Source organism: Loxodonta africana, chromosome 9 (assembly GCF_030014295.1).
Source record: "Loxodonta africana isolate mLoxAfr1 chromosome 9, mLoxAfr1.hap2, whole genome shotgun sequence".
Taxonomy (NCBI): domain Eukaryota; kingdom Metazoa; phylum Chordata; class Mammalia; order Proboscidea; family Elephantidae; genus Loxodonta; species Loxodonta africana.
Window position 1 is genome coordinate 101104663 of NC_087350.1, and position 546886 is coordinate 101651548.

Here is a 546886-nt window from a genome sequence, read left to right on the forward strand (position 1 = left end):
CATTTAACTGACTTTGGGTCTTTGTCAAATATCAGCTGCTTATATGTGGATGGATTTATATCTGGATTCTCAAATCTGTTCCACTGGTCTACGTGTCTGTTGTTGTACCAGTACCAGACTGTTCTGACTCCTGTAGAGGTATAATAAATTCTAAAATCAGGTAGCGTGAGGCCTCCCAACTTGTTCTTCTTTTTTCAGTAATGCTTTGCTTATCCGGGCCTCTTTCCCTTCCATATGAAGTTGGTGATTTCTTTCTCCATCTCATTAAAAAAAGTCGTTGCATTTGGATCGGAATTGCATTGTATCTATAGGATGCTTTTGGTAGAATAGACATATCCTCAACGTTAAGTCTTCCTATCCATGAGCAAGGTATGCTTTTCCACTTATGTAGGTCTCTTTTAGTTTCTTGCAGCAGTGTCTTGTAATTTCTCTGTATAAGTCTTTTACATCTCTAGTAAGATTTATTCGTAAGTATTTTATCTTCTTGTGGGCTACTGTAAATGGTACTGATTTGGTGATTGCCTCTTCGATGTTCTTTTTGTTGGTGTAGAGGAATCCAACTGATTTTTGTATGTTTATCTTGTATCCTGATACTCTGCTGAATGCTTCTATTCGTTTCAGTAGTTTTCTTGTGGATTCCTTAGGGTTTTTTGTGTATAAGAGCACGTCATCTGCAAATAGAGATAATTTTACTTCTTCCTTACCGATCTGGATGCTCTTTATTTCTTTATCTAGCCTAATTGCTCTGGCTAGGACCTCCATCACAATGTTGAATAGGAGTGGTGATAAAGGGCATCCTTGTCTGGTTCCCGATTTCAAGGGGAATACTTTTAGACTCTCTCCATTTAGGATGATGTTGGCTGTTGGCTTTGTATAAATGCCATTTATTATGTTGAGGAATTTTCCTTCTATTCCTATTTTGCTGAGAGTTTTTTTTATCATGAATGAGTGTTGAATGTTGTCAAATGGCTTTTCTGAATCAGTTGATAAGATCATGTGGTTCTTGTTTTTGTTTTATTTATATGATGGATTACATTGTTTTTCTAATGTTGAACCATCCCTGCATATCTGGTATGAATCCCGCTTGGTCATGGTGAATCATTTTTTTGATTTGTTGTTGAATTCTCTTGACTAGAATTTTGTTGAGGATTTTTGCATCCAAGTTCATGAGGGATATAAGTCTGTAATTTTCTTTTTCTGTGTTGTGTCTACCTGGTTTTGGTGTCAGTGTTATGGTGGCTTCATAGAATAAGTTTGGGAGTATTTTCTATGCTCTGAAATACCTTTAGTAGTGGTCGTGTTAACTCGTCTATGAAAGTTTGGTAGAACTCTGCAGTGAAGCCATCCGGGCCAGGGCCTTTTTGGGGGAGAGTTTTTAAATTACCTTTTCAATCTCTTTTTTTTGTTGTGGGTTTATTTAGTTGTTCTACCTCTGTTTGTATTAGTTTAGGTAGGTAGTGTGTTTCTAGAAAGTCTTCCATTTCCTCTAGGTTTTCAAATTTGTTAGAGTACAATTTTTTGTAGTAATCCGATATGATTCTTTTAATTTCAGTTTGTTCTGTTGTGATATCGCTCATCTCATTTCCTATTCGGTTTATTTGCTTCCTCTCCTGTTTTTCTTTTGTCCGTTTGGCCAATGGTTTATCAATTTTGTTAATTTTTCAAAGGACCAGCTTTTCGTCTTGTTAACTCTCTCAATTGTTTTTCTGTTTTCTATTTCATTTAATTCTGCACTAATTTTTATTATTTGCTTTCTTCTGATGCCTGAGGGTTTCTTTTGTTGTTCTATTTGTTGAAGTTGTAGGGATAATTCTTTGATTTGGGCCCCTTTTTTGTATGTGGGCATTTATTGATATAAATTGACCTCTGAGCACTGCTTTTGCTGTGTCCCAAAAGTTCTGATAGGAAGTGTTTTCATTCTCATTGGATTCTATGAATTTCTTTGTTCCATCCTTAATATCTTCTATAACTCAGTCATTTTCGAGCAGGGTATTGTTCAGTTTCCAAGTGTTTGATTTCTTTTCCCTGCTTTTTCTGTTACTGATTTCCACTTTTATGGTCTTATGGTCAGAGAATATGCTTTGTAATATTTCAATGTGTTGGATTCTGCTAAGGCTTGCTTTATGACCTAATATGTGGTCTATTCTAGAGAATGTTCCATGTGGTCTGGAAAAGTATACTTGTCTGCTTTTGGGTAGAGTGTTCTGTATATGTCTATGAGGTCAACTTGGTTGTTTGTGGCATTTAGATCTTCCATGTCCTTATTGAGCTTCTTTCTGGATGTTCTTTCCTTCACCTAAAGTGGTGTATTGAAGTCCTACTGTAATTGTGGACCTATCTCACTTTTCAGTGCTGTTAGAGTTTGTTTTATGTATCTTGCATCCCTGTCATTGGGTGCGTAATTATTTAATATGGTTGTATACCCCTGGTATATTGTTCCTTTAATCATTAAATAATTTCCTTCTTTGTCCTTTGTGGTGGATTTAAATTTAAAGTCTATTTTGTCAGAAATTAATATTGCCACTCCTGCTCTTTTTTGTCATTTGCTTGACATATATATTTTTCATCCTTTTAGTTTTAGTTTGTTTGTGTCTCTAAGGTGTGCCTCTTTTAGGCAACATATAGATGGATCATGTTTTTTTGTCCATTCTGCCGCTCTCTGTCTCTATATTGGTGCATTTAGTCCATTTACTTTCAGCATAATTATGGATAGGTATGTGTCTAGTGCTGTCATTTTGGTGCCTCTTTTTTGTGTGTTGTTGACAGTTTCTTTTTCCCACTTAATTTTTGTGCTGAGTAGTTTATATATTGTCTTTTCCTCTTAGTTGTTGTTGTTGATTTTGTTTCTGCTGAGTCTCTATTTTTTTCTTGTATTTTATTTTGATGAGTAGGATTGTTAGTTTCCTTTGTGGTTACCTTAATATTTACCCCTATTTTTTAAAAAAAGTTTAAACCTAACATTTATTTCTTTATTTGCCTTCTCTTTCTCTGTATATGAAAGATCTATGACTACATTTCTTAATCCCCCTGTTTTAACATTGTTTTCTTTTACATAATAACATCGCTCTTTCCCTGTTTTGAGCATTTTTTTATCTGGATTCATTTTTGTGATTTTTCTATCTGAGTTGATATCTGGTTTCTCTGTTCTGTGTTTTAGTCTTGGGATGATATCTGATATTATTGATCTTCTAACCATAGAACTCCCTTTAATATTTCTTGTAGTTTTTGTTTGGTTTTTATGAATTCCCTAAACTTCTGTTTATCTGGAAATGTCCTAATTTCACCTTCATATTTGGGAGACAGTTTTGCTGGATATATGATTCTTGGCTGGCATTTTTTTTCCTTCAATGCTTTATAGACGTCATCCCATTGCCTTCTTGCCTGCATGGTTTCTGCCGAGTAGTCCAAGCTTATTCTTATTGACTCTCCTTTGTCGGTGACTTTTCATTTATCCCTAGCTGCTCTTAAAATTCTCTATCTTTGGTTTTAGCAAGTTAGATCATAACACGTCTTGATGACTTTTTTTTTTTAATAATTTTTACTGAGCTTTAAGTGAACGTTTACAAATCAAGTCAGTCAGTCACATATAAACTTATACACACCTTACTTCATACTCCCACTTAATCTCCCCCTAATGAGTCAGCCCTTCCAGTCTATCCTTTTGTGACAATTTTGCCAGTTTCTAACCCTCTCTACCCTCCTATCACCCCTCCAGACAGGAGATGCCAACACAGTCTCAAGTGTCCACCTGATACAAGTAGCTCACCCTTCAGCAGCAACTCTCTCCAACCCATTGTCCAGTCCCTTCCATGTCTGAAGAGTTGTCTTCGGGAATGGTTCCTGTCCTGGGCCAACAGAAGGTTTGGGGACCATGACCACCGGGATTCCTCTAGTCTCAGTCAGACCATTAAGTCTGGTCTCTTTATGAGAATTTGGGGTCTGCATCCCACTGATCTCCTGCTCCCTCAGAGGTTCTCTGTTGTGCTCCCTGTTAGGGCAGTCATCGGTTGTGGCTGGGCACCATCTAGTTCTTCTGGTCTCAGGATGATGTAAGACTCTGGTTCATGTGGCCCTTTCCGTCTCTTGGGCTCATAGTTGTCGTGTGACCTTGGTGTTCTTGTTCTTCATTCTCCTTTGATCCAGGTGGGTTGAGACCAATTGATGCATCTAGATGGCCGCTTGTTAGCATTTAAGACCCCAGATGCCACATTTCAAAGTAGGATGCAGAATGTTTTCATAATAGTATTGTTTTGCCAATTGACTTAGAAGTCCCCTTAAGCCATAGTCCCCAAACCCCCGCCCTTGCTCCGCTGACCTTTGAAGCATTCAGTTTATCTCGGAAACTTCTTTGCTTTTGGTCCAGTCCATTTGAGCTGACCTTCCAAGTATTGAGTATTGTCCTTCCCTTCACCTAAAATAGTTCTTTTCTACTAACTACTCAATAAATAACCCACTCCCACCCTCCCTCCCTCCCCCGCTCGTAACCACAAAAGTATGTGTTCTTCTCAGTTTATACTATTTCTCAACATCTTATAATAGTGGTCTTATACAATATTTGTCCTTTTGTCTCTAATTTCACTCAGCATAATGCCTTCCAGGTTCCTCAATGTTATGAAATGTTTCACAGATTAGTCACTGTTCCTTTATCAATGCGTAGTATTCCACTGTGTGAATATACCACAATTTATTTAACCATTCACCCGTTGATGGACACCTTGGTTGCTTCCAGCTTTTTGCTATTGTAAACAGAGCTACAATAAACATGGGTGTGCATATATCTGTTCGTGTGAAGGCTCTTATTTCTCTAGGGTATATTCCGAGGAGTGGGATTTCTGGGTTGTATGGTAGTTCTATTTCTAACTTTTTAAGAAAATGCCAGATAGATTTCCAAAGTGGTTGTACCATTTTACATTCCCACCAGCAGTGTATAAGAGTTCCAATCTCTCCACAGCCTCTCCAACATCTATTATTTTGTGCTTTTTAGATTAATGCCAGCCTTGTTGGAGTGAGATGGAATCTCATCATAGTTTTAATTGGCATTTCTCTAATGGCTAATGATCGAGAGCATTTTCTCATGTATCTGTTAGCTGCCTGAATACCTTCTTTAGTGAAATGCGTGTTCATATCCTTTGCCCACTTCTTGATTGGGTTGTTTGTCTTTTTGTGGTTGAGTTTTGACAGAATCATATAGATTTTAGAGATCAGGCGCTGGTTGGAGATGTCATAACTGAAAATTCTTTCCCAATCTGTAGGTGGTCTTTTTACTCTTTTGGTGAAGTCTTTAGATGAGAATAGGTGTTTGATTTTTAGGAGCTCCCAGTTATCGGGTTTCTCTTCGTCATTTTTGGTAATATTTTGTATTCTGTTTATGCCTTGAATTAGGGCTCCTAACATTGTCCCTATTTTTTCTTCCATGATCTTTATCGTTTTAGTCTTTATGTTTAGGTCTTTGATCCAAATGGAGTTAGTTTTTGTGCACGGTGTGAGGTATGGGTCCTGTTTCATTTTTTTGCAAATGGATATCCAGTTATGCCAGCACCATTTGTTAAAAAGACTATCTTTTCTTCAATTAACTGACACTGGGCCTTTGTCAAATATCAGCTGTTCATTTGTGGATGGATTTATATCTGGGTTCTCAATTCTATTCCATTGGTCTATGTGCCTGTTGTGGTACCAGTACCAGGCTGTTTTGACTACTGTGGTTGTATAATAGGTTCTAAAATCAGGTAGAGTGAGGCCTCCCACTTTCTTCTTCTTTTTCAGTAATGCTTTACTTATCCGAGGCTTCTTTCCCTTCCATATGAAGTTGGTGATTTGTTTCTCCGTCACATTAAAAAATGTCATTGGAATTTGGATTGGAAGTACATTGTATGTATAGATGGCTTTTGGTAGAATAGACATTTTTACTATGTTAAGTCTTCCTATCCATGAGCCAGGTATGTTTTTCCACTTAAATAGGTCCTTTTTACTTTCTTGCAGTAGTACTTTGTAGTTTTCTTTGTATGGGTCTTTTACATCTTTGGTAAGATTTATTCATAAGTATTTTATCTTCTTGGGGGCTACTGTGAATGGTATGGATTTGGTGATTTCCTCTTCGATGTTCTTTTTGTTGATGTAGAGGAATCCAAGTGATTTTTGTATGTTTATCTTATAACCTGAGACTCTGACAAACTCTTCTATTAGTTTCAGTAGTTTTCTGGAGGATTCCTTAGGGCTTTCTGTGTATATAGAGATAATTTTACTTCTTCCTTGCCAATCCGGATGCCATTTATTTCTTTGTCTAGCCTAATTGCTCTGGCTAGGACCTCTAGCAGAATGTTGAATAAGAGCGGTGATAAAGGGCATCCTTGTCTGGTTCCCATTCTCAAGGGAAATGCTTTCAGGCTCTCTCCATTCAGAGTGATGTTGGCTGTTGGCTTTGTATAGATGCCGTTTATTATGTTGAGGAATTTTCCTTCAGTTCTGACTTTGGTGAGAGTTTTTATCATGAATGGGTGTTGGACTTTGTCAAATGCCTTTTCTGCATCAATTGATAAGATCCTGTGGTTTTTGTCTTTTGTTTTATTTATATGGTGGATTACATTAATGGTTTTTCTAATATTAAACCAGCCTTGCATACCTGGTATAAATCCCACTTGGTTGTGGTGGATTATTTTTTTGATATGTTGTTGAATTCTATTGGCTAGAATTTTGTTGAGGATTTTTGTATCTATGTTTCTGAGGGATATAGGTCTGTAATTTTCTTTTTTTGTGATGTCTTTACCTGGTTTTGGTATCATGGATATGGTGGCTTCAAAGAATGAGTTAGGTAGTAGTCCGTCATTTTCTATGCTTTGAAATACCTTTAGTAGTAGTGGTGTTAACTCTTCTCTGAAAGTTTGGTAGAACTCTGCAGTAAAGCCGTCTGGGCCAGGGCTTTTTTTTTGTTGGGAGTTTTTTGATTACTGTTTCAATCTTTTTTTGTTATGGGTCTATTTAGTTGTTCTACTTCTGATTGTGTTAGTTTAGGTAGGTAGTGTTTTTCTAGGAATTCATCCATTTCTTCAAGGTTTGCAAATTTGTTAGAGTACAATTTTTCATAATAATCTGATATGATTCTTCTAATTTCAGTTGGGTCTGTTGTGATGTGGCCCATCTCGTTTCTTATTCGGGTTATTTGTTTCCTTTCCTGTATTTCTTTAGTCAGTCTGGCCAATGGTTTATCAATTTTGTTAATTTTTTCAAAGAACCAGCTTTTGGCTTTGTTAATTCTTTTAATTGTTTTTCTGTTCTCTAATTCATTTAGTTCAGCTCTAATTTTTATGATTTGTTTTCTTCTGGTGCCTGATGGATTGTTTTGTTGCTCACTTTCTATTTGTTCAAGTTGTAGGGACAGTTCTCTGATTTTGGCTCTTTCTTCTTCTTGTATGTGTGCATTTATCGAAATAAATTGACCTCTGGGCACTGCTTTTGCTGTGTCCCAGAGGTTTTGATAGGAAGTGTTTTCATTCTCGTTGCATTCTATGAATTTCTTTATTCCCTCCTTAATGTCTTCTATAACCCAGTCTTTTTTCAGCAGGGTATTGTTCAGTTTCCAAGTATTTGGCTTCTTTTCCCTAATTTTTCTGTTATTGATTTCCACTTTTATGACCTTATGGTCTGAGAAGATGCTTTGTAATATTTTGATGTTTTGGATTCTGCAAAGGCTTGCTTTATGACCTAATATGTGGTCTATTCTAGAGAATGTTCCATGTGCACTAGAAAAAAAAGTATATTTTGCAGCAGTTGGGTGGAGTGTTCTGTATAAGTCAGTGAGGTCAAGTCAGTTGATTGTAGCAATTAGGTCTTCCGTGTCTCTATTGAGCTTCTTACTGGATGTCCTGTCCTTCTCCAAAAGTGGTGTGTTGAAGTCTCCTACTATAATTGTGGAGGTGTCTATCTCACTTTTCAGTTCTGTTAAAGTTTGTTTTGTGTATCTTGCAACCCTGTCATTGGGTGCATAAATATTTAATATGGTTATATCTTCCTGGTCAATTGTCCCTTTAATCATTATGTGGTGTCCTTCTTTATCCTTTGTGGTGGATTTAACTTTAAATTCTATTTTGTCAGAAATTAATATTGCTACTCCTACTCTTTTTTGCTTATTGTTTGCTTGATATTTTTTTCCATCCTTTGAGTTTTAGTTTGTTTGTGTCTCTAAGTCTAAGGTGTGTCTCTTGTAGGCTGCATATAGACGGATTGTGTTTCTTTATCCAGTCTGAGACTCTCTATCTCTTTATTGGTGCGTTTAGTCCATTTACATTCAGCGTAATTATAGGTAAGTATGTGTTCAGTGCTGTCATTTTGATGCCTTTTTATGTGTGTTGTTGACAATTTCATTTTTCCACTTATTTTTTGTGCTGAGACTTTTTCTTTGTAAATTGTTTGTTCCTCATTTTCATAGTATTTGACTTTATGTTTGCTGAGTCGTTATGTTTTTCTTGGTTTTTATTTTGAGTTATGGAGTTGTTATACCTCTTTGTGGTTACCTTAATATTTACCCCTATTTTTCTAAGTAAAAACCTAAGTTGTATTGTCCTATATCGCCTTGTATCTCTCTCCATATGGCAGTTCTATGCCACCTGTATTTAGTCCCTCTTTTTGATTATTGTGATCTTTTACATATTGACTTCAATGATTCCCTGTTTTGAGCGTTTTTTTTCTTTTTAAAATTAATCTTAATTTGTTTTGTGGTTTCCCTATTTGAGTTGGTATCAGGATGTTCTGTTCTGTGACCTTGTGTTGTGCTGGTATCTGATATTATCGCTTTTCTGACCAAAAAATTTCCTTTAGTATTTCTTGTAGCTCTGGTTTGGTTTTTGCAAGTTCTCTAAGCTTGTGTTTATCTGTAAATATTTTAATTTCGCCTTTATATTTTAGAGAGAGTTTTGCTGAATATATGATCCTTGGCTGGCAATTTTTCTCCTTCAGTGCTCTACATATGTCATCCCATTGCCTTCTTGACTGCATGGTTTCTGCTGAGTAGTCTGAACTTATTCTTATTCATTCCCCTTTGTAGGAGACCTTTCTTTTATCCTCGGCTGCTTTTAAAATTTTCTCTTTATCTTTGGTTTTGGCAAGTTTGATGATAATATGTCTTGGTGATTTTCTTTTTGGATCAAACTTAAATGGGGTTCGATGAGCATCTTGGATAGATGTCCTTTCATCTTTCATGATGCCAGGGAAGTTTTCTGCCAACAGATCTTCAACTATTCTATGTTTTCTGTTATTCTTCCCTGTTCTGGGACTCCAATCACATGCAAGTTATTTTTCTTGATAGAGTCCCACATGATTCTCAGGGTTTCTTCATTTTTTAAAATTCTTTTATCTGATTTTTTGTCGATTCCCTGGTCCTCCAGATTTCCCACTCTGCACTCCAATTGCTCGAGTCTGCTCCTCTCACTTCCTATTGCGTTGTCTAATTCTGTAATTTTATTGTTAATCTTTTGGATTTCTGAATGCTGTCTCTCTATGGATTCTTGCAACTTATTAATTTTTCCACTATGTTCTTGAATAATCTTTTTGAGTTCTTCAACTGCTTTATCAGTGTGTTCCTTGGCTTTTTCTGTAGATTGCCTTATTTCATTTCTGAGGTCATCCCTGATGTCTTGAAGCATTCTGTAAATTAGTGTTTTATATTCTGCATCTGGCAATTCCAGGATTGTATCTTCATTTGGGAAAGATTTTGATTCTTTAGTTTGGGGAGTTGTAGAAGCAATCATGGTCTGCTTCTTTATGTGGTTTGATATCGACTGCTGTCTATGAGCCATCACTAAGATATTGTAGTGATTTATTCTATATTTGCTCACTGAGTCTTATCTTGTTTTGTTTTCTTTCAATATATGTAGATGGTCTACTAGATTGAGCTGTCTTGATTGTTGTAGCCCTTGACTCACTTATGTCCTATTACCCGCTGGTTTGAGCTGTTACCAGATATATCAGCCTAAGAGTCCATTCACTATTCTTGAGTAGAATCTGATTTTGGGTCATCAAGTGTGTGGTGCAGACTGTCACCTATCCACCTAGAGAAGTAGTGGTGATAGTTGTGTGCACCAGATTCTAGTAGCAGCAGGGGTTCACACTCTGGGGGGGGCGGGACAGGATGCTGACAGGCTTCCCCCAAGTGCCAGTGAGGTAGGTGTGTCTCTATTCCTAAAGGACTTTGGTGGGTGGGCTCTGCAGCTGTACCTTAGGCCCCCACTGCAAGTACCTCTACAGATTGGTAAGTGTCACCCTCCTTAGACCCCTAAGGCAGGAGGCTAGGTGGTCTGGGAGGATCTTCAGCCCTCAGTTCCCTGTTGTGGGTCAGTGAGGGCTCTGTTGAATACGCAGAGGTATCAGACCTGGGAAACTTGTCTTTCCAGTAATCCACTAAATCAATTACAGTCAGATTCCTATCAAAAATGCCTTTGCATTATAGTAGCCACCTTATTCCCTGTAGGAATGAAAGCCCAAGACTGTGGATCACATATGCTTGGCTGGAGCTGGTTCTGTGTTTTTAGTCCAATTAGGGAATGATTTTTGGTCCCTGGGTTTTTTGTAGCTGCTTCTCTCAGGCCGGGAGAATGGGTTAGGAAAAGACAAAAAAAAAAAAAAGGAAAGAAAGAAAGAAAAACCGCAGAGCAGTTTACTCTCTGGCTCAGGAAATTCCAATGTTAATGAAGTCGCCTGGGAAGGGGAGGGGAGGGGAGGGTTCAGATAAATAGGACAGAGTAGCACCCCAGAATATAGACAAAGTTACTTATCTTGCTTGGGATGGCTGTTTTATCTGAGATCCCCGAGGGGCACGTCAACTGTGTGCGCTGGCTGGGTACAGATTGCCCCCAAGGGTCAGGCCTGCGTCCCGTGCTTGCCCTGCCTCAGAAGCCACGGTTAGTTCCTGCGCTCCCAGTCCAAAGCCCAGCGTCAAAGTTCCCCAGCTGGGACGCCACACTCCCAGCTCCAAAACCAGTCGCTGCCTCCCGGTGACTTCTCCTGTCAGCCATGTCACTGCGCTGCCTGCGTGCACTGGCTGGGCTTCCCCCAAGGTCAGTTCAGGGGGCTAGGGCTGCGCCCCATATTTGTGCTGTCTCAGGATGCCGTGCTCAGCTCCCCGGCGCCCAGTCCAAAGCCCGGCGCCAAGGTTTCCTGACTGGGATGCTGGCTCCAGGCTCCAAAAACAGTCGCTGCTTCCCTGTGGTTGTTCGTTCTCAGTCTCTGTCACTCAGGTCAACTCTTTAGGTCTGTGTTTGATGGTCAGGGTTCATAGATTGTCATGTATGTGATCGATTCACTTGTTTTTCCGAGTCTTTGTTGCAAGAGGGATCCGAGGTACCTTCTACCTAGTCAGCCATCTTGGCCCCGCCTCCGATGACTTTCTTTTGAGATCTACCTTATGTGGAGTTCAATGAGCATCATGGATAGATACCTTCTCATCTTTCACTATATCAGGGAAGTTTTCTGCCAACAAATCTTCAACAATTTTCTCTGTATTTTCTGTTATCCTTCCCTGTTCTGGTACTCCAATTACTCTGGACTCTCTTGATAGAGTCCCACATGATTCTTAGGGTTTCTTCATTTTTTAAAATTCTTTTACATGATTTTTTCTTCAAATATATTAGTGCCAAATGTTTTATCTTCAATCTCACTAGTTCTGCCTTACGCTTCCTCAATTCTGCTCGTCTTTCTGTTGAGTTGTATAATTCGGTAATTTTATTGTTCATCTTCTGGATTTCTGATTGCTGTCTCACTATTGATTCTTGCAGCTCATTAAATTTTTCATTATATTTTTGAATAACCTTTTCATTTCTTCAACTGCTTTATCTGTGTGTTCCTTGGCCTGCTCTGCATATTGCCTATCTCCTTTCTGATCTCATTCCTGATGTGTTGAAGAGTTCTGTATATTAATCTCTTGTATCCTGCATCTCGTAATTTCAGGAGGCACCTTCATCCAGAAGGTCCCTTGATTCTTTGTTTTGAGAGTTTGTTGAAGCAATCATGGTCTGCCTCTTTATGTGATTTGATACTATTTTCTCTGAGCCATCTATAAGTTATTGTAATAGTTTGTTTGCTTACTCTATCCTAGCTTCTTGGTCTGTTTTGTTTTGATATGTCCAGATAGGTTGCTTGAGTGAGCTATCTTGATTATTTTCGCCTTTGAAGCTCTAACGTCCTGTCACCACATGGCTAGCGCTATTATCAGGTATATGAGCCTAGGAGTCCATTCACTTCTCTTGTACGGATTCAACTCAGGTGTCTAGGTAGTTGGTCATCAAGTGTGTGGTACAGGCTCTGTTCTACAGTCTTAGAGGGGCAGTGGTAATTGGTGTACATACAGGTATCTGGCTGCAGCAGGGGGTCTCGCTCTGAACAAGGCAGAGGGGGCTGACAACCATTCCTCAAGTGTCTGTGAGAAAAGTGCATCCCTGTTCCCTAGAGTGCACAGGTGGGTGGGCTCTGCAGATGGACCAAGGGCACCCAATGCTTTTGGTTGTAAGGACTGGGAGGTATCAGTTATCCTTGGACCCGTCATGGGTGGCTGGGTGACATGGGTGGAGCCACCAGTCCTTAGGCCCCTGACTGGGTAGGTGATGACCCTGTTTAATAGGCAAAGTGGTGTCAAATATCAAACACCTATCCACCACACAGCTCAAACAGCTGCACTCTGTCAACAAGGGCCTATTCTCCTGAAATAGGCCCATGCATTTCCATGAAGGGGGGAAAGGTGTTCAAAGTCCATGGACCACTTATGCCTGGACAGGAGCTGCTTCTGTCCTGAGCTCCCCAGGTTAGTGGAGCTAGCAGATTATCTTTTACCCCAATTGTGAATTTATTACTTCTCCAAGGCTGGGAGAATGGCTCAGAGTGCTCAGTGGACCCTATTTCAGCCCAGGGAAATTTACAGCCACTGAAGCCAGCTTGGGGGCTGGGGGCACAGTAAAATATATGCAAGTACTTAGCTTTTGCCAAGAGCGCCATTCTTCTCTGGTTCTGGAGGTGCAAGTAGGCTATGCAGCTCGATGTCTCTCCCAGAGGAAACTGTAGCCTGAACGCTACTGCCAGCCCACCACAGTTGCTCTGGGAATGGTCCCTGAGAGTTCCTGTGATTCAGATCTGGCAACTCCTCTCTGCTTCTGAACCATCTGTCCCTCCTTCTCCCACTCGGTTTGTTTTCTAACTTTGCCTTTGATGTTCAGAGCTCCTAGTTTGTCATAAATATAACTGTTTCACTTGTTTTTCAGGTCTTTGTTGTAAGAGGGGTCACTAGAAGCTTCTGACTACTCTGCCATCTTGGCCCCACCTCCAATTGTTCTATTATTTAAAAAGACATTTACTAATGTCATTAAATTATCATTGAGTTGGCAATTCTTGCAATTTCCTAAATTCCTTTCATGTGTTATGTCCCACCAAAACATTGATATTGAAAATGATGGCAAACTTCCCAATAAGTAAGTTGATTAGGTATAAGAATAATTAATTTAAGAATCCCTTTGGCCAGCTCACCTGGAGGAAGAAGAATGAAGAACACCAAAGACACAAAGAAAATAGCCCAAGAGACAGAAAGGGCCACATAAACCAGAGGCTCCATCAGCCAGAGACCAGAAGAACTAGACGGTGCCAGTTCCCACCAATGACTGCCTTATCAGGGAACATAACAGAGAGTTCCTGAGTCCCTGACGGCGTAGGAGAGAAGTGGGGTGCAGAACTCAAATTCTAGTAAAAAGACCAGACATAATGGTCTGACTGAGACCAGAGGGACCCCTGAAGACATGGCCCCCAGACTCTATGTTAGCCCAGAACTGAAACCATTCCCAAAGCCAACTCTTCAGACAAAGATTAGACAGGACAATAAGACATAAAATGATACTTGTGAAGGGAGTACTTCTTAGCTCAAGTAGATACATGAGACTTAATGGGCAGCTCCTGTCTGAGGCAAGATGAGAAGGCAAAAAAGGAACAGAAGCTGGTTAAACAGACATGGAAAATCTGCAGTGGAAAGGAGGAGTGTGCTGTCATATTACAGGGAGAGCAAATAGGGTCACATAACAATGTGTGTATAAATTTTTGTATGAAAACTAACGAACTGTAAACTTTCACTTAGAGCACAATAAAAAAGAAGGAAAAAGAAAAAAGAGAATCCCTTTGGTAGAGAGAGTATTTTTCCAGATCATAGAAGATTAGTAAAAAAAAATCCACATACTGGAGTATAAAGTAAAGCTTCCTTTTCCCTACAAAATCATGTGCAGTTATTCTCCTTAGAAATGCCTACTTTATACATCATTCTTAAAGAGGTAAAGAAGCAGATAGAGTAACTGCCCTTTCCAACACAACACACATTTCAAATATGCAGCAATTGGTCACTAAGGTGCTCAGAAGCAATCTAAAGTTTCTCAGATCTCCATAGGATATGTCATTAAATCTTCTCCTCCTGCTGGGGCTGACTTCTGGGAAAAAAGCATATGGTATAAATATTAGTATATTTGGTAGTGAATACTAATGATCACTCAGGAGGCTCATCGTTCAGTGTGGCCTTTGGCATCTAGTTGGCTATAAATGTGACATGCTTTGATTTGATTCAATCATATTTTTTAATTTATCGTTCGGAATTTATTGTATAAAATATAACTGTATAATTAGACATCCATATATGTGGAGAGACATAGCACACATTTACATGTGGTATTATCCCATTAACAGATTGCAAAATTATGGCAAGAAGACCAAAACCTGTCCAAGGCAAAGTTTAAGAGGTGCTTATTCCTTTTAAATTGATAGAATCTGGGAAAAGATTCAACACAAACGCACACCCACAAACAGGCACAGGCATCTAAGTTATATAGGATAACATGGTTTTTCTATAGTGCGAAGCTTAGAAGCTCAACAACAGCACATAAACTATATAAATTTCTCTATGGACAACATCCTAATCATCGCATGGAAAGGCAGAAGAAACTATTTTCAAATGCAATGAAATTATCCTATGATATGTGTAGTAACGATTAATAGCACTTTGTGTTATAATAAATTTTCAAGTTGAATTTCCTATACATGACATTATACAGGTATAGTCTATAATACTGAAAACCTAGAATGGTTAATAAAAAGACTTCCAATGAAAGAAGAGAAATTTGACTAAAGACGTAATTTTTTTCTGCATAAAAACTTTCTAAAGTTTTATATCATCTAGTTCTATTGACTCAGTATGATAAGAAAACAGTACTGTGTCACACAGTATGACGGTAACAGGGCTGTGTTACTTCAGAGGGCATAAATCACTCAGCTAAGTGGGCTAATAACATCGTTAGAATATCATTTTATTTATCAAGGCCAATAAAAAATTATCAGAAGTTGGGTATATTTGAATCAAATGCCACTGTAAAGATAATATGACTACAGATTCCACGACACATACTGTTATTTTCTAATGTATCACTACTCTATAATGAAAACAATATAAAACATGGGTTTTGTATCAAAATTATTTGTCAAAAACCATATAGTTCACATCAGAAGTTAATATCACTGGGGAGTTAAATGATTAATACAAAATCAAATAGATACTACAAATATTCCTTTGTTCTTCACTTTTCAAGATGCAAACTTCAAGGATTTAACCTTTAAGGGTTAAAGAGTTTAATCAATGTCAATGTCTGATCTTCTGAAGACGATAAAGAACAGTCTGTCTAGCGATACCCAACAGAACATCACTTTGTCAAGCCACAAAGCGCCCAAAAGCTTGTCAAGTAAGTTACCAGAAACCTCTTTGTGGTTAGAACTCGGCTCCTTCCTGCTTGACCTATTATTTGATATTTGACCACTTGGTTGCAAGACACTTGCTCTTTCTAGCTGAAATGTCACTGGGGCATCTTGTCAGATTCCCGACATCTCGGCCTGACATACAATTTTACTTTTGTGTGCTACAAGGCAGAAAATGCAGGGCAATGGCCTTGTTTTAAATTCTGTCAGCGTCAAAGATGGGCGTCACTCTTGCGTCCTACCAACAACAAAAACAAAAAAGGAGTCTATTTTGAAGGTCAAAACAGCCATTACCTTGAAGTTTTTCAGCTTACACTAAATATATTACCTGCTATACTGGCATGGGAACTGTCCTTAGGAAGGACCTAAGCATACCACAGAAATCTTCCCAGTGCAATTGCTCTACTTTCTTATCAAATGCAGCCTTGATAAAAGGATGAGTTTTCAATGCCTGCAGGGACTGGATGCAGCAGTTAACTTGTTCAAATGGGCAAGTGGTATCATGTAGCTTTACAAGGAGCAACCTGACCTTCTCACATTGACCAGGAGTGACATTATTGTGCAGGAGGAGAAGCAGTCACATCATTTCTGTTTTGCACAACCTGCTTAAAGTTTGCAACTAAATGCTTGTCTTCAGTTGAGCTGACAAGAGAGAAGAGGGGGCTCAGTGAACCATAGCAGGGCTGCCATGAAATGACAGGAATCATTGGCATACATTTCAAATAGCTCTCTCAATCCTATTAAAGTATTGCAGTCCTGCTTTAAAATAGACAAGTATGAAACAACTTTGATAGATAGAGACTAAAATGGCTTATTGATTTTTTTAAGTCTGAGGGAAATTACTCAAAATGTGTCATTCTTTAACATTTAAAAATATGCTACATAAAAATGAGCAACTGTGATAATAAATAAAACTTAGGGGGAGAAAAGCTTGGCTATTTAGTTATTCAAGGAGACATAGATACCCGTACACATCAAGATATCACACAATTTTGTTTTAAAAAAAGAAAAAACCCCACTGCCACTTGTGCTGAAACAAAATTCAACTAATAAGATTCCCCCTTCAAAGCAAATTTAATCGTACTGTTAACTCTTCCTCCATTTTTTATTGCATAAAGTCATAATCCAATTTGAGTTGGTCTTTTGGCATTAGCAGACATAGTCACTGGAGAGGAGTGAGATGATGTCAGAACATGGGGCACAGTATTCATAAATGTCTCCTTTAAGAAAGTGTAAGTTGTATCAAGTTCAGCTTTCAGTGGCAAAAAATCCCCAACAACAATTGTGTCAGCAGGAAGAGTAGCTCTTGAAGGAATGGAGAGATTTGAATGGTCTCGTGATCCTGCCTGTGACATAAAAAAGAAAAATATAATAAGCATAGGCTAAAACTCTATAAACAGAGCCTAAAACCATAAACGGAGAAGTGGACTAATAGTCATTATAGTATAAAATGAAGGTATTGCCATTTAAGTAAGGAGCCCTGGTGGCACAGTGGTCAGGAGCTTGGCTGCTAACCAAAAGGTTGGCAGTTTGAACCTCCAAGCCACTCCACAAGAGAAAGATGTGGCAGTCTGCTTCCATAAAGGTTACAGCCTTCAAACCCCATGGGGCAGTTCTACTCTGTCGTATAGGGTCACTACCAGTCGGAATCAACTCGACAGCAGTTGGTTTGGTTTTGGGTTTGATCTGACAATACGTAAATAATAAATAATTTTCCAGGTGTGACTGAATCATAAACGTTTCAGGACAACGGGAGTTGGCTTAAGCACTAAAACTTTTTATAAAATCTTTTATAAAGTTATTGCATCAGAGTCAATACTAATCAGGCCTTTTCACCCCTGCTTCAATCCACTGGCAATTTACAGAAGCCAGTGCTGATAGTATTTATTCTATTATGCTATACAACATATGCTATATAATATACACTATATAATATGGAAGATCAGACTGCTTAGAAAATGAACTACAAACATTTATGTTTTAAAACCTATCAGCCTGAGTTATTGAATTGACATAGAACAAAGAAAAATCAATCAATTCTAGTAACCTCTAGAAAATAGTACACTGAGATATAAAATGCTAGTGAGATGAACTTTCTGCCTGTAGCTTTAGCAGTATCGCCATCACCCAGTTCTGATAGAGACTGTTCTAAGAATTTGGATATCATGAATCAAAATATGTGACTGTAACATGAAAACAATTTGTCATATATTTTAAAAATTACTGGTACCCAGAAACTATTGGAAATCAAACTCAAATGCCACATACTCATAAAGTACTTGAGAACAGAATTAACGTTTTGATGAAGCTGTACAGTTAAGCCTTAAGTAACACATCCATAATTAGTAGTTAACATTTAACATGAACAAAATCTTAGCAATGAAGCAGCCAAGTATTATATTTATAAACAGCAGAAAAATAGTAACCAATTATATGTCAGAATTATCCAGATTCCCAGCAAATGAAAGTTACTGAGATAATATTAACACTAGTCTAGGGTTTTGGGTTAGTTATTAAGTACCTCCACTAAGTACCATATTCTATGGTACACTGTCTGTTTGTTTGTGTTTTAAATCTTTTTGGCAGATTATTTAACAGTTTGATGGCAAAATAGTGTGTAGTGTAGGGTCTGCTTGATTATGTCTTAAGTGTTAAACAAAACCATTTCTATAAGTGAAAACAATAGGGACACTATCGGCTTTAGGAAATTATTAGAAATTCAGCTGTCGTGTTACCGTTTTTGTGGATTTTATTAAACATACACCCAGAGAAAAATCAATGGCTGCGTCCAACACCTAGTTCAGCAATTTTCTTTGATCTTGGTTCTTTTGATTTCGTGATACTCCACTGCAAGCCTGTAGCTGACAGAAATCATCTCCTTTTATGCTGGAAGTTAAAAACCACCAAAAATGGCTAACTGAACGGCCCTGTGAAGGAGAGGGTTTTCATCCCCATGGAAGGAAAAGAACTCCTGAGCTCACACACTGAGTTACTTACCAGCACTGAGGAGGTTTTGCTCACAGAACCATAATACTGGGATAACGACACACCAAACCAAAAAACCAAACCCACTGCCGTCAAGTCGATTCTGACTCGTAGACACCCTCTAGGACACAGAAGAACTGCCCCATAGGGTTTCCGAGGGCCAGGCCTGAGCATATCAGTTCAGAACGCGAACAGAGGCATCTCATTACATCAGAGGCTGAAGGTGTGGCTCCTGCACTTTTACTGCTATGAGAACCTCCTTTTCTGATTCCTTGGGCGGTGTGTATGAACTCGTACAATCGTTAGCTGTTACTGATTTTGCTACTGTAAAGACCATACAGTGTCAGCTACTAACTTCTCTTTCTGTCAGACCCAGGGGCTAGGGGAATTCTGGAAAAGCAGGAGATGGTGGGGCCTTATTTACTTCTTAACAGAAAATAGGCAAGCCTTCAAAAGTTTGTTGTTATACCTTTATACTTCAAGTTCTGCTCTGACAAAATTGTATATGAAAAGAGGGGAGTGTATACAACCAGGCCAAGGAATGTCAGGTATTCTCAGAGGGTATTTTCTTCTTGATGGTTTAGAACAGTAAAAGGGAACTGAGCCAAACAGACCAATCACTCCTGTTTTGTCAGTACTGGAGATACACATAATTTACTTGAACTTTCCTTTTTTGTTATGATTCCATCAATCTAGCACATTACAAATTAGGAAGGCAGTCCTTTAGAGAAGGACTATTTGCTCATTTCTCCTTAACGTTCTGTGGATCTTGGCACTCTACAAAGGGGCCCATCTTTTACCCTTTCTAGTTTTACTTTATCACCATTCATCTGTTAGTTTGTCCTACTGTGATGGATTTCACGCTGCTATGATACTGGAAGCTATACCACCAGCATTTCAAATACCAGCAGGATAATCCATGGTGGACAGGTTTCAGCAGAGCTTCCAGACTCAGACTGAGAAGGAGGACCTGGTAATCTACTCCTGAAAAAAAATGGCCATTGAAAACCCTATGGATAGCAGTGGAACATTGTCTGATATAGTGCTGGAAGAAGAGCTCCTCTGATTGGAAGACACTCAAAATACAACTGAGGAAGAGCTGCCTCTGCCAAGCAAAATTGACCTTAATGACGTGGATGGAGTAAAGCTTTGCTGATGTGCCATGACTCAAAATGAGAAGAAACAGCTACAAACATCCATTAATCACAATGTGAAATATATGAATTATGAATCTGGGAAAACTGGAAGTTGTCAAAAATGAAATGGAATGCTTAAAGATCAGTACCTTAGGCATTAGTGAACTGAAATGGACTGGTATTGGCCATTTTGGATCAGACAATCATATGAACTACTATGCCAGGAATGACAAATTAAAGAGCAACAAGGTTAAATTCATTATCAAAAAGAACGTTTCAAGATCTATCCTGAAATACAACACTGTCAGTGATAGGATAATATCCACATGCCTACAAGGAAGGCCAGCTAATACGACTACTATTCAAATTTGCTGACCAATCACTAACGCCAAAGATAAGGAAACTGAAAATTTTTACCACCTTCTGCAGTCTGAAATTGTCAAACATGTAATCAAGATGCCTTGATAATTACTGGTGATTGGAAAACAAATGTTGGAAACAAATAAGGATAAGTAATTAGAAAATATGGCCTTGGTAACAGAAATGACACTGGAGCTTGCATGACAGAATTTTGCAAGACCAAAAACTTAGTCACTGTAAATACTTTTTTCAAAAACAAACAGTGACTATACACGTGGACCTTACCAGGTGGTATACACACGAATCATATAAACTGTATCTGTGTAAGGAGACAATAAAGAAGCTCAGTATCACCAGTCAGAACAAGACCAGGGGCCAATTGCAGAACAGACCATCAATTGCTCATATGCAAGTTCAACATGAAGCCGAAGTAAATTAGAACAAGTCCATGAGAGCCAAAGTACAGCCCTGAGTATATCCCACTGGAATTCAGAGACCATTTCAAGAACAGATTTTACGTAAAGAACATTAACAACCAAAGATCACATGAGTTGTGGGAAGACATAATGGTCATCATACATGCAGAAAGCAAAAGGTCATTAAAAAAGACAGGAAAAAAAGAAAAGACCAAAATGGATGTCAGAAGAAAAAACTCTGAAATTTGCTCTTGAACATCGACTAGCTAAAATGAATGGAAGAAATGATGAAGTAAAAGAACTGAACAGAAGATTTCAAAGGATGGCTCAAGAAGACAAAGAAAAGTATTAGAGTGAGTGTGCAAAGACCTGGAGTTGGGAAACCAAAAGGGAAGAACACACTTGACATTTCTCAAGCTGAAAGAACTGAAGAAAAAATTCAAGCCTCAAGTTGCAATATTGAAGGATTCTATGGCCAAAATACTGAATGACACAGGAAGCATGCAAAGAAAATGAAAGGAATACACAGGGGCACTGTACCAAAAAGAATTGGTGGGCATTCAACCATTTCAGGAGGTAGCATATGATCAAGAACCTATGGTACTGAAAGAAGTCTAAGCTGCACTAAAGGCATTGGCAAAAAACAAGGCTCCAGGAACTGACAGAATACTAATTGGGATGTTTTGAGAAACAGATGCAGCACTGGAGGTACTCACTCATCTATGCCAAGAAATTTGAAACACAGCTACCTGGCCAACCGACTGGAAGAGATCCAAAGAAAGGTGATCCAACGGAATGTGGAAATTATAATAAATATCACATGCAAGTAAAATTATGTGGAAAATAATTTAAAAATCGCTGCATCAGTATATCGACAAGGAACTGCCAAAGATTCAGGCCAGATTCAGAAGAGGACATGGAACAAGGGATATCATTGCTGATGTCAGATGGATCATGGCTAAAAGCAGAGAATACCAGAAAGATGTTTACCTGTGTTTTACTGACCATGCAAAGGCATTCAACTGCATAGATCATAACAAATTATGGATAACATTGTGAAGAACAGGAATTCCAGAACCCTTAATTCTGCTCATAAGGAATCTGTACATAGACCAAGAGGAAGTTATTTGAACAAAACAAGGGGATACTGCATGGTTTAAAATCAGGAAAGGTTTGCATCAGGGTTGTATCCTTTCATCATACTTATTCAATCTTACGCTGAGCAAATAATCTGAAAAACTAGACTGTATGAAGAACATGACATCAGAATTGGAGAACTAACAACCTGCAATATATAGATGACACAGCCTTACTTGCTGAAAGCAAAGAGGAGTTGAAGCACTTACTGATGAAGATCAAAGACTCCAGCCTTCAGTATGGATTACTCCTTAACATAAAGAAAACAAAAATCCTCACAACTGGACCAAAAAGCAACACCAGCATAAACAGAGAAAAGATTGAAGTTGTCAAGGATTTCATTTTACTTGGATTCACAGTCAATGCCCACGGAAGCAGCAGTCAAGAAATCAAAAGACGTATTGCCTTGGGCAAATCTGCTGCAAAAGACCTCTTTAAAGTGTTAAAAAAGCATATACATCACCTTGAGGACTAAGGTGCACCCATCTCAAGCCATGGTGCCTTTAATCACCTCATATGCATGTGAAAGCTGGACAATGAATAAGGAAGACCAAAGAAGAATTGATGCATTTGAATTATGGTGTTGGCAAAAAATATTGAATACAACACGGACTGCCAGAAGAATGAACAAATCTGTTTTGGAAGCAGTACAGCCAGAATGTTCCTTAGAAGCAAAGATGGCAAGACAGTCTCACATACTTTGGGCATGTTATCAGGGGGGACCAGTCCCTGGAGAAGTATATCATGCTCGGTAAAGGAGAGAGTCAGCGAAAAAGAAGAAGACCCTCAATAAGATGGATTGACACAGTGGCTGCAACAATGGGCTAAAATTTTGTAATGATTGTGAGGATGGTGAAGGACCAGGAAGTGTTTCATTCTGTTGTACAGAGGGTCTCTCTTGAGTCAGAACTGACTCGACGGTACGCAACAACAGTCTTACTTTTTCATATCTATTTTCCACCATGCTGTCTGAAAGCATCCTTTTAACTAATAAAACATTTTTTCACTAAATAACCTTGAAATAGGGAGTTGAGTATTTCTCTGGTATTTCAAATCAGAGTCTCACCTTTTGCCTACTATCTTTTGAACCTATGTCCTAAAAAAAACATGGAAAATAACCTCAAAACCTCAGGAGATGGAAAACAAAAAGATAGAGATTTCCCTAAAGACTTGCACCCCTACAATAGTTTTGACCTCCAGCAAGTAAACAATCTTTTGTGTAAATGAGAACAAATGACTGCTTTTGTTACTTGGGTCATTTGCTACACTCCATATACTGAGAGAAAATGGTTTTTATTTTTTATGAAATGGGGAAAAAATCTGATTTTAAGTCACTGTAATAGCTTAAACATAAGCCAGCAAAAATTCTGATATCTTGATTTGAGAATGTGATGTTAAAATAACAAATAAATATGAATTATTTTCCTTGTTACAAAAAATATCCAGAAATATATCACACCACTTTTAACATAACACAGAGGGTAACAGACTGTTAAATAATGTTTTATTAGAGACTTTTAAAAGTTAATATTCAGCACCTGATCTTACATTTTAAATCTGTAAAGTCCACGGTCATTTAAACTACTTTTTAAACTGCTGAGGTGTTCTGGTAGTCTCTCATGTAAATCTAAATTTAAGCGATTTTTCAAAAGGAAATTAGTTACCTGAAATAAAAGCTAGGTGTCATGTGAATCTTTATAGAAGCATTTTTATTTTCTCAATAAGCTGTAAATGATTCTATTTGAACTGTTACAGTCCATCAGCTAAATACATATTCACAATACAAAATGTGTCGACCCAAATTCTGCAATTTAAATATAGTAATTGGACATGTCCAACAGCCATTTTTCAAGGCTTTAATATCTTCATTTTCTAAGAGTGTTTTCCCAACCAAAAAATAAATAAATAAATAAAACATTAGTCTGATAATAAAATAATCACTCAATAAATTGTCTATAAATCAAAGCTATTTTGTAGGCCAAGGCTTCTGAAACAGTGACACTATGACATTTGTCTCTTGTGTAGCATTTATGACCAAGTTAAGTCTTCTAGAATTTAGTATTATGAAAAGTGAGAGGGAACAGGATTGAGTAAGCCTGAATAGTATTGCATAGAGATTATACTAGGCACATAGTATGGTAAAAAGAATACTAGACTGGATATCAGAAGACTACAGTTTCTTGTCCCAGTTCTGTGACACCTAGCTGGGTCATTTTGAGCAGGTGATTTAGTTCATCTAGGTCTCACTTCCCTTGGCTATAAAATGAGGAAGATGAAGTTCTCCAAGTCTGTCATAATTCTACATGTGATAGCAGATGATATAATGTTAACACTTAACTTTTGTGAATGGCATTAACTCAGAAATCAGAGTCGTCCAAACAGAATATTTAAGATTTTGAGAGGATACACATAGGCCATTCTTAAGGAGAAGGAATGCACATTGTACATGGTTCTAAAAAGGAGCCTTGGTGGCACAATGATTAAGTACTTGGCTGCTAACCAAAAGGTTGGTGGTTCTAACTCACCAGCCATTCTAAGGAAAAAAAGACCTGGCTATCTGCTTCTATAAAAATTGCAGCCTAGAACACCCTACAGGGGCAGTTCTACTCTGTCACACGTGGTCACTGTGAGTCGGAATCACCTTGACACCACCTAGCAACAACAACTTGGTTCTAAAAGTAAAAGAGACAACAAGATTAGCCATGGTTTGGCTAAAGTTAGATGATACGTCTTCATTCAATTAAATTCTGTAGTCCACTTTTCATTACTTCAACCTCCATAATAGTGTTTGAAGCCCTGTAAATTACTGATCTTTAAGTAGAGTGCACAGCTCTATATAAACTGATAGGAAGTCAAACACTCACAAAAGGGCCTTAAAAGGAGGCTCCTTCACCATTTCTAGTTTACTTCTAATGTGTACTTACAGTCTCAATACTCAGTATCACAAAGTTTTTTTCCTTCCAAATACTTCAAGTTAGTTAACCAAATACTTCCTGTCCATTTACAGTTCTGCCACACTAGTATCACAGGACACTGCAGTTCACACAGACAACTGGGACTGGCAATAAGTACTGTTCTCTTGCGGAAAGCTCAACTATATGTCTGAGATATATACATGCATGCACACACACATATACACACATCTCAAAGATACACACTTGTATACATATAATCAAGTCTTGTTTTTCACTGAATTAGTAAATACTGAACCACTGCTGCTAGGAGAAATACAGGGTTAGGTTCCTGCGAGCCTTGGGTCACAACATTTTCATCAACTAATCAATACACAACCTTGTCTTATGTGTGTTTCTGTTTAAAGACACGTCATTTAATATATATTGTTGATTAACACTGAACTCATGGCCAACAGCACTGTAACTCACTCCTTATCAAAGCTTACATAACACTTGTACTTTCTCGGTAAGATATACCACTGCCTTCCTGTGCTTTGGAACCACTAAGTGGTAGATAGCACTTCAGTCCTCTACTTGGAGGCCATTTTAAGCAGCAGAGTCACGAATAAAAAGCTTGAAAATGTAAAAAAGTGGCATTCAATAGATTGCAAATAAGGCACTTGTTTACAGTATGACAGCTGACACACTAAGGCAGAACATCGCCTTATTGGACCTCAGCTGAGTACCTGGATGTTGGATGACTCAAGTTTTTTGCCACTCTGTGCATATGTGCAAATGACCACAAAAGCACTGCAAGTATTGATTTTTGAGGTTCTAAATAAATTTTAGTGTATAAGCAAATTTTCAAATACAGAATCCACAAATAATGACTACATACACACACCTATCACACCACTAATTTTCTTTTTTTCCCTTTTAGTTGCCAATTCTAAGTTTTGGTTACAATACCTAACCTATAGAAATATTTTATGTATTAGTCCCTACAAGTCATTCAAACCCTAGTACAGACCACTCTGAGGCATGGGGGAATGTGAGTTAATTGAGCATTGTAAAGGTGTCCCTAGGTGGATAGGAAACACTCTAAGAGCCCTGGATAACTAGAGATTAAGGAAAAAAAGCAATTACAGAGAAACAAATCAGAAAAAACAGTGGAAGATACTAAAAACAAATCTTGATTCATACTACAATTTTGTTCTCAAGCAGACATTCAGCACTGGTCTATGAGCCCAAACTCTTAGATCAATCTGGTTCAAATTCAGTCTTTACTACTAGACTGACTGGATTAATGGCCTCAATTCTTCATGTTTCCCTACAACCATACCCTTTGCCATGTGACTTTGCAGCTCCTTGCAGTCTGGCTCAGAAGCTTTTTGCTTCCCTATCCAGCCTCACCTACCATTTCCTCACTTGTACTCTGCAATTCAGTCACATGGAACTTTCTGTGTTCCTAAACATGACCTGTTCATAATCCACACCCACATCCTGTCTGTATACTGTCTAAGATATCCTTCTTTCTTCTGTAGGTGAATACCTTTTCTGCCTTTCATACTCTGCTCGGCCAAGAATTTTTGATAAGCCTTCCCAGATCCTCTCCCCACCCTTTCGCAACTACAGCTGTCTGCAACACCCAATGGCACTTTGACACTCCTTCATGTGCATTATTTCACTATTTGTAATTATCTTATACCCATATATCTCCCCTATGAAACTATAAGCACCTAGTGTGATTAAATCATGACTTTGTATTCCTAGCACTTAGCAGAGTATCTGGGACTGAATAAGATTCATAATTGTTGAATGACTGATAACGAACAAACCACTCATGTTATTACTTCATGGTTTTGAGCTTATATTGCTATTTGATTATCTCACACATATACAGATTATGTCCCAGTTTAGAAGCAGCACAGTATAGTGGAAAGGAACTTCAGGTTTCAAACTTGATTCTGCCATTTATTAACTATGTGCTCTCTGACGAGCTACTTAACCTGTGTTAGCCTGTGTCCTTATCTGTAACGTAGGAAGAATAATCCCTCCCAGGGCTGTTAAAAGGATTAAATAGAATGATAAACATAAAAATGCGTAACATACAGGAGCTCCCCTTCTTCACTTCTTCTCCTACCCCCTTCTCAAGTGATAATAAAATCCAATTATAGTTATACCTAATAATATAATTATAGCTAACATGTATTAATCATATGTGTCAGGCACTGTGCTAGGTTTAGCTTTATAGGCATTATTTCAATTAATGTCACAACTCAGTGAGAAAGTATCACTAATTACTCTCATTTTACAGTTGAGGAAATTATGGCTCAGAAGAGCAGAAAAACTTGGCCAGGTTGCACACCTTCATGTGTGGTAGAAAAGAATGTGAATCTTGAGCCATCTGATTCTCATACCTATTCACTTGACCACTATCCTGACCTGTCGCTCAAAGAAGACAAAGCCTCGGGCTTATTTTATAACCAGAGCAGTTTTAAACATAGTAAGGGCTCAACAAATCTTTGTGGAGCTGGGAAATAAAAGACTAGGTTAGGTTTTAGATTATACTTCTACCCATTTACCCGTTGCCACCGAGTCAATTCCAATTCACAGTGACCATACAGGACAGAGTAGAACTGCCCCATAGGATCTCCAAAGAGTGGCTGGTGGATTTGAACTGCTAACCTTTTGGTCAGCAGCCAAGCTCTTAACCCTGTGCCACCAGGACTCCTAGATTGTACTAAAAAAACAACAAAAAAAACCCACTGTCGTCGAGTCGATTCCGACTCACAGCGACCCTATAGGACAAAGTAGAACTGCCCCATAGAGTTTACAAGTAGCACCTGGCGGATTTGAACTGCTGACCCTTTGGTTAGCAGCTGTAGCACTTAACCACTACACTACCAGGGTTTCCGTAGATTGTACTAGAGGCTAAAAATGCATGTTTATGTTTTTACAGCATATCTTATCATAGCCCAACATTTAAATACCCATGGTGGTGGAGTAATAAATTTGATGGCATTTACACAAAATAAAAGTTCTAGCCCTTTCACCAGTGGAGCTTATATGTTGTTATATTCCGAGATAAAATTCAGCACTGAAGTTTTAAATTACACTGGAAAATTTAAACTTTAATTTGAGATTACTTTAAAGGTGTCTTGTGCCTGACAAGATAACAATTCCCATTTTCTTTTCTTGGATGTTTAGATTCCCTGACACGGTTAAGGTTGGAAAAAGAGATGAAGGATTTTCCCAGATGGCCTTCGTTCTTTCTTTTCCTAGTTTTAGTCTCTTCCTTCACACCCCTGTGCTCTCAGTCTGCTCCTGCCCTGGCAACCCTGACATGCCTGATGGTAGAGAATGCTTGAAATGGTCAGAAAAGGCAAAGGAGGCACTTTCCCCGTCTTGGAAATATATATACCCAAACAACTCAGAGATAATTTGAGGTGTAGATATACCTATGCCTCAAATACATAAAAGGTACAAAAATTGAATAAATAAGATTTAGGTGTTTTGGATACAGAAAAATGTCATTAAAAAATTGAAATGATAAGCAGGTAAAAATATTTGCAGCACATGACAGCCATGGTGTGACTTTTTTAATTTACAAAAAGCTCATACAAATCATGAAAAAGAAAAACCTAATTAGAAAACAGGCCAAGAACACTGTGTTCATTGATTTTGGTTGTAACAAAAAAAAATCAAATTGTCAGTGACATGAATAAAACTTTATTTCTCTCTGATACGGCTGTATGAAGCCACCAGGAATCTAGGATGTTTCTACCTTACTGCTCCACATCCTCAGTGGGTGACTTTGGCCTCATGGTTCAAAATGGCTGCTCAGGATGTGTCAATATATGCTATAATGTCTGCATTCCAGCCAGAAGAAAGGAGGACGGAGCAAAGAAGGATGCAGCCCTTCCATTTAAAGGCACTTCCTAAAATTGCAACACTTTCACTTACATCCCTTTGGCTGGAAGTTAGGTCACACTGCTAACTTGAGGGAGTCTGGAAAATGCAGCAGTTTTTTGTCTGTTCATCTGTTTTCCTGAGTGATTACATGCCCAGGTGAAAATCAAAGGCTCTACTGCCCTAGTGGTGCAGTAGTTAGGAGCTTGGCTGCTAACCGAAAGGTTGGCAGTTCGAATCCACCAACTACTCCATAGAAACCCTCTGGAGCAGTTCTACTCTGTTCAATAAGGTCACTATGAGGCAATTTCCACTTGGCCGCCACGGGTTTGGTTTTTTTTGTTACTAAGAAAGAAAGAAAACAGACATCAGGAAACTACTAGCCTTTGCCCCATATACAAATGGCTACTTGGGGGTAGAGGGGAAGGGGTGTGTCTAAAACAGACAAACATATGAAAACTTGCTAAACTTATAAATAAAAAATGCAAAACAGAACATGTCAATGAAAGATTACTTTTCAGCTGAATACCTTTGGTTTTACTTATTTATTTATTGTGCTTTAGGTGAAAGTTTACAAGTCAGTCTCTCATACAAAAAGTTATACACACCTTGTTATGTACTCCTAACTGCTCTCCTCCTAATGAGACAGCATATTCCTCCTCTCCTCGTGTCCATTCAACCATCTCCTGTCCCCCTCTTCCTTCTCATCTCACCACCAGACAGGAGTCGACAACACAGTCTCACGTGTCTACTTGAGCCAAGAAGCTCACTCCTCACCAGTATCATTATCTTATAGTCCAGCCCAATCCCTGTCTGGAGAGCTGACTTCGGGAATGGTTCCAATCTTGGCCTAACAAAGGGTCTGGGGACCATGGCCGTCAGAGTCCCTCCAGTCTCAGTCAAATCATTAAGTCTGGTCTTTTTATAAGAATTTGAGATCTGCACCCCCACTGTTCTCCTGCTCCATCAGGGGTTCTCTGTTGTGTTCCCTGATAGGGCAGTTATTGGTGATAGCCGGGCACCAACTAGTTCTTCCAGTCTCAGGCTGATGGGGTCTCTGGCTTATGTGGCCCTTTCTGTCTCGTGGGCTCATCTTTACCATATGTCTTTGGTGGTCTTCATTCTCCTTTGCTCTGGGTAGGTTGAGACCAATTGATGCATCTTAGATGGCAGCTTGCTAGTGTTTAAGACCCCAGATACCTCTTGTCAAAGTGGGATGCAGAATGTTTTCTTAATACATTTTGTTATGCCAGTTGACCTGGATGTCCCCTGATACCATGGTTCCCAGGCCCCCGTGGGAGACAAATTTTAAATGCACATTCCTTTGATTCAGCAATTCCACTGCCAGGTATTTTTCCTATAGCTAGGCTCCGAAAAGCTCACCAAGCTATACATACAGATGTGTTCATTGAAGCATTTTTTTATAGAGAAAAATGTTAAGTGTTCATCAATACAGGGCTATTTAAGTGAAGTATGACACAACCATATCATACAATCATTCAAAAAAATAAGGAAAATATGTAAGCGATGATAGAGAAATATGTTTAAGTGAAAAAAGAAGGTTCAGGACAGTATACACAGTACTCGTATATTAAAAAAAGAGGAATCACAAGAAGCTGTCAATTATCTTTGGAAAGAAAGGACTAAATTTTTAAATTGGACTGTGGGTTAGGTGAAAAAGTTTAGAAAGTTTAAAATTTTCTTTCCATGAGTTTTCATAGTTTTTTTTTTTTTTTAATCTTAAAAACTATTTGAATCATGAACAAAGGCTATGAGTTAGCATTTTACAAAAGTAAAAATATAGCTGGTTAGCAAATGAATGGGAAAAAATGGTAACCTTCAGTAGTAACCATAAATTAAAAGTAAAATGAGATATTTATTCCCAGTCAAAACTGAATTTTAAAAAGTGTGACACTAAACGTTACTCAAGTGACATTGTCCCCAGTGAAACAGGCACTCATAAGTGCTAGTGATTATACAAATTGATAGAACCACTTAGAATAACTGAGCAGCTACCTTAAACAGACAACGCCATCTGATACAACAATTTCATTTACGATTTAAAAACATAAAAACAACCCATTGCCACTGAGTCAATTTCAACTCATAGCGACCCTAAAGGACAGAGTAGAACTGCCTCATGGGGTTTCTAGGGAGTAGCCGGTAGATTCGAACAGCTAACCTTTCAGTTAGCAGCTGAACACTTAACTACTGTGCCACCAGGGTTCCCTATTTATGATTAAAAAAAAAAGAAAAAAATTTCTTTTTTTTATGATTAGGTTACTTATATTAATAAGAGCTGACAAAAACTATAAATAATCCAATATTCAACAACCGAAGTATTGTTAAGTAAACTAGGTTATCATCACTTGATAGGATATTATATAGCTATAAAAGTTCCATTTGTAAACCTTTGGATAACACAGACAAATTCTTAGGCTAGACCAGGGTCAGTAAACTTTTTCTATAAAGGGCCAGATGGTAAATATTTTAGGTTTTGCAGGCCCTATGGCCTCAGCTGCAACTATACGACTCTGGTCTTGTAGCACAAAAGTAGCTATAGACTACTGAATGAGCAAAGCTATGTTCCAATAAAACTTTATTTATGGACACTGAAATTTGAATTTCATATAATTTTCACTGTCATGAAATATTATTCTTTTGTTTTTCCCCCAACCATTTAAAAATATAAAAGCCATTCTTAGCTCACAGGTCATACAAAATCAGGCACAGTTAGGTCTGGCCCAGAGGCTGCACTGTGCTGACCCTGCGTTAGACCATTAAGTGAAACAGCGATGCACAAAATTACATATAGTGCTTGTTTTGAGATATTAGAACTGTTAGGCTTTTTTCTTTTTTATGTTCATCTGTATTTTCCAAATTATCTACTATAAGCATGCTTTACTTTTATAACTAAAAACCCTTTATTAAAAAAGACTGATTTTATATACACCAAAACCTGTATTTTAGTGTAGTTATGACTCTGAAATATGTGGTCAAAAGAAAAATGTAACTGGTTAGTTAAAGGTCTCAGAAGGTGGGTCTTTAACCAAATGTTTTGCAAGTTTTGAAAAGGTTTTCATTTAGCAGAGAACACTCTCTTACTTCAACTTTTTCAGTTATCTAATTCATAGTCACAAGCTGACCTTGAGTAAACACACACACACACGGAGAATCACACAGAGTAACTTGTACCTTTACGCTGCACGAATGCAGCTTCTTATGTACAGAGCTACTTACAATTCGTATGCATTCATTTTACTCCAAATGGCACTTCCAGCTGCCAAATTACAACTTCTGTGGTCAAAATGTACACATGTCACACTCTCTCTGGGAACTATTAGGCAAGGGTGTTCTGACCACTTTTTCATTACTGAAGAATTTCCTCTTAAAGTTATAAAACTTTTTTTATGCAATGTCAAAAACTGAGTAATAATCTGGAAGCTATAAACTTCGACCTTTTAGCAGTACATTTTTCTCTGAGTGGGATAACTGACCATGTACTCAAGTAAAGAGGCGCAGGCGAGGGTGGAATCACCTAGAATTTAAAGTTACCTGAAAGAGATGACTTTCCTAAACCTTACCAACAATATATCAATCACACATCTCAACAAAATTGGAAAGAAATATACACTTCAAAATTTGACACCCATTTTTTCTTCCAGGTCTCCCTCCCACTGCTGTTTCGGGCCAAGTTCTCTCAATATCGCACTTTGTCACACCTAAAATCCCTAACAATTCTTTCTGGGATGCTACAAACAGTCTTTATCCCACCACAGCCCATCCAAGGCATAAGTCCTATATTCCCCAGGAGAGTGGACCCTTTGATCTGTTCCATAGCTGGACCTTTCCAGAGGAACTATCTTCAGTAGGAGACAGGCACTTCAGAGGTAAGGCAAGTCATGCGATCTGGGGTTCACATCTGTGAAATGCCCTCAAATCACAACATACACTGGGGCGTATGTTCCAAGACAAATCACTTAGCTGGCAATGACATTTCCTTTACAAGACAGGGAGGAATGCTATTTCTGATAGAATAGGGGCCATTTCCAGTGATCTCAAACCAAACCCCTCCCTAGGGAGAACATCCTACAAAACAGGGAGAATAATGTAGCAGCCACAAAATTCCAAAATAATGAACCTACAGGTTATGTTTCAGGAATCTGTTCCCTACATTATCAATTCCGTATGACAGATTTTCCCAACGTTTGAATAATGCATAAAGCACATCTAAACCCAAGTCCACTGTCAGTATCCTAAATTAGCCCTGTTCATTAATTGTTTCAATAAATCTCTATTGATTGAGTACCTACAATGTGCCAGATACTGTTTTAAGCACTGGGATACAGCAGTGAATAAAACACATAAAAAACCCCATCCTCAGGGAGTTCACACTGTCCTCAACTAATCTGCCAGTTCTTCTTAAATTATAATTTGCTGAAATACCACAGAACCGCAACATCTGCTGTTTTTGTAGTACTAGCTTTGACGTACAACGGCGCTGGGAGTTTCCTAGTCTCTTGTTCCATGGATACAGACAAGGTCCAGTAATGAGTCAAATTTTCCTGGTCCTTCCCTGACCAGCCCACACAGCGCCTCAAGTGCCCCATCCAGTGACCCTTCAAGAATTGCTGGAGGCCCCAGACGTCTCCACCAGGTCCTGCCTCCAGTGTAAGAGAGGGTTCACTATGCTCGACACAGAGTGCGCCTTATGCTTATCCTCCCTCTGTGTCACCTGAGAACCGTGGCAACTCTGACTGGAACCTGGTGTTTCAGAGTGTTTGTCATTTCTTTCAAGAATCTTCTAGCTGTAGGTCGTCTTCCGAAGAACCCAGATGCCAGTCCTTTCACCTGCACTTGGCAGTTCTCTCCACTTTCCATCTCCTACGCTGGGCACCTGCACACAGAACCACCACTCATCCTACTCACCAATCACCAAAGCCCCATTCAAACCAACTCCCTTAGAGCCTTCACACTGTACTTTACAAAAGGCCTAGACTTGTTTGAAATGCAGTTTAGGCTTAGAGTAGGGAACCCACTAGATGACGATGCTGACATAGGTTTCAAGGATCCTTAGTAAAAGATTTTCCATCAGTTATTTATTTGTCTCTTCACCTTCTCTGGCCTAAATTCACTTTTAATTTTTATAAACAAGTCATCCCTTTGGACTTATCTGTATTTCCTACTTTATCCCTTATTTGTTATATATTTGCTGCTTTTTTTTTTTTAGAATATTAAATTTTTCTATCAAAAATAAGAAAAACTAGAATAGATGAAACTCATAAGTGTTAAGCATGACAATGAATCAGCAAGTAGTTTGTGAGACACAGATTGTAAATTAGTACCCCAGATATGTCATAAGGTAGAGATACGCTGACAGTTATGTCATCCCTAAATTGCCCTAGAAATGCAGATAGAACCCAAGGCAGTTCTGCAGGCTAAGTAGTGAGCTCTAGCTATTGGCCAGGTATATTTGTCCCCTGCAACTCTCCTAGAAAGCTAAAGTGTGTAAGTGGTCCCAGGCACCTCTTGTGTGCCAAGCCTCCTTTCTCAAACCTCAACCCTGACACTCATAACCTCACAGAGTGCAGAAGGTGAATGCAATGGAGAAGAAAACAGGCCACGTGTGCACTACATAAGCAAGGAGTCAAAACGGCCCTTCCACCCACTTGCACCCAACCACATCTCTTTTGCTTCTCGCTGTGTGTTTTGAATGGAATCAATAAACTATGTGATTTGAGTATTTTAATTTGGTCTGTGAGACCATCTGTTTTGTGAGCGCTGGGTTAATGTGTACTTGGAGGTTACTATTATAGCAAGGTAATGTCCCATAGAACACCTTTGCTCCCTGGTCAAAACGCTGACCCTGATGTGTGCCCTCCTTGCTCCTATCTTGGAGCTTTTTTTGCACTCTGTTCTTTCAGTTTAGAAAGAGGCTTCTTCATCAGGTTGACTCCTACTGTTTCATAAGACTCACCTTAGGTATCATCTTTCCCCAAACCTGCCCTGCCATCCGTCGGCTTTCCCACACATTTGAGTTAGATGCCACTCCTCTGGACTCTCCTAACATCCCATGCATACATGCACAACAGCACAGTATCACATGCTCTGTTTGCTTAGACCTGCACTGCTCAATACAGTAAACACTAGCCACATGTAAACCCACCCAATGTGGCTATGCAATTTTAAATTAATTAAAATTAAAAATTAAAGTTCAGTTCCTCAGTGGCACCAGCCACATGCCAACTGCTTAACAGCCACATTTTCATCATTACATAAAGTTCAAATGCACAGTGCTGGCTTAGAGTGGTCATTCCTGAAGGCACAGGCTATTTGTTTGTTTCTGTATTACCAGTTACTGTCACACAGCAGATATTCTCTGTTTGCCTAATGCTGAATGAATGAGTAGACTTATTTTGATCCATCTCCTAAAGAAAGCCAACAAGTAAGGCATGTTTTGTTATTAAACTTCCCTCTTTCTGAAAGTGTTTCTATTTCACAAAGTTTAATTTTCATTTTCTTTAATTCCAGTTTTCTTCTATTCCTCTTTTCTAGAGTATCTGACACTTCAGAACATCACTGTTCCTTTCTGTGTTTATATTTCTTGACCTTCTGGTGGCTATCATTAAAGCATTTTACTTTAAGCCAGTGGGGAAAGAAGGAAAAAAGCCAGTGACAAGACAAAAGGAAAGTTTTCACGGCAAGTGTCCATTCTCAAGGCATCTGTGCAGGAATCCTGGCTCCCTAAAAGCTAGACTTTCTTTATTAAGAGAAAAATGCATGGCTTATTCCTCTGCTTTGTCAATTTTCATACTCTCTGGAGAAAAGGATTCTATTATAAGCTAAATTTAGAGGCAGTCTAATTGTTTGATGTAAACCTTCAAAGTTTCCTTTGAGTTGAATGTCTATCTGCTTGGGCAGAAAGGGGGAAAAGCGGGAATTTACATGCATTTTGCTAAACATTAGCATCTTTTGTTCAATCATTTGAATGCAGGACAGTTAGGGGGAAACAGCTTACAGAACAAGAGTTGACACATACAGTGTAAAATCTTTTAAGGTGCTTGGATTCAATGAGGGAGAAAGTGAGACGGAACCATATTTCAGCTTCCTAACTGTGCTCCAGTCTGGGGGAACTTTGTGACAGGTCTCTGTCTCTCAGCTACACTTGACTGGCTTTTGCTGACATTCAGCTGTCAGACAGCAACCCTTTACCAGGCCCTTACCATGCTCCACAGCTTCACCCAATTAACTCGCTTTCACTTGACATGGCAGCAAAAAGCTTCATAATAGGTGGTCAAGGTGCACGGTGTCTGCCTGCCCTCGAACTGCTCATACACGGCAAGATGTTTAACTACTTTTCTTCTTGCCCATGTGCTCAGAGCTAGTATGACTACAATTTAGTCATTCCATATATTGAACTGGACAGGAATCTAGGAAATATTACAGTGATGCATTAAGTTACTCAAAAACAGTCTTCTAGATGACTAAGTTAAATTTCCAATCAGTTCTTAAGCCCTACTGAGAGGCATATTTGATTTTTAGATTATCAAGATTTAATATAGACTAGCAATCAATTTAGAGTCTGTTTCGCCACTGTATCATTAATAAGAGTATTGTAGAAAGATGACCTGGAGTAGAAAAAGAGCATGTGACAAGTAAGGGAAGAACAACCTCGGCACAATGAAAGAGTATGGAATTTACCCTTTGATCTTAAAAATACACTTCTTAACAAGCTCAACAATAATTGTTCTGTAATTTTTGTCATGCTACTTAGCTTTTCAGGTGAAATGCACTATATTTAAAAATATGTTTGGCTAAGAAATATAATTTGTTACAATTATTTTGAAAAATGATCTGAGTCATCGGCACATTTTCTCTCACCTCCCAATATTTTCCGACCTAAATATATAATTAGTTTTATTTGTACTCTGAAAATCTGAAATACTGTGAAAAAAATCAATGTTACATAAAGTGAAAGAAAAGTAATGTAAACTGCATTCCCTTTGGAAACAGACACTTGTAAAGCTAAGTGCTGAACAGACCACAGAAAAAGTTACTTTATGGTAAAACCTGTTGCCATTGAGTCGGTTCCGACTCATAGCGACCTTGTAGGACAGAGTAGAACTGCCCCACAGAGTTCCCAAGAAGCGCCTGGTGGATTCGAACTGCTGACTTTTTGGTTAGCAGCTATAGCTCTTAACCACTATGCTACCAGGATTTCCTACTTTATGGTAGCGCTTGTTTGTTCCTGACATCCAAATGATGATCCTTACAGGTCATGACTAGATCCTTACAGAAATCCATATAGAGATTGTTAAGACAGAGTTATAATTTCGACTCCAAGTATCCTATCGGTAACCAAAGCTGCAAATCTAATTACAGAAATGGTGAATTCTAGCCTCCAAGCAGGGATTTACCACTACTTACTCTCTAGGAGTCTAAGAAGACTCTAAGCTTCCAGAATCAGGTCTTCAAGTAGCAGTGCTTTTGTGGTGTGCCTTCAAATTGAAGGAAATATTTCTCTACATAAGATGAAAATTTGTTGATTCAACCCTGTGCATTTTTTACCAGAAGCTCAAGGCAGGGGTAGATCTTGAGTGAATTGCTGGACAGTTGTAAAACCATCCTGTCTCCTACTCATATTCCTCTTTCCACACTATCAATGATTGAAATGACAACTGTTTATTTTAATTCATCCTAAAAGCAGCTGTATTACCTAAAATATCAGTAATGTGTGCATGAAAGCATTATCATTACTAAAAGCTCATATTTATTAATCATATGAAATATTTAATAAACATGTATCAAAGATGTATAATTTGGCTTTCTCTATTTTTTATGTCATGCCATTGAAGAACTGTCACAAAGGCCATAAATGATCTCCATTGTCAAGTCAATGGGCATTTCTCAGGTCTTATTTAATTTCCTTATAACACCGTTGGCATCAGTGTTGGATAATGGACCTCGACAGCCTGTATGACATAACTCACTTCTGATTTTCTTTCTACTCCTTAATCATTTCATCTCAGCTTCAGGCCTATTCTTTTGCCTGACCTCTAAACTTTGGTGCTCCCGTTCTATCTTCAACTGCTATATATATACTCTGTCTTCTACTCCAACCACTTGACTTACATCTTTTTTTCAAAATATTTTTTGTGCTTTAAGTGAAAGTTTACAAATCATCAGTCTCTCATACAAAAATTTATATACACCTTGCTATAAACTCCTAGTTGCTCTCCCCCTGACGAGACAGCACACTCCTTCTCTCCACTCTCTATTTTTATGTCCATTCAGCCAGCTTCTGACCCCCTCTGTCCTCTCATCTCCCCTCCAGACAGGAGCTGCCCACATAGTCTCATGTGTCTACCTGATCCAAGAAGCTCACTCTTCACCAGTATCATTTTCTATCCCATAGTCAGTCCAATCCCTGTCTGAAGAGTTGGCTTTGGAAATGGTTCCTGCACTTGACTTACATCTTAATGACACCTGCATCCTAATCACTCCCCAAGTTCTATTCTCACACCTTTTTCTCCTGAGCTCCTGATATTTACTTAACTGCCGTTTTCACTCTACCACTGAATTTTTACCAGCAATTAAATTCCATTAGTTCAAAACTGAACTCACTGTTCTTCTCTATCCTTTCCCAGCCCATGTGCCTTCTGTATTACCAGTATCCATGGACAGCACCACCATTTATCCAGATGATCATGACTACGAAACTAGGAGAGACTCTTCGTTCTCACCTCCCATATCCATTTATTGTTGTTGTTAGGTTACGTCGAGTCGGTTCCGACTCATAGCGACCCTATGCACAACAGAACGAAACACTGCCCAGTCCTGCGCCATCCTTACAATCGTTGTTATGCTTGAGCTCATTGTTGTAGCCACTGTGTCAATCCACCTCGTTGAGGGTCTTCCTCTTTTCTGCTGACCCTGTACTCTGCCAAGCATGATGTCCTTCTCCAGGGACTGATCCCTCCTGATAACAAGTCCAAAGTATGTAAGACCCAGTCTCGCCATCTTTGCTTCTAAGGAGCATTCTGGCCGCACTTCTTCTAAGACAGATTTGTTCGTTCTTTTGGCAATCCATGGTACATTCAATATTCTTCGCCAACACCACAATTCAAAGGCGGCAACTCTTCTTCGGTCTTCCTTATTCATTGTCCAGCTTTCACATGCATATGATGTGATTGAAAATACCATGACTTGGGTCAGGCGCACCTTAGTCTTCAGGGTGACATCTTTGCTCTTCAACACTTTGAAGAGGTCCTTTGCAGCAGATTTGCCCAATGCAATGTGTCTTTCGATTTCTTGAGTGCTGCTTCCATGGCTGTTGATTGTGGGTCCAAGTAAAATGAAATCCTTGACAACTTCAATCTTTTCTCCGTTTATGATGATGTTGCTCATTGGTCTACTTGTGAGATTTTTGTTTTCTTTATGTTGAGGTGTAATCCATACTGAAGGCTGTGGTCTTTGATCTTCATTAGCAAGTGCTTCAAGTCCTCTTCACTTTCAGCAAGCAAGGTTGTGTCATCTGCATAATGCAGGTTGTTAATGAGTCTTTCTCCAATCCTGATGCCCGGTTCTTCTTCATATAGTCCAGCTTCTCGAATTATTTGTTCAGCATACAGATTAAATAGGCATGGTGAAAGAATACAACCCTGATGCACACCTTTCCTGACTTTAAACCAATCAGTATCCCCTTGTTCTGTCTGAACAACTGCCTCTTGATCTATGTAAAGGTTCCTCATAAGCACAATTAAGTGTTCTGGAATTCCCACTCTTCGCAATGTGAATCATAGTTTGTTATGATCCACACAGTTGAATGCCTTTGCATAGTCAATAAAACACAGGTAAACATCCTTCTGGTATTCTCTGCTTTCAGCCAGGATCCATCTGACATCAGCAATGATATCCCTGGTTCCATGTCCTCTTCTGAAACCGGCCTGAGTTTCTGGCAGTTTCCTGTCGATATACTGCTGCAGCCATTTTTGAATGATCTTCAGCAAAATTTTGCTTGCGTGTGATATTAATGACATTGTTCTATAATTTCCACATTCGGTTGGATCACCTTTCTTGGGAATAGGCGTAAATATGGATCTCTTCCAGTCAGTTGGCCAGGAAGCTGTCTTCCAGATTTCTTGGCATAGACGAATGAGCACCTCCAGCACTGCATCTGTTTGTTGAAACATCTCAATCGATATTCCATCAATTCCTGGAGCCTTGTTTTTCGCCAATGCCTTCAGAGCAGCTTGGACTTCTTCCTTTGGTACCATTGGTTCCTGATCATATGCCACCTCTTGAAATGGTTGAATATCGATTAATTCTTTTTGATATAATGCCTCTGTGTATTCCTTCCATCTTCTTTTGATGCTTCCTGCGTCATTTAATATTTTCCCCATGGAATCCTTCACTATTGCAACTTGAGGCTTGAATTTTTTCTTCAGTTCTTTCAGCTTGAGAAACGCAGAGCGTGTTCTTCCCTTTTGGTTTTCTATCTCCAGCTCTTTGCACATGTCAATCTTACCATCTGTCTCGAATCTCATCCTCTTCCATCTCTACTCTTACTACCCTCACACAAATACTTATCACTCTCACTTGGACTTCTTTAATATTACTTACCACAATTTACTATAAGTATCCACATATATGTCTGACTCCTCACAAAAACAGGTAGATCCCCAAGAGAAAGCACCTTATCTCATCCTATTGGATATAACGTGATGTAGGGTTTTAGAGTGAGGACTCTGGGGACACTCACGTAAGTTCAAATCTGATTCTACATTTTATAGTTTCTTCACCTGAACCAAAAAAAAAAAAAAAAAACCTGTTGCTGTCAAGTTGATTCCAACTCATAGTGACCCTAAAGGACAGAGTAGAACTGCCCCATAGGGTTTCTCCAAAGAGTGCCTGGTGGATTCGAACTGCCAACCCTTTGGTTAGCAGCCATAGCTCTTAACCACTATGCCACCAGGTTTTCACTTCATCTGAAAGGAGCGAATAAGCTACCTTAAAAAAAAAAAATCTGTTGCTGTCAAGTCGATCCTGACTCATAGTGGCCCTAGGGGACAGAATAGAACTGCCCAAGGAGCGTCTTGTGGATTCTAACTGCTGACCTCTTGGTTAGCAGATGTAGCACTTAACTACTACGCCATCAGAGTTTCCATAACCTACCTTAGGTAGGATTAATGAGGATTAAATGAGATTAATATATGTAAAGTGCTCAGCATAGTGCCTGGTACAGATTAAGCACTCAATAAATATTACTTGTTGCTATTCTTATTCTTACTATTACATCCTTACCACTTGGCAAAGTACACAGCACATGTACATGCTCAATAAATATTTGATTAAGGAATAATTAGGGTTTGATTATTACTTAAGTTTAATATAATATAAAGAATAAAAATTGTCCATGAAGAATATGAGTGATGGATTGAAAACCCTGAGTTCTGGTGATACCTTTTTTCTCCTTTTAGATATAAATAAGATGAATTGAAAATGCTTAAATAAAAAAAGTAGTAAGATTTTGGGAGGTTTCTTAGGCATGTTTTTTCTGAACAGAAAATAGAGACAGCATAAAGCAAAAAGCAGTTTTTTATTGTTTCATAGTCATTTTCTATGTATCCTCCTAATATAAAGACTAGAGGCTTACTTAATTTAATTTGAGGAAGAACTCATATTTTAAGGAATGTGAATATATAATTGATTTGAAATGAAGATCTTATCTTTTTTTACTTTAAAAGTTTAAAAAAAAAAATTTCCCCTGAAAATAGCTTTAAAATTACTATCACAAAGCTACTCAATCAGACTACAAAACTGGATTGATAAAATATAGGAGTGCTTTCCAGAACTGAAACATACCCAAAATGGCAGGCCCCAGTAAGTTAATACATTTTATGTCCTTTAAAGAAATACAAACCAGAAAACATAAATTATCCTTTAGAACCAATAAAAATTACTAATGAATATTTGGAGTATAACATAAAAATCTGCCAAATTTTTAATTCCATTTTAGGTTATAGCTGCCCCAAATAGTGCCCCGCATTAAACTTATCAACTATTACCAACGTGAGAGGGTTATTATTCTTACAGTTTGGGGTCCAGGACATCCATATAATTCTAAAACTTCAGGCTGTATTCATAATAGCTTAACTATTAGTTCCTGAAAACCTTGTAGACTTCCTAAACCCAATCAACTTTTAAAGATTATTGTTGGTAAACATTATTTCCATTGAAGGTATACATTTAGTCTTCATATGTGACTAAGCAAATGAAACAAGTATTTTTTGAGGTCTAGTCACATCTTAAACAAGCTTTTTTTCCTTCATTTCCATTTGCTGAATATTTTACTTTGATTATAAACCAAATACGTTCAGAAAGCAGTAGGGTGTATTTCAAGTGTATAAAATGATATCATGACAAACATAAATTTTTATCCAAAAATTCCACAAATACCTTATAAAAGAAATTTTGAATTCTATGAACGTTAAGGTCTAGGAATTTCTATATGTACAACAATAATTTTCTAATAAAAATATGCACAAATGATTGATAGGTACAGTGATACACGTCATCTGTTGTTCCATTATCCCAATTCGTGTTATAACAATTTGTTCTCTCTCCCAAATCCCAAAAAGTATCTTGATTTGTTAGGATTATGTATTTTACTTTTTAAAGAAACATAATTTTATTATAATAGATTTTTATTTATATAACAAAACTGAGGCAGATTAAAACGTTATTTTTGCAACCTGAAAAACAAAACCCCTAAATTCAAACCAAAAGTATTAATGTATAAAGACACTATCTCTTTTGCCATCAGTAAGTCAAGCATTTAACAACAGATCTTGAACCTAACTAAGTAGCATGTACTTAGGCAAAGCTCCAAAAATGCCAACCAGAATGCCACTAATGCCAACCACAACGCTCTGCCTAGAATGGGTGGTTACTTTGAGGCCTTGGCAGTTCCTTCCAACTTTGAAAACGAATTTAAAATCATAATTCTATTAGAACTCTATTAGCATATAATGGAAGTGGCAATAATAATAATAGCAGGAACTATATATGTATTATTTCATTTTATCTTTACAGAAACTTAGAGATAGAAGCTATTATTATCCTTATTTTTACAAGGTAGCTAAAGCATTCCCAGGGCACAGTGGTGCTTCAGAGGCAGAATTCTTGCCTTCCGTGTGGGACTCCTGGGCTTGCGTCCCAGCCAATGTATCTCAAGTACAGCCACCACCCAACTGTCAGTGGGAGCTTGTGTGCTGCTTGATGCTGAACTAGTTTTATCAGAGTGTCCAGACTAGGAAGAAAGGACTGGCAATCTACTTCCAAAAAACCAGCTAATGAAAATCCTATGGATCACAACAGTCTGATCTTGTTGTGCATGGTGACCGGCTCCCTTGCAGCTAACAACAACAAAGCATTCTCAGTGAGATTGTTAATTGGACCAGGATCGCGCGGTTAGCAAAAGGTGAAGCCAGGATTTGAATAATCTCACTCTAGAGTCCACACACCTAACCACTAGGAATGGGCTCTTGAGCGCAAATGCCTGTGTTCAATGCCTGGCTTCACTACCTGTAAGCTATGTAATATGAAAACAATAATAGTACCTAAGAATAACAACTACGCATAGGAGTGTTGGAAATATTAAATAAGTTAACACATTTAAGACTCTGAGAATGTTGCCTTATACATGGAAAGAACTGGATAAATGTTAGTTATACATTCTTCTCCTCTTCTATACCAACTCTCTGGTTCAAAGAACATATATACCAGCAATCCCTGCTCCATTTCACGGTCACAGGCTGTGCCTTTACCTGGAAGATAGTTTCCCTTGGTCATAAGGAAGTTTCAGTATAAAAAGTATAGATGACTTAGGCAAAAAAAAAAAAAGTGGTAGCCATGATGGTTTGCAAAGAACCAGCAGTCTCAGCTGTCTGGCTTACTAGCTTGGTGATGCTGAGAAAATTACCCAACCTTTCAGAATCTCACAAATGACGCCCTTCTCACAAAAAGTTGTGAGGTTATATACGTGGACATATTTTGAAAGCTGTGAAGAATAACAAAAATTTTTTTTAAACTATCATCATTAGTGCAAAAAAAGACAACTCACGGCTTGACCTTGGTAGCTTGTAGGCCAGTAGCATCCTGCTCAGCTCACAGAGTTCTCCCTGCCTGGAATCCCTTGTTCAAAGCTTATCATTCTTTCCAAATCAAGCTCAAAGGCAACTTCTTGAAAATATTCCCTAACCACTCCAGTCCAAATAAGTCTATCTTTTCCAATCCCACAAGAATTTATCATCTTACTGTACTATGTGAGTCTGTCCTGACTCACCAAGTAACTATAAATTCCAACAAATCGACGACTCTTCATCACGCCTTTTTGTATTCAATTGATGCGAGGACACGACTATCTTTCATGCATAAAAGATGGGAAGATAAAGAGCTCTAAAAGATAACAGTATTTTTCAAAAGGCAACAGAATTCATTGAATGATTCCATAAATCTCTGTTGAGCACACAGTAATGAGTCAGATACAGTTTAGCTATAAGGATGAATAGACTCCAAGCTTAACAAAATCAAAATATACTTAGGCCTGCAGATCTTGATCTTGACCTTGACCTAGTTCTAGATGTACAGATCTGGTCTAAATGGGTAGCAATGATCTGGTACACCCACTGACAATAGTAAGGTGAATCTGGACACCTTGTTTTTTTTATCTCTTGTCCTAAGCCAATAGGAATCACTAAAGAAACAAACAAAAAACCCACTGCCATCAAGTCAGTTCTGACTCATAGGGACCCTACAGGACAGAGCAGAGCTGCCCCATAGGGCTTCCAAGGCTGTAAATCTTCATGGAAGCAAACTGTCACATGTTTCTCCTGTGATGCGGTTGGTGAGTTCGAACCACTGACCTTTTTATTAGCAGCTGAGTGCTTTAACCACTGTGCCACCAATGCTTCCAAGACCTCTTGAAAACCCAGAACAGTCCATGGACCAGGCTAGAACCTCTGAAGCAGTTGGAATAGAAGTAGTATAGATAGTCTGATAACTCAAAAATGAATTTATATCCCCAAGGGCATAATAAATCTGATCAGAATTAATTTTGGTAACAGATCTTAATTCTCTTATATGATCCCAAAATGAATAGATGATTTTTTTAAAGCTGGGATTCATTCATTCATTCAATAAATATTAACTCATTGCCATTATATGCTAAAGTATTTTATGATTTCATATCAACGAGCCTGGTCTTTTTAAACATACAGTGCTGTCACCATTGCAGAAATACAAGTAAGGACAATTTCTTATCATCTCTGTATGATATACCTCTTATGTATCTCAGAAATAGGTGTTTGTTCCTGGCACTGACCTAAAAGATCTTCCTACATTCCCTCTCAAAGATTTCTGCTCTTCTCTTTCTTAAACTGATGGAATTGCCCTACTGCCATCATGCCAGTTCTAGAGTCACTGAATTAAATGCATCAGTGACAACGGTGACAAAGCTGTTAACTGCTGAGAAACACACGTGTAGTATAGGATCATTACAATGCTACCGCTAACTTGATATGAAACAGGAAACCTTCAAAGCAGATAGAGCTGACACCACAGCCAGCAGTTTAACTAAGAATCCCCTTCCTTACACAGTTTGGGTAGGGTTCAGCAGCTGAAGTTCAGGGTTCAGGGCTGTACTCAGGTGGGCTGACATTCTTGCCACCACGCTCTTGAGCTGCTTTGTTTTTTTTTTAACTTGCCTTTGACATTGCTGTTAATGTTCTAGGGGCTCTTGTCACTTATTCCTGAATTTATTTTTATCAACTCAAAAACGGATCCTAAAGCACTCTTTTGGCCTGAACTTATAACTTAAAAGAATATTTCTTCTATTTTTTGAATTATTCTTAAGGGCTTTCTATGTTCTACTAATGTATTCCTCACTAGCACCATTATTACTTATTTATTGTGCTCCAATGGTATGCTAGGCAATAAATAAGATATAAACAAAGACACCATCCCTGATCTCAGGTAAACAATTCAAACACAACCACACACCAGACAGTTCTTTCCTGTTTCCTTTAGAAACAGGCTGGGGGAGATATGGAAACATGATATTTTCAATAATAATCTGACAAGACAGATGATCTTAATAATAAAGAAATTCTGTACCCACAGAGATCAATTTCAGCCACAAGTTTGGCTTTTTGATATCTGAACTCCCAAATATGAATTTTAACTTGGATCATATAATTTGGAATTTGTAAGGGGATTTTTAACAAACATTTCTCCTGTATCAGATATTCTGTTAACATCTAGAAATAGAACAATCCCATACTCACACGGCATTTATAGTCTAATGGGGTTAGTTAATTAACAACCAATTACAATGAGGTATGATAAATATTACGGCAATATATTATGGTGTTTTAGGAGAGACTTGGGATTTAAAACTCGGGGAAAAGTTAGCCTCAGATGTGAGAAAGAACCCGGTACATTTACGAACAGAAAGAATTCAATACGGCTGAACATGTTAAAAAGCAACTAGGTATGTGTGTATACTTTTTTAAGTAATAAAAACTAATAAAAATTTGGCTCTCTAGCCCAGTGTGCTTTCTGCTGCACTGAATTAGGAGTATATACCTTTATCTCCTCTCTGCCTCAGTAACAATGAGTATGTATGAGTTTTACTGAGAGAGGTAGAAAGCGAAAGCTAGTAAAATGTTTGATAGATTGGCATCTTTTTACATCCTTGTTGGTTCCCAAATTCAGCCTGCAAGGCTGTTTTTATGCAAAGGATCCCAACCTTTTACTGATAAGGAATTACTCTGAGCACTCCTATTGACGAGGAAGTTGAGGAGTCAAGACAGTTACCATTGTACTTCCTTCCCCTTGTAAATTCCCTGCAGTCACTGAAAAGAGAAATGACTATACATGACTTAACAATCAATTAGGTAAGACTTCAAAATCTACAGGCAGATCAAAGACTGTGAATAGGAAAGCCATGTTTCAGTGTATTACTCTGAAAAGTCTTCATTCATTAAGTTTATATAATTCACGTATAAGATCTAGACTGCAAAATGTAATGGGCTAATACAGGATTTAATTTTACTATAGGTTAACTTTAAGCTTTTATCAAAAATATGTATATTACTATTCTCCCCAAAACAAATAATACAAAGTTATATATTTAATGACAAAAATCAGAATTAGCAGTCAAAATCTTATACCAAATAGCGCACCCAAAAGCATATGCATAGAGTAAAGCAAAAATATTTGTTGGAAGAAATATTAAGTCTTAGTTTTAGGCTTTCAAGCAGCCACGAAGCCAGTAAGCATGGTTTATCTTAAAACCAGAAAAGCCAAACCCATTTCCATCGCGTCAATTCCTACTCACAGCTACCTTAAAGGACAGAATAGAACTGCCCCATAGGGTTTCCGAGGAGTGCCTGGTAGATTTGAACTTTTGGTTAGCAGCCCTAGCAATCAAACCACTATGCCACCAGGATTTCCAGTTTATCTTAAGACACGCTTAAATAACTAATTAACAAGGCACTGTTCCTAGGAACTTTCTTGATATGACAGGGGCTTTCAAACCTTCTAATAGCAGAATCCTTTTGTTAAATGAATCTTATTCAGAAATTTAACTTCTAAATGGGATGAAAGTAAAGGCACATTGTGGAGCAGAGGTGCGGAGTGAAAATCCATTCTCTAGGCTTCCCTTGCTTCCACCCTGAGGCATCCACATGAGATGGGGACAAGTAAGACTTCATGAGATTTACTAAATGGGTGTTTCTAGTAAATGATAAACCCCATTTACAAAGTTATATATTTAATGAAAATTCATCTTTTCTTAGTATTGAAAATGGTGACCAATTTGAATCATTGCTAAAAAGCCTTACTGCATACCTGATACCCTTTATTCATAGCGCCACTAAAAGAATAAACTATGTGATTATGGAAGTAGAATTATTTTAACAACTTACTTTGAACTTCCAGTTTTTTTTTTCCCCCTTGCTTAGGAAAAACACTTAGCATATTTTAAAGAATTAGAAGATTTTATATTCAAATAAATACGAATCAGAAAATTAAGTACGTGAACCAAGATATTAAAAAAAGATCACTCATAACCAAAATATTACAATACCCCCAAAATAATAAGAATAGAAATATATCTTCAAAACCCCTTGTTAGACTTTTTTTCTCCTCAAAAAAATGATTATATAATCAAGAAAAGGCAAAATCTATCAGGGTACACATAATTATAAGAATGTTATAATATCCAACATGTTAATTTTTTTAAAACGAAGTCATAAGCCATCAGAAAGGATTAACTAAATAATTTATCAAAACAATCAATTTATACTTAATATAATCTATAGGGCACTTTTTTTTCAATCATATTCATATTTTCAGTTAGAGCTCATCAGAAATAAGATAGCGGAGACTAGAAAAATAAAGCTCTGTAACCTTAGCTGGCCCCTTACATTCTGGGAGAGTATCTTTCCAATTGGTGTCAGGCAAACATTGAGAACAAAGGGACATCCAAAAGAATAACGCGAATTCAGATTCTATCAAAGTATGCCCTAAGCCAAAGTCTGGGCAACTAAGACAGCTATTTCTTCCCCCTTTCTCAGCTAACACAAAATCTGAAGAACAAAAGCAGTATATCTAAACTTCAAACCAGCATAACATGGAAGGACGTACACTTTCAATTTCTGTGCATAAAGTAACTTCAAAAGGAAAAAGGAAGGTCCTTTTGTTCTAGGCAAAAGGCCTTAACTATAGACCTTGTGAATTTGTCAGTCTTTGTACGCAGTCGTTTTTTACCAAAAGGAAAAAAAAAAGGTTTTCTTTGCACAGAAAACTGTAAAACTTTTATCCAAGTTTAAATGCTCTTGTCTTTTAACAGCATAAAGGCACACGGAATGTAAACTTGGCCACTTATAATAATACTTCCCTACTCTTTCATACCCCAGAATTCATTTTCCAAGAAAAATATCTGGCTGATTTCATCACCAGTTTAGAGCATGGGCTTTGGACACATAGACACAGGTTCTAAACTAAACCCCAAACAGTATGATCATGGACAAATTATTTATCCCTCTGGGAATGAACTGCCTCGTCTGCAATATGAGGAAATATTATTTTTATCTTAAGATTGATATGCGGACTATATTAAATGAGATAATAGATGGAGTAAAGAATAAAGTGTCTCTATTGTTTCTGACACTTAGAAGGTACTACTGGCATTATTTAGATAGTGGGATTACTAACAACTCAATTTTGAATCAGTTGCCCAGCTTTCTCTTTGAAGACCCACATACTGTATTATCCACTTACCCATTCACCCATCTATTCCTCACAATTAATTACGCATGCATTAGCTCTTAATTCAGCTTGGACGAAAACTTCCCTGGCCGTATGCAGTTCAATGAGTCTGACCAGCAGGAAAAGATGTGCCTTGGCCACCCACATTGTTGGATTTAATGTGTTGGGTGTGGGAGATTTCATTTTAAAGAAATCATTTAGCTTTCTCTTGGGTATTCGGTTTGGCATCAATCATGCATTTTCTAGCAAAAGTTTCTTCCAACATGACTCTGAGAACTGTGACCCTTTATGTTTGTTGTTGAGCTGCCCACCTTGCTTTCTTGGTCTTGCTTTCTATTTAATGTCCACTTTTAAAACGTATTGACAAATAAAGAAACTATTTATAGCATATACGGAGAATTTTAGAGGTCTAAAATAAAGTGGAACTGGGATTCTTCAAATACGTAGTTACACTATTTATGATGTCAGCAACTATTGAAAAGTACAAAGTCCTGGAACCATCTAATTATTAAGGTTTTTACTTCCCCTGCTGGTGTAAATACTTGAGGATAACAAGCTTTCTCACGATGAAAAAACTCACATTAAAATATTAAACATTATTTAATGAGGTTCTTTTCCTTCCAAAAGTAAACAGAGGTTGTACCTGAACCAGCATGAGGCAAGGGAAGTTTCAAACGGAACGTATTTAAAACTACCCATTATTTCCCATGCTGAAGAAAATTGCCATTTTATTTCCTAACAGCAAATGAAACTGTCAGGAAAATTTAGGTGTAATAAAATTGGGTGGTTAAAACAACATGCTGGATTTGAAATAAAACTGAATTAAAGGAATTAAAATTAATTCTTATGTCAGTCAACCTTTAAAAAATACTATTCAAAGCTCACTGTTTTTACAAACAGAACTTCCTTGTTCTTGATAAAGTGTAAAGTTAACTATCTCCTTAATGACCACTGATGGTGTTGCTGTTGAAATTGTGCATCGAACAACATTTTGCACAAAATGTGTTGCTTCTGGCAACTTTTCTGCCTAAATAAAAAGTTGTCAAGCAGGGTGACTTTAGTGGTACAGAGTCTTAAAATGGTGGATGCAGTCCAAGGTTAGCTAATAACGGCTGACATGCCCTGGAATCTTGAGGCCTAAATCAACATTGTTTTCACAGCTGTAATTAAGCCACCTAATCAGAAGCACATTTTGACGGGACGGTTTCTGGAAGCCAGACATTACAATTTCTTATGCCTGGAGCGCGGTGGCTCACGAGAGGTCCTCATTTAATTTCAGGTTAAAGGGAGAGGGAAGAGGCAGTAAAATAAAAGACTTTTTTTTTTTTTTAAGCAACACACAACTGTTGAAATGAAGCAGGCCTATGTGTTCATGCCTTGACCAGCCTTGTACCCCACCCTGCTCCAGCTCTCCGCTGAGTCCCCCAACTCTCAAGTGGCAGCTGCTCACAGTGAGATGAAGGGCCTCAGCCAAGATCAACAGATGAGCTGGTCTGAACTAGCTCTCTGTGTGTTCTGATTGTAAATTGTGCTGGTGATGATTAGAGAACTCTAACACAGGATGTCGACTCTTAAAACTGTCCAGAGAAAATAATTTTTTTTTTTTAAGTTCGGGGAAAAAATTTTTTTTAGCTTTTTTTGTGGCTTGGTGCATAGTGTTGTGTCTATAACTTTCATATGATTCAAATGAATTCACCCAAATTAAGCAACTCTGTTATTAAAAAAAAGAAAAAAAGAGGCCATGGCTTGGCTCGTGGCAGGAACCTTCATCTCAGGCTGTGTCTGTAACAGTGCCACAGAGGCCCTTCCACTGCCACGCCACTCATGCGCTTCCACCACCTGTCAACAGATGATATTCCTAAAGTGACATAAATCTACGATGTGATATTCACATCTTATCAAGTAATTGTGCTGATGTCTTTAAAACAGCTAAATTGCCAGCTTCAGTCGTTTTCTGTGGTGGTGTTGCATTCTGTAACATTTAAACTTTCAACCCCAGAGGCCGTAGTAAAACTATCAATATGAAGGCACTAGTCACTGGAGTCTGATTACATTTAGTTCTGCATTTTAATTGCATATGGATTCTATTAACTAAAACTTTTGCCTTATAGGCAACATTTTAATCAAATTACCGTAATTTTCAAATATGTTACAATACTCTGACGAGTTAAAAGTTCACATTCCTAGCTATTGAATAACAAAAAAAAAACTTTGCATAAAAAAGGAAATACTCCTTACAAATACACCAATACATTTTCAGATTACTTTGGGAACTTTCTGACTACTTAGTTACAAGTAATATTGTGAGACATATAATTGCTAAACATTTGTAGATGTGTTATTGGTGCTGAACATAGCCAAATTCAATATAAAATTATATCATAAATATAGAAGCACCTACTCATTTTATCATTGCAAACTGAATAAAGCTATGCCCTGACCATATCTGTGTTTTGGAACGATAACCTGGCAACAATGTGGCAGACAGGATAGAAAGTGAGAGACTAGATACAGGAGGAACTCATTTCAGGATCATCGGAAAAGCCTGAGGAAAAGGTATTATGATCACAAGGGTAGAAAGCAAAGAACGGATCTTAGAGATTTGTGCTGGTAGAAACAACATGACTTAGCGGTCGATCAAATTATTGGTAGTAGAAGGAAAGTGGGACAAAATGGTAAGGGTTCTACCTTGGGCTGCAAGGTAGACAGTTACGGCATTAGTCAGAGAATGTAGGCAGAGAAGAACTCAGAAAGACGGAGCATAGTAGAGTTGGCACTGCAGTGAGTTTGAGGTATTGGCAGAAAACGGAGGCACAGATATCTAGCAGGCAATTGAAGCCCTTACAGAATCCAATTTGGTCAGAAAGAGAAAATACCAGGAGAGATACTCAGAAGCATATTCAGTTGCCGCCACACTTTAAACAACTGCAAGGGATAACCAGAATATCAGATTGCCAAAATACCACCTATATTTTTCTACAACTTAATTACTGAGTACTCAGAATTGATTACATTTATCAGGAAATTTTCCACTCTTGCCACTCCTTGCTTCACCCTTTTAACACTTCATCACTGAAGAACAGAAGCATCCATCAATATAAAATTTTAATATCATGCCCCCAAAGTCATTATCCATATATCCTCCATCTTGAAGGTGGCTCCTCTTAAAGTGTACCTTACTAAAAGGCTCGAAAGAAGGTATGAGGCCATTGGAATATACGTTACCACCTCCAGACACCTGCTTACTAATACAACAAAAGCTTGAATTTCTGGAATCTGAGAAACTGTTAAAAGTTTAGAAATGTATGCCATGGATCAAGGAAGATGTTTGTTTACATGTTGACTGGGATATTCTACCTTTTGATATTTTATGTTTCCTTCATTCAGCTCTGTTAGTATGCAAAAGCTAGAGCTGGCACTCAGGATCAATATGTGGAGAATTTGAAGAGCTTCTAAGAAAGCAGCCAAGCCCTGGTGGTGTAATGGTTAAGCGCCCAGCTGCTAACCAAAAGGTCAGCAGTTTGAATCCACCAGCCACTCCTTGGAAACCCTATGGGGCAGTTCTCCTCTGTTCTATAGGGTCGCTATGAGTCGGAATTGACTTGATGGAAACCAGTTTGGTTTTAAGAAAGCAGTATGTAGCGAAAGGGTAAAATGAATGTTGTAGCAAAAAATGAGGATGAATTTTGAGACTAAATGTAAAAAATGAAATTTGGGGCTGGGGAAAGTAAATACATACAGCAAAAGGGAGTAGACCTGGAAGCAGATGTTTTACATGTGGCTGTGACGGCGACCTCAGTCAGGGAATTTCCTAGCTGGAAATCGCGGCTTACAGGCCACACTGATCTGGCCCCTGCTCTCCCAGCCTCCTCTCTCCCAGTTCTCCCTCCCATTTGCTCCACTCCCGTCAGACTGGGCACGTTTGGGTTTCCTGAGCATGCTGTGCTTCCTCGTGTCAACTCCTGCTTAATTTTCATTTTATTCGACAAAGATTTCAATTCCTCACACCAGCCTTTCCAAGCCCCAAGTCTAAATCAGTTCCCCCTGTTAGGTGCTCTCATGGCAGGCTGTGCCTCCCCTTTGGCAACACTCTGTACTTATTTATAGAAGGATGGGTTCTCCGCTCTACTGGAAGCCCCATGATGGTGAGATGTGTCTTATTCTCCACTGCAGTCTCAAGAGGAAAGCAAGAGACAGGGAATTGGAGGCCTTGGGTTGTACTCTAACTGGGTTCTAATTAAAACCCAGGGAGGGCTATAAACCTCAATAATAAATATCATGAATCAACTATGATAAAGTATTGGAAAGTGTACAAAAGCAACTTACTTGGAGTAAGTTAAATTCTGTGTCTCAGTTTCTTCATACGCTAATACCAACAAATGATCTTTACTCTCTCAAGAAAGTGTAATAAAAACAAAGGCAGCAAAATATTATTTGAGAAGTTAGAAGAAAGCGGATTCTCATATTTTTATTTTTACCTTAACTGAACGAAATATCTAAACATTTCACTGCCATTAACACTTGACAGTTACCAAATGAATTAATATCACTTGACAGCTATCAAATCTGACATTATCTGAACAATGATACAAAGATAGCACTCCTGCAAGGACAGTAAACGGAATGCTCCTCTGATTTGTAATTTATTACTTTCTCACAAATAAAGTACTACAGAATTAAAAATGTACTCCTTAAACATACAGTAGAAATGAGGCAAATCAATACTATACCTTACAGTATCATAACTCACAGCAAAGTATTTGGGTTTGGCATTCTGTGTTTCACAAATTGAAATATCGTGTATTTTTCCACAGCTATGGGTGTGCCGGCCTCCAAACACCCACAAGTAATTGGTTCTGACTGCTGTACTGTTCTCTGCTGGGCTGTATGGGACTCAAAAGCTCTTTACTCAAAGTCCTTTCTGATTACTATAACTCAAGATAAAAGCTCTAGAGCTGCACTAAGTTAATGGATCAAAGACCAACATACCGGAAATGTTAAAGTACTGGCAAGTGCACAATTGATGAGCGACATTAGATGAACTCTGGCATTATTATTGTATGCTGCTGAACAAGAGATGAAAATATCACCTAAAGAGGGATAAAGTTTTTAAAGATGACTTATTCATATCTACAATATGATCAATCTCTTTACAGGCATTACAACACCACAATACATAAAGTTTTTTATGAACGATTGTTTATTATTTATTTTTGTCCAGTGAAATGGCTGGCTAAGAGAATAATCAGATAGTAATAGGCACAGACTGCCTGTCCTCAGTTCATTAAATAAGTGCTAATAACAACAAGTAACATTAATGCTGTACTTACCATGTGCTAAAAGCACTGATTTAAGGGTTGTTTCAGTTCTCTTGGCTACACGTAAAAAGATTTCCTCATAATTACATATATTTCTTAAAACTGTATTTCCTACAGGTAAGCTATCTCTGTATAGTTTTAAGAAATATATGTAATTATGAGGAAATCTTTTTATGTGTAGGCAAGAGAGCTAATATTTATTGAAAGCAAGAAAATCAGTATTTATTGTACACCTGTTAGTATGCCAGACGCTGTACTAGATATGTATTTGTTTAGTCCTTACAACAACATTAAAATGAAGGCATTTACATCTATATATTACAAATATGTAAATTAATGCTTAGTGTCTTTGTATAACTAATGAATAAAAAATGAATACCAGCCAGAAATCACACCCAGGCCAGCCTGATTCAAAGGCTTTGTCTTAGTTACCTAGTGCTGCTGTAATAGCATGAGTATTTCTACATAAAGAAGAGAAAATTGATTTTTTCACAGTTCTGAAGATTAGAAGTCTAAATTCAGAGTGTGACTTGAACGAAGGGGCAGTTCTTCCTTGTCTATTTCAACCTCTACTAGCTGCTAGCAAACCTTGGTATTGCTGGGCCTATAGATAAACCTGTCTCCTTCCTCCTGTGTGTGTCTCTGTATCTATTCTGGTCTTTTTATAACTCAGAAGTGATTAGGTTTAGGACTGACCCTACCTGGGTATGGGCTAATTAACATAAAACCCTATTTCTGTAAAGGATCACATCCACAGGTTTTGGGGTTAGGATCTCAAGACATAGTTTTAGGGGACACAATTCCATCCATAACACTATAAAAGATGGTTTTTCTCTTCTTAAATTTTCACAATATGTATAGCTGTTAAAAGCAAGAAAAAGTAACATTGATTGATGGAGTCTTCAATGTATGTAGATGTAATACACATGACAATTATATATTACATAAACCTACGTGATTGTAAGGCCTTTACACTTTTCTTAACGTGATAAGTTACACACACATATGCACATACAAAATATATATATATATACATATATGTGTGTGTGTAGCTGTATATACACATTTACCCCTAGAGCAGCCACTAAAGCAATAATACTAAGAGATACATCCAAAAAGCAAATAGATAAATAAAAATAGAATGCTACAATAAGTTCAAATAATCAAAAGAAGGCAAGAGAGGGAACACAGAGGGGAAAAAACAAAAAATAGAAGGGACAAATATAAATGATGAACCAAAATCCTAACATATCAACAATTATGTTAATTTAAATGTTCTAAACACCTAATTAAAAAAGGCAGAGATTGTAATAATGGATAAATAAAGTAAAAGCAAACTGTGTCTTTCTACAGGTTCAAGCACCAGTGAAGGCACTGGCCAAAAACAAGTCTCCAGGAATTGACAGAATATCAATTGAGATGTTTCAACAAACAAATGCAGCACTGGACGTGCTCACCTGCCAACGCCAAGAAATTTGGAAGACAGTCACCAGGGCAACATACCGGAAGAGATCCATATCTGTACCCATTCCAAAGAAAGGTGATACAAGAGAATGTGGAAATTATTGAACAGTAGTCATTAATATCATATGCAAGTAAAATCTTGCTGAAGATAATTCAAAAGCGGTTGCAGCAGTACATCAACAGAGAACTGCCAGAAATCGAGCTGCATTCAGAAGAGGAACGTGAAACAAGGGATACCATTTCTGATATCAGATGGATCCTGGCTGAAAGCAGAGAATACCAGAAAGACGGTTACCTATGTTTATTGACTATGCAAAGGCATTTGACTGTGTGGACCATAGCAAATTATGGATAACACTGCGAAGAATGGGAATTCCAGAACACTTAATTGTGCTCATAAGGAACCTATACTTTGACCAAGGGGCAGTCATTCAAACCGAAGAAGGGGGTACTGCATGGTTTAAAGTCAAGAAAGGTATGCATTAGAGTTGTATCCTTTCACCATACTTATTCAATCTGTATGCTGAGCAAATAATACGAGAAGGTAGACTATATGAAGAAGAATGGCGCATCAGGATTGGAGGAAGACTCAACAGCCTGCATGATGCAGCTGACATAACCTTTCTTGCTGCAAGTGAAGAGGACTTAAAGCACTTACTGATGAAGATCAAGGAGTACAGCCTTCAGTATGGATTACACCCTAACATAAAGAAAACAAAAATCCTCACAACTGGACCAATAAGCAACATCATGACAAATGGAGAAAAGACTTAAGTTGTCAAGTAGTTCATTTTACTTGGATCCACAATTAACACCCACGAAAGCTGTAGTCAAGAAATCAAACAACCCATTGCATTGGGAAAATCTGCTGAAAAAGGCCTTTTCAAACTGTTAAAAAGCAAAGATGTCACCTTGAAGACTAAGGTGCACCTGACCCAAGCCATGGTGTTTTCAATCGCCTAACATGCATATGAAAGCTGGACAATGAATAAGGAAGACTGAAAAATAACTGATGCCTTTGAATTATGATGCTGGCAAAGAATATTGAATATACCATGGACCATGTGTGACCAGACGAACGAATAAACCTGTCTTAGAAGAAGTACAGCCAGAATGCTCCTTAGAAGCAAAGATGCTCACATACTCTCACATACTTTGGACACATTATCAGGAGGAACCAGTTCCTAGAGAAGGACATTATGCTTGGTAAAGTAGAGGGTCAGCAAAAAGAGGAAGACCCTCAACAAGATGGATTGACAGAATGGCTGCAACAATCAGCTCAAGCATAGTGATTATTAGGATGGAGCAGGAGCAGGCAGTGTTTTGTTCTTTTGTACATACGGTCTCTATGAGTCAGAATGGACTTGACGACACCTAACAACAACATGTCTTTCTATAAGAAACCCATTGCAAATATTAAAAAATAGGTAAGTTAAAAGAAAAGCATGGAAAAAGATATATCGTGCAAACACTAATCAAAAGAAAGATGAAGCAGCTATATTAATATTGAAGAAGATTTTAGAACAAAGAATATTACCAGGAATAAAGAGGGAATTTACATAATAATAAAAGGATCAATTCACCAAGAATACATAAAATCCTAAATGTATATACTTAACAATAGATCTTCAAATATATAAAACAAAAACTGATAGAAATGAAAGAAGAAACAAATTTACAATTATATTGGCAGACTTCAACACTGTTCTTTCAGTAATCAATAAACAAGGACATAGAAAAATCAATAAGAAGATATAACATCTGAACAAGACTATCATCTGACTTGACGTAACTGACACATGACAGCATCCCATCCATCAAAAAAAGAGTATGCACTGTTTCTGAGCACATGTGTAACATTCAAAATAAATCACATTCTGGGCCATAAAACAAAATTTAAAAATTTTTAAAGAATAGAAATCAAACAAAGCATTATTCAAATTATATGGAAATAAATCAGAAAATGTCAGCTACCTGAAAAATGCCCAAATACTTGGAAATGAAACAACACACTTCTCAATAACATAAGAATCAAAGAGGCAGTCACAAGGGAAATTATAAAATATTTAGAACTGAATGAAAATGAATATACAAAGTATTAAAATTCGTGAGGTACAGGTAAATCAACATTTAGAGGGAAATTTATAGCATTAAACGTTTATGTTGGACAAGAAAGGTCCCAAAGCTTCCACATTAAGAAATCAGAAAAAAGAAGAACAATTTAAACCCAAAATAAGCTGAAAAAATAAATAATAAAGATAACAGTAAATTCAATAAAATTGGAAACAGAAAACAACTAATCTTTGAAAAGATCGTTATAATTGATAAACCACTAGCTAGGCTGACCAAGAAAAAAGAGACAAGGCACAAATAAACAAATCGCTACCAATCTTACAGACATTAAAAAAATAATAAGGGAATATTTCAAACAATTTTATGCCTGTATATTCAGCAATTTATATTAAATGAACCAATTTTCTGAAAGACAAAAACTGACACATCTCACTCCAGAGAAAATAGGTAATCTGAACAACCTAATATTTATTAAAGAAATAAAATTTATAGTTCAAAACCTTCCCACAAAGAAAACACCAGGCCCAAATGGCTTCGCAGGCAAATTTTACCACACATTTATGAAAAAAATAATACCAATTCTACACAATCCTTTCCAGAAATAAAAGAGGAGGAAACACTTCCCAACTAATTTTATGAGGCCAGTATTACCCTGATATCAAAACCATCCAAAGATATTACGAGAAAACAAAACTACAGACCAATGCCCATTAGGAACACAGATGCAAAAATCTCAACAAAACATTAGGGAATCAAATGTAGCAATGTTTGAAAAGAATAATTAATCATGAACATGTGTGTTGGGTTTATCCCTGAAATGCAAAGTTGGTTCAACATTTGAAAATCATTATCATTCACCCTAAAACAGACTCAAGAAAAAAAATAATTATCTCAAGAGGAGCAAAAATAAATAAATAAATAAATTAGGAAAATTCAACATTCATCAATAACTTAAAACTCTCTGAACAAACTAAAAATAGAAAAGAACTTCTTAGATGATAAAGAACATCTACAACTAATGTACTTAATGATCAAAACTGAATTTTTTCCCCCTAAGACTGACAAAAAGACAAAGATGTCCACTCTCATCACTCCTGTAGTTCATACTGCAGTTCTAGGCAGTGCAATAAGGCAAAAAAACAAAAAGTATCAGTATTGGAAAGAAAGAAATAAAACTGTCTCTGTTTACAGATAGAGTATCTACATAGAAATGCCCAAGGAGTGTACAAAAAAAAAAAATCCTAGAAATAAAGTTTAGCAAGAGGTGGGACCTAAGGACGATATATAAAAAACAACTGTATTTCTACATGCTAGTAATGAACAATTGGAAACAACAAAAAAAATACCGCCAAAAAACAATGAAATATCAAAGTATATGTCTAAGAAAATACAGGTTCACTATGCTGGAAAGTACAAAACACTGATGAAAGAAATTAAAGAAGATCTAACTAAATAGAAACATGACATTATCAAGATCATGCACTGGAAGACTTAACTAACAACTTATATACTGTATAATTCTCACATGGATCTCAAATGCATTATTCTAAGTGAAAGAAGCTGGATTCAAAACAATACACGCTGTATGATCCTATTTATAAGACATCAGAAAAAGGGGAAATTATAAACAAAGCAGTGGTTGCCAAAGGTTGGAACTGGGGGTAGAAATGTGTTTTGGGAGGAAAGAAAAGGGAATTCTGAGGTGATGGAACTGTTCTGTATCTTAAGTGTGGTGGTAGTTACATAGCTATATGCATCTATCTAAAATGAATTTTACCATCAGTAAATTAAAAAATAAAATTTAAAAGCCTAAAAATGTAGACAGAATTATACTTTAAATTTGAGGTTAGTAATTATCTTTCATGAAGGTAATGAATGGGAAGAGCAGTGCAAGAGCTTCTCGGTGCCAGGTATGTTCTAATTTCTTGATCTGAGTATAGTTGGCTTGCTGTGCTCATTTTGTTAGCATTTATCATCTGTACACTTACTAATTATATACATTTCTATATGCATGTTATATTTCATTAAGAAAAATTTACATTAAAAATAAAGAAAATGAATGAACACAAGTTTTTAAATTTTTGCTGAAGATGAAAATGTCTTGTTTCAAAAACAAGAGTACAAACAATTGCTACTGGAATTCGTAAATGAGAAACACCACTTTGTGCTGGGATGATCAGGGAAGGGTTAACACAGAAAATTAAAGCTGAGCTGAGTCTTCCAAGAGCGTAGAATTTAAACAGGTGCAAAGGAGGGCACAGCAGCATGTTGCAAGCAAAAGCACAGAGGTAGGAATGCACATGGTGCATTCAGTCAGGCAGACTAGGAGCTTAAACTTAGAAATAATTTGCTCTGTGGCACATGAGTCCAAAAAGAAGATACCAAAATTGGGAAGATAACTTTTTGGTAGGCAGGACCAAGTAAGAAAAGAGACCCTAGGCATCAGTTTAGGTAGCAACGGAGAATGCAACAGGTACAGGTTCAGGCTTTGTTGTTAGGTGCTGTCGAGTCGGTTCTGACTCATAGCGACTCTATGCACAACAGAACGAAGCATTGCCCAGTCCTGCGCCATCCTCACAATCGTTGTTATGCTTGAGCTCATTGTCGCCACTGTGTCAATCCACCTTGTTGAGGTTCTTCCTCTTTTCCGCTGATCCTATACTTTGCCAAGCACAATGTCCTTCTCCAGGGACTGATCCCTCCTGACAACATGTCCAAAGTATGTGAGACAGAGTCTCGCCATCTTTGCTTCCAAGGAGCATTCTGGTTGTACTTCTTCTAAGACAGATTTGTTCATTCTTTTGGCAGTCCATGGTATATTCAATATTCTTCACCAACACCACAATTCAAAGGCATCAGTTCTTCTTTGGTCTTCCTTATTCATTGTCCAGCTTTCACATGCATATGATGTGATTGAAAATACCATGGATTGGGTCAGGCACACCTTAGTCTTCAAGGTGACATCCTTGCTCTTCAACACTTTAAAGAGGTCCTTTGCAGCAGATTTACCCAATGCAATGCTTCTTTTGATTTCTTGAGTGCTGCTTCTATGGCTCTTGATTGTGGATCCAAAATGAAATCCCGGACAACTTCAATCTTTTCTCTGTTTATCATGATGTTGCTCATTGGTCCACTTGTGAGGATTTTTGTTTTCTTTACGTTCAGGTGTAATCCATACTGAAGGCTGTGGTCTTTGATCTTCATTAGTAAGTGCTTCAGGTCCTCTTCACTTTCAGCAAGCAAGGTTGTGTCACCTGCATAATGCAAGTTGTTAATGAGTCTTCCTCCAATACTGATGCCCCGTTCTTCTTCATATAGTCCAGCTTCTCGGATTATTTGCTCAGCATACAGATCAAATAGGTATGGTGAAAGAATTCAACCCTGATGCACACCTTTCCTGACTTTAACCAGTCAGTATCCCCTTGTTCTGTCTGAACAACTGCTTCTTGATCTATATGAAGGTTCCTCATGAGCACAATTAAGTGTTATGGAATTTCCACTCTTTGCAATGTTATTTATAATTTATTATGATCCACATAGTCGAATGCCTCTGCAGAGTCAATAAAACACAGGTAAACATCCTTCTGGTATTCTCTGCTTTCAGCCAGGATCCATCTGACATTAGCAATGATGTCCCTGGTTCCACGTCCTCTTCTGAAACTGGCCCATGTGTCTATCAGTTTGTCATACTCTGGGGGCTTGTGTGTTGCTGTGATGCTGAAAGCTATGCCACTGGTATTCAGATACCAGCAGGGTCACCCATGGAGGACAGGTTTCAGCTGAGCTTCCAGACTAAGACAGACTAGGAAGAAGGACCCGGCAGTCTACTTCTGAAAAGCATTGGCCAGTGAAAACCTTATGAATAGCAACGGAACACTATCTGATATAGTGCTGGAAAATGAGCCCCCCAGGTTGGAAGGCACTCAAAAGATGACTGGGGAAGAGCTGCCTCCTCAAAGTAGAGTCGACCTTAATGACGTGGATGGAGTAAAGCTTTCGGGACCTTCATTTGCTGATTTGGCAAGACTCAAAATGAGAAGAAACAGCTGCAAACATCTGTTAATAATCAGAACCTGGAATGTACGAAGTATGAATCTAGGGAAATTGGAAATCGTCAAAAATGAAATGGAATGCATAAACATCAATACCCTAGGCATTAGTGAGCTGAAATGGACTGGTATTGGCCATTTTGATTCGGACAATCATACAGTCTACTATGCTGGGAATGACAACTTGAAGAGGAATGGTGTTGCATTCATTTTCAAAAAGAACATTGCAAGATTTATCTTGAAGCACAATGCCATCAGTGATAGGGTAATATCCATATGCCTACAAGGAAGACCAGTTAATACAACTATTATTCAAATTTACCCACCAACCACTAGGGCCAAAGATGAACAGAAGATTTTTATCAGCTGCTGCAGTCTGAAATGGATCAAACATGCAATCAAGATGCATTGATAATTACTGGGGATTGGAATGTGAAAGTTGGAAACAAAGAAGAAGGATCGGTAGTTGGAAAATGTGGCCTTGGTGACAGAAGCAATGCCAGAGATCAAATGACAGAATTTTGCAAGACCAACGACTTCTTCATTGCAAATACCTTCTTTCACCAACATAAACAGCGACTATACACATGGACCTCGCCAGATGGAACATGCAGAAATCAAACTGACTGTATCTGTGGAAAGAGACAATGGAAAAGTTCAATATCATCAGTCAGAACAAGGCCAGGGGCCGACTGTGGAACAGACCATCAATTGCTCATATACAAGTTCAAGCTGAAACTGAAGAAAATCAGATCAAGTCCACGAGAGCCAAAATATGGCCTTGAGTATATCCCACCTGAATTTAGAGACTATCTGAAGAATAGATTTGATGCATTGAACACTAGTGACCGAAGACTGGACAAGTTGTGGAATGACATCAAGGATATCATTCATGAAGAAAGCAAGAGGTCACTGAAAAGACAGCAAAGAAAGAAAAGACCAAGAGGGATTTCAGAGGAGACTCTGAAACTTGCTCTCGAACATCGAGCAGCTAAAGCAAAGGAAGAATTGATGAAGTAAAAGAACTGAACAGAAGATTTCGAAGGCCAACTTGAGAAGACAAAGTATTATAATGACATGTGCAAAGGGTTGAAGATGGAAAACCAAAAAGTTAAGAACACACTCGGCGTTACTCAAGCTGAAAGAACTGAAGAAAAAATTCAAGCCTCGAGTTGCAATTACAATAGTGAAGGATTCTATGGGGAAAAATTAAACGACACAGGAAGCATCAAAAGAAGATGGAAGGAATACACAGAGTCATTATACCAAAAAGAATTAGTTGATGTTCAACCATTTCAAGAGGTAGCATATAATCAGGAACTGATGGTAACGAAGGAAGAAGTCCAAGCTGCTCTGAAGGCACTGGCAAAAAACAAGGCTCCAAGAATTGACGGAATATCAACTGAGATGTTTCAACAAACAGATGCAGCGCTGGAGGTGCTCACTCGTCTATGCCAAGAAATATGGAAGACAGCTTCCTGGCCAACTGACTGGAAGAGATCCATTTTATGCCTATTCCCAAGAAAGGTGATCCAAACAAATGTGGAAATTATAGAACAATATCATTAATATCACACGTAAGCAAAATTTTGCTGAAGATCATTCAAAAACGGCTGCAGCAGTATATCAACAGGGAACTGCCAGAAATTCAGGCCGGTTTCAGAAGAGGAGGTTCAGATAGCCAGGATAAAGATTTGGCAGAAAATACCAAGGTTTCAAGGAGCCCTGGTGGTGCAGTAGTTAAAGCACTCAGCAGCTAATGAAAAAGTCAGTGGTCCAAACCCACTAGAACCCACCAGCTGCTCCTCGGGAGAAAGACGTGGCAGTCAGCTTCCATAATGATTTAGAGCCTTGGAAACCCTATAGGACAGAGTAGAACCCTATGAGCAGTTCTGCTCTGTCCTACAGCGTTGGTATGAGTCAGAATCGACTTGACAGCAATGGGTTTGGTTTGACCAAGGCTTCAGCTCCCGTGATATTACAATGTAAGGCTGGAAAATCCATCACTGAGAAAGGGGGCTACTCAGTTATTGAGCACTTGAGTGTACCAGAAGACCAACTTGGCAAGCTAGCAAATTATTTAACCAGAGTCTTCCTATTCCCCTCTGTCTAGAGCCAAAACTGTTTCTGGAATCTGGAATAAACCAGATTCTAGATATGAAGTTAAGGAAATCTAGAAGCCAGAGTCAGATGGTGGAGCAAGAGGAGTCAGTGTGGCCAATACAATGGCTACACCACTGGTGGCGGCATTAACAGAGGGAAGAAATCCAGTGGAAAAGACAGCTTCTCCAGAAAGCTAGAAAGGTTGGTCATCATCAGTTGAAGTACTGCTATTCCAAACACGTAGAAATAGGAAACATGGTAGGATTGAACCTTCCTTGGGAGATAAAGGAACTATTTGAAATTTAGTTGTAGAAGTAATCATTTTATACCAATTAGTTCGATTACATAAAAAATGATTACTTCCACTACTGGTTTCAAATCCATGAGAACAAGCTTTGTCTGTTTTGGTTCACACTATATCCCTAGAACATAGCACAATGCTTGCCATAGAGAGGTGCTCAATAAATACTGGATTAGAAGATGTTAAGTTAGTAAATAATCTTTTCCCAAGTGCAATTCAATTACTTTTTATCAAGATAATAAACCAAAAAACTGTTGTCATCAAGTCAATTCTGACTCACAGCAACCTGTAGAACAGAGTAGAACTTCCCCATATGGTTTCCAAGGAGTGGCTGGTGGATTCAAACTGCTGATCTTTTGGTTAGCAGCCAACCTCCTAACCACTCTGCCACCAGGGATCCATCAAGATAATAGTGATAGGAATAAGAGCAAACACTTTTTTGGGGGAGGGAGGGCTACTCACTAAGTGCAAATCAAAGTTCCAAGTAATTTAACACTCCTCATTAGACCTCCTAATATCTCTATTAGATAATAATATCATTATCCCCATTTTACAGATGAAAAACCTGAGCTCCAAGCCACACAGTTAACCACTGACAGAACAACCCAGATCTATCTCACATCTACGGCATACACCACTAGTTGGCTAATCCAATACCCATTATTCCTAACTCCCTTTTCCCTTGACTCATTATAGCTTAGGGGGGCCACATGACCCATTTCCAACAAATGGGATATAAGTGGAAGTTGTTTGGAACATCCTTGGAAGGCATTCCCTTTTTAAATACACACACACACGCACACACATCTCGATATCAGATATAGCTGGGGCCATTCCATTCCCTTGACTTAAAAGTGACTGCAAAACCTAGAGCTGAGCTTTATCTTATGACAATGAGAAGAGGCATGGAAATTACAGAGAAGTTGAGTCACTAAACTTGGCAATGGCTACCTACTTCTAACTTCTTGTTATGTGAGAGAGAGAGAAAAAGAAACTATTTTAAGCCATGCTTGTCAGGCTTTCTGTTATTTACACTTGGTAGCATTCCTGATGAATACAACTCCACAGCTCATACTCTTATCCACCAAACTATATTGCCTGTCATCTGTAAAATACAGAGACTAAGACCTGCTCTTCTACTTCCCCCACAGAAGATTTGTACACAAATTCATTGAAAAATAAAAATTATTATTCAAACTCATTACTGTTTTAAAAATAGTGATTCTTCACTAAGGGAAGAGATCAGAGCATGCACAACTCATAGGGACATGGGACTGGGTGGCATTCTCCTAGGAGGACATATCAGAATCACCTGGTGGAATTTTTCACGTTACATATGTCTCCTCTTAAGAATCACTGCCACGGTGAACCACCTCTTACAAATGAGATAATGAACATGCCCTGCAGATGTATCCAGAAAGGAAAAAAAGGATGAGAAGCAGAGTTTTAGTGTAGTAGTAGGGTAAATTAAGCACAACACCATTAAGATAGCAGTAGCATAATAATGTTGGCGCTTTGGTGGTGCAGTGGTTAAGAGCTTGGCTGCTAACCAAAAGGTCAGCAGTTCGAATCCATCTGCTCTTGGTAAACTCTATGGGGCAGTTCTACTCTGTCCTACAGGGTCACGGTAAGTTGGAATTGACTCGACAGCAATGGGCTTGGTTTGGTTTTTGGCATAATAATTGGTAAAAATTTTTTGAACCTATAGAGAAACAATCTAATATTATCAACTTTGATGTTTCTTAAAAGTAATTTTTATATTAATAACAAACAATAAACAAAAGTACAACCCAACAAAGCTGATACAACCTAAACCATATAATATTAACCAATAGGATTAGTGAGTTAGCAGGAAAAAACTTCAATATGTTTCAAAGAAAGACTAGAAAATTCTAAATATTTATTCAAATTTTTAAAAAATTTCCTCCTCAAAAAAATCAAATTCATCAAAAAAAAAAAAAAAAAAAAGACCAGATTTACTGGTCTGATAGAGACTGGAGGAACCTCCGAGACTATGGCCCTAAGATAACTCTCTGATGGAACGGCGGCCATTCCCAGAAACCACCTTCCAGCCAAGCGATAGGCCTGTAAAATAAATAGTAACACCCGAAAAGAACATGCTTCATAGAACAATTATACGAGACTAAAAGGGCAACATCTGTCCAAAAGCAAAATGAGAAAGCAGGAAGGGGTAGGAAAACCAGACAAAAGGAAACGGAGGACCCAGGGCAGAAATGGGGAGGAGTGTTGACAGCGTGGTGATTGCAATCAATGTCATGGGACACTTGTGTACAATTTGTTAAATGGAAAACTAATTTGGTCTGTAAGCTTTCACCTAAAACACAATAATTTTTTTTTTTTTTAATTAAGCATTGGACCTCTAATAACTTAATATGTTATTAGGCCTGATAGTCATAAGGGATCATGGATATGGGACAGATAGATAGATTGGGGAAGGGTCATACAGTGAATAAGCAGTGGGCTCCAGAGATCAGCTGTTTGGCCTTGGGCAAGTTACTTAACCTCTCTGTCTCAATTTTCTCATATGTGAAAATGAATAATAATAAATGTACCTACCTCACAGGAAAAAAAAACAAATTCCTCCTCATTTTAATCTCTCATAATGGAGGTCATTACTACTCTCTCGTTAAGAAATCAACAGTTCTTTAAACTGTTGAACTCAAATTAACTCACATCTCAGGTCCTAAATAATTGATTTTTTGCATTTATTGGATTTATTGCTAGCATTTTTCATTCAATAAATACTTGTTGAGGGCCTACAGCGTGCCAGGCATTATTTTAGGCACTGGTATACAGCACTGAAGAAAACACTCTTATTGCTTATCTTTATGGAGTCTATATTCTATTGAAGGTAGGGAGCAGATGGACAATAAGCAAATAAATATATGTCAGCTGATGATAAGTGCTGTAGTTAAAAAAAAAAAAAACACAGCGAGAAAGGTAGAGGCGGATAGGCAATATGGGGCAGGAGAGACAATTTGTGTGTGTGCGTGTGTGTGTGTGGTAGAGGGGTGTGCAGAATGCTGCATTTTAAATATCATGATCAGAAAAGGCTGCACTGAGATGCTGACGCTTATACTGTGATCCGAAAGAACTGAGGAACCAAACCACAGCCATGCACCTATTTGTTCTAATGCTAACTCCTTTTCTGTTGAATACATCATTTGAAATGGGTCAACACAGAAGGATAAAGTGGATGCTGTTTTCCCTTATGAGTTAATCTTTTCCAACGTTACCAAATCAAACAAGGAAAAAAGATTTTCCAATCACTGGTAGCCCTGTTAATCTATCTCACTGTTGCCATATCTGCCTTTTGACAAAAAAAGTTTATTTATTTCTTTATATTACAAATATGTCTTTTTAAAACTCCCCAAATACATATTTTTCAAACATAGAAATTTTTTTTAGTCTTAAATGAGCCCAAGTTTCATCACAGGCTAAAATTTTAAGATATAAAATGCCTGCTGAAACTGAATTTTAATCATATAGATGAATCACAACATGCATCTTTAGCTAGGCATGTATTATGGATAAGTCTAGTTTTCTACAGAGAATAATCACATGTTCTAATTACCATTTTGGTTATACACATAATTAATAATATTCTGTCTTAATGGGACACACTGACTCTTCAGACAGTTGCAAAGCTCTAACTATGCATACTGCCAAAGCCAACTGTCAGCTGCACTGCCAAACACAAAGGAATCTTGTTGCAGTGCTTTAGCACTGGTAACAATATGCATATCTTTATATGTGATCTTTATATGTGATACAATGCAAAAATTAATTGCTTTTCTTCCTTCAAAAATTTCTCCACACTAATAATTTTATGCCGCTTGATTAATCATTTACCCTAAATTATATATATTGGCCAACAATCTTGTGAGCAGTAAAAACATAAATATAAATGTGACCTAAGATTAAAAGAAGAGGAAAATACTGTAGGACAAGGACTTACTGATTGTAAACTTTCATTTTCCCGTAAACAAGCTGTATGAAGTTCTGATTTCAAGGTTGCGATGTGATTTCGATGAGATGTCATTTCCTTCTCTAATGTAGCAATTCTAGCGCTTGCAAGCTGGTAGACATCCATGAAACTTTTAATCATAGCCTTAAGAAATAAAAATAATGTCACATACAATTCAAGTAAAGCTGTCCCCAAAGGAGAATTTTCATAATTAGAAAGCAAAATCATTAAAATTTCAAAATAAACAACTTTTCATCTTTCTTTAAAATAATAAAGATAACCTCAAATTTTACATTGAGAACAGTAACTATTTTAGGAAAGTTTTGGGAAAAAATAATTGAGACTTCTTTTTCAGAGTATTTATTTAAATAAGATATACTTTGATCTATTGTGCTCAAAATTTAGAATGCAGTTTTTAAAGACAGCACACTTATTTTCTTTACTATAGTTAAATTCAAGTTACAATTTGACCTAAATTTCAATCTTAAGAGACACACAACAGATGGATAGGTAAACAGGCTATTCCAAAATGAGCTGACTTAGTAAAACCTTCAATCCACCTAAAAAACAAGTGTTTTAAAACAAAAGGAGCTGAAACAATCTTGTGAATTTTTAAGAGTAAATAACATAATTCTTACATTGTAAAAGCACAATTACGTTCATTCATATATCAGAGGAATACCCTCACATTATACTATTTATAATAAATGATGCAAATGTTGGTAACTTTTTATCTCTCCTAAAAATCATAATATTTTGGGGATTGTGAGACCTCCTTATTACTGTCTAATGACATTTTATAGACTTCCTTCTAAAGCACCTGTAGTAAACTTTAGTACGGCTTTTAAAAACAGTCTTTCAGAATACCTCAAACATAGCAAAATAAAATCAAACGTTATATTATTGACAAGAAAAAATGTTCCAACCACAGCTACAACTTAGTACTATGGTAGACAGTCTGAGAATTAAATCGCATACAATCTCACGGGTCTGATTAGGGAAAGCTTTGGGAAACAACACATTGGAGCATTTCTGAATGCATGTGAAGTAATAATCTGGTGAACAAAGAGTAAGAATAGTGTACACAATGCCTGGGAAACAGAAGTATATTAATTATTCATAGGTAAGAGTAAGAAAATCTACACTTTTGTACCTAATAAGTCACTATTTGCCCTCAAAAATCTAGTTCACACACCTCCTCCTTCAAGAAGCCTATTTTGAGCCTTAGCCGAAAGGCAGAGTAAACTTCTACCCTGGTTCGCTGTGGGTCCCTTATGCCTTTTTCTACTATTGCATTTATTCACATAGCAGAAATTTATTAGTTTACCTGCTTATCTTCTTTACTACACTGAGGAGCTCCTTACGGCCAGGACTGTACCTTACACATCTGTATCTTCAGGGATAACAATGCCCCACAGTGGGTATTTGTTTGAATGACTGATGACTAAATTAATGACTGGCTGAATGAATGAATGACTAAATGAATGAAAGAAAAATTGGAAAAGACAAAAAACCTCAAGCTGAATATTAACATATAATACCTTATAGGAAAGGATGAAGATAGTTGGGAAAATGCAATCACAACACTCAGTCTAATGAATTATCAATATACTTTGTTCAAGCTGAAAAAGAAGCAGAAGCACAGCTGCTAGCATAAAATAATGGTGTAAACAGAAGTACATTCTATTAAAAAACCCATTGCTGTCAAGTAGATTTTGACTTACAGCGACCTATAGGGCTGCCCCATAGGGTTTCCAAAGCTGTAATCTTTACAGAAGCAGACTGCAACATCTTTCTTCTGTGGAGCTGTTGGAGGATTCAAACCACCAATCCTTCAGTTAGCAGCCAAGCACTTAACCACTGCATCACCCGCCAACCAAAACCCATACCAAACCCATTGCCGTCAAGTTGATTCCAACTCATAGTGACCCTACAGGGCAGGGTAGAACTGCCCCATAGAGTTTCCAGGAAGCACCTGGTGAATCTGAACTGCCAACCTTTTGGTTAGCAGCTGTAGCACTTCACCACTACACCAGCAGGGTTTCCACCACTTGCCAAAGGGTTCCTAAATTCTATTATGCAACACTAAATACGCACAGTCCTAACCCACCTGATGTTCAGTCATTTCAAGGTAAGTTTATAGCTAATGTTTTTAGTTGCCATTGAGTCAATTTTGACTCATGGCGACTGCATTTGTTACAGAGTAGAACTGCTCCATAGGGTTTTCCTGGTTGTAATCTTAACAGAAGCAGATCGCCAGGCCTTTTTTTATGTCTCTGGGTTTGAAAAGTATGCAAAAATCTGAAACTAAACAGTATCTGTATGTTCCTATGCCAAGTCCCTCTCTACTCTTATAAATTTATTGTCTTCTCCACTGAGAGAGTGGACCAGGTATCACAAGTCCTGCTTTTCTCTGATCCTCATGCTGTCACTTACATAGCTTTATGTTGTTAAGCAATGCCACTCAATCTCTGAGCTACCATCTCCTCAACTATAAAATGGGAAGAAGAGTCATTTTTTTCTTGCCTACTTCTGAAAGTTGTAAGGTTCAGATAATTAAAATAGCTAACATTTATTAAGTGTATATTGCAGGCCAGGAAACTCTGTAAGCCTATTACATGCTTTATTTCATTTATCCTTACAATAGCCATCAGAATAAACAGTATTTTTAACCTAGTTTTCCAGAGTAAAAATCAGGGTCTTGGAGAAATTAAGTAACTTGCCCAGGATCACAATTAGTTATATGGCTGTCAGGATTCAAACTCAAGTGTATCCAGTGCCAAGCTATTTTCTTAACCATTCAACTATATTGTGTCTAAGGAAGTCCTCTAAAAACTACAAATTCCTGAATTTCATTGCAGTATTACTATAGCTCTATTTTTAAATTCTCTACTAAAACCTAACAAGACAATCGCCATTTCATAGAAAAGTCATTTCTGTGATAGGTGAGACATATGCTTGGTAAAGTAGACAGTCAACGAAAAAGAGGAAAACCCTTAACCAGATGGATTGACACAGTGGCTGCAACAATGGGCTTAAGCATAAAAACAATTGTAAGGATAGTGCAGGACCAGGCAATGTTTTGTTCTGTGATACATGAGTCAAAACAACTTGACAGCACCTAACAACAATAACCATATCTATATACATAATATTGAGATGTAATATAATGAAATGTACAAAGACTTGGAGTTATAAAATCAAAAGAAAGAAGCTTCTCAGCGCAGGGAACCTGGATCCAAAGGATGGGTTATTCTCCTGGCTCTTGTTTCTTGGTGATATGAGGTCTCCCTGTCTCTCTGCTTATTTCTCTCCTTTATATTGCAAAAGAGATTGACTTAAGACACAACCCAATCTTGTAGCCTGAGCCCTGCTTCATTAACATAAGTGCCGATAATCCCACCTCATTAACATCATAAAGGTAGGATTTACAACACATAGGAAAATCACACGATATGAGAAATGGTGGACAATCACACAATACTGGGAATCATGACCTAGCCAAGTTGACACATATTTTTGGGGGACACAATTCAACCCACGACAGGCTCAAGCATTGTAACAATTGTAAAGATGGTGCAGGACTGGATAATGTTTCTTTCTGTTGTACACAGGGTCTCTACGAGTCGGAACTGACTTGACAGCACCAAACAACAACACTCATATATGTAAATATATAGCCAAGAAAACCCAAACTCGTTGCCATTGAGTGGATTCTGACTCATAGTGACCCTATAGATATGTATATATATAAAACCAGAGGGCAAGGCCAAGGTGGCAGAATATACAGATGCTTCCAGTGAGCCCTCTCACAACAAAGACCTGAAAAAACAAGTGAAACCATTATATTTATGACAAGCTAGGAACCTTGAACATCAAAGGCAAAGTTAGAAAGTGAACTGAGCAGCAGAGGGAGGAAGAGACGGTTCAGAAGCAGAGAGGAGTTACTGGAACTAAATCGCCAGAAGCACTCAGGCAACATTTCCGGGAGCGGCCGTGGTGGGCTGGTACTAGCATTCAGCTGCAGTATCATCAGGGAGAAGCAGCCAGCCACACAGCCTACTCACACCTCCAGAACCAGAGAAGAACAGCGCTCTCGGCAAAAGCTAAGTACTTACATATATTTTACTTCACCCCCACCCCAAGCCAGTTTCAGTGGCCGTTGATTTCCCTGGACTTGAGACAGGCCCTGTTGTGCCTAGAGCCATCCTCCCGGCCTTGGAGAAGGAATAAACCTGCAATTAAGGGAAAAGATAATTTGCCAGCTCCACTAACCTCGGGAGCTCTGGACAGAAGCAGCTCCTATCCAGGCATAAAAGGTCCGTGGACTTTGAATACCTTTTCCCCTTGCATAGACCTGTGTGGGACTATTTCAGAATAGGCCCTTGTTGGCAGACTACAACTGTTTCAGCTGTGCAGTGGAAAGGTGAGTGTTTGATGTTTGACACCACTTTGTCTGTTAAACAGGGTACTCATCTACCCACATCAGGGGCCTAAGGACTGCTGGCTGCAATCAGGTCAACCAGCCACCCCTGACAGGGGTCCAAGGATAACCCGTACCTCCCAGTCCTTACAACCAAAAACTTTCTGTGCCCATAGTCCGTCTGCAGAACCCACCCACCTGTATGCTTTAGGGAACAGGGATGTGCTTTCCTCAGAGACACTTTGGGGACGATTCTAAGCCTCCTACCTTGTTCAGAGCATGACCCCCTGCTGCAACCAGATACCAGTACCTACACCAATCACCCCTGCCTCTCTAAGACTGTAGAACAGAGCCTGTACCACACACTTGATAAGCGGCTACCTGGACACCTGAGCTAAATTCATACAAGAAAAGTGAATGGACTCATAGACTGATATATCTGATAACAGCTCTAGCCATCTGGTGACAGGACTTCAGAGCTTCAAAGGTGAAAATAATCAAGCTGGCTTGCTCAAGCTACCCATTTGGGCATATCAAAACGAAACAGAGCAAGAAGCTAGGTTACAGTAAGCAAACACAAAATAAACTAATACAATAACTTACAGATGGCTTGGGGACAAGTCAATATCAAATCACATAAAGAAACAGACTACAATCACTTCAACAAGCTCTCAAAACAAAGAATCAAGTGATCTTCTAGACGAAAGTGCATTCCTGTAATTACCAGAGGCAGACTACAAAAGATTAATATACAGAACCCTTCAAGACATCAGGAAGGAGGTCAGGCAATATCCAGAACAAGCCAAGAAACACAAAGATAAAGCAATGGAAGAAATTAAAAAGGTTATTCAGGAACATAATGAAAAATTTAATAAGCTGGAAGAATCCATAGAGACAGCAATCAGAAATTCAGAAGATGAACAATAAAATTACAGAATTAGACAACTCAATAGAAAGTCAGAGGAGCAGAATTGAGCAAGTAGAAGGCAGAATTGGTCAGAGTGAAGATAAAGCAATTGGCACCAGTGAATTTGAAGAAAAATCAGATAAAAGAATAAAAAAATGAAGAATCCCTAAGAATCATGTGGGACTCTATCAAGAGAAATAATCTACAAGTGGTTGGAGTACCAGAACAGGGAGGGATAACAGAAAATACAGAGAAAATTGTTGAAGATTTGCTGGCACAAAAGTTCTCTGATATTGTGAAAGATGAGAGGGTATCTATCCAAGATGCTCATCGAACTCCACATAAGGTAGATATTAAAAGAAAGTCACCACGGCATATTATAATCAAACTTGCCAAAACCAAACACAGAGAATTTTAAGAGCAGCAGGGGATAAACGAAAAGTCACCTACAAAGAAGTATCAATAAGAACATGCTCAGACTACTCGGCAGAAACCATGCATTCAAGAAGGCAACGGGATGACTTATATAAAGCTTTGAAGGAAAAAAACTGCCAGCCAAGAATCATATATCCAGCAAAACTGTCTCTCATATAAGAAGGTGAAACTCAGACATTTCCAGATAAACAGAAGTTTAGGGAATTTGTAAAAACCAAACCAAAAGTACAAGAAATACTAAAGGGAGTTCTCTGGATAAAAAAAATCAATGACATCAGGTATCAACTCAAGACTAGAACACTGGACAGGGAGATCAGATGTCTACCCAGACAGACAAATCACAAAAATAAATCAAGATTTAAAAAAAGCTCAAAATAGGGAAACAGCAATGTTATTATGTAAAAGAAGACAACATTAAAACAATAAAGAGGGACTAAGAAAGGTAGTCATACATCTTTCATATGGAGAGGAAGACAAGGAGATATAAAAAATAAAAGTTAGGTTTAAATTCAGAAAAATAGGGGTAAATATTAAGGTAACCACAAAGGAGACAAAGTATCCTACACATCAAAATAAAATACAAGAAAAAAATAGAGACTCAGCAGAAACAAAATCAACTACAGTGAATAAGAGGAAAAGACAATACATAAACTGCTCAGCGCAAAAAATTAAGTGGGAAAAAGAAACTGTCAACAACACACAAAGACATCAAAATGACAGCACTAAATTCATACCTATCCATAATTACACTGCATGTAAACAGACTAAATGCACCAATAAAGACAGAGTGACAGGATGAATTAAAAAACACAATCCGTCTACACGCTGCCAACAAGAGACACATCTTAGACTTAGAGACACAAATAAACGAAAGCTAAAAGGATATATCAAGCAAACAACAATCAAAAAAGAGCAGGAATGGCAATATTAATTTCTGACAAAATAGACTTTAAAGTTAAATCCACCACAAAGGATAAGAAAGGACAGTATATGATGATTAAATGGACAACATACGAGGAGGATATAACCATACTAAATACTTATGCACCCAATGACAGGGCTCCAAGATACATAAAGCAAACTTTAACCGCACTGATAAGTGAGATAGACAGCTCCACAATTATCGTAGGAAACTCCAACACACAACTTTAGGTGAAGGACAGGACATTCAGAATGAAACTCAATAAAGACAATGAAGATCTAAATGCCACAATCAACCAACTTGACCTCAAAGACATATACAGGACACTCCACCCAAAAGCAGTCAAGTATACTTTTTTTTCTAGTGCACATGGGACATTCTCTAAAACAGGTCACATATTAGCTCATAAAGCAAGCCTTCACAGAATCCAAACATTGAAATGTTACAAAGCATCTTCTCTGACCATAAGGCCATAAAAACAGAAATCAATAACGGAAAAAGCAGGAAAAAGAAACCAAAAACTTGGAAACTGAAAGAAACCCTGCTCAAAAAAGACTGGGTTATAGAAGACATTAAGGATGGAATAAAGAAATTCAGAGAATCCAATAAGAATGAAAACACTTCCTAGCAGAACCGCTGGGACACAGTGAAAGCAGTGCTCAGAGGTCAAATTATACCAAATTTAATTGTACAAAAAGAAGAAAGGGACAAATTCAAAAAATTATCCCTACAACTGAACAAATAGAAAGAGAGGAACAAAAGAAACCCTCAGGCACCAAAAGAAAGCAAATAATAAAAATTAGAGGGGGGCGGAGCCAAGATGGCGGACTAGGCAGACGTTACCTCAGACCCTCTTACAACAAAGACACGGAAAAACAAGTGAATCGATCACATACATAACAATCTACGAACCCTGAACAACAAACACAGATTTAGAGACGGAGAACGAACTAATACGGGGAAGCAGCGATTATTTCCAGAGCCTGGAGCCAGAGTACCAGTCAGGTACGGCACAAGCACAGAGACCTGCTCCACCCCCCTGAACTAACCCCGGGAGGGGGACCAGCCGGTTCCACGGGCGGCGTGGGACGCAGCCGGTAGGAGAAGTCCCCGGGAGGCAGTGACTGATCTTGGAGCAGAAAGAGCAGCATCCGAGCCGGGGAACCGTCCCGCCGGGATTTGGACTGCACGCAGGTACGCCAAAAACACGGAGAGTTGCTCCACCCCCTGAACTAACCCCGGGAAGGGGACCAGCCGGGTCGCGCAGGCGGCGTGGGACGCAGCTGGTAGGAGAAGTCCCCGGGAGGCAGCGACTGGTATTGGAGTGGGGAGAACAGCGTTCCAGCCAGGACACTCGGTCGCGGCACAAGCACAGGGAGCTACTCCACCCACCTGAACTAACCCCGGGAGGGGACCCACCTAGTTCACGGGGGCGGCACGGCCACGCGGCTGGAGAGACGAGAAGTCCCCGGGAGGCAGCGACTGATTTTGGAGTTGAGAGTGCACCGTCCCAGTAGGGGAGCCTTGACGCTGGGCGTGGGGCTGGAAGCGGAGGATCTGACCGTGACTCCAGCGGGCCAGACCCCCTGGGGGCAATCTCCACACAGCCAGCACACATAGGCGACGCGCCCGCGGGAATCTCAGATATAACAGTCATTCCAAGCAAGACAAGCAACTCTGGCTATATTCTGAGGTGCTACTCTCCTATCTCTCTGTTCCCTCCCCCACCCTTCCCAGGCGGCTTCATTAACATCTGAATAGCCTGAGCCAAAGGGAGAACTCTGATAGGGATCTGACTGCAGTTTTTTTTTAGCGGATTTTCTGGAAAAACTAGTTTCCCAGTGATGGCTCGGAGACAACAATCCATATCAAACCACTTAAAGAAGCAGACCGGGACAGCTTCTCCAACCCCCCAAACAAAAGAATCAAAATCTTTCCCAAATGAAGATACAATTTTGGAATTATCAGATACAGAATATAAAAAACTAATTTACAGAATGCTTAATGATATCACAAATGAAATTAGGATATCTGCAGAAAAAGCCAAGGAACACACTGATAAAACTGTTGAAGAACTCAAAAAGATTATTCAAGAACATACTGGAAAAATTAATAAGTTGCAAGAATCCATAGAGAGACAACATGTAGAAATCCAAAAGATTAACAATAAAACAACAGAATTAGACAACGCACTAGGAAGTCAGAGGAGCAGACTCGAGCAATTAGAATGCAGACTGGGACATCTGGAGGACCAGGGAATCAACACCAACATAGCTGAAAAAAAATCAGATAAAAGAATTAAAAAAAATGAAGAAACCCTAAGAATTATGTGGGACTCTATCAAGAAGGATAACCTGCGGGTGATTGGAGTCCCAGAACAGGGAGGGGGGACAGAAAACACAGAGAAAATAGTTGAAGAACTTCTGACAGAAAACTTCCCTGACATCATGAAAGACGAAAGGATATCTATCCAAGATGCTCATCGAACCCCATTTAAGATTGATCCAAAAAGAAAAACACCAAGACATATTATCATCAAACTCACCAAAACCAAAGATAAACAGAAAATTTTAAAAGCAGCCAGGGAGAAAAGAAAGGTTTCCTTCAAGGGAGAATCAATAAGAATATGTTCTGACTACTCAGCAGAAACCATGCAGGCAAGAAGGGAATGGGACGACATATACAGAACACTGAAGGAGAAAAACTGCCAGCCAAGGATCATATATCCAGCAAAACTCTCTCTGAAATATGAAGGCGAAATTAAGATATTTACAGACAAACACAAGTTTAGAGAATTTGCAAAAACCAAACCAAAGCTACAAGAAATACTAAAGGATATTGTTTGGTCAGAGAACCAATAATATCAGATATCAGCACAACACAAGGTCACAAAACAGAACGTCCTGATATCAACTCAAATAGGGAAATCACAAAAACAAACAAATTAAGATTAATTAAAAAAAAAAAATACACATAACAGGGAATCATGGAAGTCAATAGGTAAAAGATCACAATAATCAAAAAGAGGGACTAAATACAGGAGGCATTGAACTGCCATATGGAGAGTGATACAAGGCGATATAGAACAATACAAGTTAGGTTTTTACTTAGAAAAATAGGGGTATATAATGAGGTAACCACAAAAAGGTATAACAACTCTATAACTCAAGACAAAAACCAAGAAAAACGTAACGACTCAACTAACATAAAGTCAAACACTATGAAAATGAGGATCTCACAATTTACTAAGAAAAACGCCTCAGCACAAAAAAGTATGTGGAAAAATGAAATTGTCAACAACACACATAAAAAGGCATCAAAATGACAGCACTAAAAACTTATTTATCTATAATTACCCTGAATGTAAATGGACTAAATGCACCAATAAAGAGACAGAGAGTCACAGACTGGATAAAGAAACACGATCCATCTATATGCTGCCTACAAGAGACACACCTTAGACTTAGAGACTCAAACAAACTAAAACTCAAAGGATGGAAAAAAGTATATCAAGCAAACAATAAGCAAAAAAGAAGAGGAGTAGCAATATTAATTTCTGACAAAATAGACTTTAGACTTAAATCCACCACAAAGGATAAAGAAGGACACTATATAATGATAAAAGGGACAATTGATCAGGAAGACATAACCATATTAAATATTTACGCACCCAATGACAGGGCTGCAAGATACATAAATCAAATTTTAACAGAACTGAAAAGCGAGATAGATACCTCCACAATTATAGTAGGAGACTTCAACACACCACTTTCGGAGAAGGACAGGACATCCAGTAAGAAGCTCAACAGAGACACGGAAGATCTAATTACAACAATCAACCAACTTGACCTCATTGACTTATACAGAACTCTCCACCCAACTGCTGCAAAATATACTTTTTTTTCCAGCGCACATGGAACATTCTCTAGAATAGACCACATATTAGGTCATAAAACAAACCTTTGCAGAGTCCAAAACATCGAAATATTACAAAGCATCTTCTCAGATCACAAGGCAATAAAACTAGAGATCAATAACAGAAAAACGAGGGAAAAGAAATCAAATACTTGGAAAATGAACAATACCCTCCTGAAAAAAGACTGGGTTATAAAAGACATCAAGGAGGGAATAAGGAAATTCATAGAAAGCAACGAGAATGAAAATACTTCCTATCAAAACCTCTGGGACACAGCAAAAGCAGTGCTCAGAGGCCAATTTATATCAATAAATGCACACATACAAAAAGAAGAAAGAGCCAAAATCAGAGAACTGTCCCTACAACTTGAACAAATAGAAAGTGAGCAACAAAAGAATCCATCAGGCACCAGAAGAAAACAAATAATAAAAATTAGAGCTGAACTAAATGAATTAGAGAACAGAAAAACAATTGAAAGAATTAACAAAGCCAAAAGCTGGTTCTTTGAAAAAATTAACAAAATTGATAAACCATTGGCTAGACTGACTAAAGAAATACAGGAAAGGAAACAAATAACCCGAATAAGAAATGAGAAGGACCACATCACAACAGAACCAAATGAAATTAAAAGAATCATTTCAGATTATTATGAAAAATTGTACTCTAACAAATTTGAAAACCTAGAAGAAATGGATGAATTCCTGGAAAAACACTACCTACCTAAACTAACACATTCAGAAGTAGAACAACTAAATAGACCCATAACAAAAAAAGAGATTGAAACGGTAATCAAAAAACTCCCAACAAAAAAAAGTCCTGGCCCGGACGGCTTCACTGCAGAGTTCTACCAAATTTTCAGAGAAGAGTTAACACCACTACTACTAAAGGTATTCCAAAGCATAGAAAATGACGGAATACTACCCAACTCATTCTATGAAGCCACCATCTCCCTGATACCAAAACCAGGTAAAGACATTACAAAAAAAGAAAATTATAGACCTATATCCCTCATGAACATTGATGCAAAAATCCTCAACAAAATTCTAGCCAATAGAATCCAACAACACATCAAAAAAATAATTCACCCTGATCAAGTGGGATTTATACCAGGTATGCAAGGCTGGTTTAATATCAGAAAAACCATTAATGTAATCCATCACATAAATAAAACAAAAGACAAAAACCACATGATCTTATCAATTGATGCAGAAAAGGCATTTGACAAAGTCCAACACCCATTCATGATAAAAACTCTTACCAAAATAGGAATTGAAGGAAAATTCCTCAACATAATAAAGGGCATCTATGCAAAGCCAACAGCCAATGTCACTCTAAATGGAGAGAACCTGAAAGCATTTCCCTTGAGAACGGGAACCAGACAAGGATGCCCTTTATCACCGCTCTTATTCAACATCGTGTTGGAAGTCTTAGCCAGGGCAATCAGGCTAGACAAAGAAATAAAAGGTATCCGGATTGGCAAGGAAGAAGTAAAGTTATCACTATTTGCAGATGACATGATTATATACACAGAAAACCCTAAGGAATCCTCCAGAAAACTACTGAAACTAATAGAAGAGTTTGGCAGAGTCTCAGGTTATAAAATAAACATACAAAAATCACTTGGATTCCTCTACATCAACAAAAAGAACACCGAAGAGGAAATAACCAAATCAATACCATTCACAATAGCCCCCAAGAAGATAAGATACTTAGGAATAAATCTTACCAAGGATGTAAAAGACCTATACAAAGAAAACTACAAAGCTCTACTACAAGAAATTCAAAAGGACATACTTAAGTGGAAAAACATACCTTGCTCATGGATAGGAAGACTTAACATAGTAAAAATGTCTATTCTACCAAAAGCCATCTATACATTTAACGCACTTCCGATCCAAATTCCAATGTCATATTTTAAGGGGATAGAGAAACAAATCACCAATTTCATATGGAACGGAAAGAAGCCCCGGATAAGCAAAGCACTACTGAAAAAGAAGAAGAAAGTGGGAGGCCTCACCTTACCTGACTTCAGAAACTATTATACAGCCACAGTAGTCAAAACAGCCTGGTATTGGTACAACAACAGACACATAGACCAATGGAACAGAATTGAGAACCCAGACATAGATCCATCCACGTATGAGCAGCTGATATTTGACAAAGGACCAGTGTCAATTAACTGGGGAAAAGATAGCCTTTTTAACAAATGGTGCTGGCATAACTGGATATCCATTTGCAAAAAAATGAAACAGGACCCATACCTCACACCATGCACAAAAACTAACTCCAAGTGGATCAAAGACCTAAACATAAAGACTAAAACGATAAAGATCATGGGAGAAAAAATTGGGACAACCCTAGGAGCCCTAATACAAGGTATAAACAGAATACAAAACATTACCAAAAATGATGAAGAGAAACCCGATAACTGGGAGCTCCTAAAAATCAAACACCTATGCTCATCTAAAGACTTCACCAAAAGAGTAAAAAGACCACCTACAGATTGGGAAAGAATTTTCAGCTATGACATCTCCGACCAGCGCCTGATCTCTAAAATCTACATGATTCTGTCAAAACTCAACCACAAAAAGACAAACAACCCAATCAAGAAGTGGGCAAAGGATATGAACACACATTTCTCTAAAGAAGATATTCAGGCAGCCAACAGATACATGAGAAAATGCTCTCGATCATTAGCCATTAGAGAAATGCAAATTAAAACTACGATGAGATTCCATCTCACACCAGCAAGGCTGGCATTAATCCAAAAAACACAAAATAATAAATGTTGGAGAGGCTGCGGAGAGATTGGAACTCTCATACACTGCTGGTGGGAATGTAAAATGGTACAACCACTTTGGAAATCTATCTGGCATTATCTTAAACAGTTAGAAATAGAACTACCATACAACCCAGAAATCCCACTCCTAGGAATATACCCTAGAGATACAAGAGCCTTCATACAAACAGATATATGCACACCCATGTTTATTGCAGCTCTGTTTACAATAGCAAAAAGTTGGAAGCAACCAAGGTGTCCATCAACGGATGAATGGGTAAATAAATTGTGGTATATTCACACAATGGAATACTACGCATCGATAAAGAACAGTGACGAATCTCTGAAACATTTCATAACATGGAGGAACCTGGAAGGCATTATGCTGAGCGAAATTAGTCAGAGGCAAAAGGACAAATATTGTGTAAGACCACTATTATAAGATCTTGAGAAATAGTAAACCTGAGAAGAACACATACTTTTGTGGTTACGAGGGGGGGAGGGAGGGAGGGTGGGAGAGGGTTTTTTATTGATTAATCAGTAGATAAGAACTGCTTTAGGTGAAGGGAAAGACAACACTCAATACATGGAAGGTCAGCTCAATTGGACTGGACCAAAAGCAAAGAAGTTTCCGGGATAAAATGAATGCTTCAAAGGTCAGCTGAGCAAGCGCGGGGGTCTGGGGAACATGGTTTGCGGGGACTTCTAAGTCAATTGGCAAAATAATTCTATTATGAAATCATTCTGCATCCCACTTTGAAATGTGGCGTCTGGGGTCTTAAATGCTAACAAGCAGCCATCTAAGATGCAGCAATTGGTCTCAACCCACCTGGAGCAAAGGAAAATGAAGAACACCAAGCCCACATGACAACTAAGAGCCCAAGAGACAGAAAGGGCCACATGAACCAGAGACCTACATCATCCTGAGACCAGAAGAACTAGTTGGTGCCCGGCCACAATCGATGACTGCCCTGACAGGGAGCTCAGCAGAGGACCCCTGAGGGAGCAGGAGATCAGTGGGATGCAGACCCCAAATTCTCATAACAAGACCAAACTTAATGGTCTGACTGAGACTGGAGGAATCCCGGCGGCCATGCTCCCCAGACCTTCAGTTGACACAGGACAGGAACCATCCCCGAAGACAACTCATCAGAAATGAAAGGGACTGGTCAGCGGGTGGGAGAGAGATGCTGATGAAGAGTGAGCTAATTATATCAGGTGGACACTTGAGATTGTGTTGGCAACTCTTGCCTGGAGGGGGGATGGGAGGATAGAGAGAGAGGGAAGCCGGCAAAATTGTCAAGAAAGGAGAGACTGAAAGGGCTGACTCAAGACGGGGAGAGTAAGTGGGAGTAGGGAGTGAGATGTATGTAAACTTATATGTGACAGACTGATTGGATTTGTAAACGTTCACTTGAAGCTTAATAAAAGTTATTATAAAAAAAAAAAAATTAGAGCAGAAAAAATGAACTAGAGAACAGAAAAACAATTGAAAGAGTTAACAAGACCAAAAGCTGGTTCTTTGAAAAAATTAACAAAATTGATAAACCATTGGTCAAACTGACAAAAGAAAAACAGGTGAGGATGCAAATAACCTGAATAAGAAATGAGATGGGCGATATTACAACAGAACCAACTGAAATTAAAAGAATCATATCAGGTTACCATGAAAAATTGTACTCTAACAAATTTGAAAACCTAGAAGAAATGGATGAATTCCTAGATACATACTATCTACCTAAACTAACACAAACAGAGGCAGAACAACTAAATAGACCCATAACAAAAGAAGAGATTAAAAAGGTAATCAAAAAACTCCCCCCAAAAAAAGTCCTGGCCTGGACGGCTTTACTGCACAGTTCTACCAAACTTTCAGAGAAGAGTTAACACCACTACTACTAGAAGTATTTCAGAGCATAGAAAAGAACGGAATACTATTGAATTCATTCTATGAAGCCAGCATATCCCTGATACCCAAACCAGCTAAAGACGCCACAAAAAAAGAAAATTACAGACCTATATCCTTCATGAACTTAGATGCAAAAATTCTCAATAAAATTCTAGCCAGTAGAATTCAACCACATATCAAAAAAATAATTCAACATGACCAAGTGGGATTCATACCAGGTATGCAAGGATGGCTCAACATTAAAAGACAAGAATCACATGATTTTATCAATTGATGCAGAAAAGGCATTTGACAAAGTTCAACACCCATTCATGATAAAAACTCTCAGGAAAATTGGAATAGAAGGAAAATTCTTCAGCATAATAAAGGGCATTTATACAAAGCCAACAGCCAACGTCATCCTAAATGGGGTGAATCTCAAAGCATTCCCACTGAGATCGGGAACCAGACAAGGATGCCCTTTATCACCATTCTTATTCAACACTGTGCTGGAAGTCCTAGCCAGAGCAATTAGGCTAGATAAAGAAATAAAGGGCATCCAGTTTGGTAAGGAAGAAGTAAAAGTATCTCTATTTGCAGATGACATGATCCTATACACAGAAAACCCAAAAGAATCCTCAAGAAAACTACTGAAACTAATAGAAGAGTTCAGCAGAGTATCGGGATACAAGATAAACATACAAAAATCAGTTGGATCCTCTACACCAACAAAAAGAACATGGAAGAGGAAATCACCAAATCAATACCATTTACAGTAGCCCCCAAGAAGATAAACTACTTACAAATAAATCTTACCAGAGATGTAAAAGGCTTATACAAAGAAAATTACAAGACACTACTACAAGAAACTTTTGTGGGAAAACATACCTTGCTCATGGATAGGAAGACTTAACATTGTAAAAATGTCTATTCTACCAAAAGTGAGCTATAGATGCAATGCAATTCCAATCTGAATTCCAATGACATTTTTTAACGAGATGGGGAAACAATCACCAACTTCATATGGAAGGGAAAGAGGCCCCGGATAAGTAAAGCATTACTGAAAAAGAACAACACAGTGGGAGGCCTCACTCTACCTGATTTTGGAACCTATTATACTGCCACAGTAGTCAAAACAGCCTGGTGCTGGTACAACAACAGATACAGAGAACAATGGAACACAATTGAGAATCCAGACACAAATCCAATCACATATGAGCAGCTGATGCTATTTGACAAAGGCCCAAAGTCAGTTAAATGGGGAAAAGACAGTCTTTTTAACTAACGGCGCTGGCATAACTGGATATCCATCTGTTAAAAAAATGAAACAAGACCCATATGTCACACCATGCACAGAAACTAACTCAAAATGGATCAAAGACCTAAATACAAAATCTAAAACAATAAAGATCATGGAAGAAAAAATAGGGACAACGTTAGGAGCCCTAAAATATGGCATAAACAGTATACAACACATTACTAACAATGCAGAATCAAAACTAGATAACTGGGAGCTCCTAAAAATCAAACACCTATGCTTATCCAAAGACTTCACCAAAAGAGTAAAAAGATTACCTACAGATTGGGAAAAAGTTTTTAGCTATGACATTTCCGATCAGCGCCTGATCTCTAAAATCTACATGATAGTGCAAAAACTCAATTACAAAAAGACAAATAACCCAATTTAAAAAATGGGCAAAAGATATGAACAGCCTCTTCACAAAAGAAGACATTCAGGTAGCTAACAGATACATGAGGAAATGCTCATGATCATTAGCCATTCTAAAAACCCACTGCCGTCCAGTCGATTCCAACTCATAGCGACCCTATAGAACTGAGTAGAGCTGCCCCATAGAATTTCCAAGGAGTGCCTGGCGGATTTGAACTGCCGACCTTTTGGTTAGCAGCCGTAGCACTTAACCAGTACACCACCAAGGCTATTAGCCATTAGAGAAATGCAAATCAAAACTACAATGAGATTCCTTCTAACTCCAACAAGGTTGGCATTAGTCCAAAAAACACAAAATAATCAATGTTGGAGAGGTTGTGGAGAGACTGGAACACTTACACACTGCTGGTGGGAATGTAAAATGATACAACCACTTTGGAAATCGATTTGGCGCTTCCTTAAAAAGCTAGAAATAGAACTACCATATGATCCAGCAATCCCATTCCTTGGAACATATCCTAGAGAAATAAGAACCTTTACACAAACAGATATATGCACACCCATGTTCACAGCAGCACTGTTTACAATAGCAAAAAGATGGAAACAACCAAGGTGCCCATCAGCAGATGAATGGATAAACAAATTATGGTATATTCACACAATGGAATACTATACATCGATAAAGAACAGTGAAGAATCTGTGAAACATTTCATAACATGGAGGAATCTGGAAGGCATTGTGCTGAGTGAAATTAGTCAATTGCAAAAGGGCAAATATTGTATAAGACCACTATTGTAAGAACCTGAGAAATCATTTAAACAGAGAATATTCTTTCACGGTTACAAGAGGGGGGAGGGAGGGACGGAGGGAGGGAGATGAGTATTCACTAATTAGATAGTAGGTAAGAACTATTTTAGGTGAAGGGAAAGAACACACAGTACAGGAGAGATCAGCACAACTGGACTAAACCAAAAGCAAAGAAGTTTCCTGAATAAACTGAATGCTTCAAATGCCAGCGTAATAGGGGCAGAGGTTTGAGGACCATGGTTTGGGGGGGGAACATCTAAGTCAATTGGCATAATAAAATCTATTAAGAAAACATTCTGCATCCCACTTTGGAGAGTGGCGTCTGGGGTCTTAAACGCTAGCAAGCAGCCATCTAAGACACATCAATTGGTCTCAACCCACCGGGAGCAAAGGAGAATGAAGAACACCAAAGACACAAGGTAATTATGAGCCCAAGAGACAGAAAGGGCCACATAAACCAGAGGCTACACCAGCCTCAGACCAGAAGAACTAGATGGTGCCCAGCTACAACGCATGACTGCCCTGACAGGGAACACAACCAGGAACCCCTGACGGAGCGGGAGAGCAGTGGGATGCAGACCCCAAATTCACGTAAAAAGACCAGACTTAATGATCTGACTAAGACTAGAAGGACCCTGGTGGTCATGGTCCCCAGACCTTCTGTTAGCCCAAGACAGGAACCATTCCCAAAGCCAACTCTTCAGACAGGGGTTGGACTGGAGTATGGGATAGAAAATGATATTGGTGAAGAATGAGCTTCTTGGATCAAGTAGACACATGAGGCTATGTTGGCATCTCCTGTCTGGAGGGGAGATGAGAGGGCAGAGGGGGTCAAAAGCTGGCCAAATGGACGAGAAAAGAGAGAGTGGAGGGAAGGAGCATGCTGTCTTATTAGGGGGAGAGCAATTAGGAGTATATAGCAAGGTGTATATAAATTTTTGCATGAGAGACTAACTTGGTTTGCAAACTTTTACTTATAGCACATTAAAAAAAAAAAAAAAAAACTCATCACTGTTAAGTTGAATCCAATTCATAGTGACCGTACAAGACAGAGCAGAACTGCCCCATAGCGTTTCCAAGGATCAGCTAGTGGATTTGAACTGTTGACATTTTGGTTAGCAGCCCGAGTCTTAACCACTGTGCCACCAAGGGTCCGTATATACATGTGTAACCTAAAAAGCAAACCCATTGCCGTCGAGTCAATTCTGACTCATAGCAACCCTATAGTCCAGAGTAGAACTGCCCCATAGGTTTTCCAAGGTGCGCCTGGTGGATCTGAACTGCCGACCTTTTGGCTAGCAACCGTAGCACTTAACCACTGCCTCACCAGGGTTTCCATATATATGTATACATACATACATATGTCTCTGTGTGGATAGAGAGAGATAGATAGATATGTTGTATAAGCACCTAAAATGTATAAAAGGAATGAAGAACTTGCTTACTGAATGAAAAATAAAAAAGAAAGTCCTTTCTATCAGTAATAGGTTCCTAGATTATTATTTCACTATAAATCACAATAGAATTGGTGTTTAATATTTTAGAACAAAAAAGTTAAAAATTATCCTATTTCTTAAATTTGGATAAATGCATTTCTTGAATTCTTACGTACCTAATATTCTAAAAGGAATTCCTTAATAATATAAATGATATTCCCTCAAACTTATTTTTAAAAACAGAATGTATTTTTGAGAAATACTGTCAGAATTTTATTGGTTGTACGGAACAAAAGTCATAATTATTTTGGCTCCTTCTTTGATCTACTTTTAATAGCTAAATTCCAATATTCAGTTAAATATTAGCAGAAAACACATATTACTTCTTTAAAACACTGAAAAACTATAAGAACAATTCACTTTTTGCTTGGGACTTAGAATCTTCAACATTTAAAATCTTTCAAAGCAGTGTTTCATCTGATAGACTCAAGCAATTTTGTCTAATACTGGATATAATATTTTCAGAGGAATGAGACACAGTGATCAATACAGTAAGCAGGATTCATGGTTTGAGAATGTGTAAAATACATTGCACTCCTCTAAAGGGAAAACCTCCTTCACAACTGGAAGGTACAGAGGAGCGCCAGTGAAGTAGCAAAGTCAGCCAAAGAGAAAGCAGATCTATTGAGGAGCAGAGAATGTTAACTCCTTGTATTAACAAATCATTCAAACTATGTGTTATGTATTGTATTGTGTCCCCAAAAATTGTGTGGTGTTGATTTTGGCCCCTACACCACCCCTACACCCCTGTGGCTGTAATCCCATTTGGAAATGGGTTTTCGTTGTTATGTTAATGTGGTAGTATCAGTGTAGGGTGTGTCTTAAATCAGTCACACCATTTTTGAGACATAAAAAGGGCAGATTGAGCAAGCAAGCATGCAGAGATGGGGGAAGATAGATGCCAAGCCACATGAAGATCACCATGCTCCCCAAGTGATAGAAGCTGAAGAGACAAGGACCTTCCCCCAGAGCCAACAAAGAGAGAACCCTCCCCTAGAGCCGGTGCCCTGAATTTGGACTTCTAGCCTCTCGAATTGTGAAAAAATTAATTTCTGTTTTGTTCAAGCCATCCACCTGTGTTATTTCTTTTATAGCGGCACTAGCTAACTAAGACACTATGTAATAATGAATTTCAGTAAAAAAAATCCAGGTCTTTAATATAAAAGAAAGGTGCCAAATTGGTAAAAGAAAAGGAAATAACAGTTCAAATCAACTGAGGGGGTGGAGGAAAGAGGTAGTAAGTATCTGATGACCTGTGCATCAGTCTCCTAAAGTCTAACCCTTCACAATATACTTTGTTCCCATATTAAAATATCACATCTCTTCTACATTAAGAAACAATGACAGCATGCCCAGCACTTGCGAACTCATCCCCTGCCATCTTTGGCCCTAGGGATTTGACTAGACCATGCAGCATAGTATGTATCTCGGTGGAACGAGCCTAGGTATGTGATTGTTAAGAAACAGAACAAAAGACAGTTTCTGGACAAGAACAGCCTTTTGTTTTAGAAATAATCTATAGTGTTCATAATCGGCAGTAAAAAGAGAATCCAAACATATATAAAATTCCACATCCTATCCATTTTAAGGAAAAGTGATGTTTTAGAATATAAAAAAAATTCTGAAATACAAATAGGTGGATATCACTTGAGGAGTAAAATATTGCTCATATAATTCGTTATGTACATATTGTTACATAGTTTGCACTGACTTCAAAATTGGACTTTAGAGAAAATGGAGGCCTGGGGGAGCTCATGACAGGAGAAGGGGAAATGAGTGGAAAACGGGATAAGGCCTAGATATCAAAATAGTATATACCTTTGATTTACATTTTTGAGTAATTGGGAAGCAAAAACTCCTGGCATTTCACTTTAAATTATAATAGTATAGATAATACTTCATTTCTATATGCTACACAAAATAAGTATAAAACCAAAAAACCAAACCTATTGCCATCAAGTCCATTCCAACTCATAGCAACCCTACAGGGCAGAGTAGAACTGCCCCATAGAGTTTCCAAGGAGTGCCTGGTGGATTCAAACTGCTGACCTTTTGGTTAGTAGTGGTAGCTCTTAACCACTGCCCCACCAGGGTTTCCAAAATAAGTATACCATGTAAAATAGATGTAGCAAATATACTAAATACGTGAAGGATAATAAACCCCCATCATATGAGAATAATAATAATTCTTTTATCAAGTTTTTGTGGGAATTAACTAAGTGTTAATACATGAAAAGACCTTAAACTATCTGGCTCATAGTAAATGCTCAGATAAGGGTTAGTTATATATAATGCTAATGACACAAAATTAGGAAAATTACCATTTTAACTCATAAAAGAAAGATTCCTTGTATTTCAGGGTATTATAAGACATAATATGAAATATTTTAAGTATAAGATATTCTATACATATTGAATACTGACTATATTAAAAACTCTTAAAATATAAAAAAATTTGGGAAGCTAATAAATAATTCAGTTCCTACAATAAAACTTCCCATTGATAATAAAACAGTTGCCATTTATGACATCATTCCTATAGAAGAAAGTCTCACAATGATTACATGCTAGTAGTTTTTAGTATTAAAATGCTATTTTGTTCCTTGGCACTAGTAATTAAAGGAAAATTCACTATTTTCTTCATTATCGAAAAGTTACTATGAGAAAGTTGCTTATTCAATAGACTTATTTCATTCCACTATTTTGTAAACATAGGGGTACAGCACTGGGGGAAACTGGGTAAAGGATATACAGGGACCTCTCTGTACTATTTTTGTAATGTCATATTAATCTATAATCATTTTGAAATAAAAAGGTAAAAAATAAAAGCATAACAAATTGTATACAGTATACTAACATTTACCTAGATACAAATTTATAAATATATCTACAGGTATTTTAGAGACAAGCAGAGGATAAAAAAGTTAAAGAAAAGATTTAATAGTACCTATTGAGCTGGTGAGGCCCTGGTGGCGCAGTGGTTAAGAGCTCGGCTGCTAACCAAAAGGTTGACAGTTCAAATCCACCAGCCATTCCTTGGAAACTCTACGAGGCAGTTTTACTCTGTCCTATTTTTTTTTTTTTAATAGGGTTGCGTAGTGGGTAAGTGCTATGGCTGCTGACCAAGAGTTTGGCAGTTCAAATCCACCAGGCGCTCCTTGGAAACTCTATGGGGCAGTTCTACTTTGTCCTATAGGGTCGCTATGAGTCAGCATTGACTCAACGGCAGTGGGTTTGGTTTGGTGGTTTATAGGGTTGCTATGAGTTAGAATCGACTCAACAGCAACAGGTTTTGGTTTTTTGGATTTAACTGGTAGCTCAACCCAACAGGATATCAGAAACCTGTCTATATTTTCTCACTGTTACAGCAATGCTGGCTCTTCTAGGGGCTCAGCACAGCTCAAAGCAGGGGATTCAACAGAGTCAATGCAATCCATGGGGCATATGTACTCAGCTCAATTCTCTACTCAAAGTCAAACCCTTATCTGCCCCAAGGTATGTGGAAAAAGGAGGTAAAACCCACAATCTATCCCCAGAAATTACCAAATGACTTGGCATACATGGGTGTGAATAAAACCTAGGCATGGCCAAAGATGTTCTGCTTCCTAAATAGTTCCCATGCTCCAGGGCTTGCCTAGATCCCAGTTCTAACAACACTTACTATGTGCCAAGGCTTTCCAAGTTTCATAAAATTGTACAGCTAGTCTATCATAACGTTCATATAATGTCAATTTAATCCATGTTCTCTCCTCTATTCACTGAAAAAAATACAAAAGCAAATCTATCTTGAAGTTTGCTACGAAACCAAGATTTCTCAAGCTCATTAATAACTATTACACTACATTGGCTTTGAGTCACCAATCTATCTAATGAAAATAAATACATATTTCAAATAAAAGAACTGCAGATGATACTTTTCTTGAAAACTTCATTCATTCTGTATAAAGTGCTCATTAATTGGATAGCCCACTTCCAGGCTCAGATGTACTAGAGTTTGTGTACATGTACTAGAATTATTATGTCTCCTTTATAGGAGTTTTTAGATTTGATTCCTTTATAGGTTGGTCTGGGCCACGGCTGTCCACTTAAGTTCGTGTATTTCTATTTAGCACAGGGCATGGTCAAAACCATGTATAACTAGATACTTAACGTAGCATGCACATAGATATTGAAATCCTTTTATGTGGTGATGATGACAATGAGAAGGACAATCAATGTTTCAAGTTACTAGAAAAATATTTGTTCCAAATGCACAAACTCCCCAGTCAAGCACAACTGAAGACAAAAAGCACGTATTGACTTGATGTGATGTTGCATATACTTCAGGCTATGTTTTTGTTGGTGTTACTTCCTATAAAAAAGGAGAATCAAAGTTCATTTTCCCCTTTTTTGGCATTTAAAATGGCCCTGGACTTGACTATCCCATCACTCAAAATTTACACTGGCACCATCTTTGAAGGATATAAATATAGTAGCTTTTCAGGTATGAGAAGGAGCCTCACTGGGAGCCATAGTCAGCACAGTTGCAGAATACTTTTGCAGCAGACTTCTAAAAAATGATATTTTCTTTGTATCTTGTTTAGACTCTAACTTTTTTCTGGCCTCCACTCAACCATGGCATAGTCAACTTAAACGTGCCAAAAATAAAACCAATCCTTTTTCAAATACATTATTTTCAACCAGAATTGAAACACAGTCGATCTTGGGAGTAAGTGCATCTTCTATATTGATGGGTGATTGCTGGTCTTATTATGTTAAAAGTTACTGTTAAGAAAGACCAAAAGGATAAATGCATACATAAAAGAAATAACACATTGGTTTCTTACAAGAATATGGAAAAGGGAGCATCAATATCATCATCAATTGGAAAAAAAAAGAAAGCTCCATTGCATATGAATATGAAAGCCATAAAAAGCAACAATGATCTTAGAAAAACTCTAAGAGAAATGAGTTTCTCAGAGGATATTTGTAGATTAATAATAAAAATAGTAGAATGCCTTGCTTTAGGGACTTAAATATTTAAGCGGTCCACAAAATGCTTATCATATAGGTACATTATAGAATTGCCACTCGGTTTATTAATATGCTGCTAACCAAGGCCTGGTAAGGTGAGAATAATTTAGTCCATGAGTAACAACACAATTAATTGCAGGTCATAGGAATTCATGAGGAAGCTAAATCTCATTACTTTAGTTCAGCATCAGAAAAAAAAATAGTTGCCATTTCTAGAACATCTACTATGCCTCAGCATTGTTGGGAATTTTGCAATGGTGAAGGTTATTAGAGCTGCTCTGGATTCTCAGGACATATACATAAAACTTGGTATGGTGGGAATGTTTAAGGAATTTTGAGATTCGATTGTGACAATGAGAGCTGGAATTCAGGCAGTCTAACTCTAACTCTGTCCAAAAGTCAAAATAATAACATTTGGCATTGATATATGGGCATGTTTGAATCAACTTTTGATACATAAGAGGACACTCCCTTGGATATCACAGTTGTCTGACTAGTCTCTAACTTCTTACAAGTAATAGATACACCTGTGCAGGGTGTTTTCACCTCCTCACCCAAAACAGGGTCATTTCCTTGCTATACTAAATAAAGCCAAAACAATACATATGTAAATCTGAACACAGTCTGTTTTCTGTGACAACACGCATAATCTGTAATCCTCGGACAGTCCTTACAAAGTCCGAATTATTTAGCATCACTACACATATAAAGGAGCCCAAGTGGCATAGTGGTTAGGAATTCAGCTGCTAAAAAAAGGTCAGTAGTTCAAATCCACCTGCTGCTCCTTGGAAACCCTATGGGGCAGTTCTACTCTGTCCTATAGGGTTGCTAAGAGTCAGAACCGACTCGACGGCACCTAACAACAACAACACACATATAAAGCTATTGAGGCTCAGCGTCCATTAACAACTTTCTTCAGGCCCAAAAAAGAGACACTGCTAATAAGTTGGCAGAGCTGGAAGTCAGGGGTCCATCTGATTCCAAACCCCTTGCACCTTTCCTTAACATGCAGGCAGTTCTGGCTCTCAAAGACCACAGTAGAGAAAACTTCTGTTCATTCACTAATGTATTCAACAAATATTACTGAGCAACTACTATGTTCTAGGTGCTGAAGATACAGTGGTAAAGAAGACAAAGCCTTGCCTTGATGGGTCTTACATTCTAAAAAAAACAAACCAAACCCACTGCCGTCGAGTTGATTCCGACACACAGTGACCCTACAGGACAGAGTAGAACTGCCCCACAGGGTTTCCAAGGAGCGGCTGATGGATTCAAACTACCAACCTTCTGGTTAGTAGCTGAACTCTGAAACAGTATGTCAGCAGGGCTCCTCTTACCTTCCAGTGAGAGATAATAGACAAATACGTGTACTAGGTCATGTGCTATGAAGGAAAATACAGCAGGGTTAGGGCTAGAAAGTGTGAAGGGGGAAGGGAGATGATTTTAGTTAAGGTGATCAGGGAAGGCTTCTCTGAGGTAAAACATTTAAGCAGGCATGAAGTGAAGGAGTAAGCCTCATGGAGATCTGGGGGAAAGGCATACCAGGTAAGAGACCAGCAAGCACTAGCCCTCTGAGATGAGAGTCGCTTGGCATATTCAAGTTACAGCACAAAGGTCAGTGTTGCTATAGATCAGTGAATGAGGCAAAGAGTATTAGGAGGTAAAGCTAAAGAGAGGCAAAGGCCAGATCATAAAGAGCCAAAGGTCTCAATGAAAAGTTTGGAGTTTATTTTAAATGTAGTAGGAAGCCATTTAGCTGTATGTGAAAAGAGGAATGGTAAGTTTTGATTTATATTTAAGTTGGGAAAATAATATTAAATTTCATGTTGAAACTTAGTAGATAGAACACTTCTAGGTTCATTATCTCCTCAAAAAAGCCAAAGGCCTCTTTTTGTTTTAAGGGGAAACAAAAAACAAAACTTTTTTGGAGGGGAATGTTAGTGATACATTCAGGACCTTTCTGATCTTTACATTTCTGGAAGGCCCACAGCATATAATGTTGACACTTGATGGTACCCATCTTAGTGCTTGTTTTGTTCCTCTTGTATCAGGAACTATAACAGTTGAGGTTCTTGTTTTTAGTTCCTCCTCCCCTCATGCTCATTCATCCTCGGTTATCTCACCCAATCATCTTCCAAGCACAGAGACGGACACAGAGCAGGAGCTCCATAGAAACTTGTTAAGCTTTGCTCAGCTTGATAAAGTTAGGAATCTAGAATATTGACACAGTTTTCCGTTTAAGAGTTAGTGAGACTTTCAATTTCAATAATAATGTGAACTATATTGAGAGTATCTATTTATGCCTGTCAAAAGCTATCTGGGGCTTAACAGAGGACTCTTTAACCAAAAAAACCAAACCCATTGCCATCGAGTCAACTCCAACTCATATCAACCCTGTAGGAGAGATTAGAGTGGCCCCGTAGGCTTCCAAGGCTGTAAATCTTTACAGAAGCAGACTGCCACATCCTTCTCCTGTGGAGCAGCTTGTGGGTTCAAACTGCCAGCCCTTCAGTTAGCAGTTGAGTGTTTTTACCACCGCACTGCCAGTGCTCCTTATACCCCAATAATCTGCTTCTGGTTTATACTTTATAGAGACTGAACAAAATGATACCCAGCACTTTCCAGCTGTCTGTTCCATAATCAACTACTAGATGGAATTCCTTCAATCAAATTTGATAGCGCACCAAAGACACATCCTAATTTTGATCTTTGAGGGGGTTTGGTATGCAAATTTTCTTACGGTGGTGTTAATGCAAAGAGAGAAACCACAGACTTAAATGGCTTGCAGGGCTGAGAGCCAGCTGTTCGCTACCAAAGAAAACTGCTCAACCCATTGTGGGAAAGCTTACAACTTCGCAAAAAGTGCACTTGATCCAAGCTACTGATGCACACACGCATACAGTATTGAATGTTTCATCACCTCTCTTCTCACATGAAACTGTTAGTTTTATTTATGAATCTCGGTAAAGAACATCCTTAATTGGTGTCTTTACATTAATTTGGCCTAAGGTGCTAAGGAGTCATTTAGTTGAAAATGATAAGAACTTGATGAACTTGCTGGTGGTTTAGTTAATCCAATATGAATAATTTTCAATATACCTGAATAAAAACAAATTGGCAAAGAGAGAGGGAACATTTTATGCCTTTAACAAGAGCCAATCTTCTCATTAGCATGATTCCATTCTGATTCTGACATAATATATCAAACTGGCTCAGGAATCTACATGTTTCAATCAGGGTCGTAATCTACATCTATAGCCCTTAAAATCGCTACTCCATAAAAAAATTCATTAAAATGTATTAAACAATATCACTCTGAAAAATATGTTGTTATCATTTTGTTTTAAGGACAAATTGGCTCTGATGTACTTTCTGATATTGAACAAAATCAAGGAATTTACTTTTTGTATAGTAGGAAGGAACTAATAATAAGATCACCATGAAATCCTACAGATATCATAACTCATTCACCGTATCACAGAGTTTCAATGGCTGAAAAGGACCTTACCAATCATTGAGTTCAAACCCCATTTTACAGATGAAATGGTCCCACATATTTTAGTGCTGCAGGGCTACCTAGCAGCTAAGGCAGACTCAAACTCTAGACACATCCAGAAATCTGTATTTCCTGACAATAACATTGTATAGTTATTGTACTAAATCTACAGTAAAAGGAGATTTTTAGCCACATAACCTTCATGGTCAACTCAGGTGCCACCTCCTCTATGAAGCCTCTGCTAGTCTTCCCCACTGAGCACTAATTTCATTTTCCTCTAAAGAGCAGGCAATGGTACTTTATCCATGCCTCTCCTAGAGCACCATGCTTTCCATCTTGTAACACTCTTCAATTTTATATCCTCAATCGGATTGTTTGAGTCACCTCTGCATCCCAGAGAACAGCACAATACCTTGTACTTGGTAAGTGCTCAGTACATCATTGAATGATGTTAGCCATATCCAAAAGTATAGAATCAAGAGAGCTGCCTATTTTATTTTTTTAAAGCCAACTTCCTGTTTCACACGGGTCTCTAAATATTCTCAAATATATATCCGTTTCCCCTCTAGAATAAGTACAGAATTTTGAAGCAAAGGTCATTCTGGCTTCTGATGAGTCTCATTTTAACAAAATGCCTTCCAAAATAGTATCTTCTTTAAATATAACTATTTAATAAAGGCTTTTTCACACATTATTTTTTCAGTACACATCTTTAAGCATGCTATTTTTTATTTCCCAGATCTATATGTAACAAGCAATGCATCCATACCTGAACCATATTCAAAGTACTTAAAATAAGGAACCATAGTGCAACAGCCCTCGACATGTACAGTTTTGGATGGAGCTCAAACAATTCAAAGACATGTACATAACATTCTGTACGAATTCCATTAGCTTCCATCCTGGCCATTCATTACCAATTATGCAATAACACATTGGAGTCTATTTCTTTTGGGTGCAGACGGTGGGGTGGTGAAATAGAACCAACTGGCCAAACAAAAGTCAGCTAAACCGTGAGTGAAACTTCAGGAAAGGTTTCAGGCTAAAGTTTGCTTAGAAAACAACTCATACCATTCCAGTGGCCCAAGCCACTGGACTCCCAAGTGACCTTGTTTGCCTTAACGGCAGCAACTTCTTGGGTACCAGAAAAATCTGGCTTCTCCAGATACTTTAAAAGTCTGTATTACCTTACCCAGTGGGAACAAATCAGAATGATGAGTTAAGAAAAGTTAAGCAGGTGATTTGACAAGTCACTTCATCGACTCTGCTTTCAGGATATAAAATGGGAATAGATTTCTACTCACGTGGAACAGAAATGTTCCGTTAATTTGCAAACAGATATGAGAAAAACAGTCTATTAAAGCTATATCTAATTTGCATATAAAACAATTGTTGAAGTTTCTTTGTATTTTCAAGTGGTACACACGATTACACAATTCCTTTATGATTCAAAACAAGGAGCAAGAGATACTAGATGCTAAATTTAAATCTCACTCAAGCATACCATCCCACAGGCTGAATGTGCTTAGCTATAAGAAAAACAAGAAGCTTGCACTGAAACAATAATGTGCACTATTTGTGTGGAACTTCTTTTGTAATGCCGGCACAAGCCCCACAAGCCCTTATCTGAAACTGTTGGAACCAGCTATGTTTTGAAGTTGAGGATTTTTCAGATTTTAAAATAATGTGCATATAAAAAAAAAAACTAAACTTGCTGCTGTCCAGTCGATTCCACTCAGAGTTGACCCCACAGTACACAGTAGAACTGCCTCATAGGGTTTCCAAGGAGCAGCTTAAGGATTTGACCTGTCAAGACCTTTTGGTTAGCAGCTGAGCACTACATATTAAGTATCACCTCCACTGGAGTCTGGGGCAGCACCCTCTAATACAAAAAATATTCTACAGCAAGACATTTGAGTAATTATACTGAGGAGGCTAAACTGAAACTATAAAGAACCTCATATCAGTTCTTTTCAGGTTTTGCCCCAAAACTAGATAAGGTCAGGTTTTGCCTCTAAGTTACCAGTTTTCAGAGTTTTTTGGTGTTTGGGATTTCAGATGTGGAAATGTAGCCCTGAATGACGAAAAATAACTCCTGTGTTATAAGAAAATCATATAATTTGGAATTCTTGCTATGTTGCTTAAATTTATGTTGTTGTTGTTGTTGGGTGCCCTCAAGTTGCTTACAACTTATAAGCAACCCTATGTACAACAGAACAAAACACTGTCTGGTTCTGCACCATCCTCATGATCTTGTTATGCTTAAGCCCATTGTTGCAGCCACTGTGTCAATCCATCTTGTCGAGGGTCTTCCTCTTTTTCGCTGACCTTCAGCTTTACTAAGCACAATGTCCTTCTCCAGGGACTGGTCCCTCCTTCTGGCTGTACTTCTTCCAAAAGGGATTTGTTTGTACTTTTGGCAATCCATGGCATATTCAATATTCTTCATCAACACTACAATTTAAAGAAATCAATTATTCTCAGTCTTCCTTATTCATTGCCCAGCATCCGCATGCATATGAGGTCACTGAAAACACCATGGCTTCGGTTAGGCACACCTTAGTCCTTAAAGTGACATCTTTGCTTTTTAACACTTTAAAGAAGTCTTTTGCAGCACGTTTGCCCAATGCAATGCGTTGTTTGATTTCTTGACTCCTGGTTCCATGGGTGTTGATTGTGGATCCAAGTAAAATGAAATCCTGGACAACTTCAATCTTTTCTCTGTTTATCATGATATTGCTCATTGGTCCAGCTGTAAGGATTTTTGTTTTATGTTGAGGTGTAATCCATACTGAAGGCTGGGGTCTTTGATCTTTATTAGTAAGTGCTTCAAGTCCTCTTCACTTTCAGCAAGCAAAGCTGTGTCATCTGCATACCGCAGGTTGTTAATAAATCTTTCTCCAATCCTGATGCCCCATTCTTCTTCATACAGTCCAGCTACTCAGATTATGTGCTCAGCATACAGATTGAAAAGGTATGGTGAAAGGATACAGCCCTGACATACACTTTCCTGACTTTAAACCACGCAGTATCCCTTGTTCTGTTCAAACGACTGCCTCTTGATCTCGGTACAGGCTCCTCAAAAGCACAATTAAGTGTCCTGGAATGCTATCCATAATTTGTTATGATCCACACAGTTGAATGCCTTTGCATAGTCAATAAAACACAGGTAAACATCTTTCTGGTATTCTCTGCTTTCAACCAGGATCCATCTAACATCAGCAATGATATCCCTGGTTCCACATCCTCTTCTGAATCCAGCTTAAATTTCTGGCAACTCCCTGTCAGTGTAACGCTGCAGCTACTTTTGAATGATCTTCAGCAAAATGTTACTTGCATATGATATCAATGACATTGTTCAATAATTTCCACATTCGGTTGAATCTCCTTTCTTTGGAATAGGCATAAATATGGATCTCTTCCAGTCAGTTGGCCAGGCAGCTGTCTTCCAAATTTCTTGGCATAGATGAATGAGCACTTTCAGCACTGCATCTGTTTGTTGAAACATCTCAATTTGTATTCCATCAATTCCTGGAGTCTTGTTTTTTGACAATGTCTTCAGTATAGCTTAGACTTCTTCCTTCAGTACCATCGATCCTTGATCATATGCTACCTCCTGAAATGGTTGAACGTTGATCAATTCTTTTTGGCATGGTGACTCTATGTATTTCTTCCATTTTCTTTTGATGCTTCCTGTGTTGTTCAGTTTTCTGCCCATAGAATTTTTCAATACTACAATTTCAAGGCTTGAATTTTTTCTTCAGTTCTTTCAGCTTGAGAAATGTCAACTGTGTTCTCTTTTGGTTTTCTAACTTCAAGTCTTTGCACATTTCTTTATAATACTTTACTATGTCTTCTCAAGCGACCCTTGGAAATCTTCTGTTCAGCTCTTTTACTTCACCATTTCTTCCATTTGCTTTAGTTACTTGATGTTCAAGAGCAAGTTTCAGAGTCTCTTCTGACATCCATTTTGGCCTTTTCTTTCTTTCCTATATTTTTAATGACCTTTTGCTTTCTTCATGTATTAATGTCTTTGATGTCTTCCACAACTCATCTTTGGTCATTAGTGTTCAATGCATCAAAACTATTCTTGAGATTGTCTCTAAATTCAGATGGAATATACTCAAGGTCATACTTTGGCTCTCATGGACTAGTTCTAACTTTCTTCAGCTTTAATTTGAACTTGCATACGAGCAACTGATGGTCTGTTCCACAGTTGGCCCCTGGCCTTGTTCTAACTGATGATATTGAGCTTTTCCATCATCTCTTTCCACAGATGTAGTTGATTTGATTCCTGTGTACGCATCTGGTCAGGTCAACGTGGACAGTCACCATTTATGTTGTTGAAAAAAGGTATTTGCAATGAAGAAATCATTGCTTTTGCGAAAATCTTATCATGCGCTCTCTGGCTTCATTTCTATCACCAATGCCATATTTTCCAACTACGAATCCCTCTTCCTTTCCAACTTTCACATTCCAATCACCAGTAATTATCAATGCATCCTGATTGTATTTTTGATCAATTCCAGACTGCAGAAGTTGGTAAAAATCTTCAATTTCTTCATCTTGGCCTTAGTGATTGGTGCATTAATTTGAATAATAGTTGTATTAACTGGTCTTCCTTGTAGACATATGGATATTATCCCATCACTGACAGCAATGTACTTCAAGATAGATTTTCAAATGGTCTTTTTGATGATGAATGCAATGCCATTCCTCTTCAATTTGTCATTCCTGGCATAGAAGACCATATGATTGTCCAATTTAAACGCCCAATAGCTCACTAATGCCTAAGCTAGTGATGATTATGTATTTCCAATTTTCCTAGATTCATACTTTGTACATTCACATTTCAATTATTAATGGATGATTGCAGCTGTTTATCCTCATTTTGGGTTGTACCACAACAGTAAGCAAAGGTCCTGAAAGCTTGACTCCATCCATGTCATTAAGGTTGACTCTACTTCGAGGAGGCAGCTCTTCCTCAGTCATCTTTTGAGTGCCTTTCAACCTGAGGGGCTTATCTTCCGGCACTATATCAGACAATGGTCTGCTGCTATTTATAAGGTTTTCACTGGCTAATTGTTTTCCAGAAGTAGACTGCCAGGTTCTTCTTCCTAGTCTGTCTCAGTCTAGAAGCTCAGCTGAAACCTGTCTACCATGGGTGACCCTGCTGGTATCTGAATATTGGTGGCATAGCTTCCAGCATCACAGCAACATGCAAGCCCCCACAGTACAACAAACTGACAGATGCTATGCTTAGTGTCATAATTTTACTAGAGTGTATAAAAATTCATATAATGAGCAAAAGAATTCTACTAAATTGTTAAACAACTCATTGCGTAAATTTCTCGTGTAGTATTCTGCTGACTTAGAAATCAGCACATTCACACACACGCGTGTGGTTTCCAATTAATCTGCTAATTATCACACACACACAAAAAAGCCAGGATGTTAAACTCAAAGTTTAAAAGCTAAGTAGTACTACAAGTAGTACTACAAGTAGTACTACTTTATCTTGTCTGATTTTTTAGTTATTTAAGTGATCAGCAAGAAAAGAATGAAATCTTTCAGAGTTAATGTCTCTACAGAAGTGAGTATTTCTACCTGGAAATGAGCTTGGCATAATGCTGGGAGGACAGCCATTCTCTTGCACAGTCTCCCAGTTCACCTCATCAGGCCTTTAGTCAGGATCTGAAGGGATATGCGACTAGTACCCCTCGAGAGGCCTCTCCCCTCTCCACTGGGGCTGAATGAACCAGAAAAGGAAGAGAGCAGAGGATGAGGGGATAGTGAACAGGTTCCCAAAAGTGCCCTACACTGGCTTAGACACTAACTGCTGTTTTCTAAAATTAAAAGGATTTATTGGCTAGGACTCGGAGCTTTAAAAAAAAATGGTGCTTTCTTAAGAGAAATAATATTCTTTCTAAAGAAAGTTATATGAGGAAACAATTTCTTATAATACTTTCTTTCTATGTTTCCTTTTCCTTTGAAAATAAATGGATTAAGCAAGAACCTTATATTCAGATAAGAGTTGACTTGGGCTTCGACTCAGTGCCTACAAGAGTACAAAAATTTGAGTGTGAGCAGTATAATGAAATGCTTATAATAAATGTCAGAGGATGTCCTATGCTTTTGATAATAACAGTGATGTGCATGTGTGTGTATATATATCTGATACATGCTGCAACACCGATGAACCTTAAAAACATTATGCTGAGTAAAATAAGACAATCACAAAAGGATAAATACTTTATAATCCCACTTACATGAAACAAGTAGTGGTTACCAGAGGTATTAGAAAGGAAAAGAGGGAGTTGTTGCCCAAGAGGCACGGAGTTTCTGTTGACAGTGGTGGAATAATTTGGAAAGGGACAGTGGTCGTGGTTGCAAACACAATGAACATAAATTAATGCCACTGAATTATATATTTTTACCACAATAAAAAAAATGAAAAAAAGAAATCATTTTACCTCTTATTATTTAGTAATAATTTTAATTACCAAATAATTTGAAACTTGGTAATAACATGGCATACTCAAGAGTATCAGAGAATCCCTTCTTACTTGATGAAGAACTGTAACCTCCCCCAACCTCTGCTCAGACACACTGTACCAGTAACAATCGTCATCACTGCTATCTGCTCAGAGCTTTGTGCAGTACCTAAGCTGTTTCAAAAAGATTCATTTTTTTTCTATTTTATCCTATGACATAATTTAGTAAGTGTAGAAGGTGAAACTGTATACATCCATTATTTTAGAAAGACGAAAAACACAATGCTGCTTTTTTTAGATTTTAAGTTTTGTGGGGAAATTATTCTACTAGCGTGTCATTCAACCAAAGATCTAAGGTCTGAGGATTTTTCTAAGTCTTATTTGCAAATATAGAACTCTTTTAAATAGATCACAGATATCACTTAGGCTTCTTCAACGTCGATTTGCTAAGCCACCCCCACATTCACAGAACCCAAGTGCTTTCTTTATCTTGGTGCTCTATGTTCTCCTTTTAATCCTAATGAAGTTAAACCAGACTGGATTCACACTGATTAATAAGCTTTATAAAATACACTCCAGACGAAATATTGCCCTGCAATACTAAGCAATGCCATACGTTCCACAGAGAAAAGCTACTTACTGGGTGTGAGTTAAAAAAGCTCTCACCCGGAAAAAAATTAGGATATTAATATTTCATGTTTTCTTCAGTGAGTTACTACATAAATTAGTCTTCCCAAAAAAGTTATGCCTCTTTTTAGTCGATACTACGAGACTTCTGGTCATTGAAAGGGGAAAAAACAAAAAAACAAAAAGCTATTACTGTTACTAGAAGATTCAGAAACTAAAATGCATTTTCTAAAAGCTTCGAAGCTACTCACCCTACATTTCATTGGTTACTTAACATGCAGCACCTCTGCAACCTCAAATAAAATATTTTTTAAACTGTGATTCTGACAACTCCAAGTTTAAATAAGTGGGGCGAGAAAGATTTACTCTAATTTGAAAAGATTTAGGGTCCTTTTAGCTCTCTTCTTCACTTCAACTAGATATATATGCTTAAGAGTAATAATTGTCTGTTTAATAAAACCTAAGGCATCTGTGGAATTATTATAAGAAATTGTCTTTATATCTACTGAATGATTTACTGCATTTCCCCTAATCCTTAAGTTGCATATTCATTGCTGTATTTTCCTCTAACTGCTGTCACTTAAATTGTCATGCAGAATAGGGCAAATCAGGGTCAGTTTATATAAGCGGCATCAATCTGAAGAACTTCATCAGTCTTTATTTCAAGGCATTAAGCAAAGGAAACTGACGTTAAAAGAGCCTTAACTGACAGCAAATGAAATCAATCAGCAAATCACTAAGCCATAATAAACTCACTCAATTTGTAGATAACCCTTCTTTTTCCAGGTCTTCACCTAGGCAGTCCATCAAACACCAGTTTTTGTCCAAGTAGCAAAATGCATAGTAATTCTGGTTGTAGCACTTGAAAGTTCAAGTGCTCACAGGCTTTAGTCTCTCAGTGATAAGCATTAAAAGGTAGTATCTAGTAGGGTTATACTTAAAAATAGGCTTCAAAATGAAAAAAAAGTAAAAAGGTCAAGTTTAGGATTTAGTTTTTGCCTCTTAACATTAATGACAAAGAAATTATGTTCATAGCAGTTTTTCTATTTATGGCTACCTAGAACTGAAAATTGCAACAACAATAATAACAAAATGCTCTGTACTTTCATAAATTTTGTTTTATTTAACTAAGTGTATCTCAAATATTTCACATATAGGCAAATCTTGTCACCATTTAGCAGAGTTGGAATTTGAAGTCCAAAAAGAATTAAATTGTGGAAATAAAAGTGACAAAATGAGTTAAAAGATGAAAACAGTAGTAATTCTTGAATTACTTTCTATAACAACATTTCAAATAGAAGTATAAGGTGGGCATTCACCACCTAAGCGTGTGCATGGCCTACATAGGATTGCTATGAGTCGGAATCGACTCAACTGCAAGGGGTTTGGTTTTGGTTTGGTTATAGTGAACTATAATGAAACACTAAAGTTGTCCAACATTTTATTCTTTTGACTATGTGTGTGCTACTACTAAGTAAAACCTGTATCAAGCAGGGCATCAGTCAAATACCTCCAAGAGTCCATACAACAAAAATTTCTCAACTTACATAGATCATACTTCCTGCACCCAGGCCTGTTTGCAGTTCAGTCCAACATAGCTTGTATTAATACAGCATTTTATAACATAAAAAGAACACTCACATGCACATTATCTCGTCTGATCTCCCCACAATCCTGTGAGTGAAAGCAAGACAGGCTTCACTGTCACCATTTAAAGATGAGGAAATGGGGCTCAGTGCTCCTGAGTGACTTGCCAAGGTGGTTAAATTACAGAGCCAGGACTTCACTCCAGGCATTCAGACTCTCCACATAGGCTTTCTCCAATACTGCATCGCTTGCTTCTTTCCCCAGCAAATAGAATTATTTTATCTCTTCCAAATAGTATGCAGTTAAGAAAGCAATTCCCATTTTGATCAACACGATGTTTCTAACAAACTCAATGACATAGAGAAGATTGCATAGATTCATGGTTGCCAATTTCCTATAATCTGATTTATTTGCTTGTCTTTTAGAAGGGTAAAAATCTCAACCTGAAATTGAAAACTAGGCAGTCTTACACCTGACCAAGGAACCTGTATATGCCAAATACAAGAGAAAACAATTCTATAAATATCTATTGTTGTTGTTGTTGTTGTATGCTGTCGAGTCGATTTCGACTCATAAGGACCTTATAGGACAGAGTAGAACTGCCCCATAGGGTTTGCAAGGCTGTAATCTTTGTGGAAGCAGACTGCCACATCTTTCTCCGTGGAGCAGCTGTGGGTTTGAACCACCAACCTTACAGCAAGCAGATGAGTACTTAGCCACTGCGCCATCGGGGCTCCTTCAGTATCCGTTGCAAAAAAAACAAAACCAAACCAGTATCTGTTACTGCCTTTTAATTTACAAAGCTTTTTCATACCTGTCATATGATCCTCACAATTGCCCCAAGATGCAGCAGGACAGATACTATCATCTCCATTTTATACAGGAGGAAACTGATGTGAAAAGTTAAAGGCCAAGAGCTCACAGAAAATAGCAACTCTAGAATAGAACTCCAGTGGCATTTTCAGCACCAGGAGGATGATTACCTGTACTTATCCTTCATAAGAAAGGACAATGCCATTTCCATGAGAAAAGACAACAACTGGATAAAATGATGAGAAGTCTTTCCGCCCTTCTAACCCATGTCTACAGGGCAAAAGATTTCATCTGGTCTACAGCCAGTCCTATTACTTTCTGGCAGTTGTATAACCGTATAACTTCTTCAACCTTCTGTGATACTGACTCTGTGATAATTTTATTTTCTTCCTAATTGTTCTTCCTTGTTGTAAACAAAGAAATAAATTATAAACAAAGACAAAACTGGAAAAAGGGCTTTATGAATCATGACTAGTTTCAAAATAATTCAGATCAGATCACTGATACCAGATCGTTCACAGAAAATAATTCATGGGTATTTTCAGCTGTATAAGGTGTAGGGAGTTATGAGAGTCTTCCCAACTGCAGCAGCAGCTTCACACAGATGCATCTCCTTGCCCTCATATGTCATACCATTCTCTTCAAAAGGAAAAGAGAGATAAAAGTTCCAACAAGCAAAAAAAAAAAAACAACAATAAAAAAAACTTACCCACCACTGATCTCAACCACACAGTCTATGATGCAAGATATAAAATGTCACATCTACTAAATATTACAAAGACTTTTCAGAACTCCTAGCTTTAGTACGTATGTCTTACAAATCTTAGCTCTCAGTTAATGGCCAAGACTATGTTTTAACAACAGATATGAAGAAAAACATTTTTCTATAATGAATCTTTCAAAGTAAAATATGGGGGCTAAGAAACGAATGAATGGTAACACGTACCATTTGGTAAAAGATCTGGACCAAAAAGGCATAATGTTTTCTGTGCCAATATTATGCCATAAAATACCATTTCTTCCTGGTATCAACACACACACAAAAAAAAACTCACTAATTCTTACATTCATCCTCAAGTTGGGCCTCAAACCTAGAACACTAAGATTTTTCATTGGCAAAATTTAGGCTACAGCTGTCAGATAGCCAGATGAGACAAAGGGTGGCATTACTTCCATCAAAATTCATTTATTCTCAGATGAACTACATGGCTTCATCAGCTGATTGTTTCCCCTGCATAACCCAAAAAACCCAATGCCGTCGAGTCAATTCCAACTCATAGCGACCCTATAGGACAGAGTAGAACTGCCCGGAGTATAATAAATAACTCTCTTCTTGGTAGTACTTTCGAAACTTTCAAGAAGATGACATTTTGATATTATGTTTGATTTCACAACCAATTCTAAAAAACATTTTGTATTTTTTCAAATTACAAGATATTTTCATTTTAGAATTTAAAGAGAATTACACAAGCTCTCATACATAACAATCTTCCGATAACCCCAAATCTTCTTGTACCTTATTACTGAAATGATTCTATTTACCAAAAAGGTCAGACTTTTAACAATCTCCAACATTCAAAGCACAGTCAGGAACCCAGAAAGAAGGTAAAAAGAAATTTTGTGAGACAAACAGCTGTCACAAGATATCTGCTCTTTACCACAGAGAATCTCTTATACCCGAACCCTGATGACTCTGTGTAAAATAAGAACACAGTGAGAATGGACATCTGAAAATTCAGAGGAGACAAAATTATAAAAAGAGAACTTTTATAATCTGAAAATAAAGAACCATATTTTTTAAAGGAAATTAAAGAGCTAACAGAGGCCATTTAAAAGTAAACTAGAACAGCCTTTCCAGGGGCAACTGGGAAATTCGTATCAAAAACCTTGGAAAGCGCATAACCTTTGATGCAGCAATTACACTAATTTATTCTAGAGAAAAAGTAAGAGAAGTATGCAAATGTTTATGTGAAAGGATATTCATTGCCACCTGTTATGGACTGAACTGTGTCCCCCCAAAAATGTGTGTCAACATGGCTAGGGCATAATTCCCAGTGACTATCCACCATTTTGTCATCTGATGTGATTTTCCTATGTGTTGTAAATCCCACCTCTATGATGTTAATGAGGTGGGGTTAGCGGCAGTTATGTTGCTGAGGCAGGACTCAATCTATAAGATTAGGTAGTGTCTTAAATCAATCTCTTTTGAGATATAAAAAACGAGCAGAGAGACAGGGGGACCTCATACTACCAAGAGACAAGAGCCAGGAGAATAGCATGTCTTTTGGACCTGGGGTCCCCGAGCTGAGAAGCTCCTGGACTGGCGAAGACTGCTGACAAAGACCTTCCCCTACAGGCAACAGAGAGAGAATGCCTTCCCATGGAGCTGCCACCCTGAATTCGGATTTCTAGCATCCTAGATAGACTATGAGAGAATAAATTTCTCTTTGTTAAAACCATTCACTTGTGGTATTTCTGTTTTAGCACCACTACATGACTAACATACCACCTTATTCATGGTAACCAAATAACTGGAAACAGCTCAAATATCCATCAGTAGAAAACTGATTATATTGTGATAGATGCATGGAGGTGAATACAACTCAGTCATGAAAAGTGATTACGTAAATTTATAGTTACTGACAAAAAAGGTATCTACGTTATTAGGTGAAAAAAGTGCTTACAAAACAGTATAACCCTATTTATGGGTAACATAAAAATATATGTTACACATAAATGATATGTTAATGAGTGCTTACATTTATGACTAAAAAATAGCTCTAAGTATATACACCAAAGTTGTGACATCACTTATCTCTTGACGGTAGAACTGCCATGATCTTTATTTTCCTTTATACTTTTCTCAGAGTCTGATTTTTTTTTACTGTCATGATCATGTACAACTTTTGTAACTTTTAAAGCTAAATTTTAATATTAGCAAAATTTCTACTATTATTTAGAGGTAAATAGTATTAAAGATTTGAATACATTATTCCATTGTTTTAATATTACAATTTGTACGTGTAATATTGAAGCAGAGTAATAAAAATTTTTAATCAGGTATATCATATTCTCTTTATAAAAAAATGTTTGACATATGTAGCAAAATTTTCATTCAATTTGACTGATTTTTATGTTTAAAGATAGAATTAGCTCTCTGAAAATTCACTTACATGGATAGGATAGCCTGAAAAAGAAAGAATCTAGGTGGTACAAACTTTCAAGTGAAAATTGCCTTTTTCCACATCTCTTTAGTCTCTAGACACGTCAAAATGCAAAAAGTTCTTGTGGAGCAAGTAGAAGGCTGCTTGCTGCATCATGTGGTGTAACAGAACACAGGTTAAAAAATGACCAACAGGGATTCTTGATATTTTTAGACTTTGACATTTTAGGCATAGATATAATTTACTTCATCTTTCTGCTCCTAAAAAAAATTCTCTTCAATATGCTTTCTAAGATTTAGCTATATAAATATAATAAAATAGCTCAAAGAAATTCCTACGCCTGGAAAATAAGTATAAATGTTAAAGAAAAAAAAAAAAAAAACCCAAGACCATGGTATCCACAAACCATGTGTATAACACATAACTAAAAACCATCCCAAGTAAGGGCCGTGTAATGACATGGTGGGTTAGAGGTGATTAAAGGATTACTGTATTTATGGTGAAGGCTCTGTTGTTTAAAATGTTCGTAAATAAGTGGTTTCACAATGAAGCCTCTCTAATTGCTTATAAACACATATTTACAAAATACGCCACATTTCCAGAGGTGTGTTATTATTCACTAAGCCTTACACAGTTTTATAAGGTGGCTGGGGTGGCGGGGGGTTCTTTTAAATTCAGTGGGCTTAGAAGCAAAAAATGGATAGCAAGCCCCTTTAGGTCATGCACAGGTTGGGCAAAAGCGGCTTCCTGAGCCACCTTGTCAAGTGTGAACTCGCGCGTTCATTCACCCCTGTATCCTGTGTGTCTCCTCCGCATGAGGCACACTCCTGAGCACTGAGGATGAAGCAGTGAACAAACCCAACTTCCTGGCTTCATGAAGCTTCCGTGCTAGAGGACAGCTAATGTTTACCAAGCGTTTACAATGTACCTGTCACTACTCCAGGCACTTCAGAAGTGTTAACTAATTTAATCATCACACTAACACTGCGAGTTAGGAACTTGCATTATCTTCATTTTACAGATGAAGAGGCTGAGACACAGACCAGTTAAGTAACTTGCCCAGTTAACACTCTTTTGGATCTCTATCCTCCCCATTATTTCCACACAAATGAAAGTGAATTCTATAGACTCAGCCTTTAACCTTTTTCCCTGTCAGCCTTCTTAAAAGAAACCGAAATCAGTAAGACACAGTTTACAGAAGGCAGAATGGCAGGACTCAAAACTTGAATGGAGCCCAATACTGGTTCTCCTACTCACAGTTCAAAAACACACTTCAAAATATAAGATTACGAGGAATAAGCATTATCTTTTTTTTTTTTTATAAAGATGGGCAGAATATTTTCTACTACAAAGTCCTCTGCATTCATGTTATACTGGCCTTTTCAGCTGCAGCTAACTGGTCTGATCTGGGTGTTTTTTTTTTTCCCCTCCAGTATTCTAGTGAAAGTCTGATATTCAATTACTTGGGAGATAAAATTAGGAGGGTAATAGTCCTAAACATGGCATAGGCACTTAGACTATAGCAAAGAAGCATCTGGAACCCTAGGGGGAAAAAAGAAAAGAAAACGTTTCACTGGAGCGATGGCCTCGTTGGAACATCAAGTGACATGCAAAAGCAAAGAAGCTAAAATAGGCTAATCTTGATTGAGATTATTAAAGCTTTTGAAGAAAGAAGGGAGAATGAAGGAACCAAATAGGAAGAAATGGAGAAAAAGACCCTAAAGAACCATTCCTCAAAGTAAAAATAAACACACAGACACACACCTTAAAAGTAATGAGAACAAGCTACCACTGCCTACCTCTCCTTTACGGTGGGTGGCGTCGTGGCCCCGATAATAACCGTCGTCAAGCATGGCCTGCTTTCTCTGCACTAGACATGGTGCTCTCTACTTTATGTGCATTGCCTCATTTCACCCCACTACAAGCCTGAGAAGGAGCCTTGGTGGTGCAGCATATAAGCACTTGGCTGCTAACCTAAAGGTCGGAGGTTGGAACTCACCAGCCTCTTGGCAGGAGAAAGACGTGGCAATCTGCTTCTGTAAAGATTTACAGCCTCAGAAACCCTGTGGAGCAGTTCTACTCTGTCCCATGGGTCACTATGAGTTGAAATCTACTTGACAGCAATGGGTTTAGTTGGGTTTTTTTGGATAAGCCTGAGAATTGGAGGTGTTACCTTTTTTTGCAGGTAAGGAAATTGTGGCTAAAAGCTAGCAGATCTCAGAGGCAAGCTGGACTGAATTTCCTCATGTAGGAAAGCATCAGCTGTGTGCTCTTTTGGGTGCAGACAGAATAAGTAATCCACTTATTCTCTTAGACTGTCAATAGTGCCCACTGGTCTCCTTTCTATCCAGGACAGACAGTGGTTGTCTAGGAGAACTTCAGCTTCCACTGCTCTGAATGATAGCTGGGCAGGTTTGCCAAATGGTTCATGTACTGCCGCACCCTGCACAGTGACCCTCTCCTCATAATCAAAAGTCATGCACTCTTTAAACAGTCTGCTTCATCGGCACAGAATCAGAGCACAAAGCTACACAGATACTGAACTCCACAGTATGTATCCATATTTTTATACTCCAAAAAGGGGAAAAGTAGAGTTCCATAACATTCTGTCATTAACCTGTCAAACGGTTACATGGGAACAAAGTTTCTTATCTACAGTAGAGCATAAATTATGACCTACATCATACATAGATGTATAATTAATATCTAGTAAATGGAAGAAAAACTCCATTACAGATTTCTAAGGTTTTATTCCTACCATTATAACACAGATGTTTAGATTTTTATTGCGTCCCATTTACCAGTTCAGGCTTTGCAGTCAAATACACTTAGAATTAAATCCAGGTTCTGGGCTCTGCCGTTTACTTGCCATTGATCTGAGGAGAGTAATTAACCTCTCTACCTGTTGCTATTGTTCGTGTTGTTTTTCAGTTGTAAAATGGAGATAATGTCATCTATTTGGCAGGTCCATTGTGAGAATTAAATGAGATCATGCATCCAAAGAGCTAAACATGGTGCCTGGTACATGGTGAGTGCTTACTCAAATGGTAGCTATTATTAGTTTAACTAATGTCCTCAATTTATATTAAAAAAAAAATTAACTAATGTCCTCAATTTATATAGTACCTTTCTTTTCAAAGTATATTACCAATTGTGTGTTGGTGTGTGTACACTAAGCCCTGTTAGATTCTGAATTAAGATAGTCAAGTAAAGGGTTATTTTATAACCATCAGAAAAGGCTCAAATCATATTGTACTAATGGTTACAATGAATTTATAAATACTGATAATTAAATTTAAAACATACATCTCAATCTTTTACTAAAAAGCAGTACAGTATGCTGGCCTGTAACCTAAAAATATTTTATGCCTAGTTTTACATATATATTTTAAATATACTGGTGGACAATCTAATGAAAGAAACAATGAGTACTTTTTCTTTGTAGGTTATTAATTTGGGTATTAAGTTAAATGAGGGTGTGGAGTATGTAGAAGAAATTAACACGGCCCTACTAGGACTGACATTAATTCTGTGCAAAAATTAAAATTTCATAAGACAGAAACTGCAAAAGTATATTTAAAAAAAAAAAAAAGCTTTATTTTAAACCTCAAAATGTGAAACAGTGAGTTTTAAGGAATGATTCTCTTTTAAGTACACTGAAAAATCTAAAGTCCTACTGAACAAGGGCAATCTCTTTCAGAATACCAGGCTCCTTAAAATTTACATAATGCTAATGCATTTTTCTAATGAAGACATGGGTATTAAAAGGAGAAAAAAGCATACAGTGAAATTTGTTTTGTCCAATTAAAAAATAATTCCACCCTAAGGAAAAAAAAAATTTTTTTTTTTTAAGGAAAAAAATGATCACAATGCTAAAACAGTGACATAGAATACAAAGATAACTATAAAAAAAATCTGAAAATAAATATGTTTCTCAAAGGAAGTTTCTTGATTAAGTTTACTTAAAAGTTATTTGGAGTATTATGATTTGGAGTTTTGAACTTTATAAATAGCCCAATCTGTACATATTACAATATTCATTTAAACTAAACAGTAAAGGGTAAAATATCCTTCAATGTTAAGTACAGTTAGGTTCCAGGTTTGCTGAAATTAAATGACCACATAAGAAATGTTGGCTATACAATGGAATTAACATTTTAAAATTCCAGGTATTTCTTCTGATAATTTTATCTGAAGTGATTTGTTTTAAAACAACAAGAACAACAAATTGAGACTAGATTAGAGAGATAACAGCCTAGTATCTTATTGTTCTCTGCTGATAGAAAACTATGTTCTTTTCACACTGACTTAGCTATTAAACATGTAATTTTTTTCCTAAGTAAAATACTCTTCTGGATTATTTAATAGGTTAGTTTTCGGTTTTAAAGGGAAAAAAAATTATCTGTGAAATACAGCATTATTTTATTTTTTTTATGTAGTAAAAGGAAAATGAAGAAAAATGTATTTGCATCTCCTTTAAGTTGTTATTCACAATTACTTTGAGGCTTTCATTCTCTCCAGTTAGTGCAATTTATTTTTCTACACGTCTCAGTAGCAAACAATGTTATTTAGGCTCTAACCTGGCACGCTACAACCTCTGGCCCGCCCTTGAGCCCCTCCATTGCAAAGGTCTCCAGGTGCAGTTTGGGTAGCTGCAGGGTGAAGTCATTCCTACTTGCTGCAGTCCGTGACAGTGAGATCTGATCTCTGACCTAAAGGGAAAAAAACAGCATCAATGGTAATTCCCCTTCAGACACATTAACTGGGATGAACTGGGTCCCCTTGAGCTCACTGAGTGGACTTGCATTGATCGCTGGACCTGAAATCCATGAATAAATTTAGGACTAATTGATTTTTCGTTGCAAATAAATCTCTAATTCAGAGTGCTGGGGGAGAATATTAAGAAGAAAAAGCATCCTCCTGCTTGCAATGAGGGAGGGGAAGAAGAGTCACTAGAGCTCTTCTGATCAAGAGGTTTCGAATCATTTTTTCACAGTTCCACCCTCAAAATAAAAAGGGAAGGAGGAAAAAATATTCACGAAATTAAAAGACAGCAGTCCCCAAATTATTATCATTTTCCTATTAACACTCTTAATTTAACTGATGTTAATTGATACATATTGGATAAGACTGTAATTAGGCATTAGTCTTTGAAAAGAACAATCAATAACCTGAACCCTGGAATAAAAACAAATATACACATCACAAAAGGATACTTTTGAAATATAAGAGGTTTGTTCACCTTTTTTACTCTTCTTAAATTACAATAGTTTTTTCAAACTCGAGTATTAACGATTATATACATATAAACCAACTCAGTCACATAACTTCTAAGTAAGACAACATTGAGATAAAATCAGTAGCATTTGTACTATATCGTAAGTATTGGGAAAGGTAACAATACAAACACATCACAGATGTAGACGAAATACCAATTCTCTAGCCACTAAAGGAATCACATGCGGTTGATATCACACTGCCACCTTCTGGACAAACGAGAAAATGCTCCCTAAAGAGTACAAACGGATATGAGGAAAGGTTCAGAAACAGGTAGTTTGGTTATTAATTTCCAAACTTAGTAAAAGCCTTAAAATTCCACAGTTTAGTTTGAATTTAAGATCAGTAGGCTCTCATTTATAATCACATAATTTAATCACAGGAGTTTTCATACACATATTTTCTAATTTTCTTTATTCTCAAATTTTTAATAATTTATCTCTTTGATAAAGAAAATGATAGCATATATTTATTTGATAAATATTATGCAACTAGTTCAAAGACACAGGATATAAAGAGTTTTTCCAAGGTAGAAAGGTCAAAAGTGGGAGAACAAAAAAATAACACCAATTGCCTAAATAAATGTGTTTATATCTCTAGTTTCATCCGAGCAATTTTCAAATGCAACTTGGCATTAAAACAAGAGAGAAAACCTCCCCTCCATTTTCCTATTCTACTTGGGCAAGCTTATAAAACTGTTTGGGTTCTTCCTTGGTATGTGAATGAACTGTATATGAAATTCACACACCCCACAAAAGTACCATGCTCCATGGGGCTTCCTTTAACTAGCAAACACACACAAACGTACAGTGACATCTTTAACTGTGCATGCCAATCTATGGGCGTATGAATCCTTGTATTTCCCAAGTCAATCTGAAGAATTTCTATCAATACCAACAGCTGCAAAAACATACATTATAATGCAATTTTTGTAACAGTGTAAGTACTATAAGCACGTAGTCATAATTTATAACATATATTTAGCCATAGCAAACACTCACTGAAGTCTTCAGTCAGCATGGGAATGCTATTAAACTTATTTAACATAACAGGATAAATCATATTTTACAAATATATTTGCTTTAGGTTTTATATTTTATATGTATGGTACCTTCTCTTGCTTTTTTTGCCACTGATGTGCACACAGATAAAAGAAAACATTAATGTGGGTTAAGGTACTGAGAATTTATCAACATCAAACCACTAGTGTTTTGCCTTCTACCCTTCTGAACCATAGTCAATAGATCTAAATATTTTACTGCACCCTGGCCAATTCATTGTTTGATGTTTAAAAACTCACCCAGAATCAAAGAAAATTTATTAAATTTGAGCCCCCAAATGAGATACTATTAGCTTTGAAAGTCAAGTTTAACTGCGATATTGATGATTCTCTTTTTTCTGTGACAAAATTCACTAGGGAAACCCTGGATGTCAAAGTACAAAAGCAGATTGCTAATACGGACAAAGGGGGAAAAAAAAAAACCTACAAGCAATGTAGGTATAAGGTACAACCCAGCTCGAGCACTGAAGGCCCTTTAACACAATTCCTACCAGGCCTCATACTTCATCTCTGAAGCTGGACATACAGCGAACAATGTTTTATATTCCCTAAATAAACTTTATGAACAATATTACCCTGGGACATTTGTCATTTAAAACTTGGATTTGTCAAATTAACCTTTTTACTACAGCATTATTTAACTTACTTTATTAAATAATTTTTTAGACAGACAAAAAAACTCAAAATGCAGCTGTCTTTGCTAAATCTAATAACGGACATCATAATTACAGCATTATTTGCAAAATATGCATGTGTTAATATTTTCATTTCATTATAAATTATCTGTTGAATGTAGACAATATCAGCAAGAGATAGTATCCCATGATATATAATAGAACCGATATCGCAAATATCTCTACTAAAATTTTAAATTTCCTCCATGTTTAAATTAAACTGAAACCTTGAGAGTAGGTAGTAAAATGTTCTCAAAATATTCAGAAGAAAAGTTGTTTTTTTTTTTTCAAGTCCTAAAAAAAGATTAGCTAGGAATTTTTTTCTTTTACTGGAAAAAGGGAGTAAAAGTATCATGTTGAGAGAACACAAAACAGTGAGAGAATGCAAAAAAGGAAAGCCATCACAAAGCCGCAAAAAACAGGAAGGAAAGATGGCAAGGAACAGGAAGAAATAAGAGGCGAGAGAGGAAGAAGGCTGGCCAGAAAGAATGGAGAAGGCAAGTATGAATTTCAGGGTGTGAACAAGGATAAACACGAAGAACAGTAAGAAAGATGACTCAACTTAGGGCATTAAATTTGTTCATAAGAAAAAGAGGACAGGCTGAGAACCAAGTAACCAAAATCATAAAAGACAGAACGCGTAATTTCTTTAGGAAATACTGGTTATTGCATTCAAGATGATTCTTTTCAAGATTTGGAACACTGAGCAAATTTCCTTACTGTCAAAAGATCTTTGAAGTTACAATGTTAGAATAGTAAAATTCTTTTTTTTTTTTTAAAAGTAGATTCATCTCCTACAGAACAAATTTTCAGGTGAATTAGGATTAAAACAACCATCAGAAACCTATTTATGGATTGAATTATAATTTCAAATTACAATTTCAAAAGTTGGTCTTTTATTCTGTTTATAAAAATAAAAAATTTTTTTATAGCACATCATTATTCATCATATAATTAAATTCTATTTTCCGAAAAACACAAAGTTTTTCTACTTGAAAGTGGCTAACACTTCATTATTAAATACAATTAATTTTTTGTAAAATTTCCCCATATAAATCTCAATTGTCAAACCATATATATATATTTTCAATAAACCTATACAATTATATATTTTGACAAAGAATAAAGAAAAATGACTATATTACTGCATTCTAAAATTTTTACTTTTAGAAATACCAATACACATTCTCCCTATCCTACTATGTATTTTCAGAGAGCAAGCCTTTCTAGTATATGTGCCATAAGAAACAAGAGAAATATAGAGAGAAAAAGAAGTTAAACTTTCTAAAAATTCAGGGTTACAAAGTATACATTTACTTTATTATGACAATCTAGTTCCAGATTTAAGTGAGTCTTAAGACTAGTGTTGTATTCTTCCTATCCCTCTAAATAGCCTTTCCTCACAAACCACCATTCTTTTATGAATTTTTTGTACTTCTACTGTACCACCGAAAAGCTATTTCTGCTAGATATATCAGCTATGAAACTTAAATACGTCATTTTTAAAGAAAACTCGTTCAACTCTCAAAACGAGGACCTATATGTTTTATCATAAAACATATATAAATTTATATATATATAAATATATATAAACAGCTATAAATCTCTCTGGGCCTAATGCTCCAATTGAAAAAAAAAAAAAGAATTCATGAAATGTGGTACCAGTCGTGATTTTATCAATAGGATACCAAAAACCAAACCAAACCCAGTGCCGTCGAGTCGATTCCGATTCATAGCGACCCTATAGGACAGGGTAGAACTGCCCCATAGAGTTTCCAAGGAGCGCCTGGAGGATTCGAACTGCTGACCCTTTGGTTAGCAGCCATAGCACTTAACCACTACGCCACCAGGGTTTCCAAAACAGAAGTAAAGGGTGTAGGTAAAAAAACTAGGATAAATTTAAGAACACATAAATGAAGATACATGGGGTATCTAATTCTAAATGCTTGGGAAAAGCAACTGATACTAGGTCATCACTTCATACTCTTAATCTGTCCAAAATTTTATTTACTCCAATCTACTATTTTATTTTATTTACTCCAACCTACTATGGCCATGTTACTTTGTACACGTTGTCAGGAGGGATCAGTCACTGGAGAAGGAAATAATGCTTGGTAAAGTAGAGGGTCAGCGAAAAAGAGGGAGACCCCCAAGGGGATGGATTGAGCAACAATGGGCACAAGCACAACAATGGCTGTGAGGATGGCACTGGACTGGGCAGTGCTTCGTTCTGTTGTACACAGAGTTGCTATGAATCAGAACTGACTCAACGGCACCTAAAAACGACAACAACTATGGCCTCCAATTCTTCAAAATGAACCTTCGTATCAGAGACATGACCAGAAAAATACGGGCCTCTACAATGTTTCCTATAAATTCCATTTTTACCCTATGTTCATATTTTACTTTGCCTCCATTCTCCTGCCTTCCTCTGCCCCACTTTTGCACACACTTCCACTTCCGTTCATTCCTCGTTGCTTTCCTTTCTCCCTTTTATCTTCTTTTTCATCCTATGCACTAGAGCAAGGGTCAGCGCACTACAGCCCAGGATCCAAATCCAGCCTACCATCTGTTATTATAAATAAAGTTTTACTGGAACATAGCCACACCCATTCATTTATTTATTGTCTATAGAGACAGAGATTTTATGGTTCACAAAGCCTAAAATATTTACGATCCGGGCCTTCACAGAGAAAGTATGCCAACTCCTGCCCTAGAGATACAGAAGGAAAGGCTATCAATGTTTCACAATCCATAAAGTTTTTTTAAAATGACCACCTGTCACCAGAAAACTGATAAATGATTTCTCATGAATCAATCTTTTATCCACCAACACAGAGTACCAACTCACAGACACTTTTTGACTCCTTTTTTCTAGCGTTTCATAAAATAAGTGCACTATTTTTTTATCTCCTGGTGTATTTTCGCATCTCACACAGTCTAGTGTACAACTTGACTGGGGCTAACCTAGAGCGAATTTCTTTCTGTTGTAACTACTGGCCACCCAGTGCCATACCTAATCAATGGAATATTTGGGTAAGGAAGTGGAATAGGCACACTGCACAGTGTTGTGAATGGATTGAGACGGGAGCCAGCCTGCGTTAAGTACATGCTCTGTAATAGCACTGGTAGCAAGAAAACCATTACGCACACAGAGGCTGCTAGTAAGTATGCAAGCAAATAAGAATGTCATTCCATATTCGCAAATTCTACAGGGTGGAAGAAAGAAAGGATAATTTTTAAAAGATACTTAGACAGTTCCTAGACTCTGATATGTACCCAGTCATTGAAGCAGGGATCAGAGTGTTTCAGTGCAGTGGGAATGACAAGCACGAGTCTGATCCAAATACCTGTTGCTGTCAAGTCAATTCCCATTCATACTGACCCTATAGGACAGAGTAGAACTGCCCCATAGGGTTTCCAAGGCTATAACCTATACAGAAGCAGACTGCCACATCTTTCTTCCACAGAGCAGCTGTGGGTTTGAACCACCAACCTTTCAGTTAGCAGCCAGGAGTTTTAACCACTGTGCCACCAGGGCTTCTTCCAAGAACCTGATAAACCAAACCCAAACCAAACTGTTGCCACAGAGTTAATTCTGACTCCTAGGAACCCTACAGGACAGCGTAGAACTGCCCCATAGGATTTCCAAGGAGCAGCTGGTGGATTCAAACTGTCAACCTTTTGGTTAGCGGCCAAGCCCTTTACTAAGAATCTGGTAGTCACATCTAAATGGATATTTGCCATCTTCTCTTACACTTCCTTTTCTATTAATGAAACAGATAGACGGATTACAGCACTACTGGTATCAGTAATAATGCTGGTAATACTTTCAAGAGTACTTTATACTTTGCAAAGAACTAGCCCCGCTGCCTCACTTGATTCGCCATCCACCTTGTGAAATAGCTATTGCCATAGCTAATACGAAGATACTGACTCCAGTGCTCTCAGCACCAAGCAATAACACCTCTTAACAGCTACCTACAGACGGTTAATAAGGGGGGAAATTGGTTAACGTTTTGGTAATTCTTCCATTTCCTGAACTTAAAAACAAAACAAAACATTTTTTCCCTTTCTTTGCCCTTGTCTGGCAATCACAGGAAAAATGTAAGTTCCATGAAGTAGTTTTAGGGATAAGCACTAAAAAAAAAAAAAAAAAAGCACTAGAGAATATTATTTAAACATCCTAATTTTCCTCACTAGTTTTACTGAACTTCTGGGTATTGTCATTCATATTCATTCATTCCCTGTCACTCTCTTCCTCCCTCCCTCCGTCCTCCCCCATCTCTCTCTCTCTCTCTCTCTCTCACACACACACACACACACACAATTATACTGAGAGGCTTGTTACCTGCATAGCAATCACCCTCATACAATGGCTACAATCTCTCATGGAAGATCCCCAAACTACAAGGTCCCAGGATATATGCTGTGTTCCACACCTGCTGGAATGAGCCCTTGGCCCTCTCTCAGCAGAAGCAGGTGCTATAGTAACACTGTAGCAAGCACCCAACCAAGTGAAACCCATTGCCATCCAGTCGATTCCAACTGGTAGTGATCCCATAGGACAGAGTAGAACTGCCCATAGGGTTTTCAAGGAGCAGCTGGTGGATCTGAACTGCCGACCTTTTGGTTAGCAGCTGAGCTCTTAACCACTGTGCCACAAGGGCTCCATAGCAAGCACAACCTACATTTCTGGAGCTGAGCCAGACCTTCCAATGACTACCAGCTGCTGTCACCAGAAAAGAGGGCAAAATCCACCACCATCATCCTACAAATCATAGTTACAACCCAATTATGGAACTGAAAAAAACTGATCTCCCGAATCGAATTATCAAGCTGGTTACACTCCAATTAAGGATCTGAAAAACTGACCCCTCGAATCAAATTATGGAGCTGGGAAATAGGGTAATTTAATCGTGGACATCTTATAAAGACACCAGCCAGCATGATAAATCTGTGGTATAGGCTATCTATCATAGAACGCACCCCACAAACAGATTACTGTGACCTTGAGCTATGTAAACAAACACAAAAACCCTCAGTTGAGAATACAGAAATAAATTTACTAATTTTTATAGTCCTCACAGAGATATTTTCTTTCCTAGGGTAAGTTATTTCAAAGGATAAAAACAGATGCACGCCAAAATCAGTTAGTTAGATGGGTTTAAGCTAAGAACAGTTAAGCCCACGGACATGACATTCTGCAGTGTCTCATCTTTACTTTGTCAAGGGTTTTCAATCCCTCTTGAGCGGGAGTACCATTTTTAGCTTGGCTAGGTCAGAGCGACACTGAACAGTATGAATGATGACACACAAGACAGCTATATGGACAGAGTTGTCATCAGCAAGCCAGCTGTGCTAACACCTGTATGTCCTGTGCAGCTGACCTTCAGGAGCCAGGACCAAGAAAGCAGGAATGGAGAGGAGTTCAAACCACAAAAAACACTGGAGAGGCATTAATGAACCACTAAAAATTGGGGCTTTAGGGGCAGAAGATCAGGTTTCAACTTTTAAAATACTATCAGTTTCATAAATTAAAATTTATTATATGGGCCTTCTACTCCTTATAATGCTCTGAAAAGTAAAAATCAAAGATGACTAAGATTATTATTCCAGTTAACCTTTTTTAAGGTAAAATTATAAAATCACATTTAAAGCCTTGACTGTCTTCACCTGTCATGTCCTGTTTATTCTATTCCACAAACCACTCTAGGAAGAGAAGTAATCACCTTTCCCTCTATTTCACAGGAATGGAACTGGCCATTCTCTGCAAATTCTCTGTTAGCACACTTCTCTTTCCTGGAGACATTTTTATAATTGAATTTAGGCTCTGGTTTAGCTCTTGATTGGGCAAAGTAAACACAGATGCTATTTTTAGCAATCAAATAATAAATGAAGCAGGCGACAATATCAGCAAGACTTCCATTGGAATCTAGACATAGCTTTAGTTATGTCCAGAGACTATGTCATGGTAAAAATATTGAAAGTATTGAAAACAAGTATTCATTAAGTGCCTACTGGGCACCAGGTACTGCGATGAATGCAGAGGACATAAAAATTAAGGAGACAGAATTCCATCCCTCAAGGGCCTCAAACTCTAGTGGCCTAATTAATCTTTCAAAATGTATTTTCTAGCCTCACATTTACCTATAATGCCTTGTTTCTCCCGTCAATTCACTATACCACCTTCTCTCTTTGCCAAAAATTATTACGTTAATCATTCTCAAACCTCACTTTCCCCATGAGGTTTAGACACACATCCTGCTAATTATCCCATATTGCCTTAAGCTTGGTAACTCCGAAACAAAACTCGTCATTGTCTTCCTTTTTTTCTCTACTAAACAAGTCCCTCCTTTTATTTTTTTTGTATTCCCAACATCAGTTAATGACATTTCCCCATCATGGCAATCATCCTCCCCTGGCCCTTTTCTCGACCATATGCAATTTTACTAAAAAAATGTTTCCTGTTCTTCCCTACTGACACCTCCTAGCATCACTATTCTGGTTCAAACTTTCACCAGCCCTCATCTAGCTTAATGCTATAGTCTCCTAATGTTGTTGTTAGCTGCCCTTTACTCAGCCCCACGCACAACCAGATCAGACTCTTGTGATCCACAGGGTTTTCACTGCTGATTTTTTGGAAGCAAATCACCAGGCTTTCTTCCTAGTCTGTCTTGGTCCAGAAGCACCACTGAAACCTGTTCACCATCATAGCAACATGCAAGCCTCCGCAGACAGGCAAGGGTGGCAGCTGGATCTGAGGTGCATTTTGCTCCCTGCTAGGATGCCTTTCCCATATCTCCTCCCTCTTCAAGATCCCCCTCAGGCATTATTTTCTTCTAAGGAACTTTCACCCAACAACCACCAAAACAAACTTTCACCCAGCCTCTGCATTTTCTAAGTATGCCTCACAGATGAATAGCTTTATCTAAATAATGTAGAACTTCATCTTATAGAAATATACTTACCATGGTATGCTGAAATTATGTTTCCCTCTCTTCCTGAAGGAAATGGACTATATTTTTTTATATATGTCTTTGTTTCCCCAGAGGCTAGTACAGTGCTTGGCACATAGTATGCACTCAAAAAGCATTTATTGAACTAAATTGTCTACAGTTAAATGTTGTGTTTTATGATGGATTAGCATTTTTAAGTAATTTTACTGAAGGAATAAATTCAAAACAGTGTCAACAAAGCTCTTGTGACTTTCTAGTTCTCTCTCTGGTGCCATTTCAGCCTGATATGTTTAAAGGATTTGTAGATGCAAGGTCTTCTAGAGTCTAGGCTTCTGGATTATGATTTCCTGTTTTAGCTTTTAAATGATTTACTTAACACTTGTCAATGAGGGTTTTCAGGTACTTTATAAGTTCATAAAACACTAAGATCACACATAGGAAGCACTTTAGTTAATCCTTCCAAACTTGTAGGGCCCAAGCAATCTCTAAATCCCTTAAGAACCCAGCCATCCGCCCAATTAAACAAAAAGTTACTACAGAAAATTCTCAGATTCTTCACTACATTCCAATTTTACTTAAATCTTCTCTCATTTTCACTTCCAGTTGCATAAGCCAAGACATCTCTCTCTTAGGCATTTGGTTAAACCCATTGCCACTGAGTCAATTCTGACTCATACCAACCCTACAGGGCAGAGTAAAACTGCACCATAGGGTTTCCAAGGAGCAGGTGGAGGATTCGAACAGCCAACCTTTAGATCAGCAGCCAAGCTCTTAACCACTGCATCATCCAATAAATAATTATTTCCATTTAATTTTCTCATATATAATCCTAAATAGCCCAAACACCAACAATTATCTTGGCCGAAAATCATTTTCATATAATTATTCTACCTTCTCTTTTTCATACATAATGTAAGAATTTAAGCACGTTTGAGGGAGCTCTTTATTTAAAGAAAGTCTTAATTTCTGAGAGTCTATACTATCAGTAATACTGGAGGTATGCTGAAAGGTGCAGGTCCACCAGTCTTTCATGTCAGAGTTTGCTGGTTTATTTTATATGTTTTTAGGAGCTTGTATCCAGAATACATAAAGAACTCTAACAACTCAATAATGAAAAAACAAATGACCCAATTAAAAAGGGCAAAGTATCTGAATAGACATTTCTCCAAGAAAGATACACAAATGACCAGTAAGCACATGAAAATATATCATTAGTCATCAGGGAAATGCAAAACAAAACCACAATGATACCACTTTACACCCACTAGGATTGGTTCTTTGAAAAGATCAACAAATCTTTAGCTAGACTGACAAAAAAAGAAAGGGAGAAGACTAAATCACTAAAACCAGGAATGAAAGTGGGGACGTTACTCTCAGCCATGCAGAAATATAAAAGGTTTATAAGAGAATATTATGAACAAATAAGAAAAGCTTGATGAAATAGAAAAATTCCTAGGAACATACAAATTACCAAAACTGATTCAAGAAGAAATAGATTTTAATAAACCTATAACAAGTAGAAATTGGATTAGTAATCCAAAAACTAGGGCCCAGGACCAGAAGTTTCCACTGATGAGTTCTACACATTTAAAGAATAACACCAATGTTCTCAAAATCTTCCAAAAACTAGAAAAAGTGGGAACATTTCTTAATTCACCCTGTGAGGCCAGTATTACCAATACCAAAGACATCACAAGAAAAGAAAACTACAGATAAATGTTTCTTATAAATATAGATGCAAAAATCCTAAGCAAAATACTAGTAAGCCAGATACAGCAGCATGTTAAAAGGATTATATATCATGACCAAGTGGGATTTATCCCAGGAAAGCAAGAGTGGTTTGATATATAAAAAGCAATCAATGTGACATATTAATAGAATAAAGGAAAAAAAAAAATACATGGTCATCTCAACTGATGCGGAAAAAACATTTGACAAAATCCAAAACATTTTCATGATAAAAACATTCAACATGCTAGGAATAGACTAGAATTCCTCAACCTGATAAAGGGTAACATCACAATGGTTAAAGATCAGGAACAAGATAAGGATGTCTACTCTCACCACTTCTATTCAACATTGTCCTAGAAGTTCTAGCAAGAGCAGTTAGACATGAAAAAGAAATAAAAGCCATCCAAATTAGAAAAGAGTAAAATTATCTCCATATGCAGATGACATGATCAATGGAATAGAACTGAGAGTCCAGAATTAAAGCCATCTCTCTATGGTCAACTGATTTTCAACCAGGGTGTCAAGACCATATTAAATGGGGAAAGAATGTTCTGTTCAACAAATAGTGCTGGGAAAACTGGTTAGCCAAAATGCACAAGAATGAAGTTAGATCCCCTATCATACATCATATATAAAAATTAACTCAAAGAGGATAAAGGACCTACATCTTAGAGCTAAAGCTATAAACACATAAAAGAAAATATAGGAGTTAGTCTTCCTGATCTTGGATTAGGAATTGTTTCTTAGCTATGACATCAAAAACACAAGCAACAACAACAAAAAGACAAATTGGACTTCACCGAAGGAAAAAAAAAAACAGAAAAACTTTTGTGCATCAAAGGACATTATGAAGGCAGTGAAAAGACAACCTACAGATGGTAGAAGATACTTGCAAAGCACATTATGTGTTAAAGGTTTAGTATCCAGAATAAAGAAGCCCTGGTGGGTGTGGTCAGGAGCATTGAGGATGCAGTGGTTAAAGAACTTGACTGCTAACCGAAAGGTCGGCTGTTGGAACCCATCAGCCACTCCACTGGAGAAAGATGTGGCAATCTGCTTCCACAGAGATTCACAGCCTCGGAAACCCTATGGGGGCAGTTCTACTCTGTCTTATAGAGTTACTACAAGTTGGAATCAATTTGACGACAGTGGGTTTGGTTTTTGGATTTGGTGGCACAGTGGTTAAGCCTTGGCTGTTAACTGAAAGGTCAGCAGTGCAAACTCAACAGTCACTCTGCGGAAGAAAGATGTGGCAGTTGGCTTCCATAAAGATTACAGCCTTGGAAACCTTATGGGGCAGTTATACCCTGTTCTACAGAGTTACTCTGAGTTAGAATCAACTTGATGGCATTAGGTTTTTCGATCCAAAGTATAAAGACTCTTAAACTCAACAATAAAAAGACAAACAACCCAATTTTAAAATGGGCAAAGATCTTAGATACACTTTTCTCTTAAAAAAGATATGCAATTTGCCAACAAGCAAATAATAAATGCTCAACATTATTAGTCATTAAAAAAATGCAAATCAAACCCACAATGAGATACCATGTCACTCTACCAGGATGGCCATAATCAAAACAACAGAAAATAAGTTTGGCAAGGGTGTGGAGAAACCAGAACACTCATATACTGCAGGTAGAAATATAAAATGGTACAACAGCTATGGAAAAGAGTTTGGTGGTTTCTCCAAAAGTTAAACTTAAAACTACCATAAAAAAAAAACTACCATATGACCCAGTAATTCCATTCCTAGGTATATATACCCGAGAGAACTGAAAAAAGTATCCAAATAAAAATTTGCACACAAGTGTTCATAGAAGCGATATTTATAATAATCACAAAGTAGAAACCACTCTAATGTCTATCAATGGATAAACAGATAAACAAAATATAGCATAGTCATACAATGGAATATATTATTCAGCTATAAAAAAGAATTAACTACAGATACATGCGACAACATGGATGAACCTTAAAAACATTATGCTTACGACAGAAGCCGGACACACAAGTACTAATATTGTATGAGTCCCTGTATATGAAATATTCAGAATAGGAAAATCCATAGAGACAGCGTATTAGCTGTGTTTGCCAGGGATGGGAGGGAGTGGAGAAAGATGGGAGTGACTGCTTAATGGAGATAGGGTTTCTTTTTAGGGTGACGAAATGTTCTGGAATTAGATAGTGGTGATGGCTGCACGACATTATGAATGTACTAAAAGCCACTGAATAGAACACTTTAAGATGGTTTATATACTTAAGTACAATTAAAATAAAAATTCCACTACTTCGAAAAAAGAATTTTATCCTTTTTAGAAATAATTTATTCTATTTTTGTTGTTGTTGAGAATATACACAGCACAACATATACCAATTTGACAATTTCTGTATGTACAGTTCAGGGACACTGATGACATTCTTTGAGTTGTACAAGCATTCTCACCCTCCTTTTCTGAGTTGTTCCTCCCCCTAAGTTGCCTACCTAATCTTTCAAGCTGCTGTTGTCAATTTGATCCCATGTAGACAGATCTTAAGAACCATGTGCTTTTAAATGAAAAAGTTGGGCTTTCCTTGTTAAATGCTATTATAAGTCCCAAATGAGATTTAAAAAATAATAATATCTAGTCAATCTCTTTGCATAATACAGTTTTAGGGTTCTAAGAGTTGAATTTAATGTGTCAAGTTTAGAAATTAATAAATCTCAACAAAACCTAATTGCTTTTCCTAAAAATATTTTTAATTTAAGATCTCTAAAATTCAAGAGAGGATATAATGTCTACATAAAAACAAGTCTATTTGATTATTTTGTCAAAAGTTAGTATTAACATACAGTTCAGCATATAAAGACAAGTTTTATTTTTGGACAACTAGTGCCTTGAAAATGCATGCGTTGAAGTAAGAAATATAAGTAGCTACGCTACTTAACTATTTACAGTTAGCTTTTTACTAAAGAGTTTAACCACAACCATCTTTACTGTACCATAAAGGGCCTGGACTCTCCATCGTACTACACTAACTTTTTCCAAGACGGTAAAATGCCACTAGAAAGTCCAAGGTGGTCAGAAAAATAAACCTGCAAACTCTGGCATGAAGACTTGTAGGCCCGCACGACCCAGACAGCTTGAGAGGGATTCTCTGGGCCACTTTCTTCTAAACCACTCGTCCTCACCCACTCTTGGTAGGAAAAAGAATTAGCCCCAATGGTCAATTAGCCTTTTCTGAATTCACTTCAAACCTGAAAAGCAATTGGTAATTTCAAACTACTACACAACAAAAATTTCTGAAGACATAAATGCAAATAAAGTAGCTATTAAATTCTTAAGGGAAAAAGTTATAAATCGAAAGTAAATCTACACTGGCTGTGGACCAGTTTCACAGACACCTTTCCATATAACGCTAAAATCAAAAGATAAACTGTAACTGAAAAACTGTACGATTATAACTGTCCAGTTGTAATCAGTCTTTATTATAGTTAAAACATACATTTTACTATTCTTTTTTTTTTTTATAAAGAAAGAAGTCACAACATTTACATCTCATATTGATGATGGTTCTTCCCTGACATGGGAAGTCCATTCCCCAAGACAGCTGCTATCCAACATTTTTCTTCCTACAGCTGGGAAGACGAACAAACAATTGGATGTTAAAGCCAACGCTATCTGTATAAAAGGGTAATGCCATATACAGGAGTGCCTGGGTGGCACAATGGTTAAGCCCTTGACTACTAGTTGAAACGCTGGCATTTCGAACCCACCCAGGGGTGCCTTGCAAGACAGGCCTAGCAATCTGCTTCCAAAAGGTCACAGCCTTGAAAGCCCTATGGAGCAGCTCTACTCTGCACACAGGGGGTGGCCATGAGTCAGAATCGACTCCATGGCAACTAACAACGATAACAATCCAAAGTCCCACCAAGCAGAATAATCTCCCCCCAAATCTCTTTCCCTACAAACCTAAATTTCAGATAGCATACATGGATTTGACGTGATTTTTTAAATACACTGACAGGGCAAACTTTTTTACAATGAGGGGAGGGAGAAATCATAGTTTCAAACAATTATTACTTAAAAATAAACAGCACCCAGAATATTAGATTTTTTTCCAAACGTTTTGGTGACATGAAATAATGCCAGACACTTTTAACATCTAAAAGAATACAGAGGCCCAGGGCTTTCCACTGCTCATATATTAAATGTTAGTTTGCTAATATTTATCTAATATCTCTTTAAAAGGGTTCATTTTGGGGGTATTTTTTAAGTAAAATACTAAATTACATAATAAATCTATATTATATAATATATAATAATATATATTATATACATAATAAACTATGTTATATAATAAATCTGATTCACAAAATTATTCTAAATATGATTAACTCATAAATTCCACATATCTAGAAACTGCTAGGTGTTTGCATTTCCAACAAAATTTCTATTAGATAATAACAGAAACATATACATAATATTTCCTACTTTTAAATAACGAAAAATTGAACATATCCTTGACGCTGGAGTGCTAACAAAATATACAGATAGTTAATGTACTGTTTTTATTAATACCGTAATATTCTTATTATGCTATTAATCATTACATTAAAAGTCCAAGTTTATCATACCAAAAACCAAAACCAACCCCACTGCCGCCAAGTCGATTCTGACTCATAGCGACCCTAGAGGACAGGGTAGAACTGCCCCACAGAGTTTCCAAGGAGCGCCTGGTGGATTTGAACTGCCGACCTTTTGGTTAGCAGCCATAGCAACTATGCCACCGGGGTTTCCAACAGAGGTAATTAAATCTGAAAAATAATAAAATATTCCAATATTACAAATTTCTACGTTAATACATCTGTTATGGGTTGAATTGCGCCCCCTAAATGTGTTTTAAATCCTAACTTCTATGCCTGTGGTAAGGAGCCCTGGTGGTGCAGTGGTTAAGAGCTTGACTGCTAACGGAAAGGTCCGTGATTCAAACTCACAAGCTGTTCTGGGGGAGAAAGATGTAGCAGTCTGCTTCTGTAAAGATTACACCCATGGAAACCCTATATGGCAGTTCTACCCCAACCTATAGAGTGGGAATCAACTGGATGGCACACAACAACAATGCCCATGGTTATAATCCCATTTGGGAATGGGTTGTCTTTGTTACGTTAATGAGGCAGGATTAGTGTAGGGTGTATCTTGAGTCAATCTCTTTCGAGCTATAAAAGAGATTAAAAAAAGCAAGCAGGGCAGAGATGGGGGAAGAGCAATGCCCAGCCACATGAAGGTCACCCAGGAAGAGAAACTCAAAGAGACCAGGACCTTCCTCCAGAGCCAGCAGAGAGAGAAGCCTTCCCCTAGAGTTGGCACCTTGAATTCGGACTTCTAGCCCCCTAAATCGTGAGAAAATAAATTTGTTTGTTAAAGTCACTCACTTCTGACATTTCTGTTACAGCAGCACTAGATAACTAAGACAGAATCTGGTACCAGGAGTGGGCTGATGCTCTAACAGATACCTAAAATGTGGAAGCGGTTTTGGAACTGGGTAATGGGTAGAGGATGGAAGAGTTTTAAAATACCTAATGGTAAAAGCCTAGATTGCCTTGAAGAGACTGCTGGTAGAATTATGGACATCAAAGGCAATTAGTGAGGGCTCAGAAGGAAGTGAGAAGAGCTGTAACACCAGAGATGGCACAGGTAGCAAGAAGCAGCAGCAGAGAAACAGTAGCAGCAGAACCAGGAAACCAGTATAAGATGGCGTGGGAGCTGACCTAAAGCAAGAGAGCTGAGTGCCTTGGACAGGAGACTTCCTGGTGGAGTGGGGTGCCTCCAGGCACTTGTTGGCAGACCTAGGCTTGCTGACCCAAGTGGCTTTGGGCCAAGAGGCCAAGGAACTTGGAAGCAGAACCTGAAGAGACAAGGAGCACAGGAAGCAGAGCTGCCTCGGTGTCAAAGGGTAGGGTCACAACCTCTGGGGCTTCATGGGGCCACGGCCTCTTGGGTTTCAAAGAGTGGGACGCAGCCTCCTAGGTTTCAAAGAGTCAGATCTTCACAACTGAGTTCCAGAATGTGGGGGCTGCCATTCACAAGTGCCAGGCGGACGGGGCCAGATCCATTGCCCAAAGATGAGGGGGGAGGACCGCCATGCCCAAGGGGCAGAAGAACAGGACCTGCCAGGGCCAAGGGGGTGGGGTTGCCACTCAGTTGGACTAGGAGAATGAGGCTACCCAAATTCAAGGGAACAGCGTTACCATCCCAGTGGGCTTGGAAGGCGGAGCTGAAGCCCAGGGCCGAGGGGCCTCCACCCAGCATCCAGAGGGCATGCCCAACACCTAGAGTTGGAGGGCAGAGCTATTGTCTAGATGGTCTCAGAGAAAAGAGGATTATTTTCAAGCCTTAAAAGCTAATGTAAATTGTTCTGCTGGATTTTTGACTTGATTCCCCTTTATTCCTTCTTTCCCTCCAATTTCTCCCATTTATAATGGAAATGTCTGCCTTGTGCCTGTTCCACCATTGTACTTTAAAGTAGATAACTTGTATTCCAGATTTCACAGGTTCACAGTTGAAAAGGAATTTTGCCCCAGGTTGGAATTTACACTTGGAGCTGATTTCAGACTTTTGGGATGATATGATGGGTGGAAGTGTTTTACATGTGGCAAGGATATGAATTTTTGGGGACCAAAGTGTTGAATGTCATGGATTGAACTGTGTCCCCCAAAAATACGAGTCAGCTTGGTTAGGCCGTGATTCCCATTATTGTGTGGTTGTCCTCCATTTTGTGATCTCATGTAATTATTCTATGTATTGTAAATCCTAATCTCTGTCTGTGGTTAATGAGACAAGATTAGGTTATTTAAGAAGGATTAAGGTGGGATACAACAATATTCAGGTCACAGCCCCAATCTGATGTAACGGGAGTTTCCCTGCGGTACGGCCTGCATCACCTTTTATCTTACAAGAGATAAAAGGAGAGAGAAGCATACAGAGAGAGAAAGAGAGAGAGACCTACTGCCACCAAGAAAGAAGAGCCAGGAGCAGAGTGCATCCTTTGGACTCAGAGTCCCTGCACTGAAAACTTCCTAGGCCCAGGAGAAGATTGCTAAGGACTTACCCCCACAGTGGACAGAGACAGAAAGCCTTCCCCTAGAGCTAGCACCCTGATTTTGGACTTTTAGCCTCCTAAACCATGAGAAAATAAATTTCTGTTTGTTAAAGCCATCCACTTGTGGTATTTCTGTTATAGTAGCATTAGATAACTAAGACGACATTCTTAAATGTTTTGTTCTATTTTACTTCATTTTTATAAAGGAGGAAAGTAAATTAAAATTTAAATAACATTACTGCTAGTTAAGGTATACAAGTACTGCCAAGACAACACATTAGCATGTGCGCATTGCATGCATGCGCACCCTCTTCTCTCTATATACACATGCACACACATACGCAAGACAGTGGGTTTAAGAGTGGTACGAGGTTAAACAGTGTGGTCAAATATTTTATGATTATGAGACATGTGAGAAGCTTAAATGACCTCTGGTTTATTCAGCAAAGACCACAAATAATTTAAGTGCAATTATACTGGTTTGGAGAAACTACTATTTTGGTAATTTTATCAAGTATATAAGTGAACTCTATGTAAAAGGTTTAAAATACAGCATTGTATTATGTAAATTTTCAGTCGAGAAAAGCAGTGTATTTTTGTTGATTTATTTTTACAGAAAGTTACAAAATAAAGTACTTTGCATAACTTGAATAAAAATAATGATTAAGTCAAGAGAACAGGTCATCATACAAGTTGATTAATATTAAAGAACAATTACACTACCTTATGAAGCATATTTTCTACTGTTCTCATGTGATGAGCAACACATTCTTTGTCTCTAGAAAAGATAAAGGAAAGATTAGGTGTTACTAAAACCCAAGCCTTACTAAGCCTTGTTAAAAAAAAAAAAAATTAAGGGTTGGTTATCATTGTTCTCCTCTTAAAAATGTAACACTTGATTGTATTAACCAGTATACTTCCCCATTTAATCCTATCCTGTTATGTTACTGTCCTAAACTGGAGGAGGAAAAATGTTGAAAGGTATCTTTTAAAGTTAAAAAAGAAAGAAAAAAGAAATCGCAATTTACATTACTGATAATGAAAAACATGCTGAGGAAAGTAAAACCTTTATTCTTTTGATTTCTAATGAAAAAAACTTTTAAAATCTCAGGAATGGGGATATATTATAAACAACCATACAAAATATGCACAAGGATATTTTCCTTTCTACATAGGCTACTTGTGCTATAAAAACTGCACAAAAAAAACCTCTAGAACTATGCAATATTTCTAGCTTTTTCTATCAGTCTGTACCTTTAATTTGGCTTTAATAATGAAACTAAAAGTTTAAATGAAAATGCTGGAGACAAAAATTTAATGGAAATTATAAATTGAAAGCCGCAAACAATGCATTAGCTCTCCAAGTTTCGAATTAGCTTTCTTTAGTTTTAAAAGAACCCGTGCCCACTGTTACAGTTTCCTGAATACCAAATAAGCAGCACAAAATACAAATCTAGAGGTTTTATAATCCTGTTTCATTGACGTCAGAATTTTTAGAGCTAGCTATAAGGTACGCTGGAAATTACGTAAGCTAAGCCCCTCATTTGACATGAGGAAACTGAGTCTCAACAATGACAGTAAAAAACAGATTTAGTCAAACATATTTTATAAGCTGACAATGACATATACTAGTACAATGCAATATTATATAGCTTCACAACCTTCCAAAAAACTATTGGTTTAAACACACCAATATTTTGGTCTTGGTCAATTTAGTCTTTCATTTTGTGTGAGCAATTTCCCAAGACCACTGATAAAGTTTATGGGTATCCTAAAGTTGCAGAGTTCCCATTCTGTGATCTAGTTTATGGGCTACATTCATATTTCACGAGATTTTATTCTTGACAAGGGAGTTTCTCTCAAAAAAAAAAAAAAAACTTTTAATTGATGTATAAATTTTTGCAAGTACAGGAATCCAGAATTCCAAATTCCGTTAACTTTGAGAATATTAAAATTAAGTGTTTCTATAATCTTTAGATTTTCTTCTAGCCGTGCTATCGTACTAAGGACTATCTTAATGTAGCCCATGAAATTTGATGTGGAGAACAAAAAGACACTGCCCAAGAGAGCCACTGAATTTGAACTTCATAGTGTATGTTGACTTGATCACCTGGTAAAAGGAAAAACACTCTCATCATATTTACATAGTAGTTCACACTGACGACTCGATAGCACTATTTATTTTTTCACACTGAAACTGTATATTTTTTCTATTTAATATATTCGTATATACGGCTATGAAATTAAAATGAATTTTCCATTTCCAATGTTTTTATTGCATTTAAAGAGATGCCGATACACATGCTGATTGTATACTGACATTTCTTTATTAAAATATTACTTGCAATATTAGAATATTATAATAAATGAAGAGCAAAATTTTGGAGGTGGTGAGGCGAGCGGGATGAGGAATATATGAGACAAGACACTATGCAAAATGTTTAAATAAAGAATCTTACATTACATATTAATAAAAACTGGGATTCAAAGATGTAACACTACCACAAAGCCCAAAACACATGTAATTGTCAGCTATATAGCAACTTAGACTTTTCTGTGGTTTCTCAATAAGATATACATTTAGTATGTTGAGTTAAGAGTTTTCTTTTTTGAGGATGTATCAGAGAATTTCAAAGAGAGACAGCTGTACTTTTGTTTTCTAACACTGTATTATCCAGGGCTAAAACCCGGAGCATGAAAGTAAGAATTGATCTTTTGTCTGTTTTAAGTGATCTCCCCAAGGTCCAAATGCTCACTTGGCTGCCATGCGGAGGGCACTCTCTGCATCGTGGATGTTCTCCTCCAGCCGACGCTTGTCCTGCTCCAGCTGGGTAAGATGTCTATTGAGCTGACGCAGAGATTGATCTTTTCTTCTCAGCTCCATCTTTGCCTCGGAGAGACTCTGCAAGCAGGCAGAAAACAGAGTTACTTGTCAGCCCTGATAATTAACTTCAATTTATGCCATAGGCTATTAAACAAAGCAGAATACAGACTGACTGAGAAATAGAGTTCGGTCATTACGCATCAAGGTTTAACAAATTCTGTGCAAAAATTTTACGTACTTACTAATTAGAGTGGTAGAACTGGTAAGATTTTGAAAGATGTTTGGCTATAGAATACAACTCTTTGATTTTTTAAAATACTGCAAGGGAAATAACTTTTCTTACTAAAAATATCTGATGATTAGAATCTCAAGTTGTGTTTGTTTTAAAGATGGACAAATAAAGATTTCAAGGGGAAAAAGGCACATGAAACTTAAGAGTCCATTTGAAATAACAGCTATTATGTTCCTAAAGTGTGTGTGTGTGTTTCTGTGTGTGTGTGCGTGACAGAGAGAGATTGGAAAGAAGGTGAATAAGAACAAGGGAGTAGGGAACACAAGATTTAAAAGTACCACTACTTTCTTTTAAATGCATGTATAATAGACTGTTAAAAACACCTCAGTGGACAAAGTGGCTCCAAAACAAAATTCCCGGGCTTCTAAAGAAATAGCTCATGTCAAGAACAGCAACAGAAACGCCATCAAAAAGTTTCAACTAATAGAAAGGTATGAGTAATACGTGCATTGAGAACTATTTATGTGCCATAAATATTTTCCCAGTCACAGAAGCATAAAATTTGTTGATCAATATTTGCTTTCCTCTGAAATAACCATTTAGTACTAAAATTTAAAGATGCAATTGTGCAACTTTCTCTTGAAAGGTCAGAGTTTAAGGTCTTAGAAACTCATAATTTAAAGGAGTATTTTCTAGACCTCGTTTAAATTCTAGGATCCAAAGTAGTATAGGGAACGGGATTTTCTCTCAGCACTAAAAATCTGCTCATTCCTTTGCCTATGAAATTTCTAGAAAAGGAGCTTACCAGTTTTTCAACTAAATTTGTTGGACAGTGAGCTAAAACAATTGATTGCATATACGTGTTTTTTTCTTCTTGCTCCGAGTTTAGTCACATATTAATGTCCACAGCTGTACTTCAAAACTAGTAAGGAATAACCAAAATGCTATGTTTTCATGCTTAAAACTCCTCTAACAGTATTCTTTTAATGCCTTCACAATGGCTAGTATAAAACACTCAAGCTGTCTTACAGGAAGCTAAAACTATTAATTCACTCTAAATGCTGGCGAACTGAAAGCAATCATCAGTCAAACCAGGTAGTTAAAAATGTTAAAAGTTTTTAAATTCTGTAGTTCACTTTTCAAACAGAAAAATACAAGTCAAAAAATTAAAAATAAGCAAACTGTCGTTGCTTATTGTATATCATATTTTATTTTAAATCTTTAGTATTAACAGGTCTTTAGGAACATCTCACCATGGGACTAGTCACTGATTCAAAGCAACTTTTAAAAAAGACAAAGAACAGAATTAAAAAAAAAAAAAGTCATGCTAAGCCCACTTATTTTTGCCAATGTTAAGATATTTAAAGGCACTGAAGTATCATGAGATTTCTTTATTTAAAAAAATAAAACCTACTTTAGTCTTTTTAAAGCCGGTATTTCTGACATCTTTCAGGCAATAAAAAATGCTATTTTTCAGACATGAAGATAAAACTAATGATCCACCACCAGTTATGTATAAAGCTTGAATTCTTTTTCCAACAGAAATAATAAATTTGTACCAATCTATTCAGATTCTCTTGCTCAGTAACTCTTATGACTAGAGGTATAAATTTGTGTGGGCTACACAGGGTTCAGGCTATTGTCTGCAGCCTTGTCCAGATTGAAGCTCGCTGGTCCAGTATGAGAGAACCCATGACCTTCGAGTCATTCTAAAGCCACATTTGGCTTTTCAGCAATTCTATGATACCTGTCACAGAATATACAACACAGCATTAAGATTTCTACTATATATCTAAATCTTCTTGTTTCCACTGTTTTTCATCTCTCAGGAGCAATGACAGGGAGGCATCAAACTCTACTACGCCAGTATGTCAGAGGTACAGCTGAAAAGCCTATCCTAGTGCTGTGGAATTACAGAAAAGGAACAAAAATGCTGTAAATGAACTGATATAAATCACACTTCTTTATGAATATCAAAGACAATATGGTTTTTGAATAAAGAATGATATAGTTGTATAACTTGTAAATGAAGAATTCTCATTTTAAAAGAGTTTAGAGATACCATGAAGGAATCTATATACATCAACAGGCCCTAATGGGTCTGTGTACAATATATCAAGACATAAAAAGTGATTCAAGGATATATCTTTTTCCTAATATTCATCTATTTTGTTTTTGACGACAAAAGTAGAATCTTTAAAGATCCTAACACCTAACTTTAAAGACAGAATATATTTATATTATGTGTATACATCATATATATTTATATATATACCTGTCATATATATGTATATAAAACGCACATATATACAGTTTTAAGTTCACCTTTTTTTTTCCTCCTGTTCAGATTGATCTAATTAAAACCCATGATAAACTTTATGGACTCTAATATTTCCAACCAAATGACTGAAACCAAGAGGGTGTGCCTCCAGGCAGCAAGGCAACAATGATAAGCAGCAGGTTAGCCACTAATTTCTCAACCAGGGTAGATTGTGAAAGTGTGATGTTCTGATATCCAAGAAACTGTTCAGGAGAGAATAGGATAAATCAAGTTTAATAACTCTGCTCCTAATTGTTCCCCCAATGCTCAACTCTAATTACTTGGAGAACTCTCCCGACTGTCACCTGATATTAAGTTGTTGGAGGCTGAGCCTGGAACAGCGAGATAATCAATAAACATTTAGTGGGGAGAAGAATGAAGATCCTGTTAAGCAGTGGGAACCTGCAGCACCCAAAGCCCTTCTGCTCATGAGAAAACCTGTGGGACAGCCCCAGTGATTGCAAAGCAATAATCCAAAGCACTGTTTTTAGGCCTTGAGGCCTTTAGGCAACAGTACATTTGAGGAAAAAAGGTTAACTCGGTCACCCTAATTACAGCCCACTTTCACATACTTCATATATAAGCGAAGACAAGCCAATTAGGTAGAAAGGAAGATAAGGGAAGTTTTATTTGTATACTAATTAAACCCCTGATGAAATTAAAGGAAAAACATACAGCTCTGTAATTGTGTCTGAGAAAGGTCACTTCAGGTTCAGTTATCAGAACAGCACAGCCTTGAGATATTTCACTTAATCCACAATACAGCCCTCATTTTGTACTCAGGTCTTAATATTTACCAGGAAAAAAAAAAAATCAAAGCCTGATAGTGCATTTATCTTTAAACATTGTTGTGAACAATTTTAACTGTTAGAAAGTTAATGCCAAATATGATAACAAGAGTCTTTAGAAAGCAGGATAACACCCTACCTATACAAGAACCAATACCACAATATTACTTATCAAAGATGCTGAGTTTTCACTTCAAATCTAAAATGTTTTTAAGGCAATTTTTACAACCAAATTCCAAAGTGACTGTATTTTAAAAAGCTATTATGCAGTATATTTACTGGTTTTTGTTTTTGGTTTTTAAGATAATGATATCATTGCTCACCTTCAGGTACACCTCTCATAGTCCAAGAAATTCCAGCCAATGCTTTCACTAAATCACTCATATAAGAAGATATTCACATCTGGTTGTTTTTCTAAGATGGTTATGAAAAGCTATTTACTACTAGTGAAAGCTGAGCAGAAAAGAAGTATGGATACAAAGGAAGTAGTTAAGCGTAGAAAAAGTTTAGGGGCAGAATATACGGAAGATGTGACTATTAAAAGATGCCCACATTTTTAAATGTCTCTTTTCTTAACTGTAGTTTCTGAAGTTCCTAGAAAAAACCATGTTCTTATATAATATTTCTATAAGAAATATTGAATGAATGCAATTTATTTTTTACAAAAAGAGTCATGTAGAATTTTATATTTGCAAAGCTTAAAATGTTTATTAAGGCTAATAATTTTAAAAAAACAAGCTGTGAATATAAATTGAAATCCTATCTACTGTCTTTCATTTGTGAAAATACTTTGTGTAATGGGATTTTTTTTTTAATAACAGTTTTACAATTTACCTTTTTAAAGCGTACAATTTCGTGGTTTTTAGAATATTCACAGAGCTGTGCAACCATCACCAGTGGAAGCCTTTTTGGAAGTTAACTTCTTTAAAAAAAAAAAATTTATCAAAATAACATGGCTATTTAATACAGAATGCCTTATTATTTCAGCAAACTCTAATTAAAAACTACACAAGATACACAAAGTTTATAATTCTGTTAGATAATAATTTTAAAATTATAAACAAATTCCCTGGAATGGAATATTTGATTAATAAATGTGCTACAGTACAAAAGTTATCTGAAAGGATGTGCACATCTTTCCAACTAATATTTCTGGATGTCAGGAGAATCCTCCAAACACAGTTCTTTCTCATGAGGGTGCAGTATAGCAGTGCTTCAGACCATTAGGCCAGGTAGGAAGACTGCGCCCCAGGGGACATCCCTTTCATAGATTTTCTTTCGTCTAATGGGAAATATCTATGGATCCACATTCCTGCAGACTAAAAGCTAATGGCTTATTCAATGTGGTATAAAAAGTTAGTCATACAAAATGGAAGGCAAGACAACACAAGTGTTACAGAGAACTAAGCAACATTTCCTAGATCAGGGAAAAAAAATCTATCATTTTTTAAAATAATGGCACAGAGTTTAAAGTTCTGCTAACCAAAAGGTCAGTGGTTCGAGCCCCGCCAGTGACTCTGTGGGAGAAAGATGTGGCAGTCTGCTTCCGTAAAGATTACAGCCTTGGACACTGTACAGGGTCACTGAGTCAGAAACAGCTTGATCACAGCGAGTTTTGGTTTGGTTTTTTGACTGCAACTTTTGAATAAAGTTTCCTAGGTTGAGATAAGTTAGAGAAAACATCTCAAAGCACTAAAATTAATATCGGAAAAGGAAATCGTTTTGTCTTCAGCCCTACTATTATAATGTGATAACTAGAAAATTGTATTTAATCCAGAATTAACTGAATGGCTGTTAGGTAGATCAGACTATGCAGGGTGCACAGACAGTATAAAGTTAAAAAGACATAACCACCAAGTTACAACAGAGTTGAATAAATAAGTTAGGGGTGAAACTCAGGAATAACATTTCTTAAAGAAAGCTTGAAAATTTGTGAGATAAGCAATTAGAGAATTTATTATAAATAGTAAGTTGCTAGTGGGTGGTACAATTAATGTGAATAAATTTTAATCTTGGCATTCTAGGTTTTAGATGGAGAATCTGAATAAAACATTTTGCAATTCTGTTATCTTCTTTAGGGGCACTATCTTTTTCTTGTTTTCTAATAATAGCCCTATGCAGAAGATAGGTGTCATATTTATAAACCCAAGTTGAAGATCAAATAACTTGCCCCCTTTTTCGGGGAATGAATAAATGACAGTCCAAGTTAGAACTCAAATGTCTAGTAAGACACGGATGTGAAAGTGTCCTATAAACCGTAAAAGGCCACACAAATTTACTGTGCATAATACAATAATTACACTCCTACATGTGGTGTCATTAGATATTCTTCTCTAAATCTCCACCTACACGTGGCAACTGAAGAGTTTCTATATTATTTCTGCCTCATCATTTTTATAATATATGACTTTTTTAAATAACCATTTCTATCACACTTGAAAAAGATAACAAAAGGAAGCTAACAAAGAAAGTGTAAAATAAGTTACTTTTATAAAGATGCCATATGGTAGATGATTAACAAGATGGAGCAAATGAGCAATGAAAATTCACCTTTAAAATTTCAAAGTATGCTATAAGATTCTGCTGTATAATGTCTCCTGATTACTGGTACCATATTCCTGACATATTTCTTTGAAAATGTTCTCCTAAATTTCATTAATATAAATGGAAAAGCTAATCCTTCCCAGTAAAATCACTGAGAGTGATCAATAATAAAATATAATAAAAGGAAAAAGATCCTCATAGACGTGTTCAAAATACAACTGAATGCCGGTTGTTCTAAGCCTTACATGTACATCACAAAACTTCTTCTGGTAGATAACAGAGTAAGATTGAGAGAGAAATACTTAAAATACATTTTAAATGACACTGAAGGAGGCTAGTAAAGAGAATGTGAGAGGCCTTTCAACTGGAAAATACACTCAGAAAAGTAGAGAATAGATAAATGGTAGCTAGATTTATTGTGACACATGGCATGTGAGCAGTAATGTGGCAGTAATGTTTTCTCAGAGTATAAAGCAAAACGCACTTGGCTGCACTACAGGCCTCACAAGACAGAAACACCCTGTGGGTGACAACCATCATGGTGCTGCTATAATAAAATTAGCTCGGATATGACCTCTGCATCCTATCAGCAAAACACCTAAGACAAACAAGGGATAGAAGACACATAGGCTCTTCCATTGGGCCTTAGCAGCTACAGACTAGTCAGCAGGTTCTAAAAACTTCACACAGTTGACAACCCCAGCTATGTGGCAGTCCAAAAAGATGTTAATTCTCTGGCAGCATTTGAAATGAGTCAATCTGTGAATGAAGTTGTAGAAAGCTATCATTTAGAACTTAAACGTTGTTTTGAAATCATCTGAGAATTACCTAAAACATGTGTCTAAGCAGAATTTGAAGAAATATGAATAACTTATGAAGGACTTCATACATTGGGTTCCCAACATTTAAATAAGAAGAAGTTATTGTTGGAAGAATCTTTCAAGAAATTTTGTGATATAATTGAATTATAGAGTAGGTAAGCCTTAAAACACCCTCACATTAGTATTTTTCATTATAATACGGAATTTAAATGATTATCTTAAATACGCTACATATTAATTAATATTACTAAAAATGAACCAAATACTAGCTGAGTAAATGTGTATTAAGAGAATCTGAAGGTCAAATTTAAATTAGAAAAATTAATTTAGGTCCTTTCAAACTTAAATGTAAATAAAGCAAATTTTGGTTTTTTTCTTAGAAGTTTATTCATTGAATGAATTTTGTACCTTAAGTATTTTACCAGTGATTTCTGTCTTGATTTTAGTGGTTTATTGGCCGGGGCCGCGGGGGGGAGGAGACCGGAACACCAAACTTTTACTAACTTTTACTATTCGGAGTGATCCACCTTTGTATGACGACTTGTCTTGCACAGCTCTTAGAACAATGCCCGGCGTACTGTAAGGGGCCCTGGTGGTGCAACGGTTAAGCGCTGGGCTGCTAACTGAAAGGCTGGCGGTTTAAACACATCGGCAGCTCCACGGGTGAAAAAAACCTGACCATCTGCTCCCATAAACATTACCGCCTAGGAAACCCCATGGAGCAGTTCTACGCTGGCCTATAGGGTCCCTAGGAGTCAGAATCAACTCGATGGCACACAACAACATTATTATTATTGTTATTTTTCCCACAATCCCTGGAAAAAAAATTACTTGAATGACAAATAGTACCATTATCATAACACCATCATACATGCACGTTACAGTTACATTAAGTCATTTGATTCTTCAATAATCCAGGGAAGTAGAGATTGTTATCATTCCTACTTTACACACGAGGAAACTAAGAACCAGAGAAGCAATTCGTCCAAAGTTATGTAGCTAGTAAATAGGTTTGTGCCAAAACATGAACCCAAAAAAGTCTTCTAAATCCAAGAGCCTATTCTTTACTCTAGAAGCCCTGGTTGCACAATGGTTAAGCACTCAGCTGCTAACTGAAAGGTCAGTGGTTTGAACCCACCAGCAGCTCCACAGGAGAAAAGACCTGGTGATCTGATCCCATAAAGATTACAGCCTAGGAAAGCCTACGGGGCAGTTCTACTCTATCATCTGGGGTCACTATGAGCCAGAACCTACTACTCAGCACACCACCACAACATTCTTTACCCTGTGAACCACAGTGGTAACCATCTCTCCAGATTTTCCATAAAATCCACTAACTGAAAAATCTCTACAAAAATGTAAAATCAATACTTCATTTATTTATCAAATTCTCGGTTAAGTCAGTAAGGTATTTTGATCTCTTTTAATGTCTGCTTTCTGTTTATATTGGAATGAAGTTCGATAAAATCTTTAGTACTATTTAATGATGTATTTTCAACATCAAAGTTGAAGCATGCACAATTCAAGATCCCGTGTGAAAGTAGGATCACTATGATCATTTATTAAATGTATAATTAAGTAAAAAATACATATTAGCCACATAAGGATGAACTCTACAGCACTCCATTATAGTACAGAACTTTATGGAGTTCAATGCCACACTGGGCTGCCACTTTTTCTAAAATTTCAAAAAAGCAATGGGCTTCTCTCTTTTTCAAGTTACTAACAATAGCAATGATGATTACCCACAGATCTGCCTAGTATAACCTCAACTTTTAAAATAATTATAACAGAAACTCCACATTACCACAACAGTATTTCAAGATATCAGACTCTATAATGTCAACACCTATAGTTTCCTCCACTTAAGATAAAGAGGTCCTTTGTGAGGTAACATATTTCCCTGATAAGATCTTATTTACCATGTAAAAAGGCATCTATGTACTAATTTAATCCAAAAATGCCATCCTTAAAGAACTGATACCATAAGACTACTTTATAATGTTACAGTAGCAGAAGAATTAGTTTCTAAATTTTTAATCAAAGATAAGCAAGTAGTGTTGCATTTGACTTAAGAGAATTCTACTCTGCTATCCTGAAGGGGATAAGGGTAGCGGAGAGAGAGATGGGAGAAAATGGAAAGAGAGAGCAGCAATTCAAATTTAGCAGCTCCTGGTGCCATTCCAAGTGTTATGGATTGAGCTGTGTCTCCCAAAAATCTGTTTTGTAAATCTTAACCTCTACGCCTATGGTTATAATTCCATTTGGGAATGGGTTGTCTTTGTTATGTTAATGAGACAGGATTAGTGTAGGATGTATCTTCAGTCAATCTTTTCTGAGATATAAAAGAGATTAAATAAGCAAGCAGAGCAGAGACCGGGGAAGAGAGAAGCCAAGCCACATGAAGATAACCCAGGAAGAGAAGCTCAAAGAGACAAGTATCTTCCTCCAGAGCCAACAGAAAGCCTTTCCCTAGAGCTAGTACCCTGAATTCAGACTTCTAGTTGAGAAAATTAATTTCTGTTTGTTAAAGTCACCCACTTGTGGTATTTCTGTGATACCAGCACTAGATAACTAAGACAAAGATAGCAAGTAGTGTTGCATTTGACTTAAGAGAATTTGGGTTTTTTTTTTTTTTTTTATCCTGAATAGGATGAAGGATAGGGGAGAAAGAGCTGGGAGAAAATGGAAAGAAAGGTCAACAATTCAAATATAGTAGCACTGGCGCCATTCCAGGTCATAAACACTTACTTACCTGCAGTAAGCCTGTGACAAAAGATGAAAAAAGCAAATAGTAACAACAATAAAACTTGCCTGATCAAAGATTCTATAGAAGAGTCCTGATTAAAAGGGAGAAGATACAGAACAGAATTTTGAATTCTCATGGAATCCAGGAATTTCTGGAGCCATGGAGGCTGGATAAACCCCGGAAACTATTATCCTGGGATAATCTTTCAATCTTAAACCTTAAACCAAAATATTCTCTGAAGTCTTAAAACCAAACAGTATTTAGCTTAACTAGTGAGCACTGCCTGCCTTAAGCATTGTGCTCTTTTAAAATCTATCTATATGGAATCAAATTGACAACAGCAACTAGAAAGATTGATAGGAAACTTAGAAGATAGTGAGTTTATGTTAATGGGGGAGGAACAACTCAGAAAATGAGGGAGAATGGTTGCACAACTTGAAAAATATAATCAATGTCACTGAATTGTACATGTAAAAATTGTTGTACTGATGTATGCTGTGCTGTGTATATTCTCAATAACTAAAACAAATCATTAAAAAAAAAAAACAAACCTTGCTGTTTTGTTCAGTTGCTCACACATATTTCTGATACTTCAAACATCCTAACGCAGAGGTGAAAATGTGAGTGATTCTCCTATACAGAAAATGTGTTTTCAACAGACTTGGCCCCTGAATGCAAACCAACCTCTTCATTTGATGCCCAACCAAAGAAATGGCAATATATTCCAATACACACACAAAAAAAACTGACTGTTTTGGATTTCTTGAGAATATATTATCTCGAATTTGATTCCTCCCAAAGGGACTTTTTAACAGAACAAAAATGTAAAGAGTTTATTGAAGTGGACAGGCTGAGGGATGTACAAAAAAATGAAATGGCTTAATCATTTTTCCACTAATAACTTCAAATAATTCTGTTAGATTTTTCTAAGGAATTCTTAAAGATTATTTTGACTATACAAGATTTTGGCTTATATGCTAATCCTAAAACCTAACCTCAACATAAGATGTGACTTCACTGTATTATTTATTCGTTCACCATATATATACTGTATATTCCAAAGCCATAAATAATAATAATATCTGGTACTTCCTGAGTACTTATTTTTTGCTGACAATTGACCCAATTAGTCCACATAACAAGACTATTAGAGAAGTACTACTGTTACTCCAGTTTTACAAATGAGGAAACTGAGGCGTTTCAAATAGGTTGCCAGAGTTGAAAACCAGGCAGTCTGACACGTAAATAAATAAATACATAAGTACAAAAAATATAATCCTTTTGGAGACTCTTATCTGGGATGTTTGGGTTTTTAAAGCAGCTGGTATTAAAGGTAAGTGTTCAGTGCTGTAAAGAGCATTCTTAGCAGAAAATATGGCATGTTTAGAGAAATACAAGAGGTAAGATACAGCTGGAGAAAAAGGTACTGTTGAGAACGGCAGAAGAGACTACAAAGAACATGTAGGCCAGACGTGGTCAGGAAACCAGACACTTAACCGCCAGATGACTTTTATATAGTGCTCTATTGCATCAGGATATCTCAGGGAGGGGAGTGATGGTTGGGGGGAAGCAGATAGTTGAATTAATGGACTCCCAACTCCCATCCTTCTTTCAATCAGAGTTCGCTTTAATGTTTTCTATGAGCTTTTGTATAAGGTTTTGTTCAAAGAAAGGGTTGCACAGGCTAAGATACTTGCCAACTATTATTAGGGAAGCCATGGGAAGCTGTTGAAGGATTCTGGGCCGTGGAGTCCCATTCTCTGACCTCTGTCTTAGTGATCATACATACAAACCGTGACTGCCAAATCAGAGCGATACAAGAGGTTCTTCTGCATCTAATGTAACAGCTCACTTAAATCTTAGTGAGGTTCTAACCAAGGTTTGTAAGATTTCACCTTAGAGCAAAAAGACTCAGTGATATACTAAATTAAAAAAAGATTTTAAAAAGAACTGGCTTGTAATAGATAATTTTCCTTAGTGTGATAAAGAGCATTACATCAAAGTTTACTTTTACATTACTTAGGCAGAGAGTATATATGAAATACTTTTCTAAATATGCAGCATCCTAGACTTCTATTTCTACAAATAACTACCTGAAATCATAAGTTATTTGAATCACATGACAGGCAGCCACAAACTCTTGAGTCACAGCATATATAATAATGTATATATTTGTTTTAGGAGCACCAAAAATGAGTTAACAATTGAACTTTGTTCTTACTTTCTAAGAGCTATAAAAAAAATTTTTTTTTTTATACTCTTTGGTCTCCAGTTTTAAAAATGTTTTTGGTTATTATGTTAAATAGAGTTACCACTCATAATAACCATCAAGCAAGGTTTCTAAATAACTAAAAGGGTTGGCACTAGCTTTCCCAGTATATGCTAAATTAGCCTTGAAAGTTATTTTTAACATATCTGAGTGAAATATACAATTTGTAATCCCTCTTCACTTCTATTAATTACAGACAGATCCTGCAACTGAGTAAGACAGAGGTTGTTAAAACATAGATGAAGGCTCACCCCTTAAACAACCACAGTTTCAGCAACAGCAAATTCAAACCAAAGTGCTGAGAAAAGGCAGAGGGATAGATCAAAGCCTCATTGCAACTTCTTAAGAAACCGGGCTTAGGAAAACTGTATTTGTTCAGGCAGCAGCAGTTGGGGAAGTGATATAATATAGCAAAACACATTCTTTTATAGCTTTGCTTCAAATGGAATGTCCCTGTGTGTGTGTGTGTACACATGCATACATACAAACTCAGTAAATAGCACCATTTTGGTTACAAAGAGCTTACCATAAAATTAGTTTGGTTTACATTTCTGATCCCTCTGTAACCAACCCATTCACCTGAAGAAAACACACAGCTGTTCTATCCTTCCAAATAAGCGAGATCACCATCTAGTGGTGACTCCTTGAAATGTCAGGCATATGGCTTCTGGACCCTAGAAAATGCTCTATGGGGTGTGGTTTACAGAGTCTACATACTTTAAAACATAAGTTTATTTAAAGAAAAAATATTAGCATAACACAGTGAAAGAAGAATCTTTTCTTTGTATAGTAAGAAAAACTCTAATAAGAGAGAAAAGTGTCAACTATCCATATATCAGTTATCCCTGAGATAAATGTTCTTAACCCTCCTAACAAATCAGGGAAGAGAGTAAAAAGAATAAAGCTACAGATATTAGTATGTAAAGTTATACCCAATTTAGTCAATATGGCTAGCTGGAAAACATATTCTTAATCCTTTCTGTATTTTATAGTTATTTAACCTCCTGGGGAAAAATTATAGTCCTCCGTCCCACTGATACCAGGTTTGACTATGTAATTGGTAGTGTCTCTCCTGGTGTCATGGATTGCATTGTGTCCCCCCAAAATATGTGTCAACTTGGCTAGGCCATGATTCCTAGTACTATGTGGCTGTCCTCCATTTTGTGTTCTCAGATAACTGTCCTATGTGCTATAAATCTTAATCTCTGCCTGTGGTTAATGAAGCAAGATTAGGTTATGTTAAAGAGGATTAGGGTGAGATACAACACCCTTACTCAGGTCACAGCTCTGATATGATGTAAGAGGAGTTTCCCTGGGATGTGGCCTGCATCACCCTTTATCTTACAAGGGATATAAGGAGAGGGAAGCGAACAGAGAGAGAGGGACCTACTACCACCAAGAAAGAAGAGCCGGGACCAGAGGGCATCCTTTGGACCTCAGGTCTCTGTGCTGAGAACCTCCTAGACTCAGTGGAAGACTGATGCTAAGGCACATGGAGATTTCCAAGGAACACTGGGCCCAGAGACCTTGAAAAGAGACAAGGACCTTCTCCCAGAGCCGGCAGAGAGAGAAAGCCTTGCCCTAGAGCTGGCACCCTGAATTCATACTTCTAGCCTCCTAAATTGTGAAAGAATAAATTTCTGCTCATTAAAGCCATCCACTTGCGGTATTTCTGTTATAGCAGCACTAGATAACTAAGATAACTACCTGGCAAGAGGATTATATATTACCTGTCCTATCGAAATGCTATAACTTGCTTTGGCCAATAAAATATGGACCAAAACCAAACCCCGTTCCAACTCACAGCAACCGTATAGGACAGAGTTGAACCGCGCCATAGGGTTTCCAAGGCTGAAATCTTTATGGAAACAGAATACCATATTTCTCCCGTGAAGCAGCTGGTGGGTTTACACCACCGACTTTTCGGTTAGCACCTGAGCACTTAACCACTGCACAACCAGGACTCCTTGAAATATAGACAGAAGCAAAATCTGTCACTTTCTAGAAGACATGAGATTGGCAATGGCCCATTATAGAGACCTTTACCAGGAGACCAGCAGTATCTCATATAGGGGCTCCTTTATCAGCCCTATTCCTGGAGTGAGGACCACATGGAACAGAACCACAGTGACCCATGCCAAATAAGTATAGCATGTGAGATACCACTTCTTGTTGTAATGGCACTAAAATTTCGGAGGATTTGTTACACAAGGTATCCTGCCTGATACAATTATATTCCCACAGATGGCAATTTTCTTTAGAATTCATATACCTATGAAATCATCAATGTAGACTTCAGAAAATCAGCTTCTATCCTGATTTAATGCTGGATCATCAAAAGAAGAAATGAATTTAATTAAATATTTAAAACTACAGCAAGTCATCTGAGACGCAGATCAGTATAAAGATACGATGAAAGTATATCACTATCTCACAGAAAAGCACTGAGTTTCCACTCTATGAATTAAAATAAATTAAAAAGGGTATGCTATTCCAAAGCCTTCCCTAACTTACATTTATTATATACATGTTTTAACTTAATTTTTCCATTTAAAAAGATCTAGTGAGGAGAAACATTATAAGCATTATAAGCAACCTTTATTCTCTTTATTGCCCTTCTTAGAAACAAATTGTATGGCCATGATACATTTCTAATCTGAAAAGGGAGTAACTTAAACACTGTAAAATATGATACCATATCTTAAATACATAAATGATATGTACATTACATGTAAATACATACATGTACACATTTAAAAGTCTGAAAGGTAAGTACCAAAATGACAACAGAAATACTCTTTTTTCTTATTTTTCATTATATTCTACAATGATATATATGATTCATGTAACGGAAAAATGTAATTGACAGTTTTCATAAGATCAACTTTGATCACAATATCTTAAATTAAATTTACATACAGGGTATCGCAGCAATAGCTACTGAAATTGATCCAAAAAAATGTGCTCTACTAAACAATGGTGAGGAATTACTCAGGTATGTATAAACTTTTATCGAATGGTGAATATATATATGTGATATTGTGCAGTTAAACTCGATGACTATCATTTATCCAACCCTTGGAGGAAAGAAGTTTCAGTGATTTGCTTCCCTTCCAGAGGATAAACAGCATGGGATTTAGTATTTCTATTTCTTAAGCTAGGAATCACATCACAATACGTACCTATCTGATTCAAGAGATTTTGTCCAACCCCCTTCCCAATTTAAAGTTACTTCCTTTTAAGACTTTCAGCCATGACACGACATAAAACCAAAAAACCAAACCCACTGCCATCGAGTCGATTCCAATAGGTATGTATTATGATGTGACTGTTCGCTTAAGAAACAGAAATACTAAATCCCTTACTGTTTATTCTAGGAAGGGAAACAGATCACTGACACAACATAGAAACTCAAAATCCACATTCTTTACAGAGAAATGATCTTCTGAATTCCACAAGGACTCCAAGCCTGTTCTGCGTCACAGGACTTAGATCAGGGAAACAGATGAATTCCCTCTCTCACAGAAGTGCTCTTGATGATTTTGGTCTGCTTTGATACTCTGAGTTTACTCCTGAAACAAGATAAAACCACTATAAGGTACTTCCTGTTCCATCGATCACAGAGATATTCCTTCTTGGTACTCTTAACAATAATCCTTGTAGAGAGCAGATACCTCCCTTATGGCATTTTGGCATTTAGCCAGGTTTTGCTATGAGAAGACGAAGCTGACAAATACATTTCACGCTTTACCGTTTCACGAATTCTAATTTTAAAGAAGTTAATACTACCCTATGCGTTTTTCCAGAATTAAAAAATAGGACATAATACTTGTCAGCCTTCCATAAGAAGATCAAAGCACTACAGGTCATATTCATTGAGTAATCCCCTTAATTGTGAAAACGCTAAAGTGCAATTCCTTAAGATTAGTAAATACTGGGGTTTCCTGAAATAGCTTGTCATATAGTGAGATAAGAGCACAATATTACTAAATTTTCAAATAAAACATGAACATGTTAATTAAATGTTTCCCATAAACAGAATAGGATAATGACTTAAAATATATAGCCCTACCAAAAAAAAAAAAAACCAAACCCATTGTTCTGGAGTCATTCCAACTCATAGCAACCCCATAGGACAGAGTAGAACTGCCCCATAGGGTTTCTAAGGCTGTAACCTTTACACTCCTGTGGAGCAGCTGGTGGGTTTAAGCCCCCAACCTTTTGGTTAGCAGCCGAGCACTTAACCAGTATGCCATCAGGGCTCCTTCATAGTCCCCACATGGGGTAAAATTCCTCTAAAATGAATTAAACATCACAACTAATCATGTTAGAAATATGAACATATAATTAATTACTTCCAAAGTCTCAGGCATTTAAATCTATGCTCATTCCATTACAAACATAATATTCTAAAGTTGTTCACTATAATTGACTACAAATTAAATATTTCTGAAATAAAACTATCACTGAGTCTCTGATTAATGAAAACTAAAACAAAGACATTCAGAGTTTCCACTACTGAAAGGGTATAAATAAGTTTTGCTTGGCCCTTTAAGTTATAATGCACTATTCACTGCTCTTAAAATGGACTCATTGAAATAACAAATGAAAGTATTTTCATAGTTAACTGTGGAATCTTTGTAATTAAACCATTCATTATACAATTTCGGTCATTACTGCAATGCATTCAAAGGAGGTAACTTTTCTAATAGAGAAAAGTCTTGCTATTATCACCATCATCTCTGGGTTCAGTTCCTGGCTCCACTAATTACTAGTTTTGTGACCCAGAACAAGTCAAAATCTCTGTGCCTCTGCTTCCTCATCTGCAAACTATGGATAATAATATTTACCTCAAAAATCATTTTAAAGATTAGATATTACCTACAAATTACCTAGCAGAGCACTGAGAAAATAAATTGTAGCTTTTTATCTAATGCAAGGACAGTCACTAGCAAAGTTTACACAGCCTCTGAAGCCTCCAAAATGGAGGCTGATGAAATTCAGAGCACTTCCTCTGAAAAGTTAATAATATAAAACAAACCCCTGAGCAAATACAAGTGATAGATTACAAAACTGAATATTCATATTACATAATGTATTTTAGCAAATTATCAATTCAAATAATCAAAAAAGAAAATCTTTAAAGAATATAAAAACTTATCTAACAGCCAAAATTAATTTCGATCATTACAGATTTATGTGACATCATACAAATGAATATCATTTACAAAGTTCTAAAATAGTTTCCACATACTTGAAAACTCAGACTGAAATGTAACTTCATTTAAGGATGGAGCCCCAAGTGAGCAAATGATGACTGCAGCTGAATAAGGTCAAATTAAAGGAGAAAGGAATTTGACTTACATATCACTTAGAAGTGGATTCAATATTTGAATACCCACTGTAGACTTTTGGCCTTTTCTAAGGCTGAAAGCACAGAATACAAGAAAGATAGTTTACCTGTGTTTTATTGACCATGCAAAGGCATTTGACTGTGTGGATCATAAAAATTACGGATAACATTTTGAAGAATGGAAATTCCGGAACACTTAATTACACTCGTGAGGAACCAGTACTTACTCCGAGAGGTAGTCATTCAAATAAAACAAGGGGATACTGCGTGGTTTAAAGTCAAGAAAGGTGTGCATCAGGGTTGTATTCTTTCACCATACTTACTCAATCTGTATGCTGAGCACATAATATAAGAAGCTGGACTATATAAAGAAGAAGGGAAAGACAGCACACAATACAGGGGAGGTCAGCACAACTGTACTAAACCAAAACCAAAGAAGTTTCCTGAATAAACCAAATGCTTCAAAGGCCAGCGTAGCAGGGGCAGGTGTCTGGGGACATCTAAGTCAATTGGCATAATAAAATCTATTAAGAAAACAACTGCATCCCACTTTGAAGAGTGGCGTCCGGTGTCTTAAACGCTGGCAAGCAGCCATCTAAGATGCATCAATTGGTCTCAACCCACCTGGGTCAAAGGAGAATGAAGAACACCAAGGACACAAGGCAATTATGAGCACAAGAGACAGAAAGGGCCACATGAACCAGAGACTACATCATCCTGAGACCAGAAGAACTAGATGGCGCCCAGCTACAACTGATGACTGCCCTGACAGTGAACACAACAGAGAACCCCTGAGGGAGCAGGAGACCAGTGGGATGCAGACCCCAAATTCTCATAAGACCAGACTTAATGGTCTAACTGAGACTTGAAGGACCCCAGTGGTAACGGCTCCCAGACCTTCTGTTGGCCCAGGACAGGAACCATTCCCAAAGCCAACAATTCAGACATGGATTGGACTGGACAATGGGTTGGAGAGGGATGCTGGTGAGGAGCGAGCTTCTTGACTATGTCGGCATCTCCTTCCTGGAGGGCAGATGAGAGGGTGGAGGGGGTTAGAAGGTGGCGAAATGGACACGAAAAGAGAGTGGAGGGAGAGAGCGGGCTGTCTCATTGGGGGGAGAATAATTGGGAGTGTGTAGCAAGGTGTCTATGGGTTTTTGTGTGAGAGACTGACTTGATTTGTGAACTTTCACTTAAAGCACAATAAAAATTATAAAAAGAAGAAGGTCGCACCAAGATTGGAGCAAGACTCATTAACAACCTGCGACATGCAGATGACACAACCTTGCTTGCTGAAAGTGAAGACGACTTGAAGCACTTATTGATGAAGATAAAGACTACAGCCTTCGGTATGGATTACGCCTCGACATAAAGAAAACAAAAATCCTCACAACTGGACCAATAAGCAACATCATCATAAATGGAGAAAACATCAAAGTTGTCAAGGATTTCATTTTACTTGGATCCACAATCAACACCCATGGAAGCAGCAGCCAAGAAAACAAACAACACATTGCATTGGGCAAATCTGCTGCAAAAGACCTCTTGAAAGTGTCCAAAAGCAAAGATGTCACTCTGAGGACAGAGGTGTGCCTGACCCAAGCCATGGTGTCTTCAATTGCCTTATATGCATGTGAAAGCTGGACAATGAATAAGGAAGATCAATGAAGAATTGATGCCTTTGAATTATGGTGTTAGTGAAGAATATTGACTATACCTTGGACTGCCAGAAGAACGAACAAATCTATCTTGGAAGAAGTTCAGCCAGAATGCTCATTAGAAACAAGGATGGCAAGGCTTCGTCTCATACACTTTGGGCATGTTATCGGGAGGGACCAGTCCTTGCAGAAGAACATCACACTTGGTAAAGTAGAGGGTCAGCAAAAAAGTGGAAGAACCTCAACGAGATGGGCTAACACAGTGGCTACAACAGGCTCAAGCATAACAACGATCATGAGGATGGTGCAGGACTGGGCAGTGTTTCGTTCTGTTGTACACAGGGTCTCTATGAATTGGGGGAACCAACTCAACGGCACCTAACAACAACAGCAAGGTGTTTCATAACCAAAAGTTTTGGGTTTTTAAAATCTTTTTAGATGTAAACTTTAGTGAAAAGGAAAAGGAGATCATGGGAAAAGTTGATTAAGGTAAAAAGACACCCTAAGGAAAATTTGGTCTAAGTACCAAAAAATAAAAACCACACCCATCGCCACCGAGTGGATTCCGACTCACAGCAACCCTATAGGGCAGAGGAGAACTGCCATATGGTTTCCAAGGGGCACCTGGTAGATTCGAACTGTGCACCTTTTGGTTAAGCAGCCGTAGCTCTTAACCACTACACCATCAGGGTTTCCAGTTTAAGTATAAAAAAAAAAATTTACAAAAAGCAAGGCAAACAACTGAGAGAGTGGGGCAGGGGACAAAAAGAGATGAAAACCAAAATATCCAAACACCCTATAACTATAAGAGATTTTAATATTGCAACAACAAAAAAAAAGAATAAAAGAAATCTAAAAAGCCATATACATTGATATTCAGTCTACCAGAAAAATATGATTTCAAATATTTTTTGAAAAGGCAGTTTTGTAGGCCTATTGATTCTTTTTGCATATTTCAAGGCAAAGTAGTTACTTTGTAGTTGACTCATAATATAACAAAGATCTCTCAGGAATCTGGACTTAGCAAGAACTCTATTTTTTAATGAAAACCTAAAGCCAAGTTAAAGCTCAAAACTAACTAGAATAAATGGTATGCAAGTATATTTGCTTAACATGCTATCTACTTATGCAATAATCCCATTTTTCTTCCAAAGTGTAAGTCAATAAATCTTTCCTCCTGCACTGTAAATTCCAAGGTCACGGACAAAGGTGTTTATTAGGATAATTACAATGTAGAAATAATACCATTAAGCCTCCAGTTCCAGGTTTCATGAGTTAATAGAAATGGAAGATTAAGAAAGTGTCAAGTATGGTTTTGATTCTTAGACACTAAAAAAAATTCCTAGTGTACCTCTCTTCTCTTACATGATCTATAGCTTCTAGTTTCATTTCCATTTGATCTTTGAAGTTGCTGACTTTTAAAAGTACTTGCAAAGTACAGTTTTGTGATCATAAAAATTAAGATATGGCCCTAAGACAAGAAAAGAGGGGAAAAAAGCAAAAATTGCTAAACGGCTGAAAGGAACTCATTTATAATAAATGGAATCACCCAACTTTAAAGAAATTCTTCAGTAAGGTTTCTATGTTCAATTTCTAAATACTTAAGACTACACAATTCTCCAAGAGTGTCCATGCAACTATAAATATACCCAATACCAATATACCAATAGGGTTTTTTATATTTTAAATATGTACAGTTTATTATATGTTAATTATACCTTAATACAGCTGTTACAAGTCATTAACACTACTATCAATGTAATATTTCAAACTGATAGACTCTTGATTTCCTTCTAATATCCAATAGATTCACTTTCCATTCCCAATAATGATATTCAGAGAATCATTATTTCAGAGAGAGTTTTCCTCCCTCCTTTTTTTGGGATAAAGGCTGAAGATGGGGTGAATTGCTCCACAAAAGGAAAAGAACTACATTTAAAGAGAATAACTAATAACCAGTGCTCAAACTCCCCGTTATTAGGGACTTGACTGTCATTAGAATTGACTGAAAAGGCCAGAGGGTTGTTTTGGGGTTTTGTTTGTTTTTTTGAGGGAAGGCTCTTTTTAAATATGCTTTACTTCTTTTTTACTTCTAATAAGCAGCAAACAGTAGTGAAGAACTTAGAAAATAAATACTCTTCCTACCTTCTATCCCTGGAAGAATCTATGAATTATAACATTACAAAGGTCATTTACAAACCTTCTGGTTATAGCATATCCAAAATGTTGAAAGCTGAAGTCTCAATAGGTCATCTTGATCCACTGGATTTTTCACATCCTACTTCTCAGAACTCCTTTTACCATTGTAGAAATAAACAAACACAACCACTCTTGTAGAGGTATTTAGTCTAAGTTAAATGTTCAGTTAATGCCTTAGTAACTTATGAAAATATAAAAACTGTCCCAAACAGCATTCCAACAGGTATTTTTCTAGATACTACTAGTTTTATTACTGCTTGGAAACTACTGGCCTACTCAAATCTAAAAGGCTTCTAGGAAAGCCAACTGCTCTATCAAGGAAGGCAGATAATTTTAAGTATTATCCTTAAAAGTGTTCACACATTTCCCCAATCTCACTCATTCGGTAGAGAGATTCTTTTGATATTTGCTACCAGTATGACACAGTTGGGTATGGGGATAGCTGGTCTTCTAGTTAATAGGTTGCCATACTATGAGAAGCTACATCTGGACCTGACAGAAAGGACTGAGTATGACTAGATGGATGCAATAACTGGATGGAAGTTTCAATTGTCCTTTTTGGGGAGAAAGTGTGCAAAGAAAGGTAGGAGAAACAGTAAAATGGATATCTGGAGACCAAAAGGGTAGACTGTGGCTGACACTGGCTAACTGTTCCTTAACCTGTTTCCTGTCCATAAGCCATATGCAAATGTGTGTGTGTGTGTATTTTAACACAGATGACCTATGTGTTATTGTTTCTTTTTTCACTCTAGAACATCTTTTTAATTGTCGCAAGAAATTTCATGTTATAAATAAGTAATCCTTTATTTAGCTATTCATCTGGTGAGAGGCATTAGGTTTGTGTCAATTTTTTTTTAATATTATAGATTGGAGTAAGGAGGCCAAGTTCCTGACAGGCCATGGTAGATCTGGTCATGGAACATACCCGAAACTGAATGATACGATCCAATGGCTTTCCTGAAAGGACAATGCTTATGTGAATATTTTTTTCATTTTGCTCTCTCTTTAGTAAATATGAGACTAAGAATGACTGAATCACTTAGGGTTAGAGGAAAAGTAGCGCTGTAGTTGTTCCTTAATTTTTCCCCCCCAAAGTTAGGTATCTATTAAATTTTTATAATTTTAAAATACATCTGAAACTCACTAGATGTGCTTCTTACTTATAGAAAAGTTTAAAAAGACATTTTTAAATTCATAGGATCGTTTAATAAAGGAACAAATTTTTTTGGTAATATTAAAAAAAAAACCCACCTCCTGATACATAAAATCTTAAAAAATAAATTCTGATCACCTAATTAATTAATACATATATTTGAGCTTTTACTTCAAGGAAAGTACCATACATGGCTCTGTAGAGAACAGATATTGAACAGAATTTAAAGGAACATCTACATCCTAATGGTTGATGGGATTTTGATATGACAATGGATGAGAGCTTCTGAAGAGCTTTTGTATTATAAAATCTTACATTCCCTGAATTGTCACAGTTTTGTAATTCTGTTTATGAAAAATTTTAGACATTGATTGAAAGACTAGCTTGGGGGAGAAACAAAGATTTATACACAGTAAGCTTCTCAAGGAGTTCCTTAGTCTAATCCTGGACCAACTCTTATTTACATGCCCTTTTTCATCATTGTTTTCTGTCCTCTGTGAACTCCTATTGTCTTGTACCCCATCAAGCTGTTAGCAGCCTCTTAAGGTCTTAGAGACTTGTTCCTCTGCCTATCTCCCCACATCATTCCTTGCCTTCCTGCAACTGCTTTGGTTCTTTCTTGCCATGTTTCAACTTTTTTTAGAAAGCAAACTCTTTTTTTTTTTTTTTCCTTCCATTCTCCAAACTTAATTACACTAAGTCTGAGGATAGAAAGAAAAAGTAATGTAATAAGAAAAAAGGATGTATTTTTCCAAATTTCAAATGGAATACCCTGCAATGATATTTTGGAGCCATTGCAGTAATTGTGCAAAGGGTCACATTTTAAAAATATTTACCTTCTTTTTACTTAAAAAATGTCTAACTTTTGCAACACACAATACAGGGGAGGTCAGCACAACTGGACTAAACCAAAAGCAAAGAAGTTTCCTGAATAAAATAAACTGAATGCTTTGAAGGCCAGCATACAGGGGCGGGGGTTTGGGGATCATGGTTTCAGGGGACGTCTAAGTCAACTGGCATAATAAAATCTATTAAGATAACATTCTGCATCCCACTTTGGAGAGTGGCGTCTGGGGTCCTAAACACTAGCGAGCAGCCATCTAAGTTGCATCAATTGGTCTCAACCCACCTGGAACAAAGGAGAATAAAGAACACCAAAGACACAAGGTAATTATGAACCCAACAGACAGAAACAGCCACATAAACCAGAGACTGCACCAGCCTGAGACCAGAAGAACTAGATGGTGTCCAGCTAAACCGATGACTGCTCTGACAGGGAAAACAACAGAGAACCCCTGAAGGAGCAGGAAAGCAGTGGGGCGCAGACCCCAGATTCATGTAAAATGACGAGACTTAATGGTCTGACTGAGACTAGAAGTACCCCGGTGGTCATGGTCCCCAGATCTTCTGTTAGCCCAATATAGGAACCATTCCCAAAGCCAACTCCTCAGACAGGGGTTGGACTGGACAATGGGATAGAAAATGATACTGGTGAAGAGTGAGCTTCTTGGATGAAGTAGACACATGAGACTATGTGGGTATCTCCTGTCTGGAGGGGCGATGGGAGGGCGGAGGGGGTCAGAAGCTGGCCGAATGGACTAGAAAAGAGAGAGTGGAGGGAAGGGGTGTACTGTCTCATTGGGGGAGAGCAATTAGGAGTATATAGCAAGATGTGTATAAATTTTTGTATGAGAGACTGACTTGATTTGTAACTTTCACTTAAAGCACAATAAAAATTTTTTTTAAAAAGCCACACTTTCCCTAGTAACCTTCAACAAAATTCATTTTCTTTTAAAAACTACACTTTTTTTAGTTAATAAGCCATGGTTATGATAACAATTAACATCTAGTGTATAACCCATTTTCATAAAGTAGGGTTGTTAATGTCATTACTTAATTTAAAAGTCTTATCATTTTTTAGTTTAATCTCATATATTTTTATCTTCCTAATGACTTATACTATTGAGGCGTAGAGGGCAGTCAATTATATTTCAAGGTCAGAGAAAAAGATTTAAGAAAACAACAGCTCTCAAATCACTCTCTAAAACTAATAATTTAAAAGACAAAGTTCAAGCTAGAAGCTAGGTGATTCATAAAAAGTTATGTTCATTTTTATTAGACTAAACAACAGAGAAAATATGTAGCAAAATACTTACCTTATTATGATGTGATAATTTCCATTTTTAAAAGTGTATGTTCCCATATATAGTTTTTAAATACTTTTTTCATGGTTAAACTTGTCTTCAATGGACAGTAATGTAGAATTAGCATTACCATGTTTCTTAATTGATACTAACTTTTGATTAGATCATATTTCATAAAAATTAGAAAATTTTTAATCACAGTTCAATTTACTTTGTATAAAAATGTTTACAGATAGTAAACATATTTTTCTGATTAAACATGCTCATTGTGAAAAAAAACACACACATGCACATATACAGAAAAAAAATTATTTGTATGTAATCCCATTATCATCCAGATATAGGCATTATTAATATTTTGGCAAATAAAACTGAAGTATGCTATAGCTTTTTTTCTAAATTCTATTTATTTTGTTGTTTTGAGAATATACACAGCAAAACATTCACCAATTCAACAGTTTCTATATGTACAATTTAGTAACACTGATTACATTCTTCAAGTTGTACAAACATTCTCACTTTCCTTCTCTGAGTTGTCCTTCTGTCATTAACATAAACTCGGTACCCCACTATATATACTTTTGTACCCTGTTTTGAGGCAGGACAGTGATATTATTTACATTTTCAAAATCATTCTGTTAGAATATAAATTACAGGTATGCAAAAGTTGAAGCAGAGAGACCAGTAGGAGGCTAACAGTGTAATCTGGACTAGAGTTGATAGTGGTTCAGGTAAGGGTAGCTGGAGTAAAAAGTGCTAAGATTCTGGATATATGTGCATTGTGAAATTAAAGTTTCGGATGTAGATCCCCGTAGTCCAGCAATCTATTAGCTAAAAGTGCAGTTATACCAATCCCCACCCCAATATACACAATAGAATGGGATAAGGTAATCATAAAAAATATTCCCACTCAGAAAGAGAAAGGATGGACAACATGCCACAGTTCCTGGTCCACAGCAATGACAGAATTTGAGATATTCTATCTTGGCACAAGTTTCTTAATTAGACACTGATTCTGAAAGAGATCTGTGGTTCACTCCCTTGCTCCAAACTCTGGGAGGTTCTTCTTTGTCCATTATCCTCCACGGCCACATATGAAATGGATATCGGGAAGGGTGCCCTTTTGTGGGTTATAAAACTCTTACAGTCCTTTTCTTGCTTTTAAAGGTTTAAGGGCCCAAACGTTGATTTAAGGCTAAAGAGTGTAAGGCTCTGAGGTTTATTTTGCTCTTCTTCTTCTAAGGAGCCTGAGTTAGTTGAAAGGCACAGTGCAAAGTTCTTGATGGCAAAAACTAAATAAATAGAAAAATAAATCCTGAATTTCAGCTTAGGTTCTCCTTGTGTCTTTGTTTGAACCCTAAGATGTGTACATGTAAAGTGAAAATCCACAAAGTAAGGAACAGAGCAACTAGGGAGTTCAGCAATGAGTGGCTCTCAGGGATAAACAAGGCTGGGAATCATTCAAGTTCTCTGCAGCCAAGTGGAGAGGCTACACTGATTATTCTGGTCTTTCAACAGAGACCCAAAAAGGGCCAAGCCATACTTCAGTAGTGGACTAAACTATCCCTAAAGTAAAGGTTATTCTGTATCTATCCTTATAAGTTTCGAAAGGATTAAACTAAGCCAAAAATAACTGCCTGTCTGAAAAAGGCCAGCACTCTATAAAGGAAGCAGCACAATGCCTAGAACTCAATAAAAAACTAGAAGACATGACAAGAATCAGGAAAATGTGATTCATAACCAGATAAAAAATTTGTTTATAGAAATAGACCAATAGATTATAGAAATGGTGAAATTAGAAGACAAGAACATTATAAGCAGATAACAACTATTATAATTATCTTCAAGTATTTAAAGGAAAACATGAACATTGTGAGGAGAAAACTTGAAAGATATAAGAAAGAATCAAATTGAAACTCCCAGAGATGAAAAGTATTCCTGAATTGAAAATTTTGCTAGATAGCTTGACACTGGATTAGATACTACAGTAAAAAGATTACTGGACTGGAAGACTTAGCACTCAAAACTGCAAAATGAAGTACAGAAAGAAAAAAAGCTGAAAAAATGAACAGAGTCTCAATAACTTGTGGCACAAAATCAGAGAGTCCAACATAGTTTATGTGTAGTAGGAAAGGGCAGATAAAAAAATTTTTGAAAAAATAATGGCTGAAATTTTCAAACTTGATGAAAACTATAAATCCACAGACTGAAGAAGCTTAATGAGCCCCAAGCAGGAAAAACATAAAGAAACCACACCAAGACCCATCATAATTAAATTCCTGAAAACCAATGATAAAAAGAAAATCCTGAAAGCAGCTCAGGGAGAAAAAAAACACATTACATTCAGAAAAACAAAGATAAGATCAACATACATTTCTCAACAGAAATTATGCAAGACAGAAGGAAAAGAAATATTTTTTTTATTATACTTTAGATGAAGGTTTACAGAACAAACTAGTTTCTCATTAAACACTTAGTACACATATTGTTTTCTGACATTGGTTAACAACGCCACGACATGTCAACACTTTCCCTTCTCAACCTTGGGTTCCCTATAACCAGCTTTCCTGCCCCCTCCTGCCTTCTAGTCCTTGACCCTGGGCTGGTGTGCCCCTTTAGTCTCGTTTTGTTTTATGGGCCTGTCCAATCTTTGGCTGAAGGGTGAACCTCAGAAATAATCTCATTACTGAGCTGAAAGGATGTCCAGGGGCCATACTCTCAGGGTTTCTCCAGTCTCTGTCAGGCCAGGAAGTCTGGTCTTTTCTTTTTGAGTTAGGATTTTGTTCTACATTTTTCTTCAGCTGTCCGGGACCCTCAATTGTGATCCCTGTCAGAACAGTCAGTGGTGGTAGCCGGGCACCATCTAGTTGTAATGGACTCAGTCTGGTGGAGGCTGTGGTAGATGTGGTCCATCAGTCCTTTGGACTCATCTTTCCCTTTTATGTTTTGTTTTCTTCATTATTCCTTGCTCCCGAAGGGGTGAGACCAGTGGTGTATCCTAGATGGCCACTCACAGGCTTTTAAGATCCCAGACACTATTCACCAAAGTAGAATGTAGAACATTTTCTTTATAAACTATGTTATGCCAGCTAAGCTAGATGTTTCCCGAGACCATGGTCCCCACACCTCTCAGCCCAGCAATTTGGTCCCTCAGGGAGCTTGGATGTGTCTATGGAGCTTCCATGACCTTGCCTTATACAAGTTCTGCTGGCTTCCCCAGTACTGTGTATTGCCTTACCCTTCACCAAATTTACCACTTATCTACTGTTTAATTAGTGAGAAACAACATTTTTAACGTGTTCAGAGAAACTGTCAACCTAGATATTTATACTGAATATCTTTCAAAAATAAAGACATGTACTACAAAAAATGTTAAAGTGCTTCAGGGAGAAGGAAATGATGCTAGATGGAAATCTGGGTCCAAATAAAGCAATAAAGGTCAAAAATGCTAAGTATGTAGACAATGATAAAAGCCCATGTTTTCCTTTGTTTTTAAATTTCTTTATAATTGAATTTACTGTATGAAACAAAAATAACAACAATGTATTGCAGACTTTATAACATATGTTAAAGCAAAATCTATTGCAACAACAACAAAGAGAACTGGAGGGAAGAAATCAAAGTATATCATTGTAAGATTCTTACTTTATGCCTCAAGTGCTGTACTATTATTTGAAAACAGACTGTGATGGGCTAAAGAAGCATATTGTAAAAAATAAAACAAAGAGAAATACCTAATAAGCCAATAGTGGAGATTTTAAAAACTTCTAAAAACCACTCAATACCTGATAAAGGGCTAGATAGTAAATATTTTAGGTGTTATAGGCCACACAGTCTCTGTTTAATTACTCTGCCATGGTAGTACAAAAGCAACCATAGATAATACATAAATAAATGAGCATAGCTATATTCCAGTGAAACTTTATATACACACACAGAGCAAGCTACAATTGACCCATGGGTCATAGTTTGTTGAACCCTGATCTAATAAGCTTACCCGTTAAGTAATTAAAAAAAGAAAAGCAAAATAAACCTAAAGTATATAGAAAATGGAAATAATAAAGATAACAAAAAAAGTCATAGAAAAGAATGAGAATAACTTAACAAGTGAAAACTTAATTTTTTAAACTGATAAAATAGAGAAGAGAAAAGAGAACACAAATTACCAGTATCATGAATCAAAGAAAGATTATCACAACAGATCCTACAAACATTACAAGGATAACAATGAAATATTATGAACAGACCAAATGGACAACACCTGCCCAAAAGCAAAGATGAGAAGGCAGGAAGGGGCAGGAAAACTGGATGAATTGGCAGGGAGAACCCAGCATGTAAAGGGAAAAGGGGAGAGTGCTGACACATTGCAGGGACTATAACCAATGTCACAAAGTAATTTGTGTGTAAATTTTTTAATGAGAAATTAATTTGTACTATAAACTTTCACCCAAAGCACAATAACGTTAAATTTAAAAATACATATTATGAACAACTTTATGGCAATAATTTTGATGGCTGAGTACTAAATGAAGTATTAACAAATTGTGTGTATCAGTGCATCGAAAAACAAATCATCACAGCTAACTTGGGTTTATTTCAGGAATGCAAGGCTGGTTCAATATTGAAATACTGAATAATGTAATTCAGGGATAAGAAAACTTTAGATGGTAAATATTTGGATTTTGTGGACCACATATGGTCTCTCTGTCACATATTCTTGTTTTTTTTTTTTCCCCCAAGCTTTTAAAAATGTAAAAACTATCCTTAGCTTACAGGCTGTACAAACACAGACTGTGAGCCACAGTTAGTTAAACCCTGAGGTAATTCAACATACTAAGAGTAAGGGAGAGAAAATTATATGATCCTCTCTATAGATGCATAAAAAAGTATTTGACAATATCCACCTTTCATTCATGATTGAACGAGCAAACAATACACACACCAGAAAAAAATTTTTTTACTAATCTAGGAGGATTATTCCCTTAACCTGATGAAGATTAGCAACCAAAATCCTATACCAAACTTCCCTATTTATAGAGAAACATTAGAAGGGTTATCTTTAAGATTGGGAACAAGACAAAAATGTCTACCATCTCTACTTCTACTCAACGTTGTATCCCAGCAAGGCAGAAAAAAAATTAAAGTCATAAGGTTTGGGAAGGAAAACAAAAAAAGGTATCATTATAGAACAAAAAATATTATTTATGTAGAAAATACTAGAATACACAGATAAAGTATTAGAATTGATAAGCAAGTTTAGCAAGGTAACTGAATTTAAGCTTAAAATATTTATCTATTCATGTGCCAGTGACTTGGTTGATCTTAATCTGGGAAGATCCTGAAGGACTAAATTAGGCAAGATTTCTTCCAGAGAGGAGTTTGCATTTGCTTCTGCCAGGACCTGGGATTATCCCATTCAGGTGATTAGGCAATTCCTTAATGTAGGCATCTCAGGTTCAACCCACTACCTGCTGGTGTGGCCCAGATCTTAGTCTCCTGCTCCCAGCAGTGATGTCCGCATTCACCTCCAGAGCAAACCCAGCACCTGATCACGGTACTAGCTTTGCTTTCAGCTCCCCGGGGTTTGTCTGTGTTATGTTTTTGTCCTTGGAGACTTCCGTTATTTATTAATGCACTGCTGGACTACAGGAAGTTTCTTATCCAAGATCTTGCTGTATTATAATGGGAAGGCCCTTCTGAGCATCTAGTCCAAGGCATGATTTATAAAAGTTATTAGGTATAGAAAACTAAAAACAAAACCCCCAAAATGTAAACAGTCATTGTTGTCAGGTGATAAACCATGGGTAACTTGTCCTTATTGTATTTTACATATTTTCTATCCACGATCTCATTTTGTTTTCATAACGAATAAAAAATGATAAACTTATTTTAAAGAAGTTATATGCAGGGTTCAATTTAAAAAAATAGCTATTTTTAAAGAAGTATTATTGGGAAACACAAAAGAATACTCATCAAGCATGTATTTGCTTTTCAAACAGTACCTTAATTAATTCTCATAAAAATCCCGTAACTTAATTATCATTATCTCTATTTTTTCAGAAGAGGAAACTGAGGCTCAGAGAGGTTAAGTAATTTGCCCAAGTGACAGAACTGGGATTTGAATTCAGGAAAATTTGTTTCAAGGCTAGTGTTTTTTCCACTGAACCATGCTGCCTCCCACAAGAGAGCGTTTTTGAATTACCACCTGCTAGTTCTAATTAAGAGATAGTAATTAAACAATTTTCCACTCCTGACAACAATATTTAAGCTACTGCCATTTTTAAGAAATTAATATGAACAGCTCTGCATCTTCTGGAAGATGCCATACCTAAACAAAGTACAAACCACTAGAGAAAAAGGCCAGAATGACACAGTCGTATGCTTTCTTAAAGCATAATTACATTATCCATTAATGAAACATGAAGCATAAAAAAGTCTCTTAATGACCAATATATTTTTTTTAATGTTCAGCTTGACTAGTAATCAAAGAAATAGAAATTAAAGTAACAATGACACATCCCTCAAATTGGCAAAAATTTTTAAAATAACAATAGCCAGGTTTGGGAAAAAAGTGCAATTCTCTCATATTTTGTAGGTCAAATGATAATACGTATACTTTTAAAATGCATGTGGCTTTTGGTCTAGTAATTCCTGGTCTAGGAATTTAACCTGAGGAAATAATTACGGATATTTACATAAAGATTTAGCTACAGGGTTATTTATCATAGAATTACTTATAAACCCATTGCTGCTGAGTCAATTCCAACTCATAGCAATCTTACAGGAAAAAAAAGAACTGCCTCATAGGGTTGCCAAGGCTGTCATCTTTACAGAAGTAGACTGCCACATCTTCCTCCAGCAGAAGAGCTGGTGAGTTTGAACTGCCAACATTTCAGTTAGCAGTCAAGTGCTTAACCACTGCACCACCAGGGCTCCTTAGAATTACTTATAATAGCAAAAAATAAAAGAATCAAATAAACACACACACAAACCTAGAATCAATCGAAATATACGATAAGAAGAAACTATGGTACGTTCAAAAGGAATTCCATCGGCTATTAACAACTATGACACCACCATATTTATTAACATCTTGACAAGATGTTTTTAAAAAGTAAGAAAACAATACGTATAGTATGATTGTATTTTCATTAACCTATATTTGAGGTTTTTTATATTTATTTATACCACTGTATTTTCAAAATATAAGGTCTGGAATATATACATCAAAATTTTAACAGTAGATATGTCTTGCAGATGTAATCTGAAATTATTCTAATTTTTTAGCTATATTTCTTATTTTTCCACAATGAATATTACTTATATTAAAGCTGAGAAAAAAGAAAAATTGATATTACAGTATCATAGCAGTTGATATACAAAAATTTTCATAATCTATAATTAAGTTGGAAACCCTGGTGGCATAGTGGTTAAGTGCTACCACTGCTAACCAAAGGGACAGCAGTTCAAATCTGCCAGGTGCTCCTTGGAAACTCTATGGGGCAGTTCTACTCTGTCCTATAGGGTTGCTATGAGTAGGAATCGACTCGGTGGCACTGGGTTTGGATTTTTTTTTTTTTTTTTGGTTTTATAATTAAGTTACACAAACAAGTTACAAAACAGTATATAATTATGTACTCATTTATGGAAGAAAAACTGTCTATATTAGGCTTAACTATATGAAATTGTTGACATTTGTCTGTTTTGACTTACAAAAACAGCAATTTCAAAAGGTTGAACTTAATACACTTATCTAAAAAAAATACCCAAAATGTTAATAGTGTTTATCTTGGTATGATGGGGGATTTTCTTCACCTTTAAAGTCATCTATATTTTCTTTAAATTCACCTGTATTTTCTTCTTTTAGTTTTCAATGTTTTCTAATCTTTCTAAAACTAAATCCTAGTTTCAACAGTTACAGGCCAGAAAACCCTGGGCAAGCCTATTGAACTATTTTTAAGCCTCAGTTTCCCCAAAAAACAATGAAAATAGTAACAGTCACCCATCTCACAGGGTTAGCTTAAGACTGAAATAAGATAATTTGTGTAGAGACTGTAGCATAGAGCCTGGCACACGTATGCTGCCAATAAATAGTATCTTTTTTATAATGTAATGTGGTCATTAGGAAAGGCAGATGTGAATCCGATAGTGAGTAACGGTTGTTCAAGTTGTTTAATCTCTCTGTATCTCCATTTTCTCACCTATAAAATGGGAATAATCCCACAGAGTTTTTGTGAAGACTATATGAGATAACTGTAAAGTATTTAGCACAATGGCAAACAGTAAGCTCTCAATAATTTAGGAATTTTATTTTTATTGTTGTTAGCTATTAGAATAAACATATTATTTGTATAATATATACCAACTCTGAGTTGCTTAACTGTATGAGGAATGATACTCAATACAGTGTTTATATTTAGTTGTTCCATCCAATGCATATAACCATACTAGTGGAAAATCCACAGTATCATAATCATAAACTAGAATTCTATTCTACCATACAGTCACCATTTCCCAAAGGTGTCATAGTCCTAAATTCATTAATCAAAGTTTCAAAATTACAACTACTATACTGTAACTTCTCTATTGCTTTCTAAATACCCACAAACATGTGGCAGGAAAAACATATTCTTCTTAACCAAACCTCCCTCCCTGTTATACACACATAAACTTCTATAAGAACCAAATAGACCCAGACCCAAACTCGTCCAATATCCAAAAGATACCTAGAGTTTCAATGTCCAGAGGGAATAAAACAAGAAAATGAAAAGAACTAAACGCTGGGAGAATCAAGGGAAAAAAAGGAATAAATATGAAAATTATCACTGGAAAATCACCACTTTGTTTTAAACCAACAAATAAAGCCAACTTTTATGTTTTCAATACATGTGAATGCATGCTTACAATTGATGACTCATAACTATCTTTCATTCCATCCTTATCAGCTCTTATAAAATAAAATGTCACGTCTTGGAATCTAGTCCCCATTCAGTAGATACACCATTTCCTCAAAGAATCACACAGAGAACAGACCCTTATGTAAGGAACACTCTCCTACCTTAACAGCTTCTCCAAGGGTCTGGTTTTTGTCAGCTTCCTCACTCGAGTGCAATTCAAGTCTATAATTCAACTCTTGTAGTTGTTGTGCCTGTTCATTCAGTAGCATCTGTGCCTGCTGCTCCCGAAGTAAGGCATTATTCAGTTCTTCACAGGCACTTTCAAACTTCTCATGGGTGATCAATTTCTGAAAAAAGGAAAAAGTAATTACTTGGTTCTAAGTAAATGCATTGCTGCACCATTTAATCTTCAGAATTATATTTGCTAACATAAAGAATATAACGCAAACATTCCTAAGGGTCTGACACATGACAAAAAAGATACAGTTTGTTTTTCTTAATTTCTTAAGTCAAGATCATATCTCCCCCCATTCCCAGGCTTCACACTATCGTATCAATCTGTTTTGTTTTCTTTACAGCCATTATTATTATCTATATTCATCTCATAGAGTTGTCCACTTTTTCATCGTCTATCCACACCCTCCTATCAACCACACAAATATAAGGATGTGAGCACCACTGAGCAGGGACCTCATTTAGCTTGTTCACCCAACACACAGAAGAAAGCCTGGAACTCAGCAAATTCTCAAAAGATATTAGCTGAATTAAAAAACTCATATATAAAATCTGCCAATAACACAATAACCATATTGTACCATAACATATGATATGGTTTTTACAATATCATGACTGCTTTGGAGAGGAGAGCACTCTCTTCTGCAATAACTAATGACAGTTCTAGACTGGGGACTATCCCTTACTGTGTGTGGAACCCAAAGCAAGACACACATGTTTTATCTCCTGTTCAAAACATTTAAACAAATGAAAATTACAACAAACCATGAGAGATGTCTTGATCTTGAAGAAGAAAGAACAAGGATGCTTCACAAAATGTAGGTAACGTGAAAAATGTAGGTGGAAAACTAATGGCGGACCATGCAGGCCACTTCATCATACTAAGCATATATATACCAATTTAGGATTTATAAGGTTCCCATTTCTAAGAATTTGAGGTGGATTAATGCAATTAACCACAAATATAAGGCAAGTTGATTTAAAATTTTTAAGGAATCTAGAGGGTAAAAGAGCAAAATAAAAATCCTGTTACTTCTAGGCATCTGGAATGCATAAATCACTGCAACTGAATGCAGACTTCATCTCTGAGTTTTCTGACAAATAAGAAAAAACAGGAAGGTGCTGAATTATAGTTTCCTCAAGGCCAATAACAGCAAGCATGCAAACTCATCTAGAGAAAAATTTTTGCTGGAATAGGTTGGAAGACAAATTTATCATATAGGTCTTTCTATAGTATGTATAATAAGGACTCCATTTTATTTTGGCATCAGATACCTTGCCTGCTACCTCCCTGAAGCAATTGTTATTTTTTACTATTACTTGCCTTTTCAAGGGTATTTATCATGTATTTCTCAACATGGATAAAATCTTAAAAGGCAACAGTACCATATAAAAATAGATGTCTAATTACTTCCTCAAGATAATAGAATGATCACAGGGCACACATGAAAGCTGCCTCATTTCCTGAGAATCACCGAGCAGAGATATCTAATAAATACATTACCAATACTTGTATAGTGTTTAGATTTTACAGAATACCCTCTTTGTCCTCCCTCTTAATAGCTGCCTCACTCTCTATATTGTCTATTAAAAAACCAAACCCCCACTTCTATAACGTCAGCTGTAACAGTCTCTTTTCCACACTCAAACTCCATTTCTACTTCTTGACATCCCTCTATTCCCTGACACCACAGAATATCATAGTATTCTTCTGAGTTTCAGGAACAAGATATTTTTGTACCTTTCCTATCTTTTGTTTGTTGTGTGTTTTTTTTTAAAACACCCATTGCCACCAGACCATTCTGCTCTTTGCAATTCACTTGACCTCTATAAATCATGATCCCCACCATTTTACAGAACTTCTTTTATTTTAACAGAATTTGTGTGCCCTTCCCACTCCTTCAAAATATCTCCTTTACATGAAAATGTAGCTGATTTTAGAAGAAGAGAGTAATACAGAATAAGAAAGAGATGGTATGTGAAAGCATTTATAAGGAGCTAATAAACCATTATGATATGGAAGTTAGCTGTTAAAGAACAGCTATCAATAGGTAAATATGGTATTCCAAAAAAATGGAAGAACTGAGTAGCTTTTGGCCAGCAGGATGTTCCCCTTTATGTTGTAATTTTAGATCAACTATAAAGAAGTTGTTTTATTTTCTACTACATACTTTACCTGAAATCACTGAAAGCTGATCAGTTGTAGGCAGACTCCCCAATTTTTTTAAGAGGAAAATAGTGTCTTTTTTATTCTATTGTTTTTTTAACAATCTTTTGTTAACACAGCCAGATATAGAAATTAACCACAAAATGAAGTGATTAAAAATATGAGTTCTGAAGCCAGACTACTTCAGTTCAAATCTTGTTATTTCCACTTGCTGTGTGACTATGGGCAAGTTACTTAGCTGCTCTGTACCTCAGATTCCTCATTTGTTAAATAAGGATAATAATAAGCCTGTAAAGTGCTTATGATCAGCACCTGATACATACTCAATATTGTCAATAAATGTTAGAAATCATCACTGTTATTATTATAACTTACAATCGTATGCCAAAATATAAAAAATTACATGTCTCATTCCCTCAATTATTAATTCAACTAGTCCTATTTTTATTTCTACACTTCTGAGAAGCTGGACTATATGAAAAAGAAGGTCGAAGCAGGATTGGAGGAAGATTCATTAACAACCTGTGTTATGTAGATGACACAACCTCGCTTGCTGAAAGTGAAGAGGACTTGAAGCAATTACCGATAAAGATAAAAGAGTACAGCCTTCAGAATGAATCACACCTCAACATAAAGGAAACAAAAATCCTCACAACTGGACCAATAAGCAACATTTTGATAAATGGAGAAAAGACTGAAGTTATCAAGGACTTCATTTTACTTGGATCTACAATCAACACTCTTTCAACACTCATGGAAGGAGCAGTCAAGAAATCAAATGACATTGCATTGGGTAAATGTGCTGCAAAAGACCTCTTAAAGTGTTAAAAAGCAAAGATGTCACCTTGAAACTAAGGTACACCTGACCCAAGCCATGGTGTTTTTCAGTTGCCTCATATGCATGCAAAAGGTGGACAATGAATAAGGAAGACTAAAGGAGAACTGACTGACGCCTTTGAATTATGGTATTAGTGAAGAATATTGAATATACCATGGGCTGCCAAAAGAACAAACAAATCTGTCTTGGAAGTACAGTCAGAATGCTCCTTAGAAGCAAGGATGGCGAGACTTCGTCTCACATACTTTGGACATGTTATCAGGAGAGATCAGTCCCTGGAGAAGGACATCACACGTGGTAAAGTAGAGGGTCAGTGAGAAAGAGGAGGACCCTCAATGAGATGGACTGGCACAGTGGCTGCTACAATAGGCTCATGCATAACAAGGATTGTGAGGATGGCGCAGGACCAAGCAGTGTTTGGTTCTATTGTACACGGGGTCACTATGAGTCAGAATCAACTCAGTGACACCTAACAACAACAGCGGAGGAAATTCATACTAAACATTTCCTGGACTGTATTCCTAGCTTTTACCGCAAGCTAGTTATTCAACCAAAGCCCTAAGAAGAATACTCTGTCACCTTTCAGCACTTTCTTTCAAATACTCCCTTATCTCTAGATTCTAGAAACTGAGTCATGACTACTTCTAACTACTCAAAGATAAGACGTTAACTTGTTTTCCTAATACTTAAACAATGTTCTCGGCAATCAAATTTTGTAGAATACTTGAATTCTTCATAGATATTCTGGGAAGCAACATATGTAAAGAATCTTCTAATTTTCAAGAAAGCTACTATTACCTAAACCTCTATTTCCAAGTTGACTAAATTCTAAATCTCAAAATTGGATCAATGGCTGTCTCTTTCCATCTTGGCAGATGATCTCAGATCCCATTTTTAACTTGTATACATGCTAGGATGCAGGTCAAAAGCAGGCAGAGACATACTCAAAGGAACTTACTGGTTTTTAAAAGTACAAACAGCTCTTTACAATTTACTTATAATGGCAAAAGAAAAAAAAAAACTGGAAACAAATTAAATGTCTGAATGAATAGAAGAGTCAGATAAATTTTTATACATCCATATGATAGAATATTATTTGTCTATCTAAAATATTTTTCATAATTAATGATACAGGAAAATGCTTACAGTACTTTCAATTAAAAAGTAGTAGAATGCAAACCTCACATACAAAATTATTCTAAACTACATCTGAAGAAAAATGTGGAGAATGAATGTATTCACATTTCAACAGTGATTGGTTCTGGGCTGTAAGATTACAGTGATCTAAACTTTCTTCTTCATAGTATTTGTATTTTTAATCCATGTCTATCATATATTACCTTTATAATCAGAAATAAAAATGTTAAAACAGCTTATAAATTTTCCAACTCTGGGCAAAAAAACTAAGAAAGCAGGGAAGAAACTGTGATGTCTTTAAACCTTTGCTAGGAAAACAAAAAAACTATTGTTTATCTCTAACCAGAAGGATAATGAGCAATTACTTGTCTAATTTACAGGAACTCTTTACCTTCTGAAGGTATAGCTATTTAATAATTAACATCAGCAGTTTGCATATCATAGGATTAAGAATTAAACCCGCTATTGCCATTATTACCACAAATGTTATGAATGCAAATTTCAAATTAACCAAAAGGTATATCTAAAAGTACATTTAAACTAAAGTTAAACTTGTAAAACTTGAGTACCGCCACAGCAGAGGGTACTTAAAAGTAGCTCACTGTTAGGTTTAAGAAACAAACTTTGTATTCATATTTATATTAGCTGTCATGTGTTATATACAGGTTTGAAGACAGTATAAACTTTTCACTCCCTGTTCCTACAACAGCATTAAGAACAGTAGTGTTAATAACTAATCCCAACACAAATGAAAAAAAAAAACCACAAATAGAATATGTATAAAAAACTTATTGCCATAGAGTCAATTCCAACTCATTGCGACCCTACAGGACAGAGCAGAACTGCCCCAAGTAGGTGGGTTACCATGGAGTGGCTGGTGGATTCGAATGGCCAGCCTTATGGTTAGCAGTTGAACTCTTAACCACTGTGCCACCAGTGCTCCAGAATACGTATATCTACATTTCATTGTGCTTTACATGTTCACACATTTTGATCTTGATCTAATGCTATTTGGCATATAGCCTTTTTTTTTTTTAAGTTATCCTCTGCCTTTTAAAATAATACACATAAATCCGTGATGAAAGTTAGACAAATTAAACATTTCTTTGGAAAAGCAACTTGATTTCATAAATAACCTCATTTATTCAAAATACTCAATACACCTACTCCTCATCTATGGACAGGTCTTGTTATCTCACATTTCACGTTTAGACAATGGTAAGAAATCTACTACCCAACTATTTCGCATATTAACAACCTCCTGGAGCACAGCTCTTCCAGCAGGTAGTGTCACCCCCTGGGTTGTTTGACTCCACTCTGGAACCTACAGGGCGCCTGATGCTCTAGCTCATACCTCCTCTCCCACCTCCCAGCTCTTTCCCAGTTAGCTGGCTAGCAGGTGCCAGGACTGGGGCACGGGAGGCCAGTGGTGATCACCTCAGCATACTGCCCACCCCGCGCCAACCCACTTCCTGCACCAAGTGCACAGTGAGCCCAAGCTGGGACACTGGGCGGCTGAGGACACCCAGCCAGCTGCCTGCAGCATGGATTCAGATGCCTGCGAGTAGAGCAAAGGCGAGCCTGCGCCCACCAGGACTGCTGCAAAGGTATAGAGGGGCTGTGTCCACCCAGCTGGGAGAATTGGGGCCAGGGAGGAGGGGAGGCCAGGCAGGAAATCACAAGTATTTTGCATAACACCCGTTTTTCACATAATGCCCTAGTCTTTGGAGCCTAAACATGTGGATAAGTGAGGAGTGCGTGTACAAGAAGAGAAGAAAGAAAATCTCACTCCCTACGCCAAACATCAGGCTCCTCGACTGGAAGCCTTTCACAAGGAAAGTATTCTGAAGAAAAAAGAAATCCTCTTAAAGAGACTTTGAATCATTTTTAAAAAAACAAGTATAATTAAAAGCTGAAGGAAAAAATATATATTATATGTAAGTATATATATATAACATATTTATATATACACACACACACAAGAGCTCAACAAAGCTATATTTTTATAAGTCAAATATACTTACGGACTGCTTAAATTCATTTAATTGCATTTGGAGACTCTGGGCTTTGTCAAGTTCCTTTTTCATTTCATTCACATTTCGTTTGAATTCTGTGACCTCTAAGCGCAGTGAGCGGCGCTCCACTTCGGCTGCATGCAGTCTTTGTGTAAATCCAAATATCTGCTTCTGTAATGACGCTGTGCTTTTCTGTCGGTAAGCAAAACCATACCGGTTAACTACAGATTTACCGAGAAATCAATAGCAATGATCATCTCTCCAAATTAAATGTAACTTAGGTTATACAGAAAACAAAATCAGCTATTACTGAAACTCAGAAATGAAAGTTTTATTTATTTATGAAACAATACTTTGACTTAACACAAAATGAACAACTAAAGAAATCACCTAAACGGCTAGAAAATGGACTTGCCGGTTGTTTATGCCTCATATAATTTCGCTGCAGTTCCCTTATTTAAAAAAAAAAAAAAAAAATCCCTTATAGAGAACAGTAAATTCAGATCTAATGCCAGAACTTTTATACTTTGATATTTTAGACATTTATTCGGAAGTGCTTTTATTTATTTCATTAAAAGTTTTCTGGAAATCTAAATACATTCATGTACAACTTACTTAAATTACAAATAAGTTTGATTCAAAATTTCCTTGATAATCCTGAGGTCACTATTACATCAAACTGCATACATACCATAATGGGCACGTGGCCACGCAGGCCATACTTCAGGGCCAGTGTGTTTACTTTATGAAGTCCTCGGGCCAGCCTCTGAACCAGGGAATCTTTTTCTACGTATGTAATGCTCCTACTATGCAGAGGTATACTCTCCATTGCCAGGCTAATTTTATCCATGAGTTTTGCAAAAGAATTCTTGGCTGCACCTATGAGTAAATGTCCACAAATTCTGGAATTTGGATCTTCAAAGAAAATTTTAAAAAAAGATGGACAAAAATGTGAATTGTTTCTTGTTCATTTCACAACAATGCCAATCACAATAAAAAATTTTAAATTTCCCATTCACCTGTGGTAATTCATTTAAAAATGTCCCCTACCATATTAATTTTCACTATGAATAAAGAAATGCAAAAAATGGCTCACCTACTAAACAATCAATGTAAAGAAATCTGCATGTATTAACAGTACATCACTCACCCTGAACACTAAAAAGTCATCACACTTTTCTTTGTTTTAGAGTCTAATACAAATTCATTTTCTGTTTACTACTACTGAAGCCTGTTACCTTAATGCCATACGATTTATATTCTCAGACAAGAAAATATAATTTGCCTTATTCCGAGGCAATTAAAATTTTACAACTACAATTACTTATTTCCCAACAGGATTTTGGTAATCATCCCTCTCATATAACGGACTTAAGATCCCAGCATATCCAACATGGCCTGCTTACTGCTAGATTCATCAGGTCTGTAATTAATAACTGTGTTTAATGTTGGTAAATAAAATTGTCAGTGCTCTTTCTACTAATTGGTATTCCAGATAACAGTTAATAGGTTTATTTATGCCTTAATAAAAGTTGTGTAATTTAGTTTTCCCTCTGCTAGACAGGTCTTGATCTGTCGTTACTTGTCTTATGATACTATTCGTGTAAAAGGACAAGTATGGAGAGATTATTTAAATTCAGTAACATACCATTTTACATTTCAAGAGCTTCTGCTGTTAATTTAAACCTTTCTTTACATCATATGCACAAAAAGCAAATTTGACCAGTGGAAAAATATTTTATAATTTTAAGAATATATATGGTTTAACACTAAACAGCAACATAGGCTGAGAACGTGATCAATCCGTGGTTTTCTATGTCGTAAAGAATCTTCTCACAGAGGCCTTCTGTTCTAAAATTTGAGCTTCATTCTATCTCCTTTATTCCTCAATGTATAAAAGAAAGGTAAATTTTAAAATTTATGCAGCAGTCAGAATTTGAAAACCACACTACTAGGAGTTATACATAAAACAGAAATTATTATTGGATAAAAGTATGATATCCTCTAAGAATTATTTCTATCAGCTATTGATGCACTGAGTTCTAAAAATAATACATAAGATAATAAAGTTTAATTTTTCTCACCACTCATCATAAACATACTCACTAAGAATCCCATGGCCAGAGGCATACAATAATAATAATAATTAAAATACACAGTCCTTTAGGAGTCCCTGGCTGGCACAAACAGTTAAGTGCCCTACTACTGGCCAAAAGACAGCCCTGACGACCTGTTTCCCAAAGGTAACAGCCTTGAAAACTCTGTGGAGTAGTTCTACTCTGCACACATGGGGTCGCCATGAGTCACAACTGACTCAATGGCAAGTGACAATAACACAGACCTTTTGTTAACAATCATATTCCTTAAATAAATCATAAAATTAAAAAACTTAGCAGTTTTAACATATTTAATGTAAATAACGCACACCTTCTATGTTCGTTTTCCAACTGCTCCTCCCTACCCCGTGAGGTATTTTCATAAGCATACTCTGCTAATTTTTTTACAGCAACATGTAAAAAAATTAGCATAGCAGCACTTACGAAAATACCTATGGGGGGAGGGAGTGGTTGGCAAATAAGCATGGGGGCAAGCGTTATCTGTATAAAGATAGGGGATATACCGATCAACATGTAGTGCAGAACACTGAGTTTAAAGAATTTCTAAACTATAGTATGCATTGAATAGGTTGCAGTTAAATGAATCAAGAAACAATAAAATTTATTTTGTCTATAACCTTTAACATCTCATTCCAATACCTAATTTAGGTATTCTGCGTTTTCCCAACTAGCTTTGGCAAATCCTTAACTATGTCTTTTTCATCTTAGTATACTTTTTTTTTACCTTCACTGTGCCAGCTTAGCATATATGGATATTTTGAAATGTTGTTGGATTAATTACGTTTCTTTACTCCCATAGCAGCTACAACAATCCTGAATACATGAATCTACTCAATAATACCAAGAGAAATTGATTAATAGTAACTATTAAAAAAAGTCAAGTTATTCTTTTTAAATAAACAACATAAAAAGCTCATTGTTTTAGGAAATTTGCAGGAATATGAAAGTAATAAAAATTTCACAGGTAAAAAGCCTTTAAAAGCAAATAATGACAATTAAATTTTAATGAAGAGTGTTTTTTTGGTTTTTTTTTAACTATACCACAGAAATGTGTTTGCATAGACAATGACCACTCTGCAAGGTGAAATGAAGGAACAATATAATTCCACAAGGCATTCTTCTGAATTCTTAAGAAGTAGGAAAGAGACATAGACTAAGTTCCTGAATGCTGACTATCAATGAGTTACACTAAATAATTTATGCTCTGATGAGTACGAAAAGTTTTTACAATATAGTCCACATTACACAGTACAGAATGCAATTTATTCTATATTAAATAAAAGAAGAAACAACAAAACCACCATTGACGTAGCTGTGGAATTATTTGAATAATGACACAGAAATGAGAGAAATGAATAAGGTATCCAAATTTCCTCATGTTTAAACACATCTAGGATGTTTTAAATGTTTAGTTTGCTAATTTAACAAATTCTTGGTTTTGTTAAATACATTTGTTCATCACTCTCCTATTTAATAGCATGTTTTCTTCCATGAAATAAACAGGCTCTATGTACTGAAATTACTTTCTCAATCAAGGGGCAAATTTCACATGCAGAATTAAAATCTTCAAAACGAGCTGACAGAGAATTACTTTGACCAGTAGTCCTAAATCTGTCAGCTACAGATGTGACGGAAGGGGAGGGGTTTTGAAAAGCTATTGCAAAGGTTTCATTTTTAACTGCAGTAACCTTTTCATTTTGATACTTATTTTGCCAAAAAAAAAAAAAAAGAGAGCATGAATAATGTTTGCTTACGGCACTGTTAATAATAAAATTAAAAGTCCTTTAATAATATTACAGAATTCAACTGCTACTAAAAATACAATTATCAGGTAGGGAGAGAGTAGTCTACAATATTTTTTCTTACTAAGGAGTAGTCCTCACACTCAGAAAGATGAGAAACACTCCCTTAACCAAAAAGGGAACACTAACTATACTCCTAAACGAGCAATGGCAGTCCCTGGGTGGCGCAATGGTTAAGTGCTGAGCTACTATATGAAAGGCCGGCAGCTCAAACCCACCCAGAGGCACCTCAAAAGCAAGGCCTGGTCATCTGCTTCCAAAAGGTCACAGCCTTGAAAACCCTATGGAGCAGTGCTACTCTGCACACATGAGGTCCCCATGAGTCACGATCAACTCCACGGCAACGAACAACAAATGAGTGACGTTAACTGCATTAAATCCTGACCCAGTTCTACAGACTTGGTAACGTTTTGTCGTCCTGGACATCTCCACGTCCTTTAAATTCTCCCCTGCCTCCTGTCCTTAGCATCTTTCCAGTCTTCTCTGCTACCACGGCCATATCTTACCTACATTATCACAACCATCTCCCTACTCTTCTCCAGTCCTGACCCTCTTCAATCCATCCTTCACATTGTACACAGAGTGACTTCCAAAACACAAATAGGATCTTGTCACACTGCCTGCTTTTCAGCTTCAATGTCTCCCTTCGAATCCAGGAATAGACTTCAAACGCCTTAAAACATGCTTCAGAAGGCCCCACATAATCTGGCGCCTGTATATGTTCCCGGGAACATCTGTCGCCATTATCCCCTTTATACTCCTCTTAAGTGATTCTAATACATCACAATTTCAAAGCATTCTTCTCAGTACAATTACACTTGTGTGTCCAAGCTGCTAATAATTCGGGAAACGTGAATGCAGACATCAATTTTCGAACTTGAGAGCAAACCACTATAATAAGATGTTTGCATCAAAGCAGTGCTCTATCTTAAAAAACAGTGAAAACAGCCCAGAAAACTATAAAAAAAAAAAAAAAGTAATGAGCTAGAACCTGCCTTACCATATTTTAAAACATACTTCAAAGATATACTCATGAAAAGAGCAGTATGATACAGGTACAAGCAGAGACAGGGAAACTAACGGAGTAGAGTGAAGAGACAGAAAATAGATCCAAGTACTTGTAGCAATTTAATATATGATAAATGCCATATTTTAACTCAATGATGAAAAAGGTGGATTTACTGAATAAAAAGTGCTGAGGCTAGCTGGTCATCTGGACACTAATAAAAATGAACCATTTCCATACTGCTCACATCAAAAAAAAAAAAAAAAAGCACAAGATATAATGTAAAAATTGAAAGTATAAGACTAATATATGAGCTATACAACCTTGAAGTATGGCTACACGTTCTAAGAAAATTATCAAAAGAAAAAATAAAGTAAATGAGTAACCATTTTAACTATATAAAAATAGTATGTACAAAATTAAAACACAAGCTAGAAAATTTATATATGACATCAATATCCATATCCATCAATAGTAAACTCACTGAGTAAATTACTGAAACATTCATATAATGAAATAGTATGTAACCAGATACAGTTAATGATACAGACCTATCTTGTTGACATGGAAGTATGTCCATTGTCCACTGAGTAGAAAAGCAAATTACAAGAAGCCATGATTATATGATTTTCTCATGTAAAACTATGTGCGTTTACATCTGTATATAGGTTTATATATATGTATACAATAATGGGTTTTATACAATATTTGTAGAAATCATCTAAATGTTAAGAATAGATGGAACCCTTTGGGTGATTTTTACTTTCTTTTCTGAAGGTTCCTGAACCATGTGAAGCTTTTACAGTGAGTGTGAGCATTTTTTACAAAAATAACAAAACTACTTTAAAAAGCACCATGTATCACCTTCTTCATTCATTACTTAAACAGCTGGCTATACAGGAGCTCATATGTATAAGGCACTGTGTTAGGCAATGGGAACAGGGGGCCCATAACAGTGATTAAGAATCAATAGCTCTTGTTTCTATCAGTATTATTTATAACAGTAAATAATACAATAGATAAAAAATTCCCAATAAAATAGGACTATACAAAAACATTAAAGTATTTATTTCCAAGCAATAAAAGAGGTAAGTGAACCTCTGTCTTAACTTAGATGAATGATATTTGGGGATGATTATCTAAAGTAAACCAAAAAACCAAACCTGTTGCCGTCGAGTTGATTCTGACTTATAGTAACCTTAAAGGACAGAGCAGAACTTCTCCATAGGGTTTCCAAGGAGCGCCTGGTGGATTCAAACTGCCAACCTTCTGGTTAGCAGCTGTAGCTCTTAACTACTGCGCCACTAGGGTCTCCCAAAACCTGTTGCTGTCAAGTCAATTCTGACTCATAGCAACCCTGTAGGACAGACCAGAGCTGTCCCCGTAGGGTTTCCAAGGCTGTAATCTTTGCAGACGCAGACTGCCATATTTGTCTCCCGTGGAGCCGCTTGTGGGTTTGAACCACCGACTTCTTAGTTAACATCCAAGCACTCAGACACCGCACCATCAGGGCTCATCTAAAATAGGTATTCCTAATTGTTTTGTTCTGTGGACAACCTTTGGCAGTGTGGTGATGCCTATGGACCCCCTTCTCAGAAAAATCACTTTAAATGCATAAATTAAAATATGAAGGATTACAAAGCAAACAAATTTTGTTGATTATACTTATAAAAATATTTTATGTTTGATTACTAATGCATCAAATATAAGACATTACATTTAAGACATAGAAAACTAAAAGTTAATTTTTTAAAGACATATCATGGTGAAAGTTATTGCTCAGCAGAATAAAAACATTGACTTATGGGGTGGTCCTTCAATAATGCAACAGACCTACTATGTCTAGCATCAAATTATTTTCTATTTTTATAAGTGAGGAAAACCCTGATTCACAAAAATATACTGCTGCAAATACAAGTAAGGCTTTCTAGTTCACTCTACAAGGAGAGGTAAATTTCTCTCACAAAATATCAGAATTCCAACAGCTCTAACAGGGATCACAGTAGACGGTCCCGGACAAAGTGAGAGAAAAATGTAGAAGAAAGCTCAAATTCACAAAAAAAAAAAAGACCAGATTACTGGTCTGACAGAGGCTGGAGGAACCCCCAAGACTATGGCCCCTGGACACCCTGCTAACTCCACCTTTCAGCCAAAGATCAGACAGACCTATGAAACAAACAATAACACATGTGAGGAACGTGCTTCTTAGTTCGATAAAGTATACAAGACCAAATGGACAACATCTGCCCAAAAGCAAGGAAAAGAAGGCAGGAAGGGACAGGAAAACTGGATGAATGGACGGGGGGAAACTGGGATGGAAAGGGAAAGGGGGAGACTGCTGACAAAATGTGGAGATTGCAACCAATGTCACAAAAAAAGTACATATAAATTTTTAAATGCGAAATTAATTAGCACTGTAAATCTTCACCTAAAGCACAATAAAATAAAACTTTAAAAAATCAGAATTCTCCAAGGCTTTTTTAATTAACCATCAACAGTAGTAAATTTTTTGTCCTAAAGTCAATGAATTTATCTTTGGCTAGGTCAATACATTCAATACAATTTACATCACAGAGGAAAGGATTGCAAATCTACGGTCCAAATTAAACACCATCTGGATAGAAGTAACTTTTACAGAGTTGTGACATGCTTCCAGGCAGAGTGCTCTTCTCAAACAAAGTCACAGAGAATTTTGTATTTAGGGAACACTGGAAAGCAAAATAGACAAGAACAACATAGAACCTCATTTTGATAAATAAGCAACTACTGGGAGCAGAGTTGTCCTAATAATTAGTCAGCTATATCATACTAGCTGCTATTTATAAGGTTTTCACTGGCTAATTCTTTTCAGAAGTAGACACCCGTGTCCTTCCTATTCTGTCTTAGACTGGAAGCTCATCTGAAACCTGTTCATTACGGATGACCCTGCTGGTATTAGAATACCGGTGGCATGGCTTCCAGCATCACAGCAATACGTAAACCCCCCACAGAATGACAAACGGACAGACACATGGGGGTGATGAAATGGAACTCATAAAGATCAATATCCTAGGCATTAGTGATCTGAAATGGACTGGTATTGGTCATTTTGAATTGGACAATCCTGTGGTCTACTATGTCTGAACAACAACTTGAGGAGAAATGGCATTGCATTCATCACCAAAAAGAACATTTCAAGACCTATCCTGAAGTACAACACTGGGGGCCAAGATGGCTGACTAGGTAGAAGCTACCTCGGATCCCTCTTGCAACAAAGACTCAGAAAAACAAGTGAATCGATCACATACACGACAATCTACGAACCCCGACCATCAGACACAGATCTAAAGAGTTGACCTGAGTGACAGAGACTGAGAATGAACAACCATGGGGAAGCAGCGACTGTTTTTGGAGCCTGGAGCCAGCATCCCAGTCAGGAAACCTTGGCGCCAAGCTTTGGACTGGGCGCAGGGGAGCAGAGCACAGCATCCTGAGATGGCGCAAACATGGGACGCAGCCCTAGCCCCCAGAAATGACCTCAGGGGAAGCCCAGCCAGTGCACGCAGGCAGCGCAGCGACACGGCTGACAGGAGGAGAGGTCACCGGGAGGCAGTGACTGGTTTTGGAGCCTGAAGTGCGGCGTCCCAGCCGGGGAACCTTGGCGCTGGGCTTTGGACTGGGAGTGGAGGAACTGACCACGGCTTCTGAGACAGTGCGAGCACGGGACGTGGGCCTGACCCTCAAGGGCAATCTCTACCCAGCCAGCGCACACAGTCCACGTGCCCCTCGGGACTCTCAGATAAAACAGCCATCCCAAGCAAGGTAAGTAACTCTGTCTATATTCCAGGGTGTTACTCTCTCCTATTTATCTGAACCCTCCCCTCCCCTTCCCAGGCAGCTTCATTAACATCGGAATTTCCTGAGCCAGAGAGTGAAGTACGCTGCAGTTTTTCTTTCTTCCTTTTTTTTTTTTTTTTTGGTCTTTTCCTAACTCATTCTCCTGACCTGAGAGAAGCAGCTACAAAAACCCCAGGGACCAAAAATCCTTCCCTAATTGGACTAAAAACACAGAACCAGCTCCAGCCAAACATATGTGATCCACGATCTTGGGCTTTTATCCCTACAGGGAACAAGGTGGCTATTATAATGCAAAGGCAATTCTGATAGGGATCTAACTGTAATTGTTTTAGCAGATTACTGCAAAGACAAGTTTCCCAGGTCTGAAACCTCTGCGTATTCAACAGAGCCCTCACTGACCCACAACAGGGAACTGAGGGATGAAGATCCTCCCAGACCACCTAGCCTCCTGCCTTAGGGGTCTAAGGAGGGTGACACTTACCAATCTGTAGAGGTACTTGCAGTGGGGGCCTAAGGTACAGCTGCAGAGCCCACCCACCAAAGTCCTTTAGGAATAGAGACACACCTACCTCACTGGCACTTGGGGGAAGCCTGTCAGCATCCTGCCCCCCGCCCCGGAGTGTGAAACCCTGCTGCTACTAGAATCTGGTACACACAACTATCACCACTACTTCTCTAGGTGGATAGGTGACAGTCTGCACCACACACTTGATGACCCAAAATCAGATTCTACTCAAGAATAGTGAATGGACTCTTAGGCTGATATATCTGGTAACAGCCCAAACCAGCTGGTAATAGGACACAAGTGATTCAAGGGCTACAACAATCAAGACAGTGCAATCTAGTAGCCCATCTATGTATATTGAAAGAAAACAAAACAAGACTCAGTGAGCAAATATAGAATAAATCACTACAATATCTAAGAGATGGCTCGGAGACAGCAGTCGATATCAAACCACATAAAGAAGCAGACCATGACTGCTTCTACAACTCCCCAAACTAAAGAATCAAAATCTTTCCCAAATGAAAATACAATCCTGGAATTGCCAGATGCAGAATATAAAAAACTAATTTACAGAATGCTTCAGGACATCAGGGATGACCTCAGAAATGAAATAAGCCAATCTACAGAAAAAGCCAAGGAACACACTGATAAAGCAGTTGAAGAACTCAAAAAGATTATTCAAGAACATAGTGGAAAAATTAATAAGCTGCAAGAATCCATAGAGAGACAGCATTCAGAAATCCAAAAGATTAACAATAAAATTACAGAATTAGACAACGCAATAGGAAGTCAGAGGAGCAGACTCAAGCATTGGAATGCAGGGTGGGGGATCTGGAGGACCAGGGAATTGACACCAATATAGCTGAAAAAAAATCAGATAAAAGAATTTAAAAAAATGAAGAAACCCTAAGAATCATGTGGGACTCTATCAAGAAAAATAACTTGCAGGTGATTGGAGTTCCAGAACAGGGAGGAATAACAGAAAATACAGAGAGAATAGTTGAAGATCTGTTGGCAGAAAACTTCCCTGACATCATGAAAGACAAAAGGATATCTATCCAAGATGCTCATCGAACCCCATTTAAGATTGATCCAAAAAGAAAATCACCAAGACATATTATCATTAAACTTGCCAAAACCAAAGATAAAGAGAAAATTTTAAAAGCAGCCGGGGATAAAAGAAAGGTCTCCTACAAAGGAGAATCAATAAGAATAAGTTCAGACTACTCAGCAGAAACCATGCAGTCAAGAAGGCAATGGGATGACATATATAGAGCACTGAAGGAGAAAAACTGCCAGCCAAGGATCATATATCCAGCAAAACTCTCTCTAAAATATGACGGTGAAATTAAAACATTTACAGATAAACACAAGCTTATAGAATTTGCAAAAACCAAACCAGAGCTACAAGAAATACTAAAGGAAATTTTTTGGTCAGAAAACTGATAATATCAGGTACCAGCACAACACAAGGTCACAGAACAGAACATCCTGATATCAACTCAAATAGGGAAATCACAAAAACAAATTAAGATTAATTTTAAAAAGAAAAAAACGCTCAAAACAGGGAATCATTGAAGTCAATATGTAAAAGATCACAATAATCAAAAAGAGGGACTAAATAACAGGTGGCATAGAACTGCCATATGGAGAGAGATACAAGGCGATATAGGACAATACAACTTAGGTTTTTACTTAGAAAAATAGGGGTAAATATTAAGGTAACCACAAAGAGGTATAACAACTCCATAACTCAAAATAAAAACCAAGAAAAACATAACGACTCAGCAAACATAAAGTCAAATACTATGAAAATGAGGAACACACAATTTACAAAGAAAAAGTCTCAGCACAAAAAAGTGGAAAAATGAAATTGTCAACAACACACATAAAAAGGCATCAAAATGACAGCACTAAACACATACTTATCCATAATTACGCTGAATGTAAATGAACTAAATGCACCAATAAAGAGACAGAGAGTCTCAGACTGAATAAAGAAACACGATCCGTCTATATGCTGCCCACAAGAGACACACCTTAGACTTAGAGACACAAACAAACTAAAACTGAAGTACAACACTGTCAGTGATAGGATAATATCCATATGCCTACAAGGAAGACCAGTTAATACGACTATTATTCAAATTTATCCACCAACCACTAAGGCCAAAGATGAAGAAATTGAAGATTTTTATTAGCTTCTGCAGTCTGAAATTGATCAAACATGCAATCAGGATGCACTAATAATTACTGGTGATTGGAATGCAAAAACTGGAAACAAAGAAGAAGAATTGGTAGTTGGAAAATATGGCCTTAGTGATAGAAACAATGCTGGAGAGCGCATGACTGAATTTTGCAAAACCAACTTCATTGCAAATACCTTTTTTCACCAACATAAATGGCGTCTATACACATGGACCTCACCAGATGGAAAACACAGGAATCCAATCAACTACATCTGTGGAAAGAGAAGATGGAAAAGCTCAGTATCATCAGACAGAACAAGGCCAGGGGCCTACTACAGATCAGACCATCAATTACTTATATGCAAGCTCAAGTTGAAACTGAAGAAAATTAGAACAAGTCCACAGGAGCCAAATAATGACCCTGATTGAGTATATCTCAACTGAATTTAGAGACCACCTCAAGAATAGATTTGATGCACTTAACACTAATGACCAAAGACCAGACAAGCTGTGGAATGACATCAAAGATATCATACATGAAGAAAGCAAGAGATCATTAAAAAGACATGGAGAGAAAGAAAAGACGTAAATGGATGTCAGAAGAGACTCTGAAACTTGCCTTGAAAGTCAAGTAGCTAAAGCAAAAGGAAAAAATGATGAAGCAAAAGAGCGGAACAGATAATTTCAAAGGGTGGCTTGTGAAGACAAAGTAAAGTGCTATGATGACATGTGCAAAGACCTGGAAATTGAAAACCAAAGGGGAACAATATGCTCAGCATCTCTCAAGCTGAAAAAACTGAAGAAAAATTCAAGGCTCAAATTGCAATACTGAAGGATTCTAAAGGGAAAATATTAAAAGATGCAGGAAGTATCAAAAGAAGATGTCAGGAATACATGGAGTCACCCTGCCGAAAAGAACTGGTTAACATTCAACCATTTCAGGAGGTAACATACGGTCAGGAACCAAAGGTATTGAGGAAGAAATCTAAGCTGCACTGAAGGCACTGAAAAAAAACAAGGCTCTGGGAGTTGACAGAATACCAACTGATACTTTTCAACAAATGAATCCTTGACAACCTCAGTGTTTTCTCCATTTATCATGATGTTACTTATTGGTCCAGTTGTATTTCTGTTTTCTTTATGTCTAGGTGTGTAATCCATACTGAAGGCTGTGGTCTTTGATCTTCATCAGTAAGTGCTTCAAGTCCTCTTCACTTTCAGCAATCAAGGCTGTGTCATCTGCATAACGCAGGTTGTTAATGAGTCTTCCTCCAATCCTGATGCCCAGTTCTTCTTCATACAGTCTAACTTCTCAGAGTATGTGCCCAGCATACAGACTGAATATGTACAGCGAATGGATACAGCCCTGACACACACCTTTTCTTATTTTAAACCATGCGGTATCCCCTTGTTCTGTTCGAACGATTGCCTCTTGATCTATGTACAGATTCCTCATGAGCACAATTAAGTGTTCCGAATTTCTATTCTCCGCAATGTTATCTATAATTTGTTGTGCTCCACACAGTCAAGTGCCTTAGCATAGTCAAAAAAACACATGTAAACTTCTTCCTGGTATTCTCTGCTTTCAGCCAGGAGCCATGTGACATCAGCCACGATATCCCTGGCTCCATGCCCTCTTCTACATCCAGCCTGAATTTCTGGCTGTTCCCTGTCAATATACTGCTGCAGCCGCTTTTGAATGATCTTCAGCAAAATTTTGCTTGCGTGTGATATTAATGATATTGTTCGATAATTTCTGCATTCGGTTGCATTACCTTTCTTGGGAACAGGCATTTTATTTGGATCACATTTCTTTGAAATGGGCACATATATGGATCTCTTCCAGTTGGCTGGCCACGTAGCTGTCTTCCAAATTTCTTTGCATAGACAAATGAGCACTTTCAACATTGCATCTGTTTGTTGAAACTTCTCAAGTGGTATTTCGTCAATTCCTGGGGCCCTTTTTTTTCACCAATGCCTTCAGTGCAGCTTCAACTTCTTCCTTCAGTACCATTGGTTCTTGATCATATGCTACCTTCTGAAATAGTTGAATGTCAACCAATTCGTTTTGGTACAATGACTCTGTGTATTCCTTCCACCTTCTTTTGATGCTTCCTGCATCAGTCAATATTTTGTCCATAGAATCTTTCAATACGGCAACTCGAGGATTGTAATTTTTCTTCGGTTCTTTCAGCTTGAGAAATGCCAAGCACAGTCTTCCCTTTTGGTTTTCTAACTCCAGGTATTTGTACATTTCATTATAATACTTTACTTTGTCTTCCTGAGCCACCCTTTAAATTCTTCTGTTCAGCTCCTTTACTTCATCATTTCCTCCATTTGCTTTAGCTGCTGTACGTTCAAGGGCAAGTTTCAGTGTCTCTTCTGACATCCATTTAGGGTTTTTCTCTCTTTCCTGTCTTTTTAATGAGCTTTCACTTTCTTCATGTAGGATGTCCTTGATATCATCCCACAACTGGTCTGGCATTCTGTCATTAGTGTTCAATGTGTTTAATCTGTTCTCAAGATGGTCTCTAAATTCAGGTGGCATATACTCAAGGTGGTACTTTGGCTCTTTTGGACTTTTTTTAATTCTCTTCAGCTTTAACTTCAACTTGCATATGAGGAATTGATGGTCTGTTCCACAGTTGGCCCCGGGCCTTTTTCTGACTGATGATTTTACTTGGATCTACAATCAACACCCATAGAAGCAGGAGTCAAGAAATCAAAAGATGCACTGCAGTGGGCAAATCAGCTCCAAGAGATCTCTTTCCACAGATGTAGGCAATTTGATTCCTGTGTATTCCATCTGGCCACATCCACATGTATAGTCACCAATTATGTTGTTGAAAAATGTATTTCCAATGAATAAGTCATTGATCTTGTAAAATTCTATCATTTGATCTCCAGCATTGTTTCTATCACCAAGGCCATATTTTCCAACTACTTTGTTTCCAACTTTCCCATTCCAATTACCAATAATTATCAATGCATCTTGATTACATGTTTGATCAATTTCCACTACGGAAGTTGGTACAAAAATCTTCAATTTCCTCATTTTTGGCCTTAATGGTTGGTGCATAAATTTGAATAATAGTCATATTAACTGGTCTTCCTTGTAGGCATATGGATATTATACTATCAAAGACAGTGTTGTACTTCAGGATAGATGTTGAAATGTTCTTTATGCAGATGAATGTGACACGATTCCACTTCAATTTGTGATTCCCGGCATAGCAGACCATATGATTGTCCAATTCAAAATGGCCAATACCAGTCCATTTCAGCTCACTAATGCCTAGGAAATCAATCTTGAAGCATTCCATTTCATTTCTGACAACTTCCAATTTTCCTAGATTCATACTTCATACAATTCACATTCTAATTATTAATGGATGTTTGCAGCTGTTTCTTCTCACTTTGAGTTGTGCCATATCAGCAAATGAAGGTCTCAAAAGCTTTACTCCATCTATGTCATTAAGGTTGACTCTACTTTGAGGAGGCAGCTCTTCTCCAGCCATATTTTGAGTGCCTGACAACCTGGAGGGGCTCTTCTTCTGGCTCTATATCAGACAATGTTCCACTGCTATTCATAAGGTTTTTACTGGCCAATTTTTTAGAAGTCGTTTGCCAGGTCCTTCTTCCTAATCTATTAGTGACAAGATTTCTATTAGTGACAAAGTCACTATACTGCTAATATTATTGTGGTCTGTCATCACCACTCATAATCGAAGGAATGTTAGTGATTAGTGAAACAAGATAAAATTTTTTTCTTTCAAATCCACAGAACTCCCCCCACTTCTTATTTCTATCTATGGACCTTTTTGGGTGATGAGCTCTCTGAACCCCAGATTAAGTGATCCCTTATCTAAGGCATGTACTAATAAATTAAAAACCTGTATTGTTGAGCCTTTGTCTCCAAGTCAACTTAGATAACAAGAAAGCTACATGCCTGAACTACTTCAGAGAAATACAATATTATGCTCTCACTTTCCAGTGACAAAAAAATTCTGCATCTTTTATGAAGTTGCTTTTAAAGATAGAAATTGTGATGTTATTCAATTTTTCCAACATAAGAATCCATCTAATAAATTCCTCTTAAAGTTTAGTCTCAGCAAGGCCATTATGAGCCCAAGAGACAGAAAGGGCCACATGAACCAGAGACTACATCATCCTGAGACCAGAAGAACTAGATGGTGCCCAGCTACAATCGATGACTGCCCTGACAGGGAGCACAATGGAGAATCCCTGAGGGAGCAGGAAAGCAGTGGGATGCAGACCCCAAATTCTCGTAAGAGCAGACTTAATGGTCTGACTGAGACTGGAGGGACCCCGGTGGTCATGGCCCCCAGACCTTCTGTTGGCCCAGGACAGGAACCATTCCTGAAGCCAACTCTTCAGACATGGATTGGACTGAACAATGGGTTGGAGAGGGATGCTGGTGAGGAGTGAGCTTCTTGGATCAGGTGGACACTTGAGACTATGCTGGCATCTCCTGCCTGGAAGGGAGATGAGAGGGTAGAGGGAGTTATAAGCTGGTGAAATGGACACAAAAAGAGAGAGTGGAGGGAGAGAGCAGGCTGCCTCATTAGGGGGAGAGTAATTGGGAGTGTGTAGCAAGGTGTATATGGGTTTTTGTGTGAGAGACTGACTTGATTTGTAAACTTGCACTTAAAGCACAATAAAAATTATTAAAAAAAAAAGTTTAGTGTCAGAAAAAAAGTTTGTTCCATATGCTTGGAGACACAAGACAGCATCTCACGTAGCTTTATTAGTCAGAGCATTGGGAAGTGAGATAGTACAGAGAGGTGAGAATCAGGTCAGGAAGGGTCTTGTATATGTAGCTAAAGAGCTTGAAATTCGTAAAAAATGGAGAACAATACTGCTGCTGATATTGAAGACAAAGACATATGACAGCCCAAGCATGGCTTACATAGATAAACTCATTTAACCCTCACAACAACCCAGTGAGATGGGTATTATTATTATAGTCATTTAAAATGATTTTAAGGAAAAAAGAACAATACAAAGCAGTGTCTACAGAATGACCAATTATATTGAAAAACCTACAAAGCAACTTGAAAGAAATACTCAAAAATATTAATCATATCCTTGGATAGGGAGATTATAAAATATAAAATTTACTTCCTTATACTCTTCAATACTTTGTAAATGTTCTACAATAAGTTGTTGTTACTTCTATAACCCTCCTCTGTATTGTTGCTTTGCTAAATGCACTGTATTCAGAGTGGCACAGTGTGCAGAACGTGCTGAAAGAATCCAGGAGTGGAAGTGGAGAGGCCCATTAGGAGACTAAGAAAGTAACATGTGCAAAAAATAATAAACTAAAAAAACAGCAATGGAGGAAAAATTAGACCAATAAGAAACAGAGAATAAAGAGTAAGAAAAAGCGCACATTACGGTGACTCACTCCCTGATTTCTGTTTGAGGTATTACTTGATGGATGGTCACGCCAATTACAGAGACCAACCCAAGCCAGGCCATTGCCATCAAGTCCATTCTGGCTCACAGCAACTGTACAGGACAGAGCAGAACTGCCCCATAAGGTTTCCAAGGAGTGGCTGGTGGATTCGAACTGCCGATATTTTGGTTTGATGTCGCAGTTCTTAACCACTGTGCCACCAAGGCTCCAATTATAAAGACAGAAAATTCAAAAGAAGGTTTTGGGACAAAGATGAGTAAAAATTTGAGCATGCTGAGTTTGACGTGTATTCAGGATACTCATAGAGGACTAGGTACCTATGCTTAAAGTTTAGGAATGAGGTCTGGGATAAAGATAAGATTTGGGAGTCATCAACATATAGGTGGGAAATAAAGCCCTGGCTATAAATGGGACTCCTTGGGAGTACAAGGAGTAAAAAGATGGCTAAAGAAAGAGCCATAGGACACACACACACTGAAGGGACAGATACAAAAACAGCCCATGAAGGACACTAAGTAAATGGAAGGAAAAGAAACAGGAGTGGTACCATCAGCATCAAAGGAGTCCAGAATAAGGACATGACCAATAATGTCAAACGCCACAGAGAGGACAAGCAGGACAGTGATCTTCAAACTCGTTCACTAATGTATCCCATAATTTAAAAAAAGAAACCATGTATGCTGTGGTAAGCAGAACAATGGACTAATCCCCGTAACCTGTGAAAATGTTATTTTACATGGTAAGTGGGCGACAAGGTTGCAGATGGAATTAAAGCTGCTAATGAACTGATCTTAAAATAGGGAGATTATTCTGGATTGTTTGGGTGGGCCCAATATAATCACAAGCAGGAAAGAGAGACAGATGATGAGATCAGAGTCAGAGACAGATCAGAAGATATTCTGCTGCTTGGCTTTGAAGATGGAAGAAGGGGTTACAAGCCAAGGAATGCAGATGGCTGCTAGAACCTGGGAATGGCAAGGAAAGAGATTCTCCCCCAGAGCCTCCAGAAGGAACACCTTGATATTAGCACAATGAGACCCATTTCAGACCTCTGACCTCCAGAAGTGACAGATAATAAATATGGGTTGTTTTAAGTCATTAAGATTGTGGTGAACTGTTACGGCAACATTAGGGAACTAACACATATGCTCTCACACATTTTTAAGTTGACATCTAAAATTTTTTATCATATGTTTAATCAATTGTAAATCACATCATTTCTGGAATATTGTAAATATTAACTCTGTTTTTAACTGTTACATTACTCCTTCAAATCTATTCAATAGAATCTAAATACCATGGATATTTGGCACCTACCACCGTCTATTTTAAAATTATATGAACAAGCTGTTCTTTAATAGTCATAAATTTTACCTTATTCGTTTTCTCCATGATCTCATAATTTGACCCCCTTCCTCTACATGGAGCCTTGGTGCACAGTGGTTAAGAGCTCGGCTGCTAACCAAAAAAGGTTGGCAGTTCGAATCCACCAGCCACTCCTTGGAAACCCTACAGGGCAGTTCTGCTCTGCCCTATAGGGTCACTATGAGTGGAAATCAACCTGATGGAATGGGCTTGGATTTTTTTTCCCTCTACATATTATACAACCTAGAGCTAATTACCCTATCACAATTTTCTGTAATAAAAATATACACATAAATGAAAATATTTTCATTCCTGTGACCATAAGGCTGTATATGTTAAACCTAAGTCATTATATTTGTTAGTTGTATACAACTGATCTAAACAGCATGGATGTATTAATTTTGATACATAATTATTAAACATAAATAAATCTTTATTTTCAATGAACCTCTTAATAAGATAGATATGGCTATATTTTTCCTAATTAATTCAAGTAACCATGGATTACTTATTGCAGGAATGAGATAGGTTTAGCCTCAATTCTCTACCTATTTTTGCATTTTATAAGTGTAAGCACAAAATACAATGTTTACACGAAAAAGCAGATAGAAATAGAAGGCGTATTTTTATACCAACATCACTTAATTTCTTGAACTCCATTAGAGTTATGTGCTAAAATTCACTGATGATCTAACATCAAAAATTATTTTTAATGCCCTCTCTGCTGAGACCTCAATTAGTTTCTTTTCAATTTTGCTGAAAGCAAAGAACTAAAACCACAAACTTCCAAAAGGACTTGTTACGCACTCATTAGAGTCATTCATTTCCTCAACTGGCATATAGCAGTCAGGGTTCCAGGAGGCAACAGATGGTACATTCACATTAGAACAATTTGAGGAAGGTTTAATAAATGAACCATTTGCAAAGATGTGGGTGGAGTACAGGAAAAACAATATGGATAGTAACATACCACTAGTACCTGTGGGGTTAACAATCCCTAGGCCTGAAGTAGAGAGGGAGGAAGCTGTTCTGGAAAAGAAAGGAGGAGTCCCGAGGAGAGGGCTGCCTTCAGAAGCAACCCTGCAGGGAGAGACCCTGTGAATGTGTATACTGGTCTCACTTGACTCCTTCCCTTTGGTGTCCTGGAAGTCAGAGGGCACGGGAGCCCATCAGAGTGATATATACAGGTTAGCTTCTCCCGGGCTGGAATATGATGGAAAACAGATCTGGAGAGACAGAGGAAAGACATGTGGCCCTGTTTGGTCCCCTGGGAATTTTTACACCCTAAAGAAGTTGCACAGTAAATGGATGTAGAGAATGGACTTGTAGCCAGGTTGCCTGGGTTCAAATTCTAGCTGTGCAACTCAAGGCAAGTTGCTTATATTCTTTGTGCCTCATTTTCCTCATTTATAAAATGGGGTTAAAAATAACACATTCAAAAGGTTATTGTGCAACTTAAATAAATGAGTTATTATCCATAAAATGCTTAGAACAATACTTAAGAGTCAATATCAACTCTACACGACAGAGTAGAACTGCCCCATAGGGTTTCTAAGGAGTGGCTAGTGGATTCACACTGCCAACATTTTGGTTAGCAGTTGAGCTCTTAACCACTATGCCACTAGAGCTCCAGAACAATACTTAGGACATAGTAAATGCTTGTTAAATAAAAATAAATAAATAATGTATCTAAGTAAGATCTACTATAAAGAGGTTTTGATAAACAGGAAGACTACTGAAAGACAGGAAGGAAGATAACTGAAAGGCAGGAAGGAAGACAACCAAAACGAGACCTAAGAACAGACATGGCAACTGTACTGCATCCTCAGGTAGATTAGTTTTAGGAGAAAATAATTATCAAATCTGAGGACTTAGAATTTTATTTCCTTAAAATTATCTGTAGCTTCAAGAGTCTTTGCATCCCCTAGTTCGAATATCACTGAAGTTGGACATGTACTAAAAGTCATAACAGATCTACTCTCATAATACTTTACATTCCTGATTATCTCAGTCATCAGAAGACAAAACTCATCCAATTTTACAGAAAAAATGTATATATTTTACTGCATGTAAATTATACCCAATATATTTTACTTAAAAAGAAAAAAAACTCCTAAGTCTGATATTATTAAGAATTTATTCATTCTATCACATAATGCCCCTTTTTATTGACAGCTGCAGAAGAAATGCTTATGTAATCTTAGTCCAAGGATGTCTGGATTTCTTCTAAGCTTTTGGGTTTTCTTTTATGGACATCATTGGCAATTGAATCCTGACCCCCAAATCTGAACACAAGTTGGCAGGCCATCATAGTTGGCTTTTTCAGCTTCATTTCTAGCTCAAACTTGCTCCCACCTCCAATTGCTTAAGTTTTAGTGGATATAGAACAGTTATATTTTACAAATACCTATAACCAAAGAAAAACCAAACTCGTTGCCGTCGAGTCAATTCCGACTCAAAGCAACCCTATAGGACAGAGTAGAACTGCCCCATAGAGTTTCCAAGGAGCACCTGGTGGGTGCGAACTGCCAACCCTTTGGTTAGCAGCTGTAGCACTTAACCACCATGCCACCAAGGTTTCTGAAATACCTATAAGTTTCCATAATTTTTTTTTCTGGAACAAAGTGGGGTAAAAGCAATATTTCTAAATACACATATAATGTTTTAATGAAGAGTTGAGAAAATTTTTTTCTTTTATTCTTTTACAAAAACCTGGAAAAGTGCAGAAACATGAAAGACTCATGGAGAACGTTCTCCCAATAATTATAACTATTCCCTTAATACACATTTAACTGCCTTGCCTATCTTTCCCCTCCATGGTATACCAGCCAGCTTTCTCAGATGATTTCCAGATATTCAATCTGTCTTACTAAGAAAAGGTTTCAGGCTCTTCGAAGGTTCCCAGAAACTACTCATAAATTGCAAAATGTGTTATAGCCCTATTTAAGGTTCCTACAAATTTTTTTTAATTTTGTACGTTATTTTAGATCTGCATTAACAAATTTATTCTATAAAAGCTGTGCACTAAAATTTTACAGTCATGAACAATCACTTCAAAAAGGCTAAATTATGCTTTCAAAATTTCAAAAATTGTTCTTAAAAACTATGTTTATAAATATTTATTTAAAAAAACAAAACACCTGTTCACTATAAAATTTTTTTACCTTTTCTATATATTTGAGTTTTTCACAATGTTCAAAAAAAAGGGAACAATATAAAAATAATAACAAAACCAGAAAATTTTAAAACATCAACAAGTTAAAATGTGGTTCCCTAAAACAGATACTAGTAGCTGAAGTACCAGAAATAACACATTGTCAGATTACACTTGTTAAATTCCAGATGTGAGTAAAGTTATGTAAATAACAAAATGCTCTAAATCACTGCTTCATAAACTTCACTGTGCATATGAATCACCTAAGGATCTCTAACGAAGGTGCGTATTCAGTAGGTCTGGGTGGTATGTGAGAGTCTGCATTTTAACAGATTTCCAGTTGATGCTGACGCTGCTGGTCCACAGACCACATTTAGAGCAGCAAGGCTCTTGGTGGTTTTCAATATTTTTTATATTTATTCAGTAAAGCATTAAATTTTTAAAATACATCCCAATAACTGCTTAGTAATACAAATATCTTTACTTTTTGCTTTGAAATTCCTACATATGAAACCTCAAATGATATGTTGAACACAACCTAGCCTTCTGAGTTTTGCCTCAAAGAGCTGCAATGACCTCTAGAAAGTTAACTCAAAGTATACGGTGAAATAAAGAGTTCTGAGTAGTACTAGGAGGGGCATATTTTGGTCATCTATCTTCTAGAAAATTAAGATTCAAATAGAGAGGGAATATGAAACAAAATGTATGTAAATTCTACTCATATGCATCTACTCCTGTATTTGTTTATAGCTATTTCAAAGCATATTGGCACATTTGTTTCTATCTTGAGAAATTCTGTCTGGACCAGTCATATCAAATGCTTCAGCTATGTAAAGGGTTCTTTAGTCCATACCCATAATGATTGATAACCCAGCCCTTCAGTGGAAGTAACAGTCTCCCCTGTTTGAGGTAAATGATCTCTTGCAGGCACACCATTTGGATACCTGGAAGAGGTAATTTATCTCAAGTGGGCAAACATTTTAATGAAAGCAAGAAGGTTGCCACCTGTCCAGTATTTCCAGAGGCAACATGGAAACTGGGGTCTTTGCCCACTGCCTATAAATTCCATCAATAAAGTTTAAAAAGGTAACAGGGGCAGCCACCTTCACCATTTTCTGAGCAGTGGATTCAAGGTACCATTATTGAACTTGCATTTAATGAAAAATTAAAAATTAGTGCATAAGAAATAAAATATTTATTGTATATTTATATATACATATATATATACACACACATACATATATATACATATAAAGGGACTTGGTTAAGCGGGCTACATTTATCCTTCATAATAAGCCCATGAACCAGAAACTTCTATTGGTCAAAATTTTACAGACAAGGATACTGAGGCTGAAGAGGGATTAAGCAAACCATACAAATTAATAAACAATGGAGCCCAGATTCAAATTTAGAGTCCAAGTTCTTGATCATATCCAACATATTTAAGAGTAAATTCTCTCTCCCAGAAAGTTGTTAGTGTGCATATAATTCAGAATTTAAATAGATACACACCTATTTTTTAAAAAGTAACTTACAATATTTATTTTTTAGCTTAGAACAAAGATAATACAAGAAGCAATCCAGTTACTATTTAATATATTAAAAGCTACTACCCAGTATTGGCATACATGCATCACAGTTTTCCTGAGGCTAAAAAGAAAATATGACAATGATGCAATAGACATGAAGTATTCATATCTAAAATTTAGGTTTAAATTTTCAACAAGTTCTTCAAAAAGAAAAGAAAAACTTCATTAAAAGTAACTCCTCACTTCAGAATTTTCAGATTATTTCCTAAAAAGACTTTGCCAAGATCTTGCTATTTTAGTTTCCCACTAACTAAAAGAATTAAGATACTGCCCACAATCCTAAATGATTCAAAAATAAACTAATCGATTTACAAATTAGAGCTGAGCTGATATTCCTGATGAAAGCAATCCATTATAAGATAGTGAAGCAAATTACGAAATACCTAAATGACAGAAAATTACCCAGACATTAAAAATCATGTTGTAAAAGAATATTAATAGAAATGGGACAAATCCTCAAAAACTAAGACTTTTATTAAAAATACGACTATCATAAAATGCCACAAGGAAAGTACAGCACCACTTCTGTGATGTTCTTGCCAAAGATGCATAGCCTGAAACTAATCATGAGGAAACACCCAATACACCAAAATTGACAGATATTCTATAAATAACTGCTCTGTAATCTTAAAAAGTGTCAAGATCATGATGGTCAAGAAAAGACTGAGGAACTATTCCACACTGAGAGAAACTAAAGAAACATGACAAAAAATACAATACATAATTCTGAATTGGATCTGTTTGCTATCAAGGACACAGCTGGGACAACTAGTGAGAGCTGAATGGGCTCTGGAGATAAGATGGTAGTAATGTATCGGTGTTGATTTCCTGATGTTGACGGTTGTATTGTGGCTATATAGGAGGAAGTCCTTGTATGAAATTCCACTAAAACACGACGGGGTGATGGGGCATTAAGTCAGCAACTTGTTCTCAAATGGTTTAGCTGAAAAGAGAACTCTACTCTGTTCTTGCAACATTTCTGTAAGTTTTAGGTTATTTCAAAATAATTTTTAAATGAGAAAATAAAACAGTATGTACACTATGATATCACTGGTTAGTCTATGAGTGGATGGATGGATGCATGCATAAACAGATTAAAGAGATGAAAGAACATATACAAATGTTAACAGTAATTATTCCCACATGATGAAAAAATACTTTTTGTTTTGGTTATTGTTGTTCTTTCCTGATCAATTTTGTTTTTGGATTTTCTGAACTGACCATTTTTCTTTTATAATGGTGATAAGGAGATGTGAAGGCAAAAAAATAATATATGTTTTATATAAAAATGAATCTTCCCTATTGGAGACATTGTGGATTAAAAAACTTACCCCAAACACCCATAATTCTGTCCTTCTCTCTTGCGAACATCCAGCTATCAAGCTAGGGATAATTACATGGCCCAGTTCAGGCCAAGGAAACAAGAGCAGAAGCCTGCTAGGGAGGGTTTTGGGAAAGCTTTTTCCTTCCATATAAACAGAGAGATTCAGCAACTACATGCCTTCACGTTTTTTAACAGCTTTTTTGAGGAAGAATTCATATATCTTATGTTCACCGATTAAAAGTATACAAATCAATGGTTTTTAGTCTAGTCACAGAGTTGTGCAACCATCACCACAGTTGATTTTTATATTTTCACCACCCCCAAAATAAATCCTTTACCAGTCACTTTCTATCACCTGCAACCCCTTCATGAGTCCTTGGTAACCACAAATAGATGTCCGTCTCTATAGATTTGTCTAGACATTTTAATGTAAGTGGAATTACATAACATGTGATCTTCTGTGACTGGCTTGTTTTCACTTAGCATAAACTATAACACCAAAATTCTTAAAATACACTGAATTTAGACTTTTATTTCAGATTCCAAACTAAGTCTGTTGAGGTCTTGATACATTAAATATGCATATTGTTTATCAACATCAATGGCTAGCTACAACCTAAATATAATCTTTAAATCATCAGTTTCCTACAAGAGCCTAGATCTAGATCTTATTATATTATTTGAAATCACAACAAATTATCAATATTTGCATATCAGAGTTCTCTAAATTATTGTGTCATTAATGCTTACAACATTTCACTAAGGAGGAAAGTTTAACAAGTTCATTATACCATTTTTACTATTAATGTATCTAGAGGGATGATAACTAGTCCAATGACACAGCTTTACCAGTAAGTAACTATGTCAACATTTCTTCCAGTATACAGAAAACCGTTTTCACTGAAACTTTCATACATAGTATGTAATCTAAGATAAGTCACTGGAAAAAAAAACTTAAATCTTGGGCCTTTGGAAGTCTCTGATTACAGGTGGCTGCACACCTGGTAGAAGGAGCAGGCTATTCAAATTAACTCTGTCTAAACGGAATTAGGATAAATAAAAAATACATCACCAGATGAAAGAAAAAAAAAATCCTACTGGCTCAGTTATTACTCAAACCTCTGAAATTTAGAGTCAGAAGAAGAAAGGAAGGAAGGGCAAAACATCTGAAAGAACACTGCCAGTAGTACTTAATAAAAAAGCTACCAATGAGCTTTCCATAAGGAAAACCAGATCACAAGTGACAAAAAAAATAAGGTGGATAGGATACATTCACCATGAAATGTAAGTTGATTTCCCCATAAACAAAGAGAAAATTACCCATCAAAATTTATATATTAATTCACTACATCATTAAATATACATTTTAACTATCTCTCTGCATCTGAATAAAAGAAAGATGAGAACAAATACATTTTCTTTTAGATGGTTTATTAGAATTTGCACTAAAAGCATTTCTGGACATTTGCTTTTAAGTATATTCTGCAAGGATAATAAAGAAGAAATTGTACCTGTTTTACTAATAACTTCCTGTAATTCAACCATAGAACTGATTATTGCAGCAAGAAGGTCAGAACTGGTGAGCCAGCTGAGCGCCTGTACACTACGTAACTGCTCCTTTTGATGTTCTGCAAAAAAGAGAAAAATTCATTATGAAATGCTACAAAATTTTATTAAAATTCATAGCAGTGTTTAGCTGTTTAAGAAACAGATCAAAACTTATACACAGAATTCTCACCTGGTGCAGAAAAGTCTATAAGAAATGTTAGATTTGATTGGCCTACTCCATATATATGCCTTAACTGTTAAATGACAACCAAAAAAGAGAAAGAGAGAGAAATTTGCTTTAATTCTGTCTTAGTTATCCAGTGCTGGCTGCTGTAACAGAAATACCACAAGGGTATGGCTTTAATAAACAGAAATGTATTCTCTCACAGGTTAGGAGACTAGAAGCCCAAATTCGGGGCGCCAGGCTTTCTCTCTGTGCTCACTCTGGGGAAAGGTCCTTGCTACCAATATTCCTTGGGTCTAGAGGCTTCTCAGCACAGGGACCCCAGGTCCAAATGATGCGCTCCACTCTTCGCTCTTCTCACTTGGTGGTAATGAACTCTCTATTTGTCTGCTCACCTCTCTCTCCTTTTATCTCTTGCAAGATAAAAGGTGATGCAGTCCACACCCCAAGGTTAGGGAGTTTCCCTTACATTTGATCAGGGCTATGAGCTAAGTAAGAGTGTTGCATCCTATCATAATCCTCTTTAACAAAAACTAATCTTGTCTCATTAACCACAGGCAGAGATTAGGATTTACAACGTATAGGAAAATCACATCAGATCACAAAATGGAGGACAACCACACAATACTGGGAATCATGGCCTAGTCAAGTTGACATATATTTTTGGGGGACACAATTCAATCCAAGTTCAATCCACATGACAAGTTCTAACTTATATTAATTAATAGCCTCCTTTCTAAAAGTTAAAAACTGAATTCATCGTTTACTCAGAAGAGTCAAATAGTCAAAAAAAAATGTTCGTAGGAAAATTTACATTTGCGTCATTTTAATCTAACTCTTTAATAGATTTTTAACTCACCATTGTATACTGATGCACAGAAAGTGAAAATAAATTGCAATGATAACAAATTTTAAATAGGGTAGAATCTCTGGATTAATTTAAATGAAAAATCACCTCTACTGTGAAAAGAGGATTCGAATATAATAAAGCTAGATGAAGTTTTACATATATATACATATATACATACATTTGCTACTTTCTTTATATTTTAATCTGTTTCTAGTTAAAAATCAAGGCCTAATTTCGATATAAATATACATTTATACATATATATTTATAGACATATGAGACTATGTTACATAATTTTTTAAAGCTTTTGCATTACAGCCAAGCATATTCAACATCGTATTTCACTTAAGTACAACTTAGATAAAATAAGGTACAAATTGTCTTACTTGGAAATTTATGCTTATCTTTCGGTTCTCCTGTACACACTAACATGCCTATGCCTTCTTTGAAATTCTCCATCCAGGTAAAAAGAGAGGCACATGATTGGCCCAAAATCTTCAGTCTGTTTGCAGCCAAAACTGCAATAACACCCTTCCGGAACACACCTATCAGTCCTTTAAAGGGTTTTCTCTTCACCTTGGCTTCCTCTTGCTTCTTTTCCTCTACGGTTGACAAAGCCTGGGCTATAGTCTTAATTTCCAATTTGAACAACTCAAAGGTGTTGACTTGGTCCTGGAGAAAATCTCTCTGTGTAGATAAGGCACATGATCGGCTATAGAGGGGATACAAGGCACCAGCCATCAGTGCACAGGCTGCCAGCAAGGACGCTTGTTCCCTACGAGTCCGTGATAACACGTTTTTGAAGTGTGAATTTTCAAGAACCAGCTGTTCACGTGACTTCTCAATAAGGTTTGATTTTTCCATATTTTTTTCAGCAATTTCTTGAAATTTCTATATGAAGAGAAGTCAAATAATATGACATTTGACCATTAAGCAAACATTTGATTAATTCCTCTTTATGCAAAAAACTTTTTTTTTTTTTGCTGACAGTTACTTCTTCCTCTTCCAAAGACCCATGTAGTAAAGTATCCAAAACATACAACAGGAGTAGACCAAACAGCTTAGATCTGAATGTGGGCATTGATTTTTAAATCTTCTTACATAGAAGCTTTACATAAATTAGAACACATAAATTTAAAAGTACTTCATGAATTTTCTGCATGTCCATGCATAAATATACATATTTAGAAAAAAAAAATATGCTTGCTCTACAGAATTTCTTGTCTTCCATTCCTCACGTTTACTTCCTGCTTTTTTTTTAAATGAAACTACACTGTCAAAGAGGCTTTCTTATACATAAAAAAGACTTTGCTTTTTGCCAAAATAAGCAAAGAGTTAAACCAATGATACAACAAATAGTATCTGACTGTCAACAATTCATTAGATAGGACGGGACTGCCTCTCAGAGCAGGCCTTCTTTCTTACACCCCCTTCCAGCTGCAGCTCCAGCAGTGGGGAGAAATGCTAATTGTGAACTAGGCCTCAGCAGCTGTCTGATCCTTCTTTCTCATCCAATGTGCATATAATCCAAAACTTAATTTAAGTTGAATAGAAATTTTAACTGCAAGTACATTTGAATCATGAGAAAATAATATGGCTGTCTATGAAATCATATGCCTAATAACTGAAGAACTGCTAAGGTAAAGAGTAAATTTTATGACACCAAAAGCATGAGCAACAAAAGAAAAAGTAGATAAAATGGATCAAAATTAAGGACTTTTGGCATCGATGTTCTTTAACAAGAAAGTAAACAGACAACAACAACATACATAATGGGAGAAAACATTGGGAACCATATATCTGAAAAGGCTTTAAATTCCAGAATACATAAAGAGCTCCTACACTTTAAATTCCAGAATACATAAAGAGCTCCTACAACTCAACAACAAAAAAAAATAAACCACCTAATTAAAACACGGCCAAGGAGGATGGAAGGGGAAGGAATACGGCCAAAGGACTTGAATAGACATTTCTCCAAAGAAGATGTACAAATGGCCAATAAGCAAGTGTTTACCAGAGGCTGGGAGTAGAGGAGGAAAAGGAGTTTTTTGCTCCAAGAGTACTGAGCTTCTGTTTGGGTTGATAAAAAAATCTTTTACTTAGATAACAATGACAGTTGTACAACACAGTGGCTGTAATTAATGTCACTGAATTGTATACTTAAAAATGATTAAAATGGCAAATTTTTCATTATATATATATATATTACCATAGTAATTTTAACTTTAGACATACTAGATCCCAATTTCCTCTATTAATGATTCAGTTATCATTCAATAAACATTGATTGATTATTCACCAAATGCTAGGTGCTAGGAAAACAAACAAGTCAATTACTGTGGTATAATGCTATGACAGAGACTGTCAAGTTGCCAGAGAGGCATGAAAGGGCATTTAAATTAAATGATGCTGACAGGCTTTTGGGAGCACGTGGCAATTAAAAAACAAGTGGGAGTGAAGTATGTAATAGAAAAATATATAAGCCCACTTCACCGATAAGGAGGACAGCAATAGCTATGCTACAGTAATTTAATCTAGCCCTTATTAAACAATAGTGATTTAACAGCTTCAGATGAATCTTTATTCAGCAGCTGAGCTGCCATGACTGCTATGGACTTGTTTCCTTTGAAAAGCAAGCCAAGAGTTTTCAACTTAATAGCAGGATCAGTGGGAGACAGAGGGATATCATGTTCTGTATCTGTGTGTTTATGTGAAGCACTGTCTTCATTACGACAGAATCTTCTGTGGGGGATTTAGGAAAATATTCCTGGTAGCACAGTGGTTAAGAGCTACGGCTGCTAACCAACAGGTTGGCAATTCGAATCCATCAGGTGCTCCTTGGAAACTCTATGGGGCAGTTCTACTCTGTCCTATAAGGTTGCTATGAGTCAGAATTGACTCCACAGCAGTGGGTTTGGTTTTGGTATGTCTAAAATTGGGTGTTTATCATTGGCAGATTCAACGATACTCAAGAGATACTCAGTGAACAACTAGAAGAATAAAAAAAAAAAGAAAAAAAAACCCTTGCCGTCAATTAGATTTCAACTCATAGTGACCCTATAGGACAAAGTAAAACTGCCCCACAGGGCTTCTAAGGAGTAACTGGTGGATTTAAATTGCTGACCTTTCAGTTAGCAGCCAAGCTCTTAACTACCGCACCACCAGGGCTCAAAAGGCATTTAGAAAATTCACATTGGCAGGAAGACCACAAAGGAGACCAGACGTGGAGCATATCATACAAACTCTTGACTACCCTGCAAGATTTGTGTGCCAAAGGCTACCCTACACAATGCTGGTGGGCAGCAGCCAAAAGACTTACTTGTAGAAATAAATGTACTGCTGAGGAAAAGAGATTCTGGGCAAAACCAACCAAGCGTAGGGACAAGGTTTCCCAAAGATGGACAGTTAGTAGAAGGAAGCACTCAGAAGCACGGAACTGAGGATAAAAAAAGTAAGGGAAGTATACAGGGGCCATTCACTGAAGGCTTCAACTTCACACATGTTTTCTTTTCCCCAAGGGAAAAGTTGTATTTTAGACATGGTTTTAAATGTTTCCATCCTATACTTCAATTCCCTCTATTTATTCTAACTCCTCCCTGAAGTCTGAGTCAGCCAGAACTGTGGTGGTGCTGTAAGAAATAAAAGAATGAGAAAATAAAGAATTGTGGCCCGCCCCCAATCACATCTCCACTGATGGCCAAGCTATGGCAGCAGTATTCTACCAACGGGACTACGTCCAAGAAGTCTAAACAAAGACCACTAGTAAAGTAAGTGATGTCCCACCAGGAGAAGTTAAAAGGAGCAGGAAACGATGAGAAGCTCCAGCCAGATGGGCTGTTTGGCAGTAGATGTGAGACAGCCCTCTTAAGGGAGGCAACCTTTAAGAAAAGAGGAAATTGTCACTTTGGTTATAGCTAGATCAGCAGGAAGACTAGCATGTGGAAAAGTAAGAGCCAGAAAACAGGATCAAGTGTCCCAAAGAAGTGCAAATAATTCAGAATGACTGAAGAGAAAAAATGATGGAAATTTGAGAAGTAGGTAGATAATAGATGATGTCTTATGTGCTAAGCTAAGGAATTTTAACTTTATCCAGAAAGTTATGGGAAGCTCTAAAATCCTAGAACAGTCACTATTCCTTAGTAAATGGATGTGAGAACCTGCAACATTAATAACAACTGCCAGGGTAGCAGTAGAGTTGCAGGGTTAGGGGTAAAATAAGGGGACCAAGTGGAAATCACAAAGGCTAATATCATGTTCTCTCCAAAATCAATTCTACTTGTTCAGTTAGAGAGAAAAAGGAAAATTATAGAAAAATACAAGAAGATAAAGGAGGCAGACTGACAACTGCTAGATAAGCAGAAATAATAGTGAACTTGCTGGTGTTCCAGGTGGCTGCCTATTTTACATATTCACAAATCTCAGTGTCTCAGGCAGAAGTGTGTTTTCAACAAAAACTACCTTTTTGTGAACAACCAAAAAAAAACTGTGAAAGGATGTGTTTTGTAATGATACTTTAAATATTTCAAGATAATATTCAAAGCCATTAGTTAAAACCCAATGGATTGTTGAAGTAAAATAATCCCACTGTGGAAAAGATTTGGTTAATTTTAACACGTGATTGAGTGCCAACTCCTCTACAATACACAGCTGGTCCACTTCCACACCACCTGGTTAAAGCTAAAAGCGTTAGCCAGAAACAGTCCTGGAAGGAGTTTCTGTTTGGGCTAGTGGAAAGGTTTTAGAGATGGATAGCAGTTATGGTAAGACAACATGGTGAATGTAATTAATGTCACTGAATTGTATACTTAGAAACCAACCAAATCCATTGCCATCAAGTCGATTCCAACTCAGAGCTACCCTATAGGAGAGAGTAGAATTGCCCCATAGGGTTTCCAAGCGGCAGCTGGTGGATTTGAACTGCCGACCTGTGGGTTAGCAGCCAAGCTCTTAACCATTGTGCCACTTAAAAATGGTTAAAATGGCAAACATTTTGTTACATATATTTTACCACAATAAATTAAAAGAATCACTTGAAAATGTGAGTTCAAGAAATACGAAACTTAAATGTCATTAGACCTACATGCAGATATTACTTTACATATATAAATAGCATATATTTCTAAGAGAAACAGTCTAGTAGTATAATGCAAAAATCACTGGAAGGTAAGGATGACGAGATAATGTATTAAAATAGTAGATAGCACTCACTCTGTAATTTCTAAATGCCAAGCCATGTGTTAAATATTTTGCCTCTGTTACGTCCACTCTAATCCTATCCCTAGAACATCTTTGCTGTACAAATAACTGGCATCAGGTCTCTGATCCTTAGTTTCCTCATATGTAAAATAGAAATGATGCCTAAATAACCCATCTCACAGAGTTGTCGTGGAGTTCAAGCAAGAAGAGCCATGCAAAGGCATGCAAAAGCAGTGAAAAATCTATCAAACGACGCAAATTCCATTGTAGCATTATTACTAAGAAAAATAATTTCTGTTCTCTTGGAATCCAGACTTTCTGGAGTTATGAAGCTGGATGAACCCCTGAAACTATTGCTCTGAGATAACCTTTAAACCTTAAACCAAAAATATCCCGTTAAGTCTGCTTAAAATGAAACAATAGTTTAGCTTAACTAGTAAAAAAGGTCTGCCTTGAGCATTATGCTCTTTTAAGATCTACATGGGATCAAACTAACAACAGCAAATCGAAAAGTTAGACAGGAACCTTAGGGGGCACTGAGTTTACGGGAATGGGGGAGGGACAACTCGGAAAAGGAGGGTGAGAATGGTTCCATAATTCAAGGAATGTAATCCATGTCACTGACTTATACATGTAGAAACTGTTTAACTGGTGTATGTTCTTCTGTGCATATTCTCAACAACAAACAAAAATAAATTATTTTTTTGAATAAAAACAAAAAACTATTTCTAAAGCATTTACTTGAAAAGTCATCAGAGGACTTTCCTTTCATGAGAAAGCCTGCCCACTCAGACAGACTCACAGTCCACCAGAACATGGATGCACAAGATTGTGTCTGGTTCCCCGTGAATCAATCATTACAGGCAGGCATGTACACCTTAAGGAGCTATCACTTCCAACAATATAAATGAGTTCCACTTTACCCTTGAACATTTTTGAAAGTTCAATTAAAAAAAAAAAGTTTCAACATCTAATAACACTTTTATGGCTAGCCCAGATTTCTTGCTAAATGTACTCTTAATACCAAGATATACAAACCCATTGCCATCGAGTTGATTCTGACTCATAGCGACTCTATGAGTAGACATAGTAGAACCACCCCATAGGGTTTCAAAGGCTGTGGTGAAGAACATTGAATATACCATGGACTGCCAAAAGAACGAACAAATCTGTCTTGGAAGAAGTACAACCAGAATGCTCTTTAGAAGCAAGGATGGAGAGATTACATCTCACATACTTTGGACATGTTGTCAGGAGGGATCAGTCCCTGGAGAAAGACATCATACTCGGTAAAGTAGAGGGTCACCAAAAAAGAGGAAGACTCTCAACGTGATGGACTGACACAGTGGCTGTAACAATGGGCTTAAGCATAACAATTGTGAGGATGGCGCAGGACCAGGCACTGTTTCATTCTGTTGTACATAGGATCCCTATGAGTGGGAACCGACTCGAGGGCACCTAACAACAATAACATAGGTAGTCAGAACTTTCACTAACTACTTCTTCACAATGAACAACCATTACACACAGAGTTCTGTAGATAAGTCACTTCTGTTTCCTAGCAGATGGGCCTACCGAACATCCTCCAGACATCAATACTATGCAGCAAACACGTTTCCTCCCCGTCATGTCCTTTCCTCATCAACATAATTTTTAAAAATGCATTATGTAATGTAAAATAAAAGTATCTTTCTTTTAATTGTAGCTTTGGAGGAAAAAAACTGAGTTATAAAATTAATCATAGGCCTCTAACGTGTGTTATCAAAAATAGGGTCAAGAAAATGTAAAATATTGAAAAATAAGAAAGTCACAAAGTAAAGTGCAACAGCAGCAACTGGCTTGGAGATTAATGGAGTGCTATGACGAGCCATGATCTTGAGAACGAAAAGTCAAGTTTAGGGCTTGGTCTTTCGAGATGTGTGTTGGGAATGGAAAGAAATGTTTTTATTTCCCAAAGAGTAGGCTGTAGAGGATCCTATGATTAAATCTAATCACGTTATTAGAAAGATTTGGAGAAAAAGAAAATGGTTTAGAAAACTCATTAGCAATACTCTGAAATAACTAGGTAAAATAGTTATTTTCAGCATCTATCTCCTTTTAATAGTGTTCTAGATATTGGTCCTTCTCCTCACAAAGTATATATAAAGAAAAATAAACAGTAAGATGCTAGCATCAACTATTATATGACAACTGAAATAGAATCACACTATTCTTCTTTTATGGAAAGCACAAAACTGGCAGTTGTCTCTAGATCTTACACAGATTGTTCCAGTCCAGACCAAATCTGTGCTGATGAACTTTGTGGTTTCTAAATGCCTTTCTAAGAATGCCTTCAAGGACCTAAACGTACATGGAGGTATATGAAGAGTATAATTTTTAACAAAGGCAGCCTACACAGATACAGCTCAAATCCCTATAAAACAGCTACAACAGTGCTATTAGGAGGCTCACACAATTCAAAGTCTCTAAACCCCCAACCAGGATCACAGTAAACAAAATACTGAGCCTCTCCAATCCCTGAAATCTAAGCTTCAGTATTGAGAACACGTTTTTACAAGCCCTTAACAGTAAGAGGAAAAATATAACTAAAGCAGTATTTTGAAGAAAAAAATTAAGGTAGCAGGTAGGTGAAAAACAATAAGTACAGTAAGTAATATTAGTAATAATAGTAGTCAGGATATGATACATAATTCTCAAGATATAAAATAAATCACACTATCCTAAAAAGATTAGAAAACAAGATTTGGCATAGAAAAACAAGCCAAAAAAAAATCTCAAAAACCACTCCCGAAGCCCACTTTTCAGACAAAGATTAGACAGGCTTATAAAACAAAAATAACACACATGAGGAACGCGCTTCTTAATTCAATCGAATATATGAGACTTAACGGGCAACTCCTGTCCAAAAGCAAGATGAGACAGCAGAAAGGGACAGGAACTGGATGAATGGCCATGGGGAACACGGGTTGGCAAGGGGGAGTGTTCTATCACACTGTGGGAATTTCAACCAATGTCACAAAACAATAGGTGTATAAATTTTTGAGTGATAAATTAACCTCAGCTGTAAACTTTCACCCAAAGCACAATAAATTAGAGAATAATAATAAATAAAACAAAAAAAAAAAAAAACCAAACCCGTTGCCATTGAGTCAAAACTGACTCATAGCAATCCTACAGGACAGAGTACAACTGCCTTGTAGGGTTTTCAAGGAGCAGCTGGTGGGTTTGAACTGCTGACCTTTTGATTAGCAGCCTAAGTTCTTAACCACTGTGCCATCAGGGCTCCTTCAAGCCTCTACAGTGGTTATTATGGAAAAAAGGAATGATTTAATTTTAAACCATTCCTTTTTTCCAAAATTAAGAGTTCCTATATATAGGGTCGCTATGTGTTGGAATCGACTGGGTGGCAGTGGGTTTGGTTTGGATTTTTATAGAGGCTTGGCAAATCTCCTGCAAAAGACCTCTTTAAAGTGTTAAAAAGCAAACATTTCACTTTGAGGACTAAGGTGTGCCTGACCTAAGCCATGGTATTTTCAACCACTTCATATGCATGTGAACATGACAATGAACATGGAAGACCAAAGAAGAATTGATGCCTCTGAATCATGGTGTTGGTGAAGAATACTGAATATACCATGGACTGCCAGAAGAATGATCAAATTTGTCTTGGAAGGAGTACAGCCAGGATGCTCCTGAGAAGCAAGGATAGCGAGACTTCGTCTCAGGTATTTTGAACATGTTATCAAGAGGAACCAATCCCTGGAGAAGAACATAATGACTGGTGAAACAGAGGGTCAGCAAAAGAGAGGAAGACCCTCAGTGAGATGGACTGACACAGTGGCTGCAATGATGGACTCAAGCATAGCAACAGTTATGAGGGTGGAGCAGGACTGGACACTGTTTCATTCTGTTATACATAGGGTCGCTAGGAGGCGGAACTGACTTGATGGCACCTAACAACAACAATGGAGGCTTGAATTTAAAAATTAAAATATTTTTTTAATCAGACTTGCCAATATAAGCATGAATGGACCAAATAAAGAGGTTAGATATTGAATCAATCAAATATTCAATCAACCACGGAAAGAATATGCAACCTTCTGATTCTTAACCTACTTTGGGAACAAAAGTGACCATTTATTAAATTCAACACAAAAAAATTATGCTACCATTACGTTATTATGAATTTGGCAAAAATGACGGTTAACAATATAAATAATGTTGACAATAATTTACAATAAAAAATATGTTTATATTAACTGGCCATAACTTCTGATTTCAATCAAATCCAAAAGAAGACATAGTTCACCTCATGGTCAATTATTTTGCTACAGGGCCTCCAACTGTAACTCTAGTTCTTATATAACGTTTAACAGATATGCCAAATTTCAACCCCAAATGAATTAAATAGTGGTTCATATAAAATGGAATAAACTGGATAAAAGGATACCTACACAAAAACTGACAATATTTTACTATATATCTGAAATTTTTATTTTAAAAATGAATAAAGGCAATACAATTTTACCATTTAATTGGGCAACGCAGTCTGAAATATTTTAACCAGAAACTCATCTACTTCAAAACTTAAGTGAAGACAATCCTTAATATACACACACACGTGCGTGCATGCACACACACATAAATCTATGTATATGTGTTTGTGTGTTCATGTGTGTATGTCTAAACAAGTTCTCAAGTAGTTTTAAACAGATTTGGTATTAGTGCTGAAAGAAAGCACCTGAAATATTTAGACTGAGTGGCCCTGTTTTATAAAGCTCTTCGTAGAAGTAACATACCTGCGCCCTCTTCTGCACCTCCAAGAGGAGTTCAGAATATTGCAGCTCCAGTTCCTTCTTTTGTTTATGCCAGCAGCTCTCCTGGGCTTTGATCTGCTCTGCCACTTTGTTAAAAGTGTCTTCCTGGGTCTGCTGAAGCTCTCTCATTGTGTCAGACTTGTTCTTACAAATATACTCTAGGTGACTTATCTATAGGAAGGAATGCAGCGAAGAGTGAGCTATGCTCATAAACCATTTCTCTGCATCACCTCCCGAAAAAAGAAACCAAAATTTTTATACTATATCTTAATCCTTGAGATCATATAAAAATTTCAAGTTATAATGTAAAAAAAGAAAATAAGGGAAAAAAATTAGCAGGGTAAATTATCATATTTTAGCAAGGAATGGTGTCATGTGTATACTCCAACAACAAATTTTTGTTTTTCTCTTTCTAATAAAGGTACTCATTTCACAATTGATTTTGCTGAGATGGTTAAAAAGAATATTCTTATTCCTGGAACCAAAGCTCAGGCTCAATGGGAAAGGAATTATTTAAGTCGAAAGTACAAATCTGCAAACATTTGGCATATAATAAAACATACTGTTCCAATCACCCTTCATCTTACATTCAAAACACTGGAAGCAATATCCTCACCTTCTAACATATGTGACAATTAATGATGTTCTGAGACTATGAAAAACTATTAAAAATGTAATACCATCTTAGAGGGCTAAACACACACGCTTTAATTATGAGTAATTTTCAAACCCATTACACACACATTCACAATTATGAACAGCATCTGTGCTTCTCACAAATCATGCTCTCATTTCCTCAATCCTGCTTCTCAGCATCCGTGGTGTGTTTACCAATAAGACCAAGGTAAGATGCTCAGTAATGAGAAACCTCCTCCTGAAATTGGACCAAGATGCTGTTTCACACTTTAACAAATGAAAAACTCTTAGGGAACAGTGTTCTCTTTTTATCCCTTAGGGGTAAATGCCAATGCAACCAAGACCTGGAAACTAGACCGCATAAACATAGTTCCAATCAGTTCAATAAATCCAGGATAAGAATCAATATCTTTAATGGTGGCATATGTTAGTCTGCTATGCCAGTTTAATTTTCTGTAAGCAAAAGAAGGCCTTTTTTTTTTTGGAAAGACTAAATTCCTAGGCTTGTGAAATGGCAGAGTAACCATAAAAGGCTACTGTTTTCTCCTGAAACATGTATTTCTTACATTCTAAAACATGGAGTGAGTTTTGTGATGTATAGTTTGTTACATCTCAAGAAACAAGTCATAAACATAATTTAAAATTTTTAAGTACTTTTTAAAATAACACCTCGTATTTCCCAAAGAATATTAAAATCATGTTTTTGAATAACTGTATCTTGTTTCTATTTTATGCTAAGATAAAGAGTTGGTTTATTAATGTAAATGACTAAGTTCTTTGAATTGCTTCATCAGTAAGATTAATTTATTTTCTTTTAATTAGGTCCCTGTGGCTAATACTGGCTAGTAGTATTAGCATGTCCTGCACAGAAAGTGGAGCTTAGAGACTTCATACAGACTTCAGTCACATTTACATGCCCACAGCAATGGCATCAAACTGAGTTGTAGACAAGCCATAATTAATGGTATTGAATTATTAACATCCAAATTCTTTTTGAAATAAGATGAATGTCAGCCCCTCTTAATGATACTGTGATGTGGACAAATGTCACTGAATTTAATAGAGGTATCTGGTGCCTGAGGACAGTTACCTTCTCATTAGCCCTGTTGAGGTCTGCAATCAGGGCATCAACATTCTCTTGCAAGACTGCACAAAGCTCAGACCAGGAGAATTTATCCAGCATGCCTTCTGGTTGTTTTATGAGCACACAGCCTGCTACCAAGTGCTGATACAAGGTATGAAGAAAGGTTAGCTTCTCCTGTGAGAAAATGAAGAGACATGAATTTCAGTATATAAATATTGTAAGAAGTACAACACACAATACACATAGTGAAGAATTTATGACCAAAATCTAGAAAGGAATTAAAATACTCAGGTCTGAATATTTTCATTTTGATGACTTTCTTTTTTTACAGTCAAAACTACACATCAGATAGACTACATGTAATCCCCCAACTTGCAACATACTCAAATTACAACAAACTGCACTTACGACCATCTGGGTTTTTTTTTATTCATCTTATCGTTAGTAAAGTGTACTACATATGATATTGCAGCACGTAATTTGCTGGTGTTATTGTTCTCAGATGTTCACTTGCAGATGTGATAATAATATAAAGATAGTGATAATAAAAGGCAGTAATAATGAAAACTAAAAAAAAAAGAGGTCTTCGAGTTATATCAGAACTGACTTACGACCAAGTTGTTGGAACAGAATTCCATCAAAAGTTGGGAACTATCTGTGCTTGGAATTGTTTACATATAATATTTAAAACAAAGTCTGAAGACTAGAAGGCAGAGCACTAGGGCTCTGACCTCAGATTCGCCCCTGATGATGTGTGATCTTTGGGGGCACCTGATCAGGCCTCAGCTTCCTCGTCTGTAACACAAGGTATCTGGACCAGTTGCTTCTAACCCCTTCTAACTGTCAGTCAGCATGGTGATTCTATAATTTCGCATTTACATGTGCCAAAACAAACATTATGTCCAAAAAGCCACACGGAGAAAGAGAGTTATTCAACTCTGTCAAAGAAAAAGTTAAACCAATCTCTGTACTTTACATGTACATAATTACTCAGCTTTCGTTCTCCTCCAGAGATTGCAGTCTGCTCACCACTTATAGAAAATCTATCCCCTGCCCCTTAGGCGAAGAAGACAGTGATATGAAAGATATGGAAGACGGGCTCATTTGTTTTTTCCACTTATAAGTTCATATAGTATTTGGCACACTGGGCATTTGTAGGTATTTAACCATTACAAAGTAACAGGAAAAATAAATAAATGCACATTACTGACATACTTTCAAAGCTGTCTAATTAGAAAAATATTTTTTATATCCTTTTAAATTATACTGTCATTGCAGTAGCTAAGCTATTCATTGCTGAATGAAATGATCTAGAAATACTATGCTGCAGAATTCAGTATAAAGCTGATCTGTCTTGAACACAAAAGAAGGGTTTATTTACTAAGATGCCAAATGGCTCTCTTTATCAGGTGTTTCATCTTTAATAAAGCTCCAAAGCATAGACCCCAAAGACAAGGTAAATGTAAAGCTGCAAAGTGAATATTTTGTGTAGATAAAATAAATTCCCTCAAAAATTTTAATAGATCATTAGGAAAGAAAGCTTTTGAAGGGAAAAATTTTAAGAAAAGCAAATAGAAATTATAATCTAGATTTAAAAAACTGAATAAAGTCTATGTAAAAGTTTAAGTAGAAATTCTGGGGAAAATTTTCATATATATATATATGTAAATGTGTACCTTTCATTCGACCTATATGCCACCTTACTTTTTTCCAAATACAATGATTTGAAAACCAAGGAATATCGACGTTCAGTTACAACCACAAACCTGAGTTAAGAAATCAGACAACTTCGTAAATATGCTAGGTCTTCGCCTTTTATAAGCAGTTAAAGATGGCTTTTGCATTTTCTCAACTGGTTTTAGATGTTTAAAAACCTTATTAACTCCAACTAACCAAATGTAATATTCGGGCACTAAAATATCTCCCTCCCACATTTCACCAAGTGATGGATTTCAACCTCAAGGATGATTCACTGAGTCGCCATTATGTTCCTTTTGCTCGGGCTGTGATAAGCCAAGCATGATTATCATCCATTTGGTGTGAAAAAGGAATCCCAAGACCCAAGATCACTTCACACATGTTGAACCCAACCACAATGCTGTAGACATGCTGACTTTACAATACAGTCAGGCTTCTAGTTTCCTTTATTTTAATCGTTATCTGATGTGTAGAACAATTCCAATCCCTTCATGTGGACACAATTCAAATCCCAGCCTGTAAGAAGGGTGGAAAGAATGTTTCCTTTTTACTCTCTTGGCATTCATGTTCGTATTCGTTGGAGTAATGAACTCAATATGCAGGATGACTCAGATAAACCAGTTCCACACTAGCTAGACTAGTTCTATACCCCAAGGGTAAAAGAAAATATAAGCTAACCATTCCATTCACATAGGATCATATGGATAATGAAAGGTTCATCCTAATATTTTAGGAGTCATTAATAAATAAAAATGGATAAGCAACCCTCCAAAGCATCCAAATTAATGTTTTACTTTTATGAGACTTCTATGTTTCTAAATTTTTATGAATACCCTATCATCATAAAGAGTAAGGAGACTGTCTATTAAAGTGGACACTATTCCTGTTTTATAATAAGGAAACTAAAACTTGAACAGACTGAAGCTCTGTGGCTTGGCCATGGTCACACAATTTGTAAAGAGAAGCACCAGAACTGAAGTCCAGGTCCTTCTGATCACAAAAACCATATTCTTTCCACCATACCAAGCTACTGAACTACTGAAATTTAAAAAAAAAATTTTTTGTCTTTGGAAAACTGACAAATCTTGAAAGGGCTGTTCAGAGCACAGCTGCTAAAATAGTCAAAGAAAATTAGTTGTACAAGTGATAGGAGGGTTAAGCTACCTTATTTCTCTCACAAAATAGGGTGACACAAGAGTAATGGAGTGACCAATTTTGCAGCTGTCACGAAAATTTCAAAATACCCAGCTTAGAACAATTTTTTCAATTAAATCAAACGAAAGTGAAAACAGTCACTTGATTTACGTAAATGTGTAAAACCAAGGTTAGTTGAAAGGCCTTTCGTGGCAGTTCTCTTGTCTCAGTTAATACCTCAGTATCCTTATGGAAAGCCTGGGAAAGCTTCTGGAGTTCACTTTCAGATTGGGCTGCCCGTGCCTTTTCTTTCTCCCAACAGTGCAGCACATTTTGGAGTTCCATTTTTAAAGTGCTAATTAAAGCATCTCTGTCTGCACATTTAGTGCGTAAATGACTTAACTCTTTGTTGACATCGGCCAGTTTCTCCTGAAGATCCTGTTGGAGATAAACCAACTAAAGACACTGTAGCAAGGATGGCCAATGGGGAGCGGGGGCACAAACACAAAATACATAATAAAGAGTTTCAGAGCTTAGGAATCTTAAGAAAAGTATTGGTTTATAATGCTAAACATTAAGGTATTTTATTGAATTGAATTTTCTGATATTTTAGCTCAAAAATTAGGAAATTTGGTATGTTTTAACATTTACATAAAACGTTAATAAGACGCCTTATTCCAAAAAGGTCTTTGAAAAGGAGTTTTCCTTTCCCAAACCATTAAAAAAAAAAAAAAAAAAACTTGGTAGTTCAGCATTTTTTAAACATTCATATAACACTTTTAAAATAAATGCCTTACATTTAACATAAGAACATTTACTTTCTAACTGCATTCCAAATACTAATAGAAATCTCAATTAAGTGGTATAAAATTCTGTTGAACTGTTTATTTCTTAGGCTTAACAAGTCCCACTGAAGTGTTCCCATGACAAACTCAACATGAACCAACACAATAAAATTCCAACAATACTGACCAACTCTGAGAGTTGCCACAGTATAATTATGCAAAGATGTAGTACATAGAACCATTACAGAAAATAAACTCTTGTCCTGGACCTTGGCCAGGTATAGTCTCAGCCCATTTATTACCAGGCATGATGTGCTAAAAACAATGGCTCCACCCTAAAATGATGAAAACTGACTCCAAATCCTGACGTGCTTATATAAGCTATTTTTAAGATGAGTTAGAACTGACTCAACGGCAACAGGTTTGGTTTTTGGGTATAATGCTGGCTATTAAATCTGAAATCATTTTTTGATTTTATGGTATTACAATTATCTGGAAAACAAATTTTTTCTTTAAACAAAACACTTCCAAGTTTTTTTTTAATGAAAAACATTATTGTTACTTTGATCTACAATTAAAAAAAAAAAAACAAAATTGTACCCAAATACATTGAATTTAAAAAAAGATTTATCTTCAGATATCTCCAGTTAAAAATATACCTTAAGTAATTAAATTTCTTAATACATAAAATTATTCTGCATCATAATACCTTTATATTTTTAGTGTGAGACTCTATCTTCTGTTTGGTAGAATCAAGTTCATTAGATATCTTTTCCTTAGCATCATTCACGTTGTTTAGCTGAAGAGGGAAAATGTAACTTTTTAGCATTTTTTAAAGATGGGTGTGACTCAAAAGCTAACCTTTAAATGTTTTCCACGCAATTACTTAAACACAATTTTTTCAATAATAATTAAAAAGTCTTAAACAATATTTCTTTAGTTTAAGCACTGTGTAGCTTCTGTCACAAGTTCACATGTAAAAAGAAAAGAAAGCATTCAAGCTTAAAATGTCCGTGATGTTACTGTACTGTTACTAGATGTCTGGATAAAGAATTTCATTCTTACTGTAAACAAATATAACTGTATTCTTTAAATCCTACTGGACCGAAATGCCAGAAGCAGTGGCCTCTATGAGGAAAGAAAAAAGGACAGAGCAGAAGACTGTTCTTCCTATACATCATGAGAGTATTCACTGGTCTCTCACTCCATATGACAGACAACTTCAGGGTCGGTCACATGCAGTCCTACTGGGAAGGCTTGTGGCAGGTCATCAGTTGGTCCTGCACCGCTTGTGATTTATTTTCTTTGACAGTTCATTCTTCTTTCTGTCAGACTGCTCTCTTTGCTTTCTTTGCAGCCGCCCCCTTGGTCTCCCCACTGCTGTCTCTGGCACTGGTTCACAACAAAGCACATTACTAAGCCAAAGCCTGCTGAGTCGACTTTTCAACTGTGCTGAGGATCATGTGACATTCATCCTCCCAAATAACAATTCGCTGTGGGTACTATGTTCCTAGTTACCCTGCAGCTTCCAGGCCCAGGCCTCAGAAGACTTTCCTAAACTACTAACAATCCAGATTGTCTTGGCTCACTGGGAAAGACTTAGAAATATTTGTTTTTTATAGGAATTGAGTTATTTCGATAGTCACTTTCTTTCATGACTTTTGAACAATTACAGAAGGTGTTAAGAAGACCCACTTTTCCTTCTTTGTTCACCCTAGTAAACTAAAGTAAAACAGCCCCGTTTTCAAATGTGAAATGTAATGGTTTCATGGCTTTTGTATTATACCAAAAAGATAATAAACAGAAGACTAAACATTAAATTCCATGCTATGTAGTTTGTCTTTGGTTCAAACAATCTGCTCATTATTTCACTAACAGTATTTAATGCCATTACTTTATATGCTCTAATTCGACAAAAAGTAACTAAACAAACTCTTCAATTTTTAAAGCATGAATTCATAAAACATTTTAATACCCAAGAAAATTATGAACCCACACATTAAACAATACAAATGAGATGATAAATAGAAGCATGAGATTTTTCAATCAGCAAACTAAAAGCTCCGAGGCTACATCAAATGAGTATTTGATTTTAAAAATGTCTAACAACACTATACTCCCTTTAGAGTAAAAACTAATTTCTTTTTTTAAGCTTTTTTTATTTTTTATTAAGACTTCCACAATTTATATAAATCTTAAACTTAAAACAGTAACAAAACCTAAATTTCCACTAGCTATTCCTAATGTCATAAAAACACATTAACATTTAAATTCAACTTAATATTAACTTACTCATTTAAATAGTTTGTGTAGCTTTTTTTACATAATTAAAATTGATTAATTATGAAGACCAAGAAATGACACAGTATTTTTAACTCTGAAAACAACATTGTGACTGAAGAGTTACAAAAACTTAAGGGAGACACGACTTTAGGCTACACTTAAAAAAAGAAAGAACAATGACAAAAAATTTATTATTTTTTATATCTGTGAAGCTGTCAATTCAATATTCCCAATCTTTTGACCTTTGTAACAAGCAAGGGATACGTACTGCTGCAGGCCGAAGGCTCTAAGTGTGGAGCCAAACAGTGCAAGCGTTACCTCATTAGATGCGTCTTCCAGCTTGTTCTGGTAATCTGTCAAGGTACGCCTCAAAGTCTCAAGGACAGCAGAGAAGCTGGGAGGTTTATCTTTGTCCTTGTGGATGCCTAGAGAAAAATAAAGGATGAAAATAAAGCCTTGAAGTCACAGAGACAAAAGCTAAGCAAACAGTAACAGAGACCTTACAATTAAAGGCAGAGCTAAAAAGATTATATGGAACACTGAGTAGAGTCTTATTTTCCAAAGCATGCTGCTGTCTAGCCTTTCTAAACAAGTGGTCAAATTCAAGTTACAATACATCAAGTTCAAATTTATGACTTTTTTCTATGTTAATGAAGCCCACATTGTAGCTAGTAGTTAGTTCTTCTCTCTTTTTTTCGTATTTACAAAATATCTGAAATGTTCACATACACCTGTTATCCCACAATTAACCAAACAATCTAACAAACTAACATTGTTTTGAGGAGTTACCTACACTTACTTTGGTCCTTGCGTTTCTAATCAGTCAGGCCTTTTATAAGGTACTATCTTACTTAATAATTTCTGAAACCAAGAGCACATAATTTTGTTATGTCTGGAACTATTATTCTTCAATCCTTAAAATTTTCAAGTTACAATTTGAAATAAATAATAAAAATGCTATTATCTACATAAGCCCACATCATGTTTCAATTAAAACCCTTAAAGTTGATACTTATTGTAAAAATATGTGTATTTCCATAGCATGCCCTCAAAGTATTTTAATTTAGTTGGGCCATAATTTAAGTGAGTTGAACTAATCAAGGTCACATGGTCAAATATAGTTAAGATATTAATCCAAAATTATCAAAACTTCAGTTTAAAAATCATTTTAAATTGACTTTATTGTACTACTCTTCAAGTATTAGAAAAGGAGCTAATTTAACTTTTAAACATTTTCCTTTTTCTATTATGTTTTCTCCTGACATATTTTACAACCTAAATATTTCAACAGACAAGAAAGGCATTCTCAAGAAACATATTTAGAAAAAGAAGCATTCACAGATGTTTTATTATTCATTCATTCAACAAATTCAGCTGAATTCCTACCAGGCACTCATCCTAGGCATTAAGCATAGGGAGGTAAACAAGACAGGTATAGTCTCCATCCTCATGGAACTTACAGTTTAATGGAAGAAAGGGAGGCACTAAACAAGTAAGTGGAGCCCTGGTGGCACAGTGGTTAACCAAAAGCTCAGCAGTTCAAATCCACCAGTCACTCCCTGGAAACCCTATGGGACGGTTCTACTCTATCCTATGGGGTCTCTGAGAGTCGGAATTAACTCAACAGCAATGGGTTTTTTGTTTGTTTGTTTAAACAAATAATTACATGGATCATTCACCTGTTCTTTAAGTATTCAACTACTAGAACTTTTGGGGCATCGGAGGAAGAAAGCACTAATAAAGGGAAAGAAAGGGACAGAAAAAAGCTACTCAGTTAATGATGGACCAGTTTTATTCATCTCAGAATACAGGTGATAGCATTTTATTCTCAGGCCAAGTGTCATTAATGCATTTATGACATTTATCAAGATATAATTTCAGCACAGTCATAAGTATGGGTACAACGTACACATTCTTACACAGAAAAAGAGTAACTTAAAAAACAAAAGTAATGTGGAAACGACATACACCCAAGGTAGGAAAAAAAGAAGGCAGTGCTCTGAGCCATGAGAATGGAGGAGACAGCATTCTTGTAAATGACTACGAGTTAGAAAGACAACTCATTAAAATTTTTATTAAGGGTCTTACCAAATATATGTTTAAAAAATTGCTTCCTTCCACAAGATAAAAAATGTAATGTATAATTCTTTTCTTTTGCTGCTACACAAGGAGGCTATGAATAAATCATTCAAGGACACTCGGGAAATACGCTGGCTTTTACAATAAGGGAGAAAACTTCCTCTTGGAAATTCAGAAGAATGAAATCACCTTAATGTGAGTGTTGAGGGGTGGGGGACAAAATGCCCTCTCCTTACTGACCGATGCACATTCTAATGTTCTATACAAAACAAGTTTTCTTGCCTGAAAGTACTTATACAACAAAGTTTAGCTGTAGTACAAAGTATGCCTTATGTCCCACGCACATCTATTATAGAAAGAAATATTTACTGGTCCTCTAACATGACAAAAGGTTTTAAAATAAAAATTAAAAAGTCACTCTAGACCCAGGACCTTACTGACTGATTTGATTTAACTTAATAATATTCTAATCACTGCTCTAAAAAAAAAGCACTATGGCCCCCAAAATAATGAACTATTAAAGCTATCCTTTCAGAGGAAGATTTAAAAGTTCCCAGATAAAGAGCAATAAAAGAGATTTGAACAGTAAGTCACAATTGGCTTCCCAAAGGTCAAAGTCCAAATGAAGAACAGACTATGCCAGGGCTCTCTTACACTCCAGTAACACAAACTCACAATCGTTGCAGCTTCTCTCTTCCTTTCCTTATACACGTGTTTCTATGCGTGATTATCAGCCTATACGGTCACGGTCCCACCACCACGGCCTGTTTCTACCTCGCCTTCTCGTTCTTCAGTAGGTGTCAACTCTGGGTATACCCTGGCAAATCTTTTCTTTGAGTTAGTAGCCTACAGGAAAAAGGAGGGTAAAAGAAAAGGTTCCAAGCCCTCTTTTGTATGTTTCCTTTTAGACAATCTCAAAACTATAGTGAAATCAGTGAGAGCAGGAACAAGATGGAACTGCTTTGTTTTTCCTGATCTCTAAGCCTTTCTGCCTTTGACAGGGTGCAGTCTTACCACTTTTCTATCACTTGTTTTAGTTGAAAATATTTGCATTTTCCTTCTCTGACAGGTTTCTGCCTTACACAGATTCCATCTTTTGCAGGTTTTACTGTAATAATTTTCACTTGGCTCATATACCACTATTGTTCGAGCTGCTGTTATAAACTCCATAACCTACAGTTCCACAGTAGAAAATGAGTTGCGATGAATGAGGGGAGTCTATCTCCTCCACCTTCTCAACCATCCACTTATCTACTTCAATCTCCGCAAAAGGGAGAATTGTTAACAAATACAGAAAGATAGTATAAGACAAAAGAGTAGGCTATTTTTTTTAAGTATCTGTTATTGAATATGAGGAGTCATTACGCCCCCTGAACAGAGAGAAACAACAAGTCATTGTTTAATGTCGATTTCTGATCACCTAGTAAAAAATGGAAGACAACACCCAAATGGGTTTTATTTTCACCTGATGAAATCCAAACATTTAATATACATTGCACTGATGACTAAGAAAATTCCTTTTTCTTTCTAAAAGCATTAAATATAAACATTTTTTGGCAGTTACACTTTTCAAGCTCAGACTACATTCTGTACGCTAAGGTCTCTTATTCACTGAGGTAACAAATAAACATCTTCATTACGGTTCAAACATGGGTGCCTGTTCTGGGGTTTTTAAGGAAGATGGCTTATAACTTTTCTAACATACGTAGAGGATTTATTATTAAGTCCTCCTCACTCATGCCCTAACGATGTACCCGGGAGGGTCCAAAAAAACACTCCTTTCACCAAGGCTTGAGAAACACATTGATGAAGGGAGCCCCAACATCCTTAACGAGCTCTTTGTGGTTTGATAAACTCTGTATGGCTAGAAGACCAAGAATAACAGTGGGAAATGGTGTCATCATCCTGGGTTGCCTGAATTCAAGGGGGATGATGGGATCTTGGGTGGCACAGGCCAAGTGACTGCACTTGAATTCCCAAGCCAAAGTAGAAGAAATGTAATTTAAAAGAAATTCAAACCTCTAGGCCAAGTTTTCATCAAGCCTCTGGTTCTGCACCATCAATACGGTAGCTACCAGTGACATGTGATTGTTTAAACCCACATTTAAATAATTTTAAAATTTCAGTTTCTCAGTCACTCTAGCCACATTTCAAGTACTTTAACAGCCACATGTGGTTATCAGCTACTGTATTAGACAGCACAGATCAAGAATATTTCCATCATTGCAGATCCAATTACTAATTTACAGAAAATCTACAGAACAAAGAAAGAAGCTAAGCTATCCCATGGTGATACCATCAGAAAAATCCAGACTATGAAACTCTTCAGACCAATGACATAGTTTTTAACAAATAAATTTCATGGGAAAAAAAAAAATGAACAAGATACAGTAGGAGGGAGGAACTAATAGATTTTTTAAATTAGTAGCATATTTTAAAACTTTAAGATAAATGAGAATCCATACCTTATTTCTTGGGAAGCCTATGAAATTGAAGTACAACTATAAAGTAAGAAAGGGAGAAATTTGGTGTCTTAGTGAACTAGTGCTGCTGTAACAGAAAGACCACAAGCAGATGGCTTTAACAAAGGCAGGTTAAGCTCCTCACAGGGAAGTACGATAGAAGTCCAAATTCAGGGCTTCAGCTCCAGGGGAAGGCTTTTTTTCTCTGTCATCCTTCTCATCAATCTTCCCCACCCCCCCCCGACCCCCACCGCCACCAGACTTCCAGGAGCTTCTCTGCACAGAGACCCTGGGTCCAAAGGACTTGCTCTGCTCCCAGCACTGCTTTCTCAGTGGTAGGAGGTCCCCTACTCTCTGTTTTCTTCCCTTTCTTTTTACTTCTTGTAACATAAAAGGTGATGCAGGTACAATATAAAGGGAAACTCCCTTTTCCTTGAATCAGGGATGTGACCTTAGTAACAGTGTTACAATCCCACCCTAATCCTCTTTAACATAAAATTACAATCACAAAATGGAGGACAACCACACAATACTGGGAATCATGGCCCAGCCAAATTGATACAAACATTACTGGGGGGACATAACTTGATCTATGACACTTGGTAAATAAAAATAAGACAAAAAATCCAAAGAAAAGAGGACAATAAGTGTAAAAGATAGTTAAAAATGACTAGCAATTAGCACAAAATAAAATAAAGCATGTTCTCACTTTATTCTCACTATCAGCTATCTTTAACATACTCTGAATAAGTGAAGCAAAATAGAAAAGAACTTGGATTTCGACCAAATTTGAACCAAAGTAGAAATACCTAAAACAACATATTCTGACGTTTATCAGCATTGCTTGTATTAAGAAAAGGCAGTAAATAGCATGTGTTGGCATATACTCATGATCCCATTACAGAATGTCGAGCACTCTCAGTGAAGCCACTCCCTTGGATTTCAAAAACTGAAGCTATGAGCACAATGAAGTAGGGCATGTTTGGTTTGCAAACCTCAGTGAAGTGGAAGGTAAAGGAAGGAAAAGAGGAGAAACAGGCAAATGACACCAGTAGAGGCATGTGTGCTGCTCCTATATCCATTCTCAGCTTCTCAGTAACCGCGGCTCCCTAGTTAGAAGATCCTAGCCATGAGGATCACAAGAGCAAATAAAATTCTCAGGAGGACACTAGGTCCAGGCAATAGTCATTTATGAATGAGGTACAGGTGGAGACAGAAGAGAATAAGTCCAATTAGTTGTCCTGATATTCCTGAAGATCGGTCCCTAAGGCAGTCTAATTCTTGGGTCACCTATACATGCCTAAAGGCAACAAATGACCTCACTCCCTCCTAAGGTCCTTCAGCCTCTCCAGATATATACATATATATATATATATATACACATACACACATATATACACACACATACATATATTCCCATTGCTGTCAAGTTGACTCCAACTCATAGCAACCCTACAGGACAGAGTGGAACTGTCCCATAGGGTTTCCAAGGCTATAATCTTTACTGGAGCAGATCACCAGATCTTTCTCCCTCAGAGCGGCTAGTGGGTTTGAACTACCAAACTTTTGGTTAGCAGCCGAGTGCTTAGCCACTGTGCCACCAGAGATACAGATGTAGATATACACACACACAACACAGACACAAATTATTTCCTCAAGGAAAGGCTAAAGGTTGGAGGACTCTATCAAAGACCCTGAGGAAGATCCAAGGATGAACCACAAGAAAAACTTTATTTCATGAACCTGTGAAGGAAAAGTCACGTTCTCGATATTTGCTAACACTCTCAGGCAGAGACGAAACTGTGTTAAAAGAAATGATTAAGGCAGAAAGGCTACATGGCTTCAAAGTGGAAAAGGTTTTACACACACATGCTCTACTATAAGAATTTCCACCAGAAAAAAAATTAGATATAAGCAGCTGAAGTGCTTCAATTCTGATGGAAAGTAGAGAGCAAAAAGAGCCTTGGGGGCCAGAAGGATGCTTGGCGTGTTCAAGAAACAGCAGGAGAGTCCTAAAAAAAGTTAAACACAGAATTACTATGTGACTTAGCAATTCTATTCCTAGGTATATGCCCAAAAAATGAAAGCAGGAACTCAAATTGATACTCGGACACCAACGTTCATTGAGCGTTATTCACAATAGCCAAAAGACAGTTACATCCTGAATGTCTTATCAACATACAAATGAATAAACGAAATGTGTCATATATGTACAATGGAATATTTTTTCACCATAAAAATAAATGAAGTTCTAATACATGCTATGACACGGATGAACCTTGAAAACATTATGCTAAGTGAAACCAAGCCAGCCACAAAGGGCAAATACTGTATGAGCCCATTTAGATGAAAAGTCTAAAATGGATAAAAGCATAGAGACAGAAAGTTGATTACTGGTTACCATGGGCTGAGGGGAGAGAGAAATGGGGATTTATTGTTTAAAGGGTACAGAGTTTCTGTGTGGAGTGATGAAAAAGTTTTGGAAACAAACACTGGTAATGGCTGCACAAAACTGTGAGTGTGATTCACACCACTGGGTTGTACACTTGAAAATAGTGAAAATGGTAAATTTATGTTGTGTATATATATATATATATATATATATATATATATATATATTTAACACAATAAAAAAGAAATGGCAGAGGCCAGAGACAGATGGAGGAAGAAGGACAGTAGGAGAAGGTGAGGTCAAAGGAGTAGTAAGGATAGAGGCAGACTACATAGGGTCTTGGAAACCCTTGTTCACTCTGACTTCTACTCTGAGTGAAATGCAGAGCACAGGCAAGGTTTAGAGCAAAGCAATGATGAGCGCTGACTTAGGTTTTTAAATGATCACTCTGTGGTTATAGAGAAAACAGATCAAAGGGAGCAAGGCTGGTAGCAGGAAGACCAGGTAGTAAGAGGCGAATGAGGTGTTGGGGGCAACAGAAAATAAGGTATAAAAGGTCACATGGATCACAGGTGAGGAGATCAAGTTAAATCCTCCAAATAAATAAATGTCTGAATGTCTTGGACTAACTGAAACTTCGTCTTACTTGTTATATGAAGATAAGCTGATGGGTTATACTTGTTTCAGAAAGGTTTCTTAATTTAGAAGACCAGAAAATTCAAAAAAGACAAGGAACAGAACACCTGTGAACTACTGCCAACTCAGAACTAAGATTAAGCCAAAGAAAATAATTTGTATTCATTCTGTCTTAGTTATCTAGTGCTGCTATAACAGAAATACCACAGCGGATGGCTTTAACGAAGAGAAATTTATTCTTTCACAGTCCAGGAGGCTAAAAGACCAAATTCAGGGTGCCAGCTCCAGAGATAGGTTTTCTTTCACTGTAGACTCTAGGGGAAGGTCCTTGTCATCAATCTACCCCATTCAAGGAGCTTCTCAGTGCAGGGTCCCTGGCTCTAAAGGACACGCTATTCTCCTAGCTCTTGTTTCTTGGTGGTATGAGGTTCCCGTGTCTCTCTGCTCACTTCTCTTTATATATTTCAAAAGAGACTGGCTTAAGGCACAACCTAATCTTGTAGATTGCATCCTGCCTCATTCATATAACTGCCTCTAATCCTGCCTCATTAACATGATAGAGGTAGGATTTACAACACACAGGAAAATCATATCACATGACAAAATGGTGGACAATCACACAATACCGGGAATCATTGCCTAGCCCAGGTGACAAATATTTTTGGGGGGATACAATTCATGACACATTCCAATTTAAAGAACAAGTCGAAAGAAGCAATTTTGGAATTGTCCCTCTAAATTTCTACATAGGCTAACTTCCCTGAAATAGGGGATAGGTACAGAGTATGTATTGGACCAAATGGTATATGTTATTGTTAGGTGCCGTTGAGTCAGTTCAAACTCATAGCAACCCTATGTATGACAGACTGAAACAATGCCCAGTCCTGCACCATCCTCACAATTGTTGCAGCCACTGTGTCAATCCATCTCATTGAGGATGTTCCTCTTTTTCACTGACCCTCTACTTTACCAAGCATGATGTCCTTCTCCAGGGACTGATCCCTCCTGATAACATGTTCAAAACACGTGAGTCGAAGTCTCCTTACCCTTGTTTCTAAGGAGCCCTCTGGCTGTACTTCTTCCAAGACAGATTCGTTCGTTCTTCTGGCAATCCATGGTATATTCAAAATTCTTCACCAACACCATAATTCAACAACATCAATTCTTCTTCAGTCTTCTTTATTCACTGTCCCTTTCATATGCATATATGGCGATTGAAAATACCGTGGCTTGGGTCAGGTGCAGTTTAGTCCTCAAAGTGACATCTTTTCATTTTAACACTTTAAAGAGGTCTTTGGCAACAGATTTGCCCAATGCAATGAAGGGTACATGAGTGAGTGACATAGAGGTAATAAAAGAGAGTAAAGCACAATTGCCTGCTTTCCATAACTGCAAAACAAAGGATTTCTCTGGAAAACCTTTCCCAAGAAAACTGAATTAATTTAACAAATTCTAAAGGTGTGCGATCATTATAGGGTAAGAATATGTCCCCATCTGAAATAGACTTTCTCTTGAAAATATATATTATATATATACACACACACACATACACTTTGAGATATATAAATGTTTATCTCATACACACACACACGTATATCCTTGCATTAGCCTAGGGTAAGTTTTTAAATTACTTCATTTAGAAGATATGAAATACTTGGTCACCTTTTTGGTGTAGCTGAAGCCAGGCCTGATGCAGGCAGCAATCTTAATTGGTCAGATTCTGCCATAAAATACTGAGTTTATTAGTTACATTCCTTTTGGTTAAGTAGGAAAAACCCAACCTGAGCTGGCAAAAGCAGAAAGGGAGTCCATTATAGCAATGCAGGGCTGTTTCATGGAAGCCAAAAGCAGGAATGAAGTCAGGTCCCAAACAGGTATGTGAATCAATCAGGGTGCCAACAAGAAAAGAGACGGCTGCCTTAGTCATCTAGTGCTGCTATAACAGAAATACCACAAGTGGATGGTTTTAACAAAGAGAAACTTATTCTCTCACAGTCTAGTAGGCTAGAAGTCCAAATTCAGGGTGCCAGCTCCGAGCGAAGGCTGTCTCTCTCTGTTGGCTCTGGAGAAAGGTCCCTGTCATCAAGCTTCCTGTGGTCTAGGAGCTTCTCCGAGCAGAAACCTGGGTCCAAAGGATGCACTCTGCTCCCTGCACCGCTTTCTTGGTGGTATGAGGCCCCTGTCTCTCTGTTCACTTCTCTTTTTTATATCTCAAAAGAGAATGGCTTAAGACACTATCTAATCTTGTAGATCTCATCAGTATAACTACCGCTAATCCATTTCATTAACATCACAGTGATAGGATTTACAACACACAGGGAAATCACATCAGATGACAAAATGGTAGACAATCATACAATACTGGGAATCATGACCTAGCTGACAGCTATCTTTGGAAGGCAAATTTAATCCATGGAAATGGCACACCCAGAAGAGTCCATCTGAAGAAATTTTAATGAAGGACTATTTACAGAAGTGTGGACAAGTTAAGAGAACAAAAAAGATAACAATGAGGTACCCAAAATAAGCAAGAGCAGAAAACCAAGCCTAAAGGGTCAAGCAGAGGGAACAGGGCCATCCTAGTCCAATAAAATCCACAGCTATAGAAGAGGACCCACCTGGCAAGAGCTTCAGCTACTGAGAAATGCAGCCACTGCCAAGAATGCACTGGGGCAGGAGAGGGCAGGAAAAATAAATAACTGGACTTCTTTCTCCTCTAATCTCTAATCTCCTAGTGTACTCACTATCCAAATCCAACCAGGAGCCAGAGGGCAAGGGAACCCAAATCATGCAGTCCATAGAGGTCAGCATCTCAAGGCACAGGGCAAAACAGAGACCAGAGGAGAATGGATGCAGGGGATGAAAGAGGGAATAACCACCCCAAGTGGAAACAAGAACCACGCTAGAAAAAAAAAAAAAAAACAGCCCCCAAAAAGCACTAATTCAGCACACAGTGCCTTTTCCAGGAATACAATCCTTGTAGTTTTTTTTTTTTTTTTTTTTTTTTTAGTACATAGGAAACTAGGACATTAAAAAAGGCTGGTTACTAAAGGGTAAGAATGAAAAGAAAAACTAATAGAAGACCATTCTTATTCTAGAGACTTAGTAATAACTTGTGAGTTGCTTTGTTTAAAAAAAAAAAAATTTTTTTTTTTTACTATTATATCTTAAAACTCAAAGGAGACATAACCTCATCATTTGTAGATTTCTAACCCAACTCTAAAATAAATAATATTGAGGCATAAGATATACTATGAAAATACTTAGTAGTTTTTAAAGATCCTGTCACCATTAAACAATGATACAGCTCAATAATAAAACAGTACTGTTACAGAATTAAAGTTATCCTCCAAAGTTTTATCAAATAAAATTGAAAATTGGCCATCTATATTTTTATGTCACTTTTATCCATCTTGATTTGTCCATAGTAACAAACCATGAAACAATAATGCTTTCTGGAAAAGTTTAAATGAAAATAAAGTCACACATTAATTTCATAAAATTACAGCAAAAAAAAAAAAGGATAAAAGCAGACTAAGAAATATAGGCAGTAGCAAAGCACACTAAATTTCCAACAGTTTACCAATTGAGAGATCTGCAGATCCTTAACGTAAAATATAGACTTTAATCATAGTCTCCTGCTTTTTGTGAACAACAAACTTTCCTGAGCTTCCATCCCAGTCATTCCAAAATGAGTTTCTTATGAAACGCATTTGTGAAATTATGGTTTGATTCCTTTAAAAAGTAACCAGTCCTGTGGCTAAAAGCTACAGCGTAAGAAATTTAATTTTACATGCCTTTTGAAGAATATAATTGAGTGAGAGGACAACTAAATAATTCAAAATGACAGTATGGCAAAAGAAAACTGAGGTAGAAGAGTAAAAGTCAGTCAAAGCCACTGTAACATACAAAATGACATAGATATGAAAAATTAAGAAAATACTAATCATGGATAGCATTCATTACCAACTAATGCTTTGCTGGTTCCCAAAATATGTCTCTCTAATGCACAACTTTTGTAATTATTTACTACATTAAGAGGGTTAATACTAAAATCAAAACATTTCACCTAAGCACTCTTATCTAGAGAGTATATGCATGTGGTAATGGGAAACGGACACGAAAGCAACAGTATAGACTACGCACTATGTTACAGCCTGTGTCCTACATAACCTTTTGAATGCATGACCTTTAAGTTGCTGAAGGTTGCCTCAGAATTTGGCTCAGTTTGATCGAAACATCTGTTCCCCTTGCAGGTATACTGTAAGGACTTTTTTCTCAGTTGGATTCAGAACACAGCAAGTGAGCCCTTGTCTGTCCAATCATACAGACCCCAACCCTTGTAAATCAAGTTCTGGGAGGACAACAGCAGGTCCACATTCCATCACCCTTTCTCAGCCAGCTAGGCCAACTGACTGCTGTGAGAACTGCTCTTATCATGTCATCAAATCAAACCATGTTGAGAAGAGGGACTGTAAGAGGCATCTGCAGAATTCCCCAAATGTAGTGACTTTGGAACATTGACAGATGCATCTGTCAATTTGTACCTTCAACTAACCTGATGTCCACTGGCCCGACACAGAAAAGCTGTCCAAGATCGACTCCAATTCTTTCACATTATTTTCACATGTCTCTACTAGGAAGGCCTGGTGCTTCTTAGCCTTTTTAATCAAGAAAAAAAAATTATACATAATAAGGTCAGGTATTATAAGAGCTACAGATTCTTTGTGTGGACATTATTCAAACCTAATATTAATAAACCCTCTTTCTGTCTTAATCACACCTTTTACTTAGCTTAACGTAACACTGTACAAAGTCTCATTAGCAATTTAATGAGGGCTTACCTAGTGCCTGTAATTATTTGAAGTATTTTATATATAGTAATTCTTTTTATCCTCACAACAACCCTATGGGGGGAGGGCTATTATTATCATCCTGATTTTATAGATAAGAAAACAGACACAAGATGAATTGAAGAACACATTAAAAGACAATGCTTTCAGTTGTGCAGCAAATTGTCAGATGGCAGTCAAAAGTGAAGGCAGCAGGACCAACTAGAAAGTACTGCAGCAGTCTACTCAAGAGGTGACTGTATTACTAGGGAAAAGGGAAGAAAAATGGATGTAGTGGAAAGACACCTAGAAAGCAGACTGGCCAGACCTTGGTAATTAATGTTGCATTGGGTTAGCCTACTTGGATTGGGTTGGGTTGGGTTGGGTTGGGTTGGGTTGGGTTGGGTTGGGTTGGGTTGGGTTGGGTTGGGTTGGGTTGGGTTGGTTTGGATTGGCTTGAATTGGGTTGGGGTGAGTTGGGTTGGGTTGGGTTGGATTGGGTTGGGTTGGGTTGGGTGGGATTGGAATGGAATAGGTTGGATTAGATTGAATTGTATCGCATGGTGTTAGGGAAAGTGGTCAGACAAAGGGAGGAGTCAAGACTGATTCAAAGGTTTTAGGCTAGAAGTACTAGGTGAGCTTCAGTAGTTGAATGAAAACAATGGAGGCAGAGGTCTTGTTTTAGCTGTTTTTATTTACTCGCTTGTTTGCTTTTGGCAGGGGCTATGAAATATGAATTCCACTTTGATCATATTCCATTAGAGATACTTATAAGGCATTCCCAGAACCAGCACAACGACGTAAAAAAAACAGGCCCTCAGAAGATATCTTCGTATGAACAAACAACAAATAAAGTAGATAAATATGGGATGCATACTCGGAACTAGCTTAATATAAAGGATTGACTAAATTCCTATTTCAGTAATAATTCTCTTTCAATATAGGACCCAATCCTGACTAAATTATTAGCTGGTATATGGGATTGGAGCTGTTCGTTACACTATGTGATCTATGGTTTTTCTAATTCACTCCTCCCATTAACTCATAGTCAGGGTTTATAAGTATATAAACATGGGCACACTGGTTCAGCCCTGAACCTAAATCATCTAGTCATTCCAAAAATCCCATTCTTTCAAATCCAAGCAAACAATGAAATATATGTATTTGGATTTGGGGCCAGAGACACAGCCAGTCACTATTGGCCAGAAGAATAAAATGGACTAATCAGTATCTATAATAAGATATCACATGTTTTCAATCATAACTTATAGCATCATATCTAAGCCAAACTGTTAGACAACATTTTGGTTCTAGAATTCCTGACGTCCAGTACAAATAATGCTAAATAGGTCTTTGAAAACTTGACCAACTAGACAGCATTAAAACTATCACTGGACTCCTTACTGAACCAACAGAGTGCCTAATTATTTGCTCTAATCCTGAATCAGTTACATAGGGGGGATGTATTTCTAGTTGTTTCCCAAGGTTTCCAAATATATAAGAGCATTCTGAAAGGAGTTGACTAAACAAACCCTTCACTCTCCCACCCTCTATTCTCAATTAAAAGAGACCTACTCACCTGTTCCTCCTAGAGAGCAGTTACTTGGGATGATAGGAGGCCTCATACTATGGCTGTAAACCAAGTGAATCATCAAAAGAAGCCAAGAATGTACTGCCAAATGAGCTGGCACCAACATTTAAATAGCAAGACATGCTTAATCTTACCTTTTAAAAAATCATTTGCCACTTATAACTGTGGTAAGGAGTGCAAAATGGGGTCAAGTTTTAATATAAAATGTCTGTACTATTATAGTTTAAAATCAAATTTAATGTCATAATAGCCAGAGAACATTGGCTAGTATAAAAATTTTTTAAAGAACAAGGAAGTAGTTTGATCATTCTCAAGGCTTAAAAAAAAAGGTTAATTATGCCTGAAAGGTACTCTTAAGTTTATAATTAGCAGTAGTATAATTTTCAGGTCATTCTATAGAGATAAAATCCATTCCAAACCCACTGTCGTCAAGTTGATTTCAACCCGATAGGACACAGTACAACTGCCCCAAAGTTAACTTGCTAATATTCTTGAAATACAGCCAAAAAATTTTTACTTATATTTAATAATTAGTTTTATAAGCAAGTCAATGGCCAGAAAAACTGTCCTTGTTTTAAAGTCAATAATTTTTCCTAATAAACTGGATTACTGTTATAAATGAAGCTGTCACTCTTCATTAGTAGCAAAATTGTTTTGAGTTTGTTTTTTAAGTGCTGCATTGTGCTTATATTTAAATTTTGTTTCTAAAGTTATTATTCTCCTAATAGCTTTTTCATGCATAAGGAATTCTCAAAGACAAAATCTATCTTTATTACTTTTGTTCTACTTCCTAGTTCCTTGTGTAGTGCCTGGGGTCTTAAAAGCTTGCAAACAGCCGTCCAAGGAACAACAATTGGTCTCTAATTGCCTTGAGCAACAGGGGAAGAAAGAGAGTCAGGACTAGGAGGAGAATACGCAATGTGTGGCTAACCGGCTCCATGAACAACTGCCATGAGACCAGAAGAACTGGATGGTGCCTGGTGACCATTACTGAGCATTTTGATCAAAGATGCTATACAAGGATCTGATCAAACGGGAGAAAATGCAAAACAAAATTTCAAATTCTCATGGTCTCCAGGCTTCCTGGAGCCATGAAGGCTAGATGAACCCCTGAAGCTACTGCCTTGGGATAATCTTTAAAGCTTAAACCAAAAATTAAAACCAAACAACAGTTTAGCTTAACTAGTAAAAAATGTCTGCCTTGAGCATTATGCTCTTTTATGAACTATCTGTATGGGATCAAATTGGTAACAGCCAACTTCAAAGACTAGATAGGAACCTTAGGGGTCAGTAAATTTATGTTAATGGGGAAGAAACAACTCAGAACAGGAGGATGAGAATGGTTGCACAGCTCTAAGAATGTAATCACCATCATGAATGATACACATAGAAACTGTTGGTCTGTTGTATGTTTTGCTGTGTATACTCTCAATAACAATGAAATAAATAAAATTTTTAAAAGACAATGTATCAGCTAAATAAACAAAACCTTGAATGTTAAATTGTTGATTCAAGAAATTCTGTAATTCTAAACATTTCTAGGAGTTGAAAAGGTAAAACTGAAGAATAAAAGGGTTTGTTTATTCACTGAGACATAATTCATATAAAGAGCTTGCTACTCTTGGAATAAAAGTCCCTCAGTGCTATGCTCATCCATGCATCTGTCAGTTTGTCATACTGTGGGGGCGTGCATGTTGCCATGATACTAGAAGCTATGCAGCCAGTATTTCAAATACCAGCAGGGTCATCCAAGGTGCACAGGTTTTACCCGAACTTCCGAACTAAAATAGACTTGGAAGAAGGACCTGGCAGTCTACTTCTGAAAAAACTGGCTGGTGAAAACCTTATGAATAGCAGCAGAACACTGCTTGGTGTAGTGCCAGAAGATGAGTTCCTCAGGTTGGAAGGCACTCAAAATATGACTAAGGAAGAGCAGCCTCCTCAAAGTAGAATCAACCTCAATGACATGGGTGGAGTCAAGCTTTCAGATCCTCCATTTGCTGAGGTGGTACAACTCAAAATAAGAAGGAACAGCTACAAATATCGATTAATAATCGGAACACAGAATGCACAAACTATGAATCTAGAAAAATTGGAAGTCATCAAAAACGGACTGCACAAAGATTGACATCCTAGACATTAGTAAGCTGAAATGCACGTTTAATTGCCATTCTGTATTGGACAATCGTATGGTCTTCTATGTTGGGAATGACAAATTGAAGAAGAATGGTGTCACATTCATTATTAAAACATAACATTTCAAGATCTATCCTGAAGTAAAATACTGTCAGTGATAATATCCACATGCCTAAAAAGACCAGTTGATATGACTATTATACAAAGACCAAACATGAAGAAACTGAAGATTTTTACCAATTTCTACAGTCTGAAATTGATCGAACATATAATCAAGATACATTGATAATTACTGATGATTGGAACGTGAAAGTTGGAAATGAATAAGGAACAGTACCTGGAAAACATGGCCATAGTAATAGAAACAACTCTGGATATCACTTCACAGAATGTTGCAAGACAATGACTTCTTCACTGCAACTATCTTTTTTCAACAACATAAACGGCAACTACTCACATGGACCTCGCTGGATGGAACACATAGTAATCAAATCAACTTCATTTGTTGAAAGAGATGATGGAGAAGCTCAATATCATCAGTCAGAACAAGGCCAGGGGCTGACTGTGAAATAGAGCATCAGTTGCTCATATGGAAGTTCAAGTTAAAGCTGAAGAAAATTAGAATAACTCCATAAGTTCCAAAATAGGACCTTGAGTATATCCCACCTGAACTTAGAAATTATCTCAAGAATAGATCTGCCACACTGAACACTAATGACCGAAGACCAGACAAGTTATGGAATGATATCAAGGATATCATACATGAAGAAAACAGAAGATAATTAAAAAAAACAGGAAAGATAGGCGGGTCCAAAGTGGCGGAGTACTCAGACACTGCAGGTGATCCCTCTTACAACAAAGACCCAAAAAAACAAGTGAAACAATTATATATATGCCAAGCTACGAGCCCTGAATAACAAAGGCAAAGTTAGAAAACACTGAGCGGCAGGAGGAGGGACAGACAGTTCAAAAGCGGCAAGCAGTTGCCGGACCCGAGTTGTAGGGAACCCTCAGGCACCATTCCCTGGAGTGACCAAGGCGGGGCTGGTGGTAGCAGCCCGGACACAGTTTCCTCAGGGACAGGCAACCAACTGCACAGCCTACTCACACCTCCAGAACCAGAGAAGAACAGTGCTTTCGACAAAAGCTAAGAACTTGTGTTTATTTTACTGTGCCCCCAGCGCCCAGGCTGGCTTCAGTGGCTGTCAATTTTCCTGGCCTGAGATAGGTCCTGCTGCACTCCCTGAGCCATTCTCCTGGCCTTGGAGAAGGAATAAATTAACAACTGGGGGAAAAGATAATATGGAACTCCACTACGCTGGGGAGCTCAGGACAGAAGTAGCTCCTGTCCAGGCACAAATGGCCCACAGACTCTGAATAGCTTTCACCCCTGCATGAACCTATGTGTGCCCATTTCAGGAGAATAGGCCCTTGTTGGCAGGCTACAACTGTTTTGGCTGTGCGGTGGAGAGGCGGGTGTTTGGTATTTCACACTGCTTTGCCTATTAAACAGGGTCCTCACCTACACACATCAGGGGCCTAAAGACTGGTGGCTCCACCCATGTTACAGGTCCAAGGATAAGTGGTACCTCCCAGTCCAGACAGCCAAAACCAATGGGTGCCCATGGTCTGGCTGCAGAACCCACCCACCTCTGTGCTCTAGGGAACAGGGACGCACTTTCCTACAGACACTTGGGGGACAGTTGTTAGCTCCCTGCCTTGTTCAGAGAGGGACCCTCTGCTGTAACCAGATACCTGTACCTACGCCAATCACCCCTGCCCCTCTAAGACTGTAGGAGAGAGCCTGTAACACACACTTGATGATGAACTACTTGGACACCTAAGCTGAATCCATACAAGAAAAGTGAATGGACACCTAGGCTCAGATACCTGGTAACAGCTCTAAGAATCTGGTGACAGAAGTTAGAGTTTTAAAGGTGAAAATAATCAGGCTAGCTCACTCAAGCAACCTATTTGGGCATATCAAAACAAAACAAAGCAAGAAGCTAGGATACAGTAAGTAAACATAAAATAAACTAATACAATAACATACATGGATCGGAGACAACAGTCAATATCAAATCACATAAAGAAGCAGACCATGATCACTTCAACAAGCTCTCAAAACAAAGAAACAAGGAATCTTCTGGATGAAGGTCTATTCCTGGAATTACCAGATGCAGAATACCAAAGATTAATATACAGAACTCTTCAAGACATCAGAAATGAGATCAGGCAAAAGACAGAACAAGCCAAGGAACACACAGATAAAGCAGGTGAAGAATTTAAAAAGTTTATTCAAGAACATACTGAAAAATTTAATAAACTGCAAGAATCCATAGAAAGACAACAATCAGAAATTCAGAAGATTAACAATGAAATTACAGAATTAGACAACTCAATAGAAAGTCAGAGGAGCAGAACTGAGCAAATAGAAGGCAAAATTAGTGAGACTGAAGATAAAACACTTGGCACCAATATATTCCAAGAAAAATCAGATAAAAGAATTTTAAAAAATGAAGGGAACTTAAGAATCATACAGGACTCTATCAAGGGAAATAATCTACAAGCGACTGGAACACAAGAACAGGGAGGGATAACAGAAAATACAGAGAGAATTGTTGAAGATTTCTTGACAGAAAATTTCCCTGATATTGTGAAAGATGAGAAGATATCTAGCCAAGATGCTCATCAAACTCCACATAAGGTAGATCTCAAAAGAAAGTCACCAAGACATATTATAATCAAACATGCCCAAAGCAAACATAAAGACAGAAGTTTAAGAGTGGCTAGGGATAAATGAAAAGTCACCTACAAAGAACAGTCAATAAGAATAAGCACGTACTACTCGGCAGAAACCATGGAGGCAAGAAGGCAATGGGATGACTTATATAAAACATTTAAGGAAAAAAATTGCCAGCCAAGAATCATATATCCAGCAAAACTGTCTCTCAAATATGAAGGTGAAATTAGGACATTTCCAGATAAGCAGAAGTTTAGGGAATTTGTAAAAACCAACCCAAAACTAGAAGAAGAAATACTAAAGGGAACCCTCTGACTAGAAAGTTAACAATATCAGATATCAACCCAAAACTAGAAAACAGGACAGAGTAATCATATATCAACCCAGACAGGGAAATAACTCAAGATAAAAAAAAAAAACACTCAAAACAGGGAAACAGCGATGTCATTACGTAAAAGAAGACAACATTAAAACAATAAAGAGGGGTTTTTAAGAAATATACTCATAGATCTTTCATACGGAGAGGAAGTCAAGGCGATATAAAAAAATAAAAGATAGGTTTAAACTTAGAAAAAGAGGTGTAAATATTAAGGTAACCACAAAGGAGACTAACTATCCTACTCATCAAAATAAAATACAGGAAAAAAATAGACTCAGCAAAAACAAAATAATCAACAATGAATAAGAGGAAAAGACAATATATAAAAATACACTACTCAACCCAAAAATTAAATGGGAAAAAGAAACCATCAACAACATACAAAAACAGACATGAAAACAGCAGCACTAAACTCATCACTATCCATAATTACACAGAATGTAAACTGAAAAATGCACCAATAAGGAGACAGAGAGTGGCAGAATGGACGAAAAAACACTATCTGTTTATATGCTTTCTACAAGAGACATACCTTAGACTTAGAGACCCAAACAAACTAAAACGTAAAGGATAGAAAAAAATACAACAAGCAAACAACAATCAAAAAAGACCAGGAGTGGCAATATTAATTTCCAACAAAATAGACGTTAAAGCTAAATCCACCATAAAGGATGAAGAAGAATACTATGTAATGATTAAAGGGACAATACACCAGGAGGATATAACCATATATTTATGCACCCGATGACAGGGCTGCAAGATACATAAAACAAACTCTAACGGCAATGAAAATTGAGAAAGACAGCTCTACAATAAAAGTAGGAGACTTCAACACACTACTTTCGGCAAAAGACTAAATATCTGAAACGAAGCTCAACGAAGACGCAGAAGATCTAAATGCCGCAATCAACAAACCTAACCCCATAGACACATCACATACAGAACACTCCACCAACAGCAGTCAAGTATACTTTCTTTTCCAGCCCACATGGAACATTCTCTAGAATAGACCATGTATTACGTGATAAAGCAAGCCTTAGCAGAACCCAAAACATCAAAACATTACAAAGTATCTTCTCTGACCATAAGGCCATAAAAGTAGAAATCAATAACAGAAAAAGCAGGGAAAAGAAATCAAACACTTGGAAACTGAACAATACCCTGCTCAAAAATGACTGGGTTATAGACAACATCAAGGATGGAAAAAAGAAATTCACATAATCCAATGAGAATGAAAACACTTCCTATCAGAACCTTTGGGACACAGCTAAAGCAGGGCTCGGAGGTCAATTTACATCAGCAAATGCACACATACAAAAAGAAGAAAGGGCCAAAATCAAAGAATTATCCTTACAACTTGAACAAATAGAGAGCAAAGAAAAAAGCCCTCAGACACCAAAAGAAAGTAAATAATAAAAATTAGAGCAAAATGAAATAGAGAACAGAAAAAAAAAATCGAAAGAGTTAACAAGACGAAAAGCTGGTTCTTTGAAAATATTAACAAAATTGATAAACCACTGGTCAAACTGACAAAAGAGAAACAGGAGAGGAAGCAAATAACGTGAATATGAAATGAGATGGGCAAAATTACAACAGACCCAACTGAAATTAAACAAATCATATCAGATTACTATGAAAAACCTAGAAGAAATGGATGAATTTCTAGAAACACACTACTTACCTAAACTAATACAAATAGAGGTAGGACAACTAAATAAACCCGTAACAAAAGATGAGATTGAAAAGGTAATTTAAAAACTCCCAACAAAAAAAAAAAAAAGCCCTGGCCTGGGCAGCCTAACTGGAGAGTTCTACCAAATTTTCAGAGAAGAGTTAACACCGCTACTAACCCAAACCCAGTGCCGTCGAGTCAATTCCGACTCATAGTGACCCTACACCACTACTACTAAAGGTATTTCAGAGCATAGAAAAGGATGGAATACTCTCAAACTCATGCTATGAAGCCAGCATATCCCTGATACCAAAACCAGGTAAAGGCACCATGAAAAAAGAAAATGACAAACCTATATCCCTCATGAACTTAGATGTAAAAATCCTCAACAAAATTCTAGTCAACAGAATTCAAAAACATATCAAAAATATAATTCGCCATGACCAAGTAGGATTTCTACCAGGTATACAGAGATGGTTCAACATTAAAAAAACAATTAATGTAATACATCATATAAATAAAATGACAAGAACCACATGATCTTATCAATTGATGCAGAAAAAGCACTTGACAAAGTCCAACAGCCATTCATGATAAAAACTCTCAGCAAAATAGGAACAAAAGGAAAATTCCTCAGCATAATAAAGGGCATTTACACAAAGCCAACATCCTAAATGGAGAGAGCCTGAAAGCATTCCCCTTGAGATCGGGAACCAGACAAGGATGCCCTTTATTGCCACTCTTCTTCAACAAGTGCTGGAGGTCCTAGCCAGAGCAATTAGGCAAGATAAAGAAATAAGGGGCATCCACATTGGTAAGGAGGAAGTCAAAGGATCTCTATTTGCAGATGACATGATCTTATACACAGAAAACCCTAAGAATCCGCAAGAAAACTACTGAAACTAATAGAAGAGTTCAGTAGAGTATCAGAAGACAAGATAAACGTAAAAAATCAGTTGGATTCCTCTACACCAACCAAAAGAACATCGAAGAGGAAATCACCAAATCAATGCCATTTACAGTAGCCCCCCAAAAGATAAAATACTCAGGAATAAATCTTACCAGAGACATAAAAGACCTATACAAAGAAAACTACAAGACAAAACTAGAAGAAATCAAGAGACAACATAAGTGGAAAACCATGCCTTGCTCATGGATAGGAAGACTCAACATTATAAAAATGTCTATTCTACCAAAAGTGATCTGTAGATACAATGCATTTCCGATCCAAATTTCAACAACGTTTTTTAATGAGATGGAAAAACGAATCACCAACTTCGTATGGAAGAGAAAGAGGCCTCAGAAAAGGAGAGTTTTACCGACAAAGAAGAACAAAATAGGAGGCCTCACTCTACCTGATTTTAGAACATATTATACTGCCACAATAGTCAAAACAGCCTGGTACTGGTACAACAAAAGATACATACGCCAGTAGAACAGAATTGAGAATCCAGACATAAATCCACCCACATATGAGCAGCTGATATTTAACAAAGGCCCAAAGTCAGTTAAATGGGGAAAAGAGTATCTTTAACAAATGGTGCTGGCATAACTGGATATCCATTTGCAAAAAAAATGAAACAAGACCCATACCTGACACCACGTACAAAAACTAACTCAAAATCGATCAAAGACCTAAATATAAAATCTAAAATGATAAAGATCATGGAAGAAAAAATAGGGACAATGCTAGGAGCCCTAATACATGGCATAAACAGTACACAAAACATTACTAACAATGCACAAACACCAGAAGAGTAACTAGATAACTGGGAGCTCCTAAAAGTCAAACACCTATGCTCATCCAAAGGCTTCACCAAAAGATTACCTATAGCCTGGGAAAAAGTTTTTAGCTTTGACATTTCCAACAAGCGCCTGGTCTCTAAAATCTACATGGTACTGCAAAAACTCAACAACAAAAAGACAAATAGCTCAATGAAAAAATGGGCAAAGGATATGAACAGATACTTCACTAAAGAAGACATTCAGGTAGCTAGCAGATACATGAGGAAATGCTCACAGTCATTAGCCATTAGAGAAATGCACATCAAAACTACAATGAGATTCCATCTCACTCCAACAAGACGGGCATTAATCCAAAAGGCACAAAATAATAAATGTTGGAGAGGTTGTGGACAGACTAGAATGCTTACACACTGCTGGTAGGAATGTAAAATGGTACAACCACTTTAGAAATCGATTTGGCGCTTCCTTAAAAAACTAGAAATAAAACTACCATACAATCCAACAATCCCACTCCTTAGAATATGTCCTAGAGAAATAAGAGCCTTTACACGAACAGATATATGCACACTCATGTTTACTGCAGCACTGTTTACAATAGCAAAAAGATGGAACCAACCAAGGTGCCCATCAATGGATGAATGGATAAATAAATTACAGTATATTCACACAATGGAATACTATGCATCAATAAAGAACAATGATGAATCCGTGAAACATTTCATAACATGGAGGAATGTGGAAGGCATTATGCTGAGTGAAATTAGTCAGCTGCAAAAGGACAAATATTGTATTAGACCACTAATATAAGAACTCAAGAAATAGTTTAAACAGAGAAGAAAATATTCTTTGATGGTTACAGGAGTGGGGAGGGAGGGAGAGGGGTATTCACTAATTAGATGGTAGACAAGAACTACTTTAGGTGAAGGAAAAGACAATACACAATACAGAAGAGGTCAGCACCACTGGGCTAAACCAAAGGCAAAGAAGTTTCCTGAACAAACTGAATGCTTCAAAGGCCAGTGTACCAGGGGCAGGAGCTTGGGGACCATGGTTTCAGGGTACATCTAGGTCAACTGGCATAATAAAATCTACTAAGAAAACATTCTACATCACACTTTGGAAAGTGGCGTCTGGGGTCTTAAACACTAGCAACTGGCCATCTAAGGTGCATCAGCTGGTCTCAACCCACCTAGAGCAAAGGAGAATGAAGAACACCAAAGACACAAGGTAATTATGAGCCCAAGAGAAAGAAAGGGCCCTGTAAATCAGAGACTATATCAGCCTGAGACCAGAAGAACTCGATGGTGCCCAGCTACAACCAATGACTTCCCTGACAGGGAACACAACAGAGACCCCCTGAGGGAGCAGGAGAGAAGCAGGATGTAGACCTCAAATTCTTGTAAAAAGACCAGACTTAATGGTCTGACTGAGATTAGAAGGACCCCAGAGGTCACGGTCCCCAGGCCTTCTGTTTGCCCAAGATGGGAACCATTCCCAAAGCCAACTCTTCAGACAAGGATTGGACTGGACTATAAAACAGAAAATGATACTGGTGAGGAGTGAGATTCCTGGATCAAGTAGACACATGAGACTACGTGGGCAGCTCCTGTCTGGAGAGGAGATGAGAACACAGCGGGGGACAGAAGCTGGCTGAATCTACACGGAAATACACGGTAGAGAGACGGAATGTGCTATCTCATTAAGGGGAGAACAATAGGAGTATATAGCAAGGTGTATATAAATTTTTGTATGAAAGACTGACTTGATTCGTTAACTTTCACTTAAAGCACAATAAAAATTAGGAAAAAAAAAAAAGACAGGAAAGAAAGAAAAGACCAAAATAGATGTTAGGAGAGACTCTGAAACTCACTCTTGAATACAGAGTAGCTAAAGAGAAATGAAGAAATGATGAAGTAAAAGAGCTGAACAGAAGATTTCAAAGGGCAGCTCAAGAAGACAGAGTAGAGTATTAAAATGAAATATGCAAAGACCTGGAGTTAGAAAACCAAAAGGGAAGAACATGCTCTGCATTTCTCAACATGAAAGAACTGAAGAAGAAATTCAAGCCTCAAGTTGCAACACTGAAGGATTCCAAGGGGAAAAATAGCAAATGATGCAGGAAGCATCAAAAGAAGATGGAAGGAATACAAAGAGTCACTGTACCAAAAAGAATTGGCCGATGTTCAACCACTTCAGGAAGTAGCATATGATCAAGAACCGATGGTACTGAAGGAAGAAGTCCAAGCTGCACTGAAGGGAATAGCAAAAACAAGGCTCCAGGAATTCATGGAATATCAATTGAGGTGTTTCAACAAACAGATATAGTGCTGAAGGTGCTGACTCATCCATGTCAAGAAATCTGGAAGACACCTTCCTGGCCAACCACCTGGAAGAGATCCATATTTTTGCCCATCCCAAAGAAAGGTAATCCAAGAGAATGCAGAAATTATTGAACAATATCATTAATATCACACACAAATAAAATTTTGCTCAAGAGAATAAAAAGATTCCTAAAATCAAACAAGAATGAAAAAACATTATACCAAAACCTTTAAGACACAGCAAAGGCAGTGTTCAGAGGTCAATTTATAGCAATAGGTGTACACATCAAAAAAGAAGGGACAAAATCAAAGCATTAGCTATACAACTTGAACAAACAGAAAAAAGCAAAAGAAGCCCACAGCCACCAGAAGCAAGGAAATAATAAAGATCACAGCAGAAATAAATGAAATAGAGAATAGAAAAACAACAGAAAGAATGAACAACACCAAAAGTTGGTTCTCTGAAAGGATCAACAAAATCAACAAACCACTGGCCAAATTGACAAAAGAAAAACAGGAGAAGACACAAAAAAACCCAAAAAGAAATGAAATGGGGAACATTACAACAGACCCAACTGAAATAAGAAGGATCGTAACAGAGTATTATGAAAAACTATACTCCAACAAATTTGAAAGCCCAGAGGAAATGGACAAATTTCCAGAAACACACTACCTACCCAAACTAACACAAAATGACATTGGAAATCTGAACAGACCCATAACAAGAGAAGAGATTGAAAAGGTAATAAAAAAAAAAAATCCCAAAAATAAAAAGCCTGGTCCAGATGGCTTCATTGGAGAATTCTACCAAACATTCAGAGAAGAGCTTACACCAGTACTACTCAAACTATTTCAGAACATAGAAAAGTAAGGGATACTTCTGAATTTACTCTATGAAACCAGCTTAACCCTGACACCAAAACCAGCCAAAGACACCACAAAAAAACAAAATTATAGACCAATCATCTCTCATGAATATAGATGCAAAAATTCTCAATAGAATTCAGCACCATATCAAAAAAATAATACACCACAACCAAGTGGGATACCAAGTATGCAAGAGTAAGAAGAGAAGCTACAGACTGAGAAAAAATATTTGGCTCTGATGAATCCGACAAAGGTCTAATCTCTAAAATCTATAGGAAAATCCAAGACCGCTACAACAAAAAGACAAATAATGCAGTTTAAAAATGGGCAAAGGAAATGAACAAAGACACTTCACCAAAGAAGACATTCAAGCAGCTAACAGACACAAGAAAATGCTCGCAACCCTTAGAGAAATGCAAATCAAAATCACAATGAAATACCAACTTACTCTGGCATTACTGGCACAAATCAAAAAAAACAGAATATAACAAATATTGGGGAGGCTGTGGGGAGACTGGAACTCTTATGCACTCCTGGTAGGAATGCAAAATGGTACAAGCATTTTGGAAAACAATATGGTGTTTCCTTAAAAAAAAAAAAAAAAAAATTCCTTAGAAAGCCAGAAATAAAATACCATATGATCCAGCAATCCCACTCCTAGGAATATATCTCGGAAAAATAAGAGCAGTCATACGGATAGGCATATGCATACCCATGCTCACTGCAGCATTGGTCACAATAGCAAAAAGATGGAAACAACCCAGATACTCATCAACAGATGAATGGATAAACAAACTTTGATACATACACACAATGGAGTATTACACAATGATAAAGAACAATGATGAATCTGTGAAGCATATCACAACATGGATGAATCTGGAGGGTGTTAGGCTCAGTGAAATAAATCAATCACAAAAGGACAAATATTGTATGAAAACACTTACATAAAAACTCATGAAAAGGTTTACACAACAAAAGAAAAAATTTTTGATAGTTACAAGGGAGGGGAGTAGCAGGGATGGAAAAAAACTAAATAGACAATAGATAAGTGGTAACTTCGGTAAAGAGTACTACAGTAATACAGTACACAGTGCTCGGGAAGCCAGCGCATCTTGTCCAAGGCAGGGTCGCAGAGGATCCATGAACACATCCAGACTCCCAGAGGTATGGAGTTGCTGGGCTGAGCAATGTGGGGGCCATGGTCTCAGGGAACATCTAGCTCAATTGGCATAACAGTTTATAAAGAAAATGTTCTACGTTCTGCTTTGGTGAGTAGCGTCTGGGGTCTTAAAAGCTTGTGAGCAGCCATCTAAGGTACTTGTCTTAGGCTGGGTTTTCTAGAGAAGCAAAACCAGTAATGCGTATAAATATACATAGAGAGATTTATGTTAAGGAAATAGCTCATGCGATTGTAGGGGTTGGAATGTCTCAAGTCTTTGGTTCAGGATAGAGTCCTTTCCCAATTCACAGAGCCGCAGAAGCTGGTGAACCCAAGATGAGCAGGTTGGAGAGCAGGGATCCCACTCGCAGGTTTTGACGGCCAAGGAATCCCCAAGGCCAGCAGGCAAGAGACCGCAAGGCTTCTCCTGAGTCACTTAGCTGCAGAGGCTGACAAGCCCAAGATAGACAGGTCAGGAAACGGGACTCTTGCTCGCAGGCCACGAAGATCGGCGAATCCCAAGATAGACAGGTAAGCTGCTAGCTCAAGTCCCAAGAACCGAAGGTCAGACAAGAGACAGCTGCTGGATCCAGAACAGGCCAACAACCTTTGCAAGGAGAGCAGGAAAGAAGCAGGTGGCCAAAGGCAAAGAGATGAAGGCTGAGGGGGCAGTGAGCCACCACAGGCCCCACCCCGACGAGTACCACTCAGCAGATTCCATCATGAGGGTGATCACATAGCAAATTTCAACAAGAAAGTGATCATAACATTATACAACTGCCAAAACACTGAAAATCATGGCCCGGGCAAGTTGATACACAATCTTAACCATCACAATACTGCACTGGTCTCACTCTGTCGGGAACAGGAGAGAATGAAGAAAGCCAAAGACAAAAGGGAAGGATTAGTCCAAAGGATTAATGGACCACAACTACCACTGCCCCCACGAGACTGGGCCCAGCACAGCTGGATGATGCATGGCTGCCACCACTAACTGCTCTGACAGGGATCACAGTGGAGTGTCCCGGACAAAGCTGGAAAAAAATGTAGAACAAAATTCTAACTCACAAAAAAGACCAGGCTCATGGCCTGACAGAGGCTGGAGAAACTCTGAGAATATGGCCTCTGGACACCCTTTTAGCTCAGTAATGATGTCACTCCTGGGGTTCACCCTTCAGCCAAAGATTAGACAGGCCCATAAAACAAAAGGAGTGTAAAGGGGCACACCAGCCCAAAGACAACAGGAAGGCAGGAGGGGACAGGAAAGCTGGTAACAGGGAACCCAAGGTCGAGAAGGGAGAGTGTTGACATTTCATGGGGTTGGTAACCAATGTCGGAAGACAATATGTATACTAATTCTCTAAAGGGAAGCTAGTTTGTTCTGTACGCCTTCATCTAACGCACACATAAAAAAAATTTTTTTTTGATCATTCAAAAGTGGTTGCAGCAATACATTGACAGGGAACTGCCAGAAATTCAAGGCAGATTCAGAAAAGGTCATGAAACAAGGGGTACCATTGCTTATGTCAGATAGATCTTGGCCAAAAGCAGATAACTCCAGAAAGATGTTTACCTATGTTTCACTGACTATACAAAAGCATTCGACTGTGTGAACCATAACAAATTACGGATAACAATGCGAAGAATGGGAATTCCAGAACACTTAATTGTGTTCATGAGGAACCTACACAGAGACCAAGAGATAGTCGTTCAAACAGAACATAGGATACTGCATGGTTTAAAATCAGGAAACACGTGTGTCAGGATTGTATCCTTTCAACATACTTACTCAATCTGCATGCTAAGCAAATAATACGAGAAGCAAGACTATATGAAGAAGAATGGGGCATCAGGATTGGAGGAAGGCTCATTAACGACCTGTGTTATGCAGATGATACCACCCTGCTTGCTGAAAGTGAAGAGGACTTGAAGCACTTACATGATGATCAAAGACCACAGCCTTCAGTACGGATTGCACCTCAACATAAAGAAAACAAAAATCCTCACAACTGGACCGATAAGCGGTATCATGATAAACAGAGAAAATATTGATGTTGTCAAGGATTTCATTTTACTTGGACCCACAATCAACACCCACAGAAGCAGCAGTTAAGAAATCAAATGATGCATTGCATTGGGCAAATCTGCTGCAAAAGATCTCTTTAAATATTAAAAAGCAAAGATGTCACTTTGGGGACTAAGGTATGCCTGACCCAAGCCATGGTATTTTCAATTGCCTCATATGCATGCAAAAGTTGGACAATGAGTAAGGAAGATGAAAGAAGGACTGACGCCTTTGAATTATGGTACTGGTGAAGAATAATGAATATACCATGGACTACCAGAAGAACAACAAATCTGTCTTAGAAGAAGTATAGCCAGAATGCTCCTTAGAAGCAAGGAAGGTGAGACATTGTCTCACATACTTTGGACATGTTATCAAGCAGGGACCAGTCCCTGAAGAAGGACATCATGCTTGGTGAGGTAGACAGTCAATGAAGAAGAGGAAGACCCTCAAAGAGATGAACTGACACAGTGGCCGCAACAACTGGCTCAAGCGTAACGATTGTGAGGACAGTCCAGGACTGGGCAGTGTTTCATTCTGTTGTACATAGGGTCGCTATGAGTCAGAACCTACTTGACGGCACCTAATGACAAGAAAAAATGCTATGCTGGCTAACCAGATGATGGTAAGATGGACATTTACTGATCACCTACCATGAACCAAGGACTATTATAGATGCTACAATGCATCTCTGATCAATACAAACAGTGAGCTGAAAATATCAGAATATTCAAAGAACCAAAAAAAAAAAACCTATTCCTGTCGAGTCAACTCCGACTCATAACAACACTATCAGACAGAGTAGAACCACTCCCTAGGTATTTCAAGGAGCAGCTGGTGGATTCAAACTGCTGACTTTTTGGTTAGCTGCTAAACACTTAACCACTGCATCACCAGGGCCCCTATTCAAAGAAAGTTCAGAAAAATTTATGACCAAAAGACCTTAATGTATTATTAAAGAGGAGTCGGGGTGGGTATAAAATAGCTTTAACCAAAAAGAACAAAGAGATGGCAAAGAACTACCTTATATTTCCACAAAATACACATTGGTATATTTTATCTCACATACTGCTAAATGGAATGAATTTCTGGTTTAATCTAACATGTAATTCTTTTGTTTCCTTAATAATCATCTTATCTTTCTTTGTGCCTGCCAAAACTCAGCCTTCACTTTTTTGCTCGCAAAGCATAAATGACATCATAAATGGATAAGCAGGTAAATAAAAACTTCTAATGTAGGCTCTCAAAAAAATAGAAGTATATGCAAACATTTATATCTAAAAATCAGCAAATGGGCCCTGCTGTTCTGCAATGGAAAGGTTGATTCAAGGCATAAAATGAAATGAAAGTAATTAAGGGACGCTTTTAATAAAGTCAGAAATACCAAAACTCAAACCCATTGCCATCAAGTCGATTCCAACTCATAGTGACCCTATAGGACAGAGTAGAACTGCCCCATAGGGTTTCCAAGGAGCACCTGATGGATTTGAGCTGCTGACATTTTGGTTAGTAGCCGAACTCTTAACCACTATACCACCAGTTAGAAACAGTGGGAAGAAAATAGACAAAAAAAAAATTAAATACCTTTATTTAGTCAATAAGTTTTTTAATTAAATTAGCATTTTAAACATGGGATGAACTTTTGACACAGTGATACATGCTGCTCATAATTTCTGAACACTTACACACTCAAGTGAGCTTTTAATTTTTTAATTTAAATATATGTCAAGCCATGATAAGGGAATTCTCCCAAGTCAAAAGAGGTGATTATCAGAATTGAAAATCAACATCACATACTTTTACCCCCACAGCTCACTCTTTCATCATATGTTCCACCTAGTTACCATCACATACCCGGTTCATTTCTAAGGACTCAAGGAGAGCTTGCTGAGCTGTACTGAATTTATCCAGTTAGCATTCATACTTATCACCATCTGCAGCTTTTCCTTGATCATATCGGTAGCTAAAATCTCTTACTTTTTCATAAAACAGCTCACCATATTTTTCCCTCTTTGCTTGCCTATGCTGTTTCCAAGGATGTGAGCATTCTATGATCCCAACTGATCATCTCATACGATGAAATGTTACCCTTCCTTATGTAGCTTTATAATTAGTTTATTTTTCAGTAAATGCTACCTTCCAATCTGAATATGGGCCTTAACATACAAAGATATCTTTCTTTCTCTCTGGCTTTCTCTCTCTTTCTCTGTGTCTCTCTGTCACACACACACAAGTACCATATTATTTTTTTTAGGTTAAAAAAAGAAGTTTGGATTTTCAAATTTTACTAATTTGTATAGGAATAAATTTCAAAAAGCTGAATGAAAAAGCTTTATACCTATATTATAAATCCCTTGCCATCTTTTTCACAAATTTTAGGAAAATGTTCAACCAAAAATACCAATGGATTTTTTTTTTTTTTTCATCTCAAGCTGCCCAGAATTACTTAGGAAGCCAGTCCTACATAACAAACATTTAAATGTACATACAGAAACACACACACACATTCAGTCAATACTTTTTAATAGTATGAAATTTTAACGGTCACTAAGAGTGACAGAAAATGGTGTTTATATTAGCAAAAACAATGCTCATATAGAAACACTACTATGATTCTGGGTGAAAAACAGGAATCAAAAATTTTAATTAAAATGCAGAATACAATATTTATTAGCCCAATCGTTTTCAAAACCTTCTACAAAATCAGAAACACGTCTCTCTAAAGCAAACCTAATAAATCATTTGAAACGAAAATATTATCAAGAAACATTAACTTCACTATAAAGCATTGCAATCAAACACGTTCAAAAATCCTATCTAATGCTAGCAATCATCATTCTTATATAATCAGCTAAGCCCCCAAAGTAAAGGGAAGAAATATACACTTGACCATTTTCAATCACAAGTTCTTTAGAGACTAAAACATTCTTCAAGCAAAACCTCATGAGAACTAGAATTCCCTTTTCAATATGTGCTCTCTCCTAGAGCTGTAACTAAATATTACTGAGTGGCAGAAAAACAAATCTCAAGAAATGATGAACTTAAAAATTTTTCATTGAAGAAGGCACAAAGCAAGTCCTAATAATACCAATTTGACAATAATCGCTCCCCTGCTTCAAGAGAAGCACATATAAAAAGTCACAGTAAAGTCTGAAAAGCCCCACCTGGATCTGTTGAGCCGCTAACGGACTTTAATAAGCACAATCACTAAGTGGCTTAAACTATGAATTCATTTTTATTTAGTAGTTGATTAACTCATTATTAAATTCACAGATCTTGAAATTAATAGCTCAATTCTTAATAACTTTTTAAGTGAAATTCAATAGTATACAACACAGAACATGAAACTAATTTTATTAAATTCCTAGTTGTCCTATGTTGAAATTCTACTAATTATATGAAATTTAAAATAATAATAATATACTATTTGTTCTACCAATCACTTTTTTTAAATCCATACATTGAATAGAAGTAATCTCATTAATATAAAAGCACAGCTAAAAGTCTTCTGGGTTTATATTTGGTAAATGCCCACAGAAGACTCAACATGCTCAGTTTGGACTTCTCCAAAATTACAGTCTATCTTTGTATTCCTATCTCCTGAAACAGGGGAGCTATCACTTTCCAATGGGTTTATTAACACTTTATGTATCCTGGGCTAGGTATCTCTAAGGTCCCTCCCAGATCTGAGAGGCTATGCTATACTAAATTGTAGAGCTGCTATTTTTAAGTTTCAAATTTTCCTAAGGTCTCTGTATATTATTAATAACACCTTTATCTCACTAGTAAACATACTGAGAAAAGCAGCTTTAATGTTCTCTTTCAAAGCAACAGAGAGAATAAAAGACCAAGGCTTGAATAATGGCCATGAACATGACCTCAACTACCAAACAAGCTGTTTCCTCAAAGGAAGAGAAAAATAACTTGTAGGTAATTTACGCTTCCCATCTATATTCTATAAAATAACAAAACTATGTATTATGCTCAAAAGAAATATCACTTTGGGAAAGACACACTAGGGTACATGACATCATAGGATGACATTAGAGCAAAGTTTCATTTCCAAAAGCTGAAGGTAAAAGCTTCTTCTTAAGTCATTTTCTGTTCGGTCAACAATAATCATGACTTCAAACCACAAATAACAAGCAGACTTTAGGGATGCTTAAACTAGAAAAACTCCATTTTTTATTGCTTTATAATTTTAATTTGTTAGATATTTAGAGAGGAATTTAACAAAAAAGAAAGAAAACAACTTTTCCCCCCAAGGGCCATTAATCTATTTTTTAAAAAATCAATAAAGGAATGTATACAAGAAAAATGTATTTAGGGAAATGAAAGACTTAATTTTTTACAAAAATTAAAACATTGCACTTACTATTTAAATTACAGTATTTTCCTTAATATGACAAATAATTTTTAAATTTCATATTATAATCAGGTAAGGAGATAGAGAGCAACAGTTCTAATAAGCATAAAAGAGAAAAGAAAAAGAAAAAAATAATATAGAAGGAAAAAACAGGATGAAAAGAAGAGAAAGATGGAAGAAAACAAGACATTAAGCAAGGGTTTAAGAGAATAAAAAAATAAAGGGAACATATTAAGAGCTAAGATGGAATCACATAAATTGCAGCTTACTTAGGTTGCAACATGAATAAGATTTCTGAGCACCCCATTTTCAATTCAGCAAGGAACTATTATTCACAGATCTTCAACTGCTTTTAGCAATCCATCAAGCTTTGAAGATGGAACAGTCTACAAGTTCAGCACCATGATCAAAACAATTGTGTTTTATAAAATGTCCACAAAAGACCCAACCAAGCAAACAAAGGTTGCTGGTGAGCTGCAACACGCCTTATTTTAGATCATCCATCGAATTGTGAAAGTTTCAAAAAGGAAGAAAGCTGCTGGCACCTAGTAAATTTTTTTCTCATAAAGCACCAATATTCTCTGTGGTAAATTAAATCGGTCTCCTTTTATTTCCTATTTAGCCACTGAAGTGGTTGTTCTTAGGCATCGTCAAGTTGATCTTGACCCATAGTGACCCACTGGACAGAGGAGGGCCTATCCCATAAGGTTTTCTAGGCTGTCATCTTTATGGGAGCAGATCACCAGGTCTTTCTCCTGTGGAGCTGCTGGGTGGGTTCAAACTGCCAACTCTTCAGTTAGCAGCTGAGCACTTAACTGTTGCACCACCAGCGTTCCCACACTGAAGTGCTAAAGGACACAATTGGGAGAATTCATACAATTTATGTTGGTGACAATGTTTTAACTATTACACTCTTAGTTACAACTCCGGCTGACTTTCCAAACTGTTGAGGACAGTATCTAATAAACAAGCAAATCAAATACAGGACTCAGCTCAAAGATACTGACATGTTTTTCTCCACCACTGATTCACCCTGTTGAACTAACTCCTGCTGAACCAGGCATTAAGGAGTGGGACATGCCATGGAATTGAAGGTCACACAGAACAGTAAACAGACACCAGAATATGCTACACAGAGAGCTCTGAACTTTCTTAGACCCCACGTCCAAACTACCCAACTACAAATTCAAGCATAGAACAAGTGATGAGATCAATCCCTGAACTACAGCACACTGAATACCATGAGCTGACTGGAGACTTACATAATACAACTTAATACTAGATAATCTGAATACACTGAAAAGTTTAAATATTACTCCATAATTGCCTTTCTGCCTGAGCAGCACTGATTTGGCCAACACTTCTTAGAATAATCCAGTCTCCACCTTTTTTGACAAGGAGAAATAATTTTTCTTCCTCGGTAAGAAGAACTAAGAGTTATGGGGCATATTTGAAAGTGAAGTAGCCATGTCTCGGAACAAGGTATGGATGTGGGGAATGAGATAAAGAGGGCAGAGAATATCACTCTAAACTTTATGCCCTCCCTGTTGGAGTTCCCAGCAAACTGCAGAGTAAGAGTATGCCGCATCTACCAAACAAATCCATTCAACAAATGTTTATTGAGGCAAGTTCTATGGTGGAATGTGGGTATGTAAAATTGATACCTCTGAATTATGGTGTTGGTAAAGAATACTGAATATACCATGGACTGCCAAAAGAACACACAAATCCGTCTTGGAAGAAATACAACCAGAATGCTCCTTAGAAGCAAGGATGGCAAGACTATGTCTCACATACTTTGGACATGTTATCAACAGGGATCAATCCCTGGAGAAAGATACCATGCTTGGTAAAGGGTCAGCAAAAAAGAGGGAGACCCTCAATGAGATGGACTGACACGGTGGCTGCAAAAATGGGCTCAAGCATAGCAATGATTGTGACAATGGCACAGAACTGGGCAGTGTTTTGTTCTGCTGTATACAGTGTCACTATGAGTCGGAACCAACACAACGGCACCTAACAACAACAGCAACAAATGCATTTACAATCTCTTATCTCTTGGGAGAGGTCATATCAGATTTTACCAAGTGTTAGAATGAAGATGCTAAACTAAATGCTAAAGAAACACAGGACTGAGGAGGGGCAACATTCTGACTTAAGGTGGATGGGAGAGTAAGAAAAAAGATGAACTCGTGAAAAGCTTCACAGATAGCAAGATAACAGAGGTGGGCCTTCCAGGATTTTTAGGAATTTGCTGGTAGAAAAGAAGAGGAAGAGCATTTCAATCAATGTCACCCCAAAAATGAACAGCTTGAACACTGGAAAGAAGCTATAAGAATATATAATGTGTTTGGGAGGCTAGGAGTATTCTAAGGGGGCTGAAGCAAAATGGAGGGCAATGGTAAAAGAAGCTGGAAAAGTAACACGGAGATAAAATAAAAAGGTCCTTAGATTGCACAACAGACAATAAGCTGGGTTTTATTCTGAAGGCAACAAGACCTCGACGGTTTTTGAAAAAAGGGAGGTTGACAAGATCAGATCAGTATTTTAGAAAGATGAAGCTGGCGATGGTATGAAACCTAGATTACTGGGGAGTGGAGAGAGAAAGATCCGGTACAAAGCGACTATAAAAGAGAGCCGCTGGAATCTATCATTAGATCTACTGATTATAAATCCTGAGTTTCTCACCCCAGGTAACATTGTTTTATGTACTTTAAAAAAAAAGAAAGAAAAACTCCTGAACACATTTTAAAACATTCTATAATTTAGAGTTTTTACTAATTCAGTTAGTTCCCCCAATCATTCCAAATCAGAGGCTTTATTCTACACGTTTGTTAGTAATCAGCATCTCTAATTTTGAAATTTTGTAACCACATGTCACTAAAGTTATTTTCACACTACTATCTCATGTGCTTCAGTGAGGGAAAAACTTGCCACACATCAAGCCGGACCAATAAAGTAATTGCCGTAGGGTGTTCTTTTTCATCCTTACCATTACCAGTTCTTCCTGTAATTCACTGCAACTTTTTTCATTATACTGGAGTCTCTTTGAAAGGTCCATAATTACTTTCTTCTGTTCCTCTATCTCTTCGTTTAGTTTCTTGTTTTTAGAGAAATATTCTCTTTCCAATCTGAAAAGTTAAAGTGTCAGAGCAGGTTTTACAAATATATTTTTGTCAACTGCTATTATATACCTTTAGCACAAGTGACAGATGCACTGTATATATCATGTTTTCACGCCAACAGGCCACCCTTACCTTTTTTCTAAGAAAAAAAGATCACATATTCTTAAATGAAAGGCTTTAGGAGGGTAACACTTCCCTTTTTGATAACAGGTATTTGTACTATGATCCAGGTTATAGGCAAAACAGGTTTGGTTAGTATTGATTTTACCGTAAACACTTACATATTTAGTTTTGCGAAGCTCTCCTGTGCATTATGCTTTTCTCTCTCATACGCAATTTCAACTTCTTTGAATTCATTTTTTATCATTTCCAAATCAGCAACAGCTTCTGCCTGGCTGGCCTTTTCTACTTGTAAAGCTCCTTCGAGGTCTCGAATCCGTAACTACCAGATGACAGTATAGTAATTAAAGCGACCTAAGAAATACTAGCATCAATCTTAAATTGAGTAGACTACTTTCTTAACAGCAGATAATCATTCATCCAAACACATTTTTTTCTGCTTTGGTTTAAAAAAGGAAAACAAACAAAAGCCAGTTTATTCCCTTTCTCAATATGTTTACTGGAAGGGAGGAAAAATGAAAGAATGAAGAGTTACCTGTATTATGAAAAAAGATAGGCTGATACTATATAACCTATCCTACCAAAGTGCCCAATTTTGACCTACTAATCCACTCAAATACTTCTTTTATAAAATATGATCAATTAAGTGGTTTTAAAAACCAAGGAAGTATTCTTCTCTTATGAGACCCATCATTACCTAAACATATTTGTAAATCTAAAAAAGCTAACATCTTTTTATTCTCAGAGATTACTGACTATAGAAAAGTAGAATTTTTATTATCAAAAAATACTATTTGACTGAAAAAGTCAATACTTATAGTGTAAGGATATGATATCTGGGACTTGCTTCAAAACAATCGGGGACCAGGGACGTAGTATATCAAACAAGACTGACCAGAGTTAACTGCTGAAACTGGGTGATGGATACAGCAAGGGTTTCTTTTACTCTTCTCTCCACTTTTGCATATGCTTGAAATTTTACATAATAAAACATTTTACAAAATGAATTGTCTGTGTCCCCAATGGTAGAATAGCAAACTAATGCATATTTCCACAAAATAATAATATGTAACTATTAAAAAAATCTATAAAACAATTTTTAAATGGCAGTTCTCTATGTAGTGGTATGCTGTTGCTGTTAGATGCCATCCAGCCAGTTCCAACTGTTAGCGACCCTAAGTACAACAGAACAAAACACCGCCCAATCCTGCACCATCCTCACAGTCGTTGTTATGCTTGAGCCCACTGTTGCAGCCACTCTGTCAATCCATCTCGTTGAGGGTCTTCCTCTTTTTTGCTGACCCTCTACTTTAGCAAGCATGATGTCCTTCTCCAGGGACAGATCACTCCTGATAACATATCCAAAGGATGTGAGACGCAGTCTCGCTATCCTTGCTTCTAAGGAGCATTCTGCTTGTACTTCTCCAAAACAGATTTGTTCATTCTTTTGGCAGTTCAAGATATACTCAAGAATCTTCGCCAACATCACAATTCAAAGGCATCAATTCTTCTTCTTTCTTCCTTACCTACTGTCCAGCTTTTGCATGCATACGAGGTGACTTAAAATACCATGGCTTGAGTCAGGTGCACCTTAGTCTTCAAGATGACATCTTTGCTTTTTAACACCATAAAGAGATCTTTTGAGCAGATTTGCCAAATGCAATGTGTTATTTGATTTCTTGACTGCTGCTTCCATGGATGTTGATTGTGGATCCAAGTAAAATGAAATCCTTGACAACTTCAATCTTTTCTCCATTTATCATGATGTCGCTTATTGGTCCAGTTTTGATGATTTTTCTTTTCTTTATGTTGAGGTACAATCCATATTGAAGGCTGTGGTCTTTGATCTTCAACAGTTAAGTGCTTCAAGTTCTCTTCACTATCAGCAAGCAGCACTGTGTCATCTGCATAAAGCAGGTTGTTAATGAGTCTTCCTCCAATCCTGATGACACATTCTTCTTCATATAGTCCAGCTTCTCGTATTATTTGCTCAGCATACAGATTAAGTATGGTGAAACGATACAATCCTGATGCTACCTTTCCTGACTTTAAACCAATCAGCATCCCCTTGTTCTCTTCAAACAACTGCCTCTTGATCTAAGGACAGGTTCCTCATGAACATAATTAAGTGTTCTGGAATTCCCATTCTTCACAATGTTATCCATGATTTGTTAAGATGCACACAGTTGAATGCTTTTGTACAGTCCATAAAACTCAGGTAAACATCCTTCTGGTATTCTCTGCTTTCATCCAGGATCCATCTGACATCAGCAATGACATCCCTGATTCCACGTCCATTTCTGAATCCAGCTTGAATATCTGGCAGTTCCCTGCCAATACACTGCTGCAGCCACTTTTGAATAATCTTCAGCAAAATTTTACATTGCATGTGATATTAATGATATTGTTGGATAATTTCCGCAGTTGATTGGATCACCTTTCTTGGGAATAGGCACAAATATGGATCTCTTTCAGTCGGTTGGCCAGGCAGCTGTCTTCCAAATTTCTTGGCATAGACAAGTGAGCATTTTCAGCACTGCATCTCATTGAGGCCCTTCCTCTTTTTTGCTGACCCTCTACCTTACCAAGGATGATGTCTCCAGAGACTGGACCCTCCTGATTACATGTCAAAATTATGTGAGACAAAGTCTCGCCATCCTCACTTCTAAGGAGCATTCTGGCTGTACTTCTTCCAAGACAGACTTGTTCATTCTTCTGGCAGTCCATGGTATATTCAATATTCTTCACCAACACCATAGTTCAAAGGCATCAATCTTCTTCAGTCTTCCTTATTCATTGCCCAGCTTTCACATGCATATGAGGCAACTGAAAACACCATGGCTTGACTTGGGCACACCTCAGACCTAAAAGTGACATCTGTGCTTTTTAACATTTTAAAGAGGTCTTTTACAGCAGATTTGCCCAATGCAATATGTCATTTGATATCTTGCCTGCTGCTTCCATGGGTGTTGACTGTGGATCCAAGTAAAATGAAATCCTGGACAACTTCAATCTTTTCTCCATTTATTGTGATGTTGATTATTTGCCCAGTTATGAAGAATAGATACAACTCAATTTAAATTTTCAATTTGTAGCCTTTTAAGTTCTATTTATCTTCCTTATTTTTGCCTAAATGCACTGTTAACAAGTCAAATAACAAATCTAGGAAATATTTTCTTCTGACTACATTGCTATCTTCTTTCTCTTTCAAAAAATGGCAAATATTTTAAGCACACTCATTCACAAATGGTAAACCAAACCAACTGAAAGAAGGTTAAAACTTCAAATTAACAATTTTGAGTCAAGTCTTTTGCTTTTGATTCTACTTTCTCATTTTTCTTTTTTTTGCCACAGCATCCAAACAAACTTGATAATAGAATACTTCAAACACATATTTAACAATAGTTTATGACAACATGGTGATGAATTAAAACTACTTAACAGTCTTATTTGCTTTGAACTAGTCTGAGACTTTACTAGATACACCTCATTCGGAATACTTGCCAATATTTAGAGGTTTATGGTTCACGTATAAACTTTTGCTTTTTTTCTAAATCTGAGCACTAAGTTAGATATCAAATATTAATTTTAAATTATATGAGTAGCTAATATATAGTTAATAATTTTACATATAGACTTAACCCACAGGCAGTAGTTTGTTACCCTCTGGTTAGAATGCTATACCCTCACTTCTCGTAGAAATTCCCCCTCATTCTCCAAAACCTAGCAAAAAGTATACTTTCCTTAGAATGCCTTTCTTTAATTTTCCCTTCCATATTTAATTCTTCTCTTTATTATGCCCCCATAGTTTATTAGAATTTTGTGTTTCTACCTATACATCTGTATCTATTGATCAATATACATATCCATATGGACATATAGATTTCTCACAATAGATGCAAAGTCCAAAAGGGAACTCATTTGCCTTTATATTTCAACTCTTAATACAGTAATGGGGTATGCACAGGATAGACACTCAATAAATGAAGGTGCATTTTTAGATGTTCACAAAAGAAATTCATCCCATGGCTGTTGATAAAAAGAACACTAATCAGCGAACTTTTTCTGTAAAGGGCCTGATGGCAAATATTTTAAGCTTCATAGGCCATAAGATCTCTGTCACAGCTACTCCACTCTGCCACTGCAGCACAAACACAGCCACAGACAAAAGGAAACTTTACCGGAACAGGCGATAGGCAGGATCTGGCCCATGGACAACAGTGTGCCAATCCCTCCTTAATGCAGTCAACACTGTGCTCAACTATATCCTCATAGTATATACGAGTGTCCTATGTTACGCATTCTAATTGCACACCTTAGTTTTCCGAACATAATGCTGTTTTTCCCAGATGATATAACACAACCTAAGAAAATCCATTACAAAAATTATTTACATTTTACCTGGATAATTTCAGAGTTAAATTTTGATTCTAAATGTGCTGCTCTTTCTGCTTCAATGTTTTCTTCTAATTTTCTCACTCTTAGAGTAGTTGCCTGAAAAACAAATACATTGGTATTTAAAGTAGACACAGATCAGTACATGTCAGAACTGTAATTAACATTTTAAATTACTCTAACCACTTTTTTTTTACTTTGTAGGAGTGCAGTGTAGAAATAATGCTCAAGATGAATGTTCCAGAACTCACTTGGTTATTACTGCAGTATAATTTACATATAATAAACTACACATATTTAAAGTATCCAATTTGATAAGTTTTGACATATACATACATCCATGAAACTATTGCCACAATCAAGGTAGGGAACACTTCCATCACCTCAAAAAGTTTCCTTGTGTCCCTTTGCTATCCCTTCCTCCAGCCCCTCATTATCTCACCCCCATCCCAAGTAACCACTGATCTATTTTTTGTCACCATAGCTTAGTCTGTATTTTCAGGCATTTCATATAAATTGAATTATACTGTATGTACTATTTTTTGTCTGGCTTCTTTCACCCACCATAATTATTCTGAGATTCATCCACATGGCTGTATGAATCAATAGTTCATTCTTTCTCATTGTTAAATAGTGTTTCATTCTACAAATACACCACAACCAATACACACATCCGCCTCTTGATGGACATTTGAGTTGTTTCTAGTTTAGGCTACTACAAATAAAGCTGTTATGAGTATTTGTATACAAGTCTTTGTGTAGACATACAATTTAATTTCTCTGGGGTAAAAAGCAAAAGGTAAAATGACAGGGTCAACTGATTTAATGTTTTAAGAAACTACTAAATTGTTTTCCAAGGTGGCTGTATCAATTCACATTCCTAACAGTAAAGTATGAAATTTCCAATGTTTCCAAATACTCACCAACACTGAGCATGGCCAATTTTTTCAAGTTTTAGACATTTAAATAGGCATGTAGTAGTACCTCAATTTAGTTTTAATTTGTATTTCCTAGTGACTCATGACACTGAGCATCTTTTCATGTGCTCGTTTACCATCTAATACCTTCTCTGAAGAAGTACCTGCTAAAATCTTTTCCCCATTTTTTAATCAGTTTGTTTGTTATTATTGCATTTTGGGAGTTTGTTATATATAATCTGGATATGTCTCTTTGTTGAACGTATTACATGCAAATATTTTCTTCCATTCTACAGCTTGTCTTCTCATTCTCTTAGCAGTATTTCACAAAGCAAAAGTTTTCATTTTGATGAAGTCTAATTTTTCAGGCAGGAGGGTTAATCCAGTCCCTGTTATTCCATCTTGACTAGAAGAAAAGTCAAAAGCTTTAATTTTGAATGCCGTCTTTTTGAGAAAATGCCAGTCTGGGAAGCACTGGATTTCTAGTCCCAAAGAAGAAAGTGATCACTACCAAAAGCCTGTCAGGCGCAGGGTAAGTAGTGCAATGGGTGCACCTAGCTGCATAGGTCTCAAGATAACCGTAGCAAAGTCATGTCTAGAGTCTTCTCTGTTGAATATAGATAGTTCAGTCGTCATAGAGAAAGCATTACTAATTTGAATTTTCCTCACTAGATAAAATTTAGGCAACAAGTAAGTCACTATCTCCTATATTTACTCAACTATTTAGCCTAAGCTAAAAGCCTTTTAAAAATGTTCAGCTTGATGAATTTGATTTTTCCTTTCTCCCCCTACTTCTTTTTGTTTACAGAGGATAATGGATCACAAGAGAAGGGGCATAAAACAACAGACTGGATAATCCAATCAAGCAGTCTGAATAATTAAAAAAAGACTATACTTTTCTTTTAGCAAAGCATATTCCTGTAATGTCTGCTAAAGAGCAAAGCGTAAACACAAGCATGCCCTCCTCTCTAGGGGCCTTTTTCAGACACTTGCTGCTGATGGCCTGTGCAGTCGACAAGCACTTCTGCTTTCACTGGGGATTTAATCACTTACGGTTGCACACACAGAAACTCACAAAATATTTGTTACACTGAACTATTAGCTACACTCAGGTTTTGCAACCCTGTTAGTAATATTTCTTAATGAGTTATCACACTAGAAGAGAGATTTTTTTCAGAGAGTAGATAAAGCAGTAAGTCCAAATATGATGCTTCATGTCTAAAGATAATTTAAATCCAAAAGGATGAAATAATACTTGAAATTAGTAGCAAATAAGCTCTTTCAAAGCAAAATCTAATTTTTAAATCTGTATGCCTTAAAGGGCCAACTAAAGTATTTCAACTTATAGGCATTCCATTGAAAGACAAAACTAGTAAATATTCAATTTAATCTAAAGACTCAAGGTATTCCATAAAACCAGAAATGGTGCTGGTATCATTATTTATCTAATTGTCAAAATTATATTTTGAAAAGATTAGATGGGCTCATAAAACAAAATGACACTAAAGGGGCACACCAGCCCAGGGGGAAGGCATAGACGGCAGGAGGGGACAGGAAAGCTGGTAATAGGGAACCCAAGGTCAAGAACAGAGAGCGTTGACACGTCATTGGGTTTTTAATGTCATAAAAACAATACGTGTACTAACTGTTTAATGAAAAGTTAGTTTGTTCTGTAAGCCTCATCTAAAGTACAATAAAAAAAATTATATGTTGACAACCACTGCAAAAAGATCATTAGAGTTAGGTAGTAATCCATTCATGCCTAAACAGAAAAGGTAAATGGGAACAGAAAGTTTAACTCAATCAATTCCTATCTATACTGCTGTAATATTAAGGTAAATCAAAAAATATTCCCTTCAATGGCATACATAAAACCTTGAAAGAAAAAAAAAATGCCAACTAAGAATAATACATCCTGTAAAACTCTCACTCAAATATGATGGTGAAATTAAAACATTTCTAGAAAAACAGTAATTAAGGGAATATGTAAAAACCAAACCAAACTTACAAGAATTATTAAACGGAGTCCTCTAGTCTGAGAACAAACAATATCAGACCACAGCCTGAATCTAGGACACAAGATCGTACCAGCCAGATACCAACCTAGGGACTGAACACTCAAGGACTGTCCAAAACCAAAAGAATTACAACAGGAAACCAGAGGAGTTAATTTCTAAATGACAACAATGTCAGAACAATAAAAGAGGGAATAAATGATGTAGGTATAGAACTTTTAATGGAGAGGGAGGCAAGGCAATACCAAGTAATAATAGACTGGTTCAAACCTAGGAAGACAAGGGTAAATTTCCAGGTAATCACAAAGAAAGATAACAAATCTATTCATCAATAAAACAAAATCTACAAAAACAAAAGAAATCCACAAACAAAAGGAATTCAGCACAGGAGAGTAAGAGGAACAAACAAAATGTCAGCACTACAAAAAAAAAAAAAAAAAAAACTAAAAAATGACAGCAATAAACTCATCATTCAATAATTACACTGAATGTAAATGGCCTAAATGCACCCATAAAGAAACAGAGAGTGACAGAATGTATTTTAAAAAAGTGTCCATCAATACGCTGTCTACAAGAGACACACTTTAGAAAAAAAAAAAAGAAGTAAATATATTAAAAATCAAAGGATGGAAAAAAAATATCAAGCAAATAACTACCAAAAAAGAGCAGGAGTGGCAATACTAATCTTAGATAAACCTTAAAACAAAATCCACCATAAAGGACTAAGAAGGGCACTATATAATGATTAAAGGGATGATCCATCATGAAGACTTAACCATAATAAACATCGATGCACCCAACGACAGGGCTCCAAAATACATAAAACAAACTCTAACAGCACTGAAAAGAGAAATTGACAGTTCCACCATAATAGCAGGAGACTTCTACATGCCACTCTCAGTAAAGGACAGAACAGCTAGAAAGAAACACCTAGAAAGAACTAAAGGGCACAATTAGTCAACTTGACCTCATAGACACATACAGAACACTCCACCCAACAGCTGCAAAGTACACATTCTTTTCCAGTGCACATGGAACGTTCTTCAGAATAGACCCCATCTTAGGCCACAGAGCAACGCTCAAGAAAATCAAAACACTGAGATAATACAAAGTATCTACTCTGACCACAACACCATCAAAGGAGAAATTACCAACAGGAAGAGCAAGGAAAAAAAATCAATTACATGGAAACTGAGTAACACTCTGCTTAAAAGCCACTGGATAAAAGAAGAAATCAGAGATGAAATAAAAAAATTCCTAGACTCAAACAAGAATGATAACACATCATACCAAAACCTTTGGGACACAGAGGTCAATTTATAGCAATAGATGCACACATCAAAAAAGGGAAAAAATCAAAACATTAGCTATACAACTTGAACAAATAGAGAAAAGCAAAAGAAGCCCACAGCCATCAGAAGATAGGAAACAATAAAGAGCACAGCAGAAATAAATGGAATAGAGAATAGAAAAATAGAGGCAACAAAACCAAAAGTTGGTTCTTTGAAAGGATCAACAAAATCAACAAACTACTGGCCAAATAGACAAAAGAAAAACAGGAGAGGATGAAAATAGCCCAAATGAGAATGAAACTGGGGACATTACAACAGACCCAACTGAAATAGAAAGGATCATAACAGAGTATTATGAAAAACTATACTCCAATAAATTTGAAAGCCCAGAGGAAATGGACAGATTTATAGAAACGCACTACCTACCCAAACGAACACAAAATGATGTTGAAAATTTGAACAAACTCATAACAAGAGAAGAGACTGAAAAGGTAATTAAAAAAAAAAAAAAAAACCCAACAAGCAAAACCCCTGGCCCAGATGGCTTCACTGGAGAAATCCACCAAACATTCAGAGAAGAGATTACGCCAGTACTACTCAAACTATTTCAGAACATAGAAAAAGAAGTGATACGTCTGAATTCATTCTATGAAGCCAGCATAAACCTAATACCAAAACCAGGCAAAGATATCACAAAAAAAAGAAAATTACAGACCAGTATCTCTCACGAATATAGATACAAATATTATGAACAAAACTCTAGCCAATAGAATTCATCATGATATCAAAAAAATTACACACAACAACCAAGTAGGGTTCATACCAGCTATGCAAAGATGGTTCAACATTAGAAAATCAATCAACGTAATCCATCACATAAATAAAAGAAAAGAATCACATGATCATCTCAATTGACACAGAAAGGGCATTCAACAAAGCCCAACACCCATTCCTGATAAAAACTCTCAATAAAATAGGTATAGAAGGGAAATTCCTCAATATAATAAAGGGCATCTATGCAAAGCCAACAGCCAACACCATTCTTAACAGAGAGAAGCTCAAAACACTCCCCTTGAGAAGGGAAAAAGACCAAAAAAAGGATGCCCTTTATCACCATTTCTATTTAACATTGTGCTGGAAGTTCTAGCTAAAGCATTAAGGTAAGAAAAAGAAATACACGGCATCCAAATTGGTAACAAAGAAGTTAAACTGTCCCCATTTGCAGATGATATGATACTATACATAGAAAACCCAAAAGACTCCACAAGAAATCTACTGGAACTAATAAAAAGCTTCAGCAGAGTGGCAGGATACAAGATATACATATATGAAAATCATTTGGATTCCTATATATGAATAAAGAGAGCTATGAAAAGGAAATCAAGACAACAGTACCATTTATAACAGCCCCTAAAAAAATAAAATACTTGAGAATAAATCCAACCAGGGATGTAAAGGACCTATACAAAGAAAACTATAAAACACTACTGCAAGAAACCAAAAGAAATCTACATAAATGGAAAAACATACCATGCTCATGGATAGTAGACTCAACATTGGAAAAATGACAGCTCTACCCAGAGCTATTTACAAATACAATGTAATCCCGATCCAAATACCAACAACATTCCTTAAAGAGATGGAAAAATGTATCATTAACTTTATACGGAAAGGGAAGAAGCCCTGGATAAGTAAAGCACTACTGAAGAAGAAGGCTAAAGTAGGAAGACTCGCACTACCATGACAGTTGTCAAAACAGCCTGGTACTGGTACAATGACAGATATAATGACCAATGGAACAGAACTGAGAAGCCAGACGTAAATCTACCTATGGTCACCTGATCTTCGACAAGGGCCCAGAGTCCATCAAATGGGGAAAAGACAGTCTTTTTAACAAATGGTGCTGGCCAAACTGGATGTCCATCTGCGAAAAAATGAAACAGAACTCATACTTCACACCATATACAAAAACTAATTCAAAATGGCACAAAGACCTAATATAAAGCCAAAAACTATGAAATTCATAGAAGAAAAAATAGAGTCAACGCTAGAGGCCCTAATACACAGCATTAACAGGATACAAACCACAGCCAACAACACACAAACTCCAGAAGATAAGCTAGATAACCGGGATCTATTAAAAACTAAACACTTATGCTCATCAAAAGATTTCACTAAAAGAATAAAAAGAGAACCTACAGACTGGGACAAAAATTTTGGCTATTTCTAATCAGACAAAGGTCTAATCTCTAAAATCTACACGAAAATCCAACACCTCTACAACAAAAAGACAAATAATCCAATTAAAAAATGAGCCAAAGAAATGAACAGACATTTCACCAAAGAAGACATTCAAGCAGCCAACAGACACATGAGGGCATGCTCACAATCACTAGCCATTAAAGAGATGCAAATCAAAACCACAGTGAGATACCATCTCACCCCAGCATTACTGGCATGAATCAAAAAAACAGGAAGTAAGAAATGTTGGAGAGGTTGCGGGGAGATTGGAACTCTTATGCTGGTGGGAATGCAAAATGATACAACCATTTTGGAAAACAATAGGATACTTCCTCAGAAAGCTAGAAACAGAAATATCACATGATTCAGCAATCTCACTCCTAGGAATATATCCTAGAGAAATAAGAGTCATCACACAAATAGACATATGCACGCCCATGTTCATTGCAGCACTGGTCACAATAGCAAAAAGATGGAAACAACCTATATGCCCATCAACAGATGAATGGATAAACAAACTGTGGTACGCACACACAATGGAGTATTATGCAACAATAAAGAATATGATGAATGATGAATATGGGAAGCATCTCATAACGTGGATGAATCTGTAGGGCATTATGCTGAGTGAAATAAGTAAATCGCAAAAGGAAAAATATCGTATGAGATCACTACTGTAAAAACTCCTTAAAAGGTTTACACACAAAAAGAAACAATCTGATGGTTACGAGGGAGGGGACAGGTAGGGATGGAAAAACACTAAATAGACAATAGATAAGTACTAACTTTAGTGAAAGGTAAGACAGCACACAATGCTGGGGAAGCCAGCACAACTTGTACAAGGCAAGGTCATGGAAGCTCCATAGACACATCGAAGCTCCCTGAGGAACCGAATTGCTGGGCTGAGGGCTGTGGGGACCATGGTCTTGAGGAATATCTAGCTCAAATGGCATAACATAGTTTATAAAGAAAATGTTTTACATTCTACTTTGGTGAGTAGTGTCTGGGGTCTTAAAAGCCTGTGAGTGGCCATCTAAGATACTCCACTGGTCTCACCCCTTTGGAAGCAAAGAAAAATGAAGAAAACTAAAGATACAAGGGAAAGATTAGTCCGAAGGGCTGATGGACCACATCTACCACGGCCTCTATCAGGCTGAGTCCATTACAACTAGATGGTGCCCGGCTACCATCACTGACTGCTCTGACAGGGATCGCAATAGAGGGTCCCAGACGGAGTTGGGCAAAAACATAGAACAAAATTCTAACTCAAAATGAAAGACTAGACTTCCTGGCCTGACAGAGACTGAAGAAACCCTGAGAGTATGGCCCCTGGACACCCTTTCAGCTCACTAATGAGGTCACTCCTGAGGATCACCCTACAGCTGAAGATTGAACAGGCCCATAAAACAAAACGAGACTAAAGGGGCACACCAGCCCAATGGCAAGGACTAGAAGGCAAGAGGGAACCAGAAAGTTGCTAATATGAAACCCAAAGTTAAGAACGAAGACTGCTGACATGTTGTGGGGTTGTTACCCAATGTCATAAAACAATATGTGTACTAAATGTTTAAAGAGAAACTAGTTTGTTTGTAAACCTTCATCTGAAGTACTATATATATATATATTCATTTCATACTCACTTCTCTTTTACCCTTTCCAAAACATGTTCCACAGAGACCACTGGTCCCATAGGATGTTATTAGCTATTATATAAAAAGCAATTTCATCATCTGAGAATATGACAAAAACAAGATTAACCCTAAACAATTTTCTTTACTAAAGAACTTATAAAAAGGTAACGTGCCCTTTGACTAAGAGAAGGCCAGGGTATACTGCATTTACCAAACTGACTTAATCACAACATCCTTCTTTTAACTGTAGAGCCCTTCTTTCACAGACTAACTTGAGGGACTACAGTTACACAGAACACATTCTGGGAAATGCTGACAGACACATGTTTCACAGAAAATCTCCAAGGTTTTGGTTTCAAATTTACCTGAAAAAGGATACATACTGTCTTTGTTTATGTAGCACTACTGCTCAGGTATGTAGAAGTGTATGCAAGCAGATCAAGGAAGAAAAACACAGTGAAGACAGGAGGGTTATTTTTGTTAATGGTTTGCCCTCAGTGTAAGGAGTCTTGGCAAATGCTGAACCAAGGTGCAAAATATTAGTGAAGCCCCACTGGACATTTTCAGTTCTAGATCAGTTTGATTTGGTTGCTTTCAGTAACAAGCATCTGAAAGAGAAATTCCATTTTGTACAAAGTGACACTAATAGAGATTTTATTATCCTTCCAAGCACAGAAGTTGGATACATCCAAATCGGTAGTCCTGGTTCTTATAAAGATACAACAAAACTGCATTTTTTTTCCCCTTCAAACAACATCTGTTGAGTAGCAGTCCCAGTTTTCTGGCAACTGAGAAGCATGTGGTATGAAAGACATATTTTTCATGTGTTTTCTTTTGATATCACCAGAAGTCTTTATTTCAAATTACAAAAATGGCACGAAAAAAATGAACATTTCGAGTACTATTTTATTGAAAATACAGCATCAGTAACACAGAAGTTTCAATAATCCATGTTCCTATCTGAAATTATAAAGAGAGTAATATTTAAAAAGTATAAGGAAATACAAGGGAATGATAATAACAAATTCAGAATACTGATTACCTTTCAGGGAAGCAGGGAGTGGAGCGAGGAATGCAATTATACAAGGGAGCAAAAACTTTAATTTCTTAAACTGAATGGTAGATTCTCAAGAGTGTACTATATTATTCTTTATACTGTTTTATATATCTTAAATGTTGCCTCATAAGTTCATAAAAACTAAAATAATGAAAACAAATCCCAAAAGAGCAGTGAGAAAACCTTCCCAGATTCTTGAGGGTAACCACAGTAATGAAACCATTCACTCACTTAACTCGACAAGTAAACAATGAGCTCCAAATATGTTCAAAGTATATTAAGAGTTTTGGAAGATACCAAATGAATCCAAATGAGAGTTTTCCTTCAAGGAGCTTAGAGTCTAGAAGGAGATCAAACTGAATAAAACCATAATACAGAATGTTTGCTCATAAACCCTCTGAAGATCTAATGAGAGCTATGGATGCTCTTACGAGAAAACAAAGCATAAATGTATACATACATAATATTTTACATACAATTTCTAGGAGTGTCCTAGCCAAATCCCATTCAGGAACCTTAGGGTAAGAATTTCTGCATCATAGCCATCAACTGATGAATGGATAAACAAAATTACTTACATGGGAATATTATTCGACAATAAGAAGAAATAAAGTACATGCTACAGCATGGATGAATCTTGAAAACATTACAGTAAGTGAAAGAAGACAGACATAAAAGGACTAGGTGATTTCATTTATGAAATGGTCAGAATATAAACTAAAAGCAGATTAGACGCTGCCAGGGGCTAAAGGGAGGGGGAAATTGGGAATGACTGTAATGGGTATGGGAAACCCTCATGGTGTAGTGGTTAAGAGCCACGGTTGCTAAGCAAAAGGTCAGCAGTTTGAATCCACCAGGTGCTCCTTGAAAACCCTATGGGGCAGTTCTACTCTGTCCTATTGGGTCACTATGGATCGGAGTTGACTCGATGGCAATGGTTTTTTTGGGGGGGGAGTAATGGGTATGAGGTTCCTTACCGCAGTGATAAAAATGTTTTGGAATTAGATAGCGGTGATGGCTGCACAACCTCGTGAAAAGACTAAAAACCACTGAATTGTACACTTTAAAATGGCGGATTTATGGTATGTGAATTATACCTCAAGAAAAAAAAAAGAATCCTTGAGTGGAACAACTAAGGACAATGTCAAAGAAGTAACAGCTACCTAAATCAAGCTTCTGATTCCCACTCTTGAAAAAAGTCTCTTCTAAATGCTGACGTTGAAACTTTAGGACAAGGGACTCTCAGGCAATGGAGGCATAAAGCATGGTACATATTACCCACCCACTGCCGTCGAGTCAACTCTGACTCATAGCGACCCTATAGGACAGAGTAGAACCACCCCCATAGAGTTTCCAAGGAGCACCTGGTGGATTCGAACTGCCAACCTTTCGATTAACAGCTGTAGCACTTGACCACTATGCCACCAGAGTTTCCACAGTACAGTACAGAAATTCCTACATTCAGCACATACTGAAATGACCATTGCCCTAGATAGGCCCCACTGCTAGTAAAAATTAAGAAAATAATAATAATAAATAAGCCTGCAGAATAACACTGCTGCCCTTAAAGAATAAAACCTGCTTTCTTAGTACCCAGCATGCTCCTTTTAGATTCTGTAAGTCCAAACAGGTCTGGTGAGCCACCATGTCCATGGCATTGAGGATAAAGCATTAGAATAAGTAAAAAGCTATAAACAGGCAGACAGAGAGAAGGAACCAGTCTATCAACGTTAAAATATTTTCAAGTTCCAAAAATCATATACGTAAGTTTCTCTATCAAAACAGCTGTCTTCTATTTTATTAAAATACTCAAGTGATTCCATGATAAAAGAACAATTAAATCCTTTCATTTCTCACGTAGAAGTTATATTATTTATCTGGTTTTCATTCTAAAAATCAAGAAGAGGTTCTGTTTTTTTCTGCCTAGACCAAAAACAAAGCAAAGGGGCTGAAATAATAAACCAGAGCTCACATCTTTATTTTCACACCTCCCTGTTTTGAATGAAATGTCCAGGAGAAAGCATAAACTTATAAGCTGTTTGTTATTACAAAAACAATCTGCAAGGACAGCAAGAAATCTTCAAATCTTAAAACAAACTCTTTTCAGGAGGGGGCCTTACTTACATAATTAAATTAAAGCCCTTCTAATTTTTTTTTTTTTTTTAATCCTCTAGCCTGGTGAATTAATTCTTATATCCAGCAGAGGGTGCTAAAGGAGCATCAACATGCCATTCAAAAATTCTTTTCCAATAATACTGCCTAGAGAGAGAACTAGTATGCTTATACATTGTATCACTGGCATTCAATCCTAATATGATCAACAAAACTAAGGCAGAAAGCAAAACAGAACTCAAGATTAAAATTACAAAATCCAACACAAGATCACATATACTCCGGATCAATTTCACTACCTACAGCTTTGTCTGTAATATAAGTATCGTGGTCTATTCTCTAACACTATAAACAATAGAGTTCTTTACAGAACAGAAGATAATCACATATTTTTTCATTTATTATCTGGCTGACATGTCCTTTCCTACTGCAATACACTGCCATGAGATTTTTATTTTAGTAAGTACTGTGTGTTAATCCCAACACTTTACTTTATGACCTAAATCTCACGAAATCACATTAAGCCCAATTAGATAATCTAACAGGAAAGTAATTTATCAATCTTTGAAGAAGGCAATCTAGAGAAGGATGCCTCCTATCTAATCCTTTGGCACAGGTTACTTTATCATAATGCTGGGCATGAGCTGCCGACTCCAACTCAGCAGCAGAACTAACCAAACATACCCAGACGTTCTCCACACATTTGCTCCTACAGCTTCCATGGGCCCATTCCAAAAGTTTCATAAAAGTTATGAAAACATATGGATACAATGAAATTGCTGGAAGGCTGTGCTTAAAAATGACACCTACAACATTCTCCCCTCTTTATATAGAATACATACAGCTTCAACTTTGAACAAGAAGGAATTAAGCAAGCAGAAAAACTTTGTTATATAAAATTTAGCCCACCTAAAGTAAAACCTGTTGCCATCGAGTCATTTCCGAGTCATAGTAACCCTACCCGCTGCCGTCGAGTTGATTCCAACTCATAGCAGCCCTACAGACCCTAATATAGACATCAAGAAAAACAGGGGAGGAAATATCACACAAGTACACATTATCTAGGTAAATATTTCTCAGTAGTGTGTTACGTAGCCCTGCTTCATAACAGTTACACAAAGTTCACTCCAGAATGTAAACATTCGTCAACAACTTGTGGAAATGGAAAGTGGTTGTTTATATGACTGTTTTCCCATATTCTTTCATCTGATAATTCCCATGAATAGACACTTCAACAAGTAACCAAATAACCAATATAGTAATAAACCGTCTTCAAAAACATGATTCTAAAGGAATAAATGATCTCAAAGGGAATGTTAAAACACCCAAGACTGATAAATTCTGTAATGATTCGTTTTAATGGTAAGCATATCTTATTTTGTTACATTTAAATGGCTGTAATTAATTTATTATATGTGTATTAGCAATTAACTATAATATTTATTCCTTATCTATTGGAAAAAAAAGAAGTTATAGTACTTTATGGCCTTGAATCTCTCAAGCATTTATTATTACAAAAAGATACTTCAAAGAGTCAAAGTCTCCAAGTATTTAAATATCAGAGGCACTATAACATCACACCACTTAACCAAAGACATATGTTGGAGGTAATAACTAAGAAGAATCTATGAATCCTTTTTACATTCTTGTTCTAATCAAAGAATTTGAAAATCAATAATATTTTTCAATTAGTCTGACCTAATATAGGGTCTATTTTTTTTAAAACATTTACATTGCTAAGTGTCATTTCTACGTAAGTGCACTTACATTACGGTCATTGGTGAAAAAAATCCTACAGTTCAATATAATATTATACAGTTTCCAAAGATTTCGCATATATTTTCTTATTCGGCTTTTACAACATGGTATGTTTTATAAAAGAGGCCTACGCAATACAGTACGTAATATTTTAAATCTAATTATCTTAACAAAGCATTCTTTTCAGAAGTTTTGTTTTCAGGTTGTTGGTTTTGTTTTGCTTTTAGTAGCTCTCTTACTTTCCAAATTCTAGTCAGAGTCAAAATCAACAGGGCTTTCTGACTGAAACATGGGAGTGTCCTATAAAAGTGAATAGCTGACCTCCTAGTCAGAGAAGTTCACTGAGTGCACTGAAATCTATTCTCAGGGTACATCGAACATGTCATATTTGTTTCCAATTTCATTAAGGTAATAATATTGTATAAAAGCACTTAAGAGATTCGTTAAAACAAATGAAAAGGTTTATACATTTTAAGATAATCTCACCAATGTTTATTTTACTATACATGGACCATTTACAAAACACTACGTGCCAGATACCCTGCTGGGTTCTATCCATTATACCCAAGCCCAAGGGAGTTCTGACACATCTATAAGCATTTCCATTGTAAGTAGCCAAGGAAAGAACTGTGTTATGGATGAAAAGTGATTTGCCTCTAACGGACCCTACCGACATTTCTCTACGGTGAATTACAACTTATTTGTAGCTTATTTTTAATGGTCAAATCATACTCGTCTTCAGAATCCTCTAGATTATCTTATACAAACAGGCCCACTTAATACAGTCTTACTCTAAAACTAAACCAGGAATAGCCAAACACATAAATCTTAAGAGCTCTGGGTGTAGTAATCTTGACTGTGGTTAACAAGGTTGATCGTGCAATTCTGAGGGTGGGAACCTTCATGTTAAAGTCACAGAGGATGCCAAGAATTAGACTCTTACCAGCTTCAGAACTGACATATGAACACAACAGGATAACTACAGGAATAGCTGGAGGGACACAGAATTATTTTTTTTATTCAGCAAGGAATGACTAATGAGGTATATCACGCAGATTGTAAATTAGGTTAATTTTTTTAAAAAGGTTTTATTACTTTCAGGTATAACAAAAGAAACCATAGATAATAAAAATTGGAAATTTCAAGAATAGAATTCATAGGCCACAAATCTGAAAAGCATGGTAATAAATTAATTTAGTTTCTTTAAAAATCATCTTTACTTTTTCTCATAACAAAACGTTATGTATTTAACAATTTTAAATGAATTCCAAATTTTAAAATGCATTATGAACATAAAAGTTTACATTTAAATATAAATTCTCCATAAAATATAAACCATGTGATTTTATCATTACCTGCTTTATAATTAGTAACCCATGCAAATGGGAATTTAAAAATGATTTCTACAAACACATTATAGCTAGAAAGGATTAATCATATGAGGTTGTCTTCACAAACAATTACAAAAGGTAAGAAACATTTTTCTTTTCTTTATTCACTTGAGCTAGCATACATTTAGACAAAAAAAATTACATTCTACTACCCTTTATATTACTATAACAAAGAATATGACTGACAGAAGCAATTCAGAATTTATTTGCAAAGGCTGTTCTCTCTCCACCATAATCTTCATGAGTTTCTTCAGTTCCCTCAGAATTAGGTTTGCATCTTCTCTTTTCTCTTTTCTTATTGAGTTAAGCTTATTTCCCATGATAATAAACTCCCCTAGTTGTAAAGAGGTTTATAATAGCCATGGATATTTCTTTTTCCAGTTCACTTTTCCCTTGGTTATGTGGTATCCAGCACCACATTTATAAAATTGGGTTGGGTAGTGTCGTCCTTTTTTTTTTTAATCTAAGAGACCATTGATTCGTGTTAAGATGGTTACGCTACACAATAGAGTACAGTATAGAGTTTATCACATAAAAATATATATATGTATATATACATTAACCCCTTTGGCTAGGTATGTAAAGAAATCACCTTTTCATGAAATACAACTGTTAAAAATCTTCACTAAAACTTAAAACATTTATAAGGCTAAACGGCTATTAGTTGTTTACTCTGGTGTTACTGATATAAAATAATATATGGTACTATTATAAAAATTCAGCAATTTTCCTCTTTATTATTATCCCATCTGAACTTAATCCTTTAAAAAAATACCAGTGACAATTACTCTTAAATACCTAGAATTACAGGTAGTTAATGGCTCCACAATGGAATGTAAAACTAACATAATATGCCCTATGGAGATTTAACTAATCATTCATTATGTCACCATCTGGTCAAATAGTCAATACAAAATATACTCATTTAAAAACAAAGTTTAAAGTTATCTAAATACGAAGACTCGTAGATTAGTCAGAGGATTATAGCTGTCTATAAAATTCTTAGAAATAGAACAAAAAGATATATTACTGAAGCTTTATAATACATATTGACTTCTGGGGGGATAAATTCTCCTCATTACTTTTCTTTAATAAAAATTCCCAGAACAACATTAAATGACAGCAGCGAGTTTAAAGAGTACCTCTAGCATTTTCTCATTAAATACTCTCTCTAAAAAAAAAAAAAAAAAAAAAATTTTATATAAATGTTTATTTACCTAATAACAATTATAAACTGTTTAAGATAGAAATCTGCTTGACCTGTTGAAATATTTCATTTTTCAGTAAAGCACAAGGAAGTTTTCAAAAGGAAAAAAATTAACTAAGAAATTAGATGGCTCTCAAGTGTAAGGTTACTATCAGTTTATCATTCACTCATAAAAATCATATTTTCATTTATAAACTAATGCTCTTTTCACATCTCAAGTCTTACCTAGAAAGTGTTCCACAAAACCAAAAGTAGGCATGAGTCAAATAACAAAATTAGAATTTAATATTATTTTTGTCACTTATGACCTATGTACACCAAATATTTTCCTGTGTTGCTTCCTCAACCTGAAAATGTAAACAACTAACCTCAATGTTCCCAAAAAGTCCATGAGAATTAACTGTTAAAAATGCATACTTTAAAAAATAAGGAAGTAAAACACAAAATAATTCCGAAGTTTTCAAAGAAGTCAAATGCTCAATATAAGTACATGCCCCCCAAAATTAGTTTTATATTTTTGCCTCAAAATGAAACTTTCCCTAATCTTAAATCACTGACCCGGTAACACATATATGCTATTAAAGGGATGGAGAAAACGCACCTCGAATTCTTTTCTAAGACGTTCTTCTCGCTGGGTACTAAATTCAAGTTCACTGGTTTGTCGCCGTAAAAGGTCAGAGCACTCCATGTGTTCTCCTTCTAATTTTTCTACTTTCTTGTGCATATTTTGTACAGCATTATCTTGCTCCTGGAAAATAATTTATTTTTGCATCAATAAAGTTTATATAAGGTGTAATGACTAAACATTATCCTACATAAGGCAGTGAGTAAATCTATGCTTTAATGGGTTAATTTAATAGGTTAATTTATATAAGCAAAATGTTTGCAAAGATATAAGCCAAAAAAATGCTCCAGCAATGCTTCAGAACAGATGTGTGTTAAAAAAGCACTACAGAGGTTTTATGAGTTAAAAAATCTGACTAATCCACATTACAACTGAAAAGATGTATAGCATACTATGACTATATGACTTCAACTGACCTCTGAGGACATTTACATCACGAGTCAGTACATAACACCTATAATGATTTCCCCTCTCATTAAAATTTTAAAGTATTTAGCAATCCAAATGTATGTTGCTACTTTGCGTGATGAGGGATGAGCAGCATGGCTGCCTAGTAATGGCCGTGAAGTGCTCATGGCTACAGTTCTTAAAATTGCATCCACTAGATGGCTGTGTTTCATTTCCTCTTCACTTTTCAAAATGTTTTCAAATCTTTGCTGAACTATTGGGGGAGAAAGAAAAACTTCAGGTATCTTCTACGTAGTTCTATCTCCTCCTTTCCCACCTAAACTCAGAAATCAGGGTTGGATTTTATGGAAAGTTCAAACATGAAGTTAACATATATATCACAGGTATTTTCCACAGAAACTAATCTAGATTCACCATTCACACTGGAAACCCTGAACAAAGTCCTCTTCTTCCCTCACCTGCAAAACCCTACTCACGGACATACACGCACATGGATTCATACATGCCTCCAAGTATCAGGAGCCACTCAAAAGTATCATCCGAATCGGGGTGAGTATGTTGCAACCACCAAATATAATTCTCTATGAAAGAGTTTAGTTTGGGAAGTACCCAGCACTACAGTCCACAGTTCAGGGATGAGGGACAAATTTTAATTCCTTCTCTCTATTACCACTTCATTCATAAGATTACTATTCTGTAGTTGACTACATGTAAACTCTTAAGAACTATTTTCTTCAGGTGGGAACTTCTTAATATACACAAGCTCACCTACTTGTACACAGTCAATCATTAAACTGTCATAGATAAGAACAAAGCTGGGCACCAGAGCAAAAGTATGTCAACTCTGCCCACAATCAGCAGATAGCAGTCAGAAGATTTTATTAGATGTTCTGGGTTAAGGAACAAATAGTATTGTGAAAAGCCTTATGTAACCTAACCTCACGTAAGAGTTGCTGCATATATGAAAGCACTTTTAAGACCATCAAGCTCTATACAAGTTATTCGCCTACGTGACAGGACCCCTCCTGTAGGCGCTCAATAGTACCAGTATTTATCCAAGTTCGCTGTTAAGTCATATGCTCTCTCAACTTACAACACATAGTCTCCAACTTTCAATCATCCACGTAGAGTACTTTGCATACTTTAAAATGAATAAATAACAATTTGCAAGGTTAAACACAAAATAAACCCAATACTTTGGGGAAATAAAAACAAAAACAGAGCCTATAACCAAAAGTTCCTTATATCCTACTTGATGGCAATTATTTCAAACAATGTTTATTAAATAAAGTAAAAGAAATTATTCAGGAAGTCTCATGAGATTTATTTAGAACAAAATGAGTCTTGTAGTTTCCATTCTACTCATAAATGGTACAGAAAGACAACATATAATCATTCCAAATTCCATTACACTAAATAACAAGCATGTCCCTAATTCCATGCAAGTTTGAACTTAATCTTTTTTTTTTTTAACCGGAAAATCATCGGCCCAGGAGTTAGGGCTTATTATGTTTATTTTAGTAAGACTTTAACTTTATAATACTTGATCTATATTAAATATTACTTACCAAGAGTGTAGATGAAAATCTGACCTAAAACCACAATTTTAATGCAGAGATCTAACGGCTACTTGACATTATGTGATAATGTCTATATGTTCATCGATGGAATATACACACACATTTCTACATAAAAAGCACATTCTCCCCTTAAATAGTAGTGATTTTTAGGAATTCTATTCACATATCTAAGAAAACATATATTAATTAATTAAAATTAACTGATTACATTAAGTAATCAATCATATTGATTTTCAAATGTGAAACATACCTTGAATCTACTGTATAAAACCTATCTATATTTTGTCTTCTTATATTTTACAGCATTTGGTTGGCTAACATTTTGTATAGTATTTTTGCATCTATACTTATGAGTGAGATTGGTTTATAACTATCCTTTTTTATATTCTTGTCCATTAGGTGTCAAAATGATGCTATCAAGATTTTTCCATTCTCTAGAGGAGTTTCTGTGAAGACCTGGTGGCATAATGGTTAAGCGCTGGGCTTCTAACCACCCAGTGGTTCTATGGGAGAAAGACCTGGCAATCTGCTTTAGTAGATATTATAGCCTAGAAAATCCTATGGGTCAGTTCTACTTTGTTGAATGGGGTTGCTATGAGTCAAAATTGACTCAACAGCATACAACAGAGGAATTTATATATTATTGGAATGATTTCCTCCATGAATGAATCTTATTAGTCAAGTGAAATAATATGGGACATGAATTTTAACATTGATTCAATTTATTCAATGGTTATAAAACTATTCAGGCATTTTCTACCTCTTAAGTTAGTTTGAGACAAAAGCATATGTGCATGTGTGTGTGTGTGCGCACGCACATGTTTCTGTTTGAAATATTCAGCCAGATCATCCTATAGTAAAGACTATGGCTGAAAACCTCCCAATCACAGCATCGATAACCTCAAAGAAGAATTTCAAATCAAATGGAGAGAAAAAGCAACCCTAGAGAAACGGAAATGTAAGGAGAAGAAAACTACAAAATATCCTCAGACAACCTAAGCACTTCTCGAACAACAGAGAGAGGAGCACCAAAAATCTACTCCTCGATAAAAGCAACGAGAACACTGGCAAAAACTGTCAAAATCAAATTTTTCATAACTCCAGAAATTAACCAAGGACTTGGAGTTGCAACAATACAAGAGGCACTTACTCAAGAAGAACAGCTGAATCTCAAGAATAAGAGCAAGTTTTGTCGGTGTTTTAACTTGTTCTATTCCCATCCCCCCCCCCCCCCCAGCACCCAGGCGACCTTGAAAATCAACAGCTTCAGGACTACTGTAGCTAGGAAAACCAACAGCAGCCTGATGCCACTGAAGGAGGTACAAAGGGTTTAAAACCCACTTTTGTTGAGCGGATTCCAATTCACAGCGACCCTATAGCACTACGTAGAACTGCCCCATAGGGTTTCCAAGGCTGTAATCTTTACAGAAGCAGGCTGCCTCATCTTTCTCCCAAGGAGTGGCTAGTAAGTTCAAACCATCGACCTTCCAGTTAGCAGCTGAGCGCTTAACCACTGTGCCACCAGAGCTCCTAGAACAAATTTAGAGCTCTCCAAAAGCCCCATCCACAGAGAACTGTCACTATTTCACCCATCTGGCAGCGCCCTGACAAGCTCCATCCTCAGGATTTGTCTTTATTTGACCTGACTCAGACATAGCTCTGTGTGAATAATGTCAACTGTTTAAGATCACAGGTGTCTGAGACAGAGATACCAACTGGGGCTAACAAGAAGCTGATCAATAAAAGTATGACGAAAAATTAAGGAAGTAAGACGTCCATAGAAGCTTTGAAAAGAAACTCTGGTGGCGTAGTGGTTAAGAGCTACGGCTACTAACCAAAAGGTCTGCGATTCAAATCCACCAGGAACTCTTTGGAAACCCTGTGGGGCAGTTCTACCCTGTCCTATAGGGTCGCTATGAGTCAGAATCAACTCGAGGGCAACGGGTTTGGTTTTTTTTTAGGAGCTTTGAAAAGCTCTGGCATACTCCCGGGAAGCTAGAAGGCCATGTAAGTTGCCGTGCGTGCCCACAGTGAAGGCTAAAGCAGAGTGTTAATCCGCTTGCAAGAGCCCTGAACACACGTCCCAACACACAGAGACAACCGCAACAGAGGCTAGGAGGCTCGCCCGTCTGAAGCATTTAAGGGAATCGCTGGCCGGTTATGAGCAGACCACTTGCAAATTTAGCAAAGATTTTAGGCGTCATACATAAGAAAGAAAGAATGCAGATTTTATATAATTAATGAACAATGTTGCCATCAGCAACGTAAAAAGCACATGTGAAGATACTCAACATCATGTAGTTTATGTCAAGATTAATTTGCCTTCCTCCAATAAATTGTACTTTAAAATTTTTGTCACAGAGTTTATTTTCTAATCAAAGCAAAAGCTGTCTGAATCCGTGCAATAAAAAGTATGTGTGAGAGAGAAAGACATTATGTTTGTGTATGGTTTTTTTTATAATAAATAAAACCATATTTCAGACATTGGAAATCAGAGTTTCTTCCTTTTCTCCACCAGAGGGAGATATTGAGCTTAAAAATATTTTTAAATAAGGCTTGTTTCTGAGCTGACATTTAACATCACAGGAAACCACATTGTGCTGTTATAAAATAAGCTTGCTTGCTTTCTACATATTCCAGAAACAGCCCAAAAAGTACGATTCTTTATATGTACACATGTAAACAACATTTCTCAGAATCCAAAATACGGCTCTAATTCTAAAGAATTATACATGTACAGCTAGAAAAGTTATCAGGGCTAAAATACTCATCTTTTCTATCTTATGAAATACATCAATACAGCTACAACGAGACCTTAATCTTTTACACGGCTAACTCCTGAAACCAGAAGAAGCTCCCCTTCTCAATCTCCAAAGCACAATTCTCCAATTAAAAACAGTATTTGTTGTTGAAGAGTATAAACTGATACTTTTTGTAATACCTACCATAACTGTAAATCGATAAGCTTTCAGACCCATCAGTTACAGTTCTAGGTATCTACACAGCAAAATCACTTGTGTAAGTGCTCAAAAATAGGGATAGGAGTGTTAAGTAGAGCAAAAAATTTGAAATAATAAAATGTTCATCAATAAAGGATTGCTTAAATATATTTAGAACATCCATATTACAGAATACCCCACAAACGCTGAAAGAATAATGTACTGACATCGAAAGATGAACATAAAATATTACTGAGATATATAAATTTCATTTATTTGAATATATTAATACAGGTTTATGTATCTATCAACAACCTGAGATACGCAGATGACACAGCCTTGCTTGCTGAAAGTGAAGAAAACTTGAAGCACTTACTGATGAAAATCAAAGACCATAGCCTTCAGTATGGATTACACCTCAATATAAAGAAAACAGAAATCCTCACAACTGGGCCAATGAGTAACATCATGATAAACGGAGAAAAGACTGAAGTTGTCAAAGAGTTCATTTTACTTGGATCCACAATCAACACCCATGGAATCAACAGTCAAAATATCAAAAGATGCATTACATTGGGCAAATCTGCTGCAAAAGACCTCTTTAAGGTATTGAAAAGCAAAGATGTCACTTTGAGGACTAAGGTCCGCTTGACCCAAGCCACGGTGTTTTTAATTGCCTTTTTTTTTTACAAACCCGGACAATGAATAAGGAAGGACGCAGGAGAATTGGTGCCTTTGAACTGTGGTGGTGGTCAAGAACACTGAATGTACCATGGACTGAGAGAAGAACAAACAAATCTGTCTTGGAAGAAGTGTTGCCAGAATGCTCATTAGAAGTAAGGATGGTAAGACTTTGTCTCACATACTTAGGACATGTTATCAAGAGGGATCCGTCCCTGGAGAAAGACATCATGCTTGGTAAAACAGGGGGTCAGCAAAAAAGAGGAAGACTCTCAATGAGATGGATTGACACAGTGGCTGCAACAGTGGACTCGAGCATAACAAGGATCATGAGGATGGCGTAGAACTACCAAGTAGTGTTTGGTTCTGTTGTACATGGGGTCATTATGATCGGAACCGACTCGATGGTACCTACAATAACATATATCCATAGGTAAGGAGTGGGATTGCAAGTGAAGAAAGATCTGCTTTAAATTTGCCTAAATTATGGACATTTCTGCAATTTAATTTATAAATTAAGTACTAAAATATTTACTGATTGGAAAAATCAGGCAATACCAGCATCAGAGTCACTTTCTATGCCATTTGTTTATACAGAGAATCAACAGACAGTTTCCCTGGAAACTACAAAGAAATGCTCCTTGCAGCCTGAGATCATTTGAGGCAAACTTCTTAAACGCTTCCTTTTCCTGTAACTTTCTCCAAGTTGTTCCTAGATCACAATTGTGTTTACAGCGTCAGTCTTTTACAAGTCCCACGCCAAGTCCTAATCGCTGTCTTCTCACACAGCCGACGGATGCTAAGCTTCATCTGATGCCTTTCTTCACTGCCTCTCCTGCTTCCCCCTCTTCTTTTAGCTCATGGTATTATATTCATTCCACATTTCCCATGCTCTTTACCATCATAAATTCCCTCACTCCTTGTCACTAGATATATACACCAAATTTAGCCAATTAGTGAAGAGATCATTTTAGTGCGTAGTTGAGCTGTAGTATTTTGGAAATGAGAAAAACATAAATATTTGTCTTCTAAATGTTTTCAATTCTACTTTATAATGATAAATTCTGTATTTCAATGAAATGAGAAAATGACAAAGGGGGAACATGGTGGTTTAAAAACAAAGTTTAACCACTGTCTGCCCCACACTGCACACAATAGAAAAGCTTATGACAAGTAAGCATCCACAAAGCTCACAGTGCTACTGCAAGAATAAAAAAATAGATAAACATTAATTGTTTGAAATAAAAAATTAAAATTTTAAAATAAATAAAAATCAAAAATAAAATAATATATATTTTTTGAGATCCACAGAAAATACTTTCTTCCAAAATTACCATGGCTTTGATTTGTTTTGAAATTTCAAAGACCATTAAAGAAAAACTTCTACATTTTACATTTATCAAAAGAGGGCATGGCTTTAAAAAAAAAAAAAAAAAAGAAAAAGAAATACTATCTTAAACTGAAGAAATATTTGAACTCCAGTAAAACTTTGCAGAGAAGTATACCTCTATTTAATTCTTTCCTCCGGGAAAGAAAAGGAACATGGCATAAAATTAAGATTTTCTGTTTGGGTTCGAATTCAAAAGCCTAAATGAGAGAAACATTACACCGGCTTTGTTAAAGATGGAGTTTCACTAAGCAGTTAAAAAAAAAAAAAAAAAACTTATTTATAAAATTGAATTCCCTTAGAGGGTTACACAAAGAGAAAACTACACACTAAGACCTAATTATAGGATGGAAACCTAACCCATCAACAGCCAGTAGAGAGAAGGCAGAATTTTCCTCTATCCCTCTAGTTGTTTAAAAAAAAGACTTACAGAAAGTCAGGTAATCATTTCTTATGCTTGCTTTATTAGAGGAAAAGCAGTTTTCTTTTGTTAATATTAAATGGACAAGAAATTGAGAGAGCTCTGTCAGTTACAAAACATAATAAAATTTACCTTACAAAACAGCAAAGCAAGAGATCTAGTAACTAGGGAGTATATTCCCCAATTCTTCTTCACACAAAATAAAGACTGGCACAGAATTTTTAATTATTTTAATACCGTATAATACAAAGTCTGGCATAAGCACATATACTTTACCTGGGGTTTCTAAGATTGATCAGGAGCCTGATTCAAGTCACATCACTCACACATTTAAATACACGTCTCCGAACTGTATGCTACAAGTTTCAGGCACCTACCTAGGGGTTCTACAGATTTCTGAGTGTTTAGGAATGAAGGGGTTATTTTTATTTATTTATGTTCGTTTGTTTATTGCAGGTAGCCTTTAAGAAAATTACCAACAATAGCTCAAATGTCATCTGCCCTACGAAGGTTTTCCCAAGTCTCCCAGGCAGCAGTTAATCAATTTCTTTTATGGTCCCTTAACATTTTGTTCATTATTTTATTGTATTACAATATACTTTCTCTCTTTACACATTGGCTTCCCCACTATGAAAGATCTTCCTGAAAGATCTTCCAGGGCAGGAACCATATCCTGACCTGTTTTACGTCATCAGTGCCTCTCATACTTCCTGACACACAGCAGGGACTCAATAAGTACTTGGGGAATGAATGAATAAATGAATGAATGAACTAATGAACTACACAAATTACAAGCAGATGCTTAGAATATCATGAAGTCTAAAGAGATAAAGAGAGGTCAAGGAGCCACAGGGATGCAATGGTTAAATGCTAACCGAAAGATCAGCAGTTAGAACTCACCCAGCAGCTCCTCTGTGTAGAAAAGACCTGGCAATCCGCTTCCATAAAGATTACAGCCAAGAAAACCCTATGGGGCAGCTCTATTCTATCACATGGGGATGCTATGAGTTGAAATCGACTCCATGGCACCTAACAACTGTCTTTCCCAGATTTTATGGGGTAGGAAGCTGAGCACTGCAACCAAAAGGTTTGGGAAAAGCTGTGATTTTCTTGGTATTCTGAATATGTACATATACAACAAATTCAGCATTTCTACCAACCACTGCCAGCTTTCACTCTTAAAGAAATAAGGTGCTCCCTTAAAAAAAAAAATTTTTTTTTTTTTATTCTTATGCCTTCTTTTATTTTATGCCTCATTATTATGCCTCTACATTTTTGGTCAGCTTCTGTCTTGCAAAGTTGAGTTTCTAACACAAAGTTATTACAAAAATTTATTTTAGATTTTTTTTTTTTTTCATTTTTGTGATAATACATGTCTTTCTTTGACATCTATAAGAGACTTTCAATTTGTCATTTGGGTTAAAAAAAAAGTCCTATATAAGACATATTGTTTGACTTATCGCAAAATAACAGAAGAAGAGACAGAAACTTATATAAAATGTTAAGTTAGTTTTTTTTTTTTCTTAAAGGGGGTTAACTGCAAATTTCCTTTAAAATATACAGTAACATAATTAGCAATTTGAATTTCTCCTATGTCTCTTTCAAAATAACTTATATATAATCAAAGTACACTGGAGTGAGAATCTGGGGACTCGTAGTCTTTTTCTACATTCGTCACTCAACAGTCTATAATCTGAATACATCAGTAACTTCTAAGCGATCAGTGATTTTCAAACTAGACTCTTTGAAGTCTTGGGAGTTCCACAAGCATGTCTGAGAAAGGGGGGATGAAGGATGAGTAAGAATTTGCACCTCCCCTCAAAAGAGTTCAAAAACCACTATACTACATGATTTATAAGAATCCTTTAATATCTCAAATCCTATTTTTCCATCTCTTTGCCCTATTAAAGGCTGTTATTAGTTTCACATTTTCACATCTTAAATTGGAAAAATAAAATACCAAATGTATACATGGCCTCCTCAAAATCACATAATGTATGCAACGGAAGTCACCCAACTGTAACACAAATGGTATCTGTTGGTAACAGTTGCCCCGCTTGTCAAGTAACTACAGATGAAACATGGCTTTCCTGACATCAAAGACCAGGAATTATTTTCCCCTTGAGCGAGCTAGGCAATAAGTCCATTAATGTAATTTTTAACATCATAAGCACTAAAAGGACATATTTAAGAAACTGAATCATTATTTTTAAGATACCTGTACTATAAACTGTAACTCTCTTCTTTCTGCTTCCCATTGTTCTGCTTGTAATCTAAACTCCTCCAGTGCTGTCTCCCTGATACGAGACTCCATCTCATTCTTCTCCTGCTGATGTTTTTCCGATGCTTCCTTTGTATGAATAAAATCTTGCTTTACTATTAGATCAATAAAAGTTACCATTCTTCCTTCATCCCCAGTTTAAATACATAAAGAGGCTTTCCTTACCTACCGAATGTTAAAACTCATTATAATTCATGTTAAAATAACTAATAAAACTACCATATTTTGATTATCGGGATACAGATATGAATAAGAAGCTATGGTTACCCATTTAATTTAAGCAACATAACCCTGGTGGCGTAGTGGTTAAGCGCTACGGCTGCTAACCAAAGGGTCGGCAGTCCGAATCCACCAGGTGCTCCTTGGAAACTCTATGGGGCAGTTCTACTCTGTCCTACAGGGTCACTATGAGTCGGAATTGACTCGACGGCACTGGGTTTGGTTTGTTTTTTTTTTTGGTTTAATATATATAGGCATATATTTTGACCCAGTTCTGAAAAATCTGTTTAACATCAGAGGATTGAACAAAAAGCACTGTGTGATAAAGAGACAAAAACAAAGCAGATTCCAGGTAATATGGCAATCTTTAACCATGAACAAGCGGTTTGGATTATCCCTTTAGTTTATATATAAATGTGACAGAGAACAATGTATTTCCAAAAAGAGAAAAAGAAGGACTTGCATGCAACAAATCAGGATAAGGAAACTCTAGAGTGTTAAAAATTTGGGAAAAAAATTATTTTTAAGTTCGGAACATAACTATTTTTTAGTTCTACAGATAAACAATATTTGCAAAAGGCTTTTTTCCTTTCAGGTTTTCTTAGTCATGCTGTATTTATAAGATCTAATTTGGTTCAAAATCTTTAAAATGTAAAAGGCAGGTTTCCTGAGAAGCCCAATTTTCTAACCTATATGGTTTAAAACTAAGTCCCTGATAACACCAGGAGAAAAATTCTGCGGTTTATATGAAAGAGAAAGCCTTCCATGTCCATATAACAGCAGAAAGGAACTTCGCAGTAAAGACTGCTTTCATAACTCATTAATGGAAAGTCATCTCAAATAGCCTTGAGTTTTTTTTCTCCCAAAGGCTACAAATCCATTGTCATCCAGTCGATTCCAACTCGTAGTGACCCCAAAAAAGAAAGAGGAGAACTGCCCCACAGGGCTTCTCAGGAGCAGCTGGTGGATTCAAACTGCAGACCTTTTGGTTAGCTGCTGTAGCTTTTAACCACTGTGCCACCAGGGCTCCTATTCAACCACGAGAGTCCCTGGGTAGCGCAAACAGTTAAGCGTATGACTACTAGCTGAATGACTGGCAATTCAAACCCACCTGAGACACCTCAGAAGACAGGCCTGGTAATCTGCTTCTAAAAGGTCACAGCCTTGAAAACCCTATGGAGCAGTTCTACTCTGCACACGTGGGGTTGCCATGGGTAGGAATCAACTTGATGGCAACTAACAACAACAATTCAACCCCAAGTTCCCCAAAGGTCTCTGTGCAGATCAGAGTAAAAACCCATAGCCTAATATCAAAGCTGAGCTCTCCTAAGTAGCTGATCAAGATCATATCAAGATCTTTCTATCCTGAGTGAAGACTAACTCATTGTAAGGAATACTGTTATCGTCATGCTCCTTCCCCCACAGTGCGAAGTCCTTCTATATGGGGAAGGTTATACAGGGCCCCCAGAACCAGAGATCTGTAATACCAGCCTCCACCTAAACTTCACCCATTCAAATATATATGCCAGGCACTATTTTAGGGCCTGGGAATACATCAGTAAACAAAAGAGACCAACTAGTGACCCAGGGAAAATGAAAAGTAGATATGCTGAGAATGTCTGGGAGCCCTTCTGCCAAAGCTTTTACAGTTATTTTTTTAGTGAAGATATATTTCCAGAATTCTGAAAAGCTATTTACACAAGCAGTAAATGGATAGCATTATTATCAGGGTTTTTTTTTTTTTTTTTAATTTAAACTGGTACTTCAAAAAAAACAGCAAACATACAGAATTCAAAATCTTTCTTCTACTTTAGGGAGTAAAAAGGAAAAAAAATGGAATAAATAACTCAAAATAATTTTAGTAAACATTCATTAAATATTTTACACATCATATATCTATATAGAATGTGCTCTTCAGAGATAATGGGTTTACATCAGATATAAAAGTATTTTTCTATATTTATTTTATATTCAGACCAAAACCTATGACCCATACATATAAAATTCTAATTTCCATATTGCTGGACCAAAAGGACTATATATAGGTTTTTATCTTCTTACAATATGCTCATATAAGTTTTTTTTTCCTTTTTTATCTCAAACTGTTTTCATGAAAGAACTATGCACATTAGCATATTGCTAAAGCATATTACAAAAGAGATGGGCAAGAACACCCTTAAGAAGGAGAGAGGGAGGGAAGGAGGAGAAAGGAAAGAAGGAAGGAAGGAGAAAAAGAGAGGGGATAAAAAGAAAAAGAGAGAAAGAACAAAATCAGATTTTATTCCTCTCTGGTAGTTATCTTCCTTTCCAGGGATAACTTTAAGTAATTGCTAACCCATCTCAAAGAATATTATACATAGTAAAGTTCCTTCATAAAGACTACTTTACCTGTAGAGTTTTCTCTAGTCTGCTTTTTTCTTTCATAAGTAAATCATATTCTCTATTGCAGTTTTGAATTATATTGTCTCTTTCCTCCAAATCACGTTCAAATCTTCTACATTCTTCTTTCCATTTCTGCTGGGAAGTCTGAAATGCTTTCTCCATCTCATTTGCCTTTCCTTGAAGTTCTGAATTCTGAGCTATTAAAAATACAAAAGAATAATGGTATATTTACAGCCATGAGTTAAATCACTAGGAGTCCAAAAACTTAGGCATTGGAGCTGATTTCACCATTTACAGTGTGATTTTAGGACAAAAATTTAACCTCATCATATCAGTAAACTTTTGAAAAGCTCAGTATCACTGAACCAATGTATTCTAGTAATTTCTCAATCAATTCTTCCACTTCATACAAAGATAAGTTTGCAGTTCAATGGTGTGACATATTCCTGAACCGTCTTCCAAGTTCCCACATGGAATGTAAGAATTTGGTGCTAGCTTTTGGGGAAGTTAGTAGATAAATCAAGCTGGCAGGAATGGTTCCCATATTTGGCATTTAGTATTTTTTTTTTTTTTTTATGCTACCTTCCTGTTTTGCCAGGATAGCAGTTTTTTGTTTTTTCTTTTTTTTGCCTGGTTGGGGATCCTCTATTTTATCATCTACAGAGATTAAGCCTCCTGACTACAACTAGGAGGTGGAAGCAGCCCCACAGCAGGGTGCTCTTGGGAAGGGAACCTATGGTACTCACTGCCTCTAAACAGCTTTCATCTAACCCTCCCTTATTTTACTCTTCCACTGCTACTTCCATGGTGGCATAGTGGTTAAGAGCTTGGCTGCTAACCAAAAGGTTGGCAGTTCAAATTCACTATGTGCTCCTTAGAAACCTTATGGGGCAGTTCTACCCTGTCCTATAGGGTCACTATGAGTCAGAATCAACTTGACAGCAATGGGTTTTGGGCTACTCCCACACCCAATTCCAAACTTATCTGATACTGTCAGTTCATGAGCCTTCTGACTAAGAAGTGTCTGCCAGTTCTCCTCACTCCTGGCTTAGGATTCTGATGTTTCAGGTCTGCTAAATGAGTTATCCCTCATCCATTTGCTTCCTAGCTTCCAAAATTTTCTCTCTTGTCACTTCTCCTATTCCTTCAATCAATGTGAAATTATCTTTGTTTAATACTCTGAAACTCTGTTAGTTTGTTTTTAACTCCATCTTCTAATTTTTATTATACAAATGTTTGAAATTACAGAACATTGGAATTATTTTACAGTGAACACCCATATACCCACCACTTAGATTCTACAATTGTTAACACCGTGCTTTATCACACATCATCCAACTATTCGTGCATCAATTCATCTATCCATCTATCATTCCATCACACTTTTTGATGCATTTCAAAGCAAGCTACTAACATCAGTATACTTCACTCCTAAATAATTCAGCATGCACAGCATTAAACAGAGTTTTTAATTCTTTTGCAGGTAAAATTTACATACAGTAAAATGCATACAAATATTAAGTCTACCATTCAGAGAGACTGACAGGGATCCAGAGACTTGCCAAGTACACACACTCCAATAACTCAACCAAAAACCAAACCCAGGGCTCTTTGGTCAATTCCTACTCATAGCAACTCTATAGGAGAGAGAGGAACTGTCCCACGGGGTTTCCAAGGAGCATCTGGTTGATTTGAACTGAAGACCTTTTGGTTAGCAGCCAGCTCTTACCCACTGTGTTACCAGGGCTCTCATGTAACTCGAGCCCCTATCAAAATACATTTCCATCAACCCAAAAAGAGGACTCATGACTTTTCCTGGTCAGTACCAACTGCCAACCCAGCCCAGACACAATCACTTTTGTGAATTTTTTTCATCAAAAATAAGTTTTTCCTACCAAAACTTCATATAAATGTAATTGTACAGGACATCCTCTTGTGTATAAAATTTCTTTAACTTTGTGTAATTTTTTCCCAATTCATCCAAGTTGTTACAAGCAACAGTGGTTGGTTCCTCTTTACTGCTTTTGAGTATTTCACTGTTTGAATATACCAAATTATTTCTAAATTCTCATATTAATGGACATCGGTTTTTTCCAATTTAGGACTATTATGAATGGATTTGCTATGAAATTCTTAGCTGTTTTTCTTTCTCATAGGGAAATACCAAAGAGTAAAATTGTTAGTTCATAGGATAAATGTATACTTAGTTCACAAGAAACTACCAGGCTGTATTTCAAAGTGGCTATACCATTTTACACTCCCAATAAAAAAGTACAAGAGTTCAGATTACTCTTCATTCTCATCGACATCTGGTATTGACCGTCTTTTCAATTAGAGCCATCCGATACGAGTGTGTAATTGGTGTGTACTGGTAGTCACGGTGGTTTACATTTGCATTTCCCTAATGACAAGTGAGGATAAGCATTTTTACAGGCGGTTAATGGCCATTCCTATTTCTTCCTCTGTAAAGTATTTGTTAAAATCTTTTGACTTAAGACAATTAACTACCCATCTTCCTTGGACTTCAATTTCCTCATAGTAAATGAAGGTTATTACTTTTATAAATGTTGTTCCTTGATGCCACCAAGTCGCTTCTGACTCATAGTAGGCCTACATACGACAGAACGAAACACTGCCCGATCCTGCACCATTCTTACGATCATTCCCATGCTTAAGACCATTTTGCAGCCACTGTGTCAATTCATCCCATTGACAGTCTTCCTTTTTTTCACTGACCCTCTACTTCACCAAGTATGATGCCCTTCTCCACGGATTTATCCTCCTAATAACTTGTCCAAAGTACATGAAATGAAGTCTCAACACCCTTGCTTCTAATGAGCATTCTGGCTGTACCTCATCCCAGATAGAACTATTCGTTCTTTTGGCAGACACAGACACCATAATTCAAAGGCATCAATTCTTGTTCGGTCTTCCTGATTCACCATCCAGCTTTCACATGCATATGATGCAAATGAAAACACCATGCCTTGGGTCAGGTGAATCTCAGTCCTTAAAGTAACATCTTTGCTTTCTAACACTTTAAAGAGATCTTTTGCAGCAGATTTGCCCAATGCAATGCATTCTTTGATTTCTTGACTGCTGCTTCCATTGGCATTGATTGTGGATCCAAGTAAAATGAAACCCTTGACAACTTCAATCTTTTCTCCATTTATCATGATGTTGCTTATTGGTCTAGTTGTGAGGAATTTTTGCTTTCTTTATGTTGGATATAATCTATATTGAAAGCTGTAGTCTTTCATCTTCATCAGTAAGTACTTCAAGTTCTCTTCACTTTCAGCAAGAAAGGGTGTATCATCTGCATATTGAAGGTTGTTAATGAGTCTTCCTCCAATCCTGATGCCATGTTCTTTTTCATAAAGTCCAGCTTCTTGGATTATCTGTTCAGCATACAAATTGAATTAGTATGGTTAAAGGATACAACCCTGACATACACCTTTTTTGACTTTAAACCATGCAGTATCCCCTTGGTCTGTTCGAACAACTGACTCTTGATCTATGTACAGGTTCTACATGAGCACAATTAAGTGTTCTGGAATTCCCGTTCTTTGCAATGTTATCCATAGTTTGTTATGATCCACACAGTTGAATGCCTTTGCATAGTCGATAAAACACAGGTAAGCATCTTTCTGGTATTCTCTGCTTTCAAGCATCCATCTGACATCAGCAATGATATCCCTTGTTCCACATCTTCTTCTGAATCCAGCTTGAACTTCTGGCAGTTCCTTGTTGATGTTCTGTTGCAACTGCTTTTAAATGAACTTCAGCAAAATTTTACTTGTGTGTGACGGTAATGATATTGTTTGACAATTTCTGCATTCTGTTAGATCACCTTTCTTTGGAATGGGCACATGTAGACCTCCTCCAGTCAGTTGGCCAGGTAGCTGTCTTCCAAATTTCTTGGCACAGATGAGTGAGCGCTTCCAGCGGTACACCCATTTGTTGAAACATCTCAGTTGGTACTCTGTCAATTCCTGAAGCCCTGTTTTTCACCAATGCCTTCAGTGCAACTTGGACTTCTTCCTTCAGTACCATCAGTTTCTGATCATATGCTACCTCCTGAAATAACTGTCAACTAATTCGTTTTGGTACGGTGACTCTGTATATTCTGTCCATCTTCTTTTGATGTTTCCTGTGTCATTTAATATTTTGCCCATAGAATCCTTCAATATTGCAACTAAATGCTTGAATTTTTTCTTCAAATGCTGAGCATGAATATATATTTACATACATATTTAGACTATGCATTTAAAACAAAATTCTGTTGTATTAAAAAAAAAATCCTATGCAATTCTGCTGACCATTCACGGAGCAAGTGCTCTAAAAAAAGTGATTAACAGAAAAGAGGCCCTGTATAAGCAAAGCATTACTGAAAAAAAAAAAAAAGAACAAAGTAGGAGCCTTCACACTACTTGATCTCAGAACCCACTACACAGCCACGGTACTCAAAACAGCCTGGTACCAGTGCAATGACAGACATACAGACCAAAGGAACAGAACTGAGAACTCAGACATAAATCCATCCACCTATGGTCAGCTGATTTTTGACAAAGGCCCAAAGTCTATTAAATGGGGAAAAGACAGTCTTTTGAACAAACGGTACCGGCAAAAATGAATGCTCATATGTAAAAAAATGAAACAGAACCCCATACTTCACACCATACACAATAACTAACTCTAAATGGATCAAAGACTAAATATAAAACCTAAAATGATAAGATCATGGAAGAAAAAATAGGGACAATGCTAATACATGGCATAAATACAATACAAACCATAATTAACAATGCACAAACACCAGAATATAAACTAGATAACTGGGAGCTCCTAAAAATTAAACACCTTTGCTCATCAAAAGACTTCACCAAATAAGTAAAAAGCCAACCTACAGACGGGGAAAAAAAAAATGTGACTATAATATATCTGACAAAGGTCTAATCTCTAAAATCTATAGTTCAACAATTCATCAACAATTAAATCCATTTAAAAAATGGGCAAAGGATATGAACAGGCACTTCACCAAAGAAGACCTTCAGCTGGCTAACAGACACATGAGGAAATGCTTGCAGTCATTAGCTATTAGAGAAATGGAAATCAAAACTACAATGAGCTACCATCTCACCCCAACATTACTGGCACTACGAAAAAAGACAAAATAACAAATACTGGAGAGGGTGCAAGGAGACTGGAACTCTTATGCACTGCTGGCGGGAGTGTAAAATGTTACAACCACTGTGGAAAATGATATGGCACCTCCTTAAAATGCTAGAAGTAGAAACACCATAATATTCAGCAGTCCCACCCCAGGAATATATCCTAAGGAAATAAGTGCTGTCACATGAATAGACATATGCACACCCGTGTTCACTGCTTTATTTGCAATAGCAAAACAGTGGAAACAACCTAAGTGCCCATCAACAGGTGAATGGATAAACAAATTATGTTATATACACACAATGGAATACTATGCAAAGATAAAGAACAATGATGAATCCACGAAACACCTCATGACATGGATGAATCTGGAGGGTATTGGAGGATATTAGGCTGAGTGAAATAAGTCAATCACAAAAGGACAAATATAGTATAACACCACTATTATAAAAACTCCAGAAAAGGTTTATACACAGAAAAAAAAACCAATCTGTGATGGTTATAAGGGATGGGAGAAGTAGAGAGGGGAAACCACTAACTAGATAGTAGACAAGTGTTAACTTTGATTAACAACAAACCAAAAACCCTTTGCCATCGAGTCGATTCAGACTCATAGCGATCTTATAGGACAGAATACAACTGCCCCATAGAGTTTCCAAGGAGTGCCTGGCAGATTCGAACTGCTGACACATTGATTAGCAACCATAGCACTTAACCACTGTGCCACTTTGATTAAGAGAAAGATAATATATGATATAGGGGAAGTCAGCACAACTTGACCAAGACAAAATCATCGAAGCTTCCTAGACACATCCAAACACCTTGAGGGATCAAGTTACTGGGGCGGAGGGCTGGAGATCATTGTCTCAGGGGACATCCAGGTCAAATGGCATAACACAGTAGATAAAGAAAATGTTCTACATTCTACTTTGGTGGGTAGCATCCAGGGGTCTTAAAAGCTTGCGACTGGCCATCTAAGATACATTTATTGGTTCCATCCCGTCCGGAGCAAAAGAGAACAAAGAAAACCAAAGACACAAGGAAAATATTAGTACAAAGGACTAACAGACCACATGAACCACAGCTTCCACCAGCCTGAGCCCAGAAGAACTAGATGGTGCCTGGCTCCCACCATGCTCTGATAGGGATGTTAACAGAGGGTCCCAGACAGAGTGGGAGAAAAATGTAGAACAAAATTCAAATTAAAAAAAAAAAAAAAAATGACCAGGCTGACTGGTCTGACAGACTGGAAGAACCCCAGAACACCCTACTAACTCAGAACTGAAGCCATTCCTGATGCCCACCTTTCAGCCAAAGATTGAACAGATCTATAAAACAAACAATACCACATCCAAGGAATGTGGTTCTTAGTTCAATCAAGTACACAAGACCAAATGGGCAACACCTGCCCAAAAGCAAAGACAAGAAGGTACAAAGGAACAGGAAAACTGGATGAATGATCATGGGAAACCCTGCATGGAAAGGGAAAGGGGGAGAGTGCTGACACAAATCAGGGATTGCAACCAATGTCACAAGATGATTTGTGCACAAATTTTTGAATAAGAAACTAATTTGCACTGTAAACTTTCACCTAAAGCATAATACAGTTAAAAAAGAAAAATATATATATACCTTTGGCCAGGGCAGTGATTAACAGAATTTAGAGTCCCTTTTCCCATACCTGCACAACACTAAAATAAATTAATATGAAGTAGATAGATGTTCACATAATTGCCAGAATACTTTACACGCCAAGTAAAGTCTGTCTATCAAAGGCCAGTCAGTGAATCAAAATTCTACCTCTGATCCTGTATATATACACAACAGTGACAGTGATATACAATGATGTTACAACCCCAAACATGAGAAGAAATAGAAATAGTCTTACCACAGAGTTTTTCTTGGATCCTATGTGCCTCAGCTAATTTTTCTTCAGCAGCCCGTCTAGCGAGACCAGCTTCCTTTCTAGCGACAGCCAGGTCATATTCCAAGCTTTGTCGCAACGCCTCTCCTTTTTCAACCTCGGATCGCAGCTTGGCAATCTGGCCCTCATAGCTTGCCAGCTAAAAACAGATTTCTGATATCAGGAACCAATATTAAAATATGCCTCCAGTATTACGATATCATGCACTCAACACTTAAATTTTTTAGAGGAACTTGTTTCCATAATATTTACAAAATAAGCCAAGAATTTATAAACTTATACTTTCTGAAAAACCGCAAAAGAAGCACTAGTCTTATTCATCAGTTGACACTCATCATCTTATGTGAGAGAATCCACTAAAAAAAAATTCTTATATGAACTTCTTATTAAAGAGAAATCTAAAGTTTTAATCAGAAATAGTTGTATCTACCACACCATACCCACTTGTTGTTATTGTGTGCTGTCAAGTTGATTCTGACTCAGAGCAACTCTACAGGACAGAGCAGAACTGCCCCATAGGGGTTCCAAAGAGCAGCTGGTGGATTTGAACTGTTCACCTTTTGTTTAGCAGCCTGGACTCTAAACCACTTTGCCACCAGGGCTCCTATCATACCCATTAGGATGGCTATTATCAGAAAAACAGAAAATAACAAGTATTGGCAGGATGTGCAGAAACTGGAACCCTCATCCATTGCTGGTGGGAGCGTACAACGGTGCAATCACTGTAGAAAACATTTTGGTGGTTCCTCAAAAAGTTAAACAATACAACTAACATATGACCCAGCAATCTCAAAAGGCGTGAATGAAGGGACTCAAACAGATACCTGTACACTAATGTTCACTGCAGCGTTATTCACAATAGCCAAAAAGTGGAAACAACCCAAGTGTTCATCAACAGATGCAGGAATAAACAAAATCTGGTATATACATACAATGGAACATTATCGAGCCATAAACAGAAATGAAGTTCTACTACATGCTACAACACGAATGAGCCTTAAAAGCATTATATGCTGAGTGAAATGAGTCAGTTACGAAAGGACGTATACTGCAGGATCCCACTTACATGAAATATCTAGAATAGGCAAATACACACAGCCCAAAGTTTATCAGTGGCTACCAGGGATGGGTAGGAAGGAGAAGTCGGGAGTTACTGCCTAGGAGGTGTTGAGTTTCTGTTTGGTGTGACGAAAATTTTTTAGAAATCAATAGTGATGAAAATGTAATTAGTCACTGAGTTGTATGCTTAAAAATGGTTAAAATGGCATTTTATCACAATATAAAAAACCTTTATTTAAAGAATATAATGATTTCCAATAATAAAAAAATTTACGTAAGTGAATGTCTTCAAAACACTTGTGGTTACAAAATAAGAACTTACAAATACCTGTTAATAGTTAAATTTTTAAAGAAAAGCACAGAACTACCTTAACGACAAATTCAAAGTAACTCCAGTGTTTGCTCCAGAACCACTCCGGGCCCCCGCCATGCGCCCGTTCCCTCTCCCCTAATAAAAATAAAGTTAACCCTGAGCATTCTCAGATGTGCCAGTCATTCCGTATTATAGGAACTACATCTCCCAGGTTTCCTTAACAACTGGCTCCTCAGTAAGTTTAGACAACAGGAAAGACCTATGGAGTACTTCAGGCAGGAGAAGAAGAGAAGCCAGGGTATTTCTACCTCAAGCATCTCTGTTTTCTTTGTGGCTGCAGATCCTTCCAGGTAATCCCTTCTTCTGTGGCCCTAGCTCTCTCCAAAAGATTCTGGCTTTCATAAACCTCAGAAGTAGAAGCACCTTCCCAATGCCATTACTCTCTGGGGTGCCTTGTTGTTTGGTGCCATCCTGTCAGTTTCAACTCGCAGCAACCCCATGTGACAGAGCAGAACTGCCCCATAGGGTTTTCCCGTAATCTTTATGGGAGCAGATCACTAGGTCTTTCCCCACAGACCCGCTGAATGAGTTCAAAGTGCCAACTTTTCGGTTAGCAGCCGAACACTTAACCATTGTGCCACCAGGGCTCCTTCTGGGTTGCCTTAACACACTTTGTCTTTTCAGCTCTTCTACTCATTAAACCCACTGCCACTGAGTAGATTCTGACTCATAGCTAGCAACCCATAAGAGAGAGCAGAACTGCCCCACTGCATTTCCAAAGCTATAATCTTTATAGAACCAGACCGACACATCTTTCTCCTGCAGAGCAGCTGATGGGTTTGAGCGGCTGACCTTTCAGCTGGCAGCTGAGCACTTAACCACTGCACCAGCAGGGCTCTGTTCAGCTCTTTTAGTGCCTGTATAACTAATTACCTCTATTAATGTCCCTTTATTGAAAGACTTAGAGTGGTGTCTGTTTTCCTGGCTCAACACTAATATTGCTCTTGCAATCAGAACCGGTCTCAAGAAGGGTTTCTGATATTGGGTGGCTAACCTAGTTGAGCCTTAACAGAGTGAAGACCTCCTTGCAGATAGAAATGGGATACTAGTGGTTTGTGGTATATGATAAATCACAATTGCTTAAGTTATTATGTGCAATTGTTTATGATGAAATACCAGTGAAGGCAAACCTTTGGGAAATGAAGTAACCCTTGCACTTGACCGGTTATGTCAGTAGTGTTTACTATAAGGCTTGTGGAGTAGGAAGGCTAAATCTGACAATACCACGGATTTTGCAAAAACAAAATGATAATCTCAGGGCTTTAGAATCTCAGCTCAAGACAATAGAAAACCAGGGAACTTCTACAGCAACCTGAAAAGAATCTCATGTTTCTTATAGCCGCAGGGCAGACAAGGCTAGGGACCAGAACCATAATTTAATTATGGGGAATGCAGAATTAGAACACAAATTGAAAGAAGAGCCTTACCAAGTTTCTGATGTTAAGATAGTGTTGGCTGGGCATTAGGCAGGAAGGAAGGACAAGGGATGAGAGCTTTTGGACTTAGACAAGTCTGAAAACCTTGAAGCCTAAATCTTGCCTGAACATCCTTTACCAACAAAAGCTGGCTCTCCTCTCTGTCTGAAGTAACTTGCCTTCCTTTGCTGGAAGACTTAGTAATGAACCATGCCTGAAGCAGCTGCCTTGCAGGAGGATTTGTAAAACCCATCTCCACTGCTGTCACTATAGACAGACTCAGATCTCAGTACGCCATGGGAGAAGAAATGCATAGTCTACTCCAGGAGAAAACAGCTTACGTAGCAAAACTATTGAAATATCTTGCAACTCTTATATTAGCAGGAACTTGGAGAACAGGTGTAGGCCTGATTTGGATTTAATAAGCTAGCTCTAAATGTTTGCTTAAGGAGTACCTGAGTAGTGCAAATAGAAGTGCTGGACAATTAACCACAAGGTTGGCAGTTCATACCTACCCAGAGGCACCTCAGAAGTAAGGCCTGACAGTCTGCTTCTGAAAGGTCATCACTGACTTGAAAACCCTATAGAGTTCAGTCTACTCTGCACACCTAGGGTTGCCATGAGTCAGGGTCAACTAGACAGCAACGAACAACAACAACAAACGTTTGCTTGGATAGATGACTGCAAATTCAAGTCAACATTTGGCCTACAACCATTTAATGAGGTCAAAATGCCAGTACTTTCCTTACACAATTTGGACATTTAAAGAGATGAGAGTAGTTTTATTATGTGCAACCACCTCCCTTTTTCCCAACTATACCCTCTTCTGGGGCAAAAGAACAATACTTTCCGTCATTAAAATGCTGCAAAATGCATCAGAGTGGGCAGTACACTAAAAATACAAATAAAACTGTCATATAACATTTCTTGTTATTTTAATCAGCAATTTTACTGCTCCTTAGATACCCTGAAAGAAATCATTTTATCATACATTTTTGATACACAGCCACTGAAGGCCTCACAATGTCTTACGTCTATGCGCCGATAAACACTGTGAGAGATGATAGTAGACAGTGAAGATAATGATGGGATATGTCACCAATGAGATGGGCTCCCCAATTTCAATGGCAATGATAGAATTTCAGAGCAGCAAAGGCCAAGTGGCGGGACTTAACCATTACAGACATGGTGAGCACAGTTACTGTACTGGGCAGCAGGAGTACAGGAACAATCATAGCATTTTGATCTCTAGGTATTTCTGGTGATGTTTCACTGATCATGGTATACCTACAAATTAAATAGATGGACAGCCTTCAAAAGCAGCACAGTATGATAGAAATATAATGCAAATCTTGTATGTCACAAGAATAGATTTGAAGCACAGAACAATAATGACCGAAAAAGAGCAGAGGAGTTGTGGGATGATATAAAGGACATCGTACATGAAAAAAGCAGAAGGCCATTAAAAAGACAGGAAAGAAAGTAAAGATCAAAATGGATGTAAGCAAAGACTCAGAAACTTGCTCTTAAATGTCGTCTAGCTAAAGCGAGTGGAAAAATGATGAAGTCAAAGAGCTGAACAGAAGATTTCAAAGGGCAGCATGGGAAGAAAAAGTAGTATAATGAATGTGCAAAGACCTGGAGACAGAAAACCAAAAGCAAACAACACGCTTGGCATTTCTCAAGCGGGAAGAACTGAAGAAAAAATTCAAGCCTTGAGTTGCAATACTGAAGAATTCTATGGACAAAATATTGAATGATGCAGGAAGCATCAAAAGAAGATGGAATAGAGTTGCTGTACAAAAAAGAATTCATCAACATTCAACAATTTAAGGAAATAACATACGATCAAGAACAAACACTAATAAAAAGAAGTCCAAACTGCACTGGTAAAGAACAAAGCTCAAGGAAATGACAGAAGACAAATTAAGCTTGTTTTTTTACCTGTATTGAGCTTTAAGTGAAAGCTTACAAATCAAGTCAGTCTCTCATACAAAAATTTATATACACCTTGCTACATACTCCTAGTTGCTCTCTGCCTAATGACATGGCACACTCCTCGCCACCCTCTATTTTCATGTCCATTCAGCCAGCTTCTGACCTCCTCTGCCTTCTCATCTCCCCCCTGACAGGAGCTGCCCACATGGTCCCATGTGTCTACTTGATCCAAGAAACTCACTCCTCACCAGTATCATTTTCTATCCCATAGTCAGTCCAATCCCTGTCTGAAGAGTTGGCTTTGGGAACAGTTCCTGTCTTGGGCTACCAGAAGGTCTGGAGACCAAGACCTCTGGGGTCCTGCTAGTCCCAGTCAGTCCATTAAGTCTAGTCTTTTTACGAGAATTTGACGTCTGCATCTCACTGTTCTCCTGCTCCCTCAGGGGTTCTCTGTTGTGTTCCCAGTCAGGGCAGTCATCGATTGTAGCCAGGCACCATCTAGTTCTGGTCTCAGGCTGATGTAGTCTCTGGTTTATATGGCCCTTTCTGTACCTTGGGCTCATAATTACCTTGTGTCTTTGGTGTTCTTCATTCCCCTTTGCTCCAGGTAGGTTGAGACCAGTTGATGCATCTCAGATGGCTGCTTCCTTGCATTTAAGGCCCCAGACGCAACTCTCCAAAGCATGATGCAGAATGTTTTCTTAACAGATTTTATTATGCCAGTTGACCTAGATGTCCCCTAAAACCATGGTCCCCAAACCCCAACCCCGACTAAACTGGCCTTCGAAGCGTTCAATTTATTCAGGAAACGTCTTTGTTTTTGGTTTAGTACAGTTGTGCTGACCTCTCCTGTATTGTCTGTTGTATTTCCCTTCACTTAAAATAGTTCTGGTCTACTATCTAATTAGTGAATGCACCTATCCCTCCCTCCATCCTGACTCTGATAACCATCAAAAAATATTTTCTTCTCTATGTAAACTATTTCTTGAGTTCTTATAATAGTGGTCTTATACAATATTTGTCCTTCTACAACTAACTAATTTCACTCAGCATAATGCGTTCCAAATTTCTCCATGTTATGAAATGTTTCACAGATTCATCATTGTTCTTTATCAATGCATAGTATTCCACTGTGTAAATATACCATAAATTATTTATCCATTTAGCTATAGATGGGCACCTTCGTTGCTTCCATCTTTTTGCTATTGTAAACAGTGCTGCAGTGAACATGGGTGTGCATATACCTATTTGTGTAAAGGCTCTTAAATCTCTAGGATATATACCAAGGAGTGGGATAGCTGGATGCTATGCTAGTTCTATTTTTTAGCTTTTTAAGGAAGCACCAAATAGATTTCCAAAGTGGTTGTACCATTTTACATTCCCACCAGCAGTATATAAATGTTCCAGTCTCTCCACAACCTTTCCAACATTTATTATTTTGTATTTTTTGGATTAACACCTGCCTTTTTTGTTGTTGTTGTTGGAATGAGATGAACTCTCATTGTAGTTTTGATTTGCATTTCTCTAATGGCTAATGTTCATGAGCATTTCCTCATGTATCTGTTAGCTACCTAAATGTCTTCTTTAGTGAAGTGTCAATTTATATCTTTTGCCCATTTTTTAATTGGGTTATTTGTCTTTTTGTGGTTGAGTTTTTGCAGTAACATGTAGATTTTAGAGATCAGGCGCTGATCGGAAATGTCATAGCTAAAAATTTTTTCCCAGTCCGTACGTAATCTTTTTACTCTTTGGTGAAGTCTTTGGATGAGCATAGGTGTTTGATTTTTAGGAGCTCCCAGTTATCTGGTCCCTCTTCTGCATTGTTAGTAATGTTTTGTATACTGTTTATGCCATGTATTAGGGCTCCTAACATTGTCCCTACTTTTTCTTCCATGATCTTTATCATTTTGGATTTTATATTTAGGTCTTTAATCCATTTTAAGTTAGTTTTTGTGCATGATGTGAGGTATGGGTATTGTTTCATTTTTTTGCAGATGGATATCCATTTATGCCAGCACCATTTGTTAAAGATACTCTTTTCCCCATTTAACTGACCTTGGGCCTTTGTCAAATATCAGCTGTTCATATGTGGATGGATCTATGTCTGGATTCTCAATTCTGTTCCATTGGACTATGTATCTGTTGTCGTACAGTACCAGGACGTTTTGAGTACTGTGGCGGTATAACAGGTTCTCAAATCAAGTAGTGTGAGGCCTCCCACTTTGTTCTTCTTTCTCAATAATGCTTTACTTATCTGAGGCCAATTTCCCTTCCATATGAAGTTGGTGATTTGTTTCTCCATCTCATTAAAAAATGTCATTGGAATTTGGATCAGAATCGCGTTGTATCTATAGATTACTTTTAGTAGAATAGACCTTTTTACAATGTTAAGTCTTCCTATCCATAAGCAAGGCATGTTTTTCTACTCATGTAGGTCTCTTTGGAAACCCTGGTGGCGTAGTGGTTAGCTGCCACGGCTGCTAACCAAGACGTCAGCAGTTCGAATTCACCAGGCGCTGAAACTCTATCAGGCAGTTCTACTCTGTCCTATAGGGTCTCTATGAGTCGGAATCAACTCGACGGCAGTGGGTTTGGTTTTTTTTGTGGTAAGTCTCTTTTGGTTTCTTGCAGTAGCGTCTTGTAGTTTTCTTCGTATAGGTCTTTTATGTTTCTGGTAAGATTTATTCATAAGTATTTTATCTTCTTGGGGGCTACTGTAAATGCTATTGATTTGGTCATTTCCTCTTCAATGTCCATTTTGTTGGTGTAGAGGAATCCAACTGATTTTTTTATGTTTATCTTGTATCCTGATGCTCTACTGAACATTTCTATTAGTTTCAGTAGTTTTCTTGAGGATTCTTTAGGGTTTTCTGCGTATAAGATCACGTCATCTGCAAATAGAGATACTTTTACTTCTCCCTTACCAATGTGGATGCCCCTTGTTTCTTTATCTAGACTAACTGCTTTGGCTAGGACCTCCAGCACAGTGTTGAATAAGAGTGATGATAAAGGGCATCCATGTCTGGTTCCTGATCTCAAGGGGAATGCTTTCAGACTCTCTCCATTTAGGATTATGTTGGCTGTTGGCTGTCTATAAATTGCCTCTATTATGTTGAGGAATTTTCTTCCTATTCCTATTTTGCTGAGAGTTTGTGTCATGAATGGGTGTTGAACTCTGTCAAATACCTTTTCTGCATCAGCTGATAAGATCATGTGGTTCTTCTTTTGTTTTATTTCTATGGTGGGTTACATTAACTGTTTTTCTAATGTTGAACCATCCCTGCATACCTAGTATAAATCCCACCTGGTCGGGGTGGATTATTTTTTTTTATATGTTGTTGAATTCTATTGGCTAGAATTTTGTTGAGGATTTTTGCATCTGAGTTCATAAAGGATATAGGTCTGTCATTTTCTTTTTTGTGGTGTCTTTACCTGGTTTTGGTATCAGGGGTATGCTGGCTTCATAGAATGAGTTTGGGAGTATTCCATCCTTTTCTATGATCTGAAATACCTTTAGTAGTAGTGCTGTTAACTCTTCTCTGAAAGTTGATAGAACTCTCCAGTGAAGCTGTCCGGGCCAGGGCTTTCTTTTGTTGTGAGTTTTTAAATTACCTTTTCAATCTCTTCTTTTGTTATAGGTTTATTTAGTTGTTCTACATCTATTTGTGTTAGTTTAGGTAGGTAGTGTGTTTCCAGAAATTCATCCATTCTTCTAGGTTTTCAAATTTATTAGAGTACAATTTTTCATAGTAATCTGATATGATTCTTTTAATTTCAGTTGGGTCTGTTGTGATCTCACCCATCTCATTTCTTATTCCAGTTATTTGCTTCCTCTCCTGTTTTTCCTTTGTCAATCTGGCCAATAGTTCATCAATTTTGTTAATTTTCTCAAAGAACCAGCTTTTGATGTTGTTAACTCTTTCAGTTGTTTTTCAGTTCTCAGTTTCATTTAACTCTGCTATAATTTTTATTATTTGCTTTCTTCTGGTGCCTGAGGGTTTCCTTTGTTGCTCTCCTTGTATTTGTTCACATTGTAGGACTAATTCTTTGATTTTGGCCTGTTCTTCTTTTTGTATGCATGCATTTATTCATATAAACTGACCTCTGAACACAGTTTTTGCTGTGTCCCAAAGGTTCTGATAGGGAGTGTTTTCATTTTCATTGGATTCTATGAATTTCTTTATTCCATCCTTGATGTTGTCTATAACCCAGTCATTTTTGAGGAGGGTATTGTTCAGTTTCCAAGTGTTTGATTTCTCTTCCCTGCTTTTTCTGTTACTGATTTTTACTTTTACGGCCTTATCGTCAGAGAAGATGCTTTGTAATATTTCGATGTTTTCGATTCTGCTAAGGCTTGCTTTGTAACCAGATACGTGGTCTACTCTGGAGAATGTTCCATGTACACTACAAAAGAAAGTATAGTTGGCTGCTGTTGGGTGGACTGTTCTAAACATGTCTATGAGGTCAAGTTGATTGGTTGTGGCATTTAGATCTTCCGAGTCTTTATGGAGCTTCTTTCTGGATGTCCTGTCCTTCACCAAAAGTGGTGTGTTCAAGCCTCCTACTATAATTTTGGAGCTGTCTATCTCACTTTTCAGTTCTGTTAGAGTTTGTTTTATGTATCTTGCAGCCCTATCACTGGGTGCATAAATATTTAATATGGTTATGTCCTCCTGGTACATTGTCACGTTAATCATTACATAGTGTCCTCCCTTATCCTTTGTGGTGGATTTAACTTTAAAGTCTGTTATGTCAGAAATTAATATTGCCACTCCTGATCTTTTTTGATTGTTGTCTGCTTGCTATATTTGTTTCTATCCTTTGAGTTTCAGTTTGTTTGTGTCTCTAAGTCTGTGTGTGTGTCTCTTGTAGGTAGCATATAGATGGAATGTATTTTTTATCCATTAGCCACTCTCTTTATTGGTGCATTTAGTTCATTCACACTCAGTGTATTATGGATAGGTATGAGCTTACTGCTGTCATTTTAATGTCTTCTTTTGTGTGTTGTTGACAATTTCTTTTTCACACTTAATTTTTCGTGCTGAGTAGTTTATATATTGTCTTTTCCTTTTATTGTTTTTGATTTTGTTTCTGCTGAGTCTTTTTTTTCTTGTATTTTATTTTGATGAGTAGGAATATTAGCCTCCTTTATGGTTACCTTAATATTTACCTCTATTTTCCAAAGTTTAAACCTACCTTTTATTTCTTTATATCGCCTTGACTTCCTCTCCATATGAAAAATCTATGCAATTTCTTTGTCCCTCTTTATTGTTTTAATGTTGCCTTCTTTTACATTATGATATAGCTCTTTCCCTGTTTTGAGCATTTTTTTATCTTGATTTATTTTTGTGATTTCCCTAGCTGGGTAGACATCTGATTGCTGTTTCCTGTATTCTAGTCTTGGCTTGATATCTAATATTATTGGTTTTCTAACCAGAGAACTCCCTCTAGTATTTATTGTAGCTCTGGTTTGGTTTTTACGAATTCCCTAAACTTCGGTTTATTTGGAAATGTCCTAATTTCGCCTTCATATTTGAGAGACAGTTTTGCTGGATATATGATTCTCGGTTGGCAATTTTTTTCCTTCAGTGCTTTATATAAGTCATCCATTGCCTTCTTGCCTGCATGGTTTCTACCGAGTAGTCTGAGCTTATTCTTATTGACTCTGCTTTGTAGGTGACTTTTCACTTATCCCTTTTTTTTTTTTTTCCCTAGCCGTTCTTAAAATTCTCTTTATCTTTGGTTTTGCCAAGTTTGATTATGTCATGGAGACTTTCTTTTGAGAACTACCTTATGTGGAGTTTGATGAGCATCTTGGATAATTATCTTCTCATCTTTCACGATATCAGGAAAGTTTTCTGTCAACAAATCTTCAACAATTCTCTCTGTACTTTCTGTTATCCCTCCCTGTTCTGGTACTCCAATCACTTATAGGTTATTTCTCTTGATACAGTCCCACATGATTCTCAGGGTTTCTTCATTTTTTTTTAATTCTTGATTTTTCTTTGAATATTTTGGTGCCAAGTGTTTTATCTTCAATCTCACCAATTCTGCCTCCTACCTCCTCAGTTCTACTCCTTTGTCTCTCTATACCCACTGCCATCGAGTCAATTCTGACTCATAGTGACCCTACGAGAGAGACTACAACTGCTCGATGGAGTTTCCTAGGAGCAGCTGGCAGATTTGAACTGCCAACCTCTTGTTTAGCTGACTCTCTACAGAGTTGTCTAATTCTGTAATTTTATTGTTAATCTTCTGAATTTCTGATTGCTGTGTCTCTATGAATTCTTGGAGCTTATTAAATTTTTCATTATGTTCTTGAATAACCTTTTTTAATTCTTCAACTGCTTTATCTTTGCATTTCTTGGCTTTTTCTGCATTTTGACTGATCTTCCCGATCTCGTTCCTGATGTCTTGAAGAGTTCTGTATATTAATCTTTTGTATCCTGCATCTGGTAATTCCAGGACGGTACCTTCATCCAGAATATCCCTTGCTTCTTTGTATTCAGAGCTTGTTGAAGTGATCACGATCTGCTTCTTTATGTGATTTGATATTGACTGTTGCCTCCAAGCCATCTATGTTATCATATTTATTTTAGGTTTGCTTACTGTATCCTAGCTTCTTGCTTTATTTTGTTTTGATATGCCCAAATAGGCTACTTGAATGAGCTAGCTTGATTATTTTCACCTTTGAAGCTCTAACGTCTTGTCACCAGATGGCTAGAGCCATTACCAGGTATATGAGCCTAGGAGTCCATTCACTTTTCTTGTATGGATTCAGTTCAGGTGTCCGGGTAGTTGGTCATCAAGTATGTGGTACAGGCTCTGTCCTACAGTCTTAGAGGGGTAGGGGGGATTGGTGTAGGTACAGGTATCTGGTTCCAGCAGGGGGTCACGTTCTGAACAAGGCAGGGGGCTGACAACTGTCCCCCAAGTGTCTGTGAGGAAAGTTCATCCCTGTTCCCTAAAACACCCAGATGGGTGGGTTATGCAGGCAGCCTATAGGCACCCAGTGTTTTTTGCTGTAAGGACTGGGAGGTACCCATTATCCTTGGACCCCTGTCACAGGTGGATAGCTGACATGGGTAGAGCCACCAGTCTTTAGGCCCTTGATGTGTGTAGGTGAGGACCTTGTTTAATAGGCAAAACAGTGTCAAACATCAAACACCCACCTCTCCACTGCACAGCTGAAACAGTTGCAGTCGGCCAACAAAGGCCCATTCTCCTAAAATAGGCCCACACAGGTCCTTGAAAGGGAGAAAGGTATTCAAAGACCCCGGACCATTTGTGCCTGGACAGGATCCGCTTCTGTCTTGAGCTCCCCAGCTTAGTGGAGGCAGCAGATTATCTTTTCCCCCAGTTGTGAATTTATTCCTTCTCCAAGGCCAAGAGAATGGCTCAGAGCTCTCACCAGGACCTATCTCAGGCCCAGGAAAATCAACAGCCACTGAAGCCAGCTTGGGGGCTGGGGGCGCAGCAAAATACACGCAAGTACTTAGCTTTTGCCAAGAGTGCCTTTCTTCTCTGTTTTCGGAGGTGTGAGTAGGCTGTGTGACTGGCTGTCTCTCCCTGAGGAAACCACGTTCAGAATGCTACCACCAGCCCCACTGTGGTAGCTCCAGGGAATGGTGCCTGAGGGTTCTCTGCAATTCAGGTCTGGCAACTCCTCTCTGCTTTTGAGCTGCCTCTCCCTCTCTCTGATGCTCAGTCTGTGTTCTAACTTTGCCTTTGATGTTCAGGGCTCCTAACTTGTCATAAATATAATTGTTTCACTTGTTTTTTTCAGGTGTTTGTTGTAAAAGGGATCACCAGAAGCATCTGACTACTCCGCCATCTTGGCCCCGCCTCCCCAATTAAACTTTTTCAACAAATGGATGCAGTGATGGAGGTACTCACTCGTCTATGCCAAGAAATTTGGAAGACAACTACCTGGCCAACTGACTGGAAGAGAACCATACCTGTACCCATTCCAAAGAAAGGTGATCCAACAGAATGTGGAAATTAATATCAGACCTAAGTAAAATGTTGCTGAAGATTATTCAAAAACAGTTGCAGCAGTACATTGACAGGGATCTGCCAGAAATTAAAGCTGGATTCATAAGAGGATGTGGAATGAGAAATATCATTGCTGATGTCAGATGGATATTGACTGAAAGCAGAAAATACCAGAAAGATGAGTACCTGTGTTTTATTGATTATGCAAAGGCATCTGACTGCGTGGATCATAAGAAATTATGGATAACATTGTAAAGAATGGGAATTCCAGAACACTTAATTGTACTCATGCAGAACCTATATATAGATCAAGAGGTAGTCGTTCAAACAGAACAGGGGATGCTGTTTGGTTTAAAATCAGGATAGGTGTGCATCAGAGTTGTATCCTTTCATATTTATTCAGTCTGTTTGCTGAGCAAATAATTCCACAAGTTGGACTATATGAAGAAGAAAAGGACATCAGGATTAGAGGAAGACTCATCAACAACCTGCGATATGCAGATGACACAACCTTGTTTGCTGAAAGTGAAGAGGACTTGAAGCACTTACTAATAAAGATCAAAGACTACAGATGTCAGTGTGGATTACACCTCAACACAAAGAAAACAAAAATCCTCACAACTGGACCAACAAGCAACATCATGATAAATGGAGAAAATGCTGAAGTTGTCGTAGATTTCATTTTACTTGGACTAAGAATCAACTCCCATGGAAGCAGCAGTACAAAACCAAATGACACACTGCATTGGGCAAACCTGCTGCAAAAGATCTCTTTAAAGTGTTAAAAAGCAAAGATGTTACTTTAGAGACTAAGGTGCCTGACCCAAGCCACAGTATTTTCAATCACCTCATATGCATGGAAAGGTGGACAATGAATAAGAAGACTGAATTGGTGCCTTCGAATTATAGTGCTGCTGAACAATATTGACTATACCAGGGACTGCCAAAAGAACGAACAAATCTGCTTTGGAAGAATTATAGCCAGAATGCTCCCTGGAAGCAAAGATGGCAAGACTCCGTCTCACCTACTTTGGACATATTATCAGGTGGGATCAGTCCCTGGAGAAGGACATCATACTTGGTAAGACAGAAGACCCTCGCCGAGATGGACTGATGCAGCGGCTGCAACGATGGGCTCAAACGTAACGATTGTAAGGATGGCACAGGACTGGGCTGTGTTCCGTTCTGTTGCTAAGTCAGAATCCACTGGACGGCACCTAACAACAACAGCAGCTACAGGAATCTATTAGTTCTATTACTCTCAAAGGAAACTGAGGCTCAGAAAGATTAGTAACTTGTCCACGAACCCACGACAATAAAATTCCCAGAGAAATCATGTTAAATATATTTTGTACCAATCACCCAACATAATGTATGTTAACATTAGGTTTATCTGATAAGGCAAAATATTTGGCCTTAGTTTTTTTTAAATCATTTCATCTCTTTCTGTCTTGCTTTGTGAAGGGCATATTTGAAGATTATATAGCTAAAAAAAATTACTACATGAGTAAAATTATCAATACAAAAAATTGAGACAATAAGAATGATTAGTCAAACAATAAACTATGAGTGGATACAATGGTAGATATATGTAAGCTGAACAGATGTGGGATGGTGTATTGGAGTACGCACACGAGCACACTGTATATAGGTTTGGCACAGGATATTTCAACATATGCATTTGTATTTGCTACAAATATATCCATGTATACAGTAGAGCACACAGTGGGCACAGTTATGAAAACCTCCTAGCCATAACCAAACACCTTGAGGGACAGAGTTGTTGGGCTTGTGGGCTTAGGACATCTAGGTTAACTGGCATAACACAGTCCACAAAAACAATGTTCTACATCCTACTTTGGTGAGTAGTGACTGGGGTCTTAAAAGCTTGCAAGCGATCATCTAAGATACAGCTGTTGGTCTCTTCCTGTCCAGAGCAATGATGAGTGAAGAAAATCAAAGTCTCAAGGAAACAACAGTCCAAAGGACTAACAGACTACATGAGCCACAGTCTCCACTAGCCTGACCAGAAGAACTAGATGGTGCCCAGCTATCCATACCACTCTGATCAGGATCACAATAGAAGGTCCTGGACACAGTGGGAGAAAAATGTAGAACAAAATTCAAATTCATAAAAAAGATCAGGCTGACTGGTCTAATAGAGACCGGTAGAACCCCTGAGACTAGGACTCTAAGACATTCTTCAAACCTAGAACTGAACCCACTCCAGAGATCACATTTCAACCAAACAACAGACAGGCCTATAAAGTGAACAATAACATCCATGAGGAGCATGCTCGTCAGAACAATCAACCATACCTGATCCAAAGGGTAGCACCTGCCCAAAAACAAAGTTCAGAAGGCAAGAAGGGAAAGGAAAGGTGGGCAAATGGAAACAGGGAACTCAGGGAGAAAGTGGGTAGAGTGCTGTCACATTGAGGGGATTCTAAATAATGTCACACAACAAAATGTGTACAGACTGTTGAATGGAGAACTAATTTGCTCTGTAAACTTTCACCCAAACCACAATAAAATGTTAAAAAAAAATAAAGAATTACTAGTAAAATATAAACCTGGAGTTGAGAATATTCTTTTCCTTCCCTGAGATAATTTCGTATCTATTTAATGTGAGCACATACTTCAAAACATTTTGATCAAATAGTGTGTTCTGCTAAGACAAATCCAATCACAATGACAAATATATATGAGAGAATATGTTTAATAGATGAATGATTGGCATGACACTAATACTCTCAAGTGAAATGTACATTTTCTTTTAAAAAATGAGTTTTAGAGTTTATAAGCAATTACACATTTAATAAATACCACTTTATACTCATTATGTAATATTACAATAAAAATAGAAGCAATTTCTTCAATTACAACTAAAAAATTACCTTGAGTGTCACTAAAAAATACATATAAAACTGTCATATATTCATTTCTCGGAAACCCTGGTGGCACAGTGGTAAAGGGCTATGGCTGCTAACCAAAAGTTCGGCAGTTTGAATCCACCAGGCACTCCTTCAAACTCTATTTTAGTCCTAAAATAGCTATAACAGCCAAGTGTTATCGGAGAACAAAGAAAGGAATAATTAGATTAATTTAGGGAGACTTTAAAAAAGTTTCCCAAAAGTACAGCATCAGAACTTAGCAAAAAGGAAAGAAAACACATTACTTATGTTTACTTTTCAATATATTACAGCTACTGTTACAGTGCACAGACTCCTTACAAACATTATTTCACTTAATCATCACAACAACCTTTTGGGACCAGCACTTCACAATGAGAAGCCAATGATTTATAATATAAATAACTAGCCCAAAGTTACACATCTTATAAATGGAATGGCCAGAAATTGAGTCCAGGTCTGTGTAACTCCATATATTCTTTCCACTCTACTAGGCTACCTAACCTGAGGTTAAGAATAATCAAGATTTCAGTAGAAAAAAGGGAGAAAGAACAGAACACACCAAAGAAATATGAACATATAATTCATGAATTATCTCAGAGAAAAGGTAACTGTTGTACTTGGAATATACGTGCATATACACATGGAAAAAAATACACACGCATACACAGTAAATCCAAACAAAACATACACTGTTTTTTTTTTACACAGTAAACCCAAACAAAACATACATGGTAGTAAAGAAAAAATCTAACGATATAATAAAACAAAAGGAAATTAAGATAATTTATTAATTGCACTATGATTAAAAATTCTATAATCGAATTACTTATTTAAAAAGATTTTTTTTTAATTTTTTAGAGATTATTCTGTGATTGAGGCTAGAAAGGAACCTATGCTACAATTTCAAAAATATGCAATTTACAAATCCTTTAGTAATCGAACACATTCACCAATTAATATTTATTACCAAGTTGGACCCATAATTAAAAGAAATCTAAGGCAACATATAAATACACATAACAATTTGTTAAATTTGTACTTTACCACTCCTACACATATTCCATTGTACAAAAAAATCATGTTTACTATTCCCTTTTTTAAACACAAGAATCCTATGATGATAAAGCTAAATCTGGTGTCTATAATATCAAAGGAACCTAATATAATCAAACTCTACTTCCAACATTTGAAAGGAAAAATAAATTCTACCTCTGCATTGTGCTTAGTTGTTATTTCTAATTTTTCTTTCTTAGCTCGATGGAGTTTCTTTCGGAGATCAGCAGTAATATCCAAGTCTGATTCACTTTTAAGCATTTGTTTTACATCAGATGAAGCAATCTTCGATCTATAAAATGAGAACATAATAAAATATAATTCTTATTAAGTACATTTCAAAGTATTTCTGATATATCTAACTAGCAAGGCGGAAAAAGAACTAAAAACGTTAAGGGTAGCAGTTCTCCAGCAAAACAGCCTAACCAGATTGCCCTACAGGGGATGTCACAACACAAAGCCTCATATAAAGCTTCCAGTCGTCCTTTCTAGGCCCTTACTATTAAATATAAGGAGGCTTGTCGGCACAGTTGTTAAGCACTAGGTTGTTAACCAAAAGGTTGGCGTTTTGAACCCACCAGTCGCTTAATGGGAAAAAACTGCAGCAGTCTGCTTCTGTACTCAAGAATACAGCCTTGGAAACCCTATGGGGAAGTTCTACTCTGCCGTATAAGGTTGCTATGAGTCAGAATCAACAAGATAGCATTGGGTTTTACTACCAAATACAAGCACAGAGCAAAGGGACACCAGACATTTAAGAAGCATAATATGAAAGACCAAAGCCAAAAATAATGAAACACAGGGAAGGAGACCTCGAAGACTAGACAGGGAGAAGATAACGTTTAAAAAAAAAAAGAAGAAGAAAACCACCATTAATATCCTTAAAACAAACAGGAGAAGATAATAACATCCATAAAAAAAAACTGGATGCCATTAAAAAAATGAAATATTCAACACACCCCTGGAAACTACTGCTGAGACAATCTTTAAACCTTAAACCAAAAACATCCCCTCAAGCCTTCTTAAAACCAAACAATAATTTAGCTTAAGTAGTAAAAAAAAAAAATGTCTGCCTTGAGCATTATGCTCTTTTAAGAACTACCTATATGGGATCAAATTGACAACAGCAACTTGAAAGATTAGACAGGATTCTTAGGGGGCAGTAAATTTATGTTAAAGGAGGATAACAACTCACAAAAAGAGCAAGAGAATGATTGTACAACTTGAAGAATGTAATCATTGTCACTAAATGGTACATATAAAAACTGATGAATTGGTATATGCTTTCCTGTATACTCGGCAACAACAAAAGAAAGTTTTTTAAAAAATGAAATATTCAGAGAACAAGAAAAATGAAAAAAAAACTATTGGAAACAAAAAATGAAAACTTAAATAAAGAAAAACCTCCCAGAAAGTAGAAAGACGAAAAACAGAAAATACAAAAAAATTAGATGCCTAAGGTCTAACAGCTAAATAGAGTTGCAGAATGAGAAAATAAAAATGTCTAACAAAAAATAGCCTTATTATTTTGCAAGCATTGTTCTAAAGCATTTTACTTATTTAATCTTAAAGCAATAACAAGTGTTGGTAAGGATGTGGAGAAAGCAGAACTCTCATACATTGGGGTGGGAAAGAAAAATGATCCACCCATTTTAAAATACAATTGGGAGTTCCTCAAAGATTTTAACATAAATTTACAGCAACGTGAGGCGGGGCCAAGATGACGGAATAGCCAGACGCTTCTGGTGATACCTCGTACAACAAAGATCCGAAAAGTCAAGTGAAACGATTATATTTATGAAAAGCTAGGAGCCCTGAATATCAAAGGCAAAATTAGAAAACGGTCTCTGCGGCAAGGGGAGAGAGAGGCAGTTCAGAAGCATAAAGGAGTTGCCAGACCTGAATCGCTGGGATCCCTCAGGCACCATTCCCGGGAATGGCTGTGGAGTGCCAGTAGTAGTGTTCAACCACAGTTCCCTCTGGGAGAAAGTGCCAGCTGCACAGCCTACTCACACCTCCAAAACCAGAAAAGAATGGCACTCTTGGCAAAAGCTAGGTACTTGCGTATATTTTACCGCACGTCCCACCCACAAGCCAGCTTCAGTGGCTGTTGATTTCCCTTGGCTTGAGATAGGCTCATTTGAACTCCCTGAGCCATGCTCCCAGCCTTGCAGAAGGAATAAATTCACAATTGGGGAAAGTATAATTTCCCAGCTCCACTAACCAGGGGGGCTCAGGACAGAAGCGGCTCCTGTCCAGGCATAAACGGCCCGTGGACTTTGAATACCTTTGCCCCCTTCATGGACCTGTGTGGGCGTATTTCAGGAGAATAGGCCCTTGCTGGCAGACTACAACTGTTTGAGCTGTGCAGTGGCAAGGTGGATGTTTAATATTTTACACCACTTTGCCTCTTAAACAGGGTCCTCCCCTACCCACATCAGGGGCCTAAGGACTGGTGGCTCCATTCTGGTCACCCAGCCACCCACAACAGGAGTCCAAGGATAACCGGTACCTCCAACCCCTTACAACCAAAAGCATTGGGTGCCCATGGTCCATCTGCAGAACCCAGCCATCTGTACACTCTAGGGAACAGGGAGGAATTTTCCTCAGAGACACCTGGGGGACGGTTCTTAGCTCATGTCTTGTTCAGAGTGTGACCCCTTGCTGCAATCAGATACCGGTACGTACACCAAACACCCCTGTCCCTCTAAGACTATATGACAGAGACTGTATCACACACTTGATGACCAGCTACCTGGACACCTGAGCTGAAGACACACAAGAAAAGTGAATGAACTCATAAGCTCATATACCTGATAACAGCTCTAGCCACCTGGTGACAGGACGTCACAGCTCCAAAAGCAAAAATAATCAAGCTAGCTCACTAAAGCAACTCACTTGAGCAAATCAAAACAAGAAGCTAGGACACAGTAAGCAAATATAAAATAAACTAATATGACAACTTATATATGACTGAAAAACAACAGTCAATATCAAACACATAAAGAAACTGACCATGATCACTTCAATAAGCTCTCAACACAAAGAATCAGGGGATCTTCTGGATGAAGGTGGCTTCCTGGAATTACCAGATGCAGAATTCAAAAGATTAATATACAGAACTTTTCAAGACATCAGAAAGGAGATCAGGCAATATGCAGAACAAGCCAAGGAACACAAAGATAAAACAGTTGAAATTAAAAAGGTTATTCAAGAACATGAGGAAAAACTTAATGAGCTGCAAGAATCAATAGAGAAACAGCAATCAGAAATTCAGGAGATTAACAATAAAATTACAGAATTGGGCAACTCAATAGAAAGTCAGAGGAACAGAATCGAGCAAGTGGAAGGCAGAATTGGTGACCTTGAAGATAAAGCACTTGGCACTAATATATTTAAAGAAAAATCACATAAAAGAATTAAAAAAAAAAAACAAAACTTAAGAATCATTTGGGATTCTATCAAAAGAAATAACCTATGAGTGACTGGAGTGCCAGAGCAGGGTGGGTTACCATAAAATACAGACAGAATTGTTGGAGATTTGTTGGAATAGTGAAAGATGAGAAGATATCTATCTAAGATGCTCATCAAACTCCACATAAGGTAGATTTTAAAAGACAGTCACTAAGACATACTCTAATGAAACTTGCTAAAACCAAAGATACAGAGAGAATTTTAAGAGCACCTAGGGATAAAAAAAAAGTCACCTACAAAGGAGAGTCAATAAGAATAACCTCAGACTACTCGGCAGAAACTATCCAGGCAAGAAGGCAATGGGATAACTTACATAAAGCATTGAATGAAAAAAATTGCCAACCAAGAATATATATCCAGCAAAACCGTCTCTCAAATATGAAAATTTAGACATTTCCATATAAACAGAAGTTTAGGGAATTCATAAACACCAAATGAAAACTACAAGAAATACTAAAGGGAGTTCTTTGGTTAGAAAATCAATAATATCAGGTATCAACCCAAGACTAGAACACTGGACAGAGCAATCACATGTTAACCCAAACAGGGAAACCACAAAAATAAGTCAATATAAAAAAATGCTCAAAACAGGGAAACAGCAATGTCATTATGTAAAAAAAGACGACATTAAAATAATAGAAAAGATAGAGACTAAGAAATGTAGTCACAGATTTTCCACATGGACAGGAAGACAAGGAGATATAAAAAAATAAAAGTTAGGTTTAAACTTAAAAATATAGGGGTAAATATTAAGGTAACCACAAAGGAGACTGACTATCCTACTCAACAAAATAAAATACAAGTAAAAAATACAGACTCAGCAGAAACAAAATCAAGAACGAATAATAGGAAAAGACAATACAAAAAGATAAACTACTCAGCACAAAAAATTATGCTGGAAAAAGAAACGGTCAACAACACACAAAAGAAGACATTAAAATGATAGCACTAAATTCATACCTATCCATAATTACCCTGAATGTAAATGGACTAAATGCACCAATAAAGAGACAGAGAGTGACAGAATGGATTAAAAAACACCATCCATCCATATGTTGCCAAGAAGAGACACCCCTTAGAGACACAAACAAAATAATACTCAAAAGATGGAAAAAATATATCAGGCAAATAACAATCAAAAAAGACCAGGAGTGGCAATATTAATTTCTGACAAAACAAACTTTGAAGTTAAAACCACCACAAAAGATGAGGAAGGACACTATATAATGATTAAAGGGACAATATACCAGGAGGATATAACGATATTAAATATGAACCCAATGACAGGGCTACGAGATACATAAAACAAACTCTAACGGCATTGAAAAGTGAGATAAACAGCTCCACAATAATAGTAGAAGACTTCAACACACCACTTTCAGTGAAGGACAGGGCATCCACAAAAAAGCTCAATAAAGACATGGAAGATCTAAATGCCGCAATCAACCAACTTGACCTTATAGACATATACAGAACAATCCACCCAACAGAAACCAAGTATACTTTCTTTTCTAGTGCACATGGAACATTCTCTAGAATAGACCACGTATCAGGTCATAAGGCAAGCCTCAGCAGAATCCAAAACATCGCAATATTACAAAGCATCTTCTCTGACCATAAGGCCAAAAAAGTAAGAATCAATAACAGAATAAGCAGGGAAGAGAAATCAAACACTTGGAAACTGAACAATACCCTCCTCAAAAAAGACTGGGTTATAGAAGACATTAAGGATGGAATAAGGAAATTCATAGAATCCAATGAGAATGAAAATACTTCCTATCAGAACCTTTGGGACACAACCAAAGCAGTGCTCAGAGGTCAATTCAATTTATATCGATGAACACACACATCCAAAAAGAAGAAAGGGCTAAAGAATTATCCCTCCAACTTGAACAAATAGAAAGACAGCAACAAAAGAAACCTTCATGCGCTAGAAGAAAGGAAATAATAAAAATGACAGCAGAACTAAATGAAACAAAAAACAGAAAAACTGGCAGAGTTAACAAGACCAAAAGCTGGTCCTTTGAGAAAATTAACAAAATTGATAAACCATTGGCCAAATCAACAAAAGAAAAACAGGAGAGGAAGAAAATAACCCAAATAAGAAATGAGATGGGCGATATTACAACAGGCCCAACTGAAATTAAAAGAATCATATCACATTACTATGAAAAACTGTACTCCAACAAATTTGAAAACGTAGAAGAAATGGATGAATTCCTAGAAACACACTACTTACCTAAACTAACACAACAAACGAAGAACAACTAAATGGACCCATAACAAAAGAAGAGATTGAAAAGGTAATCAAAAAGCTCCCAACAACAAAAAACCTCACCCAGACGGCTTCACTGCAGGGTTCTACCAGACTTTCAGAGAAGAGTTAACACCACTAGTGTTAAAGATATTTCAGAACATAGAAAAGGACGGAACACTCCCAAACACATTCTATGAAGCCAGCATAACCCTGATACCAAAATCAGGTAAAGACACCACAAAAAAAGAAAATTACAGACCTGTATCTCTCATGAACTTAGATGCAAAAATCCTCAACAAAATTCTAGCCAATAGAATTTAACAACATTATCAAAAAAATACTTCACCATGACCAAGTGGGATTCATACCAGGGTATGCAGGGATGGTTCAACATTAGAAAAACAATTAATGTAACCCACTGTATAAATAAAACAAAAGACAAGAACCACATGATTTTATCAATCAATGCAGAAAAGACATCTGACAAAGTTCAACTCCCATTCATGATAAAAACTCTCAGCAAAATAGGAATAGAAAGAAAATTTCTCAAACATAATAAAGGGCATTATACAAAGCCAACAGCCAACATCATCCTAAATGGAGAGAGCCTGAAGGCATTTCCCTTGAGACCAGGAATCAGACAAGGATACCCTTTATCACCACTCTCATTCAACACTGTGCAGGAGGTCCTAGCCAGAGCAATTCGGCTAGATAAAGAAATAAAGGGCATCCAGATGGGTAAGGAAGAAATAAAAGTATCTCTATGTGCAGATGACATGATCTTATATGCAGAAAACCGTAAAGAATCCTTAAGAAAACTACTAAAACTAATAGTTCAGCACGGTATCAAGATATAAGATAAACATACAAAAATCGGTTGGATTCCTCTACACCAATAAAAAGAACATTGAGGAGGAAATCACCAAATCAATACCATTTACAGTAGCCCCCAAGAAGATAAAATACTTACGAATAAATCTTACCAGAGACATAAAAGACATATGCAAAGGAAACTATAGGACACTACTGCAAGAAACCAAAAAAGACCTACATAAGTGGAAAAACATACCTTGCTCACGGATAGGAAGACTTAACATTGTAAAAATGTCTTTTCTACCAAAAGCCATCTATAGATACAATGCAATTCCAACCCAAATTTCAATGACATTTTTTAATGACATGGAGAAACAAATCACTAACTTCATATGGAAAGAAAAGAGGCCCCAGATAAGTAAAGCATTAATGAAAAAGAAGAACAATGTGGGAGGCCTCACTCTGATTTTGGAACCTATTATACCACCACAGTAGCTAAAACAGCCTGGTACTGGTACAACAACAGATACATACACCAATGGTACAGAATTGCGATTCCAGACTTAAATTCATCCACATATGAGCAGCTGATATTTGACAAAGGCCCAAAGTCAGTTAAGAGGGGAAAAGACAGTCTCTTTAACAAATGGTGCTGGCATAACTGGATATCCATCTGCAAAAAAATGAAACAAGACCCATACCTCACACAGTGCACAAAAACTAACTCAAAATGAATCAAAGACCTAAACATAAAATCTGAAATGATAAACATCATGGAAGAAAAAATAGGGACGTTAGGAGCCCTAATACATGGCATAAACAGTATATAAAACATTAACAATGCAGAAGAGAAACCGGATAACTGGGAGCTCCTAAAAATCAAACACCTATGCTCATCCAAAGACTTCACCAAAAGAGTAAAAAGACTACCTACAGTCTGGGAAAAAGTTTTTAGCTATGATATTTCCGATCAGCAACTGATCTCTAAAATCTACATAATACTGCAAAAACTCAACCACAGAAAGACAAACAACCCAATTTAAAAATGAGCAAAGGATATGAACAGACACTTCACTAAAGAAGACATTCAGGTAGCTAACAGATACATGAGGAAATGCTCACGATCATTAGCCATTAGAGAAATGCAAATCAAAATGACAATAAGATTCCATCTCACTCCAACAAGGCAGGCATCAATCCAAAAAACACAAAATAATAAATGTTGGAGAGGTTGTGGAGAGATGGGAACACTTATACACTGCTGGTCAGAATGCAAAATGGTACAACCACTTTCGACATCGATTTGGTCCTTCCTTAAAAAGCCAGAAACAGAACTACCATAGAATCCAGCAATCCCATTCCTTGGTATATACCCTAGAAAAATAAGAGCCTTTTACACAAACAGATGTGTGCATGCCCATGTTTGTTGCAGCACTGTTTACAATAGCAAAAAGATGGGAGCAACCAAGGTGCCCATCAATGGATGAATGGATAAATAAATGGTGGGGTATTCACACAACGGAATATTACAGATCAATAAAGAACAATGACGATTCCGTGAAACATTTCATAACATGGAGGAATCTGGAAGGCATTATGCTGAGTGAAATTAGTCAGTTGCAAAAGGACAAATATTGTATAAGACCACCATTATAAGAACTCAAGAAACAGTTATACAAAGAAGAGAATATTCTTTGATGGTTATAAGATGGGGGAGGGAGGGAGGGAGGCAGATGGTTTTCACTAATTAGATAGTAGACAAGAACTACTTTAGGTGAAGAGAAAGACAATATACAATACAGGAGAGATCAGCAAAACTGTACTAAATCAAAAGCAAGGAAGTTTCCTGAATAAACTGAACACTTCAAAGGCCAGCGTAGTAAGGGCAGGGGTTTGGGGACCATGGTTTCAGGAGATATTTAAGTCAATCGGAATCATAAAATCTATTAAGAAAGCATTTTGCATCCCACTTTGGAGAGTGGCATCTGGGATCTTAAGCTCTAGCAAGCAGCCATCTAGGATGCATCAATTGGTCTCAACCCACCTGGATCAAAGGAGAATGAAGAACACCAAAGACACAAGGTAATTATGAGTGCAAGAGGCAGAAAAAGCCACATAAAGCAGAGACTACATTAGCCTGAGACCAGAAGAACTAGATTGTAACTGGCTACAACCGAAGACTACCCTGACAGGGGACACAACAGAGAACCCCTGAGGGAGCAGGAGAGTAGTGGGATGCAGACCCCAAATTCTCATAAAAAGACCAGACTTAATGCTCTGACTGAAACTAGAAGGATCCGGGAGGTCATGGTCCCCAGACCTTCTGTTTGCCCAAGACAGGAACCATTCCCAAAGACAACTTTTCAGACAAGGATTGGACTGGACTATTAGATAGAAAATGATACTGGGGAGGAATGAGCTTCTTGGATCAACTAGACACGTGAGACTATGTTGGCATTTCCTGTCTGAAGGGGAGATGAGAGGGTAGAGTGGGTCAGAAGCTGTCCGAAGGGACAAGAAAAGAGAGAGTGGAGGAGAGGAGTGTGCTGTCTCGTTAGGGGGAGAGCAATTAGGGGTATACAGCAAGGTGTTTATAAATTTTTGTATGAGAGTCTGACTTGATTTGTAAACTTTCACTTAAAGCACAATAAAAATAAAAATTCACAGCAACGCTACTCCTAGTAATCTGCCCCCAAAAAATGAAAACATAGTCCACACAAAAACTTACATGCAAATATTCATAGCATTTTTCATAATAGCCAAAAAGTATAAACTATCAAAATGTCTATTAACTGGTGAACTGGTAATCAAAATGCCCTATATCTATACAGTGTAATACTATTAGGCAATAAAAAGAAACAAAGTACCAATGCATGCTACGACATAATAAACCTCAGAAAAACACTCAGTGAAAGAAACACCATACAACAGACCATATATTGTATGATTCCATTGACGTGAATTGTTCAGAAAGGGCAAATCTATAGAAATAGAAAATAGATTAGTGGTAGACAACAGAGTTTAAATAAATTAATTTATTCAAATTCTACATTTCTAAAAAGTAATTTAGTCATTAAAAATTATGACATGTATATTGATGTGGTAAGAAGAGGTTCCCCTAAAATTGACAAAAGCAGGATACTAAATAATGCGACATATTACTCTAATTTTTAAAATTGTTTTTGTGAGGTGCTATCGAGTCAATTCCAACTCATAGTGACCCTGTGTACAACAGAACAAAACACTTCTTGGTCCTGTGTCATCCTCACAATCCTTGCTATGTTTGAGCCCACTGTTGCAGTCACTGTGTCAATCCACCTCACTGAGAGTATTTCTCTTTTTTGCTGACCCTCTATTTTACCAAGTATGATGTTGTTCTCCAGCTACTGATCCCTCCTGATAACATGTCCAAAGTATGTGAGACAAACTCTTGCCACCCTTGCTTCTAATGAGCATTCTGGCTGTACTTCTTCCAAGACAGATGTATTCGTGCTTCTGGCAGTCCATGTTATAATCAATATTCTTCACCAACACCGTAATTCAAAGGCATCAATTCTTCTTTGGTCTTCCTAATTCATTGTCCAGCCTTTACTCGCATATGTGGTGACTGAAAACACCATGGCTTGGGTCAGGCGCACCTTAGTCCTTAAAGTGACATCTTTGTTTTTTTTAACACTTTAAAGAGATCTGCTGTAGCAGATTTCCCAAGGTTGTCTGATTTCTTGGACTGCTGCTTCCATGGGAGTTGATTGTGGATCCAAGTAAAATGAAATCCTTGACAACTTCAACATTTTCTCCATTTATTTATTTATTTATTTGCTTACTGGTCCAGTTTTGAGGATTTTTGTTTTATGTTGAGGTGTAATCCATAATGAGGGCAGTAAGTGCTTCAAATCCTCTTTACTTTCAGCAAGCAAAGTTGTGTCATCTGCATAGCGCAGGTTGTTAATGAGTCTTCCTCCATTCCTGATGTCCTGTTCTTCTTCATATAGTCCAGGTTCTTGGATTATTTGCTCAGCATACAGACTGAGTAAGTATGGTTAAAGGATACAACCCTGATGCCCATCTTTTCTGACTTTAAACCATGCAGTATCCCCTTGTTCTGTTGGACGACAACCTCTTATTCTATGTACAGGTTCCTCATGAGCACGATTAAGTATCTGGAATTCCCATTCTTCGCAATGTGATCCATAATTTGTTATGATCCACAAATCCAATGCCTTTGCACAGTCAATAAAACACAGGTAAACATCTTCCTGGTATTCTCTGCTTTGACATCAGCAATGATATCCCTCCTTTATGCTCTTCTGAATCCAGCTTGAGTTTCTGGCACTTCCCTGTCTCTGTATTGCTGCAACTGTTTTTGAATGATCTTCAGCAAAATTTTACTTGCATGTGATATTAACGACTTTGTTCGATAATTTCCACATTCTACTGGATCACCTTTCTCTCATACAAGTATGGATCTCTTCTAGTCGGTTGGCCAGGTAGCTGTCTTCCAAATTTCTTGGCATAGACGAGTGAGCACTTTCAGTGCTGCACTGGTTTGCTGAAATATCTCAACTAGTATCCTATCAATTCCTGGAACCTTGTTTTTGGCCAATGCCTTCAGTGCAGCTTGGACCTCTTCCTTCAGTACCACCGATTCTTGATCATATGCCATCTCCTGAAATGTTGGAATGTCGACCAGTTCTTTTTGGTACAGTTACTCTGTATTCCTTCCATCTTCGTTTGATGCTTCCTGCGTCACTTAACATTTTTTCTGTAGAATCCTTCAATATTGTAAGTTGAGGCCTGAATTCTTTCTTCAGTTCTTTCAGCTTGAAAAATGCCAACCATGTTCTTCCCTTTTGGTTTTCTATCTGTAGGTCTTTGCACATGTCATTATTAACACCTTACTTTGTCTTTTCAAGCCACCTTCTGAAATCTTCTGTTCAGCTCGTTTACTTAAAATATATACTTATACAGTGATATTTCCATAAGAAAAAGCCTGGATAAATATATATCTAAATGTTATCTGTAGTTAAGTGATAGGATTATAAGCTTTTGTTTTCCTCATTTGTATTTTTTGATTTTTCTAAAAACACATGTACTATTTGTATTTAAAAGAAAAGATATATATATATACACATATAGAATTGATGCCTTTGAATTTTTGTATTGGTAAAGAACACTGAATATACCATGAGCTGCCAGAAGAACAAACAAATCTGTCTTAGAAGAAGTACAGCTAGAATGCTCCTTACAAGCAAGGATGGCAAGACTATGTCTCACGTATTTTGGACATGTTATCAGGAGGGACTCGTCCCTGGAGAAGACATCATGCTTCATAAAATAGAGGGTCAGTGAAAAAGAGGAAGACCCTAGACGAGATGGACTGACACAGTGGCTGCAACCATGGGCTCAAACACAGTAACAATTTTGAGAATGGTACAGGACCAGGTAGTATTTCTTTCTGTTGTACACAGGGTCACTATGAATCAGAACTGACTGGATGGCACTCAACAACAACACATACAGTATATGTCAGAGCAAGACAGAATCTTGAAGATTCTCTACTCAGCAGGTTTTGAACCATGTTCTTCAAGGCGATAGTGTAGGCCAAGCTGATGAGGCCTCCCTCTGCCCCTTTAAAAACTGAAAGAAAAGGCTTACGCACCTTTAAGATGAAATTTCAGAAAGAAAATAATTTATATTTTATTTATTTCTTCCCTACCTTGATCCAGAAAGAATTAAGGTAGCTTCAAAAGATACGTGGGAAAGGTTTATTTAGCAAACTCTATTTACAGGTGAAGTACATATTAGTCATGGTACTTGCCCACCCACAGATCCCTATTGAAAAGGCAGCCCCAATCAGTGCTTCTCAAACTATACAAAACCAAAAACCAAACCCACTGCTGTCGAGTCAATTCCAACTCGTTGCGACCCTATTTACCCTGACACGTTCATAAAATATAATAAAAGTGGGTTACTAAGAAATGAATTTAAAATATGAACTCGAATGCTTTGTTATTACATTAACAAACATAAAACAATTCTGTTACATGAATATAAAATCTCTAAACACTTACGTTTAATTTCTGTATTTATTTCTTTGTAAACTTTGAGATGCACTCTCCTAAATGATCCAGTTTTATATCATGGACTCCACCTACCGGAGGTGACTGAACCAAAGGTAGGCATCTCACCCAACAGCAAAAATAAATGGCGCAAAAAGATAAGCAATAGTAATTAGATGCTCCCTCTTGGAATGTAAACTGAGAGATGGCAAGTAAAAGACCAGTTAGCGAACTAAAAGAATGTTTAAACAGAAGCCATGAATTAGACTTGTAGGGGTGAGGAAAGAAGAGGGATAAAGAGCCACAGAGGTTATGGCAAGCCAAAGTAATAACCGCTGGAAATGTGAATAGGCAGCAATATGGGAAAGATTTAGAATGGCAGAAAAGAAAAAGCCAGGCTCTAGTGACAAAAGAAAGAACAGACACAGGGACTTTTGTACTCCAAGTTAACAAAGAAGCACAAAACATCCCACAAAGTCTCTAGATCCAGTTGCAATTCCGATGAGGCATTGTTCCTGCCCCAAAACCTAAAAAAAAAAACTGTTGCTGTCCAGTCAATTCTGACTCATCCAACCCCATAAGACAGAGTAGAACTAACTGCCCCATAGGGTTTCCAAGGAGTGCCTGATGGATTCCAACTGCCGACCTTTTGGTTAGCAGCCAAGATCTTAACAACTGCACCACCAGGACTCCATTCCTGCTCCAGTCCCATTAAATTTCTACCTCTCTTACCATCCCATAATTCTTACAATCAGCCCCACCACCCACTTAGGTAAATCTGGAGGCTTACCTTTGGGTTTCACCAGTGGAATTACTTGAAGGACTTAAATTCATGATAAGTCGCCCAACTCTTTCAAAACACCTCTGTTTCTTAATGATATACTTTGTTATTGATGGTTAAAATTGTCCAAGATGCCTGTGTCTCACAGGTTAGAAGGACTGAAATCTGTTAAAATAGTGAACAATTAAACAGTGGTTATATATTTGAGTTCTAAGATTAAGAGTGATTTTCCTTTTGTTCCTTGTAACAATATGCAATAAATGAAAAAAAAAAAAACCCAAACCTGTTGCGGTTGAGTCGATTCCAACGCATAGCAAATCCTACAGGACAGAGTAGAACTGCTCCACAAGGTTTCCAAGGAGCAGCTGGTGGATTCAAACAGCCAACCTTTTGGTTAACAGCCGAGCTCTTAACCACTATGCCACCAGGGCTCCAACAATATGTAATACCTAAATTTAAAAAGTGGTTTTATTTCTTCTAAAAAGGATTGGGGAAAAACAAAAATTTTTTTAGAAAAACATGTTCCTTCATGTAAGAACAGAAACCCTGGTGGCACCGTGGTTAAGCACTATGGCTGCTAACCAAAAGATTCGAATCCACCAGGCGCTCCCTGGAAACCCTATGGGGCAGTTCTACTCTGTTCTGTAGGGTCGCTATGAGTCGGAATCTACTTGATGGTAATGAGTTTGGTCTTGGGTTTTTCATGTAAGAACAAGATAATGATTATTAAATTCTCTAAAGAAAAAAAGAAAAACATCACAAAAATAAACTGTTGTTGTTCGTTGCCATAGAGTCAATTCCGGCTCATGGAGACCCCAAGTGTGCAGAATAAAACCGCCCCACAGGGTTTTCAAGGCTGTGACCTTTCAGAAGCAGATCATCAGGCCTGTTTTCCAAGGCACCACTGGCTGGGTTCGAACCGCCAACTTTTCAGCTAATAGTCAAGAGCTTAACTGTTTATACCACCCACAGACTCCTTCAAAAATAAAAGTGACAAGGTATTCTTAAACTTGAAAAAGCTATATGTAGTGCTAATCTCCAGGGCATAGAATTCAGTCTGAAAGAAAGCAAAGTACAAGGACATTAGGTCCTCAAAGCTATTTATGAGATATTTTTAACGTGATGTTGCAATCAAAGAAGCCAAAGTACCAAACAGAAGACCCTATGGTAACTCAAATTTTCTATGTGCCAAGGGATAGAAGAGGAAGAAATAAGGAAAAGAAGAATATCTGGCATTTACACTGGCAATCATCTGAACATTCTGAGAGGAAGTACCAGCCAGAAAGATAAGTCCACTTTCGATTTCAGAGCCAATAATGGTACAGTTTTCCTACCACCTAGTGAATCATCCAGAAAGTACTTGTTTCTCAGTGTGTCTGCACAGATCAGGGCAAAAGGGAAGGAGAGGGGATGAAAAGATAGAAACTTCTATTACTGAGCGCTTACTATACGCAGACACTAGGCATCACATACATGATCTCATTCAATCCTCCCAAAGACCTTATGAGATTATTGTACCTATTTCACAGATGAGAAAACAGAGGCTTGGAGAAGTTGAATAACTTGTGTAAAGATATTTAGTGACAGAGTCAGATTTCTAAAGTCCATCCTCTTTTCACAACACAGCACTGCCTTTGGAAACCCGGGTGGCATAGTGGTTAAGTGCTACAGCTGCTAACCAAAAGGTCGGCAGTTCAAATCCACCACGTGCTCCTTGGAAACCCTATGGGACAGTTCTACTGTGTCCTATAGGGTCACTGTGAGTCAGAATTGACTCGATGGCAAAGGGTTTGGTTTGGGTTTGGTTTGGGTTTGGTGCTGCCTTCAATAATAACCACACTTGTGCTGGAGATGTGTATCAGCAGAGTTAACAGGTGCATTTGGCTCTTTCATTAAAAGAAGGCCAATAAAGAGCTGTGACACAGAATCACAGAATTTTTTTTATATGCATATAATTAGATAGAACCAAGTCCATCCTTTTTATCTGGCAGCTAAAGAACCTACCGCCTAGAAAGGTTAGATGTGCAAAGCTCCTGGCTACTTCCTTCATCTTTCCTCCTCACAAGTTGCACTGCTTTTGCTTCCCCTGTATTTCATGGGAAACCAGTTCACTTCCTGCTCTACGACTCACTGTTTTGCTGTTACTAGGCACCAACTATTAAATAAGTGACAAAACGGTGGGTTTTTTTCTCCAGCGTTATGAGAAGAGCTATAAAACATCCAAGTGGAAGGTATTTGAAAGAGTTGGCCCAATTTGAATAGCTTTTTCAAGTGAAGTTATGCAGCATATGTGAAATCCTCCTAAAGCAACAAACATGGATGTATCCAGGATAAATACCAAAATGGAACAGAGAACATTCAAGAACAGCTGTCCATTTCTGCAGAAAATTTACAGCCTCGGAAAAACGCACAGCAGACTTTTCTAAGTCTCTTAGAGTCCTGGAGAGCAAGGCAGTAAAAGCTGCAGAAGACACCAGATCAAACAAACAAACAAACAAACAAAAAAGGACGAAAACGACGTGGTTTTGGCCTCGAGCGGCTCACTGATCCTCGGGAGAGAAAGAGCCTCGCAGCCTGGAGTTGTTAACCTTGAGAGCGCGAAGCCTGGGCCCCCTGGGTCCTGTCCTCTCGTTACAGCTCTAGGTGCTGCGGCCGCGGTCTCTGGCTAGGATGCTCAAGGAGATGTCCATCCAGGTGGGCGGAGAGGCCCAGCCCTGGGAGCTGGAGGCGTGTCCCCAAATGCAACAGGAACCGCTTCAGGGCAGCCCCAAACTAACTCGGGGTCCCCGTAACTCTCACCGCCGCCCCCAAGCCTGTGCCTCTCAGCACCTCCCCGCGCAAGTCGTTCACTTCAAAGCCCCCAGAGCCCGCTGTTACCTCAGCGGTCTCATGTGCTCCAGAGAGCATATCCCAGACCCCGGGGGCAGCTTCGAGTCCCCGGGGTGGGAGGCTAGCCCGCGGGAAAAAGAGCAGAAACTGTTGGAACCCCACGGACTCTAGGACCCGGGGAAGGAGGGCAAGTAGCAAAGGACGACTGAAGGGGGCAAGCCCCAGGGAACTGAAGTTTACAACGGCCACTTCCGGAGGCTGGGAAGGCTCGGCTTCCCCCGCAGACTTTCGCAGACCTTCGCAGGCCTCCCAGCCCCGCCCCGGCCCACCCCTTTCCTCCCGCGGTCCGCAGCCCTCAGCTCCAGGATACGCACTCCGAGAATGCCGGGCTCCGATTGGAAGAGCGGGCCCGCGAGCCAGCGCGGCTTCGCCGAGGGGGGTCCGGCGCATGCGCCGTTGCTGGGGAGCGGCGCGCTCGCGGCCGCGCGCGTTCCCGTTCCAGGCGCTCCCCCGCCCCGCGCGAGAACGCCCCTGCCCCCGCTGCAGCTTCGTGCTTTCTGCGTGAGGGTGGGAGTCATCATCTCAGAATTCCCGGAAAGCAGACTGAAAATGCAGGTTTTCAGTACTTAACCCCTCTCCCCCGCTAATGAATAACAATCTGAGAGGTCGGATCCCAGATGCTGCGTTTTTAAACAATCTCCCCTACTGATCCTTAGGCCCAGAGCTGCCCCCCGATCCGCGGGCTGGTGCCAGGGCCCGGGGGAAATTCTCAGGGCTCCGCTTCTGCAGGTGTGTCAAGGAGCCCTGGTGGGGCAAGGTTAAACGCAGTTGGAACCCACCAGTGGCTCCGCGGGAGAAAGACCTGGCAATCTTCTCCCTTAAAGATCACAGCCTAGGAAACCCTATGGCTCTACTCTGTCACATGGGCTCGCTAAGAGAAATCGACTCCATGGCACTCAACCACAAACCTCTTTGCGCCTGCACGGCGCTTCTTGTCCCTTCCCTTCCCCCATCGTATCCGATTTAGAACTGTAAATAGGCCTGGGGAACGCGCGCCTATCGGCGATGCCATTGCAGTGCTTTTTATTATAAATATTACGTAACGATGTACCTCGTGAAAAAGTCCCTGGAGTGTAATCTAAGAAAAGGCACTGCTTGGAATAGAACCTTGTGTGTATGTGTGCGCGCGTGTGTGTGTCACATACACGCGCTCGCGCGCACACACATGCTCACACACGCCTTCTTCTTGTTGATAATTTATACTTTGGTTTCTCCTGGTAGCTTCACAATCTACTGCCGCCTCGGGGAGACTGGAAAACCAAATCCTCTTTTGTTCCCTAGCTTTTGAAAAACTATTCCCCGAAGAACGATGCAGACTGGCGGGATTTTGTTTAAAGATTTTCTCTGCATCACCACCACCTTCTCCCCCACCAAAAAGGTGTTTAATACAAAATGAGCCTTGTATGCTAAAATCGTCCAATGTTGATTGCAGTCAACCTGAAACCAGGTGTAGAGGCCGTCTGTCTCCATCTCTCCCTGGGGAGAAACAACGGCCCCGAATGCAAATATAAATTGAGATTAAACCTCCTTGAGTCATGGGCACTGAAACCCTGAAACCGTAATTGGCTTGAGTTGAGTCATTTAGATTAAATGCGGGGAACCATCTCCACTTTTTAATACTTTGGCCAGAAAGAAGATAATTGCTTCAAAGGAAAGGGCCTAAGGAAAGGAAAAAATAGCCCACGCTAACATTTAGAAATGAAATGGAAAATTACAACAGGCTAATGACATTATGGCTTTTTTGTTTTACAAATTTTAAATCATGTTTTTTAATTATCTTTTTTATGTTTTAGGAGAATCACAAAAGTAAATACTGTATGACAAGAAAAAAATGCCAAACCTTTTTAAAATGAAAAATAGGTGGAATATAAAGACCTGCAATTTTCATTTATTTGTTCATTTAACATTTATTGATTACAGACTATATACCCAGCATGGAACTAGGTGATAGAAATACAGGATATATAATATAGGTACAGTGAGGACCAGAGAAGGGAAAAGTTCATGTTAACCTCAAGCACCCCAAAAGGCTTTATAGAGAAGAGCTTAGCTCTGTCTGGTGAAATGATTACAAATTTACCAAGACAACAAGGAATTGGAAAACATGCAAGCTGCAAACAGGAACACAAAAAACAGCATGAGACATTTGGAAAACTGGAAGAAGCTCTGTGTGCTGTCTGAGGGGAAGCAAGGTAGGGGATGAGGCTGGAGAAGTAACAACTGAGATCTGAGAGGGACTTCTAGGTTATACTTAGGAGTTTATCATGCGATGAAGCAAAGGAAGGGGTTTTTTTGGTTTTGTTTTAAGGAAGGGTTTTTAGCAGAGAAGTGATAATAATTACACAATAAATCAGACTGTTCTAAAATACTTGCAGGTTTTCTAAGTGTTTTTGGTAGTTACAAGGTCGATTCTCTGTTGCTTCTCATTTGCCTAATAATCTCTTTACCAGTTGCCATGCAGTTGACTCTGACTCATGGTGACCCCAAGTGTTACAGATTATAACTGCTCCATAGGATTTTCTTGGCTGTAATCATTCTTAACAGAAGCAGATTGCCAGACCATTTCTTCTGAGGTACTGCTGGATAGGTTCATACTCCAACCTTGAGTGGACCTTAAGACACTACTAGACCCATTGCTGTCAAGTCGGTTTGGACTCATAGCGACCATATAGGACAGAGCAGAACTGCCCCAGAGGGTTTCCAAGGAGTGTGTGGTGGATTCCAACACCTACCGTTTGGTTAGCAGCAGAACTCTTAACCCCTACGCCACCAGGGTTTCCAACATGCTACAGCTACTTAAGGTAAGCGGTATATAAAGAGACTCTCTCCAATCCATGCCCCTTTTGGCCTCATCTCATTCCTCTCTCTTCTTTCTACCAATTCTGCCTGAGAGATAGAACCATCCCCATCACTCCACCAAAACAGCTTCTAAAGTCAGCAATGGCTTCATTGACAAATCCCAGAGCGCTTGACACATTAATTCTCCTTAGATTTCTCTCCATCACAGGTGAGACTCTGCACTCCTTAGTTTCTCAGATTCGGACCGTTTGCTGCTGCTCAGGGAACCTTTTTCCCCTTCTTCCCCTCAACGTGCTGTTTTTCTCAGTCTCTGCCCTCTGTCTTCACATTTTACCATGCAAGCTTCCTCACTGATGTCATCCATTCATGCAATTGTGAACTCTAGGTTCATGGTTTTCACTTCTTCATATCTACCTCTGACATCTCCTGAGCTCTGGTTTTGAATTTTTAACTTCTAATTGAACAGTGCCACTGAATTCAGATATCTGAAACTTATCTTTTTCAACTTCTCTCTGGAGCCCCCCAAGCTATCCTCTACCTGTTTATAAAACTTCTAAACACCAAGTGAGAAAAGCCCACAGAATCTTTGTTTCTTTTCAAGGTCTCAGTTCCTACTTCCAAGAATCACTAAATCCTGCTTAGTTTGTCTCTGTCTCATGTCTTCCTTCTATTCTTTTTCCAGTTGCCATGGAGTCAGCTCCAGCCCAGGGTGACCCCATGTGTGTCAGAGTTGAACTGTGTTCCATAGGTTTTTCAATGGCTCATTTTTTTTAAGTAGATTGCCAGGACTTTGTTCTGACATGCCACTGGACGGACACAGACCTGCAACCTTTGGGTTTCCAGCGGAGAGCTAACCATTCTCACCACACTGGAACTTACTTCTTTCTATGCCTACTGCCAATCACCTCCATTTTTTTCCTTATTGCTACATATCCAGACTCTTGTAATCATGGCCATCCCTTTATCCTTCTCTTTCTGGGCAACTTCTCAACATTTTTATAAGTTGACAATTAATGTCTAGGGCATTTTTAAACTGGAAAGTATGAGAGGAGAGGATCAAAAAGTAGAAAAAATCAAAAGCAGGCCTAAGGCCATATGTGTAACTGATGGCATTGAGGGAGTGTTATGAGCTGATTGTATGTATGTGAGCCTTCAGGGTTTTTTAAGCACGAGATGAGCCACATCCTTTTGACCCTTCAGTAACCCCCCTAGAATGTTCAAACACCAGGTGCTTGCTTATTATGCTGCTTTGGCTTCAGTTCTTGGAACTGAAAGGCCTTGCCTTCATTGTTGTTCTCAGTGGCTCTGGTCCTTTGCTCCTTCAACTCCGATTCTATATACTACAATGGAATCGATCGTTCTAAAGTATAACTCTGATTATGTTACCCCCTCGATTAATTCTTTTGGTGGCTCCTCATTGCTTACAAGTAAAACCCAAATGTTTCCCCTGTCAATCAAGGGTCCCTACAACCTAGTCCTTCTCTAGATTGCCTTTTAGCCTTGCCTCCTCCTATTTCACAATAAATCTCTCTCAACAGGGAACACAACAGAGTCCCTGATGGAGCAGGAAAAAAGTGGGGTGCAGAACTCAAATTCTAGTAAAAAGACCAGATTTAATGGTCTGGCTGAGACCGGAGGGACCCCAGAAGACATGGCCCACAGACTCTCTGTTAATCCAGAACTAAAACCATTCCCAAAGCCAACTATTCAAAGATTAGACTGTACTATAAGACATAAGGAAACCCTGGTGGCTTAGTAGTCGAGAGCTACGGCTGCTAACCGAGAGGTCTGCGGTTCAAATCCACCAGGCACTCCTTGGAAACCCTATGGGGCAGTTTTACTCTGCCCTGAAGGGTCACTATGAGTCAGAATCGACTTGACAGCGGTGGGTTGGTTTTGTTGGTTAACAAGACATAAAATGATACCTGTGAAGAGTGTACTTCTTAGTTCAAGTAGATACAGAAGACAATGGGCTGCTCTGTCCAGAGGCGAAAAGAGCAGGCAGAAAGGGATAGGAGGTGGTTGAATGGACACAGGAAATCCAGGGTGGAAAGGAGGAGGGTGCTGTCACGTTATACGGATAGCAACTAGGGTCATATAACAATGTGTGTATAAATTTTTGCATGAGAAACTAACTTGAGCTGTAAACTTTCACTTAAAGCACAATTAAAAACAAAATCTTCACTCTCATTCACAGCAGTAACAAAGTACTTGAGAGTAAAGGTAATAAGAGGTAGGCAGTGCTTATATTAAAAGCTTTAAAATGTATGTTAATACTAAAACTTTAAATCCAGATTACATTATTTATTAAGCATACACTATGTGCTAGGCACATTTATTCTAATTTTTTTCAAAATGCAAATATCTTTATTACTTGTTCCAATAGTACATGGTCACTTAAAAAACTGGGGTGATTACAGAAGAGTAAAAGTCTCCACAAAGTCCTACCTCCCTACCCTAGACATAAAAACCGTTAAGAGGTGGTGTATCTCCTTACAGATTTTTAAATGCATATATAGATATTTTTTAAAGGACCATTTATCTATGTTATTCTTTATGTATACATGTGAACACCTGTGGATGTACACATATACACATGCATGGACACACTAGTAGCAGACACTGTTAGTGGCTTATCCATTCCCTACCACATCCCTTGCTGCTAAACCCCATTTCATTTATGGCAGTATAGTTACAACTCCAAGGTAACCAAGGCTGAGTGACCAGTCCTGGACGGTGAAATGGACGGTCACATCTACTGACATGAGAATAAAAAGAGCCTTCACCCTTTATGACACTATTCCTGGGCTGCTTACTGTCTGATCTTCTTGCAAGTAAACTGCATAAATGACCTTAGAGTTGAAATATGTGATGGTCCTGTTTTTTGTTACTTGAAGTCAGTGGTTTGCTGGTAAACCAATACTGGAGGAGGAAGAGGAGGGGGAGCCTGGATTTGTAGTGTTTGCAGATATCCTAGATGAAAATACTCTCACCGTGGCCAATTTCCAGTGAGGTCTCTGAGAAGAAACTACATTTGGCCCTCCAGAGTTTCGTGCTCTCTCAAGCCTACATGAGCCAGCCCTATGAAGCCGACAAATGCTGATGCATTATAATTCTTTTTTTCTTTTAACTTAACAGTATAACATAGACACATTTCTATGTCAATATGAAATATATACATACATATGTGCATATATATATTTATATCTTTCTTATGGCTGCATTGAAATCTATTTCATGCATGCCCTTAATTTATCCAGTCATTTACAATGTTTCTAATTTGTCCCTTTTTATTAAAAAATAAAAACACTGTCCTTGTAGGTATATCTTAACATATTTGTCTCTTTAAAGCCATAGTATAAATTCGTAGAATGGAAATTGATGGATAAAAGGGTAAGCACTGAAAACTAAAAACAATGTAATTACTTTGGTGGTTTAGTGGTAGAATTCTCCCATTCCATGCGGGAGACCTGGGTTCTATTCCCAGCCAGTACAGGTCACGTATAGCTACAACCCATCTGCCAGTGGAAGCTTGCATGTTGCTATGATGTGTCATTTTCAGCAGAGCTTCCAGACTAAGATGGACTAGGAAGAAAGGCCTGATGATCTACTTCCAAAATTCAGCCAGTGAAAACCCTATGACTCACAATGGTCCAATCTGCAATGACTGAGTGAATCATCCAATAACATGGATAAATTTCACAGACATATGTGGATTAAAGGAAGCTAGACACAAAATAATGCATACTGCATGATGCCATCTCAGTAAAGATCAAAAATAAGGAAAACAAATCTATACTGAGGTCAGGATAGTGGCTGAATTTAAAGTAAGGGTAGTGACTGAGAGGTGGTACCAGTTAAAGAATGTAATGGGAAAAATCTCTTCTCGAACGGCAAAATGAACAAAAAGCTTTCAATACTTAGTAGTAAACAATAATATAAAAGACTCATGACAAAAGCTATTCAGATTTACCAGAAAATATAAAAGAAAGTCTAGAGTAAATGGAGAGGCATAACATATCCTTGGATGGGAAGACACAATATCATTAAAATGTCAAGTATACCCCAGTTAATCTAAAAATTTCTGTAATTCCCCAATAAATTGATCCTAAAGTTCACCTAGATGGTTTACCATCTCAGAGAAAAAAGGCAGAGACTTACACGGGCCAATGAGGCCCTGCTCAATCTGTTTCCCTCCGTATTCCGTCTCATTTCTCATGCCCAGTTCTCTGCTTCTCACTCTTTTCTCTAGCCATACTGCTACTCCTTGCTACTTCGACATGCCAGACAAGCTCCTGCCGCATAGCCTCTGCAATAATTTTTATTCTCTTTCTGTAATGCTTTCCCTAAATAGTTGCATGCTTGCTCCCTCACCACCTACGGTTTTTTTTTTTTTTTTCTGTCAAATATTATCTTCTCAGGGAGGCCTTCCCTCACTACCCAATCTAAAATGGCAACACCCCACCTCCCCCACCACCACCCACATGCACTTACTTTCCCACTTCTTTCCTCTGTTTTTCTTTATAGCACTTACTGTATCAGGCATACTATATTTTTTCTTACAGTCAGTTCTTATTATTCATGGAATTCTGTATTTGTGAATTCACCTACTCACTAAAGTTTATTTGTAACCCCCAAAGCAATACAAATGGCATTCTTCTGGTAATTTGCAGACAAGTGCAGAGCAGGGAAAATTTGAGTCACCTGACATGCATATCCCCAGTTGAGGTCCAACAAGGTGATCTCTGCTCTCTTGTTTGAGCTTCCCATACTATAAACAAATGTCCTTTTGCAGTCTATTTAGTGCCATGTTTTTTTGCACTTTTGTGCTTTTTGTTGATGATTTCAATGTTTAAAATAGTGAAGTACTGTCCTGTGTTCTAAGGACAAGAAGGCTGTGCTATGTCCTACAGAGAAAATACCTGTATTAGATGACTGTTGTTCAAGCACGAGATGTGAGCTCAGTGTTCGTGAATCAACAACATATACAGGTTGTCTCCAGGTTACAAATGAGATCCATTCCTAATTGTGTCTTTTAAGTCTTTAAGTCAAATTTGTAGGTAAGTCGGAATAGGTACGTAAGGTTCTTATTTAGCCTTAGTTTAGTGCAAGGAAAGGCTCAAAGCCTTTTCAGTGATTTACCAGCTGCATATGCAGCAAGTGAAGGTGACTGGAATGAAGACTTTGTTGCAAATAGGGGTTGGTTCAATCATGTCAAAGCGAGGGCAATTTTACGTAACATTAAAGGGCAAGTATGAGTTTCTGTAAGTCAGACATTCATAACCTGAGGACTGTCTGTATATTAAATGAAAAAAAAAAAAAAAAACATTGCCATCAAGTCATTTCACACTCAAGGCAACTCTGTGTGCTTCAGAGCAGGGTTTCTTCAGAGTAGAGTTTTGTTATGAAAGTAGATCTCCAGATCTTTCTTCCATGGCACTACTGGGTACATTCAAACCACCAACCTTTTGGTTAGTGGCAGACAGCAAACCATTTACATCATCCGAGGTCCTATATATTAAATAAGGTGTATTTAAATAGAAACGTGCATAAAAAATGGTCATGTACTTGCTGGTAGATGAAAATGTTGTGACCAGAGGCTTGCAGGAACTTAATCCTGTATTTTCCCTAGGACCAATGATTCACTATTTATTAATTCAGTGTTCACAGAAACTTTATAGAACATAGCTACCGTGAGTAACGAGAACTCACTGTACTTGTTTATTGCCTATATCATCTGTTGCCTGCCCCCCCACACACATAACACACACACACCAAAAAAGAAAACAAAAACGTATTGACAGAGTCTAAGAAAAAAAAAAATTTTTTTTTTTTTTAGAGTCTAAGAGATAGCTCAAAATGAGGAAATTAGGGAAGCATGTTTATAAAGATTTAGGATCTGGGATCTGGGATTTTAAGCCAGGTCTTGCAATGTTGGGAACTAGTTGGGAATGAGCAGAGTTTATAATATAACAGCTTTGAATTGGTGGGCTTAGTGAAGCAAGAATTTTGAAGTAGGAAGAGAAATATTTTCATATTAGCCCACAATTTGCCAGAGCACCACTATTCATATTAGAGTAATTACTGCACATTGTTGTACAGACCAATTTTATTTCATTTCTTCCATCATTTCCCTCACCCCCACCCTTACTTTTCTGCTTTCAAATTGTGCTCCTTATAAACCTACCCATAATAATAATAAATGAGCTCAATACTGAATAATATCCTTCTTTAAAGAATGTTACCTTACCTACAAAGGTTTGGTTAGAGCTTTATAATTACTCATCATAAGGTTATAAGTTAAGTTCTCAGACTTGGCACTATTCTCTTCAAATTCTGATGGTGGTGGTAGTAGTATAGTAGTGGATTCATGGGTCTAGTTACATAAAAGTGACATTTCTAGATGTTACTAAACTTCATTTATAATCAGATAAATGCAAATTGAAAGAACAATAGAATAATGGTATATCACTTTTTGCCTATCAGATTGGAAAAATTTCAAAAGCTGCAAAAATATGTACTACTGGCAAGAGCAGAGGGAAATAGATACTCTCACACAGTGTTGTTAGTTCTTTTGATTGACCCATTCTTCCTAGAAGGTAAACATGCACAATGTATAAAAAAATAAAATATGCTGTCAAATATTGACTTCTCAAAAGAGCATTGTAAAAACTGTTGAATAAGTAAAACCAAAACTGATAGATTCACTGCAATAAGAAAGAGCATCGCCTTGACTGAGTCTCCGTCGTGTCTTAAAATGGAAAGTTGAAGCTGTTTATTTTTAGCGTTTTAGGGTTTGGGCTGGGTAATTTTAAGGAGGGTCTTGCAAGGCAGAAAAATGATTGAGATTATGCAGAGTTTATGATATAATAGCTTTAGATTGGTGGGCACATCAAGGCAGGAGCTTTGAAGCAATTCTTGGTAAGTAAACTGTAATTCCTGAAGAGCAGTCTGTTTAATAAGTTCACAGTCTTATTTTCTAGGACCAAGTATTTTCTAGAGCAAGTAACCAAATTATTTTGCTTAGTCCTGAATTGTACAGCATAGTTACAGGAAGTATATTCAGTCACAGTATGGTTTAACATGTTGTTTTTTGAAACACTGCCCTGTCCTCTGCCATTCCCATGATCAGTTACAATTGTGCCTTGTGATCCACAAGGTTTTCATTGGCTGGTTTTCAGAAGTAGATCGTCAGCCTTTCTTCCTGGTCCATCTTAGTCTGTAAGCTTCACTGAAACCTGTTGAGCATCATAGCAACATGAAGCCTACACTGACGGATGGGTGGTGGCTGCACTGGAGGTGCACTGGCAAGAATCAAAGCCAGGTCTCTTGCATATTATTGTTAGATGCTGTCAAGCCATTTCTAACTCATTGCGACCCATGTACAACAGAACGAAATGCTGCCCGGTCCTGTGCCATCCTCACAATTGTTGTTACGTTCGAGCCCATTGATGCAGTGACGGTCCATCTCACTGAGGGTCTTCCTCTTTTTTCCTGACTCTCTACTTTACCAAGCATGATGTCCTTCTCCAGGGGCTGAACCCTCCTAATAACATGTCCAAAGTATGGGAGACATAGTCTCGCCATCCTTACTTCTAAGGAGCATTCTGGCTGCACTTCTTCCAAGACAGATTTGTTTATTCTTTCGGCAGTCCATGGTATATTCAATATTCTTCGCCAACAGCACAATTCAAAGGCATCAATTCTTCTTCAGTCTTCCTTACTGGTTATGCAGCTTTCGCATGCGTATGAGGTGACTGAAAACACCACAGTGTGGGTCAGGCACACCTTAGTCTTCAAAGTGACATCTTTGCTTTTTAACACTTTAAAGAGAGTTTTTTGCCCCAGATTTGGTGAGTGCAACGCGTCATTTGATTTCTTGACTGCTGCTTCTGTGGGAGTTAATTGTGGATCCAAGTAAAAAGAAATCCTTGACAACTTCGATATTTTCTCTGATAATCATGATGTTACTTATTGGTTCAATTGTGATGATTTTTGTTTTCTTTATGTTGAGGTGCAATCCATACTGAAGGCTGTGGTCTTGATCTTCATCAGTAAGTGCTTCAAGTCCTCTTCAATTTCAGCAAGCAAGGTTGTGTCATCTGTATATCACAGGTTATTAATGAGTCTTCCTGCAATCTTGATGCCCTGTTCTTCTTTATGTAGTCCAGCTTCTAGTATTATTTGCTCAGCATACAGATTGAATAAGTACGGCGAAAGGGAACAACACTGACGCATACCTTTCCTGACTTTAAACCATGCAGTATCCCCTTGTTCTGTTCAAAAGACTGCCTCTTGATCTATGTACAGGTTACTCTTGAGCACAATTAATTGTTCCGGAATTCCCATTCTTCCCAATGTTATCCATAATTTGTTATGATCCACACAGTTGAATGCCTTTGCATAGCCAATAAAACACAGGTAAACACCTTTCTGGTATTCTCTGCTTTCAGCCAGGATCCATCTGACATCAACAGTGATATCTCTGGGTCCACGTCCTCTTCCAAATCTGGTTTGAACTTCTCGCAATTCCCTGTCGATGCACTATTGCAACCACTTTCAAATGATCTTCAGCAAAATTTTACTTGTGTGTGACATTAATGATATTGTTCAATAATTTCCACATTCAGTTGGATCACCTTTCCTTGGAAAAGGCATAAATATGGATATCTTCCAGTCTGTTGGCCAGGTAGCTGTCTTCCAAATTTCTTGACATAGATGAGTGAACACACAAGTGTCTCGTATGGAAGGCAAGAATTCTACCACTGAACCATCAATAGTCTCTGTTGTTCAACATGCTTTTGTTGTTACCTGCCATCAAGCTGGACCCCAACTCATGGGGACCCCATGCACAACTGAATAAAATGCTGCCCCATCCTGTGCTACCATCACTATGTTTGGTTGCAGAAAGGACCGTCATGATTCATAGGGTTTTTATTGGTTGGTTTTCAGAAGTAGATCTTGAGGCCATTCTTCCTAGTCCATCTTAGTCTGGAAGCTCCACTGAAAACTGTTGAGCATCACAGCAACACAGAAGCCTCCTCAGGAGTGGTGATTAAAAAAAAAAATGTTGAGAGGCAAAAGAAAAGAAAACAATTTTTTAAAAAGAAGAAGAAAGAAACAGCTTTTGAACCCTATGGGAAAAAAACTTTCAGACTATACCATAGAATTGATAGGAAACCTACCACCACCACTTAGAAACACGCTAGCTGCTCCTGTGCTGGCGTATCTGCCAGAAGAATGGCTCCTTTGCTCCCGACCCATTTCCTCACCTCTGAATCAAAGGTTCATGCAATTGCTTTTGATTGATAGAACTGAAGTCACAAGTCTAGGAAAAAGGGAGACTGAGAAATTGAGGGTTTTTATTTGAGAAAGTAGGACTCATCTTGTGGAGAGTTATCAAAATTTGAAGACGTTGTTCAGAAAGGTCGACACAGCCAAAAGTTCTTTACTCCTGAAGCACTATCCTAAGAAATCAAAGAGTTTGGTGGAAATGCTCAAGGCCCTTATTTTCATTTCTCTTATATATGTTAGTTTGTTGTACTGTGGTGGCTCATATATTGCTGTAATACTGGAAGCTATGCCACCAGTAATTCAAATACCATCAGAGTCCTACATGGTGGGCAGGTTTCAGCGGAACCACAAGACCAAGACAGACTAGAAAGAGGGACTTGGCAGTCTACCTTTGCAAACTGACCAGTGAAAACCTTATGAATAGCGGTGGAACATTGTCTGATATAGTACAGGAAGATGAGCCCCTCAGAATGGAAGGCACTCAAAAGATGACGGGGGAAGAGCTGCCTCCTCAAAGTAGAGTTGACCTTAATGACTTGGATGGAGTCAAGCTTTCACGACCTTCATTTGCCGATGTGGCACAACTCGAAATAAGAATAAACAGCTGCAAACATCTATTAATAATCAGAACGTGGAATGTACAAAGTGTGAATCTAAGAAAACTGGAAATCATCAAAAATGAAATGAAGTGCATAAAGATCAATATCCTAGGCATTAGTGAGCTGAAATGGACTGGTATTGGCCATTTTGAATCAAAAAATCATATGTCTACTATGCCGGGAATGACAAAATGAAGAGGAATGGTGTTTCATTCATCCTCAAAAAAACATTTCAAAATCTATCCTGAAGTCCAAGCCATCAGTGACAGGATAATGTCCATATGCCTACAAGGAAGACCACTTAATACCACTATTATTCAAATTTAGGCACCAATCACTAATGTCAAAGATAAGAAAATTGAAGATTTTTACTAACCTCTGCATTCTGAAGTTGATCAAACATGCAATCAAGATGCATTGATAATTACTAGTGATTACAATGAGAACATTGGAAACAAAGAAGGGTCTAGTAGTTGGAAAATAGGGTCTTGGTGATAGAAACAAAGCCAGAGATCACATGATAGAATTTTTACAAGACCTACGATTTGTTCATTACAAATACCTTTTATCAATCACATGAATGGCAACCATACACATGGACCTCATCTGATGGAAAACACAAGAACCAAATCAACTACATCTGTGGAAAAAGACTATGGAAAAGCTCAGTATCATCAGTCAGAATGAGGCCAGGGACCGACTGCAGAACAGACCATCAATTGCTGACATGCAAGCTCATGGTGAAGTTGAAGAAAGGTAAAACAAGTCCGCGAGAGCCAAAGTATGACCTTGAGTGTATACCAACTGAATTTGGAAACCATCTCAAGAATAGATTTGTTGCCTGAACACTAATGACACAAGGACATTATACCTGAAGAAAGCATAAGGTCATTAAAAGGACAGGAAAGAAAGAGAAGACCAAAAGGGATGTCAGAAGAGACTCTGAAAAGTGCTCTTGAACATACTAAAGAAAAAGGAAGAAAGGATGAAGTAAAAGCGCTGAACAGAAGATTTCCAAGAGTGGCTCTAGAAGACAAAGTAAAGCATTATAACGAAACGTGCAAAGATCTGGAGTTAGAATACCGAAGGGGAAAAACACACTCTGCATTTCTTAAGCTGAAAGAACTGAAGAAAAAATTCAAGCCTTGAGTGGCAATTTTGAAGAATTCTACTGGCAAAATATTTAAAGACACAGGAAGCATCAAAAGAAGATAGAAGGAATACACAGAGTCACTGTTACAAAAAGAATTGGTCAACGTTCAGCCATTTCAGGAGGGTAGCATATAATCAAGAATCAATTGTATTGAAGGAAGAAGTCAAAACTGCACCTAAGGCATTGGTGGAAAACAATGTTCCAGGAATTGACGGAATACCAATTACGATGTTTCAGCAAAAGGATGCACCACTGAAGGTGCTCACTGGTCTATGCCAAAAATTTTGGAAGGCAGCTACCTGGCCAACCAACTGGAAGAGATCCATATTTGTGTCTATTCCAAAGAAAAGTGATCCAACAGAATGCAGGAATTACCAAACAATATCATGAGTGAGTATCACATGAAATTAAAATTTTGCTGAAGATCATTCAAAAATGGTTGCATCAGTATGTCAACAGGAAACTTCCCGAAATTCAAGCCAAATTCAGAGGAGGATGTGGAATGATGGCTATTGTCTTAGCATCTAGTGCTGCTATAACAGAAATACCACAAGTGGATGACTATAACAAACAGAAGTTTAATCTCTCACAGTCTAGTAGGCTAGAAGTTCGAATTCAGGGTGCCAGCTCCAGGGAAGGCTTTCTGTCTCTGTCAGCTCTGGAGGAAGGTCCTTGTCATCTTTTCCTCTGGTCTAGGATCTTCCCAGTGCAGGGACCCTGGATCTGAAGGACGAGCTCAGCTCCTGGCACTATATTCTTGGTGGTATGAGGTCCCCAAGTCTCTCTGCTCACTTCTCTCTTTTCTGTGTCAAAAGAGATTGGCTTAAGATACAACCAAATCTTGTAGATTGAGACTTCCCTCATTAACATAACTACCACTAATCCTAACTCATTAACATTATAGAGTTAGGATTTACAACACATAGGAAAATCACATCAGATGACAAAATGGCGGACAGTTACACAATACTGGAAATCATGGACTAGCCAAGTTGACTCATTTTTTGGGGGGGGCACAATTCAGTCAATAACAACTATCATTGTTGATATCAGATGGATCCTGGCTGAAAGCAGAAAATACCAGAAAGATGTTGACCAGTGTTCGATTGACTATGCAAATGTATTCGACAGTGTGGATCATAACAAATTATGAATGACATTGAGAAGAATGAGAATTCCAGAACAATTAATTGTGCTCATGGGGAACCTGTATATAGACCAAGAGGCAGTTGTTCAAATACAACAAGGGGATACTGCCATGATTTAAAACCAGGAAAAGTGAGCATCAGGGTTGTGTCCTTCACCATACTTATTCAGTCTGTATGCTGAGCAAATAATCTGAGAAGCTGGACTATATGGAGAACAACTCAACACTAGGATTGGTGGAAGGCTCATTAACCTTCGTGCAACATGCAGATGACACAACCTGGCTTGCTGAAAGTGAAAAGAACTTGGAGCACTTACTGATGAAGATCAAAGACTACAGCCTTTAGTATGGATTACACCTCAACATAAAGAAAACAAAATCCTCTCAATTGGACCAATAAGTAATATCATGATAAGTGGAGAAGAGACTGAAGTTGTCAAGGGTTTCATTTTACTTGGATCCACAATCAACACCTATGAAAGCAGCAGTAAGAAATCAAATGACATTTTGCACTGAGCAAATCTGCCCCAAAAAGACCTTTTTAAAGTATTGAAAAGCAAAGATGTCACTTTGAGGACTAAGGAGCGCCTGACTCAAGATGAGATATTTTCAATTGCCTCATATGCATGTGAAAGCTGGACAAGAATAAGGAAGACAAAAGAAGAATTGATACCTTTGAATTACGGTATTGGCGGAGAATATTGAATATACCATGGACTGCCAGAAGAACAAACAAGTCCGTCTTGGGAGAAGTATAGCCAGGGTACTCCTTGGAAGTGAAGAAGGCAAGACTTCACCTCACATATTTTGGACACGTTCTCAGAAGGGATCAGTCCCTAGAGAAGGACATCACGCTTGGTAAAATAGAGGGTCAGCGAAAAAGAGGAATACCCTCAATGAGATGGACTAACACAGTGGCTGCAGCAATGGGTTCAAACATAGCAAAAATTGTGAGGATGGCACAGGACTGGGTAGTGGTTTTGATCTGCCGTACATAGGGTTGCTGTGAGTCAGAATCAACTCAACAGCACCTAAGAACAAAAACAACATAGTTTATTTATTATTTTAGTTTATAATTAATAGTTTACTAGTCTTATATCTTGCGCATACTCCCAACCCACCTCTTATTCTAGCACTTTTTATTAGATTCATCTTCCTGAGCTTCTTTTCAACTCCAGAGAAGTTATCATGGCCCTTAGGAGTGGGCCAAGTTTGGCCTGTCTGTAGTGGAGGTTTGAGGATATTGAGGCAAAAATACCAAAAAAAACCCCAAATCTAAGATCATATGAGTTACAACCAAGCACAAAAGATCCAGGATCTAATGTCATAAGGTTATAGTGACGAGCAGTGTGCATTCTTCTGAGCTGTTCTCTCTGCATATCTCTTTCCCGGTCCTTGGTGGTAAATAACCAAGGTCAAGACTCTCCTGCTTGCTCTCTCTTTGCATTAGAGATATAACCAACACATAAAATATGATACTTTGTCTAAATTCCTCTCCATTCCAGTGACCCTACTCTCCTTCCACTAGTAAGCTAGGACAAGAAGTATTCTTTTAATACACCTACCCGCAGTTATCATAAGGCATCCTGAAATAGGAAATTCCCTTGAAACCTTTATTGTGCCATTACCGGTTGCCTTCTAGTTGGTTCTGACTTATGACGAGCCCACGTGTCTCAGAGTAGAACCGTGATCTGTAGCATTTTCAGTTGCTGACTTTCCAGAAGTAGACCTGCAGGGCTTTCTTCTGAGAAGCCTATGGATGGACTCGAACCTCAGTAGCAGTTGAGAGTGTTAACCAGTTGCACCACCCAGGGACTCCTTATGGTGCCATATTGATAGTAAATTAGAACAGGAGACAAAAATAAAAATTCCGTATATATCCTTTCCTCCTTCTTCTTCTACCCTATCCAGTAGGCAAGAGTAGGTAACGAAATACTAAACTGAACTTGAAAGACTCAACCAATCTAAGCTGGATTTTAGACACTAGACTGAATGAAAAGCTGAGTTTTGCATCCTTCAGAGCTAATTCTATGTCTTAGTTGTCTCCTTACCTAGAGTGTCAGAGAAGAAAACCCATGACAGTTTCTCAGCTCTGCTGCTGTATAACATTTATGACCACCTCCTCAGCACTGCAGCTCTTTGGACTACTTTATCTCATGTATATTTAAATCTACACTTGAACTTCATTATGTTCTTGGTCATATTTACTCCCTTCTATTTTTTTTATTCCTACATACTAGTGTGAAATTACAACTACAGTCTAAGTAGTTTATGGTATTTAATGTTATACCAGGAGGAAATGTATAGCTGCAATGAAAAGATAAAGTTCTACGTATCTGCATAGTCCTGAAAAAACCATTCTGGTGTACATCAATAATGATGTTGTGTACTAAGAAAATGCTCGAAAACCACTGCCAGTCTTTTGCTTAATCATGCCATTAAATTACAAATTTTATGATGAAAAAAGTAATCCTGAGTGAATACAGGCAGCTATAAATAATTCTGGGTCGCTGAAGTCCATGTCACTGAAACATTGCAAAAAGGAAAATAATTTCTGAATAAAGTCAGTGGAAATAAAAATTACAGTCTAGTTTCCTTAGCTCTGGATTTATGTTTTCACAATCTGTGTATCTTCCATCTATCTGTGGTTTAACGTTATAATTTATATCTTCCTTTACAAACATATTTTGAGCCCTGGTGGTGCAGTGGTTAAGTGCTTGGCTGCTAACCAAAAGGTCAGGGGCTTGAACCTACCAGCTGCTCCACGGGAGAAAGGTGTTACAGTCTGCTTCCGTAAAGATGTTTTCACAATCTGCATACCTTCTGTATTTTTGTGGTTTAACATTACTATTTATATCTTCCTTTACAAACAGGGAGCCCTGGTGACACAGTGGTTAAGAGCTCAGCTGCTAACCAAAAGGTTAGCAGTTCAAATCTACCAGCCACTCCTTAGAAACCCTATAGGGCAGTTGTACTCTGTCCTGTCAGCTCACTATGAGTTGGAATAGACTCAGCAGCAAAGGGTTTGGTTTTGGGTTGGTTACAAAGATATTTACACAGCTTTTTCAACACTGTTTAATTATTATTGCTTAAATTCTGTATATTAAAACAACTACTTTTTACTGCCTACAGCTAATTTATAATATAAATACTAGGGGAATATTATGAAGATTTGGAAATCTTATACAAAGCTCCCTAATTGGAAAAGGTATATAAAGGTCCCATAGGGAGGCCCTGCAATTCCCTTCTCTATCCCCCTGGGTATTCTTTATTTGTTATTCTATATTGGTGTTTTTTATTTCTTTTCTAGCTTTACAGTTATTTTTTGTATTTTGAGCTCAGGTAGAATGTAGAGATGATATCTTAGGTGCTCAGTAAATATCTGCAGTTGAATATATATTGGTTAGGTAAAATAATAACGGGGAAACTGCGTTGCACAAAGATAAGTTGCCAAGTAGAAGTAATGGTTTATGAACATGCTTAGCAGGAGAAAAGAAGCTGGATACACTAGAGAAGGCACAGAAGAGAGAAACAGGAGAGGAGAGCCAACAGCAATGTAAGAACCAAGAGCAAGAATAATGGCAAATAAAATTTGAAAAACAAGACTTCCTAAGCACCATGGTATAGCCTAACTCCAAAGAAGGGAACATTTTTCCTCCTGGGAGATAGGTACCCAGCCAGAGGAAAGCTAGCTTGCACAGTGAGATCAATGAGGACAATATATAATTTAAGAATCAAATTGTTGACCAGGACAGAAAGGCAGACGAAATGGACTAAGACATAACCCTAGCCCTCTAGGCAACAGAACTATTTTAACTCTCTAGTTTGATTAGATATTTGGCATATTTGTATAGTTTACTTAGTATGGTGGTTTATTCTATGTCAGCTTGATTAAATTGGATTACATTTGCCAGGATCCCCTTCCCTGAAGGGTTCAGAATTAGAGTTGGCTGAAAGAGGAATCTGGGTGAGATTTGGATGACAGAAGTGAAGCAACAGCCGCTTCTGAAAGTCTTTATGGTTAGATGCAGGATGAGACAGATGTAGAGGTACCAGCAGATTCCATCTTGTCCTCATTCTCCTCCAATTCACGTCCAGCTCTTCCTCCCACCTTCTGACCCCGTCAACCGACAATGGTCCCAGGCCCAATATCAGATGCTTGACAGCAGACCCACAGAGGTAGTGGCAGAACAGAGATCTCCCATAGATCTCCCTATAACCTTTCCTATACAGGCCTGTTTTCACAGTGGGCATGCTTGGCCTCTCAGAATGACTCATCACTGCTCTCTGTAAACTTCCAACATACCGGTTGGACCTTTATTTCTCCAGTTCCTCCCACAATTCTGTAAGGTGTACTTCCTATTGAAAAAGAAAAGAAAAAAACCCTTATCCGGTAACTCATAGTGGTTCTGCTTCCCTCATTGAAAGAGTTAATTTCAGGAGTAGGGTACTGTGGCGTCAGCTTTGGACTGGACAATGTGGAGTGGTCAGAGGGCTGCAAAGAGACTGTTACTGGAGACTGGAAGCACAGTCAAGTATTTGCCTTTCGAGGCAGAATAAATTTATGTAGGGACAAAAGGCTTGGCAACATTGTTAACTAAATTAATGGTGAATAGAGAAAATCTACCTAAGTAGTTTGTTGCTGTGGTTAAGGAGATTTCCACACAGAATGTAGAAAGTGACAACTGGCTTTTTTTATTCCATAATGATAAGATACTGAGAAAGTATTGAAAGAACTGTTTAGTTTTCCAGCAGAATTTTGAGCAAATATTTGCAATCCAGAACTTGCTGAGCTGAAAAATAAGAATTTTAAAGGCATTGTCCAATAAAACCCTGACTTGAAGGCCAAAGTAGAGAAGGACCTATCTAGACAACATTTGTGGGCATGGCTTTTGTCTAAGGGAGTATTGTTGTTGTTGTTAGGTGCCATCAAGTTGTTTCCAACTCATATTGATCCTATGTACAACAGAATGAAACACTGCCCAGTCCTGTGCCATCCTCACAATTGTTGTTATGCTTGAGCCCATTGTTGCTGCTGCTGTGTCAGTATATCTCCTTGAGGGTCTTCCTCTTTTTCGATGACCCTGTACTTCACCAAGCATGATGTCCTTCTCCAGGGACTGACCCCTCCTGATAACATGTCCAGTGTGTGAGATATAGTCTCACCATCCTTGCTTCTAAGAAGCATTATGGTTATACTTGTTCCAGGATGGATTTGTTTGTTCTTTTCACAGTCCATGTTAAATTCAATATTCTTCCCCAACACCGCAATTCAAAGGAGCCAATTCTTCTTCTGTCGTCCTTATTTACCGTCCAGTTTTTGTATGTATATGACGTGACTGAAAGCACCATGGCTTGGGTCAGGCGCACCTTAGCCTTCAAGGTGACATCTTTGCTTTTTAACAATTTAAAGAGGTCCCTTGCAGCAGATTTGCCCAATGTAATTCATCTTTTGATTTCTTGGCTGCCGCTTCCATGGGTGTTGATTGTGGATCCAAGTAAAATGAAATCCTTGATAACTTCAGTATTTTCTCCGTTTATCATGATGTTGCTTATTGGTCCAATTGTGAGGATTTGTGTTTTCTTTATGTTGAGGTGTACCATGGATTGATTTGTGTCCCCTCAAAATGTGTGTATCAATTTGGCTAGGCTGTGATTTCCAATATTGTGTGATTGTCCACCATTTTGTCATCTGGCGTGATATTCCTATGTGTTGTAAATCCTATCACTATGTTGTTAATGAGATGGATTAGCAGCCATTATGTTGGTGACATCTACAAGATTAAATCTTTCCTTAAGCCAGTCTCTTGAGATATAAAAGAGAGAAGCAAGCAGAGAGATAGTGGGATCTCATATCAGCGAGAAAGCAACACCAGGAGCATGTCCTTTGGACCCAGGGTTCCTCCTATGCAAAGAAGCTCCTAGTCCAGGGGAAGATTGATGATAAGAAACTTCCTTCAGAGCTGAGAGAAAAGAGAAAGGGTTTGCCTGGAGCTCAAACCCTGAATTTGGATTTATAACCTACTAGATTGTGAGAGAATAAATTTCTCTTTGTTAAAGCCATCCATTTGTGGTATTTCTGTTATAGCAGCACTAGATGACTAAGACAAGGTGTAATCTATACTGAAGGCTGTAGTCTTTGATCTTTATCAATAAGTGCTTCAAGTCCTCTTCATTTTCAGCAAGCAAGGTTGTGTCATCTGCATAACACAGGTTGTTAATAAGTTTTCTCCAATCCTGATGCCTTGTTCTTCTTTATACAGTCTATCTTCTCCAATCATTTGCTAAGCATACAGATTGAATAAGTATGGTGAAAGGACACAACCCTGACACGCACCTTTCCTGACTTTAAGCCACACAGTATCCTCTTGTTCTGTCCGAATGACTGCCTCTTGATCTACGTACAGGTTCCTCATGAGTACAGTTAAGTGTTTCAATTCCCATTCTTCTCAACTTTATCTATAATTTGTTATGACCCACACAGTCAAATGCCTTTGGATAGTCAATAAAACACAGGTAAACATCCTTCTGGTATTCTCTGCTTTCAGCCAGAATCCATCTGACATCACCAATGATATCCCTGGTTCCATGTCCTCTTCTGAATCTGGCTTAAATTTCTGGCAGTTCTCTGTAGATATACTACCACAGCCACTTTTGCATGATCTTCAGAAAAATTTTACTTGCGTGTGATATTAATGATATTATTCCATAATTTCTGTATTCAGTTGGATTGCCTTTCTTGGGAATAGGCATAAATATGGAACTCTTCCAGTCGATTGGCAAGGTAGCTGTCTTCCAAATTTCTTGGCATAGACGAGGGAGCACTTTCAGCACTGCATCCGTTTGTTGAAACATCTCAATTGGTATTCTGTCAATTCCTGGAGCTTTGTTTTTTGCCAATGCTTTCAGTGCAGCTTGGACCTCTTCTTTCAGTACTGTAGGTTTCTCATCATAGGCTATCTCCTGAAATGGTTGACTGTAGACCAATTCTTTTTGGTGTAGTGAGTCTGTGTATTTCTTCCATCTTCTTTTGATATTTCCTATGTTGTTTAATAGTTTTGTGTAGAATCCTTCAGTGAGTACCCCAGAAAAACCCAGTGCCGTTGAGTCATTTCTGACTAATAGCGACCCTATAGGATGGTGTAGAGTAGACCCCAATAAAATTGACGGGAATCCCAACAAAGTTCTTTAAAGAATTGTATCAGCAGATACACAGCCAGATTGAACAAAAAGGATCAGAAGAAACACAAAACGAAAAGAAGCCTCTAGGAGCATGAAGCAGGCTGAAAAAACTATTCGCTTGCAAACAAGAGCTATTTCTTATGGAAAAGGAAGAATAACTTAAAGGGCAGAAGCAAGAACCCAGAGGGTGGAGCCAAGAGCTACAGACAACAACTCACGGGAGGAACTGGGCCCTAACCAAGGAACTTTGCCAGGCACAGAGCAGGGGGAACTGGCAACCTGTGTCTGGTTGGATTTCAGAAATGCTGCAAATCAGTGAGTAGCTATATGCCTCCCACTCCTCCCCATGGGCAGTGGGTAGGCTGGGTTTCCTCCCCCTTTTTAAAAAGGAGTGACTTTTGCAGTTATCCTGTTGAGCATATTGGGTACAGATAACCTCTCTGAAGGAGCCTAATCCCTCTGCAGTTGGACCTGATTTAGAGGATGAGGTGCGGAATTTTCAGCAATGTGGTAATATGAGGAGGCTTGGTTTTTTTTTGGTTTTCTGGGGGAAGGGGAGAATGTGTTTTGTATGCAGAAAGGAAATAAATTGTGGCTAGAGGAAAGCCTAGGGAAGATAGTCAGAAAAGATGGCTGCCACTAATTCCTTCCCTCCCTGAACACACATGCCATTCCTCACATTAAGAAGTAGAGTAGACTTTTCATTCCCTTGAATGTGAGCTGGCCTTATAACTTGCTTTTAACAATAGAATATGACAGAAGTGACATTCTTATACTTCTGAGCCTACATGTTAATTGCACTGGCAGTTTCTGCTTCATTGTTCTTGGAATCCAGTCACCGTATAAGAAGTCCAACTACCTTGAAACCACCATGCAGTGAGGAACCCCAAGCTAAACATATGCACAGACCATGTGAAAGAGCACCAAGGTGCCAGGCAGGTGAGTGAAGCCTTTGTAGACCTTCTACTCCAGATTCGCTCTGCCACCAGAGCTGAGTGACCCTAGTCAGTACTACATGGAGAATCAATCCGGTGGGCCCTGCCCAGATTCCTGATCCATATAATTGTTCTTTGAAGTCATTAAATTTGGGGGTAATCGTTTCACAGCAGTAGAAAACTGAAAACATTTTAAGTGTTTATAGTTAATTTTAAAGATATAGCATAACTGGTATTGGTTTTAGTAATGACTAGAAAATCTGTAATTCTTTTCGTTTTCACTGCTGAGCTTACTGACTCATTTTCAAGTAATTATTTTTAAAGTCCCAATTTAAGAACTCTGTTGTTTATGGCAGAAATATACAAAATCAGGAGGGCCCTTACAAACATCTGAAATGAAGAATAAAATAGCTAGTTCTGATTGAGTCTCTGATCTCAAAGATCTTCCAGGGAGACAGAAGATTCACATAAACAGGTATTTATGCATATGTCTATCAGACACCATTGCTTGGCTATCATACTGGTAGTCACAACTCATTCTCATTTGTACTTTCTGTCTAGGAGTGGCTGTGTACCAGCATTCCATTCAGTGACATAAGCAAAAGTCTCCTGGGCCAAGCTTTTGGGAGAGCTTCTGTTTTTTTAATAAAACTGAGTGAACCGTTTAGCCTATCCCTTCACCCAAGTCCTTTCTTTCTACCTGAAATTGAGACGTGCTGCCTGGAGGAGTAGCCATCTTCTGATCATGAGGAGTGGAGCATGAGGAAAAGGTCAAGTGCACAGAAGAGACACAGGACCTGCAGTCATCCAGCTGCAATGCCAGCATCTGCCAATCCCTTAATTTCTTTTGCGTAAGCACTAGAGTGCAGTTTCCTGTTAATTATAGCTGAAATATTTCTTAACTGAGACAATGTGTTAATTTAAAAATGAGTACTACAGAAGGTAGTGCATAGGATGAGGATGCTATGAAGAAAAGACCTAAGAGGTATAACCAGGTTTGGGCCTTTAAGAGAAGGAGAAAAAAAAAAAAAAAAAAAAAACCAGGGAGTAATTAAAGGCCATTTCGGGAGTAATTAAAGGCCATTTCAGGTAGAGATGCCGGTGTGAAGAAAGACACAGGAAGAAAAGCATACAAATAAAACCAATGTCTTAACCCATGCATGAGCAATGAACTTCTATACTAGGGTGGTAGTCCTGAGACTATAAAGAAAAGAAAGTTATTAGGATAAAGTAGTGACAGGAAATACTTACCAAAGGCCTGTCCCAATTTAAGAACTCTATTTGTTGTTCTCCCACACGTGCCTGTCGGTTTGTCTTACTGTGGGGGCTTTCCTATTGCAGTGCTGCTATGAGCCATGCCACCTGTATTCAAATATCAGTAGGGTTACCCATGGTGAACAGGTTTCAGCTGAGCTTCTGGACTAAGACAGACTGGGATGAAGGACCTGGTGGTCTACTTCTGAAAGAAATTAGCCAGTGAAAACCGTATGAATAACATCAGAACATTGTCTAATATTGTGTGGGAAGATGAGCCCCTCAGGTTGGAAGGCACTCAAAAGATGACTGGGGAAGAACCTTAATGACATGGATGGAGTCAAGCTTTTGGGATCTTTATTTGCTGATGAGACATGACACAAAATGAGAAGAAACAGCTTCAAACATCCATTAATAATTGGAATGTGGAATGTATGAAGTATGAATCTAGGAAAATTGGAAATCATCATAAATGAAATGGAATGCATAAACATCGATATCCTAGGCATTAGTGAGCTGAAATGGACTGGTATTGGACATTTTGAATTGGACAATCATATGGTCAACTATGCCAGGAATGACAAATTAAAGACGAGTGGCATCACATTCATTGTCGAAAAGAAAGTTTCAAGATCTATCCTGAAGAACAACACTGTCAGTGACAGGAAAATATCCATACACCTACAAGGAAGACCAGTTAATATGGCTATTAATCAAATTTATCCACAAACCACCAAGGCCAAAGATGAAGAAAATGAAGATTTTTACCAACTTCTGCAGTCTGAAATTGATCAAACAGGCAATCAAGATGTGTTGATAATTACTGGGGAATAGAATGCAAAAATCGGAACGAAAGAAGGATAGGTAGTTGGAAAATATGGCCTTGGTGATAGAAATGACCCTGGTAATCAAATGATAGAATTTTGCAAGACCAATGACTTCTTCATTGCAAATAGTTTTTTTCAACAATGTAAATGGCGACTATCCACATGGAGGAAACCCTGGTGGCATAGTATTTAAAAGCTATGGCTGCTAACCAAAAGGTCAGCAGTTTGAATCCACCAGGCACTCCTTGGAAACTCTATGGGGCAATTCTACTCTGTTTTACAGGGTCGCTATGTGTTGGAATCGATTCCATGGCAATGAGTGTTTTATACACATGGACCTCACCAGATGCAATACACAGGAATCAGATCAACTACATCTGGGAAAAGAGATGATGAGAAGTTCAATGTCATCAGTCAGAACAAGGCCAGGGACCCACTGTGGAACAGACCATGAATTGCTTATATGCAAGTTCAAGGTGAAACTGAAGAAAATTAGAACAACTCCACGAGAGCCAAACTATGCCCTTGAGTATATCCCACCTGAATTTAGAGACCATCTCAAGAACAGATTTGACACGTTGAACACTAATGACCCAAAGACCAAAGGAGTTGTGGAATGACATGAAGAAAGCAAAAAACAAAACAAAAACAAAACCTAGACCCATTGCCGTCAAGTCAATTCCGACTCATAGCAACCCTATAGGATAGAGTAAAGCTGCCCCACAGAGTTTCCAAGGAGCGTCCGGTGGGTTCAAACGGCAGACCTTTTGGTTAGCAACCGCAGCATTTAACAGCTACGCCACAAGGGATTCTGAAGAAAACAAAAGGGCATTTAAAAGATAGGGAAAAAAAGGCCAAACTAGATGTCAAAATAGACTCTGAAAGTTGCTCTTGAACATAGAGTAGCTAAAACGAAAGGAAGAGATGCTGAAGTAAAAGAGCTGAACAGAAGATTTCCCAGGGTGACTCCAGAAGGCAAAGTAAAGTATTATAATGGTATATGCAAAGACCTGGAGATAGAAAACCAAAAGGGAAGAAGACACTCAGCACTTCTCAAGCTGAAAGAACTGGAGAAACAATTCAAGCCTCAAGTTGCAATATTGAAGGATGAAAACACTAAACGATGCAGGAAGCATCAAAAGCAGATGGAAGGAAAACACAGAGACACAGTACCTAAAAGAATTGATCCATACTCAAACACTCCTGGAGGTAGCATATGATCAAGAAATGATGGTATTGAAGGAAGAAATCCAAGCTGCACTGAAAGCACTGGAGAAAAACAAGGCTTCAGGATTTGATGGAATACCAATTGAGATGTTTCAACAAACAATGCAGCACTGGAGGTGCTCACTCATCTATGCCAAGAAATTTGGAAGACAGCTACCTGTCCAACCGACTGGAAGAGATCTACATTTATACCCATTCCAAAGAAAAGTCATCCAACAGGTGCAGAAATTATTGAACAATATCATTAATATCACATACAAGTAAAATTTTGATAAAGACCATTCAAAAGCAGCTACAGTAGTACATCTACAGGGAACTGCCAGAAATTCAAGGTAGATTTAGAAGAGGGCATGGAACAAGGGATATGATTGCTGATGTCAGATGAATCATAGTGAAGAGCAGAGAATACCAGAAAGATGTTCACCTGTGTTTTCTTGACTATGCAAAGGCATTCGACTGTGTGCATCATAACAAATTATGGGTAACATTGCAAAGAATGGGAATTCCAGAACACTTAATTATGCTCATGAGGAACCTGTACTTAAATCAAGATGCAGTCATTCAGACGGAACAAGGGGATACTGCATGGTTTAAAGTCAGGAAAGGTGTTCATCAGGATTGTATCCTTTCACCATAGTTATTCAATCTGTACGCTGTGCAAATAATCCCAGAAGCTGGACTGTATGAAAAAGAACACAGCAGCAGGATTGGAGAAATACTCATTAACAACTTGCAATATGCAGATGACACAACCCTGCATGCTGAAAGTGAAGAGGACTTGAAGCATTACTGATGAAGATCAAAGACTGCAGCCTTCAGTATGGATTACACATCAACATAAAGAAAACAAAAATCCTCATAACTGGACCTATGAACAACAACATGATAAACAGAGAAAGTATTGAAGTTGTCATGGATTTTATTTTACTTGGATCCACAATCAATGCCCATGGAAGCAGCAGTCAAGAAATCAAATTATGCATTGCATTGGGCAAATCTGGCACTGCATACTTGGTGCAAATCTGCTGCAAAAGACTTCTTTAAAGTATTAAAAAGCAAGGATGTCACTTTAAGGACTAAGGTGTGCCTGACCTAAGCCATGGTGTTTTCAATCACCTTATATGCATGTGAAAGCTGGACAATGAATAAGGAAGACCAAAGAAGAATTGATGCCTTTTAATTATGGTGTTGGCGAAGAATATTTAATATACCATGGACTGCCAGAATGCTCATTAAAAGCGGGGATGGTGAGACTTTGTCTTACACAATTTGAACACGGTATCAGGAGAAACCAGTCCCTGGAGAAGGACATCAAGCTTGGTTGAGTAGAGGGTCAGCAAAAAAGAGGAAGACCCTCAGTGAGATGGATTGACACAGTGGTTTCAACAATGGGCTCAAGTGTAACAACGATTGTGAGGATGGTGCAGGACTGGGCAGTGTTTCATTCTGTTGCACATAGGGTCAGTATGAGTCAGAACAGACTCAATGGCACCTAACAACAATTTGTTGTTCTAGGCGTTGGGATATAGTCATAAACAAAACTGTCCTCGTGAAGTTAAATTCCACTGGCAATGAATGTCGAGATGTGAATAATGAAAGGGAGGCACAGAATGTAAACTATTTTTTAAAGAAGCACGGTGATAAAAGGAAGGAGAAACATAGGTCTACTAAAAAACTACTGGACATTATAAATAAAATAAATATGAGAAGTCTCTTAAAGGTCTCTTAAAGGTGGATTGAAGACAGACTAGGAAAAAAGGCCTGATGATTTACTTCCCCCCCGCCCCCCAAAAATGAAAATCCTATTGATCCTGTAATTGTCTGATTCACAGCCCTTCATGGGGGCGGTGGAGGACCGGGCGTTGTTTCTTTCCATTGTTCATGGGGTCACGGTGAGTCAGAATCTGACTGGTTGGCAGCTAACAACAGACAAATCCAAGAAAAGTCTGCTCTCTCTAGGGCAAGGATTAGGGCATCTTGGGAAGATACAAGATTTAGATAATTACCATCCTCCTTTTACTCTAGCCAACAGCATAGAAAAACCTGTAGTCTCGCCCGCAACTCTATCAGCAAAGGCCCAGTAGAGAATCTAGACATCTGCCGTTCCAAAAAACTTTTTTTTTTATCGAGTGAATTCTGACTCATAGTGACCCTACAGGACAGTGTAGGACTGCCATACAGGGTTTCCAAGGAGCGGCCGGTGGATTCGAACTGCCAACATTTTGATTAGCAGCTGAGATCTTAACCACTACAACTCCAGGGCTCTGCATCAGGAATGCAAATGAAGACCACTCCTATTAATGCAGTAACAAGAAAAAATAGTGACAATATCAAAAGCTGGCAAGGGTGACGAGAAATTGCTCCTTGATATTTTGTAGGTGGGAATGTAAAATGGTATAGCTTATCCGGAAACTGTTTTGGCAGTTTCTTAAAAACTAAACGTGCAACTACCATATGATCCAGCAATTACATTCCTGGACATTTATTCCAGAGAAAGGAAAACATATCTATGCAAAAATTGTATACAAATGGTCATAGCAGTTTTATTTGTAATAGTGAAATACTGGCAACAACCAAGATATCTTTCAATAGGTGAATGGTTAAACAAACTGGTGTATCCATACGATAGGCTACTACTCAGCAATAAAAAGCAATCAACTATTGATACATGCAAGAACTTGGGTGCATTTCAAGGGCATTAAGATGAGTGAAAAAAAAAAAAACAGTCTCAAAAGGTCACATAGTATATGAATCCACATATATGAAATTCTCATAATGAAAACATAATGAGAATGGAGAATAGATTAGTGGTTGCCAAGAGTTAGGGATAGTGGGGGAAATGGGTAGGTGACTACAAAGAGTTAGCACTGAGGAGATATTTGTGGTGATGGAATAGTTCTATATCTTTACTGCAGTGGTTGCTCAAATCTACCTGTGATAAAATGGCATAGAACTTTATATACCTACCGTGCCAATGTCAATTTTCTGGTTTTCACGTTGTACGATAGTCACTTAATATGTAACTATTGGAGCAAATAGGTAGAGAATATCTAATAAATTCTATTTATTTTTTACAGCGATAAGTTTCAGTCTTTGTTTTGAAGTGACCTATATTTCCAATCACAACCCAGTACAAAAACACTTGGGTAGAGATGCATAACAAAGAAAACATCTGAACAGGTACACTGGGATTTTCTCTTCATTATTTTGCAAGTTCTTGTAAACTATAATTATTTCAAAATGAAAAAATTTTAAAATAGGTATATACATTAAAGGATCAAAAGAAGAGTTTTGTTTAATGTAAGGAAAATCCGCTTGTGCTTATAAGTATTAGGAATAAGGCCAGCAGAGAAGGAGAAAAGAATAGAAAAAGCTTCTTCAACTTTCATTTTTTAACACATGGCCCGTAAAATACTTTCTTTTCTTCATCTTTAGTATATTCCCATACCCCGTACCCCTTGCCGTCGTCGATTCTGACTCATAGTGACCCTACGGGACAGAGTAGAACTGCCCGATAGAATTTCCAAGGAGCTCCTGGTAGGTTCAAACTACCAACCTTTTCATTAGTAGTTATAGCTCTTAACCACCAAGCCACCAGTGTTTCCCATATTCCCATTGTTGTTGTTGTTAGGTCCCATCGAGTTGGTTCCAACTCATAGTAACCCTATGCACAACAGAACGAAACACTGCCTGGTCCTGCGCCATTCTCACAATCATTGTTATGCTCGAGCCCATTGTTGCAGCCACTGTGTCAATCCACCTTGTTGAGGGTCTTCCTCTTTTCTGCTGACCCTGTACTCTGCCAAGCATGATGTCCTTCTCCAGGAACTGATCCCTCCTGACAACATGTCCAAAGTATGTAAGACGCAGTCTTGCCATCCTTGCTTCTAAGGAGCATTCTGTTTGTACTTCTTTCAAGACAGATTTGTTCCTTCTGGCAATCCACAGTATATTCAGTATTCTTCCCCAACACCGCAATTCAAAGGCATCAATTCTTCTTTGGTCTTCCTTATGCATTGTCCAGCTTTCACATGCATACGATATGATTGAAAATACCATGCCTTGGGTCAGGCGCACCTTAGTCTTCAAGGTGATATCTTTGCTCCATATGGTTTTCAAGGCTGTAACCTCTTGGAAGCAGATCTCCAGGCCCTACTTCTCAGCTTCCCCTGGGTAGGTTTAAACTGCCAGTTTTCAGTTCGTAGTCCAGCGCTTCACCATTTGTACCACTCAGGGACTCCTTAATGTTCACTGAGACACTATTCATAATAGCCAAAAGGTGGAAACAACCTAAATGTCCATCACCAGAAGAATGGATAAACAAAATGTGGTTTATGCATATAATGCAGTCATAAAGAGAAATGAAGCCCTGAAACAGGTTACAACATAGATGATCCTTGAAAACATTATGCTAAGTGAATAAGTCAGTCACAAAAGGACAAATACTATATGACCCCACTTAAATGAAATAGGCAAATGTATAGAGACCATAAAAAAAAAAGCTTGTTAGTTTTATAGACCAAAGCTTGTTAGTGGTTACCAAGGATGAGATGGAGGGGGAAAGGTGGAGTCAATGCTTAGGGGTTACTGAGATTCTGTTAATGCTGATGAAATAATTCGGAAAAGGCTAGTGGTAATAATGGTTGCACAGCATGATGAACGTAATGTCACTGAGCTATACGTGTAAAAATCATTGAACTGGCAAATGTTTTCATATATATACACATTCCACACACACACATACAAAGTCAGTGGGAAAAAACGCAACTGGAAAGCTTTCTGGGACTAGTAAATATGTCCAGGGACATTGGCTAAAATCCAAAACAAAAACTTAAGTGATTCTTTCAAATTGAGCATGATAGGGAATAATACATATAAAAAATCTATCATATCATAAAACATTTTTCTAGTCAATCTTTAACTTAGTTTATCTTATAAAATTTTAAAAAATTTTCTACCTCCTAGTAAGAAAATATTAAAATTCTGCTAACTGCCAGACTTAGCAGTTTTTATCACATATGCTTTCTCTTTTATTAAATATTATACTTAGAAAAAATTTGACCATGATTCATTTCCTTAAGAGAAGCATTTCCAACACAAATTCCATGATGAATAATTTATGAAAATGTGTAATACATATGTTCTTTTGATCAACTATAATTACTAACTGTAGTGAAAACTCAACTGAGGAAAAAAAACCCTATGTCTTATAATTATAAGAAGAAAAATGCACATTGTACAATTTCAATTTATATACATATTATTGTTGCAGAGAACAATGATAAAGTACTTTGATAGTACAAATGTACTTTCAATAAAATCCTTTCAAGTATAAAATGTATTATATCAGCATTCGGTAGCATAAGTAGAATGAAAAGATGAGTTCAAGGACAAAAAGGAAATATACAGAATTTTTAAACATTAAAGAAGCATTTATTCATGTGTTTTGAAAATGAATGATAGGGCAATTAAATCATAGCATTTGTATTACACTGGGTATGACTTTTTTTGTATTGAAATATTTCTATAATATGCTGGAAACTGCATCCTTTAGAACAGTTAAACAAGTTAGAAAATATTAGACTTCAACTTAAAATGTTCAGCAAGGGGAATTATATCAGCAAAAAATGTGAAGACTGTTGTCACAGCCATCAAGTGAGACTGGAAGGGGACTAATGACCTGGGTAAAAAGGAAAGAATAAATGACTCAAGGTGACCGAGAAGAAAGCCATCATAGATTTCTATATTATTTGAGGTTAATAAATCTTACCAAATACTTTTTTTTTTAATAATATTTCATTGTGTTTTAGGTGAAAGTTTATACAGCAAATTAGTTTCCTCTTTAACAATTTTTATACAAACTATTCCGTGCCATTGGTTGGCAAATACTTTCTTGACTTAAGAATATTTAGAGACCACATTAACCAAATATCCACTAATCATTGTAGAAGATTTCACTTAAAAGCTCCGAGAATTAGCCAAATCTTGTCTGAATATCAGAGCTCAACCTCGTATCTCCTGAGTGCCAGTGAACCCCTAAGAAAGCATACAGTGGGCCTCAGTGAGGGTTTTTCAGGAAAAAAGGAGGTGGAGTTCCATTATCAAATAGCTTTGGACCAATGGCTAAAAATCCCTCTTAGAAATTCGCAAAGCAAATGAACATATTACAAGCTCTGTAAAGAAAGCTGTTAAACTTTGTATTTTTTTCCACTGACTTTGTATGTGTATGTTAAAAATATTTATAATAAAATGCCAATTCAATGATTTTTGTATATATAACTCAGTGACATTGATTGTGTTCATCATGTTGTGAAACCATTATTACCACTATCCTTTTCCAAATCATTTCATCAGCATTAACAGAAACTCAGTGCCCCCTATGAATTGACTCCTCTTTCCTCTTCCCTCCCGTCCCTGGAAATCACTAATAACCAGTAATAAACTCACTTGTTTACAGAATCCCCTTCCCCTCCATTTATACCTTTTAGTTTCTCAAGAAACACTACTGCTCTCAGAACACTCTTTGAGGAACCCCGGCCTAGAACAACAGGCACAAAGATAATTAAAGACATCATCAGTTTGGTAGGCCTATTGACTGGAACAAAGGATCATTTCGCTTTCAAAGTTACACCCTACAGATACCATACCAAGATCAAGAAGTGAGTGTAAATATTCAAGAAGATGAGGAAATACGTATAAGAAGTAATAAGAGGAAGATGAAGATGGAAAACAGCACACACACACACACACAAATGAGTAGAAGAGTAAAGGGGAGCATGTTTCACAGACACACGCGATAAGAGAAGCCTTAACTAACTAGGGAAGTAGAGATGAAGAAAGAAGCAAACCAAGTGTCTGAGGTGAGAAGTGGTCACCGTGGAGGCTGTGTAGTGATTTTACAAGTTCCACTGAACCAGCACGTACTCCAGGCAGCCTTCCAAACAGGCATCAACAGTCAATCCTTGTGCTAGTCACATATAAGAAAACGGTTCAATAATTGCTGTTCATACCGATAGGTTTAAGGTGTCTTACAAATAAGTGTATTAAGGAGGGGAATATGTGTACTGTATGTAAAAGATGGAAACCCTGGTGGCGTAGTGGTTAAGAGCTGTGGCTGCTAACCAAAAGGCTGGCAGTTCAAATCTACCAGCCACTCCTTGGAAACCCTATGGGGCAGTTCTACTCTGTCCTTTAGGGTTGCTATGAGTCGGAATCTACTCGATGGCAATGGGTTTTTATGTGAAAGATGTGAAGGCAGGGATTATTATTTCTAGCTATTCCAGTGAACACCTAGAGTCTTTAAGTGTTCTCTCATCCCACATGTCTGAAAACAACCCTTCTCTACTCATAGGAAAGCTAGCTCAGCTGTATATCTAGCCACTCCCTCACAAACTAGTGCATCTTGGTTTTTCCCCACTTTTTTTTTTTTTTTTTAAGGACCAAAGCTTTGAGCGCTTACTGATTTCCAGGGGAAGCTAGATCTAGTCCAGATTTATGACCTCCCTGATTAAACCAGCTATTTAATTAATGCTCTTTATTTTTCTCATATTCTTGTTAACTTTCCATTAACTATCAAGGCTTAAAATATCACATATAAGAAAACAGTGCAATAATTATTGTTCAGATCTATATGTTTAAGGCGTCTTACAAATTAAAATTAGTGTATTAAGGAGGTGAATATGTCTACTCTACGTAAAAGATGTGAAGGGAAGGGATTATTATTGCCATATTTTAGGGATCAGTATCAAGTCCTGCTTTAGTCAGATTTCTACTAAAATGGTAAAAATTCATGTATTCGTAGTCAATAAAAAGTGTCAGTGCTTTTAAAGGGTTAACTTTCGAGTGTGAAAAATGCAGGAAGTCAAAACAAATATAAACAGGTACTCTCTCCTTCATGTGGTGAAATCCATGTAAAATTATTCTTTACAGATTAGTAAGTAAGCAGAAAGAAACCCGTGCTTACCCCGTTTTTTGGATAATCCTCCTGCTCTCCTGTTTTCTTTCTTACTCTAAAGGATAAGGGAGTCCCTGTCAGGGTTTTTCACCTGCCCTTTCCTCTTATTCATCCAACAAACATTTGTTGAAAAAAAAAATTATTGAGTACTTGCTAAGTGCCAGGCACCGATGAATACAATAGCTCCTACCACTTCTAAACAGTTTCAAGGCTAGAAGGGAAGATTGTAAATAAGAAATTATACTACAATATAATTTTTTTTTTTTTTTTAAGATGTAGTTAGAGGCCTTTCCAGGGGTGATTGTTGGATTCAATTCTTTACGACCAGAAGAAATTAAACAGAATGGGCTGCTGGTGGGAACAAACTTAGGAGTGGGGTGGGATGGCGTGGGGCAGGTTGTTAGGAAATATGAAGCTGGGAATACTTTCAAGTTCAAAGAAAGGCTGTGGAAGAGTGCCAGGCTGCTTTTTCTTCCAGCGTCTTTTTCTAATTATCGCCTCTTCTGACCATGGCGTTGTGGTCCTGCTCCACCTACCGGCGGTGTGGGCTGTAGTGTAGACTTGGGCTGGAACATTGCCTCTGCCACTCGACTATTAGTTGCCGCGGAGCCTCTGGGTGGGTTCAAACAGCCAGCCTTTCGGCTAGCAGTCGAACGTTTAACCATTTGTGCCACCCAGGGACACCAAGATGTGCAATTTGGGGCAAGTTGCTTAACTTCTGTGAGCCTGTTTTCTCATCTGTAAAATGGGGACAGTAACACCTGGATTGAATTAGAGAATGTGTATGTCCAACTCCTGCCTCAATATATTCAGGTTTCCTTTCCCTCTCTTTGTTTCAGTTGTCTTGGAAGTTGAATTCTTTCTCCTTATAACTTTCTCATTGCTTCTCTGATCACTGTCTTGGCTATAGTTTTTCTTAACATCCCACTAACGAGGCTGGCTATTGGGCAGAGTGGCACAGGTCCACGGTAGTTCAGAAAACCCTCCAGGCTGAGATGAACCCAGCCTTTTCCTCCCCCTCCCTCCCTCCCTCTTCCCCCTCCTGCCTCCTCTCTCTTTACTGCCCTCCTCAGATTCCAAACTGCTGCTCCCAGGGAGCCTGGGCTTTTGTTCTCTGGAGGCTTAAACCTTCTATTTTGCACTGACTTATTTAAAGGCTATCACCTGTTGTCTACAGAATACCACAAGCTGAAATTGCCAGGACTTAACATAGCAAGAGCCAAGTTCATACTTAGAAACAAAAAACCCCATTGACACCAAATCATCACTGCGTTTCTATTTTCCTTTTCTGAGACCCTCACTCACTCACAGGAACCACCCCCTGTTATTGTTGGCACTATCATTTAGCACTAATAAAGTTACCTTTCAGTATTAATTATAATTTATTTATTATATGTCCTGTCTTCTTTGCTTGTTCTTAAGTTCCTACAGTCTTTTTTTTTTTTTTTTTACAGTCTACACTGGAAACCCTGGTGGTGTAGTCGTTAAGAGCTACGGGTGCTAACCAAAAGGTCAGCAGTTAGAATCCACCAGGAGCTCCTTGGAAACCCTATGGGGCAGTTCTACTCTGTCCTGTAGGGTCACTATGAGCCGGAATCGACTCGACAGCAATGGGTTTGCTTTTTGGGTTTACAGTCTACACTACAGAAACGTCTACAGCAGTATTTCTTAAACTCGAATATGCATAAGAATCACTTGGGGATCGTGTTAAAATGCAGATTCTGGTTTGGTAGGTCTGGGGAGGGGCTGAGCTTCTTCTGACAAGCTCCCAGATGAGGCTCAAGCTGCTGGCCCTGGACCACACTTGGAGTTAGTTGCAAGGCCTGACAAGGCCTAGCTCAAAGGAGGTGCACAAGAAATGGGTACTGCATCAGCCTGGGTCTGTCCTATTCGATATATATATATATATATATTTTTTTTTACTGTTCATGATTTATGACCAACACTTGACAATTATTCCTTTGTGGAATTACTTGGCTGTGCCCTTCCTTCCCTGTTTCATACTCACTGGGCTCATCCAGAAATGGATTACTTGGGGAGTAGTTCAGTTGGAGCCCTGGTGGTACAGTGGTTAAGAGCTTGGCTGCTAACCAGCCACTCCTTGGAAACCCTATGGGGCAGTTCTACTCTTGTTCTCTAGGGTCGCTTTGAGCTGTAATCGACTCAACTGCACCTAAAAACAGCACGGTTACCTCCAGCTGCTTTCTACTCTCATTTACCCTGAAGCAGAAAGAATAACTTTCTTAAGAATCATTTTTGCCATGTCCTTGCTAACCCAAATCCAGTGCTGTGGAGTCGATTCTGACTCATAGCGACCTGATCAAATTGAAATTCATAATGAGACGCTTCAAAACACTTCACCAACTATTCTCTCTCCCTTACCAGTCAATTTCTCTTTGTATTCCATTTGGAACCCTCTGCACAATGCCTTTAAAAAAACAAAAACAAAGAACTGCCCCATAGAATCAAGGAGCTGCTGGTGGATTTGAACTGCCAACCTTTTGATTAGCAGGCATAGCTCTTAACTACTGCATCAGCAGGGCTCCATATTAACTTGGTATGATTAAATCTCTTCAAACTTTGTAGGGTATTTTATATTGGAACTAGAGACCCTGGGTGGCTCAGACAACAATTAAGTTCTGAATGACTACTAGCCAAAAGGTAAGGCGGTTTGAATCCACCTACAGGCTCCTCTGAAGATAGCCCTGGTGATCTGCTTTCAAAAGCTTCCAAAAAGTTCCCATTACCTGTTGCCATCGAGTCAACCCCAACTCAAAGCTGCTCTGTGAGTCAATCCCAAATCAAAGCTGCCACATAGGTTAGAGTAGAACTGCTCCACCGGGTTTCCAAGGCTGTAATCTTTACAGAAGCGGACTGTCACATCTTTCTCGGGAAGAGCAACTGGTGGATTCAAACCACCGACCTTTCAGTTAGCAGCCAAGCTCTTAACCCACTGTGCCACCAGGGCACCTTCCAAAAGGTTACAGTCTTGAAAACCCTATGTAGCAGTTCTGCTCTGCATACATAGGCTTGCCGTGGGAGTTGAACTTGAGTCATGGCAACTAACAACAACTACAATACATTGGGAATGCCTTCCTTCAATCTTTTTAAAGGCATGCATATCTCTTTCAAAATATTCTTAATTCTTACCCAGCAATAAAGCTTTTTCTGATTTATTCCCAATTGCTAGTCCTTTAGTTAAAGGAGTATTCACTAGGCGCTAATACGTGCTTCAATATTATTATGCCCTTTTTCTTATTTTCAGCCTCTGCTTTGAATGGGAAGCATCTGTGCTTGTTGTTCAGGGCTGTATCCCCAGCACCTAAGAGTGCTTGCTTGATACACAGCAGATACTCTTTTTGTTGTTGTTGGATACAGAGGCAAGCACAATTTAATATTAATTCTTACTCATTTTCAAAATGTCTTACTACACATTTCTTGGAAACCTCGGTGAATGTTAATGGGTAAATAAAATTAGTGCTGGCGACATAGCTCTGGTGCAGTAAAATACTAAGTATCAATTCACTTCAGAAGGCTGGGCATAGTACTACCAAAACCAAACCAGACCCATTGCCGTCTAGTCGATTTTGGCTCCTAGCGACCCAATAGGACAGAGTAGAACTGCCCCATAGGGTTTCCAAGGAGCAGCTGGTGGATTCGAACAGCCGAACTTTTCGTTAGCTGCCGTAGCTCTTAACCACTGTGCCACCAGGGATCCAACATATTAAAAAATCTATCGGCTAAAGGATTTAAAAAAAAAAAAGTAATGATCTTTGAGTATGTTGAGAGATAAAACATTTGAGATTTAATGACACTTCCACATTGTACCACCTACCAGCTGCCACTCTATTAAAAAAAGCCACTCTATTAGGAGTATAAAATTTAGATGCAGCTAAAATTTAGCAGGGGCCCAAACCCACATCCTATCTAAAAGGCTTATGCTTTCCTGTCATTGTTTTCTACGTTTCACATTTTGCATTCGTTAGGATTGCCTTTTTCTTAAGAGTTCTTGGTGCTTTAAATTTAAAAAACAATGAAACGGGGCTCTCTCACGTTACAATTTCAAGGAAAGGAGACTGCAGGGCCCATTCAGCGAGGTGCAAGAGGCCTACTGGCTGCTCGCCCTGCAACTGCCTCATGCTCCGATTTCATCTATGGGTTTTTTACTGCTCCTCTTTTTTTTGGATGGTGCAAATCGCGCAAATGCAGCATTAAAGCCTCCTAGCGCTGGGAAACAATGCAAGTCCTGGCAGTTTAGGCTGCCAGGTTCACCCTAACACACAGCCTAGGGCTGGAGGCCCGGATACCCGCCCCCAAGCCTGTCCACAACAATCGTTTCCTCCCTCTCTGCCTTTTACATACAGTACACATACAAATACACACACGCAGAGCAGCCAGCAGGGGCGGGCCGGGCCCGACCACTCCGCAAACCACAGGGGGGAGCAGCAGTGGGCGGCGATATTTTAGCCCACTCCTTTTTCCTTCATAACCGTCTGTCTCTCCATCTGGCAGCAATAGCTGGGGAAAACTAAACTTGGGGTTCTAGAGCCTCCAGAAGCTCCGCTTCCGAGCCGTACACCTTAGGCGGGTGTTGATTTCTCCCCCCTCCCTCGGGGACCAGTTGGTCCCGGCCTAGTGCTAGCGGGCGCCGAGCGGGAGCCGCGCGGGAGCAGCGCAGCGACGGCGACGGCGGCGGTTGCGATTCGGAGCCGTTGAGACGCCTCTGCGGCAGCTGGTGGCGCAGGTGGCTTGCGTGGACGCGGGCAGAGGCAGCTGGCCCGCAACCGCAGCCTCCGTGCCCGCGGCCCCGGCAGGTGAGCCGGCGGCGGGGACTCGCCCCGCCCCCCCTTCGGTGGCCTCGCTGCTGGCTGGAGCGGGGAAGTGGACGCGGCCGGGCCGCGGGCCGAGGGGCGGCTGCGGCGGCCAGCGACGGGAAGCGCGCTGGGGAGGGGTCGTCATCCGTGGGCGGAAAGGGGACGCGCCGCTGTCGTAAGCCTGCTTTTATCTCTTGCCCACATCCCCCTCCATTTTGGGGCTTAAGCCCCGTGCAGACAGGCGGAGGAGGGATGGGGCGGGAGAACGGGGGCCTGGGGTTGGGAGCATCCCTGCCTCAGGTGGTGGCGTCTCTCCGGCCGTCGAGCCGGGGAGAGGCGGCTCGGGGACTGCGAAGGCCGCGCACTCGGGGGAGGGGTGGAGGCGGCTCTCCCCTCCCTGGCTCCCACCCCTCCCCCTTCCCGCCCCCTCCCCGGGGCCTCTCCCTCCCTGCTGCCTCCCTCCGTCCCTCCCTCCCTGCCTCTCTCCCTCCCTCCCTCCCTCCCTCCGGTGTTCGCTCTAACCGCCCTCCTTGCTCTGGCTCGCAGGCGCGTCGGACGCCCCGAGGCATCTCCTCCTCCCGCCGCCCGGCTCCGCCTCGACTCCCGCCCGCAGCCCCTCGCTGGGCTCAGGCCCCCCGGCGTCGCCCCCGAGACATGACTCGTGATTTCAAACCCGGAGACCTCATCTTCGCCAAGATGAAAGGGTATCCTCATTGGCCAGCTCGAGTAAGTGCTCCTTCGCCTTCACGTTTAGCGGTGGTACCTTCTTGCTCACAGGCCTGCTTCCTACCCCCGTTTTTATTTCCCCCATATGCCTTTTCTCCCCCTCGCTCTCCTCTCATCTCAGTTATAACTTGAACCTTTTCATTTCAGTTTTTACCCAGTTAATCGCACATGTAATTGTGAAAATCCAAATGATCTGCATACTTGTATATTTCCTATGGTCTGTTTTTGACGGATTTTCCTAATAGGAAGTATTCAAAAGGGATGCAGTGTTCCATTGTAGAGGAAAATAAGCGTCTATGACTTAGGTTTAAAAACTAGTGAAATGTTAGCATTTTCCTAATTTTGAATAAAGTGCAAAATATATAGAATCTATGCAAATTACAAACAAACTGTAGGATGTCCAAAAAAAGATATATGCGATTTAGTTGAATTTGCGGGATCTTTTTTCATGTTTTGTAACTGATGAGGCCTTCTAGATTTGTTAATAAAGAGATTTGGGACTGGATATTCTTGAGAATTGTACAATAAGTTAGAACCAAGGAAGGCACAGAAAATGAATCACGTTTTTATTGATAAAAATTTCCCTTATGACCTTGTAAAGTTGTTTTAACTGTTTGGTTGTTTCCCACAGGCAAAAGGAAGGGTAGAGCAGATTCTTGGGTTTACATACAGTGTTACAGAGAAGTGATTAAGGAGCCAGGATTTTCTGTAAAATTTAGACAGACTCGAAATAGCTGTCATTTTATTAGTTTATGGTGGGGCCCAGATTCTAAGGCAGTGATAGGATATAAAGGAAGGTTGAAATCTATGGGGTGGGGTAAACTTGAGATCCTTTTAAAATGTAAATACATGATATTCTATGGTTGTAATCATTTTTTCAAACCATTTCTACTAATTCTTTTTTGAAAAGAATTTATTTCTTAAGGGTAATTAAATAACAGTAGTTTTAGTTATGTCAGCTGGGGGGGGGAAGAATGGAGAAAAAAAGAGTGCTATCCAAGTAAGATGTCTATTCCTTGATTTCCCCCCGCCCCCCCATTCCGCTCTTCAGATTCAGGGGTACAGATTACCTTACCTAACCGGAAAAGCTTTTTTCCCCAGTCTGTCAAATCTACTTTAACAATTCTTAATCATAATCCTTGTCTGTAATATCTGACATTCTGCTATATTTCCTTTGTGATAACCTTTTAATTTTTAACTCTTTCTTTGTAGGTTCTTTTACGTTCAAATAGATTGTAAGCTTCTTGAAGGCAATAGCCATAAACGGGATTTCTTTACACCCCTCCTAGTCTTCAGTACATAATACCCAGTGCCATCGAGTCGGTTCCGACTCTTCAGTACGTAGTAATGCATTTATGAAACAGTCTGTAGTTCATGTTTAATAGAGCCTAGGGAAACTGGTTGGATTTAAGTCCCTTCCAGAATTCTTTTTCACTGGTTTACCATCCTTACTTAATATGTTGAGGTGTTATAAAATAAGATACATCTGTATTTAGATTTCCATGCCACAATGCAGTTAAAAGCCAAATGGGAACATTTTAAAAATCATGTTTCTCCCAGATCATCCTTTCTGTATTCTTCAGTATGTTAGGTGATACAAGAGTTAGTGCTGTTAAAAGTAAAATAAAGTAGCCTTAGGAGGACCACAGTATTACTCCCCTGTATTTAATTGGAACGGGAAATTTTTGTATCTATTCTCTTACCCCTTTTTTTCATAGATGCAGCTGAGCTTGGGTTTGTATTTCCTGTGTCCCAGCGCTGTGTTCCTTTTTCTGTTTTCAGTCTTACAAATTGTCAATCTTTGTGTTAGAGAGCTTAGAATGTTACTTAAGGTATCAGATGTTAAGAGTGATAGCCATTGTTCCACTTTTGATTTTAGCATTTGTTTGTTCAACTATGCCAAAGGTCATTAATTTTTAAGTCTTGTGCATTTTTGTAATCCTGTACCAGTAATACCATTGTTAAAATCAACTTTTTAAAAAGTTTGCGTAACATTCATTAGGCTCTCTAGGTGCACAAACTATTAAGGCTATTTACTGGTGGAAACCTTTGAACCTGGCTGACAGAAAATATCCCTTAAGGGCATTAAGGATTGTTATAATCTTTGTAGCTTCCCCACAAAGTTGAAATGGTAGACATGATAGATAGGCATAATCTTTACCATATAACAACAAAAAAAAAAAAAACCCTTAAGCACATTGCCATTGAGTTGCTTCCGACTCATAGTCACCCCATAGGACGGAGTAGAACTTGTCCCATAGAGTTTCCAAGGAGCGACTGGTAGATTCGAACTGCCAGCCTTTTGGTTAGCAGCCTTAGTGTTTAACCACTCCTTCAGGGTTTCCGGGCTCCATATAGGTGGGAAAGTTAAAGTCCCTAGAGCGGGGTGTTAATTGTTCAGTTGGTGTTCTAAAGCTTCAGACTGCCCCACAGATAATCACAAAACCCTCATAGTCTTCAAGTCTTTGAAATGCATACAAAGCAGCCAGTAGTAGGTCTTCTGCTGTCAGCTCCCTTAAGTAAATCAACTGATTTTTTTTTTTTACTTAGATTTTCTATATGAAATTATAGAAATTAGGAAGTTGAAAAAAGAAATGTTAATAAATTCCATCTAGATGCTACTTTTTTATGGCTTTATCCCTGAGGTGTTCTTTTCTTTTTGTTAATAAGGGAAAGTAAGTACTACAGGTATGTTAGACATAACAGCACCTGATACTTTTGTCTTTAATTAGGAAGAATGAAAAAAAGGAAAGGGTAACCTTATGTGATTCAGCCATGGGAAATACAGCTTTAAACATGTATTAGTAATGTTGTTTTTACATTACTGTTACTTGTATAGTGTCCTTGCAGAAGTATCGTTTAGGATTGCTGAACAGGTTCCCGTTGCCTTATCTGGAATGTTTAGGGCAAGATTGTTTCAGGATTCAGAATTTTGGGATTCTAGAAAGAATTTCATTGTTGATATGGTCTGGGGTGGCACATGATACTGGAACACAGTGTTTCTGCAGAGAAATATCAGTATTCACACTAGGTAGAATAAAAGAAATGACCGAATTGACTCATTGTTATTCCAGGTTTTGCCACCAAATTAATTTTGAAGAAAATCTTAGTTTTCAGAGCTTCTTAGGTTTCAGAACTAGGGATGGGGGTTGTGGACCTGTAGAAGTGGTCATTTTATATCAGATCTCTCTGGGATATCTTGTTCTCAGTTTATTCAGATGTGTTGAGGCATGCCTGATTTAAAAGATTTTAATTTTTGTGACCTTTCTTTTAGGTAGATGAAGTTCCTGATGGAGCCGTAAAGCCACCCACTAACAAACTACCCATTTTCTTTTTTGGAACTCATGAAACGTAAGTTCTTTTAGTTCTGAAGGCAAATCAGCTAATTCAGTAAAATAAAAAGAAAAAAAGTAGAGATTAATTCAATGGAAAAAATAGTACAGTAATAAGAAACTTTAAAATCATTCCGAAGCTATGTAAAAGGTCTTTGAGTCTCCCTTTTAAGTTTTGTGATATCAGTAACACAAACTATATTGTGGGAAAGGTGAGAAGAAGAGATCCAGGTATTTCCCTCTGTATTTATATGGTCCCAGAGGCACTGTAGAAACCCTGATAGTGTAGTGGTTGAGTTCGGCTGCAAACCAGAAGTTTGGTGGTTTGAATCTACCAGGCACTCCTTGTAAACTCTATGGGGCAGTTCTACTCTGTCCTATAGGATTGCTATGAGTTGAAATCGACGGCAGTGGGTTTGGTTTAGAGGCACTGTGGAGCCTTGGTGGCATAACGGTTAAGAGCTCAGCTGCTAACCAGAAGGTCAGCAGTTTGAATCCACCAGCCACTCCTTGGAAACTGGGGCAGTTCTATTCTGTCCTGCAGGGTGGTTGTTATGAGTTGGAATCGACTTGAGCAACAGGTTCAGGTTTTAGAGGCACTTTGGAGCTCTGGTGGCACAAAAGGTCAGCTTACCAGGCCAGATATAAGTGTAAAGAGCATTTTTGTGTATGTGTTAACAGCAGTTTTAAAACACTTCAGAACGCTGATGTTCTAATTAGAATAAATATACATATTTATAACATCGATATTCTAATTAGAATTCATGTATTCTTAAGAGTGGCTACAATGGTAATATTTGGTTTAACATTGTTACTGTTTGAACTTTGACATAACACTTTAACAGTTACTGATATATAATTTGCATACCATAAAGTTCACCTGTTTAAAAGTATACAGTTAACTGAGTTTCAGTGTATTTACAGAGTTGTGTGACCACCGTATTCTAGCTTGAAAATAGTTTCATCATCCCGTGAAGAACCCCATACTCATTAGCGGTCACTCTCCATTTCCCCACCCCTAGCCCTAGACAACCACTCTTCTACTTTTTGTCTCTAGATTTGCGTATTTTGGACATATCATATATGTGGTGTACAATGTCACGTCATTAATTTCTTTAAAATACAGTTTTTGAGTCCAGAATTGGCTTTCACCGTAACTAGTTTGAATTGGGTTCAGGTATGTATGTTCTATGCTTTTATAAGCTACACGATGGATGTTTGATTGCATAGTATGATCCACTATTTAAAAAAATCTCAGTAAATACTTGTAATAAGGAAAGGTATTTTAATGAACAATTGTGTACTGTGTGTTGGAGCAGGGTCAAATAGGACTTGTGTCCCTTGGGAGCTTTAGTTAGTTAGTCCTTGGACTCTACCTCAGACCTAATCAATCAAAAAGTTGGGGTGTGTGGTCCAGGAATCTATTTTAACAAGCCCTCCAGCTGATTTTCATGCACATTGGGGAACACCGTCTTAATGTCTAGATGTCTCATAGAAATTTCAGCTTTAAAAGTTTGGAATTCTTTAAATCTGATATTTTCTGAAATAGGATAGATGTTGGAACACAAAGTCCATTCTTATGTTATTATGTTAAATTTAAAAGAGGCATGATCATCCATTCCCTGGCATTTTACTTAAGAATGAGGGTTTTTACTTTGTAAAGCTTTTATCTTTAAATTTTTTAGCTGAGAACAAAATTTACGCCAAATAACTTAAACTTTCATAAGCATTGTTTGGATAATGGTTATTTTTAAGTGATTAATGAAGATAATGAATTGTTTGGACTTAAGGAATTAGAATGTTTTCAAGGGCTTTGAATGTATTCAGCTAATATTAAAATTGCATTTCAAAATGCACTTTGTAATATTTTATGCCTGTGTTCTCGTAAGTACACCGTTTATCTTAAGTGATTTGGCCATATTTATAGTGGCCTGGTGACTTTAAATTTTCTTGTACTTAAGGTTGATTTTTAGAAATGATTTCTAATAATTATTTGGCTTTTGCTTGATCAAAAATTGCAAGTGGTGGTTATTTGAACTTTTCAATTTGGATTTTGTATAAATGGGAGTTTATCCTAACAGGCAATAAGTAGGTGGGGAAATGGGACTGGAAGTTTAGAAAATTGTACAAATCTGTAACTGATTTATAGATTGAGATCTTTTTTATTGTGAAGTTATAACAGAATCCTTTTGTAACCATTCTTTTCCTGACTTGTAAAACAACTGATTTGTCTCAGCATTTTATGATATCATGTTCATATTAAATTCTTCCAGTGATGATTTGAATATTAGATAAGCAGTGAGCCCTTAGGCATACCAACTGTGACCATCTATGAGGTATTTAAACTTGACATATTTAAAACGATGCTGAATTTCTAACCCCAAGCCTTTTTATCCTCTGGTTTCTTCTTTTTGGGAAAATTAGTATTTAGTTAATTCATTGCTGTAGTCAAAAATCTTTGTGTCATCCTTGATTACATATTACAGTCATTCTGTAATCACATCTAGTCAGTTAGCAAGTCTTGTTCTTTTTCTTCAAAGTGCGTCGTATTCCGCTTACTCTTCTCCATCTCCTCTGTTATAACTCAGGTCCGTACTATAATTACTCCCATAGTGTGTCCTCATAGAAAGACCAAACTTAATGGTCTGACTGAGACTAGAGGAACCCCAGAAGACACAGCCCCTGAACTCTCTGTTAACCCAGAACTAAAACCATTCCTGAAGCCAACTCTTCAGACAAAATCTAGACTGGACTGTAAGACATAAAATGATACTCGTGAAGAACGTGCAAGAAACTAAGAAAGTTCAAGTAGATACTTGAGATTAAATGAACAGCGCCTGTCTGGAGGCGAGATGAGAAGGCAAAAAGGGGATAGGAACTGATAGAATGGACGGGGGTCCTGGGTGAAAAGGGGGAGTGCGCTGTCACATTATAGGGATAGCAACTAGGGTCACAAAACAATGTGTGTATAAATTTTTGTATGAGAAACTAACTTGAACTGTAAATTTAAAGCACAATTTATACAAAAAAATGTGTCCTAACCCTAACTTCGAGCGTGGGTGGGACGAATGGTTAAATGCTTGATTACTAACCAAAGGTTGATGGTTTGAACCCACCCAGAGGTGCCTTGAAAGAAAGGCCTGTGATCTTCTGAAAGGTCACAGCCTTGGAAATCCTGTGGAGCACAGTTCTACTCTGCCGCACATGGGGTTGCCAAAAGTTGGAATTCACTGGCAGGCAATTAATTTTTTTTTAACCCTTGCTTGGTCTTAGTTTCCTTTCTTCTCATGTAGGCAAAGTGATATTTTTACCCCAATTAGATCATGTCATTTCCCTGTATAAAACCTTCATTGGCCCACTATTATAATTACCAACAAGCAAAAAACCAAATTTTGTCTACAAACTAGCTGATGCCGACTTCTCCAACCTCATTGTGTTTCTTTCTCACTGCCTGCTTTCTGTTACAGAAATACGCCTCATTTTGTCTCAGGTCCTTCTTACTCAACCTTTGCTGGGACAGTTATGCCTGCAGATTTTTAATTCATTTACCTAGATCTTAAATCCTCCTTTTTATGCTTTATTTTCTCCATTGCAATGAAGACTCTGATTCCCCCTGCCCCCCTTTTCCTCCTTCACCAACAGATGAAGTGTTTAGAGAGCAGAGGCCTTGTCAATCTTGTGTTTTGTCATTGACTAAAGTGCCTGGTACATAAAAAAAAAAAAACATAGTACCTGTTAAATAAATATTTGGTGATGGAGCAAAAGCTGTGATAAAATCATTTGTTGATTTTGAAGTTGCTAATCTGTTCATTAACCAACATTTATATGGTGTTTAAGATAATTAGATCAGAAGTCTGTCTTTGAGTCCTAGACTGCCATTTTTTTGCTCTATGACCTTGGGTAGCTTATTTAACCTTCGTGTCCCTTTATTTGTAACACAGAAATAATATATTTTACATCATAGAGTTTTTGGGTACAAACAAGGTTTATTACATATAAAATACTTAGAATAGTGTTTGGTGTGAATCAACCACTAAATAATCACTAGTTGGCCATTGAGTCAACCCTGATGACTCATGGCGACCCCGTGTATTTCAGCGTAGAAATGTGCATCATAGGGGTTTTCAATGGCTGTAATCTTTTGGGAGCAGATTACCAGGCCTTTCCTCTGAGGTGCCTCTGGGTAAATTCAGACCCAACTTTTCAATTAATAGTTGAATGCTTACCCGTTTACCCCACCTGTATCACCGAGGGGCTTTTAAACACTAAATAAATGTCAACTAATAATAAAAACTGTAAAATTTTGACAATTTTACTTCATTTTGGAAATAAGACAGATTTATAAATTAAAGGTAATAAAGGTAATATTATATATTATTTTTCCAAGATTTTTTTTACTTGTAGTGTTTGTTTTGAAATGAAGTGTGAGTTTTGCTGAGTAATTAATTACCTTTGCTAATTGAGGAAATACTCTCATCAGGATCTGTTTTTTTTCTGTAAAGTATTGAAAATTTAAATAAATACGGTATTTTGCTGCTTTTCTCTCTCCGTACTGATCTTAATTGTCCTCATATAAAAAGGTTGAATGTTCAGTTTTAGGAACTTATATAGCATACATCACAGGCTGTTTTCAAACCTGCTTAATTTACAGTTCCAGGAGTAAAGGTGAATGGGAAGTACTACTGGTTGTCAGTTTTTATTATAACCTGTCCAGAACGAAGGAATAAAGCAATGAATCATAAAGTAGGATTTTTTTCTTCTGTACTGCAGGCATATCTGCTTGTGTTAGTGTGGGAGTTGTACAGTTTCTCATAAGCCTTATACCAAATAATGAAAGAGGAGCTGTTTTGTTCATTTCAGTATCCTAGCAGAGAAGATTCATGGTGCATAATATATGTATATTCAGTTGTCTATTATTGGACAATTTCTTATTATAAACTAATGCATACTATTATAAAGCAATTGTTATATTAAATCTACTTATAAAACAGTGTTGGATATTTTGTAATTTAAGAATAATGAAGAAATAAAACACTAAGTTAGAGTCTATATGTTTAAGAAAATAAGCTTCCTCTTTAGTAATATTACTTGGTAACAGTTAAATGAGTTTTGAGCTTTGATTTCTTCAGCTCTGATAGACTTTCCCATTTTGTCCCAAGTGTATGATAATTGAACTTTTGTTAAGGGACATATGTGGGTTCCTGTGGGTATATACATTGGTTACAAAAAAGAAAATTTAGAGAAGTAACTGCTTTTCTCTGTCTTTAAATTCTTAGGACAATGTGGGATACAAACACACAAACTTAAGGCCTTTCCAAGTGTGCAGCCATGTAAAACTCACGCTTGTACGATTTAAATATGCTTCAGAATTAGAAAATTAGTACTTTGTTCGTTTAATGATTTGCTGTTCTCTCAGAATGTTTTACATGAACCTTGATTTTTATGGGTTTTGACATTAGTGTTTGAAGACTGAGTTCATATTATTTAAGTCTATAGCATCAATATTTTTATTAATAGATATTTCAAAGACTATACTACAGTGGATAAAGGAAACCCCGAAAGCTTTTTAAGAAACATTGTGCAGGGTTGAGGCTCTTTTATCTACTAGCTGGATGACCTTGCTTGAGTCAGTTAATCTTCTGGTCTTCAATTATCTAATGCTTAAAATGAGGATTTTGGTGAGTGTTCCTTTCATGACTAGAATTTGGTATGTAACGTACCTTGAATTAACGTATATCTTTCCACTGTTAAAATTTTGTAAAACATAAAGGGAAGTTCTTTACAAAGAAAACTAATGATTTTTACTGTTATATTTTACCAATTACCCCAACCTTGTTAATGTTTTGATGTGTTTTCTTTCCAACTTAACTATGCTTTTTTTTTTTTGTATATGATAGCGTGTATAATGGTGTTCTGCCCCCCTCCTTTTTTTTTTTTTAAAGAATTTTGATACATTATTTTAAAATGGAATGAATCAGAGCCACCAAGTTATAACTTCTTTGACAAGTTTTTGGTATTTGCTATCATATGTAATTGTATCCTGCTTTTGTTTTGTATATTAGACATTTTTTGTACATTATTTTAAAAATGAAATACTTTGAAGAATGAATAAGGTTGGGGTACTGGTGTTGGATGTCTCATAGCTAATCTGGGCTCTGTTCACCAAACCTGGGACATCGCATCCCAAGGGGGATTTCTTTTTCATCCACTGTCATTTTTCTTTGAGTCTTATTAAGAAGCGCCTCGGTCTTGATACATCCTCTGACCCAGCAGTTCTACTTGCAGTTTATTTCAAAGCCATGCGCAGAGATTGAATAAGATACTTACAGCTGCATTGTTTTATAATAGAAAATAATCTAACAATGATAAAAAAAAAATAGACAAATTAAGTTTGGGATACCCATTCAGTCAAATACAACAGTCAAAGCAATTCTTGACATAGAAAGATGTTCTTTTTAATTTGGAAAAAAAAAAAAGTCTGGTTATAAACGAGTATGTGTCATGATACATTTTTGTATATATACAATTAAAAAGTGAACTGAAAACAGTGATTACGTCTAATTGGTGAAATCAGATTATTTTTTATTTTCTTTGATGAGTTCTGTTCTCTGAAAATTTTTTAACATCTCTGAGATAGAATTCATGTCCCATACAATTCACTCATTTAAAGTGTACAACTCAATAGATTTTACAATATTCAGAGGGTAGTGCAGCCATCAGCACAGTTTTAGAATATTTCCATCACTCTGAAAAAGAAATCCCCATACCTTTTAATAGTCACTTCTCATTTCTTCTGTATCCCCCCAGCTACCCTAGGAAACCACTAATCTACATTCTGTTTTTATAGATTTGCCTATTCTGGACATTTCATATAAATGCAATAATACAGCATGTGGTGTTTCGTGACTAACTTTTGTCATTTAGCACATTGCTTTCAAGGTTCATCCATGTCGTAGCACGTATTTGTATGGCTGGATGATATTCAACTGTAGGGATAATACCACATTTTATGTATTCATTCACGAGTTAATGGAAATTTGGGTCATTTCCACTGTTCGGCTCTTATGAATAATGTTGCTATGAATATCCATCTACAAGTTTCTGCATACACTCGTGTTTTCATTTCTCTAGGAGTGAAATTGCTGGATCAAATAACTCAAAGTTTAATATTTTGGGGAACTACCAGACTGTTTTCCAAAGAGATTGAATAGTTTACATTCTCACCAGCAATATATGATGGTTCCAATTTCTCTACATCCTCACTAAAACTTATTATCCGTTTTTTTTTTTAAAGCCATCTTTGTGTGTGAAGCCCTGGTGGCACAGTGGTTAAGAGCTTGGCTGCTGACCAAAAGGTTCATAGTTCAAATCCACCAGCTGCTCCTTGGAAACCCTGTGGGGCAGTTCACTCTGCCCTATAGGGTCGCTATGAGTTGGAATTGACCCAGTGGAATTGGGTTTTGTTTTTTTTTTTGTTGTTAGTGATTGGGAAGTATCACATTGTGGTTTTGATTTGCGTTTCCCTGATGGCTAATGATGTTGAGCTGAGCATCTTTTCATTTGTCAGTTGTTTTTATTTTTTATACTTAACATGAATTATTTAGACTCATAAAGGTTTTCTCTTAGTTGGAAGGTGGTATAGTGATTTAATCTTCGATAGATTGATATATATATTTAAATATGACTTAAAATATGACCTTAGTGAATAGTAAAATAATAGAAGAATGTGTAAATCTGGAACCAGGAGAGTTTTTTTTAAAAACTATTCAGGAAATGTTAACCAAGAACAATAAAAAGTTACATGTATACCCAAAAGACTTGAAGGCAGGTGTTCCAGTAGATACTTGTACACCAATATTCATTGCAGCAATATCACAGTAGCCAACAGGTGGAAACATCCCAACAGTACATCAATAGGTGACTAAACAAAATGGTATGTACAGTAAAAAGGGATCTCATTCAGCCATGAAAAGTTCTAATACATGCTATGACATGGATAAAACATGCTGAGTGAAATAAGTCAGACACAAAAGGATAAATATTGTATAATTCCACTTAAAATATTTAGAATAGGCAAATACATATAGATCAAAGTATATTAGTGGTTTCCAGGGGATGGAGGGAAAGGCAGCTACTGCTTAATGGGTACTGAGTTTCTGTTTGGGGTGATAAAAAAGTTCCAGAAATAAGTAGTGAGTGTTCCACAACATTCTGACTATAATTAATGGCACTGAGTTGCACACTTACAAATGACAAAATCTTTGTTATATATATATTTTACCATAAATTTTAAAAAGAGTTGCATGTAAAATGAGATGGTGTAAATAAGACCAAATGTAAACGATTGCATTATGTGAAAGGATAGAATTCTGTTGGACTTTGCTTTAATAAACACTCATATTTTGTGAGACAAGCCTCTAACAAAACAAGTCAAAGTAACAATATAATACAATCATAAAACAAAAATGGCAGTATTGCTGTCTGTGATACTGGAAGCTTTGTCACAGGTATTTCAAACACCAGCAGGGTCACCCATGGTGGACAGGTTTCAGCAGAGCTTCCAGACTAAGACTGACTAAGTAGGATCTGGTGATCTACTTCTAAGAAAAAAAATGGCCAGTGAAAACCTATCAATAGCAGTGGAACATTGTCTGATACAGTGCCAGAAGATGAGCCCCTCAGGTTGGAAGGCACTCGGAATACCACAGGGAAAGAGCTGGCACCTCAGATGTCAATCTTAATGATGTATAGATGGAGTCAAGCTTACAGGACTTTAATTTGCTGATGTGGCATGACTCAAAATGAGAAGAAACAGCTGCAAACACCCATTAATAATTGCAACATGGAATGTATGAAGTATGAGCCTAGGAAGATGGGAAGTCAACAAAATGAAATGGATCACTTAAAGATCAGTACTCTAGGCATTAGTGAGCTGAAATAGGTTGGTATTGGCCATTTTGAATCAGAAAATCATATGGTCTTTTAAGCCGGAAATGACAAATTGAAGAGGAATGGTGTCACATTTATCATTAAAAATAACGTTTTAAGATCTATTCTGACGTTAACACTGCCAGTGATTGGAAGACCAGTTAACACAGTTAATATGCAAATTTACACACCAACCACTAAGGACAAAGATGAGGAAATTGAAGATTTTTACCAACCTCAGCAATCTGAAATGGATCAAATATGCAGTCAAGATGCATTAATAATTACTGGTGATTAGAATGCAAAATTCACACACACACACAAAAAAGGATCAGTAGTTGGAAAATAATGGCCTTGGCAATGAAAATCACACCGGAGATTGCATGATAGAATTTTGCAAATATCTCAATGTACATGGTAACTTATGTGGAACTCACGGGTGGAATACACAGCAATCAAATTGACTAATCTGTTAAAGAGATGATGAAGAAGCTCAATATCAGAAGCCAGAACAAAGCTCCTAGGGGGAGACTGCAGAACAGACTTATTAGTTGCTTATATGCAAGTTCAAGTTGAAACTGAAGAAAATATAAAACAAGTCCACGAGAGCCAAAGTACGACCTTGAGTAGATCCGTCTTGAATTTGGAGACCATCTTAAGAATAGATTTGATGCATTGAAACTAATGACTGAAGATCTGATGAGTTGTGGGATGATACCAAGGACATCATAAATTCAGGTCATTAAAAAGACAGGAAAGAGAATACCAAAATGGATGTTAAGAGATTCTGGAAACTTGTTCTTGAATATAGAGTAGCTAAAGCAGACGAAGACGTGATGACATAAAAGAATGAATACAAGATTTCAAAGGGGAGGCTCAAGAAAACAAAGTCAGGTATTATAATGAAAAGTACAAAGACCAGGAGTTAGAAAACCAAAAGGGAAGAACATGCCTAGCATTTCTCAAGCTGAAAGAACTGAAGAAAAAAATCAGGCCTCAGTTGCTGTATTAAAGGATTCTATAGGCAAAATATTGAACAACGCAGGAAGCGTGAGTAGAAGATGGAATGCACAGTCACTGTACCAAAAAGAGAACTGGTCGATGTTCAACCATTTCAGGAGGTATCATATAATCAAGAACCAATGTTATTGAAGGAAGAACTCCAAGCTGCAGCGAAAGCATTGGCAAACAACAAGCCTTCAGGAATTGACAGAATACCAGTTGAGATGTTTCAGCAAACACATGGAATGCTGAAAGCACTCACTTGGTCTATGCTAAGAAACTTGGAAGACAGGTACCTAGTCTGTCGACTGGAGATCCAGATTTGTGCCCATTCCAAAGAAAGGTGATCCGATAGAACGTGGAAGTTACCGAACAATATCATAAATGTCACATGCAAGTAAAATTTTCTGAAGATCGTTCAAAAGAGGTTGCAGTAATACATCCATGGGGAACTTAAGGAAATTCAAGCCAGAATCAGAAGAGGATGTGTGAAGAGAGATATCATTGCTGATATCAGATAGATCTTGGCTGAGAGCAGAGAACATCGGAAAGATGTTTACCAGTGTTTTATTGGCTATTCAAAAGCATTCAACTGTGTGGACCTTAACAATTTATGGAAAACATTTCGAAGAATGAGAATTCAAGAACACAGTTGTGCTTGAGAGGAATGTGTATGCAGACTGAGAGGCAGTCTCTTGAACAAAACAAGGGGATACTGCGTGTTTTAAAATTTGGAAAGGTGTGCGTCAGGGTTGTATCCTTTCACCATACTTACTGTTTTGTATGCTGAGCAAGTAACTCGAGAAGCTGGACTCTGAAGAGAAACGTGGCCTCAAGACTGGAGGAAGACACATAAACAACCTGCGATATGCAGATGATACAGCCTTGCTTGTTGAAAGTGAAGAGCGCTTGAAGCACTTATTGGTGAAGATCAAAGATTACAGCCTTCACTGTGGATTACACGTCAACATAAAACAAGAATCCCCACAGTTGTGACCAATAAACAATATCATGATAGATGCAGAAAATAATGAAGTTGTCAAGGATTTCATTTTACTTGGCTCCACCATCAACACCCATGGAAGCAGCAGTCAAGAAATCAAATGACGTATCGCATTATGCAAATCTACTATAACAGATCGCCTTAAAGTGTTAAAAAGTAAAGATGTAACTTTGAGTATTAAGGTTTGCCTGACCCAAGGCATGGTATTTTTAATTGTCTCACATGGTTACGAAAGCTGGGCAGTGACTAAGGAAGACTGAAGAATTGATGCCTTTGAGTTATGGTGTTGAAGAATATTGAATGGGCTGCCAGAAGAAAGAACAAAACTGTCTTGGAAGAAGTACAGCCAGAATGCCGCTAAGAAGTGAGGACGGTAAAACTTCGTTTCACATACTTTGAACTTGTTATCAGGAGTGACCAGGCTCTGGAGAACAGCGTCATGCTTGGTAAAGTTAGAGGGTCAGCGAAAAAGAGGAAGATCCTCAAGGAAGTGGATTGACACAGTGGCTGCTACAATGGACTTCGACATAGCAACAATTGTGAGGATGGTACAGGACCTGGGAGTTTTTCGTTGTTTTGTACGTAGGGTTGCTGTGAGTCAACTGGCTTGACAGCACCTAACAAACTTTGCTGCTAACTCTTCAGTTCACAAATCACTCTACTCTTTCATAGTCTGTGATTGGTCACTGTTCATCTGTTATTCAGTTCTTAAACAGACAGCAAAACATGTAGTTGTGTTGCCTCTCTGTCTCCTAGTGATATACCTACATGACACTTTTCAAACAAACGAAAGAGGAAATTGGCCAGTGAACATGCAGGTTCAGCAGAGAAATAGAATAACCCTGGAAGTGAAATTTGAGTCAAATGTAAATAGAGTTACAGAATAAAAAACCTAATAACTCTTGTGAATGTAAACAAGACTAGATGGGCAGCCAGAGGAACTTAATGAAATTGATCAGCATAAATGAGGGTAGTGGTTCTGATGAGGATTGAAATATCCCATGGGAAGGGATGTTTACAAAAAGCTTCATATTAAAGGAACTTAAAGAGATATTTCACAGCATTGAAAGCACAAAGGATAAAATATTGAAAGGTGATCCAAATTTAAGAGTATGACAATTTGACAAGGCATAGAAAAGATTCTCACTCCATCTAAGTTGTGTGGTCAGAAGGCAAGCACTGTTACAAACAATCGGGTAAGGTTTTTACAAAGAAGTTAAATCTTTTAATAACCTCAGTGAGCCTGTTATTTTAAGTTACTGTTTACTAAATATTTTACTAGCATTCATTTTTCTATATAGTTATAACTCAGTGATGAGTGTTAATATTTGACTGTTTATCCAGGTCATGGAACAATCATTTTTCCATTTATTAAGATGGTCTTGTACAGGCATTTTTTATTGTCTCATGCTGCCATCGAAAGTGAGGACTGCACGTTTTGAGATAAAAATATTCATGTAAAAAATTTAACTGTGTCACACAGTTACACACCAGATGGCATCATGGTAGATAAGTCTTCTTTGGAATGGCTTTTAGATTTAGGGTCATACTTAGAAATGTTCCACATGGAGGTTTTTAAACATTTTTCTGGAAGTCAGTACTTTAAAGGTCCTCCCTCCCACTTCCTGAAGTTCCATTTACCCTCCAGTTTTGCGCCCTTTGGAGTATTGACATGTAGGTTAGGGCTTAACTAAACCAGTTGCCATAGAGTCTGTTCCAACTCACGCTTGTCCTCTTGTGTGTCTGTGCTCCAGAGGGTTTTCAGTGGCTGATTTTTCAGAAGTGGATCACCAGGCATTTCTTTCAAGGCACCTCTGGGTGGACTCCAATCCCCAACCTTCTGGTTATCAGCTGAGTACGTTAACTGCTCTACCACCCTGCACTCCAAATTAAGGCTTAGGATCTAATTTTTCCAGTTTTCATTCCATTTTGCAAATTTTGGTTGATATTATCTCTTCTCTTGTCCTCTTTGAGCTTGTGAGTTTATACGTTTAAAATAATCTCAGTATCGTGTTTGTGGCTTCAGGAAGGAGAGTTTGTGTTGAATTGGCTTGTTCTAGCTAGAAGTAAATTTTATTTTTGATGTTTTACCTCAAGTCATTTACTTGGAATTCGCAATCTACTACGTAGGAGGGATGTTTGAACTGTTCTGACTAAATGTGTTAATTTTTCTAATTTGAGGGAATGGGCAGGAATGAATTATTTCTTGTCAGTGTCTTTCTGGATCAAGTGAGATGACTTAAGTTTAACCCAAAAATAAAATTTTTCTGTAAATCAGGTGACTAGTGTATTAATCTTAGCATAGTAATAACAGATAATTTTCAGACTGGAATGTGTAGTTAAAATACATGGAACATTTCTGAGTTACAGAACTTGGATAATGATGCTTGATTTTATTGCTTCTAAATGTGCTGATTATATTTAAATAGAGTGCTTTTAAGTCCTTTTAATTGAAATTTTTATTTTGAAGCCTTTCACAACATAATAGTAACTATACTCATTAGCTTCCGAATTCTTGAGGAACTTCAGCAGATGAGGAATTTGTACTATATATCTAATTATAACAGTTAGGAATTTTAAATTTTGCGTAATTTCAGAGGAAACGAGTACCAAATCAGTTTTTCAGTTGCTTTAGAGAATACATGTGTATCAACCATCATAGTAAAAAAAACTCATATACTGTGCCAACCGTTATAGAACAGACTTCTATGGAAGTGACTGGTACAGGAAAATACAAAGAGCGAATGTATCTGAAGCACAGATAGTGTCCTTGTGCACAGCTAAAGCTGATGGCATTATGAACTTTTGTGTGTGTGTGTATGTGAGTGAACAGATGAAACAGGTATAACATCTGCCCGATTGCCTCAGCAACTAACAGTTTATTTTTAAAAACACATATTTAGATAATATACCTTATTGACATTGTTTGATGAATTTTGCAACATACCAGGTTATTTTGAAATAAAATTACATTTGGAAGTTATGAAATGTATTGATTAGTGCAATCGTTGTCACTATTCTTAGGTTTTTTTGTTTTTTTTTTAAATAGGACATTGGTTCTAGGAGCTTGTGATTGAAGTCAGTAAAAACATTTGGAATTAAATGTATTTGTGTCTACCCTTTAATTTACGTAAGATTTATAATGCATTTTATGTTAAAATGTTTGATAATTTTATCATAGGGTAATGCCATTTAATAACTTGTTATACATTTAATTGAAGTTGTTTTATACTTACATTTTTTCCCTCTCCTTTTATAGTGCTTTTTTAGGACCAAAGGATATATTTCCTTATTCAGAAAATAAGGAAAAGTATGGCAAGCCAAATAAACGAAAAGGTTTTAATGAAGGTTTATGGGAAATAGATAACAATCCGAAAGTGAAATTTTCAAGTCAGCAGGTGAGTCACATTGCATAAAATGTGGTTCAGCATTATTTATTTGATCTTGAGAAATAAACGCTATCCTGGCATTTATATGTGACGCCAACTTTTCATGCAGTGGTTTGCCTTTGCACAATTTGTATCATTTTTATCACACAACAGAAATTACTATGTTTCTCTTTTTTTTCTCTGTCCAGGCATTGACAGTGTTTGAAATTTTTTCTGTATTGTCAGTTGTACTCTTGAACTGTGTATACATTCCCATATGGATGACCCAGAACTCTTGCAATTTAAAATAAAGAAACGAGCCAGGTTTTATTAACAGTACCTGTGTTCTAGTAGGAGCCCTGGAGGCACGGTGCTAAACAAAAGGTTGGCGGTTTGAACCTACCAACTATCCAGGCTACCAAGATGTGGCAGTGCACTTCTGTAAAGATTGCAGGCTTGGAAACCCTTTGGGGGCAGTTCTAGACTGTACTGTGGGGTCACTGTGAGTTGGAATCGACTTGACAGCAGTGGGTTTTGGCAATGGGTATGTTCTGGTACCACAGAGCTGCAAGAGGAAGTCTTTATGAGAATGTTATTGGGATTTTCTCATTCTTCAATGAAAGTCCTTTTGTTAGATTTGTAGCAAAACCTGGGGGAGAGCATGAGTAAATCTAAAGAAATGGGTAGGAACAAACTGGAAATTCTACAACTTTGTATTCTTAAACCTATGAACCTTTTATTTCTTCAAAGGTGTCATGCTTCTTCTCACCTTTGGAAGCTTTTCAGGTGCTATTCAGTCAGGGACATTTAATCTCCCTCTCATCGATGCCCCATGACTGCATTAAGGTGGTCCAGAGTGCCCTCCTTGCGTATTTGTTATAATACTTATTACACCATATTGTGATTGCTTCTTTACTTTTCTGTAAGTGCCACAGACTATTAGCTCCGTGAGCAGAGACATCGTTCTGTGTGCCTGGCAGTATTATGTGCATGGGAAGAATTTCACCAAACACTGTTGATGAGCCCTGGTGGCCCCGTGATTAAGACCTCGGCCACTAACCTAAAGGTTGGCAGGCAGAATCCACCAGCTGCTCCTTGGAAACCCTGTGGTGCAGTTTTACTCTGTCCTATAGGGTCTCTTGAGTTTGGTTTAAATATTGCAGAATGAATGTAAGAATGGACAAATGGTTTCTTGTCAGTCTTTCCTTGATTGTAACAGGAGGACATCTGTCCAAATAGACTGAATTATTTCCTGAAACTAGCTTTTTTGTTAATTTCACTTCCATTATTTGTTGTGTGACTGCACCTTCATGGTATATTTGCTACCCACTGACTCCACAAGTAGTTGTCAGTATCTAGACTTGCAATTTTCCAGTTGACAATTAAATTTTGATAGATTGCATGGATGAAACCCAGCTTTCTTTCTGAAAGCATGAATGACTGCTGATTTGTTCTCCAGGCCCAGACATCTCCCCAGTGGCACACTCTAGGGGTTGCGGAAAGCAGTGGTGCCTGAACTTATTCAAAACAATTTTTAACCGTCATGATTTTTAAAAATTTCTGTAGCACTATGAATAATTTTCCAGGCATTTTTACATTTTGTTATAACTTTGTAATAATTTTGTGAGTTATCAGCATTTCTTTTTTTAAAAAAAAAGAGAAAATGGATTTAGAATTTCAGAGACCTGTCAAAGGAAGCATGGCTAGAAAGAGGCATGGTTAGGATTAGAATTCTGTGCTCTCGTAGATCTGTGCTTCACCCCTTCCCCAGTGTGTGCTGTGTTGTCTCTATCATTCATCTTTTTGTTGGTTATTATGAAAGGCTAGAGGCCCTAGATGATGTTCCAAAGAAAAGCAGAAAAAAAAAAAAACCAAACCCAGTGCTGTTGAGTCGATTCCGACTCATAGCGGCCCTGTAGGACAGAGTAGAACTGCCCCCATAGAGTTCCCAAGGAGCGCCTGGCGGATTCAAACTGCCGACCCTTTGGTTGGCAGCCGTAGCACTTAACCACTACGCCACCAGGGTTTCCAGATGATGCGCCGAAGTATCTGTCATATCACTTGCAGTATTTTTTTTTTTTTAATTTAGTGTTAACTGCTGGCCTCCCACCCCTTACGTACTAAATCAGAATTGCTAATTGTGGGTCTCATTTGGAAGAATGGGAATTTTAGAACACTAGCTTGTGCTCATGAGGAACCCATATATAGACCAAGAGGCAGTCGTCGAAACAGAACAAAGGGATACTGCCTGGTTTAAAATCAGGAAAGGTGTGTGTTAGGGCTGTATCCTTACACCACATTTACTTAATCTGTATGCCGAGCAAATAGGCCAAGAAGCTGGACTGTATGAAGAACTGGGCATCAGGATTGGAGGAAAACTCATCAACAACCTGTGATATGCAGATGATACAGCCTTGCCTGCTGAAAGGGAAGAGGACCTGAGGCACTTATTGATGAATATTAAGCTGAAAGGGAAGAGGACCTGAGGCACTTATTGATGAATATTAAAGACTGGACCAGTAAGCAACATCATGATAAAATGAGAAAATGAAGTTGTCAAGGATTTAATTTTACTTGGATCCACAATCAGTGCCCGTGGAGGCAGCAGTTAAGAAATCAAATGACACGTTGCACTGGGCAAATCTGCTACAAAAGACCTCTTTAAAGTATTAAAAAGCAAAGATAATCACTTTAAGAACTGAGGTGCGCCAGACCCAAGCCATAGTGTTTTTAATTGCCTCATATGCATGTGAAAGCTTGACAGTGAATAAGGAAGACTAAAGGAGAATTGATGCCTTTGTATTATGGCATTGACAAAGAATATTGAATATACCATGGACTGCCAGAAGAACAAATCTGTCTTGAAAGTACAGCCAGAATACTCATTGGAAGCAATGATGGTGAGGCTTCATCTCATGTACTTTGGACATGTTATTAGGAGGGACCAGTCCCTGAAGGACATCATGGTTGGTGTAAAGTAGAGGGTCATTGAAAAAGCGGATGGATTGACACGGCAGCTGCAACAAATGTAACAACAATTGTGAGGATGGCACAAGACCTGGTAGTGTTTTGATCTGTCGTACATAGTGTCGCGATGTGTAAGAACTGACTTGACAGCACCTGACAACAGCAACTATTGTGGGTCTCAGAAATGTACGCTTAAAATTAAGTTTGGATGTAGACTGATCTTTAAATAAAGCTGTTAGGTATATCCTTTACTGGGGCTCTTTGTTACTTAGTAGTTAATTTACTAATGCTGCATGTAGCTAAGCTTCTCCAGAATATTTGAGTAGTTGAATACAGTGTATGACTGCTGTTCTAAAGGTTTTTACATTGTATCTTTTTGGGTATTTGTTGGTTAGAGCATCAGAATGGTATTCTTTATACTTGGTATTTCATTTCTGCCTAAGTATTTTTTTCACTTGGGCTTCTGTACACTGAAGTACAGGAATACAAATCTTTAAGACTTACCTAAATAAATAGTTGTATTGAAAACTTTTTGAAATTATGTATATTAAAAATTGTCCTGTGGAACATAAAACAGGGTGCTTTTCTAAGTTTTTCTAGACAGGCTTTTAATTTTTCATGCATAGACAATTAAAGTTGGGGTAAAACCATATCAAATTAATAGTGTTGATTGCTCACAGGCCTCAACTAAGCAATCAAATACATCATCTGATGTTGAAGCTGAAGAAAAGGAAACTAGTGTTTCAAAAGAAGATACTGACCATGAAGAAAAAGCCAGCAACGAGGTATGTTTAATTTGTCTTGCATTCTAAACTCATTTTGTTGCAAGGACAAAATTATAAAATGAATTGACTCTGGCAGAGTAAAAAGTACTCTTTAAAATATTTGGGTAATGAATGAGAAGATACTTTAGACTTATTTCCTATGAAAATAAACCGTTGTAAAATAATTTATGCATCTTTAAGATTCATGGCCTTTTTGTTTTCCGAAGTCATTTTAATGTGCAAAATAAAGAGGTCCCTGTCTGTAGGGTAGGTTACTCTTGGTTAGGAATATTCGTAGGTGGTGTGGGATGAATGTACTGTTAAGAGCAGCATTGGGCTGAATTTCTTAAAACCTGATGTATTTCCAGCTCTGTATCTGATTACCTAGAAAATAGTTGTTCACTGATCTCCAAAGTCCCAGCCACCTCTTAAAATCCACAACCCTAAAATTCAGGATTCTTCTGTAGAAAATGATTTTATAAATTTAAATAGACAAACATATTGTGTACTAGTAATGTGACTTTTTATATTTGATCTGACATAGGAAATGGGTATTTTTTTTTCCTTCATGTGTAGATACTGGCTATTACTTTCACTTTATTAAGCTAATACTATTAAAGTTTATAATTCTAAAGATCAGAGAAGCAAAATAATTTCCCCCAGAACTTATAATGAAACATGCTGTAATTTTTAAGAAAATTTGTTTTAGTTTTGACCTATTTTTCAACTTCAACTGTATTTTTTAGGATGTGAGTAAAGCAATTGATATAACTACTCCAAAAGCTGCCAGAAGAGGGAGAAAGAGAAAGGTAATTTTACTGGCTTATCATGGGAATCTTAAAAGAATTCTCATTTTAGTTGGGTAGAAGACAAGCAGAGATAAAATAAACTTGGTCTTTTATTTTAAACACCTTTTTTTTTTTAAGGGTCGGTTGTGGTGTTTACTTCCAAAACAGTTTTTTCTTAGCGATAGAGCACCCTTCAGTTTAATGGCATAGGAAATAATGTGCGTTAGTTTTCATGATTTTAATGATTTTCTGTCTTGGTTTTCTCTATAAAATGCATAATAGTATATATACATAGGGTTGTTGAGAGGATTAAATGAGTCAACACAGGTAAAATGTTGAAGAACTTCTGCCCTTTTATCACCTCAGTATGAAAAGAGTTCTGTGTACAGTCTCGACTTTACAATCTTTGGTATCTGTGGAGCTTTGTAATAACACTGAGATGCCTGGTTCCATACCCCAGAGCTATTGAATCAGGTTGAGGCAGAAGTATGTGGTCTGTGAATGCTCAAAATTTCAGAAATATAACCTGAGCTTAAGTTTAAGGAAAATTTTTTATGCTGGTCCTTGTGAACATTTCAAGGATTATCTTAGATGAGTTTTTGACCTTTAATAATGCTTTGAGTATGCATTATTATGTCTGAATTTAAAAGCAATGTTTTTAAAAACCAAAAAAAAAAAAAGAATAAACTCTTAGAATTATTGAGTCAGATTTACCTATTATTTTTACAGTTATTCAGAAATGTGGTACCAGCTTGTACTCATCAGTCATCATTGTGTACAATGATTCTCCATGTCCTTACCAACACTGGGCCATAGCCCTTAATTATCTGCAAATTACTGATTGTCATTGTGTGCCCTCAGGTCTCTACCCTAAAGGATGGAGTAGAACTACCCCATAGGGTTTCCTAGGCTGAAATCTGAGAAGTCAGTGTGGAGATGCTGGTGGGCTTGAGCTGCAGACCTTTTGGTTGGCAGCCAAGTGCTTTAACCATTGTACCAGCTTGGCTCCTTAGATGGCTTTTAAATATATATATATATTTTCTGGGTCAGTGAGACTCCATCAGGCATGTTTTAGTGCCTTTAGTTTCACTGATAAAGTTAAGGCTGAGTTCAAAATAGTTGGGGCTAGGAGGCAGCTAGGAATGGCCCTCTCATTCTTTTCTTTGTTCTCTTTTGGGTTTTTTTTTTTCCCCACCCTTTGCTGTTTTTATGATCAGTACCAACTTCTGTCTCCATTTCCCTTCTAACTGATAGTTCTTAACCTTTGTTCTACTCTAATGCTTGAGTCAGTAATACTGATTCTCATTTGGGGCCATTGTTCCTTCAGGAAAGTCATACCAGAATTAATCGGTTGCAAAGGGTCATTGGAATTCCCTTATTCTCCACCACAGTAAATCTCTATGGAATAACTCCAAGGAAAAAAGGAGATTTGAGCCTCGGTTTGAAAACAAAACTTTTATACATTAACAATGTTAACAAATTAGAAATATCAATAATTTCATTTCTTGCTTTTTCTAACTTAGGTTCTATATCATAAGTAGACAATATAAAGTTTTAAGATTGTAAGGCATTCAGTGAAATATTTATGAACAATGTGTGAGTTGTTACAGTATGACTGCATTATACCTTATTGTATCAAGAATAAAGCCTTATTTTCACAAATGGCTGTTTTAGATTGAAGGTTTTTCTTTTTTAGAACTTTAAGCTAAGTTTGAGGATGTTATTGTGATGAGTCGATTGTTGAAAAATAATAAAAATCGTATAGAAGTTACCCTTACAATTGAGCTCATGTTATTGTAGAGTAGCATATTTTTGCCATTGTATTAAATATGCAGTACCTACTATTTGCTAAACAGATTAAATATTTGTGATTCAGGCAGAAAAACAAGTAGAAACTGAGGAGACAGGAGTAGTGACAACAGCAATAGCATCTGTTAATCTAAAAGTGAGTCCAAAGAGAGGACGACCTGCAGGTAGGATTATTGATGTTTAAGTGTTTGTTTTGCTCGTGATTAATATTCCAGTCCGTTAAAGTATTGCTGCCTCAAATACTTTGGGAAGAGGTAGACAATGGAGTATAAGATAAAATTGTAAGATAGAAATTTCAAAGGGGATAAACCCATTATGTTTTCTGTTGTATGTAACAAAGTATTTAAATTTGATATAATTTTTCGGGCCAATTTAATTTTCTGTCTTATCCCTATTACATTTTGTTCCCAGTAGAGGCAAAAGAGGCTGTGGTGAGGTTAAAATTACCATTTATAATGGGTTTATTTTACCTTTCACTTACGAGACATAAGCTTTCTAAATGGAATCAAAATGAAAGCATGAGAAAGAACATTTGATTAAAAACATTAATATTTAAATTTTTTGCATTCTTTATTAGGATCTATACAGTAAACAACTATCTTCAGCATTGCCTGCTTATTTTCCTAACTTGGAAAATTGGAAATATTTTGCAAGGGATCTCTCTTATTAATCATACAAAGAAAATTAACCAAAGTGTAGCCTCACTCTTCCCCTCTGATTTAATAATAGGATTCTTACTGAAAAGAAATGAGTAATACCCAGGAAAGGGGCGGGGGAAGGACTGAGAATCTATTTACATAACTTACTTTGGAATTTACTAGTGTTGTTGTAATGGATAAAACTATGATTAGAGAACTCAGTGAATTCTGATACAAATTTTCAAAGGTGTATATACAGATACAGGTATTATGTCCATGGACATTGAATGTTCTAAAGTTTACTTTTGTGACATTCTTGTTAAAAAACATGAAGAACGTTGTTTTAAGCCCTCTCAGATATATGAAAGACAAATAGAAAATTATTCTGTTGACCTGCCTTTTTTAAGTTTCCTACTGTTGCTTATTTGAGCTATGGGAGGGAAGGGGGGTTAATCTTTTAAATTTATAAATAATTGTATGTATAATAAGCCACCAGTGGTCTTTTATTGTTAGTATATATAATTTTTAATTTTTATATATGAGTTTGCATCTTAAAGGGAAAGCTGGTAGTTAACACATTTTTTTTTTATGTGAACATTTAGCTACAGAAGTCAAGATTCCAAAACCAAGAGGCAGGCCCAAAATGGTGAAACAGCCATGTCCTTCAGAGAGTGACATGTGAGTTTATTTTTAATGTATAATTAACTGTGCAATAAATGGAACGTTTGATTTTAAGCATATTTCTCTTTGCATTTGTACATTTTATTTTCACATTTTACTTTATTGCTCTTACTGGTATTTCTAAAAATTATGAAAATAACGAGAAATAGTTTTCTACTATGTAAAATAAAAATTGGAAGGGAATTGAGAAATATCTGGTGTGATTATCATCTCAATGCTCTAATTAAGGCATTGTCTTGATTTATTAGGATGTAATACAGGGTAAGTTGTATGTCTGAGGGAATTTTAGACAAAAGTTATTTGAAATAATTTCTATAGATCTGTGTAAGTTCTTCTAGAATAACTTATTTAAATAAAAATTTTTGTAATGTATTTAAAATTTGGAGGTATTTTGGAATGAAAACTACTTCAAAATTTATGTTTTTCTTTTTTTTTTTCCCCTTATGGATCCTGTTTGACCTTTTTGGGTAGAAACTTCACTAGGAGGAAACTTAGACTAAGAGTATAAACCTCTGTGTTGCTATTGTGCTTGAAGTTTTTATAGGGAAGGCTCAAATAAGATGTGTGAACTAGATATAATGCTGTTTTGAATGAATTGATTGTTTTCATAGGAAATTTTAATTAGTTGTAGAACACTACTGGAGATTTGGTATTTCCAACCAAAACATATTTAAGAAGCTTTATTTTACTGCCAAGGTAATTGTTAATATATTTTCAAAAACAGTGGCACAAAACTACATCATGGTTTAACTAATGAATTGAAAATAAGAAATTACTTTGTAGGTGAGTTTTTTTTTTTTAAACATACCAAATAAATCTCACCCCTTTTTAAACTCCCAACTGTGTTACCCAGTCATAGCGTTGGGCAGAAAATCAAGGATGTCTGAGTATGTCTTAATCTCTTGATATTTAGAAACTGAAAACATACCATTGAGTCTTCCCCTTCAGCTACACAAACACGGATCTGAGATAGGGAACTATGGTAAGCTCTCCCACTTGGAAAGGAGAAGATTAGGTACACAGCAGTCATTGTTGCCCAGGAAATGTGAAGTTCTGTAGAATATAATAACGAATGTTGCCTGATTGGGCCTCCGTTGTCACTGGAAGTAGCTTCCCCAGTACATTTCTCTCCATGGACTCCATTGGTCAGTATCTGTTAAAGAGCCTTGAAAATGCTTTTTACATTTGACTCTCTCATTTCCATGAATTACTATAAAGATATTTATAGTAATGGAAATGTTGAAGAAAGTTAAATCATTTTCTCCTACCAATTAAAAATAAATGGTGAAGCCCATATGACATGAGAATGATAAATATATACAATGCTAGTGATTTGTGAAAAAATTTCTGAATTTTTTCTGTTTCAACTTAATCTCTTAAGTCTTTAAGGAAGCACTTGTCTGATGGTCCGTGGATTGGGAATTGAGATACTTTAATTTTACATTCTGTACCATTTTCTCATTTGTCAAATAGAAGGGGTTGGACTAGATGATCTGAAGTTCCTTCCAGCTCTCAAATTCATTGACTTAATGTGTAATTTGTGAATATCTCAATGAAATTCCTAGGACAGTAAGAAAGGTTAGTTTTTGAAAAGCTTTGTCCAACCTTCAAGTTGTAGCGTTCCTTTATGGGATTTCTTTAGCTGGATGTATAGCATAGAAAGTAATTATGTGGTAATCAGTGGAATCATTTGATTCTCCTTTTATAATCTAGTATCATAACACAAATGTTCATATTTTTCTGTTAATTAGCATAAATATAATAGGATTATTGAACAATTTTGGTAGTTTGATTTGTTTTAATGATGTCTGTGATATCTAGTGGTGACGGTGGTAATACTTAAGTACAAGCGAGTTCAGTACTGCTTGTTATGATGCTTAAAATTGGAAGCATATTTTACCATTATATACGTAAGTTTTAGCACCTTTTAGCCTACAAAAGGCTGTTTCTTTACATTTTAAAATACCATATTTGATTACAGTTCTGGAATTGTATGATTTCCCAGTGTGTCATAAAAACAATTTATTCTTATTAACATGTAGAATATAAGCTCCTTAAGAGTCAGGGATCTTGCCCATTTTATATGCTGTTGAATCCCCAGAGTCAAGAACAGTGCCTTGGTACATAAGGTAATAAATCACATTTCAAAAAAACTTGGAAAATGGTGGGGTGGGGGGATCACTTTTTGTCACATTAATGCCAGTATAATATTTTTCCCCTTCTAATTTACACAGAATTTATACAGAATTCCTTTTATGGTTGAATTGTAAAGGCATTATTAATTTTACTTTCAGATGTTTTTAATTTGCCTTTAAACAAAAACTGAATAAATAACTTACTGTTATCCAAAATACTTAGGTTGACTGGAAAAGTATGGTTGAATGACAAGTATTAATGATACGTAAATGCTCATTTTCCACTGCCGTACTCTCTAAAATAGGGTAACTGAAGAAGACAAAAGTAAGAAAAAGGGGCAAGAGGAAAAACAACCTAAAAAGCAGCTGAAAAAGGATGAAGAAGGCCAAAAGGAAGAAGATAAGCCAAGAAAAGAGCCAGACAAAAAAGAAGGGAAGAAAGAAATGGAGTCAAAAAGGAAAGGTTTAGCTAAAGCAGGGGTTACATCAACCTCTGATTCTGAAGAAGAAGGGGATGATCAAGAAGGTGAAAAGGTAGAAAGCTTATCTATTAAATAAAATATTTGTTCTTTTTTTAGAGTTTCTTACGTATTTTTAAGTCGGAAGTTGACTCGACGGCACTGGTTTTTTTTTTTTTTTTTTTAATGTATTTTTTAATCATTTAGCTAGTAAATTTGAGTATCTTTGTGAAAGTCTGTAAATATCAAGGTGGTGGCCTTTCCAAAGCAGATTGCCAGGCTTTTTTCCCAAGGTGACTCTGGGTGGGTTTGAACCACCAACCTTTTGGTTAGTATTTGCGTGCTTAACTATTTGCACCACCCAGGGACTCAAAATATCATTGAATATTAAACTTGTCTATCTTGCCAATTCCACTTCAATTAGCTATGTTTAAAAAGCCTAACTTGAAACTTAATATGTTGTACTTTCTAAATCTCTTAAACGTTTTTGAAATTTTGATTTGGAAATTAAATTTGTTAAATTTCCAATAACCCCTCCTATCTAAAAAAGGTAGGAAAAGTAGAGATTAAGCCAAATAGGTGGTGTCTGGTGAAGACAGATGAAGAGTGAAGACACTCTTCAGGCCTATTTGCTGTATGTTTTATCAGTGGTTCTTACTTGGGTGCCATAGTTGTTTGAGAATCTCATTAAAGATATATATCCTTTTCTTTCTGTAAGTACCCTTGTTTTGTTCATTTTTATCTGATTTCTTAATATTTTAGAAGGCAGAAATGTGAAATTGGGTAGATTGAGCAGTATGCCTGCCAATTTAATGAGAACCCAAGTCAAAGTGATTGTGTAGAAGCAAAGAGCCTGGCATATTTCATTTTATCCAGAGGTAATCACTCCTATAACCGGGTAGAAATAGAGATGTAATTTAAGGATTTTGTTTTGCAGTAGTAATTTAAGTATTTGTTTCTTTAAAAAACTTTAGTTGCTTTTTTTCTCCCAAGATTGTAATCATGTAAGTGCTAATCTCTAACGAAATCCATCCTAATTCTCAAAACAGAAGAGAAAAGGTGGGAGAAACTTCCAGACTGCTCATAGAAGGAATATGCTGAAAGGGCAACATGAGAAGGAGGCAACGGATAGAAAACGGAAGCAAGAGGAACAAATGGAAACTGAGCAGTAAGTATTTTTTTTTTATATTTTGGTTTCTTTTTAAAGCTAGAGTGACATTTTTTTAAACAGTAGAATCTCATTTTCTAGACCTTCATTTATGAAGCCTTTTGAAGAGAAGTGAACTTTCCCACATGTTAGAAAATCTTCAGTATATGATGGTAATCATGTTTCATTCTTCTCTGAGTGAGAGGATGCAATTCACTGAGGTAATCACCCTGTGGATTATTTTTTAATTTAAACTGAAAGTGCAAATAGAATTTGTTAGTGGCTTTGCAGAAAATGTACTCATCCTCCACTATTTACTTGTATAATATACTCAATATAGAAAGACTGTTGATAATGTACTGGTGGAGAAAGAATGCAGGAAATATCCTTGTTAGACCACCAGCAGGCTTCCCCTAGAAGACCAGCAAAAATTGCAAGCACAGTTGGAAACCCAGGAAGCCAGTAAAGTAAATATCAAGGCTGACAGGGTTTAGGTTAGATATGTGCAATATAAAGTTAAAAGTTACTCCTAAATTTTGATACTTGAAAGATAGTATACACTTCCATGGGGAATTTCTTTCCCCTTTAGCTTTATTATATAATTTTTTTTTTTTATTAGAAGGAAAATAATACCAGTGGTAATGATGATTAGACTTGGTATCTTTCTGAAATTTGTTTTCATAGTTTAAATTGTCACTTCTGAGTTCTTTTTTTTGGAAAGCTTTTCTTTAGAAGTGTCTTACACTGTTCTAACTGGAATTTGTTTCATTGCTTTAATAAGTGATTTTTAAAATATGCTCTAAGACAGTTAATGATGGGCAGTGAAACTCTTTAAACTATTCCTAAATAATTTTATACTTTTTTACTTTATATAAAACATTCATAAGCCTAAAGTCTTTCTTCACAAGTATAGCATTTCACTAGCTGCCCTCTTGTTTGGAGGATATATAAGCAGTTTCATCTGCTTGAGGGAGTAAACCTGATCTAAAGGTCAGAAATGTTCCCTCAAATTTGTTAGCCCTTGATCACTTATGTAATACTTATTTTTTGTTACCTATCCTTTTCTGTCCTTTTACCACAAAGTTGTTGGACTATTGCTTTAAACTTTATTGCACCCCCAAATAAAAGATACAAAATTGGCTGTTACTTAGTAAATCTAGCCCAACCCTTCTTCAGTTTATCTTTATGTATTTTAATTTCTTTTTGAATGTCCTCCGAATGTAACTTTCTCAAATTCTAATATTTGTGTTTTCTTTCCTTCTCCTGTTATTACAAAACTTTGTACTTGGACAGTTTTGCTCTGTAAGCATTGCAGATGCAGCTTGTATGAAATGCATTATGCAAAATAAAGTTTATTGTATTGTATTCCCAGCCAAACAACATGTAATCTACAGTAATAAAAAATATATCTCATTTTGGGCTCAAAGCATTAATCCAGTTACTGAAAAGAGAATACAAGTGGAGGAAACAAGCGATGAAGATCTTGAGACAGACTCATTGGACTGAATTTCCCCCTCCCCCCCTTGATGGAAGAATGTTCCAGACTCTAAATTGAGGACTTCACTATTAATGTCATTATTACTGTGTTATGATTGTTAAATTTCCTGTAAGGTACACACTACATATTAAGGTCAGCCATCATTCCTGTTAAAGCTTTTTACCAAGCTTAAAAATGAAGCTTTGTGTATTTGAAAGTTATAACAAGCTCAGATGAAGATGGTGGTTGTACATTATAGTTTCATTTAGAAAATATAAAAATTCATTTTGTTTTGAAGTTAGGTATTAAACTGGAATAGTTATGATACCCCTGAGAGTGGGGACAGTTGTGCCCTTACCTTGACATTCCTTTGTTGTTTAATTCTTTAGAATCTTGTTTTTTTTTTAATCCTGAGAGATTAAACAGTAGACTTGTTAAGAAGAAAACAAATGAAACTGTAACCAAAATTTTAAAATAAAGGTTTTTTTAAAAAAACTGATTTTTAGATATTTTTTTGTTCTTGTCTATTTCAGTTGGTTCATAATGTGATCCGAATCCAAGCCAAGGTTCTAGAGATTGTTAATTTTTAAGAGGTTATTTTTTGTGATTTACAGAAAATAGGTACCTTTCATTTGTGAAATGGTATGTAAATGCTGCTATCAATTGATATAATTGGCAAAGCAATAAAGCTAACGTCAAACCCCTCAAATTATCTACTCTTTGGAGACGGGGGGAATAGTCAGATTGGTCTACTTAGACACACTTTTAAAAAATAATTGCTGTGTAGAATCCATGAAATATTCATAGGCATTCCCTTCCCACCATCACCTGTTTGTCCATTAACAACCCTGGTATTTTTCAACAACACACTACTTAATGCTGGAAATGAAATCCCACGATGACCACTTTAAAATGACTTTGTGATGTCTCTGAAAAATAGGATTATTTTATTTTAGCATGTTAATTTGAGTTTGACTTATATTTTTATTAATGCTGTGGTATTGCACAGTGTTAAGAATTAGTAACTTGTGGTCTAGACTAAAATTTTTAACTTTTACATAAGGGATCATGGGCATTTGGTAATCATAGTCGCAAAGTTCCAGTGTTTTGAAATATTTGTGTTAACATTTGATAGGCAGAATAAAGATGAAGGAAAGAAGCCAGAAGTTAAGAAAGTGGAGAAGAAGCGAGGTCAGTTATTTTACTTCTTAAGATTATACATAGAGAAGTTATACTGACACTGATTTTTCATGTGTTCGTTTTGGAATCAGTCTCATTGTATCTTGTTATATCCTTCAAACACACTTTTTGAAACCCCTAATCAACTCCATATAAATTGCATTGTATTTTAAGCATAATCAGGTGAACTTGCTAAGTAGTTGTCTTTAAATTTTAATGCTCATTATTTGTAACACTGCCAAAAGCTGGGTACTTTTACTTTTGATACATCTCCCCTGTAGAGATTGTCTGTTTTTTGGTTAAACTTATAAGGTATTTAAGAAATAAAGTAGGAAACTCACTACTGGATGCAGAGTATTTTAGAAATAAATACAGCATGTGGTGATTTTTGTACTTACATATTACATTCTTAAATAATAAACATGGCAGATAACTTACCTGACTTCTTAATGGTGTAGGCTATTGTTCATATGTTTAATAAAGATTACTAAATACTTTTAAAAATACACCCATTCTCTCCAGCCTACTTTGCTTTGATTTGGAAACCTTGGTGGCGTAGTGGTTAAGTGCTACGGCTGCTAACCAAGAGGTCGGCAGTTCGAATCCGCCAGGCACTCCTTGGAAACTCAATCGGGCAGTTCTACTCTGTCGTACAGGGTCGCTATGAGTCCGAATCGACTCGATGGCAGTGGGGTTTTTTTGTTTGTTTGTTTAAATTATACAGAAATACTCGTTTTGGAAAATTATTTATTGTATTCCACGTATTTTAATTTATAGAAACATCAATGGATTCTCGACTTCAAAGGATACATGCTGAAATAAAAAATTCACTCAAAATTGATAATCTTGTAAGTGATGCCTGATTTAAAAATAGAGTGCTGCTTTAATAGCTTGCTATTTTATTTTTTCATGATTTCATATGTATGTAAATTTAAGATAAGAGGGAGAGTTACTAGTTATTTTGTACTGCCTTAAAGTTATTTGATATTTTCAAAGTAATCTTGAACAGATAATTTCATGATAATTAACAGTTGTAAAATTACTGTTTTGTCATGAAGGATGTGAACAGATGTATTGAGGCCTTGGATGAACTTGCTTCACTTCAGGTCACAATGCAACAAGCTCAGAAACACACAGAGATGATTACAACACTGAAAAAAGTAAGTTATCTCAAGTCATGGAGATTAAAAACCGTCCTCTTTTTTCATTAAAAAATAAAGTTTATAGTAATCAGGGTGAAAATCCTTTGGAAGTGGATAGTCGTGATGGTTGTACAACACGATGAATGCAATGAATGTCACTGAACTATACACTTAGAAATTGTTAAAATGGAAATGTTATATATGTTAGTACAATATTTTTAAAATTGGCGTTTTAATAACCTAAGTTATGCCATAAAATTACGTTTCCTGCCCCAGCAGAATCACTTATCCTATGTGTCTGATAGACAAAGTCTTGGCAAATTGTTAGGTGTTTCTGTGGGGCTTTCACTTCACTTGTACAGCTAAAATTCACCACAGTTCTTCTGTCACAGACTGAAACATTGGGATTTAGGAGGTCTAACACTGAAGTATAAAGAAAAAGGGAAGGTATAATCTGGCATCAGAAAAATCCAATTCAATTGAAACACTGCTGCTTCTAAAAAAAATAATAAAAGGGGGAATCAATCAGGGAAATAATTAAGAACATTTTGTTTTCTCAGATACGGCGATTCAAAGTTAGTCAGGTTATCATGGAAAAGTCTACAATGTTGTATAACAAGTTTAAGAACATGTTTTTGGTTGGTGAAGGAGATTCTGTGATCACACAAGTGCTGAATAAATCTCTTGCTGAACAAAGACAGCATGAGGAAGCAAATAAAACCAAAGATCAAGGAAAGAAAGGGCCAAACAAAAAGCTAGAAAAGGAACAAACAGGTATGTAGTTATAAATTTGAGACCTGGTTTCTGTTTGTTTACAGGGACTGCTTTTAAATGAGAAAGATATCATTAAGCACTTGGTGGAACATGTAGAGCCCGATCTTGCTTTTTCTTTTTCATTAAGTTTAGCTTAGTGAAACCCAAACCAAACTAGTTGACACTGAGTTCCGACTCATAGTGGCCCTTAGGGGATGGAGTAGAACTGCTCTACAGGGTTTCCAAGGAGTGGCTGGTAGATTCAAACTGCTGAGCTTTTGGTTAGCTGTCTGAGCTCTTAACCACTTCACCACCAGGGCTCTGTATAGTTAATAGTAGTTGTTAATATTACTGCTGTCACCCAGCTTCAGTAATTACTAACAGTTTATGATCATTGTTGTTTATATGCCCCATCCACTTCACCTGTGCCACCCTTCAAACATTATTTTGAAGTCTTAGACATACCATTCTATCCATAAATCGTTCAGAATATATAACAAAACAAACCCATTACCATTGAATTAGTTTCAGTTTGTGGTGACCCCATGTGTTACTGAATAGAGCTGAGCTCCAGAGGGTTTTCCTGGCTGTAATCTTTATAGAAGCAGATCACCAGGCTTTTTTTTCCATGGTGCTGCTGGGTGAGTTTCAACCCCCAGATTAAGCAGTGAAGCACAAACCATTGGCGCCACCTGGGGACCCAATGTATCTATAAAAGACTCTTAAAACACGTTGAGAGTACCCTTATCATCCCCACCCCATTTCATGTCATTAAATATCTTAGCAGCTGCTTAATCTAGAAACATTCAAAAGCAATCGACTTTTTTTATTCCTTTTTATTAGGGAATGATTTATGTTTTCTTAAAGATCTGTTAACGAAATCAGCCTTACAGGAAAAACCCCATTGTTCATTTAGTAGTAGGGCATAAAATTGTGCCAGATAGGAAATGTTTTTTAACTCTTTTTTCTAAAATACCAGTGACAAATATGAAATTTCACTAAAATTTTTTTGTTCAAAAACTAACTCACGTGCTCTAAAGAGTTGTACCACCCTGTGGTCTTTCTGATAATAGTAATTGAATAAATGTTGTACTTCTAGATAGATGTAGGAACTCTGCTCCATGCTTTGTGCCTTCGCTACCAAAAGGATTTTGGTGGTGTCAAGAGTTGACAGCGTGGCTTTTCAATGAAATTACTACTTTCTATAATGTAACCTTAAATAAAATGTTAAGTATTGGAAACCTACGGGCCATGTTATATTTTTGATTGTGGACCTCTAGAAGACATCTTCAGGTATTATCTTAGAAGCTGTAACAGTTTTTCTATCGCAATCCTTCAAAAGGTTCCAAGACTGTCAATGGAGGATCTGATGCTCAAGACAGCAGTCAGCCACAACATAATGGAGACAGCAATGAGGAAAGCAAAGATAACCATGATGCCAGCTCTAAGAAAAAGTAAAGACATGTTTTAATTGCCTTCATGTGTGTTTTTTTAAATCACAGCACTGTTCTAAGGTTACTTGTATATTTTAATCACTGTTACTGAATTCAGGAAGCAAAAAAGTTTGAAAAATTTTATTTCAAACTTATTTGCCCACTGTACTCAAGGGAATGGAGCTATATAGGTAAGAACCCCATAAAAAAATAACCATTGTTCCCTGGTATTCTTTTAGTGATAACCTTTGTAATGAAAAGATAAGAATTTCACCTGCCATATAATAGGTAGCTTAGCAACTGTAGTTTACCAAGTCTTGATTTGCTAAGCATCCCCTCTAATTCTTAAGGAAATCTTGTCTAATCCTCCTATTGTTATTAAAGCTTATAGTATGTTGATATCATAGATATACTATTTTCATGTTCTTTGAGAATTCACTTTAAAGGTAGAAATGATAGAAAGGGCCTGGGCCATATTGATGGTGATGCCTGAATTATTTTTCTTGATCTGCATATTACCTTGGGAAGACACATGCTTAATTAAAATTCTGAACAAGGTAAACAATGATAGTGTCTTAATGACAAAGGTTTCTTTTTAAGTCTACCTTTGTAGTGATTTTTCAAATGTAATGACAGATTTAATGTCTTTTCTTTCCCTGAGAGAATAAGGCTGTATTCCTAGTTGTCACATCTTTCTTTTCCTCTTTAGGCCATCCAATGAAGAGAGAGAGACTGAAATATCTCTGAAAGATTCTACACTAGATAACTAGGTTGATGTACCTGGAACATGAAGGACACTTGAGAAGTTTGTAATGGTTTTCGCTGGAAATATTTAGACTGCTGAAAATGAAAGTTTTAAATTTTTATAAGTGTAGGTTTTGATGTTAAAAACTTGTTTTGAGGGAGAAAATCCCTTTATCTTTGTTTAAAATTAAACCTTATTGCTAACTGTACTTGTGCAGTATTAACAGTAAATGTGAGAGAAAAATCCATTTAGAAAATGTTATGCTGCTTTTCCAGACATTATGGTTGTAGCATACTTTGAATTAGTGTGTGTAAGTTAACGTGTAATTGATAGTAGATAAAGTTACAGTTTTAAAACTGCTTCTTGTATAATACCTTTCCTCTTTTCGCTGATACCATGGTTTTTGTGCATAGTTTTTACTCATGTTGGATTTACCAGACTGTCTTTTCACTGTTTGTGGATTTTATAGAAGTTGAGCATTTTTATGGTAGACAAAATGTTACTTCTATACAAGTACTCCCTCCCTCCTTTTATCAAAGTTTATTCTCAGTCTACATTGTGCTACATTATCCTGCTTCTTTGTAACAATGTGTGGTCTGTATGCCTTTTTGTATGACAACTAGATATCCAACTGAAGCTGAACGGACAATTTTGTAAGGTACAAAACTTGTTAATTTTTGAAGATAGTTTTGTGGCTGGGAATTTAGTGAAATCACATGACTTTTCCTGCAGAGAGCAGAATGGGTTAAATATTGGAATGAATCTGTCATTAGAGTATTAACCTTCTTGAAATCAAACATTTAAGATCCTTTATAAGCACTAGAAGCTAAAATTGAAAGCTAAATGATAAAAGTTTGTTTGAGAAATGTCTTGAGTTTTTTAAGTCACACTCATTAAGGAAGTCACTTTAGTATTTTTTTAATTCGAAAAATCGATCTATAATAATGCTTATGCAGTAAATACAAGTAAATATTATATAAAACTAACCTATTTGAAAACATGGCTATATTAGAAGGGGATTTTTATTTTCATTTCTATATCATATATATAAGCTGCAAAGAATAGAAACGTGTTGCTTGTAGTTGACAAAGTAAGAGTAACAGTACTTTTGATAGTCTATATATTCATATTGGGCTAAATCAGAGTGAACTGTTAAGGCAAAATTTAAGGGTATATTAACTAAGGGATAGCATTGTATTTTGAATATTAGGTCAGCTGGTGGATTTCAATAGCTAAAAGACACTTCTCATGTTTTGAAACTATATGAATATGGGAAAATGGCTTAAAAGGTAAGTTGTAACTTTAGGCCTGTGGTTTAGAAGTTGCCCCCAAAAGGTGTGTGACAAGCATTGTGCATTTTAACTTCATGGATAGTTTTCATCTATAGATGAAAAGTTTGAATCTTCAATTTCAATAATTGGAATTTTGCTTTTGAAGGGTCTTATAATGGAACTAGGACCCATTGTTTTGATGGAACTCTGCTATAATATTATATAAACCAGTCATCTGTTTGGATTTGGACAGATTTGTTCTAGTTAAGCCATAAGTGTCAACATGTAAAATTGTTTGATTAAAGAATTTTTCTATCAAACTCTACTAGTAAATTACTTTTTTTGCTATTTACAAGAGCAAGAGATAGAATTCTGAATTTGCTACCAAGGAAATAATTTAATTGCTCATAGAGATTTTGTTGTTTGGTTAGACAGGGTAACAAAAAAGCTCAAAATTATAAAAATAAAGGAAATGTTATTTATCTTTTGTCCACCCTCCCTTTTTTTCCGTGACCCAACAAATCTGTACTTTTGCCAAGAAACCACAGCATTTTCGGCTTCTGGAGATCAGGAGTCTAATCATAATTTATATGTCTGCCTGCGTGGGCTGAGCGTGCTCTAACCAGTTGATAGCTGTTGTGTTAAAGCTGCTTTCTCAATCTGCCATAGGTGATTCACAGGTAACACTCTCAAAACGCTTAAGAAAAGGTCTTCTGACTATCAGAAACATTGGCTCAATTTAAATAGTGTATTTGGTCAAAATTCCATAGCTGAAAAAGCTAAGACATGCTTTCCTATTTAGAGATAGCAAAAAAATTGTGTATTTATGTTATGAACAACCTTTCAAGAGTAAGTTTCACATGACTCAGCTGAAGATTTTCTCAGTTGCTTGTAGAAATTTCCAGAGCTCTGAACGGGTTCATTTTGATTCAACCTGCTGCGGAAAATTAGAATTTCCACACTGAATCGGAATCTACATTTTAACGAGATCCCCAGGTGATTCTTAGGTATACACAAGATGGTATCATCTCAGAGAACCTGTACGATTTTGTGGAACAGCTTGACTACAGTAACTTAAGCCTTGTAATAGCTATTCTAGTTATAAGATAGTAGGATATAGATTTTACCCAGTTTTTGCTGATACACTGAAGTAGTGCACTAAGCCATGGATCTGTCCACATACACTTACCTGGCATCAGGTCAAGAGGAGGTCTGCCATCTAGTCTTGTATGACAGCAAAGGCTTTTATAGGACTCTGTAAGATTGGCCAGAGAAGGGCTGATCTATTGGAAATAGCAAGCCCATATTGAGGCCTCAGGAAATGAAGGAACAGGTGTCTAGGCAGCAATGTCTTTATATTTGTGCTGTGTAATTCTCCAATCTTAGAGATAACTGATCTTTCTCTTAATAACTACAAAGGCTCTTGTTTGAAAGGTTTATGGCAACATATTCATAATTGCTTTCTTAATTAGAAACTGATATTTATATGTAATAACAGGTACGATGTGTTTACTTGACTGAAATAGGCATAAGGGAAAAGTTGTCTTCGATTAAGGGAATTTATAGCTGCGAATTACATAAAGTTAGGAATTTCTTAAGACTTAAGTTGGTAACACACTGGCAAATTCTGAGAGTAACCTAGTTAGCATTTCCTCTCTTGGTTTCACCAGGAAACTTTTAACTTTGGTGCAAAAGCTAAACTGAAGAACCAGCAGGATAATATTCTCAGTGATAAAACACCATATTGTGTTTTAACTGACATTGTTCTTTTTTTGTTCACTAAGATGACCTGACTGGCACCACACGTGGAATGATGCAGTAAGGCAATTAATCCACTTTCTGGAACTTGCTGTTTTGAGAGCAGGAAATGACGAAAAGGATAAAAGTAAACCTCTGCATATTCATAATGAAATAAGAATACATGTTTACCTGCAGACTTTGAGGTATTGGGTAAATCACTCATTTACCTTAAACCTATGGTTATTTTCAATCTGCTCAGTGTTCACAATATAGGGAGATAAAAATTTAGGCACAACATAAGCCAGCCTGTTGGTATACTGATTGAATCTGTGAATAAGAACATCACTAGACATACCAAAAACAGGTGGCTTGTCATCTCCACACCAATCAACTTAATTGGAGATGCGGCATTTAAGTCCACAAAGCATATAAAATAAGTGTATATAGGCCTCACCAGTTTTTGATTTATATTGTAAAAGTCTGTTCTTAGTCATCCAGGGAAATGTGAAATTCAGTTGAATTTAAATACAACCTAGAAGAGAGAAAGTGAAATATAAATATGACACATTTAAATTGAAGTAATTCATATTACAGCATTTCATAGTCTTAAAACAGTATTAAATTTTCCAGTCCAAAAATGCAAATGGTTTCCAGAAGATATTTCAGATATAGCTACAATCTTCTCTGATGATCTTGACCTCAGAAGCTACGAAAAATTTTCTCTTTGGCCCAGAATGAGACAATAGGATTATCAGTAAGGGGATCAAAATAATGGTAGAGCTGAGCCAGAAATTTTTTTTTTTTTTTTTGCTTATAGAACTGTGTGTTACAGCCTGAGAGTAAGTGAGCCAGAGCTAGCAAACCATAGGATCCTCATTTCTCAAGTCCCAGTCATCATACTGCATAAATTATGCTACTGTTCATTTTATCATAAAAATACTAAATTGTCATACATTTTAAACTTAGTGTGACTCACAAAAAGTTCTTGTCCAGAAATGAAGCTTTCAACTTAAGTGTTACTTCTTGAGGGGTATGTGACCTAACAAGATCCATTAAACTCATTACGTGGTGACAGTCTCGTTAAAATGTCTAGAGTGCCTACTTTCTATCAAAAAACCCTTAATGTTAAAAAAGAGCCCACTGTAAGATTACACAGCTGTTCTTAATAATTTCCTCTTTGCTTAACTTATATTTTTTATTACAGATATTTGAAGGATCCATACCTTGGACGCCTCATGGTACAAGGTGTAGTTCTCACATTCTTCAAAGAATTTCAAGGCATTTCTACCACTTGATGAGTCATATTAGTAGCAAAAAGCATTCTGGACACAGAATGAACAGGCAAGCCAGACTGGGAGAAAAGAATCACAATACATATATCTGACAAAGGACTTGTATTCAGATATATAGAGCACTGCTATAACTCAATACTATAAACAACCCAGTTAAAAACAAGCAAAAGGCACTCTGAATAGAAAATATACTTTAATAAATACTAAAATAATTTACTATATCAAGTTACTAAGCTTTAAATATGATCAAGTTACTTCATTAGAAAATCTATAATTTGACTTTTGTAGCTTCAGCTGATTGTTCGGGTGGATTGTTTTCCTCCGTGGCATTTCTTGGACATAAGCATCCAAGAGGACAGTTATTTTTCAAAGGGTTCTTTTTTTGTTGTGTTAGCCTTAATTAAAGGTTCCTGGATCAATGTAAGGATAAGCAAGGAATTCCCCCAGCTTGTTGCCTTCTGAATCATAGTGGAGCATTCGGAAGCAAACATCACAAAAGAAACATGGATCCTCTGGTGCAAAACTGTCATTGTTCGTCACCCACCTGTTGTTTTTAAAAAAAGATGGACATGAGTACAATCAAGTTTTTCATGCTGTTAACACGCCCTGCATTATGATCTATAGTAGTACATAGATTTATCTTCCCCACTATTGCCTTATTTTACCTTCTAATACATTATAATCCTGTATATTATTTTATATACATACCGATATAATTATCACTACCAACTCTGTAAGGCAAAGGGCACCACCTAACACTAAGAAACACTGCAGAATGCTGTTTTCCTCAAAGACTTTCCCTTAAACGGTGAGTACAGAAAAATCTGTACTTGAACGCATCCATACATTTACCATCACATAGCTAGCCTCTAACTGCTATTATGAACAGTCATTTTCCTTTAACATACTGTCTTGAAAAACAATATACTAAGGATCTGATATGCTTTGCTTTATCTTCATAATTGGCGTATCTGTCCTGGTTAATTTGAAAACTCCAGCTGTTTAACCTAGAATTCAGGATAAAATGTTATCATCTGGTGTGTTTACATTATTCCACTGACATTGTTTTTCTCTTGAGATTGTTACCACAGTAAGAAGAAAAAGCTATTTTTCAGTCTGTCTGAATTTTGCATCTCTTGGAATGTCTGCTTACTCTTAACATTTCCTGATTTTAATTTTGACCTGATTTATCAAATTTTTCTGTTGATGGGATAGTAAAGCACATTACGGTGTGGAACCCAAAACAAACTGAAGATACTTAATTCTTCCCTGTTCCTCTGGTTTTTGAACTTTTTTTTGACTGTGATCCACATTAAGAAACACCTTGTAATCTAAATACGCTGAATCATGTAGAACAAAAAATTTTAATCAAAGAATATCCATGAAGAGATAGAAATAAGAAAAAACAAGTGGGAATTCAGATGAAAAGCACAATAACTGAAATGTAAAATTCCAGAAGGCCCCAAATGTTCTAAAACTGATTGTGGTGATGGTTGTACAGCTTTATGAATATGCTAAACAAAACATGAATTGTACACTTTAAATGGGTAAACTGTATAGTATGTGAATAATATCTTAATAAAGCTGTTTAAAACAAAAGAAAATTTTATGAAACTATATTTGACCTTATTACATGTGAGGTACTGTGGTATTTTTTTGTTGTGGTGAAGATGCTATGAGGTGGAGGTTATTTTGTAGACTGCAGAAAAAAAAAAAACAGAACATGGCTCCCTGATGGCATCAGTGAGCCACTGTATCAACAACCATGAAGTCTGACTACTGGTGAACTGCTGCTATACATTATAATGTTATCTCCTTATTGTGACATTAAACTGATTTTGTAGCACTTCCCTAACGAGATAAAACCCCAAAGTACAAATCCTCAGAGCCAAAAAAGAAAAGAAATACTAAAAGTTAAAAGCACCTGACAGTTGAAAACCAATACTTCTTTAAAAGAAAAAAAAAGGTATCTATTACCTGGCTGTGTACATTTTACAAACAAAACATTTTCTCGTCCATAGCCAGTGCTTCTTGATAAGAAGGGGATAAAGTGTCCTATCCAAGCAGTCGTCACGATGCACAAGCCTTTTACACATAGAAAATAAATGAAGATATTAAAGTGGGAATTTTTATGATTTGCAAAGAGTCAAAAATATATCTGTACCTCAACATTAGGAACAATTTTCCAATGTCTTATAGAAATTTTAAACCTGTTACATCAAGTTTAAACAAACTATATTCCACAAAATACTTTCTCAAAAAAAGCACTTTGAACTAAACAAGGCTTTCTCTCCTGTGAGACTTCCCAAATCCGTTTATAGTCACATGTGCTGTGATTCTAAGAGGGAGGTATATGTAGCATTTCTTGAATATATTCCTTCAAGAATTGTTGCTTTGCCTAACAGTACCTTCTTTGGGAATATAGTTTGAGAAAAGCTACTTGCTAGCGGTACACCAAGATTGACCGGTTGTTCCAAAGTGGTTTTTTTTTTTTTTTTTTTAAACCGTTATCTTTATTAATGTCCAAATCTGGCTCCTGGAATAGTGTGAATTTGTACTGAGTTTCAAGTGTCAGAACCATGAAACTTTTAAGAAACTGTTTCAGTGGAAGTCAGTCTCAACTCAGCCACTAATCAATCAGCTGCACGACTTTGCGTAAATCCGTTAACCGTACTGGATTATTTTGAAGGATCATAAAATTTGACTACGGTTTTTTTTTTTTCCAGTAAGAAAAGGGTAGCAAATATCAACTCCACCATAAAAAAAAATGATTACAGTATTAAGCTTGACAGATGGTAGTATGGAATGGCACTGAGTGGTTAAATCGGCCTGTAAATGAAAATGACTTGTAGCCTAAATTACTTTTAAAAGTTCTTTAGGGAAGTCCCTCATTGAAAAATCTTAGAGTGTAAATTGTTTGTACTTCAGCATTGGAACAGATCGTTGTTTTTCTTTAGCACTGCATCAAGAATTTGCCTTGAGTTCAAGGGCCATGTTTTGTCCTTCAGCCTTAAGTCCACACTGAGCTACAAGAAGCATAAAGAAACCAAGACAACCAGAAAATAGTGGATTGTCTTTCACTTTGTGCTTATTTTAAGACACAATTCCCCCTCATTTGAGTGGAAGAGCAGCCAGAACAGCCTACATAAAATTTAATGCATTATTTCAAGAAAACAAATGTGTTGTACAGTTCTTAAAGCTGTATAAGTCTGTGAGGTTTGTAACGGCTCTCCTGGCTCCTGCCTCACCAATTCTTAACTGTTTCATCAGAATACAGTCCCTCACCATCCCTCTATAGAAGTATATTTTGGTTAAACAAATACTTTGTTTAAATTACGACCAGAAAGAGCCTCTCTGTCCAACCTCTCCAGGTGATAATTCACCTTTATTTAAAATATTTATCCCTATGTTAGTCCCCTATTAGGATAGTTGTTTTTGCTGAGCTCATACTGTTTTTAGGTACCGTCCAGTTGGTTCCAACTCATAGCAACCCCAAGCACAAGACGAAAGACCACCTGGTCCTGTGCTATCCTCACAATTGTTGCTATCTTTGAGCCCAGTGTTGTAGCCACTGTGTCAATCCATCTCTTTGAGGGTCTTCCTCTTTTTCGCTGGCCCTCTACTTTAACAAGCATGATGTCTTTCTCCAGGTACTGATTCCTCCTGACAAATGTCCAAAGTATGTGAGACATAGTCTCACCATCCTCTCTTCTAAGGAGCATTTTGGTTGTACCTCTTCCAAGACAGATTTGTTTGTTCTTCTGGCAGTCCATGGCATATTCAATATTCTTTGCCAACACCAGAATTCAAAAGCATCAACTCTTCTTCCATAGTCCTTATTCATTGTCCAGCTTTTGCATGCATATGAGGTGACTGAAAACACCTGGCTTGGGTCAGGCACTCCTTAGTCTCAAGGTGACATCTTTGCTTGTTAACACTCTAAAGAGATCTCTTGCACCAGGTTTGCCCAGTGCAATGCATCTTTTGATTTCTTGCCTGCTGCTCCAATGAGTGTTGACTGTGGATCCAAGTAAAATGAGCTCATAGAGTTGATATGAAATTAAATGCCGATAAGATATGACACACAAGATGACAAACACAAGTTTGTTCAAGTTCTGTATCCCAGGAATTGGGATATATTCAGCACAAAAACACAGGGTCCTTAGGTTCCCTCAATCAACCTCTATTGCATACATTAAACTCTTAACAATTGTGATTTGAAATTCTCACATGAATACTCCTAGTGACAAGCATCTCATTGCCTCAAAAAAATTTAATTTTGCTGCTTATTAAAACCTTTATTTTACATTGAGCCAAAATCTCCACTTCCCCTTGGTGGATCCCAGTTACTATCCTGTGGAGAAAAGCAATACTATTTATCAATTCCTATGCATTCAGAATAAGTTCTCTGCTATAATGCATAAATTTTCATATTTCACAAATGTAGCTGGTAACATTTTATTTCTAAGCAAGAAAATTAACTCTTAAGGTGTTCTACGAGAAGGAATTCTATAAAAGGATATCTCAAGTATTCTATCTAGTCAGGATTTTGTGACATAAACATTTTTCTTCTAATCTTGGCCTTTTCCAACCTAAAGTGGGAACTCAAAAAGTCAATTCATTAGTAGGAGAGCTGAAACTTGGAATGTATTTCCACACAGAAACAAAGTTACAAAGGGAGATATTACAATAGTTCAATTATTTACAGCAGGGGATCGTACTTCCTTTTGCAATTTACCCTCCAGCAAACTGGATCCACATACAATAGAAGGCTGCTCAAGAGGTCTGTGTAGGGGTGGTAGTTGTTGGGTACCATTAAGTCACCAACTCCTAGTAACCCTATTATGACAGGGTAGAACTGCTAGGGAAATGAAATAGGGCAGTGACCTGCTGCGTTGCAGTATTTCCCAAAGTTACCTCAGAATAAGAATCACACAGAGTGTATTTAAATACAGTGACTTTGGCCTACCTACCCAACCCTACTGACTCAGGATCCCAGAGAACTTCATGTTTGGCAAGCACCCCCAGGTGATTTTTATCAAAGGCTAGTTTGGAAAACACCAGGGGGATGGAGACAAGACCTTAGAGGGTGACCAACTATCCCACTGAGAGGAGAGAATGGGAACAAGGGCTCAGCTGTGTTTTGGAAGAACCCAAAACTCAAGAGAAGTGAAAGCAGGGACTTTTCAAAGGCATCAGATCCTTTTATGTGCGTAATAAACGTGCTGGTATATCACTGCTCCACAAAAAACCTAAAATGGTCTTTCAGAAGGGATCGAACCAGAGAGAGTAGGGCTTATTCCTACGTATCAAGTCCTTCCTAAACTGAGGTTTCCTAAATAAGGAGGAAATGAGTATTTATCCATGGGGAATGAGATTTTGGGATCAGTTAATTTTGTATAGCTGGTATCGGTATCTCTATTCATGACGAATAGAGATATATGAGGAATTGAGACAGTAGCTTCAACTGTGATCCCAAAATCTCATTGTAGACTATTTTAAATCCTTCCCAATTTAAACCCTTACAAAGCATTAGGACTTCATGTTTGTCAAATGTCAGAATTCGTCTCTTTGTCCCCTAGTTTCCTTTTCTCTCCTAAAAATTCTGGCAAGAAACCTAGTAATATAGTTGCAAGTGTGCAAAGCAAAGGGCCTGTAAATATAGACAATGGAAGACTACCACCTGAGTAACAGCAGCTTAATATGCGAGTGGAGATACAGGCTTCTAAAAGTATTTACGGATTTTGAACCTTCTAATAAACAGTTAAGTACTCCTTGTATGTATCTGCCACAAAACAAACAACATCAATATAAATGCAAACGGACACAAGAGCTGCCTGGAAACTTCTGCTACTCCCAAGCCAAGCTGCAGTGGCAACTCTGATTCTTTTTGTTAGTTTTTTCGAGCACCTGTGCTTTTACACTATGAAACAGAAGAGAAGGAAAAGAGAATAATAGCAAAATGTTCTGAGTGCCGCCACCCACCTTATGTCGGTGATGACAACAACGTGTTCACAGTCTCCCTGGTGACAGTATAAGTAAGGAAAGCCCAGTTTGATCCCCAAGTCACTGAAGGTGAAATCCTCCATGGCAGCAGTCTGGAACTTCCCATAGCCTCTATCGTGGGCCTCGGACCACTCGATGACGGTCCTGTGGGGGTCAAAGGGCACATGTGTCACTGCTTCACAAAAACCTTACAATGGCAGAAAGGGGTTTGTGACTGCAGTATTTCACATACAGAGGTTCATCCAAATAACTGGACAGTTCCATCTTAAGAGGGAAGCCACACGGGTCAATACAGGTCGGAATCAGGAAGGCTGAATTTTTCTCCGCTTGTTACAGCGGCGGGTCCCTGGGTGGTGTAAATGGTTAAGCACTCACTATAAAAAACTGAAAGTATAATAATTTTGCCCCCACAAAAAACAAAACACACTAAGAACATAATGACTTGGCGAACATTTTCACAGGCCAATAATACGATTTACTGAGATATAACTATTTTGAGAACTAGAAATCAGAAAGATTTGAAAAGATTTTTGGAAACCATACCTGCTCAGATCTCTGCATTCAGGATATCGTTTATCATTGTAAAATGTTCCTTCAAAATAAAAGAAGGCTGATTTGTATAGATCCTACAAGAAAACAAATGGTGCTGAAAGTCCACTATTAACAATTACGAAATTGCTCTAATTATTAATTCAAAATTTGTATATGAGTACTTCTTTATGTGTTACAGTAACTTTATGAAACGTCTTAGAATATGCTCAGCTCATTAATTTAACACTTAATGGGAACTTACTATGTGACAAGTATTGTGTTAGTTACCAGGATTTTATCCTGTTGCTGTTTTTATCGCTGGGTTGAGTTTAAATCTGCTATGTTCTCCTGCAATTCATGAAAAGAATCCAACTGGAAATAAAATAAACTTCAATATTATTTTACCATATGCAAACACAGCAATAGAAATTATTTTGGCTACTGAAACTAAAGTGAAATAGTCCCCTCTCCCTCCGATAACCAGTTTCCTAAGGGAAGCCTCGCTGACGACGACAGTGATCGTGGAGTCACGCGTTTCCGACATTTCTGTATTTTCAATATGCTTTTACAAAAATTCTCTCATATCTTCAGTAACTCTTATGTAGGCAGTATGTGAATTTCTGTTCTTTCTGTTCTATCCTGCCCAAGGTCCCAGAGTGGTAGCACAATTGGTGTGAACCTTCAGGTTTCTGAACTTTCAGTCCACCAGACTCATTAAATAAGAATCCCTAATGATGGGCCCAGACATGAGTATTTTTCCAATGCTCTCCAGGAGATTCTAAGGTGCAACCTCCTATGCTTAGACTAAGGCCCTGCATGAGGGCCAGAAGCCTGGGTTCTTTTCTTTAACCTACCACTGACTAGCTTTGTGACTCTGGGTATGTAACAGTCTACTTGGACCTCAGTTTCCTCAGCTGTAAAGTGAGAATACCATCTGTCATGCTACCTAACAGGGTTGGAGTGAGAATCAAAAGCAGCTTGTGACTGTAAGTAATACCCAAGTTTTAGGTATTAAAATGCTTTATACCCTAATACCTAATTTCTCTTCTGCTCCTCTGAAATTCATATTTTTCATTATTCATCCATTTATAGATCATATGGTTTTGGATTCAGACACTCTCAAAAGATTAGTTGTGCAAGTCTGCTCTTGGACCAGTCACCAAATCTCAACGACCCTGCGTTTCCTCATCTATAAACTATGATTAACAGGTTAATGTGAAGAAAAAGGATACAATGTACTATAAAGCTATGCCTGGCTGATACAACACAAATTTGCCACTTAATATACTTCTAAACCCTCAAGGAAGACAGTACAAAAATAAAGGTCCTGAAAGAATAACACTATTGCCTTATTTTAGAAACAAAGTTCACTCTACACGAAATTTTGTTTATTACAAAATGCTCCTAGAGAACTTCATCTTAAGTGATTTTAAGCAACCTAACGTATTGTGAAAGGAGCCCTGGTGGTGCTATGGTTAAACTCTTGGCTGCTAACAGAAAGGTCAGCAGTTCAAACCCACCAGTTGCTCCACGGGAGAAAAATGTAGCAGTCTGCTTCCTTGGAAACCTTATGGGGCAATTCTACTTTGCCCTATAGGGTTGCTATGAGTGAGAATAGACTTGACGGCAATAAGTGTAACACATTTTGATATAGTTATTAATATCCTACCAAGAAAATGATGGGATTTTAGAAGGTTAACTCTAAAAAAACAAAAATGTTTTCCATCTAAATCCTAAGTCATTAAGAACTTTTCCTTACCTTAGTATATAAATGGATAGCTCAGAAAATGTGAATAATCTCAACACTGGTGAATTTTCAGTTTCAATGGTAACCAAAAATCCTTACTAGTTTCCCTATTTTTGTCAGTATCTCAGCTAGTTAGCTGACCAAGTTCCAAGGGGGGAAAAGAACCAACCAACGTGGGAAGAAAACCAGTGTAAGAAGATACTTCTGTTGTTAATTAATTAAATGGGTCTACTGTTACTATCTCTGTTTTACCAAGTAACTTTCAATAACTAGTACAGTCATTTGAACAAGGTCATTATTTACACATAAATTTAGGCATCCTATAGTCATTTATGCTCTTGCAAACATTTACGCACTTGCAAACATTCAAATCAGCTATATTAGAACCTCCGAAACATTCTCAACACCTGCTGTGAGGGAAACAGTAATGGAAGAGAAGAGCTGGAGAGGCTCCGTTAAGGAAATCTTTGCAACTTAAAACTCATGTTACTGTTTTTCCTTTACAGGAAAGGTTGTATAATAAGTAGCAAAATAATATACATGTAAAATATTTTCTTACAGTTCTTCCAAAAAAGACCCTGAATAGATTACTGACCAAAAAAGATTGACTAATATGAGCAATGTATAAAAGGTAGGTAGAGCAGAACATCAAAACATGAGGGGGCCATTTTTTTTTTCTAAACTTGATCAGAAAACACTGGCAATGATTTCTATATATACTAAAAAAAATGCACTCCATTACTGAACTACCACAGTTCAAAAACAAACTTTAGCAAGACATATTACATTTTAGACAAAAGCTTTGAAGACAGATGTAAATATAATGGTCCAACTCTCCTAGTTCTCTCACATATCAAATTAACCAAAGAAAATGTTTTATTCAAAAAGTCCTGCATATTGGTTGGAATAGTTTCTCATCTCCTCAGCTACAAGAGCCTTGTGCGGCAGACAGGCACATATCAAGTTGTATCAGCATACTGTACTAAGCGCTATAATGGACAAATGAGAAGGTGCCAGAGTGGTGAAGAGAGGAGGTCAGGAAAAATTTTACATAATAAGTTAAACTGGGTTTGGAAATATGAGTATGAACCCACCAGATGGACAGAGGGAGGGAAAGGGCTCTCAACCACGTTCAAAGACTGGAGGCATGAAAAAGTGTGGTGTGCCTGAGAAGGATATAAACTGTGGCTGAAGCACAAGGTGCAAAGGTAGGGGGTGAGCAGAATGGAAAGTTAAGGTGGGAATTATCATTACAAAAGGCCTTAGACTTCAGGTAGTGGAGACCTACTGAGATTTTTAAGCTGAGAATGAAAGGATCAATAGCTTAATGGAAAGGCATGGAAGAATAAAACAAAGTCTGAATCGACTGGATGGCAATGGGTGGAGTGTTTATGAACCTCCCAGAGTCATCACTATTTCCTTAGCTTATTATCATTTCCTCTTGTTTTATGGGGGGAAAAAAAAAATCAACTTACTTTGCTGATGTGCTCAGGAGCTTGGTCAGGAGTGTTGCTGAATTCCCCACCAATCTGGAGGTCACTGACACAGCAGATTGAATCCCTCAGTTCTGTGAGCTTTTGACTGCCCAATACCAGCATGGTCTGGTATGGTTTGTGTTCTTTGTGCTAAAAGTTAAATATAAGTTAGTTTCCACCTGGACAGAAAGCAATTAATAAACAAATTCTGTCACAGCCAGGTCTACATTAACTTACTAGTTTTTTTTTTTTTTAATTTAAGCTAAAAATTATCATCAAAATGCTATAAACTGACATCAGTATTAAGAATCCTCAGGATATAATTTCACCTAGCAAGACTGTCTTCTAATTTCCTGGAAGCTACTTCATTGAAGTCAAAGGTCTTTTTTTTGTTTTGTATTGGGGTTGCTTATTTGAACTCTGAAAACAATTTCCCCACAGAAACAAGGTAATTAGTACTAATTACATCCCCGTACCCGAATTACATCCCAGATATGTCAAAAAAGCCTATTTATTTACAAGTACATTATTTATACAGTAATATTCCAATTAAACCTTATCATCATTTATGGTATATCTATTTGGGAAATCGAGAATACATTTCACAACAGCTACCTAAAATACAACTATTTATTGGTCTCTTCCCTTCCTGAGCAAAGAAGCATTAGGAAAATCAAAGACTCAAGGAAATAATTAGTCCAAACGACCACATGAACCACAGCCTCCACTAGCCTGAGACCAGAAGTAGATGGTGCCAGCTACCACTACTGACCATTCTGATCCGGATCACAACAGAAGGTCCTGGACAGAGTGGGAGAAAAATGTAGAACAAAACTCAAATTCATAAAAAAGACCAGACTTAAGCAAAAGATACCTACGTAAGTGGACAAACATACCTTGCTCATGGATAGGAAGACTAACATTGTAAAAATGTCTGTTCTACCCAAAGTGATCTACAGATACAATACAATCCGGATCCAAATATCAGTGACTTTTTTAATGAGATGGAGAAACAAATCACCAACTTCATATGGAAGGGAAAGAGGCCCTGGGTAAGTAAAACATTACTGAAAAAGAACAAAGTGGGAGGCCTCACACTACCTGATTTTAGAACCTATTATACCACCACAGTAGTCAAACAGCCTGGTACTGGTACAACAACAGATACATAGACTAATGCAACACAATTGAGAATCCAGACATAAATCCACTCACATACGAGCAGCTGATATTTGACAAAGGCCCAAAACTCTTAAATGGGGAAAAGACAGTCTCTTTAACAAATGGTGCTGGCATGGCTGGATATCCATCTGCAAAAAAATGAAACAAGATCCATACCTCACACCATGCACAAAAACCAACTCAAAATGGATCAAAACCAAACCCAGTGCTGTGGAGTCGATTCCGATTCACAGCAACCCTATAGGACAGAGTAGAACTGCCCCATAGAGTTTCCAAGGAGCGCCTGGCAGATCTGAACTGCCGAACCTTTGGTTAACAGCCGCAGCACTTAACCACTACGCCTCCAGGGTTTCCCAAAATGGATCAGAGACCTAAATATAAAATCTAAAATGATAAAGATCATGAAAGAAAAAATAGGGACAATGCTAGGAGCCCTAATACATGGCATAAACAGTATACAAAACATTACTAACATCGTACAAACATCAGAACAGAAATTAGATAACTGGGAGCTCCTAAAAGTCGAACACCTATGCTCATCCAAAGACTTCTCCAAAAGAGTAAAAAGATTACCTACAGCTTGGGAAAAAGTTTTTAGCTACAACATTCCTGATCAGTGTCTGACCTCTAAAATCTACATGATACTGCAAAAACTCAACAACAAAAAGACAAATAACCCAATTAAAAAATGGGCAAAGGATATGAACAGGCACTTTACCAAAGAAGACATTCAGGGTGCTAACAGATACACGAGGGAAATGCTAACGATCATTAGACTATTAGAGAAATGCAAATCAAAACTACAATGAGATTCCATCTCACCCCAACAACACTGGCATTAATCCAAAAAACACAAAATAATAAATGTTGAAGAGGTTGTGGAGAGGGTGGAACACTTATACACTGCTGGTGGGAATGTAAAATGGTACAACCACTTTGGAAATTGATTTGGCACTTCCTTAAAAAAGCTAGAAATATAACTACCATAACAACCCAGCAATTCCACTCCTTGGAACATACCCTAAAGAAATAAGAGCCTTCACACGAACAGATACATACATACCCATGTTCACTGCAGCACTGTTTACAATAGCAAGAAGTTGGACGCAACCAAGGTGCCCACCAACAGATGAATGGATAAATAAATTATGGTATATTCACACAATGGAATACTATGCAACAATTAAGAACAACGATGAATCTGTGAAACATTTCATAACATGGAGGAATCCGGACGGCATTATGCTGATCAAAATTAGTCAACTGTAAAAGGACAAATACCGTATGAGACCACTATTATAAGAACTCCAGATTAAGTTTAAACACAAGAGAAAATACTCTTTGATGGTTACAAGGATGGGGAGGGATGGAGAAGGATATTCACTAACTAGATAGTAGACAAATTTTTTTTTAGGTGACGGGAAGGACAACACATAACACAGGGATAGTCAGTACAACTGGACTAAACCAAAAGTAGAGAAATTTCCTCAATACAACCAAAAGCTTCGAAGGCCAGAGTGGCAGGGATGTGGGTCTGGGGCCCATGGTTTCAGGGGACATTTCAGTCAATTGGCATAACAAAATGTAATAAGACAACAGTCTGCATTCCACTTTGGTGAGAGGCATCTGGGGTCTTAAACTCTAGCAAGCGGCCATCTAAGATGTATAAATTGTTTTCAACCCACCTAGAACAAAGGAGAATGAAGAACGCCAAAGATACAAGATAATTATGAGCCCAAGAGACAGAAAGGGCCACATAAACCAGGGACTCCATCAGCCTGAGATCAGAAGAACTAGACAGTGACCAGCTACCACCGATCACTGCCGTGACAAGGAACAAAACAGAGAATCCCTAATGGAGCGGGAGAACAGTGGGATGCAGATCTTAAATTCTCGTAAAAAAACCAGGTTTAATGGTCTGACTGAGAGCAGAGGGACCCTGACCGTCATGGTCCTCGGAACCTCTGATAGCCCAAGATTGGAACCATTCCCAAAACCAACTCTACAGACAGGAATTGGCCTGGGCTATAAGGCAGACAATGATGCTGGTGAGGAGTGAACTTTGTGGTTCAAGTAGGATACATGAGACTATGCAGCCAACCCCTGTCCAGTGGTGAGATGAGAAGGAAGAGGGGGGCAGGAGCTGGCTGAATGAACACGGGGAATACAGGGTGGAGAAGAGGAATCTGCTGTCTCATTAAGGGGAGAGCAGCTGGGAGTGCACAGCGTGGTGTGTATGGCTTTTTGTATGAGAGACTGACTTGATTTGTAAACTTTCACCTAAAGCCCAATAAAAAAAAAAAAAAAAGACCAGACTTACTAGTCTGATAGTGACTGGTAGACCTTCACCCCGAGACTATGGCTCTTAGACACCCTTCAAACCTGGAAATGAACCCACTCCTGGAAATCACCTTTCAGCCAAACCACAGACAGGCCTATAAATCTCAGAACAAACAAGCACATGAGGCCAAAAGGGCAGCATTTGCTCAAAAACAAAGTCCAGAAGACAGGAAGGGGCAGGAAAGATGGGCGAATGGCAACAGGGAACCCAGGGAGGAAGTGGATAGAGTGCTGTCACAGTGAAAGGATTGCAACTAACGCCATGAAAACAAAATGTGTGTAAATTGTTGAATGGGAAACTAATTTGCTTTGTAAACTTTCACCTACACCACAATAAAGTGTAAAAAAAAAAAAAAAAATATATTCACTCTGGGCTGGGATATAGTCTTTTATCAGAGATGCCTCAGAAATTCCTGGATATCCCAATTTGTTAACTTGCTGTATTTTCATCAAAGAAGAGTTCTATTTAGTTAGTTCAATAACTTTCCAAGTATTCTGAATTGGTGAACAAAGGTCACCTAACTCCTTGACCAGCCACCCATTCTGCAAAAAAACCTTAAGGATTCAAAGAATTAGAATCATTTCAGATCTACATATACTTCCTGTTGCTTCTAGTGCAGAAACCAGATATACATTCCAACTCTATAATTATAATCCTATTGAGGCATTATTAAAATTTTGACCATATTTATAATACTCCTCATTAAAACAAAGAACCCAAGAATATAGAGACTGTCAACTGTGAAAATAAGACATCATACAGATAGCATATACTTGTATTTTTTTGAACCCTAAGAAATGGGACCCTTCCAAAACTAGACCCTTTGACAAAAGCTACTCCTATCTGTGAAATCCAAAAGGATTCAACACTGACCTTATGAAATATAACAGGGTACAAGATATTCAGAGATAAGATAAGCTCCCCCTCTTCAACCAGGTCTGCTGGATTTTCAGGCCTTTTTCCTATGGCATGTGACTCCTGAAGGAGGAAAACAAATTAATTAAGAGAGCTTGAAGTCAGACCATGTGACTCAGATAAGAGGCAGTGTAGTGTTGCAGCTATAAGCAAAGGCTTGAGTCCGACAGGCCTTCTCATTTTATCTCAAGCAAACCACTTAACCTCTCCAGTTTTAGTTTCACCTTCTGTTTAAAAACAAACCAACAAGCCAGAAAATATTCATTTTATAGAACTGTTGTTGGAAATGTGTACGGAAAGCATCTAATAAGATGTCAGGCACTAAGTGCTCAGTAACTGATAATAAAACAGGGCTGTTAACTAATGTCAGCACGTTGCTGTTATTAGGTGCCGCCGCATCGTTTTGGACTTAGAGCAACCCCACGTGACAGAGCAGAATTGCCCCATAGGGTTTTCTTGGCTGTAACCTTTATGAAAGCAGATCTCTAGGTCTTTCGCACGTGGAGTCGTTGGGTGGGTTCAAACCACCAACCTTTCGGTTACCAACCCGGTAGTTAACCACCAAAACCCAAAAAACCCAGTGCCGTCGAGTCGATTCCAACTCATAGCGACCCTATAGGACAGAGTAGAACTGCCACATAGAGTTTCCAAGGAGCGCCTGGTGGATTTGAACTGCCGACCCTTTGGTTAGCAGCCGTAGCTAAGACCACTATGCCACCAGGGTTTCCAGTTAACCACCAGAGCTCCTTAATGTTGGTATAATACTGACACTTTACAGTTACTAACACTTTTACATACCTTATTTCATATTATTATGAAGCTATTTTAAAGATGAAGCTCAGATTTACCCAAGGTCACACCACAGAGTTCAGATGCAAATACACATTGGTTTGCTCTAAAATCCATGCTGTTTTACAATATTATCATGTTTAGTGAATCATACTCTTTTATATGTGCTCAATACCTATTAAGTAGAGGCCACCAGGATGGGCTGGCTAGGAAATAAAGGTGCAAAGTAACACAGATGCCCTTACACTCTACCTACTGCCCAGCAGAGTATATGGCACATAGTAGGTATGCAAGAAAGTTTATTGAATGAACCCATCGTGCCTACTAGCTCTTAATTCCCTAGTACTCACCAACTTAAACTGTACTTAGAGTTTCACACAGAGATAATAGGTTAGGATTAAGAATATGGTAAATCATATCCAAACCAAATCCATTGCTCTTAAGTCCATTCTGTCTCATAGTGACCCTATAGGACAGAGCAGAACTGCCCCAGAGGGTTTCCAAGGAGCAGCTGGTGGATTCAAACTGCCGACCTTTTGGTTAGCAGCCATGGCTCTTAGCCACAGTACCACCAGGGCTCTGAAACCGTATCAGGAGCAGAAAAAAAAAAACAGAACCAGCAGTAGGGTGGTGAAAAGGCATGAATTTCACTTAATACTGAGAGCAAGATTAAGGAAAGAGAAAAAGCTAAGAGCAAAAACAAAAGCAGATCTGAAAAGAATCAAATATACCAAAAAAAAAAAAGAAAATACCTGTAATATTCATGGAAGCACATTGCCACATCTTTCTCCCACGGACCCGCTGGTGGATTCAAACTGCCAAACCTTTTGGTTAGAAGCCAAGTGCTTAACCACTGCACCACCAGGGCCCCTTGTCAAATATATGGTCAGTCGAATTTTATGGGCCTTTTTCTCCCTCTTGTTCCCAGCCCCAGTGAAGTTTCTCTAGTTTGTTTTCAACTAAGCGTATCCAATATAAAGTGAACGTTTGTCATCACTAATACTCAGCCAATGACAGAGACATTATTGTTGCTTTTGGAAAGGGGAAAAGATGAGACTCTTACCATCTCGTAAGCAAATGTTTCTTGTCTGCACACCCGATCTATCGTTATGGTTTCTTCCCGATGTTCCATGAGCCTCTTTCTAACCCTGTCATATGTACAAGAAAAAAAATCAAACTTTAACGTCCTTTATTGTGCCTTCAAAAACAACTCTAGCTTTTTAAAAGCTTTTTATTTGTACTAATTTTAGATTACAAAAAAACCTGCAAAAAATTGTAGAGTTCTCTTACATTTCTCACACAGCTTCTTCTTTTGTTAGTATCTTACATAATCAATAATTACCAAAAGCAAGAAATTAACACTGGCACAATATTATTAACCCCAGACCTTATTTGGATTTCATAAATTTTTTCATTTAATGCCTGTTTGGATCCCACATTGCATTTGTTATTTTTCCTTAGTTTCCTCCAGTCTGTTACAGTTCCTCAGTCTCTCATCTTTTATGACCTTGACACTTCTGCAGACTTTTAATCAGTTAATTTGTAGAATGTCCCTAAATTGGGTTTGTCTGCTGCTTCCTCATAAATATAAGGTTATGCATTTTTGGCAAGAGTATCACAAGAATGATGTCCTTCTCAGTGTATCACGTCAAAGCGTTCACGATGTTGATATGACTTATTGCTGGTTATGTTTACCCTGGTTAAGGGCTTGTCTTCCTGGTTTCCCCACTATAAAGTCACTTTCTTTCACAAGATACTTGATAAGTATCTTGCAGGAGATCCTTGGAGACTATGCTCATCCTGTTTCCCCTCAAACTCTCACCCAGGATCTTTAGCACTCATCGGTAGATTTTGTCTGCAACGTTTATCCACTGGAATTCTATTATGAAGACAACCTGTCTCTTTCCCCCATTTACTTATCTGTCTGATCTTTTACATTAACATGAAGTTATGCATATTTATTTTATCCCATAGGTTAAAGTCCAATTCTATCATTACTTTGTTGCATAACTTGTTCCAGCTTTGGCCATTAGAGCTCCTTCAGGTTGGCTCTTGTTCTTTTAACAAGCCCTCATCTCGCTGGGCATTTCTAGTCTTTCTATTCTATCATGCCCTTCTTTCCTTCCCTTTCCCCCCTACCCCTTATAAGCAATCAATATCTATAGTTCTGGTTTATCCTTCCCTACTTCTTTTGCTCAAATAAGCAGATACCTGTGTATTTTCTTATACCCTGCTTCTATATCAGTCTGAGAGTCCCTGGGTGACACAAACTGTTAAACACAAACTGAAATGGTGGTTCGAATCCACCCAGAGGTGCTTTAGGAAAAAGACCAGGCTTTGAAAACCCTATGGAACAGTTCTACTCTGTACACATGGGGTCACCATGAGTCAAAATCGACTCAACAGCATCTAACAACAACACATCAGTCTGAGTTCAATTAGGAAAGAAAAACCACAAGTAATGTGAACAGGGAAAACTTAAAGGTTAGTTTTAACAGGGATTAGCGTAACAGGAATTTACTAAGAAATAAAGAGAAATCTAAAGGATATAAAAGAAAAGACAGAAGACATACCCACTACTCCTAGGGCTGAAAGAGTCCATGGAAGAGCTCTCCTTTGACCCCCAAGGACTGAGATCCAGATGTTGTTGGAGGGGCACAGCCATGACTGGCACTGAACGGCAGAGAAGCTATTGTGCTATACTGGTGGAACTTACTGGAAATCTGCCCACAATGATGTCAGGGAAAGCTGTTCAACAGAGGGGCTGAAAGGAGGGGGGTGCTGAAGAAAGTTGCTAGCTGCTGCTGCTGCTGACGGCCATGTACTGTTGGAGTTGGGTACTAAGGAAGCTGCGTGCCCACAGGAGCCTGTCCATTGAGCACACTGGACCAGGAAGCAAAACCCTTCCTCCGGCAATGTCTTTCCAGTGACTTTTACTGATAAAGGTTAACACTGTACCAGGTGGCACAGAAAAAATTATTTTTTAGAGAGCAGGCAAAAAAGGTTTTGTAGATGAGATAACCAGCACCACCTTCCTTCTCACACAAAGGGCAGCATACTATAGATATGTTCTGGGGCTTTGCGGTTTTCACTTAGCAGTATGTCCTGGAAATCTCTCTGAGTTCACCTTCCTCATCTGTTATTATAGCTGCCCAGTACTCTACTGTGGGGAGGTCCAGTAGTTTGTTGAACATTCTCCTATACATGGGCATATTTAGGGCATTCGAATTATCTTGCAATTACAAACACTGTTGCAACGAATAACCTTATAGATAAGCATTTTAGTTTTGTTGGAGGTGTACCTACGGTGTAGACTTCGAGAACAGGGATTGCTGGGTCAAAAGGTAAGTGCATATGTAATTTTGTTAGGTACGACAGACTGCATTCCTAGTAGCAATGTATGAAAGTGCCTGTTTCCCCACGACCTCACCAAAAGAACGTTAAATTTGTGCTAGTCTGATTTCAATCCTTAATCCCTTCGGAGTTTTTTCTGGTGCATGGTGTCATGTAATTTCCATATGTATTTGAATCTAACTCTGGGCTTTCTAATTTATTCCACTGGTCTCTTTATCCATGAGCCATTACTGTTTTAATTGTAAAGACTCTGCAGTACATTTTACTATCTGGTAAAGTTAGTACTCCCGTCTATTTTTTTCCCAAGTGTTTTCCTAACTATTCTTGCACGTTTGTGTTTTCACATGAACTTTAGTATCAGCTTGAATAAGTCAACAAAATAAGTTGGTATTTTTATTAGGATTGCACTGAATTTATAAATTACTTGGAAAGAACTACTGTTTTTATAATGTTGTCTCCCTATCCAAGAATAGGGGATGTCTTTCAATTTGTTGCAGTCTTCTTCAGTGTCTTTCAAGAGTGTTTTAAAATTTTCCTCACTTAAGTTTTGCATATTTCTAGTTAAACTTATTTAATCTTCTTTGTGGGTACGGTAAATCGGATTTTTTCTACCATTAACCCAGAATGTCTTCTAATTGTTTATTGTTTGTATATATGACGACTACTGATTTTTATATATTAATTCTGTATTCTACTATTTCGCTCATTTATTTTATTGCTTGCATCAGCTTTAGCATTGATTTCTTTGGAATTTTCCCGGAAAAGAACCACATGATTATCTCAATTGATGCGGAAAAGATATTTAACGAAATTCAATACCCTTTGCTGATAAAAACACTCAACAAACTACGAATAGAAGGCAAATTCTCAACATGATAAAGGGTATTTATGAAAAAACCACAGCTAGCTCATAATTGATGGTGAAAGACTAAATGCTTTCCCCCTAATATTTAGGAACAAGACAAGGATGCCTGCTTTCATCTGATATTCAACACTGTACTATAAGTCCTAGTCAGAGCAATTAGGCAAGAAAAAGGAATAACAGGCATGCAGATTGGAAAGGTAGAAGTAAACTGTATCTATTTGCAGATGACATGATCCTGTATATAGAAAAACCACAAAAATTCATAAGAAAGTTATTAGAGCTAATACATGAATTCAGCAAAGTGTCAGGGTACAAGATCAATGTACAAAAACTAGTTGTTTCTATACACCAACAATATATAAACCGAAAAGGAAAAAAAAAATCCCATTTATAATAGCATTTAAAATAACAGCATACCTAAGAATACGTTTAACCAGGGAGATATAAGACTTGTACACTGAAAACTATAAAACAGACCTAAGTAAATGGAAAGGCATCCAGTATTCATGGACTGGAAGACTTAATATTGTTGAAATGTCAATACTACCCAAAATAATCTATAGATTCAATGTAATCTCTACCAAAATTCCAACAACTTTTTTTACAAAAATGGAAATTCCAATCCTCAGTCATACAGAATTGCATTGGCCCTGAAATGGCCAAAACAATCTTGAAAAAGAACAAAGCAGGAGGACTCACACTTCTTGACTTCAAAGCATACCATATAAAGCTGTTATCACAGCAGTGTGGTACTAGTATAAGGACAGGCATACAGACCAATAGAATAAAACTGAGAGTCCAGAAATAAATCCATGCACCTATGGCCAACTGATTTTTTACAAGGGTGCCAAGTCCATTCAATGGGGAAACAACAGTCTCTTCAACAAATGATGCTTGGACAACTGGATCTCCACATGCAAAAGAATGACGGTGAATCCATACCTCACACCATATACAAAAATTTGCACAAAATGGATCAATGACCTAAATATAAGAATATATCCATCACCAAAAACAAGGTCATGAGGCTTTACCCCTACGTCTTCTTTTAAGAGTTTCATGGTTTTAATTCTTATTCCTCAGAAATGACTGGTAGGTGCAGAATTATCCACGTTTGTGTATGTTGATAATTTTTTTCCGTAGCCTTGATACTAGTTCACATTCACTAAGCTTTTTAAAAAAAAACTGCTCAAAAAAAATATACATATATACATATATGTATATAGCGTTCCATAGTTGCGTTGCTTTTTGTGCATCAATTTTGCAAAGTCTGATACTGTTCCAGTTCTTTTCTCTTTGTCAGTTATGTGTTCTTCTTTCCTGGAAGCCTTAATGATTTTATCTTTTATTTACCTCTGAAATCTAGTAATTTTACTTGGATATGTCTCAGAGTTGATTGTTCTGGGTTAATTTTCCCAGATACCTGGTAAGGACTTTCAACGTGTAGATCCAGAGTTTAATTTCTAGAAAATTTTCTTAGACTATATTTTTAAATATTAATTCTGTTTCATTGGTTTTTCTTCTTTAGGGGTTTTTATATTATGAATATTATATCTTCTTTGCCTGGCTTCTATTTCCACTACTTTCTCTGACTCATTTCTTTTTTTTATGTCATTTTCATTCTCTTGGACATTTTTATGCCCTTCTTCAAAGCCCCTTATTAAATTTTCATTTCAGTCTATTCTTCTTTGGGTACCTTGTGATTTATTCACTACTTGTAATTTATACACAGATAATTTTGTCTTTTCCATTTTTTCCCGAGTTCCATCAATTCTTTTTTTCATTTCTCCTATTTTAAAATCATTTCCATTCTTACTTTCAAAATTTCTAATTCAAGGTGGTTTTTAATATCCTCAAATGCTTGAGTATATTCAATTCCATTTGAGGTCTAGACTTATAGTTTTCTTCTGTTTCCCGGTTATTTTTCAGGGGTTGGGGAGGTATCCTCAGTTGATTTGTGTGAACAGTTGTTTCCTGATTTTCTGCAATAAGTTCTTTTTGAATTTTATTTCCTCTTATTCATTTTTGTGATTTGCAGGGTTAGGTTACAAGATTTCTAGTTCAATACTGGTCTTTTATATTAGTTTAGCAAAGTCTCAATTTATCAGTGCTTTCTTTAATTGTTTGTTTGTTCCGGAGTCCTAATGGTGCAGTGGTTAAGAACTAGGCTGCTAACAAAAAGGTGGGCAGTTCGAATCTACCAGCTACGCCCTGGAAACCTTATGGGGCAGTTCTACTCTGTCCTACAGGGTCTCTTATGAGTCAGAATTGACTCGATGACAATGGGTTTTTTGGTTTATTTGCTCTAGTGGTGGCAGAAAAGCTGATTCCTCCAATCTTGTGAATTTTTTTTACTTGTAGGACTCTAAAAATTCTCCCTTTTCTCCTTTTTCCCCCTTAAATATCCTTTAAATGGTGCAAACTGGACCCAAAGCAGTGCTTCCTTGGCTACAGAAGTGAGGGGGGTGGGCAGAATAATCTAAATTAAATGGCTATTGTATTAAAAGTACAGTTGCTAAAGCTTTGGGGATGACAGATAAGTTTTATCTACACCAATGTGGTTAACAATTATCTCTCTTCTTCCTAGAAAACCTTCTCTTTCAATAATCAAAATCTCCAAAGTACTAAAGATAAATTATTCTTTAAAAAAAATTTTTTTTTTTTGCTATGGAATAAGAGTAACAGCACATATCAAAGAAGAATCACACAAAAAAAGAAAAATCTATATCAACTGCCTCTCTTTCCTTATATAAGTAAGTAGCTCCTTTGTTGGACAAGGAGCCCTAGGAGCACGGTGGTTAAGAACTCAGCTGCTAACCAAAAGGTCGGTAGTTAGAATCCACCAACTGCTCCCTAGAAATTCTGTGGGGCAGTTCTACTCTGCCCTATATGGGCAGAGCAGATTTGGATTCAACAGCAACAGCTGTTTTGATAGACAAAGTGCTAGAAATTTATTTAATGCCATAAAGGGTCTTTGTGCTTAGGCTTTGTTTTTATTTTTTAAAAGTTGTTGGGGGAGGGAGAAAAGGAAGATTTAAAGAACAGAAAGCATAGAGATAGAGATTTTAGCTTTTGCTAGTAGTCTAGTTTATTTACAGGACACTTAGGACTAATATAAGAACCCCTGGTGGTCTAGTGATTAAAGTGATTGACTGCTAACCGAAAGATCAGCTGTTTGAAACCACCAGCAGCTCTGTGGAGAAAGATGTGGCTGTCTGCTTCCCTAGAGATTTACAGCCTTGGAACCCTTATGGGGTTGCTGAGTCAGAATCGATTCGACAGCAGTGGGTGGGTGGCACTAATACTTGTACTACTTTAAATATCAAAATAATTCCAGAAATTATTACAGAAAGTGCTGTACCAACTCTTGTTATACTAGAATACATATACAATTCTACCTGTATTTCCAGTATTTGGAGAAGCTAGACAACTAGACAACAACCAAGGAGATTCAGTTGACCTAGCCCCGGAAATTAGACAAAGCAACGTGTTTAGTCTTAAAGTTACTATTATTTAACATGGCTTACATTTTAAAATCACTGCAAGCCAATTAGCATGTTATAAACTATAGCGGAGGTTTGCTTTGATTATAATTACCGTTAACCTTTTTCAGTCAATTTCTAAAAATCACTTCCTCAGGTTTCTGAAACTTTCATTCATTCCACTCATTCTACAAATATTAACTTATGTGTCATGATTCTAGTAACTGGAGATATAGCAGTGTGACAGAGCCTATGGAACTTTGAAGTCTAGCTAGGAAGACAGAAACTTACACGAGTATGTTATATTATACTTACTTAATAAGGTTGCCATTGAGTTAGAGCCAACCTGATGGCAGCTAATACCACCACCATAATAAAGCATGAATTTCAATAGGGAAGTTGTTGTTAGTTCTTGTGGAGTCGATTCTAACTCGTGGCGACCCCGTGTATGCAGAGTAGAACTGCTCCACAGGGTTTTCAAGGCTGTGACCTTTCAGAAACAGATCACCAGGCTTGTCCTCCAAGGTGACTCTGGGGTTCGAACTGTCTACCTTTTAGCTAGTAGTTGAGTGCTTAACTGTTTGTGCCACCCAGGGACTCAACAAGGAAATATGGAGTACTACATGAGCATAGGTTCTGCTCTGTCCTATGGGGTCACTATGAGTCAGAATTGATTCGATGCCAATGGGTTTATATGAGCATACAAAGGGACCTAAATGGAGTCCTTAACCCTTGAGCTAAGACTTGAAGGATGAGAAGTCAGGGAGGGATGAGAAAGAGAGTGTCATAGGCAAAGACCTGGAGTGAGAGGGTCCACTCCAGGAACTGAAAAACAGTGCAGTGTGGCTGGAGCCCTGAGGACATAAAGCTGAAAAGATCTTCAAGGTCCACTCTGCAGAGGGCTCTTAAGGATTCATGACTTTAGCCAAGGGCCATTGAAGGGTTTTTAAGCAAGAGAGTGACACAATCAGGTATGTATTTTTGAAAAATCCCAATAATAGTTACAGAATGCCAATGGAGCAAAGCAATAGACTTAAGAGCAACATACTGATGAAGTCTGGGACTCTCAGGGAGCCTTCAAGAACTTTAGAAATGTTAGAAGAGTTCAAGGCAGTATAAGTATGTATTTATTCACTAACAAATGAGGTGGGCTGAGGTAGTCTGGAAAGAAATCCTAGGTTCTTAAAAAATGGGTACGTTTCAGATGGGGAAGGAACTCTGGTGGTGCAGTGGTTAAGCACACAGCTGTTAACCAAAAAGTTGGTGGTTCAAACCCACCAGTTGCTCAGCAGGAGAAAGAGATGGCAGTCTGCTTCCATAAAGATTACAGTCTTGGAAACACTATGGGACAGTTCTATTGTCCTACAGAAAACCCAAAAAAAAAAAAAAACCTGCTGCTGTCGAGTTGATTCCGACTCATAGCGACCCTATAAGACAGAGTAGAACTGCCCGATAAGAGTTTCCAAGAAGCGCCTGGCGGATTCGAACTGCTGACCACTTGGTTAGCAGCCATGGCACTTAACCACTATGCCACCACAGTTTCCTCTATCCTGTAGGGTCACTACAAACTGGAATAAGCTCAACAGCAACAGTTTTGGGGGGGTAGGGGTCACATGCACCCGCAATTATTTGAAAAAGAAAGTGATTGAAAATAAATCTGGCAGATTGAGGCTATGTGTGCAAGGCTTTGAATGTCCAGCTACGGAGTTTGAAATTCTTCCTCAGAGGAGAGGTAGAGCCATTGACAATTTCTTAACAAATGAGCATGCTTAGGTGATAGTGTGATGCATAAACGGGAAGGAGAAAAGGCTGGACTTAGGAAAGACAATTAGGAACCTTTCAAAGTGCTCCAGGTGTGGCTAATATAAATGTTAGTAGTGGGGATCAAGGGGAACAGATCTGGCAGTTATTACAAAAGAAACCAAATTAGAATTGAAATGACTGCCTGAATATTTGAGGTAGACAAACAGGGTAGGATCAGGGATGACAGATATTAGCTGAGGTGGTCTGGGTAAGATGGCTATAAGCTGGAAATCACCAGTTGCACTATCACACAGGATTTCTCTTGTAGAGACACACAATATCACATACACATAAGCTAAAACAAACAGGGCCAAATGATAACATCTGTTGAATTTAGAGGGTGGGTATTTGGATAATTACTATTATTCTTTCAACTTTTCATAATAAAATGTTGAAAACAATTTTTTAAAATTACCAGCACATTACAAAAGCAAAAGTCTTCCATACCCCAAAGTCACCAAGTCAGTGTCCTCTGGGATGACTTCTGGATCCTCGCCTTCCTGAAGGCACTTCAGTTTATCAAGGCTTAAAAAAACAAAACAGAAAAACAATCACTTTAAGCCTGGCAATGCATCTTGTCTATAGCACGCCAGGGCTGTGTCCTAAATATATCAACAAATAATTAAGAAGTCAGATAAAATCAGAGCTTCCAACCAGTTTAATCCCCTACTGAGAATCTGCATTTTCTAACAAGTTCCCAGGTGATACTAAAAGAGAGTACATAAAAGAAAAACCCTGTTCTAGGAGTCAGGAGGCCTGGGTTCTAAACCTGGTCACCTGCTATTGTCAGTCTTCTCACCTGTAAATAGTAAAAATACCTGCTTTGATTACACTTATAGGAACTTTCTTTATTTCCACCCTAGATGTACTGAATCAGAATTTACATTTTTTTATTGTAGTAAATAAATACGTAACAAAACATTTGCTTTTCAACATACCTCACGCGTACAATTCAATGTGTTCATGATGCTGTGCAATCAACACCATTATCTGTTTCCAATTTTTTTTTATTGTGCTTTAGATGAAGGTTTACAGAGCAAACTAGTTTCTCATAAAACAATTAATACACATATTGTTTTGTGACATTGGTTGCCAACCCCACGACACATCAACATTCTCCCCTTCTGGACCTTGGGTTCCTTATTACCAGTTTTCCTGTCCCCTCCTGCCTTCTGGTCTTTGCCCCTGGGCTGGTGTGTCCCTTTAGTCTGGTTTTGTTTTATGAGCCTGTTTAATCTTTGGGTGAAGGCTGAACCTCAGGAGTGACTTTAGGGCTGAGTTAAAAGAATGTCCGGGGGCCCTACTCTCGGGGTTTCTCCAATCTCTGTCAGACCAGTAAGTCTGGTCTTTTGTGAGTTAGAATTTTGTTTTACATTTATCTCTAGCTCTGTCCAGGACCCTCTACTGTGATCCCTGTCAGAGCAGTTGGTGGTGGTAGCCAGGCACCATCTAGTTGTACTGGACTCAGTCTGGTGAAGGCTGTGGTTGTTGTGGTCCTCAGGCCTTTGGACTAACCTTTCCCTTGTGTCTTTGATTTTCTTCATTCTCCCTTGGTCCAGATGAGGTGGGACCAGTGGAGTATCTTAGATGGCTGCTCACAAGGTTTTAAGACCCCAGACCAGAATCTACATTTTAACAAGATCCCCACGTGATTCTTACATATAATAAATTTTGAGAACCACTGCTCTACTTGTGGTTCTTAGAATTGGTCCTGACTCTCTAACCAGCAGCGTTAGCATCACCAGGGAACTTGTTAGAAATGCATATTATAAGCTAAGGGTACGAACCTGAAGGAACCTGTTTCAAGCCCTGGATAAAACCCAGGAGACAGCTCAGTGAAGTCAGAATTCACGGTAATGATGGAAAATTGCGGGTCATTTGGTTAGCAGTCAAGCTCTTAACTACTGCGCCATCAAGGCTCCTTGAACGGAGAAAGGGAACGTTAAAAGTTATTTTTTATATTTGCACCTCCAAATTTGGCACTTTTTGGAAAAATTGAGCGCTAGTATATCCGGAATGTCCTCGAAAAGAGACAACAGCTAATCAAGGTTTTAACACTCCTCTGATTTCCGTCTCCTCCAGCCTCCCCGTCATTCGGGTCCCTCCATTGACAAAGTGTCTGTCAACGGCAGGTACATCTCCAAGCACTTAAAAATGAGCTAATGGAAAATTTAATCTCTTATGCGGCTCTCTCGGTTCTTAACTCGCAGAAATTATGCATTGCCCTCAAGGGACTTCTTCCGATATGCCTAACGGGGGAAGGCTCCAGCGGGTTAAAACCCTTAAAAGGGCGGTCCGCCTACCCCGGGGTCTATACCACAGGCCCTCCGGAGCAAAGTCCCATGGGAGCGCAGGAGCAGGGATGAACCCCGCTCGGCCCCGCACTCACCCGCAAACTGTCCTCAGCTCGGCCGCCGCCTCCAGGCTGCAGCCCAGATCCCGGGCCACCGCGGCATCCTCTCCAGCGGAGTCGGCGTCCCCTCGGATCCCGGGCAGCGCGGGAGCCGGAGGCTCCTTCAACGACAAGTCGTCGGCCCCGCGCAGTCGGCCCCGCCACAGCTCCCCAAAGGCACCCACGTGGAAGGCGCGAGTGTTTAGCTCGGGAAGTTCATACTCTGGAAAGTTGCAGCCCCTGCTATTGGGGACCGGCTCCTGCCTGCCGACCACCCCACTGCACGTTGGTCCGCCGCAGCTACCTTCAGCCATGTTCACCCCGCTGCCTTCCCTGCAAAAGCCGGGTGATCGGGCCTTGCGGAGCGTGATGGGATTTGTAGTTGTGCGGAGCCCCCGGGAGGGGAGGGCGGGGCGGCGCGAGCCGGAAGTTAGAGACTACAATTCCCGGCAACCCCCGGGTCGGGCCAGGCCCCGGGCGCGGTCCCGCGCTGCTCCGCGCGCGCGACTGAATGCATTGTTCTCGACGCGGTGCTGTGCGCATCCGGGCGCGGCTCTTCTGTCTTTGGCGCCGGGCCCGCTGGGCTCTCGGTCCTGGTGGTTACGTGGTAGCGCCATCTGTCCTGCAAGACGTTCTTTCCTTTCAGTCGGCTCGTTGCTTTCCTCGCCCAAGAGATGCGGGCGGGACTTTTTAACTCCATGGTTCACTGACTACGCTGCTGCCTGTGGCCCAGAGGCTGAGAGACGAGGGGGACGACGGCCAGCCCTTCAATTCGGTCGCTTCAAGACCTACCCAAAAGCCCCATGCTTGTGTGTATGTGCATATATACACATAGAGTAGTGTTTGCTGAGAGTCTAAGTATCAGAAACTACATTATTAACCCTAATGTATCGTGTTGCCATGATGCAGAACAGATTTCAGCAGGAGCTAGCTTCCAGACCCAGATGGACTAGAAACAAAGCCCTGACTATCTACTTCAGAAAATCGGAGGAGAAGCAAAGGCCTGACTGTCTACCTAAGCAAATCAGCCAATGAAAACCCTGTGCATCAAAACGGGTCTCATCTACAATAGATCATGGGGTCCACAACCAGATAACGGGGATGGCGCAGGACCGGACAGCATTTCTTTCTTCGTGCCTTGGTTCACCATGACTGAGCTGCAGCTAAAAACAACAAATTTTTATTAAAAAAACAACCCTGTCAGGTAGAGATTTTATAATCTCCAATTTGTTAAAGTGTTGTTAGATGCCCTCTAGTTGGTTCCGGCTCATAGCAACCCGGTGTACATCAGAACAAAACACTGCCCGACCTTGTGCCATCCTCACAATTGTTGCTGTTTGAGTCCATTGTTGCAGCCAGTGTGTCAATTCATCTGTTGAGGGTCTTCCTCTTTTTTGCTGACCCTCTCTTTTACCAAGCATGAGGTCCTCCAGGGGCTGGTCCCTCCTGATAACATGTCCAAAGTACATGAGAGAAGTCTCGCCATCGTCGCTTCTAGGGAGCATTCTGGCTGTAATTCTTCCAGACATATTTGTTTGTTCTTCTGGCGGCAGCCCATGGTATATTCAGTTTTCTTCACCAGCACCATAGTTCAAATTCATCAATTCTTCTGTCTTACTTTCTTTGCTAGGAAATAACAGAAACAGGATTGGAACTCAAGCTGTCCAATTTCTGATGGAGTATTCACTCTCTCAGAAACACTACCCCCCCCCCCACCACAAGGATGCAGCAGGACATACACAAGGAGCCCTAGTTGTTTTTTCCTCCCCTTCCTTTGTACCTTTATCAGGAAACCCTGGTGGAGTGGTGGTTAAGAGCTACAGCTACTAACCAAAAGGTTGGCAGTTCAAGTCTAGCAGGTGCTCCTTGGAAACTCATATGGGGCAGTTATACCCTATCCTATAGGGTCGCTGTGAGTTGGAATTGGCTTGAGGGCAGTGGGTTTGGTTTTGGGTTTTGGGCAGTGCAGTGGTTAAGTGTGGGGCTGCTAAGAAAAAGGTTGGTGGTTGAATCCACCAGCTGCTTTTGGGAGAAAGATGTGGCAGTCGGCTTTCGTAAAGGTTGCAGCCTTGGAAACCTTATGGGTCAGTTTTACTTTGTGCTTAGGGTCACTATGAGTTTGAATCAACTTGAGGGCAACGGGTTTGGTTTACAGCTTTATTGAAACATAATTCACATACCATACGACTGACCAGTTTAGAACATACAATTCAGTGGTTTTTAGTATATTCACAGTTGTGCAACCATCAGCATAATCAATTTTAGAACATTTTAATCATCCCCAAAAGAAACCCCATGTCTTTTAGCTATCACCCCACAACACTTCCCACTCACACCCCCATCCCCAGTCCTAGGCAACTACTAATTCATTTTCTGTCTCTATAGATTTACCTATTCTAGATGTTTCATGTAAGTGGGGTCATGCAATGTTTGTCCTTTTTTTGACTGGGTTTTTCACTTAGCATGATGTTTTCAAGGTTCATTCGTATAGCATGTGTCAGTATTTCATTCCTTTTTATGGACAAATAATATTCCCTTGTATGTATATACCACAGTTTGTTTATTGGTTTGTCCATTGATGGACATTTAGATTGTTTCTGCCTTTGGCTATTAGGAATGTTGCTGCTATAAACATTTGTGTTACAAGTTGTTATGTGAACATATACTTTCATTTCTTTTAGGTATATACCTAGGAGTGGAATTACTGGGTCACCTGGATCCCTGGTGGCAAGTGGTTAAGAGCTTGGCTGCTAACCAAAAGGTCAGCAATTCGAATCCAGCAGCCACTCCTTGGAAACCCCATGGGGCAGTTTTGCTCTGTCCTATATGGCCCTCTGAGTAGGAATTAACTCGATGGCAATAGGTTTTATGGTAATTTTATGTTTAGCATCTTGACAAACTACCAAAATCTTTTCCAAAGTGACTGTACCGTTTTACATTCCTGTCAGCAGTATATGAGGTTCCAATTTCTCCACGTCTAAGCCAACACTTGTTATTATTTGGCTTTTTTATTATAATCGTCCTAGTGGGTGTGGAGCCCTGGTAGCACAGTGGTTAAGAGCTCCGCTGCTGACCAAAAGGTTGGCAGTTCAAATCCACCAGTCTCTCCTTGGACACCCTATGGGCAGTTCTATTCTGTCCTGTAGGGTTGCTATGAGTTGGAATCAACTTGAAAGCAATGGGTTGTTTTCTTTCTTTCTTTTTTTTTGGTTAGTGAGTATAAGTGCGTTAAAACAAAAATCGTATTAAGCCAATAATAGAAATTTATTGAATATATGATTTGCAAATTGAGATAACATTTCTCTTAGGGAGTCAAAAGTGTTCCAAAGATGAAAAGAACTTGCAAAATTCTTATACCACATCTTCTCACATTGCCATGGAAATGCGGCTAGAACAGTGTTTATATAGTAACAATCACCCTAAAACACAGCTTCTAGTCTGACATATAAGTTTCTATTCCTTGAAACTGACTACATGTAGATAATTCTTCAAAAGAGCCCAATGTCTAAGGCAAAATGGTTTTTACTAGTTTATCTGGACCATTGTTTGACTTAAAGGTGCCTTTTAGGAAACCATTTTTCTTCAAAGCCCAAAGTTCAGAAGGACTCCTAAGGGCAATGACCTGGGTGGGTTACCCCAACCTCCAGGAAAGCCAGAAGCCTGGATTCCAGGAGAATTAAAACTGTTTCTCAAGTGTTATCTTGTTTTGGATTTGTATTTCCAGGAATATGGAGGAATATGTATTTAAATTCTTTGCCCAATTTTTAATTGGATTATCTTTTTATAGGAGTCCCTGGTATTTAACAGCACATTGTTGTAGGAAACATCTATTGTTTTTGTCTGCTTAGCATTTTGTTTATTAGAACTGACTTTTCTTACACCTGTGGTCCTCCTGGGGTTGCCAGTCTTAGAACCCTTCCCATTCGGACCACAGTGAATGTGGTCCAAAGATGGGCAAGTGAGTCAACTAGAGCCAATCAGAATCCTCTTCTGGAATTTTACCTTCTCTTCTTTGGGCTGAGGCTCCTTCCACTCTGATGATCTAAGGATGTGCCCCAGTCACAGCCTGCGTCTGTGGAAGAATAGAGCCACAGATTTAAATACGCAAAGGCACAAGATAGACAAATCAGCTGAATTGGAGCTTGTGGCTGAAGCTATTTTCTCCTACAGACTTCCCATTACGTAAGCCAGTAATGTTTTTCTTAAACTAGTTTGTGTTGGATTCTCTTGCAGTCTAAAGACTAATAGCCTTCCTGGGGCCTGTAAGACTTGGTCCAAATCCCTCGACAGGGGGAGCTCTCATTCCAGAGAATGAGGTCACCCTTCTGTTGGAAGAGCAACTTTGTTAAGGTATCTGGAGATTGAAACATTGTTAACATAGCTGGAGATTCAAACATTGGCCTCAGGGGTAGAGTCCACAAAGGTTCCTAAGGACCACTGAGTAGGGGCAGGATCAGAACAGGCATAGCAGGGGAGAGTGGTTCATTATCACTGGAAGGTGTGGGGAAGGGGCAGCAGCTTGAGCAGTGTGACTGTAGGGATCAGTAAGAAAGGATTAATATGAGTGCCAGCAGCTATCACAGTAACTTGGCAGAGTCAGTTGGGTCTTATCTGCAGCAGCCCCTCCTTAGGATGGGGCCATGGCACAGGTAGCTTTTGACCTTGTGACAAATTTGGCGGAAAACACGTTGCCATCAAGTTGATTTTGACTTCTAGTGACCCTATAGGACAGAGTAGAACTGCTCCATAGGGTTTCCAAGAAGTGGCTGGTAGATTGAAACTGCCAACCTTTTGGTTAGCAGCCGAGTGGCCTGGTACTAGGACCTGACAAAGCAGAAAGAAGTTGGAAATAGTCCAAAAATGGGTATTATTGTTATTTAACGTCAAGTAGGCTCCAACTCATGGCGGGCAATCTGATGTATAACAGAAAAAATGTTGCCTGCTTCTTTGGTATGTTTGAGTCCATTGTTGTGCCGCTGTGTCAGTCCATCTCATTGACGGGTTTCCTTGTTTTTGCTTTCCCTGTACTTTACCAATGGGTTTTTTTTTTTTTATATTATTATTATTATTTTATATGTATCTGTCTTAGTTACCTAGTGCTGCTATAACAGAAATACCACAAATGGATGGCTTTAACAAAGAGAATTTATTCTCTCACAGTCTAGGAGGTTAGAAGTCCAAATTCAGGGTGCCAACTCTAGGGGAAGGCTTTATCTCTCTGTCAGCTCTGGGGGAAGGTCTTTGTCATCGGTCTTTCTCTGGTGTAGGAGCTTCTTCACGCAGGAACCCTGGGTCGTTCTCCATTCAGGAACCCCAGGTCCAAAGGACAGGCTGTGTTCCCAGTGCTGCTTTCTTGGTGCTATGAGATTCCCATGTCTCTCTGCTTGCTTCTTTTTTTTATATTTCGAAAGAGATTGATTCACTTAAAACACAGTCTGATCTTGTAGATGGAGTACTGCCTCATTAACATAACTGCCTCTAATCCTCCCTTATTAACATCATAACCCTATGGGGCAGTTCTCCTCTGTCACACGGGGTTGCTATGAATTGAGATCAACTCAACAGCAGCTAATAATAACATTTTTTAAAAAATTATTTTTAAGTAGCCTCACATGGCACATAATTTAGAAGATACAAACATTATGCAGTAAAAACTCTCTTCCCTAAATATTATACAGTAAAAACTCCCCTTCTCCACTATGCCCAGTCATGTACAGCCCCGTACAAGAGGCAACCATATTGGCAATTTCTTATGTGTCTTTCCAGGGAAATCCCTACACACATACACACGCACACACACATATTTTTTTTTGCTCAGATGGTAGCATACTATATATACGCTGTTCTACTATTCCATAACTCATGCTTCCCACTTACGGGGACATCTCGGCCATCTTTTATATTAATACATAAACCAAAAACCCAAACCCCACTGAGTCAATTCCTACTCATAGCAACCCTATAGGACTGAGCAGATTTGCTCCATAGAGTTTCCAAGGCTGTAATCTTTACAGGAGCAGACTACCACATTTTCCTCCCACATTAATATATAAAGAGTATTCTAATTCTTCTATTGTATAGATGCAATTTCTTTAACTACTCCTCTGTTGAAGTACATTTAGGTTGTTTGTAATCTTTTCTATTACAAATAATTCAGCAAAGAATAATCTTATAGGAAGTCATTTTGCTCGTGTATATCTGTGCCCTGACCCCAATTAAAAATTCTATTGAAAAAGATTATTCTTTTGTACTCTCTCAGATCACCCTGGAGCAAGCTAGCTATCATATTGTGGGGGCACTCGAACAGCCCTGTGGAGAAGTTGATGTTGTGAGGAACTAAAATGAGGCCTGTTACCAACAACCAGCACTAACTTGTCAGGTGTGTGAGTGAGCCACTGTTATGAATTGAATTCTGTCCCCCAAGGACATATGTTGTATCCTAAACCCTGGACCTGTGAATGTGATCTTGTTTCAAATGAGGTTTTTCTTTTTTATGTTAATGAGGTCATACCAGAGTAGAGTGGGTCCCAAACCTAATTTCTTCTGAGTGGTGTCTTATAATGGGGAGTACAGAGAAGGGGTGGGGGAAACACCACATGACAATGAAGGCAGATACATTGATAAACAGCAAAAGAACCCCAAGGATTGCAGCAACGACCAGAAACTAGGAGAGCAGCCCACAGAAGGAACTGACATGGCTGAAACCTTGATTTCAACCTTTAGCCTCCAAAAAATAAATTTCTGTTGTTAAAGGCACCCACTTTGTGGTGTTTTGTTATGGTACTACTAGGAAGCTAAGACAGCTGCTACCTTAGAAGCAGATCCTCCAGCCCCAGTCAAGCTCCAGATAACTGTAATTCTGGCAGACACCTCAACTGCAACCTGTTGAGAGACTCTGAGACACAACTCAGGTACTCTCAGGTTCCTGACCAACAGAAACTATGTGAGATAGTACATACTTATTTTAAACTGCCAAGTTTTGGGGTAATTTATTACACAGCAATAGATAACAAATACAGGGAGTGATGAGAACAGAGCCATGCATTAGGAGGGTAAATCTATACAGGTGTCTGGGCAGAGAGGCTGAAAACCAGTTGCCATGGAGTCACTCTGACTCATGGCGACCCCACATATGTCAGAGTGGACCTGTGACCCATAGGGTTTTTAGTAGTTGATTTTTCAGAAGTAGATTGCGAGGCCTTTTTTCCAAAGCCCCTCTTGGCTGACTCAAAGCTCCAACTTAGCAGCTGAGCACATTAACCATTTCCACCAGCCAGGGACTCTGGGAAGAGGTGCTAGAAGTAGGGAAATAAGTTAGGAAACACATACAATAGTCCAGTGAAGAGGCAACGCAGGGTCTATGAACAGAGAAAAGGACTAATGGGAGAAACATTGAGGCAAAGAAATATGTAAGACACAAGGAAGGAGGAGGATAGTTCTAAGGTTTCAAGCCTGAATCTGTAGGAAGATGGTGATTAAGGGTAATAGAAATAGGGAACAATGGAGGAGAAGCAAATGTATGGGAGAGAGATTGTTACATTCAGAGTAACCTCCTAAGGTAGATAATTTAATTTTCCCAATTAAGAATTTGAGGCTCAGAAAATCTTCATGAGCATTTATGTTGTTGTCAGGTGCCATTGAGTTTGTGCTGACTCATAGCTACCCTACGTACAACAGAACAAAACACTGCTGGGTCCTGCACCATCCTCACAGTTGTTCCTATATTTGAGCCCATTGTTGCAGCCTTTATAAGACAGGGTATATAGATGAAAATCACACCCAGATCTTTAGGACCAGCATTCTTTATTTTTGGACATAGGAAATTTGAATCCAGTGGAGATGTCCAGTAGTCAGTTAAGTTAAAAATTTTGAACTGGAAAGCGAGTGAACAGTGCTGAAGAAATAGATTTGTAGAATCATTTAGGGGGATGGTGTAGGGTCACTATGAGTGAAAAGCGACTTGATGGCAATGGGGTTTTTTTGTTTTTAGGGTAATGGTGGATTGAACCAGAGTAAGAAACGAGACTGTCAAGAGAGAGAACAGAGAGTATAAAAGCAGGAGAAATAGCATGGGAGATGCAACACCCACAGGACCCTCAGGAAGAAAAGCCCTTGGGACTGGACCTGACGCCAGCACAAAGGAAGGGATTTTACCGAGGTTGGGGAAAGAATGTGTGATGGTGATAAAATTGTATGAGGATTCATATGCTTGATAAACAGCAGTATTTCCAAAAAGGACTGATTCAGGGCATTGAATACTGTCTTAGATTGGGTTCTCTAGGGAAGCAAAACCAGTAAAACATATAAATTTGTATATAGCGAGAGATTTATATCAAGGAAATGGCTCACATGGTTGTAGAGACTGGAATGTCCCAAATCCATGGGTCAGGATAGAGGCTTCTCCTGACTCACGTAGCTGCAGGGGCTGGCGAACCCAAGATCAGTAGGCCAGAGAGCAGGGCTCTTGCTCATAGGCTGCAAAGATTGATGAATCCCAAGATCAGGCGGCAAGACTGCAGTTAAGCTGTTAGCTCAAGTCCCAGAAACCAGAGGTTAGACAAACAGGAGCCAGCTGCAGGATCCAATGCAGGCAAAAAGCCCCCGAGTCTTGCCAGAATGTCCACATATATTCAACGCAGGCCACACATCCAAGGAAACTCCCTTTCAACTGATTGGCTACTCATAGCAGATCCCTTCATGGGGGTGATCACATGTCAAATATCCATATAGAAGTGATCACACTATTATATGACTGCCAAAACACTAAGAATCATGGTCCAGCCAAGTTGACACACAGTCTTTTTTTTTTTTTAATTAATTTTTATTGTGCTTTAGATAAAAGTTTACAAATGAAGTCAGCCTCTCATACAAAAATTTATATATACCTTGCTATACATTCCTAACTGCTCTCCCCCTAATGAGACAGCACACTCCTTCCCTCTGCTTTCTTTCCTCATGTCCATTCAGGCAGCTTCTGGCCCCCCCACCCTCTCATATCCCCTCTAGACAGGAGATACCAACGTAGTCTCATGTGTCTACTTGATCTAAGAAGCTCATTCTTCACCAGTATCATTTTCCATCCCATATTCCAGTCCAATCTAGGTCTGAAGAGTTGGTTTTGGGAATGGTTCCTGTCTTGGGCTAACAGAAGGTCTGGGGACCATGGCCTCTGGGGTCCTTCTAGTCCTAGTCTGACCAGTAAGTCTGGTCTTTTTACAAGAATTTGGGGGTCTGCATCCCACTGCTATCCTGCTCCTTCAGGGGTTCTCTGTCGTGTTCGCTGCCGGGGCAGTCATCAGTTGTGGCCAGGCACCTTCTAGTTCTTCTGGTCTCAGGCTGATGTAGTTTCTGGTTTATGTGGTCCTTTCTGTCTCCTAGGCTTGTAATTACCTTGTGTCTTTGGTGTTCTTCAGTCTCCTTTGCTCCAGATGGGTTGAGAACAATTGATGCATCTTAGATTGCTGCTTGCTAGCATTTAAGACCCCGGACGCCACGCTCCAAAGTGGGATGCAGAATGTTTTCTTAATAGATTTTATTATGCCAGTTGACTTAGATGTCCCCTGAAACCATGGTCCCCAAACCCCTGCCCCTGCTACGCTGGCCTTTGAAGCGTTCAGTTTGTTCAAAAAACTTCTTTGCTTTTGGTTTAGTCCAGTCATGTTGACCCCTCCTGTATCGTTGACACAGTCTTAACCATCACAAATGCTATTGCACCCATTAAAAATCACCTTTCAACTGTGAGTTTGGTCAGAATGAACTCTTCATATTGAGTGAAATCTTCATTCTTTGGATCATATTTCTTTACTGTGTGTTGGGTCCCATCTTTTTGAGCTGCATTTCCAATTGTGGAACCCCACTTGGAGACATTGTTGCCTTGCAATGTTGCCATCTTGTTTGGGAAAAGTCTGGATAATCAGAGACCAGGGAGAGCAGACACACTTACCTCCTTCTTTGCTCTATCCTTTGCTTTCACCATTGCCATGCACATCTACACACGCGTACACGCGCGCGCACACACACACACACAATTCCTTTGGTTGAGAGCTGTTTTATGTTTCAAAGTGTTCGTGAGTTTAATCTGAAAAACAAAAATTATATCTCTAAAAAGAAAAAACTCTTTTGCAATCCAAACATCACCTCTACTGAGTGTAAATCTCAGTGGATGAATTACTAAAAGCTACACTGCTGTGTTAATATTCTAAGCTATTTGATTTTTACTTGTTTATATTTGACTCACAATTAGCAGGGAAGCACACCTCAATTCTAAGTTTGAGGGGCAATCACAATGTACTTGATCTTTCTTTCCAGCTCTGTAGGGCAGGCATTCCCAACAGGTTCAAAGAAAGGCCTGGCCAGACTGACTGTGAAACAGCTGTTGCCACAGCCAACTTCCATTGCCTTTTCTGCTGAGAAGGGGGTGAGGGCAAATGCCTAATCCTCATCCACCCCTAAGTCATCACGAGGCTTTAGGAAAATAAAAACCAGCTAGCTCTTCCCCACAGTAAGTTGTGGACTCCTCCTTGAGGAAACCTTTGCTTGGTACTTTTCCTGGATTGTCTGGTTCAGTAGGCTGAGTGTTAAGAAGGTGAACTGCTTTTCTGAAGCCAGAGAACCAGATGGGATTTCTTGCTGTGAAAGAAGGTAGTAGTAGAGTGGATGGGAGGAGAATGGTGAGAACAGGAAGGACCACTGCAGAGTTCTTAGTCATGGCAGCAGTTGGTAGAATAATAATAACCGTTTAGCTGAAGAACAAGATTTATAACCATTCAGAGGCCTGACATTAATTATAAAGAATTCTAATGACTCAAGTGGAAAACCTGGATTGAATGCCCTCTACCCTTCTAAGCAATACTCTTTTTCAAGGCTGAATAATTGTTAATAGACGTGTATTTGCATAATGACTTTCTCTGTATTCTCTAAACTGCCCCAACAAATTGCTGTAGCATACCTCTGCTCTTTCATGTTCTTCACCCCACCCTACCCCCATCTCCACCTATAAGTAAAATTTAAATAATTAGCTTTTTCCAAAGACATTGTCAAATTTATTGTAAGGTATTTTTAATCTTGGATCAACAAAGAGACAGAGTCTACTGGTAGCAATAAGTATCCAAAAAAAAAAAAGATCGGAAAAGTTTTTGGCCCATTTTGGTTATAGGGCTGTGGCTATGGAGGAGAGACTTGGGAGAAGCAAGGAGGCAGGCTTGGACTAGGACATTATCTGACTATCTGACTTCCATGACATGAGACTGCCCACTTGTCAACAAATTGTCCTAAAATTCTGCCAGCCAAACATTTTTTTAAAAATCTCTTCAATTTACCCTTGTACCTCTAGTGAGACACATTCATTGAAGCAGGGGGAATGGACCCTAGAAATGATATAGAATGTTTTGAAGGCTGAAGGTTTAGACTAGATAATCAGATACTCTGTGATATGAGATTCTGCCTCCATCTTGGAAGAAAAGTATCTTTCAAGTTTGTGAACATAAAGTTGAACATACTAAAGAATTTTAAAGCCTTCTAATTCGTGGGGTTGGAGAATTGAGTTTGAGGATATTTAGAAGATTCTAGTAGTATAAGGCTTGTTCTTTGCAGAATGAGATCACTAATGTATTACTAAGAAGTCCTGGTGGCCTAATGGTTAAGCACTCGGCTGCTAGCTGAAAGTTTGGAGGTTCGAATCCATCAGTGGCTTCACAGGAGAAAGAGCTGGTAATCTGCACCTGTAAAGATTACAGCCTAGAAAACCCTATGGGGCAGTTCCACTTGGTCACATGGGGTCGCTATGAGTTGAAAACCACCTTGATGGCACCTAACAACAACAACAACGTATTGCTGTGAAAAACAGCAGAAATCTTTCTGATACAGTTACATTGTCAGGAATGAACCCCCTGGGAAGGTTCTTCATTTTACAAAATCAGTCATATTGAGAAACAAAAATAAAATGTTCAAATTATATATTTTTTTAATTAAAAATGTAATTCTCATACACATGCAGTGAGCACATATCAAAGAGCTGTTTAACTCGTGAATGAGGAAGGCAGTTTGTTCCAAGAGCATTTGAAGAACAGTGGTATATACAGTCAATAGAGAAAAACCCATTGCCATCGAGTTGATTCGGACTTACAGCACCCCTATGGGACAGAGTAGAACTGTCCCATAGGGTTTCTAAGGAGAGGTTGGTGGATTTGAACTGTCAACGTTTTGGTTAGCAGCTGAGCTCTTAACTACTGCACCACCAGGGCTCTTAAGAAATGCTGAAATAACCGTCAAGTTAGATACAAAACTGATTGTCTAACAAGGTATAAACTGTACCAGACAGAAATCATTTACATCTTATCAATCTTCTCATGTCACAGAGCCTGGGCCCTAGTCAATAGTAATTAGAAAGTCAAACATATGTTCCTCTAGAACAGTACTACCCTATAGAATCTTCTGCAATGACAGAAATGTTTTATGTCTACACTGTTCAACACGGTGGTCACAAGCCGCACGTGACTAGTGAGCACTTAGAATATAGTTAAAAAAAAAAACAAACCCAGTGCCGTCGAGTCAATTCCGACTCATAGCGACCCTATAGGAAAGGGTAGAACTGCCCCATAGAGTTTCCAAGGAGCGCCTAGAGGATTTGAACTGCCGACCCTTTGGTTAGCAGCTGTAGCACTTAACCACTACACCACAGGGAATATAGTTAGTGTGAATGAAAAGCTAAATTTTAAATTTTATTTAATTTTAATTAATTTAAATAGCAACATGTGGCTAGTGGTTGCTGTATTAAGAAGTACAGGTCTAGGGAATCAAATAATCCTTAGATGAATCTGAGGAATGCCTTATTTCCAAGGTTAGAATAATTTTTTCTAACAAAAATTCTTCATAAATAATCAGAGGATGCTTTGCAGAAGCAGAATAGAGACTAAAATTATTCTGAGAGACTCAGGTCATTGTAATATATTATTAAAATAATATATTTTATCCCCACCTTCTCTCATATTACACATTCAGTTCATTTGGAAATGAACTTACCTGTATCTGTAAACTGTATCCAGAATCCAACTACTTCTCACCACCTCAAGTGCTACCATTCCAGTTCATGCCACAGCCATCTCTTTTCTGGATTACTGCAGCAGTCTGCTTAATGGTCTCTAACCTTCAATGCCAAGCATTTCTCAAACTGAAAGAACTGAAGAAAAAATTCAAGCCTCAGCTTGCAGTATTGAAGGATCTTATGGGGAAAATACTAAATGAAGCAGGAAGTATCAAAAGAAGATAGAAGGAATACACAGAGTCACTGTACCAAAAAGAATTGGTCAATGTTCAACCATTTCAGGAGGTAGCATATGATCAAGAACCAGTGGTACGGAAGGAAGGACTCCAAGCTGCACTGAAGGGAATGGTGATAAACAAGGCTCCAGGAATTGACGGAATACCGATTGAGATGTTTCAGTAAACAGATACAACACTGGAGATGCCTACTCATTTATGCCAAGAAATTTGGAAGACAGCCTCCTGGCCAGCCAACCGGAAGAGATCCATATTTATGTCCATTCCAAAGAAAGGTGATCCAACCGAATGTGGAAATTATCAAACAATATCATTAATATCACACAAGTAAAATTTTGCTGAAGATCATTCAAAAGCGGTTTTATCAGTACATCAACAGGGAACTGCCAGAGATTCAGGCCAGCTTCAGAAGATGTGGAACGAGGGATATCATTGCTGATGTCAGATGGATCCTAGCTGAAAGCAGAGAATACGAGAAAGATGTTTACCTGAGTTTTATGGACTGTGCAAAGGCATTTGACTGTGGATCGTAACAAATTATGGAAACACTGCAAATAATGGGAATTTCAGAACACTTAACTGTGCTCATAAGGAACCTGTACATAGACCATGAGGCAGTCATTCGAATAGAGCAAGGAAATACTGCATGGTTTAAAGTCAGGAAAGGTGTACTTCAGGGTCATATCCTGTCACCGTACTTATTCAATCTGTATGCTGAGCACATAATCCGAGAAGCTGGACTTTATGAAGAAGAACATGGCATCAGGATTGGAGGAAGACTCATTTAACAACCTGGATGTGCAGATGACACAGCCTTGCTTGATGAAAGTGAAGAGAACTTGAAGCACTTACGATGAAGATCAAAGACTCTTTCAGTATGAATTGCACCTCAACATAAAAAAAACAAAAATCTTCACAACTGGACCAATAAGCAGCGTAATGATAAATGGAGAAAAGATTGAAGTTGTGAAGGATTTCATTTTGCTTGGATCCACAGTCAACACCCATGGAAGCAGCAGTCAAGAAATCAAATGACTTACTGCCTTGGGCAAATCTGCTGCAAAAGACCTCTTTAAAGTGTTCAAAAGCAAAGATGTCACTTTGAGGACTAAGGTGTAAGTGTCCCAAGTCAGAGTATTTTCAGTTGCCTCACATGCATGTGAAAGCTGGACAGTGAATGAGGAAGACCAAAGAAGAATTGATGCCTTTGAATTATGGTGTTGGCAAAGAATATTGAATATATCATGGACTGCCTGAAGAATGAACAAATCTGTCTTGGAAGAAGTACAGCCAGAATGCTCCTTAGAAGCAAGGATGGTGAGACTTCATCTCACATACTTTGGACATGTTATCAGGAGGGACAAGTCCCTGGAGAAGGACATCTTGCTTGGTAAAGTAGAGGGTCATCGAAAAAAAGGAAGACCCTCAATGAGATGGATTGACCCAGTGGCTACAACAATAGGCTCAAATGTAACAACGATTGTGAGGTGGTGCTGAACTGGGCAGTGTTTCATTCTGTTTTATATAGGGTTGCTATGAGTCAGAACCGACTAGACAGCAACGACCTTCCACCTTTGCCTCCCTGTAGTTTCTTCTCAATATAGCAACCAGAGTGATCCTTCTAAAAAGTAAACTAGACGTTGTGACTTCTCTGCTCAGAACTCTTCAGTGGCTCCTCATCTCACTTAAAGTAAAAGCCAAAGTCCTTATAACTGCCTGAAAGGCCTCATGCAAGCCCTACCTCCTCTTGCATCTCTGAGGCCATCTCTTACTGCCCTCCCACTTGCCACTCTCCTCCAGCCACTCGGGCCCATTTATTGTTCCTTGTATACGTTAGACACCACTCTATTAAAATTTCAAACCCTCCCATCCCACCCCAGCCTGCCCAATTCGTCTTACCTTTTTTTTATTCTATAGCACACATCACCTTCCAGCATACTCTATAATTTATTGTATCTCTCTCCCTGCTACACTGTAACCTTCACAAAGGCAGGGCTTATCCCCACTCTTCCAGAGTCAGCTGTGCCTGGGCAAAGCACAGCCTGTTGGCATCACATGAAAGCTGTAGTTACAAGCCCCTACAAGAGACTGAGGGGAAGGTCCTTTTCCTTTGGGGTGGCTAGGGGTTTCCTAAGGGAGTGAGTACGGGCACACCTGAGTGAAGGCTTCATAGAAGGGCTATGTTAACTGGGGGGTTTTGAAGAAGGACCGGGGGAGCATTTATACTACTTTCTCCTTTTGAAAAGAGCCCTGGTGGTGTGACGTTTAAGTGCTTGGCTGCTAACCAAAAGGGTGGTGGTTCAAATCTACCCCATGACTCCACAAGAGAAAGATCTGGCGATCTGCTTCCGTAAAGATTACAGCTTAGGAAACGCTATGGAGCTGATCTACTTTGTCACATGGGGTCACTTTGAGATGTCAGCTAACCACCACCATCACCCTCCTTTTGAAGACTTACTCTGGAATAATTTCCTTGGGGTGCAATAAAGACTAAAGTCAAACACTGTCACAGACCCCTTCGTGATGAAAATCTGTACCTCACTCCCAGGACAGTGTGTGTCTAATCAGGGAAGACTAAGCAAAGGCTCCTGGGTAAGAACAGTAAGTGCTCTCTAGCCTACTTGTAGGGCTCCAACAGAGAGAGGACAGGAGACACGTGGGCAGGGCACAGTCCTGACCAGAGGGCAGGAGAGAGGGACTTAGACTTCTTTGCTGCACATACTTATTCACATGCTGCATAATGCTCCTGATAAGGTGGCCAGAATTAGTAGATCAAAATGCAGGACACTCAGTTAAAGATGAATTTCCGATAAAGAACAAATAACTTTCTAGTGTAAGTATGTCCTATGCACTATCTGGGATATACTTATACTGAAAAAAAGTGTTTACTGGAAATTCAAATTTTACTTATGTATTTTAAAAAATTATTTTATTTTATTTTATTTTATCTGCCAACCTACTTGTGGTGTATTTTATCTGCCAACCTACTCGTGGTGTTATGGATTGAATTGTGTCCCCCCAAAATACATGTTGTAAATCCTAACCTCTGTGTCTGTGGTTGAAATCCTATTTGGGAATGGGCTATCTTTGTTAAGTTAATAAGGCTGGATTAGTGTAAAGTATGCCTTGAGTCAATCACTTGCCAGATATAAAAGAAAAAGATTAGTGAAACAGAGATGGAGGAAGATGGATGCCAAGCCACATGGAAACCTCTGAGGGAAAAGAAGCTGGAGAGACAAGGACCTTGCCCCAGAGCCGAGAGAAAGAGTAAGCCTTCTCCTAGAGCACTGAATTCAGACTTCTAGCCTCCTAAGCTGTGAGAAAATGAATTTCTGTTTGTTAAAGCCATTAACTTGTATTTCTGTTACAGCAGCACTAGGTAACTTAGACACCTGGAGTTCAAAATTTCAGAGGATTTTTTGTTGGAAGATGACTTTAGGATACGCAGTTTTCATTGTTATACTTTCAGGGATAAGGCAGAAGGCATATAAATTGAATGAATATTTCCACAAAAAAGTAATAAAAATTCTGCTTCCAGGAGAGCAGTGGGATGCAGACCTCAAATTCTCATAAAAAGACCAGACTTAATGGTCAGACTGTGACTAGAAGGACCCCGGAGGGCATGGTCCCCAGACCTTCTGTTAGCCCAAGACAGGAACCATTCCCAAAGCCAACTCTACAGGCAGGTCTGGACAATGGGATAGAAAATGGTGCTTTTCAAGAGTGAGCCTCTTGTATCAAGTAGACACATGAGACTATGTGGGCAGCTCCTGTCTGGAGGGGAAATGAGAGGGCATGGGGGTCAGAAGCTGGCCGGATGGACACGAAAATAGAAAGTGGAGGGAAGAAGCGTGCTGTCTCATTAGGGGGAGAGCAACTAGGAGTATATAGCAAGGTGTATATAAATTTTTGTATGAGAGACTGACTTGATTTGTAAACTTTCACTTAAAGCACAATAAAAATTAAAAAAAAAAAATTCTGCTTCCAAATCTTCACGGTAAATTGCCTTGCCAATGATTTGCCTTCCCACCAGCCACAGATTTCCCTTCATATGTGTTTTTAAAGGTGTGTGTTCTCAAATTAGGTAATTGCTGTGAACAGTTAGCTATTAGAGTTGTACTACCCACATAAGAGGGAGGTGAAGCAAAACATTCTGCCCTAATTTTCTTTTGCCAGTAAGCTTCTGACTCACAGATCAGTATTTTTGTTTGTTTTATACGTGTTTCTTATGAGCTCTGTATCTAACTTTGGTGTTTCCTTGCATTCTTGTATTCTTTGAAAGCTTACTTACATTTTTAAATAGATAATACTTTCACATAGTTCAAAAATAAATTATATAAAAGCGTTCAGTGAAAAGTCTCATTCTCACCCCTTTCACCGTCTTCAGATCTCACCACTCCATACCCAAGAGATCTGGTTGTCTTAGAGCCGACTGCAATTCACAGTGACCCTGTGAGTGTCAAAGTAGAACCTAGCTCCATAGGGCTTCAACATAATCTTATGGAAGTAGATTGCCAGACCTTTCTTCTGAGGTATCTCTGGGTAGACTTGAATTGTGGAACGACCAACCTATCGGTCATCAGCCAAGTGTATTAACCATTTGTACCACTTAGAGGTAAAAACAAAAACAATCAAAACAAAACCCATCACCAATGAGTCAATTCTGACTCATAGCAACCCTAAAGGATGGGGTAGAACTGCACCATAGGGTTTCTAAGGAGTGGCCAGTGGATTTGAACTGCCAACCTTTTGGTAGCAGCCTGAGCTCTTAACCACTGTGCCACCAAGGCTCCGTGTGGAGATAAAAACCAAAACCAAACCCAATGCCGTCAAGTCGATTCCGACTCATAGTGACCCTATAGGATAGAGTAGAACTGCCCCATAGAGTTTCAAAGAAGCGCCTGGTGGATTCAAACTGCCGACCCTTTGGTTAGCAGCCATGGCACTTAACCACTACATCACCAGGGTTTCCCCATGTAGAGATAGTAACCACTTTTATCAGGTATATATAACGTGCATAGCTTTTTAGTATAAATGTGAACAAATATGAATACATATTCTCATTCTGCCCCTTTTAAAACAAAAGGAAGTATCGTTATAAGCCTTGCATTTTTTCTTCGCATAGTATCTTTGAAGATCTTTTCGTATAGGTACATAGAGAGTTCCTCGTTCTCTTTTTACAGTTGTGTAGTGTTCTGTCAAGTGGATATGCTATAGTCTTAACCAATGCTTAATTCATTTACATTTGCATTATTTTTGATTTTTTATTTTTACAAATAGTGCTTCATTGGTTAAACTTTTACATGTCGTTTGTTAATGTGCAAATTCATCTATAGGAAAAATCCAAGAAATAGGAGTACTAGGTTTAATAGTAAATGGATTTGATGTTCTTCAGAGTTTTCCTAAAGCAGTACTATATCCTTCTTCTCTTGGTGAACTCATCCTCATTCTTCAGTATTCACTTTAAACGTTAGCTCCTCTGTGAGGTCTTTCCTGATTCCCTCTCTAAGTACAGTCACTTACTCCCGCCTCTGTTCTCTCGTTGCCCCGTATTTTTGCCTCCACTATTGCTCTTAGCTTGTTGTCCTGAGATTATTTATTGATACGGCAGTCCCCTCCCATGGTCTATGTTGAAAAACTGGGAGAATGCCTACTCTATTTTTGTAACCCCAGAACCATAGACGGTGAGTAATGTGCAGTAGATACTCAATACAGATGGATGGATGGATGGATGGATGGATGGATGGATGGATGGATGGATGGATGGATATGATCAAAGGAATTACTATTCCTGAAGTAAATTTCAGAAAGTATGACCCTATGGAGACTCTGGGGCAGAGATGGATGTTAAATACCAGTGTGTTTTGTTAACTCCTTAGGATTTGGCCTGGCTGGGTGAGCTTATTTATAGAGAGGTCCTGGACCAGGTGCAGGGTATCTTCAGGTGAGGATTCAACAATTGAGGTCTGTACTGGATAAGGTTCATTTGGATGTAAGCAATAAAAGTTGACCTTCCATCACTTCAGCAAAAATTAGGTTTATTGTGGAAGTTCACAGTAGAAGGAAGAGCTGAACAACCAAATCTCAGGCAGGATGGTAATGGGGTCATTGCTTCTGAAACAGGAAGAACTTGTGGGTTTCTTTCCTGAGCATTGTTAGAGTTGACTCAGCTCCTACCATATTCTATCTTTGTTAACATTCTCAAAATTCCCAGGACAGAAAATGTGATAGGGTCAGCTGCCTCTTCCCTTGGATCACTAAGGGGTAGCTAAAGGAAAGAATGGATAGCACAAAAAGCTAAGAGCTGTAATGGAGGCATGGCCTTTGGGGAACTCATGTGGGCCAGGCAGGCATTGTAATTTTTGACTGCAGCCAGCCTTCAATATGGATTATACCTCAACATAAAACAAAGCACAATAAAAATTAAAAAAAAAAATAAAAACCCTCACAACCAGACCAATAAGCAACATCATGATAAACGGAGAAAAGATAAATCATGATAAACGGAGAAAAGATTGTAGTTGTGAAGGATTTCATTTTACTTGAATCCACAATCAACAACCATGGAAACGGCAGTCAAGAAATCAAATGATGCATTGCATTAGGCAAATCTGTTGCAAAAGACCCTTTTAAAGTATTTAAAAGCAAAGATGTCATCTTGAAGACTAAGACGAGCCTGACCCAAGCCATGGTGTTTTCATTTGCCTCATAGGCATGTGAAAGGTAGACAATGAAAAAGGAAGACAAAAGAAAAATTGATGCCTTTGAATTGTGGTGTTGGTGAAGAATATTGAATATGCTGTGGACTTCCAAAAGAACAAGCAAATCTGTCTTGGAAGAAGTACAACCAGAATGCTCCTTAGAAGCAAGAATGGCAAGACTATGTCTCACATACTTTGGACGTGTTATCAGGAGGGATCAGTGTCTGGAGAAGGACATCAGGCTTTGTAGAGGCTAAACAAAAAAGAGGGAGACCCTCAGTGAGAAGGAATGACACAGTGGCTGCAACAATAGGCTCCAGCATAACAAGGATTGTGAGGATTGCACAGGACCAGACTGTTTCGTTTTGTTGTTACATAGGTTTGCTGTGAGTTGGAACTGACTCAGTAACATCTAACGACAACAACAATGGGGCCAATGTGACAAGACGGTGGCCTTCCCACCAGATATGTGTGGCAGAACGACAAGGAAGCCAGGGAGAAGTATAAAGAAGGTTAGTTGGGGAGGGAATGAGGTAAGAGAGCAGATGAGGGCAGAAGCTCAGCCACCAAGACTTGGGTACCAGTTCAGGGTTAGGCTGGCAGCTAAATGTGGAATTGGAGTCATCTGAGTACTGTTGGCCTTGGAACAAGATTGATTCTGGGAACTAGAAGAGGACTGAGCCTGCCCTTGGGAAATGAGTGGGCAGGCAGCAAGGATGAATGTGCAGGCTGGAAACCAGGCTGGCCCTGCCATGCGTGATTCCTTGATGTAGAATTTGGAGCAGAGCTACCCAGGCATTGCTTATCCCTCGTCTGCCAGCTGACACTGGGAAGGAAGGCCCAGCCTCCTAAATTGCCTTAATCCCTACAAAGTTCACTGACCAAAACACTCACATATGCCATTGTCTCTCAACTATTGGTGCTTGTTATTTTTTTCCTAGTTGATGTTGTTTGACCTTGAATCTAACCTGTCTACTGGTATGACTGAAAAAGGTGAGAATACTAGCGTTCATTTTGTACCTATTGTCCAGACATAATGATAGAGATGGCATCTGTGTTACCACATTTTTAAGCCTTAAAATAGCCCTTTAGGAAATAGATCAGGCCTTTTTTTTAATAGATGAATTAACTTAGGCCAAAGGGGGTATGGTAACTTGAACACAGTTTTCTTAGATCCCAATGCTTATACTTCTCCTTTTAGAGCACCCTCTAGATTCTCTTGGATCTCAGCACATGCCCAGTGGGGCCCAGGGTACTTGTCTCTCTCTTTTTCAATATTATTGTGTCAAAATTCATACAATATAAAATTTGCCATTTTAACCATTTTACGTGCACGTTTCAATGACATTAATTACACTCACAAAGTTGTTCAACCATCACTACTATTTCCAAAACCTTTTCATCACCTCAAACAGAAATTCTTGTACCCATTAAGCAATAACTCCCCGTTACGTGTTCCCCCCAGCCCCTGGTACCTCTTCTCTACTTTCTGTATTTATGAATTTGCCTGTTCTAGGTACTTCATATAAGTGGAACCATACAATATTTTGTATCTGGCTTAGTTCACTTAGCATAATGTTTTTAAGGTTCATCCATGTTGTAGCATGTATCAGAATTTCATTTCTCTTCATGGCTGAATAATATTCTATTGTATGTATATACCACACTTGTTTATCCATTTATCTGTTGATGTACATTTGGGTTGCTTCCACCTTGACTATTGTGAATAATGCTACAATGAACTTTGGTGTACAAGTATCTGTTTGAGTCCCTGCTTTCAATCATTTTGAGTATATACTTGGGAGTGGTATTGCTGGATCATTGGTAATTCTATGTTCAGTTTTTTGAGGCTTGGCCAGCTTTCCACAGTGGCTGCCCATGGTACTTGTGTTTTGATAATGACTATATGACAGTTGAAGGAGCCCTAGTGGTGCAGTAGTCAAGCACTCGGCTGTTAACTGACAGGTCGGTGGTTCAAACCCACCAGCTGCTCCACAGAAGAAAGATGTGGCAGTCTGCTTCTGTAAAGATTACAGCCTTGGAAACCCTATGGGACAGTTCTACTTCATCGTACAGGGTCTCTATGAGTTGGAATCAAATCATCGGCAATTGGTTTTTTGGTTTATGTCACGGACAATGGAATGCACTTGGAGTTAGGACACCTTGATTCTGGGTTCCACAGTGCCATTAATTAGTTGGTTCAGTTTGTTCATCTGTAAAGTGAAGGATTGAATTAACTGACATCCAGGTACTTTAATTGCTCCAAAAATGCCGCGCCTCTGGTTTCAGAGCTTTTGAGGCAATTAAAGATCACTAACTTTAATTTGGTCTATAGATATCTGCCACATTGGTGCCACATTTTATTAGCCTCAGCAAAGGTATGTCAGTGCTCTTTCAATTCTTCTTTACTCCTTTACTAATTTTTTTTCCACATATATATGATTTAATGAAGCAGAATTGAGTACCACGCTACTGTAATCTGGCATTCCCAAGGAAACTTTGAACTTACCTATACAGTTTCTCAGGTATGATTTGGTACATTGCCTTCTTATGATTAGTTTGTAAAAGCTACTTAAAAATAACTTATAATGATTTTAGTAGTAGAAGCCTTTTTTCAAATGAAATTCTCATTCAAAACTGCAAAATGTTAACCAAATATAACCAGACCAGTTGCTGTCGAGTCAATTTTGACTCATGGTAATCCCATGTGTGTCAGAATAGAACTGTCCTCCATAGCGTTTCCAACTGTTGGTTTTTCAGAAGTAGATCACCAGGCTTTTCTTCTGAGGCAATCGGGGTGGACTCAAACCTCCAGCTTTTTGGTTAGCAGCAGAATGTGTTAACTGTTTACACCAATCAGGGACTCCAAACCAAATATAAATGGTGTGAAAAAAGTTATTACATCAACAGCTGAGAAAAAATTCTGTTGAGAGAAAAGTGGTTTTTGTATTGGAAAAGACTTCCATAGGAGGAATGTGAAACTTAAACTTTTATGTATTAGAAATGAACAGAAATTTGGAGGTGGATGAATTGCAGAGAACAGAACAGAGAGAGAGCTCAGTAATGTAGTCCAAACCAAACCCAACCCATTGCCATCAAGTTGATCCCAACTCATAGCGACCCTATAGGACAGAGTAGAACTGCCCCATACGGTTTCCAGGGAACAGCTGGTGGATTCAAACTGCTAACCTTTAGGTTAGCGGCTGAGCTCTTAACTACTGTGCCATCAGGGCTCCAGAGCAATATAGTAGATATAGTAGTAGGCTGAAATTGATGGAAGGAACTTCTTAAGAGTAGGAGTGTCTAACATTCAATTTTAAATTGTTGTATTTCTGTAATGTAAATTATGTCCATCTCCCCAACTTTGTCTGCTACCTTTATGTGAGTGAGGCTTTTGTTTATTTGTGTGGAATGGGCAGGTAGGGGTAAAAAATAAGGAAAATGACTGAATTCCATATAAATTGAAGTAATTTATTGAAAGGAGAAACTAGCATTTATAGAGTGCTTCTACGTTCCAGACGATAAAAACAAAGCAAAACAAACAAACAAAAAAAACAGTTACTGTTGAATAGATTTCAACTCATGGCAACGTACCTGGTACATTTAATTTTCTAAACAACCCTACAAACTAGGTGCTATTACTATTCATCCCATTTTAGAGATAATGAAACTAAAGCCTAAAGAAAATAAAACACTTGTACAAAGTTACCCAGGGAGCAAGTGGTACTAGTAGAACTTGAATTCAGATTTGTCTGACTCCAAAGCATATCTGTTACCCAGTCATGGCCCTATGTAGCCCCTCATGTAAGACAGGGGTCTACTCGTTCGGATTACAAAAACTTGGAGCCGGTGGCAAGCTATGCTTTCTATTCTTCTTTGTCTTTCTCCCAACTGAGTTTTGTGCTATTAAAGATTTTGTGGTTAATAAGCAAAAAGAAATTTACTAGCTAAATGTAAAGATGGTATCATTTCCTTTTATTAATAATACTTAACATTTATTAACTTACAATCTGCTCGACATAAACTTTACAAGGTAGGTGGTCACATCGTAGAAGGCAGTGTAAAATAGTGGTTGAATGCAGGTCTGAACCCTTAGATCAGACACTTTTTGATTGTATGAATTGGGCTAATTACTTAACCTACCTGTGCCTTTATTATCTTCCCTGTTAAATGGAGTTTATAGCCTCACCTTCGTTTTTAGCCTAAACTGAGTCATTCATCTTGATCATCTATTTTTTTGTCCAGACTTGTATCCTAATGAGTTTTGGCTTGTTCCGAAGACATCAAAACCTTAATATATTAAAAAGAGTAATTATAAATAAAACAAAAAGATCTCTGAAGGCAACTCTGTTAAAGAAATTTCAAAATACTTCCAGCAATAACGTCATTGAATTGATTATGTAGTCTCCCATGGAGGTAATTTTGAATGGGGCAAAATTACTTTATCATTATCTCAAGTACTATAAAACAGAAGAAATCGTATATCCTTCTTTTGGGAGCATCTATATCCAGACAGCTGGGAGCCTAGTATGATATCCACAGAAAAATGGCCAGAGACGTGTCCACTAGTAATTAGCATAGACACACTAGGAATAAGGGCACACAAGATTAGGGTTGACTGAGTTTGGGGATGCAGTTTTTAATTTCCCTAATAGCCAAATCCTCACTGATGCCCCAATGTTCTCAGAGGTTAAGGGTCCTTTACCTGTTCTCACCTACCTCCTGCCTACCCTGTCTGCTACCTGTTCAGTGTGTTTGTTGCTTACTTCTTGTAAAATTTGCCAATGGCTGCCTCTTCCCAGCTAAGATAGATGCCCTGGATCTTGTTCCTATTTGGACATCAGCCAGCAGCATTCAAGTCTTGCCTCTTGTTTCCATTACTTGATTGCCAGATTCAAGTTTCCCTAAACTAACTGTCTTTTTTCCTGTGTTCAGACTCAAACTTCTTTGGTTTGGCCCTGCCAGATACCACCCACAATCCAGTTATGACACACACAGCTTATATTCTACAGCCTGCTTACCCGTGCATGGGAGGATCTGGTAGGTGGAGGACAGGAGTAGAGCAGATAAAGAGAACAAAACTACTCAGTTGAGAAATGGGAAATAGGACATAGGGTAAAGGGTAAGTTGAAAGGATAGAGAAAGACAAGTTGCAATCAGTATGTCATTAACCAATTAGATTTATAACCCAACCAGTCAGGTATGTTAAACAATCAATACGATATGTGATAATTTCATTCATTCAATATTTATTGTTGAAGTTTCATTTATGGTGAAGAAGTTCATAGTAATTTGCAATTTCAACATAGAGAAGGTTATATGCATTTGAAGTTTTTTTTTTTCCCCTGGTCATGTAGGGGCAGACAGAATTTGCTGATGTGTAGTAAATTTGAAATTGTTTTGATATTCGGGAATCATGCTCCATCTGAGTGAAAGGAGTCTCCATGAAGAAATTGCACCAATGCTTTCATTCATTCATACAGCAAACACTTTTGAGCTCCTGTTATTTGCAAAACATTCTGAGCATGTAAAAAAAGCATGAATGAATTGTCGTCATTGATTCTGTGACTAGGGCGGTGTGAGAAAGAGAAGATTTGTATTCCATGTGTATAATACAATGTAGGAAGTGACAATTGCCACAAGACATGAAGACATAAAGTCCAGTGGAAGTTCAGAATAGGAAGAGGTGACTTTTAGCTTCAAGGTTTAGAGAAAACTTTGTAGGGATGATGGCACGTGACCTGGACTTGAGGAGGGCATTTCAGGCAAGGAAAAAAAAAAAAGAACGAGACAGGAAAGAACAGCACATGCATATGATACATCTTGCCTCACAGCTTGAGTCAGAAGATGAGTCACGTTCCGTTTGGTAGCAAAATTGATCTGAATCTACATCTTATCTATTGTAAAAATGTCTGTCTTCTCTCTTTGACTTCTTCCACCCTCCCATGGTAAGTGCAAAAATTAGGTCTTAGTTCCACTTAACACTATTGAAAGAAGAGAGACCCTCGCAGCCAGTTGTAATTCTTATTCACAAAGACCACTTTAGTCCCTTAGGGTTGCCCTTCATCAAATGACTGTCCATCAGTGGTTTCTGAAGTTTTAGAAGTCTTTGTCTCCAGGGTTATTTTTGGGAGCTCTATGCCTCTGCAGGCCTGGGTAGAACTCTTCATTTATCCAGGTATGTAATTCACCCTTTCCTCCAAATGCCCCCCCTCCGCCAGCTGTTTTTCCCAAATTACAAGACATTGTTAGGGTGGTTGAGTTAGAGAGGTTTTCCAGTCTCAGCCACTTTTGGCACCTGGAGCCAGCTGTCTCCCCAGCCCGCTATATATCATTGAGGGACATGGAGGAAGACTGTTTCCGTAATGCAAAATCTTACCTCATTTCCTGGATCAAGATGAGTGTTACTTTTTTATAAGGAGATATCTATCTGTTTAAAATGAATCATCAAAAGAATTTATTACTGAACTCAGCTTTAACTTAACATTTATATGTTTTCTTCTACAGTATTTATATGAAATGTTTACAGATGAAGCGAGAAAGAATTAAAAAAAAAAAAACTCTTCCTTTAAAAAATCTGAATGTTTTCAACTTCCACATCTGGCCATGAAGGAGTAATTTGTTTTTATACTTTTCCTACTCCCATAAATAACTCTAAAGCAGAAAAAAACATGCAGCAACTGTTTCAGGCATTGGACAACATATACCAAGGGCAATAATCCTTGATGCTGGAAGCTATGCCACTGATATTTCAAATACCAGCAAGGTCATCTGTGGTAGATACGTTTCAGTGGAGCTTCCAGACTAGGACAGAGTAGGAAGAAAGGCTTGGCTATCTACTTCCAAAAGTTAGTCAGTGAAAACATGGATTACAATAGAACACTATCCAAATGGCTTGCTTTACATACAACATCAGAAGGGATCAATTGCTGGAAAAGGATACCATGTTTGGTGAAGCAGAGGGTCAGTGAGGGCAAGGGAGACACTTGATGAGATGTACTGGCACAGTAGGCTCAATGGTGGGCTTGAAAATGGCAGTGTGTGTGAGAACAATGCAGGACTGGGCAATGTTTTGTTGTTGTACATACAGTCACCATGTTTCAGGGTCAAATCAACAGTAACTAATTATATCTAATCAGGACAGTGTAATATTTGTATAATGATAGCAATTGAACAGAATATGGAGAAAAGAAACAGCCAATAAGACTTCTCCAAAAGAGTGTAAAGAGAATCACAGATGGGGAAAAAAATTTTGCCTATGATGTATCTGACAAGGGTCTAGTTTCTAAAATTTGTAGAAAACTTTAATACCTTAACAATAAAATACAAAAAATAAAAAATGGGCAAAGGATATGAACAGACACTTTGCCAAAGAAGACATTCAGGCAAGTAAAAACATATGAAGACATGTTCACAATCGTTAACAATTCAACCAATAAAAAAAAAAAACCCCAAACCCAAACCCATTGCTATCGATTCCCACTCATAGCAAACCTATAGAACAGAGTAGAACTGCCCCATAGGGTTTCTAAGGAACAGCTAGTGGATTTGAACTGTTGACTTTTGGCTAGTAGCTGAGCTCTTAACCACTGCACCACCAGGGCTTCCATTAGCAGTTAGAGAGATCCAAATCAAAACTATAAGGCGACACCATCTCACTTCGACTTTACTGGCACTAATAAAAAAAAAAAGCCGAAAATAACAGACGTTGGCAAGGTTGTGGAGACACTGGAACTCTTATACACTATTGGTGGGAATGTAAAATCGTACAACCACTATGAAAAATGGCACCATGCTTCCTCAAAAAACTAGAACTAGAGACCATATGATCCAGCAATCCGACTCCTAGGTATATAAAAAATTACCCTAAAGAAATAAGAGCCATAACATGAGTAAACATAGGCACACCCATGTTCACTGCAGCATTGTTCACAATAACAAAAAGGTGGAAACAACCTAAGTGCCTATTAACAGATGAATGGATTAACAAACTGTGGTACAGACGATGGAATACTACACAACGATAAACGGTGAAACATCTCACAATATGCATGATTTTGGAGGACATTATACTGAGTGAAATAAGCCAAGCACAAAAGGACAAATATTGTCTGTTGTTGTTGTTGTTAGGTGTTGTCAAGTCGGTTCGACTCATATCGAGCCTATGTACAAAAGAATGAAACACTTCCCATGTCCTGTGCCATCCTCACAATCATTGCTATGCTTGAGCCCATTGCTGCAGCCACTGTGTCAATCCATCTCGTTGAGGGTCTTCCTTTTTTTTGATGACCCTCTATTTTACCAAGCATGATGTCCTTTTCCAGGGTCTGATCCCTCCTGATAAGATGTCTTAAGTGTGTAAGATGAAGTCTTGCCATCATTGCTGCCAAGGAGCATTCTGATTATACTTCTTCCAAGACAGACTTTTTCATTCTTTTGGCAGTCCATGGTATCTTAAATGTTCTTTGCCAACACCACATTCAAAGGTGTCAATTCTTCTTTGGTCTTCCTTATTCATCGTCCAGCTTTTGGATGCATGAGGCAATTGAAAACACCATGGTTTGGGTCAGGCATACCTTACTCTTCAAGGTGACATCTTTGCTTTCCAACACTTTAAAAAGGTCTTTTGCAGCAGATTTGCCCAATGCAATGCGTCTTTTGATTTCTTGACTGCTGCTTCCATGGGTGTTGATCGTGGATCCAAGTAAAATGAAATCCTTGACAGCATCATTATCATGATGTTGCTTATTGGTCCAGTTGTGTTTTCTTTATGTTGAGGTGTAATCCATACTGAAGGCTGTGGTCTTTGATCTTCATTAGTAAGTGCTTCAAGTCCTCTTCACTTTCAGCAAGCAAGGTGTGTCATCTGCATAATGCAGGTTGTTAATAAGCCTTCCTCCAATCCTGATGCCCGTTTCTTTTCATATAGTCCAACTTCTTGGATTATTTGTTCAGCATGTAGATTGAACAAGCATGGCGAAAGGATAAAACTCTGAAATACACCTTTCCTGACTTTAAAGCATGCAGCATGAGACTATGATAAAGTAACAGCAAAAGGTTTCACACAGAAAAAAAAGAAAAAAAAAAAAACATTATTTGATGGTTACCAGGGATAGGAGGGGAACAGAGGGAAAATTACCAAATAGATAGAAAGCACATGCTAATTTTGGTGAAGAGAAAGGCAATATGGATAAGTCACTGCAACATGACTATCTTAGTCATCTAGTGCTGCTATAACAGAAATACCACAAGTGGATGGCTTTAACAAAGAGAAGTTTATTCTCTCACAGTCTAGTAGACTAAACCCAGTGCTGTCACTAGTAGACTAGAAGTCCAAATTCAGGGCATCAGCTCCAGAGGAAGGCTTTCTCTGTCTGTTGGCTCTGGAGGAAGGTCCTTGTCATTAATCTTCCCCTGTTGAGGAGCTTCTCAGCTCCGGGACCCCAGGTCCAAAGGATGTGCTATTCTCCTGGCTCTTGTTTCTTGGTGGTATGAGGTCCCCTCTCTATCTGCTTGCTTCTCTCTTTTATATCTCAAGAGATCAGTTTAAGACACAACCTAATGTTGTGGATTGAGTCCTGCCTCATTAATATAACTGCCGTTAATCCTATCTTATTAACATCATAAAGATAGGATTTACAACGCATAGGAAAATCACATCTGATGACAAAATGTTGGACAATTACACAATACTGGGAATCATGCCCTAGCCAAGTTGACAGATATTTTTGGGGAATACAATTCAATCCATGATATCTGGTTTTTGGTTAGTAGTTGAGTGCCTAACCATTGTGCAAATAGGCCTCCTTAGGCTTACGGTATATCCCAGCAATCTCACTCCCAGATATTTACCCAAGACAAATGAAAACGTTTTGCCCACTCAAAGACTGGTATTCAATATTCATAGTAACTTTATTCGTGATAACCAAAAACTGGAAATAATCCAAATATCTATTAACTGGTGAATGGATAAATAAATTGTGGTATATCCATATAGTGGAATATAACTTAGCAATAACTACTGAGAACCCAAAGACATTTATGAATCTCAAAAGCATTATGATAAGTGAAAGAAGCCAGACATAAAAGACTATATACTATATAAATCCATTTGTATAAAATTCTAAAAAAGGCAACACCATTGTGCTAGAAAACAGATTAGTGGTTGCCTGGGTCTGCAGGTCACAGGAGGGAAATAGCTACAAACTAACGTGAGGGAAATTTTTGGAGTGATGAAATGTTCTATATCTCAACTGTGGTCATAATTACAGGACTGTATATATTTGTTAAAACTCATCAAACTGTATACTTAAAATAGGAGAGTTTTATTGTATATAAATTATGTCTATAAAATTAATTTTTAGAAAAAAATATATTGCCCTTACAGGGAGGAGTAACTTCAATTTACTTATTAAATCAAATAAAGCACCTATAGCTTTTCTTAAAAAAAAAAAAAAAAAGCTTCAATTTGTGTTTCCTAATACTCAGGAGCAGCTGGTGGATTCGAATTGCAGACCTTTATGGCTAGCAAAGAAGCTCTTAACCACTGCTCCACCAAGGCCCCACTTTTGGAGGGAGGCACATATAAATTGATCAACTAAGTTTAACCACATATCACAGTAGGGCTTGTGCTTATGAATTTTCAGTAGAGGGTTACTTACTAACACCTGGCAGTCCAGGTAAGGCTGCCTTGCTCCTGCAGAACGTGTCTTGGTTAAAATAAGATACCAGAAGAGGGTTGCCCACTTTGGAAAATGATATGGCGCTCCCTTAGAAAGCTAGAAATAGAAATACCATATGATCCAGCAATCCTACTCCTAGGAATATATCCTAGAGAAATAAGAGCCATCACATGAATAGAAATACGCACCCACATGTTCATTGCAGCATCGTTCACAATAGCAAAAGATGGAAACAACCTAGATGGCCATCAAGAGATGAATGGATAAACAAACTATGGTACATACACACAGTGGAGTACTGTGTAACGATAAAAAACAATGATGAATCTGCGAAGTATCGCATAACACGGATGAATCTGGAGGGCATTATGCTGAGTGAAATAAGTCAATCACAAAAGGATAAATATTGTATGAGACCACTACCATAAAAACTCATGAAAAGCTTTACACACAAAAAGAAATGATCTTTGATGGTTATGAGGAAGGGGAGGGGTAGGAATGGACAAACACTAAATAGACAATACATAAGTGCTAACTTTGGTGAAGGGTAAGACAGTACACAGTACTGGGGAAGCCAGCACAACTTGTAGAAGGCAAGGTCATGGAAGCTCCATAGACACATCCAAACTCCCTGAGGGACCAGATTGCTAGGCCGAGGGCTGTGGGGACCATGGTCTTGGGGAACATCTAGCTCAAGCGGTTTAACAGAGTGTATAAAGAAAATGTTCTACATTCTACTTTGGTGAGTAGCGTCTGGGTCTTAAAAGCCTGTGAGAGGCCATCTAAGATATAACACTGGTCTCACCCCTTCGTGAGCAAGGGAGGATGAAGTAAACTAAAGATACAAGGGAAAGAGTAGTCTGAAGGACTAATGGACCACATCTACCACAGCCTCCACCAGACTGAGTCCAGCATAACTAGATGGTACTTGGCTACCACTGACTGCTCTGACAGGGATTACAATAGAGGTCCCTGGATAGAGCTGGAGAAAAATGTAGAACAAAATTCTAACTCACAAAGAAAGACCAGACTTACTGGCCTGACAGAGACTGGAGAAACCCCAAGAGTATGGCCCCCAGAGACCGTTTTAGCTCAGTAAAGAAGTCACTCCTGAGGTCCACTCTTCAGCCAAAGATTAGACAGGCCCATAAAACAAGACTAAAGGGGCACACTAGGAAAGCTGGTAATAGGAACCCAAGGTTGAGAAGGAAGAGTGTTGACATGTCATGGGGTTGTTAACCAATGTCATAAAACAATATGTGTACTATTTAATAAGAAACTCTGTAAACGTTTATCTAAAGTACAAATTAAAAAAAAGGAAAAGAAAAAAAAAAAGAAGAAGAGGGTTGCCAGGTATCTTCACGCTAGAATAGCCCAAGAGAGTATACTTCTAAGTGCAAACACAGGCCCAGTTCAGTTCTGGGCTGGCCCTGGAGGGCTCCCGAAGGGCTGATTGCATAGGCCCAGATTCAGCTGTGCTAAATATTTGATCAGGAAAGAAAACAGCTTGCAATGGAAACCAATCTCTTGTTAAGAGCTAAACACTATTACATAATTTTCCAGAACAACATAGCTATACCATGTGTTGTTCATACCCCTTGAAAGATACGCTTTAAATCATGTCTTAACACCTGAAAGAGTCCATACACCCAGGGGAGAACAAGAAGGGCGGTTGTTCCTTAAAAGGCTCCAAATAAAATACCCAAGAAGCTAAAAGCATGAACTAGCAATTAAGGAGGACACACGGGATTTGGTTTCTTTAACCAGCTTGATGGAAAGCAATTCTCAGTGGAAATCTCAGATCTCAGAGCCAAGCTCAGTTGTTTTCAATGTCCAAGCTAAATATACTGATATCAACTTTAAGAATGAGGGAGAGTGGTAAAAAGCAGAGCAGATGTTAAATCAAAAGGTATTCTTTCTCTGTTCCTAGAACCAAACCAAACTGCTTGCTGTAGAGTTGATTCTGACTCATAGAGACCCTATAGGACAGAGTAGTCCTGCTGCACAGGGTTTCCAAGGAGTGGCTGGTGGATTCAGACGGCCAGGCTTTTGGTTTACAGCCGTAGCTCTTAACCACTGAACCATCAGGGCTCCTCTGTTCCTAGAGGTAACGATATAGAAAGATAGTTTTGTGGTCTCAGTAAGTCAGTTAACCACTCTGGGTCGGTCAATCTATTTCTCTCTCTCCCTCTATGCCCTCTCTCTTCCAATCATTCTCTTTAATTGAAGACAGTAATCTGCCTTGATGTACTATTGTTTTAAGACAAAGCGTTCAAGGCACCTAGTATAATGACTGGCCCAATCAGCTCAGTGAAGTGCAAATATTATGCGTAACCAAACCCAAACCCATTGCCACTGAGTTGATTCTGAAACCTAGTGACCCTGTAGGGCGGAGTAGAACTGCCCCATAGGGTTTCCAAGGAGCAGCTAGTGGATTCAAACTGTCAACCTTTTGGTTAGCAACTGAACACTTAACCACTGCACTATCAGGGCTCCATTATACATAACAGGATGTTAAATGTTATGTGTGAAAAATGTGCAAGGGTTTTATGTAGACCTCTACAGAGGGAGGTTGTTAACATTACAGGATTAATTCCCTGAGGGTTAGGACAGACTAAGCAACTCGTCATAAAAAGATGCACTTGCCTTCATCAGGGGAAGTGGGGGTGAGAGACTCCAGCAATGGGTATGCTCTGGTTAGTATGTCTGTCCCTCTAGGTCGGTTATTCTTCCCAGGAGGCTATCCCTGGAGAACTGTATTACTCAAACTCCCTTGCTGGCTAGCTACCAGTTGGATTTGACCAGTGTGAAGCATTGGCAGGAAATCATTGACTAAGAAAGGGAGTTCTAAGCATTTCTTCCCTGCTGCCTCCCTGAATTGGAGTTGTGTCTTTGGCAGTAGTTGCATACTTCTAGGACTACACTACAGCCAGGTGGCTGCTCCTTCACAATTCCAGCCCTCACTAGGCTCTGGAACTATAGCGAAACCTGTGAGAGCTGGAACTCGACTGCCTCGTTTTTCTGGGTTTTGGAAGTTTCCCGCCTTTGACAGGGTGCACCACTTTTCTTTCTCTCTCTATTAGTAGAAGATGTTTTAGTTTTTCTTCTCTGACAGGTTCCACCTTACACAGGTTCCAGGTTTAGCAGATTTTACTGTATTTCCTTCTCTTGCCCTTTCATGCCTGGAGTGGTCATGGCTTTCCATTGTTATGAATTTGTAGATGACACCATCCCTGATATGTTAATTAGCCCTGTGCACACCTCTGTAGGCAGCCCCTTCATTAGGGTGCGTTCATTTGAATCATCTGAAGAGAATATTATTTTCTGCTAGGACCCTGACTGATCTGGGGGTCTCCAAAGAGCTCACAAATGCACCCATGAGAGAAAGATACAGCTTTAATTATCTGGCAGTTCCTCTGAGTTCCAACTAGTTAACCACAGCACTGCAAGTCAAGTAATCATTTTCCTGCTCCCTAATAATTTTCCATTCTTCAACCCTGGTAGGATTAGAAACACAGATAGCAAGACGGAAGTGGAACAGGCAAAGCCCTAAGTAGGAGAAAGAGAGAAAAAGCCGATAGCATTTGGCTGGGGAGCTGGCAGGAGAGGCTCCAACTTAGCATGAACTTTGAAGTTTTGACTATTATATGAGGTTGGCATAGTAAAAACTGACCAGAGGACCTTGCATTACCTAAGAATAACTAGAAAAGCCATAGGACCTGCTTCAATTTTAATCCAAGGGCAAAGAAAGAATAAGCCCCGATGAGTAAGTTTAAAGGGAGAATGGGAGATAAATGAATTTGTTCTACGATTGTATACCAGGTACATGCTGGTTCAACATAATGCTTACATAGTATGAAATGAGTAATAGTTACAGCTCTAGAAAGATTATTTGTGTAACATTTGTCATGGAGACAGGTCCCAGCTGGGATTTTGGCTGCAGGCCTACTTAGCTCTAGCCTTGTTACCAAATCATCAACCTTGTCATATTGGGATGGCAAGGAGCCTGCTCATTTCCTTATCATTTTACAACCAGGGGCCGCTTCCTTCCCATTTCTTTACCCTAGCATAATCTTTTACAAATGTTATGCTGACCTACACATGTATAATATTTTTATCCTTATATGGCAGCAGTTAACAAATCACCATATAATCAGCTTCAATTACTTTAATTGAATTATTGGTCTGTACTCTCTGCTTAGATATAGAGAAATTGGGCATTGTCGCTATGGTTGATTACAGGTGGAAATAGTGGTGAATTCATAGGAGGGCAGAGTGCCAGAGAAGAAATTCCTGGGGAAGGAATTGAATCCAACTTCAGTATTTTGTGGTCACCATGTTCCAGGGGATGATACTTAGCTGCTGCTGCTTCTTTTTTTAATGACAATCATAAGTTATTATTTAGTCTGCTGTTGGGAATTTTCTAAGCATTTTAAATTCACATCTTTTGTTATTTAATTCTCAGGACAACCCTACAAGATTTGATTATCATCATCTTCCTTCTATAGATGAGTAAACTGAAGAAGGAAGAGTAGAAGTCACGTAACTATGTATTTTTTTTAACTGTACTTCAGGTGAAGATTTTCAGAACAAACTAGCTTCTCATTAAACAGATAGTACACATACTGTTTTCTGACATTGGTTAACAAACCCACGACACGTCCACACTCTCCCTTCTTGAACTTGGGTTCCTATTACCAGCTTTCCTGTCCCCTCCTGCCTTCTAGTCCTTGTCCCTGGGCTGGTATGCCCGTTTAGTCTTGTTTTGTTTTATGAACCTGTGTAATCTTTGGCTGAAGGGTGAACCTCAGGAGTGACTTCATTACCGAGCTAAAAGGGCGCCTGGGGGCCATACTCTCGAGGTTTTTCAGGTCTCTGTCAGGCCAATAAGTCTGGTCTTTTTTTCTGAGTTAGAATTTTGTTCTACATTTTTCTCCAGCTCTGACTAGGGCCATATATTGTGATCCCTGTCAGAGTAGTCAATGATGGTAGCCAGGCACTATCTAGTTGTACTGGACTCAGTCTGGTGGAGGCCATGGTAGATGTGGTCCATTAGTCCTTCAGACTAGTCTTTCCCTTGTGTCTTTAGTTTTCTCCATTTTCCCTTGCTCCTGAAGGGGTGAGACCAGTGGAATATCTTAGATGGCTGCTCACAGGCTTTTAAGACCCCAGACAGTACTCACTGAAGAAGAATGTAGAATATATTCTTTATAAACTCTAATGCCAAATGAGCTAGATGTTCTCTGAGACCATGGTCCCCATGGCCCTTAGTCCAGCAATTCGGTCCCTCAGGTCCATGTGTCTGTGGCGCTACCATGGGCTTGCCTTGTACAGGTTGTGCTGGCTTCCTCAATATTGTGTACTCTCTTACCCTTCACCAAAGTTAGCACTTACTTATTATCTGTTTAGTGTTTGTCCATTCCTACCCCTCCGCTTCCTCATAACCATCAAAGATCGTTTCTTTTTGTGTGTAAAGCTTTTCATGAGTTTTTATGGTAGTGGTCTCATACAATATCTGTCCTTTCGTGATTGACTTATTTCACTCAGCACAATACCCTTCAGATTTATCCATGTTGTGAGATGCTTTGCAGATTCATCATTGTTCTTTATTGTTGCGTAGTACTCCATTGTGTGTATGTACCATAGTTTGTTTATCCATTCATCTGTTGATGGACTTCTAGGTTATTTCCACCTTTTGCTATTGTGAACAATGCTGCAGTGAACATGGGTGTGCATATTTCTATTCATGTGACAGCTCTTATTTCTCTAGGATATATTCCTAGGAATAGGATTGCTGGATCATATGGTATTTCTATTTCTACCTGTCTAAGAAAGCACCATATTGTTTTCCAAAATGGTTGTATTATTTTGCATTCCAACCAGCAGTGCCTAAGAGTTCCAATATCCCGCAGCCTCTTTAACATTTGTCATTTTCTGTTTTTCTGATTTGTGCCGGTAATACTTGAATGAGATGGTATCTCATTGTGGTTTTGATTTGATTTTCTTTAATGGCTAATGGTTGTGGGCATTTCCTCATGTGTCTGTTAGCTGCTTGAATATCTTCTTTGGTGAAGTATCTGTTCGTTTCCTTTGTCCACTTTTGAATTGGATTGTTTGTCTTTTTGTTGTAGAGGTGTTGGATTTTTCTATAGATTTTAGAGATTGCCGGATTTGTAATAGCCAAAATTTTCCCCCCAGTCTGTAGTTTCTCTTTTTACTCTCTTGGTGAAGTCTTTTGATAAATTTTTAGAAGATCCCAGTTACCTAGCTTATCTTCTGGAGTTTGTGTGTTGTTAGTTATGGTTTGTATCCTGTTAATGCTGTGTATTAGAGCCTCTAGTGTTGATCCTATTTTTTCTTCTATGATCTTTATAGTTTTTGGCTTTATATTTAGGTCTTTGATCCATTTTGAGTTACTTTTTGTATATGGTGTGAGATATGGGTCCTGTTTCATTTTTTTGCAGATTGACATCCAGTTTTGCCAGCACCCTTTGTTAAAAAGACTGTTTTTTCCCCATTCGATGGACTTTGGGTCCTCATTGAAGATCGGGAGACTGTAGGTGGATGGATTTACAACTGGGTTCTCAATGTATCTGTCATTGTACCAGTACCAGGCTGTTTTGACTACCGTAGCTGAATAGCAGGTTCTGAGGTCAGGTAGTGGGAGCCCTCCTACTACTTTATTCTTCTTCTTCAATGATACTTAGCTTCTTATGCTCTGAAATTCAGTGAGATATAATTATCATGACCAGATAGCTGTGTTGCCAATCAACACAACCATGTTGTATTTGAAAAAATAAATGTGGGAACCCAGAACCTAATAAGAAGATTACTTCGTAAGTATAGAATTAGCACACCAGAAATCAGTTGGATGACTTTAATGGCTAATGTCAGCCAGGTATGATAAATAGCAGGACTTTGGTTGTATCATACTACCAGTGTTCATGGCCAGTGTGCTCACTGCCCTGGCTAGAGCTAGAGGCGACCAGTCAATGTCTGTGTGTCTGACTGTCTTTCATGTTTCATTTACCAACCCAACCACCACCTGCTAGGCACACTCTTTCTTTAGGTATATTAACAAATATACTTGAAGTTATGTTTAGGTTTTACTGGCCTGAGAGTCTTGCCATCTGTCTCTCTGCCATGACTTTGTCAATCTCTGGTATAATTCTTTCTTTTCTTATATTATAAACCAACTCTCAGAGGACAGTCATTTTGCCTTTATCTCTAAATATCTAGTGATTCCTCATTTTTGGCCATGTGTACCATCTTTAGCTACCGGATAGGAATGCATGATCTTTAGGACTAGTTCTTGCAGAACGTAACACTTCCTCTTAATTTCATGCTTGCGGGCAAAAGGACAGATAGTTATCTCTGTAGATATTTAAAAAAATTGTTTCTGTCCTCTGAACCTCACATAGCAAAGCCTGTTACTTTTTAATGGTCACATCTTGGACCTGAGTAGCTCCCTTCTAAAATAAAAAACTCTAAAAGCTTACACTTTGACCATGAACTCTTATTCTTCCGTGTATCTTACTCCAGAGCCTTTTTTTTTTTTTTTGTTTAAGGGAAAAGTTTACAGCTCAAGTTAGTTTCTCATACAAAAATTTATACACACATTGTTATGTGACCCTAGTTGATCTCTCTGTAATATGACAGCACACTCCTCCTTTTCACCCTGGATTTCCCATGTCTATTCAACCAGCTCCTGTCCCTTTCTGCCTTCTCATCTCGCCTTTGGACAGGAGTGGCCCATTTAGTCTTATGTATCTACTTGAACTAAGAAGCACACTCTTCATGAGTATCATTTTATGTCTTATAATTCAGTCTAATTTTTGTCTGAAGAGTTGGCTTCGAGATTGGTTTTAGTTCTGTGTTAACAGAGAGCCCGTGGACCATGTCTTCTAGGGTTCCTCCAGTCTCAGTCAGACCATTAATTCTGGTCTTTTTACTAGAATTTGAGTTCTGCACCCCACTTTTTCCTGCTCTATCAGAGAGTCTGTTGTTTTCCTTGTCAGGGCAGTGATTGGTGGTAGCCAGGTACCATCTAGTTCTTTTGGTCTCAAGCTGATGGAGTCTCTGGTTTATGTGGCCTTTTCTGTCTCTTGGGCTAATATTTTCCTTGTGTCTTTGGTGTTCTCCACTCTCCTTTGCGCCAGGTGGGTTGGGACAAATTGATGCATCTTAGATGGCCACTTGCTAGCTTTTAAGGCTCCAGATGCCACTCACCAAACTGGGATGCAGAACATTTTCTTAATAAATTTTGTTATTCCAGTTGACCTAGATGTCCCCTGAAACCATGGTCCCCAGATCCCCAACCGTGCTACTTTGTCCCTTGAAGTGTTTGGTTGTGTTCAGGAAACTTCTTAGCTTTTGATTTAGTACAGTCGTGCTGACCTCCCCTGTATTGCGTGTTGCCCTTCACTTCACCTAAGATAATTCTTGTCTCCTATGTAGTTAGTAAACACTCCTCTCCCACTCTCCCCACCCTCATAACCATCAAAGAATGTTTTCTTCTGTGTTTCAACCTTTTCTTGAGTTCTTATAATAGTGGTCTCATATAATATTTGTCCTTTAGCAATTGACTAATTTCATTCAGCATAATGCCTTCCAGATTCAATCATGTTATGAGATGTTTCACAGATTCATCAATGTTCTTTATTGTTGCATAGTGTTTCATTGTGTGAATAACCATAATTTGTTTATCCATTCATCCATTGATAGGCATCTAGGTTGTTTACATCTTTTTGCTATTTTGAACAGTGCTGCAATGAACATGGGTTTGCATATGTCTATTTGTGTGACAGCTATTATTTCTTTAGGATATATTCCATGGAGGGGGATTGCTAGATCGTATTGTACTTCTATTTCTAGCTTTTTGAGGAAATGCCAAATTGATTTCCAAAGTGGTTATACCATTTTACATTCCTACCAGCTGTGTATACGTGTTCCAGTCTCTCCACAGCCTCTTCGACATTTATTATTTTGTGTTTTTTGGAGTGCTACCTTGTTGGGATGAGATGGTATCTCATTGTAGTTTTGATGTGCATTGCTGTAATGGCTAACGATCATGAGCATTTCCTCATGTATCTGTTAGCTGCCGGAATGTCTTCTTTGGTGAAGTGCCTGTTCATACCCTTTGCCCATTTTTAAGTTGGGTTATTTGTCTCTTTGTTGTTGTGGTTTTGCAGTATCTTGTAGATTTTAGAGATTAGGCACTGATTGGATATGTCATAGCCAAAAAATTTTTCCCAGTCTGTAGGTTGTCTTTTTACTCTTTTGGTGAAGTCTTTTGATGAGCAGAAGTGTTTGATTTTTAGAAGTTCCCAGTTATCTAGTTTCTTTTTTGGTGTTTGTGCATTGTTAGTAATGTTCTGTATTCTGTTTATGTCATATATCAGGGCTTCTAACATTATCCCTATTTTTTCTTCCATAATCTTTATCGTTTTAGATTTTATGTTTAGGTGTTTGATCCATTTTGAGTTAGTTTTTGTGCATGGTGTGAGGTATGGGTCTTGTTTCATTTTTTTTGCAGATGCATATCCAGTTATGTCAGCACCATTTGTTAGACTGTCTTTTCCCCATTTAATGAAATTTGTGCCTTTGTCAAATACGAGCTGCTGATAGGTGGATGAATTTATGTCTGGATTCTCAATTCGGTCTCATTGGTCTATGTATCTGTTGTAGTACCAGTATCAGGCTGTTTTGACTACTGTGGTGGTATAATAGGTTCTAAAATCAGGTAGTGTGAGGCCTCCTCCTCTGTTCTTCTTCAGTAATGCTTCACTTATCCAGGCCTTTTCTCAAGGGCTTTTTAAAAAAGCCTCAGTTGCCTCATGTAAAATGTGTATACTAATACAGTAATAACAAATGTTAGGCCAGTCTATATGAAATTACTGATAATCATTTTCAGCCAACAGAAATAGCAATTTCATGTAATTCAGCCAAATCAATCAGGTATTAAGCAGAAAAGTAAATGGAATGTAGATACATTGTAGATAACCAATAACTGGTGGCTATCATCATCAGGCTTAGGCTTGGGCTGGAGGCTGAAGTGAATCCTGGCCGGAGCAACCAGAGGCAGCTTCCAAAAAACCAAAACCAAACCCTTTGCTGTCAAGTCGATTCCAACTACTTAGAAGTGCCTAACTTAGCTGGACCTGTCTCTTCAGCAAGATCTAAGGGTTTTATTCCAACAAATATATTGGTTCATTCAGTATTCTGGGTATAATAAATTCAAGAGCTAAAAAGACCAGGAAAGCATGCATACATGAAACCATTAGCTAGTCAAAAAAAGCCGTTTGTTCAATAGCCCTCCGTAATCTTCCTTCAAGTTATTTTCTAGAGTGACTGAAGTAGAAGCACAATTGACTGATTTTCTTCCTGTTATGCCCTTATCTGCACACATAGATGGAGAAATGAAAGGGCTTGAAACTATCAAAAAGCTGATAGCAGGAAAAAAAAAAAAAGAGAGAGAGAAAGAAAAAGAGGGTGGAGAAATCCTGAAACTGTTAATCAGCTCCTCAATTATTCACATTGAAATGAAATGACTACTAATTGAATACATGCATAAACATCTTGTTCGATTCTCTTAACACCTCTGTTGTGTAACCATCTCCCCTTTACAGAGGAGGAAGCTTAGGGGAGGAGAGATTAGGCAATTTTTCTAAGATGATACCAAATAAAGTCAACTGCTATTATCTACCAGTTGTGGAGAATACCATACAGGGTGAAGACAGTTGGATTTCAACACATTTATTTCTTCTCTCTTGATTTCACAAATTTTCATATAATAAAAAATGCCCTTCTGGGCAGTCTTATAAAAGCACTTGCAGTTCCCTATTGTCACATGCGCAGCCCCTCCAGACATGCGAAAAGAGCTACTTTTCAGAGTGACTTTCTTACTTTGGTAGCCAGCTGTTCTTCTGGTCTTAGGAGTTTTATTTGTAATTTATGATTTAGATTATTTGGGTTATGTTCATATCCTCTAAAAATTTTTGATTTATCAAGTCTGCTGAATGGGGAAAAAAATCTTCTGCTCTGAGGAGGCTAGAGTCTAATAATCATGGCAGTGGTGTTAGTCAGTGTAAACTGCTCATTAATTATTCAAGATGGCTGTTGCAGCTCCATCCAGCACATCCTTTTCATGAAGGCAGATGGAGGAAGGGGAAAGGGCAGAAGGATATGTCTCTCAGCTGAATCAACCTTCTTTAAAGAGCTTTCCCTAAACCTCAACTGAGCAACCACTATTCACATCTTACTGGCCATTGTTGTCGGCAATGAGACTGGAAAATGTTGGGTTTTGTTTTTTAATAGCTTGGCACTTTCTTGCACTTAATAAACTTAGGTTTGACTTGGTAAAGAAGAAGGGGGAAACGGAACGATCTAGCCGGACAAGGGTATTGATGTGACTTTATTCATATGCACAGACTATTTTGGCTCAGCGGCATATGCCTTATGTCTGTAAAGAATGCACATTTTGTTCTAAACAGATATTCAGTCACCAAGATGCTATATTGGGGCCTGTGTTCTATAACAGAGTTTGGGGGCTAGCCATCCACAATAACTTTGATCAGCACCAGTGAGGTGAAATGTGTGTGGCTGCCTTTAGGAGGTGCCAAGGTGGAGGCTGGTGAGTAGAGTAATGAAGGAAAAGCAAGAGCAAAAAAAGGGAAAGGAAGTGTGGGAGTAGGGGATGAGGAAATGATAGACGTGAAAACAAGTACAGGGATGAGGAAAAGCAAGTCCCCTTTCCCAGACACTGTAGCTCCTACCTCCAATGGCAGGGTGGGTAAGGAGGAGCAGTGTTGGCGGGGGGAGGGTGGGAAGATACAAACAAAGCAATAAAAACACTCAGTTCTGTCAATTCTGACTCACGGAAACCCAATATGGTCAGAGTAGAACTATAAAGTGTTTCTAATGGCTGATTTTTCAGTAAGAGGTCACCACACCTTTCTTCTGAGGTGTCTCTTTGTGGACTCGAACCACCAAACTTTGTATTAACAGTCGAATGCATTAAACATTTGCACCACCCAGGGACAACCTGAGAAGAAGTCCCCAGACAAGCAGTCAGTAGAAATAGGCTGAGAGCAAACCCAGGCAACAGGCAGGAATGAAGGCGGGAAAAGATAGAGGGGTGAGAGAGTTCCTGAGTAAACAGCTGCCCTGCTGCTTGAAAGGTTTCTCAGGCAGCATGCAGCCATGCCTGAGGAGCAAGAAACACAGCTGGGAGCAGCTCTGAAAATCTAGCAGTCTCCGCCTCAGCGAACTCCAGCTCTTTGTTAGTTCTTTGGATGGGATGAACAACGCCCACTTGGTAGCATCCCCGCTCATCTATGCACTTCCTGAGTTCTGAGTCATTGATTTCCCATGCTGCTGAAGGTTGAAATGATGCTAAAGATGAATATTATAGACATTGGGCTAATTCTGCTCATTTCCATCAAGGCCACTGTTGGTGACCTTGTTTCCCTGGGGCCTTATTCATACATTAGTCATTAAGGCCTTTCCTGGAAAGTATTATTTTATTTCTGAGGCAAACGTGGCAGTGCCCTTCCATCAGCTGCGGCAGGCAGAGCACCCCCCCACCCCCGCCCCAGTGGGAAGGAGGGATGGAGTTACCATGGTAATGGCATGACTAGCTGAGCTCTGGTCTAAGCGTCAGGAAGTTGTTCCTTACTCTCTACTCTTTGCTGATGAGTTGTGGCTGATTTCCATGACCCCATCATCCTTGCATTAAAGCTGACATCTCCTACTGGGGCGGAAAGGAAGAGCAATGGTGAAGATGGAAAGGGGGTGGTTTTCAACCATTAGGTGTTCAGGTTTTATGCTTCTAATTAAATATTGGTTTGCTTAGGGTTTGCATAAGGTGAATAAATCATAAAATGTCAGTCAGCTGGGTAAAGGATCAGATATACTAGTTAGTAAACTAGGTTTATCAGCTGTGTAACACTGAATAGGACACTTAACCTTTCAAACCTATGTTAGAATAAATGTACTTCCACCAGGGGCGTAGAGAAGGTAACGAGGGCCCAGATGCAATCTCTAAGTTGTCCTCCTCCCCAAATTTGAGTGCCCAAGGACAATCTCTAAATTGAGTCCCCCTATAAAAAAAAAATTTTTTTTTCAAGATGAATAGGCATTGATAACAGTGAAACACCTTCAATAGACACACCTTCCCCCTATTGTTCTGCTGCATCACTCAGGTGCCTTTCATATTTGTGGTGCCTGGGAATGTCATTCTGTGACTTGTCTGGTGCCCTTTTAGACTTGCACCTGGGGGCAGTTGACCCCCTCTGTCTCTCCCTTACCACGCCTCTGCGTCTACCATGCTTGAGGAAGGACATTGGGCCACACAAGGTTAATAGAAACCGTTCAGTGGCGCCCCCAGCCCCCCAGGTGGGGCTCAGGGCACATGCCATACCTGCCATACCTTAGATACACCTCTAACCACCTAAAGTTGATACTTCAAAGAAGAAAACACTCATCTAGATGTTTCTTTACAAAATAATTCCTGAGGGTGGGATTGACTTTTTACATCTCTAGTGCATGTGGCAAACAATATGTATGTAATAAGTGTTGAATGATTGGATGATTTTTAAAAATCACTTTCACGAACTCTCCTACATTGCTTGCTGGTGAGAATGAAAAAAGGTAGAGCCATTTTAGAAAACAGCTTGACAGTTAAATATATGCTTATTATACAGTCCAGTGATCTTAGTCCTAGGTATTTACCCATGGAAAGTGAAAACTTACGGCCACATAAAAACCTGTACATGAATGTTTATAGTGGCTAAACAAATAACTTTTTTATAAGGATCAGGACAAAGCTGGTTCCTATGAGGCAGCAATTAAAGATGTCCCAAATATCTAACTTTTCCAAGCAGCTGTACCACTCCATCATCTCTAACATCAACTACTCTCTCTCACCTCAGTACTGTCCCTCCTGTCTTTGGGTTCCCTGATTTGCTGCAACTTCCCACAGAACTCATGAACCATATAAAGGAAATAGCTCAAGCGGCAGTAGAGGCGGGCAAGTCCCAAATTTGTTGGTCAGGCATAGACTTCTTCCTGGATATCAGTCTCTGCCCAAAGGCACTCAGCTTTCTCGCTCCATGGGCTGGGAAGCCCACTGTGCCATCTCCTGTGGGTCTCTCCTTCTTTGGTGGTGGGAGGCTCTCCCCTCTGGTCTGGAATTGGCTGTCTTTTAAAGCAAAACTGACCAATCCCCTTGGTGGGCCACAATTATCTTATTTGCACAACTCCACCCAATCACCTGGGTGGGAGTCACAAGACCATGGATAGAAAGGCCACACACAAAAGTAATTAATTGCACCACAGTGGTTTTGTTCATAATTGCCAAAAACGGAAACACAACTGTCATGGACTGAATTATGTCCCCCCCTCCCCCAATGTGTGCATCAATTTGGCTGGGCCATGGTTCCCAGTAGTGTATGATTTTCCTATATGTTGTAAATCCTGCCTCTATGATGTTAATGACAGGATGAGAGGCAGTTGTGTTAGTAAGGCAGGACTCAATCTATGAGATTGAATTGTACTTTGAAGCAATCTCTTGAGATATAAAAGAGAGAAGCCAGCAGAGAGACAGGGAGACCTCTTACCTCCAAGAAAGCAGTTTCAGGAACAGAGCTCATCCTTTGGACCTGGGGTCCCTGTGTGGAGAAGCTCCTAGTCTGGGGGAGGATTGATAAGAAGGCTGACAGAGAGAGAGAGCCTTCCTCTGGAGCTGAGGCCCTGAATTTGGACTTTTAGCCTACTTTACTGTGAAGAAATAAATTTCCCTTTGTTAAAGCCATCCGCTTGTGATATTTCTGTTATAGCAGCACTAGATGACTAAGAGCACAACCAAAATATCCTCCATTTGTAAATGGGTAAACAAACCATGGCTCATCCATACAGTGGACTACTATTCAGAAACATAAAAGAATGAACTATTAATTTTTTTTCTACATTTTATTTAGTTTGTTATTGTTTTTGAGAATATACACAGCAAAACATACATCAATTCAACAGTTTCTACATGTACAATTCAGTGACATTAATTATACTCTTCAAGTTGTGCAACTATTCTCACCCTACTTTTCTGAATTGTTCCACCTTCATTAACATAAACTCACTGCACCCTAGGATTCCTATCTAATTTTTTGAGTTGCTATTATTAATTTGATCCCATGTATATATAGTTCTGGAAACCCTGGTGATGTAGTGGTTAAGAGCCTGGCTGCTAACCAAAAGGTGAGCACTTCAAATCTACCCGGTGCTCCTAGGAAATCCTATAAGGCAGTTCTACTCTGTCCCATAGGGATGCTATGAGTTGGAATTGACTGGACAACAAGGAGCTTGTTTTTTTTTTTTTTTTGAATATATAGCCCTTGGTTAGGGGAGTCCTTAAAAGAGCATAATGCTCAAGGCAGAACTTTTTAATAGTTAAGCTAAACTATTGTTCAGTTTTAAGATGATTTCAGGGGTATTTTTGGTTTAAGGTTTAAAGATTATCTCAGGGCAGTAGTTTCAGGAGATTATCCACCCTTCTTGGCTACAGAAAGTCTGGAGTCTATGAGATTCTGTTCTACATTTTCTGCCTTTTGATCAGAATTCTTCTATGCCAGGCACCATTCAGCTCTCCTGGTCTGGCAAAGGAGGCAGTTGTTCATGTAGGCAATTAGCCACGCATTTCGTATCCACCTGCTATTCCTGACTCCCTTTCTTCCTGTGTTGCTCCAAGTGAATAGAGACCAATTGTTGGGCCTTGGATGGCTGCTTTAAAGCTTTATGACCCCAGATACATTGCAATGAACTAGGAGGTAGAACCAAAAAACCAAAAAAACCAAACCACTCTCATCAATTCCAACTCATAGTGACCCTATAGGACAGAGTAGAGCTGCCCCATAGAGTTTCCAAGGAGTGCCTGGTGAATTCAAAGTGCCGACCTTTTGGTTAGCAGCTGTAGCACTTAACCACTACGCCACCAGGAGGTAGAACAGATTGCCTAAACAAGTCTTTAGGCAAATTAATCCGAATGTCCCATGAAACCATAATCCTAAACCTCCAAACCAAGGAACCAAATCCTGTGAGGTGTTTGGTTGCACCTAAGCAGCCTCAGTAGGTGTTCATTTTTGTTGTTGTTGTAAATATATCTATCACACATCTTTTGCCAATTCAACTTATTACAGGTGTACAACTTGCTGATGCAGTTGCAATAATCGGATGTGCAACCCTACCCTTAATCAGTGTGGTTTTTCCATCACCGTTAGCCCCCTTCCCCCCCCCTTCTACCCCTGTAACCACTAATAAACTTTGGTCTCTATACATTTGCCTTTTCTTGTCTTTTTATATAAGTGAGGTCCTACGGTATTTGTCCTTTTGTGACTGGCGTATTTCACTCAGCATATTGTCTACAAGCTCCACCCATATTGTGGCATATATCAAGGCTAGTTCTGCTTTCAGTTTTCTGAGGAACTGCCACACTGTTTTCCACAAGGGCTGTACCATTTTACATTCCCACCAGCAATGGGTAAGTTTTCCAGTTTTCCCACATCCTTGCTAACATTTGCTCTTTTCTGTTTTTCTTAATCTTAGCCATCTTAGTGGCTGTAAAATGATACCTCATTGTGGTTTTGATTTGCATTTCTCCTATGGCTAATGATGCTGAGCATCTTTTTGTATGTTCGCTGGCCATTCGAATGTCTTCTTTGGTGAAATGTCTGTTCAAGTCATTTGCCAATTTTATGATTGAGTTATTTTTCTTTTTGTTGTTAAGTTGTCAAAATTTTATATATATGCTGGTAATTCAATTCTCGTTGGGTGTATGGTTTCTGAAGATATTCTCAAAGTCTGTAGCTTGTCTTTTCACTCTTTTGCTAAAGTCTTTTGATGAACAAAAGTTTTTAGTTTTTATGAGGTCCCATTTATTTATTTTGCCTTTTGCTGTTTGTTCTTTTGTTACTATAATAGATAATTCATTGTTGAAATCTAGGTCTGACTGCATTGCCCTGCTTGTTCTTCTAAGAATTTTACGGTTTTAGTTTGCACATTTAGATCCTTAATCCATTTTGTCTGTCAGTTTGTCATACTGTGGGAGCTTGTGTGTTGCTGGAAGCTATGCCACTGGTATTCAAATACCAACAGGGTCACACATGGTGGACAGGTTTCAGCTGAGCTTCCAGACTAAGACAGACTAGGAAGAAGGACCTGGTGGTCTACTTCTGAAGAGAATTAGCCAGTGAAAACCTTATGAATAGCAGCAGAACGCTGTCTGATATGGTTCTGGAAAATGAGCCCCTCAGGTTGGAAGGCACTCAAAAGACAAATGGGGAAGAGCTGCCTCCTCAAAGTAGAGTCTACTTTGATGACATAGATGGAGTCAAGCTTTCAGGACTTTCATTTGCTAATGTAGCCTGATTCGAAATGAGAAGAAATAGCTGTAAACATCCATTAATAATTGGAATGTAGAATGTATAAAGTATGAACTAGGAAAACTGGAAATCATCAGAAATGAAATGGAATGCATAAACATTGATATCCTAGGTATTAGTGATCTGAAATGGACTGGTATTGACCATTTTGAGTCACACAGTCATATGGTCTACTATGCCAGGAATGACAACTTCAAGAGGAATGGCGTTGCATTCATTGTCAAAAAGAACATCTCAGGATCTATCCTGAAGTACAACAATGTCAGTGATAGGATAACATCCATGTGCCTACAAGGAAGACCAGTTAATACGACTATTATCCACATTTACACACCAACCACTAAGGCCAAAGATGAAGAAACTGAAGATTTCCACCTATTTCTGCAGTCTGAAATTGATCAAACATGCAATCAGGATGCATTGATAATTACTGGTAAGTGGAATGTGAAATTTGGGAATGAAGAAGGATCAGTAGTTGGAAAATACGGCCTTGGAGATACAAATGAATCTGGAGATCATATGATAGAATTTTGCAAGACAAACGACTTCTCCATTGCAAATACATTTTTTTTACCAACATAAATGGCGAATATACACGTCGACCTCGCTAGTTGGAATACATATGAATCAAAACAACTACATCTGTGGAAAGAGATGATGGAAAAGCTCAATATCAGTCAGAGCAAGGCCAGGGGCCAACTGCGGGACAGACCATCAATTGCTTATATCCAAGTTCAAGCTGAAGAAAATTAGAACAAGTCAACAAGAGCCAAAGTATGACCTTGAGTATATCCCACCTGAATTTAGAGACCATCTCAAGAATAGATTTGATACGTTGAACACTAATGACAGAAGACTAGACAAGTTGTGGAATGACATCAAGGACATCGACATGAAGAAAGCAAGAGGTCGTTAAAAAGACAGGAGAGAAAGAAAAGACCTAAATGGATGTCAGAAGAGACTCTGAAACTTGCTCTTGAATGTCCAGTACCTAAAGCAAAAGGAAAAAATGATGAAGTGAAATAGATGAACAGAAGATTTCAAAGGGTGCTCAAGAAGACAAAGTAAAGCGTTACAAAGAAATGAGTAAAGGACTGGAGTTAGGATACCAAAAGGGAGGAACATACTCGGCATTTCTCAAGCTGAAAGAATGGAAGACAAAATTCAAGCCTCGAGTTGCAATATTGAAGGATTCCACGAGGATAATATTAAATGATGCAGGAAGCATCAAAAGAACGTGGGAGGAATGCACAGAGTCACTATACTAAAAAGAATTGGTCAACATTCAACCATTTCAGGAGGTAACACACAATTAGGAACCGATCGTACTGAGGGAAAAAGTCCAAGCTGCATTGAAGGCATTAGTGAAAAATAAACCTCCACTAATTGAGGGAATACAATTGAGATGTTTCACCAAATGGATATAGCTCTGGAAGTGCTCACTTGTCAGTGTGAAGAAATTTGGAAGACAGCTACCTGACCAAACAACTGGAAGAGATCCATATTTATGCCTATTCCTAAGAAAGGTAAATTAATAGAATATTGAGATTGTCAAACAATATCATTAATATCACATGCAGGTAAAATTTTGTTGAAGATCATTGAAAAGTGGCTGCAGTAATACATGGACAGGGAGTTGCCAGAAATTCAAGCCAGATTGAGAAGAGGATGTGGAACTAGGGGTATCCTTGCTGATGTCAGATGGAGCCTGGCTGAAATCAGAGAATACTAGAAAGATGTTTACCTGTTTTATGGACTATGCAAAGGCATTCAACTGTGTGGATTGTAACAAATTATGGATAACATTGGGAAGAATGGGAATTCCAGAACACTTAATTGTGCTCATGAGGGGCCTGTACATAGATCAAGAGGCAGGTGTTCAAACAGAACAAGGGGATACTGTATGGTTTAAAGTCAGGAAAGGTGTGTGTCGGTGTTCTACCCTTTCACCATATTTATTCAGTCTGTATGCTGAGCAAATAATCTGAGAAGCTGGACTCTATGAAGAAGAACATGGCATCAGGATTGGAGGAATACTCATTAACAACTGTGTTATGCAGATAACAGATACAACCTTGCTTGCTGAAAGTGAAGAGGACTTGAAGTAATTACTGATGAAGATCAAACACCACAGCCTTCAGTATGGTTTACACCTCAACAGAAAGAAAACAAAAATCCTCACAACTGGACTAATAAGCAACATCATGATAAACGGAGAAAAGATTGAAGTTGTCAAGGATTTCATTTTACTTGGGTCCACAATCAATCTCCATGGAAGCACCAGTCAAGAAATCAAAGGACAGATTGCATTGGGCAAATCAGCTGCCAAAGAGCTCTTTAAAGTGTTAAAAAGCAAAGATGCCCCTTGAAGACTAAGGTGTGCCTGACCCAGGCGGTGGTGTTTTCAATTGCCTCATATGCATGACAAAGCTGGACAATGAATAAGGTAGATTGAAGAAGAATTGATGTCTTTGAATTGTGGTGTTGGCAAAGAGTATTGAATGTACCATGGACTGCCAAAAAAATGAACAAAGTAGGGGGTCACCGAAGAAGAGGAAGACCCTCACTGAGATGGCTTGACACAGTGGCTGCAACAATGGGCTCAAGCATAACAACAATTGTGAGGATGGCACAGGACCGGGCAGTGCTCTGTTGTACATAGGGTCCCTATGAGTCGGAAATGACTCAATGGAGGCTAACAACAACAGCAACAACAATCCATTTTGAATTTTTTTTGTGTGGACGGTATGAAGCATGGATCCTGTTTCGTTTTTCTGCATGTGGAAATCCAATTTTTCCAGTACCATTTATTGAAGAGAGTCTTCTTTCCCCGTCAAATGGACTTAGCACCTTTTTCAAAAATCAGTTGACTGTAGAAGTGTGGACTTATTTCTGGACTCTTTAATTCTATTCCGTTGATCTATGTGTCTATTGTTAGATCAGTACCATACTGTTTTTATTACTGTAGCTGTATAGTATGTTTTAAAATCAGCAAGTATGAGTCTTCCTACTTTATTCTTTTCTTTCAACATTATTTTAGCTATTTGAGGCCTTTTACTATCCCATATGAAGTTAAGGATTGTTTTTTCTATTTCTGTAAATAAGGCTGTTGGAATTTTGATTGGGATTGCATTGAATTTGTAGATTGCTTTGGGTAGTATTGATATCTTAACAATATTAAGTCTTCCAATCCATGAATATGAAACTTCTTTCCATTTATTTAAGTCTCCTTTAACCTCTTTCAGCAGCATTTTATAAAAGAATGAACTATTGATATACATGCACGACAACTTGAATGAATCTCAGAAGCATTACGCTGATTGAAGACAGTTTCAAAAGTCTGTATGAGTTTATATAAATGATGTTATAAAAAAGGCACAACTCTATAGGAATAGAAAACAGATCAGTGAGCTCTCGGGGCCTAAAATGTGGGGTTGGGTTGCCTACAAAGGAGCATGAAGGAATTTTTGGGAAATATACTATTCTATATTTTAAATGTGGTTACATGACTGTATGTGTTTATCAAAATTCATAAAATTGCACATTAAAAAAGGGTAATTTTCATATATATAATGATCAATGAATCTGACATTTAAAAAATTAGTCATATTATGTTAACTTTTTATGATTTCACTTGTCTTGTTGGAAGACGTGGTAAAAAAAATTAATTCTAATAAATCAATGCTTTTTCAAGGAAGACAAGTCTTGTATCACTAAAATGTAAAGCAAAAAAATTTTTTTCTGGGGTAACAAGTTTTCCATGAACTTGAAATTCTCATCTGAGATTATATCTGACATTTCCAGATTGTTTTAGAGTAAGAACATTTTGTAACTATTTAGTGTGGTGGAAAAAAATTCCACATTCAAATGTTAGGTTTTATTTAAGCTTAATTGAAGCTATGCTTTGTAAACAGTGTTTTAATTTTAAAATAACTATATACCCTTTGACCTAGTGATTTTTTACTTAGGAATGTATCCTAAGGAAACAATTAGACAAGAGCAAAGGATATTCATGGAAACATTGTTTATAGTAATGAAAAATTGGATATAGCCTAAATGACTCTCTTAGACTGGGTTCTCTAAGAGAAGCAAAATCAGTCTATGAATAGAGGGACAGAGAGAGAAAGTGAGTGAGTGATTTATCTGAAGGAAAGGGCTCACACAGTTGCAGAGGCTGGCAAGTCTCAAGTCTGTATGTCAGGTGTCAGGCTGGAGGCTTCTCCTGACTCACGTAGCTGCAGGTGCTGATGAATCCAAGATCAGCAAATCAGGTGGTAGGCTGCAAGCTCACCAGCTGTGTAGGCTGATGAATCTAAGATTGGTAGGTAAGATGGTAGGCTGCCTCCTCACAGGCTGAGGAGGCCAACAAATCCCATGGTTGGCAGGCTATACAGCAGGTTCAAGTCCCAAGAACTAGAGGTCAGATGATGATGAGCCAGATGCAGGACCTACAGTAAGCAAAAGCCAGGGAGCTTTGCCAGAACATCAGTAGTATATGTTGGTTGCAGGCCACATTTCCGAGGAAATCTTCCCTTACAACTGATTGGGTGATCATATCAGAGTACATAATGGAAGTGATTACATTATATCATAAAATGGAGGATAACTACATCATTGCATAACTGCCAAACTGCATCATCACACAACAGCCAAACCACTGAGAATCATAGCCAAGTTGACATATAACCTTAACGATCACAATGATCATCAATAAAAATCGGTGATATAAGCAATGTTATAACCACTAAAAAGATGTGTTGTCGTCTACTATCAAGTCAATTCCAACTCATAGCGATCCTACAGGACAGAGTAGAACTGCCCAGAGGGTTTCCAAGGCTGTCATCTCTATGGAAGCAGACTGCCACATCTTTTGCAGAGCAGCTGGTGGGTTTGAACATCTGACCTATTGGTTAGCAGCTGAACACTTAACCACTACACCACCAAGGATTCTATTAAAAAGCTATAGACCTACATTTATTAACACAGAAAAAGGGCCATGATACGTTAAGTGAAAAAAAAAAAAGCTGTAAAAGAGAATATATGCTATGATCTCATTTTTTAAAAATGCATGTGAATGTGTATACATTTTGTGATTATATGCGGTAAACCCTGCAAAAGCCAGAATCTGTGTAAGGCGGAAACCTGTCAAAGAAAGAAAACTCAGATATTTTTTACTAATAGAGAGCAATAGTAAGACCGCATTCTGTCAGAGGTAGAAAACTTTCAAGACCTGGAAAAACAAAGCAGCCCTGTTGAGTTCTGGCTCTCACGGGTTTGACTGTACGAAGGAAGAAGATTGGAAGTTGAGAACAACAAAATATGGACAGTAATAATTTATTCACTCATAGTGGGATTATAGAGTTAATACTTTGGTGTTGCTTGCATTAAAAAAAATTAAAATGTTTTACTTTATAATTAGGAAAAAATTCCATTTGTACTAGAAAACAAGACTTGTCTACTGGTCCCCTCCCATCACAAATCATTAAAAACATAAAAACGATTATATGGATATCTTCTGTTAGGGATTGAATTATGTTTCCAAAAAATATGTGTTGTAAATCTTAACCTCAATGCCTATGGTTATAATCCCATTTGGAAAAAGGTTGTCTTTGTTATTCAGATAAGGAAGGATTAGTGTAGGGTGTGTTGAGTCAGTCTCTTGAGATATTACAGGGGTTAAACAAGCAAGCAGAGGAGAGAGATGATGTAAGATAGATGCCAAGACACATGGAGATCTCCAGGTAACCAGGAAGCAGAAGCTGGAGAGACAAAGACCTTCCTTCAGACCTGACAGAGGCAGAAAGCCTTGCCCTAGAGGCAGCACCCTGACTTCAGACTTTTAGCCTTCTAAATTGTGAGAAAATTAATTTCTGGTTGTTCAAGCCACTCATTTGAGGTATTTCTGTTACAGCAACACTAGATAACGAAGACATCCCCTACTACTAAAAAAAAAAAATACCTTTTTCTATGAAAACATAGCTAGTGGAGGTAGTTTAACCTTTACAAATGTGAAACTTATAACACTGAAGGAGAAAATTGAGGATGTGTGCAAACTTTCATGGAACACAACAAGGATGTGTAGAAAGTATCAAAATGACTCAGTGATAGCTGATCTCAAAAATGCTAGCAAGAATATACTCCCTGAAGGTAACTGTTGCCAATAGCTGGGCCAAGATAACACAGCTCATTCCATAATAAGTTATAAGTAGCAAGATACTGAAGTATAAAAGGTAGGAAAGAGCAGCAAAACTCAGCAGAAAAGATGCAGCATAAAACAGTGATGGGGACAGCCACCAAATATTTGGTCATTAATTTTTATAAAGACATAACAAATTGTCTCTAATGGAAGATCCAAAAGCAGAAATGTAAGAACTTAAGGAGAAGATGGTGGGTGAAGGGAAAACAGGCTTGCGAGGCTGAACACGGCTGTCCATGTTCCTTCCACTTGTTCATTACTGTTTGCTAAGTCATTCTTACATACTTCTTGCTGAGGAGGCCTTATGTAAGTCCAAAGGCATGCCTGGCATGTAGCTACTATTGTTCACCACTGCTATACCTCTGCCCTTCCACTGTGGGACGCGGAGATCCTGCTGCCTCCCAGGATCTGCCTTGTGTGTAAGTTTCCCTAATAGACTCCTTTGCTGCTACCTGGAGTTGCCCACCTCTTTCTTCGATCTCTCAGCACTATCCATTTTTGGAAACAAGTTTCACATTACCAGTCCATACTGGGACAACTGGCAAGCTAGCCAGGAAACTGAGGAAATGGTGAGTGGGAGTCAGACCTCTGTGGGGGAAATCCCAGGTTGGCCAGCAACCTCCATGTGGGGAGGTTTGGCCTGTATACTTGATGCGTGTGGACCACTGTGTGAGTATGGGCATACCCCCAAAACACTGAGTAGTAGCCTAGTTGTGGGGAGACATGTGCCTTCATAAGTGTGGAAAAGAAGCTAGGAAAGCAGTAGCAGCTGTGGGATGTCTGTGGCTCTGGGTTGTTTCGCTGACCACTGATGCCCAGGTAGCTGCAGAAGTGTGTGTAAGAGTTTTGCGGGAAGTTGGAAAGGGTTGAGTGACAGTCACATGTGGCCGTGAGTGACGTATTGAGCAACTTCATCCATGAACAGGATCAATAACTAGAAATGTTCACCTGCAGGTTTCTAAAGATGGGGGGAAGGAAAATGCCAAAGGCAAAGATCAGGGCAGCGTTGATGAAAGCTGACTGAGACACAAAAATGTGCAATCCTTGGGAGAACAAGTCTAGCAACTGAGATAAGGAGGTGATAGTAGAAGATGAGCCTGGCTTTGTGCCCTCCGAGCACAGCTGCTCGTTACCCGTAAAATGAAAGCTACCCTCAAACCTGATGACTATTGATAAGAAATCCCACCTGCCAGTTCTATGACAATGCACAAGTACATCCTCACTGAGTTGACTGAATTATATGGAAAATTCCAACAGGAAGGGAAGAAAACAATTGCAACTTGGTTATTATGTCTATGGGATATTGAGGGAGACAGTGTCTCTTTAAATGGAGCCGAGGCAGAAAAAATGAGTAGTATAACCATCCATCTTTCCTCCGGCAGCATTTACACGTGGCTTAGAACATAGAGGGCATACATGCCCTCATGAATTGGATCATCTTGTATTGTAGAAGGGTATGGCCAAATAAGGATCTTCCTGATATTGGTGGGAAGTGGTCTTCTGTAGAGGAGTTACAGCAACTAATATGGGAGCTAGTCATGTGCCATGCCATTTATGCTAAGCACCTCTGAGGACAAGACAATGAACTCTTTACAGCAGGAATGAAAGCTAAGATCCTACAGGTGGCCCCATCCTTTTGATATGGCATGCTGTGGCTATATTTAATCCCTTAGTGGACCAGATGGACTACCAGATGGGACAAGCCATAGCCAACTTGGGTGAAACTGAGAGGGCTAGTGAGAAGGGGGTGCAAGCCATGGGAAGAGAGAAAGGAAACGCTGAAAACCCTGTAAGATGACTGTCCAAGGGCCCCTTGAAAGTGACTCAAAAGCACATGTGGGTGGATTTATTGGCTGCCAGAAAGGCATTAGAAAAGATAGATAAACATTCAAATGTGGTTTTGGTCAATCTTTGGAAGGATCTGAAGTGGGAGCAACAATACCACCTTCTGGGTCCCACTGTCCCCCAGAGAGGAGTGCTCCTTGCCACTGGGTGGACTCTACCAATCCCTAGGCACTAGGGGTGGGACCGAGGTCAATGGCAAGTCAGGGCCCTGCTGGTGACCGGAGGCCATGTAGAGGTCACAATATTGGTCAAGAACAAATAAGCAGCAGGTGCTAGGTCTGGTTGACACGGGGGCGGAATGTACCTTTATCTTTGGAAACCCTGAATGGTTTCGGGGACCCCCCCTTGGCAACTGTTGGGTACAACAGAAAGTCTATCCACATACATCAAGTACTCCTGACCCTACAAATAGGATGTACTCCCCCTAAACCATATCAAGTTTCTGTTTCCCCAACACTGGAATACGTTCTAGGGTGGTTGTCCTCATGGGACTGATTTTGACCACATCTGTGGGAGAATTCCGACTGTGAGTGGGGGTGGTAAGAGCAGTCTTGAGGGGAATGCAGCATAAGAACCAGTGACTCTGCCCCCACCACAAAGAGTGGTAGATAGCAGGCAATGTAAATTGTCCAGAGAACATACGGAAATCAGTGATACCATTTTGGAATTGAAAAGGGTAGGCATCCTCTGGGAAGCCCACAGTGCTTTTAATAGCCCTGTGTGACCTGTGAAGAAACCAGGTGGGTCCTGGCTTATGATCGTGGACTATAGAGAACTTAACAAGATGATTCCTCCTATACATGCTGCAGTTTTGAACATAACTTCCTTGTTGGAAACCCTTAGTAGAGACCCAGGCATGTATCACACTGTGTTAGACCTGGCTAATGTGTTCTTTAGCATCCCTCTAGTACTGTTGCCTCAGGAACAGTTTGCCTTCACCTGAGAGGAACAACAGTGGATGTTCCAGGTTCTACCCCAAGGGTATCTACATAGTGCCACCATTTTCCATGGTGTGGTTGCTAGGGATCTGACTCTTTTCCCCTTCCTGCTACTGTCTGTTGGTTTCATTACACTGATGATATCATGTTAGTTAACATGGTTCTCTTTTACAGGAGTGTCTAGGTGCCCTAATCATCCACCTAAAAGGGAAAGGATGGGCTGTGAATTTCCAGAAGAAGCAGGGGCTGGGAAGATCAGTATAATGGCATTACCACCTGCCCTTCAACCCTCAGCCCATAGTCCTGGCGGAAAGAACGAACAATGCCCTCAAACAATAAATACAGGCAAGGCTTCCCTGATGGGGTGGACCAAGGTGATGCCTGAGGCTTTGAGGTTGATAAATTTAGCTCCCATTGGGGCTTTATCCCCATATGCCAGTCTAGAAACCCCGAGTGACCTTCCAACAACAATATGAGTGACATCACAGGCTCTAGAAATGTATCTACCAAGATTGTTTCCAGAACAAAACATCATGGTCATCTGGGCACCTCCGGACTTGGAGCTGGGAAATGGAATCATCTATTGACATTTGTTGTGGATTACCCTACCAAGGTAAATTGGTTATTTCATCACCCTGGAGGTGGAGGAACTAATCGGCCTAACATGGGAACTCACCATCCTACTGCACAGAGGGCCTTGACAGTCACGCTTTAAATGGAAAGGAATGATGGCTGTATCACAAGGGATGGAAATGGACCTCCTTTTCTGACATACAGAAAAATGAGTGTCTTTGCTTACACCCCCTCAAGTGACCTCCCCAGGGACATGTACTTTAGTGAAAAATGAATGTTGTACCTATATACCAGCATTACCACTAGAGCATAACTGATTTGCTAGGCCTTTTTTTTTTTTATAAAGGAATAGATAGAAGCCTTGGACACACCTGATGGCTGGTCAGCTGTGGCTGCCTAGATTTCCTCTTTCCCTTCTGGCTGGTGAGGTTTTTTTTTTTTTCATTTTTATTGTATAGGTCTTTTCCTGGGTGTGTATGGGAGTTTTTCTGCTGTATTTGTCTATACTGACGGTGTGTTCTGTGCCTCAAACTATAGCAACACTGTCTGTCCCTACCTGCAAAGGTGTAACATCTCCTCTTGGGGCCCTCAGGGACATTGCAGAAGAGGAGGAACATGCCAGATTATAAGAGCTGGGCTCGAGGGGTGGACTGAAGAGGAAACAGGCTTTACAAGGTCAAACACAGCCATTGTCATGTGTTCTGCTTATTCACTGCCATATTTTTTTAATTCTTGCTGAGGCGGTCTTATGTAATTCCAGAGGCATTCCTGGCATATAGCCACTATTGTTCACTACCATTATAAAATCTTGCCCTCTCATTGCAGGGCTTGGAGATCTGCTCGTTTATGCTGCTGCCCAGGATTTGCCTTGTGTGTAAGTCTCCCTAATAAACTCCTTTGCTGCCACCCTGGAGTTGCCTACCTCTTTCTTTGGTCTCTTGGCACCCTCTATTTTGGGAGGCAAATTTCATGTTACCAATCCATTCCAGGACAGTGGGAAAAAGGGAGACATGGCCAGAAAGCAGAAGGAAATGGAATGTGAGCTGGGGTTTATTATAGAAATACAAGAAAGTTTCAACATTAGAAAATATATTAGTATATTTTATCATATTGATAGATTTGAGGAAAAGAATCATATCATTATCTCCATCAATGCTGAAAATGCATGTGATCACATTCAACAACCTTGCTTGATAAAAACATGGAATAAAATAGATATAGATAGATACTTAACACATTAAAATAGATTTCAGTTCAAAACCCAACATCTTGCATAACGTCAAAACTTAGAAACATTTCCAATAAAGTAAGGAAAAAGAAAAAGATGTCCATTGTCACTATCATTTAACAGTGTGGTTTTAACCAATGCAATTAGACAACAGAAAGAAATTAGATGTATAAAAATTGGAAAAGAGAAAGTAACTATTTGCAGATACAATTGTAAACCTGGAAAACTCAAAAGAATCAACGGAGAAATTATATTACTCAATAAAATAAATAAGGTACGTATAAGCATTATAGCTCTACATATATATACAAATTATGATCAGCCAAAAGGGAGAAGTGGCGTAGTGGTTAAGTGCTATGGCTGCTAACCAAAGGGTCGGCAGTTCGAATCCGCCAGGCGCTCCTTAGAAACTCTGCGGGGCTGTTCTATTCTGTCCTGTAGGGTCGCTATGAGTTGGAATCGACTCAATGGCATTGGGTTAATAGGGAGAAGACACCCCATTTAAAATAGGCAACAGGAAAAAAAATATATAAAATGCCCAGGACTTAACCTAAAAAAATATGCAAGATCCATATGAAGAAAATTTTAAAACTTTTTTTTTTGTTGTACCTTAGATGAAGGTTTACAGAACAAACTAGTTCCTCATTAAACAGTTAGTACACATATTGTTTTACGACATTGGTTAGCAACCCCATGATATGTCAACACCCTTCCTTCTCAACCTTGGGTTCCATATTACCAGCGTTCTTGCTGGTCTTTCTTTTTAACTTATAATTTTGTTCTACATTTTTCTCCAGCTCTGTCCAGGACCCTCTATTGTGATCCCTGTCAGAGCAGTCAGTGGTGGTAGCCGGGCACCATCTAACTGTACTGGACTCAGTCTGGTGGAGGCCATGGTAGATGTGGTCCAGTGGTCCTTTGAACTAATCTTTCCCTTGTATTTTTAGTTTTCTTCATACTTCCTTGCTCCCAAAAGAGTGAAACCAGTGGAGTATCCTAGATGGTCACTCACAGGCTTTTAAGACCCCAGACGCTACTTACCAAAGAAGAATGTAGAACATTTTCTTCATAAACTATATTATGCCAATTGAGCTAGATGTTCCCGGAGACCATGGTCCTCACAGCCCTCAGCCCAGCAATTTGGTCCCTCAGGGAATTTGAATGTGTCTATGGAGCTTCGATGATCTTGCCTTGTACGAGCTGTGCTGGCTTCCCGAATATTGTGTACTCTCTTACCCTTCACCAGAGTTACCACTTATCTATTGTCTATTTAGTGTTTTTCTATCCCCACCGCTCCCCTCTGTCATAACCATGAAAGATTGTTTCTTTTTGTATGTAAACATTTTCATGAGATTTTACAGTAGTGGTTTCATACAATATTTGTCCTTTCGTGATTAATTTATTTCACTCAGTGTAATGCCCTCCAGATTTATCCATGTTGTGAGATGCTTTGCAGATTTATCATTGTTCTTTATCATTGCATAATAAGCCATTGTGTATGTGTACCACAGTTTGATTTTCCATTCATCTGTTGATGGGCCTCTAGGTTTTTCCCATCTTTTTGCTATTGTGAACAATGTTCCAATGAACATGGGTGTGGATTTACCTATATGTGTGATGACTCTTATTTCTCTAGGATATATTTCTAGGAGTGGGATTGCTGGATCATATGGTATTTCTATTTCTAGCTTTCTAAGGAAGCGCCGTATCGTTTTCCAAAATGGTTATATCGTTTTGCATTCCCACCAGCAGTGCATAACAGTTCCAATCTCCCTGCAGCCTCCCCTACATTTCTTATTTCCGTTTTTTTTTTATTTGTGCCAGTAATTTCAGGATGAGATGGTATCTCACTGTGGTTTTGATTTGCATTTCTCTAATGGCTAGTGATCTCAAGCATTTCCTCACGTGTCTGTTGGCTGCTCAAATGTCTTCTTTGGTGAAGTATCTGTTCAATTCCTTTGCCCATTTTTTAATTGGATTATTTGTCTTTTTGTTGCAGAGGTGGTGGATTTTCTTGTAGATTTAGAGATTAGAACTTTGTCTGATTTGTAATAGCCAAAAATTTTTTCCCAGTCCGTAGGTTCTCTTTTTACTCTTTTGGTGAAGTCTTTTGATGAGCATAAGTGTTTAATTTTTAGAAGATCACAGTTATCAAACTTATCTTCTGGAGTTTGTGTGTTGTTGATTGTGGTTTGTATGCTATGTATTAGGGCCTCTAGCATTGATCCTATTTTTCCTTCTGTGAACTTCATAGTTTTTGGTTTTATATTTAGGTCTTTGATCCATTTTGAATTAGTTTAGGTATATAGTGTGAGGTATGGGTCCTGTTTCTATTTTTTGGAGATGGACATCCAGTCTTGCCAGTATCCTTTGTTAAAAAGACTGTCTTTTCCCCATTTGATGGACTTTGGACACTTGCTGAAGATCAGGTGACCGTAGGTGGATGGATTCATGTCTGGGTTCTCAATTCTGTTCCATTGGTCAATATATGTCTTGTTGTACCAGTGCTAGGCTGTTTTGACTACTGTAGCTGTATAGTATGTTCTGAGGTCAAGTAGTGTGAGCCTTCTACTTTATTCTTCTTCTTCAATAGTGCTTTACTTCTCCAGGGCTTCTTACCTTTCCATAGAAAGTTAATGATAATTTTTTCCATCTCTTTAAAGAATGTTGTTGGTGTTTGGACCAGGATTGCATTGTATTTGCAAATCATTTTCACAGTGTGGAGACCACCTGTCCATGAGCATGGTATGTTTTTTATTTGTATAGATTTCTTTTGGTTTCTTGCAGTAGTGTTTTGTAGTTTTCTTTGTATAGGTCTTTTACATCCCTGGTTAGATTTATTCCAAGTGTTTTATTTTTTTAGGGGCTATTATAAATGGTATTATTTTCCTGATTTCCTTTTCATCATTCTCTTTATTGGTGTATAGGAACCCAACTAATTATTGTATGTTTCTCTTGTATCCTGCTACTCTGCTGAATCTTTCTATTAGTTCCAGTAGTTTTCTCGTGGAGTCTTTTAGGTTTTTTACGTATAGCATCATGTCATCTGAAATAGGACAGTTTAACTTCTTCCTTACCAATTTGGATGCCCTTTATTTCTTTTTCTTGCCTTATTGCTCTAGCTAGGACTTCCAGCACAGTGTCAAATAGGAGTGGTGATAAAGGGCATCCTTTTAAAACATTCTTAAAGACATAAAAGAAAACTTGAACAAATGGCAGGACATACAGTGTTCTTGGATAGGAAGAATCAATATCATAAACATGTTAATGCTTCCTAACGTTGTTTATAAATTTAACTCAACCCAATAAAAATCTAAAAAAGTTTATTTTGTTGAAAATGTTTTAGTTTTGAAAAGTTAATCCTAAATTTCATAATTAAACACAAACAAGGAGCTAGAAAAATTGTGAAAATAAAAGAGCAATGAGAGTGGATAGCACTAAAAAAATATTAAATGTATTATAAAGCCTCATAATTATACTGCTGGCTTCTGGAAAAAGTGGAGTTAGTTCTATACCTCACAACTTACATCAGGATAAATTCCAAATGGATCAAAGATTTAAATGTGAAAAATAAAACCATAAATATTCTAGAAGGAAGTAATTTCTTTAAAACTTTGGACAGAGGAAGGTTTTTTAACTGTGACTTGAAACCAGAAGCTATAAATAAAATTTTGATAAATTTGACTCCATAAAAACAAATTTCTGCTTGAAAATAAAACCAAAAATGAATGCACACAAACACACGAAAAAAAACAGACAATAGGGAATAATATTTGCAACTCAGAGGCAATGGGCTCATCTTCCTAGTATGTGAAGAAGACCTAGAAGTTGAGAAGATAAAGACCAGTAATCCAACAGAAGGATGAACAAAGAATGTGAACCCCTGGAAGACTGATAAAAATCCCAAAGTTTGGTAACTTAGTCTGTGGGTGTGTCTGGGTGGGGTTGCCGTTCTTCTGCACTGATGGTGGTAGAATAAACTAGTATAATGCTTATGGACAGGACTTGGTTAATAAACTAGTGTAATGCTCATGGACAGGACTTGGTTATACCTACCAAAATTACTAACATATACAGCCTCTGATCCAACAATTCTACTTCTAGAAATTTATGCTATGGATATTCTTAAACATGTATAAAAAGAGATCTGTACAATGTTAATCATTGCAGCATTGTTTGCAAAAGTGAAGGGTGAGAAATTACCAAATGTCCATAAGTGGCAGATTACTTAAATATATACATACATAAACTCCCAAAAACCTGTTGCCATCGAGTCAATTCCAACTCATAGCAACCCTATAGGTCAGAGTAGAACTGCCCCATAGGGCTTCCAAGGCTGAATCTTTACAGGGAGCCCAGGTAGCACAGTGGTTAAGAACTTGGCTGCTAACCAAAAGGTTCGCCATTCAAATCTACCAGCCAGTCCTTGGAACCCTATGGGGCAGTTCTACTTTGTCCTATAGGGTTGCTGAGAGTCAGAATTTGTCTCATCTTTACAGAGGCAGACTGCCACATTTTTCTCATGCAGAGTGGCTGGTGGGTTTGAAAAAAATTTTTTTTTGTTCAGAGAAATAGAGCAATTGCAGTTCCTGTTACTGGGATTGAAGAACAAAAGAATGGACTGGCAGTTTGTCTGTAAAGATTACAATCAGTGGCTGTAAAGATGCAATTGCTTGACATTGTGTACTAACTGTAGAACCAATTTTTAACACTGGATGCAATATAAAACTCCAGGCTGTAATCTGTAATCTGAGTTCATCAACTGATTCTTTTACCAAATGCTGTAAAATTATAAAATCTTCTTTGAAGAGGGCAAGAGAACTTGTCTTAGGCTGGGTTCTCTAGAGGAGCAAAACCAGTGAACTGTATAACGGCAGAAGGTTTATATATGTATATATATGTATGGAAACCCTGGTGGCATAGTGGTTAAGTGTTACAGCTGCTAACCAAGAGGTTGGAAGTTCAAATCCACCAGGCACCCCTTGGAAACTCTATGGGGGCAGCTCTACTCTGTCCTATAGGGTCGCTGTGAGTTGGAATCAACTTGATGGCAGTGGGTTTGGTTTTTAGTTCTTTACACACACACACACACACACACACACACATATATATATATAAAACCAACCAAACCTGTTGCCATCGAGTCAATTCCAATCCACATCAACCCTATAGGACAGAGTGGAGCTGCCCCATAGGGTTTCCTAGGCTGTAATCTTTATGGAAGCAACTACCACATCTTTCTCCCATGGAGTGGCTGGTGGGTTCAACCTGCTGACCTTTTAGTTAGCAGCAGAGCTCTTTAACCACTGTGCCATCAGGGCTCTCTCTCTTCCAATATATATATATATATATAAAAAAAATGTATATATTATTCAGGGATGTTATGAGTTGGAATCAACTCAACAGCAATGGATTTTTGTATATATATATGTAGAGAGAGAGAGCATGAGAGAAATTAAAGAGATTTATCTCAAGGAAATGGCTCATGTGGTTGTAAAGGTTAGTAAGTCTCAAGTCCATGGGTTAGGCATCAGGCATTAGGCTAGAGGCTTCTCCTGATTCATGTAGCTGCAGCGGCTGATGAGCCCAAGATCCACAGATCAGATGGCAGGCTGCTGGCTCATGGCTGCAAAGGGTGACAAATCCAAGATTGGCTGGTAAGACGGCAGGCTGTTAGCCCAAGTTCCAAGAATGGGAGGTCAGATGCTGACAAGACGAATGCAGGATCCAGGGCCGAACAAAGGCGAGTGAGCTTTGCCAACAAGTCCACATATATTGGATGCAGATCACACCCCCAAGAAAACTCCCTTTCAACTGAATGGCTACTCATAACAGATCTCATCAAGGAGGTGATTACATTATATGAGATCTCATCATGGAGGTGATTACATCATTATATGACTACCAGAGTACATTATAACTGCCAAACCACATGCCCTGCCAAGTTGACACACAACCTTAAGGATCGCATTTGCTCTACAAGATACCAGGTTTTGTTATGAAGCTACAGTAATTAAGAAAGTATGATATTGGCACAGGGATAGACAATTAGACCAAAAGAACAGAAGTCTAGAGACAGATCCATGCATGTGGAAATCTGATATATGACAGGTGGACCATTCAGTAAATGATGCCTTATCGATTCCGATATGCATGAGGAAAAAATTAGATCCCCATTTCACACCACAAACAGACAAATTTCAGAAGGATTAAAGATCTAATTGGTAAATGCAAAACTTAGGAAGTTTAGAAGTGGGGAACTTTCCAGAATGTTTGGTGAAAGGGTAGTAGCAGTGGCTGCCCTAACTGTGCACAGTGACACGTTCCTTCTTGCTCCCTCACACCAGCCTCGGCCCGCTCAATGGCTGTAGAAAACGGTGAAAGAAACCACTTGTGATGTTTTGGGGGTCAAACCCAATGTTACCCAGAAAGAGTTGAAAAAAGCTTATAGGAAGCTGGCCTTGAAGTACCACCTTGATAAGAATCTAAATGATGGCAAGACATTTAAACAAATTCCTCAAGCTTATGAAGTGCTCTCTGATGCAAAGAGAATTGTATGACAAAGGAGGAGAGCAAGCCATCAAAGAGGATAGAGCTGGTGATGATTTTGGTTCCTCCATAGACCTTTATTTTTGGAGGGGGTGGAAGGATGCAGAGAGAAAGGAGAGGAAAAAACGTGCATCTACTTTCAGTAACATTAGAAGATTTATATAAGGGTGCAACGAAAAAACTAGCTCTGCAAAAGAACGTGATTTGTGACAAATGTGAAGGCCAAGGTGTAAAGAAAGGAGCAGTAGAGTATTGTCCTAATTGCTGAGGTACTGGAATGCACATATGAATCCATCAGGTAGGACCTGGAATGGTTCAGCAAACTCAGTTTCTGTCATGGAGTTCCAGGGCCATGGGGAACGAATCAGTCCTAAAGATAGATGTAAAAGTTGCAATGGAAGGAAGATAGTTCAGGAGAAGAAGATTCTAGAAGTTCACATGGACAAAAGCGTGAAAGATAGTCAGAAGATAACATTCCATGGTGAAGGAGACCAAGAGCCAGGACTGGAGTCATGCGATATTATCATTGTTTTAAATCAGAAGATACCATGCTGTTTTTGCTAGATGAGGAGAGGACCTTTTCATGCCTATGGACATATAGCTGGTTGAAGAGTTGTATAACTTCCAAAAGCCAATATCCACTCCTGACAACCAAACTATAGTCATCACCTCTCATCAGGATCAAATTGTGAGCATGAAATACCAAGTGTGTGCTAAATGAAGCCATGCCAATTTATTGTAGACCATATGAAAAGGGTGTCTAATTGTTGAATTTAAGGTAAACTTCCCTGAGAAAGACTTTCTCTCTTCCGATAAACTCTCGTTGCTGGAAAAACTCCTACCTGAGAGGAAGGAAGTAGAAAGAGACTGATGAAATGGATCAGGTAGAACTGGTGGACTTTGATCCAAACCAGAAAAGACGATGCCATTACAATGGGGCAGCATAAGAGGAAGGCGACTATCTCCACAGAGGTGAGGTTCAGTGTCAGACCTCTTAATGGAGGCCAGTGAGAATAATGCTCACTGCTGTCATTTTATGTGCAGTAGTGAAGAACTGAAGGACTGTAATCATAGTGTGCTCACAGCTTGCTATTGTCTTTGTTTTAATGTTCAACTAAAGCAGTGTTTTAAAGTTAAATGAAAAATAAACTCAATATAAAAAAAATTTAGAGGTTAATGTAGACAAATATATTTAGGTATTGAGGGTAGAGAAGGATTTTTTTAGATAAGAAACATTAACCCCAAAACATATAGGAAAAGATTAAACATTTTGACTGTATTAAAACTTCTCCATAAAAAGACCCCCAATGTAAAGTGAAAAGTGGTAAGTCACAAATAGGACAAAAATATTTATAATTTACACACAACTAAGAAAACGATAAATAAAAACCCAAACTCATTGCCTTCAAGTCAATTCCAACTCATCATGACCCTATAGTGGCCCTATAGGACAGAGTAGAACTGCCGCCTAGGGTTTCCAGAGAGTGGCTGGTTGGTGGATTTCAACTGCCAACCTTTTGGTTAGCAGCCAAGCTCTTAATCACTGTGCCACCAGGGCTCCAAGAAAATAATAGTGTCCAGAATATTTGTTGGACGTCTACAAATTAATTTAAAAAAGAAACAAAGCCAAATGTAAAAATGGACAAAGCGTGTTAATAGGCAATTCCTGGAAGAAGACGCAAAAACCAAACCAAACCCACTGCCATCGAGTCAATTTTGTCTCCAAGAGATGCTGAGGACAGTGTAGAACTGCCCCATAGAGTTTCTAAGGCTGTAAATATATATATATATAACTTTTGTTGTGCTTTAAGTGAAAGTTTACAAATCAAGTCAGTCTCTCGCACAAAAATTTATATACACCTTGCTATATACTCCTAGTTGTTCTCCCCCTAATGAGACAGCACACTCCTTCTCTCCACCCTGTATTTCCATGTCCGTTCAGCCAGCTTCGGACCCCCTCTGCCTTCTCATCTCCCCTCCAGGCAGGAGCTGCCCACATAGTCTCCTGTCAATGCTGTAAATCTTTACGGAAACAGACTGTCACATCTTTCTTCTATGGAACAGTTGGTGGGCTCTAACCACCGACCTTTTTGGATAGCAGCTTGAGCACTTAACCACTGCACCACCAGGGCTCCTAAGAGGAAGCAAGAAAGCCAAACAAACATATAAAGAAGGGACCAGCCTCACTTATAAACAGAGAAGTGCAAATTAAAAACACAAAGTGATATCAATTCATAGACAAAACTTTCAAGAAAGTAAACTTAAATACACAAAATTTTAGGTTAGTAACCCTCACTGGAACTTCAGGTACTCTCATACAGTGTTTATGAAAACATAAAGCTGAACAATCATTTTTGAGAGGAATGTGGCAACATCGTCAAGTCGAAGATGTTTGTCCTCTTAAACATAAAAACCCATTTCCAGATATGTATCTTAGGAAAAGTGTCTTGCTCAAGGAGACATGTGAAGACAGTGCATTGAAAGATTGCTTGTACTAGCAAAAACCTGGAAACAATGCAGATATTCATCAATGGGAGAATGGATAAATCATAATACATTCATATCAGATAATACTGAGCGGTAGTGAAGTTGGATGGCCTCTGGCCCCATGTATCAACATGGATCAATCTCAAAACAAAATGTTAAGAAAAAGAGTACACAGGTAGTAAATGGCATCACGTATATAAAGTTTAAAACTTACAAAACAATACTATATATTGTTTATGGATACATAAATGTGGTAAAAGAATAAGAACCTGTGTGAGAATTAAAAACATCCCATTCATGATAATAGTTACATCTTCAGTGGGAGTATGTAGGAGGTCTTAACAATGGCCGTAATATTTTATTTCTTAACAATATCTGAAGCAAATATGGCATAATGTAAATATTCGATAGAACTGGAAGTGGGAGCCACAGATGTTACATTAATTCCTATATATATTTTTTTGTATGTTTGTAAACTTAAAAAAAACTAAGTAAAGGCTTTAAAACTTTGTAAAATATCTTCTTTGTAATCCACTGTTTCAGAAATAGGAGCCCTGGTGGCACAGTGGTTAAGATCTATGGCTGCTAACCAAAACGTCAGCTGTTTGAATTTGGTAGACTCGCCTTGGAAGCCCTATGGGGCAGCTCTACTCTGTCCCATAGTGTGGCTGAGTCGGAATCGACCTGACGGCAGCAGCGTGACTAATTCCTCACATTGCATTGTTTGATTGTTTTTGTTTTTGCAAAAATAACAGATGGTTAAAATGACACCATTGGCACCATTAGCCAAAAAAAAAAATTATTTTCCTTCCTAAGATAACAACTCTTCCGTTCTGTCAATGAGTTGTTTTCCACCCTGGCTACCTCTGAATAGTTGAAGAAAAAAAAAAGAAGAAGAAGAAGAAGCCAACTCTGGTCCAGACCAATTGAAGCAGAATCTCTGGGGTGGGGCTAATTTAGGCTTTTTCACCCTGCAACAGATTCCTCCCTTTTTTTCTTCCTCTTATTTTTCCTGTTTCTTCTCACCAAACTTAAATGAAATTTACTAAAGCATTTGAAACTACTTATGTAGCCTTCCTACTGCTGCAGGGGTGACTACTATCCTGATTTTCTTTTTGACTTTGGAGATTTTTATAGACTTTTTGGGCACTTCCAATTTTGACTTACATGCTTTGTTCTCTTTACCACCCTCCAGGCACACCTATTAATACTCCCAAATAAAGAGCAGCTGTGTCATTATTTTCTCTTCCCAACAGTGTCCATGGACAAATGATAATTGTATTTGAGAGCTGTTGCTCCTACAAAAATTTGCTTGTAGATTTGCTATATGCAGACTCACTCCAGCCTAATCTTGTCCTTTTTCCCTTCGTAGCTGCTTTTGCCTCGAGATGTCGTTACATAGTAGGAACAATATTGGAAGAAGATTTCAAAAATAAATAAATGCCACTGAGAATTGTTGACGTGGTTTGGAGTTTCTCAACTCAAGGTATGTCTGTAAAGAAATGAGAGTATGTTTCCTGTGTGGTTTATGGAAATTAAGAGGGTGCAGTTACAGCAAGGGTGTGATGCATACTGGTTTTGAAACCAGCCTTTAGCATTGTTCTAGCTCCTATAAAGAATGAGTGTGCATGTTTCATAAGTAATTGATATGTAGAGCAAGGAATGTGCAATTCTGTGTGACGTTAACTGCAAATGAGACACATGACACCACGAAGATTTGTAACTGACATAAATGATTGCTAGAAAATAGGGAATTTTTTTTAAAGAAGGGCAGAAAAGAGGTCCATGGTATTATAACAACACTTGTCAACATGTTTACTGTGTTTAAATAGATGATTAATTATGCCAGTGAAGACTGAAGAATTATATTTAAAAAATCAAATATAAGAACTAAATTTAGCTAAGAAAATGTTTTTTTTCTCCCGGAAAGAAAACTTGAGATTTGGTGACTCAGCTGAATGATAAACAGAGCAACCAAAAATATCTTTCTCTTTTTTAAAGGAAACTGTGAGAAAAAAAATTTTTGTTTTTTTTTTTTTAAACTGAGGTCAGTGATAACGCTTTTCTGCCATGACCTGGGAAAAATACACTGAAGTCTGCGGCAGAATACTGCCCTGAACAACCCAAGTTATCAAAATCGTAGGCCGAATTAATGTTGAAGAGATTCTTTGACAATCTAGAATTCATCCTGTAAGCACAGCTAATCAATCAGGCCATCATGTCTAACTGGCCCAACGGTTTTGTGAGTAAAAGCACATGATGCGAAAACAAAGTGCAGCCACTCTGCAGCGCCCTCGCTGATAACATGGCTTCTTGGAGATGGTTTCAAACCCACACAGGATTTTAACTTTATTTAATAAAATCTACTATGCAAAAAAAAAAAAAAAAATTTCTTTTTTTTTTACTATGAGTGGCTTTTGGTGTTTTCCAAAATAAACAATCCTAGAAACTAGTAAAGAGAATAAAAGACAAACTGAAGGCACTGAATTGCACATGTAAAAATGGTTGAATTGGTAAATGATTTGTTATACATATTTTTTACCATAATAAAAATGCATTATTAATGTTAATATGTAACAGGTTAGTTATTATTATCTTAAATGAATTAATAAGTTATAATATTTTTTAAAATATTTAACTGCTATAAAAATGTTCATCACAGTGTTTGCTTAAAAACTGGGAGTAAGTGGCAAGTCTAGAATCTAGGTATTGGTTAAGTAAACACAGTGAGCCAAAACAATGGAATACTATGCAGCTGTTTAAAATGATGTCACAGAAGGGACTATCTTAATGTAGGAAAGCAATCAATGATTTATAATATTGTGAGATGAAAACAAATTACAAAACAGCGTACTTTATATGATCCCCTTTTAATAAAATAATAAATAGGAATATTACTCACAGGAAAAAAGTCTGGAATAATAAACACCAGTGAATTTTAAACTTTGCTCTGAAGAACTCCAAGGTGCCAAGCTGGTGCTTCAGGACTCAAACTGAGGATCAAACAACCCCCTAATTGGGCTTTCAGGACCCTACCTCCTATTTTGCTTTTATCTGTTTTACATATTGGTTTTCTTTGTGAGACTCATTAAAAAAAAAGTTTTGCAAATTTGAAAATCTTGCAAATCACTGATAGATACTTTGGGGTTAAGAGTAGTTATCTCTAGATGTTTTTCTCTTTTATTATTTAATCACTCAAGTCCCAACTGACCTATTAGCAGGATTTCTAATTCCTCAAGGTGTTATTTTCTTCTTTTTGCTTATCCGCATTTTCAGATTTTTCAAAGTATCGCTTTTTTGATAGGAAAAAAACAAGCAATGTTTGATCCACATGACAGTGACATTTAAAGACATTAAACTAGGGAAGTGCCTCAGTGAAAGGGTTGTGAAAGGGAGTTCTTATTACTGAGCGGAGTACAGTGGTTTTTTTTGTATCCGTGGATTTACTTGTTTCCATGGTAGCAACTTAGGTCAACTGAGAACAGGTGGGTTGGCTTTTCTATTGAGTATGCACTCTCATTATCTTGTCAATTAAGTTCTTGCCCTATTTGGCCATATGAGACCAATGACAGGGAAAGTATGAATCAAACTGCAATGTATCCAGAGAACAACAACATAATCAAAGCAAAAATGTAAAAATGTTTGTTTAAACATCCCTCTGCAAATAATTATGTATTAGACTCCTGAATTTGTCTGGCTGAACAGAGGAACAAAGTGCTACCATGAAGGATATTTCTCAAGTTCCTAGAATCGAAGGTCCTTTGACATCTGGCTCTTTATTCTTTACTGTAAATAAGAAATGATTTGGTAACATTTAATGGATCTTGTTAAATTTTAATGACCCCTCAATGCTTTTAATAAGTTAATAAAACACTGGTTCCAAAAAAAAAAATCTTTTTTTTTTTTCACACTCAGCTTCTAGGGGTTTTAATGAAAGAAGTAAGCAAAGATGGAACTGGTTAAAGTAAATCTGTTTAATTTGAAAATGTTAATCTTTTGATTTCCTGTCATTAGCGCATATAGCTTTTTTATTCATTCATTTACTCAGCAGTTATTAACTGGGCGCTTTCTAAATGCAAGATTAAATGTCAATTGAGTGCTAATAATGGTGTAACTACTTATTGTGCTGATAAACCCGAATGCAGGTCAGAATGAATTAGAGCCTGACTCAGCTTTACAAACGTATGCTTAGCTGACTTAGGCTTTTCCTAATAAAAGTTGCAGCATGATAGATAGCTTTTTTGTGTACCTTTTTGCCATGGTCTTGTAACTTCCAGCCAAGTGATGGGGTAGGGTTGTGCAAATAGGGTAATTGTGGCCCACTAAGGGGATTGGTCAGTTTTGGCATCCCACCTGGCTTGAAATGAGCCATCCCAGAGGCAGAAAAGAGATGATCTTACCACTGCCATCCCTGCTCAGGAGGTTTAGAGAAAGAGAGAGAGAGAGACCTGTAACACTGAAGATGGTGAGAAGAAGTGGCAGAGAAATGGCAGTAGAAGAGACTGGCAAGAGATGGTGTGGTAGGCTTCCTGGCCCACAGAGTGAGAAAGCTGAGTGCTTTTGGGCAGGAGGCTTGCTGGTGGAGTAGGGTGCCTCTGGGCACTTGGTGGAGCTAGGTTTGCTGACCCACGGCGCTGCACTGAGTGCCTTTGGGCCGAGGTTTACTGGACTGGTGGAGTGGAGTGCCTTAGGGTACTTATCGGCAGAACTAAAAGAGCTTTGTTAACACTTGCCAAAGCAGGGCACAGGCTGAGGGGCCAGAGATAGGTATGCCTATGGGCACAGCTGAGAAGAGGCTGTCCTAATGTAAGAACTGTATCCTGAGTGTTCCTAAACCTGAATTGTGTAACCTGTTACTTCCCTAATAAACCCCAAATCATGAGTACTGTTTGTGAGTTCTTTGTGGCCATTGCAATGAATTTACAAACCCAGCAATGAAGTCAAGAATGCCATGGGAGGGACGGTTGGTGTTAGAATTGGTAAAGATGGTGGAGAGAGGCAGCGTGTCTGACCTCCACCTCATAGGAATCTGCTTTGGGCTGTTGATCCTGATCCTTCTTCCTCCTTGTGAAGTTACAGGAGGTCAGATACCGCCCCCACACCATTTTTACTGAGTGAATCATAAATGCTTAGCTTCACTTAGTAAAGGGTGTGAAATGTTAGCTTTCTGGGGACTACTTATCTATAATTTACCCTTCCTTTCTTCTATGTAAAAGGCATTCTTTTTTTCTTGTCCAAAACTAATCCCTGCACCTCTGGTGTTTTATAGAAGCCAGTTCAAGTAATTTTCATTTATTCATCCATCAAACATTATTTAATACATTCTGTGTACTGCATGAGAAGTCTCTGGGTGGTGAAAATGGTTAAACACTGGACTACTAGCCAAAAGGTTGATGGTTCAAACCCACCCAGCAGCACCTCAGAAGAAACGCCTCGTGATCTACTTCTGAAAAGTGACAGCCGTAAAGAACCTGCAGAGCACAATTCTATTCTGACACATGAGTACCGCCATCAGTTGGAATCACTTTCAGGGCTACTGAATTTTTTCGTGTACTGCATATATGCCAGGAAGCAGGCGCAAAAATAAAGACAGAGCCCAGGGCCTGGCCCTCAAGGTGCTTACACAAAAGTTGGACAAGTGCGATGATAAAGGTGAATCAGAAGTAAGTAGGAGGGATAAGTAGATGTGGAAGAAGAGAGGTCAGAGAAGGCTTTCCTAGAGAAAGATTGGGCGGGTGTACCTTGTGACCTGAATGGTACAAAAACTCTTCAAAATTAACACACCTAAAACTGAACCCACTATCTTCATCCCCAAATCTGTTCCTCTCTTGGGATCTGTTGTCTATGGTAATCACTACCCACATAATCATCCAAGGCAGAGACTTGGACAGCCGCCTAGATTCCCTTTTCTTTCTTCTCCCTTAACTTGCTACTGAAGCTGGAGCAAGCCTGGTGGGCTCACCACACATGGGGGTGGAATTGGGTTGGAAGGATCTTGGCCCATTCACAGCAGGAGGGGTGTTTTCCTGTGACAACATAGTTAGGTGGAGAACCTGACTCTGTCAAGTGAAGTTTGTAGCTAGAAAAACAGGATTGAGCACTGAGGCTGAAGGGCTAGGCAATGACAAAAACTGGAAACAAGGATCAAAGTTGGTACCTGGGGAGATGGGAAACTCAGTCTCAGGAGCGAATAGTAGGTGGAGAAGCATGGATCACAACTGAAATTACTAATGGTGAGTCAGGGGCCTAGGCTTTCCTTTTGAGTAGTGATGTGGTGTTGACGAAGAATATTGAATATCCATGGACTGCCAAAAGAATGAACAAACCTGTCTTGGAAGAAGTACAGCCAGAATGCTTCTTAGAAGCAAGGATGATGAGACTTTGTCTCACGTACTTTGGACATGTTATCAGGAGTTCCTGGGGAAGGACATAATGCTTGGTAAAGTGGAGGGTCAACGAAAAAGATGAAGTTCCTCAATGAGATGGATTCACACAGTGGCTGCAACAGTGGGCTCAAGCACAACAATGATTGTGAGGATGGCGCAGGACTAGGCAGTGTTTCATTCTGTTGTATGTACATAGGGTTGCCATGCGTCGGAACTGACTCAACGGCACCTAACAACAACAACATATCTTGTGAAAGATTAAGCTCCATCTCATGTGTCCACTAAGGCTGTCTTGGGAAGGCAGGAAGGATGAGGACTCATGGGGGAAGGGTACTGTGATTGTGGGCATAGGGAAGGGCAGTCATATATTTGCTGATCCTAGTCTATGTCATGATTTTTTTCAGGTTCCTTCTATGGTGACTGTACAATGCTATGATATTTGGTTATTGTCTGAAAGATTTCAGATGCAGGGAGACAGATTCCCCACCCTAAATAATAATTTGATTGGCTAAAATATATTTCCCATTCAGGTATATAGGCTAATCAGTTTTTTGCAATTCTGACTACACATTAGAGTTATCGATATAACTTTTAAAAAGTTTTTAATGCCTGGGTTCCACTTTAGACAAAATAAGTCAGAAAGTCTCATGTGGAGCCAAGCATCAGCCTTTTTAAAGAGATTCCCAGGTGATTTTAAATGTGGCCAAGGTGGAAAAGCACCGAGCTATATTCTATCTACATCTTGTCATTTTGCAGCTCAGATGGGAGTTTCTCGTAGTCACTTGGATCCAGAACATGACGGTAGAACAGATCAAGCCAGCAGTGTTTAGCAGCTTCACCAGTTAGATCTGTTGCAAGTTTCTAGTTCCAGGCAGAAAAAATGACAAAGTGTCTGTCTCAGTTATCTAGTGCTGCTATAACAGAAATACCACAAGTGGATGGCTTTAATGAAGAGAAATTCATTCTCTCACAGTCTAGTAGGATACAAGTCAAAATTCAGGGTGCCAGCTCTGGGGGAAGGCTTTCTCTGTTGGCTCTGGAGGGAGGTCCTTGTCATCGATCTTCCCTTGGTCTAGGAGCTTCTCCATGTAGGAACCTCAGGTCCAAAGGATGCACTCTGTTCCCAGTGCTACTTTCTTGGCGGTATGAGCCCTCTGCCCCACTCGCTTCTCTCTTTTATATCTCAAAAGAGATTTGCTTAAGACACAATCTAATCTTGTAGATCTCATCAACATAACTGCCACTAATCCATTTCAACAACATCATAGAGATAAGATTTACAACATAGAGGGAAATCTCATCAGATGACAAAATGGTTGGACAGTCATACAATACTGGGAATCATAACCTAGCCAAGTTGACAGATATTTCAGTGAGACACAGTTCAATCCATGACAGCATCACATCTATGTGTCTGATGTCTTTGAAGAAAGAGGAGATCAAGTGCAAGGAGAGTTCCAATCTTCGAATAGACCATTGATAATATTTCTGATGTCTCTGCTACATGCTCACCACTGTCTCCAACCCTGGGGGGAAGCAGAAGCCATATAGATAAGGTCCATGCCCTCAAAGGAGAAGGGTGAAGTGGGGAGGTGGATGTTTATGAATGTCGGACCATGTTCTACAATGATGCTAGACACTTTCTATATGCCATCACATGTAATCCTTACAATGACATGGCAAATTAAATGAGACAGGAAACCCTGGTGGTGTAGAGGTTAAGTGCTACAGCTGCTAATCAAAGGGTCGGCAGTTCGAATCCGCCAGGCGCTCCTCGGAAACTCTATGGGGCAGTTCTACTCTGTCTATAGGGTTGCTATGAGTCAGTATCAACTCGATGGCCCTGGGTTTGGGTTTTTTGGTTTATCATCACTCATTACTTACGGAGTTCTAGTGGTGCAGTGGTTAAGAGCTACAACTGCTAACCAAAATGTCAGCAGTGTGAATCCACCAGCTGCTCCTTGGAAACCCTGTGGGGCAGTTCTACTCTGTCCTATAGGTCCCTATGGTCGAAATTAACTCAACGGCAATGGGTTTGAATTTTTGTTTTGCTTAACCATCACTTTACACATAGGACAATGGAGTCTCTTAATGTCCTCTTCCACAAAAATGGAAATGTTAATCCTTTCTACTTCTTTGGGTTTTGGGGAAGATTCAGTTAATATACATCAAGCTCTTAGAACCATTGGAACATACTAAGTACTCAATAAATGTCATCAATTATTATTATTGTCCAAAGCCTCAAAGCTAGCAAGTGCCAGGGGAGATAGGATTTAAACCCAAGGCCATATTACTCCAGAAAAACACCCACAAAACTGCAATGTGAAGTTGCAATGCTGCTGCTGCTGCTGCTAGGTGCTGTCGAGTCGGTTTCAACTCATAGTGACCCTGTGTATAACAGAACAAAACACTGCTGGGTCCTGTGCCATCCTCACAATCGTTGTTATACTTCAGCCCATTGTTGCAGCCACTGTGTCAATCCATCTCGTTGAGGGCCTTCCTCTACTTTACCAAGCATGATGTCCTTCTCCAAGGATTGGTCCCTCCTGATAACATGTCCAAACTATGTGAGATGTAGTCTCACCATCCTTGCTTCTAAGCAGCATTCTAGTTGTGCTTCTTCCAAGACAGATTTGTTTGTTCTTTTGGCAGTCCATGGTATATTCAATATTCTTCACCAACACCACAATTCAAAGGTGTCAATTTTTCTTCGGTCTTCCTTATTCATTGTCCAGCTTTCGCGTACGTGTGAAGTGATTGAAAACACCATGGCTTGGGTCAGGCGCACCTTAGTCCTCAAGGTGACATCTGTGCTTTCCAACACTTTAAAGAGGTCTTTTGCAACAGATTTGTCCAATGCAATGAGTTTTGATTTCTTGACTGCTGCTTCCACGGGTATTGATTGTGGATCCAAGTAAAATGAAATCCTTAACAACCTCAATCTTTTCTCCATTTATCATGATGCTGCTTATGGGTGCAGTTGTGAGGATTTTTGTTTTATGGTGAGGTGTAATCCATACTGAAGGCTGTGGTCTTTGATCTTCATCAGTAAGTGCTTCAAGTCCTCTTCACTTTCAGCATGCAAGGTAGTGTCATCTGCATAATGCAGGTTGTTAATGAGTCTTCCTCCAATCCTTTTGCCCCATTCTTCTTCATATAGCCCAGCTTTTCAGATTATTTGCTCAGGATATAGACTGAATAAGTATGAGGAAAGGATACAATGCTGATGCACAGCTTTCCTCACTTTAAAACATGCAGTATCCCCTGGTTCTGTCCAAACAACTTCCTCTTGATCCATGTACAGATTCCTCATGAGCACAATTAAATGTTCCAAAATTCCCATTCTCTGCAACGTTATCCATAATTTGTTATGATCCACACAGTCAAATGCCTTACATAGTCAATAAAACACAGGCAAACATCTTTCTGTTGTTCTCTGCTTTCAGCCAGGATCCATCTGACTGACTTCAGCAGTGATAACCCTCGTTCTACATCCTTTTCTGCATCCAGCTTGAATTTCTGTGAATTCCCTCTCGATATACTACTGCAGCCATTTTTGAATGATCTTCAGCAAGATTTTTCTTGCATGTGATATGAATGATATTGTTCGATAGTTTCCTCATTTGGTGGTATCACCTTTCTTTGGAATAGACATAAATACTGATCTCTTCAAGTCGGCTGGCCAGGTGGCTGTCTTTCAAATTTCTTGGCATAGACTAGATGAGTGAGCACTTCCAGAGCTGCATCCGTGTGTTGAAACATCTCAATTGGTACTCCTTCAATTCTCGGAGCCTTGTTTTTCACCAGTGCCTTCAGTGCAGCTTGGACTTCTTCCTTCAGTACCATCAGTTTCTGATCATATGTTACCTCCTGAAATGGTTGAACATCGACCAATTCTTTTTGATATAGTGACTGTGTATTCTTTCCATCCTCTTTTGATGCTTCGTACATCATTTAACATTTTCCCTGTAGAATCCTTCAGTATTGCAACTCGATGCTTGAGTTTTTTTGTTCAGTTCTTTCAGCTTGAGAAATGTTGAGTGTGTTCTTCCTTTTTGGTTTTCTACCTCCAGGTTTTTGGACATGTCATTGTAATACTTTACTTTGTCTTCTCAGGCCCCCTTTGAAATCTTCTGTTTAGCTCTTTTACTTCGTCATTTCTTCCTTTTGCTTTAGCTACTCGATGTTCAAGAGCAAATTTCAGTCTCTTCTGACATCCATTTAGGTCTTTTCTTTCTTTCCTGTCTTTTCAAAGACCTCTTGCTTTCTTCATGTATGATGTCCTTGATGTCATAACAACTTCTCAGTTTGTTAGTCACTAGTGTTCAATGCGTCAAATCTATTCTTGAGATGGTCTGTAAATTCAGGAGGGATATACTGAAGGTCGTACTTTTGGTTCTCATGGACCTGTTCTAATTTTCTTCAGTTTCAACTTGAACTTGCATATGAGTAATTGATGGTCTGATTTGCAGTCAGCCCCTGGCCTTGTTCTGGGTGATGATATTGAGCTTTTCCATCATCTTTTTCCATAGATGTAGTCGATTTGATTCCTGTGTATTCCATCTGGTGAGATCCATGTGTATAGTCGCCATTTATTTTAGTGAAAAGAGGTTTTTGAAATGAAGAAGTCATAAAGTTACAGAACTCATCATAAGGGCATCTTGTACTCCCAAAGCAAGTTTAAGGATACATGTGCAGGAGCCCGGAAGATCATTCAAAAGCTGCTGCAGCAGTACATTGACAGGAACTGCCAGAAATTTGGCGGGGTTTAGAAGAGGATGTGGAACCAGGGATTTCATTCCTGATGTCAGATGGATCCTGGCTGAAAACAGAGAATACCAGAAAGATGTTTACCTGTTTTCATTGATTATGCAAAGGCCTTCTACTGTGTGGATCATAACAAATTATGGATAACATTGCAAAAAATGGGAATTCCAGAACACTTCATTGTGCTCATGAGGAGGCTGTACGTAGGCCAAGAGGCAGTCGTTCAGACAGAACAAGGGGATACTACACGGTTTAAAATGAGGGAATTTGTGCACCAGGGTTGTAGTCTTTCACCTTACTTATTTAATCTGTATGCTCAGCAAAAATTCCGAGAAGCTGGAGTACATGAAGAAGAATGGGGCGTTAGGATTGGGGGAAGACTCATTAACAACCTGTGTTATGCAGATGACACAACCTTGCCTGCTTAAAGTGAAGAGGACTTGAAGAAGTCCTGATGAAGACCAAAGACTACAGCCTCCAGAATGGATTATACCTCAACATAAAGAAAACAAAAATCCTCACAACTGCACCCTTAAGCAGCATCATGATAAATGGAGAAAAGATTGAGGTTGTCAAGGATTTCATTTTAGTTGGATCCAAAATCAATGTCCATGGAAGTAAAAGTAGTGAAGAAATCAAATGACATATTGCATTGGGAAAATCTGCTGCAAAAGGCCTCTTTAAAGTGTTAAAAAGTAGAGATGTGACTTTGAGGGACTAAGGTGCACCTGACTCAGTTGCCTCATATGAATGTGAAAGCTGGCCAATGAATAAGGAAGATCGAAGAAGAATTAATGCATTTGAATTGTGGTGCTGGTGAAGAGTATTGAATATTTCATGGACTGCCAAAAGAGGGAACAAATCTGTCTTGGAAAAAGTGCATCCAGAATGTTCCTTAGAAGCAAGAATGGCGAGACTTTGTCTCACATGTTATCAGGAGGGACCAGTCCCTGCAGAAGGACATCAGCCTTGGTAGAGGGTCAGCGAAAAAGCCAAGTGATGCTGAGTGGACTCTCCAGAGCCTCCCTGGACTGGTGGCGTGTGTATAAGCCCCAGGGGGTACAGGTGTCGGGCACTGTGGGGTCTATGGGTCCCTTCATGTAGGAAGTAGGATCAGCAAAGCAATCGTGAAAAGACCTGAAGGAGAGGAGTCATTGCTGACATGAACGGTGCCACCATAAGTGAAGGTCAGCAACTTTCCCTAACACCTGGCATGAGACCGATGCTCCATGGTTGTAGAAGTTCAGTTTGGGTCTTTTTAATATCTTCATGTGTTTACTGAACATGTTTAATCTTTTTTTTTTTAATTTTCTTGAACATATGGAATATCATAATAACCATTTTAATGTCCTTGTCTATTAATTCTGTCATCTGTGTCATTTCTATATTTATTTCTGTTGATTGATTTCCCCCTGATTATGGATCATATTATCTTGCTTCTTCACATGCATAGTAATTTTCAGTTGAATGCTGGACGTTGTTAATTTTACCTTGTTGAGTGCTGAATATTTCAGTATTTTTATAAATATTCTCCAGCTCTGATGTGGGCCGCAGTTAAGTTACTTGGAAACATTTGTATCCTTCTGGGTCTTGCCTTTAAGGTTTGTTAAGCAGGTCCATAGCAGCATTTGGTTTAGGGCTAACTTTTCCCCACTATGGAGCTCTGGTGGCACAGTGGTTAACCGTTGGGCTGCTAATCAACAGGTTGGCAGTTTGAATCCGCCAAGTGCTCCTTGGAAACCTTATGGGGCAGTTCTACTCTGTCCTATAGGGTCGCTATGAGTCGAAATCGACTTGACGGCAATGGGTTTGGGTTTGGGTTTACTGAGGCAATTCCCTTCTATTTCTTGTCTTGTGAATTGTGAAATTTCCTGTGAATTATGAGATTTTCTATGGTGGCTGATTGAAACATGAAAAATTATCAGTACTATCTTAGTTATCTAGTGCTGCTGTAAAGAAATACTACAAGTGGATGGCTTTAACAAACAAATTTATTTTATCACAGTTTAGGAGGCTAGAAGTCCAAATTCAGGGTGCTGGCTCTAGGGGAAGACTTTCTCCTTCTGTCAGCTCTGGGGAAAGGTCCTTGTTCCATGGCCCCTTGGTGATTTTTATGTGATATAGTATCTACCTTCCCCTATCTCTGCTTCTCGCTTGCTTATTTAATCTCTTCTATATATTTTTTTTTATATAGCAAAAGAGATTGGCTCAAAACATACAAAACATACTATTGCTGGATTTGAAGGCTTAGGACCATAGCCTTGTAGAGCAACTTGGTTAATTGGCACAATATAGTCCACTAAGATGATGTTCTACATCCTATTTTGGTGAGTAGCATCTGGGGTCTTAAAAGCTTGTGAGCAGCCATCTAAGATACACCTATTAATCTGGATCAAAAGTGAAAGAAGGAAACCAAAGACTCAAAGAAAAATTCGTCTATATAAAAAATGGCCTCACCTTCCTTGAAACCAGAAGAATTAGATGGTATCTGGCTACCACTACTGACTGTTCCAGCCAGGGACTCAATAAATGGCCCTGAATAGAATGGGAGAAAAATGTAGAACAAAGCTCAAATTCCTTAAAAAAAAAAAAAAAAAGGTCCAGACTTACTGGACCACTAGTGGCTGGATGAACCCCCAAGATTATCGCCCTGGGATACCCTTTAAACTTGGAACTTAAACCACTCCCAAAATTCACCTTTCAGTCAAGTGACAGATCAGCCCATAAATTATGTCACCTCTGAGTACTGTGCTTGTCTATAATCATCTGACGAAACCAGATGGTGAACATTTTCCCTAGACAAAAATATGAGAAGTGGGGGGCAGGGAAGCTGGATTAAGGGAAACAGAGTAACCAAAACAGAATTAATGAGAATGCTGATATACTGTGAAAAATATAACCAATATCATTGAACAATATGTTTCCAAAAAAAAAAAAAAAACACCTAACCCACTGCCGTCAAGTTGATTCCAGCTCATAGCGACCGTATAGGACAGAGTAGAACTGACCCACAGAATTTCCAAGGAGTGCCTGGTGGATTTGAACTGCCGACCTTTTGGTTAGCAGCTCTAGCACTTACCCAGTATGCCACCAGGATTTCCAACAATATGTATAGAAATTGTTAATTAAGAATCTAATTTGCCATGTAAGCTTTCACCAAAAACACAATAAAATATTGAAAAAAAATCCTACACTAATCCTGTCTCATTAATATAACAAAGATAACCCATTCCCAAATAGGATTATAACCACAAGCACAGAGGTTATGATTTATAGCACATGTTTTGGGGGGACACAATTCAATCCATAACAAGTACTGTGAGATCTCCAAGATTGTTTCCTCTAGTCCTTTCAGCTCATTCTTTCCCCAGCCTCGGACAGTTCTCACAGTCATGTGTAGAGCAGTAATTAGCTGAAGACTTGAGGGGGACTATCTGCACATCTCCAGAGTCTCTCTCTGCAACTCTTCTCTCTGGTTCCCTGCCCTGTGAACTCTAGCTGCCTTGGCCTCCTGGGACTTCCAGCTGTCTCCTAAATTAAGGGAGACTACTCAGCTTCATGGAAACCCTGGTGGCATAGTGGTTAAGTGCTACAGCTGCTAACCAAGAGGCCGGCAGTTCAAATCCTCCAGGCGCTCCTTGGAAACTCTATGGGGCAGTTCTACTCTGTCCTATAGGGTCGCTATGAGCCGGAATCGACTTGACGGCAGTGGGTTTGTTTTTGGTTTTACTAAGCTTGACCTAGGTTCCTCACCTTAAACTGTAGCCTAGAGATTCTCTCCAGGCAGTAAGCTTAGGCAATTACAGGGCTCATCTGGTTTGTTTCCCAAGTCTCAGGCATCACTGCCTTTCACTGCCTGATATCCAATATCTGGATACCATTGTTTATGCACATGATTTTTACAAACAGTGTTTTTTGTTGTTGCAGGTAGATGGATATATCTGCTCCTGTTACCCTGCCTTCTTGGAATAGTATCTTGATTGTGATGGTGGATACACAAACCTACAAATGTGGTAAAATTGTACACACAAATACACACACACACATGCACAAATGAGTACATGTAAAACTAGGGAAATCCGAATAAAATCGGTGGATTGTATCAATTGCGATTATATGCTATAGTTTTGCAAAATGTTACTCTGATTGCGATTATATGCTATAGTTTTGCAAAATGTTACCATTGGGGGAAACTGAGTAAAGTTTACATGGAATCCCTGTTAAAAAAAGAAAAGTAGATGGATAGTGAGGATATTACCGAAAAGGGCCGTGGTCTGAGGCTACCGTTATCACAATAAATCCCAATCACAATAAATCCCAAACTCCAGAGTATATAATTTTGCATTTCGTGATATGACCCCAGTTTATATTTTCAGGATGTCTTTCATGACATACTTACATAATCTCAACAGTGCAGTCCCCTCTGTACTCCTTACCACTCCCTGAAATGCTTAGTGTATTCCAGTGTATTATGGGAGGTGTGTGACCCAGGGCATTGGTCTCCAAGCCTGGTTATACATCAAAGCCTCACCCAGTACAGTATAAAGATCATGATTTTTGCTTGGGCCCATGTAGTTACCTATGAATTTAAAGGTCTCAGCCTTAATTCTAGTGGCTTATCAAGTATTTTTCCAAACAGAGAATGTTATCTCCTTTTCTGGTACTAGTGATTAGGATACAAATTTTTATCTTTTTCTGTTACTTTTACTAGTGGTTCCTCTGCCTGGCATCCCCTGCCTCCAGCTCCGCCCATCCCTTTCTTACCTTCCTTAAAACTACCCTCCTTGGTAAAGATTTCTGGCCCCTCAGCTGGCTAATCTCTTCCTCCTTTGAAATTCCAAAGTCCTTTGTCAGAGCTTCAGTGATCAGTTTGTTATGTTGTTGTTGTGTGCCTTCCAGTCGATTCTGACTCATAGTGACCCTACAGGACAGAATAGAACTTCCCCCATAGGGTTTCCTAGGCTGTAATCTTTACAGGAGCAGATCGACAGAATATGGTTATTCATATACCTGTTTTATATTTCTACTAGACCACCTGGGGACAGAGGCCTTTATCTTTTAGTCCCTCAGAGTGCTGTGTGCTGTGGAGACAAACATCAAAAGAAAAAAAAATGCATTCTAAGTCCCAGAGAAGCTCACAAGCCAGTGAAGGACAGATCAGGTGGGGAGGAGTAGTTTTATAAATCAATTCCTTCATCTTTCATAAGCTGTGGAGGAGTCAAAGATCAGTGTCCCATTTCAATTTCTCCTGATATTCATCTCTCATCTTGAGGCGCCAATCACAGTAAAAGGCAGATTAAATCTGGAAAGGTTGATTCTTTCCACACACAACTTTGTGCCTGTTATGCTTTCACGGGAGTCACTGAAACCAGACACTCTCACGAGGAAGGGCTCCCTTGGGAGAAGAGATATAGAGAGTAAAATGGCTGATGCGGGAGCTTCAGCCAATCTTGGAAGATAGCAAATTTCTAAGGCTTTGATACATGAGACAAAACAAAACACCTGCCGATGACATACACATACTAACAACAACAGAAATGGTAAGAAAACCAGATATATTGTTGCATTTTTTTTTTTTTAGATTTCACTCACAATTGATAACATGAGTAATCTAAAAGCAATCTAAATTCACAGTAACTTTAAATAAGAAGTCTCCACTATTACCTACATCCTTAAAATTATTTTCCAGTATATTAGAAGCCTACTAAAGATGGCAACCCCCGCTCATCTGTCAGTTTGCTGTATTGTGGGGGCTTGCATGTTGCTGTGATGCTGGAAGCTATATCACTGGTATTCAAATACCAGCAGGGTCACCCATGGTGGACAGGCTTCAGCTGAGCTTCCAGGCTAAGATAGAGTAGGAAGAAAGAACTGGCAGTCTACTTCTGAAAAAGAATAAGCCAGTGAAAACCTTATGAATAGCAGCGGAACATTGTCTGAATTTAGACACCATCTCAAGAATACATTTGATAAGACGAACACTAATGACCAAATACCAGACCAGTTGTGGGTGTCATACATGAAGAAAGCAAGAGGTTGTTAGAAGGACAGGAAAGAAAGAAAAGACCAAAATGAATGTCCGAAGAGACTCTGAAACTTGCTCTTGAATGTTAAGTACCTAAAGCAAACTTAAGAAATGATGCAGTAAAAGAGCTGAACGAAAGATTTCAAAGGGAGGCTAGAGAAGACTAGAGTATTGTAATGACATGTGCAAAGCCCTGGAGTTAGAAAAACAAAAGGAAAGAACATGCTTGGCACTCTTCGAGCTGAAATACCTGAAGAAAAAAATTCAAGCCCCGAGTTGCAATATTGAAGGAATCTATGGGAAAAAAGTGAAGAGGCCTTGAAGCAATTTTGAATTATGGCGTTAGCAAAGGATATTGACTATACCGTAAACTGCCAAAAGAATGAATAGATCTGTCTTGGAAGAAGTACAGCCAGAGTGTGCCTTAGAAACAAGGATGGTGAGACTACATCTCACACACTTTAGACATGTTATCAGGAGGTATCAGTCCCTGGAGAAGGACATCATGCTTGGTAAAGTAGAGGGTGTATGAAGAAGAGGGTGACCTTCAACAAGATGGACTGACACAGTGGCTGCAACAATGAGCTCAACCATAACAATGATTGTGAGGATGGCAAAGGACTGGGTGGTGTTTTGTTCTGTTGTACACTGGGTCACTATGAGTTGGAGCCAACTCGACGGCACCTAACAACTACATGGGCAAAATACTGAATGACACGGGAAGCCTCCAAAGAAGATGGAAGGAATTCACAGAGTCACTATACCAAAAAGAATTTGCTGATGTTCAACCAATTCAGGAGGTAGCATAGGATCAGGGATTGATGGTACTGAAGGAAGACGTCCAAGCTGCACTGAAGGCATTGGTGAAAAACAAGGCTTCAGGAATTGACAGAATGCCAACTGAGATGATTCAAAAATGGATGAGCCCTGGAAGTGCTCACTCATCTATGCCAAGAAATTTGGAAGACAGCTACCTGGCCAACCAACTGGAAGAGATTCATATTTATGCCTATTCCCAAGAAAGGTGTTCCAACAGAATGCAGAAATTATGGAACAATATCATTAATATCACACGGAAGCAAAATTTTGCTGAAGATCATTCAAAAGCAACTGCAGCAGCACGTTGACAGGGAACTGCCAGAAATTCAAGCTGAATTCCGAAGAGGACATGGAACGATGGACATCATTGCTGATATCAGATGGATCCTGGCTGAAAGCAGAGAATACCAGAAAGATGTTTACCTGTGTTTTATTGACTATGCAAAGGCATTCGACTGTGTGAATCATAACAAATTATGGATAATATTGCAAAGAATGGGAATTCCCAAACATTAATTGTGCTCATGTGGAACCCGTACATAGACCAAGAGGCAGCCTATAGAACAGAACAAGGGGATACTGCGTGGTTTAAAGTCAGGAAAGTTATGCATCAGGATTCTATCCTTTCACCATTCTTATTCAATCTGTATGACTATATGAAGAAGAATGGGGCGTCAGGACTGGAAGGAGACTCATTAACAACTTGCGTTATCCAGATGACACACCCTTGCTTGCTGAAAGTGAAGAGGACTTGAAGCACTTACTGATGAAGATCACAGCCTTCAGTATGAATTACACCTCAACATAAAGAAAACAAAAATCCTCAGAACTGAACCAATAAACAACATCATGAAAAATTGAGAAAATACTTAAATTGTAAAGGATTTCATTTTACTTGGATCCACAATCAACACCCATGGAAGCGGCAGTCAAGAAATCAAAAGATGTTTTTGCATTGGGCAAATCTGCTACAAAATATCTCTTTAAAGTGTTAAAAATGTCAGCTTGAGGACTAAGGTGTGCTTGACCCATGATGTTTTTAATCGCTTTGTATGTGTGTGAAAGCTGGACAATGAATATGGAAGATTGAAGAAGAATTGATACCTTTGCATTATGGTGTTGGTGAAGACTGCCAAAAGAAAGAACAAATTTGTCTTGGAAGAAGTACAGCCAGAATGCACCTTAGAAGCAAGGATGGCAAGACTATGTCTTGCATATTTTGGACACGTTATCAGGAGGGATCAATCCCAGGAGAAGTACATCGTGCTTGGTAAAGTAGAGGGTCAGCAAAAAAAATGAAGACCCTGGATGAGATGGATTGACACGGGGGCTGCAACAACGGGCTCAAGCATAACAATGATTGTGAGGATGGGGCTGGACCAGGCAGTGTTTCATTCTGTTGTATATAGGGTCACTATGAGTTGGAACAGGCTCCACGGCACCTAACAGCAACAATAAAGTTGGGCATGATGGGTACTGGTACAGAGCTGAGAGTGTTTGAAAGTGTACTATTTTGATCTTTCCAACATGCCCGGAAAGAAGATAATTCTTTCAAAGTCAGGCAAGTATGGTAGGTTTTTATCTTATCACTTCTTCATAAAGTTTCATTACTCGTTACGTATTTTGCCAGAATTGCTATGTATACTTGTCCTAGTTATCCAGTGCTGCTACATCAGAAATACCACAAGTGGATGGCTTTAAGTAATAGCAATTTGTTCTCTCACAGTCTAGGTGGTTGGAAGTCCGAACTTAGGGCACCAGCTCCAGGGGTAGGCTTTCTCTCTCTGTCAGGTTTGTGTTGAGGGGGAAGTCCTTGTCATTAATCTTCCCCTGGTCTAGGAGCTTCTCAGTGCAGGGGTCCTGGGTCCAAAGGACGAACTCTTTCCTGGAACTACTTTCTTGGTGGTACAAGGTCCCCCTGTCTCTCTGCTTGCTTCTCTCTTTTATATCTCAAAACAGATTGATTTAAGACACAATCTATTCTTGTAGATTGAGTCCTGCCTCATTAATATAACTGCCTCTAATCTTGCCTCATTAACATCATAGAGGTAGGGTTTACAACACATAGGACAGTCACACCAGATGACAAAATGGTGGACAATCACAAGATACCGGGAATCTTGGACTAGCCTAGATGACACGTATTTTTTGGGGGCACAATTCAATCCATGACAATACTAATTAATATCTATAGTGAACATCTGTTGTTTGTGCCTACCCTGTGTCCATTCAGGTTTCTTCTGGTAGCAGTGCTTTTATTTTCCTTAGGGTACCATCACTCCCCTGTCTTGGTCTTTGTGGCTTCACTGTGGGTGTCCTTACCACCCCCGCCCACTGTAATCAGAGCTAGGCACATGACTTAGATTGGCCAATCAGAAATTCTGTTCTTCTGGACACAGTGATTTGTTCAGAGCTGGGTATATGACTCAAGTGAGTTTAATTAGAGCAAATGCCAGGACCTTTATTGGAACTATTTAGAGAGAGAGTCACTCCTTTTGCTGAAGGTGCTAAGAGAAAACCATGTTATCCTGAAGCTGCTGGCATCCATCTTTCTAATACAAGAGGGCAGTTTGCTGGAAGACATCACTATCTCAAAAGAAAACAGAGCTGAGCCATGGAGAGCAAAACTGAGTCCTTGATAGCTAGTATAAGTCCTTGCATCCAGCATGCCCAATGCCTATTCCTCTACTGAACTTTTGGACTGAGTCAGAAAATTTCTTACTTTGCTTAAGCGAGCCTCATTTGAATTTTTATTCTTTGCAACTAAATACATATAGAGATAATAACTTTGGAAAATAAATTAAAACTACAGAATTTCTTCGTCCTCAAATAACTGGAACTTTCGGTATCTGCTGGCCCATTTATTTTAGGAAAAGTTACATGTGTCAGGGCACATCACTAGAACTGGGAAATGAGGTGATCTGCGTCAGTCAGAACATAGCAGGCGAGGCTCTGCTATGATAGGAACAACCCCAAAATCTGAGGTGTTCACAGTAAGCATCCACTGCACCTTGGTGTGGGGCTCTGCTCCATGGTCATTCAAAGGGGCACAGTTTGATGGAGCCTCTGCCATCCTGTAGAAGCACTACCTGGAACACATGGCTTCCTTGGTCATCATGAAGGAGAAGTACATTAAAATATTACACCTAATCTTCTGCATTTTGTTCCATTTGGTAGAACTAGTCACATGGCTCCACCTAACAGGAAGGTGGCTAGGAAGTGAAGTCTTGCATGTGCCCAAAGGAGAGAAGAACTAGATATAGGGCATGTACTAGTAACATCTAGCACATGACCAGACATATTTTTAGATGATAATGCTGATAAGAATAATGATAATAACAGGTATATGTATTAAGCTCTTTTGTGTACTGGACAATTTACAGAGATTATATATTCCTTACAACAACTTTATAATTATCCCCATTTTATATATGAAGAAATTGAGGTTTAGTTGGATTAAGTGACTGGGTAGAAGTCACAAAGGAGTGGAGGTAAGATTCTGTTTAAGCCCAGGTTAGAACCTGACTGCTTATTCCGTGGCATACTGCCTCGCCTTGTGAGGGATCCCTTTGTGAGACAAGAAATTGGAGTTAGCAGGATCAGGTGAAAATTCAAGTGAAAAACGATAAGGTGCTGCTAGCCCAGATCCTGAGTGATGGCAAGAAGAGGCATTTCAAAGATGAAATGATAGGACTCAGTTATGGATTAAATGTGGAGGTGAGGGAGAGGAATGAGTCAAAACAGGCCCTGAGTTTTCTAGCGGTTTTGACTAGGAGGGCACAATTCAGAAACATAGGAGGAGATGGTAAGTTCTGACGTGCAACAGCTGAGTTTGATGTGCTCCAGATAAGTACAGGAGAAGATGTTACACCGGCAGATGGAAACACAGATTGGGAGCTAGGGTGGAAGTTGGGCTGGAGATGATGATTTGGGAATTCCACACTTATAGATGACAGTTAAATGGGTAGTGAGTAAGGTCATCCAGAGAGGAAAAAGGGCATGGAATAAGAAAAGGATCAAGAAAAGTGGCTGGACTGTTTACAGTAGCAAAAAGATGGAAGCAACCAAGGTGCCCATCAACAGTTGAATGGATAAATTATGGTATATTCACACAATGGAATACTATGCATCCATAAAGAACAAAGATGAATCCTTGAAACATTTCATAACATGGAGGAATCTGGAAGGCATTACGCTGAGTGAAATTAGTCAGTTGTGAAAGGACAAATATTGTATGAGCTCACTATTATAAGAACTTGAGAAATAGTTTAAACAGAGAAGAAAATATTCTTTGATGGTTAAAATGGAGGGAGGGAGGGAAGGAGGGAGGGAGAGTGGTGTTCACTAATTAGATAGTAGACAAAACTATTTTAGGTGAAGGGAAAGACAACACACAATACAGGAGAGGTCAGCACAACTGGACTAAACCAAAAGGAAAGAAATTTCCTGAATAAACTGAACACTTCAAAGGCCAGCATGACAGGGGCAGAGGTTTGGGGACCGTGGTTTCAGGGGACATCTAGGTCAACTGGCATAATAAAATCTGTTAAGAAAACATTTTCATCCCACTTTGGAGAGTGGCGTCTGGGGTCTTAAACCCTAACAGGTGGCCATCTGAGATGCATCAATGGGTCTCAACCCATCTGGAGCAAAGGAGAATGAAGAACACCAAAAAAGCAGGTAATTATGAGCCCAAGAGATAGAAAGGGCCACAAAAACCAGAGACTACATCAGCCTGAGACCAGAAGAACTAGAAGGTGCCTGGCCACAACCAATGACTGCTCTGACAAGGAACACAACAGAGGACCCCTGAAGGAGCAGGACAGTAGTGGGATGCAGCCCTCAAATTCTCATAAAAAGACTTAATGGTCTGACTGAGACTAGAAGGACCCCGGAGGTCATGGTCCCTAGACCTTCTGTTAGCTCAAGACAGGAACTGTTCTCAAAGCCAACTCTTCAGACAGGGATTAGACTGGACTATGGTTTTTTTTTTTTTTTTATGGTATAGAAAATAATACTGGTGAGGAGTGAGCTTCTTGGCTCAAGTGGGCACATGAGACTCTGTGGGCAGCTCCTGTCTGGAGGGGAGATGAGAGGCAGAGGGGGTCAGAAGCTGGCCGAATGGACACGAAAATATAGAGTGGAGAGAAAAAGTGTGCCGTCTCATTAGGGGGAGAGCAACTAGGAGTATATAACCACTACCACCGCCGTCGAGTTGATTCTGACTCATAGTGACCCGATAGGACAGAGTAGAACTGCCCCATAGAGTTTCCACAAGGTGTATATATATGAATTTTTGTATGAGAGACTGTCTTGATTTGTAAACTTCCACTTAAAGCACAATAAAAATAAAAAAAAAGAAAGAAAGGGGCTGGGTGGGAGGAAGTTGGAGTAAGGAATCATAAGGAGCAGAGTATATCTGTGAGAGGGCCTCAGATCTCTGTCTCCACAACAACACAAACTTCAATAAAACCAAATTTCTTCTGATGTGAGTGATCATCCCTGTAGGTTAGAAAAAAAAAATTTTTTTTTTTTCATATGTCCTAAATAGGACTTTGCCTTTAAACATACATTTTTTCCCCCCAGGCTGAATATTAATAACTTTTGCCTTTCAGAGTTTTAATCTCTTGGCCTTTAAGCATAGGCATTAAACTGAAAAAGATTAGAAATCCATTGGAAAAAATTAATCTAAAAGATAAAAAGAGAATGAATGTGCCATCTTGAACATCCTTGAGAAAGACAAAGTCAGGAGAAAGACAACAGTTAAGATAGTTCTTCAGAACTGGATGGGTTGTGGTGTTGTAAAATCAGAAATTCTCAGTTAGGCAGATATTCCAGTTCCTCTTCCATTTTTTTACTTCCTTCGCCTTTTCTCTTTATTGACCTTTCTTGAAGGAGTCCTGGGATGGCACAAATAGCTAACAAGCTCAACTGATAGCCAAAAGTTTGGAGGTTCAGGTCCACTCAGAGGTGCCTCAGAAGAGGGCCCTGGCGATATACTTCCCAAGAAACAACCATTGAAAACCCTATGGTGGAACGCAAAATAGTAACGCCGTTGTAGAAAACAATATGGCAGTTCCTCAAAATAGTAAAAATAGAACTACCATCCCACCCACCCACTGGCGTTGAGTCGATTCCGACTCATAGCGACCCTATTGGACAGAGTAGAACTGCCCATAGAGTTTCCAATGAGCTCCTGGTAGATTTGAACTGCCGACCTCTTGGTTAGCAGCCATAACACTTAACCACTACACCACCAGGGTTTCCAGAACTACCATATGACCCAGCAATTCCACTCCTAGGTATATACACAAAGACTTAAAAGCAGAGACTCAGAGACTTGTACAGCAGTGTTCACTGCAGCACTATTCACAATAGCCAAAAGGTGAAAACAACCTAAATGCCCATCATTTGATGAATGCATAAACAAAATGTGGTACATACACACAATGGAATACTACTTAGCCAGTAGGGGAAATGAAGTCTTGATACATGCTACAGTATGGATAGAGCTTGAAGACACTACGCTGAGTGAAATAAGTCAGTCACAAAAACATAAATATTGTATGACCTCACATATATCAAAAGACAAGAAAAGACAAATATATAGAGACCGAAGTTTTTTAGTGGTTACCAAGGGTGGAAAGGGGTGGGATAAAGGGGGATATGGTGATGGAAAAATCACATTGATTAAGGGTAGGGTTGCACAGTCAATTATTGTAATTGCTGTCAATATGTTGTACACCTGTAATAAGTTCAATTGGCACAAGTTGTATGATAGATATATTTATAATGACAAAAATAAAAAGAAAAGAGTAGCCGCTGAGGCTGCTTATGTACAACCAAACACCTCAGCTGGGCTGGTTCCTTGGTTTGGAGGTTTAGGTAATAGTTTCTTGGGACAACCCAGTTAATTGGCCCAATAATATGTTTAGTGCATCTGTTCTACCCACAGAACCTGATGGCACGGTGGTTAAGAGCTATGGCTGCTAACCAAAAGGCCAGTAGTTTAAATCCACCAGCTGCTCCTTGGAAACCCTATGGGGCAGTTCTACTCTGTCCTACAGGGTCGCTATGAGTCAGAATTGACTCAACAGCAAGGGTTTTTTTTTTTTTTTATGGTTCTACTCTCCTAGTTCTTTGTGTAGTTCCTGGTGTCTTAAAAGCTTGCAAGCGGCCATCTAAGTTACAACTATTGGTCTCTGTTCACCTGGAGCAACTGAGGAAGGACAGTCAGGGATAGGAGGAAGAAATGGAATGTGTGGTTAATTGCCTCCATGAACAGCTGCCTCTTTTGCCATGAGACCAGAAGAACTGGATAATGCCCAGCTATCATTATTGAACATTTTGATTAAAGATTCTATAGAAGAACCCTGATCAAAAAGGGGAAACCGCAGAACAGAATTTCAAATTCTCATGGACTCCAGATTTCCTGGAGCCATAGGGGCTGGACGAACCCCTGAAACTATTGCCCCGAGATAATCTTTAAAACTTAAACAAAAATATTGCCTGAAGTCATCTAAAAACCAAATAATGCTTTAGCTTAACTAGTAAAAAGGTCTGCCTTGAGCATTACGCTGTTTTAAGATCAAAGCGATAACAGCAACTTGAAAGATTATGTAGGAACCTTAGGCGGCAGTGAGCTTATGGGGTAGGAACAACTCAGAAAAGAAGGGTGAGAATGGTTACACAACTCGAAGAATGTAATGAATGTTGCTGAATTATATATGTAGAAACTTGAATTAGTTTATGTTTCACAGTGTATAGTCTCAATAACAACCACAACAACAACATAAAAAAGAAAACTCTATGGTGCATAGTTCTACTGGGACACACATGGTGTCACCAAGAGTTGGAATAGATTTCAGGGCAACTGGTTTGACCTCTCTTTAAGCATTAACTGTTCAACTGTTTAGGAAATTTTTGACCAAAGCCAAGCCACGTCCTCCTTAAGCTCCCATGGTACTTTGTACCTATTTATTTTTATTTTGAACATTTTATTGTGCTTTAGGTGAAGATTTATGTTGTGGATTGAATTGTGTCTCCCCAAAATGTCTGTCAACTTGGCTAGGTCATGATTTCCTTGTATGATGGTCTACCATTTTATCTTCTGATGTGATTCCCCTATGTGTTGTAAATCCTATCACTACAATGAAATGAGATGGATTAGTGGTAGTTATATCGATGAGATATACAAGATTAGATAGTGTCTTAAGCCTATCTCTTTGAGATATAAAAGAGAGAAGTGAGCAGAGAGACAGGGGGACCTCATACCACTAAGAAAGCAGCACTGGGAGCAGAGCATGCCCTTTGGACCTGAGGTTTCCATGCTGAAATGCTCCCAGGCCAAGGGAAGATTGATGACAAGGACCTTCCTCCAGAGCTGACAGAGAGAGAAAGCCTTCCCCTGGAGTTGACGCCCTGAATTCAGACTTCTAGCCTACTTGACTGTGAGAGAATAAACTTCTCTTCATGAAAGCCATCCACTTGTGGTATTTCTGTTATAGCAGCACTAGATGACTAAGACCACTTACAAATCAAATTAGTTTCCCATTCAATAGTTCATACACAGATTGTTCCTGACATTGGTTGCAATCCTGGCGATATGTCAGCACTCTTCCCGTAACCGCTCTGAGTTCTCAATTTCTGTTCTTCCATTTTCCTGTTCCTTCCTGCCTTTCCATCTTGCTTTTGGGCAGATGTTACCCTTTTGGTCTCACATAGATTGTTCTAAGGAACACTTTCCTCACAGGTATTATTGTTTATTTATAGGCCTATTATTTGAGTGAAAGTTTATCTCTGGGAGTGGCTTCAGTTCCAAGTTAGAAGGGTGTCTAAGGGCCATAGTCTTGGAGGTTCCTCCAGTCTCTATCAGACCAGTAAGTTTGGTCTTTTTTATGAATTTAAGTTTTGTTGACAGTTTTTTCCCTCTCTAACCAGGACACTCCCTAGTTCTTCTGGTCTTAGGCTAGTAGAGGCTGTGGTTCCTGTGGTCCCTTAGTCCTTTGTACTAATTGCTTCCTTGAGTCTTTGGTTTATTTCACTCTCCTCTGCTCCAGACAGAAAAAGTCCAATAGCTGTATCTTAGATGGCTGTCCAAAGCTTTTAAGACCCCAGACACTACTTACCACAGTAGTATGTGGAACATTGTCTTTATGAACTACATTATGCCAGTTAACTTTGATGTCCCCTGAAACCATGGTCTTTTGCCTTCAAGCCCAGTAGTTCAGTCCTGTGAGGTGTTTGGTTATATCTAGGAAGCTTCCCTGACTGTGCCCCCATGTGCTCTATTATGTATATGAATATACAAGCAGCACATACAAATATATATGTAGAAATAGCCATAAAAAAAATCCATAGCCAAAGCTATATATGCACATGGATATACTCTCATATGCCCTCCCACATCTTGCAGGATTGTATATGTTATAGTATTTACCGTCATTGCCTTTTATTCTTGTGTACCTCTCAGTGTCTTCCTTTGCCTTGGTCATGTTGTGCTGACTTTCCCTTTATTGTGTATTGCCATTCCCTTCACCAAAGTTAACATGTGTCTACTGTCTAGTTAGTGATTTTCCCTCCCTCCCCTCCCGACTCCTAGTAACCATCAAAGAGTGTTTCTGTCAACCTTTTCTTGACTTTTTATAATAGTGATCTCATAAAGTATTAGTCCTTTTGTGACTGACTTATTTCACTCAGCATAATGTCCTCCAGATTCATCCATGCTGTGAGATGTTTTGTGGATTCATCGTTCTTCTTTATCATCGCACAGTACTCCATTGTGTGCGTGTACCACAGATTGTTTATCCATTCATTCGTTGATAGACTTTTAGGTTGTTTCCATCTTTTTCCTGTTAGGAATAATGCTGCAATGAACATAGATGTGCATATGTCTATTCTCGGCATGACTCTTATTTCTCTAGGATATATCCCTAGGAGTGGGAATGCTGGACCATATGGTGTTTCTCTTCCTAGTTTTTTAAAGGATGCAACATACTGTTTTCCATAGTGATTGTTCGGTTTTAAATTCCCACCAGCAGTGTGTTAGAGTTGCAATCTCCCCACAACCTCACCAGCATTTGTTGTTTCTGCTTATTAGTGCCATTTTTGCTGGGATGAGATGGTATCTCACTGTAGTTTTGATTTGCGTCTCTCTAATGGCTAATGATCACTGGCATTTTTTCATGTCTTTGTTAGCCATCTGAATGTCTTCTTTGGTGAAGTATTTGTTCATGTTCTTTGCCCATTTTTTAATTAGATCATTTGTCTTTTTGTTGTTGAGGTATTAAAGTTTTCCATAAATTTTAGAGATTAGACCCTTGTTGGTTATGCCATAGCCAAAAATTTTTCCCAGTGTTTAGGTTCTCTTTTTACTCTTTAGAAGTCTTTTGATGAGCATAAGTGTTTAATTTTTATTATCTACTTTATCGAGTCAATTCCGACTCATAGCGACCCTATAGGACAGAGTAGAACTGCCCCATAGAGTTTCCAAGGAGTGCCTGGCAGATTCGAACTGCTGACCCTTTGGTTTGCAGCTGTAGCACTTAACCACTACGCCACCAGGGTTTCCTTCATCTTTTTTTTTTTAGTTTATCTTCTGCTGTTTGTATATTTTTAGTTATGTTTGATATTCTATTATGCCATGTATTTGGGTCAATAGTATTGTCTTTATTTTTTCTTCCATGATCTTTGTAGTTTTAGGTATTATATTTAGGTCTTTGATCCATTTTGAGTTAGTTTTTGTGTATGGTGTGAGGTATGGATCTTTTCATTCTTCTGCAAGTGGATATCCACTTTTGCCAGCACCATTTGTTAAAGATACTTTCTCTTCCTCATTTAATGGACATTGACCCTTTGTTGAAGATCAGCTGTCCACTTTTTTTTTTTAAATAATCTTTTATTGTGTTTTAGGTGAAAGTTTACGTGACAAATTAGGTTCCCATTTAACAATTTTTGTACAAATTGTTCCATGACCTTGGTTACATTTTTTCACAATGTGTTAGCATTCTCATTATTTCCATTCTGTTTGTTCTATTTTTATTAATCTACTTTCCCTGCCCCTCCTTACCTTCTCATGTTTGCTTTAGGGTAAATGTTGACCATTTTTTCTCGTACAGTGGGCTGTTTAAGGAAGCACAGTACTCATGGGTGATATTGCTTATTTTATAAGCCAATCTTTTATTTAGATGAAAGGTGACCTCTGGGAGTGGCTTCAGTTCCAGGTTCAAAGCGCATTTTAGGCCAATAGTCTTGGGGGTTCTTCTGGTCTCTATCATTCAGTAAGTCTGGCCTTTTTTAAGGAATTTGAGTTTTGGTCTACATTTTTCTCCCATTCTATCCAGGATCTTCTATCGTGTGTCCCTGGTCAGAACATGCACCTACTTCTGAGAGAATCTGTGAGATGTTGTGTGGCCAGAGGCAGATTAATGTTAATACCAAGAAGTAAGCTCGATTTAAACTTTCAGTCCCTCCTTGCTCAGGCTGCTGCAGGTGCTGGGAGTTGATGGGAGTTGTATGGTGTTCTAGGTGAGCAGGGGAGGCCACTTTGCACCCAGAAGACATTTCTATGAAAGCATTTCTTATAAATTGTCTAAAGAGATTTCAGGAGAAAGGGGTCTGAATCTCCAAGCCTTTGGTAATTTACAGTGATTTATTTTCCCGTTCTAAATAAATACTCTTTTCCATAAGTAATTTTCATATTCCCAACTTTGAACCCCCAATTCCTCTTTTGCCTAAAAAATCATTGCCATAGAGTTGATTCCAACCCATAGCGACCCTAGAGGTTGGAGTAGAACAGCCCTATAGGGTTCCCAAGGAGTCTTTGGTAGATTTGAACTGCCAACCTTTTGGTTAGCAGCCATATCACTTAATCACTGCACCACCAGGGCTCAATCTTTCTATGTTTTAGGCCCACGAAAACTGGATCTGTCCTATATGTGCCGTTATTGATTACTGGTCACTAGAAAGCAAATTGTCCCAGTCTAAGACCTATTCTTAGCTATCTTTACATCTACATGCCCTCCTTGGTATCTTGATCATACCAAAAAAAAAAAAAAAAAAGCATAGTGACCCTGTAGCACAGAGTATTAGTAGTCTAATGCAATTGACTATGCAAAGGCATTCGACTGTGTGGATCATAACAAATTATGGATAACATTGCGAAGAATGGGAATTCCAGAACACTGAACTGTGCTCATGAGGAACCTGTACATAGATCAAGAGGCAATTGTTTGGACAGAACAGGGGGATACTGAGTGGTTTAAAATCAGAAAAGGTGTGTGTCAGGGTTGTATCCTTTCATCATACCTATTCAACCTGTATGCTAAGCAAATAATCCTGGAAACTGGACTGTATGAAGAACAGCAGGGCATCAGGATTGGAGGAAGACTCATTAACAACTTGCATTATGCAGATGACACAGACTTGCTTGCTGAAAGGGAAGAAGATTTGAAGCACTTACTAATGAAGATCAAAGACCATAGTCTTCAGTATGGATTACACCTCCACATAAAACAAAATCCTCACAACTGGACCAATAAGCCACATCATGATAAATGGAGAAAAGATTGAAGTTGCCAAGGATTTCATTTTACTTGGATCCACAATCAACATCCATGGAAGCTGCAGTCAAGAAATAAAAAGATGCATTGCTTTGAGCAAATCTGCTGCATAGGACCTCTTTACAGTGTTGAAGAGCAAAGATGTCACCTTGAAGACTAAGGTACGCCTGACCCAAGCCATGGTATCTTCAATTGCATCATATGCATGTGAAAGCTGGATGATGAATAAGGGAGACTGAAGAAGAATTGACACCTTTGAATTGTGGTGCTGGTGAAGAATATTAAATATACCATGGACTGCCAAAAGAACAAAGAAGTCTATCGTGGAAGAAGTACAATCAGAATGCTCCTTAGGAGCAAGGATGGCAAGACTGCGTCTTATATACTTTGGACCTGTTGTCAGTAAGCATCAGTCCCTGGAGAAGGACATCATGCTTGGCAGAGTACAGGGCCAGCAGAAAAGAGGAAGACCCTGAATGAGATGGATTGACACAGTGGCTGCAACAATGGGCTCAAGCATAACAATGATTTTAAGGATGGCGCAGGACCGGGCAGTGTTTCATTCTGTAGTACATAGGGTCGCTATGAGTTAGAATGGACTCAACGGCACCTACCAACAACAACAATACAATTGAAACTTCAAGAATAATTAGTACGTACCTTCACTCAGAGTCCCCGAATAGTACAACGGGTTGACATGCTCAACTGCTAACCAGAAGGCTAGAGGTTTGAGACCATCCAGAGGTACCTCAGAAGAAAGGTCTGGTGATCTACTTCTGAAAAATCATCTATTGAAAACCTTATCCAAATTGGCACATGTTGTATTATACGTACTTAATAAAAAAAAACAAAACCCTGTGGAGCACAATTCCACTCTGACACACATGGGATTGCCAGGAGTTGGAATCAACTCAATGGCACCTGGTAAAATCTCTAGTAGGAAGTTTGAGCTGAATATCAGGCCTAGATGGTAGGTGCTAAATGAATGAATTAATGAAATCATTTTTGTACATGTACGCAAGTGTGATTTGAGAGCACAGAGGTGCCACAAATCCCTATATTCTTGTTATTGAAACTGGAAGAAAAACAGTTGTCTTTCTGAAAACATAGAATCATCTGTTATCCTTTTTATACAGAACATTCTTGATCTTTTTCTTTCAAAAAGAACCCTTTGGCATTTAATTAACGTGTCTGAAATTATTTGTATTCTTCGCAGACTGACATCTATGATTTTTATAGATTTCCTTAGGCTTGAATGGTGCCATAAAAATGCATGTTAAAACCAATGACTGCCATGACAGAGAACACAACACGGAATCCCTGATGGAGCAGGAGAGCAATGGGATGCAGACCTCAAATTCTAGTAAAAAGACCAGACTTAATGGTCTGACTGAGACTAGAAGGACCCTGGAGGTCATCGTTTCCAGAACTTCTCTTAGTCCAAGACTGGAACCATTCCGAAAGCCAACTGTTCAGACAGGGATTTGACTGGACTATGGGATAGAAAATGATGCTGGTGAGGAGTGAGCTTCTTGGCTCAAGTAGACACATGAGACTATGTGGGCAGCTCCTGTCTGGAAGGGAGATCAGAAGGCAGAGGGGGACAGAAGCTGGCTGAATGGGCACAGGGAATACAGGGTGGAGAGAGGGAGTGTGCTGTTTCAGTGGGGGGAGAGAAACTAGGAGTACATAGCAAGGTGTATTTAAATTTTTGTGTGAGAGACTGACTTGATTTGTAAACTTCCACTTAAAGCATAATAATAATAATAATAATAATAATAATAATAATAATAGCATGTTAAGCCACCAAGACTCTGTCTCCAAAGGCCTTGGAATTGCCTGATAATGACAAATGAAACAGCTGCGGGAGGGGTGGCGAGGGGTCGGGGAGCTCACAAGATTCTGGGGTGTCTTTGGTGTACTGAAGCAGCTTTTGGAGATTTTTTAAAATAATTTTTATTGTGCTTTAAGCAAAAGTCTGCAAATCAAGTCAGTCTCTCCCACAAAAACTTATATACACCTAGCTACACACTCCCAATTACTGTCCCCCCAATGAGACAGCCCGCTCCCTCCCTCCACTCTCTCTTTTAGTGTCCATTTCGCCAGCTTCAAACCCCCTCCACCCTCTCATCTCCCCTCCAGGCAGGAGATGCCAACATAGTCTCAAGTGTCCACCTGATCCAAGAAGCTCACTCCTCACCAGCATCCCTCTCCAATCCATTGTCCAGTCCAATCCATGCCTGAAGAGTTGACTTCGGGAATGGTTCCTGTCCTGGGCCAACAGAAGGTCTGGGGTCGTGACCACCGAGGTCCTTCTAGTCTCAGTCAGACCATTAAGTCTGGTCTTTTTATGAGAATTTGGGATCTGCATCCCACTGCTTTCCTGCTTCCTCAGGGGTTCTCTGTTGCGCTCCCTGTCAGGGCAGTCATCGGTTGTAGCCAGGCACCATCTAGTTCTTCTGGTCTCAGGCTGATGTAGTTTCTGGTTCATGTGGCCCTTTCTGTCTCTTGGGCAGCTTTTAGACATATTTAAACCTTTCCCCAGCCCCTGGGTGATGCAAATGGTTAATGTCACTAACTGAGTCCACCCAGAGGGCTTTGAAGAAAGACCTGGTGATCTACTTCCAAAAAACCAGCCATCGAAAACCCTATGGAGCATAGTTCTACCCTGACGCACTTGGGGTCACCATGAGTTGGAGTTGACTTAAAGACAATTGGTAAGCCTTTCCCAATATTCTCCAAAAAGGAATCGTCAGGCCATGGTTATATTCTTCAGAAAATGCACTTCAGAAAAGGGCTGTGAGATGTGCGTTCATATCCTCACTTAGGAATGGCTTTGGACAAGCCACCTGGTATCTCCCATCCTCAGTTTTCTCTTCTACCTACCTCACAAGGTTATTGTGAAAGCTCTTTGGAGACACATTAAAGAAATCTTACTTTGCTGCCTCTGACCCAAGGGCTAACTGCTGAGCCAGATCAGAGGTTCCCAGGCTGGACTTGACTCCCATCACCCTGAGCCTACTTTTAAACATTTAAGTATGTTTCTGGGTAAAGCTTTCTGTTGGAAAACTGGTGGGAAATTGTTAAGTCAGCTGGGAACTTCGAAAAGAGGTAAAATAGATAGGACAAAGTATATAAAATAGCATAAATTATTTTACCTTAAAAATCTCCCCCCACCCCCCAGAGATTACCTAGTGTAACATTTTGGGGAAGATTACTTGAGATATCTAGTAACTCCGGGACATCTAAACTCATCTACTTTGCTGCTTCTAGTCACCACATTTCACTCTCAATCATAACTGTGAGTCAAGGAGATTTTCCTTCAGTTCAACTACCAGAATTCCAGAATTGTAGTCTTTTATATATGGAAGGTAATGTACATTAATCACTTGTTCTATATTTAGGGAGTGGGGTAATGTTCTAACAGATACCTAAAATATGGAAGCGGTTTTGAAACTGTGAATGGGTAGAAGCTAAAAGAGTTTTAAGGTGCCTAAAAGTAAAAGTAGGAGCCCTGGTGGCACGGTGGTTAGGCGCTCTCTTGCTAACCAAAAGCTGGCAGTTGGAATCCACCAGCTGCTCCTTGGAAACCCTATGGGCAGTTTTACTCGGTAGGATAGGGTTGCCATGAGTTGGGATTGACTCGACAGTAACATGTTTTGTTTGGTTTAATAGTAAAAGCCCAGCTTTCCTTGAAGAGACTGTTGGTGGGATTATGGATGTCAAAGGCAATTCTGATGAAGGCTCAGAAGGAAGTGAGGAGGGCTGTAACACCAGAGACGGTGCAGATGGCCAGAAGCAGCGGGAGAGAACCAGCAGCAGCAGAACCAGGGGATCGGCATGAGATGGTGTGGGAGCCGACCCACAGAGCAACAGAGCTGACTGCCTTCCTGGTGGGGTGGGGTGCCTCCAGCACTTATTGGTGTAGCTAGGCTTACAACCCACAGAGCAAGACAACTGAGTGCTTTCTGGCAGAGGTTTACTAGTAGAGTGTGGTGCCTCCAGGCACTTATCGGTAGAGCTAAGGAGCTTTGTAACACTTGCCCCAGCAGGGCAGAGGCTGGCCAGCCCAAGAGGCCTGAGGGGCCAAGGGGCCAAGAGGCCAAGAAACCAGGAAGCAGAAGCTGAAAAGACAAGAAGGACAGGAAGCAGAGCTGCCTCATTCTCAAAAGGTAGAGCCACAACTCTGGGGTCTTAAAGAGTGGAACCACAGCCTGCTGGGGTCTCAAAGGGTGGTGCCACAGCCTCCTAGGTTTCGAAGAGTCAGATCTTCACCAACTCAGTTCCAGAGTGTGGGGCTGCTGTTCACAAGTGCCAGGGAGATGGGGCCAGATCTGCTGCTCAAAGCTGAGGGAGAGAGGGTGCCATGCCCAAGAGGCAGAAGAACAGAGCCTGCCAGGGTGCCCTTCCAGTAGAGCTGGAAGGCAGAGATGAAGCCCAGGACTGAGGGGCCTCTACCCAGAATCCAGAGAGTGTGGCCAACATCCAGAGTCTGGAGGGCAGGGCCATCGTCTAAAGGGTCTCCAGGAACAGAGGATCGTTTTTCAAGCCTTGAGAGCTAATGTAATATGTTCTTCTGATTTGCTTGGTGCCTGTTATCCCTTCTTTCCCTCCAATTTCTCCCATTTTTAATGGAAATGTCTACCTTGTGCCTGTTCCACCATTATACTTTTGAAGCAGATAACTTGTATTCTAGATTTCACAGATGAAGAAGGATATTACCCCAGGATGGAATTTGGACCTAGAGTTGATTTAAGACTTTTCTGATGATATGATTGGGTACCTGTGTTTTACATGTGGCAAGGACTGAATTTTTGGGAGCCAAAGGGTGGATTGTTGTGGATTGAATTATGTCCACCCAAAATATGTGTCAACTTGGCTAGCCCATGATTCCCAGTATTGTGTGGTTGTTCTCCATTTTGTGATCTATTTATCCTATGTGTTGTAAATCCTCTATGATGTTAACAAGGCAGGATTAGAGGCAGTTATGTTAATAAGGCAGGGTTCAATCTACAGAATTAGGTTGTATCTTCAGTCAATCCTTTTTGAGATATAAAAGAGAGAAGTGAGCAGAGAGAAGAGGGACCTCATGCCACCAAGAAAGAAGTGCCAGGAGAGGAGCATGGCCTTTGGACTGGACCTGGGGTTCCTGTGCTGAGAAGCTTCTAGACCACAGGAGATTTTTGACAAAGGCCTTCTCCCAGAGCCAACACAGAGAGAAATCCTTCTCTTGGAGCTGATGCCCTGAATTTGGGCTTCTAGCCTACTAGAGTGAGAGAATTTCTCTTTGTTAAAGCTATCCACTTGTGTATTTCGGTTATAGCAGCACTAGATAATTAAAACAATATTTGACACATACATATAAAGCTGAAAGAATCGAGGCGGATTGTTCCGGGTCGCAAACCCAGGCCTCCAAGAGGTAGGAGATGATGTGATCTCGTATGTGTCAAGGAGCCAAGTTGTGACTAGGAGCAGTGAGATATATTGTTGTTGTTAGGTGCTGTCAAGTTGGCTCCAACTCATAGCCTACGTATAACAGAAGGAAACATTGCCCAGACCTGTGCCATCTTCATGATTGTTGGTATGTTTGAGTCCATTGTTTTGCCCATCATGTCAATCCATCTCATTGAGTGTTTCCCTTGTTTTCACTGACTCTCTACCGACCGTGGTGCTCTTCTCTCTGGGTTGGTCCCTCCTGATAACATGTTCAAACTAAGCTACATGAAGTTTCACCATCCTTGCTTCTAAGGAGCATTCTGCCTGTATTGCCTTCAAGACAGGTTTGTTGATTCTTCTGGAAGTCCATGGTATATTCAATATTCTTTGCCAATACCATAATTCAAATGCATCAATTCTTCTTCAGTTTTTCTTTTTCATTTTGTTGAAGGACTTACTGATAGAGATCAAAGACTACAGCCTTCGGTGTGGATTACACCTCAATATAAAACAAAAATTCTCACAACTGGACCAAGAAGCAACATCGTGGTAAACAAAATATTATTGAAGTTGTCAAGGATTTCATTTTATTTAGATCAAGGATCAGTGCCCCTGGAATCAGCAGTGAAGAAATCAAATGACATATTGCATTGGGCAAATCTGCTGCAAAAGACCTGTTTAAAATCTTAAAAAACAAGGATGTCACTTTGTTGACTAAAGTGTGCCTGACCCATGCCATGATATTTTCAATAGCACCATATGCATGGGAAATCTGGAGCAGTGAGAACCTACCTTTTCGTCTTGTGGGTCCCCCAAAACCCACTGCAGTCGAGTTGATTCTGACTCACAGCGACCCTATAGGACAGAGTAGAACTGCAGCATAGACTTTCCAAGGAGCGCCTGGTGGATTCAAACTGCCAACCTCTTGGTTAGCAGACATAGCACTTAACCACTACGCCACTAGCGTTTCCGCCATGTGGGTCAACAGGACAAAAATAAAAAATTTATGAAAATGAAGTGAAAGCAGTTTGAGTCAAGTGGGAAAAAAAGGATATTCTTACTCCTTAGATTCCTCTCCTTATTGTTCGAAGAATATAAAGGAGGAAATTGTCACTGCTTTTCATTTAGATGAAATGTTAATGTTAGAACAAGTTAGCTAGCAATGCTAAAGCACTTTTCTTGTTTTTCATCCTGAACTCTTAGGTGGGGGCCATGGCTGGTATCCAGACAGCCAGATAAGCCCAAGAGGCTCAAGTTGCTCACCATGCTTTATCTCAGTGGTTCTCAAAGGGTGTTTCCTGAACTAGCCCAGCAGCAAGTGAACCCCACCCTATTCCTACCTAATCAGAAACTCTGGGGGTGAGGCCAGCAAATTGGTTTTTAACAAGCCCTCCAGGTGATTCTGACACATGCTTAAACTTGAGCACCATTGCTTTATAGATGCTTAGTCATTAAGCTAATTACGGCCATATTGAGTCAAAAGGGATTTTAGAATACAGATTTTTTTTTTTTATGTTTAAGTCTTATACAGAAGGTTTGTATCTGTGACCCTTTCTCTAAACGAGTGTAGGAGTTCTCTGATAAAAACTCAAAGTGCCCTGTGAGAATTGTCGTAAATAAACCAGGTGCCATCAAGTAGATTCCCACTCATAACAACCTCATATGTATCAGAGTTGGACTGTTCTGGGCTTCAAAGGGTTTTCAATGCTGGTTTTTCGGAAATAGATTGTAAGGCCTTTCTTCCAAGGTGCGCTTGGGTAAACCTGGACCTCCAAACTTTCTGTTAGCTGCTGAGTGTGTTAACCATTTGTACCACCCAGGACTCCTGTGTTGTAAATACTGGACCTATAAAAGAGATTATGAGAATAGAATTGTCAAAGATGGCCAAAGATAATTATGGTTTACTAAAACTATGCATGAAACACATTGAGAATGTTATTATAAAGCATAGTATCCTTTTGAATGTGGAGAATATTTGAACTTGTTGGACAATAAAAGACCTTAGCAATGTAAAGGAGAACATACCTGAAAAGAAGGCACAACAAAACTCAGAAAAGGAGAACAGGGGAGAGGTATTCATAGGAGAGAAGCTGTGCACAGGCTGCCAAACTATGCCAAGTTGGCCACTCCAGTCCAACACTGACCAGGAATTCTAAAATGATTTTGCTGGAGTGAGTGAGAGGGCATATGGGGACCCAGAACTTCTAATTACACTTTCAATTAGGGTACTTACACATTTAGGTTTAAGTTTTGCTGCATATTATACAGAGAATCCAATAGAACAGTCGCTTAAACAAGATAGTAATTCATTTATCATTCATGTAATAGAAATCTGGAGGTGGTAGCCAAGAACTGGTGTGGCAGCTCCATTGTCATCAGGAACCTAGACTTCTTCTGTCTTTTTCCCCCACTATTCTGTTTTTTTTTTTTTTATTCTGGCTTAGGAAATCCTGATGGCATAGTGGTTAAGTGCTACGGCTGCTAACCAAAGGGTTGGCAGTTCGAATCTGCCAGGTGCTCCTTGGAAACTCTATGGGGCAGTTCTACTCTGTCCTATAGGGTCGCTATGAGTCAGAATCGACTCGAAGGCGCTGGGTTTGGTTTTTTTTTTTTTTGGTATTCTGGCTTATGGCTTCCATTCTCAATGATTTCCTCATGGTCCAATAGGGATGCAGGAGCTCCAACCATTGCATCTGTTCCAGGCTATGGAAAGGTCGAGGAGCAGAAGTGCAAAATAGCAAGAGGGCACGTGTCCCGTTTGAGCCATATTTCATTAAACAGCCTTCTTGGAAATCTCATATATTTAGTTGGCCGGAATTTAGTTACAATGCCCACTGCAATCGAGTCAATTCTGACTCATGGTAACCCCATAGGGTTTCCAAGGCTGTAAATCTCTATGGAAGCAGACCGCCACATCTTTCTCCTACAGAGCCGCTGGTGGTTTCGAACTGCTGACCTTTTGATTAGCAATTGATTGCTTTAACCACTGTCCCACTAGGGCTCCTTTTAATTACATTGACCATTCCTAATTGTAAAGGAGCCCTTAGAAATCTAGTCTGGGTGTTAACACTGCATATATAAATTTAGATTCTCTTCTTAATGGAGCAAGGGGAAAATGAACATCAGGTGTCAATGAGAAGCCTCTGCCACAGAGTCCTTATTTAATCTGATTGCCCAATGTGCCCTGAGATGCCACATTGCCAAAGTTAGTCTATGTTTTGCCTTTCTGTGGGTCTTATCTTCCTCATTTCAAAAATAGGATTAATCTAGAGACATAATGAGAATAGAAAGTGATTGCAAAGATCAATGCATTATATAAATGCAAAGATGTACAAAAGTGAACGAACAACTGTTGTTGTTAAGTGGCGTCGAGTCATTTCCAACTCATAGTGACCCTATGTGCAACAGAAAGAAACACTGCCCGGTCCTGCACCACCCTCACCGTCGCTGTTATGCTTGAGCCCATTCTTGCAGCCGCTGTGTCAATCCACCTGGTTGAGGGTCTTCTTTGCTGACCTCCTACTTGAGCAAGCATAATGTCCTTCTCCAGGGACTGATCTCTCCTGATAACATGTCAAAGGATGTGAGGCACGGTCTCACCATCTTTGTTTCTAAGGAGCATTCTGGTTGTACTTCTTCCCAGACAGATTTGTTTGTTCTCTTGGCAGTCCATGGTATATTCGATATTCTTTGCCAACACCACAATTCAAAGGCGTCAATTCTTCCTTGGTTTTCCTTATTCATTGTCCAGCTTTCACATGCATATGAGGCAATTGAAAACACCATGGCTTGCGTCAGGTACCTTAGTCTTCAAGGTGACATCTTTGCTTTTCAATACTTGAGGACGTCTTTTGCAGCAGATTTGCCTAATGCAATGTATTATGTGATTTCTTGACTGTAGATTCCATGGGTGTCGATTGTGGATCCAAGTAAAATGAAATCCTTGACAACTTCAATCTTTTCTCCATTTATCATGATGTTGTTTATTGGTCCAGCTGTGAGGATTTTTATTTTTTTTATGTCGAGATGTAATCCATACTGAAGGCTGTACTCTTTGATCTTCATCAGTGAGTGCTTTAAGTACTCTTCAGTTTCAGCAACCAAGGTTGTGTCGTCTGCATAGCACAGGTTGTTAATGAGTCCTCCTCTAATCCTGATGCCTTGTTCTTCTTCATGTAGTCCAGCTTCTCAGATTATTTGCTCAGCATACAGATTGAATAGGTATGGTGAAAGAATACAAGCCTGACACACACCTTTCCTGATTTTAAACCACAGAGTATCTCCCTGTTCTGTTCAAACGACTGCCTCTTGATCTAGGTACAGGTTCCTCATGAGCACAGAGTGGTCTAGAATTCCTGTTCTTTGCAATGTTATCCATAATTTGTTATGATCCACACAGTCCAATGCCTTTGCATAGCCAATAAAACACAGATAAACATCTTTCTGGTATTCTCTGCTTTCAGCCAGGATCCATCTGACATCAGCAATGATATTCCTGGTTCCAGGTCCTCTTCCAAATCCAGCTTGAATTTCTGGCAGTTTCCTGTTGATAGACTGCTGCAGCTGTTTTTAAATGATCTTCAGCAAAATTTTACTTGCATGTGATATTAATGATATTGTTAAATAATTCTTGCGTTCTGTAGGATCAACTTTCTTAGGAATAGGCATAAACATGGATTTCTTCCAGTTGGTTGGCCAGGTAGCTGTCTTCCAAATTTCTTGGCATAGACTGGACAAAAGGATTGTTTACCTAGCTCCAAATGTCTAGAAGAGGGATATTCTTAAGAGGGGATTTCAGCCTCTACTAAATGAGAGTTTTTTCCCTTAGCATTTAAGTCTCTCCCTGGGATGTGAATTAATCCCCCTTCGGTAACCGAGAGACGTGGTTGCACAGTAGTTAAACCTTTGGCTGCTGACTGAAAAATGGGTGGTTGGAACCCGCCAACCACTCCGTGGGAGAAAGATATGGCAGACTGCTTCCATAAAGATTACAGCCTTGGAAACCCTATGGATCAGTTGTACTCTGTCCTATAGGGTCATTATGAGTTGGAGTAAACTCAATGGCAATGGGCTTCATTTTTATTTTTTTTTAGTTTTGAAAAAATGAATAGGCATTAAAGATGTCTAAGAAATAGTATTAACTTTTTAGACATCGTGTAATTTGCGTACTTTAAATTTCCCTCATAATAACTGGTGTTCTTTGTTTTTAAAAATCGTTATAGTAAAACATCGACATTGCAAGGTTTGAACCAAAAAAAAACCGAACCAAACCCGCTGCTGTCGAGTCTATGACCAACTCATAGCGACCCTATAGGTTTGAACAGTACTGCTTCATATGGCGCAGTGTTTAGGAGCTATAGCCCCTAACTGAAAGGTGAGCAGTTTGAATCTACCAGCTGCTCCCTGGAAACCCTGTGGGGCAGTTCTACTCTGTCCCATAGAGTCGCTATGAGTCAGAATCAACTCGACAGTAACGAGGTCTTTTTTTGGGGGGGGGTAATATGCTATGGAATTTTCATATTTCATTCATTCACTCAGTAATCATTTATTAATTCCCCATTAGGTGTTGGGCACTGGGGTTTCAGCCCTAGACACAAAACACCAGGTTCCTTCCGTTATGGAGCTTCTGTTATACTGCAGGTAAGGAGGGGGCAGTGCTGAGCGAGATAGACCATAAACAAATACATGAACAAGACAGTCTCCGGTTGCGGTAAGTGCTATGAAGGGCAGAAGGAGAGAGCGGTAGAGTGCGACTGAGAGGGAGGGGCTGCTGTAGAAGGGGAACTTCTCATTGAGACAAAGCCATTGACAAACGCACAGTTTACAAAGTGCACTTATATTTCACAGATGTGCGTTTCTAAAAAAAAAAAAAAATTTCAGTTTTAATTGCAAACGTTCTCTCTCCTGTTACACAAATGACAAAGATACTGTTTTATTTAAATCAGCTAAAGATAACAGATTCAGAAAAAGTATTAAAGATTTGATTGTCTGCAATATTAGATTTATTTTGAAACACAAACAGCTCCTAGTAGGAGCAGTTTCAGAATAAAACAATTCAGACACTGCTCTTGTTTATTCCCTACACTAGTTACCTCTAAACCTAACCCAGTGCCCTCGAGTCGATTCCGACTCATAGCGACCCGGTGAGTTACCTCTGGGAAGTGGAATATTTGAGTAATCTCACTGGACTATTACAGTATAATGTAGCAGCAAACTGTCAAGGAAGGAATATGCAGGGGAATTTTGTCATAAAAATGAACTCTAATTGTTCTTTCAAAAAACCTGTTTTATATTTACGATTCATGATCTTGTAAAATCACACATGTGCAAGGGAAAAAAGTTGACATCTGCCAGGAGCAATATAAATTTGATTAGAAGTTTCAGTGGCTAACCTGTTGCTGTTGAGTCCAACTCATAGTGACCCTTTAGGACGGAGCTGAACTGCCCCATAGAGTTTCTAAGAAGCAGCTGGCAGATTCAAACTGCCAACCTTTTTGTTAGCAGCTGTAGCTCTTAACCACTATGCCAACAGGCTTTCCAAAACCTGTTGTCGTTGAGCTGATTCCTACTCAGAGGGACCCTATAAGACAGAATCGAACTGAACTGTCCCCTATGGTTCCCAAGGAGTGCCTAGTGGATTCAAACTGCCGACCTTTTGGTTAGCAGCCAGTAGCTCTTAACCACTACACCACCAGGGTTTCCTACCACTACTCCGCCAGGGTTTCCTTTCAGTGGCTACATCCCCTTTATTCATCCAGTGTTTATAATTGGCTTCCTCATAAGCATGAGTGCTGCTCCTCTGGTTATGTGAATTTAAAACACACATGACTGACTTCAGGTTTTATCCCGGTAGACCATAATCACATCATTAACTGGAGCCAAGTGCTTTTGTATCTCTTCAGAATTTGAGGGGTTGAAATTCTTGAGAGAGAATAACAAAACATATGGGGAAGGAAGAAGCCATCAGTGAGATGGTTTCACCGCAGGATGATACGACGTTAATTTAGAAGCCTGTGAACTTTGAAAAATATGCAAGCATGCATGAGTAATACAGCGCAGAATCCGGACTCAGACAGGAAATTTAGCCTCCGAAAGTGAAGCATAAACAGAAGGAGGTGGGGGTGGAGTGAAGGGAGGACTGGAGACTGAGAGGCGTGTTGGAACTTAATGATCTCTAGGTCCCATCTGGAGTCCCCGGACAGTGCCAACGGTGAACACACTCAGCTGCTAGAAAGGCTGGCAGTTCGAGTCCACCCAGAAGTGCCTCAGAAGAAAGGCCTGGTTATCTGCTTCTGAAAACGCAGCCACTGGCAACCCTGCTGAGCACAGCTCTTTTCTGACACACTCGGGGTCAGTGGGGGACTGACAGCAAAGGGCATGGGACACTTCCGGGGCTGTTTGTGTCATCATTGGGATGATGTTTGTATACATTTGTTTAAGTTCGTTGAGTCGCACACTTAAACTTGGGGAATTTTATTGTATGTGAAATAAAACCCTGAAAACCAAACCCCTTGCCGTCCGGTGGTTTCTGACTCAGAGTGACCCTATGGGACAGAGGAGAACGTCCCATAGGGCTTCCAAGGAAGGACGGGTGGATTTCAGCTGCTGATCTCTTGATTGGCAGGCAAGCTCTTAACCACTGCACCACCAAGGCTCCCTGTAAAATAAAGCTGAGCAAAAAAAACCTCAAAAAATGTACAAACAAAACCCCCTAAAATATAGCTTTCAATTTTCCAGTTGGATAGTTCAGATAGTTCAATGATTTCACATGTCAGAAGCAAGAGTTAATTCCTAAACTCAGTAAACATATATTTGTTGCGTACCTACTACTATGTACAAGGCAATTTTCTAGGTGCTGAAGAAAAAAAAAAAATTTTTTTTTTGAGGATACGGCCTTGAAGAAGACAAAGACTGTCCCTACCCTCATGAAGCTTAGACTTCAAGGACAAATTATACCCTTAGGTTTGGAGTTACAAAAGGGGTTAGTGCGGGATGCTGTGGGGAGTGCGACTGAGCTGAGGTGGGGAGTCAGGGAGGGGTTAGGAGAAGGGCTTTAAGTTGTG

The 546886-nt window shown here is 38.1% G+C and overlaps 3 protein-coding genes, 1 long non-coding RNA gene and 1 pseudogene across 19 annotated transcripts; 3 read left to right on the forward strand and 2 right to left on the reverse strand.

Annotated features, from left to right (window-relative positions):
* Positions 1 to 14556: 14556 nt before the first annotated feature.
* Positions 14557 to 328486, reverse strand: CCDC171 (coiled-coil domain containing 171). Of its 9 annotated transcripts, none has more exons than XM_064290469.1 (27): positions 328065 to 328335; positions 325471 to 325636; positions 325197 to 325352; positions 311960 to 312095; positions 295020 to 295194; positions 287966 to 288156; positions 285296 to 285427; positions 275638 to 275784; positions 259422 to 259514; positions 255182 to 255342; positions 254768 to 254906; positions 230454 to 230556; positions 218645 to 218751; positions 216753 to 216842; positions 215496 to 215696; positions 212433 to 212600; positions 210689 to 210877; positions 201080 to 201584; positions 199623 to 199739; positions 174475 to 174698; positions 173793 to 173975; positions 167554 to 167739; positions 134198 to 134343; positions 132165 to 132219; positions 113241 to 113372; positions 68215 to 68367; positions 14560 to 17099 (listed from the first exon to the last, which is right to left on the reverse strand). In XM_064290469.1, the coding sequence occupies exons 3-27, from the start codon at positions 325238 to 325240 to the stop codon at positions 16872 to 16874; spliced, it is 4005 nt and encodes a 1334-aa protein (XP_064146539.1). In that variant the 5' UTR covers positions 325241 to 325352; positions 325471 to 325636; positions 328065 to 328335; the 3' UTR covers positions 14560 to 16871. The 9 variants fall into 9 exon arrangements, with proteins under 9 accessions (XP_064146545.1, XP_064146542.1, XP_064146539.1 ...); XM_064290468.1 differs by having other exon boundaries at positions 327776 to 328335; XM_064290471.1 differs by lacking the exons at positions 325471 to 325636; positions 328065 to 328335 and adding an exon at positions 328391 to 328486.
* Positions 328487 to 367807: 39321 nt separating this feature from the next.
* Positions 367808 to 404736, forward strand: PSIP1 (PC4 and SRSF1 interacting protein 1). Of its 7 annotated transcripts, XM_003407343.4 has the most exons (15): positions 367808 to 367987; positions 371262 to 371338; positions 385512 to 385650; positions 389268 to 389372; positions 390098 to 390160; positions 392016 to 392112; positions 393189 to 393264; positions 395708 to 395936; positions 396910 to 397028; positions 399620 to 399675; positions 400441 to 400511; positions 400722 to 400823; positions 401366 to 401579; positions 402901 to 403012; positions 403701 to 404736. In XM_003407343.4, the coding sequence occupies exons 1-15, from the start codon at positions 367916 to 367918 to the stop codon at positions 403759 to 403761; spliced, it is 1593 nt and encodes a 530-aa protein (XP_003407391.1). In that variant the 5' UTR covers positions 367808 to 367915; the 3' UTR covers positions 403762 to 404736. The 7 variants fall into 7 exon arrangements, with proteins under 7 accessions (XP_003407391.1, XP_010586237.1, XP_023401017.1 ...); XM_010587935.3 differs by lacking the exon at positions 401366 to 401579; XM_023545249.2 differs by lacking the exons at positions 400441 to 400511; positions 400722 to 400823; positions 401366 to 401579.
* A 106-nt stretch (positions 404737 to 404842) lies between these two features.
* On the reverse strand, positions 404843 to 435282 carry SNAPC3 (small nuclear RNA activating complex polypeptide 3). 2 transcript variants are annotated; one of them, XR_010322857.1, is made up of 10 exons: positions 434919 to 435282; positions 432977 to 433054; positions 424089 to 424173; positions 422195 to 422299; positions 417799 to 417948; positions 414589 to 414671; positions 414025 to 414189; positions 410017 to 410124; positions 407971 to 408583; positions 404843 to 407279 (listed from the first exon to the last, which is right to left on the reverse strand). XR_010322857.1 is itself a non-coding variant. In XM_003407345.4 (9 exons), the coding sequence occupies exons 1-9, from the start codon at positions 435233 to 435235 to the stop codon at positions 408436 to 408438; spliced, it is 1239 nt and encodes a 412-aa protein (XP_003407393.1). In that variant the 5' UTR covers positions 435236 to 435282; the 3' UTR covers positions 404843 to 408435. The 2 variants fall into 2 exon arrangements, 1 of the variants encoding a protein (XP_003407393.1); XM_003407345.4 differs by having other exon boundaries at positions 404843 to 408583.
* A 65338-nt stretch (positions 435283 to 500620) lies between these two features.
* LOC100668522 (dnaJ homolog subfamily A member 1-like) lies at positions 500621 to 502134 on the forward strand (annotated as a pseudogene).
* A 792-nt stretch (positions 502135 to 502926) lies between these two features.
* LOC135232314 (uncharacterized) lies at positions 502927 to 518054 on the forward strand. Its single transcript, XR_010322858.1, has 3 exons — positions 502927 to 504316; positions 516178 to 516310; positions 517911 to 518054. It is a non-coding gene; the product is annotated as an uncharacterized LOC135232314 (long non-coding RNA).
* The last annotated feature ends 28832 nt before the right edge of the window (positions 518055 to 546886 follow it).

Excerpts from the sequence above, each read along its gene's own strand:
- CCDC171 (XM_064290471.1), bottom strand. The coding sequence starts at position 325,240 with ATGAATTTAAGTCCTTCAAGTAATTCCACTGGTGAAACCCAAAG. Across the intron at positions 210,878-212,432 it reads TCAACAGGGCTAATGAGAAG|ATAAGTCACCTAGAGTATAT; the intron begins GTAACTGTCCTC and ends TCCTTCCTATAG. Across the intron at positions 113,373-132,164 it reads TAGAAAATATGCTTCATAAG|GTCAGAGATCAGATCTCACT; the intron begins GTAGTGTAATTG and ends TTTTCCCTTTAG.
- PSIP1 (XM_003407343.4), top strand. The coding sequence starts at position 367,916 with ATGACTCGTGATTTCAAACCCGGAGACCTCATCTTCGCCAAGATGAAA. Across the intron at positions 371,339-385,511 it reads TTTTTTGGAACTCATGAAAC|TGCTTTTTTAGGACCAAAGG; the intron begins GTAAGTTCTTTT and ends CTCCTTTTATAG. Across the intron at positions 390,161-392,015 it reads GAAGAGGGAGAAAGAGAAAG|GCAGAAAAACAAGTAGAAAC; the intron begins GTAATTTTACTG and ends TTTGTGATTCAG.
- SNAPC3 (XM_003407345.4), bottom strand. The coding sequence starts at position 435,235 with ATGGCTGAAGGTAGCTGCGGCGGACCAACGTGCAGTGGGGTGGTCGGC. Across the intron at positions 414,190-414,588 it reads GAATGCAGAGATCTGAGCAG|GACCGTCATCGAGTGGTCCG; the intron begins GTATGGTTTCCA and ends TGACCCCCACAG. Across the intron at positions 410,125-414,024 it reads GTTGTCATCACCGACATAAG|GCTTGTGCATCGTGACGACT; the intron begins GTGGGTGGCGGC and ends TATGTGTAAAAG.